At 53.5% G+C, this 550510-nt stretch overlaps 29 protein-coding genes, 2 non-coding genes and 1 pseudogene across 55 annotated transcripts in view; 12 read left to right on the plus strand and 20 right to left on the minus strand.

The window, feature by feature from the left end:
• The window catches only part of LOC127389391 (dual specificity protein kinase CLK1-like), a 3197-nt pseudogene extending 1537 nt beyond the window's left edge, over positions 1-1660 (plus strand).
• Positions 1661-4088: 2428 nt separating this feature from the next.
• Positions 4089-6131, minus strand: LOC127389158 (C-C motif chemokine 3-like). Its single transcript, XM_051629420.1, has 3 exons — positions 5896-6131; positions 5117-5222; positions 4089-4412 (listed from the first exon to the last, which is right to left on the minus strand). Exons 1-3 carry the CDS (start codon positions 5987-5989, stop codon positions 4322-4324), a joined length of 291 nt encoding a protein of 96 aa, XP_051485380.1. The 5' UTR covers positions 5990-6131; the 3' UTR covers positions 4089-4321.
• A 9171-nt stretch (positions 6132-15302) lies between these two features.
• CCL22 (C-C motif chemokine ligand 22) lies at positions 15303-22525 on the minus strand. Its single transcript, XM_051629383.1, has 3 exons — positions 22077-22525; positions 19214-19334; positions 15303-18259 (listed from the first exon to the last, which is right to left on the minus strand). The coding sequence occupies exons 1-3, from the start codon at positions 22138-22140 to the stop codon at positions 17119-17121; spliced, it is 1326 nt and encodes a 441-aa protein (XP_051485343.1). The 5' UTR covers positions 22141-22525; the 3' UTR covers positions 15303-17118.
• A 14976-nt stretch (positions 22526-37501) lies between these two features.
• On the plus strand, positions 37502-37584 carry TRNAL-CAG (transfer RNA leucine (anticodon CAG)). Its single transcript has one exon. It is a non-coding gene; the product is annotated as a tRNA-Leu (tRNA).
• A 156-nt stretch (positions 37585-37740) lies between these two features.
• TRNAL-CAG (transfer RNA leucine (anticodon CAG)) lies at positions 37741-37823 on the minus strand. The gene has a single exon. It is a non-coding gene; the product is annotated as a tRNA-Leu (tRNA).
• Positions 37824-41810: 3987 nt separating this feature from the next.
• PLLP (plasmolipin) lies at positions 41811-47003 on the plus strand. Its single transcript, XM_051629421.1, has 4 exons — positions 41811-41916; positions 45094-45267; positions 46173-46292; positions 46373-47003. The coding sequence occupies exons 1-4, from the start codon at positions 41902-41904 to the stop codon at positions 46484-46486; spliced, it is 423 nt and encodes a 140-aa protein (XP_051485381.1). The 5' UTR covers positions 41811-41901; the 3' UTR covers positions 46487-47003.
• A 1120-nt stretch (positions 47004-48123) lies between these two features.
• Positions 48124-61246, minus strand: ARL2BP (ADP ribosylation factor like GTPase 2 binding protein). Its single transcript, XM_051629416.1, has 7 exons — positions 61168-61246; positions 60155-60259; positions 57572-57633; positions 54553-54659; positions 54050-54135; positions 52486-52582; positions 48124-51090 (listed from the first exon to the last, which is right to left on the minus strand). Exons 2-7 carry the CDS (start codon positions 60190-60192, stop codon positions 51010-51012), a joined length of 471 nt encoding a protein of 156 aa, XP_051485376.1. The 5' UTR covers positions 60193-60259; positions 61168-61246; the 3' UTR covers positions 48124-51009.
• Positions 61247-61833: 587 nt separating this feature from the next.
• RSPRY1 (ring finger and SPRY domain containing 1) lies at positions 61834-107183 on the minus strand. Its single transcript, XM_051629371.1, has 16 exons — positions 107115-107183; positions 93482-93670; positions 89539-90026; positions 85632-85684; positions 84180-84292; positions 81158-81284; positions 78206-78264; positions 77798-77864; positions 76974-77105; positions 75096-75211; positions 74188-74331; positions 70886-70997; positions 69764-69866; positions 68157-68309; positions 66059-66163; positions 61834-64422 (listed from the first exon to the last, which is right to left on the minus strand). Exons 3-16 carry the CDS (start codon positions 89874-89876, stop codon positions 64326-64328), a joined length of 1719 nt encoding a protein of 572 aa, XP_051485331.1. The 5' UTR covers positions 89877-90026; positions 93482-93670; positions 107115-107183; the 3' UTR covers positions 61834-64325.
• Positions 107184-107424: 241 nt separating this feature from the next.
• Positions 107425-121774, plus strand: PSME3IP1 (proteasome activator subunit 3 interacting protein 1). Its single transcript, XM_051629423.1, has 7 exons — positions 107425-107500; positions 110070-110211; positions 110375-110473; positions 113356-113477; positions 116869-117002; positions 118919-118983; positions 121024-121774. The coding sequence occupies exons 2-7, from the start codon at positions 110082-110084 to the stop codon at positions 121236-121238; spliced, it is 765 nt and encodes a 254-aa protein (XP_051485383.1). The 5' UTR covers positions 107425-107500; positions 110070-110081; the 3' UTR covers positions 121239-121774.
• A 3278-nt stretch (positions 121775-125052) lies between these two features.
• Positions 125053-179529, minus strand: CPNE2 (copine 2). Of its 3 annotated transcripts, none has more exons than XM_051629374.1 (16): positions 179488-179529; positions 167267-167463; positions 160345-160524; positions 156478-156552; positions 153280-153351; positions 148229-148312; positions 143756-143845; positions 143416-143514; positions 142046-142132; positions 141239-141298; positions 138854-138987; positions 138081-138135; positions 132330-132381; positions 131078-131211; positions 126661-126897; positions 125053-125633 (listed from the first exon to the last, which is right to left on the minus strand). In XM_051629374.1, the coding sequence occupies exons 2-16, from the start codon at positions 167432-167434 to the stop codon at positions 125526-125528; spliced, it is 1635 nt and encodes a 544-aa protein (XP_051485334.1). In that variant the 5' UTR covers positions 167435-167463; positions 179488-179529; the 3' UTR covers positions 125053-125525. The 3 variants fall into 3 exon arrangements, with proteins under 3 accessions (XP_051485334.1, XP_051485335.1, XP_051485333.1); XM_051629375.1 differs by lacking the exon at positions 179488-179529 and adding an exon at positions 174059-174121; XM_051629373.1 differs by lacking the exon at positions 179488-179529 and adding an exon at positions 168012-168027.
• Positions 179530-181229: 1700 nt separating this feature from the next.
• Positions 181230-238652, minus strand: NLRC5 (NLR family CARD domain containing 5). Its single transcript, XM_051629422.1, has 47 exons — positions 238596-238652; positions 230211-230376; positions 229398-229698; positions 222210-222275; positions 219065-220805; positions 218281-218364; positions 217891-217974; positions 217730-217813; positions 215873-215962; positions 214021-214071; positions 212341-212406; positions 211451-211534; positions 210445-210528; positions 209965-210054; positions 209298-209363; positions 208243-208320; positions 207536-207619; positions 206249-206332; positions 204973-205062; positions 204802-204849; positions 204274-204348; positions 203166-203249; positions 202020-202103; positions 201059-201148; positions 200888-200950; positions 200141-200224; positions 199605-199688; positions 198907-198996; positions 197922-197987; positions 197399-197482; positions 197240-197323; positions 196543-196629; positions 196028-196108; positions 195477-195560; positions 194615-194698; positions 193879-193962; positions 193149-193232; positions 192978-193061; positions 192200-192283; positions 190603-190686; positions 189716-189799; positions 188561-188644; positions 187963-188046; positions 187731-187814; positions 185684-185767; positions 184493-184576; positions 181230-183435 (listed from the first exon to the last, which is right to left on the minus strand). The coding sequence occupies exons 2-47, from the start codon at positions 230214-230216 to the stop codon at positions 183354-183356; spliced, it is 5511 nt and encodes a 1836-aa protein (XP_051485382.1). The 5' UTR covers positions 230217-230376; positions 238596-238652; the 3' UTR covers positions 181230-183353.
• Positions 238653-242224: 3572 nt separating this feature from the next.
• CETP (cholesteryl ester transfer protein) lies at positions 242225-252436 on the minus strand. The gene is made up of 16 exons (XM_051629376.1): positions 252228-252436; positions 251063-251177; positions 249369-249503; positions 248790-248860; positions 247643-247730; positions 247462-247531; positions 247103-247163; positions 246374-246465; positions 246074-246253; positions 245100-245150; positions 244657-244824; positions 243185-243252; positions 243018-243060; positions 242867-242936; positions 242481-242566; positions 242225-242385 (listed from the first exon to the last, which is right to left on the minus strand). Exons 1-16 carry the CDS (start codon positions 252370-252372, stop codon positions 242311-242313), a joined length of 1518 nt encoding a protein of 505 aa, XP_051485336.1. The 5' UTR covers positions 252373-252436; the 3' UTR covers positions 242225-242310.
• A 7097-nt stretch (positions 252437-259533) lies between these two features.
• HERPUD1 (homocysteine inducible ER protein with ubiquitin like domain 1) lies at positions 259534-267247 on the minus strand. Its single transcript, XM_051629580.1, has 8 exons — positions 267116-267247; positions 266240-266317; positions 266085-266159; positions 264920-265023; positions 264449-264571; positions 263515-263862; positions 261429-261534; positions 259534-260462 (listed from the first exon to the last, which is right to left on the minus strand). Exons 1-8 carry the CDS (start codon positions 267245-267247, stop codon positions 260295-260297), a joined length of 1134 nt encoding a protein of 377 aa, XP_051485540.1. The 3' UTR covers positions 259534-260294.
• Positions 267248-269013: 1766 nt separating this feature from the next.
• On the plus strand, positions 269014-273903 carry LOC127389201 (partitioning defective 6 homolog alpha-like). The gene is made up of 3 exons (XM_051629480.1): positions 269014-269094; positions 270187-270409; positions 273116-273903. The coding sequence occupies exons 1-3, from the start codon at positions 269032-269034 to the stop codon at positions 273901-273903; spliced, it is 1074 nt and encodes a 357-aa protein (XP_051485440.1). The 5' UTR covers positions 269014-269031.
• A 2560-nt stretch (positions 273904-276463) lies between these two features.
• On the minus strand, positions 276464-290580 carry ENKD1 (enkurin domain containing 1). The gene is made up of 8 exons (XM_051629619.1): positions 290475-290580; positions 286181-286286; positions 285656-285880; positions 284270-284442; positions 280292-280453; positions 279224-279393; positions 277803-277939; positions 276464-277324 (listed from the first exon to the last, which is right to left on the minus strand). Exons 2-8 carry the CDS (start codon positions 286263-286265, stop codon positions 277164-277166), a joined length of 1113 nt encoding a protein of 370 aa, XP_051485579.1. The 5' UTR covers positions 286266-286286; positions 290475-290580; the 3' UTR covers positions 276464-277163.
• A 6923-nt stretch (positions 290581-297503) lies between these two features.
• GFOD2 (glucose-fructose oxidoreductase domain containing 2) lies at positions 297504-313035 on the minus strand. 2 transcript variants are annotated; one of them, XM_051629554.1, is made up of 3 exons: positions 312970-313035; positions 308005-308348; positions 297504-299759 (listed from the first exon to the last, which is right to left on the minus strand). In XM_051629554.1, the coding sequence occupies exons 2-3, from the start codon at positions 308261-308263 to the stop codon at positions 298861-298863; spliced, it is 1158 nt and encodes a 385-aa protein (XP_051485514.1). In that variant the 5' UTR covers positions 308264-308348; positions 312970-313035; the 3' UTR covers positions 297504-298860. The 2 variants fall into 2 exon arrangements, with proteins under 2 accessions (XP_051485514.1, XP_051485515.1); XM_051629555.1 differs by lacking the exon at positions 308005-308348 and having other exon boundaries at positions 312970-313004.
• A 12214-nt stretch (positions 313036-325249) lies between these two features.
• Positions 325250-334095, minus strand: CIAPIN1 (cytokine induced apoptosis inhibitor 1). Its single transcript, XM_051629112.1, has 9 exons — positions 334015-334095; positions 331850-332025; positions 331604-331756; positions 330373-330449; positions 329395-329563; positions 329148-329227; positions 327610-327725; positions 327094-327163; positions 325250-326368 (listed from the first exon to the last, which is right to left on the minus strand). Exons 2-9 carry the CDS (start codon positions 332004-332006, stop codon positions 326258-326260), a joined length of 933 nt encoding a protein of 310 aa, XP_051485072.1. The 5' UTR covers positions 332007-332025; positions 334015-334095; the 3' UTR covers positions 325250-326257.
• A 20-nt stretch (positions 334096-334115) lies between these two features.
• COQ9 (coenzyme Q9) lies at positions 334116-341840 on the plus strand. Its single transcript, XM_051629111.1, has 9 exons — positions 334116-334200; positions 335181-335349; positions 335923-336058; positions 336416-336558; positions 336824-336908; positions 338010-338114; positions 339405-339560; positions 340153-340206; positions 341733-341840. Exons 1-9 carry the CDS (start codon positions 334140-334142, stop codon positions 341766-341768), a joined length of 945 nt encoding a protein of 314 aa, XP_051485071.1. The 5' UTR covers positions 334116-334139; the 3' UTR covers positions 341769-341840.
• Positions 341841-341879: 39 nt separating this feature from the next.
• POLR2C (RNA polymerase II subunit C) lies at positions 341880-349775 on the plus strand. Its single transcript, XM_051629114.1, has 9 exons — positions 341880-342020; positions 342387-342436; positions 342658-342726; positions 342854-342906; positions 343015-343143; positions 344157-344208; positions 344683-344851; positions 348193-348267; positions 349336-349775. Exons 1-9 carry the CDS (start codon positions 341935-341937, stop codon positions 349478-349480), a joined length of 828 nt encoding a protein of 275 aa, XP_051485074.1. The 5' UTR covers positions 341880-341934; the 3' UTR covers positions 349481-349775.
• Positions 349776-351547: 1772 nt separating this feature from the next.
• On the minus strand, positions 351548-355890 carry DOK4 (docking protein 4). 3 transcript variants are annotated; one of them, XM_051629766.1, is made up of 9 exons: positions 355864-355890; positions 354823-355024; positions 353962-354069; positions 353585-353699; positions 353365-353484; positions 353087-353276; positions 352658-352796; positions 352447-352570; positions 351548-352367 (listed from the first exon to the last, which is right to left on the minus strand). In XM_051629766.1, the coding sequence occupies exons 2-9, from the start codon at positions 354886-354888 to the stop codon at positions 352243-352245; spliced, it is 987 nt and encodes a 328-aa protein (XP_051485726.1). In that variant the 5' UTR covers positions 354889-355024; positions 355864-355890; the 3' UTR covers positions 351548-352242. The 3 variants fall into 3 exon arrangements, with proteins under 3 accessions (XP_051485726.1, XP_051485724.1, XP_051485727.1); XM_051629764.1 differs by lacking the exon at positions 355864-355890 and having other exon boundaries at positions 354823-355170; XM_051629767.1 differs by lacking the exons at positions 353962-354069; positions 355864-355890 and having other exon boundaries at positions 354823-355172.
• A 1200-nt stretch (positions 355891-357090) lies between these two features.
• On the minus strand, positions 357091-363889 carry CCDC102A (coiled-coil domain containing 102A). Its single transcript, XM_051629452.1, has 9 exons — positions 363848-363889; positions 361490-362054; positions 360051-360253; positions 359832-359940; positions 359472-359588; positions 359177-359386; positions 358744-358914; positions 358529-358632; positions 357091-357555 (listed from the first exon to the last, which is right to left on the minus strand). Exons 2-9 carry the CDS (start codon positions 361994-361996, stop codon positions 357429-357431), a joined length of 1548 nt encoding a protein of 515 aa, XP_051485412.1. The 5' UTR covers positions 361997-362054; positions 363848-363889; the 3' UTR covers positions 357091-357428.
• Positions 363890-378671: 14782 nt separating this feature from the next.
• On the plus strand, positions 378672-390717 carry LOC127389269 (adhesion G-protein coupled receptor G1-like). 2 transcript variants are annotated; one of them, XM_051629603.1, is made up of 14 exons: positions 378672-378791; positions 383948-384032; positions 384540-384965; positions 385439-385556; positions 385661-385808; positions 385893-386021; positions 386211-386327; positions 386826-386871; positions 387222-387322; positions 387403-387518; positions 388103-388377; positions 388807-388918; positions 389171-389439; positions 390075-390717. In XM_051629603.1, exons 2-14 carry the CDS (start codon positions 383993-383995, stop codon positions 390185-390187), a joined length of 2010 nt encoding a protein of 669 aa, XP_051485563.1. In that variant the 5' UTR covers positions 378672-378791; positions 383948-383992; the 3' UTR covers positions 390188-390717. The 2 variants fall into 2 exon arrangements, with proteins under 2 accessions (XP_051485563.1, XP_051485562.1); XM_051629602.1 differs by lacking the exon at positions 378672-378791 and having other exon boundaries at positions 380572-384032.
• A 2385-nt stretch (positions 390718-393102) lies between these two features.
• Positions 393103-399550, minus strand: LOC127389392 (uromodulin-like). Its single transcript, XM_051629812.1, has 9 exons — positions 399539-399550; positions 398772-398838; positions 398098-398265; positions 397136-397341; positions 396387-396547; positions 395097-395342; positions 394332-394491; positions 393806-393950; positions 393103-393203 (listed from the first exon to the last, which is right to left on the minus strand). The coding sequence occupies exons 1-9, from the start codon at positions 399548-399550 to the stop codon at positions 393103-393105; spliced, it is 1266 nt and encodes a 421-aa protein (XP_051485772.1).
• Positions 399551-400569: 1019 nt separating this feature from the next.
• On the plus strand, positions 400570-416451 carry DRC7 (dynein regulatory complex subunit 7). Of its 6 annotated transcripts, none has more exons than XM_051629155.1 (18): positions 400570-400675; positions 401655-401800; positions 402208-402382; positions 403410-403535; positions 404772-404966; positions 405459-405599; positions 405914-406132; positions 406841-406969; positions 407933-408002; positions 408502-408630; positions 409427-409555; positions 410182-410405; positions 411264-411479; positions 412942-413052; positions 414183-414293; positions 415305-415496; positions 415958-416097; positions 416235-416451. In XM_051629155.1, the coding sequence occupies exons 2-18, from the start codon at positions 401670-401672 to the stop codon at positions 416323-416325; spliced, it is 2529 nt and encodes an 842-aa protein (XP_051485115.1). In that variant the 5' UTR covers positions 400570-400675; positions 401655-401669; the 3' UTR covers positions 416326-416451. The 6 variants fall into 6 exon arrangements, with proteins under 6 accessions (XP_051485115.1, XP_051485111.1, XP_051485110.1 ...); XM_051629151.1 differs by lacking the exon at positions 400570-400675 and adding an exon at positions 400748-400786; XM_051629150.1 differs by lacking the exon at positions 400570-400675 and adding an exon at positions 401059-401196.
• Positions 416452-420120: 3669 nt separating this feature from the next.
• On the plus strand, positions 420121-440713 carry KATNB1 (katanin regulatory subunit B1). Of its 3 annotated transcripts, XM_051629157.1 has the most exons (21): positions 420121-420254; positions 420394-420568; positions 423692-423822; positions 426278-426395; positions 428081-428181; positions 428719-428760; positions 429437-429520; positions 430476-430591; positions 431097-431168; positions 431442-431592; positions 432011-432198; positions 432321-432454; positions 433227-433277; positions 433452-433528; positions 434163-434282; positions 435211-435360; positions 436278-436354; positions 436768-436842; positions 437499-437615; positions 438212-438366; positions 440448-440713. In XM_051629157.1, the coding sequence occupies exons 2-20, from the start codon at positions 420529-420531 to the stop codon at positions 438342-438344; spliced, it is 1977 nt and encodes a 658-aa protein (XP_051485117.1). In that variant the 5' UTR covers positions 420121-420254; positions 420394-420528; the 3' UTR covers positions 438345-438366; positions 440448-440713. The 3 variants fall into 3 exon arrangements, with proteins under 3 accessions (XP_051485117.1, XP_051485116.1, XP_051485118.1); XM_051629156.1 differs by lacking the exon at positions 440448-440713 and having other exon boundaries at positions 438212-439334; XM_051629158.1 differs by lacking the exon at positions 440448-440713 and having other exon boundaries at positions 432324-432454; positions 438212-439334.
• Positions 440315-459608, minus strand: KIFC3 (kinesin family member C3). 6 transcript variants are annotated; one of them, XM_051629147.1, is made up of 21 exons: positions 455504-455636; positions 454860-454974; positions 453077-453216; positions 452295-452436; positions 450131-450327; positions 447800-447865; positions 447234-447374; positions 446905-447144; positions 446497-446670; positions 446229-446376; positions 446010-446140; positions 445802-445913; positions 445374-445555; positions 445186-445290; positions 444801-444931; positions 444066-444189; positions 443523-443652; positions 443196-443425; positions 442478-442612; positions 441873-441981; positions 440315-441373 (listed from the first exon to the last, which is right to left on the minus strand). In XM_051629147.1, the coding sequence occupies exons 1-21, from the start codon at positions 455519-455521 to the stop codon at positions 441348-441350; spliced, it is 2796 nt and encodes a 931-aa protein (XP_051485107.1). In that variant the 5' UTR covers positions 455522-455636; the 3' UTR covers positions 440315-441347. The 6 variants fall into 6 exon arrangements, with proteins under 6 accessions (XP_051485107.1, XP_051485106.1, XP_051485104.1 ...); XM_051629146.1 differs by lacking the exons at positions 440315-441373; positions 455504-455636 and adding an exon at positions 459488-459608 and having other exon boundaries at positions 441629-441981; XM_051629144.1 differs by lacking the exon at positions 440315-441373 and having other exon boundaries at positions 441629-441981; positions 455538-455636.
• A 7521-nt stretch (positions 459609-467129) lies between these two features.
• CNGB1 (cyclic nucleotide gated channel subunit beta 1) lies at positions 467130-496171 on the minus strand. Its single transcript, XM_051629813.1, has 33 exons — positions 496154-496171; positions 495922-495979; positions 495666-495807; positions 495401-495455; positions 495159-495240; positions 494989-495070; positions 494558-494597; positions 494064-494205; positions 493883-493958; positions 492861-492939; positions 489519-489693; positions 488108-488203; positions 485683-485971; positions 485312-485369; positions 485167-485225; positions 484314-484548; positions 482463-482595; positions 481626-481724; positions 480425-480582; positions 480101-480274; positions 478769-478977; positions 477853-477903; positions 477651-477737; positions 477221-477285; positions 476602-476724; positions 475185-475326; positions 474786-474945; positions 474192-474289; positions 474025-474108; positions 473494-473612; positions 472252-472398; positions 471557-471752; positions 467130-469389 (listed from the first exon to the last, which is right to left on the minus strand). Exons 2-33 carry the CDS (start codon positions 495975-495977, stop codon positions 469177-469179), a joined length of 3924 nt encoding a protein of 1307 aa, XP_051485773.1. The 5' UTR covers positions 495978-495979; positions 496154-496171; the 3' UTR covers positions 467130-469176.
• Positions 496172-502514: 6343 nt separating this feature from the next.
• ZNF319 (zinc finger protein 319) lies at positions 502515-511640 on the minus strand. 5 transcript variants are annotated; one of them, XM_051629180.1, is made up of 3 exons: positions 510674-511640; positions 509897-509994; positions 502515-509431 (listed from the first exon to the last, which is right to left on the minus strand). In XM_051629180.1, the coding sequence occupies exon 3, from the start codon at positions 509055-509057 to the stop codon at positions 507405-507407; it is 1653 nt and encodes a 550-aa protein (XP_051485140.1). In that variant the 5' UTR covers positions 509058-509431; positions 509897-509994; positions 510674-511640; the 3' UTR covers positions 502515-507404. The 5 variants fall into 5 exon arrangements, with proteins under 5 accessions (XP_051485140.1, XP_051485141.1, XP_051485138.1 ...); XM_051629181.1 differs by lacking the exon at positions 509897-509994 and having other exon boundaries at positions 510882-511640; XM_051629178.1 differs by lacking the exon at positions 509897-509994 and having other exon boundaries at positions 510872-511640.
• Positions 511641-511653: 13 nt separating this feature from the next.
• USB1 (U6 snRNA biogenesis phosphodiesterase 1) lies at positions 511654-515991 on the plus strand. Its single transcript, XM_051629184.1, has 7 exons — positions 511654-511804; positions 511885-512036; positions 512162-512345; positions 512886-512939; positions 514107-514212; positions 515062-515145; positions 515633-515991. Exons 1-7 carry the CDS (start codon positions 511710-511712, stop codon positions 515735-515737), a joined length of 780 nt encoding a protein of 259 aa, XP_051485144.1. The 5' UTR covers positions 511654-511709; the 3' UTR covers positions 515738-515991.
• Positions 515992-517553: 1562 nt separating this feature from the next.
• MMP15 (matrix metallopeptidase 15) lies at positions 517554-522684 on the plus strand. Its single transcript, XM_051629177.1, has 10 exons — positions 517554-518027; positions 518902-519050; positions 519169-519291; positions 519401-519708; positions 519943-520104; positions 520226-520449; positions 520589-520727; positions 520967-521117; positions 521236-521351; positions 521581-522684. Exons 1-10 carry the CDS (start codon positions 517893-517895, stop codon positions 522021-522023), a joined length of 1950 nt encoding a protein of 649 aa, XP_051485137.1. The 5' UTR covers positions 517554-517892; the 3' UTR covers positions 522024-522684.
• Positions 522685-528947: 6263 nt separating this feature from the next.
• CFAP20 (cilia and flagella associated protein 20) lies at positions 528948-538248 on the minus strand. Its single transcript, XM_051629625.1, has 6 exons — positions 538000-538248; positions 532272-532351; positions 531108-531219; positions 530675-530863; positions 530011-530121; positions 528948-529136 (listed from the first exon to the last, which is right to left on the minus strand). Exons 1-6 carry the CDS (start codon positions 538081-538083, stop codon positions 529131-529133), a joined length of 582 nt encoding a protein of 193 aa, XP_051485585.1. The 5' UTR covers positions 538084-538248; the 3' UTR covers positions 528948-529130.
• Positions 538249-542989: 4741 nt separating this feature from the next.
• CSNK2A2 (casein kinase 2 alpha 2) overlaps positions 542990-550510 on the minus strand; it is a 28472-nt gene continuing 20951 nt past the window's right edge. For all 3 annotated transcript variants that reach the window (XM_051629429.1, XM_051629428.1, XM_051629427.1), the window contains 7 exons: positions 549978-550061; positions 548586-548696; positions 548274-548375; positions 547870-547970; positions 547065-547213; positions 546771-546864; positions 542990-543414 (listed from right to left, as the gene is read on the minus strand). In XM_051629429.1, the coding sequence (XP_051485389.1) occupies positions 546788-546864; positions 547065-547213; positions 547870-547970; positions 548274-548375; positions 548586-548696; positions 549978-550061 (624 nt within the window). In that variant the 3' untranslated portion in view covers positions 542990-543414; positions 546771-546787. The remainder of the gene's footprint in view (positions 543415-546770; positions 546865-547064; positions 547214-547869; positions 547971-548273; positions 548376-548585; positions 548697-549977; positions 550062-550510) is intronic.

Here is a 550510-nt window from a genome sequence, read left to right on the forward strand (position 1 = left end):
TGAGACTGGTTTGAACACCGTGGCCACGTCTGCATCGTGCTGGCGCTGCTGGGGCTCAGCACCTTTGACTTCATGAAGGAGAATGCTTCCTCCCCTTCAGGCTGGACCACATCAGGCAGATGGCCTATCAGATCTGCCAGGCTGTCAACTGCAAGTATCTTTCTTTTTGCCTTGCTTTGCTAGCTTTTCTTTGTGGTATTTGCTAACAAGCATTGTCCCCTTGCAGTTTTGCACCTCAACAAGTTGACGCACACAGACCTGAAGCCAGAAAACATCTTGCTGGCGTCGTCTGACTCCACGGAGGAGTACAATCCCAGCCTGGGAAGTTGCCGTCCTCTTCCCCACCTGCCCTCAGCCATCCTCTGGCTTCCCTTGGGCACTAGCCTCCCCTTGTTTCCTTGCAGAAGTGTCAAGAGCGCAGACCCAAGCATCCCGACATCAGGGTTGGGGACTTTGGGAGCACCACACGTGACGATGAACATCACAGCACGGTGGTGACCACGAGACCGTTCCGAGCTCCCGAAGTCATCCTAGGTCAGTAGGAGTCTGTTGGGCACAGCTTTGGCCTGAGACTCCTGGTGCCTATTGAGAGGTGCTACAGAAGTGTGGCCCTTCTTGCTGGAGCTCTTGACTCGCTTGCAGCCTGCTATAAACGTGAGCCTTCTGGGTCTTTTCACAGCCCTGGGATGGTCACAGCCCTGGCGATGTCGGAGGCATAGGATGTATTCTCCTGGAGTACTACCTGGGATCCCCAGTCTTTCCGGTAGGCAACTAGGAGCCAGCCAGCTTGGCAGGAAGGCTGGCCCCATGAACATTTGGAAGTGACAAGCCACACTGAAGGAAGGTCATTGTGTGGTTCTTGATCACTCCTGCTTAGGAGGAACAACAATGTCTGTCTTGATTTCCCTTCAGGTCAGAGAAGACAAAGAACACCTGGCAATGATGGAGAGAATCCTGGGACCTTTGCCAAGTGACATGATAAAGCAAAGCAGGTAATTCCATTTCTCCATACCTGGACGGATAGAGTTCCATTGAAATACCTTCAGATTTGCTTCAATGGAAATTTAAAAAGAAAAAAAAAAAAGGAGAAGTTGAATACGTTCACGTTCATCCTTTGGTCTGTTTCCCAAACTGGCCACTCCTGGGGAATCTTCCCAGCTCATGCCCGAGATGCCGACCAACATGCTGATAAACTGCTTCTAGTGCAGGGACAAAAAGCACCTCTGAGGAACAACCTGTGGTCTGATTGTTTCAGGAAACGCGGATATTTCCATCAGGACCGGGTGCACTTGGACGAGCGAAGCTCTGCTGGGAGATACGTGTCCCGGTGGTGTAAGCCCCTGAAGGTAAGAGGGCTGAGGGGAAAGGCTGCTGGGGAGAGCACCTGGACATGCAATGACACCATTACAAACAGATGTTCTGTTCTTCATGAAGGCATTCATGACCAAGGACGGAGACGACCACGAGAACCTGTTTGATCTGATTGAGAAGATGCTCCGTTACGACCAGCAGAGCGAATTACTCTGGGAGAAGCCCTGAAACACCCTTCTTCCTGCCCCTGAGACGGGAGAAAAGGCTGCTGCCTTCTGGAGCTGGGGAGCCTGACCCAGGAGTCCTTCCCCCAAAGAAGCGGAGAAAGTATCGGATGTTTGTAGGATAGAGTTGTTTTGTTCATGTCCCCTTTGGTGTTAGGATGTTTTGGGTAGTGTAGTTTGTTGCAGCTGTTGGAATAAAACTGAAGTGAGAAAAAGACAGTGATGGACTTGGTTGTGTTTCCTCCGTGCGTGAAGGTCTTGGGACAGTGGCACTTTGAAAGGTGCACAGGTGTCCTAGGACTCTGTCCTGCTGCTGAGTGGTCTCCACAGGGAGAATTCCAGTACCTGTAACACACAAGACGTTGCCCTGTCACACTGACCTGAGGCCTGGATCACTGCACACCCCCCAGCTCCTCCAGCTGTTCCACTGCTGCGCTGGGACTTGAAACTTGGTAGCTTAGGTAGGAACATTGAAATACTCTGAGCCCCACTCCTGACAGGACGGGCTACACCTCTTGTTTACAGATGGGTAAAATCCCAGACAGACCTTTTCCAGGACGGCCAGACAACAGAAAGAGTCCTCTTCCCAGCCTGGATTTTAGATGGGTCCCTGCCACCCAGACCCCTTCTCAATATACAGAAGACGTCCCGGAGGAAAGTTAAAGCCTTAATCCTGAATTGTAACTTTTCGTCGGTTTTCTGGTTGTGTGGGTTTGTTGACTGTTTGTTATTTTTCCCTCTTCCTTTTCAAGTTCATGCAGCCCCATCGCTTTGTTACCTGGTCGGGGAGCACCTGCTCTTTGCTCTTTCCCACACGGGGTGCACAAATTTACCAGCTCTTTCAGCACCACCATTTCACTCCTCACGTTCCCTGTTTTTTCCACTGACTCAACCACCCTCTCCTTTCCCTCCCTGACATCTGCCAGAGCCCACGGCCTCCCTGCTGCCCACAAGGGAACCATTATCCCAGAAGAATGGCCAGAATTGTCAGGGATCATCTAGTGCAGCTGCCCTGCTGAAGCAGGATTGCCGGCAGCACATCCACAGGGCTGCATCCAGGCAGGCTCTGTCTCCAGAGGAGGACTCCACAAGCTCTGTGGGCGCAGGCCTGTTCCTTGCCAGCAGCAGCCACCTTGAAACCCTCTGCCTGCCCACTGCTGATGGGCCTGGGCACCGAGCGGGGAGCTGAGGAGCAGAGCCAGGGATGAGCCCCTTTGGGCTGTTTGGAGCCTTGAGGAGAGAGGCCCCAGGAGCAGAGCCCGGCCAGCAGGGCCAGAGCCGCGCCGGGGGCTGCTCTGCCGCCTGGGCCCGGGGGCTGCGGCTGCTGCCGGAGAGAAAGGGCTGTGGGAGAAGCTGCAGGCTGCTCAGCTCCCTTTGTGCTGCGCTTTGGCAGCCCCAGGAGAGGAAAAGCTTCCAGAGGCACAGAGCTGCAAGCCTTGCTTCCAGTGCAGCCGTTCCGCTGGGCTCCTGTCTAGTGCCCGTTGGGCACAGGAGGCCGAGGGCCGGGTCCTGCCCCTGCTCACATCAACACCCCGCAACGCTCCAGGCTTGGGCAGAGCAGCTGCCAAGTGCCCAGGGAAGGACCTGGGGACATCACTGATGGCATTTTCCTGACAGCTTGTAAGTCGCAGTGAGCAGAAATATCTTCCTGCACAATGGTCTGGATAGAATTTTCCATGACACTGCTCCAGAAGTCTGGTTAGCAAGAGGGAAGCAGTCATTTGAGTTTTGCTGGAGTCTGGGAAGGACCGTACCTTGTCAGGCAATTGTTCTAATGTGGCTGAGGAGTTTGCAATAACGAGTGGCTATTTCTCATCTTGCCTCCTTGTCAGTGCTACAGCTGATACCCAGGCAGGGCTGCAGGCATTCAAAGAGAAGGTGGAGGGGACACCTCCTCCTGCCTTCCAGTTTTCTGTTGTGCTGAAAAGTAGCCTTTGGAGAGATGGGAGAGCTCCTCATGGAGAAGTGGGGATCCTGATGCTTTGAGGATGGAAAGCCTCCCTAATTCTTATCCAAAACAAAACCAGCTCAGGAGATAGAAAGACCAACCTGACTGTCTAGTGGTGACCAAGCTGACTTGAACCACTGAGCTGCCAGAAGAGTCACTGCAGAACCTGGTACAAGTTGTTTTTGGGCTTCTTGTGCATATCTGTGTGACTGCACCTGGGAAACTGTGTCCAGGTCTGGAGCCCCCAAGACAGGCTGGGAGAATTGGGGTGTTGAGCCTGGAGAAGAGAAGGCTCCAGGGAGACTTTAGAGCAGCTTCCAGTGCCTGAAGGGGCTCCAGGAAAGCTGGGGAGGGACGTGGGACAAGGGCAGGGAGGGAGAGGACAAGGAGAGATGGATGAAAACTGGCAGAGGGAGATTGAGGTGAGACACGAGGAGGAAATTCTTTGGTGTGAGGGTGGTGAGAAGCTTCTGCTGGGCTGGAGAAACCTGTGCCTGTGGCCAAGGGGCTTCTTGGTCCCACCATGCCCTGTGCTTGTAGGATCTGCTCCTTGGGCAGAAGAATCAAGGAAAACTCAGAGAGCAGCTTGTGGCAATGAGGCTTTATTATAAATAGGAGCTCTGCTGGGCACACCCTGGCAGGGCAGTGACAGTGGGAGGGACTGGGTGCCCAGGCTGGTCCGTGCTGGTGGGACACCTGGTCACACAGGGCATGGGCTGGCTCCACCTGTGCTGTGGGTGCCCTCCACTCCACGAAGATGTTCCATGAGTTCCATCTGCTCCCTCCAGATCCAGGAGGACCTGATGGGTGGGTGGGATGGTTGCGGCAGAAGGAGGATTTAAATTTTACTTTCAAAATTTTCCTTTAATTTCTTCACCCAGTTCTTCTTGGGGTCCACACAGATCTTTTCCCCAGTGGGAGGCACAAACCTGCAGTGAGAATGTGGGGAACCAGGTGAGACCCTGACCTGGGAGCCATGATATGCTTCTGCTTCTGCCTCTGCTCTTCAGTCTAGAGAGGAGAAGACTGAGGGGGGATCTAATGAATGTCTATCAATACATGAGGGCAGCAAGAAGGCAGGACAAGCTCTTGTCACTTGTGCCCTGGGACAGGACCAGGGGCAATGGATTCAAACTGGAGCCCAGGAAGTTCCACCTGAACATGAGGAAGAACTTCTTTGCTGTGAGGGTGGCAGAGCCCTGGGACAGGCTGCCCAGAGAGCTGGTGGAGTTTTCTTCTCTGGAGACTTTCCAGACCTGTCTGGATGCCTTTCTGAGTGACCTGCCCTGGTTTTGGTCCTGCTCTGGCAGGGGGCTTGGACTTGATGATCTCTGGAGGTCCCTTCCAACCCCTGACATGCTGTGATCCTGTGATTCTCTGCGTACAGCCCCATCCTGGATGGAGGCTTGGAAATGATCTCCAGCAGCCTCCTCATGCAGGGCTGATGGGGCACATCGAGTCTTCCCAAACCACTGGGACCACCTCATTTTTGTCCCTCCCTGCCCATCCACTAGAGCTCCTCTCCTCCCACAGCCCTTCCCAGGGATGGTCCCAGCTGGGACCAGTGGGGATGGAGGGAACTGCTCCTGCTCCCAGCTGTGCTGGGGTGGGAAGTGAAGCCCAGGACACTCACACATATGCAGGCAAGGAGCATTCACTGGATGTCTTGTAGAAGTCCTTCAGCTGCCGGATTTGTTTCTGGGCGTACCTGTAGCAGCACTCAATGGGGGAGACATGGGCTGGGAAGGGAAAGGAGAGATGTGGTCAACACCCTTGGAGGCATCTGTGACAAACTGACCAGGGCACCATGTGATGCTAAGCACAGGATGGAGGCTGTGGAGCTCCTGGCTGTCTCCCACAGCATCCCAAGGCTGGGAGGTGTTTTCTTTGGTGGCAGCAGACCAGGGCTGGGACAGGTGGAGGGTGGTGGCCATGGGACCAGCACAGGACCTGGCACCCTACAGCCCCTGTTGCTGCTGCTGCCTCAGTGCATGGGGAGGCTGGGCTGCTCAGAGTGGGATTTTGGAGGTCTCCAAGGTGAGGACACAACTTGCAAGGTGTTTTGGGAGGCTCCAAACAGCTGCTTGTGCTCCCTACCCCACCAGCTCAAGCTCGTCCAGTTGAGACCTGGGGAACTGCTACCAGGGTCTCCTCCAAGCTCCTGCAGCATCTCCCCAAGCCCCTGAGGTCTCTTCTGCAGAGGAACCTCACCAGGACACAGCTCAGCCCACCCCACAAGCCTTCAGCCAGCTTTGCCAAGGCCACCTGGCTCCAGGTGCCATCTCCACCCTCCCCTGCACCCAGAATGTCCAGCCCAACCAGGGCTTGCTCCATCCCCACTCTACACCAAGGTCCCTTTGTTGAGAGAAAGAGACCCCAAGGGGACCTCCCTTGTGGAATGAGGGGTCTTACCTGCAGTGAGTTGCCAGGAGAAGGAGAGGAGCATGGTGAGCAGCAGCACCGTCCTTGCAGGCAGTGGGGTGGAGGTGGGAGGGCTCTTCTCCATCCTGCTTGGTGCTGTCCTGCCTGGACTCGGTGGCCTTGGCTCTCACCATCCAGTCTTTATCCTCCCTGGGCCACCCACCTCAGACGTTTTTCCACAAAACTCTGGCCCTGTTCTAAGAAACCTCTGCCCAGGGACAAGGGTATTTTTGTCCTTGTTTATTCTGGGGATATGTCAGGGCGAGGAGCAGGTCAGTCACTTCTGCTTTCTGCAGAAGAGCCATCAGGCTGAGAGAGGCTTCCAAGGAGCCGCAGAGGAACCGAAATGTCCCCAGGCAGGAGGAGGAAGAGCAACCGCCTGCGCAGGCGAGACACCGAGTCCAACTCTGGCTGTTTCTTCCCACCGGGCGAGACAACCCAAAACCTCTGAGCAGGAACAGGACATGGGCAGGATTATCTGGTTGGCCTGAGTCATCCAAGGCAAGTGATGTACAAGTAACACCCCCAAACCAGCCTCCCCAACCTCCTGACCATCCCAAGGGCACTGGGGTAGGCAGTGAGGCACCAGGATGGGGTTGGATGGGATGGGATGTGTCCAGGTCTGGAGCCCTCAACACAAGAAGGACATGGAGCTCCTGGAGAGAGTCCAGAGGAGGCCAAGGAGATGATGGAGGGGCTGGAGCAGCTCTGCTCTGGAGACAGGCTGGGAGAGTTGGGGGGTTCAGCCTGGAGAAGAGAAGGCTCCAGGGAGACCTTAGAGCACCTTCCAGTGCCTGAAGGGGCTCCAGGAAAGCTGGGGAGGGACTTGGGACAAGGGCAGGGAGGGAGAGGACAAGGGGGAGTGGATGAAAACTGGAAGAGGGAGATTTAGGTTGGACATGAGGAGGAAATTCTTTGGTGTGAGGGTGGTGAGACCCTGGCCCAGGTTGCCCAGGGAAGCTGTGGCTGCCCCATCCCTGGCAGTGTTGAAGGGCAGGTTGGATGGGGCTTGGAGCAGCCTGGTCTGGTGGGAGGTGTCTCTGCTCATGCAGGGGGCTGGATCTAGATGATCTTTAAGGTCCCTTCCCACCCAAACCTTTGTGTGATTCTATGAGGAAAAGCCACACTGGACCAATCTATGCAAGATCCAGGAGCAGGACATGGCTGAGATGCTTTTGGCGGGTTCAGGAGGATTTGTGGAAGGGGAAGAAAATGGAGCAACAGCAGTGGGGCATCTGAGGAGAGTCCAGGTCTGATCCCAGGTCTGATTCTAAGAATTTGTTCTTCCACACCTGTGGTGGTATCAAAATGGGAAGGTCAGAGAGATGGGCACTTGTGATCATCAGACACGTCATCAATGCACAAACAGGTCATTTCTGCAGGGAGATGAGACAAACCCAACCACAACCCCACGGGAGTCGTCCCAGACCCCAGAGAGGACTCTGGGGGTAGGAGGGATGGGTGGCACAGACCCCAGTGGCAGGACCACAGGCTGCTGGTGGACATCAGCCCAGCTTCCATGCAGAGATCTGCTTCTGGGAATGCCAGATGCTGCTGGGGTCTGCCTGGTGGGGGTGGTGAGGACCCACGGGCACCATGTGAGATGATAGTGAGTGGGAGCACAGGATGGACCTGGCTGTGGCTTGGGGATGAGGCAAGCCAGGGCTTCTCAAGGAGAAGGAAGGTGGAACCCAACTTCCTTGATGGTTATCTCATGTTTTTCTGACTTCTCTGGAAGGAGAAAAGAGAAGAGTTGAGTCAGATGTGCTGACAGCTCTGGGTGGTAGGTGTAGTTTGCAGGACACGGGGTCTGGTGGCCTGTCACAGGCCATGGTGGGGAGCTGAGCAGACCTGCTGGTTCCTAAAGCTACCTTTTCCCAGAAAAGGGCTCTGCAGGGAGAACCTCCCCATGCACCTCTGAGCCTCCTTCTGCAGCCTCTGCACCCCCCAGCACCTCCCACCTTCCCCTTCCCAGCTCCTGCCACATCCCCCATGCACAGACCCTTGAGCCCAACAAGCCACCAAGGTCCCACCACCTCCCAGGCATGGGAGCCAAGGGCTGCAGTCACTGGGAACTCAGCTTTAGCCACTAAAATGGGTCAGCAGGACCAAAAGAAACCATCATGTGCATCAGCAGAGGGTCCAGACCCAGACCCAGAGAAGGACACCTGGCTGAGACAGCAGTTTTGGGTGGGGAGATCTGGGTAACCTGGGACCTGCTGTCTGGGGACAGCCCTGCACAGCTGTCAGGAGAGGGCACCAGGACCACAGGGTGCCTCCGTGCTCTGGAGGCAGCTGAAGAGGAAGCTGCTTAGAGCACTTTCTGGAGCTGAAGCACCTCCTGGTGAGCCCAGAGATCTCCACCTGCCTCTTGGTGCCCACGGGACCTCTGGTTCCCAGACCCACAGCGAGTCAGGGTTGTCCCTCCATGCTGGATGGGCTTGACCTCTGTGGGAAACTGTTCTTTTCTTCCCCACATGTCTAAACAAAATGCCTTTTCAGCCAGGAAGGCCTCTCCTGATCATCCCCAGCTAAGGGACTAAACCAGACTTGCTTCTCAAGGACAACTGAACCCAAAACAACAGCTGTGGCCCGGGACAGAAAGGATGGACGACAAGCCACCCTGTGCCCCTGGTGTCACCGCCCTAACGTGGGGCTGATGGACGCTCGTTGGCTCTGGACAGTGACACTGACTGGACAGGTGGGTCAGGGGGTATCAAAGGGGCGAGGGCAGCAGGTGGGCCCTTCCCTCCTCCCTGAGGCCCGTTCGGACACTTTCTGCCTGGGACACCCCCCCTGCTGCGGACACTGGTGCTGGGACCCTGCCTGCCTGCCTGCCCCGGGTCCAGCCTGAGCCTCAGCGCCGAGCGTGCCGGGGTCCCGAGCCCTGGGGTCGGGGCCAGAGCCCCCTCCCCGTGTTGCTGCTGCTGGAGGGGAAACCAGCGGCCGCTGCACCCGCTGCCGAGAGGCTGCCCCTCCGACACCACGGACCTGCCGTCCTGCCTGGCGAGAAGGGGCCACCGACCAACCCTGCTGCTGGGAACGGAGCCTGGGGACAGGCTGGGGGTGACACCACCTCACACACACACACACACACACAGCACAACCTCTCCAGCAGGACTGACAACGGATTTCCTTCCCTCCTCCCTCCTCCCTTTGGTCCTTAACCCTCTCCCTCAAAAGCTCAGCACCTCTTGCGTTGCCTCCCTAAAGGACACTTTCTCACCACACACATATTGATATCCCTGGTAGCCATTCACATTTGCATTGTCCCTAAACATCATCCCTCGGTTGGTGTTAACCCTTAATAAACCGATCAGTTTGTGGAGCAAACCTTGGCTTCAGAGGCAATTTCTGAGCGTGGTGGGGTGGGGGTGCTTTCTAACTCCCCCCCTGAAATACGGTCCCGCGGCGGCCGTTGCTCCGTGAGAGGCAGCGCCGCGTGTGACCCTCGGGCTCATTCACAAACCCCTCCACATTGAGAGGGGGAGTCACAAAAGGATCCTGACAGCCGGGAGCCCCCCGGTACTGGCTCGTGACAACCTCTGCTGTGGAGGCATCCCTGGAGCTGCTGCAGCCAAAACCCCATTCCCAGGAGCTGGGACAGGCTGGACATTGTCCTGCTGGTGGTTCTGGATGCTTTTGCATCACTGGCTGCGTTTTTTGGTGGCTTCCTTGTTCGTGGTTGGGTTGTTTTCTTTTTTCCCCCTTACTAAACTGTCTTGGGGAAAGGAGAAGGAAGTGGAGGGACGTTTGGAGTGGTGGCATTTACCTACCCTGGTCACCTCCCACTGGTGGGGACAAGGGAGCAGATCCCTTTTGTTCCTTCACCTGTGGGCTCAGCTTTGCCTTAACCTCTTCAACTGCCTTCAACCCAACCCACAAGTTCTCTCCCTTTGCCCTCCCAGGTCCCCTCCCCATCCCAAACCCCCAGCAGGGATCCCTGAGGAGCCACTCCTGGGGCTGGGAGAAGAAAGGACACTGATCTCCAACATCACATGAAGTAAACCTTTATTTGGAGGCTGTGCTGGGTGGGCAGGGCAGGGAGCACCCCAGGAGCTGGTGCCCACCTGGTGGACGTGGGACTGGGGAGCCAGTGCTGTCCCTCACCATCAGGGACCTCCCCAGGCCTTTCCAGGGCGCCTGCTCTCCATCAAGGGGCACGAAGTTCTTTCCTTTCTTGTAGCCTCTCAACTCCTGCCTCCACCCAAGTCTCCTCTGGGTTTGCACAGACCTTGATCCCCCTCCTGGTCTTAAACCTGCCAAGGTGAAAGGTGAAGCTTGGTGAGAAACCACAGATGTAAACCCACTCATGTCCATCCCATGGTCCCTTCCTGTCACCCCCTCTGCTTTCTCTTTGGCCCCTCATGCTGGCCCTGGGGACTTGGTGTTCCACACCCAAACCCTCCAGAGGCTCCACAGAGCCTCCAGGAGCTGTGAGGGACTTGTGTCCTTTACTGTGCCCTGGAGAAGTGGCCAGACAGTCATCAGCCATGGAAGACAGGTACTCATGGAGGCCACACAGACCTGTCCCCAGATGGGATAGATTAACTGAACCTGTGGTGGCCCAGGGGACAGCACAGCAGTGGGGCTGGGACTTACACAATGGCTGGCAAAGAGCATTCTATGCGAGCTGTGCAGAAACCCTTCAGGGTGGCCAACCAGAGAGGGGACCTGGTGTAACGGAAGCAGCACTCAAGGGGAGTGCAAGGTCTGGAGAAGACAAAGAGAGATGGTGGGGGCAGCCTTGAGGACCCACAACATCCCCCAAGCCCTGCAGATGCTGCCACGAGGAGCCCCAGGTGCCCTCCTCCCATCCCGGGCCAGCAGGTGCCCCAGGTCACCATCCAGCACCACCTGCAGCCGCTCTGCCCAGGCCACCCAGCCCAGGTGCCACCTCCACCTGCCCCCAGGACATCCTGCTTCCAGCAGGAGCTGCTCTGCTGCTCTGAGGAGCTCAGCTCTGGGCTCAGCCCAGGGCTGCCCCATTTATCTTCCCCACCCTTTTGTGTTCCTCAGCTGAGGGGATTTCCACGTCATGTGGGGTCTGGAAGGACTGACCAGACTTGAGCAACTTCTGCCTTCATCCAGATGGGTCTGTGGGAAAGCCACAGAGTCCAGGAGGGAAGTGAGGAGTCCCTGGCACGTCCCCTCTGGCCTTGGCCTTCACCCAAGCACTTCTCAGCTATGGCAGATGCTTTGGGTGGGCGGCCAGGACAGCACATGGTGGGTGTCCAAGCACGGGGTAGAGGGAAGAAGGGTTCTAGACGGAGGGGACCTTGAGGAGGAAAAATGCTAGTGGTGCCCAGGTTGGCAGAGTTGAGCTGGCTCCTCTGACAGAGGACATGGCCTGGAATGTTCTGCTGTTCCTTTCTCAGGATTTCCAGCCATCGCTGTCACAGCCAAATGGTTCATGGCTCCCCAGAGACCCCTCAGTGTTTGTTCTTCTTGCGAAGGGAAAGGCTGGGGAGCAGTGACCAGCTGAGTGGTGCTGGCCCAAGTTTCCCTTTTCATTTGAAGGGACCCTGGAGAATCTGCTTGTCTACATAAAAAATGCAGAGTGTCCTCCTGCTGCTGCAGGAGGAGGATTGTAGGGGACACCTCAGATGGGGCCTTTGCCAGAGCACATGGCACTGTGGGGAGGAAGGAGCTGGACAGAAGCTCCAGGCTTGGAGATGGCATCTGAGCAGGTGACTGAGCCCACCTGGCTGTGCTGGGACACGTGGGGCTGCTTGGAAAGCTGGGCTGCCAAGGCAGGAGGGAGGTGGTTGAGGATCATCTGGGCAGCACCCAGGACCTGTCCCTCAGGAGCACTGGGAATCAGCTTTTCCCTCTCACCTTCCGCCCTACCCTGTCACTTGGAGTCTTCTCCATGCACAATAGGACACATTCTAGTTTTTCTTCTGTTAAAACCTCAGCTTCTTGGGTGTGAAGCCCCTCCAGATGTCTTTGGGATGCTCGCCCCAGGGTGTCCCCAGCTCAGTTTTGAAGCTCTGTTTGACTCAGGACATGATGACAAACCCAGAGTGACCCTACAGCCTGGAAAGACACTTCAAGAGGAAAGCAAGAGTTTCTTCCAAAGGCTGCTTCTTACAGCTGGACACGGGGGCCCATCAAGCACTGGAAGCTGGTGATCCAAGACACATCCTGTGTGTTAAGTCACCAGGCACGGAGGCTGTGGGAAGGATGTGTCCAGGAGCCCTTCCCTGGGGAATCATCTGCATGGAATCACTGAATGAGCTCTCCCACCAGCTTGGGGATGGAGCAGAAGCCCACCCATGGCTAGGCAGGGAACCTCACCACCATGGCTGAGGAGGAGACAGCGGTGGGTGTGCCGGGAGCAGGAGCTGGAAGCAGCCACTCTGCTAAGGAAGAGGAAAAAGAACAACTATGTGGAATCCTGTTTTCCCAAACTCATGGACAAGGAGATGTTATTCCATTCTTCTCCAGTGAGGTTGGTCACCTGCCTTGAGGACAGGTCGGGGGTGTCAGGAGGAGCTGCTGTTCCCAGGGGAGACTGAGCTGGAGAGGCTCCTGATGCCAGGCAGACCTCAGGGAGATGATGCCTGGTGAGGATCCAGCCTCTTCTCTTTCAACCCTGACCTTTTGTTGAGCTCCCTGGGCCACAGCTCAGCTTCAAAGTTCTGTGTGGTCACAGACCAGAACTGGACACAGAAGCAATTCCAGCCTCTTTCTAGTCATTTAATTCTGAACGAGTCCTGATTGCTCTGAGGAGCTGGAGCAAGTTCTGAACTTTCTTGTTCCTTAGTTGGCTTTTATCAGGATAAACCCCAGCAATCAAAAAAATAAACTCAGTTGAAAAACCGTGATGAGAGGGACATCCTGAGGTCACCAGATACTGTAATGAAGGAGTATCAGAGCTGAAGCTGGTCTGAGCTGGTGGGCTGACCCTGGGGGCTTCTCTCACTTCTTTCTGTAACTTTTCCAAATTATTTGCTTTGTGGCCTTGATCCTTCTGGCTGAATTCACAGGTGCCTCAGGAATGGATCTTCCTCTGTCACCCGAGATGGTCACTGAGGAGACAGGACCATGGCAAGTCCTGACAACCTCTGAGTCCACCTGTGGGGGACTTCAGATAGAGGAGCAGCCCTTGCTGTGGTGTCAACAGGGACATAGTCCTATTAAAAGTGGAGATTAAGCAAACATGAAGCATGAAAGGACCTCAGCCACCCAGCAGAGCCTTGGCTGTGCAACTGGAGAGCCAGCAAAGCCCCAAGGACCTCCTGCATTCTGCAGAGCCACATTATGGACACGGTGGTACCTTAGCTTGACCTCAGGCTGCCCTAAGCACAAGTGGATTTACACAAGAACTCCCAGAAAAAACACCATGCCAAGGAGGGAGGAGATTTATGAAGTCACAATCCAAGTCTCAAAACAGAGATGATGGAGACTGCAGGGTCTCTGCTTCACAGGAGCAACACTGCTCATCACACATCACCCTGGAGAGCAGTCAGGGCTTGGAGAGGACAATAGCTGAGGTGGGTCCATGGCAGGATCAGACCTCAGGGAGGGGATGGGTGACCCCAGCACAGGCTGTGCCCTCACTGCGAGGGTCTGAGCATGAGGTCAGAGCCAGGGTCCATCAACAGCTGCAGTGACAACCAGATCCAGGATCCCTTTGGGAGGGTTGGGGGTGACCAGTCAGCAGCAGCAGGAGGAGCTGAGGACAGAGGCAGGGCTACAACACCAAAGGGTCCACACAGACAAGATACCTGCAGCAAAGGTCCAAGGTCTGGCCAGAGCCAGGACATCTACCAGTACTCTGACGACACAGCCAAAGCAGGGCCAAGAGGCTCAGACCTGAGCTCAAATGGAGCTCTTGGGGCTTGGGCAGAGGGTGGGGCTGGTTAGGATGATCAAGGCCAATTAGTGCCCTCAAGGCCTGCCACAGTGTCATCTGATGGGTCCTGCAGGGATGTGAAGGCATGGAGGTGGGCCTGTGTGGAGTCTCAGTGGCTTCTCCTTCTCATAATGTCAATCAAACCAGCTAACTAACAAACTGGTAGAGAAGGTTTGCATCATGTGGAGTTGGAAACCAAAGGTGTGGGTCAGCAAGGGCCCAGAAGGGGCACACCATGACGATGGGTCCCCTGTCTCCTGAGGGCTGGGGGGAAAACCTCAAGGCAGAAGCAGCTGTCCCACACACCAGGTGGAGAAGGCAAGACTTGTCTCACCAGAGCATGGCAGACTTGGCGTCCTGGGCCAAATTCTACACTTGAGGCAGCCCATGGACCTCCAGGTGCAGCAGCAAAGCCAGTGAGCAGGTGCCACCAGCTGGCCAAGGGACTGGAAACCCAGGAGCTGTGCCCCAGGGACCACGGAGGTCCCTGCGCTCGCCCTGGGGACGGGAACGACTCGTGGATGCTGGGGTGGCCTTGTGGACACAGCCCCCCCTCCCTCACCCACCCTCTGCTCATAACAAAGAGGAGAAAAGAGAAAGGAAACTGAAGTGCTTTTCTTTTCACAGAGCTTCTTATCCCACCGTGACCTTCCTGGGCTGGTGACTCAGCCAGGGGAAGTTTCCATGGATCTCACCATCCTCCCAGCACGCCGGCGGTGCTGGAGCACGGGGCTGGGCTCTGCTCAGGGGTGCCCAGTGACAGGACAAGGGCAATGGGCACAAGCTGGAGCACAGGAGGGTCAAGTTAAACATCAGGAAAAAATTCTGTACTGTGAGAGTAACAGAGCCCTGGGACAGGCTGCTCAGGGAGGTGGTGGAGTCTCCCAGCTGGGTCACCCAGCCCTGTCTGAGCCTCCCAAGGATGAGGAGTTTGACATCAGGGTTTTCTTAATTTCCTGCTAGAACAGGTAATCTTGTCTTGCAGCCACACTCACAGCCACACGACCACGTCAGAGCCTGGAGCTGTCACTGTGCTCTGCAGCAAGTGATATTTTAAGCCCCAGGACCTGGTGACACCCCCAGGCTCCCTCCTCCTGAGCCAACATCCACCTTCTGCCCTCCCAGACATGCCAGGGGGAGCTGCAGCCCCCCAGGAGGGGTGCCAGCACCCTGTCTGCTGACAGCTTGGGAGCAGGAGAGGGGAGCAAGGTGGGCTCAAGGGTGAATCCAGGCTGCAGGGAAGATGGTGGGAGGTGGCCATGGAGTCAAAACTCATGTCCTTACAAACACCACAGTGGGACACAAGGTGGCCAGATGTTCCTGGTGCACATTGATCTCCCCAGCATTGCTCCCACCCCCAGCCAGCCAAGTCCCACTTCCATTTGCTGCAGTGCCAGGAGCATCCCACCTCCCATGGACATGCACAACAGGCCCATCCAAGAGCTGCAAGAGCACAAAGCCCAGCGTTTCCCAGTGTTCCCAGAAAGGTCTCAACTCCATCATCCTCCAGCAGCAAGGACAGGACATGACAGACATCCAAACGGCTACAAAACTTTACTACAAAAATACCATTTCTGGTGTTTCATACAAAAATAATGCCATGACAAACCACTTTGTGAACCACGAGGTCACCAACCCTCCAGGTAGATCAACGCCAGCTGGTGGGACACAGCTGGGCTGCACAGGACTGCTGCACAAGGGCTTCCAGCCCAGATTCCTGATGACAGTTCACCTGATTGCAGAGCCCCAGATGAAGCCCTGGCTCCTCTCACTCAAACCAACAACATCCAAAACACAAGGGATGGAATGATGGCAAAAACCAAACACCACTGCAGCCTCTCCCCTCCACCTCCGTGGTGGATGGTGGGATGGGGGGTCACCTTACTACAGCTCTTCCTCACAGCTGGCCCATCCTTTTTGCTTCAAGTTTCTTGCTTTTTATGTGGTTTTACTTTTTTTTTTTTTTCTACATGCATATTTGTGCTCTGGGATCTGATCCATTGGGCTTGGTTAGAGGAGGATCTGACCCTTGGGATGTATCTCTACCTACAAAGCATCATACAGTGAAGACCTTTGCATGCTCCAGCAAAATTCATTCTGGAGTCAACGTTGAACAAGGGCTTTCAGGAACCACACGCTGCTGGAAGATGAGGTTTACACAGAGCAACTGTCTCAAAATCAAGACCAGTTTGGGTTAAAAGAAGCCGGAGCCTGTTAATGGTGCTTTACTGGCCAGGTGATCAGTGCCGTGCAACAAAGAACAACCAAACTGCAGGACCTTGAACAGGCTTTTTGTGCTTTTTTGAGGATCAGCAAACATGCTTGGAGAGAATATGGGACCAGAAGGATGGTACATCTGCTGTGATGGGGTGATTCCTAGATGACTAAACCCAGAATTGCACTCAGCTCCTCCAAGAGACGTGTTGCCTGGTTTGTGCTTGCAGAGAACAGAAAAACCTCTCCCATGGTGTGAAGGGAACAGCAAAAATACTTCTTGTTCCCCATATTTGCAGAGGGTTCTCCACATCATCCTGCCCTGCTGTTGGACATGTCAGCTGGGAGAAGGGTTTTATTGCAGTTGAGTTGCCAAGAACCAGGTCTCAGACCAAACCCACGAGAAGAAACACCCGTAGCTGTTGGAGAGAAAGGTGGTCTGAGACGGGTGCAGGACACAGACTGTGGGGTTGCCAGCTCCTGTGAATGTGGAATCAGTAGCACTGACCTTCAGTCCATTGATCAGATGTGGGTTTTGTCACCTCTGTCTGAAAAGCCAGGCTGCCCCTTGTGTCTCCAGCAAGAGGAAATGGAGGACTTGACCAGCCCGAGGAGAGCCAGCACCCAGCTGACCACCAGCAGCCCTCTGGGTCTAACAGAGCACTGACCTGAAGTGCAAAGGAAGAAGCAGCAGAGTTTGCTAAGTGCAAAGGGTGTGGTTTTGGGGTCCAGGTGGCTCAGGATGGCTGAGCCCCACTGCAGCAGCATGGGGAAGTGGGTGGCTTCTCAGCTGGGCCATGAGGAAACCAGCAAAATTCCCCACAGCGAGTTGGAGGTTCCCTTCTGCCCACCACCTGGTAAAGAGCCACCAAGGAGCAGCCTTGGTACATCATAGTGCCAGAAGCAAAAAAAAAAAATCAGCTCATTTCTTTCCAAAATGCCACCATTGGTCAGCGACTGATTATCTATTTCTTGTAGACATTTTGCTGTGCAAAAAAAAAACACAAAAAAAAACCAGTTTTCTCTGGCATTTTCCTTCCCTGCCTTGCTTTCTGCTGGTCACCAGTTCAGCACAAACTTGGCTTTCCTGCAGCAACACACGTGTAGTTTAAGCCAAAAATATCCACCCCAGAAAGCACTCAGATCACTTCCATTGGATAGACATTGTGTTCCTGCCCCTCCCTGTGGTAGAGCAAGCCCCGTACCATCTCTCCTGACATGTCTTCTGTTTTGACTCCAAACTTCAGATACAGCCAGGCAGCAGCAACACAACAAGCCATCAGGCCTCCTACCACAGCAACTGGGATGACAAAGTGCATTTGAGATGCTGACAAGGAGCTGGGGGGAGGGAGATTGTTTTGTCCTTCTGGAATTGTCTGCTCATTCCGTCTGTAATCATCGGCTTGGCCTGAGAACGCTTGGCTGGTAAAAACCAGCAGGTCTGGAGGCTCTTGCTTTCCTACAGGTGATGAATAATCAAATGTTCTAGTACCAAAAGGAACTGCAGAGGAACTGACAACCTTGCTGATGTGGACAAAACGACCTGTGTCTACAGCAGTTGTGGACTTCAGAGCAGAAACTGATGTAGTCGCTGGTGGAACTGGTGTGGCTGGGACTGTGCTCTCCATGCTGCCCAGGATGGAGGGAAGGTGTGAAGTAGAACTGCTAGAAGCAGGGTCTGGTGTGTTGGCTCTTGCACTTGTAGGCTCCAGGCATTTGTTTGTAGAAAGTACAACATGGTCTGATCCTTTAGGAATGGCCACGGAGTCTGAATTTGAGCCAGGAGAACTCAGATCCTGAACGTCAGCTTTTGTGGTATGTCCTTCAGGTTCTTCTGTAGATCCTACAGCATTGTCAAAGCCCTGCCCAGGAGCCATGGGCTGTGGGACAGGCTGGCTGGAGACCATGCCTGCTGCAGAAGTTGTTGAAGGTGTAGGAGATTTTACGGAATCTCTGTTTGCTTCTGGAGTGACTTCAGAGTGGGCAGCACCTTCCCGTGGCACAGGGGATGATCCTGCAGAATGCTGGATGGTGTCCTCCATGGCTGGTGGGGACCTGCCAGTGCCTTGGAAGAAACTAGTTGAAGGAGTGGCTTGAGATGGAGCTGTTGCAAGACCAACATGTTTCTGAAAACCACCAGGCTCTTCTGGTGCCACTGAGGTGGCAGCACGTGGAAGCGGGGAGGCTGCAGCCTTCTTCTGGTCAAGTTTTTCTATGATCTTCTTCACCCAGTCTGCCTCTGGATCTGCACAGATCTCCAGGGACTTCAGAGTAATCAATCTGAAAATGAAAAGGGATCAGTTACTGGCTAAAGAAAGGACTGGCTGAGCCATGCAGGGTGATGGGGAAGTCACGTAGGCTGGATGATTTATTTCAGGAAGAGCAGGTGGCCCTTCTAGTGTGGCCTCCAAGATCTGATTGTATGAGAAGCAGCTGAATGTGACTCATGGGTGAAAGGGTTTTCCCCTAGGAAGCTTTTCCCTTTCAAAAGCATTGCCCTGATGTTTGGATGCAGTGTTTGCCTCCAGTGCTCAGAGCAGGAGGCTCTGCAGGCACCAGGAGCAGGTGTTCATGGGGACAAAGGGACAAACCCCTCAGAGTTACTGAGATGACATTTCCCAGGTCAGCCCAGGAGTTTCACTTAGGACAGTCCAGAGTCCAGAGGAGGCCACAAAGATGATTCTAGGGCTGGAGCAGCTCTGCTCTGGAGACAGGCTGGGAGAGTTGGGGTGTTCAGCCTGGAGAAGAGAAGGCTCCAAGGAGACCTTAGAGCACCTTCCAGTGCCTGAAGGGGCTGCAGAAAAGCTGGGGAGGTGCTTGGGACAAGGGCAGGGAGGGAGAGGACAAGGGGGATGGATGGAAACTGGAAGAGGGAGATTGAGGTGAGACATGAGGAGGAAATTCTTCATGTTGAGGGTGGTGAGACCCTGGCCCAGGTTGCCCAGGGAAGCTGTGGCTGCCCCATCCCTGGCAGTGTTGAAGGGCAGGTTGGATGGGGCTTGGAGCAACCTGGGCTGGTGGGAGGTGTCCCTGCCCATGCAGGGGGTTGGGACTGGATGGTATTTAAGATCCTTCCAACCTAAACCAGTCTGGGATTCTATGATATCAAAGTTCTGTCAAACCAGAACAATTCTATGACTCCGTGTTCCCAGACTTCTCCCTGCTCCACAGCAAGGGTCCTTCCTGGCAGGTCCATGCTCAGCGGGGCTGCAGGGGTGGTGGGGCAGTGCTCACATCACAGCTGCCTTGGGGCAGAGGGGCTCGGTCCTGCGGTAGCTCCTGATCCGCTTCGCCGCGATCCCCGACGTAAACTGGCTGCACTCTGTTGAGCACCTCAGAGGTGCCTTGGGTTGCCCTGAAATCAAGTTTCAACACATTACACATTGTCTTTGTATTAGTTACAGTAAAAACAGACACTGTTTCCCCTCCACTGGAGAGGATCCCCTAACTTGCCATGAAAGTTTCCAGTCCCAGCTAAAAGGAGCTGAAGACAAATCCTGTCAGGGCCAGGATTGTTTGTATCACCCAAACAGGTGATAAAATACCCAGAAAAGTGCAGAAAAAGCACTTTGAAAATTGCAGGGCTCCTGGGACACCCTTGCAGCTGGCCTTACAGGATGTGCAAGCACTGGCTGAAGGTCCTTTGTGAAAGGCCCTGGACCTGCAGGTGCTCTCCCCTTTGGGTCACAGCAGGACTGCTCTCTGCATGGTGCCCAGAAGACTCATTTCTTCAGCCCCAAAAGACCAGCTGCAACCATCACCTGTGGGCTCTTGGTGCTGGCAGGGCCGATCAGAGGGCAGGAACACTTCTCCCCTCCTTCTCAGGATCAGCCACCTCTCTTCCTGGGATGGGAGGTGGGAGCTCCCCACAGAGGAGCATCTTGCCCCTCTGCTGGTAGGTGGTCTCTGAACACCACTTGGACTTGGAGAAAAGGTGCAGAGAAATGACCTTCTAGTGAATGACATCTTGCTGCTGTCTCAGCAGCCCAGCTTCACAGCACAGCTCCTCACCAAACATCTCTTCTCCATCTCCACCAGCAAATATGGTTTTCATTTTGCAATGTGTAAACATGAAACCGCAACTGGCCCCTTCAAGGGACAAAGCCCATCACCCGCTGGGGACCCTTCATTCCTGCATCTTCCCCAGCCTCCAAACAACATTTGCCAAGTGAAGGAGGTTGCACAACACAGCCTGGTAATTTGTTAATGACATCCCAGGGAGCAAGGCTTAGAAAAACAAGCCCTGATTTATCCAAGGCCCCCTGGGAAGAAAGGAGCTGGTGCCTTCTTTAGATCCAGCAGTCTCTACAAAATGTTGTCTCAGAATCCCAAATGACTTTGGTGGATTTGATGCAGCTCAGTTGGGAACGATCCAGCCACCAGCTGCAAGAATGAGCCTTGCTACAGGAGCACCCTCAGCTCTTTTGATCCGTTTCCTGGGGAAACCCACCCATGGTTGCACAGAAATCCCAAGCAAACATTCCTGTGGCACAGAATCACACTTCTAGGTCTCTATTGTTAACGCAAAACTCCGTTCACACAGTGATGTTTTCTGTGGCACTTCAAGGTCCAGAACACCCATTCAGGATTGACCAACTTCCCACTCATGAGCCCCAGGACACATGGTGGTGTCCCTCACTTCCAGGAGCAGTGTGCCCCAAAACAGGCACAGCAATGAGGGCTGGATGCTTCCCTGAGGACAGGCAGGGAGGTGCATGGCAGGGACTGCTCCCAAAGGCCCTTCTCCTCTGCTAACCATGAACTAGTTTTCCAGTTATAGGCATCCCAAATAAATGGTTTGCAATCAGCTGAATGCCTGGTGGATTTTTTCCAGAGCTTGGAAAGCACCTTCCTAGGAAAGAGCAGTGTCACAGGGAGCCAGCCCTGGTGGTCCCCCTCCTCCCAGGGCACACAACCCCGCTTCGCTGAGCTACATCTGCATCTTTGCCAAAGGGACCTCAGGGACACCGGGGGTCTGGAGGTCTGGATCCACCTGGGACCACGGCTCTTTGGAGGCACAGCTCCTGGGAGCCAGCAGGACCTGCTTGCAGCACGGTTCCTCAAGCCACCCCAGCCAGGGAGCACCACCAGCACTTCCTCTGCAGGGCCAACCTGATTTCACCACTTTCTAGGAGATGGATGCTTGGCCACAGTGAGTGAAACCAGGCAGTGCTGAAGTAGGCAGAGGGTTTCCAGGAAGGACGAGCTGCCCGGCATCCCCCGTGCCTGCTTTAACCAGGTCAGCCCTGCAAAAACTGCCCAGAGCTGTGAGGATGGGAAGAAGATCCTTCTTTTTGTCCTCACTCCTCCTGTCTAGTGGCAGCAGGCACCGATCTTAAGTGCTCTTTGCCCCCTCTCCCTTCCCACGGTGGGAACAGATCATCCCTCTGTCCTGGGCGAAGTCCAGTCAGCCTGGAAAACCCCCCTGCCCGGTGCTGCCGGCACAGCCCGGCTCGCTGCCACAGCCCCTCGGCACCACCCCGGGCAGGAAATCCCCCAGCAAACGGCAGTGTTTCACACCAGCCCCGGGCAGACCCCTCGGGCAGACCCCTCGGACAGACCCCAGCCCCGGGCAGACCCCTCAGGCAGACCCCTCGGACAGACCCCTCAGGCAGACCCCTCGGACAGACCCCTCGGACAGACCCCTCGGACAGACCCCAGCCCCGGGCAGACCCCTCGGACAGACCTCTCGAGCAGACCCCAGCCCCGGGCAGACCCCAGCCCCAGGCAGACCCCTCGGACAGACCCCTCGAGCAGACCCCAGCCCCGGGCAGACCCCTCGGACAGACCCCTCGAGCAGACCCCAGCCCCGGGCAGGCTGCGGTTCTGCCCCCACGGCACGTCCCTCAGGGGACATGAAACAAGGCGACAAGAGGGGCACGACGCTTCCTCGCTGCCAGGGATCACCAGAAAGTCTCTCCCCACCTCCCCCCAGGGGTGACAAATGCCACCAGGGTGAAAGCCACCCGGGACTCCCCTATTGCCGGGGTTGCCCCCAACCCCTTCCCGGCCTGATCCCGGTCCCGGCCCGAGCTCTCCCCCCGCCCAGGAAGGTCCCGGTGCCCCCTCCCCAGCAGCCCCCCCGGGCAGGACTCACCTCCCGCCGGGACCAGGCACAGCACCCGCAGCAGCAGCAGCACCTGGAGCGGAGCAGCCCGCATCTTCTGCCGCCAGAAGGGCAGGATTCCCGGCGGTTTATTGCATCCCCTGGAGCGGCAGGACTGATATCCCTCTGTCCCACACGCTTCCCGGGGTGACGACAGGAAGGGGGGGGCAGAGCGGGACCTGGCAGGGAGGGAAGGAGGGAGGGAATGCCGCCTGCTCCTGGAATTCCCCGGCTCCCCTCACAAGCAGCTTCGCTCAGCCCGGGCAGCGCAGCTCCAGCCCCCCCGACGGGAACGATTCCAGCGGGGGTTTTCAGGAGCCGGCGGCTCCATCCTGCTGTCCCGGGGGGGGGGGTCCCCGCGCCCCTCGGCCTCCCTGGCTCCCAGCGGGGCTCAGCGAGCTCCCTCTCCGCCCCGAAGGCTGCGGCAGCCCTTCCCTGCCGTGTTGGCAGCCATCTTACGGCAGCAGCCAAGGTCATCGGGCCGAAAGAGGCGGAATTTGCTGCTCAGGGTGACGAGTCCACCTGCCCGGTGGGAGCGCGGAGCCCTGGGGGCCTCCGGGGAGCAGCGGGGACCCCCCCCCCCCCCGTCAGGCTGTGCTCATTCCTGCAGCCCTGCTGCCGGGAAACACCTCAAGAAACGTGGAATGATGTGGTTATTCCGTGTCAGGCGTGCTCTGCATCTCTCTGCACCCCAGGCAGCAGGGCAGAGAGGCACAGCCAGTGCCCCAGGCAGTGCCCAGCAAAGGACACCCTGCAGGAACCTGCCTTGGAGCAGGGAAAGCACCCAGGGGGTTGGAGGGTGTCTCATCTAAACCCCCCCTTGGCAGCAAAGACGAGGTCTGTGGGGGTAACTGGGCCTGAGGGATGCAGGGGGGGATAAAAAGGAGCCAAAATCTGGAAGATGGGTGGCTGAGCCAGCCTGGGGCAGCTGGGGCTGCAGAGCTTGTGATACCGTGCCCGTTAGGTGAACGTAGCTCATTATCATGTCATTATAATATTAAAAATCATAGCTTCATGTCAAAAAGGTGAAGGCCCTTCCCCTGGGCCTGGCACAAACAGAGCTGTGACCAGGTTGGAGCTGCACGTGCAGCACTAACCAAGCCCCCCAGGGAGGATGGACTCGGCGCTCGCTGGCCGGGGCGCTGGGTGTGCAGAGATGTTGTGGGGCACCTCATGTGGCCTGTTGGGTGGTGGGGAGGCACCGAGCACCCAGCCGGGAGCAAACCTGCAGTGAAGAGCCAGGTCTCCTTCCCAAACGCAGTCCCTTTGTGTTTCAGGAGGAATCCTAAACCAGTAACACTGCCTTTGGACACAGGGCAGGGGCTCAGCCCCTGGGGTCTTGCTGATGCTGAGAGTGGAGTGTGACTTACAACCAACCAGGCTGGCTGGGGGCTTCCTGGAGCCAGGTCCCAGGAGGACACACCGACAGGGCAGTCACATCCTGCACCTTTACTTTCTCTTTCATCTCAGGTCACGTCACTCTCTTCCCCTGCCAACTCCCCCAACTGAAAGATGAAGATAAGATCAAGACTGAGACAGTGTGGCTGCCCTCACAATCTTATTTTTTCCCCAGAATTTTCTTAGGGCTGGTGGAAACCTGGCTACTCTGTGCCCTGGGAAATCCCAGCAGTTCCAGCCAGGATTTTATTCCTAAGGAGTGAAAACCCCCAGGCTTCCATATTATGATGTTTAAAAACATTTCATGAAATTTCCAGCCTGTAGCTTCAGCCTTTGCTTTTCTTGTCAGATAAAAGGAAATGTTGTCAAATTTCAAGGAAATAAAAATTAAGATCTTGAACTGGTCTGTTTGATCCAGCCAGGCCAGAACATGCTGTGTCTGTTGGGATGTTTCCTGATCCCTCCCCCAAGTGGTGTTTTCTCAGGCTGGGCAGAGCCTTACGGGAAATTTGTGTTATTCCAGGAACTGGCCTACCTGAGGCTGCTGGGCACCTTGGCAGCTGGAAGTGGTGGCTGAGCCCAGTCATGCTGACATCTCCCCTGAAGAAACAGGTTCTGCTTCTTCTGCAGAGCAGTGGGTAAGACTGCGGAAGGGCACACAGGGTGGGAGGGTGTGTGTTTTGTTTGCTAAAGGCATGACTGGCCACAGGCACAAACAGCTCTTTGGCAGGGTAAGGATCTCAGGACGTCTTGGAGCTCCACTGGCTTCAGCCAGTTTTCACTTCTTTAGTTAGGATAGACATTATCTCAGCAATTGCTGTTCTCTTAAATGGACTTAGTTTCCCTTTCATTTCTACGAACATTGGGTAGTTGTTCAGTGTGGGTCTGGGACTGTAGATAAGACTGAGCTGTGGATAAGGGCAGGCAGAGGGGGACACAGGTACCCCCACACCAGGGACACAAGTCACAGCTCCCAGACAACGAGTGTGCAACGCTGGGAGTCAGGAACAACCAGCCTTGAGGGCAACAGAGAGCAGAAATCCAGAGAAACTGGGAACAAGGGGACACAGCCTGTGCTACAAAAATGTGTGAAAATGAAACCAAGCAGACCAAGACCAAGGGGGAAGAAAGCCCAGCATAGATATCACATCCTTCCAGCACAGACCACTGTCTGGGGCAACTCCTCACAGCCCTTCCCCATTCCTCCTTGGGAGGACTGGAAGGAAGCTTCTAGGGGTTACCCCTTGCACCTCAGAAGCACCAAAGAAAGCAGCAGCTCCTAGGAAGTGCATTGATTTTTTCCCCCACATAAGCAGGAATGAGGAAGGCCCTTAGGCTGATGGGAGACATGCACAAAGGAAAAACATGATCAAATGTAGGTCTGTGCATCTGCTGTGGAGTGTGGGCTGAGGGACCACCACGGGGCACCTTGGGGCTGGGGCTGTACCCTCTGGGCCATGGAACACAGCTCCAGGTTTGCTCCTCAGCACTCACAAAAGACTGGTGGGTGTTGAGGCTGGAGCCGGGGCTGTCTGGCTCTAAGCTCCTGCTCTGCTCCCAGGACAGCTTCATGGCAGGATGGATGTCTCACCACTTAAACACTGGCTCTGCTGTGGGAAGATGGAGAACAAGGTCTGGAGATGTTGGTGACAGCACAAGGTGTGCTCAGAAGCCTGATGTCCTGCCCCTAACCTTTGGTTCCTCACTGGCAACCATTAGCCAGGACCTTGGCTTATTGCTCCACACCACAGATACCACGGGCCAAAGGGCCAGATCCCATCTTCTCCATGGGAGACACACAAGCAGCTCCAGCACTTCCCACCCACTGCAGCTTTGCCACGGCAGGTGCTCAGCTGTGTCCAGGGTCAAGGTCCTCACAGGTGGAAGGAACCTATGACTAATGCTGAGGGAATTGCTCTTGAAGGCTAAAAGCAACTTGACTCTACAAAGGCAATTTGCAAAACAACATGCAAAGTGAACAAGGGTTGTGTCTTAAACAGGAAATGGCCCCAGAACATGGCCTGTCTCCTACAGGGTGTTTCCATGATGGAAATTCCATTATGGAAATTCCTGCTCCTTGGCTATTCTTGGTTCCTCAGCCAAGGAGGACCAAGTGCTGTTAGGGTAGGTTTGTTTTCCTGGAAATCAGGGGGTGACTGGGGAGAAAAGGTTGGTGAGACCTCAAAGGCTCTATGTGACCTGGAAGAAAGAGATGCCAGAGCTGATCAGATGAGAATGCTGATGATTTCCACTGCATGGTCTGTTCAGGAGCTCCCATGGCCTCAGGAGGTGATCTTCCTGGAGCAGGGAAGCCCAGCACTGTTGGCATAAGGTACCAACAGCATCTTTTGCTGTCCCTGATGTTGTCCATGATTTCTCTCCTGGAGCCTTGCTGGAAAGAGTCAGCAGAAACCCTTAGGTTTTGGGAAGACCCAGCCAGTCTTGATGCTGCAAAGGAGACAGGCTGACCCAGGACTCCCACTCTAGACATAGGATGAGATCTTGGGTACAAAACCACCGTTCAGTTCAGGGTAGCTCAGGAATAGCCCAGGGTGTACAAGACTGAATAGTTTCCATGGTTGTTCAGTGAAAACTGGTAATTACTTGTCACAATTTCTGTTCTTTTACTGATTTTGTCAGTGCAAAAAGTTTTGTTGATTTAAAACTTTTGACGTGAGCAAGTTGTGGTTCCTGGGCAGTGAACAGCACAGGGGCAGCCTCACCAGTGTCAGGTGCAGTGGAGCTGCTGGGCTGGGTGTGCTGAGGCTGCCCTGTCTGCAGCTGCACCTCCAGCCACCTTTCAGTCCAGGCACATCCTAGAAAACGGGGCCTGAACTGCTTCTTGGAGTCTCAGCAGATAAACAGCTTAAACATGAGTTTCCAAGGTGATGCTGTGACAAAGAAGCTGACATAGTTCTCAAGAGCCTTAATGGAAGTAGTAGAGATACATTCCTGCCTGTGTGGGGTGGGTTGAAGTCATTCCCAAAATACTGTGGATGGTTCTGGCCTCAGAACTTAAAAAATAAATTATTGTTTGCAAGGGGGAGCTTCCATGCTCACCAGAACTGGGCTCCTCCAGTTTCTCTTTGAGGAGCACACGTGCAGGAAGGTCTGTGAGCCAGGGGGTGGGAGACTGGTGGGGCACGACCAGGCCGGCCCATGAAGCTGGTCCCTGACATGTAGAACTAGATTCCCAGACTTCCATCTGGAGGAACCCCAGTGGCTTTTCCAGTGACGTGGCACTGGGTGATATGGCCTAAAGAGGTCCAGAACCCAACATCCTCCTCTCTGCCAGCCAAGGCAACTCAGGAGATGGTTCCTCAGAGCCAAAGATGGCCCCTCGTTTTGGAGGTGCCCTCAGCCTATGCTTAACATAGAGCTCTTGAGCTGTTGGGGAATTAAGGGAGATAATTAAATGAAGGGGGATCAAAAAAATCTGTTTGGCACCACACAACTTGGAATTTTCTCACATTAAAGAAAACAGGCAGGAAATGAGGAGCAGATGTCTGGGGCTGTCTGCAGCCAGCATCTCCATGGGGAACAGCACAACTACTCTTTGGGAAGGATCAGCCAGCGTGGGGCTTGTGTTTTTCAGAAGCTGCTTTTACATAGAAAATGTTTTCAAAAATAGCAGAGAACGTCACACAGGCTTTCACTTCTCTGAACACAGTGGCTTCCTCCTTCCTGGTGATTAAAAACAAATTTGGGCTGCAGAGCACAGAGCAAAATGCTGATGCTCTGCATTTTTCCACCATGAGGCAGCATCCCAAGCCAGCCAGGCTGCGGGACACAACTTTTGCCCTGGCAGCATCACACCTGAGCTGCAGGCTGGTGGCTGAGCCCCTCGGATGTGACACGGAACCGTGCACACCCACAGTGGGAACTGGTGCCTCTCCTTGGCAGCCAGAGCAGCCAGAACTGAGGACAACTCATTCTGTGATGGTCCCATGGAGACTGCCGAGGCCTGCAACAATAAACAAGACTTAAAGTTGTTTGAAAATACTGTGTGCAAAGAAACAAACACAGAGCTGGTTGTTCTGCAAAGAAATAAGCACAGAGGCCGTTGGTTCCAGCACAGTTAAGCTCCTCCTAAGGAGAGAAGAGTCCCTTGTCCCCCACAGAGCGACACAGCCACTGGGCAGGAGCTGTCCCCTGGGCCAGGGAAGGCTCTTCTGGGTAGATGTGGCTGGATGGCACAGATGGAATCAGGGCAGCTTTACAGATGAGGAGAAGGATCATGCTGGAGCTTGCTTGAACGCATTGCGCCCTGCGAGGTCCCTGTGGAGCTGGAGACATGTCCTGCTGTTGCAATCCTTCTGTGCAGCTGCAGGCCCTGGCAGCAGCAGTTCCAGGGAGCTGGCAGGATGAAGGTGTGCCAGACAAAGCCCTGAGGGGACGTCCCTAACCACAGCACTGCGGGGAAAAGAGGGGAGAGCAGCAGCAGGTCTGGGCAGGATGGGCAAGGCAGAAACCTCTGTGCACCACAGGGGACTGTAGCTGTGGCAGGAGTTGGTGCTTTGTGGCTGTGTTCTGCCCCAGCCTGGGGTGGAACAGGGGGGTCTCCCATCCTTGCATCCTGGAAACGTGCCCTACCACTGTGGGAACAGGCAGAAGGTGGGGAGCAGGAAAAGGGCAACAGCCCTGCCATTCCAGCCCTGCCAGGGGGCCAGGGCCCAGGGCCAGGATGGCATCTGCTGCCCTGGCTGAGGGAATGGAGGAGGTGTGTGGCTCTTTGCAGCAGCCCAGCTACTCTCCCCCGCAGCAGGAGGAGCAGCCAGTGCCCATGCCAGCAACCCCCCTGTCCTGGGAGGTCCTTCTGGCAGGACCTAAGTCCAGGCTAAGTCCTGGACTCAGCCCTTGGCTGGGAGATCCCACTCCTGCAGTCCCACACCCCACCACCATCTCTCCACAGTCCCACTTCCCATTTCTCCATTCAACACGTTCACACACGAATGCTGCCAGTCTCCAGGAAAGGAGCTTACCAGAAGCAGCTCTGTTTGTTACCTTCTCGGAAAGGCTCAGCCCTTCCCATCTCCTCAGGGCAGGAGAAGGTTTTGTGCCTTCCCACAGCAGCTGCCAGACCAGTTTAACATGAGCTTGTCATTAAGCAGTGATGGTGGATGGAGAGATCCCAAAACCCTCTCTGCAGTGGTTCTGCTGGGGCTGGCCCCAGCAGTGTCCCCAGGAGAGCTGGGTCACCCAGGGACCAGCCCCAAGGGGCAGGAGGAGCTGCCACCTGCAGTGCCATCACCTGCCGGGCGTGGCTGCGACGGGGACACTGACACCCCCTGTCCTGAGCTGAGCCTTCCCCTCCCACAGGCTTTCTCATCCCTGACAGTCTCTGATGGGAATGGGATATCACAGCCTGCCAAGCTCCCCAGCAGTGACCAGGGACACACGACATATATTAGATGTTTAGATTTTTTTAAATCTCCATCTCACAGCCAGCCCAGGCCACAGCAGGGCCTGCAGGTTTTCCTGGGACAATCCCATGGAGGGTGGAGCATGTCAGACCAACACATTTGGACACACTTCTCTGGTAACTGAAGGCCTGAATTTCTGCTGGGGCTGGGCAGGGCAGAGCCAGCCTGGCTGTTCCCAGCCCTTCTGCATCCACTTGGAACCTTGTTTGGCATTCAGGGGCCACAGTGACACCAGTCCCAGAGGGCCAGAAATAGACTGGGCCCAGCAGCTCCTGTCAGGGCATGAGCAGCTGTCAGGTGTCAACACGTGGCTCTGGGACAGACTCATGGGGGGTGTTTATTGTTTAGCCCAGAACCTGTTCCCTGGGCTACCTCATCACAGCCCCTCCTGAGAGACAAAAACCTTGCTTTGCACAGTAACAACCAAGTGAATAAATCAAATCATTATATCAATATATATTTTTTTAACTCAAGTTTCCTTCCAGAACTCTTTAGCACATTTCTTTGCTCCAGCTTCAGGTATCTGTGCTGTAACCTGCCCTGTCCTGCTGGCTGAAGCACCTGGTTTGTTTAAGCTTCCATCACCAGCTCCTCCACTGTGCCTGGCTGTGCTGTTTCCCCTTTCTTCTCTTTGCAGTCCCTGGACACCAGCAAAACATGTCATGGATGGCAGCTTTGGTTTTGGAAACCAACTGAAAGGCACTGAACCAATATGCCATGACAGCAAGTGAGCCTGAAGCTCAAGGAATTAGAGACCAAAAGAACAATCCTGGTTGGAAAAGACCTTGAAGATCACCAAGTCCAACTGCCAAGGCCACCACTGCCCCATGACCCTCAGCTCCACATCTCCAGGGCTTTGAAACCCTTCCAGGGATGGGGACATCACCCCTGCCCTGGACAGCCTGGGCCAGGGCCTGACAGCCCTTTCCAGGAAGGAATTTCTCCTAAACTCCAACCTAAACCTCTCCTGGTGCAACCTGAGGCCACTTCTTCTTGTCCTGTCACTTGTTCCTTGGGAGAAGAGACCTGCTGCACCAGTGCTGGGGCAGGTTCTCTCCATGTATCTGCTAGTGAAACAACAGTTCCCAGTTCAGCCAGAATAATCTGTTTTAAAGAAGAAAAATATCATTCTTGTGTCTGAGCTCACCAGCCAGGGCAGGGTGGCAGCCTCTGGTGGGGCAGGGACATGCAGCCTGTCCTGGCTGCCTGCAGGTGCCAGCATGGGACATTCAGCTGCAGCTCCTCTGGGTGTTCAGGTTGGGCTGAGCCAGCTCAGAGGCTTCAGGGAATTGTTTCTGGAGTAAATCCACAGGGATGGGAAGGGGCTTAGCAGAATCTGGAAGACAGCTCCATGGAGGAGCCAACACATCCCTACTGCTGTCAGCTTGATCCCAGGTAAAGACTGTGTTGCTGGAGCTCCTCATATACCAAGCTGAGCAACAGGGTAGGTGTTCATGGTGATGTTACCCCCAGCAGAATCCAATTCATAGAACCACAGAATCATGGGACGGTTTGGGTTGGAAGGGACCTTAAAGACCACCCAGTCCCAACCCCCTGCATGGGCAGGGACACCTCCCACCAGCCCAGGTTGCTCCAAGCCCCATCCAACCTGCCCTTCAACACTGCCAGGGATGGGGCAGCCACAGCTTCCCTGGGCAGCCTGGGCCAGGGTCTCACCACCCTCACAGGGAAGAATCTCCTCCTCATGTCCAACCTCAATCTCCCTCTTCCAGTTTTCATCCCTCCCCCCTTGTCCTCTCCCTCCCTGCCCTTGTCCCAAGCCCCTCCCCAGCTTTCCTGGAGCCCCTTCAGGCCCTGGAAGCTGCTCTAAGGTCTCCCTGGAGCCTTCTCTTCTCCAGGCTGAACACCCCAACTCTCCCAGCCTGGCTCCAGACCAGAGCTGCTCCAATCACAGGAGAGCAGATTGGTTTTTTTCCCCAGGTTGTTTCTCTGCTGATGAGCTCAATTCAGACATGACTAAGATGACTAAGACTACCCAGCAGGAGATGACTCCTTTTCATGGCATCAGGAAGTTAATTCAGCTCACACTGCCCCACTGCACGTGGCGGGGGTCAAGAAATGATACAGGGACCAGGAAATGTATCAAGGGTTTTTCACATCATACCAAGCATGCCCATACTCAAAGGACTTCTCAGGGACCACGCGGCATTGCTTTGGTCCTCCAACATCTCCTCCTCAGCCTTTCCAGAAGCTTGAACAGTTTGCCCTGCCATTCCTGGTGGCTATTTCCAAGGCAGATCGTTCCTCTTTGCTGGACAGAACCTCTCACAGTCCCATTTTGTCCACCCTGGAGCAGCTGGGACAGGCTGCAGAAGTGCTGACTGGTGTGCTTTACAGCACTTGGAAGGAGACCCAATCCAGTGACTCATGTTGATGGCTTTAGATGCTGAGCAGGTGACTCTGGTGAACACAGACCTTCCCTGTGTCTGTGCTTCCTTTCCATTACTCAGGGCAAAGGTGAGGAGGTGCCTGTGTGCCTCAGGCTTGGAGATGAAGTCAGGAGCAACAAGGTGACTAAGAAGGATGTGGTGAACATCCTAAAGGATGTCTGGAAGGAGAAAATTGCCCTGGAACAGCAGGTTTGTCCCATTTTCCTTCTCCACAAACAGCATTTGCCATGACAGTCAGTCCAGCTTGGGAAGCTGGCCAGGGTCTCCCCCAGGTCCTGCCCAGTGCTCCATCTGCATCAAGCAGCATCAAACATGGTAAGAACCAACCTCCTGAGCTGGCAGTGACCACTGCAGTCACCTGGAGCTGGATCAGCCACACTCGTGAGCCCAAGGCCTCAGGTACTGCTGCTGTTCTGCAGACCAGCAGGGCTATGTTCTTCTCTTAGGTGGTGGAACCTCATCACCATTTGTGGAGACCAAGCATGGCCAGGGTTTTCTGCTGGACTGATTTGAACTCCTGCCAATCCCTTCTTAAGCTCCACAGTGTCTGTGCCCACATGACAGAAGAACTGGTGGCACTACAGGAAAAGGGAGGCCCAGGGGCTAAAAATAACTTCAATTGATAAATTAATGAATTCTGAAGTGGTTTTGTTTTGTTACACAAAAGAATTGTCACCGGTGGGCTCAGCAGCAGAAAAGCTTCATTTACCTGGGAGAAACTTCTGAATGACCTAATAATGGAGAAGAGTCCAGCCAGCACTGGGGGAGGTTTGAAAGGCTGGGAGAGCTGGGGCTGCTCAGCCTGGAGAGGAGGAGACTGAGGGGGCATCTCTACAGGGGGTGTCAGGAGGATGGGCCAGACCCTTCTCAGGGGTGTCCAGTGACAGGACAAGGGGCAATGGCCACAAGCTGGAGCACAGGAGGGTCAACCCCCTGCATGGGCAGGGACACCTCCCACCAGCCCAGGTTGCTCCAAGCCCCATCCAACCTGCCCTTCAACACTGCCAGGGATGGGGCAGCCACAGCTTCCCTGGGCAGCCTGGGCCAGGGTCTCACCCCCTCCCCCCTTGTCCTCTCCCTCCCTGCCCTTGTCCCAGGTCCCTCCCCAGCTTTCCTGGAGCCCCTTCAGGCACTGGAAGCTGCTCTAAGGTCTCTCTGGAGCCTTCTCTTCTCCAGGCCCTGTCCCAGGGCTCTGTCACCCTCACAGGGAAGAAGTTCTTCCTGACATTCACATGGAACCTCCTGTGCTCCAGTTTGCACCCACTGCTCCTTGTCCTATCACTTGACATAACTGAACAAAGCCTGGCTCTGTCCTCCTGACACTCACCCTTAACATATTTGTAAACACTGATGAGGTCTCCCCTCAGTCTCCTCCAAGCCAAAGAGACCCAGCTCCCTCAGCCTTTCCTCATCAGGGAGATGTTCCACTCCCTCCAGCATCTCTGTGGCTCTGAGCTGGACTCTTTCCAGCAGTTCCCTGTCCTTCTGGAACTGAGGGGCCCAGAACTGGACACAATACTCCAGATGCGGCCTCACCAAGGCAGAATAGAGGGGCAGGAGAACCTCTCTTGACCTACTAACCACCCCCTTTCTAATGCACTCCAGGATCCACTGGCCTTCCTGGCCACAAGGGCACATGGCTGGCTCAAAGAACATCCAGTAAAGGTGAAAGAAGCCAAGCCCAGAGCTGTTCTCCCTGGGGCCAGACCCACTTTCCTCCTGGGAACATCACGCCTGCCCCACCACCTGGTGCAAGGGCTGCTTCCTCGGTTTCCCAGCTGGCTGTGGTGGCTGTGGGGTGTGGTTTTAGGGTCAGGGGAGCTACAGATCCTACCATCCTACAGATGGTGGCCGTTAGCAACACGGTGTGGCTGGGGGGTTGCTAAAAAAGGGATTGCAGGGGGTAAGCATAAGGGAGATTCCTGACCTGGGCTGTGATTAGTCCTACCAGCTCAAGGAGGGAGCAGGGGACAATCAGCAGAGACGAGGCACGTCTGGGGTTCAAAATGATATTTTGGGCAACAAATCCCCCCCGCCAGGACAGAGCCCAGCTCAAACCGGGGCTTGTGCCAAAGCCAAGGGAACTGTCTGCTGCAAGAGCTGACCTGCCCGTGCCCCTCCTCAGCGAGCTGGACCGCAGCCCAGAGACCTCCCGGTGGGAATGCTCCACATCCAGCCCCAGGTCACCCCTCCAGAGCACCACGGGTTCACCGGCTCCAGAAGTGCGGGGAACAGCCCGACTCCAGGCAGCAAGACCCCCTGAGGACCTCCAAGCTGTGACAGAGGGGACAGGGGGGCACCGGCAAGTGCCGGAGCAAAGGCTCCCTGCGGGGTCCCACCCCCACGAGCCCCCCAGCCCAGGCATCCGCCGAGAGGAAAGACCCCCCAGCAGCAAAGGATGTGCGGCTTCCCCTGGGCGCTCGCCGGATGGCTGAGCCGAAAAAATCCCACCCAGAGTGCCCCCGGGGCCCCTCGCCGACCCCAGCAGCCCAGAGGTGACCCGGGGGCCACGAGGAAGGGACACGCGTCCCTTCCCTGCTCCTCGGAAGGGCCGCGCGGGGCTCGGCGCGGGCAGCGCTGCGGGGCGGGCTCTGCTCCGGCTGCGGGCGGCGGTGCCACCGCGCGGCGGGTCCTGCGGGCTCGGCTGGAGCACCCGTGCCCAAAACCGCTGCTTCTGCCCCGGAGTCCGTCAGCGAAGCCCTCAGCCGGGGTGTCTGCACAAGGAGATCCCCTCCCCGGGAGGTGGTGCTGGCGGACCAGGGCTCCCAAGCGCCCACCGCCCTGCGGGTCCCGGGCGCTTCCAAGGGCTGGGATTCTTCCCCTGGGGAAGGAGGGGGCCCTCCTGGGGCAGCCCAGGCGGTGGGGGTGCCAGGCTGCTGCGGGAGGAGCTGGTTCCCACCCGCGCTGCCGCCTCCTGCCCCGGGGTCAGACAAACCCCTCCGCTCTGAGGCTGCGAGACCTTCCCCGCAGGACAACGGGCTGACCGGAAAGTTCAAAAAATAGCTTTCCCTGCTGGCTGTTTATGCCAGTCTGGATGTGGCTTTCTTCCCTTTCCGTCCCCACGGCTCAGCCCTCCCCCCTCGGGCTGCTCCCCCAGCTTGCAGCCCCGGCCAGGAGCAGCCCCCCTGAGCGCTCAGCAGGGCAGGCAGGCTCCGCAGGGATCTCTCTCCAGGATTTCAAGCACAAGCCGTTTCTGGGGAAGGCTTAAATCAAGGCCCCGAGGAGCGTGTGCCTGGCAGCCGGGCCCTGCCCTGGGCCACCTCTGGGGCTCCCTGGCTGAGGGGTTTGGCTGCAGCAGCTCTCTGGGTGCTGAGACACGGACTCCAGGGTGAGGAGCAATGGAATCGTTTATTAGGAGAAGATGCCCCCTTATATACTTTTACAGTGGGAACTGAGAATAAGCAACCAGGGTACCCAGAGTGTTGTCAGAGGATGTAGGGAGGCAATAAGGACAGCTAAGGCCTCCTTGGAACTAAACCTTGCTAGTGAGGTCAAAGACAACAGAAAGGGCTTCTTCAAAGTCATTGCAGATAGAACTAACACCAGAGGCAACACAGGCCCGCTGCTGAATGAGGTGGGTGCCCTGGTGACAGAGGATATAAGGAAGGCAGAGGTGCTGGTGCCTTGTTTGCCTCTGTCTTTACTCCTGCAGACTCTCCCCAGGGGCCTCAGATCCCTAAAGCCCCAGAGGAAGTCAGGATGAAAGAGGAGTTTGCTTTGGTAGATGAGGATTGGGTCAGGGATCAATTAAGCAATCTGGACATCTATAAATTGATGGGTCAAGATGGAAGACACCCATGGGTGCTGAGGGAGCTGGTGGAGGTCATTGCTGGGCCACTCTCCATCATCTTTGGCAAGTTGTGGGCAACAGGAGAGGTGCCTGAGGACTGGAGGGTAGCAAATGTCACACCAGTCTACAGGAAGGGCAAGAAGGAGGACCCGGGTAACTATAGACCGGTCAGCCTCACCTCCATCCCTGGAAAGGTGATGGAACAACTTGTCCTTGGCACTATCTCTAGGCATATCAAGGATGAGGGGGTCATCAAGAGCAGTCAACATGGTTTTACCAAGGGAAAGTCATGTTTGACCAAACTTATGGCCTTCTATGAGGAAGTAACTAGGTGGATAGATGATGGTAGGGCAGGAGATGTGGTTTATATTGATTTCAGTAAAGCATTTGACACTGTCTCCCACAGCATCCTTGTAGATAAGCTGAGGAAATATGGGCTTGGTGATCAGGTAGTGAGGCTGATCATGAATTGGTTGAAAGGAAGAAGTCAGAGAGTTGTGGTCAATGGGGCAGAATCTAGTTGGAGGCCTGTGACTAGTGGAGTCCCTCAGAGGTTGGTACTGGGACCAGTGCTGTTCAATATTTTCATCAAGGACCTGGATGAGGGAACAGAGTGTGGCCTCAGCAAGTTTGCTGATGACCACCCTAAACTGGGAGGAGTGGCTGACACACCAGAAGGCTGTGCTGCCATTCAGTGAGACCTGGACAGGCTGGAGAGTTGGGCGGGGAGAAACTTGATGAAATCCAACAAGGGCAAGTGCAGAGTCTTGCATCTGGGGAAGAACAACCCTATGGACCAGTACAGGTTGGAGAGCAGGGTAGGAGAAAGGAACCTGGGGGTCCTGGTGGACAGGAGGATGACCATGAACCAGCCATGTGCCCTTGTGGCCAAGAAGGCCAACGGATCCTGGGGTATATTAGAAAAGGGGTGGTTAGTAGGTCAAGAGAGGTTCTCCTCCCCCTCTGTTCTGCATCGGTGAGGCCACATCTGGAGTGTTGTGTCCAGTTCTGGGCCCCTCAGTTCCAGAAGGACAGGGAACTGCTGGAAAGAGTCCAGCGCAGAGCCACAAGGATGATTAAGGGAGTGGAACATCTCCCTGATGAGGAAAGGCTGAGGGAGCTGGATCTCTTTAGTTTGGAGAAAAGGAGACTGAGGGGTGACCTCATCAATGATTACAAATATGTTAAGGATGAGTGTCAGGAGGACAGAGCCAGGCTTTTTTCAGTGATGTCCTGTGATAGGACAAGGGGCAGTGGGTGTAAACTGGAGCACAGGAGGCTCCATGTAAACATCAGAAAAAACTTCTTTCCTGTGAGGGTGACAGAGCCCTGGGACAGGCTGCCCAGAGAGGCTGTGGAGTCTCCTTCTCTGGAGACTTTCCAGACCTGTCTGGATGCCTTTCTGAGTGACCTGCCCTGGCTTTGGTCCTGCTCTGGCAGGGGGGTTGGACTGGATGATCTTTCCAGGTCCCTTCCAACCCCTAAGATTCTGTGATTCTGTGTGATTCTGTGATTCTGTGAGTGTAAACAGCACTCACACCTGCACATACACAATCCTGGGGCTCCCAGGGTGTAGCCAATCACACAATACACACGCCATAACCAGTGTTCTGATTTTTGCCAACATTGGCAGTGCTGCCCACAGCGAGCCCTGGCCCTTGGCTGGTCTCGTCTCGGTTTATCTGCTTTACAGGTAGAGGAGACCCTTTTTCTTCTCCCATGGCTGTTCCCCACCCCGCTGCAGCTGGGGTGTGCAGCCACTTCCCATCCCTGCTCAGTGCCAGATCTTCCGGCAGCTCCTTCAGCCCCTGGCAGCCCCCACTTCTCCAGAACACATAATACCACATTTTGTACAAACCCAACGTTGGATGTACTCCCCAGAAGCAGCAGGAGCTGCCAAGAGGTGCTGGGAGGGTTTGTGATTCTCTGTAGAGGAATGCAAGGGCTGACTTCTCAGCAGCCGGCCCGGGAAGAGCTGTCCCCCCTCACATCCTCAGAGGGACACTTTTGGGTATTTCTTGTCCCTTTTCCAATACATAAACAAGCAGGTGCCCGCCGTGAAGGGCCGTGGAGTTTCCTCTCCCCGCTTCCCAGCGCTCGGCAGTGCCAGCGGGGCCCGGGACTCTGCCCGCCTCCCCGCGGCCCCGCTCCCGGCGGGATTTCCCCGGGATCGTTCCGTCGCGGGGGGACGCGGTGCTGCCGGTTGCGCTGCGTCCCCGCGGCAGGGAGACCAGGGGCAGGGACACCGCGGTGCGGCCTCGGGGAAGGTTTTTGCCCCGGGAGGACGCGTCACGGCCCCGGGCACGCACGGCGCGAGCTACAAGCACCGCGGGGCGCGCGGCGGGCGGTGCGGGAAGGGCCGTGGGTGCGGGGCACAGCCCGCCCCGCAGCCCTGTCAGGATGGCCGAGCGGTCTAAGGCGCTGCGTTCAGGTCGCAGTCTCCCCTGGAGGCGTGGGTTCGAATCCCACTTCTGACATAGCATGATCCTTTTTTTCTCCGGTACGAGTCACTTTTTTAATTACAGATCATTACCTTATCGGAAACACACACGTGGAGTGTGTTGTTTTTTTTTTTAACCCGCCGCCCGCTCCCTCCGAGCGAAAAGTGGTCTCACCACGGCACAAAAAGGCGATGTCAGAAGTGGGATTCGAACCCACGCCTCCAGGGGAGACTGCGACCTGAACGCAGCGCCTTAGACCGCTCGGCCATCCTGACCCTACTGCACAAAGCCCGCCCGCTGTGTCCTTGCCGAGTGTCCGGGAGCGCCGCGGGGGGGGAGGGAGCCTGAGGGGGTGCGGGTGTCACCCCCAGGGGTGCGGGTGTCATCCCCCAAGGACAGCAGCTGGTGTCACCCCTGGCTTCTTAAGGGCAGCTGGGGAGCCACAGGGCAGGTGGTGGAGCCCCCTGGGAATCAGCCCTAGGCAGGGGCGAGCGGGGGGCAGGGGGGCTGGCCCGGCGGTTCGGCGCTGGCCGGGCGCTCCTGCCCCGCCACGGTGCAGAGTCTGGGTGCACAGCCCTGGGGTTGTGCTGCTGGGGGCACCTGCTGGAGGTGGGGCCACGTCCATGGCTGCTCTTCATCTTCACTTGGTCCACTTCCATCAGCTCTTCCCTCTGCTCTGATGTATCCACTTCCATTGGCTCTTCCCTCTCCTCTGATGTATCCACTTCCATCAGCTCTTCCCTCTCCTCTGATGTATCCACTTCCATCGGCTCTTCCCTCTCTTGCCCTGGGCTCACCTTCCCAGACTTGGCACCATGAGCCGCCCGGCTCAGTCTCCACCTCCTCTTGCTGCCCCTGCTGCCCCCGGCTCCCGGCTGGGTTGCCACCCTGCTGGCCACTCTGTCCTGCCTGTCCACAAGCCATGTTGGCAAGTGACTGCCTGGCAGCTGAGGGGGCACTGTGGGCAGCCCGGGGTCCCAGCAGGCAGGGCCATTCTGGTGTCAGGAGGCCACTGTGATGGGGATGCACGTGGCCAATTGTGGCTGTTCTGGGAGCTGGGGGGGTGACCCCAAAGGTGGCTTTGTCTGGGAGAAGGAGGAGGGTGGGGGGGTGAAGGGCCCCTTTCCTGGGGGTCACCCCCCTGTGCCCTTGTGCTGCCCTTGGGCCAGGGGCTGCCCTGCACCTCCCCGTGTGTGCTGGGCTGTGGCCCCATCCTCATCCCTGGAGGAGATGGCAGGGCAGTGTTCCAGAAGGGTCAGGGTTCCTCAGGCCCCCCAGGTGGCTCCCTGCAAGGGGGCAGCCCCTGTGCCCAGCAGGGGCAGAGAGGGGGCAAAGCATCCCGCCATCCCGCAGGGGCAGGGAGGTGCAGCCGTCCTGTGCCGGGTCTCCCGGCGCTCCCTCCAGGAGCTGCCCATGGCCAAGTGTTGCGGGGGCCCTTTCCCCGTCCCCCCGCCCTGTCCCTGGAGAGGGGCCATCTCTGGTGCCCTGAGCCCCGAGGGACTGGGAGGAGAGGGCCTGGCCCTGGGGCTGCGCTGCCACGGGACACGAGGAGCCGCTCGGAGGATCCTGTGCAAGTGCCCGTGGGCGACAACCCCCTCAGGCAGGTCCTGGGCCACACTTGGGCTGTTGCACATGGCCAGGGGGTGTCTTCTAGGGATGGTTGTAGGGGAGCTGTGAGATGCCCCAGACACAGGTTGTTGTAGGCACAGATGGGACTGGCCAGATCTCCTTGGGCAGCTCTGACCTTCCTGTCTCCATTCCCATCAGTCCCCTCCCTTGCTTGTGTTTTGAACTGGTGACTAAAACTGGAAGAAGGGAGATTTAAGTTAGACATGAGGAAGAAATGCCCAGGGAAGCTGTGGCTGCCCCATCCCTGGAAGTGCTGGCGCAAGAGCAGCTGCTCATCCCTCCCTGCTCCCTCACCTGCCTTCCTTCTCCTGTGGGGGAGACACCCGGCCCTGCACCGGCAGCACCTGCAGCCCTGCTCTGCTCCTGCTGCCATGCCTTGATCTCCATGGAAACCATCCTGGAGCTGGGGGGTCGTGGCCCCTTCTGACACGGTGGTGGCCGCCGCCCGGGCCAGCCATGGCTTGTGTCAGCCCTGCCACCCAAGGCGTGTGGGCAGCACAGGCAGCAGGCACAGCCCCTCTGTGTCCCCAGCCTGGGGCCATCTCTGCTGCTGCCTGCAGGCTCTGCTGGCCATGGCTGCTCTTCCTCTTCCCTGCTCCCAGAGCAAAACCTGCTCCCAAAGGCGGGATCTTTGTACCTGCTCGTTTAACTTTTGCCTTCCCTTTATAAGCTGAGACACCTCTAGGAATTCTCTGTGGAGAATGGCTTGTCTTCTCCCCCCACATCAGACTAAATAAAATGCCTTTCAAGCCAGCAGAGGCCTTTTGCTGATTATACCCAGCAAACAGACAAAAACAACCCTCTGCGGGAAGAAATTGTTCCCCGTGTCCAACCTTGGCCTCAGTTTGGGACAAATCTGGGAGTGCTGGCATGCCCCCAGGATGCTCCTGCACCTCTCCACATGGTGGGTGAGCTCCCAAAGCCCCCTGGGCATCTCCTCCAGGGAGAGGACGGCCTGAGACACTTGGTCGTGGCTGCACCTTTGATCCCTCAGCCCCCATGCCTGGCAAGCACAGCCCAGCCGTGCACACCTCCCGGAGGAAAGGGTGTTCACTGAAGCTCTTCTCCACCAGCCAGCGGGACCTCCTGGCTGCAGCACAGCTGAGGCCTCATCTGGGAACCGACTCACACGGGGAAGCAGCGACATCAGCTGATGAGAAGGTCATCAAAGGTAATTCTGGCGGCACAAGATCCACAGGAACAACAAGCCAGAGGTTCTGTGCTGCTCTTGCTCTCCCCTCTGAACTTCTTCATCTCTTCCCATGCCCTCTCTGATCTTCAGCTCCCCTCCACACTCAAGTCTTCCTCTCCTCTCCCCTCATGGCTGCACAATGACATAGACTTGTTGCCCCCTTCCCTTTCACTGCTGTTCTCCTTCTCACATCTGATGGCGCTTGAGGAGGCCGATGGGACACAAGGTGAACTCCCTCACACCCTCCTTCCACCTCAGAGACGTGGCACCAAGGGTCCTGCAGTGGGGAATCCTGTGGTACCTTCCAAAGTCTCTGGTGCAGAAGATGGACAGGAGCCATCCTGCTCTGTGAGGACTGCACAGAAGCACAAGCCTTACCTGGATTGCCCTTAGCAAGTTGGATTCTTCACTCAATTGGGCTGATTTTCTACATTCTAACTAGGAGAAGGGGGGAAGCAGGAAGATGGGGAACAGAGCTCAGTAAGACAAGTCAGTGATGGCACAAATCAGGAGCCCTTTCCATGCACAACCTCCTCCTCCCCAGGACAGGGCTCAGCAAGGCCTTCTCCAGCCAGCCCTTCTCCAGGAGCAGGGGGAGGAGGTTTGGCCTCAGCTGGGGCTGTACAGGGGCTCTTCTCTGGGTGGACCTGTTGGTGTGAGGCCACAAAAACGACCAGAGGGCTGGAGCTCCTCTCCTGTGAGGACAGGCTGAGGGAGCTGGGCTTGTCCAGCCTGGAGGAGGCTCCGGGGAGACCTTCCTGGAGGCTTTCAATACTTGAAGGGGGACAATAAGAGAGACGGGGACAATACGAGCGATGGGGACAGACTTTTTAGCAGGGCCTGCAGTGACGTGACCGGGGGATGGTTTGAAACTGAAAGAGGGGAGAGTCAGACGAGATGTCAGGAAGAAACGTTGTGCGGTGGGGCCGGTGAGACACGGGTTGCCCAGAGGCCGTAGGTGCCTCGTCCCTGGGACCATTCCAGGTCAGGACACACGGGGCTCTGAGCAGCCCGGCCCGGCTGGAGCCGTCCCCGCTCCCGGCAGCGCAGGGGCTGTGCAGGACCCTCCCACCCCGCCGCGCTGAACAAGGAGAGGTGCGAGGTCCTGCCCGCGGGAGGAACAACCAGGCGCCGGGGGCGGGTGGGCACCAAGGCGGGCAGGAGCTGCCGAGCCCCCCGGTGCTGCCCGGGCTGGGCTCAACCGAGGGGCCGGGGGCTCCTCCCGCCGGGGGGTCCCCCCGGAGCGCCGGGAGGGGAGCGGGGAGACGGGGCCGGGACTGGGGACCCACGGGGCAGGGCGGGCCGGGGTCCGGGGGAACCCCCCCAGCCCGGGATGATGCGGCCGGGCCGGGGGTGGGGACGGGCAGGACCCTCCCGCCACGCCCGGGGGGCGGGGGCCGCTGCGGGGCCGCCCCGGTGGCCGCGGGATGGCGGGACTCGGCGGGGTGCGGAACCTCCGCGGCCCCCCGGGCCCCTCGGCCGCCCTGCCCGCCCCGGACACCTCCTTCCTGCTCTCCCCGCTGGGGCTGCTGATGGGCACCCAGGCCGTGAGTACCGCGGAGGGGGCGCCGGGGGGGGGGGGGCCGCTTGTCTTCCTTGTCCCGGCTGCAGGAGGCAGGTTCCCTGCGGCTGCCGTCCCGCCCCGTCCTCGCCCTCTATCCCTAATTCATCTCTAACCCTGAGGTCCCTCTCTCCTGCACCCCTCTCTAAAGCCGGGGGAGGATCTGGCCGCTCTGTCGGTTGCAGCGGGGCTCAGCTCCCAGCCCGGGATGAGCCGCCTGTGCATCCATCCCTGCGGGTCCCATCCTGGCAGCGCCCGGGGGGGCTGGATGAAGCACGGGGGTCCCAGCTGAGGGGCGTGGGGCATTCCCTGAATGCCCCCCCAAGGTCTTTGCACCATCCAAACCAGCAGCAGCGCCAAGTCTCTCTCCAGTGCCGGAGGCAACCCAGGAGTCAGCTCTTGCAGCTCCTTTCTTTTGGGACCTGGCACCTCGAGTGGTCCATGTGCACGCAGGGGTGGGGGTTCAGCTGCTCGTGGGGCCACCCACCCATGACCTGCCCCAGTGTTTGCCCACGGTGCTGTCCCCTGCTTGTCCCCTGCCCGCGGGGCAGCCTGCTGGGGGTGGCAGTGGGACGTGCCCGAGCAGCTGCTGTGAAACAGCCGGTGTGTGAACCTGGCTCCCGGCTTCAGATTTCACAGTCACAGAGTATGAGGGGTTGGAAGGGACCCCCTGGGTGTGGCTGAGCTGGTGGTGACACAGGATTAAATCCTCCAGGAAGGGACCGGGAATGGTGCTGCCAGGGGGTGTCCTGCAGGAGCATCAGGAAAGAGAGACAGAGCCACGAGCAGCAGAAGGGGCCCTTCAACCCCCTGTTCCCACCTCCCCAGCCCATTGCTGGTCCTGTAAAACATGCTCTCCTAGCTCCTGTCCACCAAGACCCTATTTTGGGATCACGAGTGTTGGAAATGGTCCTGCCAGACAAGAGGGCATTGTTGGGACAGGCGAGCACCAGGGCGTTGGACGGGGGCAGGACAAAGGCCTTTGTGTTTCTTCCTGGACAATAAGCACTGAGGGCTGGGGCAGGGGCAGAGCAGCTTTCCAAAGAGCCCTTCTCCTTCCCACCGGTGGGAGATGGCTCCGTGGTTCCCCTGCCCAAGCAGAGGGGAGAGCAGGAGGTGGCTTCACTGGCTCTGCCCAGATCCCAGCCCCAACTGGCAACCAGAAGATGCCACGGCTGCATTTGAGGCATGGCCCCACCACAGCCTTGCCATGGGGATCTCCCTGGGATGTTCGATTGTGCCAGGAAATGTGGAAGATGTAGGGTTGGACCCTCCTTGCCTCCCGGGAAGTGGGTGCAAGGCTCCCTGCTCTGGTGCAGCTGGGATGCAGGATGGTGGAGCTGAGGCCACCAGCAGCTGGTGGTGGCTGCCAGACCTGCCTCTGTGTCCTGGTGCAGGGGCTGTGCTTGAGGCTGCAGAACCAACGAGGAAAATCACAGAAAGTGCCATTTCCTTTGCAACCACCTTCCTTTTCCAGGCCCCATCACTACGTGTCCCATCATGGACTAGGGGCCTTCAAAATAAATCACCTGCCATGGCTGCTCCAGGCAGTTCCCTGAGGAGGAGATGCTGGAGAAGGAGCCTGCTCCCTGGATCTTTGGGAAAAGACCCAGAGATCAGGGACAGATGCAGCACAGGGAAGGAAAAAAGAAAAAAATGAAATGATACCTGGAACTCTTCCATCCCTGCCTGCCAGGGAGGTGCTGTGCTGGGGGCTGCAGGGAGGGCAGGAAACGTTCTGCCTGGGCTGATTGCTCCTTGAGCAGACCCAGCCTCACCCACCTGTGTGTCCATGAATCCCTCTGCAGACACATGATGCTGCAGTTGCTCAGCAGTGAAGGATGAACCCAGAACCTGCACAAACAGGAGGGGTGAACCAGCCCAAGCAGTGGGAAGAAGCCAAGAAGCTTTTCTTTCTTCTTTCTTTCTTTTCTTTCTTTCTTTCTTTCTTTCTTTCTTTCTTTCTTTCTTTCTTTCTTTCTTTCTTTCTTTCTTTCTTTCTTTCTTTCTTTCTTTCTTTCTTTCTTTCTTTCTTTCTTTCTTTCTTTCTTTCTTTCTTTCTTTCTTTCTTTCTTTCTTTCTTTCTTTCTTTCTTTCTTTCTTTCTTTCTTTTCTTTCTTTCTTTCTTTCTTTCTTTCTTTCTTTCTTTCTTTCTTTCTTTCTTTCTTTTTCTTTCTCTCTCTCTCTCTCTCTCTCTTTCTCTCTTTCTCTCTTTCTCTCTTTCTTTCTTTCTTTTCTTTCTTTCTTCTTTCTTTCTTCTTTCTTTCTTTCTTTCTTTCTTTCTTTTCTTTTTCTTTCTTTCTTTCTTTTCTTTCTTTCTTTCTTTCTTTTTCTTTCTCTTTCTTTTTCTTCTTTCTTTCTTCTTCTTTCTTTCTTTTTTTCTTTCTTCTTTTTTCTTTTCTTTCTTTCTTTCTTTCTTTCTTTCTTCTTTCTTTCTTTCTTTTCTTTCTTTTCTTTCTTTCTTTCTTTCTTTTCTTTTCTTTCTTTCTTTTCTCTCTTTTCTTTCTTTCTTCTTCTTTCTTTCTTTCTTTCTTTCTTTCTTTCTTTCTTTCTTTCTTCTCTTTCTTCTCCATCTTTCTCTCTTTCTCTCTTTTATCTTTCTCTCTCTTATTCTTTCTCTCTTTTTTCTTTATCCATTCTCTCTTCTTCTTTCTCTCTTTCTCTCTTTCTTTCTTTCTTTCTCTCTTCCTTTCTTCCTTTCTTTCCTTTCTTTCCTTTCTTTCCTTTCTTTCCTTTCTCTCTCTGTATCTTGGGGAGGGCAAAGCTGAGCTGGGGCCCCAGGAGCCCCCACTCCAGTTGTCTCCCAGTCCATGGAATGTCCCTAATGCTGAGCCAGCACCTGCTTAGACTGGGCATGGGGCTCCTGGGTGAGAAGGGACCTGTGGTGGTGAGGACGCTCTGGTTTCACCTGTCCTGCCTTGCAGGACATCCCAGCTCCTGGGGCAGCAGCAATGGGGGGTGACCCCAAACCCGAGCAAGGAGGATCCCAGGGGGGCTCCCTGTCCTGAGCTGTCCCCCAGCTCTGTGGCTCTCCTGTGGCCCCACTTTGCTGCAGCCAGGGTGACCGGCTGCTGTGGGTGCTGGTGGGCCCACCCCCATGGGCAATGCGCTGCCTCCCACCTGCAGGAACCCCCACCTGAACCTGTTCCTGTTCCACCCACAGGTGCTGGGTTTACTGGTGTGGGCTCTCATTGCCAACACAACGTACCACCTCCACGCGGTGTACAGCTGGGTGTTGTTCGTGTCCATCTTCTTCTGGATACTGACAGTCCTTTTCTTCATGGCTTACCTTCTGCAGCTGCAGCTGAAGCTCTACATGATCCCCTGGCCCCTCGTGGTATGTAGCTGAGAGAGATCAAGGGGGGGGGTCCCAAGAGGGAAAAATCCTGGGGAGATGCTCTGAGAGGACCAGGCTCCCCGGGGTGATGGAACAAAGTCCCCTGCACTTTGCAAGATGTCATTGATTCATTCTGCCCTCAGTTGATTAGAAATGTTTGAAACAGGGAGCCCTGGATTAATCCAGAAAATCAGAATCACAGGATCACAGCATGTCAGGGGTTGGAAGGGACCTCCAGAGACCACCGAGTCCAACACCCCTGCCAGAGCAGGACCAAAACTAGGGCAGGTCACTCAGAAAGGCATCCAGACAGGTCTGGAAAGTCTGCAGAGAAGGACACAACCTCTCTGGGCAGCCTGTCCCAGGGCTCTGTCACCCTCACAGGAAAGAAGTTCTTCCTCATGTTCAGGTGGAACTTCCTGGGCTCCAGTTTGAATCCATTGCCCCTGGTCCTGTCCCAGGGCACAAGTGACAAGAGCTTGTCCTGCCTTCTTGCTGCCCTCATGGATTGATAGACATTCATTAGATCCCCCCTCAGGCTTCTCCTCTCCAGACTGAACAGCCCCAGGTCTCTCAGCCTCTCCTCATAGGGCAGGTGTTCCAGTCCCTTCCTCATCCTTGTAGCCTCCCTTGGACTCTCTCCAGTAGATCCCTGTCCCTCTGGAACTGGGGACCCCAGGACTGGACAGTGACAGCCACTCCCTCACTGCTGTGGTTGTGGTCTCAACCAGAAACATCTCAGCCCACCCTCGGGTGCCTTTAACATCATTTGCCCCTGAGGTTCCCCCCCCCAGCATGAGGGGCTGGACCCTTTTCCTCCGCTTCTCCCGGGGAAGGGATGTGAAACGGAGCCTTCTGCTCATCCCTCATCCCACCCCCTCACGCCTCCTCTTTGCCTCCCCCAGCTGATGATCTTCCACGCCGTGGCCACCGTCCTGTACCTCAGCGCCTTCGCGGCGTGCGCGGCGGCCGCGCGGCCCACGTCCTGGCGGCAGTGGGACTACAACCGGCGCGCGGCGGCCGCTGTGAGTGGGGCGGGCGGGGAGGGGGGGTGGCGGGGCCGGGCAGCCCCCATGCTGACCCACGGGCCCTGCTCCTCTTCCAGTTCTTCTCCTGCCTGGTGATGATCACCTACGGGGCCAGCACCTTCTTCAGCTTCCGCGCCTGGAAGGGGCTCGGCAGCAACGCGGCCACCAGCCAAGTGGCCGACCACACGTAAGGGTGGGCAGCACAGCCCCCGGCCACCCTGGGCCAGCTGACGCCAGTCTCGGTGGCTCGGAGCCTCACGTGCCACCACCATCTCACTCTGGGACCAGCACGTGCTGGCAGCAACAGGCAGGAGCAGGTGGCACGGATGCTACTCTGTGGTCTCTGATGATGCTTCCAGCTGATGTCCCCACAGCACAAAGCCACCAGCACCATCACCCACAGCCTCGCTGGGAGGACATGGACTCGCTTCTGCTCATCCTTGGGGTTCATCCAGACCCACACTGGAGCAGCTCTGCCCCAGGGCCCAGCCACACCAGTGCCCTCCAGCACTAACCCTCACTAAACCAGGCTCCTGGCTCAGGTCACTCCAGCTGCAGTGTAAGTAATTGCAATGAACAGGACACAGAAGTGGTGACAGAGCTGGAAGGTGAAGGCCAAGCAAAGGAACCATCTAAACTCTTCCTGTATTGATTTCTAACAACTGGAAGCACAAATGCTGTGCTTTAAATAAAAATCTTCCTAACAAACTCACCCTGTGTTTCCTGGGGACGTGGGTTGGCGTTGGTCAGGACCAGAAGCCGTGACCTGTCCCCACAGCAGCTCCTCCCTCCACACCCTCCCTGCACGAGCCAATCAAACAGATTCCGTGGGTTCAGTTTCTTTCTACCCAGAAAAGCTGGTGCACAGGGAGTGACACTGCAGGGTTTCTTGCATGTTGTGCAGAGGGATTTGGCTACTGAGGCTCAGGGAATTTAACTGCATTCAGGGAAGGTGGGGATTGAAAAGGATGCCCCTGGAGATTTGCCCCTTTGTTCTCGGGGAGCTACATGGAGGGTCAGGTTTCCACAACTAGGAATACCTATCTGTGAAAATCAGTAAGAAAATAATCATAGAATCACAGAATCCTTCTGGTTGGAAAATACCTTTAAGATCATCAAGCCCAACCATTAACCCAACTCTCCCAAGTCCAGTGCTAAACCTTGTCCCTCAGCACCACATCTACAGGGCTTTCAGACACCTCCAGGGATGGGGACTCCACCTCTTCACCCATTGTTATGACACAGTTAAAACTTGTGAGATCTCAACAGACTTGCAGGCAGGTCCATTTGATAGAAAAATTCAATCCTTTTCAAAATCCCCCCCTGGAGCTGGGACAAGTGCCAGGAGGGTCACAGAGTGACCAGCTGCCCTGGCAGCAGCAGCACAGCAGCACACAGCAAACCTGGGCAGAAGAGCATGGCATGGGGGCAGGACTCTGCAGAAAGCACTGAGGCAAGTTCCTATCAAAGTAAGAATTCATCCCCAAGGTTTCAATCATTATTTTTGGATGGGAATCAGCAGCTCCTCAGCTGGGTAACTGCATACCTGAGCATGGACTCCTGCACTCTTGGGAAAAGCTGCTCTTTGTGGCAGGGGTGGACCTGTAAAATCCCATGAGTCCTGGTGGAATGACCCAGCTGATGGAGCTGCACAGGCTCTGGTGCTGGGAGCAGGTTCAGGACACGCCTTTCAAACCCCAGAGCTGCAACTTGGCCTTTTTAGGGCTGTGCCTGAAAAGAGAGTCAACATGAGCTTGTGTGGTGGCCACCAGAACAGAAAGCTGCAAAGTGGCTTTTGATCCAAATTCAAGCAGAAGGACCCCTGAACCCCTTTGAAAACAAACAGACATTTATTGCAATTTACATTTTGCTTTAGCTTCTGGCTTCCATCACTAAAACCTGACAAGCAGAAATGTATTGAAAGAGATTGAAGAAGATCCTGGAGGAGCAGTTTGTTTGGTTTTGTGGTGTTTTTTAAGGACGTGTGGGTGTCTCTGGGGCTGTGCACTCATGGGGGAGGTTTCAACATGCTAGAGTAAGAGCAGACAAAAAACTGCAGAGCCATGAGCATGACATTGTGGAACCCTAATGAGATGAATGACTGCAGCACCCTGTTTGGGATCTACAGCCAGAAGGCCAGGAGGTGACACCCACCACAGCCAGGCAGCTTCTAACAAGCCCTTATGGTCTGTCCAGGAACCCCTCTTGGATTTTGTTGTGTAATTATGGCTTATTTTAGGGCTTGTTTTGCCTGCATGGCCAGGACTCCTCACAAGCATTCAGAAACTATTTCAATTGAACAAAGCCCCTGTGGAAACCACTGCTGGAAACTGGGTTCATCTCATTTGTTCTTGTCAGACACATTTTGTCCACAAACAAAAACCTGTCATGGCCTGGCTGCAATTTTCCTTCCTCTAGGCCAGGTTCTCCTCAGGTGACAGCCACCAGCTGACACCTTCACCACTGCTGAAGAGCATCTCCCCTGCTGTGGGACACATGGGGGTTCTGCTCCCTGTCCTGAGCTTCTCTCTGGCCTTGACAGACTCACTTGGCCCAAGCACGAGACGAAACGGCAGATTAATGTGTGTGAGCAGCCATAGAACAGAGGGTCCCTGCAGCTCCAAACCAGTTCAATTCCACCCACCCAGAGCTGTCCCTGGGGAGTTTTGCTCCAGCTCCACCAGTGACCACTCATCTGGTTTTCACTAGATTCTGAAAAATCCATTCCTGCACTGAGGTTGCCAGCAGTGGAGCAGCAAACCCACCAGAGTGCTACATGACATGGGAAACACGTCCGTGCCCAACCCACCACCAAGCTCATTTTGCTGGAGTGCTGAAAAGAGAGGAAGAAATGGCCCAAATAGGGCAGAATTTGGGTCATTGTGGCTGTTTTTCCCAGTGTAAAATGGCTGGGGCTGAACAAAAGGGAAGCAGAGAACTTTGCACATGAAGGGTGACACATAAAAGCAGATGGATTTACACAACAACACAACTGTCAGCTGAGAGTCCTATGCTGGAACATCTACATATCATCATAGAATCATTGAATCCCAGACTGGTTTGGGTGGGAAGGGACTTTAAAGATCATCCAGTCCCAAACCCCCTGCATGGGCAGGGACACCTCCCACCAGCCCAGGTTGCTCCAAGCCCCATCCAACCTGCCCTTCAACACTGCCAGGGATGGGGCAGCCACAGCTTCCCTGGGCAACCTGGGCCAGGCTCTCACCACCCTCACAGCCAAGAATTTCCTCCTCATGTCCAACCTCCATCTCCCCTCTCCCAGTTTTCATCCATCTCCCTCATCCCATCCCTCCCTGCCCTTGTCCCAAGCTCCTCCCCAGCTTTCCTGGAGCCCCTTCAGGCCCTGGAAGGTGCTCTAAGGTCTCCCTGGAGCCTTCTCTTCTCCAGGCTGAACACCCCAACTCTCCCAGCCTGGCTCCAGAGCAGAGTTGCTCCAGCCCTCTAAAAATTACATTAGAATTCCCAACAGAATCCTCACATTGCAGCACTTCAGATCCTATTAAAATAGTTTGAAAAACTCAGACCAAGAAAACACTGACAGGGAGGAGCTCAGAGGTTACATACTCACACCTGACCTTCCAGGAGCTGCAGGGACAGAACTATTTTTAGTGTCTTCCTGGTGCTGAAAATTGTACATTCTGGGGAGCTGGTGAAGGTGTGAACCCAAATTCACTGTCATCTCAGGCTGGGGTTCAAACACTGGGCATTGTGGCAGACACTGGTGTCCCTGCCCTGGGTGCTGGGGGTTGTTGTGTTGCCTGTTGAGCCCTCTGGAAACGGCAGAAGAAGCCCTGATGGGCCCACCTTGGTTAGGCCCGACTGGGGGGTGCTCCGACCAGGTTCTGGTCCTACCCTCTGGTGGGCTGTGGTGCTGCCAGCAGACAGGGTGGCACCTGGATTTCCTGGGCAGTTTGGGGATTGCCAGGAGGGACCTTCTGACAATGAACAATGACAATGAAGGGTCTCAGATTAATGGGGTGTTTTGACCCAGGTAGAACAATGAATGAATGACCACAGGTCAGAGCTGACTTAGTCTATGACAACAGAGCTCCCTGCCAGGAAGCTGGTTGGGTTTCTCTTGGAGCAGCAAGTCTGCCCACCCCTTAGGTCAGGACACCACCCAAGGAAACTTCTTGAGTGACCTCATCTTTGGGGAGCAATGTGTTTCTCCTAGATACATCACAGAATGGTTTGAGTTGGAAGGGACCTTAAAGATTGGGCAAGTGATTCCAGGAGCCTGAGGGGAAGGGCTTCCCTTGTGTCTGAGATGATGATGATCATCCATGTCATGATTATCTATGTTAGGACTAGTCAAAAAATCTTTGCAATTCTTAAGCAATTGGGGTGTAGTGCATTGATATTCCCAGCTGACATCCCAAGCTGTGGTATTTATTGGAGGGTTGGTTATTTGGAATAAATATTCATTCTTGGTCAGCTTCCTTGTGTTTGGGGGTGTCTCTGTCACGGGCATTTCTGAAACACATTTACTCTGGGAGAGGTGAATATTCTTCTGTGCTCACTGAACAGAATCAGATTTTACAGGCAGGTGTTTTTAGGGTGAGGCCTCTGAAGGTGGAGGGTGAAGGAGTTTCCATCACATAAAAGCACCTGGATTCCCACGATCTTTAGTGCTTTAATGTCCAAATGAGAGCAGCAGCACCAGCTGGAGAAGGAGAGCAGTGCAAGAGCTGTCCTAGGAGGAGGACACTGATGATTTGTTTAATGAAGTCACCACCAACCCACTGCTTAAATCCAAGCTTCGACCTTCTTTTTCCTAGAAATATGGAAGAAACAGAAAAGTGACTTAAAGCTGGTTTGGAATAAGAGCTTAAAAAAACCAATGAAACTGGCAATTCATGTTCTGTTGTGTCAAATCAACATAAAACTAAAGGTCACATGAGCATCCGTGACCACATGCAGCTTCCTGGGAGACTTGAAAATGTCCAGCACAGCATCTATTTTCTCCCACCCATGTCTGTAGGTGGACCCAGACTTCAAGAACTTGCAGAGAAGTCCCTGAAGCTCAGTGGCTGTGGCTCTGCCCAGGTCTCACTTCCACCTGGACAGGAGCACCCAGCCAGGAGGCTCAACAGAGCTCGAGGAACTGGTGAAACCCAACCCTGCCTTCCCAGTGTCCCCAGGGGGGCAAATCCCAACAGGAACTGCTCCTGCTGCTGAGACAGTTTCTCCTCAACCTGCTCCCACTTTCACAACACTTCAAGGGGTGGGGGGAGGTGGCAAGGGACAGGACACTGTGACAACAGCTTTGGCTCTTGTGACTCATTTCATAGAACCACAGAATCCCAGACTGGTTTTAGTTGGAAGGGACCTTAAAGATCATCCAGTCCCACCCCCTGCATGGGCAGGGACACCTCCCACCAGCCCAGGCTGCTCCAAGCCCCATCCAACCTGCCCTTCAACACTGCCAGGGATGGGGCAGCCACAGCTTCCCTGGGCAACCTGGCCAGGGTCTCACCACCCTCACAGGAAAGAATTTCCTCCTCATGTCCAACTTGAATCTCCCCTCTTCCAGTTTTAATCCCTTTCCCCAAATCCTACGGAAAAATCTCATTAAAAAACCTTAATAGTTTTTGTTTGCTTGTTTCTCCAGCCTGGACAGAGGGGAGGAGAAATACAAATGGAATCAGTTAAAAAAGCTAATTTTGGATTGGCTGGGGAACAAAAAAATAAAATGAAGAAAATGTATCACAGAATGGTCAAGGTGAGAAGGGACCTCTGGAGGTCATCTGGTCCAACCCCCCCACTCAAGCAGGGCCCCTCAGGACCACGTCCAGATGGTTTCTGCCCATCTCCAGGGATGGAGACTCCACAGCCTCTCTGGGCAGCCTGTGCCAGTCTCAGCCACCCTCACAGGAACAACCTGTGCCCTGATGCTCAGTTGGGAATCAACACCCAAAGATGCAGAACTAGTTTCTTTCTGAAGAACTGCTCTACACAGCAGCTTCACTCATGCTTTCCAGAAATTATTACATGTATTTTGAGTTTAAACAGCCCCTCACCCAGTGAAGTTCTTTTCCTTCTGACCCTCTGCAGCCTTTGAACAAGCACAGCTACCTCCTGCAACAACAGCCTTGGGTCCTCTCAGGCAGAGCTACACAAAACCAACAGCCATTAATGCCAGTGAAAATAAACACCCCGAGATACTTACAGCTCTGTAATCCAAGAACATTTCTTTGAAAGCCAGAAAGTCAGTGAAAGTGAGAAGCATATCAAATATGTCACCTGCCATTTCATCTTTGTGCTGTCTGGAGAGAAAAAGTTAGGGAATTAGAAATCTCTGGGGGAAAGAAACTCTTTATTTTGAAATGGGATGAGGTCAAAAGGACAAGTAGAACAGTATCAACATTTGAACAAGAAAGTTATTATGGGTATTTTGTAAAGCAAAACTTTAGCCAAATATTACCTTGTAGTGTTGCCAATCCAAGTACATAGAATCACGGAATGGTTTGGGTTGGGGGGACCTTAAAGCTCATCCAGTCCCACCCCCTGAATGGGCAGGGACACCTCCCACCAGCCCAGGCTGCTCCAAGCCCCATCCAACCTGCCCTTCAACACTGCCAGGGATGGGGCAGCCACAGTTTCCCTGGGCAACCTGGCCAGGGTCTCACCACCCTCACAGGGAAGAACTTTTTCCTAATGTTCAACTTGAATCTCCCCTCTTTGAACTTCAGACCATGGATATATTATATTTCTCTACATGCAAGACTGAGGGGTATCACATCAATCTTTGAAAACCAGACAAAGAAACTGGCCTGTAAGTGAATACAAGTAACACCCACCAGCTTTTTTGTTTCTTCCTCCTAGAACATCCAGACAGACCCTGGGAAGGTTGGGGACAGGCACAGGAGGCCCACATGTGTCCCTAAGAAGGAGGGACTGTGCTTGGTAGAAGAAGTTTGCTGGAAACATTGTGGAAGAAAGACTCTGGTGCTCCACATCAGTGTATTTCAACAAGGTTGGACCTGATGATCTTAGAGCTCTTTTCCAGCCTTAATGATTTGATGCTCCTAATGACTTTCTTAACAGTGAGGGTTGAGTTCTGGGTTTACTTTTAATGATTTAATATTTATCAGAAGAAATTTAGCCTCAAACAGTCTGTCTTCTCAGCACACTATGTGCACTCACAGCAACTCCCCAGTGTTTTCTTTAAAAAAATTAAGTAGATTCAAATGTCATAGATACTCAGTTCCCAGTGAGACCTAGTTTGCTTATTCAAGGGGAAATTCAGTGATGGTTCAAAAGTGACCTCTCCATAAAGGTGGTTAAAGCTAAAGTGACCAAATGCAAAAGCTTAAGCCAAACCAAACTTTCCTCTGGATGCTTTTACAAAAAATGACAGTAAAGACATGGTATCCCCGGGCTGCTGAAAGGCCACCAGGCCATTTCAGTGTCCAACAAAGAGCCTGAAAGGGATAGATGAGACCCAGCCTCTTCAGGGTCTGCTTCAAAGTGACAAAGAGAGACAAAACCCTTCAGTGTTCTCATCCTGACTTCTCTTCATACCCCCTAAACCAAACACAGCCCAGGAACTGAGAGCAGCAGAACATGGTGAAGGCAAGAAAAGTGGTCAGCACTGCATTCTTCTTTTAGATCTAAAGAGGAACCTCTAACTAAAGGGAGAACAGTCAAACCTAAGTTTGAATCCAGATGAAGAGAGTTTAATTGAGAAGCAAATTAACCTGCCCCCAAGCCAGAGCAAAGCAGAGACTCACTGCAGTGACAGGGTGAAAGCTGTCATGTCAAAGCCAGGGATCCGATCGAGCAGTTTCTCTTCGATGTGTTTCTCTACCAAAGAGATCTGAAAAAAACCCAAAGAAACCATCTCAGGAACATTGCAACCCATTTCAGGAGTAGTTTTTAAAACCAGAACATCTTTCCTGGCACTTTGTATTATCTTCACTGGGCAACCAGCTGCAGATTCCTCAGCTGGGTGATGCTAATTCACTGATTCTTGAATTCAATACAATAATTCAATTCCATTTTGGATGGGAAACTGGTGAGAACAAAACATCTGTGGAAGTTTTCAGGTGAAACAAAGAGAAAGGAACCTAGAGCTCCAGAAAACACCTTTCTTGCTCATGAAAGACACAGCAGGGAGTGTGTTGGCTCTGCTCCACATAAACCCAGTGTTTTATGATATTTTATAATACAGAACCTGATGTTGGCCTTGAATAAACCAAAAAGCAACATATAAAAAGAATAAGAAGTATCTTACATATTCATTAAAAATAGAAGTATAGATGAGCTTGTTTTCTTCTGAGTCATCAAACTCCTGGTAGTGCTTCTCCATGAAAGTCCTCTGTATTAACTGGAAATCATCATCTGGGCCACAACAAAAGCACATCATGCAGTGAGGATTCAGTCATCCTTTCTGTAACACAAGCCCCTCATTCAGCTCTGCCCTGCTCCCCCCCCCGACCACGAGCCCAGCACACGTGCAGGGACAGTCACACCAGCCCCACAGCTGCCCCTGCCCCCAGCTCTGCCCCAGCTGTGGGAAGGCTGAGGCTGCTGGTGGAGCCAAGTCAGCAGGAGAGCAGCACTGCCATCTGTGCTGGACACAGGGCTTGGCTCAGACAGGAAGGGATGATCCTGCCCACCTAGTAAGGTCTCCAATTAAGAATCCCAGGAGGGTTTGGATTGGAGGGACCTTAAAGATGATCTAGATCCAACCCCCTGCATGGGCAGGGACACCTCCCACCAGCCCAGGCTGCTCCAAGCCCCATCCAACCTGCCCTTCAACACTGCCAGGGATGGGGCAGCCACAGCTTCCCTGGGCAACCTGGGCCAGGCTCTCACCACCCTCACACTCCAGAATTCCCTCCTCATCTCCAACCTCCAGCTCCCTCTCCCAGTTTTCATCCATCCCCCTGCTCCCATCCCTCCCTGCCCTTGTCCCAAGCCCCTCCCCAGCTTTCCTGGAGCCCCTTCAGGCACTGGAAGGTGCTCTAAGGTCTCCCTGGAGCCTTCTCTTCTCCAGGCTGAACACCCCAACTCTCCCAGCCTGGCTCCAGAGCAGAGCTGCTCCAGCCCTTGGATCACCTCAGTGGCCTCCTCTGGACTCTCTCCAGGAGCTCCATGTCCTTTTTGTGCTGGGGCCTCAAAATTTTCACAATTACTTCTTCTAAGTTTAATTTACACTCGGTATTGGCAAAAATCCTCCTGCTCTGTATTTCATTAATAAGGTTATTTATTCTAAACCCCTTTTTGTTCAGGCTCTCAAGTCAGCAAAACATCTGCATTTTTTATTAAAGTGAATTCTTCTTTCCTAAAAGAACTCAAAATACCTGTTTTTTTTTCCCCTCAAATTAAAAAATATTAGTGAATCTCCCAGATTAAGTTTCAGTTGCTGAATATTTTTTTTTCAGGTGGGGAAGGAAATAAGACTAAAAATGAACAGGGCAGGTCAGCACCCAATCCAACAGAACAGGTATAAATATAAAATTCTCTGCCCATGCAGGGGGTTGGATCTAGATGATCTTTAAGGTCCCTTTGAACCCAAACCACTCTGGGATTCTGTGAAATATAAAGTTTACTTGCACAGTTTTAAAATAGCCCAGTTTGAGCTTTCTAAAGCCTAATGAAGATAATTTCAATTCATATTCCTCCATATTCAGCCCCATTGACAGACAAAGGGAGGCTGCAGAGCCCACATCTCCCTGGGAAGGAGGGGGGCAGGGTCACACGATGCCAATTGGCACCAGTTCTGTCTGGGCAGCTTGAAAACGACCTCCTTGGCCACACTGACTCCTCAGTGAGAAGTGGCCCTGAGAACTGAGCACCTTTTGTTGCCTGAGCTCAAAGGATGAACTGGGTAACATGCAACAAACGAGGAGAACCTCACAAAGTGCCAACTGGGCAGCCGTGGTGGCCCTTCCCAGGGCTGCAGTTCTGCTGCAGAAACACAGGGCAGGAGCTGCTCTCCATGCTGAGCAGAGCCAGGACATCCCGAGGGTGACAAAGGGCTCCTGCAGCTGCCAGGCACCACAAACTGCCTGCAGAAACCTCAAGAGCCCCCAAGAATGTCCTGCCAAACATGCTGGGAGCAGTTCAGGCAGAGCTGGGGAAGGGCCAGTGACCTGCCTCCCATCCCCTTGGCAAGAGGGTGTAACATCCCAGAAGAATCACAGCATGTCAGGGGTTGGAAGGGACCTTGGAAGATCAACAAGAACTACCCCCTGCCAGAGCAGGACCAAAACCAGGGCAGGTCACTCAGAAAGGCATCCAGACAGGTCTGGAAAGTCTCCAGAGAAGGAGACTCCACAGCCTCTCTGGGGAGCCTGTCCCAGGGCTCTGTCACCCTCACAGGAAAGAAGTTCTTCCTCATGTTCAGGTGGAACTTCCTGGGCTCCAGTTTGAATCCATTGCCCCTCGTCCTGTCCCAGGGCACAAGTGACAAGAGCTTGTCCCTGCCTTCTTGCTGCCCTCATGTATTGATAGACATTCATTAGATCCCCCCTCAGGCTTCTCCTCTCCAGACTGAACAGCCCCAGGTCTCTCAGCCTCTCCTCATAGGGCAGGTGTTCCAGTCCCTTCATCATCCTTGTAGCCTCCCTTGGACTCTCTCCAGTAGATCCCTGTCCCTCTGGAACTGGGGAGCCCAGGACTGGACACAACACTCCAAGTGAGGTCTCACCAGGGCTGAGTAGAGGGGGAGGAGAACTTCCCTAGACCTGCTGGACACACTCCTCCTGATGCACCCCAGGATTCCATTGGCCTTCTTGGCCACAAGAGCATGTTATTGTCCCATGGTAACTTGTTGTCCACCAGGACTCCAAGGTCCTTCTCCAAGGAGCTGCTCTCTAGCAAATCACCTCCTAACCTGTCCTGGTGCATTTGGTTGCTCCTTCCCAGGTGCAGGACTCTGCACTTGCTCTTGTTGAACCTCATGAGGTTCCTCTTTGCCCAGCTCTCCAGCCTGTCCATATCCTGCTGAATGGCTGCCCAGCCTGGATTTCTAGGTGAGATTTACAGGTGTCTTCACTGTGCTTATTTCTGAAGGAGGGTATGGCAGAGGGCAGAGTTTCCAAGCTGAGGAGCAGGCTTGTTGTGCAAACAGCACATAAGAGACTTTTTGTGGGTATTTTTACCACACTGCAGGTCAGGGACACAAAGGAAGGAAAGCTGCTGTGGGGCAGGCAGGGCTGCTGTAGCTCTGTGTGTGTGTCTGCTGGCAGAGGAGCAGCCTGCAGGATGTTTAGCACCATCTTGGTGTATCTGCTTGCAGAGCTTACCCATAATAATATCCTCCAGATACCCAACGACTGCATCAAACTCAGCGTCAGAAGGGGAGGAGCTGAGAGCAAAGACAGACAGAGCTGCATGAATACAAAGCTCAACCACATCACTGGTAAAATTAACAAGTGTTAACAATATCCTAAGCACCAATAAGCCCAGTAATTACAAGATAACCCAATCATTTCCTAGCTTCAACATACAAAATAAACCCAGGACACTGGAAATTTGCTCCATGGGGCTTCTCATCAGGCCCCTACTGTGTTTTCCCCAGAGAGGTTCCTACAGATGCAGTTTTGCTGGCACTGCTGGTAAGGTACCTCCAGGCCTGGAGCAGGAGGATGTAAAGGGTGTCACTAGAACATGAATGAAGCCTTTTCCAACCCACAACTCCCAGATGCTCCCCTCAGCTTTCCTTCCCCTCTCTGCCCTGTGTAACCCCACGTGCTGATCACAGAGTCCTAGAGAATCTTCTGAACTCCTCAGCCTTGTGGAACCACTTCAAGTCAATGTTCAGACGAGGATCATGTAACTGGAGAAAGTGAAATCTCTACATGCCACAAGAAACACCCCCACATGCTACAGAGAAAAGGCATCACCTCCTAAGGCAAATTCAAAAATCAGCAAATACTAAACACCATTGTGGATCTGAAGTCATCCAGGGAAGGCACTTTTGGTACCAGCATTTCAGGACTCTGGATTCCTGGGCTAAATCTACTCTTGTGCAGCTTGTTCAGACACATTAGATATTCCACAGGATCTCCTTGGCCTTGGCATTCAGAGCTCATCTTTTGGTGGGGGATGGACTCTTCCTACCTGCTCCAGCAGATGAAGGACAGGCTTGTCTCACACAGAAGGGAAACAAGTCTCATAAGACATTTAACAGACATGTTAGCTTTGATCAGTGAAACCACCATTTAAATTAAAATTCAATGTCTATTTCTCTTTCAAATTACTCTTCAGTAAACAGAGCAGAACACTCTTTCAGGCTAAGTTGTAAAAAACTCATTTGAGTTCTTTTGCTCTAGAATCACAGTGCAGTGGAAGGAACCCAACAAGCCACAGGACTCATTCTGAGCAGGAAAAGTGAGAAGACACTTGACTTCAAAAGGCCTCTGATCACCAAGAAATGGTCTAGTAACATTTCTGATCAGTTAAGCCTTGGGAGATGAGCAAAGCCAAGGAAAGGAAAGTGTGCTTGTCCAGCAGAGGGCAGGACACAATCAGGAGAGGAGCTGGCACAGCACAGTGGTCCAAGGGTACATCCCACTTAGGACTTCAGGCAACAGGGCTCCTCATTTCCCAGCCACATGAAAGGACAGGGGACTTGGCTGTGGGTCATTTCTACTCTTCTTTTCAAAAGAGCAGAAACTAAGAACTACTGTTGGGTTTAGAGCTTATTCTAACAGCAGCAGAAAATTGGAAGTATTCAGTTAAACCCCAGTTTCTGTTTCTGAGACAAATCAAGGAATTTTAACTGTGCAAAAATAGCAGTGATTCCATGTCTCTACACAGGATCACAGAGTAACAGAGGTTGGAAGGGACCTTGGAAGATCATCCAGTCCAACACCCCCACCAGAGCAGGACCAAAACTAGGGCAGGTCACTCAGAAAGGCATCCAGACAGGTCTGGAAAGTCTCCAGAGAAGGACACAACCTCTCTGGGCAGCCTGTCCCAGGGCTCTGTCACCCTCTCAGGAAAGAAGTTCTTCCTCATGTTCAGGTGGAACTTCCTGGGCTCCAGTTTGAATCCATTGCCCCTCATCCTGTCCCAGGGCACAAATGACAAGAGCTTGTCCCTGCCTTCTTGCTGCCCTCATGTATTGATAGACATTCATTAGATCCCCCCTCAGTCTTCTCCTCTCCAGACTGAACAGCCCCAGGTCTCTCAGCCTTTCCTCATCAGGCAGGTGTTCCAGTCCCTTCATCATCCTTGTAGCCTCCCTTGGACTCTCTCCAGTAGATCCCTGTCCCTCTGGAACTGGGAGCCCAGAACAGGACACAAACACACCTGCATTCCCACACACTCACAAACCCTGTGGTTTGAACCCTTGTCACCACATCTGGTGTGGTCTAGGCCAGCACAACCTGTGCTGCAGCACCACCCTGTCTCAGGGAAATTTGTGAGAAACTGAAGGAATTAAATCTATCAACTGCAGAGGCACAGGGACATGTCCCCTTCTGCCCCAAGCTCTGTCCTAACATCTACCAGCACAACATTTGGCTGAGAACAACTGTAAAAGGTCTCACATGTCTAGAAGGAGCACATCCAGAGAGGAACAATCTCTGCTTAGAATCAGTGACAGAAGACAACATATTGTCTTGAAAAGAAGAGAGAAATTTTAAATTTAAGATGAACACCAACCCTCTCCCCCTCAATTTTCAGCCTGGTGCTTTGCAGTGTGACTTCACCTAAACCCTGGATCTGGTGTTACCCCTTCCTGGAGCTTTGTATTCTGTGCCTGTCTTCTCCTAAGAGGCAAAATCTGCTAATCAGTGTGGTGTAAACTAAATGTTTGAATTAAGATATTTTAACTAGCCATTAGCTTATTGAAAAGGTGACACAGACTGCAGCAGACTCACATGGCTACAGTGAAGTTTTCCTCATCAGAAGTCTCCATCTTCACTGCATAGCCAGGCTGGAGGGGAAGCTGCTGCTGTCAGTGGTGATTTCTTCTTTTCAAAGCACTAAGGAATAACATGTGACTTGGCATTAACACAAATTTAATTGTTAAATTCATAGAAACATAGAATGGTTTGGGTTGGAAGGGACCTTAAAGACCATCCAGTCCCAACCCCCTGCATGGGCAGGGACACCTCCCACCAGCCCAGGCTGCTCCAAGCCCCATCCAACCTGCCCTTCAACACTGCCAGGGATGGGGCAGCCACAGCTTCCCTGGGCAACCTGGGCCAGGCTCTCACCACCCTCACACCAAAGAATTTCCTCCTCATGTCTAACCTCAATCTCCCCTCTTCCAGTTTTAATCCCTTCCCCCTTGTTCTCTCCCTCCCTGCCCTTGTCCCAAGCCCCTCCCCAGCTTTCCTGTATGAAACGAAGCCAGATGAGCTCCAGGTGCCACCCCAGAGCTCATAGGCCAAGCGTGGGGCAGCCAGCCCGTGTGCCAGGCCAGGGGCTCTGCCCAGCGCTGCTCAGTGTCCCGGCACACCCTGGGCCCGCGGCTGCGAGCAGCTCCTGGCCCGTCCCGCAGGGCAGGGCCCGCAGCAGGACCGGGCAGGGCCCGCAGCCGGTGGCCTCTGGGTGCCTGCAGAGCCACCCTGCTCCTACCACCCTTGCCGGGTTGTAGCCAGCGCCGGCTTTCGGAGCAGCCCGCGGAGGGCGGGCACAGCCTCCGGCATCGCCTCAGGGCACCGGCGCCGCAACGAGCCTCTCCCTGCCCCCCGCTTCGGATTCCCGGCTCCTGGGGAGAGCGAAGCCCCCGAGGGCCCAGGCTCCCCATCCGCCTCATCTCCTCCTCAAAGGGCCCCAGGCGGCCGGCTGCCCTCATCGTCCCTCTCCAAAGGGCGCCCAGGTGTCCCACCCCCGTCGGTTCCCCCTCCCCAGAGCAGAGCGGGCTCCCGGCCCGGCCCGCACCCACCGCCGCTCAGCGCCGCGCCGCCATGGCCTGCCCTCCGCCCGCCCGTCTCCAGGGAAACGCTTCCTTCCGCCCCGCCCGCAGCCAATCAGAAAGCAGAGGAGGGGGCAGAGGGCCCGCCCACAGCCCGGAGAGCCAATGGGAGAGCGCGGGCGGGGCGGGGGGCGGTGCCTGTCGCCATGGCGGCCGGAGGCGGAGCAGGAGCGGGCGGCCGCGCTGCGGGAGCGGGGCCCGGCGGGCTGGGGGGCAGCGAGCAGCCTCACCCCGCGGAGGGGCGGGCACCAGGCCCTGCGGGGAGCGGGCCCTGCCGGGGCCTCGGAGCCTCCTGCTGCCCCTGGCACGGCTCTGCCCCCCCTGCTGCCCCTGCTGCCCCTGGCACGGCTCTGCCCGCCCCTGCTGCCCCGGGCACGGCTCTGCCCCCCCCGGGCACGGCTCTGCCCCCCCTGCTGCCCCGGGCACGGCTCTGCCCCCCCCGGGCACGGCTCTGCCCCCCCTGCTGCCCCGGGCACGGCTCTGCTCCTCCTGCTGCCCCTGGCACGGCTCTGCACCCCCGTGCTGCCCCTGGCACGGCTCTGCCCGCCCCTGGCACGGCTTTCCCCCCCCTGCTGCCGAGCCGGCTGCAGCCCTGGCTCTCGCCGGAGGCAAAAAAAAAAAACAGAGAAGAAGACGTAGCCTTCAAGATGTTTTTATTGTTGAATGGACAACTGGGCTGCAATCCGTTCCCCCTTCCCAGCGCCTGCGGAGCCGCCGCCTCCCCCGCCCCGAGCGTGCAGGGAGGGCAGCGCTGCCCCAGCGCTGGCGGGTCCAGCCTTACAAAGATGCCCCCCCGTGGAAAGCCAGTCGAGTCGCACAGTCTTTCCCTTTGTGAAATGAACAGGACAGTTCTCTGCACCACAGCTCCCCCCTCCAGCACCGTTGGCTTCCCCTGCCCAGCACCAAGCTGCATGGAAGACTGTCTGGGGCAAAATTTTCCAAAGCATTCCCCTCTTCCCAACAAAGAGCACAGGCATTTAGTCCCACGTCCACAAAGGCAGCAAGGTGACCTCCATGTCAAGGGGCCAGGAGACTCCTAGAAGCCTTTGTGGACCCCGGCCCTAAGAGCTTAATCTCATCCAGCAGTTGATACAGATCAGGAGTCCCAGGCACTTCTGAAAATTTTACCTCAGTTAATCCTGGCTGGGGAAATAAACCAAAGCCCTGAAGTTACTAGAATCTATTAAGGCAGAGTTAAAAAAGGTTTCTGTCCCACCTCCTCCCTACAGTGTCTTTGGACCTTAGGGATAAAGCCCAATCATTGCATGTGGAAGCATTTAAAACTTCAAGTGATTCTGAAATTCTAAGATCCTAGTGGCAGTGATGGTGTGTGTGCATGTTTGCTCCCCCAGCCCCCAGCAGGGAGGGACTCAGCCCCGACCGGCAACCTCCCAGTCAGGGAGGAGGTGCAGGGTGGTGCAGGTTTGCCTGACTTGAGCCAAACAGGCATCCAAGGTGGAAGAGAATTCACACTGTAGCAAAAAGCCTGAGCAGCTCTCCAGTTGTGGACTCAGTCTAACACGAAAATGATGGACAGAATTTTCCTAGTTCACACATTGTACTCCAGAGGGCCAATGGAAACTTTTTTTTTTCCTTTAAAAAAAAAATAAATTAAAAAATCTCTGGATGAAACCCAGCACCCTCGAGTTAGCAAAGGCAGAAGGTGAAAGGAGGTGCTAGAGAGCTTGGTGGTGTGACCTGTGTAGAGCTCTCAGCTCCTGGCTAGGTCAGCAGGAAGCAGGAGTGCTCAGCAGGGAGAAGCAGCCTCAGCACAATCAAGGTAAGGAATGATTTTTAAAATCAGATGCATCACAGCTCGAGAAGTCACTACAACAGCCTCTGCTGTGGGATCAGTGCCAAGAAGTGGGATGGGTTTGGTGCAAGTTGTGTGTCAATGAGGAAATTATTAGGCAGATAATTTAAAAAAAAAAAAAAAAAAAGCAACCTGTGCACATCTTGGAAGAGTCATTCCAAAACAAGCATCACTGCACACACTCTTGTGCTACTTCACTGACACCCGCTGTGAACCCTTGGAGAAACCTGGTAAACCAGCCCAAAAGCTGCCTGCTGAACTGCATCCTTAACAAACGTGGGTCACAAATGTGTGATTAAACTGGAGCAGAGATTCCCACTGTGTGATCCCTACCAAAAAACATGAAGTGTGGCCCCAAACCTGCTTGGAGCAGGAGTGACACGTGGCAAGCAAGGTGCTTTTTTCAAGAGCTACAGAAGAAGACTGAAGTTGCTATCCAAATAAAGTTTCTTTAAATAAACTGGCCCCAAATTCTTCTCCAATCTTTTAAGATAGCTCAACATTTCCTAAGTGAACATAACTTTCTGAAGCAACACTGATTAAAAAAGAAGTTCAATGATACCTTAAAAAATACCCAGAATATCAAATTAATTCCAGTCCAGCGTTATAATTAGTTAAGAAGACTTCCTGAAAATTATAGCCTCACAAAAAAATGTGGGTACTGAAGTTAAAAGCATCAGAAACGTCATGTACTTGAAAATACCACCCATCTTTTAACGTTTAAAAACAAAATCAGAACATTCTTTGGAATCACCAAGTTATTAAAACGTGAGTTTCTCTACAGTCTCCACAGGGGCTTTTCAACTCGGTCCGTGTTTAACATCCACTGTTGGAAAACACAGTCTCTGACCAGCAGGAGCTACATTTAACAGGAAAACATTGGCATTCTCTTTTTAGCCCTGACCAAAAATAGAGACTTCTGAGCAGGAGACAGAACAGCCCTGGTTTAGGAGACATGTTTCGCTTTTCAAACGCATCGTACGTGGTCCTTCCAGTGCAAATTTTTTCAGCACTTGCAACAGGGGAGAAGGAAAAGGGGAAGGAGAGAGAAACTCTCCTCTGGTCTTGCCTGCAGGAACCAATAGCCAGGAGCACGCTGAGCTCTCCCAGCTCTCCTCACTGTTGAAACCAGCTCCCATGGCTGGCAGCTTGAAAGAGCTTATTGAAGATTCCTTTAGGAAGAGGAACAGATGTGCAGCTGAGCAGGACATCTGGCTGTGGTTCGATGTGCGTTAAGGTTGGGTAGAGATGCTTTCCCCTTTCAGCATGGCTTGGAGTTCTCCACAAACAAGTCTGTGGTGTCTCTCCACGTGTGTCATGAAATGTGAGAGATCTGTCTGACTCGGGTTTGTATTTCCTGTCGACACAAGGGGCAGGTCTCCAGTTGCAAGGCACACTCCATGCACAGGTCACTGAAGAAGAAGAAAAATCAATGAAAGCCTGAATTTAACAGCATGAAACACAGAAAGAAACAAAACCCAAGCACCAAGCAATTTAGTTAGCCTGCTAGAAACAGTCAAGAGAAGGCTTTCCATGGGGAGATCAGGAACTGGATGTGCTGTGGATGCCCAGGTTTTGGGAGGAGCTCCTGCTGCTCAGCATCTTCCAGATCCAAATCTGCAGGTGCAGCTGGCTGAGGTCACACCTGCCTGCTCTGGGTCACCTTGGCACTTCGCTGGTCTGGAGAACACCAGCCCCAGGGCCCAGCCTGAAGCCTTCTCCACTTCATGCTGTGGCACACTGGGCATGTCTCTGCCCATCTTTGCAGCACCCAGACAGAAGACCCATGGCAAGGCTACTTCCACAAGTGCTCTAAAACCACTAAGGAACTGGATTTAACTGGATTCATTTCATAGGAGGCTGTTTAACTGCAGGAAGGTGTAATTATGGTATTACTCATCCTGCTGTCCCATTTTTAGCTTTTAGATGAATTTGTGGCTTGAGACAATCCATTTCTTGAACATTTAATGAGTATTTGAGTATATAATGCATCTTTTTCTCTCCTCATATGACCCGGATTTCACAGCCCCAGCACTAAGCAAGTACCTGTCAGTGAAACATTTGATGAGAGGAAATCAGGACTTGGCAGCCACAGCAGCTCCCCAGCCCCCAACAGACACAGAGTGAAGGACTGAATCTGCTCAGGGCTGGGGTGAGGGGAGTGGTGGGACTACTGTGGTTACCCTCTGTCACATGCTGAAACTGAGGGGTTACTGCCTTTATGCTGGGGAACCAGTCAAGAGAAGCAGGGACTGCATCTGGCCCCCCTGAGCTGAATGTCAAGGACACACGTTTTCATAGAATCACAGAATCATCCTGGTTGGAAGGGACCTTGAAGATCATCAAGTCCAACCGTAACCTAAATCCCCCAACCACAACCTCATCTACCCATTCGGTGCTTAAATCACCTCACTAAGCACTATTTTCATAGAATCCCAGACTGGTTTGGGTTGGAAGGAACCTCAAAGATCATCTAGATTCAACCCCCTGCATGGGCAGGGACACCTCCCACCAGACCAGGCTGCTCCAAGCCCCCTCCAACCTGCCCTTCAACACTGCCAGGGATGGGGCAGCCACAGCTTCCCTGGGCAACCTGGGCCAGGGTCTCCCCACCCTCACAGCAAAGAATTTCCTCCTCATGTCTCACCTCAATCTCCCTCTGCCAGTTTGAATCCCTTCCCCCTCGTCCTCTCCCTCCCTGCCCTTGTCCCAAGTCCCTCCCCAGCTTTCCTGGAGCCCCTTCAGGCACTGGAAGGTGCTCTAAGGTCTCCCTGGAGCCTTCTGTTCTCCAGGCTGAACACCCCAACTCTCCCAGCCTGTCTCCAGAGCAGAGCTGCTCCAGCCTTTGGATCATCTCCGTGGCCTCCTCAGGACTCTCTCCAGGAGCTCCATGTCCTTCTTGTGTTGGGGCTCCAGTACTGGACACAGTTCTCCAGGTGGGGTCTCATGAGAACCACAAAGTAGGAGAATCACCTGCCTTGACCTGCTGGCCACGCAGAAATTTTCCAGCTTCTTGCATATGTTTTGGGGTTGTTCTTAAGGTTTTACCTGTGTCCACATGGCCTGAGCTCTGTGTCTGCTACCTCATCACAGCAGAGTGTGCAGCAGTTCTCCCGGATGCTCACTTGCTTCAGCAGAGCCAGGCGCCTGTGTCTGCAGAGAGAGACACACACACGTGTCAGTCTGACTCCAAGGGATGGGTTCCCACCTGTGCTCAGCCCTGCACCAAGACCAGTGCTACACCTGCCTGTGCTCCTCAACAGAACTGCTGAGAAACATCATAACTCCCCACCAAAAAGGCTTCACATACCCCGAGATATTCAGAATAGTCTTAACTCCCTATTCTGATCTGTCAGAACAGGACAAAGAGGGTGTCAGACAACAATTGTTCCAGTTCCCACAGCTGAACACCTCAAAAAAATGTTCTTTAATATCTATGGGATTTTAAGAGTTAAGCAAAACCCAAATAAACCACCCAAACCCACGTATCAAAAGCATTTAGAAACTCTATGATGTTTTGACAATGTCAAAGAACAGAAATGGAAAATAAGACCAACAGCCTGGAAAATAAAACCAACATTATGGCAACTGCCTCAAGAGAGTAAATGGATAAAAATCTCCTGTTTGATTAAAGAGGACATTCCAGGTTTGGAACACACACACTGCTGGATGACAGGGTGACATGTCTAGCCCAGACTGTGTCCCACACAACAAACTCAGCATAACTCTACAGGAGCTTGTGGTGGATAATTAGGATCCACTCAGGCTCTTGCCTTTGTTTCCCTTTCACTTTTAAGATCAAAGCTATCTTAGCTTAGGACTGGCTTTGTTTCCCAACAGGCCAGGCTGCAGGGCAGGGATGATCTGTGTGGACACTGAGCCCAGGCTTGCAGTGCAATCTTGTACGAAACAGGCTGGAACGCACCACGTTCCTCCTCAGGCATCACCAGGAAACCAGTTCCCCCTGAGTTTCTCTGTGCACCTTTTGGCACAATCAGGTAACAGCTCTCACATGCTTCAATATTGCAAGAGCAGTGCCAGACTGACATTGGATCAGCAGCTGCAAAGCCCTCCTCTAGCACATGGCCAGGATGAGACAGGAGAGCACCCACTTTGGAGAGGGGGTGACCACCACCAGACCACCTGAAGGGGTTAAACCAGACTCTCACTTAAAGCTCCTGCAGCCACAAGCAGATGTTAATCACCCTGGCTACATGGCAGTATCAAATGCTCCTGATTTTCTCTGCATAAAGACAATCTCAGAAGCCTCAAACTTGCCAGCCTGTGACTCAAAGTAAGGTTTGTTGTTTTTTTTTTTTCCTTTCTTTTTGAACACTAAGATACTTAAGTACCTGAGGTACACTTGATCCAACAACTAGATCATTCAAAACCAGTGTCTAAGTTTTATTATAGCCAGAGGTACCCCAGTCTCCTCAATTAGGAGCAACAAAAGATGATTTCAACCACATACATCAGCTCTGCTCCAAGGGCCATCTTCAGACACAGCTGCAAATCTGGGCTACAGGATATCCCAGATTACACTGCTTGTGTTCCAGTACATTGTTTTATTACTAATGACCTAAACCAGAAAAGCTGTTGGTTTTTACTCCTGCCAAAAGCTTGGTAAGTTAAGGAAAAATGTATCCCAACCTGTTTCTATCTGGCTTGATTTATATTTAGGTGGGAAGGCACATGTATATTGATGAACCTTTGTTAGTTCTATCATTCACAGATGGGGACATTTTCCTCTGGATTAAAAAGGACAGCTTCAAGTCATTCAGTGACTCCACACTGCCAAAATCCCAAATTAGGTCAATTTAAAAAAAACCATTTTTTTAATTAAGACTATAGCTCCTCAACCAACCTAATCATTCTTAGAGGGCAGGAGCCACTCCTACTAAAAACAGTTGACTGTGCAGTACTACACTAAATTTTAATTTAGCTTTATATTATGAAAATATTTTAATGCAATGCATTTTGGCTGTTTATCTCCTGCCCTACTGATAAAGTTCCACTGAGCACATGGTCTAATCCTTTGCTGAAGAGACCTATGGAGATGTGACCCCATAAAAAACAACTCTGCAGCTCAGAGGGAAGCATTTCATTTCTCTGGACACAGACACACTCAAACTAGAAGGAAGATTACCTGGGCAAAATGATTTTCTCTTCTGCTGTCAGAAAGGCATAATCATTAAAGGTACTAAACTTCATTGGTGGTGGGTACTTGAAAGGTTTTGCCCCAAAGTTGAACTCACATTGTTGATAGGACATGAAACTAGCTGCAGCAAAAAAGCCAGATCTGCAAAAGGATGAACAAGGACATGTTAGAATGACTGAGAAGTGATTCAGTAAAGAAAGTAAAACCCTTGACAAGTTTCACAACTATTACCAGACAAAAACATACCCTGAAACAAAGTGACAAGTCCCTTCAGTAGAAGTATTCTACACTAGCTGGGGGAAGAGCCTCTGACACACCCTCTTTCAGCTGCACTTACTTTCCTTGTGTCTTTCTCAACTTCTTTGTTCACTCTCAGGGTTTGTGGGAATTTCCGACGGAGCCAGACGATAAGGGCTGCTGACTAAGAGCAGATACACACCTGAACAGCCCACAGCCTGATCCTCTTCACACTGAGAAGTGTACTGCTGTTTTTTGGAGTTGTGAGGAGCAGCATCAACTGCAGGGGCCACCTCCATGGCCACCCCTTCTCCTGCTTTCTTTGAGCAGGCACAAATCTGGGGAACTTGGGCCACTCGGACACTTGTGGTGTGGGACCTGGGAAGGCAGGTCTGAGCTCTCAGCACAACACCCAGCTATTCCTCCTTGTCCTGCAGCATCACCTCAGGACAGCTGTCACTTCTTTACAGCCACCGTGTAAACACACCACAAGCATCACCTCTTCCAGGATTATTTACTGGAAGGGCCCAAGTTGGGCAACACCCCAAGTTCTAACCCAGGAACAGAAGCTGTTGGGTGCCCAGATGACACGCTCTGCATGCAGAACAGAGCACTGCCAGCTGGACAGACAAGATACTCTGCAGCTCTTGGAGCTACTCTATGCTTGCACCTTCATTTTGTGGAGAAACCATGAATGAAGTTCTTAGCACTGTAATACTACAATTTACAAAGTGCTGTTAATTAAGCAGCACTGCAAGCTTCTTTCTCAAGCATCCTGCCTGCTTATCTTTTAAGAACTAAAAGGCTGAACCTCTCCATGAGGGTCAGAGGAGTTCCCCATGTGTTAATTTTAACAGAGTTGGCAAAATGAAACTAGCCCCTTTCTGCAAGGCTCCCAAGAGGTGTCTTCCCATGACTGACTACTCAACAACTACAGGAACTGGCCCCAGTGAACAGCAGCAAGTTAATACCCACCCTTCATTCACAGGACTGGGGCTTTATTTTTTAAAAGAGCAAAAATTCCTCAAGCACTACAAGGAATTTGTTCCTCTGTTTCAATATTTGTTCCTCCATTTCAGTGCTGTGCTAGTTTGACAGGAGAACACACTGAGGTGAACCTACCAGTGGAAGGTGCAAAGTATTTATCTGGGACCCTGAAATCCACCTATAAAATTAAATCCTCCTCACTGATTTCAGTTAGGAAACCTGCTTAATGATGGCTTCAGGTAAACAAATATGCATTTCCATCTCAAATGGGAAACACTTCATGTAATTAAAAATACAATATAATTTTTAAAAAACTTAATATAATTAAAACCCCTACAGGTCACTGTCCTTCCAAATGAGCACATACTTACACAGCAGATGAAAAGACTTGCTTCTCAGCAGGAAGCTGGTTTCCATTTAAATAGAAGATCATTTGCTTTTCTTGCAAATCTAGTAGAAATCCTATTGTGTCTCCTTACATAAAAAAAGAAAAGATAATTTAAAAATGTAACTTCTGCCAAATGCCAAAAGCTGAAACACTTTGTTGTAAGTATCACATATCTCAATATGAGTTGCCTTGCTTAAAAGGAACTGTTTGCAAAAGCACAAAAGGAAGCAACACTGATAAAGACAGACAAAAGAAAACCAAAACAGGAGAAAATAATAAAAAAATTTAAGTAATTAATTCTTTCAGAGCATTAATACTACACAGCTGTATAAGTATTGCAGGGTATTTGCCACAGCCAGAAAAAAAGTTGAACTTTGTCTCTCCTTGGCTATTTTACACCCACTGAAGAGCTCAGAACACACACTTGCTAAAGTCTAAGTTTCCAATATTGCTTGTGCTATTTATTTGTAGGAAGTGTTTAATTTAGCCATCCTTGGGAGAAGTTTTTACTGGAAGAGAAGGTGGCACCATTCACACAAGCCTGACATGCCCAGACTCTGCCAAGGTTTTGAAGCTGAGATCAAGAACAGAACTTTGCTGTCCAAAGAGCTATCCAAGAATTTAAAGTAAGCAAGACAGTGCAACTTCTCCTTAAAAAAAAAAAAAAAGGTCTAATTCAGAGATCAAGATTTATGCTGCTCTCTAAAAGAACTCTTTCAGCCCAGAAAGGGTTGTTTAAACCCTGTTTTGTAGAACTACAAACATCTGGAGAAAAGTCTAAGTGTCCAGCAATGTTGGTTGCTGCAATGATTAGTACCCTTCCTGAGAAAAGAAAAAGCATTTAACCAACAAGATTCTGTTTACACAGATAGTGGAACAAGAGCCTGGTACCCACTTCAAACATTTCAACCACTGCAAAGACCAGTAAAGGCACAATAGTTATTAAACTGGGATAATTATTAAATCAGGATTAGGGCAGTCACTGCTCTGTTCACACCTGTAATGAACTGGTTTCTAGACACCTGCAAAGAGGCAAAAAAAAAAAAAAAAAAAAAAGTGTGCAGAAAACCCCACTAGGATACCCAGCAGAAGAGGGAGGGAATACCTTCTTTCCAGCAGGGGTGGGAATGTGGTTTACTTCTGGCATTATACCAGATGAGCTGCCGGCAGCCGTCGTACGCACAGGAGTACTCGTCGTCCCCGATGCCGTAACCTTCCTTCAGGAAGAGAGCAAAGCATTCCAGTCTGCAGCCATTCCTCACTCCCAAGCCCCAGCTGATTGCTAGTCAACTAAGCCATTCAGCCAAAAGCAGGAAGAGTTGCTCCCACCCCCATGAAAACCCTTTTTTTCAAACTAGCCTTGGTTTCATGTCTGCATTGAAAGGAATTTGTTGGGGTGAGGAGAGAAAGGGCTATTCGGGTTGCCCAGGGAAGCTGTGGCTGCCCCATCCCTGGCAGTGTTGAAGGGCAGGTTGGATGGGGCTTGGAGCAACCTGGTCTGGTGGGAGGTGTCCCTGCCCATGCAGGGGGTTGGGACCTGATGCTCTTTAAGGTCCCTTCCAACCCAAACCAGTCTGGGATTCCATAATTCTATTGTCTCCGAAGTGTTTTTTATTCCCCATGAGCTCAAGTCACTCTTGTCTATGGAACTATTTAAATCAGAAGCTAGTACCAAATAGCTAATGTTTAGCATCTTAAAAGTCAACACAGAAGTGTAATCACTCTCTTATCTCCAAGCCCCAGCACCAGAGTTGGAAAACCTTCCCTGACAAGATAACCAAGTGCCACCAGAACAGGGAGCGCAGAGGAAGAGAACAAACCCATAGTCCCTTTGCTAATTTGTAGCATATTGTGTTCCTTTCCATGCCAGCCTCCCTCACTTTGTGAAAAGGTTACCACGCAATAGTCCCAAGGTCCAAGATAAACACAGAAATACAGGTTTCAGAGTGTGAGAAGGACTTGTCATGTAGGAGAGCCCAATCATGAAACCCAAAGGCATCAGAGAAGATAAACTTCCCCGTGGTCAGCAGGGTTTGTCTGGAGAGGCAACACTAGACAGTGTCTGATTCCACAAGCTCTGATGTCCCACACTGCAGCTAAGCCCAGCTAATGGTGTTTAATGGCATCTTGAGGACTAGGCTTTTAGTTACACATGCTGTAAATAAAGAGCATATGGCTACTCTGAGGACTGTGTTTGTGCCATGCCCAGCAGATCATACCCTTGTATTTCAGGCAGACACCTGACTGACTTCAAGAACAGCAGCATTAGCCACCAGCAGAAGAGCTGTAGCAGCAGAAAACCATCCTGCTCAGAGATGTGACAGCTCCACTTTTCATACCTTGCACAAGAAGTGCAGACAGAAAGATGCATTTAGCCCAAGCTCCTTAACTGCAAGTGGCAAAAATCTTTTAAGCTTCTTAGCAGTCCAGAAGCAGACACAGGGCCTTTTTTTGTCAACAGTTTGCATTACGCCCAGTGTCTCCAGAGCTCATGACAGGTCTGGAGGGTATTTCTGTTTGGTTGTGGTTGTTTTCTTTTGCATTGTTAGGTTTTCCTGATTTGGGTTTTTTAAATTTAAATCACAGTTGCAATCCCACCTTAGAAACGTTGGACTGGTGGGATGTGATGCAGAGACATGTGCCTGTTCTCCACCAGCTGAGGACAATGTTATTTACATGAATAATTAGAAGAAATGGAGCCAGACCATGGAGCTCCCAGAAGAGTTAAAATGGTGAGAAAAGCTGCTCCTCTCATTCCTGCTGGGTTTCCTGCCACTGATGTGTTTCACCCCCCTGCTGTATTTCTCTCATCCCCCCACCATCAGCATCTACTCTCATGTGTTTGGCCTATCTTCAGATTAGCTTCTCCAGCTGCAGAATGACTTTTTCTATAATAATCTTAAATGAGCAGTTTTAACTGCTTATCTCTACGTTCAATACATAGATATGATTTGTCTCCTAAATTAAATTCCTAGTAGGAACGGAAAACCATGCAATTACAACAATGAAATAGGGCTAAGGGTACTTTTTCTTCTCAAACCCAGACAGTAGAAGTGTCAACCTCAAGCCCCAGGGCTGTATTTTCACTGGCAGCAGGCTGGGCCATACACAGCTCCTGTACTAAAATTCTACCTTGTACTTCAATCACCTTGAATGGACACTTGGGAGGATGGTGATATGGAAAGTCCTCTCTAAGCCCAAGCAGACAGGTTTTTTGGGTGGCAATCATGACCCTTTCTTAGTATTATGGAAATACTGAAGCCAACATGCTCCAGCACACTGAGTTGAGTAGAGTCACCATAAAGATTTAAGGAGAGAGAGGTCCTAGTTACACCTCTGCTGACATTAGATATAATTCTTTGGCTAGAGGTTTGGACTTCACGTGTACATGGCACATTTTGCATTAACACTAGGAAGTACAACATTTTTACAGTAAAGTAGCATTAAAACTGGAATAGGGGAGATTTAGGGGAGACATGAGGAGGAAATCCTTTAGTGTGAGGGTGGGGAGACCCTGGCTCAGGTTGCCCAGGGAAGCTGTGGCTGCCCCATCCCTGGCAGTGTTGAAGGGCAGGTTGGATGGGGCTTGGAGCAACCTGGGCTGGTGGGAGGTGTCCCTGCCCATGCAGGGGGTTGGGACTGGATGATCTTTAAGGTTCCTTCCAACCCAAACCAGTCTGGAATTGTATGATATTATTCTATTAAATAGTAGGAAGAAGAATACTTAAAATTAAAAATAAAACAATAAGTTATCTGGATGAGAGGGAAAGCAAATTAAACTACAAAATAATAGTGTACTTTATAATACAGAAGGTTTAATCTTTTCCCTTATTTTTAAATAATTTTTAAAAAGCATTCACATACCCTACCTGCACCATATTGCTGCTACCAGCAGAGCCAACAATACCACACTATGTGTGAGCCAATGTAAGGAATTATTTCCCTTGTGAAAGTTAATTTAATAGAAAAGTATGTTAAAGAGAGCAATCAAATCGCTAATTGGTGACTGGTGTAAAAGTGAGTGCATGAAAATCTGCTGGCTCCTGGGGAGCAATTGTTTACTTCACAAAACCAGGCAGCACCCACTGGTGTTACCTGAAGAACCTCCAAAAAAAGACCAAGCCACAAGAGATAAGCCCTGCAGCTCCCAGACAGCAGCAGCTTCCAAGCTGTCACTGCCAGCTGCTCTGCTTGTGTGAACAGTCAGGCTGCAGCACTGACAACACAGCCCTTCTTGTCCCACTAAATGCAACAAAAACAGGTTCAGGGAAGTACAGGAAAGCTGGAGGAAACACTGAAGTGCTCAGTGTTATAACCACAGAACAAACACAGCTATTTTCCTTGGTGTTGGCAAGTACAAAAGCACTGAAATTCCACCATAGGCTATCTGACATCACAGGTACTCACATGATTGAGAAACTTGCTGTCTTTGGTGGCCCAGCCTATCTGCATCACTCCTGAGGTAATGACAGTCACTTCATAGTACCAGACCCCAGAGTCCACACAGAACGTGCACCTGACGCTCTCAAAGGAGGAGGCATCACATCGAGCCTGCCAAAACCAACCCAGGAGAGAATCATCTGCAACATCAGCATCCAAACAAACCCCTTTGTTCCCCTGGGTCATGTTTCTGGTGTCTAAGAAGACAGCAGCAACATTTTAGGGGCATTTCAGACAGAAAGTGATCTCACTTCACACCAATTGTCACACCAAGTAGCCAGTAGGCTGAAAATTGTTCAGCCACAAGGGGGGAAAAAAGGAAAAAGTAGAGAGTTGACAGCATCAATTTAAAGATTTAAAGACTAAGACAACCAAGGCAGGAAGACTAAAGTCATTGATTGTTAGCTGATGGATCATGTGGAGGACAGAGAGGGATTAAATATTAATTCATGAAAATTCATCTCTAGTCCAAGAAGTTTTTCTAAAAAGTAATAAAGGAAGAAAGAAAAACATGGCTGAGAAAAATCCTGCTGCTGTAAGCTTGTCACAGGGAGGCAGGGTAAGCAATGATTATACTCTGTGAACAATTTTAGTCAAAGTGAGTGAAAAAACAGCTGACTCTTAAGCATCATCCTCACGTTTCTGATGTTATGGGGCACAGGTGGAGCTGTGACTTTACTGTGAACACTTGTACAACTGAGATCAGTGCAGTGATGGTAAAACCCTCTGACAAAGCAAGCTCTCTATACAAAGCTGGGAGTGAACTTGGATTTGTTCTAGGAAGTCACAGGAGCAAGCAGCCAACAGAAATAGTTAAAATCTGCCTTTTTCTTCAGCCTCCTGTTTTAGGTTGAAATCCCAAAATGACATCCTACCTCTAACCCATGGGGTGAGATCTTCAGGTATTCGCTGACATCGTTGCTGTTCAGCATAGCCCTAATGTTGGTCAAGTCAACCTTCTCATATGTAAACTGCCTCCCTTCTTTTAAAACTGCAAAAGAAAACTAGTTTTAATCATTGCCACAGCAAAACTTTCTTTGCAACATTTCACACAGTGACAATCAAACTCTCCAGGATCCAGTTATCAACTTGGTCTGGTGGGAGGTGTCCCTGCCCATGCAGGGGGTTGGATCTAGATGATCTTTAAGGTCCCTTCCAATACAAACCAGTCTGGGATTCCATGACTGCTACTTTGCCTGCATGCAAACAGCATCGCTTCCAATACTCTGCTTGTTAAACACCTTCTGAACTGCCAAGGTGACCTGCACCTCTGAGCAGAACCCCTACAATCCAATTACTACCTTCAGGAAACCCACAAGGCATCCAAGCTCAAACCAGGATCCACTGCTTCAGGGTGTACTATTGTATTTGCATTTTCAGCTGGCAGAGTTTTTCTGATCCATCACAGTGGAAAAGATGTTGGGACTGGGGAAAAAGGGGAAGGGAAAAACAAGGATTTCAAAGGTTTTTTTACCCTCTCATTTTCAGGCAGGGGATGAGCTTGAACTGAACCAGAGCAGCTCTTTCTCCCTGCATCCTCTTTTGACATGGAAGGCTCAGCAGCATTTCTCCTGCTGGGTGTCATGTTGCTGACACAGACACATTCAACTACTGCTCAGGCCCCTCCATACAACCCAAACTTGCTGCAACACTTACACAGATATTTACTGACCACAAATGACATTGGCCTTCCATAAGCTGGCTGAAGCTCCATCAAGCCTGACAAGAGCTGTTCCCCAAATTTATCTAACTAGCATCAGCAACAAGGTCCTTAGAGTTGCTCCACCCTCAAAATGACAGGCTGGGAGAGTTGGAGTGTTAAGCCTGGAGAAGAGAAGGCTCCAGGGAGACCTTTGAGCACCTTCCAGTGCCTGAAGGGGCCTCAGAAAAGCTGGGGAGGGGCTTTGCACCAGAGAGGGCAGTGATAGGACAAGGGGTGATGGTTTTAAACTGAAAGAGGGGAGATTCAGGTTGGACATCAGAAAGAAATTCTTCACCATGAGGGTAGGAAGGCACTGGAACAGGTTGGCCAGAGAGGCTGTGGCTGCTCCATCCCTGTAAGTGTTGAAGGGCAGGTTGGATGGGGCTTGTGCAGCCTGTTCTGGTGGGAGGTGTCCCTGCTCACGGCAGGGGGGTTGAAACCTGCTGATCTTTAGGGTCCCTTCCAACCTCAACTATTCTATGATTCTTTGAAATCACAACTAAAATGGATTTGATCATTGTCAGTCACCCAGAAGGACAGAGCTAGTACAGTGCTTGGTCAAATCTTCTCACTTTTGCTCACGAGACTGTATCTTTACTCTTAAAAGTCCTACTGATTCTCTGAGCCTGTGCACTGCTGGGTTTTGCTCACAGTGGTGACCATCCCCAGGGTGTCAGCAATCCAGCTGTTCCACCCAGAGATAGAGCTGCCCTGAGCTCCTCAGCATGCCAGCTGGAGTGAGAGTCACAGGGAACATGGTGCAAAGGAGACTGTTCCCTGCAGCTCCAGCTCCCAGAGCACAAACCCCTTCCCTTCACAACCATTTTCCTTGACAAAACTCCCCTTCCATGCAATGACACTGGATTTATTTGGCCCCCTCTTTTTTTAAGAAGAGTGATTACAAAAGCAGTCAGATATATTTACATTAAAATAACAATAAAAACAAACACAACGTACTCCCCCCTCTCTGAGGAGAAGTGAAATTATTAAGGTACTAATTAGTAATAATAAAAATTAATGTGAAATTAATCCGTCCCTTCATTATACCTACACAGATTGTCTAAGCTCCACTGGGCACAGAATCCAACCTGGCGTTTTAAATAGTCTGGGTTATCTGTCCACTTCTCTAGCAAGATCAGTTGGTCACTAATGCACGACTCAGAAACAGTCATTTTATTTTCACCTGCAATTTAAGAGCAAAAAAAAAAAAATGAATTGCTGTGAACCAGCCATAAGTTGAGATAAAACCAGTAACATTTGACCACTGCAAACCTTAATGTTACAAACAGCAGGAAACTCTTGCCCCAGGCAGGCATGACACGGACTGAGACTGGAGATGCCAATCTTGGGCTGCCACTTCCCAGCATGGAGTTGCACCATCAGATCCATGGGATCATGGCTGTTCTCCAGCTCTTCTAATGCAGATCAATTTCTTTCCAAGTAACAAAGGTCTCATGCCATAAATCTTTATGTAGCAATTTCTAGGCTGAGGAGGGAGTTTCAGTGAATCTTTCAGGGTTTGTGGGTCTGGTGTCAGTGAAGCAATGCATGTTTCTTTTCCCTGTCTGCAAATACTCCATCAGAGCTGCTTCCCATCAGAGCTGCCCCCCATCTCTAATCCAGGCCGATCTCAGTGACAAGGACCTCATGTCAGAAGTCCTTCTGTAGCAATTTCTAACTGAGTTTCACCAAATATCTGAAGGGTTTTGAGGGGTGTCACTGAAACAACAAATATTGCTTCTTGCCTACAAATGGACATCAGTGTTCCCACCACCCCAGTCTTATGCTCCCAGGTGTGAGCAGGTGGAGGAAGTGACACTCGGGCAGCAGGAACCACAGCAAGGCTGTTAAGGGCAGTTTCAGGCTAATACTTACTTGTTTGTGCAAACTTCTCCAGGGCTATTAGTGCAAAGAGCATCACTGTCGGGTGGGACTGGAAGTTCTAAACATGGGCAGTAAGAAAAGTTATTGAAGAAACACCCAGCAGAGGTGATCAGAAAAGCTGCTTCTCTGTCACAGAATGCTTTAGGTGGAAAGGGAGCTCCAGAGCTCATCCCACCCACCCTTCTGCTGAGGCCTGGTTTGAATAGATTACCTTGTCCTACTGACTTCTGATTATCTCCAAGGATGGAGATCCCACAGGCTCCCTGGAATCTCAAATTTCTATAACATCAGTTGCCAGTGTTTACCAAAGATGACCCTAACTTTTCACAAGAACAATAACAATGAAAATAAATTGCATTATAATGGCTGTGCATAGATGCAAAGACCAAAGACACTTACCAAGCTGTGCAGTAAATATTCCAAGATCCCTGGGCTCAGCAAGCCTATACTTGCAGGACCTACAAGAAGACAAAAAATTAAATCCATCCATGGGAACTACCACCTACTGATCATCACAGGCTGGAGAGCTGGGCAAAGAGGAACCTCATGAGGTTCAACAAGAGCAAGTGCAGAGTCCTGCACCTGGGAAGGAGCAACCAAATGCACCAGGACAGGTTAGGAGGTGATTTGCTAGAGAGCAGCTCCTTGGAGAAGGACCTTGGAGTCCTGGTGGACAACAAGTTACCATGGGACAATAACATGCCCTTGTGGCCAAGAAGGCCAATGGAATCCTGGGGTGCATCAGGAGGAGTGTGTCCAGCAGGTCTAGGGAAGTTCTCCTCCCCCTCTACTCAGCCCTGGTGAGACCTCACTTGGAGTGTTGTGTCCAGTCCTGGGCTCCCCAGTTCCAGAGGGACAGGGATCTACTGGAGAGAGTCCAAGGGAGGCTACAAGGATGATGAAGGGACTGGAACACCTGCCCTATGAGGAGAGGCTGAGAGACCTGGGGCTGTTCAGTCTGGAGAAGAGAAGACTGAGGGGGGATCTAATGAATGTCTATCAATACATGAGGGCAGCAAGAAGGCAGGGACAAGCTCTTGTCACTTGTGCCCTGGGACAGGACCAGGGGCAATGGATTCAAACTGGAGCCCAGGAAGTTCCACCTGAACATGAGGAAGAACTTCTTTCCTGTGAGGGTGACAGAGCCCTGGGACAGGCTGCCCAGAGAGGTGGTGGAGGCTCCTTCTCTGGAGACTTTCCAGACCTGTCTGGATGCCTTTCTGAGTGACCTGCCCTAGCTTTGGTCCTGCTCTGGCAGAGGGGTTGGACTCAGTGATCTTTGGAGGTCCTTTCCAACCCCTGACATTGATTCTGTGATCACAGGCAACTTTTACACAAAGGCAACAAATTAAAGAATACCTAAGAAGTAGAAAATAGAACAATTATCATTGTTTCCAGCCAAGTATTTGCTACACATTTAATAATTACAGTTACTGCCAAATGACTAATGTTATTCAGTTCACTGCTGAAATGGCTACAGTTTCAGCCACACTTCTGATATTTTGCAGAAACTCCCAAATCTCTGTGCTTAGCACCCTCCTGCTTGGTGCTTTCAAAAGGAGACTGCTCCTCTTTACTTCCAGAGTCAAAGTATAAAGACCAGCTCCATTTATCAGTAGCCCAAAAGCAGCAAAGCTCAACATCTAATATAGGTGAGTGGATAGTGAGTGACACAAACTGCAGCAGCCGACTGAAAAAATAATGCCCTGCAACACTGCCTGCTTCATCAGGAGAGGAACAGAGGAACCACCCTCTGTTGTCTGTGGACTCTAACAAATGCAAAGGGTTCCAGCACAGCATGAACTGATTTGCTGGTTGAACTGATTCCATGAGATCTGCTCCACATCCACGAAGATACAGGATTCTCATTTGGATTTGGTGCAACAGGGTAGAAGTGTTATAATATAAAAATGCTTCCTGCCCTTGTTCTTTCCTTTTTTTGACAGAAATATGAAAAAAAAAGTCATAACCATTAGGTGACACTGGACAATCCTTCCTCTTTTTCCTGTTCATTTTCAGAAAAGGAGCAAAAAACATAGATAGAAACCTGACATTCAGCAGGAAGGAAACTGAATCATCAGCTTCCAGAAATGACAGGGACTAACACATTCTATACAAAAAGTCACCTTAAAAAGAATCCCAGCAATTTTCTTTTAAGTAACTCAGAAGAGAGAATCTTTCCTGCCAGCTACAATAGGACAATACATGTTTATTGGAAATACATGTTGATTTTTGTTTCTCTACAGCCTCCAATATGACCAGTTTGGTACTCCTGCCTACTGGCTAAAGAACAACTTGTTCCCAGTAATTCACAGACAGCCAGGACAGGTCTACAGACAAGACTGATTATCAGTGTACAGACCACAAACACACCCTGACTCACAATCCATAGCCTGGCATCAGAAAGATGTGATCTTTGAAAGTGCTTGGGACAGGGAAGGGCACATTCAGACTGAAGGTAGTGACTGTTCAACAGTTTAATTAAGCAGCAGAGCTGGTCACACAAGGCCTCTCCAGGGAATCACAGAATGGTTTGGGTCAGAAGGACCTTAAAGATCTTCAGGTTCCAACCCCCCTGCCACAAGCAGCGGCACCTCCCACCAGATGAGGCTGCACAAGCCTCATTCAACCTGGCCTTCAACACCTCCAGGGACAGGGCATCACAACCTCCCTGGGCAACCTGGGCCAGGCTCTCACCACCCTCACAGCAAAGAATTTCCTCCTCATGTCCAACCTAAATCTCCCCTCTTCAGTTTTAATTAATTCCCTCTTGTCCTCTCCCTCCCTGCCCTTGTCCCAAGCCCCTCCCCAGCTTTCCTGGAGCCCCTTCAGGCACTGGAAGGTGCTCTAAGGTCTCCCTGGAGCCTTCTCTTCTCCAGGCTGAACACCCCAACTCTCCCAGCCTGTCTCCAGAGCAGAGCTGCTCCAGCCCTAGGATCATCCTCATGGCCTCCTTGGGACCCTCTCCAGCAGCTCCATGTCTCTCCTGTGCTGAGGGCTGCAGACACAGCACTCCAGGTGGGGTCTCACCAGAGGACAGGTGCAGCATCCCTTCCCTGGCCCTGCTGGCTCTGCCTCTTTGATGCAGCCCAGACCATGACTGGCTCTCTGGGCTCCAGCACACACTGGCAGCTCATGTTAAGCTTCTCACCTGCCACCATCCCCAGGTCCTCCTGCTCAGGGCTGCTCTCTAGCCATTCTCTGCATCATTCCACGATGCAGGACACTCTTCAGTTGTAAGGAAACATTTCTGAACTAGTCTGCACCTCCGGCGCTAAAGCAGAAGGTGCTTCAGTGAGCCACACACAAGCTTCAGTGAGCCACACTCCCAGCAGAGCCCCAGGCCTTTACCTGCCAACTTCTCTGCCAGGCAGCCCAGCACTGCCGTGGTGTTCCGGTGTTTGGCAGGGTGACAAGCATCCTGGCAGGCAGCAGCTCCACTTAAGTTTAATATTTCCGTTAACTTTTGCAATGCATCCTGAAAAAGAAAAAATCAGAGACCTCTTCAACATTGCTGACAGCTTCCCCCCCCAGTATAGCCATTATTTGTGCTGTGTAGCAGACAGCAGCACATCACAGACAGCCTGGCTCTTTTAAGAGGAGACCAAAAAAAAAGCTGATGGGAAGAGAAATTAAACTTTAAAACTTCTACCAGATTGCTGTTGTGATCAACAACTCAGGACACCTCTGGATGTACACAGGTGAGCTTCCTACAGCAACAGGGAGTTGTTTGCCTCTGTCTGCTCAAGACCACCCAGCACCCATGGCACCACCACCATCTCATGTTTCCAGTGCCCTAAAAGCATTTGCCAAAGAAAAGGGCTGGTTTAGGCTTTAGAATTAAGGACTGCTGAGGTGCCCCCCCAAAAAAGAGCCCACACCTCCATCATGAATTCAGGACGCTGCCAGCTTGGCAGGACATCATAAACTGTGTTCTGGAGAGCACAAATGGCTTTCTATAGCCACAGGAATTCAGGAAGTAACCCATGAGGGTAACACATCAAAATGGCATGCTTTAACTTGCTTCATCAGGCAGTATGGAACAGACAAAATTCAAGACAGATTGAGAATGTACCCTCCATTTTCAGAGTAGTTAAGCGTTAATCTACACGTTATTCCCCAGGGAGAACCCCAGCCCACAAAGCTCCAAACCCCCCTTAACTTCTCAGACTTCAAAGTTTCAGCTGATTCAGACTGAAGCTGCATAATCTCGGGCTAGGACCTAATTTGGATAGAAGAGCTCCACACATTGAGGTCACCAATGAGCCATTCAGAGAAAAAACGAGTACTGCCCAAGGTGAATAACTGTTTCTTAGGAGTTGTGTTCTGAGCCACAGCCCAAGGTCTATGCAGAGGTAACACTGAGAAGTCATTCTGAGCCCAAAAGAGAAGGGACAAACCAGGACTGATGGACAGGACTGATGCTAAGAGGAAAGAGAGGAAGGATGATTGAGCCACAGACTTGGGATGGAAAATCCTCACTAAAATTAAACTCTTAACATACTGGTATTGCTTTTAGCCACTAACAGAACCATCACAGAGATCAACTATTTTGAGTTAAATAAAGACTTTCTAGAATAAACAGTTTACTGTGCTGCCATTATAACTTTCTAGCCCACAATAACAGCAAGTGCAGCCTGCTGCTGTTCCCCAGCTGCCACACCAGTGGGGCACTGACTTAAAACCCTTCAGACCAGCAATTTAAACTTATCCTGAATAAAAGAAAATGAACAGCAGCAAACACTTTACTAGATTGCATGTGACCAGCAGATCCCACAGCTCCTTGTGCTGCAAAGAGACAGCACAGGAATAAAACCCAACAAACTATTTCACAGCTAACTCCTTAAAACTTAAGAACCTAAATAAAAGTAATATGGCTTTCAAAGAACAGATCATTTGATTGTCAAGTACATTGTATAGTTGAACAAAAGACAGAGAATCACTCTTAATATTCACAGTGGTCTCCATTTCCTGATCTCTTTTTGGAAGCAGGCAGAATTTCTCATCATAGCTTTGTTTTCATAATCACTTTGCAGCCTGTGTGACAGTTTATACAACATTTAACTTGTGAAAGTCTCAGATGACTTTAATCAACAACCTAGAGAGGAAAAAAACCTCACTTCAGGTAATTAGAAAGCTTGACTAGTTCTCCTGCCATTCATGCATTTATGCAAGACAAAAAGCTACCAGGTTTTTATATCCCTAACAATATAAATTCAAAACTAAAATTGGCAGCACAGAAAGTAGATTAAGAAGTGAAAGCTGCAATGATGTCATCACCTATTTCTGATGCAATGAGGTAACAAGCATGTGAAGACAGACAAGGTCTCTGCACAATCATCACGTGCCAAGGGATTCAGTAGTGGTCACATCTTGAAGCCCTCACTACACCACCTGTACCAAAACAGTGTGAACCCCTTGGGTCTGCTTCCCATCCAAAACCAGATCAGTGGCCAGCAAAAAGAGAAGTATTCAGATTTGCCAAAACTGTATTTAGTCCCAAGGAGGCCACAGAGATGATCCAAGGGCTGGAGCAGCTCTGCTCTGGAGCCAGGCTGGGAGAGTTGGGGTGTTCAGCCTGGAGAGGAGAAGGCTCCAGGGAGACCTGAGAGCACCTTCCAGTGCCTGAAGGGGCTCCAGGAAAGCTGGGGAGGGACTTGGGACAAGGGCAGGGAGGGAGAGGACAAGGGGGAATGGTTTTATGCTGATATTTAGATGAGATATGAGGAGGAAATTCTTCACTGTGAGGGTGGTGAGAGCCTGGCCCAGGTTGCCCAGGGAAGCTGTGGCTGCCCCATCCCTGGCAGTGTTGAAGGGCAGGTTGGATGGGGCTTGGAGCAACCTGGGCTGGTGGGAGGGGTCCCTGCCCATGCAGGGGGTTGGAACTACATAATCTTGAAAGTCCCTTCTAACCCAAACCAGTCTGGGATTCTGTTATTTCATAGTATAAAAATGCCCCGTTTCCCTTCCCACCCCCCCTGCTGCAGGGCAGGACCAGATCCAAGTGACTCATAATGCACCACTTGCAGAACTCAAGAGCAGAACCTGCCCTGCCTTTGCAGCACCTGAACACCTTCACTGCACAGCAGGACAGGGTAGCAATAAAAGCAGCTAAACACCAAAGGCCACTTATTTCTTCCTTCTCATGGACCAGAATTTAATTATTTTTTTATTCTCCTACAGATGGTCTACCCTTGAGTTGCACATAGACACCAAGTCACCACAAATTACTCAAAACCCCAAATGACATCTATTTCTGGAAGAGCTGACAGTCTTGCATCACTGGTGAAACCCACCCAGAAGCTGCCATGGGTGTGGCAGCCACCAAGAACTCAAGTTCAGCCCCAGATAAACACACAGGCTTCAGACTCACTTTTGTTGGCAGTGGGCATTCGTCAAGCAGCAGTGTTATAACAGCTGGTCCCAGGGGATCTTCTAATGGAATAACTCTAATTAAAGACTGGACAACTTCCAACCAGCCTTCATCTGTGAACCACAAAACAGAAGTAATGCTCAGAATTAACACTGCAGTGTTTGAAATACAGCCATAAATGTGAAGCGAGATGTTCTCAGAATTACACAGTGAGTTTACAGAGAAAAAAAACCAAACACAAAACAGTTCACTTTTTAAACCCATGTCACAGCTTGTAGTAGTTTAGAAGTTTAAATTCAAGAAGAAAAAAGTTTACAGCTCAGGTGTCAGTGAAGCCCTCTTTTGTTTGGAGAACAGTCTTGCCCAGGCCAGAGCATCCTGTGGTTCCCACCAGCATTAGGAAGGAATACTCCTGGCCAGCATGGGCGAGCACTTTGTTCAGTGTGATACTCAAGAGCTCAGTGTCCAGTGGCAGCTCTGAGGTGTTAAATGCTGCATCCATGATGACACTGAAGAACTATTTCCTCTAGCCAGAATCACAGAGCTCTTCTTGAGGTCCCTCAGGTAACACAGACCCCGTGGGAACTGTTAGCTTGTTGTGTGCCTGGTTGGCTAAAGCAAATTTACTTTCCTAAGAAACAGCTCTCACTGTCTCATGAGCAGAGAAGGGCTTCTACTTGCAAGTAAACAAGAACCCACATTAAGATGTTAAACTACTACAGATTCAGATTTACAAGAAACTAGCGCCCTTAGAAGTGAAAAATATAGTCTGTACCTGTGTACAGGTGAGTGAGGCTGAAGAGCCTCTGTCCTCCCTTCACCAATGACAAGTAAACCCAAGTAACATGTTGAGGTTTGAGTTTTGTTGTCACATTCCACCCCAAAACCATTTTACTTAATTACTGTAACATCTAAAATCAGGTGGATTAATTTCTTTTGATCTAGAAATACCTTTCCTCAGACCAGTATACTAGGAGAGGAAAAAACTGAGCTAAACCAGAAATCTGGTGGAGGTCTCGAGCTGGGAGAATGGAACATGCTGGAATAACTGTCTCAGTAGAGACTAAGGAGAGAAGAACCCAACAGAAAAAGTATGTACGACTTGCCAGGACAGGAGGACAAGAGTTTAAAGCATGTCTAGATAACTAGACAGGCTGTTTCTGCCTCCCTGCCTGCAGACATTCCTGATGGCTCAGGGTTTAAAGCCATGACAGGGTGTCTGGCCACCCCACGGCTGCTCCTGTGGAGCTCATGTCAGAAGCTCAAAAACCTAAGGCAAATGCAGTGAGCCCAGTGCAACCTCTGAAGGGCAGGGCTGTGCTGTGGGTCCCACACCCCTACAGCCACAGCCAGACACAGTAGATGCCAAGTGTGTGTTTTTCTTTGCAAAGAAAAGAGGGGTTTGTTTGCTTAGGAGTCACAACTGCAATGCCCCACATGGTGCCTTGATACCTGTTTCTGCCATTTCATGCAACGTGATCATTGAATAAGGAGGCTCCTGGTCACTGCAAGAGATATTACACAGGTCAAAAATTATGCAGAGTCAACATAATACACCAGATAAAATGATGATACACAGACAGAAAATTAATCCGGTCAGTATTTAACCAAAGTTACACAGGCTAGGCTAATGCCACTGGCAGCTCTGAAACACAGCTGGGATCTGAGCCTTGTTCTGGCCTCAGGCCAACAGCTGCACACCTACCAGAGCTGATCAATTAAATGATCCTTATCTACAAGCTAACCAGAGTGCTTAGGCACTGTGCTGTTCATTAGCAGGGTTCCTTGGAGTAGCAGCAAGAGGAACACATGCCAGAGGGCCTGAAGTGAAGCACAAGGGACGTGGCTTAAACATGTTATGTTTTTTTTCTCCAGAAATTCTCAGCTAAATCTAGAAATGTATTTTAAAAACCCCACAAAACTGAAAGGCAAGCCACCCAACAGCATCACAGACTTCCAACTTATTAAGAAGAGCTGTAAGAAACAGTTAAAGCAGTTGAACAGAAGATGTTTAACCCAATGGACTTTCTAACATAGAAAAAGTTGAATTAAAGCAGTTCCTCAACTTGGTTTGCTGGGGCAATGGCAAGAACCTCTGGCTGGTGCTTATCTGAGCAGCCACTGCTGAAAAGCCCCTAAAGCAAGAGCTCAAAACCCTATTCAGTGAGCATCTCCAGGTCCAGAAAAAGCTTATGCAGCAGCATCTCGTAAGTGCTTTATTCAGTGCTACAGAGGCATTGTGAACTAACCCCAGGCTGAAATAGGCTCCACACTCCATTTCTACCACACAGCCCTGACATGAAACCAGAAATGCTAAATACAGATGAATTTGAGAAAATTTCAACACAGATTAATCATGTAGATAGTAAAGCTACATCCTTTGGAGTGATTAATGATAAAATAAAAGTGTTAGTTTTGTCTAAAAAGATAGGATTTAAATGCATGCTTTTCTTACCAAAACATTAACACACTCAAATATTTACATGGTGAAGTTTAAATGAAGTTTACATTTTTATATTACCATCATACTGGAAACAAATACTACCCCCCCATACCTTTGCCTTTTTTCTGGAAACTAATCTGCCCAGCAGGACAAAGCAGTGCAAGCAGAATCACGTCCAGAGAAAGGATGTAAAGACTCAGAGAAAGAAGAAAATAAAAAACAAAACCCTAAGTACAAGTAAGGATTATGAAAAAAAAAAAAAAAAAAAAAAGGAGGAAATTGTTATCAGCAAAATTTCTGACTCTGTCCCAGGAGCAGGTGTCAGCTCTGAGCAGAGCTCTGTCTCATTGACTGGAAATGAAGTGGTTAAAATAGCAAAACATTCCCTCCAGAACACACCTTCCTTCCTCCTTTCAAAACAAAAGGGTCATTCTGCTGGTTTCTTAATTTGGAAAGCAGAACTTGCTATCAGCTCCAAAAATTAGTACTTATTTATTCTGAGAAGAGGCAATGAAACTTCTCTCCTCCCCTTCTAGCAAGGTGTTGCCTCTAGATACCAGAGGAAAAGGACAGTTGTCAAGATACTTCTTAGGTCTGAGCTTTGAGATTTGGGTGAAACAAACACGAAACCCAACGAGAAAACCAAGCAGCAGTTCGTCGCAGATCACAGCGTAACAACTTAATTTCCAATTCATCTCACTCTCCCCAGGTATTAACTTTGAATTTGGAAAAAAATTGTCAGAAAAAGGGTTTTGCCTTCCATTCTTCACACTACCTTTTGCTGTTGTTGCTGTACTACCACACTGAAGCCCGTTTCCAACCTGCTGTTACTTACACCCCTTCACTCAAGTTTGACCTGATTCTTGCACATTTTTTGACACAGATTTGTCAGAGTTCTGTTTTCAAAACTGAAACATCAGGCTCTTGGAGGAACAGGTGATAATGGAACATACTTATTCCTACAGTCCCCCACTCACACTGAAAATCAAGATTTCCAGACATGGATTATTTTTTGCCCCCAAGTGAGCATTGCTATTTAAAAAGAGCTATCATTAGCTTCAAGTGCAGGAGAAAGACTCCTGAGATTTTTTTTCAGACACATTTAGATGGTTTGCCTTGTGAACAGACCCTCCATCATTCAGAGTCTTTGTCTTACCTGCAGCAACTTATAATATGTAGCTGTGTCTTATCAACTGCCTTAAGGGAAACCAGTACATCAGTACAGCCCATTTTGGGGGGCAAGACAGACATTGGTGTAAGGGAGTGTGTCTAGCAGAAGGCTTCCAAGATGGTTGAGGGCTGGAGAACAAGACATACAAGCAGAAGCTCAGAGAGAGGGGGTTGTTCATCCTTAAGGGGGGTAGTAGAAAGGAGCAGCAATCATACTGCTGTTGCAACTCTATCTTGGAAGTGCATAGCAACAGGACAAGAAACAACAGGGATGTGTTGGACCATGGGCAACTCCAACTTTTACAAATATTTGTTTATTTAAAGCATGGGGATGGTCAAACACTGGACCAGGGACCCGAAGAGGTGAAGGATCTCCATGTTCTGAAGATGTTCAGCACCTGGCTGGGTAAGACCCTGAGCAACCTGCCCCAGCTAGACCTGGGTTTTGAGGAGGAGGCTCAAGTCAAGAGGTCCTTTCCAACCCATGTGATTATGTGAGTCTAAGAAAGTATTTCACTGGAGTCTGTACAGAAAAATACAGTAGTTTCAGAAATGTCTGAAACAGGACTCCAGGGTCAGTGAAATAACTGTGCTTATTGTCCCTCAGCAGTTCAGGAAAGTGCTTACAAGATTACAAAACTGATTGCAAGACCCACAGGAACAGGCTCAACTATGCAGAAAAGGGTTGTGAAACAGCTCACAGGGTTGGACTGAGGGGAAAGGGGAAGGCCTGTGAGATGAGGGAGAGACTTTTAAAAAAATCTGCCATGATTTTAACCTCATTATTTGAAGACAGACCACAAAATAAAACCTCTACAAGAAAAACCCAAACCCCTTAGATTTAAATGTTCAGGGAAAAAAACCCAAACGTGTCCTGGTATTTCCATTGAAAGTACTTTACAGCAGGAAGGCAAACTCTTCCTCTGCAGGCACGTTCCAGAGTCAGGATGCAAGTATATGAATCAAAGCTGAGCTTCATCTACCTTAAACACCAGCTTTAAACAACCACCTTCAAACACCACCAGAACACTATGTTACAACACTGTTCCTCCTTCTGTTTTGGCCTTTCCAGGTCCTAGCCTGCACCTGACCTAACTTCACTCACCACTTGGCAGGTCCTTTGAAAGCTTTGTAGAAAGCAACACAAAACAACAACAAAAAATAAAGATGAATCCATAAACATCCCCCACACCCTTAAGGGATGCTTTGAGCATGCAAGGAATGCAACACTGGGATCATGAGCTGCAGAGTCACAACATGCAGTCTTGGAAAAGTAGTCAGGACTGGAAAGCAAACCTCAGTCTGTTTATAGAAGCTGACAAAGATCAAAGCTCTCCCTTTTTGCTTAACCATTTCCAAAGAAGTAAATACAGCCTGAAAACAGCAAACTTGCACAACCACCAATTTTTAGGACAGAAGTGCCCCAACTTTGGAGCATTCATTGCTTCCTAAACTGTGTATTTATGTCAGGTAAGAAACACTGAGCAGGCTCCTCATCCCACCTGGGTGAAGGCACATACAGGAACTGAGAGAAACCTCCTCAGCTCCTGGAAGAGCCTGTACCTGGGCAGTCAGGAGCTACGTCTGTTACCTAGGGAAGGTGCTCTTCTCCTAAGCCTCCAGATGGAAACACGTGGCTGCTTCAGGGAGGGTCAGGTGCAGATCGGTGAGAGGATGGAGTCACAGTTTGAGAGAAGACAAGAACATTTTCATTCATGTTGAACTATTCCTTGAGGAGGTACTTACTTATCTACCAACGTCCGAATGACAGCCAGTGTGTCCAGCACTAGCCCATCCACATTCTGCTTTTTCCTTCTTGGTTCATGAGGCCCTCGACCCCTCCTGGGTGGACGGACAGGGTCCCTTGGGTGGCTCCTTGCTTCAGGAACACGTGCTCTGCTGTTCTCCCTTTGCTGGCTCCGAGATTCCACGTTGTCTTCTGCTCCGCTGTCATCGCGGCAAACACAGGAGTTGCCCATGTTGCCAGCCCCCAGGAAGTGGGGAATGTGGTGCTCTAGCGCCAACAGGACACCTTGGAAAAGGCTTCTGCTAGCATAGAACACAACCAAAGCAACTACGATCATCTAGAAAGTTTTAAGAGCAGTGTTTGTGTGGTCCTGACTTGTGATCTTTTTGCATTGTAAGCGTTGCTACCAGCTGGAATGACTGGGAAGGTGGAGACCTAGTTTCCAATAGAATTGGCTGTAATACGCATTGGTCATCCAGAAGGAGGTCTGAAAAAACAAACCCAAAAGAAAAGTCAGTTTTACTATTTCTAACAACAACAGAATCATTCCTATTTCAGTAAACAGAAGCAATCTTGGTGGATAAAGCACCTTGTAAATGTCAGGTTTGCATCTGCAGGGAAGGGGAAAGGAAGGAAAAGAAGGAAGAAGTTCACTGAGTAAGTAGATCCCACCCACCCACTCTTCCTGTTTACACTATTTCCCATTTCTTCCACAGTTTCTGGATACACATGGACAACTATGTCCTTAAATCTTTTTACCCTTTGAGTGGTAAATATAAACAGTTTCATTTGTTCTTTGCCCTTTATAAAGGGGTACTGCTCAAGCCACCCAGCTGAAGGCTGCACATTTCAGGTTCTCCTTTCAAATCAGGAATATTCAGTATCACTTCTAGACAGACTCCACAAAATAGCAAAAAATCCTAAGACTAGTAGCTCTTTACAGTGGTTGCTATCTCAACAAACAACAGATGTAACAGTGAACTGAGTGTTGGGTCCACCCAGGCATAAATGTGTGTTTTTGGAATGTGCCAACATCAACTGGGTTATCAACCAAAGAAGCACCAAGTACCAACTCCAAGATCAACAGGAATTACAGACACCATTTTAATGCCTGCAAATCTAACTGGGATTTTGAAAGGGGTGTTTTCTCTGTGCTTGTTCAGATCTGGCATCAGCCCAGTTCTCCCTGTTTGGGAACCAAGACTCTCAGTCATTCTTTTGTTCCCAATTCAGATGGTTTGGGTCAAACGCAGGCCCACCAGCAACTGAGACTGTGGGGCAGTCTCTCCAAATCATTAAACTGAGAATGTGAGCAAGAGCAAAAGGATTTTAAAGCCCATTTTATTACAAGTTAGTTTTTGAGCCACAGGGTGTATTTCTATAGAACCAGCAGCTCTAGGGAGGTTCTCCTCCCCCTCTACTCTGCCCTAGTGAGACCACATCTAGAGTGTTGTGTCCAGTTCTGAGCTCCCCAGTTCCACAGGGACTGGGATTTGCTGGAAAGAGTCCAACAGAGGCTACAAGGATGATGAAGGGACTGGAACACCTGCCTGATGAGGAAAGGCTGAGATACCTGAGGCTGGTTAGTCTTGAGAAGAGAAGACTAAGAGAGGACCTGATTAATGTCTACAAATACAAGCAGGGTGGGTGTCAAGAATGGGCCAGTGTCTGTTCAGTGGTGCCTGTGACAGGACGAGGGGAAACGGCACCAAGTGACAACACAGGAAGTTCCACCTCAACATGAGGAAGAACTTCCTTGCTATGAGGATGACAGAGCCCTGAGACAGGCTGCCCAGAGAGGCTGTGGAGTCTCCTCTAGACACTTTCAAGCCCCATCTGGACACATTTCTGTGTGATCTGCCCTGGGTGATCCTGCTGCAGCAGGGGGGTTGGACTGGATGATTTCAGAGGTCCCTTCCAACCCAAATGATTCTATGATTATATAAAGTATCAGCTAAAATAAAGCCCTACAAAAAGCTTCATTTCTCTACTTATGCGCTTCAAGCATGTGAGAATAAATATCTTTTAAGACTAAGCATGTGTGTTTATTTTAAGAATCAAGTTTAGCATTTAAGTTAGAAATGATAGTGAATATCCTGCAGCAGGTTATTGCTGTTCTAAAATTAAATAATCTATTTAACAGCAGACATGCAGCACCATAAAAATCAAAAGAAAGTCAAAGACCTTTCAAACATGAAAGGCCCCCCTGCCACCCGAGCCCTGCAGTCACTGGCTGCCTTGTGGGACAAGAGAAGAACAGGATTTTTGGGGAAGCCAGATCCTGGCCCTATGAGCAAGCCTCTGGATGTTCAGCTGTCACTGTAAAAACACTTCAATTGCTCCCACAGGCTCTTCTGTAGTTTGAAATGTGTTCTCTTCTAGCACAGGGAAAAGTTCAGTAGTAAGAAATTAACTGAAGGGTAACTAGAGAAAAAAAAAATCCCTCAAGGGATATTAATAGCCAAAAAAATGAAAGGTTTTGACTTCTGGTGCAAGAAATTCCTAAAGCACAGATCATTAGAAAGGTTTTAGCATCACAACGTGCCTGCTTCACTCTGTAAGCAGCGTGACCACAACAGGAGGTGGCACAGGGGCTCAGGATCCTGCTCTTCCAGCCTTGAGCTCCTCAGTCAACAAGAAACCAGTAGATGCGACTTACATAAAAGGCAAATCATGTCTTCCTAAGGAAGAACTATGTGTGCTGGTTTGGTTTGGTGGGATTTTTGGTAGTGGGGGAAGGGCCCCAGGGGTGGCTCCTGTAAGAAGCCGAGAAGCTCCCCCTGCTCCAAAAGCAGCTAAGGAGCCATTAGAAAGAAAATGCATGCACCTCTGCCATTAACATACGAAAGGACTGAGAGAAAAGGTGAGCAGAGTGAGCACTCTAGGGAGAAGGGCTGAACTAGACAGGTGAGAGACAGTGCTGGGGTGAAGATCCCGTGGTTGGTGAGGAAGAAGGGGAAGAAGGTGCCCAAGCAGAAGTTTCCCTGCAGCCCATGACGAGATGGCAGCTGTGCCCCTGCATCCATGGAGGAACATGGTGGAACATTCCCTGAAGGCTCCAGGAGGGAGGAACTTGGCCAATGGACTCAGATTTTGTGGCCAGTGGATTTGCTGCCCATGGCCTGGGATGGTGCAGCCGTGGAAGCCCCCGGGCAGGGGAGGTGCCTGTTCCCAAAGCCCCGTGACTCTGCGGGCAGCGCTGGAGCAGCTCCGGGGCTGGTGGGAAGGGCTGATGGAGCAGAGGTTGGTGGAGGACTCTGCCATGGGAGGGACCCCGTGGGGAGCAGGGCAGGACTGTGAGGAATCTTCTTCCTGAGGAGCAAGGAGCAGCAGGAACCACCAGCCTGTGACCTGACTAAACCCCATCCCCCTGTGCTGCTGGGGGAAGGAGGGAGAGAAACCGGGAACAAAGGGATTTGGGAAGAAGGGAGGGGTGGGGTGAGGTGTGTGAGCCCTGCTCTGGGGGTGTCTGTGTCCTGTGGGCACTGATTAGTGTGAAATTAAATTATTATTTTTCCCCAAGTTGAGTCTGTTGTGCCTGGGACCTTAATCAGTGAAGAACCCTCCTTGTCCTGTGTCTCAACCCAGAAGCTTCTGGTTGGGTTTGTCCTCCCCATCCAGCATGTGTGTGTGAGGGGGGGAGTTGAGTGAGAGGCCACATGGCTGTTCCCTTGTTGTGTTGGGCCCAAACCAGAACAGCAGGTATGAATCCAGATCATTTAAGGTCACTTTAGTAACATACTACTAAAATGTAAAATCAACACACGTAGAATCTGAATTGAGTTCAGCTCTTCTCTAACTTGAAAAATGTTAACACAGTGAATCTACCTTGCCACCAAAACACATATGGAAAAGCTGTATTTTAGGTATTAGCAATGAGTAAAAAGCTACCTAAGGAAACAAAAATAGACCTAAGTCAAGATTCAAAGTGATTATTGAGACCTGGGTTTTCTGGTTGACAGCTTAAAGCATGATTGAAACACCATCTGCTGAACTCATCCGTAGGTATGGTCAGGAGCATGTGGACTGGACCTCCTGGGGCAGAGGTGGTTGCACCTGCTGGGCAGCACCGGGCCAGGCTGTAGGGTGGGCAACTCTGCTTTCACTTTAGGGAGCTTCACTGGAGAGTCCCTGCAGAGAGGGGTGAAAAAAAGAACAATTTGCTTGACAATGGGCTCTGAGGTAGGTGTATTCCACCTCCTCCCTACACCGACATCCAGTCATAGTTACTTCCAGCCACACCCAGCCTTCACAAGGGAAGATCTTTCAAGGAACCAGTCTGGCATCTGGACTAGCCACAGTTCCAGAAACCCCAATTTGTTTGTGCAGCCTTGGTACTGCAGCCACCACAGCACCAAGGGCAGAGCAGTGACCAGCTCCTCCCCTCAAATTGCTGGTTACAGGAGGAAGGGAAGCAACAGTATCTGCTCTGGATCACTCTCAAGTAGAGTGGAGACAGCAGAAAATAAGATCAAGTACACCATAAAAGTTGATCAGATAAAGGGGAAAAGAGAAATGACAGGATAAACTCCCTTTATTTAGCAAAGAGCTGAGTTTGACAGCACTTGGCTGTTGCTCACCATCATGTACAAGGAGTTCACTGTCAAGCTCAAACTGAAATTAGGAACATAAGGTAAATAGTGTATTTTGATAGATCCACCTTGCAAACCAGCTTGTCTGAGCAGAGCATGAATGCATGAAAAGAAGTTCCGCAGTGCAAAGGGAAAGCTTTTTTAATAAAAAGTCTTTTAAAACCAGACTGCATTTGAACTGGCATTATTTTAAGGACAGCTTTACAAGATTATAGTGAACAGTGACTTTAGCATCAGGCTGCAGTGACCATCCCAGCTGCCTCACTCTCAAAAAGGTGAGGACATCAGACCAGCTCAGGTCAGCCACAGGATGGCACAAGGAAACAGAGGAGAGGAGGGAGATGCAAGTGATGAGCATGACCAATTCTGCTTCTGTCCAAACTGGAAGACCACAGCAACACAACACAAAACCAAAAGCACTTTGCATGTCATGAACAATGAAATATATTTGTTTCAATAGGAGGCAACAATCTCCGCATGCAGAGATGGAAAGAAATTTTTAAATCCAACTTCAAGCTTATTTTTTGCAAGCCCTACTCTCAACAAAACCTGGACACACAAATGTGATGTTTTTAATGGCAAAAACCCTTCACAGGGGTGTCTGCTTGCAAATTCTGTGCAAGGAAAAGAGAAAGAGTTTGTTGGGGCTTTTTTAAAGACTTTGTCTAAAAAGAAGAAAAAAAATTCAAGGAGCAAAACAAAGTATTGGGACAGACCAAGATAAGCCTCCTGTCCTACCTGGCAGCAGATACTTAAAGCTGGGCACAACACCACACCACAGCAACAGGCTCTTCCCTCCTGCAGTCACCCAAGCATCAATTGCTCAGTCTCCTGAGACAAGAGCCACGTGTTTGTTCTTCTATTAAAACACAGCTAAGGAAGGGAACTAACATTTCATAATCCAGGATTGAAATATTTTTTTGGTAGTTACACAGCTAAGAGTCACTGTAACTGCTTTTAAAATTTAGCAGTCTTCCAGTATAATGTTGTGACCCAAAGTTAGTTTCCCTGAAAACTGTGCTATGGAAGAATTTCCACACCCACATGGCTTTCTGCAAGGGCAGGGAGTGACAGGACAAGGGGGAATGTCTTTAAGCTGGAAGAGGGAGATTTAGGTGAGACATAAGGAGGAAATTCTTTAGTGTGAGGGTGGTGAGACACTGGCCCAGGTTGCCCAGGGAAGCTGTGGCTGCCCCATCCCTGGCAGTGTTGAAGGGCAGGTTGGATGGGGCTTGGAGCAACCTGGTCTGGTGGGAAGTGTCCCTGCCCATGGAGGGGGTTGAGGCTGGATGATCTTGAAGGTCTTTTTCAACCAAAACCATTCTATGATTCTATGAATTTAGTGCGATTTGTGACTTTTGTGTTTTAGTATCACATCAGGACACTCTAACCCACATCCACTAACAGCCAGCACCTCAGAGACACCTAAGCACCAGCACAAGATCAAGGAGCAGAAACCTCTTGCCTCCTGCCAGGGCTACAATGACATTGTGCAAACATAATTTCCTATACAATTAGTGCAAGTTAAAGTAGAACTAAAAGTCTTCAGATGAAGCAACTGAGCGTGAAAACACCAGTTTTGCACTTCCCTGAAGAGGAGTTTTTTGATAAATTTAGAAAGCAAGAAGACAAGGAAAGCTGTTCACAACAGCAGCCAGATTTATAGAAGTGATAGCACTTCTACTTTACTTTCAAATGGTATTTTAATGTCAGGTTGACCCCACGTTTTTAAATGCAAGAACAGGTAAGGGCAGCAGGCAGCACCTGCTGTTGCACACACAGGGTCATCCATTCACTCCAAATTCTGATCATCAGATGCTACTTTGGGGTGCAGGACTATGAAGTTGCCAAATATATGATCAAAATGTAAGGTTCGATTCTCTAAGAAGCACCAATACCCCTCACCCTGAACAGATACTGTGGGAACAGCATAGGACACCAGTGTCCAACACCTCCTCCTTGACACCAGAGAGCACCCACAGGACACCCACCCAGCAGCCCCCCCCAGCACATTTTCCCCTCAACAAAACACCAGGTTCAGAACCCCTTTGGGCTGGACACTCCTCCTGCAGAGGAGAACAGCAGCTTCTGGGCCACCACCTCCAGCAACAGCCTCTGAGCCCTGCACAGCTCCACCAGGACTGCCCGTACTCCACACGCCTCCACTGAGGCCGTCCCCACCGCAGCAAGGCAGCTGCTCTCCTGGCAGGCTGAAGGACCTGCACAGATGTGTGAAGGAGATGCAAGCTGCACAGACTGACCAACCTGCCACAGCTGCAAGTCCAAGTGAGAAAGATGAACTCATCAGCCATCGAAATAAATGCTCCTGGAGTGGGTTTGCACCTGCCTGGCAGCAGGGATGCCCAAGAGAGGCCTCCTCTCCATCATCCGACAGAACACACCAATGGAGGAGGCAGCTCCAAGTGGCATTAGCCTCATTTTCTCTGCAATGAGCAACCCAAGAGTCAGTGATTCATCCCCTCAAATATTTGGTTACAGCCAACCATAACACTGCCTCATGATGGAAAATGCCTCTCCTTCCCATGAAATGGAGCGTGTTGCCAAGCAAACAAAAAACCTCATGCACGTAAGCATGTAAAGAAGGTTTCAGCTCCTGGAACCACTTTCCCAACTTCTGCCACCACAACAAGAGCAACACCAGCAGTTTCTCCTCTCTAGAGCAGAGTAACACAGGAGCTCAGTCAGGAAACTACACTGTAAGGTTGACAGCTTTTCAAAAGCAAAACTGCAAGGGTTTTGGGCAGCAACTTCCTATTAAGGAGATAAAATAATTATAAATATTTTCCTCAGCATATCTTTCCCAAATAAATGATCCTTCCCAAAAAGGAAGAGATGGAAATATTTGTGATGCCAGTCAGATGAAAAGTTCAAACTACCACAAGGAAGAAACAACTAGGAATGGCTGCAAGATAATCAACTGCAGTACAGGAATAAGAGGGAGGGAAGAGGCTGTTTGCAATGACAAGCTTTTGTACCATGGAGAGGACATCAGCTTTGGAATGATCAGGTTGGTGATGAAAGCCAAGAATTCCCAGTAAATGGAATACAATGGTAACAAGAAATTGAGACTTGCTCAGATCACACTGAGGTCACAGAGTCACAGAGCAGTGAGAGTTGGAAGGGGTTTCTGATGATCATCTACTCCAGCCCCCCTGCTAGAGCAGGATCATCTACAGTAGATCCCACAGGAACATGTCCAGGTGGGTTTGGAATGTATCCGGAGAAGGAGATTCCACAACCTCTCTGGGCAGCCTGTTCCAGGACTCTATTAGTCTCACAGTGAAGAATTTTTTCCTGATGTTTGCCGTGACCCTCCTGTGCTCCAGTTTGTGCCCACTGCCCCTTGTCCTGCCACTGGGCACCCCTGAGAAGAGTCTGGCCCATCCTCCTGACACCCCCTGTAGCTATTGACCAGCACTGATCAGATCCCCCCTCAGTTTCCTCCTCTCCAGCTGAGCAGCCCCAGCTCTCCCAGCCTTTCCTCACAGGCAGATGCTCCAGCCCCTTCAGCATCTCAGTGCCCTGGGATGGACTCTCCCCAGTAGTTCCTTGTCCTTCATGAACTGGGGAGCTCAGAACTGGACACAGTGCTCCAGATGAGGCCTCACAAAGGCAGAATAGGGGGGAAGGTCAACCTCTCAACTGTAAAACTTGCAGTACTAAAGAGAAAGGGTGACTTGGTGTCCATGCAGCACACCCAAGAGGTAGACCGCAGGGTCAGGAGGAGCAAGTCAGTGCTTGGTCAGTTATTTTGCATGTAGCAACCCAAAATCACATTGTGTCATCTGAAGCAAGCCTCTAATTTAATTCTATTTTCTTTAAAAATATCCCAGAGGGTTAAGACTACTGTCCAGACTCAATGGGAAACATTTACTGGCATGCAGTGTGTCACCACTGCAGGACACAGCCATTGCCACAGTTATTTGCTTTCTTGCTGGCGTAAGAGCACCCAAAACCGAAAGCAGACTGACCTTGACCCTGCCTGCTTCACATGAAGGGAAAGAGACTGAGCACCTCAAAACCTTTCCAGCTTCTGTCACCAGTGAAAGCCCCCAGGCTTGTGCAGGGCTTATGCAAAAAACTGGGCTTCAATCCTGCAGTCTTTTCCAGGGAAGTCTAGCTTTGCCAGAAACAGAGTAGTTGAAGTAGTGATCTCCTCTTCAAACTTATGTGACAATAGCCAAGGAGGAAAGAAGAAGCAGAGACCAGCTGCCACCACAGTATGTTGGGTTTTTTCTGTAGACTCACTGTGAAAGTCACATTTTCTAGTCACTTGCACCTTGAACTACTTTGACTTTTTACTTCCCTTAAATCAGTTTTTTTAAGGTGATGCAGGAACACCAAAATCGCAACAATTTGCAAGGCAAACTTTAAGGTCTCACTTCAACTAGTGTCTCCAAATTAGGCCTGATAAAGGGACTCCTGCCCTCCCCATAATCACAGAATGTCAGGGGTTGGAAGGGACCTCCAAAGATCATCAAATCCAACACCCCTGCCAGAGCAGGACCAAAACCAGGGCAGGTCACTCAGAAAGGCATCCAGACAGGTCTGGAAAGTCTCCAGAGGAGCCTCCACCACCTCTCTGGGCAGCCTGTCCCAGGGCTCTGTCACCCTCACAGGAAAGAAGTTCTTCCTCATGTTGAGGTGGAACTTCCTGGGCTCCAGTTTGAGTCCATTGCCCCATGTCCTGTCCCAGGGCACAAGTGACAAGAGCTTGTCCTGCCTTCTTGCTGCCCTCATGTATTGATAGACATTCATTAGATCCCCTCTCAGGTTTTCCCTTACCTCCGGCAAAGGAGACCACTGCCCAGGGCTCCTCAAGCACCTGAGTCTGTTCTGCTACAGCTCTGGCTGAAAGAGAAAAAGAAGCATTTACCCCCTCCCAGCTTCTTCTACCTCACAGGTGATGATTTCTCATTTCACCATCATTGAGGTGGAACAGCCGTTGGTACCACGACCTGCAGAAAACCTCAGCTGCACTTCCACACTTTGAATGTCTAAACCACTCATTCAACACTGGCATCAACCACGCAGAACAACTTCCCTGTTCCCTTCTCCCCAGACTGGAGACAGCTCATTACATTTATTTCCAGAGTCAAAGCAAGGCTTCGAGGCAGATTAACATGTCTGAGATAATAATCTTTTTTTTTTTTTTTTTTTAAGAGAGTGGTATCTGACAGCTCTGAGGAAGCTGAACAAGACTTGCCTCCAGCAGGCTGACGTGGCAGGGCTCTACAAGCTCAGCAGTTGCCCAAGGAGCAGAAGATAATGCACAGAAGTGGCAGGAAGAGGAGAATGCCCTGCAGATGGCAGGGAACACTGATCCTGCAAACCACAGGGACACAAGCACATCAAATCAAATTGATTAGCTACAGCACATGAAGTTGTGGCACAGATGTTCATTTGGAGGCTTTTACATAAATCCTTCCGTTAATTCAAGCTAATCTTCCTTGTTGCCTTGAAAAGTTACAGATGTTGTCAACAACAAACGACTTTGCTAAATGTTGACAAAAACATTCACAATATCAGGATTCAAAATAAAAAGCACTAAGAAATTCCAGAACAGACAGGGCTGGGAGAAAAGTGCAGCCTCTGGTCCAGAAATGCAGAATTGCAAAGAAACCCCACCAAAAATCCAATGCATTTCTTTCAAGATTTTCTAGTAAATTTAGTAATAGTCCATCCCAGAAAGGAGAAGGCTTTACCTACATTAGGATGCAGACACCAATGGAAGAGTTCTCTTACATTACATGGAGATCAACTCATGGAGTCATCTGCAATAATACATCCTGAGTTCAAAACACCTCAGGCATGAACAAAAGAAACTACAAAAGCATTTTGAGGGACAAATCAAGAGACTGAGCAGCTCCAAGAGAGACACCCCACAGTCCTGCCACAGGAACTAGATCTCGGGCTAGCGCAGAGGCACCTGGGCTACTGAAAGATGCTTCAAAAGCGGGGACTGCTGGGGACGGGCAGATTCTCATCAGCAAGTCACCAGCTTCATGGAACAGAGACAAAAAGGTGACAACCCAGAGTTGTGCTGTTTCTTGTCTACCTGCTCATCTTGGTGCTTCCTTTCTGTGGTTTGTCAGAGCTGGGCTTGCTTCCAAAGCAAGGTTAGGTACAGAACTGCTGAAGGCAGAAGAGTCTCCCGCTGCAGACCACAGCAAGGAGTCCAGCTAGATGGCATGACTAAGCTATTCTGAATCCATAATACACCCAAAACACTTGGGGATGTGTAAAGGATTTTGATACCATTGCTGAAGAACACAGCAAAGCCTCAGCTGGAAGCCTGCACTGTCAGCTGTCTGACAACCACCTTGGAGAGCAGAGCAGACAGTGTCTAGACCCTCCTATTCTCAGCCTCACCAAGTTTGTCACTTTATGACATTATGGTTATCATCTCAAACTAACAGTGTAGCAGGAAACTGTAGTTCCCCTTGTTAATTCAAGCAGCACGGAGGTGTGGCAAATCTTTCAGTGCCCGCAGCAGACAGCCAGTGTTGGGACCTTCCTGGCCAGCCACAGAAAGCCAGCAGCTTCTTCTTTGCTAGTCAGCTCAGGGCTGCACCAGCAGAGCAGGAGACACCCTTCTGATTCTCCTTCCTCCTGTAAGAGGATCCAGCTCAAAGCACTACCACCTAAGTCAGACAGAACATGCAGGTCAGTAGGTCAGCAAACCTGCCTCAGAGGCACTTGTGGGAAGTGCGATCCCTGATCTGGGGCTTCCAGATCTGGAGTCTGCAGAACGTGATGCACAGCTCTGGGCAGGTCACTGGAACCCCTTATCTCAACTATTAAAAACAAACACACAGGAACCCAGCTCCATGTCAAGCCATTTGTCCCTTCAGATCATGCTTTGAAGATCTTTTCTGTCTGCCCTGCTACAAGGCTACCAGGAAAGATCCTAGTGTTGAGAGGGTGACCACGTGTAACACAAGTGTTACATCCAGGTGGTTTATAGATTGGTTTGGGTTGGAAGGGACCTTAAAGATCATCTAGATCCAACCCCCTGCATGGGCAGGGACACCTCCCACCAGCCCAGGTTGCTCCAAACCCCATTCAACCTGCCCTTCAACACTGCCAGGGATGGGGCAGCCACAGCTTCCCTGGGCAACCTGGGCCAGGCTCTCACCACCCTCACACTAAAGAATTTCCTCCTCATTTCCAACCTAAATCTCCCCTCCTCCAGTTTTAATCCATTCCCCCCTGTCCTGTTGTTACATGCCATTCTATCATAGCATCACAGCATGTTTGAGTGGGAAGGGACCTTTAAAGGCCACCCAGTCCAACCCCCTGCAGTAAGTAGGGACCAGGTTGCTCCAAGCCCCATCCAACCTGGCCTTGAATGGTTCCAGGGATGGGACATCTCCCACCTCTTTGAGCAATCTGGGTCACTGACTCACCATCCTCAGCATAAAAAAATATTCTGTACGTCTAATCTAAACCTCCCCTCTTTCTGTTTGAAAGCATCACCCCTTGTCCCATTGCAACAGGTCCTGCTAAAAAAGTTTGTCCCCAACTTTTAAAAAGCCCTGTCAACAACAGAGCCAGTGACTCCATGTTTCACAGGTATCCTCCTCCTACCACTGAGCTGTGAGGTTTGTTTCATGGTGTTTTAAGGCCTTCACCTGAATGAAGAAACTCAAGAGGAATTTGGTAAATGGCTTTTGGAGCTCCCACGGCCAAAAAGAAGGGGATCAACTGCTTGAGTGAAGAGTTGGATGGGCACACGTGGGTTAGGAAGCAGGACAAAAACAAGCATCTACATGATTCACAAGGCAGCCTAAGAATGGTCCAAACAAGAGTGTGTGCCCATGTTTGTTTGTTGTGGCTGTGCACCAAAAAGGTCAGAAAACTCCAAAAGATATTAAGAATCTTTCAAAAGCCTGTCATCAGGAACAACACAGAGTCATAATCATCTGGGGCTTCTCCTAATGATTTTGTGAGGCATTTCAGGAGAATTAAGATTAAACTGTTTTGATAATTACATTTAGATACTACTTCACTCAATGTTCTAGAGGGGTAAAAGTTCTAAAGAGAGAACAACTCACCTGTTGTTCCATTATTTATGTATTTTTAATCTTTCACTCCACTGACTGGAGTCTGAGTGCAAACACAATCACTCTCCACTCACCAGGAGGTGAATGTTTGTCAAAACTGTGAAGAACCCCAAGCTTTCTCCATGCCTTGCTTTTGGAGAAGAACAGCATCAGCATGTCTGCTGGATTTTATATTTTGAGATCCCTTTCTAGCCCACCCCACTGTCTCCAGGAAGGTATAATCCACGGGGGAATGGCAGAACCTTCTGGCATGTAGCTCACTGCCTGTCCTCTCATTCAAGCTGCATTAACATCAGCTTGTGCACATGCATTGAGGCAAGCAATCCAAAAAGGCACATCAAAACTTCACATCAAGATGTGGCTGCTTAGTCTTGAGAAGAGAAGACTAAGAGGGGACCTGATTAATGTCTACAAATACAAGCAGGGTGGGTGTCAAGAATGGGCCAGTGTCTGTTCAGTGGTGCCTGTGACAGTACGAGGGGAAACGGCACCAAGTGACAACACAGGAAGTTCCACCTCAGCATGAGGAGAAACTCCTTTCCTGTGAGGGTGACAGAGCCCTGGGACAGGCTGCCCAGAGAGGCTGTGGAGTCTCCTTCTCTGAAGACTTTCAAGCCCTGTCTGGACACGTTCCTGTGTGACCTGCCCTGGGTGTTCCTGCTGCAGCAGGGGGAGTTGGACTTGATGTTCAGAGGTCCCTTCCAATCCCTAAGATACTACGTCCTCAACTGCTGAGGAGATAGTCCTCAACTATGTCCTGGCCTTCTCCTCTGTCCAGCAAAACCAGTCATTTTCAGAAACTTAAAGCACTTTATACAGGGAAAAAAAAAAAAGCCTCAGAAAAGGAGAAAACTAACTACAGCTGTAAGTGTTCTGCATGGAGGGAAACCACCACTTCTCCAAGGAAGAGATGTTTCAGGACAAGGATGGATCTTGGTACTGATCATGGTGATTCCCCCAACCCCATTAACAAGTGAACCAGAAGTGCTGAGCAGCCCCTCAGCCCAGACTCTGAGCCAGCAAACGTCACTCCTGGGTGGGCAAAACCTCCCACAGCCATGGAGCTTCTGTGGCAGAGGTGGGAAAGCACCTCAAGCACAAGCTTGGCCCCAGCAGTGGCAGATCAAGGTATCAGGTCATTGCAAGCAGAGCTGAGGAGAGGTCATGATGCACAGGTCACTCACCAACCTGTGAGTCAGCATGAATGTCTGACTGACTTTAGACCTCAGCAACACGATGGAGAATAGAAGAGGAAATCAAGCTCATGCTGGTGCCACCACGCTGTGCCAGCTTCAGCCAGCACAGAGCAGCCAGGGAGGGAAAACAGTGTATTGTCAGGGGACAAGGAAACAAGGCACAACATGACACAGCTCTAACAAGACCCTCGGAAGACAATGAAGCCCAGGACAGCACCTCTGCCTGGGCTGCTTTAACACAAGGAGTGAATTCAAAGTCTGCTGAGCAATCAAGAGAGGAAAAATTACTCTAGTCCCAAACAGTTCAAAACACTGAACAAAAAACAGTTACAATGAAGCAGACTGGGACAAACTTCATCACATGAGCTTGCCTGCAGGGTACTACAAGGCGAGATCATTTCAGGTTTCCTTCTGGACACAGGGGCAGCAAGTTAATGGTGCACATGACAAGCTCTGCTCCACTGGTGGATAAAGAAGCTCGACAAGAGCCAGCAATGTGTGATAGAGCCCAGAGACCAGCCATGTCCTGGGCTGCACCAGTGGAAGTGTGGCTAGTAGGGCCAGGGAAGGGATGGTCCCCTCTACTGGGCTCTTGTGAGTCTCCACTCTGATGAAGAACTGTGCCCAGTTCTGAAGCCCCAACATAAAAAGGACATGGAGCTCCTGGAAAGAGTCCAGAGGAGGCCACAGAGAAGATGGGAGGGCTGGAGCAGCTCTGCTCTGGAGACAGGCTGGGAGAGTTGGGGTGTTCAGCCTGGAGAAGAGAAGGCTCCAGGGAGACCTTAGGGCACCTTCCAGTGCCTGAAGGGGCTCCAGGAAAGCTGGGAAGAGGCTTGGGACAAGGGCAGGGAGGGAGAGGACAAGGGGGAAGGGGTTCAAACTGGAGGAGGGGAGATTTAGGTTGGACATGAGAAGGAAATTCTTTGCTGTGAGGGTGGTGAGACCCTGGCCCATGTTGCCCAGGGAAGCTGTGGCTGCCCCATCCCTGGCAGTGTTGAAGGGCAGGTTGGATGGGGCTTGGAGCAACCTGGGCTGGTGGGAGGTGTCCCTGCCTGTAGCAGGGGGGTTGGATCTTTAAGGTCCCTTCCAACTCAAATCAGTTTGGGATTCTGTCACTTGGAGCTGTGCTGCAGTCATCATGATGCAAGCTCATCATGAGGCTCACAGCAAATGAAAAATGCTGAGAGCCAAGACCTCCCATGTAGAAACACTGAAAATGTACCAAGGAAGAGAACTGAGAAGTTGAGCAGAAAAAAACCACCACGACCCTTCTGAGTGAAGAAAGGAGCAGTAAGGAAAGCACAGAGCAAGATAACAGTGAGACTAAGGGAGCCACTGGGTGGTCCCTGAATCACCAGGCCAGAGTGGCTACCAGGAGGTGCTGCAGTTGAACTCCATGTACAGGAGGGTGGAGATAAATGAGAAGGAAGATTAGAGACTTCAAGGAAACCAATAACCCCACCTCCCAGGAAGCACACACCAGCATCCCAGCTGATAAAGAGGCCTGTGGGCTGCCTGAATTAGATGTGCAGCAGGTAAATATCCAAACCCAAGCTAAGGCAATCAGCAAGAGCAACGACAGGAGATGTGCACGATGCAAAACTCTGCATTAAAATATCCTGGAGGAGCTTCCCACCCACCTGAAAGAAAGAAGATACTGAGAACTCTGGAGTCAGTAGGAACCTCGAGGTGGATGGAAAGGGAAGAGACAAGGAGAGGTGAGCATGTAACTACAGCTGTGCTTCAGGCATCTGAAGGGAACACACCAGGAGGAACACACAACCTATGCCACCAGGTCTGTGAAGGAGAACAACAAGCAGAGATTGGGACCCAAAACAGTAAGAGCAATGTCCTGAGGAAGGGATACAGGAAGGGTGCCAGCAGAAGAAAGGACCTCTTCTGCTGAGCAGGCTTGGGCAGAGAACAAAGACACATGCAGAAGCACTTGCAGAAGAACAGGCCAGATTTAGATCAGAGCAAACAACAGATCAATTCTTCGCATTTGGATAAATGCAAAAAAAAAAAACAACAAAAAACAAACCATCAAAACAACCAACAAGCAAAATTCAGAACCTCACACTTCTCAACATCCCAGACTCTCCAAATGATCTGCCAAGTTTTGAGACTGCATGGTCCTCCAGAAACCCACAGCCAGTCATGCAAGAGGAGACAAGATGTGAGGGAACATCTCAGTGATGAGAACTGTTAAGAATGTGTCTGGTTTAGCAGGGAAACAGCCAAGGTTTCAATACTGAGAAGTAAAGGGGGGAGATTAGCAGCAGACAGATGTCTGTAGGTCTCCAGGTGACAATAATCTCTCAGCACTGATGGATGCACAGAAAATGAGGAGTAAAGCAGAACAACTGAACTGAGGACCAGCAGGAGGAAAACAAACACCAAACCAAATAAATGCAGCCACCGCAAGACAAAGGACAGAAAAATTAAAAACCTGAGGCAAAACTAGTACCAAGTGGAGAAAAACCCTCTTCCTGATGTTGAAGAAAACAAATACTGACACAGACATAAAAGGAAAAGCACACCAAACACATCAGCATTCTGAAAACAATGCAGGATCCAGGAGGCTGAATACATTTTGAAGAGAAAAGGCAGCTCTTAGGGCTGTGCTTCAAAGTTCTGCTGCAGGAGAAACCCTGATAAACGTGGGTTGAGCACCAAAATGAACTCTGGGCTCGGGCTGGATACCAGAGATTCAGAGCAAGATTTTGCAATAAGAAAACAGCAAATGCAACCAAAATGACTAGAGTCATTCTCAGGACCTACACTGAGGCTCTACCCCGGAGGGACATTGCACCTACTGCAGCACAACACAAGAAACAGCCTTTAAATGGGAAAAATGAAGATATGGGAGACAGAAACAGCAACAAGCAGGGCAGAATCACAGGGCTTAGGAGACAAACGGTATCAGCATGTTCCCAGCAGCAGGGAAACGTGCTTTCTAAGCACTGGACTGAAAGCAACGCAGTGCCAGGGTGTCACCGCGCTCCCAGGAAAGGTTCTTCCCTCGGGCTCTGCTGCCCGAGCACGGAAAACAAGAGAGAAATAACCGCGTTTGGTCCATGCTCCCTGCACACCTTCCTGTGCGCCCTGCGAGAGCCAGAACGCTTGCTCTGCAGGACTGCTTTTGCCTCGGGAGTGCTACCGAGTCTTCAGGATTCTGACTTTGTTACGCTAATGTAAAACAACACCCAAGGGCTTGATGAAATTCCTTCGCTTCTGTCTGAGCCCCCACGGGGGTCCCAGAGCAGCGGGGCCCTTTATCCCCTCCCCACCGAGCCGCTGCAGCCCTGCCCGCGTTTTGCAAGTCACACAAGCCCCGGGACGAGCTCCCGGTGCCCCCGAGAGCCCCCGGGGGCTGCCCCCGGTTGGCCGGGAGCGGGCAGCCCGAGGTCTCAGCGGCCCCGGGGCCTCCCGGGGCTGCACCCCGGGGAGCGGGGCACCGCCCGAAGGCCAGGGCAGCACCCACGGACACCCCGGGAGGGCGGGATGCCGCCCGGGCCTCACCCCGGGCCCTCCCGGCCCGCACCCACCGGGACTCCGCCCCGGGCAAGCGGCGGGCTGGGCGGGGGCGAGCCCCGCGCCCTCCCTCAGGCACCCGCGGCTTCCCGGCCCGCCGCCGCCGACCACCGGGGCGCGGCGGGAGCTGCCCGTTCCCGCAGCCCCGCTCCCCGCCCCCCCGTACCTCCGCGCCCGGGACGCCGCGGGGCCCGGCCCGGCCCGCCCGGCCGCTCCTTTGTGCGGCGGCGCCGCCGGAAATGGCGGCCGCGCCCGGCCACGCCCCCCCGCAGGCCCCGCCCCCCGCAGGGCCCGCCCCCCGCCGTTTCCCGGGCGACCCGCCCCGGGCCCCGCCCCGGCCGGAGCGCTTCGCCCAATCACAGCGCGGGGCGCTCCGGCCGTGCCTTCCGTAAGGGCAGCGGGGATTGGCTCCAGGCGGGGCGGGGGCGCCTAAGGAAGAGCTCTCCCGGTTGGCTCTGGCGGGCGGAAGGGGCGGGGCGGCGGCGGGCCTGCGCGGGGCATCCATGGCGGCGCGCGGGGCCGGGCTGCGGCTCTGGCTGTGACGGGCCCGCGGTACGTGCGGGAGCGGCGGGCCCGGGCGGGGCGGCGGGGCTCGGGGGAGGGGCTGCGGGGCCCGCGGGTGCCGCGGCGGAGGGGATCGGGCCGTGCCGGGGGCAGGCGGAGGCAGCCGTGAGGGCCGGGCGGCGGGGCCCGGGCAGGCCCGTCCCGGGAGGGTCCCGGGAACCGGCGGCGGGTTCCGGCCCGGGGCGGATGGGGGCGGGGAGCGGCTCTTCCCCTCGGCTCCGGGGAGCTGCAGGCCCGGTGCGCTCCGGGCGGACGGGCCCGTTATTTAAGCGAGATCTGAGCGTCTGGGGCTGCGCGGGGGGGTCGGGACCCGCCTGGGCTCCCGGTCCGCGCTGCCCCCGGGGCCGCGGGGGCCGTGAAGTGTCACAGATCTCGGTCCCGGCGGTGTCAAAAGGTGGGGGTTGCAGGTGGGACGTTTCTGTCGTTCCCGGTGTCCCTCACAGGGGCACGGTCACCAGGCCACGACACGGGACAGTTTCTAAGCTGTGTGTTTTGTCTGGTCTGGAGGATCGGGGGGGGGGGGGCAGGGAATCCAGCAGGATTAGCCAGTTTCAGAAGTACAAATGGACTGGCATGTGATGCTGCTTGAGTTTCATTTTTGCCCCGTTTTTGTGCCTCAGGCTGTTGTCAGTAAAGTTATTGGTTGCTGAAATGTGTTAGGTCAGACACTAATTTCCAGGATTGTAGTGAAAGCCCTGGAGCTGTGTGTCAACTCAGTGAAACCTTAATCCACCTCAGGTATATTCCCATACACTGTCCCCGTGAGCTGGGTGAAGCAGAGGCAGCAGGTTTGGTGCTGAAGGCTTCAGTCCCCTCAGGACTTCCCTTCCTCAGTGCCCCTTTCACTTAATTTTTATGACTTTGTCACCCAGGTGTAGGAACCCCCCATTTCCTCCCTGCATGGATGGGATTGAGGTGACACAAGTGGAGAACCAGGTCACCTTGTTTCTGCAGCACTTGGGTGGGAAGCTGGTCTTGGCATTTGCACGTGGATGCAGGAGGGAGATTCAGTTCTCACCTTCTCTGTGTTTCCAGCTCAAAGCACCTTCAGAAATGTCCTTTAAGGGCAGATGTTCCAGACTTTTGGGAAAATGGATTTGCCTGAGGGTGGATTCTTGTTAGGTGTTGGAAAAGAAACAAGAGCAAGGAAAAAAAGTAGAAACAAAAGATAAAATCACCAGGTCTTGGTCTGCCCTTCCCTTCCCCACTTCTTACCAGAATTCTTTTGTCTTCTCTTCTTCTGGGAATTCTCATCCTGCTGTAACAAACATCTGCCCAGTGCTCCGACCTGGATTTCTCCTGAAACCTCAACTTGTCATTTGTACTACAAACTGTGCCCCACAGAAACATCAGGTTTCGTGAGAATTCCAGGACTCTGCTTCCTGCAGGATGGGGGATGAAGGAAGGATAACAAACTGGTTCCACCCATCCTTTGGGGGGCTGCATCCCTCTCTTCCTGGAAGAAGAAATGCAGGGAGTTCTTCTCTAGGCCTGAAATACAGGATGAGATCCTGAATGAAGAACGTTTGCCTATGCAGGGGGCAGTTATCTGTAGTCCTTCAGCTATGGGATGGGGTTCTAGCAAGGGAATAAGAAGGAACTAGAAAAAAACAGGTTATCCTGACTTAAAAGGAGCAGCTGTGTTTGTGTGTGGTTGAACTTGGACTTGCATGAACTGGCTGGAAGTGTGAAACAGCCCCAGGGTTTCACTCTGTAGCCTGGAGCTGGCAGGAGAAATCCTGAAATGAATCACACAATTCCCTGGGTTGGAAAAGACCTTCAGGATCACCGAGCCCAACCAGGAGCCGCTCTGGGACTTGCACAAACCCTGGGCTTGAGGAGTTTCCTTCTCAGGGGGCTCCTCAGAGCATCCCCCTGCACCCAGGGCTGAGCTGGTCCCTGGGCAGTGCTGGCTGGGGGGGCTCCTGGGGCAGGGAGGGTGTGCTGGGTGCCATGGGTGCTCTGCTCCTGGCTCACGTGGGCTGCTCCTGGTCTCTAGTCCCAGCCCTGCTCCAGCCCAAGGGAATTCCCCCTTTCTCTCCCCTCCTGAACCCCTGGCACACAGGCCCCCCCAGCCTGGCCAGGCCCAGCCTGCACTGGTGGAAAAGGCTTTTGAAGGCTGGAGAGACTAGCTGCTCATTTTTCCCTTCTCACTGTTGAGCACTGCTGGAAATCACTGTAAGCAGGGGATTTTTCACCACATTTTCCAGGATTTTTTTTAAGAAATGAGGTCAAGTGAGGGCAAAGTGTCTCCCTTAGAGCAGAGAGGTGGAAGAACTGAAATAAAAGCATATGGGGGGGGTTGTGGGGTTTTTTTAAATGGTTTTAATTTAAAAATGTATTTCAGCAAGGTAAGTTCAAGGTGGGCTGGGCAAAATTCCATTAAAATGTGACACTTGGAAAAGCAGCCTGGGACAGGCAGCCAGCTGGGAGCCCTCCTGGTGGGAAGGAGCGAGGCAGGAGCGAGAGCTGGTGGTGCCGGGCAGCGAGGAGCTGTGTCCCTCAGCACGTGGTGTGCAGTGCAGTCAGGGCCTGGTGTCTCCCCTGGTCTTTTTAGGGCAGCTCCACGATGGATGGGGGTGATGGAACTGCTGACCTGGTGATCAACAAGAGGTTTGTGTCCGAGGCGGAGCTCGAGGAGCGGCGGAAGAGGAGACAAGAGGAGTGGGAAAAGGTCCGAAAACCTGAAGATCCTAAAGGTATGGGGGAGGTGTGAATAGCTCTAGGGAAGAGATGGGAGAATATTTTGTGGGAGAGGGAACCAAAAGGTGATTTGTATTCTGCAAGGTCAGAGGTTTTTTACATGAAGGAGCTAAACTCTTGGTGTTTTTTAACGTGTGTTGATTTGTTCCTTCCCCTCAGAATGCCCAGAGGAGGCCTACGACCCACGCTCCCTGTATGAAAGACTCCAGGAGCAGAGAGAGAAGAAGCAGCAGGAGTTTGAGGAGCAATTTAAATTCAGTAAGCACCAGCAGTCACTGTTCTGACCCAAATCCCACCCACTGCCTTGTGTGCAGCAGCTCTGAACAACACCAGGCACGTGTCTGTGTGTCTTGTCTGCCTCTCCAAGAGAGAGACTTCAGAAAAGTATTCCTGAAATCCTGGATTTTTCAAGGGTGGTAGATATTCCTGCAGGTAACAGGTGGTGGGCAGCCAGGCAGCACTGCTGACATGTGAAACTCCAAAGTTACTGCCAGCTGTGAAGCTGCATTCCTGGGCAGGATGGAACACTAAGCTTATTGGGCACATTCAATCAAAAAAAAATCCCTGAAAATGTAACCTGGTTCTGTGACTCTTGAGCTTTAACACCACTTTTTATTGATTCCTATTTGAATCAATGCAAAGAAATCTGTTGCAGCAGTTCTTACATTTCCAAGCTGGAATTAGTTGACACAAAATTGATGTGAGGCCTCAGATTACTGGTTGGAAGAAGTAAGCATACAGGAGTTGATTCAGAAAGTAAATATTTAACTCTTCTAAGTGAAATGGAAACCTAATTTCTACCAGTGTTTGAATTTCTGGTTTTCTAAAAAAAGCCTTTGCATTGTACCACCTCTTGTTTGTGCTGCTGAGTGCAAGGATGCTAATGAGAACTAGGAAATTCTTAAGTCAACCATTTTGGGAAAAAGGGAACTATTGGCTCTGTCTAAAGAGAAGTGAGGATGATACTGTGGGACTTCATTTTCAGGTGGTTTCTGATCGGTTTTGGTTCTTTAGCTGGAAGCTTTACCCTCCCAGCTGTGTTCTTTAAGGTCCAGTTGGCAACTGGATTCTGTCTAGAATTCCTCTTGCATGAAACTGTGGTTTAGAATCATAGAATGGTGAAGGTTGGAAGGGACCTTAAAGATCATCAGGTCCCAACCTTCCTGCATGGGCAGGGACACCTCCCACTGACCAGGTTGCACAAAGCCCCATCCAACTAAGTACCTTTAAGTCTGGCACAAGCTTTCAGTCCTGTTAGGTAACACTCCTGCCCAGTTTGGCAACTTGTGACAAGATTTGTCCCCTAAGATACTTGAATTTGCCTTAAAATACTCAAAGTCTTTTTTCTGTCCCTGGGAATTATGGATGAGTAGGAGATGGAGGGGGTCCTTTGCATCAGAATGAAGGATGAGACTTGGGAAGAGCTGTGTTTGCATGAACACACAGACTTGGCTTCTCTAAACCTTCTATGTAGATAAAAACAGGTGCACAGACCAGCATTTCCTTCTGCTAGGTTCTTCAGCCTTGCAAGAGTATCTTCCTCTTCCAAGGATAATAATTTTCATAGAAAGTTACAGCATTTGAAATGAAAAATAGCTCAGTATTCTCTGCACTGCAGCTTTAGACGTTTTCTTTCTGAATGATTATGGTCAGGAGAAGTCTCCTCCTGTCTCTGTGAAGTTTCTCTTGTGCAAGAAGTGCCTTGGAGTCTCCAGCTGTACCTACAGGATCCTTCCCAGCTGGAGAGTTTATTTCAGTCACCTTCTGATCCCAGTCAGCTTTGGTGATGTGACTCAGCAATTCTTGTCTAAGGAGCCACCAGAAAAGTGCCTGCTATCAACCTGGCTGGGAGAGGCTTCTAATAACTGCCTCAATGAATTGTTTCCCTTAGCCAGTTGTTGGAGATCTGCAGTGTCTTCCCTTTGGTTCAGGAAACCTGTAAACCAAGTGCTGGAGTGAACTCTGCATTCTTGGACTTGGAAAGGGTAGGAAATGTAACCTCAAATAATAGTGGATCTCTAGATCTCTTCTGTCAGACACAGATACTTGCCAGTGATCAGGGGAAATGGATTTCTTAGCTTGATGTTAGTGATTGGGACTTGACTGTGGGGGTGAAGATCAAAAAAATAGGTGGAAAAGCCAAAAAATCTTGGGGAATTAAACTGGAAAGAAGACTGAAGGTGCTGTTTGGGTTAAGATTTCTCAGGCTGACCACAAGCAGCAAGACTTGGTCTTTCTGCAAAATAGATGCATTTTTTTAGGTTGGATTGAGGAACATTGCCCTTTTGCAGAGCAGAAAGTAAAAGACCTTCCTGCTGCACCACTGTCTCCTTTCCTACCAGCAGAGCTGCCTGTTAAGAAGGGATTGATTTTTATTTGGAAGTTAGGGATTGTCTTGCTTCTGCTTTTTTTGTTAATCCCAGCTTACTCATGATTTGCTTTAGGAATGTGCACTTCCTATTTTGAGGCAAGATTTATGGGGAGAAACTCTATGTTTTTTCCAGTTACTGGCTGGTTTAAGGACAGTTTTTGGGGACATGGGCTTGAACTCAGTGGCTGGAACCAAATCCATGAACCCATCATTGCTTCATGTGGTTCTTCCTGGTTGGTGTTACCTCTTCCAAGCAGCGTTCACAGAGGCTACTGGTGTGAAAACTTTGTTGATTTTCCTTAATTACAGCAGCATTTCCTGAATTATGTCATCAAACCCAGCAACATCTCATGGCTCCCTTGTGTCTTGCTTTTCTCTGTAGTGATAGAGTTGGGTTCAAACTGTGTCCATCCTCTGTCAGTTGTATGCTGGAATGTGCAAGAGATTTGTGCTGGTAGCATCCAGTATCATGAGCTGGAAAGCCTTTAGATAATAATCATAATCAAAGAGTATTATTTAGTTCATAATAACAATTCTTAATTACAGAATCCAGCAGGTAGCTCGTGGGGTTATCCCATGACTTTGTGCCAGTTGTTCCCCCTCAGCAGCATCAGCAACGTCACATTTGAGCTGTGGCCCCTGAGCTGCCTTTGTGGGACAGTTCAGAACCACTGGAAGATGTTCTGAGGGAATGGTGAAGTCAGGCAAAAGAGATGGCTGCTCCCTAAGTGGTTTGGGCTTATCCATGTGCATTCTTTCCTTTATTCAGAAAATATGGTGAGAGGCTTAGACGAAGATGAGACCCATTTCCTTGATGAGGTTTCTCGGCAGCAAGAGCTACTAGAAAAGCAACGGAGAGAAGAGGAGCTGAAAGAACTCAATGAGTACAGAATATCCTTTGCATGGCAGCTGCATCAGGAGCTGGGATTTGTGTCATTGACACTTTCTGTAAAACTGCTTCACAGGACATCAGCAATGAGTGACTTCCAAGTTGAGTATTTTCACTGTAGCTTGAGTCTCCCACTGTCATGTTTGATATACCCCCCCTCAACCCTCTGGTACTTTTATTTCCTTCTCCCCACTCTTGGTTGTTTTTTTCTTTCCATTACTGAGGGCATGAAACAACATAGATAAAAAGAGAGAGAGAACATAGAGGCAAACCAGCCTGTTGCTTCTCATCTTTTTCTTTTGTCTTCTTATTGAAAATTAAATATCCTTGTGTGTTTTTAAACAGCATATTGGCTGTTTTTAACATACCTGTTTGAAATAATGTTGGAATTGCACAATCTCTTATTCTCCTTGAAGTACTAGACACTTTTTCCCTTGCTGGTAACCACAGGATGAGAAGTTAAATACATATGAAGCATCTGTGCAGACCTGCTGACTTCCTTCCAGAAGCCAGAGCCCCTGGAGACCCAGCATCTTTGGGTAATAGCACTTTGGTTTTGCTGTTAAGTGCCAAATTTTCAGCAAGATGTGCTAGAAAATAATATGTGATGGTTTTTTTTCTCTGTAATCAGTACCAGTCAAGGGAGGCTGGAATGATTTGAGGATTTCTGTGCTATGATAAATGTTGGAGGTTTTTTGAACCTGTGCAGAACCTGATGGTTTTTCTGCCTCCTGATGAACCCCATTGCTTTTGAGTCATCAGTGACTTACAGGACAAGTTCTCAAGGATGCTTTGGTATAAATGAAAGAGTTTGTGGACACAAGGAGGTGACCAGAACCAGTCAGCAAATAAAGCTGAGTGGTGCTATTGCCACAGAGATCCTTAGTACCTGGTGTTAATGATTTATAGCTTAGAGCAGGTGTTCTCTGAAGCATCTACCCTGTCTCAGAAATGCCTTTAGGAAAAAGCAATTATGATGCTTTTTTTACTTCAGAAGCAGGTAAATGAATTTGGAATGCTTTTTTGTTTTGTTGGCTCCAGTGGATGTTCATGGGATATATTTAGTCCCAGTGATGGTTACTGGTGGTTCTGGCTGATGCAGGGGTGTGCAGTGTGAGGTGGTGCCTGCTGTGAATCAAACTGTGGAACTCCCTGCTGGTGGGGTGAGGGGAAGCAGAATAGTTTGTGGTCATCTCATAAGAAACTGAGAACTTCTGCCCATTCTGTTTCTTTTCTTTTTTATTTAACCATAATATTTCAAGCAACCTCAGAGCAACGTGCACAATGACTTGCCTATATTAGAACTTCTTGCTGGTGTTCTTTTCAAAGGAGGGTTTGCATCTGCAGGTTGTGGTAAAATAATGGATTGTCCCTACAGAGACAAAAAACGGGCACTGAAATGTGCTGGATCTACAGGTGCTCTTTTGAGTTTATAGGAGGAATGTCAACCCAGTGGGTTTGGATATTTGGTCTCTTTTCTGGGGAAACACTGGATTTAAGCTGCTCAGAGGCACAAATGTCGCGGTAAAACCTGTGTCAGGATTCAAGTACAGAGCTTTTTTTTTCTTGCCTTCTCTCCCCTCCTCCATTTGGGGAATGGCATCCTGCATGGAAGTGAAAAAAGCCTATAATTTGGATTCTTTTGGGTCTTAGGGTCCCTCAGCCAGGCTTTGGCAGGGCAGTGTTCAAATGTGACAGAGTAAGGAACCAAAACGTGGAGGTTGAACACGAGTGTGTGGGATGAGTTCTCAGATTCCTCCTGGTAGCCACGGGATGGCACTGCTGTGCCAGAGAAGTAAAATTGGACAGTCTGATTTGGACTGATAAGACTTTCAGTTGAGGTAGGGAGCAGCCTGGAGGACTGCTGTGTCCTTAGGAAATTCCCAGAAGGAGAGGGCATCAGGGGTGGCTGGGGACTCGGAGCGTGTCGCTTCAGAGGCAGGTGTGAGGGGCTTTGATGCAGGTGTTCAGTGGGGAAAAAATAACAACCCTATGACTTCAAAACTATGGTCCATCATTATGAAATGCACTGTCCACCCTTTACCTGCAGTAACTGGGGCTCCTGTGAAGCTCCAGGTGGTGGTTGTGTCCCCTGCTCAGTGGGCTGGTAGAGGAGTAACTGGTAGAAAGCTCAATTTAGCGTTTTAAGCAAATACCCTTTTAAATGAGGCTGATTTGCCTTTGCTAATTGCTGATTTAAAAGTTTTGCAGAAGATTTTGTTAATCCACTGGTACCTCATTAACAGGAGCTTTGATGGACCTCATGTCTAAGAGGGGACCTGAGTAATGTGTACAAATACCTGCAGGGTGGGTGTCAGGAATGGGCCAGTGTCTGTTCAGTGGTGCCTGTGACAGGACGAGGGGAAACGGCACCAAGTGACAACACAGGAAGTTCCACCTTAACATGAGGAGAAACTTCTTTGCTGTGAGGGTGACAGAGCCCTGGGACAGGCTGCCCAGAGAGGCTGTGGAGTCTCCTTCTCTGGAGACTTTCAAGCCCCATCTGGACACATTCCTGTGTGACCTGCCCTGGGTGTTTTTGCTGCAGCAGGGGGGTTGGACTTGGTGATCTCCAGAGGTCCCTCCCAACCCCTGTGGTTTTATGTGTCATCAGATACAGTGGGCACCAGCCCTGTTGTCAGGGCTGGACTAGATCCTGCCACAGAAGATCTGTTTAGTGGAGAGTGCCTTAATAACAGACCAAGGTCCTTCTTATCTTGTCTAAGAACCTGCTTCAGCTTCTCCACCTCCCGACAGGTTTCAGCTGCACCCACCTTGCTCACGCTGTTCTAAGCTGCTTCGTTTTCCTCTGCAGTCACAGTTTTTTGGGGTGAACATTGGATCACACAGACCCTCAGTCAGACCTGCCTCCTTGCTTTTGGGCTTGGTGGCCAAAGTGGCAGGAATTAAGGCCTTTGCAAACCTGAGCTGAAAAGTGACAAATGCTAAACTTTGAATACAAATGTGTTGATCCCTGTAGAAGGGGGAAGTACCAGGTTGCCCTTTTTTTCCTCCCTCTCTTTTTGTTCTTTTTGTCCATTCTGACCTTTTTGCTCTTCTAAGACCCCTGAAGCAGCACCAGGCCCGTGGGTGTGTTTTGGGTGCTGGATGGGTTGTGCCTTTCTGACTTGAGAGCAGCAGCTCCTGCTCTGCTGCCTGGACACCTGTACAGAGAGAGCTGGGATGGCTTCCCCAGAGAGCTCCAGACTCAGAGGATGAAGTCCCTCTGTCTTGGCTGAAGGTGCCAGCTACATGTCTTTACAAATAAGTTTATTTGGTAGAAGATGTGAATGAACTTTGGTCAGTGCTGTCAGCAGAGCTGGCTAAAGATATCAGAGAGGAAGTGTCTGTTCTCTCCATTCCTTCCTGCTTGATCCTTAACCCTTAATTCACAGCACTCTCACCAAAGTGGGAGTCAGCATGGACCCAAAGAAGGAAACTGAGAAGAAATTGCCCATGAAGTCAGTGGAAAACAAGAACAAATTCTCTCAGGCAAAGCTGTTGGCAGGAGCTGTGAAGCACAGAAGGTTAGTTTCACACCTCTATAAATTCATGAGGAACGGAACCCAGTTAGCAGTGGAAAGGGAAGCAAGCCAGAACTGCCTCCAGAGAGTGGGAGGTGAACCTTGGCCCCTGAAGAAGAAAGGGTGGAGGTAGAAGAAAAGACCAGCCTTGTTTCCATAGGCTCTCCCAAGCTGTGGGAAAAACATGAAGCAGTTCAACTAGAGAAGCGTGTGTAAAGCAAGTGGGTGACTCTTCATTCTAGACTGCCAGGCTTGGGCAATCCTGCCTGGGGACCTAGAGGGAATCTGTTTTCCAGCTCTGTTTGGAAAGTCACCTCACTCATGTCATTTCATTCAGGTTTGCATCATTTATGTGTCTAAAATGAGTGGGTTTAATTGGTGCTGAGGGCAGCATGGGGATGGGTGGGTTTTAGGAGAGAAGAGCTTTGTGTGCCCCTTTGATCCTGACAGCATCAGGCAAACTTCCCTGGCTCCTCCCTGATTTGCAGTGGTCCATCAACACCCTTTCCACCCCAGGGGGTGGCAGCTGGGCTTGTGAGCTGTTTCTTTGCTGGCTTTGGGAGCTGCTTGATGGTTTGATCTTGACCTGCAGACACATCTGCTACAGATTACAGAGAAACTGAGCATGTGGAACCAGAGTTATTCCCACCAAAGTTATTTCCCACAGTCTAGGACACAAGATGATTCCTGACACCTAGAAATTCAGTCAGTGAGTTAATCTGTCCCAGGGAATGAGAGATTATTTTAGCAGCTTATCTTTAGGGTGGTGTTTAGCTCCCAGGACAGCAGCAGTTGCATGTCTGGAAACTGCAGTGAGTCCTTCCACCACCTACCGGGGGTTGCCTCGTTGTTTGGGTTTTTGGAGGGCAGAGAAGAGACCCCCTGAACTGATAACAAGCAGTCAACAGTGTTTGTTGTTTTTTGTAACTAGCAGTACTTAACCCAGCAGGAGGTAGAGAAGGAGCTGGGCTGAGCTCGGTGCAGATCTGAAGGCTGCAGATGGCATCTCTTTGAGGAGAGCATCTTAACTGACAGGCCAGCACCATTGTGGACTTGCTTTGCAGTCTTATATTTTTGCCATCTCATCTTTTACAGCAAAATGGCCAAACCCAAGTGCAGGGGGAGCTCAGGATCTCTGAGCTTTGTAGGTTCCTGTACAGGATTTATTCCTCCCCTCACAGAATAACCTTTGATTTGTTCTGTCAGGGACAGGAAAGAGTTAATGCTTAAAAACGCTCAGCTGAAGCTGGGAAGCATTTGTTTATGTGAATGATTTAGGATTGAGAACATGCCAGAGGGGGAAAAGAAACTGAGAAGGGACAAGGAGGAGCTGTAGGATTCTGGAGAGTAAGAATCCAAGTAATGCTCCTTTCCCTCAGCACCACTCTGGACCCAAAGGGACTGCTTTCCTCTTTAGTTCAGACCCTGCAGCTGGGTGGGAATGGATGTAAAACCTACTGAGCTTCTTACAGGGTGCAACACCTAGATGTTTTAGAACAAGCTCTCTCAGTGCTTGAAGGAGGGGAAGGAAGCTCCAGAAGGGGAAAGGCAGCTCTGTTGCACCATCAAGCATGGTCACCATCCCCACTGGCTGGAGCTCATACAGCTCCTGGACTCCTCATCTCACACTTCCAGTGGGACAGGCAGCTCAGGTCACTGTGTGAGAGGTCTGCCTTGGATTCCCAGAGGTGTGTGTCTGTTTCCTAGGAGAACAGGTGATACTTGCAGTGTAGGTGTTAACTTCTAGGATCCTGCATGTTCCCTGAGGAGCCCTAGTTGGCAGCAGTTAGAAGTGGTGATGGCCACTGGGGACCCTGATGGCATTTGCTGTGACATCTGAGACAAAGATGTGACTTTAATTTCACAGTAATGAAGTGGTTGCTTTTGAGGAACGAGAGACTTTCTTCTTTTTTCCACAGTTCAGATGGTGGCAACAGTGTGAAGAGGTTGAAACTAGACAGTGATCATGATGAGAAGAATCAAGGTACGTCCTGTCTGCTGCACATGAGCTGTCTCCCACCTGAACAGCAACTGACTGGCTGTTACATCTGATAGAGGATTTGGTTTTCTGCCCCTTCATTCTGGAAGACAGTACAGGCTGCAGCTGGCACGTCCTCTCTTAGAGCAGCAGAGATGGGAACTCTTTGCACTGACAGCCTGCCTAGAAAGGGCTGGAGGGAACCTCTGCACGTCATCAATCCACCCCCTGCCTAAACCATTCCTGACAGATGTTTGTCTGAGCTGCTCTTGCATCTCCACAGATAGTGAGGGGCACCCTCCTGAGGCAGTTTGTTCTAATGCTTAACTGGTTTTGCCCTTGAAGAGTTTTACCTGATCCACAGCTGTATTTTGAGCCTAGTGCTTGTCCTGTCGACAGGAGACATGGAGAACAGCTCATCCCTTTCCTCCTCACAGCAGCATTTATGGAGACAGGCTGAGAGAGCTGGAGGTGTTCAGTGTGGAGAAGAGACCTTAGAGCACCTTCCAGTACCTGAAGGAGCTACAGGAAAGCTGAGGAGGAACTTTGGGCAAGGGCAGGGAGTGAAAGGATAAGGGGGAATGGATTAAAACTGGAAGAGGGAGATTTAGGTTGGACATGAGGAGGAAATTCTTTGCTGTGAGGGTGGTGAGACCCTGGCCCAGGCAGCCCAGGGAAGCTGTGGCTGCCCCATCCCTGGCAGTGTTGAAGGGCAGGTTGGATGGGGCTTGGAGCAGCCTGGGCTGGTGGGAGGTGTCCCTGCCCATGCAGGGGGTTGGATCTAGATGATCTTTAAGGTCCCTTCCAACCCAAACCAGTCTGGGATTCTGTGATTTGAGGCATCTCATCCCCCCACTCAGCTGTTGTGCAATGCAGTGATGTTATCCATCCTGAAACCAATTTATTTCAGAATATCCTGGGGAACCAGAGTAAAAATGAAGCTGCATTTTCAGCTGTCAGGGCTGGGATTGACTTGCTGTCAAGACCCTGACAGGAACAGAGTGAGCTGCACTGGTGTAATGACAACCCAAGGCACTTCCTCAACCTCCTTCTGTTCAGCAAACTTTCAGAACACTGGAAATAATTAATTAGCCATGAAAGATGGGAGATGTTCACTAGCAAAGCGATGAAATAGAACTTTTCCCCAACTATGCTGTTCTAACACCAAAAAAATATTCAATTACATGCAGCAGAGCTATTTATTCTTATTTACTGAGTTTGCTACTTGACAAGCATCAAACTGACAACTTCAGAATAAAAAGCTGTAATGGCAGCACAGAGCTGGGCTAGAACTAGTGATGAGGGGGAAAAATGAAAATCCCTTGAGGTAGCAAGTCCTTCCTGTCAGAATAGTTTTATTGCAGCATAAAGCTGCCTGATGCTCTAATTAATCCTGCAATTACCCACTGCTGCTGTGGCAGTGGCAGGTGAGGGGCTGGAAGCCAGCTCAGAGCTGATGGAAGCCCTTCCCTGTACTCCTGCCTGACCCCACTCTGATCCCACCTGGAGAACTGAGTCCAGTGCTGGAGCCCCAAGACAAGAAGGACATGGAGCTCCTGGAGAGAGTCCAGAGGAGGCCATGGAGATGATCCAAGGGCTGGAGCAGCTCTGCTCTGGAGCCAGGCTGAGAGTTGGGGTGTTCAGCCTGGAGAAGAGAAGGCTCCAGGGAGACCTTAGAGCACCTTCCAGTGCCTGAAGGGGCTCCAGGAAAGCTGGGGAGGGGCTTGGGACAAGGGCAGGGAGGGAGAGGACAAGGGGGAAGGAATTAAAACTGGCAGAGGGAGATTGAGGTGAGACATGAGGAGGAAATTCTTTGGTGTGAGGGTGGTGAGAGCCTGGCCCAGGTTGCCCAGGGAAGCTGTGGCTGCCCCATCCCTGGCAGTGTTGAAGGGCAGGTTGGATGGGGCTTGGAGCAGCCTGGTCTGGTGGGAGGTGTCCCTGCCCATGCAGGGGGTGGAACTGGATGGTCTTTAAGGTCCCTTCCAACCCAAACCAGCCTGGGATTCTGTGGTTCTCTCCTTTCTGACTGAGGTCCCTCTCTTGCAGAAGCCCCCCCCTGTGTCCCCCTGGGGAGCAGCTCGGGGGGCTCAGCCCTGCACTGCCCCTCGGCCGCCGTCTGCATCGGGATCCTGCCCGGCCTGGGCGCCTACTCAGGGAGCAGCGACTCGGAGTCCAGCTCAGACAGTGAAGGCACCATCAACTCCACTGGGAAGATTGTCTCTTCTGTCTTTCGTAGCAACAGTTTCTTTGATGGTCCATAAGGAAACCCCCTCCGTGTGTCATGTAGTGCAGAGTATCTTCCAAAGCCCTGTGGGGTGCTTGATGCATCCTTCTGCCCCAAATATAACCTTTCTAGCTGACCTCTCCACTTTAATACATGCAGATACTCCTAAAATAACTCATGTATTTTTTATTTTTTCCCTTTTACTCCCTCCAACTTCCTGTTCCTGGGATGCATCCAGAGCCTGGGAGACAAGCTTGCCACCCCAAACCAGAAGGCACATCTAGTGAAGGTCTGAGGGTAGGGAGGAGAGAGCTTTATCTTCAAATTGCTACGGGAAGCAAGAATGCTGATGATCCAAGAAGTTTCTACAAGACTAACAGGCAAAAAAACACTCACTTGAAGCAGTGAAGTCTTGTAGGAAACAGCCTTGTGTTCTGTTTTCAAATGTCATTTTTATTTGGTATTTGAGAAATGGGGGCAGAACAAAAATCAAGCAGATGGTGAAGGGTAGATTATTACCATGACACTGTAACAAAGTTTTAGTGTTACATGATTAAAGACATTCTGAATGCATTTTTTTTTTATCTCAGCTTGTGCCATTCATAATTGTTCCCATTCCATTAAGCAATTTCTGCTCTACCCAGCCAGCCCCTTCCTCAAACCGCAATCCAGGGGAAGTTCAAGCCAGTGTCCTACAAACATGGAGGTGGTGATGGAAAGCTCTGGCCGTGGATGGGTTCAGAGGAGCTGCAGGTGGCTGCTCTGCTCCAAGGTGTGTGGCCAGTCACCCAGCCTTTCTGCAGCACTTTCCTGAGGAGCATGAACCCAGAGTGGGTGGGATGCCCCAGTTCAGACAAACCTCTTTGTGCAGAAGCTGGAGAACTTCACCATCCTTTGCTGTGGGTTTTGAAGCTCTATTGGATCTAAGAAACCCAGTGTGGGCAGGTTTAGGGGTGGTGTGGACCAGGGAGCCAGGATGAGGGCCTGGCCTTTCATCTGCCTGCAAACGGTGCTGATGGGAGGCTGGTGGGTTGGAGCAGCTCAGCTGGACTGCTCAGAGGTGGGAATGTCTAAATGACAGTCCCCTCCCAGCAGCCCTGCTCTGTGGATGTGCTCCCAAGTGCAGAGAGCAGCTGCTGGGTGGGTGCCACAGGGCAGTTACTGGAAGGTGACACTGAGTGACTTGTAGGAGAGCAGCTGGGCCAAGAGCAGTGAGACCTGCAGGCCTTTGGGAGGACTTGTGCCTCGGGTTGAGTGTTGAAGTTTCTCAAAGGAAAGGAGAGTTCTGCTCACACTGAAGCATCCTTGGCCAAACACCCTCTGTTTGCACAAGCCCTTCCACAATCAGTCCTTACAAACACAGTAATTCCTCCCCTGTTCTCCTGGGCTGCCTGACTCCTCCTTTGTTTGCTCCTGCCTCTTCTTTAGCAACTTCAACTATGGTGTTTTCAGGTGGAACTGAGTTAGATCTCTTGCTTTTGGTGACCTTCATCACACCTGGCCATGGAGTGAAATGGAAGTGGGGCACCAAAAAATGCTGGTTGTTTTTCAAAAGCTGCGTTTTTAAGAGCCATGAGCAGCTGGTGTCCATCCCTGGTACTGAGCTCCAGAACTTCTCTAGCATCAGAGCAGCCTGGCCTGGCTGGGAGCAACTGGGAATGTTTTCCTAAGGGACCCTTTGCAAACCTGCAGTCAACAAGGCTGATGGGGGCAGCAATAGTGGGATTTGGCAGCTGGTTGTGGGCAGGTGTGGTGGTGATGGTCCAGGGCAGGTGAGACCAGGACTGGTGGTTGTGTTGACCCACACCAGGCCAGGAGGAGATGTAATTGGGTAACCATGGGTGTGAGGCCCCTGCCTTCCCCCTGTTCCCAGCAGAGCAGGAACAGGAACTTGAGGAACATCTCATGCAAGCCTTGGGAGCTGGGTCAGCACTGCTGTTCTCATGGCCCTGCAGAGCAGCTGCAGAGCTGGCCCTGCTCCTCACTCCAGCCATTGGTCCCATATATCTTCCCATATATATCCCAGAAACCATCTGACGTGGCACTGCTGTGCTTGAAGACAAGGTGGGCTGTGAAGTGTGCAAGGGATGGAGGACAACTCGGAGGGGGCAGCTGTGGTGGCAGCCTCACCCCGGGGCCCTGCTGGAGAACAGCAGCTCCAGCAGCACCTCAGTCAGGGGTGGCTTTAGATGTCGTTCTTTGAAGCATCTTCTCCCTTTGCTCCATGTGTGCTCCCTCCCCAGGGACAGCTTCATAGCTGCTCCTTGGCTGGGCTGGTTGGTCCAGCTTTGCAGAGGTGTTAAAAAAAAAACAACACCAATCACCCAGCCAGCCTCCACAAACAGTCTCCAAGCAGAAGGGCTTCCTTGCTAGTGCAGCTGCGTGGCAGGGGCTCCCATGGAAAGAACAAACGCCCCAGAGCCACAGGCTGGCGCTGCAGGCAGAGCTGCTGCAGCCTCGGTTTTAAACACAAGGTCCGTCCAAGGCTGCGACTCCGTTTGGAAAAGGGGGGGTGATGGTGGTTGATTGTTTTTTCCTTTCCAGGGGGCTTTGCAAAACCAACATCTCAGAGAATCACTGAATTCTTGTGGTTGGAAAAGACCTTTAAGATCATTGAGCACAACTGCTCACCCAGCCCTGCCGAGGCCACCACAGCCCCATGTCCCTCAGCACCATCTCCAGGGCTTTGAAATCCCTCCAGGATGCCCTCTGGGCAGCCTGTGCCAGGGCCTGACAGCCCTTTGGAGAATAAATTGTTTAAAATCTTCAGTCTAAACCTCCCCTGGGCAACTTGAGGCCTTTTCCTCTTGTCCTATCTCTTGTTCCTTGGGAGAAGGACATTGGTGCCATCCCGGCGCTCGGGGGCAGAGGCAGTGTGTGCAGGGGGGCTCCAGGCTTTCCACAGACCAACCTCCAGTCGCTGGTGGGGAGAAGGGAGGAGCTCAAGTCTCCTGGAGTTTGGAGCAGGACGTGGTCCCTGCAGGATGCTCCCCTTCCTACCTGCCATCCATCCCGCCGAGCACAGCAGCAGCAGCCATGAGCGCTGAGGGTGGCACGAGCCCGACGAGCGGCTGGCGGGAGCTGCCAGGTGTCCTAACCCAGCCCATCACCCCCAGGCAGCCAGAGCTGCTGCTCCTCAGCCTGGGGGGCACAAGGAGGCAAGGCAGCCCCAAGCTGGGGTGCTGCCCGGGCTGGTTCCTCAGGTGCTTCGCTGGAGCGTCCCCAGAGCACGAGGCAGTGCTGGGACAGCGGGGGGCAAGGAGGGGCTGCCCCAATGGGACACCCCTATCTGCCGGCAGGGGGAGGAACGGGGTGCTCTGCCCCCCACCCCACATCCACACTGGATGATGGGACATCCCCCCCCCCGACATCCATGTCGGCTGAGGGGGTGAGGGGGTGCTGCCCTTCCCCACCCGGGACACCCATGTGGCGCAGGGGGGTGAGAGGGTGCTGCCCCCCATGTTAGCTGACAGGGGGTGAGGTGGTGCTGCTCCCCCCCCGACCGGGACATCCATGTTCACTGACAGAGGGAGCAAGGGTGGGGGGGGCTGCCCCCCCCATATATTGGCTGATGAGGGGAGCAAAGGGGTGCTGCCTGTCCCCAGACACCCATATTAATTTGGGGGGGGGAGCAAGGGGGTGCTGCCCGCCCCTGGGCCATCCATACTCATTGACAGAGGGACCAAGGGGGTGCTGCCCCCCCCATTAGCTGATGGGGGAGTTCACCTCCACCTTCAGCAGATCCCACTCGGGTGAACAGCTGGGGGACCAGGACAGCCCGTCCTGGGGTGACTCAAAGGCCCAGCACCACTGACCACCCTCCCAGACCTTCCCATCCAGGAGACCCTTGGTTTAAATGTCCAAGTTTCTTTATTAACCTGAGTATAACAAATATAACATGTACACAGTATAAAAATGAACATGGGGGGCTGACAGAGGTACAGGCACAGCACAAATACATGAACTATACAATGACCAGTTCATTGGACGAGAAGAATATATTAAGCATTTCATTGTTTGGAAAAAGCAAGTTTTGATTGTAAAAATTGCGTCCCGTTCCACTGAAATGATACAAAGTACATTCAATACTGAGAAGTGACTGAACTGAGCGGGGCCAGGGCCTGGCCTGGCTGCCCAGTGTCCCCGGGCGCCGGGGCTGTACAAAACGGATCCAGACGCTTCTCTGGGGCAACTTGAAAGAATTTAGCAATTAAATTAAGAAGTACAAAGTGTTCCTGGGGAGGGTGTTCCTCCCTCCGAAGCACGTGGCTCGTGCGCTGTCGGCAGGACCACCGGGCCGTGGGGACATGCAGGGGGTCTGGCTCTAGGCCGGCTCCGAGTTGATGGGCGGCAGGTTCTGCTGCTTGAAGTACTGCACGACCTGCTGGGGCAGCTCCGCCAGCACCGCCTTGGCCAGAGTCTCCTTGGGGGCCTGAGGGAGAGAGGGAACAACCCGGCGCTCAGAGCAGAGCCAGCGTGGCCGGGCTGGCCCCAGCTCACTGCATCCCACCCACACCTGGGAGCTCTGGGCCACACCAGCCCCCCAGGAGGGAATGCAGGGATGGTGGGAACAAAGCAGCCTCCGCAGGGTGGGAAGAACAGGCACGGAAGTGTCCAAGGGCAGGTTGGATGGGGCTTGGAGCAACCTGGGCTGGTGGGAGGTGTCCCTGCCTGTGCAGGGGTGGGACTGGATGATCTTTAAGGTTCCTCCCAACCCAAACCAGTCTGGGATTCTACAGAATGGGGACACCCTGGTGATCTGCAAGAAAGGGGGAGATGAGCACTGCCTGATTTTTGGCATCCTCTGGCAATGGCAGCAGCAGCCAAGCCAGGCTGACTCCTGGCCCAGCCAGCCAGGCGGAGACCTGCATCACGTCGGAGCTTTTGTTTCCTTTTTTCCTTCTTTCATCAGCCTTTTTCCAAGCCCCCACAGTGGGCTGGGCAGTGGTGGTGGGAAGCCACCCCACAGAGGGGACACGTGCAGGGCCAGTCCTGGCATCAGCCCTTCCACGGGTGCAGGGAGGGGCTGGGGGTTTGGGGCTGACACCCAGGACATGGACAGCTCAGCACATGGCACCTCATGGGGGCTGGATGTGGGGGACGCCAGCCTGGAACTGTGGTGAGGGACATGAGCCCAGACCCACCCCAGCTCGCTGATAGGACGCTGCTGTAATTAACTTCTTCTGACGAGGGGCAGCAGGGACAGGGAGATGCTCAGACGGAGCAGGCGATGGGGCTGCAGTCACGGCTGCATCTGCCTGTCCCTTCCTGCAGCACCAACTCGGACGGTCCATGCCAGCCTGGCCAGGGCACTCGGAGCAGGGTGTAGCTGGGTGCCCTCCACCTTTTGCCTCCTCCTACCCAAGGGCTGCTCCACTTCCAGGGCCACTTCCAGGCTTCAGAAACCACCCCCCTGACACACACACACGTTCTGCCCAGGACCCCCTCCCCGCACTCACGTTGCGGAAGTCCCGGAAGGGCACGAACTGGACGATGTCCCTCAGGGCCTCCTCGCCGGTGTGGGAGCGCAGCACCCGGCTGTCCCCGTCCAGGAACTCCATGGCGGCGAAGTCGGCGTTGCCCACCCCCACGATGATGATGGACATGGGCAGCCTGGAGGCCTGCACCACCGCGTGCCGCGTCTCGTCCATGTCGCTGATCACCCCGTCCGTGATGATGAGGAGGATGAAGTATTGCTGGGGGGGGGGGGGCAGAGGGTCAGGCCCAGGGGGTGACCGCGGGGCACTCGGCGGCCGGGAATTCCCCCTGGGAATTTGGCAGCTCCCCAGGACCACCTGCATCACCCCCCCTTCACAGATCCACAGAACAGTTTGGGTTGGAAGGGACCTTAAAGATCATCCAGTCCCACCCCCCCTGCATGGGCAGGGACACCTCCCACCAGCCCAGGTTGCTCCAAGCCCCATCCAACCTGCCCTTCAACACTGCCAGGGATGGGGCAGCCACCAACACCCAGAAATTTCAGGTGCTCCCACTCTCCCTGGATTTGAAAGACCAAACAAGAAACCAACTCCCACCTCAGAATATTTTGCTGAGTACTTAATGATGGGAAAAAACCCAACCTGAACAGAACTTCCACATCAGGGCCAGGAGGAGTTTGGGGCCAGGACACAAGCTCAGCCGGGAGATGAAAATGGAGGCACCAACAGCACTGGGAAGCTGGGGGATGTGGAGCAGCAGCACTGGCATCCACTCCCCTTCCCATGGAGGCTGGACAGATGGACACAGTCCTGCTGGACCCAGCTGGGCACAAAGATCCCAAAAACCCATCTCCTCTGCCTCAGGGGAAAGCAATGGTTCCATTTTGGCCCATTACGGAGCCTGTGTGTGAGGCAAACAAACACTTCAGCACATTAAAGCTCTTTGTTCCTCTCCTCATTCTTTCCATTTCCTCTGCAAATCACCAGCCCAGCCATCCTGGAAAAGCACAAGCGGGAATGCTGCCCCAAGCCCCATTTCCTTGGTTCTCCTCCAGCCCACATCTCCTGAAACCTTCTGTTCTGGTTTGGTTTGGTGGGTTTTTTGGTAGGGGGAAGGGCCCCAGGGGTGGCTCCTGTAAGAAGCTGAGGAAGCTCCCCCTGCTCCAAAACCAGCCAAGGAGCCATTAGAGGGAAAATAGATGAACCTCTGCTATTAACATATGAAAGGGCTGAGAGAAAATCTGAGCAGAGCAGCAGTTAAAGAAGAGCTGGGCTGGAGAGGCAGAGGGAGCTGGTGGTTGGTGAGGAAGAAGGGGAAGAAGCCCAAGCTTCTGCCCAAGCAGAAGTTTCCCTGCAGCCCGTGGCGAAATGGCAGCTGTGCCCCTGCATCCATGGAGGAACATGGTGGAACATTCCCTGAAGGCTCCAGGAGGGGGGAACTTGGCCAGTGTACTTGGATTTTGTGGCCAGTGGATTTGCTGCCCATGGCCTGGGATGGTGCAGCCGTGGAAGCCCCCAGGCAGGGGAGGTGCCTGTTCCCAAAGCCCCGTGACTCTGCGGGCAGCGCTGGAGCAGCTCCGGGGCTGGTGGGAAGGGCTGATGGAGCAGAGGTTGGTGGAGGACTCTGCCATGGGAGGGACCCGTGGGGAGCAGGGCAGGACTGTGAGGAATCTTCTTCCTGAGGAGGAAGGAGCAGCAGGAACCACCAGCCTGTGACCTGACTAAACCCCATCCCCCTGTGCTGCTGGGGGAAGGAGGGAGAGAAACCGGGAACAAAGGGATTTGGGAAGAAGGGAGGGGTGGGGTAACGTGTGTGAGCCCTGCTCTGGGGGTGTCTGTGTCCTGTGAGCATTGATCAGTGTGAAATTAAATTATTATTTTTCCCCAAGTTGAGTCTGTTTTGCCTGGGACCTTAATCAGTGAAGATCCCTCCTTGTCCTTTGTCTGGACCCCTGAGCTTCTGGTTGGGTTTGTCCTCCCCACCCCAGGCTGTGTGAGGGTTAACTGAGCAGCCACAGGGCTGGCTCTTTGTTGCCATGTTGGGCCCAAACCACGACACCTTCCCCACTCGTTGCCTTCCCATGACATTCTCTGATGATGAACTCCAAGTACAAACAAGTCCAGTCAAGCTTCAACACAACCCAAGGATGTGTGTGAGGAGGATCTCCCCACCCTAGGCAGGGCAGGGGCCCCTTCCTGACCCCTTCCAATGTGTTAGCCCTGCTGGCAGAGCACTGCCCAGGGATTAGTTTTTCCCTGAATCCAAACTTTTCAGATAAAAAACCACGAGGAGACACAGGTCTGAAGGGCATAACCAACATCTGAGCCTGGAGGGTAAAACTAAGCTCCAGGGGAAGACCTGCAGGGTCCTACGTGGTGGCCAGCACTGGTCATCACTGGAAGCAGGACAAGTGCTGGGGCCTAGGAATGTCTGGGAAAGGAGATGGGGGGAAGAGCAAAAGCTCCAGGAGAGCAGGTGATCCTGGAATGACTTTTAAGCTGATCTGCCCCATCCATGTCTGTGAACAAACTGGTGCAAAACACCCCCATGGGATGTACTCCTGGTGCCCCTGCCTGGCAGGGGGGGCTGGACTGGATGGTCTTCACAAGACCCTCCAACCCCTAAGATTGTGTGATTCCATGGTCAAAAGGAAGAACCCAGAAAGACCTGACTCCCTGTGCTCCCTTTTTTTTCCCATGAAATCCATAATGGGATCAGAGAGAAACGCTGGGAAGTCTGCAGGGAAAGAGGGGGAGCAGAGCTCACCAGCTGCTTCTCACCACACCCAGGGCAACAAGAGCTGCTGGTGGGTGAGCCCCAGGGGCTGTGGCTCCCCGGGAGCATCGCTCCCAGCAGCACAACATTCCCCAGGGATCGATGCCAGTGGTGGAGGAACAGTCACTGGCAGAGGCTGCTGGTGGCACCTCTGGGCCCCGGCTGGGGTGTCACCTCTGCTGAGCCACCACCAGTGCTGCTGGGGCTCAGGCTGGGCCCCCCGGGCTGCATGGACACACCAGCCCGGTAGCACCTTCCCCTGTCACCTCTTTTATGCTAAAGTGACTCATCTGTGAACCCCCCAGGAGCTCTGGAGATGATTCCTGGTCATCAGCCAACTAGGCTCAGGCTCCGGAGCAGGGGGCGTAAGGAAAGGGGAGGGTTGGCTGCAGGGACCCTGCAGGAAAGGTGGGATTTAACTCCCCAGAGCTGATTAATTCCCCGAGAATCAAATCATGTGCAACCCTCACACCCCCCAGCACATCCCATTCCTCCCATCCCTGCCATCTCCGGTGGTTGTGATCTGTGTTGCCATGGAAAAACTACAGGGGGGTTGGGTTGTATTTGAAATGTCGGGAGTGAGAGCAGGAGGAAGAGGAGGGCAGGTCCAGGTGGCTACGGGGCTGGTGGCACCAGGGGTAGCTTTGCTGCACGGGCTGGTGGGATAAGAGAGGAGAAGACCCCGGGGGACGGAGACCCCTCATCAGTAACCCTTTGTGCTTCCAAAAAAACCCCAAACATGGAGCCCAGGCAGGGCTGTTAAGTGCCCATTGTTTAAAATCTCCCTTGATTAAGCTGTTAGTGCTAAGAGAGGGGTGCAATTTGCATATCATCAGTGTCTGCTCCTGAGGAGCTTCTCCTCCCCCACCGAAGCCCAGCCAGAACACAAGAGAAATGAGGGACTATGTGGATTTGTGCTGGATTAAAGCAAATTCAGTATTTCCTGCTTTCTGGGAAGAGCAATGGTAGTTGAGGCAAGGCTGGAAAAGGTCCCCCCAGGCAGGACGGTTTGGGTGTGATCCAGCCCTTCTCCAGGCAGGAAGCAGGAAAGTTTCTACCCCCAGGAAACTCCTGCCACACAGGTGCTGATGGCCAAGCTGAGCTGCCTTGGGCCAGCAAAACTTGGCCCCAGGTTGCCCAGGGAAGCTGTGGCTGCCCCATCCCTGGAGGTGTTGAAGGGCAGGTTGGATGGGGCTTGGAGCAACCTGGGCTGGTGGAAGGTGTCCCTGTCCAAACATGGTTGTATCAGGTCCCCACAGCAAGGAGCAGCTCTGGACATCACAGAATCATTGAATCCCAGACTGCATCATGCAGTACCAACCCTGATGGGATCACCATGGCATCACTGTCACACCAGAGGATCACCATCACCTCATGGGATCACCATGACACCATGGGATCCCCACCACACCATGGGATCCCCACCACACCAGGGGATCCCCACCACACCATGGGATCCCCACGACACCAGGGGATCACCACCACACCATGAGATCCCCACCACACCAGGGGATCACCACCACACCATGAGACCACCATCATGCCAGGAGATCACCGTCACACCAGGGGATCACCATCACCTCATGGGATCATCATGGGATCACCATCACACCAGGGGATCCCCAGGGGATCCCCACCACACCAGGGATCTCACAGACTCACAGAGGCAGCCTGCTGCTGGGTGGCCTGGGCTGCGAAGCGAGCCACGTGGTTGACGATGGGGGAGAAGTTGGTGGGTCCGTAGAAGCGGATGTGGGGCAGGCAGGCTGAGTACGCCTGGACAATGCCCTCCACACCTGCAGGGACAGCAGAGAAGCAAGACATTACAGCGTGCCACAGCTCACACCCACCACACATCCAAATAAGCTTCATGGGAGCTGAAGTTAAGACACATTTATGTTTTCCCCCCAAATTCATCCAACTCCGAAAGTTTCATCCCCCTCAACTCAAATTTCCCAGTACCAGGGCTGAGCTCATCAGTCACGTTGTCAAGGGTCCTCAGACCTTCTGGGTAAGAGAGCCCTGGTAGATCCCATAGTCAAAGGTGGCTTTCCTCAGGTTTCTGCAGAAATCCTGGGAGTCAGCCAGAGAGGAGGAGCCAAAAGAAAGGCAGCTCCTGGCTCTGAGCACGACCAAACACCAGACTGACAGGGAGCAGAGGTTGGGGAGAGCAGCAAAGCCACCCCAGAAGCACCCTTGGAGCTCCCAGCTTTGGCACCTGCACGTCCCTGGAGACCCTTCACACCAGAGCAGGTTCCATGGCTGGATGCAGGGGGACAGAGTGGGCAGAGAAAAAACGAGCAACTCCACTACTGATCAGTTCTCTGGCAGGACCTGCAGGGTGGTGGCTCCTGCGCCCCAGAAATCAGCTTCAGTGAACACGTCACAGCCCCAGAGAGGAGCTGGAGGAAGCAAGGGCAGCAGAAGAGCAAATGTCCACCAGCTCTCATGAACCAGCAGCTGGGGTTTGGGGGCTGCCCTGTTCTGCTGGGGCAGAGGCCAAAGCAGAGACCATCTGGAGCCCAGGGCAGCCCACAGAGCTGAGCAGGTTGGGCTGTGAGCAGCTCTCAGCTGCCAAATGAAACATTTCAGCCCGAGTTCCCCATCTGCCAACCAGGCCTGGTGTTTCTCACAGGCTTGCTGGAGGAGCAGACAGTTGGTAGGACCCACCAGACATCCGCGCGAAGGCGGATTCCACACTCTGGGAATCCAGCTGCATTTTACTCTGGGCCTTCCTACACACCTCCCAGTTTTCCCTGCTTTCCTCCCAGTGCTCCCTTAGCACGTGCTCTGCCTCACTGATGACTTCTGCCTTGACAGGACCATCCCTGAGGTGTTGCTGGCCAACTGCAGAGGGAAGGAGAGAAGACACTGAAAGCATCTAAGGAGCCTTAAAGCCCTGGCAGATGCTTACCTGAACAGAATGGGTTTGTGGGGTTGAAGTTAATGGCAAACTCGTGGGACACCTGGGGAGAAGAAAAGACCCAAATTAGCAAACAGAGCAGGTTGTCCACTGTCAGCTCAGCAGATGCTGCAAGGCTGGTTTGGGGCTGATGCTCCTCTGGGGCAGGACCCAGTGGTCCCAGATGTTACGGTCCATCCTGCTGGGTCAGCAAGACCTCCCAGGCCTCTGCTGCCCAAACAGCAAGGAGCAGCAAAGACAAACAAGGGTTCAGCAACACTGGAAGGGGGAGTGGGTCCTCAATCTCCCCATCATGGAGCCACCTGAAATTCTCACACCACATTCTTCTACAGCTATCAGAGCAGGTTGGTCCACAGGGCTTCCCACAGCAGGAGGGAACAGGCATGAAACAAGCTGGGCTGAAGACCTGATCTGGCAGGTCAGCTACCATGCAAAGCCAGCAGATTATGAGCTTCATCATCTGGGTGATCAATGAGGGTGGAAGGCAGCACAGGAGAGGTGACATGAATGCTCGGGCCAGGTGGGCAGCAAGGCCCAGCACAGTCTGGGCTGGTTTTCATTGACCATAAACCATCCCTCCTCCAAGGCAGGTGCAAGATCCTTCAGGTTTCCCACCACCTCCTCCCAAGCTGAGAGAGATGCTCTCATGAGGAGGTCCTGTAGGACAGCAGACATCCCTGCACACCCCTGGCCCTGGTTAGTTGCATGTGCCCAGCCAGAGACACCAAGCAGCAGAGCTGACTATGACCCACAAACCCTTCCTCATCTACTTCCATGGGAAGCACCTGCAGACAGGAACCAAAAAACGTTGGGCAGCCACTGCTCTGAACCCACCACTGCCAGCAGAGGCAAGAGACAGTCAGGAGGACTCTTGGCCTCCAGCATGAACACTGCCAGTGTTGGCACGGGTCAGCAGCATGCCTGGGGACCCACCCTCAGCTGAGGGGCCTCGGGTGTTCCTGCAATCAGCACCCTAAGGAGGAAAGGGACCCGCAGGAGCACCAAGGACATGTGACTGCCTCTCCCAGCACCTCTGAAGGTGGAAGGGGGTGATTTGGGCTTTCAGGCCACCAGCTCCAGGGCTCTGAAACAAAAAGCTCCCGCTCTGTTCGTGCTAAGAGTTACAAAACAAGGATATTTTCTCCCTCTCGGATGGGTGGAGGTTTGCTGAGCTTCTCAGCCAGGGGATGGCTTGGGGACACGTGTATTCCCAAGGCTGGCCAAATGACTGTCCTCTCAAGCACAGTGTGAAGCAGAAGGTCCTCCTGAGGCTGCAAAGGCAACACACATCTGCTTCAGACTTCCCAATTAGACCAGGCATTGTGTCGAAAGCAGCAGAAACTATTTTTGGGAGAAGCTGCAGGGTGGGAAATAGCAACCAAACCAAAGTAGGTCAACCCAAAGTCCTGCTCGTGCTGCAGAGCTGGCCAACGTCACCAGCCTGGATCTCTGTGGCTGATGAGCAGAACCAGCAACACTCCAGCCACCAGCAACCCCAGGGGCTGAAACACAAGACTCTGCTTGTTTTGCACACACCCTTTCTTGTCGAAACCTCAATTTGGGGGCAACCAAACTGACATTGCTTCATTTTCAGTTGTAAAGGCCTCACTTCTTCCTTTGTTGTTTTTTTTTTTTAGAAAAGATTCCAAATTCTGCCATGTGAGTATTTCTGGAGAAGGGGGACCTGCAGGTGCCAAAGGGACTTTGCAGTGCCAAGGAAGGGTTCCTCTTTCTTCCAAGCAGCAAGGGAATGGTTTGGAGCTCTGCTCCTCACCTCAGCAGATCCCAGCCTGGCAGGAGCCTTGTGAAACCTCCTGGGGAGTTTGCCTGGGTTGTGTCTCTGCTGAAACATCTCCCAAAAGGACAACAATAAACAGGATCTCATTCCCTCATCAGCTCTGCTTGGAAAAGCAGTTTCTGTGGAGTCCAATGAAATGCACACAGATGGTGGTCACCTGCCTGGAGAAACTCCTCCAAACCACCCCAAAGGGACAGAGTCCATCCAGGCTGGGTCCTCTTCCAGGCCTGGATGGGGATGGTTGCAGGTCCATCTTTGCCCATCAGGAATTACAGATGCACCTTGCAGACACACAGCTGGAGCCCGTGCTGGAGAACTGATCCCTCAGAAGGTTCTCTGCCACCTCCCCCAGCGATCCCTGCCGTGACTCAGTTTCCCTATATGTGAAAAACAAGGGAAATGAAGGGGAAGCCTTGGGGGGTGGCACATCAGCAAAGCCACCAGCTTTGGCTGGAGACACTGAGCTCTGTGGGGACAAAGACATTTCCTTTGGCCAACCCCATCAGACCAGATATTAGGAAGAAATTCTTCCCTATGAGGGTGGTGAGACACTGGCCAGGTTGCCCAAAGAAATGGGAGATGTCCCATTCCTGGAAAAATTTCAGGTCAGGAGCTCCAGAAAAGCTGGCAAGGGACTTGGGACAAGGGCAGGGAGGGAGTGGACAAGGGGGAATGGATTAAAACTGGAAGAGGGAGATTGAGGTGAGACATGAGGAGGAAATTCTTTGGTGTGAGGGTGGTGAGAGCCTGGCCCAGGTTGCCCAGGGAAGCTGTGGCTGCCCCATCCCTGGCAGTGTTGAAGGGCAGGTTGGATGGGGCTTGGAGCAACCTACTCTGGTTGAAGATGTCCCTGCTCATGCAGGGGGTTGGACTGAGGAGCTTCAAAGGTCCTTTCCCTCCCAAACCTTTCGATGATCCTACCTCCCAAACTTGGGGTGACTGGTGGGGCTGCAATGTTGAGCCTCACTCTCTCTGCTGCTGCCTTGTCTTTGCTCATCCCCCAGAAACCATCCCATCTGCTTCCCTCTTCTGTTCCCTCCTGGGAAATTGCTCGGGGCTCTGTGTGGAGCTGTTACACCACAAGATGTTCTCTGACATTTCCAAGGAGACTTTTGTGTGCAAAACATCTCACTTTGCCCGGCGCTTGGAAGCACTGGCGGAGCCATGGCAACGGGAGCACCAAGAGCCATTTCTACGACTCTTTATCTCATAATGATTTCCCCATTTTCCACTCCAGCCTGGGGGTACAAGAACCACTCTTTGCTGTGTCCCCCCGGGAGGATCACTGGCCACACTGCTCCCCAGGGGGACACAGGGCACGGGTTTCAATGGAGAACTGCTGCTTTGGCTGGGAATCATGGAATCTCAGACTGGTTTGGGTTGGAAGGGACCTTAAAGATCATCTCATTCCAACCCCCTGCATGTGGGCTGGAGGATGAGCCCAGGTTGCTCCAAGCCCCATCCAACCTGCCCTTCAACACTGCCAGGGATGGGGCAGCCACAGCTTCCCTGGGCAACCTGGGCCAGGCTCTCACCACCCTCAACATGAAGAATTTCCTCCTCATGTCTCACCTCAATCTCCCTCTTCCAGTTTTCATCCCTTCCCCCTTGTCCTCTCCCTCCCTGCCCTTGTCCCAAGCCCCTCCCCAGCTTTCCTGGAGCCCCTTCAGGCACTGGAAGGTGCTCTAAGGTCTCCCTGGACCCTTCTCTTCTCCAGGCTGAACACCCCAACTCTCCCAGCCTGGCTCCAGAGCAGAGCTGCTCCAGCCCTTGGATCATCTCCATAGTCCCAAAGAATGTGGAACTTTTCACAAATTTGTGTGTCACTCGGAAACTACTCAGTGAGCCTTGATTGCCAAAAAATCCCTTAAGCAAGAGAGATGAGTGATGGTTCAGTGACCAGGTGAGTCAGGGAGGGATGAAGCTCCCAAGTGGAGCAGGGTGATGCTCCCAGGATGCCAAGAGCCCATGGGACACCCCGGGTGTTGGGGCTGGTGACCTTCAGGCATGGGCCAAGCACCTGGGGAAGGCAGAGCTGCTCTCCACTGGGGTTTATGTGGGCTTAGACATCACTCTGGAGCAAGTTGAGCTGGTTTTCCTGGTAGCACTTAGGGAGCACAGGCAATTATTTTGGCTGCTGGAGACAGCCATGGGGTGGGTAGAGGAGGAGCACCCCCCTCTCCCCAGCCTCCCTGGCATCCTCAACCTGGAACCTGCCCAGTGATGCCTTTCCCATGGCATCCAGGGATGCTGTGACAATTCACCCACTCCCCCAGCACAGAATCACAGAATTGTTCTGATTGGAAAAGACCTTTAAGATCATCTAGTCCAGCTCTGCCAAGTCCTGTGCTCACCCATCTCCCTCAGCACCACATCTACACAACTTTGAAACCCCTCCAGGGATGGGGACTCCACCACCTCCCTGGGCAGCCTGGGCCAGTGTTTAATGACCCTTTCAGTGAAAAAGTTTCTTCAAATATCCAATCTAAACCTCCCCTGGTGCAACTTGGGGCTGTTCCATCTTGTCCCATCACTTGTTCCTTGGGAGCAGAGACCAACCCCCCTGGCTCCAACCTCCTCTCAGGCAGCTGCAGAGCCAGCAGGTCTCCCCTCACCTCTTTGCCTCCAGACTGAACACCTCCAGCTCCCTCAGCTGTTCCTCATAAGACTTGTGCTCTGGACCCAGCTCCATTGCCCTTCTCTCCAGCACCTCAGTGTCTTTTTTGTAGCAAGAGCCCCCACACTGAACAGAGGATTTGGGCTGCAGCCCCACCAGTGCCGAGTACAGGGGGACAATCCCTCCCTAGTCCTGTTGGCCACCACGAGCTGCCATACCCTTTCTGTCCCCACTGCCTTTTCCATTCCCCTTCCTCTCCCAGGTAACAAATCCCTGGCTCTTGGTCCTTGGAAGGTGCCCACCCAGATTTTTCCACCAAAATTGGTGAAGTGACAGACCAGAGACATTTTCTGGCCAAGGAGGATGAATCGGCTGCCAAGTGCACATGGAGGGATCTCCTCCTGTGGTTGGCAAGCAGTGAGAGCTCCTGCTCGAGTCACATGAATTTTGGCTGCCAGGAAGAGTGGATAGAAGTGCAGAGCTGGAGCAGGCAGGACATCCCTGGCCTCGAGGGCTGGCAGGGATGAGCCTCCCAGACAAGGTCACGGCTGCTCGTGACTTGAGTGCCACGCTGAGCTCAGCTGAGGGTGAAGCTCCTGTCCCAGAGAACACAAAAGGTTTGTTGAGGTTCAACCCCAGCCTGAAGCTGGAACTCCTCAAACCCTCTGAGCTGAAAGAAAATGCCTATTTGACATGAGCAGCCAAAAGACCCACCCAGAAAGATGCTGGTGGTGTCCTGAGGTATCTTTTTATCTGTGAGAAGATGGTCCCCATTGCCCTGTGTGGGTGCAGGAGCATCCCCAAGCCCTGCCCACCCAAGGAGCCAGATGCTCCAACATTCTGAGGAGCAGGATACTCCTGGTCCTCCTGGTACCCTTTGGCACCTAACACCAACAAAACATCAAGGTGTCTTTTGGGAAAGCCGCTCTGCTCCTGTCCTTGCAGGTTCTGCTCGTGCCACCCCACGTCAAGGCTACCCAGCTCAAAGATTTGCTGCTGTGTGACACACTCATCCAGGGGCCTTTTCCCTTGCCCAGAACTGTTCCTTCCTCCTGCCAGGAGGAATCAACTCCTGGCTCTGCTCATGAATGCCAGGGAGATGCTGCTTTCATGACAGTTCAGAAGGGTGGAATGGGCTGCCTGTGCTCCCTCCCCACCCACCACCCAGTCACACCTCACTCTCCACCAGCTGAAATCCCCCACCCACCCATTCCCCGTCTGCTTTTCCCTGGCAGATCCAAGCTGGGGAGCCCCAGCAGCTCCACTCCTGCCCAGGCAACATCAGGACAAACCCGTCTCACACACACAGATGGCCACAACGTTTCACCTTCCAGTCTGGTGGGAGCTGGGCGCCGAATCCCAGAGCAGGAAACATCTTGTCTCTAGAAGAGAAGGAAAAACCCATGGGAGCACCTGCACACAGCACACGGGCTCACACGGCGCCACCAGCTGCCCAAGTGGCAGCCAGAGCAGGTGCCAGCCAGAGCAGGTGCCAGCTAAAATAGGTGCCAGCCTTCCCTGCTCCCCACGCAACATTTAAACTTTAAAAATCATGAGAGCTGAGCAGAGAGGAATAGATGTTCCCCTCTGATTTTGATCTTTAGAGAGAAGAGTCCAGCTCAGCTTTGCCACCCACAGGGATCAGGAGTGTCCTCTTGCCCAAACACCTGAGACTCTTGCAGATCTGAACCATTTAAAACCCAATCAACTCCCTGCTTTGGTGACAAAAGCCAGCACAGTGAGATCAGCAGAGTTCTCCTGTATTTCCTCTACTGATGGCTGAGGTGATACTGTCCTGTGCTGCCCACCTCAGGGTGGCCAGGGACCAAACACCAGCAAGCTGAGGCCACCTGCCTCTGCACCAATAAAGCCCTGAGCTGCCACTCTCCAGCTGCCACCAGTAGTGGGTCCCAGCAGTCCCAGTATTGGTTGATCCACCTCTGGGGGAACAGGAGAAACCTTCTCCTCACCCTCTCCCCCTCCTGCATCCCAAGGGATATGGTCACCTCTCCCAAGGTATTCCTTAGCCCTGGCTTTGCTGAGGGGAACTCAAGGCACATCCATTCCAGGAGGCTGGAGGCAGGAGGGCCTGGTGCTTACGAGTCGTAGTCCTGGATGATCTGGCCAACAGACCAGAGAGCTGACAAGTACTCGTTTGTCCCCATGGGGTTGATGTAGTGCAAGGAGGAGGGGTCTCGTGGGTTTCCATTGGAGGCTGTGAAGTCAATCCCAACCTGGGGGACAAGAGAGAAGTCCAGAACAGTCCTGTTCTCCCTTAGCAGACACCACCCCAGAGCTGGCCACCCAGCCTCCATCACCTTCCAGCTCCACACATGGTCCCACCAAGACCCCAACCTCTTTGGAAAACTTTGGAGAAGTTTAATAAAAGCCAGCTCATCACCCTCCCTAAAAAAAAAAGGTGTTAAAGAGTAGGTGAGGCAAAGCCCCTCACTGCTGCACCCATGTGTGTCACCAGTGAGCAGCCAGAAGGTGTCCTGGAGCAGCCCTTGCTCCTGAAGCCACCACCAGCTCCAGCTCAGGACTCTTGCTGCTCATCTCCCAGGCATTTAGCTCAGGAACTGAGAAGCCCCATGGACACCAAAGCAGCCAGGGCCACCTGGGCATTTGGATCTCAAGGCCTTTGGCCACAGACCCACAGTCCTAAGCAGATCTTGCCCTGTAGCTGCTCCTCCCTGGGGACCAATTTACCTTGAGCTCTCAGGGGACTTTGTCAGCAAGACATTTTTCTCCCTCCTCAACCAGGTGTTCTATTTAAAGCCTTTTGCAGAAATGCTGATCTCAGCCCCAGCTACCTCTGGTCAGAAGAGGCTGAGCCACCCAATTGGAAGTGACTGGGAAGGAAGAGTTGGGAAGAGGCAACTGTGCCCGCCCTGTTTGCTCAGCAAACACAAACCCCAGAATAACTCCAGTGGCTAAATTGAGCTCCAGGGATTCACCAGGGATTTGGCTCCAGATCCATAATGGGAGAGGATGAGCTGCCACTGGGCTGAGATGGGACCTTGGCCAGAGTGAGGCAAGAAGATGCCATAGTCCAGGATGTGTCACCACCCTGTGTCAGGGTGGCTGGCAAAACAGGCTTGATAGGAGAAGGAGACATGGTTTTGACCTAGAGGAGGGTAGGTTTGACTGGAGATAAGGGAGAGAGGTTGTATGATGAGGGTGGTGGGACACTGGAACAGGTTGCCCAGGGAAGCTGTGGCTGCCCCATCCCTGGCAGTGTTGAAGGGCAGGTTGGATGGGGCTTGGAGCAGCCTGGGCTGCTGGGAGGTGTCCCTGCCCACGCAGGGAGTGGATTGATGATCTTCAGAGGTCCTTTCCAACCCTGTGGTTCTACGAAAACCCAATTTCTTCATCAAGCAACCTCACAGCCTCACCAACCAGCAGTTCACTGCTGGAGCACCCACACCCATCAGCCCAGCTCCTGCCAAGCCACCACACGCACCATCAGAGAGCAAGAGGGAAACTGAGGCACAGGGAGGGGGCTCAGGGGATCAGGCAGGCACACGCCCTGCTTGTACAGCCCACGCCCCCAGGAGCAGCACGTGGGGAACACACTTCAGAGGAGGCAGCTGGTCTGTCCCCAGCAAGAGGCAAGTGGCAGGGCACATGTCCCTCTCCTCCAAGGCTTCAGCCCTTCTCTCCCCATCATCTGCCTCGGTGGGGAGGACACCAGCAGCCTGCCCGGACCACTGGGGTGCATGTGGAAGTGTCCTCCTCCCACCTCAGGCCTCTCTGTAGTGCAGCACCAGGTTTTGGACCAGAGGTGCCCTTGGGAGGGGGAGAAACCCTCCAGCAACCAGCAGATCTCCAGATAAACTCTGTGGTTTTCTCTCCTGCTGGCTCTCCAGCACCCAGCCCTTGGCTCTCCCCGCCGCTCCTGTTCCCATGGCAACTCTTCCTCCTCCTCCTGCTCTTCCCCCATCGTGTTTTTTAGACAAAACAACAAAACACAAACTGCAGCACTGCCAGTGCCCACAGCTCTGCTGAGGCTGCACCAGGCGAGTTTGCAGGCATTAAAACCCCTCCACTTCTGCATCCATTAGTAACTCCTGACAAGCTATGGTCCAGCTTGGAAGAACCCAGAGATGCCACTAAAAATGCAGAAAAACAACTTATCAAGAGCCCAAAGCCTCTCAGATGGCTTCAAAATAAGGAGAGCTTTCATTAAAAAAATGCAGGGTGCTCAAAGAAGTTGGTAACATTTTGTGAAGGGTCAGAAGGTCTTTGTGCAAGCCTGACCCTCAGCCAGCATCAAGCCAGGTCCCACCATGCTTCTGGACATACCTGAACATCACAGTAATGACCCCTCAAAACCTCCAAACCACACAGTTTAACAGCAAAATGGGGCAGCTCCTGGTTGGAGCACCCAAGCTGGTGCCAAGTCTGGCACAGAACCTCCCTCCCCAGTTCTGACCCTTACACACACGTTCCTACGACTGGGCAAAGAGGAGCAAAAGTCCTTACAGTGAACATCAGCTGGCAGCCTCCCAGAATGTAGTCCAGGAAGGAGTAATCTCTGGTTATCTGAAAGAAACCCCCCCCAAAAAAAGTGTGTCATCAACATGCACCACTGCAGAAAACCAAAAACAACCAGAGAGAAAGTGCCCAAGCCAGAGGTCACTGTGAGCTTGGACCTTCAGGGACCTTCAGCCACGTGGCGCAGCAACGGGAAAGTCCACTTGGGTCACCCGTGGCAGCATTTTGGCACTTCATGTGGGGTCAAGAAGGATCATGTCTTGGCTCAAAGCTGGGGTGGGAGGCCTGGAAAGGGATCTCTGAGAGCTGGAAGCATCCATCATGGTGAACTGAATGGAAGATCCTCTCCCTGTGGTCATAGCACCTGCAGATCTGGCGTGGGAAGGGCTGAGCTGGTGCTTTGCCCACTGTGCTGCTGCCATGTGAAGGGAGGACCTCACCAACACCTCAGCTCCCATGAAGAACCTTTCCCACCCACACCCAACCCTTGCCCCCAAGGAGGCAGCAAGCAGTTGGAAAGCACCCACAGCCTGGGCTTCACACAGACACTGCCCGTGCTAGACAAGTCTTCCTGGGTCTGTGGCCACCCAGGAGCAGGGTGGCACCAGCAACTTGGTGCATCAGACGCTCCAAGTGGAAAGGAACCCAGTCAGAAAGGAAATCCCACTTTTATCCATGGTCCACAGGACCTGGGCTTGGAGGTGCAAGGGTGCTGCAGGGAGAAGGGGTGGGGGGACCTCAGGAAGACTCAAGCTCTGCCAGGAGCAAAAGGAAACATCCTGGTGTTGGACTCACTTTGCAGGACTTGACGATGATGATCCCAGAGTTCTTGTAATTCTTTTTCTTCTTCTGCTTCTTGGGGTTGATGCACTCCAGCTCCAGCTGTAACACACGAGATGGACACCAGTGTGAGAGCACTGCTGGGCTCTGCAGGTGCCACCAGTGGCCACATCCTGTGGCCACCCTCCCTCCAAGCATTTCAAAGTGCTGAAGACACACAAACAAACCACACGGAGCTACCAGAATTTAGTGATGGAAACTGAGGCACAAGATCTGCTTGGGAAGGGGCTGCTTTTCCTCTCCAGGGGCTTTCTCCATGCCCAGGACCTCATACGTGGCAACCAAGACACCCCAGTGAGGCTACAGGGGTCTACAGAATGGGACAGGTCAAACACATGAATAATGAGGGTATTAAGTGTGTCCCTTCCCTCAGCATCCTGCTCAGACCAGCCTGGTGATGACCCTGGACGTCTTCAGACCACTCACTGATGGCCCTGGACCTGCTCAGACCAGCCCAGTGATAGCCTTAGAAGTGCTCAAACCACTCGCTGATGGCCCTGGACCTGCTCACAGCAGCCTGCTGGTGCCCTGGAGATGGCAATGAGCCTTCCCCCCATCTCAGTCAGCCTGAGGCTGGGCAGTGCTGCTCCCAGCCTGCAAGCTCTCCAGATGTGGTGCTCACTCTGCAGCACAGCACCTCTGTCCCCACTTCTCTATTTTCCCTCAGCAGCTTGAGCATGCAAAAGGGTGACCCAGATCACGAGAAGCCACCCCACACCTTTGTGCCTCAGTTTCCCCAGCCAGGAAGCTTTTCTCATTGTACCACACGTGGTGTTTTACACACACTCACATCTCAGCCAAGACCTCCTCTTGGTTTGGCAATCCTAGTGAAGATGGCAGTGAAAAGCTCTGCTTAGGCAGGGGTCTTCACCAGATGCCTTCAACCAGGTGGCATCTGCCAAGGCTTTTGGCCAGCTCTTTGGGACGAACACAGGGACACCCTTGGCCACACAACCAGTGTCCAGTGGCACAGGGGCTGGCACTCCTGGGGACCAAGCTGCCCCGGCAGCAGACACAGCCCCAGCAGCACGTCACACCTTCCCATCTGACCCTCCAAATCATGGGACACCCCCCAAACCATGGGTGCTGCTTCCAACATCTCAGCAGAGCTGGACTGTCAGCCCAGGGTGACTTGGCTCTCTCCTCAGCTCAGGTGCTTTAGCCACAACAGTGCCCTGGGTCACTCATGGTGTGGGTGGGAGGAGAAAGGAGCTCGGGCTTGACTTCTTGGCACAGGCTGAGGGTCTCAGTACAAGCACTGAAATCCTCCACCTGCCCCAAGGAGCCCCTTCCTTCTTCTTCCCCAAAAGCACCTTGGCACTTACTGGAAGGGCATCTTGAGCTTCACACATCCTGGCCACCGAGCTCTGGAACTCCCCAATGAAGTCGTGTCCTCCATCACTGTCATAGTCATAACACACCACCTGGGGAGGAGGGAGCACAAACCAGCCTCAGGCACAGTAACCTCCTCTCCTGCGAGGAGACTTGCTGAAGTTCTCAGGCTCTCCTGTTGGAGACCCCAAAACAAGGTTTATTCTGGGGTTTGGGGGTGGTTCTGGTTTAGTTTGTTTGGGTTTTTTTGCCAAACAAGCCATAGGAACTTGGACGTTTAAAGACTGACCCCAGAGGCCAAACACCAGGACACGAGCCAAAGGACCCCGTTACCTTGACTGGCTTCTCCACATCTCCATCACACAGTGACACTAAAGGCACAGTGAAGGGCTTCCAGACAGGGTCCAGGGTGTACTTGATCACCTGCAGGGTGGGAATGGAGGGAGGCTGTCACAGTGGGAATGTCTGAAAAGGGAGATTGGCACAAAGAGAGGACACATCCCCAAGAGCTACCCTGGACCAGGTTCTTGGTGGGACAGGCGAGGCAAAGCTGCAGGAAGCCCCATCTCAGCCCCCTCCTGACTCCTCAAAATGGACCCTGCAGCTCCCCAGCTGCTGCTTCTCGGGCTGGAGCACACACAAATGACAATAGCTTCATTTGCCACGTCTGGAGGTGGAAAGAAAACAAACCTGCTTGAGCAAACAGCTGCAGCAGCCTGGCAGCACAGACACACCATGGCCAGAGCCCAGGCACAACCCCCCACCCCACCAGTTCAAGGTCAGTAGCTGCTATTATGGCCTCTGCAGCCCATTCCTTGCTTACTCACTGCTTATAGAGTCCCAGACTGGTTTGGGTTGGAAAGGACCTTAAAGATCATCTAGTTCCAACCCCCCTGCCATGATCAGGGACACCTCCCACCAGCCCAGGTTGCTCCAAGCCCCATCCAACCTGCCCTTCAACACTGCCAGGGATGGGGCAGCCACAGCTTCCCTGGGCAACCTGGCCAGGGTCTCACCACCCTCACAACAAAGAATTTCCTCCTCATGTCCAACCTCAATCTCCCTCTTCCAGTTTTAATCCATTCCCCCTTGTCCTCTCCCTCCCTGCCCTTGTCCCAAGCCCCTCCCCAGCTTTCCTGGAGCCCCTTCAGGCACTGGAAGCTGCTCTAAGGTCTCCCTGGAGCCTTCTCTTCTCCAGGCTGAACACCCCAGCTCTCCCAGCCTGTCTCCAGAGCAGAGCTGCTCCAGCCCTGGGATGACCTCCATGGCCTCCTCTGGACTCTCTCCAACAGCTCCATGTCCTTCTTGTGCTGGAGACCTCAGAACTGGCCCCAGCCCTGCAGGGGGTCTCAGCAGAGCAGAGGGGACAATCCCCTCCCTGGCCCTGCTGGTGACGCTGCTGGTGACACAGCCCAGGACACGGGTGGCTTCTGGGCTGGTCATGCTGAGCTTCTCCCCCAGCCCTGCTTCCTGCCCCCAGCACAGCCTCCATCCAGCTGGGCTCTGACCACCAAGAAGATGGAGCAGTTGGGATGCTGAGAAAGCCACACAGCCCTGGGCACATCCAGCTCTCTCGCTTCATCTGCACAACTTCTGCTGCCCCAGCGGCAGAAACAGTCATTGATGCTTTCTGACATTTCCTGGGAGGCTGCAGCTGCTCAGTGGAAACCTCAGCCACCCTGGCAGCTCCAGGCAGGTGCTGTGTACATCAGCAATGTCTGCAGAGCAGGTGAAGACCCTGTTTCATGAGGGTGTTGTGCTCAAAAAGAGATCCCAGAGAATACTGGGAAAGTCAGACATGGGCAGCAGATCAACCCTCTTCTGCACAGGGTAAATATGGGGCTATTTGGGGTGGAGTGGAGTTGGAGCAGCTCAGTGAGGAACAACTTTTTCCCCCAAAAGGCTGTCAGGCCCTGGCCCAGGCTGCCCAGGGTGGAGTCCCCATCCCTGGAGGGATTTCCAGCCTGTGTAGATGTGGTGCTGAGGGACATGGGTTAGTGATGGCCTTGGCAGGGCTGGGTGAATGGTTGGACTTGATGGTCTTAAAAGCTCTTCTCCAACCAAAATTATTCCATGATTTGATGAAGAGGTCCATGGCTGCTGCTGCCAGCAAACAGCCACATGGAGCTGGAATGAGCAGCTTGTTTCACAGACAGGCTCTTGCTGAAGGCAGGAGGAAACCCTGACACCACGAGCAGCGTTTAGCGGAGAGTTTGTAAACAGCTCCAGGGGGACAGGGAGCCCACGCACCCCGAGGTGCTGCCCACAGGCTGCCAGCCACCAGCATGGGTGGGAAGGACCCAGCATCTCCACCATGTGCTGCTGAGCTGGGAGCTCACACCTAAACACCAGGCTGTGACAGGGACAATAATCCTGCCCTACCAGACACCTCCCTGCTGCCAACAGAGGTGTCAGCACCAGCCTGAGAGCTGCTGACAGAGCTGCTGGAACTGGGAACCTTGGATAATTGTGTCCTGGGCTGTGTCACCAGCAGTGTGACCAGCAGGGCCAGGGAGGGGATTGTCCCCTCTGCTCTGCTCTGCTGAGACCCCACCTGCAGGGCTGGGGCCAGTTCTGGGGTCCCCAACACAAGAAGGACATGGAGCTGTTGGAGAGAGTCCAGAGGAGGCCACAGAGATGATCCAAGGGCTGGAGCAGCTCTGCTCTGGAGACAGGCTGGGAGAGTTGGGGTGTTCAGCCTGGAGAAGAGAAGGCTCCAGGGAGACCTTAGAGCACCTTCCAGTGCCTGAAGGGGCTCCAGGAAAGCTGGGGAGGGGCTTGGGACAAGGGCAGGGAGGGAGAGGACAAGGGGGAATGGATTAAAACTGGAAGAGGGAGATTGAGGTGAGACATGAGGAGGAAATTCTTTGGTGTGAGGGTGGTGAGAGCCTGGCCCAGGCTGCCCAGGAGAAGCTGTGGCTGCCCCATCCCTGGCAGTGTTGAAGGGCAGGTTGGATGGGGCTTGGAGCAACCTGGGCTGGTGGGAGGTGTCCCTGCCCATGCAGGGGGGTTGGGACTGGATGATCTTTAAGGTCCCTTCCAACCCAAACCAGCCTGGGATTCTATGATTTCTATGTAGTCAGCCTCCAGATACAGAGATGGTCACCTGGCATGGGATTCATCTGAGGGCAGCAGGATCCATCGGAGGCTGGTGAGGAGGATGTTGTTGGAGCACCCATTGCTTGAAACTAAAACCTGGCAAGACCCTTCTCCAGCAAGACAGGACAGTGGAGGGACTGGGCAGCAACCCAGGGGCAAATTCAGGATAGACGTGTTCCTTATGAACCTGGCCTGCTTCTAGAGACCCCAGCTAGTGCTGGGGCACAGCCACATTCCCAGTTCCCATGTCTCTCCCAGGAGGAAGGACTGGCATCCCCGTGTCTCAGAACTACGTCTCAGTGAGGCAAAGCCCAGCTGCCCACACTCAGCCAGGAGGAAACAACCAAACAAGGTCCCACCTGCTCCAACAGAAATACCAGGGAAATATTAAGGTTGGTATGAATTAAACACAGTGGAAAAGCATCAAAAAAGAAACGGAGCTGGGGTTAAAAGCACAGCCCATGTGGGCAGGGCAGGACACAGGGTGTGACACACTGTGTAGGTGGGTGTGAGTGGGGAGGGAATTCTCATGGACCTTCTCCTCACTGGGGAAACTCAATGTAGGAGGGACTTGGAAATCAACACCACCCTCTCCTGTGTCAGTTCACCTCAGTGATTTGCTGCGGTGGGACAACGGGCTCATGAACTTGACAAGAGAAGGAGAAGGAGGGGGAGGGGTGGGAGAAAGAGGGGTGAGATGAGGTGGGCTGGAACCCTCCTCCTCCAACACAGAGGCTGCCATGAGCTCCTCCTGCAGTGACCACCCCTCCTCTTTCTGCCGGCTGCCAGAAACCACAGGTGGAAAAACAAAAAGCCTTGAAACAAGCTTTGAGGAGGGGGAAGAACATCATGGAGAAGTCCCTCTTGGCCTGGTGGTAAAGCAGAAGCCAGGCTGCTTCTTCCTGCCCGTGCCAGGTCTCGCACCCATCACATCCCTGGCAGCTTGGGGACAGAACCAGAAGGGAACTCAGATGAAAATACGGCAGCAGGGGTGAGGGGGGACAGGAAGGGGGTGGCTGCTCCTCACCAAATCCCCTGGGCTCTGCCTCCTTGGCCAGGGCTCTGGCTCAAAGAATCACAGATCTTAGGGGTTGGAAGGGACCTTGAAAGATCATCTAGTCCAACCCCCCTGCCAGAGCAGGGTCACCCAGAGCACATCCCACAGGAACGTGTCCAGGTGGGTGTGGAATGTCTCCAGAGAAGGAGACTCCACAGCCTCTCTGGGCAGGCTGCTCCACTCCGTACAAGGCAAAGCACTTATGCACTGGTGCTGGAGGTGCCCAAGCACCCTCCCAGGGTGGCTGTGGCCCTGGCAACAGCCATCTCAGCCTTTCCCAACTACTGTTCCCTGAGCCACCACCCACTGCATCTCTCCACCACCTTCCCATCCTGCTGCTCCTGCAAGTGGAGGGAGAGTGGTGCAGAGAACAGGCTGAGGATAAGAGGGGTGAGACCACCTCTCTCTGCTTGGTAGATACAGTAGCGAGTAGTAGAGAAAAGATCTCAAGATCTCAAGACCTTGCTGGCCTCAATAAATCTTCATCTGCTGGAGTCCAGCAGCCTCAGCTGGACACCAGGAAGGCAGCCATAAGGTTTTGAAATCCCTGGATCCTGCTCTGCTTGATGGGGGACTGGTGAGAAAATGGCATGAAGAGTGAGAGAAGCTGATGGGGGTGTCTCAGCAGCACAGGTTGCAGTCATGCTCACCTCTGTTCTATGGACCAGCATCCACTTCCCATCGTCACCTGGTTTGTAAAACTCCAAGAAGGGGTCTGACTTTCCAAACAAGTCCTGGGGGAGAAAAAGAGGATGAGTTACATGGGGCTTTGTGAGCCGTGACAGATGGTCCACAAGAGACCTCCTTTCCCTGGCAGTGCCAACCCCACCAACACCCCATGTCCTCAGGAGACCAGCTCAAGCCTGCTGGCCACCAGGCAGCACCCACGGGCAGCACCCACGGGCAGCACCTGCCAGCCCTGCCTGTCCTGGTCAGGTCAATCCCACCGATGCTCACATCCCCTTTGGGCACTGATGTGGAAGGGGAGTCAGCACCCAGGCTGCCTGGAACAGGCTGCCCAGGGAAGCTGTGGCTGCCCCATCCCTGGCAGTGTTGAAGGGCAGGTTGGATGGGGCTTGGAGCAGCCTGGGCTGGTGGGAGGTGTCCCTGCCCATGCAGGGGGGTGAGACTGGATGATCTTGAAGATCCCTTCCAACCCAAACCAGTCTGTGAGTCGATGATCTGCTGGTGGTGCTGAGCTCTCCGGGTGCAGCCACCATGGAAAACAAGCCCAGCTGGGAAGCAGCTGGTTTTGGGCTTGGAAAAACAGCCAAAGCTTCAAAGGAAAAACAGAATTCTGAAGAGCACGAGTGTCTTGGAGGAAAAGACAAAAAAAACAAACCCAAACCAACACACCCTCCTACACACAGCAGTAAAGCATAAGCAGAGGAAATCTTGAAGGCACAAGCTGCCCTGGTGCTGACAGGGATCATGGAACACCCTTGGAGATACAGGCAGCCCTGAGTCAGCGTGTGCTGCCCGCCCTGCAGCAGCTCCTCAGGTATCCCTGCTCAGGGGCTGCTGCTCTAGGAGCAACATGGACACAGGCACACACCTCCCTGCTGGCTGGCACTGGCAGCAGGACAGCCACCTCAGGGCACCCACAGCCCTGAGGGAGGTGGCACCACTCCAGGGCAACTCCAGCACTGCTGAGCAAAACTTCCTTCCCATGCAGGAGAGCCAGGGAGGGGTTAACAAGAAACCAAGCCCCAGATATTCCCAATGATTTACTGAGAACCAGCTCAGCTGGGAGGGAGGTGGGTACCTGGGTCTTGCAAAGAGCTGAAGGAACTTCTTAAAGGTTTGACCAGGAGCTTTTTGGGTTTCCAAGTGATGTGGTGGGGATGCAGGGGCTGCTTGTGGAGGAGGAAGCACAGACACCCCAGGAGAAGAAGCATGGTTGCCCCAGGAGAGGAAGCAAGGATGCCCCAGGAGCCCCTGCCTACAGCCAGCTCAGGAAGTGGCAGCTGGGACAGACATTGTCTCCAGTGATGCTCCAGCAGAAAACCCATTAACATTTCTATCCAAATCCTGTTTCCAAAACCAGCTGGGAAAGTAAATCACTGCAAAGTGTTTTGGCTTGAAGAAATTCTCATCTGCTTCAGTCCAAATCCTTCTGCCAGAGGAGCAGAGTGAGGGCCCACAGGGATGCTCTCTGCTCAGAGGAGGATACTTTTCTCCCAGCCCTTTTCACATGTTTGGGAGACAGAACACCAAGCTGCTCCTTCTGCAGGGTTCCAGTTCTGGCAGAGCTCTGATCCTGCTCACCCACAGCCTGGACTTCCCACTTTGAAGCTTCACTGACAGATGAAAGAGCCAGCACTGGGTTCCTGACCCTGCCTGTGCCGCCGGAACCTCCAACCCAACAGGGCTTCAACCCAGAGAGGCTGGTGGAGCCACCAGAGCAGATGACAGCTTGGAGCTCTGGAGGACACCTGCTGGGAGCTCTGAAGGACATCTGCTGCCATCCCACGTGGAGCAGCCCGGGCCACAGGGCTGCTCAGCCTCGCTCCTTTCAAGGCAGGGTGGGAGATGCCTCCAAGCCACAGGATCATGGGCTGCTATTTTAAAACATCTAAACCACAAACTTGCACCCCTGCAAGCCTGGCAGGAGATGAGCAGCCAAAGGAGCTGGGCAGACCAGATCGATCTGCAAACTGGTCCAAGAATATAAATCATCCCAACTGGTCCTTGCACACCACAGACAAGGAGGGTGGAGGTGGCACCTCCCCAGCCACAGCTCCCCAGCCCACAGCTTCCAGCACCAGCCCATTTGCTGCCCCAGCTGTGCCAAAGCATCACTGCCCTCCTGCTGTCCCAGCAGCTGCTTGGCATGCACAGCTCTGGGGCCAAGTTCACCAGTGCTGGTCCCAGGTGAAAACACCTCCCCTTCTGCATGGTATTTTTTGTTAAAAGATGATGTGACATGAAGGACAAGGGGCCTCGGGCTGGTTCTGAGGCTGACATGCTCCAGCTATGCAGCTTCAGCATTTAAAGCAAGGTAAGTGAGCCATGAGTGGAGAAAACATGGAAGTATGATGGGGGAGAGGACCTCAGGATGGCAGCCTGAGGGAGGTCCCAGTCCCAGGGTGGTCGTGGCAGGAGCTGCTTGGGGCCAAGGACAGCTCCAGGCTGGGTTTGCCAGTAAGGGGTGCTTGTAGCTTCAGCTTGGCATGGGCAGAAGGATGATCCCATGGTCCCACCATGAAATCCTGTGAGATCTGGTCCCTTCTAGGTCCTTGGTAGAGCTTCCAAGCTTGTGAAAGGTCTGGAGAACAAGCCCTATGAGGAGATGCTGAGAGAACTGGGAGTGTTTAGTTTGAAGAAGAGGAGGCTGAGGGGAGACCTCATTGCTCTCCACAACAGCCCAAAAGGAGGTTGTGGTGAGGTGGGTGTTGGGCTTTTCTCCCAAGTGAATAATGACAGGATGAGAGGAAATGGCCTGAAGTTGCACCAGGGGAGGTTTAGGCTGGATATTAGAAAGAATTTCTTTACCCAAAGAGTGGTTGGACAGTGGAACAGGCTGCCCAGGAGGTGGTGGAGTCACCATCCCTGGAAGTGTTGAAAAGAAATAGAGATGTGGTGCTGAGGGACATGATTTAAGCACTGAAGGGGTAGATGAGGTTATGGTTGGGGCATTTAGGTTGTGGTTGGACTTGATGGTCTTGAAGGTCCTTTCCAACCAGGATGGTGCTGTGGTTCTGATGGCCAAGCTGCAGGGTGCAGAAGGGTGTTCCCCCCTGGGCTGCAGCCTCAACCCTGCCAGTTTTTGCTTGGTCAATCCTCCACTGTCTTTAAGTTCAAAAGAGCTTTACCCAGCTCCCACAGTTGCGTTTCACCCATCACCAGTCATGACCCAAAAATCTTGGGTTTCGTCTGATTTCCTTGCTCAGGGACCACTTTAATTTGCAGGAAGTGAGATGAACACCCTTTGCCCACAAGCAAGACTTGGAGCTGTGCTCTGAGAATTAGCCAGGAACCTCCCTAGCTCTTGGTGGTGGCAGGTAGTCACTGAGGAAGGACCTTTCTGCTGCTGCCTATTGATAAACAGATGGAGACCCAGGAAGAAGAGGATTATGCACAGTCCTTATCCCTGCATAAGCAGGTAGATGATGAATTTCTGGACTTTCTCCGTGGGTATGAAGGGCAGCAGACCCACAGGTGTCCTGTCCTAGCTGAAGAATACCAAAAGAGGTCACCTTTGCATAACCTGGTAGAGGAACCTGGTTGCAAACCAGCTGAAAGAGGCAACTCCTGCCCATGCAGCAAGTGATGCCACCAGTGAAGCTGCTGAAACAAGAAGTGGGAATTACTACCTGGAGCTGGAATTTCTGCAGTTAAGTGCATTTACCAAAAACAATTCCAGACTTGTCCAGCCAGGTCTCAGCAGACATCTTCCAGCCCATCAATCAAAGGGAGTTATCTAGGGAGTTCTTAACAGGCACACTTGGCCCCTGGCACAAGGCAGGGGGAGAGGGTGAGAAAACAGCCCTTCCCAGCAGGTGGGAAAAAACACCTGGATAAACAATCTATTCAGTTTGGACAACAGGACTGGACTAACCATGTCTTCTGGGCTGCATCAAAAGAAGTGTGGCCAGCAGGTCAAAGGAGAGGATTCTCCCCATCTGCTCCACTCTTGGGAGACACCTCTTGGAGTATTGTGTCCAGTTCTGGGGTCCAAAACACAAGGAGATGGAGCTGTTGGAGAAGAGTCCAGAGGCCATGGAGATGACCCAAGGGCTGGAGCAGCTCTGCTCTGGAGACAGGCTGAGAAAGTTGGGGTGTTCAGCCTGGAGAAGAGAAGGCTCCAGGGAGACCTTAGAGCAGCTTCCAGTGCCTGAAGGGGCTCCAGGAAAGCTGGGGAGGGGCTTGGGACAAGGGCAGGGGCTGATGGGATGAGGGGGAATGGTTTTAAACCAAAAGAGGGGGTTGGATCTAGATGATCTTGAAGGTCCCTTCCAACCCAAACCAGTCTGGGATTCCATGCTTCTGCCCCAGCAAACCCCTTCCTGGGTGCTTGCTGTACCCTGGCTTGAAAACTGAGGGTCATCCTGCCAAGAACACAAGCTCCATGGAGAACAGGAAGAAGGACCAAAGAATATTCCCACTGATGGCTCAGCAACAGCTCTGGGCTGAGAGGACTGTCTCTGGCTGCCTGGTAAATGAGGTCACTGGCTCTGTTCAGAAAGGCTCATGGTCTCCTATGTGCCCTATCCAGAGCAAAATTCCTGCATCATCTGGCCCATGAGGTCAACAAGGTCTCTCCTTGGAGAAGAGAGGCCCTACAGTTTGATATTCCAGCAGATGTTCACTCCATTGTCAGAGGGTCTGAAGGTGACAAGCCAGGAGCTCTCAGGTTTCAAGGGGCATTAGAACTGGCAGCTCCATTAGGGTCGTTTCCAAACAACAGTTGCAATTCTGCTGCCTTTAAGGTGTGCCAGGACAGAGCCTGGGCCACCTGTGCTCCTTCCTTCATGATGGGTGTGATAAAGAAACACCATGACAACAGGGAAACTGAGGCACAGGCACACCCAGCCACCAGTGGCACTGCCAGGACTTGAACCTCTCCAGTCTCATCCTAATGCTTTCTCCAGCAGGATTATTTTTGTCACTGTTCCACCCAAAAGCAAAGTATCTTTAGATCCCTCAGCCAGAAGGACACAAGGTTGATGTTGCAGCCCCCGGACACAAATCCACCCACCTTTTTGTCCAGTTTCCTGCCAGCCATGCTCAGAGTAATCACCCTGTTATCTGAGAGCTCCTGGGCAGCTATCTGGAAGACAAGACATTCATTTTCAGCATGAAAAGGAAGTCAAGACAGAGACACAGGAGACTCCAGGCTCTGAGGACACCTGCACAACTCCTGCAAAACACATTTCCCAGGGAGGAGTTTGGATCATCTCGTGCACACCTTTGAGATTAAACTGATTTGACCTTTGCAGATTCATTTGGGATCAAAGCCTGCTTCCCAGCTTCTCCCTGGAATGGAGAAGGGTGGAGAAAAAGCCCAGGCTTCCCCTGGATGGCCACTGCCATTTACCCTGCACTGAGGTGGTGACACATCAGCTTCTAAACAAAACAGGACATGTGCCTTGAGCAGGTCACCAGCTACAGTGCTGGTGCTGCAGCTGGAGCCCTTGTGACCTCCACCAACCTCCACAGCCTCATCCTCAGGGCTGGGTCCAGGTGGAACCCATCGATTCGCAGTGCTGGGAGTCACTAGGTACCATTAAACCTCTTGAATGGACAACCTGAAGGGAGAATGAGGAGCCAGGACAGCCTGAGCAGCTTCTTCCCATCCCTGTGCCATGAGATCTAAAATGAAGCTTCTGGGAACAAACTCATCCCCTTTCTTGGGTGTCACACCTGAGGTGGGCTCAGGTGGCTTTTCACACACTGGGACCTGCTAAAGCCTCCATGGACCAAGCCATGAGGAAGAAGGAGCCACAAAAAGCCTTGCCAGCCAGATGTGCCACCTTGTCCTCCGTGTCCCAGGCTGGCATGGCACAGACCCAATGTCCCATCCCTTGGGGCAGATGCACCAAGGACTCGAGCCACATCTACACCATCACCTGATGAGATGGCCCCAAGGATGGGGCTCCTAAGCAGCCTGGATTACTTCAGCTACCTCAGTTAAGAGACTTTATTCACACAGGCTCCAGAAGGGCTTCTGCTGCCAGGAACCAGTGGGCTGGTTTTGTCTGGATTGTGGTCTGATCAGTCTCTTGGTATTTGAAGAAAGGGAATGTTTGTAACAAAAAGCCACATTTATTCACTTCTTTTACCAGCCCTTTTCTGAATCACTTGTATGTTTTTCCTCTAGGCTGTGTTCTGCCCAAGTATCTGCTCCCCACCTCTCCCTGCTCCACTCCCCAGAGCAGGATCCAGCCCCAGCACAGCCAGGAGCACAGCGTGGACATTGTCTCCACATCTGCTGCTCCCAAGCCTGGCCAACTGCCTGTCCATTGCTGGAGCTCCCCACAACAAGGCTTTTAGGGAAATGGGCAGAAAGCAAGGGAATCATAGAATCATTAAGGTTGGAAGGGACCTTAAAGGTCACCAAGCTCCAACCCCCCTGCCATGAGCAGGGAACCCTCCCACTAGACCAGGCTGCACAAAACCTCCTCCAACCTGGCCTTAAAAACCTCCAGGGATGGGGCATCAACAACCTCCCTGGGCAACCCATCCCAGTTCCTCACCACCCTTACAGTGAAGGATTTCTTCCCAATATCTCACCTAAATCTCCCCTCTCTCAGTTTAAAACCATCACCCCTTGTCCTACCACTATCACCTTCTGCAAAGCCCCAGCACTGGTGTTCTGCTCCCTGTTCCTCGGGGAGGACGTCTGGCCACCAAAAGCAGCGTGAGGAAGAGGAGCTGAAGGGAAGAAGAGGAAACTTGCCCTTTGTTGATGTCCACAAAACCACATGCAGTTGGTGCCCAGCGTTTTAGAGCTACAGAAAAGCCAGACCGTGCAGACAAGCCAGGGATGTCTTTGTGCCACTGCTGGTGGCATCTCCTCATGGACACAAACAACACCCCCATGCTGTGCCCAGCAGAGGTGTGTGGCAAGGTCTCAGGATTGATTTCTACAAACACAGGGGCTCACTCTGGGGTTTTCTCCACCTCTTCAAACCTAGGGACCCCCATGCCATCCCATTCAGCCAGCCAAGGCTCTTCTGCCACATCCACCCCTCTGGCATCTCTGGTAAGAAAGAAGATACTTGGGTAAAACTGAAGGGGAGGGGGCTGAGGAAGGCAGGGTTTGCCTCCCAGCTCCATGTGTTTTATCAGTGAGCCCACAGCAGAAGCCTGCTCCTTGGCTGGTGTCCACAGCCTGTGCTCCAATGCCATGCCAAGCAGTGAAGAGAGGTGCCCACCACACATGGCCCTGTTGTCATCACCACTCCAGGACCAGAATAAAAAACATGGCACCAATGAAGCAGACATCTCAGCCTCCTTGATTTTTAATGACACATTAGTGACAGATTGGGACCTCCCCTTTTTTAAAACATACAGCCCTCGAACATGACTGGAAATTTTTCATCTGGTCCAGCTCTTCCTGCTCACATGTTGGACATGGTGTTGAGGGCAGCACAGGGCATCAGGCACCACTTGAGAACTTCACCGCAGCTTTTTGTCTTGCTTTTAAAGATGAGCTGCAGCAATTAAGAGCAAAAAGCTGGCAGCATCTTCCCAGCTTCCAGAGCACACAGTGGTGGAGTTGTCCTGGGCTTTGAGACCCTTCCAAGTGCTTTTAAACCTGATGGAAGTTTAACCCCTTGCCAGCTTTTCTTCCACACCTTTGCTGCCTGGCTGCACATCTTGCAAAACCCGTAATGCAGAGAGATCCAAAGAGGATGGGAGATGTGACAGGAAGGAAAAGCACCTCAATTTAGTCTTTTCTGTGTAAAAAAATCCAGTCACTGAAGTGATCTTCAGCGGGAAGGCTGCTGCCCAGAGGGGTCTGCATCAGGAGCAGCAGCTGTTGCTATGGGAGTTGTTGCTATGGATCAGCTCCCGCCCGCTTCCCGCAAACCAAACCATCCCTCCTGGCACAGGGACCAGCCTTCCTGCCTCTTGCTGCTCTAGGGGGGGGGGCTGAGCAGGCATCTCAAACCCATTAACAAACAGCAGAACCACAGATTTCTTTTGTGCTTCTCTAGCTTCAGATTTTTTCTTATTTCAGAAACCAAAGCAGAGGTTGAAGACTCCCAGGGCTGGACACCAGGCATGATGGGCCCTGCCCCAAAGAAACCATCTCCCAGACAAACCAGAGTGGGCAAGAAAATCAGAGATAAAGGGGAAAATGCTCAAGAGATGAAGCCCAGTCTCCTGGTCCCCAGGTTATTGTCCACCTTTCCATGCTCAGGAGGTGAAGGTAAAGGAGTGACTGTACCGTTATCATCCCTTTCCCAGCTGGCTTCCCGTTCCCCAGGAGGAGGGTCCTTGTGATTTTCTTGCTGGAGACAATCTAGAAAAGCCAAAGCAAATGAAATCGTGACTGTACAAGTCATAAGGAGCAGACTGATGAGCAACTGATCATTGCTCATGGTAGAAGACAAACATCATGAGGGATGATGGTGACACTGAATCTCACCCCTGTCCCCCGAGCCTGTGGGGGGCAGGGCAGCACCAGCAGAGACAGTGCCAGGTGGGACCCAGGGACCAGCTCTTGGCATGGAGCTGGTCAGTGGGACCTTACACAGCTGAAGGTCTGTGATTTCTCCCCAGCAAAAGCACAACTCAACCTGTCAGATCCCTTTTGAAACACCTCTAACATAACCCCACAGCAGCTTGCTCCCAGGCCACGTCTCCATGGACAAATCTGATTACAAGCTGGATGATGCCCCCCAGCATCATCCTGGACTCCCTGCAGACCTGCTGCCAAGCAAGGCACAGGGGTCAGCACCCCCAAGGCATGTCCCTTCTTCACTTCTGGCTTGTAAGAGGCAGGACAGGACAATCTGGGAGTTGAACTACACCTCTTGAGGTTTTTCCCAGCTCACTGAGTTTCAGTCACATTCAGACCTGACCTGGGGATCCCATAAGTTTTCCCCACAGTGTAGATGCCCACACTTGAGGTCCAGTGACCTGCTGGAAGTAGCTGTGCTCTCCTCCCTTGGTAATCTAGTGGTGGGAGGTTAAAAACTGCAGTCCCATCCCTCCTTCTGTCTCCACCTTTGGCCTCACATCACATGGTCAGAAAATAATAATAACCATCTAAAAACCCATGTCATGTAACAGCTTCACTTGCTGCTCCTGCCATCCAGGTCACCCAGCCATGCTTGGGTTCCTCCCACTGGGCCCCAGAAATGTTCTCCTCTCTCCAGGGAGACCTTCTTGGGGCCTTTCAATACTTAAAGGGGACTTAAAGAAAGATGGGGACAGACTTCTCAGCAGGGTCTGTAGCAGTAGTGATGGTTTGAAACTGAAAGAGGGAAGGGTCAGACGATGTTAGGAAGACAATTTTACAACAAGGCTGGTGAGACACTGGCCCAGGTTGCCCAGAGAGGTGGGAGACACCCCATCCCTGGAACCATTCAAGATCAGGTTGGACAGGGTTCTCAGCAACCTGCTCTGGTGTCCCTGCTCACTGCAGGGGGTTGGACTGGATGGGCCTGTAAAGGTCCCTTCCCACCCAAACTGTTCCATGATCCTTGCAATTTCAAGGCAAATCCCCTTCCTTCCCATGGGGGTTTGGAGTCTCGTCCTGGTGCCTTTGATCCTAACAGGCTGAGGAGCACCATGCAGCACAGCTGGATGGTTCTGCCACACTGTCCAAGGGCTGGGAAGTCTCCTGACAGCCCTGGAGAGCAGAAACCAGGGACACCTCCAGCTTCAATCTGATCCCCGCTGCATCTCCTCCTGCACAGAGGTCACTACAGGCCTGCAACGACCCAACCTGCCTTTGAAATCTTACCACAGAGCTCATCAGCTGCAAGAATGAATGTGGCTAATTGGACAGGGCTCTGATGCAAACCCAGGACTGAAAAGTCAGACGCTCACCCTGTGGTTGGTGCTGCCCATGGCCACTCTGCTTCCCTTCTGAGAGCTCCTCATGCCTCAAAACTGGGCAGGCTGATGAAAACATCTCACCAGACACAACCCAGCTATCAGAAAACCCCCACCCACCAACCCCCATCAGCCCTGCTGCACCCATCTCCACCCCAGCTCCACTTCCACCCCGTGACCAGGATGTGCTGCAAGTCCCTGCTGGTCATGGGGAGAGGAGGCTAACAGAGAATTTCAGAAACAAAGGGAAAATTAGAAGATTCCTCCACTCCAAGCTGGTGTCTTGTTGTGGACTAAAGGTCACCAAATAGCTCACATGGGAACTGCTGCAAAAACTCATTAAAAACTGGGTACACACCTAAGGCAAGGTGTCTTCTGTGGACTATAAACACTGTCATGACATTACAGAAGTTCAGAGCTCTCTTTTCCTGAAGGACTAAGAACACCAGCCATGGCTAGAACCAGACCAGGCCCAGCAGCCACCATGACTCTACCATCACCCATTCTGAGCAAGCACCTTGATTGTTAGACCTGCCAAGAGCTGCCCATGCCCAGCAGTACCACACCACAGGGTGGCCTGTCCAGGGTCAGGCTCTGAATTCATCACGTTTCAAAGCACCAGAAAGGGCTGGGCTCCTCTTTGAGAGCCAAGAAGCAGGAGGAGATAGGTCAGATTCTTCCACCTTCCTCCCCAGTGCCCACGGATAATGTTCTTTGTCATGAGCCTGCAGAGCCCTGGATTTCTGAAGAGCCCTGGACTTAGGGACAGTAAGATTTCAGCTCTGGTTCCTTGTGTCCATAAATTCTCTGCCTGCAGCTTCCACCTAGACTGTGACCTTCACAACAAGTCTTGCTGAACTGCCCCACACCACAGGTGGCTGAGTTTCAGAAACAGAACAAACAGTAAAGGATGGGTTTGGTCTAAACCACCCAACACTGGCCTGGGCTGCTGCCTGCACCATCCCTTCACTTCTGCAGGAGCAGAATCAGGTCATCACAGAGCACTTCCCAAACGCTCAAACCTGGGAAATGTCACTGCTCTTCTAACACATCAAGCTCTTGAGTTGGCAAGAGCAAGGTCCCCCATGCCCCACATCCTGTGCAGGGCCACCAGTTTGAGTAGTAAAGCAACAGCATCCACCAGGAGGATGATCCACTGGAGGCTCCCCATGGGTTTTGGTGGGGGCTGGCTGGCCATGCTGACACACCAGTGTCTGTTCCCCCTGCTTCCCAGCTCCAAGCACACAGATGGTTTCTCCCAGCCCATGCCAGGTCCCACAGCAGCCCTGAGCAGCCGGATGCTGCAAAAGAATGGTAAAAATCTCCCTCATTCCCTGCCTCTGAGTCAGAGCAAGCTCAGAGGACAAAGACAGTTGCAGAACAGCTGCCAGCTTCTAAAAGGGTCTGGACTCATGAATGCAAACACCTCCCAAAGGCTTATAAATCACAGAATCATAGAATCAGAGGGGTTGGGAGGGACCTCTGGAGATCATTGAGTCCAACCCCCCTGCTGCAGCAGGAACACCCAGGGCAGGTCACACAGGAATGTGTCCAGATGAGGCTTGGAAGTCTCCAGAGAAGGAGACTCCACAGCCTCTCTGGGCAGCCTGTCCCAGGGCTCTGTCACCCTCACAGCAAAGAAGTTTCTCCTCATGTTGAGGTGGAACTTCCTGTGTGGTCACTTGGTGCCATTTCCCCTCGTCCTGTCACAGGCACCACTGAACAGACACTGGCCCATTCTTGACACCCACCCTGCAAGTATTTATAGACATTAATCAGGTCCCCTCTTAGTCTTCTCTTTTCCAGACTGAACAGCCCCAGGTCTCTCAGCCTTTCCTCATCAGGCAGGTGTTCCAGTCCCTTCATCATCCTTGCAGCTTTCATTGGACTCTTTCCAGAAGATCCCTGTCCCTCTGCAGCTGGGGAGCCCAGAACTAGACACAATATCCCAGATGAGGTCCTGAAAAGTTTTCCACAGGAAAAGCAAAAGACACATTCCTGCAGCAACATGCTACAGAAGGAGATGATTTGCTACACAACAGCAATGACAAAGCTTTCCAAAAGAAACAGAGACCTTGTTAGGGAACAGTTCAACCTCACCAGTTGAAGTGTGACCAGCAAATTACATTAGGTTTGCCAGGAAGGCCCCAGCAAACCTTACAGTAGATACACTAGGGACCCCCTTGTCCTTGATGTGATGTGGGGTCCCTTTCCTGGAGGACAGCAAGCTGCAGGGACCTCAGAGACTCACCATGCCCAGGGTGCAGGAGAATTCACCCAGGAAGTCATGCTCATACAGCTGCATGCTCGACTTGTCCTGGTCAAACAGGGCAAACTTGAGCTTCTGCACTTCTTCAAAGTGGTAGTCAACAATGAACTTCTTGGCAAAAGCTGGGTTGAGGTTGTTCACAGCTGTCTCTGTCCTGTCGAGCTGCAGAGAAAAGAACAAGAGGCATTTAGGCACCTTGCTTCTTTGTCACTGCCACATCTCTTCTCTGACTTCAGCCAGAGCCACCCAGAAACCCTGCTGTGACCCTCAGAGAGCAAGAGCACCAGGCACTCACTCAGCAGAGCTCCCCTAAGAGCAGGAGAAATACCTGGTGTAGAAGATGGGATCCATCTAAAGGAGTTCCAGCCCCTCCTGCAGAGCTGCATCCCTGAGGACAGGGTTGACAGGGCTGTGCAAGTTCCCTTTTCCCAGGGCAGTGCTGGAGTCCCCATCCCTGGAGGGATTTCAAAGCTGTGTAGATGTGGTGCTGAGGGAGATGGGTGAGCACAGGACTTGGCAGAGCTGGATTAGATGATCTTAAAGATCTTTTCCAACAAAAAGTATTTGATGACTCTACAAGCCCATCCCACCCAACAGCCAAGGCTCCTTGCAGCCAGAGCCACTTCTTTTGCTTCTAGGCCCTCTTATCCAAGGAGCTGAAACTCTCACACACCTCTGATCCTCAAGCACTGTAATCCTCACCACTGTAATGCCAAGGACAAGCAAACAAGAAAACCTGTCATGAGCCAGAACAGCAACCCTTTGGCATTTCCCTCTAGACCTCAAACCACAATATCCACATGGTTTCTTCTTTCTTGGCTATCCATGGAAAAAAAAAGAAGAAAAAAAAACCCAAACCACCACAGGCCATTTTTCACAGATAGCATCAAGATTCAGGAGAAACAAGAGGCTGGAAGGACCCAGAAGACAAGACTTCAAGGGACTTTGTCATCCGGAGCTATTGCAGACAGGCTGGAAGAAATTATGTCCTCAAAAGGCTTGGAAGGGCAAGTGATGGGAACTGGGAGGTGGGTGAGGAACCTGCTGTTGGAGGGGAAGCACCACAGTGCTCTGCAGCCAAGAGCAGCCAAGAGCAGAGGAAACTTGGCAGGCAGCTGGACTGTGGGTTTCCAACACAGCAGAGGACAGGCAGGCAGAAAGCCCTTGTGCCAGCCAAAAAGAAACTATCCTGGGGACATCCAGGCTGGAGATGGCAGGACACTGCCCTCCAGTAACAGAGCTTCGGTCCCAGACTGTGTAACTGTGAGGACAGGAGGGCTGGGGGGATAAAGGTGCTTCCTGGCTGGTGCTTCCTTCCTTTCTTCAAAGAAAGAAAGAAAGAAAGAAAGGCAGGCAAGGACATACATGAATCCCAAGGAAACTCATTCAGCAGAGGAGGCAGGTTCTGGAGGAAACATGGTGGGTCTGCCAGGTACACCAGCTATCACAGGGATCTGAGGTTGGTCACTTAGACTGTCTGAACTGCCCAGCCCCGACTCCAGTTGCTGCTGTGAGCCCAGAGCAGCAGCTGCTGCACCGTGGGGAGTCCCACCAGGGCTGCCACATGGACCTGTCCTCTGCTGCCCTCCCTGCTGGGCAGGAGCAGCCACCAGCTCTGCCTGATTTACAGTCATGAACACGGCACACTTTGGGTGGGAAGGGTACAGCCCATCCAGTCCAACCCCCTGCAGTGAGCAGGGACATCTTCAACCAGACCAGGTTGCTCAGAGCCCCATGCATCCTGAGCTGGAATGTTTCCAGGGATGGGGTATCTCCCACCTCTCTTGGTAACCTGGGCCAGTGTCTCACCAGCTTCAGGGTGAAATTGTTTTTCCTTAGACTTACTCTAAATCTTCTCTCTTTCAGTTTCAAACCATCACCCACAGTCCTATCACTACAGGCCCTGCTAAACGTCTGTCCCCATCCCTCTTATTGTTCCCCTTTAATGTCCCCTTTTCAGGAGGAGACCCTCCTCCTGAAAGGCCCCAAGAAAGTCCCCTCAGAGCCTTCTCCAGGGTGAACAGCCCCAACTCCCTCAGCCTTTTTCAGCAGCTCAAATCCCCTTTTAAGACTAGGAGACAAGACTGTGCAGGTAACAGAGGTGGATTTTAGCTAGTTCCATGTCCCTACTGGGAAGCTGGGGACCAAGGGAAACCAGTCCCCTCACTCCCAGGCACCAGATTGAAGGAGACAACTTGAGGCCCCACCTGCAGCTTTGCCCTGGAAAGGATGGCCCAAAGAAGGGGAAGAAAAATCCAACCAACACGTCCTGAGCTGTAAGCCTCCAGAGTGATGGGGCTTCCTTCAACACCCAGATGAAACCAAGTGTTTCCTGTCCTGCCTCGTCAGGGGGAAGCCCAACAAGACCACAAGCCCCAGCTGACTGCTGCACACTCAGATGGTGCTCATCATGGTCTCTGGTTTGATGAGCATCAGTCACCTTGCAATGAGCACCACATACAAGGCCTCTCCATACCACCTCCAACAGCTCCTGCCTTGCCCTTCACCCCAGCCCTTACGGGTTCACCTTCCCCGTGAAGAGCAGGAGGTGGCTTTGCCACCCAAGAGCAGAAAAGCACGAGAGTTTTTAAGAAGCAACAAGGCTGATTAAAGGGATCTGTTTGGGTAAGAGTCTTGGTATTACAAATCAAGCACAAAAAAGGGAAATAATCTCCAGTGAAAGCCCTTGTGTTCCATGAATGCAGTTGCTGAGTCCTCCAGTGTCCAAAGGGAGGTTGATGAGAGACCTTCAAGCACCCCCAGCACGTGGAGATGCTTGGTGCTCCAACACTGGGAGATGCTCACCCCAGTGCCATGGAAAGCTTGTGGTGACACATGGGGCCAGCAGGACAACTCAGCAGCACAGCTGAGTCCTGTGTCCCTGCTCCCAGCACCACAGGCCAGTGCCTTGTACCTCCTGTGAGATGGTGCCATGGGGCAGAACATGAAAACGTCACCTATCTTCATCTGGTTTATCGTCCCTCCCTCCCCCACCCACTCCAAGCTGATTTACAAAGATTTTTTTAATTCCTGTGAAGCTCAGCAAGACAAAATAATTGTATTTGAGAACAAATGTGACAGCTAGAAAGAAAAGAAGCAGAAATTGGCACTAGTTGATGCTGTAGCCCTGCTGCCCAGTGCAGGCACTGGTCCCACCACTGCTGGGGGACTGGTCCTGGAGGAGGAGACCCTCCTCCTGAGCCAGGATGGGATGTGTTACTAAGCTGGGCTGGAGGGCAGTGTGGAGGGACGGGTACACACTGCTGAGCTGCTGCTGTCCCCATCCATCCCCTACGTCTCAGCTATGTGATTAAGGCCACTGCTTTCAGACAGAGAGGTTCCTCTGACGTGAGGGGCATGTGACCAAAATCCATGCAGGACATTGCCAGCACTCCCAGGTACCTCTGCACTGTGGTTCACCAAGCATCCCAGCCAGCAAGGCTCCCAGGGTGAGCCCACCTCTCCTGGCCCTCTCTGCACCCAGCCACAGCCAAAACCCACCCTCCACAGGAGGGTCTCAGTCCCTGCTGGAGGACCAGGGAGCCCAGGGCCAGCTCCATGGCATGAGAGGACACCACACCTTGTCCCAGCTCCATCAACACACTGACCTCCACTGAAACCACCACAGTGAAGCACCAAGAATCTGCTGCTCAGGGCTGATGGGCACTGCCCACCATGGCAATCAAGAGAGAAGCTAAAAATAGCAGAGGAAAAGCTAAAAAAAACCCCAAACCCAACGGACAAATTCCTGGATCCAAACTGCTGGAACTGAGGAGCTGCTGACAGAAATTCCTGAAAAGTAGAGTCAGGTCAGAGAGCTGACACCCACCATTGGAAAGCTCATGAGTCTCATCCAGGCTGCTGAACAAAGGAAACTGCAGGTCAGGGTGAGGTAAGGTGTCTACCTCCCCATGGACAGCGAGGAGACCAGCTGCAGGACACTTCAGGTGATGCCCATAGACTCAGCAGCTCAGAACCACAGCACCATCGTGGTTGAAAAAGACCTCGAAGATCATCAAGTCCAACCATAACCTAATTCTACCAACCATAACCTCATCTACCCCTTCAGTGCTTAAATCATGTCCCTCAGCACCACATCTCTATTTCTTTTCAACACTTCCAGGGATGGTGACTCCACCACCTCCCTGGGCAGCCTGTGCCACTGTCCAACCACTCTTTGGGTAAAGAAATTCCTTCTAATATCCAGCCTAAACCTCCCCTGGAGCAGCTTCAGGCCATTTACTCTGGTCCTGTCCTTATTCACTTGGGAGAAGAGCCCAACTCCCACCTCCCTACAACCTCCTTTCAGGTAGTTGTAGAGAGCAATGAGGTCTCCCCTCAGCCTCCTCTTCTTCAAACTAAACACTCCCAGTTCCCTCAGCCTCTCCTCACAGGACTCTTGGATCCTTGGCCCAACTAGTCCAAGCATCTGGAATTCAAGACCACCTCATTTCCCATGAACTGAGGAAACTTTTGCTTGGCTTGGTTTGTCAGTGCCTGTGTCCATCCATCACACCCCATGCTCTGCTTATCTGCTCCCTTCCAGACCAACCAAAAAAGGACCTGACACTATCTCCAGCTGCAGTTATAAAATTAAATCTCTGCTTTTTTCTCCAGCTGTCGTAGCCCAGAGTCTTTCCCCCTGTAGCTAAAGTTTTTTTCTTGGCCATGGAGCTAAAAGCTCTTGCACAGACCCTGGAGTCTGGAATCATGACACCAGTTTCCTCATAGAAGGCATCTTGCCCAACTCAATCTGCCACAGAAGGAGATGACAACTACAGCTCCTCCACGTGAGGTGCTGAACAGTCAATAAAGCCCCACGAAAATAATCTTTAGAAGTTCCTGGTCCACTCTGTGCACAGCACAACGGGAAAACCAGCCTGAGTTGGGCCTGGGAGACCTATCCAAGTGGGAATCTCCTGCCATGGGGGCAGCACTGCTGGGGTTGACCAAGGTCATGCAATGGGGCACCAGCAGCTGGCACAGACCCACTTCCCAGGGCCCCCTCCCTGCAGGAGGGGGATTTTTTACAACATCCAGCTGGTGGGCATGCTGGGCAGCAAGCTTTGGGGATCAAGCCAACATTTCACTGATGTCATGAAATAACTCAAGCATCTGCTGAGGGTCAGTTCCCTGGTGCTCCAGCAGCCTCGTCCTGCTGAAGCCAAGGGCTGGGAACAACACCCAAGGGCTCCCTGTGCACTGTTGGCACCTGGAGAGGACACATTTACGTTGTGTTCACCCACTGCCTCCACCACTGGGTTGGTGAAAGTCCTTCTGTTCTCAAAAAGCCTTTTCTCAGCAGAGTCCTGCCCTGGAGGAAGCTTGTGCTGGAGTGGGCAGGGAGGCTGAGGACATGAATGCAGCTCTTGGCTCCTTTGTGTGGAGAAGGACAATAAAGACCTGCCACCCAGCTGGGGAGCGTGGAGTGTGCTCCTGTGTGCCCTGCCACGGGCTGCAGCACCTACACCTCTGCTCAGAGGGCTGCCTGGGGCTCCTGGGACACCCAGTGCTGGCCAGAGGGAGAGTCACAGGATCACAGGATGGTTTGGGTTGGAAGGGACCTTCAAGATCATCTAGTCCCAACCCCCTGCATGGGCAGGGACCCCTCCCACCAGCCCAGGCTGCTCCAAGCCCCATCCAACCTGCCCTTCAACACTGCCAGGGATGGGGCAGCCACAGCCTCCCTGGGCAACCTGGGCCAGGCTCTCACCACTCTCATCATAAAACATTTCTTGTATTCAACCTCAATCTCCCCTCTTTTGGTTTAAAACCATCCCCCCTCATCCCATCAGCCCCTGCCCTTGTCCCAAGTCCCTCCCCAGCTTTCCTGGAGCCCCTTCAGGCCCTGGAAGCTGCTCTAAGGTCTCCCTGGAGCCTTCTCTTCTCCGGGCTGAACACCCCAACTCTCCCAGGCTGTCTCCAGAACAGAGCTGCTCCAGCCCTGGGATCATCTCTGTGGCCTCCTCTGGACTCTCTCCAGGAGCTCCATGTCCTTCTTGTGTTGGGGATCCCAGAACTGGACCCAGCCCTGCAGGGGGGTCTCACCAGAGGGGCAGAATCCCCACTGGCCCTGCTGCTTTTGTTGCAGCCCAGGACACAGTTAGTTTCTGGCCTGCCAGCACACATTGCCAGCTCATGTCCAATTTGTCACCCACCAGTACCCCCATGTCCTTCTCCATAGGGCTGTTCTCCATCCCTTTGCTGCCCAGTTTGTGCAGATACTGGGGCTTGCCCTGACCCAGGCACAGGACCTTGCACTTGGCCTTGTCAAGTATCACGAGGTTCCTATGGGCCCACTCCTGCCACGATCTCTCTGGATGGCATCCTGTTCCTCCAGCAAACCAACCACACCACTCAGCCTGGTGTCACCTGCAAACGTGCAGCACACTCCTGGCCCCAGAAAGAGTAATTCTTCAAGCAAAGCCACAGACCAGCTCCCTGTGCAATGCAGGAGCCAAGAACCAGCCTGACACACCTAGAAACATGCCCTGTTGCAAGCAGAACCTCATGACATCGAGCTGTGATGTGGCAGCAGCACTTCAGGCACCCAAATCTGAAGCATCTCCTGGTTATAGTAAACTGAGAAGGGGCTGGGACCATTCTGAAGGTGGCAAGATGCTGTCACGCCTGCCATGGGCCTTGCCAGAGGTGGGCATCTTGAGATCTGCAGTTATATCTAACCCCCAACATGAAGCAGAGAGCACCCACGGGGAAAGGATGAGTTGGAAAACACAGCATAACGAACACACTGGCACCACACACCCAGCCTGGGGAGAGCAGAGGAACTTCCACTTTTGCTCAGGGAAGAACGAGGATCAGCCTTGTCGTGGAGCACAGAGGGAGGAAACACCAGCTCAGGCAAACCACGGGAGGAGGAAACCCACACAACTCCAGGACTTACCTCCACCCACTTCCCGTTGACTTCCATGAAGAGGACGCAGAAGGGGTCGGATTTGGAAGTGACATCCCTGTCCAGAAGGTTCTGGCCACAGACAGACAACTCGACCCTGCAGACACAGCACTGGGAGCCCACGGGCCCCGCTGGCACGGGGGGCACCGTGTACGCCATGAACCCCAGGGACAGCAGCTCCGGGCACTCTGTGGGACAGAAGGGAGAGAAACCTCAGTGCAAGTAGAAAGGCAGAGAACACCGGTGGTGCCAGAGGGTCGGGCACAGACAGAGGGACCACATCCAGAAGTTCTGGGGCTGGCTTCAAAGCCAAGTCTCCCTGCCCAGTCATCATCCCCACGTGGCCACCACTCCAGGCAGACACAATGAGTGGGAGCCCAGCAGAGCACCTACAGCCCACCTTGGGTTTGCTCCATAATGAAGAATTTCAAGGAAAGGTAACATCTTCTGCTTGCACCCCACAACGGAGCTGGGGGGTCCCCAGCCTCTTCTTCCAGCAGGCTGAAGGTTTTCATGGGGAGGAACTACACTTCTACACTATCTTTCAGCATGAAAGACATGGACTTGTTGGTGTGAGTCCAGAGGAGGCTATAAAAATGACCAGAGGGCTGGAGCACCTCTCCTGTGAGGACAGGCTGAGGGAGCTGGGCTTGTCCAGCCTGGAGAAGGCTCCAGGGAGACCTTAGTGGAGGCTTTCAATACTTAAAGAAAGACAATAAGAGAGACAGAGACAGACCTTTCAGCAGAGCCTGCAGTGATGTGACCAGGGGGATGGTCTGAAACTGAAAGAGGGGAGAGTCAGACTACATGTAAGGAAGAAATTCTTCATTATGAGGCTGGTGAGACACTGGCCCAGGTTGCCCAGAGAGGTGGTAGAAGCCTCATCCATGGAAACATTCCAGGTCAGGTTGGACAGGGCTCTGAGCGACCTGCTCTGGTTGAAGATGACCCTGTTTACTGCAGGGGGTTGGACTGGATGGGCCTGCAAAGGTCCCTTCCAACCCAAACTAATCTGTGATTCTATGAAAATTGGTCATGGTCTGGCTGGTCCCAAGCCATGGACTATGGATCTAAGCTACAAGGGCTGAACTTGAGCTCTGCCCCCCAAACTGCCATAGGGAAAGGGGTGAGACCAACACCAGTTGGTTCACTGACGAAGAAGCCAGTCATGACAACCTCTGTGTGACCTGGTGCATGGGATGATTGACAGGGCCTTGATAAAATCCCTTGGTCATAAGAAGAGCTCACCAAACATCCACTCCCAAAACCATTTTGCAGTCCTGAATGTGCTTTACACCAGTACTAGTGCAGATCCCCAGCCCCACACCACAGCTTTGCCATCTGATGTGCAATTTACTTGGCAAAAACCACCAAAGATCTTCAACAGAGAGAAGGAAACGGGGGAAGAAAGAGAACAAAAAGCACTTTTAGACTCATTTATACTAATAAACCTTTGTGGCTGGGGTTGCTAGCAGAGAGAGCTCTTTTCAGCAGCTGCTTTCAGTACCTTTCCTCCTCTTTTTCAAGAGTGGCTCCTGGCTCATCCACTTTATCTGAGAACCCCAAACATCTGCCTCCTCCACCCTGATAAGCCACCTGCTGCTGTTTGGTGTTGAACCCCAATTCATATTATCTGTTTGTTTTTCCCAGGCACAAGCTGGGCTGGGAGCAGGGCTGCTGCCCTCTTCCATTGCAGCTTCTCCAGCTGGGATGGGGGACAGGGATGGGAGACCCCAGCACGGCTGGGAGACAGAGCCTGGCCCCAGCTGAGAGGAACACTGCTCCCACTTCCAAGCCTCCAAGCCCTCCTCTCCTGCCTGCCAAGATCTCTGCTTGGTGCTAAGGCACCCAAAACAAGCTGGATTTTAACCCTCAACAGTCACTGCAGTCTTTGTTGTTCAAAGCCTTTCGCATGGTCCTGCACAACATCCTTGTTTCTTAATCGGAGACACGGACTTGACAGATGATCCGGTTGGTGGGTAAGGAACTGGCTAGATGGTCACACTCAGGCAGTTGTAGTCTACAGGAAAGCTGGAGAGGGCTTTTTTTCAAGGGCTTGTAGTGATAGGATGAGGGGGAGCAGTGTGACCCATGTTGCCCAGGGAAGCTGTGGCTGCCCCATCCCTGGCAGTGTTGAAGGGCAGGTTGGATGGGGCTTGGAGCAGCCTGGGCTGGTGGGAGGTGTCCCTGCCCGTGCAGGGGGTTGGAACTAGATGATCTTTAAGGTCCCTTCCAACCCAAACCAGCCTGTGATTCTATGAATTATCATAGCCCACTGCTCAGGGCAAGAGAGGTGCAATCATTTCAGCTTCACAGGAACCCAGAAAGATCCCCAGAAGAAGAAAATCCCCATCCTGGGCTGCTCACACATGTACACATCACTGAAAGAGCACCCATGTCCCTTCCACCAGCAGCTTCCCCTGGCCTGGACCAAGACTGTCTCATGGTGTCACTCCCCATCCACAGCAGCAAGACACCAAAACTGGCAGTGGTACACCCCAATGGTGGCAGTGGGACACCCAAACAGTGGCATGCATGGGCAACCATTCATCTACCACAATTTGGAAGAGAAACAGATGCAGAAGAAAAAGTCCTCCTGGCTTATTCACCGTGAAGCAATCGAGGCCACTGGGGTGATGGCTCCAAAATGCCCATCCCTGCTGGAGCTGCCTCTGCTCCTCTCGAGCCCACGTTGCCAGTTGCAGCTAAAAGGAATATTTTACTTCTTTCCTTTCTTTAATGCACAGATCATGTAATCGATGTCTTAAAATAGCCAGGCTGTTCTATTTATGCTGCTGCCTGTCTGCTGCTCCCTCCGAAAAGCAAACACGGGGCAGCTGTGCTGGCGCAGCCCTGGTCCTGCTGGAGATCTGGGCAGGGTTTTTCCATCTCCCCTTCCCCCCAGATCTCAGCGCTGTCTCACAAAAAGCAGTGGCAGCAAATGACTCCGTGGAAAGAGCTTTTTCCCAGGGCTGGCAGGCACCAAAACATCCTCTCGACGCACTGCACATCGCCTGTGCCCCAGCCCCTGGGCTCGGCCCGCACGCTCCCCCAGGAGGGCACGGCCAAAGGGGGAACAGGGAAGAGCCCTGAAAATGCTACTAGTGCTGTCAAACTTCAGTGATCTCTCTTAAAGGAAATCAGATTTATTTTCACAGGGAATACCAGGCATATTTGAAACAGCCCCAGAAGTACTGATATCCACCAGGGATCCCATGCAAAGTCTCTCTGGGTCCCTCCCGGGAACGTCCCTCTCTTTCTCTGGGATAAGCTGTGGTGTCTGTAATAGCCCACAGAAGTCACCTGTCACTCAGTTTGCCCACTCTGGTTGCCTCACTACAATCTACTGCAACTGTAGGAGCAAATTTCCATTCTGGAAGGGAAAAAAGGGATGAGACTCAAAGAGGTACATTTGGGTTCCCAAAAGCACATATGGGAGCTCACAGGCAGAGGAGACGCAGCAGTATCCGAGGGAGAATGAAGAGCAGGTGTAAATGGGTTGTCAGAAGCTTGAGGCAAAGGACAGGAGCAGGAGGACACAGCAAAGAGACACCCCGAGCAGCAGAAAGGCAGCACACATGGAGCTGGAGACACCATGAGAAGCCACCCTGACGACAGCCCAAGACAGCTCCCCATGGCATCAAACCCCACACCAGCCCCTTTCCTCCCCTGTCACCAAACACACTCATCTCCATAGTCATTTTGCCAAACAAAGCTGTTTTCCTCTCTGTCTCCCCTAGGAAACCCAGTGGATTCACCAGCCTGTACCTGGTCTTCACACACAGCCTCCTTCCCTGCTGTGTTCCCTTGCATGTCCCATCACCACAGCCCTGGCCCCACGTGCCCAGCCACCCCGGGAGGCAGAAAGAGGGACACTGGCACCTGGGAACTCCCTGCAGGATGTACCCTGGGTACTCGTGGCCATCAGAGGATCCTCAGGGCTCCTGCCAGGCTGGGAAAGGCTACATGCTCCTCCCAGCATCCCAACACAGGCAACAGGGCTGGGGCTGAGCTCCAGTTCTCCCAGTTCCCGGCGATTTGGGATGGATGCAGCAGAGGGGGATGCCCAGGCCAGGCTCTGGTTTCCAGGCTGGCACTCCAGCCCACAGCCCTGCCTGTTGGCAGGAGCCAAGGGGACGGTGCTGATACTGTGGGGCCTGTTGCAGCAGGAAAAAGGGCTTCAGGACAACTGAATTAAGAGATTTCCCCAACAAACAAACCCTTCCTGATGGAAACTGAGCCTGATGCTGCTCCACCAGGTAAGGCTGCTCCTGCCCACAGCCTGGTTTCTTGTGAAACCCTCTCCCAGGTGAGGTGTGACATGGCTGGGCCACCTCGCTGTGACAGCGGCTGCTTCTTCCCTTCTTGCCCAGGCAACAGTCACCCACAGCACCCAGCTCCTCTCAGACCTCTGACCAGGAGAGCCCCCAGACCTTGGCAGGGTTGAGTGCCAGTGGAGACAGAGCCCTCCTTGGCCCTGCTGGCCAAGACCCCAAGCAGCTGCACCCACCGGAATGTGGGCAGAACCCAGACAGACTTCTCTAGTGGGTGATGATGGTCAGCAGAGCATGCAAAATCACCTGAGGTGTCCTGGGAGTAACAAAAGACAGGAAAACCCCAGGGAAAACCCCATGGCACCAGAACTAGACCCCAAAGGGGCTTCACTCCAGAAAGACTCCGTCCCCACTTCCCAGCCAGCACCAGAAGATGCTGCACCAAGAAGGGCAGCCATGCCCAGCCGCCTCAGAAACCACAACCTCCCAGACAACACACTGGGAAAAGCATGGGAGTCTTCCCAAGTCCTGTGGTTCATGCAGGGAACAGGGATAAAAGCCCAAGGGGGAAACTGAGGCAGAAAGGGAGGATGAGCCAGAGTCCCAGGCCAATGCACTGAACACAAGTCCATCCCAGCAGCACTTCTCGTGTTCAGGCACTTCCAAGAGGTCTTTGGTGGAATGAGGCACTCAGTGGGGTGAGATGTCCCCTCGCTGGCATCTTGCTGCCTTCTCCACTTTGCTCTAATATGGTACCAAGCCACTAGGTGAGAGATAAAGGAACTGATTTCAGGGGAGAGAGAAGCAACAGGCAGCTTTAATGGTCCAGGAAAGGGTTCAACATCTCTTTGGTGGTCGGAGAGCTCTAAATCCATTAGCATGGGGATGGTTGGCTTTGGCATGTAGGGTGTTTGCAAGGAGCTGGGGGGCCCAGCCAGCAGCACCACCAACTCCTTGGGGTTCCCAAGGATGGGCAAATTGTCCTTCTTAGCAAGATCAGGGAGGGCCAAGAGAGTGGGACAGCCTCTGCTTCCCTGTCTAGGATGAGAGGCAGGTGAAAGGGAACACACAACAGTCATAAAACCTCCCAGGGACTTCCCAGTGGTCCCTTGTCATGGGGATCTCCTGGGTGAAGCCACCTTTGCTCCCTGCAGAGGGGACACTGCAGCCCTGCCTCCAGACACCCCCAGGCAGCTGGCTGGCTTGAAGGAGCCACATGGTGGGAGAAGAGGAGCTGTGACACAGCCTGTCCCACCTATGGGTGCCACTGCTGGGTGTCCCAGGGACACCCCCTGAGAGCCCAGCCCCAGCCTCAGCTTGACCCAGCAGCCAGTGGGCAGGGGCCAGGCTGGGGGACAGGAGCAACCCCTTCCTGACTGCCATATCCCAGGGCATCCTGTGGAACACACAGGGACAACTCTCCATCCATACGAAGGTGCTGGAGCATCAGCCTCCCCAGTGCTCTGCAGAGTCGGGGCAGTGACAGGTCCCACAGCAGCATCATCTATGGCACTGCAGCACCAGTGTAACCACACCTGCTGATGTATGTGAGGCCCTGAGGGGAAAGGGGATCAGGAGACATCATTACTGCTGGCTCATCACTCTGGCAGAGAACAGAGGAGTTCTCTCTGTGGCCCTGACCTCAGCTGTGGCATGCAGCCATCCCACCAAGGCTGGAGAGGACAGGGCCACCCTTCCCTGCTTTCTACAGACCAGCTTGGGCAAAGCTGCTCTGTGTTGTTCCCCCTCACCCCCACTCGGGGGTTCAAGTCAAGGCTGCCCACCTCCTGTTGGGATTTCAGACCATGAAGAGGGCTGGAGGCAGCTGGAACAAGGGAAGATGCTCTGAAGAAGCTGGATGGATGGAGTAACGTTCCCCTGGCCCAGGCCCAGGAGCACAGGGCCTCCCTGTGCTGCCCATAAAGCACCGAGCTGGTCAGTGCTCGTCTTGTTTTTAAAACACCCAACACCTGAAAAGCCAGCTCAAAGCATGTCCCCTGTCCAGCCCTGAGCCCAGGCAGCTCAGGGTCCCCCCATTTGTCCCCATGGGACCACCTGAACCTGTTCCCCTGGCTGTTCCTGCAGCCAAGCAGAAACTGGAGGTCCTGGGGGCTTCTCTGCCCTGGGCAGCCGCCCTGTGGCTTGTGCTGGGACAAGGACATGGGGGACAGCAAGAGCCCCTGCACCCTGTACCCGTGCCAGCGGCCCTCTGGGGGGAGGCCAGTCCTCCAGCTGTAGGGACATGGCTGTAGGGGCTGCAGGGTCACTGACCAGCAGGACCCATGCCCGGGCAGAGGGACTCACACCAACAGAGACACCGAAACTGGAGATCTTGGGACTCCAGGGACACGGCACTAAAACCAAAAACCTTCCTGTCCTTCCGGCACCGACCCAGGAAGAGCTGGCCCTGGCACCGGGGCCGAAGGGCAGCAGCATGCCTTCTCCAGCCCACTCGGCACGAAGCCTGAGGTGTCACTGCACTGTCCCCACAGCAGCTAAAGCCACTCACCCAGAAATCACGAGCCCCGAGGAGCCGCAGAGCCGAGAGCTGCGGAGGGCAGGGCAGGGCAGGGCCCGGCGCGCAGGGGACGCCGCTTCCGAGGGGGAAGGCGAAGGGCTCCGGGCGGGCAAGCGAAAGCAAAACCCGCTGCTCCGCACCCGGCCCGAGGGTGACGTGAAGGGCAGGGCCCAAGGAGCTGCTGGACTGTGTGTTGGGAGCGCTCGGAGACCAGAACGTGGCAAAACACGCAACGAAGTATTGCCTCTAAAGCGGAGAGCAAACAGACGGGCTCTGATGGCTGCTGCCAGACAACTGCAGCCCGGCAGCCTCTGCAGGAGGCAGAGCCCAGCACTGCTGCATGTCCCGTGCTTCCTGCATGTCCCGTGCTCCCCGCATGTCCCGCACTCCCTGCATGTCCCGCACTCCCTGCATGTCCTGAGCTTCCTGCATGTCCCGCACTCCCTGCATGTCCCGAGCTTCCTGCATGTCCCGCACTCCCTGCATGTCCCGCACTCCCTGCATGTCCCGCACTCCCTGCACGTCCCGCACTCCCTGCATGTCCCGCACGTCCCGTGCCCACGGCAGTGCCCTGCTCCCAAACCCGCGTCTGCTCCTCGGCGCGCAGACGCTCCGCGCCGGCTGCGCAGGGATGAGCAGGGGCCAGCGAGGGGCCGGGCAGAACAGCGCGCAGCCGCGGCCCCCGGGGGCAGCCGAGCCGCACAGCCCGGCCCCGCACAGCCCGGCCCCGCACAGCCCGGCCCCGCGTGTCAGAGAGGTCCCAGCAGCAGCCCCCAGGGAGGACAAGCGTGCAGTGCAGGTCCATCTCATCCCCACGGCAGCCAGAGCTTCAGAGCCCTTCCCTGAGAACATACACATCCATTACCAGGCAATTCCGTGCAACGCTCAGCACTCACTGGCTGCTCATGTCCAGCTTCTCATCTCCTCCCACCCCAAGTCCTTCTCCTCAGGGCTGCTCTCCAGCCATTCTCCCCCCAGCCTGGATTTGTGCCTGGGGTTGTGCCAACCCAGGGGCAGGACCCTGCACTTGGCCTCATTGAACTTCATGAGGTTGGCAATGCCCACCTCTCCAGCCTGTCAAGGTCCCTCTGGTGGCCTCCCTTCCCTTAGGGTGTCAACCACACCACACAGCTTGGTATCATCAGCAAACCTGCTGAGGAGACACTCAATCCTACTGTCCATGTATCCAACAAAGATGTTAAACAGCACTGGTCCCAATACTGACCCCTGAGGGAAACCACTCATCACCTGCCTCCACTGAGACACTGAACCATTGACCACAACTCTCTGGGTGGGGCCATCCAGCCTATTTCTTACCCACTGAGTGATCCATCTGTCAAATCCATGTCTTGTCAGTTTGCAGACCAGGATGTCATGTGGGACAGTGTCAAACACCTTGCACAAATCCAGGTAGATGACATCAGTTGCTCTGCCACCATCCACCATCTCTGTAGCCTTGTCACAGAAGGCCACCAGATTGGTCAGGCATGACTTGCCCTTAGTGAAGCCATGTTGGCTGTCACCAATCACCTCCTTATTTCCCATGTGCCTTAGCAGATTTTCCAGGAGGATCTGCTCCAGAATCATGCTGGGCAGAGGTGAGACTGACCAGCCTGGAGCTCTTGGGTCTTCCTTTTTCCCCTTTTTAAAAACATGGGCTATGTTCCCTTTTTTCCAATCTGGGAACCTCATCAGACTGCCACGACCTCTCAGATGTGATGGACAGAGGCTCAGCAACTGCATCTGCCAGCTCCCTCAGGACCTGTGGATGGACCCCATCATTTCCCATAGACTTGTGCCCCTTCAGGTTCTTTAGATGATGATGAAACTGTGCTTCTCCTGCAGTGGGGGGGCTTCATTCTCCCAGTCCCTGCTTTCATCTGCTGTAGCCTTTGCAATGAGGCTGGAGCACTTGCCAGAGAAGACTCATGCAAAGAAGTTCTTGAAAACCTCAGGCTTCTCAATATCCTGCATAGCTAGGTCTCCTGTTTCCTTCAGGAGGGCTTTTCCTTGGTTGTCCTTTTATCCCCAACATACCTATAGAAGCTTTTTTTATTGCTCTTTACATCCCTGGCAAGATTCCATCTGAGATTTGGCTCTCCTGATCTGATCCCTAGGCTGCTCAGACAACAAAATGTGGCAGCTACAACGAGGATTACACCTGATATATTCCTGACCCCCTCCCAACAGCTTTAGACACCACTGGAAGGAACGGAAACTCAGTTTAAATGCCTGTGTAGCCCTGGGCTTGCTGCTCAACAACAAAACTTGTGTTCCCAGCTTGTCTCATTTTTAAAACCAGCCTCACAACAGCTCCTGTTTTTTCCTGAATCCTCAGCTTCTGGAACTCAGTGATGATGGAAAATCCAGGGCTGGGGAACAGGCAAGTATTTGAGACATGAGCTTTTTCCTGCTGGCTAAAGGCAGAATGTCTGACAGCTCCCAAACCCAAAGCCTCAGCTGAAGCAGCAGGCAAACAACAAGTGGAGACCTTTGTGCTCAATACCACACTTGTTTGTGTTCTTGAGAATTTAACAATATTGTTATGATCCCCAAGCTCACCTGAGTTCCCGGGAGTTACTTTTTCCCCTGCTCCTGTGATCTGAAGCAGTAACCTCACAAAGCCAGCAGCCAGGAAACTGAGCCAAAGCAGCAAAAAGTGATGACTCAGCTTACTCAACAAATATTTTACAGAGGTTTTAAAGACAAACTGTAAGATCTGGAGGGGGAAAGAGAGTTCCATTCATTTTTTTCATGCCACCTTGAGGTTTTGCATCCTGTCAGGAGCACCGTTCCCAACACCTGGCTACTCCACGGTGCCAGAACATTTACCTTTTCCTTTCCCCCCAGCCTGCCGCTGAACGCAAGCCAAGGCTCTCACACAAAGAGCTCCTTATGAGAGCTGGAACCCCTGACCAGGACAGCAGACTGCAAACGATGCTTTTTCATCACTTCACCAGGTCTGACGTTCTCGGCACCGACGGCTCCCGCAGAACAAGCCCTGATTGAGGGCGCGCGGGCGGCTCGGGCCAGCCTTCCTGGGCAGAGGTTCCACTGAAGTCAGTGGGAAACTCTTCCCACCTGGGGTAACGGGAGCAGGAGTTACTCCTCTCAGACTCCTCCCAGCACACACCCAGACTGCTAAAAGGCAAACAAAGCCAACACAGTTCCAGTATACAACTGGGCAGACTGGGAAAGAAACCACAGGGTAGCTAGTGGCTGCTCCAGCACCACGTAATCCCACTGTTGTGAGGCCAGGGAGCTGGATCACTGGGAGATGAACAGAGAGGATGGCAGAGACATCCCCCTAGGGCATCTTCACCCACAGCTCAGCTCCAGCACCTGAACTTTACCTAAGAGGGTTTTTCCACACTGGAAACCCTGGTGCTCTAGCATAGACTGGCCAGGCACCAAGGTCCCCTGAAGCCCCACAAGCAACAGCTTCACAAGCTTGTGAGGAACTGGCACAAGGTCCCTTGTCCGCCAGCACAGACCCCAGGAGGAAGGATGTCTCCAGGGCACAACATGGTGGTCCAGATCTAGGTGTTCTCATTTCTCTCTAGACTGAGCTCAGAGAGGCAGCAGGGAGAGAGAGGCATCACAGCCAGGGTCTTGAGCACCAGCGGTCATACAGGATGCAAACTGTGACCAGACCAAGCAGGTCCTGCTGGTGGTGTTGGTGGGGGCAGGCTGCCAGCAAACCCCTTCCCCAGGGTGCTGAGGGATGCTAGGCTCTGGGAGAGCAGCTCCAGGACTGCCTGGTTGCCCAGGGCAAGCGCTGGGAGCTGCTGACACCATAGGCAGGGGCACTTTGGGCGACACCTGGAAGCCTTACTGCATGCCTTCCCTCCACATTATCCCAGCTAGGATGCTCCAGAGGCAACAGCAGAGAAACACAAAGACACATCACCAGAAAATGTCTGCCCCAGGCTATCACAAAGCAGTAACCAAAGCAAATGAAGCACTTCCCTGACACAACTCCAGGGAAACATCTCCCACCAACTCAGTTCTTCAAAACAGATCCTTTCCACATGCCCGAAGTGTTTATTCCCAGCCTTCTTCCCTCTCTGCCCCACAATGGGACGTGATCTCTGGCCCCTAATAAAACATTTTCTGACCCCAGAAAAGCACAGTGCTGTCCCACACCACCACCAAAGCCCCCAGTACCGACAGATCAGCAATATCAGACCTGAGCACCCCTGGGCTCTGCTCGCAACAGTCTAATTCTGACTCCAGCTTCTCCAGCAAGATTCAAGTGCACCTCCAGGAGGCTTCAGATCTGCGGCGCTTGAGGTTCACAAGGGTCCTACAATTCCTTCCCAAGAAGGAGCTCAGTGTCCTACAATTCCTTCCCAAGAAGCAGCTCAGTCTCTCGGAGGGTCAGCAGCCAGGACCCAGCCCTTCAGAGACGTTTCTGCCACCGCAGCTCAGCCCTCGACTCACCTCTGTCTCCTGTTCCGCTCTCCTTGCGGTGCCCGGCTCCAAAGGGTGCGTTTGCCCACCACGTCCTCCAGCCCCGCTGGCTTCAACCCAGCCGCCCTGCTGAACTAGGGTAACTCATCCGGAGACTTATTACATCAGGTCCTCGGGCTGGCAGAGCCGATGGGAAAACACCTCCCTGCCTGCCATCCTCCGAGCACCCTGGCGCTGCCGAGCAGAACGCTGCTCCCGCTGCCCTCCCGGAGCACAAGGCGTCTCGCTGGGCGCGGAGGAGCGAGGGGCAGCCCACCCGCCGGCACCGACCCTCTCGTTCCTCCCCTGAACACGCCGCACGAAGGGTCTCGTCGCCAGCTGGAGCAGCGTCGGGCTGCAAAGCGCTCCCCAGCCCGCCAGGTCCCCCCGCCACTCGCTGCCGGGGGAGAGGCTGGTGGCAGCTGCCAGGAAACCCCCCCCCAGCCCCCCCAGCCCCCCAGCCCTGGGGGGCGAAGCCAGCGGGTCCTGGTGTTCGCCCGGGGCCGCGTGTCCCGCTGGCACCTTCCGGAGCGGCTGCAGGGAGAGGGGGGGACAGGCGGGACAACTTCTCACACCGGCATGAACCGGGGGCCCGAGCTGGGGAAGGGGAGCGCGAATTGATGGGGGGAAAAGGGGGGGGGGGGGGTGTCCGTTCCAGGGGGTCTGTCTGAAGGACTGGCGGGTCTGTCCCGGGGGTCGGAAGGTCTGTCCGAGGGGACGGAGGGCAGCAGGGCCAGCACACGCCCCCAGGACACATCGGGGGGACACACACTGCCCTGCAGGCTCCCAGCGGAGGCTGCTGCCGGGATCACACCCGCTGCCAGTGCCCCCCTCCCCCTGCGGTACCCGCGAACCCCCCTCTGCACCCCCCCCTCCCGAGCCCCCCACGGCTCTCTCCTCCCCGCGGGGCCGATCCCGTGTCAAACCGAACCCCCCCACACACAGCCCTTATCCCCCCCGGCACTCACCGCCGCGGGCCGGGCCGAGCAGCTCCCGGGGCCCGCGGGCTCCGCCGCCTCCTCACGGCCGCGCCCGCCGCCCGCCCCCGCCTGCAGCGCCCGGCGCGGGGGAGGCGGGGATGGCGGCCCTGCCCGGCCCGGCACGGCCCCCCGGGACCTGCCCGGGGCTCCCCGGGACCTGCCCGCTGCCCCCCGGGGCTCCCCGGCCCTCAGGAGCCGAACCCGGGCCCCGCACGCTCCTGCCCGGACCAGACACCATCCGCCCAAAAGCTGAGCCCAGTTTTTAAGGAGGAAAAGCCGTTTCTGGTTTTTTTGGGTTTTTTTTTGTTTGTTTTTTTTTAATTATTCTGTGGGAAGCGGGGCAGAAAACCACCCCAGGAAGGGAAGGGGTGGGGGCTGAGAGAGGGATTCAAGCGGGGTTCTTGGCAGACCTGCCCTCCCGCCTCCAACCGGGCTTAAAATGTGACTTTGGGGGAGAAGGGAGAGGCCGCCCGTGTCTCATGAACGCCCTGCGCCTGTTTTCTCCAACATCAGGCTTCACCTGCCCGTGTTTTCTCTCCTGCCCCGGTCACAGCAGGTCCAGCAGTACCTGGTCTCAGCCGTGGGGACAGGGCAGCTGGTTTCCAGCTCTGGGAAGATGCAGCCACAGCTGTAAAAGCTGGGCCCGGCCTGGCTCCAGCTGCTCCCCCAGCACAAAATCCCGGTTCCTCACCCCCCTGTGTTTACTTACAGCACTGTACTTCTTTCTAACGATCTGGTCTCCGGGCAAAATCCCTTTTGTCTACGCAACCAGCACTGACTAGCTCAGGCATTGTCTTCCGGAGACTGCAGGCAGCCTGAAACAATAGGGGTGTGAGGATACGTTTCCATTTTTGGACCGTGATAAATCTGAAACGTAACAGTAACAGCTCTCAAAATGGCCCATGTTCATTATTGGTTTGGGAATCGGTTTGGTATCCAGCCATCTCACACAACCCCCAAAGGCCTGTCCTCCTGCGTGCCAGAAGGGTCATTTAACCCCTCAAAATTGGACAAAGTCTCCAGGTTCCCCTCGGAAACTTTCAGACACGAATATGGACACCAGCAGCACAAGGAAAACGGGAAGCAGGCTGGGGAAGGGTGGCCTAAAAAGTCCTTGGCCTTCAATATAAAGAAACAGACTAGGGACAGACTGGGTTGTTGTTTTCCGTGTCCAACTCCATCCACACCTCAATTTTTAAAAAACCTGCAACCCACGCACTCAGCAAAAACCACCGGGCTACAGAACACTGCTTCCCATTTTTGGGGTTTTGCTGACACCTGGTGTTCTGGAAATGATGCTGTGACATCCTGCAGGTCCCTTCCTTGGCTTCTGCTGGGATGGCCACTCTCCCGGCCCCAGCTGCGTGTCTGGGAGCTAATTGTGAAGCTGGGGAAGAACCTGAGAAAAGCAGGTGGGCTTTTAGATTTCAGAGGCACTCTTTAACCTCTCAAGTCCAGCGAAGTGCTACAGCAGCAGTATTTGCAGCACGCCTTGTTTACTGCAAACCTCACTGTATAGATGTAAACACTTCCTAACTTCAGGAGTCAGGGGAACTGCTGGTGGGGGGGCAGAAATCTCAGGCCTCATTTCTTTTTAAAGAGAGCTGCTTTTTTTTTTTTTTTTTGCAAGGAAAAACAAACCCAAGAGATCTCTCTACAGTGGCTGCTCTACCCAGGGCAGCCATTCAGGAAGAGCACCCAAGCCCTGGCAAACAAAGCTGACTTCAACATTTGAGCATTGCTGAAAGCAACATTCTTATTTATAAAGTTAAAACACATTCTTCCCCATAAACATAAAAGTTAAAAAAAAAGAAAAAAAAAAGGAAAACCAGCAAGCAAGAAGGCACATTTCACACCACTAAAGGAGGAAAACAAATTCTCACGACATCTGAACACATTCAAATGCAGGAGTGGGTGGCATCAAGGAGATGATACAACAGAGATGAACAAAGATCTGTTTGACAGATAATTTCTGGTATTTCCCCTGGTTCATGGGCCTGTGGGAACAGCAAAAGGCTCTGGCTCTGCTTGCTATCCAAGATGACAAAACAGCCCTCACCAAGTGTATTTCAAAGCCCCATCCCAGTACTTCCCTTCTCCACGCAAACTCGGCCTCTATTATTTGTCACTCACAGCACTTAGTCCCACCCAAATGATGCTTAAAATTCAGGAAAAAAAGAATGCTCAGCTCACAGCCCAGACTGACACAAACTGCTACTGCAGGCTCTGTCCAGCCTCTTTCCACAGGAAGCCCTGGGAGGCCAGGTCTGAGGAGAGCCCAGGTCACCCTGGAAGCTGAGAGGAGCCCTCGGCACCGAGACACCTCGGGAAGTGATCCTGGTGCCTCTTGTGCTTCCTCTGATGAGAGCTACTCGGATTGGCATCTGCAAACCAGGTTGGAAAATACTGAATGAAAAAAGCCACACTTGGTCAAGCTTTTCCTGAATTCCAGTGTTTGAATCTCAGGTATTTGAATTCCTGGTGAGGAATTTCACTACTTTTTTTTCTCCGTTGCTGTTTTTAAACCCTTTTCAGAGTGTCTCAGCTCTACACACCAGTGTCAAGATCTCATAGAGCCCAATGCTGATCTTTAAATAAGGACAGTGGCTCCCCCAGGAACAACAGGCACCAGCTGCCCGTGTCCTCTGCCAAACGGTTTGCTCGACCAGCATTTCCATCACATTCCAAACCCCTGCCCTGCCCAAACCAGATCACTTACATCTCCCCAGGCAAACACTGCTGTAAATAAAAATCCCATCAATAAATCCACCACAAGGATTTTAACAGCACAAACATGCACAGAAAACACTGAAACACAAATCAATAAATAGTAAGAACGATGTGGCCGCTCTCCTGCAACTCAAGCTGTGGTTCCACGCATGCAAGGGGCAGCTCTAGTCCATCTCCTCCACTGAACACCAGACTTGGGGTCTGGGATCTTCTCCTTCCCGTCTCCACAGGTCCAACACCCGCTGCCCAGTGACAGGCAGGCTTTGGGATTCAGAGATGGCAAGTCTTGAAGGATCTGCCACGTGCTCAGTGCTTCAAGCCGTCTGAGTCCTCACTCCAGCTCAAAGGGGTCAGTGCAATCCAGCCTTCCAAAACCTCCACAAAGGCCTGGAACCCCCTCGTGCAAACAAGCAGTAGTGTACACGCTCTCTCTTCTTCACATTGTTTTACACCCTCAGTACTTCCAAGCTTCTCACTGAAAGCCACGGTGATACCAGCCTTTCCATGTTACTGCAGGACAAGAATTGATCATTTTGGGGCAACAATTTGAAATTTCACAAATCCTTAAGTTTCTACTAGGAAACTGAGGCAGTTCTGTAGAAAAAGTTGCCTGCTATGAATCAAACAAAACCACAGATCACACCATTTGCCTACAAATCAAGCATTTCACCTACTGTCTCACACAATTTTCAAACAGCCTGTTGGAGTGCACGTGTTAACAGGGCCAACAGGTTACAGTTTGTACAGCATTTTACACCCTCTCCTGGAGGATGTGCATTCTTCTATTGGAACACCCTGTAGGTGTTGTAATCTTGATTAATGATAATTAAATACTCCGCTGGCTCTCTGAATGCCTGAGTAGATACATTCCATCCTCCTGAGGAGAGTTTCAGGGCTGTTACACCACAAACACTGTCTGCTCAGCAGTGATTCTTTGAAGTCTTTTGCTTAAAAAAAAAAAAAAAAAAAAAGCACCACTAAGTGCTTGCACTTGGTTCAGTGTAAGGAAGGAAGACCTAAGCGTTTAACTGCAGGAACTTGATTTCCTGGGTTCACCAGTGCAATGTTTGAGGGGAGCAGGAAACAAGAGAGCAATTCCTAGTCAGGCAAAGGGCTCTTCTTTGCTAGTAGAAGGAGAAACACAGTCTTGGATCTTGGTTTGTCAAATTCTCAGTGAGGTCCTTGGGCACTGGATTGTCCCACAGCCTACAATGACAGCAAAGATGTTACTGCAGGAAGAGGTGTGGTAGGTGAGAAGGTCATGCTGATGGCAGGTGTGGAAGGCAGCTTTGGGTTTTCCTTAAAGCAGTGAGACAGCACCACAGCAGCAACCTACTCATGGAGATGGGCTCACTTACCTGGCTTGGGAGAGAGATTAAGGCTTTGAGAAGTCCTCAGGCCAGAGGATCTCAGAAAGGGGAGGAAGAAGGGAGTTTGAGACAAACACCCTGACTTATGAGAGCCACCCATCTACCTCATTTCATAGAGCCTACCCAAAAACTTCCCATACTGGGCCTCTGTATCTTGTGAAGCAGATTGCCCTGAGGAGTCCAGGGGACTGGGCTGTGCCCTCCAGTCTGAGCAAGCACACCAGGCCCCAAGCTCCAGCTCGGACCAGGAACGTTCCTCAGTGCTTGCTCTCAGGCTGCTCTCATCACTGGAGAAGGCAAAGCCTGTTTGGGGCAAAGAGGCAGCTCAGGTAGGAGCCCACACTTGACTGTGGGACCTGTGTTGCCAGCAAGTTATCAGAGGTGCTCTCAGAAGAGAGACTTTTCAGATGAGTGAAGGATGAGCAGGTCTCTCCCACAAGAGGTTTCTAGTTGAGTTTGATACACAGCATTTGGAGAAGCAATGACAAAGAGTGGGAAAGATCAGTTCAAATGTCTACAAGATATGGATCCCAGGACATAGTGGGAAAGGCAGGAACATAGCTCAGAAGTGAAATCAGATGTAATGGGAGAAAGAAAAGGTAAAGGGAAAAGTGCAGCAAGCTTCCTGATGGGGACATGACACAACTGAGCCTTCATTTTCACCTCCTTTAAAGCCAGTAAGCATTTCAGTCCCTTTTTCCCAGGACTTTCTGAGGGGGTGGAGCTGGTCTAGAAAACCCTCTGCTGACTTGGCCTATGTCTGTGTCCCCTGCAATATCCTATTCCATGCCAGCTACCCCAGGGCAGCAGGCTGGCACAGGTCACGTCTGTCCCAAGGCTGATCACCCCCATGTCCCCTCACTGAGCCACAGAGCTCCGTGACCCCTGCTCACCTTATGAGTTGGATTTCAGGGCACTTGGCAAGTTCCTCTGCCAGTTTTGTGGCCCCACAGGCTCCAATGTGATTCTTCTCCAGACTGTTTTGGAAGCAAAGAGAGAGTTTTGAAATCCAAGACTGTTTTAAAATCCAAAAGCAAGAGTGGAAAACAGCTGACTAACCACTGGCTCCTTCTCCTGCCCCAGAAGAGCTCCACTTTTGCACAAGCACAGCAATGCCACACAACTCCCAGCAGCCTCCTAGTGATGTCCATGGCCCTGTGTCTGCAGGAAGTGTGTGTGCACAGCTCCCTCTGACCTCTTTCTAGCAACAGGACTTGCCAGCAGATCTCCTGCCCTTGGAGCACTCTAACAGATCCCACTGTGGGTGCCAAGATGTGCTAGTAACGATTCCTCCTGCGTCAAGACTCAACCTTCCTGCTTGTACCTGCAGGACAGGCAGGCTCTACTATGTTTTCCCTGCCCAAGACAAACAAAACTCAGTTCCTGGCCCTGTGACCCACTGACTGATGTTTTCATACAGCTGAGAAGACACCCACCATGTATTTCAAAGGGCCAAGGGGAGGAAAGCTCCACAAACAGCTCTTAAGCAGAAGGGGCATGTCTCTCCCATGGAACAGGGCTGGGCTGTGATGCCACCAGGCCAGCATGTGAGTTGGTGACATGGTCCACAGCTGCTGGTTGCACTGCAGTCCCAGCACAGGAGCTGAAAAGGGGCTTCCTGTGAGCTCCTGTGGCCCAACGGCCAGTTTGGCTGCTCCATCCTGGGCATGGATTGCTTGCCTTGCTGCAGGCTTTCCCAAAGGAAGGCTCTCTGAGCAACATACCCATCCAGACCATCCCAGCCACTGAAGAGCTGTAAAAGTTTGCAGAAAGCAGCTCACCTGAGGTCACAGGTGACATGAATCCTATTCCAGAAACACCAGTTTCCCTTCCCTGACTCAAACAGGAGGCCCTCAAAGACTGGCTTCTGCTCAGATACCGACACAGCCTCTCAAGTACCAAATGCCCCTCTGTGCTGTGCATCACCCACGTCAGGCTGCTCCTCGGTCCATGCGGCAAGAATTGGAACTGCAACAGCCTGTCTGTCGTTCCCAACACCCGTCCCCTTTTGCAAGTGCTGTGACTGAAGGCTCAGTGACAGAAACACAACTCTTCTTCCTGGTGTTGCTCTCAGGGTTACTCACTCTAAGATCTTCAGCTTCTCCATCCCTGGGAGAGCACTGGCCAACTCTTGGGCTCCTCCATCACCAAGGGCATTCCAGGAGAGTCTAAGACAGACAAGAAATCCCAACTCTGAGTCAGCTGATCAAGGGGAACCACAGCACTGCTGTGACACCAGCCCCTCCCAGCTCAGCCTGATTACAAGAGCTGATCACCCTCTTATCACGGCAGGTAAACATCCTCCTGCTTTACAAGCTTAATTTTGAGGCGTTTCCTCAGTTTCACCACAGATTCCCATGTATGGCAAGACATGGGGTAAGCACAGAGCCTGAGGACTGTGGCTGTCTCTGGAGTCCTGCAGGCCCAGGGAATGAGACAGGAAAGATGGAAAGGGCTGCTGAGCACACAGCTTCACCCCAGGGCAGCTCCTCCTTGTGCTGGTGCTGTTAAACTAGTGCAGCAGCTACGGTGCCTCTCAGACCTGCTCTTGCAGCTGCTTTCTGGCTCAGAGCTCTTTCACAGGACAGCTCACAGGGCTCTTGACAGGCCAGGTTTTTCCCTTTCAGCCAGCCATTTTCCTCTCACCAGGAGAAGAGAAACCTGGCACAGCCCCAGTCAGTGCTTCCCTCAGCTGAACATCCTGGGGCCACCCCCAGAGCTGCTCCTCTGCCCACGTCTGGGGAACTCCAGGATTTCTGTATGGCATGTTGGAGCCAAAAAAAAACTTTAAAAGGCAGGACAGGATCCAGCTCCAGACCTGCCTTCCTCCAAACAAGCTCACGGGCTGCTCTGGGATCTTGTGGGGGTCAGAGAATGGCTCACTGTGTCACCCACATTTTGCGATGACACGACCAGACTCCCCGACTGCTACTGAAGGAGAATCTGCCCAGCTGTTAGTAATGCAGGAGTAGTAACTAACCACTTGGTAACCAGTCTTACTAGTTGCCATGCTGCAAGTGACACACCTAGCACTGACTGTGGCTTCACTCATCCCACGTCTGCACAGGATCACTGTCAGAGCTCTGCTGGCTCTGGCAATAACATCCTGGCTTGACCTAATGCTCTGAGTCCTCAGACATCTGTCATGTCCACACAGATACCTTCAGGGGGAGGAAGAGGAAAGCCTGGTGGCTTTCCCAAGCATCATTTCCCTCAAACCATCCACAAGGGCTCTGTAGAACTGAGGAACATAAAAGCAGCACAATGACCAAATGTCACCCAGCTGGCCACAGCAGATTGATCCAAGGTCCTGACAGAGCAGTGATCTCAGCCCAGGAGCTCAGTCCCCTGCCAGCACCTCCAGAAGCCTGAGCCATCATTAAAGCCCCAGGTAGCTCAGCACTGATGGGAGCCAGAGGGTCCTCTGAGCTGCAATTAAAATGTAAGGTCCCTATAGTGCAATGGAGCAAAATGCTTTTTAAAAGACAGCAGCTGGAGCAGGTTCCCAACAGGCTTCTCCCTGAGGTTCTTTGGGGCAGGTGAGCACATGTCAGAATGTAGTCAGCCCATCTAGGCTCCTTCTTGAAATCACACTGAAAACCCACACATTAGATCAACCCCTTGCACCTAGTGTGGAGGGTGGGAGTGCAGCTGGTGACACCCTGGTCATCTGCAGCCTGAATTCAGTTGGCTTTGAGCTCTCAGCTCAGCCTCTGCACTGCACAGAGCAGCTCCTGCCCTGCTCTGAGGCAGCTGTGGCCACCCTGTGAAAAAACAGTGGCAAGACTTGGACCAGGAAGAACAATACAAGGCATTTGTCCTGCCTCTCAGAACAGATGCTACAAGACCAAGAATAATGGGTGGAGTTTGAAAGGACTGTTTCCTCCATCACCATTCAGCTCTTCGCTTTCAGCTTCCAATAAAAGCTGCTACTTATACCAGGAAATTTTTAGCAGTGAAGATAATCCATTACTAAATGGCTGGTAAATTTATCATTGAAAAGGCCTTAGTGGTAAGGATCAATAAGGACTTAGCAGCATCAGCAGTGAACTCCAGCTGAAAGGAGGAGAAGAGCTGAAAAAAAGAGTGACCTGCATGTTGAAGGACTTCCCGATCCATCCCCACACTCACATTACTTCCTCCATGGATGGGCACTGTCGGAGGCCACGAGAAAGTGATTTTGAAGCATCATCAGTGATTCCACAGAGTTTCAAGCTGGAGCAGCAAGGAGAGAAAAAAGAAAACAGAGGGCACAATGTGGTGGTGTCAGCACCGCTGGGGCGGCCGGCACCATCGGCTGCTCCTGCCCCGGCAAGGCTGCAGCACAGCCTGGCACACTCTGCCCTGGCTGCCTGGCACTCACTCAATCTTCCAGAGGTGTTCAAAGCAAGGCAGCCCCTCAGACAGGGCACGGATACTTCCTTCCCCAAGATCATTTTCTGATAAACTGCAAGAGGAACAGAGAAGCTTTGAGTGGCCACAGCAAAGCAGGTATGGTCAAAGAAAAGCCATCACTGCGGCGTAACGGTGTGACGTGGCAAGGCAGTCACTGGCAGCCAGGCTATGTGAGGTCTCTGGCCAGCAGGGACAAGCCAGACTGGCACGTGGCAGCTCAGGGTAGATGGCCTGCTTGGGAAAATGGGAATGACACCCACATGAGGCTCCACATGAGGCCTCACCTGGAGCACTGTGTGCAGCTCCAGGCTCCCCAGTTCAAGAAGGACAGGGAACTGCTGGAGAGGGGACAGCTCTGCCCACAGGCAGGGCACTGCAGTGACCTGTCTCCTCTCAGCCAACAAGAAGTGTCCAGGATAGGTGGAGGGCCTGTCCTTGGCGGAGTCACCCTGAGCACCCACAGAGCCACGTGACAGGCACGGGCCTGCCAGCCAAAAATGACTCCCACCCACAGTGACACCAGTCCCTGGGGCTGGCACCACCCCAGGTGCATCTGCCATGGTTACCTTAGCTCTTCCAGCAGCCTACATGCCACCAGGGCTCTGGCCAGCTCCATCCCTCCTGCTGGCCCGATGTTATTGTGCTGCAAGCTAACAAAAGAAGAAGAAACATTGCAGGATTATTTCGGAATAAACCTGTAACAAAAACTCCTATTTAACTTGCCAAGAAGACAATCACATCTTTAGAGTCAGCACCCAGTGCTGCTGAACCTGGGATCCTCGTGGATTGGTCTTAGTGAAGGGAAACAGGGAGGCAACAGTGGGGGCCAGCAATGCTGCTGGCAGGTCACATAGCTCCTGTCACTGTGACACACACAGTATGACACACACAGTATGACACACACAGTATGACACACACAGTGTCACCAACACTTGTCCCTGAGGACGTGCAAGCTCAGTGGATCTGCAGAAGCAAAGGCTGCCCAGCACCACTGGGAGCTCCAGCTCTGGGCACCTGGGGAGTGAGCAACAGCCTGAAGAACAAAGAGCAGGTGGGAAATCTCATCTCTGCAGATTTTTCAACACTTTTCCAGGGAAGACAAGAATAAACCCAGAAGACCAAAGCCTCCCACCACTGGGATCTCTTTTCTAAGGCAGCTTTTGATGGTAGCTTAGACACAGACTGGAAGACACATCACTAGGCTAACGGAGCCCAGGGAGCTCTCCTAGCTCACCACTTCCTTGCTTTGCTACTGTCAATCAGTAGGAGAAAAGTCTCACATGTTAAGAGCCTTGGAAAGACTCCCACAAAAGGTTTAGAAATATAATACCACTGAGTTCAGGGGGAAAAATAAGCCAGAGGTGCCTGTACAAAGCAGTGAGTGCCCACAAAAGGTGCTCACACCTACACTGACGTGACACCAGAAGCAGAGGACAGCCAGGGGCACTAGAAGCTGACACAGTCAAACCCAGTGTTAAGGGTTATTTTACCATACACAGAAAGCCTGGTTCATCTCTCCAGTTAACACTTGAAGAATAGGTGATGAAAAGGTGATGGGACTTGATGCAGCAGAGTCTCTGCAGAGGGTTTCTCAATCCTGAGACACTTGACATAAGGTCTAAACAAGAGACCTGCAGGCTCTGCCTTTTTCTAGGCCTTCTTTCAACCATTCCACATATTCCAGGATTTTCAGCTTTCCTGGGGCAGAGGCTGACACTTACTGCAGGATTTTGAGGTTGGTCATGTGAGGCAGACAGAGGGCAAGTTTCACTGCTGTCCTGTCTCCAAAAACATTCCTGGAAAGGCTGGAAGGAGCAGAAATGAGATGTGAAGCCTCATTCCTCAGCTGTGTGTCACCCACAGGGATCTGTGGCCCCCTTCCCCACCCACATGTGCATAGGACTAGGCTGAAAGGAGCTCATGCCCATGATTCAGAGGACACTGAGGGTGGCAGGACAGAACAAGGAGCTTTTGTCATCTTGCAGCAGGAGTTAAGCAAGGAAGTAAAAGTGACTGTCACTTCTCAGGAGCAACCCTTCCTCACTGGGTTCTCCCGAGCTGGAATTAAACTGAAATTGCACTTTTTAACATGTGCCCTTCATCCATCAGACTCTAATCTGAAGGTTATAAGAACAGGGCCAGCATTTTAACTGTCCCTTTTTCTCATTTGTTCTTTTTACAATCCTATGGCAGGGCATGTTTGCTCTCTAAACTGGTCTTCAGGGGAGTGACTGATAACACACCTGAGTAAAGCTGAGTAAAGCCTCTGTTTGCCACCTTCTCTCCATTTTCTGAAGCCATATGGATTATTGCAGATATCTGAGCCCACATGCCTGTGACACTGCCCATGACACCACCTATTCAGCTCCTCCCCTCATGCAGTCTGCAAGTTCTTGGGAATCTCCAAGAGACTGCAGGAACAAGCAATCCCCAAACCTCCCACACTAGCACGACATGCTGCTGTCCCACAGAGCTGAGTTTTTATCCTGCCCTCCTAAGAATTAGTGCTAAAGCTGATTTTGGCTTTCCTGAACCCAGATTAGATTTGGTTTCTATGCCTTTATTTTTGCCCAGCTTCCCTAAGGGCCATGGGAAAAGACACACTTACAGCAGCTCCTCCACCTGCTTGCAACAGGCAAGAGCTTCCATCAGCTTTTCCCCTCCAGCAGAACATGGACTGTTCCCTGAAAGGCTGAAACAATCAGGAAAGACTCTCAGTGACTGACCCAGACCCAGAATGTAGCAGCTGAAGGTATTTCACTGCTCACCTGGTGTGATGGGCTGCAGGGGTGTGTCCAGAGACACAGGAATGGCCCAGGTGGGGATTTGTAGGGTGGATTTGTCAAGGACTGAGTCACTCCTGCCTCTGCAGGTGCTGCGGGGAAAGAGCAGTTTTCCCTCTCCCAGACAGAAGTGGGAATTTCCTTTTCTTGTTTAGATTATTTCAAGGTTTTTCATTGCAAAGGAATACAAGGCACAGCCCAGAGCTGAGCAAACAGCCTGGATGCTCCAATTTCTCTTCCCTTGGAGGAGGGACAGTTTGAATCCACATGAACATGAGCCAGGGTGTGCCCAGGTAGTCAAGAAGGGCAACAGCATCCTGGCCTGAATCAGAAAGTGTGGCCAGCAGGAGCAGGGCAGGGATCATCCCCCTGTGCTGGGCACTGCTGAGGCCACACCAGGAATCCTGGGGTGAGTTCTGGGCCCCTCAGGACAAGAAGGATATGGAGGGGCTGGGGCATGTCCAGAGAAGGGCAAGGGAGCTGGGGAAGGGGCTGGAGCACAAGTCTGAGCAGGAGCAGCTGAGGGAGCTGGGGGTGTCCAGCCTGGAGACAAGGAGGTGAGGGGAGACCTGCTGGCTCTGCAGCTGCCTGAGAGGAGGTTGGAGCCTGGGGGGTTGGTCTCTGCTCCCAAAGAACAAGTGATGGGACAAGAGGAAATGACCTCAAGTTTGCACTAAGGAAGGTCCAGATTGGATGTTGGGAACAAGTTATTTACTTGCAAGGGTTGTCAGGCCCTGGCCCAGGCTGCCCAGGACAGGGGTGGAGTCCCCATCCCTGGAGGGGTTTCAAAGCCCTGTAGATGTGGTGCTGAGGGACATGACTTAGTTGGCATGGTGGGGTTGGGTTGACAGTTGGACTTGATGATCTTGGAGGCCTTTTCCAACCTTAATAATTCGATGATTCTATGATTCTCAGGGTGAGCCTCATCTAGACACTGTGTCCTCACTTGGACAAATTCTCAATTTCACCTCTACTTCCACTAGGAAAAGAAAAGCAGGGCAGGAACACCAGGGGCCACCACACCAGGACCCCTGCATAGGCCCAGGAAAGGAGATGCCTGGACCTGAGACAGGTACTATTCCCCATGAGCTTCCAGATTTGCTTTCCAAGACACAACTGATCTCTCTGTTGAAGCAGCCAGTTGGGCAAATGCCCAGCGCTGCCTGGGGGTGAAGCATGAGGACATGGCTGTGACCTTCACTCCAGAAAGTCTCTGTGCTGGCAGAAGAAGAGGCTGCCAAACCCAGCTGTACATGGGCAGGGAACACCTCCCAGCCGAGTGGCAGGTATTAGATCAGGTCTTTCATGACATTGGCAGTGCTGGAAGGTAGAACACTGTGGACATGAAGGTGGCACAGAGCTTCCCACACAGGCTTCCCCCCCCCCCACCGAAATGGCTGCCAGCCAAACAAAGGGACTCACTCGATCTTCTTCAGGTTCTGCATTTCCAGCAGGACAGCAGCCAGGCTGGTCAGGCCTGCATCTCCAATCCCGTTGTGACTTAAACTTTAAAGGAGAGAAGAAGAAAGGCTGTGTTGTAAAGGAAACGCTCCGTGTCAGGCAAAGCATAGGGTCTTATTTCATGTCTCCCAGCTGCTGGATGACACCTCTGACCTTGGCAGCAGAATCAAAGGGCTGCCTGTCTCAGCTACCTCATGAAAGACTAATATCTGCTAATGAGGCCTTAAAAAAATGTCCAAAGAACAATCAAAATCACTGGATCTTGGTTAATGGGTGGGAAATGACTTCAGCCAGAACACCTAGAGAGGCAACAGCTGGTGATCATCTGCCAGATACTGCAAGGGACAGAATCTGGAGAGGGAGAAGGGGACAAAAAGCAGAGCAAGCCTGGGGTTGGCTCTAGATTCAGATCTTTTCAGAGCACGGAAGTGATAGGTCCAAGGCTCTCCCAGGAGAGAAGGGGACCTCTGACTCTCTTCTGGATCCCAGGGATTCCAGAGAACATTTAAGTCAGTGGTTTAATCCATTTTCTATGTGACTGCAGCAGAGTAGGCTTAGAGCAAATTATCCTCCTCTACACATCAAGCTCTGATTTCCTCCAGCCCCAGAAACCTCACACATGAGCATTTTGGAACCTCTCTGCTTTTGTGACAACATTGTGTGTTTTAGCACACCTGGGTCTCTCCAGATGTTGGCACTAGTGGTCACCCTGAGAGACTGCAAGAAAGGAGAAACTTACTTGATTTCCTCTATGTGGGGCATGTTCCTCAAGGCTTCTGCGAGGCTGGAGCAGCCCTCATTCCCAATACTGTTATGGTTCAAGCTGGAAATGAGATCCCCAGGACAACAGACATTGAGCCAGTGCCATCTAGTGTCACAGCCAGGCCAGAGGCTGCAGTCAGGTACTTACATCAGCCTTTTCAGAGACGGTATCTCATGGAGTCCCAGCACCAGCTCAGGAATGGCAGAGCTGCTGAGCTTCATGTGGCTCAAGCTGCAAGATAACACAGCAACAACTGACCACCCATGGGCACGCAGCACAGAGCAAGGGTGGAAGAGAAGCGGCACTGCATCCTAGATCCAGGGAGTAGTTACCAATCTGCTCTGTAATGCAGTTCTGCTGGACCTGTCTGGATTCTAATAAACTACCAAGAGAACCTCCAACCTCTGGAGCAAGAGCCCAGCCCCTCATGGAGCAAGTGCCACTGTGACCAGCAGATGGCAAAGCTCTCCCACCAGTGACACACACGGTCCAGTCGCACTCCAGAACAGGACAGCTCACTGCAGGTGCCTGGAGAAGCCACCTCTGTGTGCAGGCCACCAGATCATCCTCCAGGAGTGAAAAGCTGGGAGGGCTGCATGGCAAACACTGCCTCTCAGCTGGGACACGACCCATGCAAAAACCTGCTACCAAAACTCTTTCTTTCTCCACTGGGCATCCCCTGCCACAGCCTGCTGAGCTGTCCCTCTCACTCACTGTTCACTGCAAATCAAGAGGAATTGTTGCTTCTTCCCTAAGTCCTCCAGTCATCAGGAAAACTCCATCTGTGCACAGCACAGGCAGAAGAGAGGCTGCACTTCAGGGAAAGCTTTGAGAAAGACCCAGCAAATTCTGGGACACCTGGGAACAACACACTTACTTCAGCTCTTCGATGGCCTGGCAGTTCTGCAAGCCCATGATGAAGTCATCAGTTCCAAATGCCATCACACTGCTAGAGGTCAGCCTGCAAAACAGCAAGGACCAAATGAGAAGGTCAGGTCTCAGCACACTGAGAAAGAGGAATTTACTTCACTGATAGGCAGGCTGCCCCATCCCAAGCCCCAGCCAGCAGAGCTGTCAGGGATCAGTAAGTTTGGAGAGATTTCCACACCTCCTGGGTACAGGAGTACAAGGGCTATGAGTTCAGAGGTGTTGACATGAGGTACATCTACCAAACAGCAGAGTCTCCACATGGGCCCACCAGCCCTCAGTGCTCCACTGGGCAGAGCTGCCCTTCCTGAGCCTCCCCTGCCAGGCAGCTGAGGAGCCCTGTGAAAAGGACTGATGCTGCTCCTGGCAAAACAAGCTCTTCCACACTGGAGGGCAGTAAAAAATTTCCCACAATGGAAACAAGAGCCAAGGCCTCAGTCTCAAGTTGCTTTCACTTCAAAAAGAGGTGGAGGAGAAAACTTCAAAGCATGCACATGGTGTCCCTGGAACCACCTTGAGCATGAACTGCAGAAAGCTGCTGAGTTCCCAACTCAGACACAGCTCAGCACAGGTCACAAAGCTCCTGGACAAATTCCAGACAAAAGAGTGTTCCAGAGAGGACTGGGGGCAGGTACCAGACTGAGGAAACAATACAGATGTGGGGAAGACCACATGTGGGGACATACCCAAACTTCTTCAGCTCTGGAAGAGGTAGCAAAATCCCAACTAGCATTTCTGCTTCACTGCTGTGGAGCTCAACATGAGACCAGCTGCAAGAACAGAACAACAGCTTTGGGCTCTGTCCATGAGGATGACAGGTCTGTGCCAAGCCCATGGCTTAAGCACCTCAGTGCTGAGACACTGAAGTGTCATGACACTGACACTTGACAAGGTCCCATGGGAGTTCCCAGCCACCACAGGAGAGCACAGGTTATCTGGGCACAGGGGAGATTTAGAGGTCATCAAAGCATCTACCATAGGAGGCTGGGAGAGCTGGAGCTGTTCAGCTGGAGAGGAGGAAACTGAGGGGGAATCTCATCAGTGCTGATCAATATCTGCAGGGGGTGTCAGGAGGATGGGCCAGACTCTTCTCAAGGGTGTCCAGTGACAGGACAAGGGGCAATGGGCACAAGCTGGAGCACAGGAAGCTCAAGTTAAACATCAGGAAAAACTTCTTTCCTGTGAGGGTGACAGAGCCCTGGGGCAGGCTGCCCAGAGAGATTGTGGAGTCTCCTTCTCTGGAGACATTCCAAGCCCACCTGGACAAAATCTTGTGCAACCTGCTCTGGGTGACCCTGCTCTGGCAAGGGGGTTGGACTAGATAATCTTCAGAGGTCACTTCCAACCCTGTAATTCTGTGATACCCCAGGAAGCCACTGGCTTTATGGGTCATTTCTGTTTTCCATCCAAACACTCCAAGTAAGGGACCCAGAGGGCAGGGACTGGTCCTTGTGCTGGCCTCTCCCTTGCTTGCTGTGTACTTTCCTGCACACCCATGGACAAGCTATTCCCTTCCCAAAACATTCTCTACAACATCTGGCAACTCACCTCAGCTCCTGAAGCAGAGCACATTTTTCACGAACCCTTTGGTAGAAGCCAGCAGGCTGGATTTCTGGGCTGTACAGATCCAACCTGCAGGACACAAACACAACCCAGCCCTCTGTGATGACCAGCAGATGCCCCCTGCAGCATCTGGTGCCCCTTGGAACCAGGAACAGATCTGAGCTTTGCAAGTGCCCTCCCTGGCCTCTCCTGCTGTTCTTCAGCAACATCAAGATGAAGACACTAGTGCTGCCCTCTCTCTACATGTTCCTGAAGAAACCAGCATGTCTGCCAAGTGCTCAGGTCTCCTGAGTGCTCCTGGGCTGGTGGGGAAAGCAGGTGGATTTTTCCACCTTGTGCAGGTCCAGTGTGGGCCTGAAGGAAGGTGGCCCCAAGGACACAAGCATGTGAGCAAGGTTCCTTCTGCAGATGGGGCACAGAAGCACTCTGAGACTGAGCCCACAGAGACCAGAGCCTCAGACACTCTGAAGGTATTTTTCATCCCATGGTGAGTCTCAGAAGAAGCAGAAAATAAGGACAAACAGTCACTTTCTCACCTGCTAACCACTGCTTCCACTTTCTCCAGGCAGTGTGGGAACCTCATGCCCAATTGGAAGAGGGTTTTATCTTTACATATCCTGGAAAGGCAGAGATCAGAGCACATCATCAGCTTGTGAACTCCCGAGGGAGAACAAATGCTATTTTCCAGAAGAAAAATCAGGACTGGATGGCACAGGACGATGCTGGAGCATGAATGCTAACCACCCACCCCTGCAGAGGTTTGCAATATTCACACTAGTTCCAGAGTTGGCCTGATTTGGGCACCCTTTCTCCCAAGGGAGACCAGGAACATGGTCTCCTTTCCACTCCACCCGAGGCGTGTGATCACAAACCCTCCAAGCACTTCCACCTGCCAGACATTTGGGTCAAACTTGCTTCAAGTTGGCTAATGGCTCACAAATGCACCAGAAACAGAAGAAAGACCAGAAGAGCAAGCTGAAGTGCTGGCTTCAATCCCATTTCCTTAAAAATATGAGGCTAAAAGATCCCAGAACTGGGAGGTGCTACTTACGTGATCTCAGTAATGTTTCCACAGGCCTGGACAGCCAGCTGGAGAAGGTTCCTGACACTTTCCTTACATACCCATGGCTCTTCTATGCTGCAAGGCAGAACAGAGGCAGCCCTGCTTTATTCACATGCAGGGACCCACCTCTGCCAGCTGAGTGCTCAGCACTCCCCCACACACCAGAGGCTGCTTTGCTCAGCAGCGTGAAGTCTGGGCAGGAAACACGGTGCCACCTTGGGAACAAAGAGAGGAGCAGCCCAGCTTCCCTGCAGGGGAGGACACAACCAGCAGCTTCCCTCCTGCCTGCCCACCACTGGCAGCAAGGAGAGGGAGCCTGGCCCTTGGGCTACACATTTTGGGAGAAGTGAAGACTTGGGAACCCAGGTGAACTGCAGGTTGCTCGGGTGAGACCTGGCTGGGGACACAGTAGGAACATGTTCACCAGAATCAGCAACCTCCTGTGCCAGGCAGGAAGAGCTCTGGAGACAACAATGTATGGCCCCAGCTTTATGTGATGCTCAGTAGGAGCCAAGGAGATAAAGCTGAAATACCAACAACTCAAGAGTCACCTGTGGGAACTTCTCAGCTCAACACTACCTATCCTTGGAAGAAGCTCAGTTCATTTTCACTTTTGGTGAAAGGACAACTCAGATGATGAGACCAGCCTGAGAGGAGCAGCTAAAGCAGCACAGTGACACAGTACCTGATTTTCAGAGGACACAGGTTTTTCCTCAGGGAATGCAAGAGCTTCTCTGCAGCTTGGACTGTCATGTTGTTATTTGAGGATCTAGAAGCAAAGGTCAGTGGAGTGAAGGACTTTCAAAGGAGCTCACCCAACAGGCCCAAGGAGCCCTTAACTCACATGTACTCTGTCAGGTCAGTGCACTTTTCCAGGAGCAAGCACAACTTTTCCAAGTGCTCTGGCTGAAAGTTGCACTCTGCCAGTCTGAAAGGATGCAAAAGAGAACAGTGTCAGTTCCTGCCAAACAGTCCAGGCTTTCTGAGCCAGAAATCTCAGGCACCACCACCTTTCCCTGCAGAGAAAGAAGGATGGCACCAAAACCTTCAATGCCCTGCAGGGCTTCCAAAAACAGATGGTGGCCACAGCTGCAAAGCCTCTGTTGAGATGCTCTGGAACAGCAGATGTGCTTACTAATGGTGAAGCTTTTTGTGGTCCCCTGTCCTGTGGCAGGGACTGTATGGACAGCTACAAGTTCCCGGGTGAGGAACAGTCAGTGCACAGACAAAGGGATGTGGGGTTCTCAGGGATGTGAGAAAGCTCTGCTGAGAAAGTGAACTGAGGGGAACTGAGCAGCTCTTAGTGTGAAGTATCACCATGCCAGGAGCTGGGGGGACAAGAGGTTTTGTCTGCTTTGTACAGTTACCTCAGAATCTTTCTTGGGTCATCTCTGCTTGTTAACTTGATGATTAAAGTTGCTTTGGAGCACAAGCTGCACAGGGAAGACACATGAGTGTAAGACGTGGAGGGAAAATTACTATTTTTCCCAGTAGTCAGAAATGAAGAATACATCAAACTGCACAAACCAAGACACAGTGACAGGCCCAGCTCTCCTCACCCCGCAAAAACCAGCCCAGAGAAAAGCTTCAGCAAGGCTTCACTCATGCTAAAGTGGCAGAAAGCAGCACTGGCGGTTGGAGAAGCCGTCCTGATCTGCCTTTCTTCTGCCTGTCCCTGCACCCTCTGCCAAGTTCTGGGAAGAGCTAAACCAGGAGACTGAGCTGCTTGGAAAGAGCCCAGCCAAAAGCTTCAGCACCCATGCTGAACTGCAGGAACGAACGGGAGTGGCCCAGTTAAACCTGGTTGAGGACAGACCAGCTGCTCTCCATGAACAGCAGCGCTGCCCCGGGCAGACCTGCAGCACAGCCTTCAGACTTGGCAGTGCAACAGGCCCAGGCCCCATGGGCTGATTTTGCCCAAGAGGAAAAGAGATACAGACACAAAGCCAAGCAAAGAACATTGGAAATAGCTTTCAACAGACTCCCTCTGAAATCTCCACACACTGAAGTGAATCAGGGACCACATTTTTAGTGAGCAAAGGCTGATTCCTGCCCTGACGTGGGTCATTTACAGATACAGGCACAACAACAACTAGTACAGCTGAACACCTCTGTCTTTATACACAAAAATGCCTTGGCCCTGAGCAGTACCAGTTCTCCTCCTGTCCTTCTTGGCAGCTGTTTGGCCAGTGGAAATGGACATAAACTAGTTTTGCAACAATTTTTCCTTATACATAAAGGCAGATAAAAACATGGCCCTTGCCCATTATTATCTGAAGGTCAAAAACTTTCTGATCATCAAGAGGAAAACATGCAGGGAAGAACTGGAAATGAGTGGTGAGAAATACCCACCTGACTTGGACTTCAGTGGTATTTCCAGATGTGGCCAAGGCATTTATGAGATGCAGAACTCCATCCTGAGAAATCCCATTATGGCTGAGGCTACACAGAAGACAGGAGGGTTTGTCAGGTGTTAAGAGCTGGGCTTGTCTCCAGGCTCCTCAGTCACAGAGGTAAAGTTCAAGTTGCCACCCAAGGCAGAGCAGCTGATGGGGTGCTGGGCCCCTTTGGCTGTGCTGAAGGCACCAAACCCCTCCAAGTGGCACCATCACCCACTGATGACCTGGGTGATGCAGCCAACTCTTGAGCTCAAGGGGCAGCTGATTGCTGGAGCACTTGCTTCCCCAGCAGAAAGGGGAGAGGCTGGTGCAGGGTCCCCCTGAGCTCAGAGCTTGAGGTATTCAAAGAGGACAACATACACAGGCAAGTGCTGAACAGAAAACTCAGGGGAGTGGGTCAACTTCTGTCACACAGCCCCTCTCTGGGCCTCGTCACCTCCTGCTGACGCCAACAGAAAGACTTTTCCTTCCCTGACAGGTTTTGGATCAGAACCTGAGTCACCCTGCCCTGGAGGCCTGGAGTTTGCTCGTGGCTCACTCAGACCTTCCCTCCTAAGGCAGGAGTGGGCAAGAAGAATGCCAACCAGCTTGAGGAGGGATCAGGTGAACCTTTCTGGTGGGGCACCTCAGATTCACAGGACGTTTTCTTACTTGAGGGAACAGGTAACGGGCACCCGACGCAAGCGATCCAAGAGGCACCGCAGGCCCTCATCTCCCAGCTGGTTCCTGGAGAGACTGGAAGGCAGAAGAACGAGATGGCCAACCAGAAGTCAGCTGGAATGCTCCAGCTTTGAAGGAAAAAGCCAGACTTCCTGGTCTTAAATCCCAGCTCAGCTATTAAAGGTCTGTGTAAACAAAACTGCTGCCCTATAAAACTACCTCATGCACCAGCTCCAGAGCAAGCTCAGGTGAAGAGCTCTGAACACAAAGCTCAAAGCAGAGCTCAGATGAAGCAACAAATGCCCCAAAACAGCCCCACCATGAAAATCCCAGGGAATTCATCCCACCAGCTCAAGCCTCTTCAAACATCTACATAAAGGACCAGATTACTAATCCATGTGGTGTTGAAATAGCTTGAAGGAGCACACATGGACACAGAGACAGGCTGGGAAGCCCCAGGCAATGCTGAACTACACCAGCCCAGCCCCACTGCCCAAGGTCAAGGCAACAGCTCAGGCCCCACTTACTCCACTTCTGCCAGCCACCCACGCTGCTCCAGGACTCCACAGAGCTCATCCACCTGCCCAGGACCAATGGCACAGTCTGTCAGCCTGGATATGAGACAGCAAGAGGGTTGAGGCCCAGCCTGAGCAGCAAGAACTGCCCATCAGCACTTGTGTTTTTCCACCAGTCTCTGTGCAACACTCCCTGGGATGGATGCCCTTGGCTGTGCCAGTGTCTGACACTTCTCATCTCCCTGAGGTCAGTAATGACATGGTGGTGGTGGGAAACAGATCCTGGCACCCAGGATTTTTGCCATCTCCTTGGTGCCCAACTGGAGACATGCTACAGTGTTCTTGGCAGAGGCACCCAGCAACCACCCATCCCAAAGGGGCTGCAGACACATATCATAGACACATCACACAGATGCTCAGGTGGAGATGATCACCCAGCATTTGAGGAACACACTTGGAAAATGTGGTGTCTGGGGCTCAGTTCAGCTGCTCTGTGCAGCAGACTTTGGTACCACTCAAGATGATCATGAGTAGTCCGGGTGCCACTCAAAAAAGACACAGGACTCTGCTGTTCCAGCGCATCTAAATGGTTCTGAGTTGCAGTGAGGCAGCTGAATTGAGCCCCAAAGCCTCAGCTACCAGCCCAGGCTCCTTGACTACCAGCCCATGAGGTCTCCACACCACAGATGTAGTTACTGCAGCAGCATTTCAAACCAAATCAAAACACAGCAGCTGCCACCGAGCGCTGCACACCAGTACCTGCAGCAGGTCTTTTGGCTTCGCACGCCTACTCCTAAATGCAAAACAGCATTTTCACTGGACCTGAAGCAAACATAAAAGAGAGTCCTTCAGTAATGCTCTCCAACACTGACAAGCTTGGCATCCCTTTGCAGCTGAGCTGCTGGAGCCCAAACCTTCCGAGTGTCTTACCGGACTTCTACTATTCTGATCCGCTCACAGAGGTTGATGGAGTTGGTGAGTAGGACAGTGCAACGTGGGGAAAATGTGTTCCTCCTAATACTGAAAGGGAAGAGAAAGAAAGAGAAATGAAATCAGCTCCCAAGAAGAAGGTGCTGACACTCAAAGCCACATTTTCCCATTGTTTTGCTAGACCCATCCCATTTAACTCCAGATCAGTAAGTAAGGGTCTGAAATTTTAAGCCTTTAATAAAGAAGAGTCTCCTTCAGTCTCCTTGGACTAAAGGGGAGCACAGACCAAGGTTCACACTGAGCAAGTCCTCTTCAGGGCTACAGAAGTACACACACCCCAGAAGCAACCTCCTGAGTGAGCAAATCCAGTCTCTTGAGACACCACAGGTCCTCCATGCTACAGCATCTTGCAGAAGATGGGCAACCTCCTCTGGGCTTTTTGTCCACATGGTGGGAGTGCCCTTGCCCCTGGCAGCACCTCCCTGCCCAAGTTCCCAGGCTAAAGGGCTGATGACATTGGGCGTTGAGTGTGGCAGGATGGCAGATGCCAGGATGGCAAATCCCTGCAGGGCAGAGCTGTGAGATGCTGCCCATGCACACAGGTGCTGTCCTGTCACCCTGTGTCAACCAACAAGTCCTACATCTGCTACGGATGCTGGAGTCACATTCCATGGGACCTGCTGAGTGAGGATTGTCTGGGATGCTGTGCCTAGGGTGGGTACTTCTCCTTCTGTCCTTTTTCCCCCTCTATATATCATTAAAGGACAAAGGTTCAGTGCTGCTTTGGTTCTAGAAACAAGACAGGAAAGACAGGAATGGGTCTTAAAGACTTTCTGCTTCTTCTTTTTCTTTTTGCCTACCTTGTTAATCTGCAATTACGGAATAATGCTCCTAAGACCCATCAGCACCTTCCAAACCCATGTCTCAGGGCAGCAATCCAAGCAGGGACCCCAACCCTTACCTCAGCAGTGTCAGGTGACAGAGGCATGGCAGGAAGCTCAGCAGTGTCTCAATGCTCTGCTCACTCAAGGAATTTCCAGACAGACTGGAAAACACGCAAGGAAACAAATGCCAAGAGAAACAGGGACAATCTGCCATTATTTCTACAAAATCTCCATGGACTTGCACACACAGATGTGCATGGAGGTGTTACAGGCAGATTCTGAAAAAGGAGGTGTCCAGACATGCCCTGAAGGCACTCACAGGCTGACACCTCTAAGTGTTTCTCCTCATCCTACAGCCAATTCATAGTGCAGTTTTAAGAGTCTTCCTTTTCCATCACTGTAAGTTTATCAAACCAGGTTACTGATGTACTTTGGGCATGCAAAATGGCTATTATGTTATTTTTGTTTGTTATCACTCAGTTTTGGTTCTGATCAGTGTTCTTCTGATTGTCTTACTGCCCAGCTCCTGCCTGGAGTGACCAGCTCTTCAGGAGTTTGGTTTATGCCCTAGTGGGTCAGGTGCTCCTGCCTGACTCGACGAGTAGATGACAGTATTTGTGTCCAGCCACATGACTAAGGAGGATTTTGAGAACATGGAACAGAACCACAGGACAGCCCAGATTGGAAGGGACCTCAAAATGCTCCAACATTTCATGGGAAAGGGAGTCTAGATGGAATCGTCTAGCACCCTGTCCCACTGCCTCTTGAAAACCACCTGTGATGAGGATTCTACCACATCCCAAGGAGGTTGTTCCAGGGACTGATCTCTCTGTAAAACATTAATTTCTTATGCTGAGATGAAATATCTGGCAGTGCAATTTGTACCCACTGCCCCTTGTCTTCTCCATGGGGCTCACCGTGAAGAGAGCTGCCATCCTCTTTGTGGCCACCCTGTAGGCACTAGAATGCTGGGATGAAGTTCACATCACCCCAGAGGTGTTCTGTGAGTTTACACACAGAGGTGGTAGACTCAGGAGGGGCCAAACTCTTTGAAACAGAGAGGACAGTGGAAAGTGTGGGTTTATCTAAGCCTCTGGATGAAGTTTGGAGGAGGTTTCTAGGGGGCTGTGGGGGGAGGAGAGCCAACTGACACCACCTGATAACCTGTATCTGTGGCTTGGGGAGACAAAGAGACATACAGGGTTGCTCAGTACAACACTTACTCAATTTCTGTCAGCTGGGGACATTGAGCCAGTATCTGGCACAGCCTGGTCACGTCCTCCGGCCCCACTCTGCAGTCCCTGAGACTGAAGCAAAAAATACCCTCAGGAGTGAAACATCTCCCATGACCCCAGCCTGGCAACACTCCTGTTGCATCTCTGAGCCTCACACCTCAGGACAAGACCCAGAGCAATCCTCTCACTTCCACCACATCCTTTTTGCTACCCACAATCTGGGACTGACAAGTCCAAAGCTCTGACAAGCAGAGGATTTCAGCAGGTCTGAGCAGATTCCAGAGAGTCACCCCACCAACATACCATGTTACTTTGTGTGTTGCCTCCCTAGGGCCACATCACTGGTACTTCAAAATTGTCTTGAGAGACTAGAAAGCACATTTCCCTGCTCAGTGCTGAGTCAGGTCCCCCAGAGCAGGGCTGGGAATGGTGCCTCCTGTGTCCCTTTCCAAGAAGGAAATCATAGAAGCCTTCCTGGGTGACAAACTGGCAGGTGTCCATAGGACACATACAGCAGCCAGATCTGTATCTTGTTATGTATGGATAGAAGCTTCTCCTGCAGAAATCAAGACAAGCTCCATGAGCCCAGCCAAGCAGAAGACACCCTACTTATGTTCCCACACCTGCCAGTGGCAGTGGACATCCCAAGTATATCCCAAAGGGTGAGTTATTCTCCCAGCCACCTCTGGCATACCACGGTGTCTCTACAGTGCCCACAAAGCACAAAGACCTGTTGGCCTGGGTTGATGCCAGCTGGCCCCATTTCTTTAAGGCTTTGCCAACTTAAACCAGCCAAGGCCTTCTCCCTTGGGACTGGCCTTCCTGACCAGTTTCAGCAGGGAAGTGGATGGGAGAGAGATACACTGTTCCAGAGGTGTCTGATGTGGAATCAGCCACAATGGGATACAGAGGAAAGAAATATCTGCTTCCCAGGAGAGCTGATCCTGCCTCTGAAGGTGGGCAGGACCCAGGACAGCTCTCTGAGGAGACACAGCTGGAGGGACAGTCTGCTCCACACAGGACACTAGTGACACAGAGTGCCACTGCCACCCCTCCCTGCACCCCTGGGTCACTAAGGGGGCTGGGGCAGCCATACCGAAAGCACTGCCCCGGTGCCGGGTGCTTGGGAGGTACCAGGAAACTGCTTCTCCATCTGCTGGCACTTCTGGCCCTGGGGAAAGAAGGGTTCACCCCATGAGTTGTGCTGCTGGTGTTGCCCCCTGGAGCTGATCCCCACGCTGCAGCTGGGAGGGAGGCAGTGGCCTCATGTCTGTCTTTTCTCACCACCTGCCAGAATTAGACTCATGCCGCCTCCAGAAGAAAAAGGGCCTTATCCCCCCTATTCCAGCCTCCAGAGAACTCTGCATCCACTCAGCACTTTGGGCATTTGCTCTGCCCTGTCCCAGGAGGGAGAAGACTGCAGCCCCCAGCAGCAGTGGGATCCTGCTGGCTGCTCCACACCCTCAAGCCACTGCCACAGCTCACCCTGTTTCCACCACCCCGCCCAGTTTGGAGCCAGATGGCTCTTCCTTGGCACACCTCAGGGACTCAGCATCAGCACTGATATCAGATCTCATAAGGAGGAGTTTGAAAGGCTCAGGCAGATGAGTGAGTACAATTTTACCTGATTCTCTCCCAAAAGGTTAGATGAACCACCTGCGTGTGTCTGAAGCTGTAACCAGAACAGAACATCATTAGGATGGAGTCGGAAGAGACCTGCTCCTGTCTCACTCCTCCAAAACCACAGCTTGAGGGCTGAAATGGCAAAAAATAGAAGCAGCACTCCTGGCCATACCTGATGGTCATTGTTTTGATGTGTTCCAATGTAGACAAGGACTGAGCTAAGAAAAACACCGAGTTCATGGTGATCTGGTTGTCATTAAGCCTACAGGAAGAAGAGAAGAAACCAGCTGCTGCAAGTAGAACAACTGTAGTTTGTACTGCATCACCCAAACACAGGGATCCCTGCCCAGCACTCCCAGAAGCTGCTGCTTTGCCACCTTCTGCCTGGGTTTCCAGCTGCAGTTCTGCAAACACAGCTCCCTTGGTATTTTTTACATTTGTCCCTCACTTTTAGAGCTCAGATAATCACAGAATAATTGAGGCTAGAATGGACCTCTGGAAATGACCCAGTCCAGCTCTCCTGCTCAGAGGAGGGCTAGCCTAGAGCAGACTGGGTCTGGAGTACCTCCAGAGATGGAGAACCCATCATCTCTCTGAACAACCTGTCCAGTGATTGCCCACCCTCACCACACAAGTGTTTTCTTAGGGTTAAATGGAATTCCTTGTATTTAAACCCCTGGATGCAAGGTAAAAAGAACTCTTTGGTGTTGTGGCAGTCCCAAACCACACCCAGTAAGATGATGCTCAGCTCTAGCAGGTCTGTCACAGTATCTAGTGTAACCTTGGCCAGTGTCCTTGATGCTGGGGAAAAAGATCAAGAACAGCAGCGTTTTCCATCACACTGATGTGAAGAAAAGCTGCAGACTGTCAGTAACTGGAGCAGTCTTGGCTTGAGGAGAGGTTATTAATCCAACAGGAACAAGGAATCTCTCTCTCAGTAAAGCAGAATGGTGCTGTGCTCCTAAAGTCACAGCCCTGCACTGGCAAGGGCAGTGCCAGGCAAAATACCCAGATTAACACTGAAATCAGACCCTACTGCTCAAGCTGGAGCTCCCCAGCATTTACATTCCAAGGGTGCCCACCCAGCACAGAAAGGACTGTTCTCCTTATGAGGAACCAGGAAAGAAAAAATTCAGTGGTCTGATGAAGATCTTGGCGTGTTTTACAAGCCAGGTGCCAGAACCTGCACACCAGACCATCTGTGTCCTTCGTGCAAGGCTGAGCACACAAGCTCCAGGAACTGCTCTCCACCAAGCTTCAAGTGGAGTCAATCAGTCCTGGACTAGAGGTGGGGACAGACCAGGTAGCACAGTGGATCTACCCTCAAGAGACCCAGAATGTAACTGCACTTGATCCTGACAAGTCCTTCCCAAATGTGGACTGTGCTTCTACAACCAGCACTCCCACAAAAACCCATCTCTGAGTTAAGAGAAACAGGAGCTACTCACGTGAGAGAACTTAACATTTTCAAATTTGGGAGGAACTCAAACAGCTGCAGAAGTCCCTCATCTCCCAGATAGTTACTGGACAGGCTAGGATTTAAAGAAAAGCATTTCATTTTCACAGGAAAAAACAACAGCATAATCAGTAACAAGAGCTCTGACAGCAGAACCTGGGCACCCTAATCCAAAGAGCACGTGCACTGCCCCTCTCCACTGACAGCTGAAGCCTACAGGACACCAGAGACTGGAATTAACCATCATGAGGCAGCCTGAAACCTTTCTCAGGGCTTGTCCTTTTCTCATGTCCACCAGTGACCCCTCCGGACTGACAATTAATGCAGTTCCCAGGGACCAGGACTCCACAGCTCTGGAGTCAACCTCAACCTGGACAGGCCCAACAGAGGAGCCACGGGCTAGTCCTGGAGAAGCAAATCCTCTGCTATTAGAGCCTAAGGACCAGAGTGGGCCACGGCCCAGCTGGGATCAAGGGACATGGTTGCTTAAGAACAGCAAAGGCTAAAAATCTCTCCCACAGGCTGCCAGGCTGAAGGGAACAGCCAACCCTCAGGTGGTGGCACACAGACTAGGTGCTTTTGCTGGTCCTTATTCTATCCTTAAAACCTAGATGGGGGGTTGTAGGAGGTGTGGGTTGGCTTTTCCCACCAGGGCTGGGGCTGCTCACCTATGGTGCTAGCAAATGGGATGGCTCCCCACACTGAGCTAACAGAAGAAAGTGCTTTGGTGGTGAAGGTCCTTGCACACCAGAGTGGGATCACCAGCAAAAACACAGGCTGCCACCCCGGGCTTAGGTGGGATTCTTCATGCTCTGCAGCTTTGCTCCCAAATAGCCCAAAGGCAAAAATGACAGGGCAAGGTTTCCCAGCTTTTGTAGCACCTGAAGTCAGGTTAAGTGATCCAACAGTCCCGTTCTAGACTTCTTTCTGCAGCCTTTGCCTAAGAGAGCACTAGAAATGTACATCTCCTTGGCAAAGGATCTCAGCCCCTGTCAGGCCCTGCCTTTCCTGGGGCTACCAGTGTCTCTGCACAGAATCAGAATCATAGAACCATAGAATCGTCAAGGTTGGAAAAGACCTTCAAGATCATCAAGTCCAACCATCCACCCTACAACCCCAACCACTAAACCATCTCCTAAAACACCATGTCTGCCCCTTTTTTGAACGTTTCCAGGGATGGTGCCTCCACCACCTACCTCCCTGGGAAACAAACAAGTGGCATTTTTTCAATATCCCAAAGAACTGCAGATAAAGACCATAAGGGTTAAGAAGGACTCACTCCAGCTCAGAGATGCTGCCACATTCCTTCAGGACTGCACAGAGCTTCTGTAGGTCACTGGCTTGAAAACAACCATCTGTCAGTCTAGGGGGAAAGAGAAATCAATAGTCCAGGGCTGCAAACAAGGTTTTTCTCTTTCAGAAAACCAGAGAATAAACAAGGAGATAATACTGGAAAAGGAAATCCCATTCATCTCTTGTCTGCAAACAGAGAATAAAGAGACAGGGTAAAGAAAACTTGTGGCACAACAAAGATCCAGGTCCCCAAGGTCCTGGTTAGAAGGTTTAGGCACAACTTCTTTCTTCCTCAGTGAAGCCTACAAATCAGAGAGGAACACTCTGTCCTGGAAACAGCAGGATCCAGTTCAGGGTGTATTTCTCCAAATTTCAGCAGACAACTCCCCCAACACCCCCAGCTCTGTCACCACCAGCTCCCCACCTCCCAGGTGGGAGCTGAGGCAGCAACTGTGCTACTTCTGTGAGCAAGATACACAACCCACCATCTGCCTGCACTCCTCTAGAAGACCACAGACACTAACCATAGAGCTTCCAGTGCTGCAAGCAGGCACTGTGAACACACTGACAAATGACAGACTGAAGGGGTCTTCGCCAGTTCTCCTGTGATTACCTTGGAGATACAGGTTACATCAGCTAGAGGATCCAGAGGTAGGATAAGGCATGAAATACAATAAGAATGTGCCACGATACCTTATTTTTCTGAGGGTATTTGGTGTCTGGTTTTCCTCTCCATGTTGCTGGTCATCAGTAGGGAACACAGGCCTTGCCCTAATGGAGCACAAAACCAGACAAGGATAAAACAACTTCAGCAGTTCAGCAGGTCCCTGGGCTACCCTGGCAACTCCTCTTCCTTTCAGTGATTAACTAAATGCTTGAGCATGGAGGCAACCGGGAAGAAAGGGAAAGACAAACTTCTCACCTAAGCTACAGTTTGGTGGAGAATTCAGCTTTTGCCTGAACATGTTTAGTGAAAAGAGTCCATGTCTGTGCAAAAACCTGACTATTCATAAATAGAACGTCCAAATCCTAAAAGATCTGAGTTTGAAGTGCCACCCAGGGCTTTAAAGGAGTCACAGGTGATGTGTCTCAGGCTGCCACCCTCCTTCAAGCACAGCCACAAGAGCTGGGCTGCATCCCATGACAGCCCTGCTGTCCCTTCCCACCCTCACCAGGTGGGTGCAGGTGTGCTGTGGGAAATGCTGGTTTACAGGGGGCTCAGTCCATGGACAAGCAGGGCACAAATAAATGAACCTACAGCTCCAGGAGCAACAAGAAACCATTTCTCAAACAAAATATTTGGGTTGAGCTGGTTTGACCCATAATTTTCTGGGGGTACAAATAAAACTCCAAATGTATTCTGATTTAGGAGTACCTACCATGATCCAGAGTGGACAGCATAGTGAACTAGATGGTTTTAAACACACAGGGATCTGTGAATCTTGTTGGAATTTGGTTTGGAGGTGTGGGGTTCACCTTTTTACTGTTCAGTATTATCAGGAAGCAGAGCTGTCATCAAACAGCCTGCTTTGCTTGGGATGCTGTGGATGAAACATCTCACAGAGACATAATCAAACACTATGGGAGGCAGTGGACAACTTCCAAAGTGTCCAACAAAACCAGGAGAAAGCACTTCCTTCAAAGGGGAAAGAACTGCTGTGAGGTGAAGTGTTACCCTTGGTACCTAAAAAGGAGATAAGAACTAAACAAGATGCTGAGAAAACCCCATTTGTGCAGCCACACTCTACCCAGGAGGAGGGGAAGCAAATTCTCTGTCTCCTGTGAAGCTCAGGACTGCAGTCCCATGACAAAGGCTGTGAAGAGAAGGAATCAATTAGTGTCACATCTTGGTTATTTACATGACTTCTAGTTTTAAGAATGCTTGATTTCACTCTTCAAAATCTTTAGTGACACCACTCACTCAAAACACTCCCAAAGAAAGTGAAAAATAATCTCCATTAGTTTTAAATCCTGCTTGGGTCAAACTATGCAGTGTCAGATGACCCAGTTTCTCTGAACCATTAGAGAAAGTGCAGACAAAATTTTTACACTTGAACTTTGGGATGGCTCCCAAGGGAAGGTAAGAGAACTTCCAACTCCACTCCTGGAGATGTCACCAGTTATCATACTCCACAAAGATCCTCTCTCCAAAACTGACCAGGGCAGGGAGCAGGAAAGAATCTAAAACTGCTTTAATGCATGAGAAGAGCACAGTTCTGTACCCACTCAAATTCCAGCTGATGGCTCAGATACAAGCAGCTTACAGCAGCATATCACCAAAGATAAGTGTTGGTAAACATCTCTGGACATGTTCTTCACCCACCCCACTTCTGAGATGACTTCAGGAACATCTCAGAATTTAACTCTGACTTGGACCTTGGGATTAACCTTAAGGGTTAATCAAGACCAACATACCTGACTTGTACCTCCATCATCTTCTGGCAGGTGTTTACTGACTTCAGCAGACTGAAAATGCCATTCACAGAGAGGCCGTTTTGACTGAGACTAAGGAAAAGCAAACAGGCAATTAGCTGGTCACTGCAATCACACAGGACTGTTCTGGTGGCAGTGGTCAGCAGAGGGCTGCATGCCTGAACCCACTGCTCTGCAGAGGGGGGATGGAGGAAAACACATAGGACCACGAGTTCTGAGAAGGGCTTTTAATGAAAGGGCACCCCAGAGGCATTTAGAGGCATTTAGACCAGTTTCCATGCTCCACTCTGAGCAAGTGACCAACTTCAGCCTGAACAGCCTCAGGAGCTGGGTCCCTTCCTTAGAGCTGCTTCTGTAGCTGGGTGAGACCTCTGCCTCCTTGACCCCTGCTCAGCATCTCTGCATGGTCCTTGACAAGCACAACAAAAGGGGCATTTTGGTTTTGTACAAGGCAACACTTACTCCAGCTGCTTTGAAATTGAGATCTGGGGGAGGTTTTCCAGAAGGTAACTGCAGCCTTCATCTCCAAGGTTGTTACCTGATAAACTGAGCCATTTTCCAGTTAGTGGGGACTGTTTTGAACAGTATAAACAACAAAGCCCTCAAAGCTGCTTACTTGCCCTTTCCTACAGTTGCTTTTTTGCCTGGACTGTTCCTGTGTCCCAGTTCAATCTTCCCTGCTTATCTCTGCATGAAGCAAATTCAGACAGAATTTTATCCCTAGGACAACACAATTCATGCTTTAGCCTCAAAACCATCTCACTTTATAAAACTTAAGTACAAAACAAGAAACCAAGTGAGCATTTACTGCCCTGCTGGAGGAAAGAAAGGAAGGCAGAAAACACTGGGTGACAATGATCTCCAGATCCCAATTCAAATCAATGAGCAAAACACCTGGGGTTTGAGGTGTGGCTAAATTCAAGATACAGTCTGGACTGGACTGGCTTGCAACAGATATTCCTGCATTCTCCAGGGCTGACGGGCTAGGAGAGCTCTACAGCCAAGTTCAGGCAGCCTCATATACAGGCAAATAAGGCAAGGCAGGGATGACCCTCATAACGTGCAGGTTATGAAGTGGATCTCTTGCCTTCCTCCACTCACCTCTCCCAACAGGGCTGGATGGCTTGAGGAGACAAAGTGACTGCACAGAAGCAGTCTGTGTCCCTCTGCTGGTCAGAGGACCTGCTGGGTCTCTGGGACACCCTACAGTGCCTCAGGCCTGCAGTGCTGCTTCATTAGCAGGGGCTGCTCCCTAACTGGTGTCACTGGTTACAGCCTCAGGGAGCCAGAGGCTGCAGTTGCACAGGAATCAAAGGCTGCTCAGCACTCATCTCCTGCTGAACTTCACCAAAAATCCCTAATCAGGATTCTACCAGCCATGACACAGCACTGGAACCCCTCCAGGTCTCTAGGTGTAATGTCCCCTGCTCCCCACCAGCAGCCACTCCACAGGGAGGGAGACACTTACTCCACTTCAGAGAGACAGGGACAGCTCCTGAGAATGGCAACGATCTCCTCTGCATGTTGGGAAGTCAGGCTGCAGTCCTGCAAGCTGTGAACAGCAAGGGTTAAGGAGCAGGTTGGGGACAGCAGGGCCCAGGCACTTCTGGTCTCTCTCCAAATGAGGGCAGGCAGAGGCAGAGGGAGGTTGTGCTCCCTGCTCTGCCACCCAGTCCAGGGCATATTGACACTGGCCCAGGTTGCCCAGGGAAGCTGTGGCTGCCCCATCCCTGGCAGTGCTGAAGGGCAGGTTGGATGGGGCTTGGAGCAGCCTGGGCTGGTGGGAGGTGTCCCATGCAGGGGGTTGGAACTAGATCATCTTTAAGGTCCCTTCCAACCCAAACTATTTAATGATTTTGTGACCCTGTCTTTCTGTGCTGGGTGCTGCACAAGGAGTGCAGAGGGACGTGCTGGCAGCGTCTCCTGTCAGAGCTGCCTGTCCCTGGTACTGAGCAGTGAGGGTGAGGGAAAGAGAAGGAGAAAAAGGAGGGGGAGGGATGTTTCCCAGCTTTAAGATGCTCAAGTAACATCTATGAGCTCTCTTTTGAGGAAGCTGCCTTTCTCTTCAGGAACTCAGGCAAGAAAGAAAACTATATGGCTCATGGCTGTAAGGACATAATGGCATGATGAGCATTCTCCAGGTCTGTAGAGCCCAACACACAAGAAATAAAGTCACTGGCTGGGCCAGGGATTTCTAGTGTTATTTTTAGTTACTGACTTGGGTTTATTTCAAGCTTTTTCATAAGTGGAAATATCCTCTGTCCCTAAGGACCAATACAGCTGCCATTCCTGTCCCTCTGTAGTACCTATCATCTGCAAACCACATTCACCAGCAGGAATTCCAATGCCTTCTCTTACCATAGCTTCACAAATCTAGTTGGGGTTACATGTTCCTTATTCTCTTCCCATCTCAAATCCAGGTATCTGCAAATAAGCAAAATATTTGGCCTTCATATGCCTTCATAAAATACAAGGACCTGGGAGATGATCAGTATTTTCTGGAAGAAACCACGAGGTCTGTGTTCTGCTCAACCATTCCAAGCAAAGTTCCATGATTTTCAAGAGCCAGAAGAGATCCATCAGGAAATGGGATCACAGGGGGTGTCCACACTGGATATCAGTGTATAACTGAATTAACTTGCTAACTGAGCCCAAATTCAAAGGCACTACTAAGATGCAGGATGTTTTGCCCCCATGTGGGATTGTGCCACCACAGGAAGGGATAAACACATCCACCCATGCCAGACTGCCCACAGCAGACAGGACAGATGTTCAGGAATCTATCTAGGAGCAGTGTCTACCTGACTCAGGGCCAGGCTGAGCCAGTTCACAAGTGTGCAAAACACTGTGAGGTCCCTCGAGGGCAAAGCAGGTTCCCAACAATGAACAAGAGATTGTGTCCTAGATTCTTCATTCATTCTCCTGGGCTGCATAAAAAGAGATGTGGCCAGCAGGTCAAGGGAGAGGATTCTCCCCTTCTGCTCTGCCCTTGGGAGACCCCACCTGGAGAACTGGGTCCAGTTCTGGAGCCTCCAACACAAGAAGGACATGGGGCTGTTGGAGAGAGTCCAGAGGAGGCCACAGAGATGATCCAAGGGCTGGAGCAGCTCTGCTCTGGAGACAGGCTGGGAGAGCTGGGGTGTTCAGCCTGGAGAAGAGAAGGCTCCAGGGAGGCCTTAGAGCACCTTCCAGTGCCTGAAGGGGCTCCAGGAAAGCTGGGGAGGGGCTTGGGACAAGGGCAGGGAGGGAGAGGACAAGGGGGAATGGTTTTAAACTGAAAGGGGAAACATAGGTTGGACATCAGGTAGAAATTCTTCACCACAAGGGTAGGAAGGCACTGGAACAGGTTGCCCAGGGAGGTTGTTGATGCCTCATCCTTGTAGTTGTTCAGGGGACTTTGGACAAGGGCAGGGAGGGAGAGGACAAGGGGAAATGGTTCTAAACCAAAAGAGGGGAGATTTAGGTGAGACATGAGGAGGAAATTCTTTGGTGTGAGGCTGGGGAGACCCTGGCCCAGGTTGCCCAGGGAAGCTGTGGCTGCCCCAGCCCTGGCAGTGTTGAAGGGCAGGTTGGATGGGGCTTGGAGCAACCTGGGCTGGTGGGAGGTGTCCCTGCCCATGCAGGGGGTTGAATCTAGATGATCTTTAAGGTCCCTTTAACCCAAACCATTCTATTCTATGACAAATTCACCCTTCCAACAGAAACATGCACAAGCTGGGAGAACACAGGAGCTGAGAAGGACCAAAGGCTTTTCCTTAATTTATCCTCATGTTCAGCTGGTTTTAGAAATTTTGCAATAGGAACGTGGCACTTCAGGCTTACCCAGCCAGTCAGACACTGCCTTGGTGGAGCTGGTAGGTGTGTGCAGAGACCAGCTCTTTTGGTTACCTCCCTCTTTGCTCAGGTGGCTCCAGCTCTGCCAGATGCAAGGGCAGAGGCAACAAGATCTGTTGCTGGATCTGTTCATAGTGCCACCAAGCTGATGGCTTCAACCAGCAGAACCCTGACTACAGCATCACCCCAAGGGCAGTTTCTCACCTTGGAACTTTCCCAGATGAGCCAGAAAAATGTATCATCACTGTGTTGCTCCTGAAAAAGAGAATCAAGGCAAGGTCAGGCACAGGGGGAAGGATGCCATTTCTTTAGTAGAAGTGCTCAGTAAGGACCAATGCTTGGGTGCTGTGGGCCTTGACATCTGCCCTGGTAGCACCTTGCCACAGGTGAGGACCTAAGCAGCCAGGAGGGAGGGCAGCAGGACACCCTGTAGGGGGAACTGGGGCTGCAGCACAGACAGCAGAGTAACACAGTTAGCAAGACTGGGCTGAGATTAATTTTTTTCTTGCAAGATCAGCAGTTTGGTGGAAAGAGGTTCAGCAGAAACTCCATTGCAGCAAGAAAGAAGTGAAAAAGTTGTGTGCAATTTGACTTGCTCTGAGTTATACCAAGGATTAATCTGGCCTGTTACACCAGGATTTAGAAATTCTACCCTTTCTCTGTCATTCTGGATGTATGAAAACACAAAAATCTGTAATTTAAAGGGAACACAGAGCTAGACCTACCTAAACCCATATCTTTTCAGTAAATTTAGCTGATTTATAGCAAATTTGTATGTAAAATATAGATTTATAGCAAATTTATGCTAGCTGGTAAAGAATTTTCCAGTTGATACATTACAGAGCTTAAAAGCAATTTTAAATTCTACTGTCTAAGAAATATTACACCCTGTGAATCAATTTACAGACCAAGGATAAAATAACATATTAAAAAATACAAAGAGAAAGTCCTTAATATGATGAATTCAAGTTTTGTTTCAACAGAAAATAAAGAATTACTACAGTTAATTTTTGTTGTCTTTGATTAGCCAACAATTATGCTGTAAGAGTGTCTATTTAAAAAGTCAGCATAGTGGTGTTCCATAGGGGTCAGTACTGGGCCCAGTCTTTTCAACATCTTCATCCATGACCTGGATGAGGGGATGGAGGGTGTGCTCAGCTAGTTTGCTGATGACACCCATCTGAGAGGATTGGCTGATCCACCTGAAGGCTGTGCAGCTGAGTGAGATTTGGACAGACTGGAGGGTGGGATAAAGAGGAAGGAACCTCATGAGGTTCAACAGGAATAAGTGTAGAGTCCTGCAGCTGGGGAGAAAAAACACCATCCACCAGTGTAGATCAGGGGTTGACCTGCTAGAAAGCAGCCCCATGGAGAAGGGCCTTGGGGTGCTGGTGGACAGGAAGTTATCCATGGGACAGCATGTGTGTCCTTGTGGCCAAGAGAGCCAATAGTGTCCTGGGATGCACTAAGACCAGTGTGTCCAGCAGGTCAAGGGAGGTTCTCCTGCCCCTCTGCTCTGCCCTAGTGAGACCACATCTGGAGTGTTGTGTCCAGTTCTGGGCTGCCCAGTTCAAAAGGAACAGGGATTTGCTGGGAAGAGTCCAACAGAGGCTACAAGGATGATGAAGGGACTGGAACATCTGTCATATGAGGAAAGGCTGAGAGACCTGGGGCTGGTTAGTCTGGAGAAGAGAAGACTAAGAGGGGACCTGATGAATGTCTACAAATACCTGCAGGGTGGGTGTCAGGAATGGGCCAGTGTCTGTTCAGTGGTGCCTGTGACAGGACGAGGGGAAACGGCACCAAGTGACAACACAGGAAGTTCCACCTCAACATGAGGAGAAACTTGTTCACTGTGAGGGTGACAGAGCCCTGGGACAGGCTGCCCAGAGAGGCTGTGGAGTCTCCTCTGGAGACTTTCAAGCCCCATCTGGACACGTTCCTGTGTGATCTGCCCTGGGTGATCCTGCTGCAGCAGGGGGGTTGGACTGGATGATTTCAGAGTGGTTCTATGATTCTATGACCTAATGAGACAAACTCTTTGCCAACAGCTCACCTGACACACAGCTCAGCAGCGTTTTGACAAGCAACGACCTCCTTTGCCAAGCACAGAAGAGCCTTCAAGGAGAGGTTGTTGTTGCTCAGGCTGTGGGCACAAAGAACACAAACCTCAGCTGCTGGACCCGACAGCACGCTCGTGCCACACAAATGCCCTCTGCCCTGCATCCCAACACCTTGAAGCACACATTCTGCCATTCTTTTAGTCAGTGGATTTCTCCAAAACTTGAGAATTTTGCATTTAGGACCAAACAAAAGCATTATCACATCTCAGCTCTTCTCTGCAAGCTGTAGCTCCCATGAATTTAGAACCAGAGACACCTTCCCTGTGTGTGACAGAAAAATCATCAACTGGTTTTGGGTCACAGAGTGAAGGTGCTTTATACCTTTTACACAACCAGCAGTGACCTTAAACAATCCAAGTATGGCCTAAGCAAGCAGTGTGGTCTAACCCCCCACATTTAAAACATCCCCAAAGACACAACACTAGCACCCTCTGAGGATTTATGCTTTCATTGCTCATGTTTTCTGTCTCATTACATGCAGAACCCCATGAAACAAGAAACATAAGGTCCTGCTTTTACAAACCCTCTGTTGCTTCTTAGGGCCACAGAGCACAATTCCTGTGAGCCTCAAAGGAATCCCAGACTGGTTTGGATTGGAAGGGACTTCAAAGATCACCCAGTCCAACCCCCCTGCATGGGCAGGGACCCCTCCCACCAGCCCAGGCTGCTCCACGCCCCATCCAACCTGCCCTTCAACACTGCCAGGGATGGGGCAGCCACAGCTTCCCTGGGCAACCTGGGCCAGGGTCTAAACACTGTAGGTGTGGAACAGAGATGGGTGAAGGAATGAGGCTCACAAATGGTGCTGGCTTCCTCCTTTTTTCACGTTAAGCTTCTTCACTGAGGCCATCCTGGCATTTCCCACAAGCTGTAACCAGGGTGCCCAGGGAAGCAGAGGAGCAGGTACCTTCCCCCTTTCCTCCCACTTTCCAACAAGCTTCTCAACACTTCTAATCATACTACAAAGCCAGTAATTAATTCCAGGATGTGGTCCAGCAACAACTGCAGGTATTTGGGGTTAAACTGCTCACTGTGCCCAAGGGTATGTGAAAGACCTTTAAAAGTAGAGTCACTCCCTTCTGACTGGGCTGGGCAGGCAGTGCTGTGGCTTTGCCTGCAGCACAGCTTTGGGGCTGTCCCTCTCCTGTAATGCAAAATACACTGAGACTCCAAAAGCAGCCCTGTGCTGTTCCAGCTGTCCTTGTGAGTGCTCCACAGGCTTTACACCCCTTCACAAATCAGGCTGGTTCTCTCCACCTGAAAAGATGCAGATCCATTTTGGGAGTTTTCCTGGCAGTCAGTCCCTCTCATTCAGCACTGTGCTGTTCTAGGTGAGTCAGAAGAAGGAGTACAGGAGAAGAGGACTAACAAAAAAGCTGGGAAGACATGGATGGAGCCACCTTCTCTTGTGCAGAGATGAGGCATCTGAGCCTAACCAAGGGGAAGAGACTTGAGGAGGCAGAAGAGGAAAAAGTCATTCAAGTTGAGTACATGCATTGTGATACCTGGAGAGGTGTCAGTGGTGCTGGGATTCCCTTGGCTTTATTTTAAAACACCTGGGTAAGAACTGTGAGGCTGAGTGTCCCTCAGACTGAGCCAGGCCTCCAGCACAGCCCTGCCTGCTCTGCAATGTCTGTGACCCAGCTTCATGCCCCACATGTTCTCCACTGACATCTTGAAGAGTGAGTGTCACCCCTTAAAGAGACACCCAGGATTTAAACTCTCTCTGATGCTATGCTTGGCTTTATAATGGGCACTGTTTTCCACAGGTTTAAGCCATTTTTACTCACTCAATTTTCTTCAGGTTCTCCATTCTGGAAAACAGGTCCATCACCCTCTTCACCTCTGGAATCCGTATCCGATTGTCCTGCAAGCTGCACACAGATTCACTCCCATTAGTGCCCCAGGGAACAAGCAGCTGATTTGAAGGTCATCACCACATCACACTCACTTTATTTCCTCAAGCTGGAGGCACTGTGATGAAGCCTGGACCAACTTAGTCATCCCCTGCGCTGTGATGCGCCCACCAGTCAACCTGGACAAGAGAGAACCAGCAGAGGAAGGACTCACACCTGGGCAGTCCATGACAAGCCTGTCTCAAAGGTGGCCCCGTGCCAAGCTCCCAGCACGGAGAGGACCTGGCATGAGTCTGCCACCTGCAACCAACTTCACACTCTTTTTCCACCAGGGCAACACAGCACTCGATACCAGCACAGAAGAAGAGCCACCCACTCCCATGCCCAGCACTGAACAGCCCTACACAGCAAGCAGGTGTTATTAAACTGCAAGACAGAAGAGGACAGACAGAAAGAGAGAAGGCTCTGACCTTCCAAACACTTACTCTAGTTTCTTCAGGCTCCCCATTCCTTGTACACTCTTTGAAAGAGCGGCAGCAAAGTCATTGTCACATCTCCTACTACGAAAGCTAAAACATGGAGAAGAGGGAACAAGCATGAACACAACAAAACCCAAAGCAGGCTTGGCCACAGGGAGGTGGCCAAAACACAGTTTTTAAAAAAACATTTAATTTCTTTGCTAATAGCCATTGTATCAGGTTCTTTTCTGCAGCATCTTTATCTCCTCACACATCTGTTTAAAGAAACCCCCAACATTAAACTGGAAATACCTCAAGGGATGGCTCCTGCCTTTTGGTTTAGTGACACCATGTGTAAGTGCTGCCACAGATGAAGAGTCAGCCCTTGTTGCCTGTCCCACCAGAGCCAGGACCCTGGAGACAAGGGAGGTCACACAAAGGCAAACGAGGGTTTTGCCCTTGAGGCTGGTGAGACCCTGGCCCAGGTTGCCCAGGGAAGCTGTGGCTGCCCCATCCCTGGCAGTGTTGAAGGGCAGGTTGGATGGGGCTTGGAGCAGCCTGGGCTGGTGGGAGGTGTCCCTGCCCATAGGTTTGGAACTAGATGATCTTTAAGGTCCCTTCCCAACCAAACAATTCTAGGATTCTAGGAAATTCATTATTTAATCAATTTCTTCAGTATGAAAGTTATGCTGTTCAGACTAGGATTTCTCACATCTTCCTTCTCTCCCTTCTCAAGGGAACACCAGCCTTGCCCTTCCACGCCCTCAGCCCTCCCCTCTACCCACCAGCTCAGAGCACTCCAGGTGTTTACCTCAAGTGCTCCACATTTTTACAGCCAGCCAGAACCTCCAAACAGTCGAAGTCCACGAGACATCCTGCAAAATCCAAACGAGTCAAATCCTGGCCTGAGTTTATGACGAACACCAAAGCTGACATGTCCAGAGGTGTCACTCTGAAGTTTTTAAACTCATACTTGAAGTTCAGCAGGCTCCCAATGTGCTTGGCTACTTTGAGGTCTTGCATTTCAAACATGCAGTGGCAGAGCTCAATGACCTTAGGCCCTGTCAGATGAGTGGCTGCCAGTTTCGTGAGGGACTGCAGGACTGCGCCCTGCTTATCCTGCACCCAAGCTTCATCTCGTTCAGCTAGCAGCATGAGAAACGTCCTACACTCTTTTGATGCCAAGCCTGAGAGGAAGATGTGGAAACTCTCCATTAACTCGGTCTTTGCCTCATTCTTTAAAGTCCACTTGGACTTTAAGAAGAACTTCTTCTTCACGTAGTTCCTGTCCACCCTCTGACTTACCATGAGACCCAGTGCTGCAAAAAACTCCTGCAAGCTTAAGTGCACAAAGGCAAAGCCAACCTCTGGGCAAGTGCCACTCGTCTTCACCTCAAAGACAGTCAGCAATCCATGCAAGGAAGCAAATTCCTTCACGTGCTCCGGAACATCACCAACATAAAATACAAGCTTCTTCTCTTCCAGGCCTTTCAGTGCAAGATCACACAGACCCAAGATGGCCTTCTTGTTACAGTTCAGCTGAGTCACCTCATCACCTGCGAGCTCTCCCTGCTGTTTGTTTATGAAAATGAGGAGCATCTTGATATAAAACTGTGTCATAGTCTGAGGAAGCTCCACACTCATCTGATGTTTAAGGAGCAAATACTCCAAACAAACGCACACAACATAACAGAGAGCAGGGATCAGGCACATGCTGAGGAGCTTGGTGTTGTTCTTCAGGTGAGCAATGGCTTGTTCTTTGAAGGAATTCTGATGAAAATAGTGGTTGACATATTCCTCAACGTTTTCATGGTCAAATCCCCAGATTTCTGCCAGCAGATCTACTGTGTTTAGTAAGTCAGGAAGTTTCTTGGACCGGCTGGTGACCAACACTGTGCAACCAGGGAGCAGCTTCCCATGGCAGAGGTCTGCAAAGAGCTCAGGTATGGACATATGGGAGGTAGGAGTTCGGCCTCCCTGAGAAGACGATGACACGTCCATGTCAGCTGCAAACTCATCCAGTCCATCAAAGATGACCAGTGTACGCTGGGCATTTTCCAGGAGGTGCTGGAACACTACATCAGGGTTGTCTTCTGGCTGAAGGAACAGGTCAAACAAAAGCTCCTTCAGAGTCAGTTTTCTTCTTAATAAATTCAGCTGCCGGAACTCAAATAGGAAAATGAAGAGAAACTGAGGCAGGACACCTTCTGCCCAGTTCTGACAAATCCTGTGCATCAGCCTAGTCTTGCCTGTTCCTGGTTTGCCACACAAAAAGATCACCTTCGTTCTGTCTGATGGCACCACACCCCAGAACAGGTCGGACACATTCATGGCTGTGCCTGCACATTCTTCAGGCTCAGAAGCACCTGCCACGTCCTCGCGGGGTTTATCTGCTTTCTCTCTCAAGCGGGAGGCTTTGCTCTGCTGAATGACAAGGTTGACAAAGGCTTGGTTGAAAGACAGTGGCTGGGTTTGTGCTCCTGCTGTCCTACTGCTTCCGTACCTCTGGTGGATAGAATCAATGAGGAGATGCCGGTATTTTCCACCTGAATCTGACAGAGAAGAAAACAGAGTGAGTATGAGAGTGGAGAAGTCTGTTCTGAGCCATGACAGACCCAACATGCTGCCTCAGAGAGGAACTGGCCTGATCAGAGGTTGCTCCATGGGGGTAGGTGAGGATGACAAATTTTGAATACATGAAAATAAGCCATAATTTTTCCTATTTTTGCACAGAGGATGAAGAAAAACATCAGAAGAAGCTGCATCAGGGGAGGTTTAGATTAGATATCAGGAAAAGGTGTTTCACCCAGAGGGTGGTTGAGCACTGGAACCAGCTCCCCAGGGCAGTGGTCACAGCACCAGGCCTGCCTGAGTCATGATGCTCTCAGGCCCATGGGGTGATTCTTGGGGTGCCCTACACAGGGACAGGAGTTGCACTCAATGATCCTGATGGGTCCCTTCCAACTCAGCATGTTCTATGATTCTATGATTCAGGAAAAAGGTGAAAACAGCTTTATATAAAAACTAAATCTCATTATCTCTTTAAGGTAATACGTGGGTATTGATGTATTCCCCCACCACCTGAGGTATCACCCACACAATTCACCCGCGATGCCCTTGTGTCACCCTTGCTCAGCTCTGCACCTCAGAACACACCCATCCTTTGCCTTGAGAACCTGAGATCCCTGAGGGTATCAGCAGCTCTGTTGCAGACAGAACAGTGGTGATCACCAAAGGCACTCGGGAGCTTTTGAAAAACCCTGTCCTCACTGGTGGTGTGTGAATGGATAAGATCTGGTCTCCTCAAGAACTTTCCTGTGGGAAAACGTTCAGTCACAAGGCGGCTCAAGCCCAGCTGAGCTGCCAGCTTTGCCAGGCTCCCTGTGTTCCCACCGGGCAGTGCTGGACTATAGGGACTGCAAGGCTAAAAGCAGAGGAAGAGAAGGGTAAAGAGGGGCAGATGATGTGGGAAAGGACATGGGCAGTGCTGTTACACAGCCCATGGATCTGCTCAGGCTACCCAGCCTCTTCTGGAACTGCTCTGGCTCAACTTTGTCATCCCTCAACTGTTCAGCTTCTTTTCTTCAGAGGGAGCTGAAATTATACAAGTTTTTAAAGTGCTAGAGAAACTGTGGAGCCTTTAGTGGGTTTTAAATGGTGATTATGTATGCTGATTTGCTTAAAAAAAAGCAAATGAATACAGGGATGACCTAAACTTAATGTTCAACCAGCATCTCACACTTTAATGGAGCCCTCAGCCTATGCCATCTGCATCTGTATCTCTGAAATGGAACTGGATGTTTTGCAGTATTTGCCAGGTCCCACTGCCTGTGTACTCTGCACCCTGTTGCAGCTGCCAAACACAGGTTTCCCTCAATGCAATAGATTGATTTGGGTGTTCCTGCAGAGAAGTTAAACAGGTCCTTCCTCAGAGGAAGCCCACCACTGGAGCATACCCAGCCGCTGCTGCTTGGCGTCCCTGTCATCCACAGAGCTGCTGCGACGGCGACGCTGGGCAAGGCCTGGAAATTGAAAAGGCAGAAACGTGTCAAGAGAGGTTCTTGTCACCGTTTGACTCAGATCCGACAACAATGTTCCTGATCCCCTTCCCCTCCCACCCGGGTAGGGAAGGAGAGAGATAAAAAGAGAGAGACTTGCCTGGATTGAAAACTAAACTACACAGCTTGAATTAAACACTGATGATACAAGAAAATAGATACAATTATATACAGATACGTTCAGGTATGGGCAAAAGCCTCTCGCCTCCCCCCATCCCAGCAACTCCCCCAGCATCTCCTGAGCTGGGAACAGTCCTGGAAAATCCTGGAGCTGCTGGAGAAAGCAGAGAGTGATGCGGGTCAGGAGAGCTGGAGCCTGGGGGTCCATGGGGAGGGAGGGACGGAGTCCTCCCCGGACGCCGGCCACAGGTGGAGGAGAAGAGAAGAAGAAGCAGGAAGGAACTTGTCTTGTGTGATCTCTGACCTTCCTCTGAGCTCACATAGCTCTCTGGAATGGAACATCTCTGGCCAGTTTTGCTGTCTGTCTAACTCAGCCTCCTACGGGGGGGTCACAGATCTCCCTGTAGCGTCTGAGCTGGCAGAGTAAAGATGTGAACTTGAAGACCCAGCAGTTAGAGAAACATTCCTCTCTCATCAGCCTTAGGTAGAACAGGCTGTTGCTAGTTAAAAGAAAGCTTGCTGAAGGAAGAAAAAAAAAAAAAAAAAAATCAGTAAAAGGAAAATTGGCTTCATCCTGGCTCAAACCAGGACAGTCCTGGAATGGCAGCTTAATAAAGCTGGGCAAGACTGTCCAGCAAAGCATTTGGAGAGCTGAAGAAACAAAATTGGTGTGACAAAACTATTTGAAGATGCAGGGTGAGTTTACAGAACTGCTTTTGCAAATGTTGAAGTAAAAGCAGAGGTGCATCTAGCTGTGGAGAGACAACATGGCCTGGTCCTGACGAGGCTAACCTCTTGTCCCACTCCAAATATGCCACAGCTCTCAGAAGTGACCAAGGGGGCTGGGCTGGTTTAAAGATCTTCAGTAATGGAGCTCCCTGAACTTCTCCAGGCAATTAATTCCAACACTTCTGTTTATTTATACAGGTTTTCCTAGTGGATAACATCAATCTTGCTGCCACAATGTGATCTGCTGCTTCCCTGTTCTACCAACTTGAGTGTTTTTGCAGAGAAGTCAAGCAGGTCCTTCCTCTTCCCCAGGAAACACTAGGATTCAACATCTCTCTAATATTGGAGCATGACTTTGTGCTTCACAGAGATGTTCATAACCCAAATCTTACCATTCTCAGCCAGTAACAGCTGGGACATCAGATACATGGAGGCAGAAGCTGCTGGTGGAAGCCTGGCTTTGAAAATCTTTGCAGGAAACAATATTAATTTTAAAAGACAAGTTTTTAAAGGCACGTGTTGGGTTTAGCAATTGATGCTCAGATCCTTTTGCTCAACCCCCTCATCTGCTTAGAAACACAGTAGTGCCAGAACCTGAGCAAAAAAACATCACCACAGCCCACCAAAAGGCACCCTAGGAAATGACCCTGGTGGCAGCACAGCTGCTGGAAGGCAAAAAAAAAGAAGACATCCGTGCAACTGTGGATTCAGAGGAGCATAGAGAAGCAGACAGAGCATTAGGGACAGTCTCATCAAAGACTTGCACCACAAACACTGCAAAGTTACACAGGACATGAAGAAAGTGGTTCTGAGCTTATGAAAGAAGCCTGGCAGATTTGCAAGAGCTAAATGAGGTAGCAGCACCACATATTCCACTACACACTGCAGCAAAGCCCACAGCCCAAGTTTTTTCACCAATTCCTCTCCACTCCTCCTCAGGATTTAAGTCCACCCAAAGCAGGATAAGCCCGTGTGATGGACCTGAAAGAAAGCAGGAGCAGGAAATATAAATGACATGACATATTTCAGCTCCACAGAAAGATTCCTTGAGAGGAAAGCCAGCATCCAGGTCAGCCTCCAGTAGCTCAGCTGTCCAGGAAGCACTGGCTGAAGGAGCTACACATACTGCTGGGAAGAGCTGACCTGCATTGTTCAAGACTGACCACAACCACCTCACTGGTGAGTCTTCTTGTAGGATGGGTGATGCATCTGTCTTGCTTGGATCACAGGAACTGTTCTGCTATTGTGGGGGACAGGGCAGGGAACAGCTATTTCTGGGGGAATCACAGCCCACACATTCCCAGGGCTGTGTGTGGTAACACCCTGCTTGGTTATGGTGTACTCTCAGATAGAGGGAATGGACTGAGCTGAAAGAAGCACAAGCCTTTCCTCTCTTAACTGGTCCTAGTAACTTTCAGCACCGTTTCCAAATTTCTATTCCACCAGCAACTGGCAAGACCAACAGCCAACTCACAGGGGCCAGCAGCAGCACCCTGTCTGCAGAACAGACTGGTCACTTTTGTTTTCAAGATCTGAAAACTGCACGTGACCCAGGAGATGCAGCATTTGGAGTGCTGGGACTCAGAAGCAGCTGCTGAATGAAAAGCTGAGGCATGAGTGTCTCTGTGACCACAGCTTTAGCTGGAGCTGCAAAGGGTAGGTTGGGAGCTACCAGCACTGTAAGACAGCTCTGCAGGGACTTCCTGTTGCTGTCTGAGTCTTAGCCAAATGCACCAGGCAGGAAAAACAAACAAAGAGCAGCTTTCTGTTTTTCCCCAGTGGGCAAATTCCAGTGTTAGAAATGAAACGTAGTGTTGATTTTGCATTCTAGTGTTAGAAACGTAGTGTTGGGTTTGGTTTACATATACATACTTTAGTGTTAGGAATATAATAGTTTGTTTGAGATAAGTGAGATATCTGCACATTCCAATGACACCTGGAGTGGTTTACGGGCCAAGAAACTGAGGGACTTAATTGGGCTCCATCTGGGGGATCTGAACAAGGAGAATGATTTATGGCCCAAGATCAGGCCGAACAAAGCTACCTCTATGTTGCTCCTCAGGGCAGGATGACACCAGTAGATTTGTTAATTGGGAAGACAGCCAAGGGGGCAAGAAAGGTCAAAATTTTACCTTAAAAGGTAAAAAGTGACCTGCTAGAATGGAATGTGTAAACAGGGGCGGGAAACTTACAGGATAATTAGAAGCGTTGGATGGGCTGGAAACCCTGGAGTGCCCAGGCAGGGGGGAAACGGGAGGGAACTTTGCGTCAGGAATAGGGGATATAAATCATTATTCACCTTGCTATGGGGGTGCCTGCTTGCTTAGGTCACCCCTTCTTGCAAGGATGTAAATAACCTGTGCTTGGCTGCAGGATCTGTGTGGGGCTGCTCATGGGCACGACACGTTTCTCACACCAGCACTGATCCACTCCCTGCCACCAACATCAAGCACCTCTGCAGGACACTGGGCCTGCACTTTGCTCTCTGCACTGCCAGGCTCAGCCTGCAGAACACAAGACTTCATTTCTGGCTGCTCCATTTTCCCCCAGCACATCTTTCAGGAGAACACAGCAAACTGGCTGCAGCTTTCTGTGACAACCTGGATTCCTTTTGCTGCTACCTCCACTGTTCAGACTCTCACCAAGCCCAGCAACAGGATCAGATTCTTTTTCTGATTCTGCTGTGACACTCTTCACATGGGGAGGACCTGGGCTGGTGTTTCATCTTCTGCAAACTATCTGGTGACTGGAGAAGGCAACTCAGTTCAGCAGCTTCCAGTTATTCCAGCAGGTTCTACATGAGGGCCCAGGGACACTGCTCAGTGGTGGCACAAACATTCAGTATTTTCACATTGCACCAAAGGCTTCTGATGGGACATTCAGGTGACAGATACCATTGCAAAGTGCCAGAGGAAGAGGAGGGGTCCTGAAAACAAATCCCTCATTTCATGATTCATTATTTCATTCTAGGAAGAAATTATTTGCTGTGAGGGTGGTGAGAGCCTGGCCCAGGCTGCCCAGGGAAGCTGTGGCTGCCCCATCCCTGGCAGTGTTGAAGGGCAGGTTGGATGGGGCTTGGAGCAGCCTGGGCTGGTGGGAGGTGTCCCTGCCCATGCAGGGGGTTGGATCTAGATGATCTTTAAGGTCTCTTCCAACCCAAACCATCCTGTGATTCTATGATCTGCACTGAATAGGAAGGCCTCAGTCTCAAAGTCACCCCTGAAGAAAGCCCTAAAGCTACTACTACCCATCTTTTTAAGCTCAAATTTTGACTCCTCTGTAATGGTTTCTGCTGGATCAACTCCAAAATTGTCTGCTTTTTCTTTCAAACCAACTTCCTGCACCTACCAGAGAGCCAACCAAAGCAACAGAGCAAAAAGAGGGGATTTTGCAGAGTGGGTGGGAGCTTCCCTTGGCTAGAGAAACTACAATGAGGGAGTTCCTTGGCAGAGTCAGGGCCAGCAAGGCTTTTCTGCAATTCAGCGAGAGAAAACAAAACAGGGGAAGTTTGTTTGGAAAGCACCAGGAAGAGAAAAATCAAACCTGAGGCTGCAGTGGCTCCCCTAGTGCTGTGTCACCAATGCACAGGGCACTTTTATCCCTGTCCAGCCCATGGACAGAATATCAAGTACAAGAGCACAGCACAGCAGGGGCTGCTGCAGCCTCACCTTGTGGCACAGGGGACCAGGCACTCACACCTGTGCATGCTTCTTGTTTCTGGCTTGAGTTACCTAAAGGAGATGGACTAGAAATGAAATGCAGCTACTGCCAGTGTCCTCCTCCTGAAATCTGGGTGCTGCTGCCCAAGTCAGCAGGCGAGCAGCTCACAACCCACACGGTGGCACAAACCAAGGCTCAGTGTAAGGACTAATGTGACACAGCCATGTTTCAGGCTGCCCAGCTGATGCTTTCCTTTCAGCTGGCTCTAAAACACAGCTAACCTCTGCTTTCAAGGGAGGAGTGAAACAACTTTTCTCTGTGGCACAGAATCACCAAGGCTGGAAAAGACCCTTAAGATCATCAAGTCCAGCCTGTGACCAACACCCCCACATCTCCAGACCATGGCACTAAGTGCCACCTCCAGCCTTTCCTGGAACACCTCCAGGGATGGTGCCTCCACCACTTCCCTGGGCAGTCCATCCCAATGTCTGATCACCCTTTCCATGAGGAAGTGCTTCCTGATATCCAACCTGAACCTCCCCTGGTGCAGCTTCAGGCCAGGCCTCTCATCCTGTCACTGGTTGCCTGGAAAAAGAGCCCAATCCCACCTGACTAAACCTCCCTTCAGGTAGTTGTAGAGAGTGAGAAGGTCCCCCCTGAGTCTCCTCTTCTCCAGGCTAAACAGCCCCAGCTCCCTCAGCCTCTCTCTGTAAGACTTTCCCTCCAGTCCCTTCACCAGCCTCGTTGTCTCCTCTGGACCTGCTCCAGCACCTCCAGGTCCTTCAACACAAACACACAAACTCCAAGCATGGCTGGCTTCAGCAACACCACCAAAGGACAGCCTGCTCTTCCCCAGGCCTGCAAGGGAGTGCTTCTGCCATGGAATCCTCTGCAGAGCCAGTTAGCAGCCCAGCCAAGGGCCTCTTCTGACTCACTGCATGGCTTGGGCTGCCACAAAGCCCCAAGCAGCACAGCTACCCACAGAAAACCTCCACACAGCTCCAGAGGGACACTCTGCCCAGGCCAAACAGGGGCTCACGTGCCACCAGGACTCCTCTGTTCAAACCTCTTCCTTTCTGAAAGCACCACTCTCCAGAATCAGATGGGAAACCTTCCTACATGAATTCCTCTGTCACTTCTAGCATTTCCCAGCAGACGATGCAGGCCAGGACTCTGGGATTTCCAGCTCTGCCATCATCATGAGGCAACAACAAACAAGGCTCCAAATGGGCACACGTGCTGTGCCAGGGCCTCACACAAAACCTGTTCAACAGCTCAAACATCCCAACTCCTGCCCCACGTGCCTTGTAAAGCAAAGTAAGCTTGAATGTCTCCAGGGATGGGGTCTCCACCACCTCTATGGGCAACCTGTTCCAGGGCTTCACCACCCTCACTGGAAAGAACTTCTTCCTAATGTCTAATCTAAATCTGCCCTGCTCTAGTTTAAGGCCATTGCCCCTCATCCCATCACTCCCTGCCCTTGTAAACAGCCCCTCCCCAGCTTTCCTGCAGCCCCTCCAGGCACTGGAGCATCCTCCTCTCTGGGCTGAACATTCCCAGCTCTCTCAGCCTGTCTTCAATTTTTCCCCAAGTCCAGTCTGTTTTGCCCATGACAGTAACTGGTGAGCAATCTCTCCCTGTTCCTATCTCAACCCACAGGCCTTTTGATGTGTTTTCTCTCCCCTGTCCAGCTGAGGAGGGGAGTGACAGAGCAGCTTTGGAGAGCAACTGGTGTCCAGCCAGGGTCAACCCACCACGCTGACATTTCTAGGCCAAAAGTTGTGCTTCCAAGAAAAACAAACCAACGCAACAGATTTCAGCAGTTTCAAAACCTTCCTTCAAGAAATCTAGAAAGGAAAACTTGGCAAAATAAGCTTTGTCAACAAGAAATATAGACTGAAGCTAAATTTTCTGATTAAGAAAATCATTGCCATAGAGAAGCTCCCAAGCTACTACTGCATCAGATCAGTGTTCTCTCTCACAGCTGTTGTGACACCCACCAAGCTCAGAAGAGCAACCAGGGACCCCTGGAGCACAACACACCTTCTTCCTTACATTTCAAATAGATTTAATTCATGTCTCAAGAACACTATTTTTTTTTTTCTGGACCAAGTGACCTTGCCCTTAAGGTGGCTTCCAATTCAGGAATCCAGATGATATGACCACGCACGTTCCCACTACATCCAAGGAACCCTCCATTCTCTTACTGGAAGAGCCAGGTAAGCTCCCACCAACACCAGCAAGGCACAGCACAACTGGTGGAACAGCACACCTGAAAATGTGAACTCTTGCTGTTTGCTGGCAAGAACTGTGTCTGGAGGGACTGATCTTATTCCAGAGATGACAGTGACAGATGGACAGAGTGAATCAGAAGGGAAGTCAGATCATGTTTTAAATCAAGGGGCTTGGTTCAAAAGGCTCGTAGCTGCCTGGACACCCCGGAGAGGACTGCCCCTCTCACTGCACAAGTGAGGGCACTGGTGGGGTCACTGGCTAGACTGGTCTGTTGGCCATGGAGGGCCAAGGTGTTGGCTGTGTCTGAAGAGGGTCAGAAGAAGCTGGCCCCATCTCCATTACCTTCTCCTGCAAAACTTATGAGCGGTATCTCCAGATCCAGAGGGAGGTCGAACTCCATGCAGAGGTACTGTGTAAACTGTTTCCAGGTGGCAGGGCCAGCCTTCTCCAGCAGGTCAAGCAGCATGGAGACCTTTTCTCTGTGGTTGGTGATGCCCTCCAGGCCATGCAGGGCCACCTCTGGGAGGAAGTGGTGGGAGGTGACGAGCAGCCAGTCAGGATGGTGAAGGAGAAACTCCACCAGCTGGGGACGGGTCCTTGCAAGGGCTGCGTTCAGGTTGAGGTCCTCGTTCAGAGAGGGAGGCTGGAGGGACGAAACCAGAAAGGGCAGCAATGGGTGTGGAGCAAGAGCTGTTCACCCACACAGCCCCACTGTGGAGCAGCCAGCATAGCCTTTGGCAACTTGATCTGCTTTTCCACCCCTTGGTTGAACAAAGCATCTCCTGTCTACCTGGCTCTCACCCTGTCGCGTGGCCAATCCCAGCCCAGCTGTGACACGGTGGCCCTGTGAGGGGCAGGAGCAAGCAGCAGGACCCAGCCTCTCTGGCACCAGCCCAGGAGAAGCTCTGTTGACATCTGTAATGCTGCAGTGGCCATCTGCCAAACATAACATCTCAGGCACCTCTCACATGCAGGAGGACCTCTGGGGAAGCATGGGACTCTAAAAGCAAGACATTGCCCTCCACAAAGGGCTCAGCCAGCTGTCCTGGCTGCTCATTTTGTGGATATGGACAACTGCTTTCTGCTTTGGTGACAATGTCACCCTCCACTTCCACTTCCTTCCCACAGTAAAGCCACATACATAGGGTCTCCTACCTGCATTGTTGTGTGGTCAGCCTCCTCTCAGTTGTCAAAGGCAAAGGTGGCTCCTGCTCCATGCCCTCACGACAACCTGCACTGCTAGGGGCAGCATTTCAGCACACAGGGACACCCCAGAGCACGGTGCACACCCACGGGCAGTTGCCTCACTGGCTGCAGATGCCTAGAGACAGTAACAACAGACATGAGAATGTAGATATGGAAGGGTATGGGCAATTGACACAGCTCCCAGATCTAGAAGCTCTGCCTTTCATCCTGGGGTCAGCTGTGGAGCTTTTCATCTCTAGGTAGCAACCTCAACTCAAACCAGCACAGACCACTAAGTGTGGACATTTGAGCAGGATCCTGGCCCAGGTTGCCCAGGGAAGCTGTGGCTGCCCCATCCCTGGCAGTGTTGAAGGGCAGGTTGGATGGGGCTTGGAGCAACCTGGGCTGGTGGGAGGGGTCCCTGCCCATGCAGGGGTTGGGACTGGATGATCTTTAAGGTCCCTTTCAAACCCACTTTATGTTTCTATGATGAAAGTGTGGGATTGAGCCTTGTGCTCTAAGATGCAGGTGAGCACAGGCTTAACAGGAGCACTTCAAGGGAATCACAGCTCTCCTGGTCTTGCTGCCTGACTTCAGCTGGGCTTCTATGCAAACCTGCTGCTCTTAGCCCTTCCACAGAAGCTGATGCAGAAGTAGCTTGCTCAAGTCAGGCAGGCAGTCCCACCAGAAAAGCTGTGAAAAGCTGCTCCTCTGCAGCTACACAGCTCTCCCAGAAGAGTTTCAGCTGCTGAACACCCCTCAGTGCCAGTGGCAGCCCCCACCTCTGCAGAGATGACAAAGGGGAGTTTCTTCCCACACCGCAGCTGGTGCTGGCTGGTGTCCAACTGCTCCTACCACAGGGAAAGGGATGAGGAGAGCAATTACCATCCTGCACACCTCCAAACTTCCTGCAGCAGGACCCAGCCCTGGCTACCGCAGCAGCAGGACCTTGCCACCGAGCTATCCCAGCAGAGTGCTGACGCTGAAAGCCAGCTCCAATGACCATCACCATGTTTGCACAAGAAGCAGCCTCCACGCCCCACCCCAACACCAACTGCCTGCCTAGAGGGGACAGTCCTTCTGGGTCCAGGACTGCTGAGCTGTGTGTGGGACAAATTTCCACATTTGCTGTAACAGTAAAGTGAGCCAAAGGACTTTGGGCTTTTATTTTTGTCTTCTTCTTGGCCTGGCCAAGGAAGAATCACAGAATCACCAAGGCTGGAAAAGACCTTTAAGATCATCAAGTCCAGCCTATGACCTGACACCACCACACCAGCTAGACTATGGCACCAAGTTCCAGCTGGTGTCCAGTGACCAGTGGTGTCCCCCAGGGATCAGTACTGGGCCCAGTCCTATTCAACATCTCAATGACCTGGATGAGGGGATGGAGTCCACCCTTAGTAAATTCATGGATGACACAAAGCTCGGAGGGGGGGTTTCAATCTGCTGGAGGGCAGGAAGAAGCTGCAGGGGGACCTGGAAAAGCCGGGTCAATGGGCCAAGTCAGTGGCACGAGGTTCAACAAGGCCAAGTGCCAGGTCCTACACTTTGGCCACAATAACCCCCTGCAGCTCTACAGGCTGGGGGAAGAGTGGCTGGAGAGCAGCCCAGCACAGAGGGACCTGGGAGCACTGGTTGACAACTGGTTGGACATGAGCCAGCAGTGTGCCCAGGTGGCCCAGAAGGCCAATGGCATCCTGGCTTGTATCAGGAATGGTGTGGCCAGCAGGAGCAGGGATGTGATTCTCCCCCTGTGCTCAGCCCTGGTGAGGTCTCACCTTGAGTCCTGGGGGCAGCTCTGGGCCCCTCACTGCAAGAAGGACCTTGAGGTGCTGGAGCAGGTCCAGAGGAGACAACGAGGCTGGTGAAGGGACTGGAGGGAAAGTCTTACAGAGAGAGGCTGAAGGAGCTGGGGCTGTTTAGCCTGGAGAAGAGGAGACTCAGGGGGGACCTTCTCACTCTCTTCAACCACCTGAAGGGAGGTTGTGCTCAGGTGGGGTTGGGCTCTTTTCATAGAATCATAGAATCATAGAATCCTAGGGGTTGGAAGGGACCTCGAAAGATCATCTAGTCCAACCCCCCTGCCAGAGCAGGGTCACCCAGAGCACATCACACAAGAACGCGTCCAGGCGGGTTTTGAATGTCTCCAGCGAAGGAGACTCCACAACCCCCCTGGGCAGCCTGTTCCAGTGCTCTGTCACTCTCACAGTAAAAAAATTTTTCCTGATATTCATCTTAAACCTCCTATGCTCCAACTTGTATCCATTACTCCTTGTCCTATCACTGGTCTTCACTGAAAAAAGCTTAACTCCATCGTCTTGACACTCACCCTTTACGTATTTGTAAACATTGATGAGGTCACCCCTCAGTCTCCTTTTCTCCAAACTAAAGAGACCCAGCTCCCTCAGCCTTTCCTCATAAGGGAGATGTTCCACTCCCTTAATCATCCTTGTGGCTCTGCGCTGGACTCTTTCAAGCACTTCCCTGTCTTTCTTGAACTGAGGGGCCCAGAACTGGACACAATATTCCAGATGTGGCCTCACCAATGCAGAATAGAGGGGGAGGAGAACCTCCCTTGACCTACTAACCACACCCTTTCTAATACACCCCAGGATGCCATTGGCCTTCTTAGCCACAAGGGCACACTGCTGACTCATGGTCATCCTCCTGTCCACCATGACCCCCAGGTCCCTTTCTCCTACACTGCTCTCCAGCAGCTCAGCCCCCAACCTGTACTGGTGCATGGTGTTTTTCTTCCCCAAATGCAAAACTCTACACTTGCTCTTGTTAAACTTCATCAGGTTTTTCCCCACCCAAGTCTCCAGCCTGTCTAAGTCTCTCTGAATGGCAGCACAGCCTTCTGGTGTGTCAGCCACTCCTCCCAGCTTGGTGTCATCAGCAAACTTGCTGAGGGTACATTCTGTGCCCTCATCCAGGTCGTTGATGAAGATATTGAACAACACCGGTCCCAGTACCGACCCCTGAGGGACTCCACTAGTCACAGGCCTCCAACTAGATTCTGCCCCATTGACTACAACTCTCTGACTCCTTCCTTTCAACCAGTTCTTGATCCACCTCACTGCCTGATCATCAAACCCATACTTGATCAACTTATCTACAAGGATGCTGTGGGAGACGGTGTCAAATGCTTTCAGCTGCCTGTAGAAAGCCTCATCAACTTCCTCATCTTGATCAGGAGGTCTGTAGTAGACCCCCACAACTGTGTCACCCATACTACCCTGTCCTTTAATTCTTACCCACAGAATTTCAACTCGCCCCTCATCAGCCCCTGTACAAAACTCAATACATTCTAGTTGCTCTCTCACATAAAGAGCAACTCCACCAGCTCGCTTCACCGACCGATCTTTCCTAAAAAGCACATAACCATCCATGGCCACATTCCAGTCGTGTGAGCTGTCCCACCATGTCTCTGTTATTGCTACCAGATCATAACCCTTAGACCGCACACAGACCTCTAACTCTTCCTGTTTATTCCCCATGCTGCGTGCATTGGTGTACAGGCATTTCAGGAAGCAAGCAGAGCACACTGGTGGGACCAAATCCTCCTTAGACCACCTTCCTTCAGGCCCTGGTATGTTCCTCTTGGGCTTGTCCCTAACAGACCCAGTTTTCTCCCCTTCCCCCTTCACATCTAGTTTAAAGCTCTCTCAATGAGCCCTGCTAAGTCCTGCCCCAAAAGCCTTTTCCCCCTCTGGGACAGGTGCATCCCACCTGCCACCATCAGGCCAGGAGTCTCGTAGAGCAGCCCATGATCAAAAAAGCCAAAGCCCTGCCTTTGGCACCAGTCTCTTAGCCATTCGTTCATCATTAAACTCTTCCTGCTTATCTCTCCACCCATTCTTGCAGGAGGTATGGAGGCAAACACGACTTGTGCTCCAGACCCCCTAACTAGCCGTCCCAGGGCCCTGAAGTCTCTCTTCATTGCCCTTACATTTCTTGTAGTAATTTCGTCACTGCCAACCTGAAAAATCAGCAGTGGGTAGTAATCAGATGGATTTACCATACTAGAGAGTTTCCTTTTAACATCTCTAATGTGAGCCCCAGGGAGGCAGCAGACCTCCCTGTGGGATGGGTCAGGTCTACAGATGGGCCCTTCTGTTCCCCTCAGAAGGGAGTCACCCACCACAATTACCCTCCTTTCCTTCTTAGTTGAAGAAGTCCTAAGTCGTGGAGCTGAGCGACAAGTCCTAGGTGGTTCACTAGACAAATCTGTCACTCCAGCTTCATTTTCCTTTCCCTGAAGTTCCAAGACCTCGTACCTATTCTTCAAGGGCAATTCGGAGGATGGACGGAGTTGGGAGGGTTTTTTCTTGCCTCTCCGAGGACGGACCTCCCTCCATTCCTCCATGTTCCTAAAGTTCTCTCCTTCTGTCTGAGAACAGGAGGGGAGGGGATCCGTCACTTGTTCTAGCATCTCTTCCTCCTGCCCTTGCCTCAGGGTTTGACTCCAGCAATCTATTTCGTTCTCACATTCTCTGATAATTCTCAGTCTTTCAACCTCCTCTGTCAGTCTAACCACCTGCCTGAGGAGATCATCGATTTGCTCGCACCGCACACACGCGGTGCCACTGGCTCCCTCTGGCACCAGTGCCAGGCTCAGGCACTCGCTGCAGCCAGAGACCTGCACGGCTGCGTGCCTGCTCAGAACCTCCGTCTGAGTTCCCATATCCTTCTTCAATACAGTTTTAGGGCGTGTTGCCACCATGCTAGAGAAATTTACTGGTGTTCTCTGCTTCCTGCCTCCACTCACTCCGCTCTCCCCCTGCCCTCGCGCTCCCTGCCCTCGCGCCACTTCACTTCCTGCTCCTGCCGCTGCCGCGTGCTCTGAGGGAGCTGCCGAGCGACAACCAGTGACAGGATGAGAGGGCCTGGCCTGAAGCTGCTCCAGGGGAGGTTTAGGTTGGATATCAGGAAGCACTTCCCATGGAAAGGGTGATCAGACATTGGGATGGGCTGCCCAGGGAAGTGGTGGGGGCACCATCCCTGGAGATGCTGAAGGAAAGGAAAGTGGGGGATTTCTGTGGAGCTGAGGGAAGAATTCAAAACAGAACTGGAACACAGAAGGATGCTCAGATGGGAAGAGCCAAGACCTTCTCCCCTGTGCACAGACAATTCCTAATTCACCAGAAAGTTAGGCTCGTGCTGGGGTAACCTCAGAGCCCCCTGCAAAGGGCACGGAGAGAACATCACCTCCCCTCATCACTGCTGTGCATGGGACACGCCCAGAAGCTGAAGACAAAACAAAAAGGCACCAAGTTGGAGCCCAAGAGGTGAAACTGCTCAAGATGTTTGTCCTGGTCACGTTTAAGAGGACATCCCTTCTCCCATAATCCAGCACCACTCTCAGCCCTCTCTCTACTGCCTTTTCCAACAGCCCGTGGTGTTTAGAGGCAAAGCCAAATTAACACAAAACCTGACCAAGTGCTACAGCAGGAGACTGTATGGAAAGGACTTCATCAGTCTCTTCTGCTCCTGTGCTTCAGAAGCCACACAGATATCTGAGGAGAGCAAAGCTGGTGACAACGTAAGCTCTGTTACCCACCTCTGACACTTAAAGTCAAAACCACGTCACAAGTTGGTTATTCTGCAGCATCAGCACATACTGTTACAACACAGTATCAGGGCAAGAAAGTCTCTACCCAGGTTCCCATTTCAGATCAAGCTTTCAGGGTAGGTTGCACCCAAAGTGAGGCAGCTCTGGGTTCCATCAGAAAGTGGGTAAAACCTCCAGTTTGTAGAAATCTTCTAATGCCTCCCATTTGCTACTCTAACAATAACAACCAAAAAGTTCCTGGTGAAATGCTAAGAACAGTAGGCTTAACCAGGATCAGTTTTCTCCTTAGGCTATTTCCATTATGCTAAAAAACTCAATCTCTGAACCCTGTGGAAAGGACTCCAAGTTTACTATGGAATTCATTTTATATTCTCAGTTATCAATACACAAATAAAGAATGCTAAAAGCAACAAATGCATTAAAAAACAAAGGGAACAATGTTTCAATTAATTGGAAAGCTGAACAAAAGTTTTAAACATTTCAATCTTGAGCAAACTGCAAAACAATAGGGCTTCCTGCAAAACAAACTTCATTTCCCAATAGTCTGATCAGTCAATCTTTAGGGACTTTTGTTTTACATTTCTCCAGCCAAAAAAAAACCCAAAAACCTGTAGGCAGAGCAATGCCCTGATTTAATTCTCCTGATGACCAAGAACTACCCATTTAATAAGACTGTAGTCAATAAATAAATAAACTATCAGACCTTAATGCCAATGAAGATTGAAAACCATTCAGGCAAAGACTAGACTCAAAAACAACCCTAAAAAGTTAGCTGAAAGCTCTGGCAATACTGCATGGCTTCAGTACTGCTACTGCTCTGCTAAAATTAGAAACAATAGCCAGTAACCAACAGGAAAATGCCACTGAGCCCCCCAAAAAAGCACAAAAACTTTCCAAGCAGAGCCAGAAAACTTCTGAGCCCTGACTCTTGCCCTAGCCCTCTCAAATGCAGAAACACTATTAAAACACATTGCAGAAATCCTCCTCACCTGCCCAACTTGGCATTCACACCATTCCCAGCCCTGAAAAATATAACTAAAACATGAAGCTCCCTACTGCAAATCTTGCACACGTTGAGGAGCAGAAGCTACTTCCGGACAGCCCAGGCACAGCAGCAGCAGGGACACCACAGCAGGGGTCACAGAAGAAAGGAACCCCTGGGAGACAACATCCACTGTCTTCACTTCTCCAGCTGCTAACCCACCGCTCTCCAGCAAGTGACCCTCCAGTGCCTTTGGTGACTCATGAGCAAAATGAAAGTGAAATCAGCTCAGAACTCCCCAGTTGCAGCTCATCTGTGGTAAAAACGCTGAGGTAGGCAAAAATACCCAAACAGAGAAGCAGTTACCAATTCTAAAAGATGTAGCTGGATGTAAAGCTTTTGGGGGGTGGTGAAAAGAAATGGGACTTTGGAGTTAACTCCGACTTGGTTGTGGTTAAGGCTCTTGCAATGGGAACATTATTACACACTTGCATATGTCTGATTATTCTGGTATACAGTGAAATATTTATTTACTATTTCCATTATACCTAAGAGGGGAAAAAAAAAAAACACACACACAAAAAACAAGCAACCTGCCTTCCCTTTGGAATGGGGACAAGATTTAAGTGATAACATAGTACAGTGAATATAATGAATGATTTGAGAAAATTTCCCTGGTCCTTAGATGGAACTGGGTGCAACAAGCAGTGAAGCATTTTTTTCTAGATGCCAGAAAAGCTAGGTTGGAAAACCAGCAGATTCCCAGACAAAGCCAGGTGGCACCAGTGCTGTTAGAAAACTAATTTAGCAGTTAAAAAAGCGGTCATAACCAGGTGCAGCACGACCCACGTCTCTGGATAGAAAGGCTTGCTCTGGCCGTCTGGCCCCGAGCTGAGCGCAGGGGATGGGGTCCCCCCCGAGCAGCGGAGGAGGGGGCGGTGGGTGCTGGGGGGGCTGCGGGACCCGCCCGAACCTGCCCCGCCGCATCTCCCACCACGGCATCTCCCGCTGATGTTTCCAGCAGACCAGGCGCTGCGAGGACCAACGCAACCCCTTTACAGCTGACCTAGCGGTTCCGCGCCTCAAAAATCCCAAATCTCACCCTGCATCGCTCCGGCTGGTCAAGGCTGCCCTGCTGGTACCGGCAGGAGCCGCCTCCAGCCGCACCTGAGACCTCCCGGCCCTTGGCCCCCCGGAGCTGAACGTCAGGGCTGCGGCAGCGGGACGCCTGCCCGCCCGGGCTGCTCCGGCCCGCGGCTCCAGCCCGCAGCTCCCTCCCGCAGCTCCGTCCCGCAGCTCCCTCCCGCAGCTCCCCAGCCCGCAGCTCCGTCCCGCCGCTCCCCAGCCCGCAGCTCCGTCCCGCCGCTCCGTCCCGCAGCTCCCCAGCCCGCAGCTCCGTCCCCCCGCACTCACCGCCCGCAGCTCCGTCCCGCCGCCCCCAGCTCCCCAGCCCGCACTGACCGCCCGCAGCTCTGTCCCGCAGCTCCCCAGCCCGCAGCTCCGTCCCGCAGCTCCGTCCTGCAGCTCCCCAGCCCGCAGTTCCGTCCCCCCGCACTCACCGCCCGCAGCTCCGTCCCGCCGCCCCCAGCCCGCAGCTCCCCAGCCCGCACTCACCGCCCGCAGCTCCCTCCCGCAGCTCCCCAGCCCGCAGCTCCGTCCCGCCGCTCCCCAGCCCGCAGCTCCGTCCCGCAGCTCCCCAGCCCGCAACTCCGTCCCGCCGCACTCACCGCCCGCCGCTCCCCAGCCCGCCGCTCCCCAGCCCGCAGCTCCGTCCCGCAGCTCCTTCCCGCCCACTCACCGCCCGCAGCTCCGTCCCGCAGCCCGAGCCCGCCCCTCCGGCCGCCGGGAACCGAAAGTGCCGCTTTGCCGGGAAAGCACGTGGGGGCGCCGGGCGGGGCCGGGGGCGGCGCCATCGGCCGGGGGGTCCCAGCGCCCCCAGCCCCGGCTCCGGTGGGCGCTGCACCCCCGGGGCTGCACCGGCCGCTTCCCACCTCCAGCAGGGTCCCCGCTGCCCCGGGACAGGGACTTTCCCAGCCCCCAGGGCCTGTCACCGCTGTTAGAAATGAAATGTTGTGTTGACGTTGCGTTCTAGTGTTAGAAACGTAGTGTCGGGTTTGGTTCATATATATATATATATATATATATACACACATATATATATATATACACATATACTCTAGTGTTAGGAATATATAGTTTGCTTGAGAGAAGTGAGATATCTGCACATTCCAAGGTCACCTGGGGTGGTTTATGGTCCAAGAAGCTGAGGGACTGAACTGGGCTCCATCTGGGGGATCTGAACATGGAGCAGGATTGATGGCCAAGATCAGACCCAATGAAGCCATTTCTATCTTGCTCCTCAGGGCAGGATGGCACCAGTAGGTAGAGATCATTTTGTTTATTAGGAAGAGAGCCAAGGGGGCAAGAAAGGTCAAAATTTTACCTTAAAAGGTAAAAAGTGACCTGCTAGAATGGAATGTGTGAACAGGGGCGGGAAACTTACAGGATAATTAGAAGCGTTGGATGGGCTGGAAACCCTGGAGTGCCCAGGCAGGGGGGAAACAGGGGAGGGAACTTTGCGTCAGGAATAGGGAATATAAATCATTATTCACCTGGCTATGGGGGTGCCTGCTTGCTTAGGTCACCCCTTCTTGCAAGGAAATAAACTGTGCTTGGCTGCAGGATCTGTGTGGGGCTGCTCATTGGCGACACGTTTCTCACAGCCCTGCATGTCTCCAGCCTCCTCCTCTGGCAGGGCAAGGCACCTCCAAGGCAGAGAAAAGGCGTTTTTCCAGGCCATTTCTTTTTTCATTCATGTTCCTCATCCCAGTAGGCTGTCGTTCGGGAGGACCAGAGGACACGGGCTCGGCAGAAGCCGGTTCCCGCAGCCCTCAGCAGGCACTGCCATGCAGAGAGGAAAGATTCACCTCAGCATCGGTGGCTTTAGCGCAGGAGGGAGCGTGGGGAATCTGTGCTGAGACAGCCAACAGGTGGTGATGGGAACAGGTGGGAAGGGAGGAAGGTGGAAAGTTGCCCACTACACCAGGGCTTCTTCAAAGCCGCCTCTGGCCACACCGCGGTGTCATGCCTTTCATGCTGCCTCGCTCCTGCTGTGTTGTGGGTAGAACTGGTTGTGACCCAGGAAGATAAACCTTCCTCAGCTGCCATGAAGCAACCAGAAAAATCAGCTCACTCCGTGTGCCCTGGCCTTCTCCACCAGCCTTGCCACCATGGCCACTGCAGAGTGGAGCTGTGTGGAGCAAGGAAGTGCGGGGGTAGCTGGGTGGCCTCTGGCTTTGAGGATAGGAGAGGGAGGGACCTGCCTCGGTACCCCAAGAGGACACCCATGGCAGTGCAGAGTGAGTGACCACCATGCCTAGGGAGCCCGAGAAGATGAGGCCACCACAGGTACTCCCAGCCTCCCAGGGCTCTTTGTGGAAGACCCAACCTCAATATTGCTTTGTGGGAGTGTTGGAAAATATCTCAGAAATTAGAATGATGTGTAAGACATGTGCTGTATATAGTACAAGTTAACAGTTGTAGTTAAAAAAGCACACAATTAGTACCACAGTTAGCACTGGGCAAGAACTAGGCCTAGAAGAAACAATCAAGAGATTTCAAGGGTGTTTTGTGTACATCACAAATTTTTCAAGAAGACTCAAGGTCCGTTGGACCTAAGGAATGCAGGATGGGAAAAAAAGAACTAAAATCAAGGAGACATTCACTACTGAACCAGTCTTGGCTAGCTGGAGTTACAGAACTTGCCATATTATGTTCTTTTGGTGAACTTAGCTCATTCTAATGTCATTATAATACTAAAAATCACAGCCCCAGGTCTAAAAGACCTGGGTGAAGACTCTTCCCCTGAGCATGCATGGTAGTACAAACAGTGATGTAACCATATTATAATTGTATGTAAATCACTAACCAAGGAGGATGGATTTGGAAGGTCGCTAACTTGGTAGTTTTGTGTACAAACGTTGTGGTAAATGTGGTTTGGTGTGTGGTTGATTTGTGGGAAGGCACCAAGGACCCAGCTTTGAGCAAGCCTGCAATAAAGAGCAATGTCTCCTTCCCAAACATAGTCCCTTTGTCTGTGTTTTGGGAGCGATCTTAAAATGGCAACAGGAAAACATCATTCTCTGCCTTCATAATGTGATCACCACTACAGTCTTAGGTTTGTCACCTGACACCTCTTCCAAGTGAAAAGACAAATTTAAAAAAGGGAAGCATTAATCGGTCCAGGAAAATAACTGAACCACCTCAGATAAAGTATTATTGCACTACAGTAGGAAGGAACAGGAACCTGCTAACAAGGCACTTTTTCTTACAGCATCTTTGGCTTCCTTATCATTTTTATGGCCTTTCTCAAGTTTGCTCCCACTGTCTCAACATGACGGTCATAATGATTTGCCTGTAGCTCTACCCAGAGTCTACAGCCTTTGTAAACAAAGTCCCCAGGGCACGAGCTCTCCATGATTGTACTGCACTGTACATTCATGTCCTGTTTCTTTTCTTCAGCCCAGGTCTTTTAGCATAACTGGTTCTTAGCTGGCTTGGATTTTCAAAGATATCATTTGAGTTGCTGAAGTCTTGTCAAAATCAGTTTCCTCTTGGCTCATCGTAGAAATTAAAACCCTGGGCCAGCACAAAAGGTGCTATGTTTCCAAAATTTAACAACAGAGATCATAGAACCATAGAATCGTCAAGGTTGGAAAAGACCTTCAAGATCATCACGTCCAACCACCCACCCTACAACCCCAACCACTAAACCATCTCCTGAAACACCATGTCTGCCCCTTTTCTGAACACCTCCAGGGACGGTGCCTCCACCACCTCCCTGAGCAGCCTGTTCCAAGGACTCAACACTCTGTGAAGAAATTTTTCCTAATATCCAGCCTGAACCTCCCCTGGTGCAGCTTGACCCCATTTCCTCTTGTCCTGTTGCTGGTCACCAGGGAGAAGAGCCCAACACCCACCTCACCACAGCCTCCTGTCAGGTAGTTGTAGAGAGCAATGAGGTCTCCCCTCAGCCTCCTCTTCTCCAGGCTGAACAGCCCCAGCTCCCTCAGCCTCTACTCATCAGACCTGTTCTCCAGACCCCTAAATCAGCCTCATTGCACTTCTCTGCACCCTCTCCAGCACCTCCATGTGCTTCCTATCCTGTAATGCCCAAACCCAGTGCTCCAGGTGCCAAAAGGTGGGCACAGCCCATCCCTGCTGCCTCCCCTGAGTGCTGAGCCCATGCTCTCCTAGAGTCCAACCCTTACTCCTAAGCACACAAGTCCCTTGGAAGATCCTGAAAAAACAGCCTGCATGGAGGTGCAGACTTGACAATCTTTGCAGAGGAAAGGGTCAGTGGAAATCAAATGGCAATGGAACTGAAGTGTTTCTCAGGGAATAGAAAGAAAATTCAACCCAAGCGGATTGAAATCAGCTCATCTTTAATGGGTTCACATACAATCGTTCAGTCTGTATGCAAGTTCCTGTGCTCCTTTATGAAGAGATCAGCTCTATAATCTTTTCTCGAGAAAATCAAGCAGCAAATGGTTGGGGAAGCTGAAGTCGAGCTGTACGATTACGTAGCCCTAAAAAGGGAGGAGTAAAAAGCAAAGTGGTATATTTGTTCATGCCACACTCCCAAGAAGGGCTTTGAGAGCTGGGTATTTCTGAATCCCCTTACCTTTCTTGTGATGATCTCAGGATTTTTGATATCAAATAGGTGGAGCCCTTTGCTGTTCATCAGCGAAGTCAAAGCTAGTTCAATCCCTATGGAAGCAGTGAACCAGGTAAGGGTGCAGCCACCCTGGCTTGCTGCTCATCATGTACTGTGACCCTGTCTGCCTGTTGCCAAAAGCTGATAGTGCCCCAATACCCCATGACGTAGGGCCTGACAGAAAACTCACTTTTCCTTTGTCCCAGCCATTTACAAAGGTTTCCCCAAGTTAATCCAGCAGAAATTCCCATCAGTAATTGTGGTTTCCCCCCCCCCCAGATATCAAGGGTGTATTTTTTCAGGGTTTCTGATGTTAGACACTACAGAGGAGGTTGGCACTTCCTCAGACTCACTTGAAATCACTTCTGGGATCCCAACAACTGAGATCATTGTCTTCAGGAAGTTTCTTATGGATGGGTCATTCTGAAAGGGAGAGAATCAATACAAGTTTTAAAGACAATATTTGGCCACCAATGGCCTAGAGAATGTTTTCTTAGGACTTACCCCACTTGGATCAGCCGTGCATTGAAAGGCTTTAGACTCTATCCTGAAGGGAAGGAAAAAGTGGGGGGAAGATCACTAAGGGCTGCAGAGATACTCTTTTTGTGCTGCTCTCAGACATGGACTAAAACAGGCAATGAAACCAACGCCCAGGAGACCACAGGACTGACCTGGAATCTAAAAGGTGCAAGATGAGTTTCTTCTCTGCATAGGCAGCTTGGATGGTCACTGTGGTTTCCTGCACAGAGGTAACAGCAGAGGTGAGATGTAGCTCATCTTTCCTCACAGCAGGGACTTGCATTAGGAAGTTCTGGTTTACTTTCTATGATCTAGAGTTCAACATCCTTCTGGCTTTACTTCCAGATGTTCCTTCTCTGGTCAGCATTCTACTTCTCCCTTTGCATGCAACAAACTCCTCACTGCTGCCCACAGCCTCAGCCTGTGGAGCTCTGACCAGCTCACCTACAGGACTGATGCCTCTGCCATTTGGTGAAGCAAATAGTGCACAAGGAAGGAAATGAGTGTATGAAACATGAAGGATCATCAAACTGATGTGGAGAGGCCAGCAACCCCCAAGGTTTGCTTTTATAACCACATTTTAAAAGAAAGCAGTTTCTGCATTCTGGACATTTCAGCTCATTTTCTCACTTTTGCTTGTATGCAAATGTTCCTTTGTTATAAGGAGCATTTTGTGACCCAGGTGTGGGTCACAACCAGGGAACTGGCAGGCCAGGAGCAGATGACATCCCGAGAACCACGATTTTAGGGACCAGCTCTAGTTCAGGGTTTCTGCAGTTCTCCCAGAAATTTGTTTCAAGATACAACCTGGAGCAGGAAAACCAGCCGTGCATATTTCCCTGGAACACTCTGCTAAGGTGAGATACTTGCAGAAGGGGGGAGGGAATTATTCTCTATTCCAGCCACACACAAGATGACAGTTTAACCCTTCAAAAATCACCTGGTCTGCCCTCAGGCAGTGACTTGCTTTTGTGTAGTACTTACTGTCTGTACCAGCCCATAATGACACGGCTGGACAAACTGCTTTCTGGTCACAACAAGGCTAGTGGCATTTCTTTTCTGCCTTCTTAGTTTCAGTATGAAGCAGTTTGGGGTAAAAGACAGTGTGAGCAGGAGCTTTCACACAGACATACAGAGAGGAAAAGGTTATCTTTTGAGTTTTGCATTCTTCCCAGCTATATCTTCACTTCAGAGGCAACCATCGTCTAAAGTTGGAGCCTGAGCTAGAATTTAGGAACGAGGAGAATTCAAAATAAATACATTCCCACGGTGCCTTCATTCTCTCTTAAAATATCTGAGCTAAAGGAGTTTCACTGTGTCCAATAACAGCTTAGTGGGGGCTAATCAGAGGTTTCTGGTGCTGCACCTTGCACACCAGTGATGGGCCAGTCTAGTAGAGGAGGTGTGGAGCCAACATGGTCACTATCATCATTCCCAGCCTCAAATGTCGAGGGAAGAGATGGGAATGTTACAAAGAACTGGGGTGCCTTCACCTCCCATGGTTTAGCCACCACCCCCTTCCCAAAGACTCCTTGCCATTACTGCCCCTGAGCACCAGGAGTGGTCCGCAGTCAGGACAGAGCCTGCCCCAAGGTCTTTACAGTCAAGAGAAGCAGGAACTAACCTTCTCCATGTACAGAACCACCAGGGGCTCTTCTCCTGGGGGAAAGATGCTGACCTCCATGGCTACCAAGGACTTCACGATTGTCCCTTCAGGCTGAACAGAGATCTGGGGCTGGGCAAGACTCCACACCTTGGCCACTGAGTTGTTATAGGAGGTGCCTTGAAAAATCTGATCAAATAAGGAGCAACAGAAGAGTCAGGCCTTTTCCATACCAATTTCACTCAACTTTCCACCACACCTGCACCCCCTTTGTAGTCCCCAATTCCTCCAGCATTCCCAGCCCAACAACTCAGCCAGGCTCCAGGGTGGAAGAACCCTCCTGGCAAAGCACAATAGTTTCTCCATCAGCCAGACCCAACCAAGACTGTTGAATTGTTGAGGGAAGGACGTGAGCTGTAACAATGCAACAGAAAACTTCCTGGTTTGAGAGAAGATGCATTTACCATCTGCACTGCCTTCTGCTGCTCTGCCGTGTCTTCTGTTTCGAACAGCGCCTTCGGAAACAAACCAGAAGCAGGTTGTAGGAAAGGGAAAGAGGGGGTTATGGTGAGCCCTGGCACAGGCTGGATGGGCCACAGCACTGATGTGTGGCTTGTGGCCAGCTCACAGGCAGGGCTGAGTGCCTTCCAAGTTCACCCCCTGCCTACTTCTGTACTCCCACAGAAAATCATGTCACTTGGTGGTAACTCGACACATTTTCCATCAGCTGAGGGTACTGCTTTAAGGGATACCTTAAATGGTAGCACATCCTGGCTAAGAAGGATCAGGATCACATGTCACAGAGTCACAGAGTAGTCGGGGTGGGAAGTGAGCTCTGATGATTATCTAATCCAACCCCCCTGCTGGAGCAGGATCCCCTGGAGCAGATCCCACAGGAACACGTCCAGATGGGTTTGGGATGTCTCCAGAGAAGGAGACTCCAAAGCCTCTCTGGGCAGCCTGTCCCAGGGCTCTGTCACCCTCACAGTCAAGAAGTTTTTTCCTGATGTTTAACTTGAATCTCCTTGTGCTCCAGCTTGTGCCCATTGCCCCTTGTCCTGTCCCTGGACACCCCTGAGAAGAGTCTGGCCCATCCTCCTGACACCCCCTGTAGATATTGACCAGCACTGATCAGATCCCCCCTCAGGCTCCTCCTCTCCAGCTCAGCAGCCCCAGCTCTCCCAGCCTTTCCTCACAGTTCCTTCATTATCTCAGTGGCCTGTGCTTGACTCTCTCCAGCAGTTTCTTGTCCTTTATGAATGGGGGAGCCCAGAATTGGATGCAATAGTCCAGGTGGGGCCTCGCCAGTGGCCAACTAGAGATTTCTTTCTTCCACAGAAACTAGCTCTTACCAAAAAACAGCATGTAGAGAATTTTTTACTCTCTCACCCAAATATGATGTATGAGGTAAGAAGGGAACCACTCCTGAAATAGTCACCTGCAACTCCTCCCCTCTGATGGTCAACAGCAGGCGCTGATCTAAGAAAGCTGCTGAAGCCAGAGAGCTGAGGACATGCTCAGACAGCCAGAAGTAGAGCATCCTGGACTCAGTCAGCAGAGGCGGGGAGTAAATAGAGTCACTGAAGACATCAGAGTAGTTCTTGTACACAACAAGGCCCTTGAAAGGAAAGCAGGTGTGTTGACCATGACAAACAACAAGGAGAGGGGACAAAATGTCCATACCTGCATTTTCACTGCCAGAAAACCTTTGGTTTCTGAGCAGCCCGGGTTACTTTACCTTGTGATGTGATTCTAGATAATTTGCTTTTATTAAAGGAGCTGATGCAAGGGATAGGTCAACTTTGATATCCCCATCCTGGACAAAATTTTCTGCAGGAAGAAAACACCAAAACCTGACACCAGAAATATGACCTTAAACAGAGCTTGCAAGATAGTTGCTATAAGGACTTGCTGCAGAAGGTGACTGGGAGGTATAAAAGGACCCGGGGATGGGACTGGGGTGTCCAGCTCCTTTGGGTGCTGGTGCTGATCCTGCTACTGTGCTCACTGCCAGGTCTCCCCACTGGGAAATGTGTGCAATTACTCTCACTTTTACACACTGCACCTTTTCCCAGATATTTGGAACTGGGAGCCATGGGAAAACGTTCAACAGGCAGATACAGCTGCTGCAATATCTCAGCCCCATCCTCCAATGCCTGCTCCTCTTTCTGGCTAACATCAGTCCTACAGCAATCCTGCAGCTCTGCTCATCACCTCATGAAGGAGAGAGATCTTAGGAACTGAAACGTGCCTTTCAACCAGTGCAGCCACCCTTAAAAATCAGCCTGGTGCAGAAAATTCAAAGCACAGCCTTGTTAAGGTTTGTTTTGCTGCTGTCTGAGGACATGGGATCCCATAAACATTTGCAAAGGACTCTCTGGATGGATGTGGCTCTTGCCCTATTGGGGCTCAAATGTTCAAAGTTGCATATAAAAAAAAGAAAGCAGAAAAAACCAAGGATATTTACCTGCTAAATCTTGTATAAAATTTGCCAGCATCTGGGCAAGAGAATTGATTTCTTTGCACACCTACAAGAAGAAAAGATGGAAGCAGCTGAAGGTGGAGGGGTAGGATTTGGGGTTGTGGAGCAGAGCAGGGTCTCATGGTGAGATCTGAGGGCTGTTGGTCAGAGCCCAGCACCATCACAGATCCCAGTGTCAGCACAACCTCATCCAAGCTGGAGCTTTTTGTGGACTCTACTTATTTGTCTTACTCTTTTGCAAGCACTACAATGAGATTGTTATGATCTTGTAGGCATAGGTGAGCAGAGGGGGGTGTGGCACACAAACCAACCCTTTCCTCTGTCCACAGGGTAGCTGAGCTCACCTCACTCTTGAGAACAAGCTTCAAAGTGAAGGAGATGAAGTCGGTGAAGAGCTGCTTCAGCCAGCCTGGCCTGCACAAGACAGGGAGCATGGTCAGGAGCCACACAGAGGTCCCTGTGGTGGGCAGGCTAGGACCAGCCCCTGGGCAGGTGAAGCCCAGTTTTGAAAGGGGAGAGACTCACTCCTTGTCTCCTTGGAGGTGGAGTGTCAGTTTGTGGAAAGTCAGGTAGCAGTCTGAGGCATCAGGGGTCACTTTGTCCTTCTGGCACACTGTGTGGGATGGAAGAAGAGAGGAAAAGCAGCTATTTTGCTAATGAGATGAGGAAGATGAGTGCACTTTGCAGACACTGCAGGCCTGGAGGGCATCACTGCAGAGGGGCAGCCAGAGCTGCCCACACCACCTGGGGGATGTTTCCAGAAGGGTAAGGGCCCTGCAAAGCCAGGGCAGATGGGGCTACCTTGGACCTGGATGGAGGGTTGCTCCTCACAGCTCCAGCCAAGCTAGTCTAACAGACACCCTTCTTCATGCTTCGTTTGGACACCTGCCTACTTCACTAGCTCCTGTCACCAGGGATGTCCCCTAACATCATCCAGAAGAACCTGGGCAGCATGTGCAGCCCACAAACCAGAGCAAGGAGGGAATGAAGTCATATGGCAAAAAGCTCAGAAATGGCAACATACTGTCATTGAGAGCTTCGTGCTGCTCTTCTCCCCCTGGGAGCTTACCAGAAAATGTATTTTGAGGCAGGAAAATGTATTTTGAGGCACACATGATAACCCAGAGGAGTGTAGTTTGCCTCTGCCCCTTTCTAGTCTAAGTCTAGTGACTCTCCCAAGGAAGAGGATTTGTTTCCCAAAACACCTGTTGGGCCAGACCTGGAGACAGCTGAAAAAATGGACTGTGAGCACGTTCAAACCTCCTGCCCCAAAGCCCTCATTTGCCTCAACTCTTGAAACATCCTCTGTTTTTCTTCAACTCATCCTGAAAAGCAGGAGATGAAAAGCTGATCCTGAAGAGGGTCTAGAAGGTCAGACCATTCTTCACTTGCTGCTGGTGTCCATCAGCATGACATTGCCCAAATTATTTGTACCAGCTCCCGCTCCTTGATCTCTTAAAACTATGAGGTCTCTGAGGGCCACGTTGTCTCCTACCCTGTGTGCACAGAGTGGCAGAGACCTACTTCCAGCCTCCAGATGCCATCTCATCCCCATAGGGCTGAGCAGAGCCAGCTGAGGCTCACTGCCCCCAACCCAGGCCCATCCTGCTGCTCCAGAGGAGGTGGGCACACAAAGCAACCCCCCCACTAACCATCCCCAGTAGGTACTTACTCAGTTCAGTGTTTATCTGGAGGTCAATGGAAGAGTGGATTTCAAAATCAACTGAATGAAAAAGCTTCAAGCTGTAACAGCAGAAGAGAAAACATTTCCCAACCTGTGCTGGGAGCAGCTTCTCCCTGACCACACATCACAGAAGTCTTACACCAGGGGGTGCAGAGCCCCAGCACAGAGCAGCCTGTCTCACACACACTGGCTTTAAGTCACTGAAAACCACCATCTTAGGGGCACTTAGGCCAACAGGAGCAGTAAAACCCTTCCCCCCCACCCCCTCAGAATTTATAGAGCAATAAAGGGGAGTGAAGAAAACAGCTTGTAAGCTTTGGCCACCTTGTCCTCACACACAGGGTGATGGTGAGGGTGGAAAGGCAGAAGGCAGGACAAGGAGAGCAGTGATGGGGCTAAGCAGCACTGCTAGCATGGAAACCCTGCCTGGCTCAGGCAGGGACAGTGATGCTGCCCCTGCACATCACGGCCCCTCCACACCTGCCCCTGCTGTGGGCAGGGCCTGTCCCTGGGCAGCAGCAGGAGCTGGGGCCGTGGTGCTCAGCAGCCCCAGCCCTTGGTACTCACAGCCATGCCCCGGCGTAGCCGTAGGTCAGGGTCCCTTTGAAGGTGGCTGTCACATTCCTAATGCTGATGTGGATGGCATCGTCCTCCCTCAGCTCCACCTCGCTCTGCTCGATGGACAAGTCATTGACCTGGATGCTGGAAACAACAGAAACCCAGTTTGTTCCCAGGCCCAGGGCTGGTTTCTGTGACTGGGCAAGACAGGTTTGCTCTGAGGACAGGGGGTCTCCAAGGGGCCTCTGCCAGCTCCGGACTCAGGAGCTTTTGCAAATCACAAGGTCTGCAGGACAATGACGCTCTCGCTCAGCCTGGGTGCCCTGCTGCTCCCAGTGGGGTTTGAAGGGAAGAGCTGAGGAAGGGTCTGGAGAACAAGTCCTATGAGGAGAGGCTGAGGGAACTGGGAGTGTTTAGTTTGAAGAAGAGGAGGCTGAGGGGAGACCTCATTGCTCTCTACAACTACCTGAAAGGAGGTTGTAGGGAGGTGGGAGTTGGGCTCTTCTCCCAAGTGAATAAGGACAGGACCAGAGTAAATGGTCTGAAGCTGCACCAGGGGAGGTTTAGACTGGATATTAGAAGGAATTTCTTTACCCAAAGAGTGGTTGGACAGTGGAACAGGCTGCCCAGGGAGGTGGTGGAGTCACCATCCCTGGAAGTGTTTAAAAGAATTAGAGATGTGGTGCTGAGGGACATGATTTAAGCACTGAAGGGTTAGATGAGGTTATGGTTGGTGGATTTAGGTTATAGTTGGACTTGATGATCTTCAAGGTCCCTTCCAACCAGGATGTGCTTGCGGCAGCAGAGCCCAGCACGCTGCAGGATCAGCTCCTGTTCGCTGCAGAGCTCCGCGCCGGCCGCTCTCACAGCAGGAAACTCCCCCTGCGTTTGCACCCTTGCGTTTGTTGTCCCCAAATAAAAGTTCCCAACGCAGAGGAACCAGCCTTGCTTGTCACAAAGTGCAGCCAGGTGACATCCTGCTGAGCAGCGGTGGCTCGGCAGCCCCTGCCCTGTCCCCTCTGCCGCTCCATGTGCCGTGGGCACCACCTGCTGCCGCAGCCCGGGGAACAGAGCTCCCACCCCTGATGAGCTCCCACCCCTGATGGGCTCCCATCCCTGATGGGCTCCCACCCCTGCTGAGCTCCCGTCCCTGCTGGGCTCCCACCCTTGCTGAGCTCCCATCCCTGCTGGGCTCCCATCCCTGCTGAGCTCCCATCCCTGCTGAGCTCCCACCCCTGATGGGCTCCCACCCCTGCTGAGCTCCCGTCCCTGCTGAGCTCCCACCCTTGCTGAGCTCCCGTCCCTGCTGGGCTCCCAGCCCTGCTGAGCTCCCGTCCCTGCTGAGCTCCAATCCCTGCTGGGCTCCCACCCCTGCTGAGCTCCCGTCCCTGCTGAGCTCCAATCCCTGCTGAGCTCCCACCCTTGCTGAGCTCCCGTCCCTGCTGGGCTCCCACCCCTGGTGCCAGGGACGGGCTCTGGGCGCTGCCTCTGGATCCCGCCGAGTCGGAGCAGCTCTTAAACACCTGGGCAGCCTCAACCTTCCTGTGCAAGTTTCCTGCAAGGCATAGAGCAGAAAATGTATCTGCCCTGGTCCAGACCTTTGCTTTCACCGGGAGTTGCTGGATGAGAGCTCCCTCCAAGGCAGTTGTCCGCCCTCTCCACCGGCCCACACCTCCCCCTCCCAGAGACACCGAGATACTCACTTGGTCAGCCCGTAAGACACCTTGCCCAGCAGCCGCATGGACCTTTCCCCCGTGATATTTGGGAACTGGGCATTCCTGAACGCTGCTTGGATGACCTGCGCCGTCTCCTGGTTCACTGTGAGTGGGAAGACAAGGCAAAGATACCCAACTGCAACCCCTGCTGGCTGCAAAGTCAGGTCTGCAGCCTGGGTTAAAGTACTTTGGAATAGTTTTATCCACGGCATTTCCATCAGATCGAGGAAGCATTAGATTAAGTAGCTTCAGAGTAAATGGAAAATAATAATAATAATAATAATAATAATAATAATAATAATAATAATAATAATAATAATAATAATAATAATAATAATGATGTCACTTCAACAGCTGATGGCAGCTCAACAGTCACCAGTAGGACCATTCCCAGGGAATCAAGCCCAGCTTTCCCACACCACAGCAGCACCTTATGGGCAGAGATGTTGGAAAGGTCAGGACTGTGCTTGTCCTCACACCACACAAGCTGTTGCCTTTGCCCCACAGTTGCTGCTTGCTTGTACTGCAGTCTCTCTTGGGTCTCCAAAGGAAACCTCCTGAGACCAGAGTTTCAGTACCCATTTGCCTGAAGTTATCCAGCCCATTCCAGACTCAGGCACATGCTTGTACAGGATTTTTTCCTTCCAGAAACACCCTTAGTTTGGCCCAGCACCCTCCTCTGCATGCAGACCTGTCAGAGGGATGGGATGGAGCTGTTCCCACCCTTTGCAAAGCACTAATTATTCCTCTCCCTGCCTGCAAAGCCCCAAAAACCTTTGCAAATAAAACCCACAGCAGCAGAGAAACCGTTTCTCCCTGTGTGCACACCAACCCAAGAGGTGGGATTGCAGTGAGGTGAGAAATCAAACACACCTTTGCTCCACCATGCCAGTCCCCAACAAGGAATGCTGCTAAAACTCTGGGCTAAGGAGAGGGGTTGGGAACAGCTTTCTACCTCCTTTGAGATGTTGTGCCTGTTCAGTCCAGGTGCCCACACTTCAACCCATGCCCCCAGGCAGGTATTAATGCATCTTCCCAGATAAACGTTTTCCACAAGAACCAGGGAAACAAGAAACCCCCTCACCTGGCTGATCTCCCACCAGCTTCTCCTGACGGAGAGGGGGGAGCGCAGCCCAGCCCAGCAGGTACTTACGCAGCAGCGCCGCAGGCTTGGTCATCCTGCAGACAATCCCCGTCAGGCTGTAAGAGAAGGACCCAAACTCACAGGCTGCTGATGCATGGACAAGCATGAGCAAGATCCCCAAGGTCACCAGCCTCATCCTGCCAGCCCAGAGCATCCTCAGCCAGAGCAGGGAGCACTGAGATCGACTGGTCCTTGCCCGTGGCAAGGGCTGCTTTCATACCTCCAAGCAGAGCTCTTTCACAGCAGGACATGACCTGCTTCCTCTGGTTATCAAAACTCATCACACATTTCCTAATCTTCCTATAGTTTCCTCAACATCCCTCAAGCCTCAGGCTGCCTTCCTCCCACTGCAGGCACTTGGTCTGCAGGACCTGGCTCTCCTGCCAAGTCTGCTGTAACTCAGGACACGCACGTATCGAGGTGGGTGGAGAAGGCTGGAGGGGGATGGAGATGGGAAGGGGATACAGGCCAGGGAGCAGCCTCACATTTGGCCTCCAGTGAGTTCATCATTTACTCTTTACACAAAAACATTCCATAGTTTGAATTCCTGCAGCAATTTCCCAACAAAGCCCTGTTTGAAATGTACTCATGTTCTCAACTGCTCCACCCTCCACTGGTTTTGGCACACTGTGGGGAAACTGAGGCACTCCTGGGAAGGAGGTCTCTCCTGCTACCACTGGGTGAACTCACATCTCCCCATCCCTGAAGGGCTCCGTGACCACAGGACTGGGATGTTCTCTGCCTCTTGGCTGGATTTGTGGAGCATCTTTGGTTTGCCGCCTTCCAGACAGGGAAGAACCTTCTAAGCTGGAGCTTTGTGTGCCCCATCCTCTCAGTTGCTCTTTGGAAAAGATTAGAAACTCCAGTTCCCATCCACTCCCTGTGCACACCTGCCCTGCCCCCTTGCTGTGGGGCTGGAGCCCATCCCAAAACAAGCTCCAGCACAAAACAGAGAATGTTTGCTTCAGCAACCAGGCCCCCAGCAGCTCCTGTGAACCATTTTGCCAGCAAAGACTGACGGAGAAGGGGATGCCATCCAGAGGGACCTTGACAGGCTTGACAGCTGGATCTGTGCAAACCACATAAAGTTGAACAAGGCCAAGTGCAAGGTCCTGCTTGTGGGTCGGAGCGATCCCAAGGACAAACCCAGGCTGGGTGGAGAATGGACTGAGAATAGGCCTGAGGAGAAGGACTTGGTGTTGTTGGCTGATGAGAAGCTCACCATGAGCTGGCAACATGCACTGCAGCCCAGAAAGCAACTGTGTCCTGGGCTGCATCACCAGCAGCGTGACCAGCAGATGAGACCCCCCTGCAGGGCTGGGTCCAGTTCTGGAGCCCCAACACAAGAGGGACATGGAGCTCCTAGAGAGAGTCCAGAGGAGGCCACGGAGATGATCCCAGGGCTGGAGCAGCTCTGGAGACAGGCTGGGAGAGTTGGGGTGTTCAGTCTGGAGAAGGCTCCAGGGAGACCTTAGAGCACCTTCCAGTGCCTGAAGGGGCTCCAGGAAAGCTGGGGAGGGGCTTGGGACAAGGGCAGGGAGGGAGAGGACAAGGGGGAAGGGATGAAAACTGGAAGAGGGAGATTGAGGTGAGACATGAGGAGGAAATTCTTCCCTGTGAGGGTGGTGAGACCCTGGCCCAGGTTGCCCAGGGAAGCTGTGGCTGCCCCATCCCTGGCAGTGTTGAAGGGCAGGTTGGATGGGGCTTGGAGCAGCCTGGGCTGGTGGGAGGTGTCCCTGCCCATGCAGGGGGTTGGATCTAGATGATCTTTATGGTGCCCTCCAACCTAACCCATCCTATGCTAGGTAAGATGCAAGACTGCAAGAAGGCAATGATGCAGCAGCACACTCAACCCCCTGAGCAGGACCAGGTGCCAGCCTTCCTCCTCTCCCCAGCAGATGCCTTGTCCTCCCCGAGCACATTTCCTGCGGGGAGCCCGGCCCTCCACAGCCCCCACCCTGCTGCCCTGTTTTCTTCCTGAGTTCAGGAGGTGAACAGCCTCGGGTACCCGTAGGAGGCACTCACGGTCAGCGACCCGCGGAGGGACACGGAGTGTCTGCAGGCTGCTCCAGGCTGCTCCAGGCCAGCATCACCAAGGGAAAGCGTTGGAAGCACGTACCGAGCCGGCAGGAGTCTGACCAGGGCAGCTCCCACCAGCACCATCATCTCGCTGCCATCCAAGCTGCCCTGGCTCAGAAGCATCTGGACAGGCGAGGTGCAGAGGGCACAGACACGTTACAAAAGGCTGTAAATTCAAGATATTTGAACCTGGTAACAGCTCTGGTTTCTGTTATAGAGTCAGCAGGGTTAGGACGGACCTCTGATCATCCAGTCCAACCCCCTGCTAGAGAGGGGTCAGACTCCACAAGAACACATCCATGATGGGTCTTGAAAGTCTCCAAAGAAGGAGACTGCACAACCTGTCCCAGAGCTCTGTCACCCTCACAGGAAAGAAGTTTTTCCTGATGTTTAACTTGAACCTCCAAGCTCACAGCTCTCCCGTGCCCACCCTCCCCAGCAGCTGGCAGTTCCAGGGATGCTGGTGCCAGGTCTGGGGTGAGGGAAGCTCTGCAGCCTCAGCAGGAGGGCTAACCCTGGGCACTGCAGCACAAACATGTGGGAGGCAGCCAGGCATTTAAATCACAAAGACATGGTGCTGCTGGGTGTCACACCAGCACATGGAATCATAGAATAGCAGCTTGGAAGGGACCTTAAAGATCATCTGGTCCAACCTTCCTTGGAAAAAGCATGGCCTAGACAAGATGGCCCCAGAAGCTTGTCTAGAAGAATCTTCAAAGTGTCCAAGGCTGGGGACTCCACCACATCCCTGGGAAGATTATTATTTTCTCATTGTGAAAAAATTTCTTATGTCCAGTTGGAATCTCCCCAGGAGTGACTTGCATCCATTATTTGTCTTTTCTATGTGACTCCTTGGAAAAAGGGAGTCTCCCCTTTCTTTGTAACCATCCCTTTAAATACTAGAACATGGTGATAAGGTCTCCCTCTGGTCTTTTCTCAAGACTGAACAAACCCAGTTCTCTCAGCCTTTCCTCACAAGCAGGCTTTCCACTCCTTTGATCATCTTTGTGGTCCTTCTCTGGACCCTCTCCAGCCTGTCCACATTTTGTTTGCCCAGCAAAGACCAAAACTGAACACACTGTTCCAACTCCACTCCAACTGTGGCCTGACAAGTGCTGCGTAGAGTCTGCCTGTGTCCTCAGCACAGCTTCTGGCAGAGGAAGGACACACTCCCAGTTATTGCAGGGACACAACCTTGGGAGTCTTGCCTGCAGTTTTCCTGGCACAGAAATGGAGGAGACCCTGCAGAGGGAACAGCCCCATGGCAGCTGCTGTGGGTCACCATAAATGAAAGCAGAGTGGGAAGCCAGGAGGCCACAGCCACCCCTCTGCCCGGGGCAGCAATTCACACCAGCATGAAGGAAAACCAGGGCATTTGATACAGGGATGTTTGTCACTGGTGCCCCAGGGCAGATGAGGGCAGAAAGACCAAGAACTCACAGCCAACGGGCAGGTTGTGGCAGATCTGGTGCATTCACAGCCCTCCTCACAGACCAGCTCCCTGTCACCACTTCAGAGGCTACTTCTGGGAGGTGACCTGAGCTGGGAGCAGGGGAGGACAGGGGACTGCCGGGCATTGACCTCCAGTGAGAACAGGAAGGCTGGAGCCTTCCCGCCTACAATCACAAAAGCACTGGAACATGGAGGTGCTGCGAGCATCCCTGCCCTGGAGTAACCAGGCAGAGGCCAGGGCAGCAGGGACACATCAGCCCACCCTCCTCCCAGTGCAAGGTCAGGCTAGCAGGAGGCAGGTCAGAGTTAAAAACCCTAAGAAAGGTTAAATTCGGCTAGCAGGAGGCAGGGCAGGCTGTAAAACCCAGATAAAGGGTTTGTAGTGCTTGGAAAGGGGATGCTGGGGGATGTTTTGATAAGTATCTGCTGTGTAAGGCTTGCTCTGAAGGCCACACAGGCACACACATGGTCGCCACCTTGCTGGGGGGTGTCCTAGAACCAGGGTTGTTTTTCCCCACACTCTCCAGAGCAGAGGTCCATCCCAGTGCCATTAATCTTTGTGCTGTGATGACTCAAGTGTTCAGTGTTACCCAGCATCTGCTTCCTGAGATAGCTTCCCAGGTAGCCTGGGAATTCTGCTCCATCAGCAGGACAGGCTCCAGCACCACCTCTAGGACTCCTGCAGCAGGTCAGCCCTGGGATGGCAGGAGGGGAAGCCCAAACTCAGCTGCTCCCAGCTCACCCAGATGGATGCTCAGCAGCAGAAGGCCCTGGTCAATCCCACAGATCCAACAGCAGCACATGCCTTGTCCAGGGTTGTGCTGCCAACTCCCAGCAGCAGGAATCTTGGGTTGAGAAAGAAACTCAACATCAAGAGAGGTTTAAAATTGTGCCTGTGGCAGGCAGAGATGTTAGATGTTACATTCACAAACTTCATTTTGTGATTCGTGAGAATTTTAACAGACTCACTTGGGAGGGTAAACAAACCCCTGAAGGGCTTTTTGGAATGGTGAAGCTTCACATGTTTTTTCCAAGAAATCCTCTTGAAATCCAACCTTATTTTTTTCTCTTCCCTACCAGTATCACCCATAACAACCTCCAAAAACCAAAAAACAAGCTGGCACACACAGGTGGCCCTAGGTCAGCCCAGGCTTTCTACAGCTGAGGCTCAAGGGCAGCTGGGAGGCCTGGGAGAGCAGCCAGCTGTGTTTGTGCAGCACTGACCTTGTGCTGCCAAATCCAGCCCAAAAAAGCAGCAAATGCAACTGTTGGTGCTCACAAATAAACTCTGGGTGGTTCCCCTGCAGCACACGCCAGAGAGCAGACACAAAACCTGGGCCTAGAAATAGCATCTCCCAGCATCTGCCCAGCCCTTCTGAGCTGACAGCTGAGCATTAACTGACCTCAAGCCCCTCACCACAGGCCTGTGGCCCTGGCTGCACACCAAGCCTGGCTTTAGCTCCATCCTCTCATTCCATATGACACCCAGACAACATGAAACTTGCAGACATTTCAAGAACTGTTCTTATGTAGCAGAGGGGCTGGGCTGAGGTGATGAAGGTGCAGTTGGTAACACCATGGGGAACCCCTGGAATGGCCTCCAGCTGGCCTGACGTGTCCCCAAGGAGAGACCCTCTGGATGCACAGCTCTGCAAATCCCACCAGCCTTGGACAGCTAGAAGGGAACCACAGAGCAGAGACCAGAGGGAGGTTATAGCACTTTGCTGGATGAGTGCACAGCCTTGGGTTGGCCCTGGCTGCCGAGAACAGGGACAAGCAGCATGTGAACAAGTGAACCAGCTCTTTGGAGAAGAGGAAAAATCAGCACACACACCCAGCTTATCTGCTCAGCAACAACCTCCTTCTCATGAGATTTCTGTTCCACGAGTTGAGGAGAGGAGCACACCCTTGGTGACAAACAGGACTTCAGTGTCTCCAAGTAAGCAGCATGGAAGAAGCTTCTGCAGTGAGAAGAAAAATGCCTGAGAAGACAGGCAGCACAGCCTGGCTTCCCAGCAAGGATGGAGATCTCAGCTGGGGGAAGCTGCCTGAGGATACCAGGATGCAAAGCAGCAGAGAAGCTGGTTTTACTTTGCCACCCTGTTGCCCATCACCACCTGCAGCTCCCTCCTGCACTGCACACCCAGCCCTGCCCACAGGTGGGGGAACAGAACCACTGACCTGTGAGCCAAGACAGACCCAGCTCCCCACACCCAGCACCCAGAGGCCATTTCTGTTCTCTGCCCATTGGTCCCAGCACAAGGTCATGCTATTCCCAGAAAACCTCTGGGATTTCTGCACTTTCAGCAGCCTTGCTCTGGAAGCTCCAAGGATCATTTTTTCATCATGTCTGACCTGAATTCCCTCAACTGATGAGGGCCCATGCTGTCCCACCCACCGCTGGCAGCCCCTTCCTTCATCACCGGTGACCACCCCATGTTGACATCACCCTTCCTGTGGGACGAGCTGCCAGATGGGGTAGGGGGCTGGTCCCAGGGAGACATGGGGAGGAACCGATACAGGACAGGGGGTCGGGCTGTGCCTGCTGCAGGTGAGCCCAGGCAGGCTGTGCCGGAGCCCCCCCTGCAGTCACTGTCTGTCCAGTGCCCCCTGCTGCGGTCCCAGCCTCCCCCACCCCAGCAGCAGGACTTCTCACCGAGCCATCCCCTCCAGTGACATCAGCTTTGCTTAATTAGTTCACCAGCTAACCTGAAACCAACCTGCCTGCTTGTGGGAGCAGCAAAGCCTCAAGACAACCACTGGTTTTGCATCTCTGGTAACTCCTCAGATGAGGGTTCGCAAGGAACCCGGCAGCCAGTGCTGCCTCCACCAGCACCAAACCCCTCAACTCCAACTGCCAAGAGGTGCCTCCTCCAGGCACGTGGCCGTGTGGCAACCAGCTACACCCTGCAGAAAGAACCCCACCTTCCACCAAAGGCAGTGCTCAGCACTGGGAGACTTACCACCCATGGGACAAGAAAGAGGGGCTCCCTACCTCCCAGAACATCCTCAGAGGCTTGTGCAGAAGACACCCAAAGGAACAACACTCATCTCCTTTCAAATTACTTCATTCTAAGTATTTACAGAGACTTTATTGCTAAGTTTTACCACCTTATCCTTCCCAAAGTCTTCAGCAAACTGAAGATGTGACAGAAAAGCTACTTGGTAAGAGGCTTGGAAAGGAAATTGTTGTTCAAAGCCAAAAAAATCACCAAGACTAAACATACTGCTGCAGGTAACCAGAACAATCCATGCCTGACAGTCTGATCTGCAGTGGCACAATCAAGGTCAGACTGTTACAGCTGCTTGTACCAACTCATATGTCAGCCCTGACGAGACACTGCTGAACAACCAGACCTGCCAGCTGCAGGCAGCTCTGAGGAAAGCATGATGAGCTTCACCAGCTGCTGCTTGTCCCTAGACAGCACTTTTCCAGCCAAGTTAAATCCAAGCCAAGAGAACACATGGCAAAGTCCCTGGTAGTCACACATGGGGCTCAAGGGGTCAAACTCCAAATTTCCCAAACACCTGCAGAATTACCAGCTTCAGTATGTCCTCAGGATGTCCACAGCCTTTGTGCCAGCAGCTTTCAGTGAGCAGATACCAGCCCCAGGCTCTCCCCAGCACCAGCTGCTGAAGAACAGGCAGGCAAGCAGCTGAGCTCCAGGCTCTGCAAGCAGCTTTACCCCTCATATCCTAACTGATTTGGTATTTCCAGTAAAAGGTGAAAACACATCCTGTGCTTTGCACTGGAGTCTTCCAATTGCCCTTCAGTGGACACAAGTACAGATAGGCCTTCAAATTTTATTGAAATCAAAGCACTTAACCAGCAATTAAAGGGAACAAAGTAATACAAGAGTTGCTGTGGAGTAAGAATGCAAAGTTGAGTTGCTTTAGCTTTGCATCCAAAAGCAGTGAAAAATTTTACAACTCACATGAATTCTTCTGTCATGATTTGACAGGGGGGGAAATTAAGCCTTGAGTTTAAAGTATCCTAATTTGGCAATGTGAAATTTAGCCTCCAACTCCACCAAGGTTAATGCTTATCAAGAGGTCACTGTCTTACACTCCTCCACTTTGTCCAGCAAGGCAATTGCACCATATGCCCTTCATCAGAAAATATTTACACAGAAAACTTAAACTATTGTTGAAGCAGTTTAACAATAGATCTTTCCTAAAAATCTGCTAATGCATATCTAGCATTTGAGATCCTACACTCAGTGTAATTTAAATAGCATTTGAAACATTCCAACAGGAATCACATAGCACAGAAGCAACAATTTGCTTCTCTCATGTTCTTGCACACCTGCTTAGAGCCCAGGTTTCCAATGCCAAGCCTCTACATAGGGACCTAATCAATGCTGCAGAACAAAGTTGTTTGGAATGAGGGCATCATGGTCTCTAGGCTGCAATGACTTAAGGCTTTGGTTGCTTGGTCAGTGAAAGCCAGAGAAGTGCCATCAACCTTCCCCTCCTGGTTTGGAGTATCCAGTTTGCTCCAGTGGACTAAATCCCATTGCAGCTTCAGACCAGACTGGTGAGGAGTCAGTTGCGGATCACTCCGGGTCCTTCTGGAAGGAGGGATGCAAAGAAAGTCTTGAAGAAAACCCACGCTGTGCTTATCCGTGAGGGGCTGGTCTGCTGCAGGTCTTGTAAAACCTGCCCCTCCTCAGGAGGGGCCACAGATTCATCTGCTCTGCCTCCATCTCCTCCCTGCTGAAATTAAAGGGCATTTGGTAAGCAAGAATCTCTGCAGAAATGAGTTAGAATCAGGTGCCCAACAGCACATTTAGTCACCCAAATGTCACTGGCAGATATCAAAAGGATGTTAAGTATCCCCAGACAACCACAAAGCTGAAGAACCAAGCTGCTCACTAGTTTAAGTCGTGCAGTGTGTTCCAGAGCAGTATATAGGACAGACAGGAAACACCTGATTAGGTGAACTATGTACTTAGAACTAATTAACTTCCACCAACATCATCTAGAAGTGTCAGCTTGAAATGCAAGACTCATTGCTCATCTACTCAAATCCTGTCACTGCAGGACTGGTCTGAACTTTGCCTTCAGTTACAGAACCTGCTCAGCCTGGGAGAGGCCACTCCCCCCACTACAGCACCAGAAAGGCCAGGAGCATCAGGACAACATTCAGCTTATGTTTTGTAGAACAGAAGTTGGCTGCAAAGGAGGAAGGAGGATGTCAAATATTCATATAATCTTATCACAGAATGCCAGGTTGGAAGGAACCTCCAGAAATATCTGGTCCAACCTTCCTAGGTAATGAGACAGTATAAATGAGGTGGCCCAGCACCCTGTCCAGCTGAGTCCAAAAACTGCCCAATGTGGGGGAATCCACCCTTGGGAGATTATTCCCATGTCTAACTGTTCTCATGGTGAGAAATTGTCTCCTGGAGTCCACTCAAGACTCTCCCCAAGAGAGACTTCTACCCATTACACCTTGTCTTTTCCATGTGACTCCATGTAAAAAGGGAGTCTCCATCTTCTTGGCAGTCACACATTATGGGCTGGTACATGGTGATAAGATCTCCTCTGAGCCTTCTCTTCTCAAAAGCTCATTGAATACAGTTTTTGCTCCTACATTTTATTGGTAAACTGGAAGTAAAACTTCACAGGGTTTCATGCTTGTGGTTTAAAAAAAAAAAACAACTACTAAGACAGTACCTGCAAGTTATTGTTCTGGTCCTGGTTCACAGCAGCTTGAGGAGGAACATTGCCTGGGAAGGGCTGAGCTGCTCTCTGCCTGAAGGGAAGCCATCCAACATGGTGCCTGGGAAAGCCAGAGCTGTATCAACAGAGGTTCAACATGACTCCTTCCTGCTGCACCAACACTATTCCACTGACACCCGACTGCTCAGAGGTGCAGACAGCAAGCCCAGCACATTAAGGTCTCCCCTGCCCCAGCAAGTCCTTTCAAGGCCTCCTGCTAGCACCAAACCATGAGGGAGGAGGGGAAGACTCAACATCTGCCCGCTCTCAAAGTGAGCAGCACTACATCCAGGTTTGTGAGGTGAGCAGGGCTCAGCCTGCTGGAGTGTGCTGCTGGGAGGTGCACAGAGCCCACCTGCTCACCATGGGATGCACACCCCTGGGAACTCTGTCCTTGCCCTAAAAAAAGGGGCACAAAACATGCAAAGCCCAGCTCAATCTTACCAAAACATAATGGGCCACACAGACCTTCTGCAGCCTGTATCTCTACAGCACCTGCACCTGGAAACCCTCAGTATAAACTGTTCAGCTACATTTCAGAAGTAAAATGTTACATCTTCACTCCCCAGGTCTGCATGAGAAAGCTGGAAAAGCCTGATCAGTTCTTCCACCCCAGGCTGGAAGAGCTGATCACTTGAGCTGCTCCACTGTTAACTCCTAGGCCCACCAACAGGAATTCAGAGGTCCACATCCCTTGTCACTGGTGATCAAAGAAGTGGAGGGGACAGATGATCTTTCTCAGACAAGACAGCCAAGCATGTCAACTGAGGGACCACTATCTTTCTGTTCTTCAGATTTATCTCAAGTTTTCCCCCTGCTGGAGAGGCTCAAAGGCAACTCACATAATCACAGATTATTAAGGGTTGGAAAGGACCTTCCAAAGATCATCAAGTTCAACCCCCCTGCCAGAGCAGGACCAAAAAACCCACCACACCAACAGAAAACCCAACAACTAGGGCAGGTCACTCAAAGGCATCCAGACAGGTCTGGGAAGTCTCCAGAGAAGGAGCCTCCACAACCCCTCTGGGCAGCCTGTCCCAGGGCTCTGTCACCCTCACAGGAAAGAAGTTCTTCCTCATGTTGAGGTGGAACTTCCTGGGCTCCAGTTTGAATCCACTGCCCCTCATCCTCTCACAGGGCACAAGTGAGAAGAGCTTGTCCTGCCTTCTTGATGCCCTCATGTATTGATAGACATTCATTAGACACCCCCCTCAATCTTCTCCTCTCTAGACTGAACAGCCCCAGGTCTCTCATCCTTTCCTCATCAGGCAGGTGTTCCAGTCCCTTCATCATCCTTGTAGCCTCCCTTGGACTCTCTCCAGTAGATCCCTGTCCCTCTGGAACTGGGGAGCCCAGAACTGGACACAATACTCCAAGTGAGGTCTCACTCCATTTAGTTTTGCTTGCTCTCCAGAGGCACACCACAGCAGACAAACCTACAGGTACATAGCTCAGCAAGCATGAGACCCTCCTCCCAGACTGCAAACATTTTTTTTCCCCTAAAGCTCAAGTTCCTACACTGAACCTACAAGTCTGCCCTACACTGCTGTGCTGCTGGGGCTTTGCACCAAGAGCTGCTTGGATCTCAAGAAATTTTCTAAAAAGAAAGCCAACCACACCAGAAGCATTAATAGAAAAGCCAGGAAAGATCACAGAATGGTTTGTGTTGGAAGGAACCTTAATTCTCATCCAGTCTCAACCCCCCTGCATGGTTAGGGACACCTCCCACCAGCCCAGGCTGCTCCAAGCCCCATCCAACCTGCCCTTCAACACTGCCAGGGATGGGGCAGCCACAGCTTCCCTGGGCAACCTGGGCCAGGGTCTCACCACCCTCAGAGATCCCCCACTGCTACCCATTCTTCATTCAATTTTGACATAAGCTATACTGGTATTTTTGTTAAACAGTTATACCAGGGTGGAGAAGTGGTTCACCCTCTCCAGGTACAAGAGCCATACGAAGCTAACGAGTCACAGGACAGAGCTCAGCACTTCCACGTAACATCTCAGAAGACAAGGGTGAAGGTTCACATCCTGCACTTACAGATACATCAGCACGGTGCCACCCAGAACCAAAAGGAATCTGCTGACACTGGAGTAGAAGTAGATGATGTTGACAAAAACATAGAAGAGCGTTGCAGAGTAGAGCCAGTCCAGCCAGTCTCGATTGGCACCCTCCTCCTCTTCCTCCATGAGAGGACCCCCTTGGGCATTCACCCTCAAGTTGGGATTGACCACAGCATTAACCTGGGCAGCAGCGTTCTGGTTCCCAGGCTGGTTTTGTGCAGGAAAAGGGTCTGGGAGAGGAGCTGGGGGTGTCACTGGTGCCACTGGTATCTCCTGAGAATGCTGTGCAGGGGCTGGGTCAGCAGATGCAGCAGTAGAAGCCAAGCTGAAACCAGAGATCATAAGAGTAAGGCTTACTCAAATCCTTTCACACATGGAAAACACAGAAGATCTGTCCACTTCAAGCATACTCAGATGCTATGCAAGTAGCAAGCATCACATTTAGAGACTACAGAAGGGTTAAAAACAAGTTCTACCCATGACAGCTGCTGAGTGACAGCAAGTCAAACCAGGCACCTCCCACTTGACAAACATGTAATTTCAATACATTGCAAGAAATTTTTCAGAACAAGCTAAGGTAGCCTGGAAGGCTGCTGAGAGTCCCAGCTTCACCTGTCACTGATGTCCAGTGCTACTTCAAGCAGTCAAAACATGGTGAAGAGCAAAGGCTCAGCCTTTGCTCTACAGACACCTGCCCTCCCAAAAAAGTTAGATCTGTAACATGTAAGATTAGCAACACTGGCCTGAACAGCAGGCTAAGCACTACACATCACTTAGAGGAACCTTCCCACAGAACAGCCCAAGTTACAAAAAAACCTCTTCCCATCATCCTACATCAGAAGAGGAAGAACTGCCAGAAGCTGTTTCCTTGTACACCAGTTTCTGCTGGTAACCCTGAACAGAAAACTTACTACTGCATGTAATACTGTCTTGCATAGAGCTGCTGAAGCCAGGACATCTGAAGCATGCTGTAGGTCGTGTAAGCAGAGAGGCCAGGAGTGACACACTGGAAGGGGCGTCGAGTTGGTTCAAGCCTTGGACAAAATGTAAACACATTTGTTAGCAAATATTGGGCAAACCACAAGTATAATTTCTTACAAGACAATGTAAATAGCTACTCTGCCATTTTGTGCATCCAAATGCAGAATTCTTCTTTCTAAAGTATTAAAGGCATCTCTTTATCCACATGAATAAAGGGGAGATTTTCAACTATCAGAGCAGTGCATTTCCCTTTAGCCTCTTCCATGCTGAGGCTTTGATGTATCTCCTCACCTTTGACCCATATTCCATGGACTTAGGACACGTGGCATGAGGGGCTGCACCCAACACAAAGCCAATGTTTTCAAAACCTTACTGATGTAAATAAAAAAAATGGTATTTACCTGTTACTGGCTTCTGCTGAAGATTGGCCACTCAGTCTTCCACCATCTGAGGAAGATGGTTCTGAACCAGCTTCTGCCAGTAGCTTTGGCTGAGCAGCTTTCACCTAGGGACAGCAAGGCAGCTCCTGAGCTGTGCTCCACACACTCACCAGACTTGTGCAAAAAGGCTGCACCTCCCTGGATGTGCTTTTGTTTCATAACTGCTACACTGCTCCCACACTTTGTCCTGCACTGTGCTGAAACCACTCTTGGGCACCACACAAGCATTTCCATTAGGATTTTAAAGCTCCTTCAAAAATGACTGGCATGGAAGACTGACTCATTGTTACTCTTCACCTTCACTAGATCTAAACCTGTATTTGCTTTTGTCTTTTTACACATGCAGAGAGGTCCCATTTGGTTAAAAATGTAATTGCAAGAAACAGAAGGAACTGCATTCCAGACAATTTGACTTCTTAGCTCTACACAAACTGCTGTGCACAATTCAAGAGCAGTTTTGTGGCAACACATCTCTGTAGTATCCAGACCAAAGCTGCCTCACATGCAGCAAACACCAGACATGGGCAGGATAAGCTCAAGTTGTCTGTAACAGGCAATACAAACACACCCTAGACATATTAGCACACCCCACTTGAAAGTGGAAATTGGTTTTGGCCGTTTGCACTGCAGACCAGTCAGCACCCAGCTCCAGCTTCCTCTCCACAGGCTGAGTCATTAATGAGCAGTTAAAATGTCTTCAGCCAACAGGCTCTTTCCTTCCCCATCCCCAGCCACCTCCACAACAACTACAACATCCCCTGCCCACAAGCACAGCCTCTGTCCAAAGGAGCCTGGGACACAGGTCATATCCTAGTTAATAACACTGAACCTGCAGAGAGCATTTCTCCTGAGTAGTGTCTTACAAGATTATAGTTTTGACATTTCTGAACAGATGCCATGAGAATCTTCACCAATGAGCCACAGAATCCATTACTTCCTCAGCTTAACCCAAATACATTCCCATATTCTAGGAATCTATTCCTAACCAAATGATTACAGAGGAGCAATGCCATAGCACTAGTAAGAAAAAGCAGCACTATCAGTGAATATTAAAAGGGCCATCAAGTGCTTCCCATTTTTAGTCAATCCCAATAATCACAGTAGTGTTGTAGCTAAGTATGAGTACCTCTGCATTGGTTTCTTGCACATCTGTAGAAGTCTTGAAGTTGTACACCAAATGAAGAGCATGGAACTCTTCCTGCTAAAATATGAGGAAACATGTTTTAAAGACCCACTTTTCTTCATACATTTCAGCACATCATAATTTATTTTTTTTAATACCTTTGGCAGCAGCTCTCTCAGGTAATGATGATCAAGCAACAGCTTCCCACAGTAAATCAGCTTCTGGTTCTCTTCAGGCTTTGAAGAAAGAAAGCCAAGAGGAGGATGAGTTGCTCAGCCAAGCACACACAAGCACCCACGGGTCCGACCTGCAGCCGGAGGGACAGAGGCACCCAGCTGGCAGCACCCACGGGTGCCTGGGGGGTGTGCACACCTGAGCTCGGCTAACGAGGTGAGAACAGCTGGTTGCAAAGTGAGCACTGAAGCCTAAAAACAGCAGGAGGACATGAAGTACCCCTCAGGCAAAGAACACAGGCCGTCTCTTTGGCAGTCCCGACACAACCATCCGCGTTTCTTAGAAACCGTCGAACTGGCGTCCCCCCCTAACCCGCGACGCGCCGGACGGGGTGTCCAACCTGTTACACCCCGCTCTGCTCAGGCAGAGCCCCCCACGGCAGCACGGGAGGGGGTGAGAACAGACTGAGCCTGTTTCTGGGCCACCGCCCGGCCCCGAGGGGAGAAAAACAGCTCCTCTGCGGAGCCCGGGCCGCGCTGCCACCGCCACGAGCCCCGGGGCTGCGCAGGAAGCCGGACTTCTGCATTTCCAGCGCCCAGACGGGGCTGCCGCGCCCCCCGCGGGGAAGGAGCCTGGGGCTGCGCTCCCAGACAGCGCTCGGGGCCCGGCGGGAGCGGTTAATGTGTAACCAGGAGCCAAGCGAGAGCCCCGACAGCAGCTGATGCAACCGGGAGTGGGGCGCTCCGGGTGGTGGCGGCCCCGGGAGCCGCAAAGCAGCGGCCCCCCCGGGGAGCCCCGCACCCCAAGGGGGTCGCGGCGCGGGCGCTGAGGTGAAGGTCGCGGAGGGGCCGCGCACTCACCGGTGCCTCGGGCACGAGGCGGCGCAGCTCGGCCTTGAGGCGCCTCACGGTCCAGGCGGGGTCGGCGCGGAGGCGCAGGTCCGGGTGCCGCTGCGCGGGGCTGCGCACCAGGAGCGGCAGCGACGCCTCCATGGCCGGCACTGTGGCAGGCACCGCCCGCCACAGCCCTTTATAGGAGCGCGCCGCGCCCCGCCCCGCTGCGGGGCCGTGCTGGCTGCAGTTGATTGGTCGCGAAGGAAGAGGGGGGGCGGGGACCGCAACGTGGGCCAATGGGGGGGAGCCCCGCGTGCAGCGCGATGGGAGGGCGGCGGCGGGAGGCGGAGGAGCTGATTGGGCAGCGCCGGGTGACGCAAGAGGGCGCCCGGTGTGGGGTCACCATGGTGACCGGAGCCCGCCCCCGGGCCGCGCCGGGAGGGACCGGGGCCGTGGCGGGGCCGTGGCGGGGCCGGGGCCGTGGCGGGGCCTTGCCCGCTCCCCTCCCTCCCTTCGTCCCTCACGGGCGTGCTCAGCCCGCCGGCCCCACAGGCCTCACTGCGCCGCCCGGGCCGGAGGGAGCTGAGCCAGGCCGCAGCGCCGCAGCCCCGCCGGGCCCGGCCCGGCCTCCCCCTTCGGCACCGAGCGAGGAGCGGGGACGTGCGACCGGAGCTTTGCCGCCTCTGCCCCCTTCAGACGCCCGCCCAGCGCTCTCCCCGGGGCTGTCGCTGCGGGCTGTCCCCGGCTCGGGCCGGGGCTCCGCAGCATCAGCCGCGGCCGCAGCGCCAGGTTCGGGGATCCCTGGTTCCCCCGTCCCGTTCCCTGGGGCCCCGCGCTGCCCGGTCCCGGCGAACCCTCCGTCTCACGGAGCTCTGCGGAGCTGCCGCAGGGCCGGTGCTGCCTCGGTGGGCACAGGACACGCACGGGCCAGAGAGCGCCGGGGAAGGGGGCGATTCAAGAAATTAACACTGACAAAAAAAAAAAAAAATAAAAAATAAATAAAAAATGTAGAAAACCAGAAGCCTCTGAGTTCTCCCCACATCCGTCCTCTGAGGCCCGAGCGAGCACCGGGAAGCCCGGGGCGGTGCTCCCGCTGCTCCGGGAGGGGTTTCGCGTCCCGTCAGGCCGCACCGCGAGCAGCGCGTGTGTGCCCGGCGCGTCTCACGGGCTGCTCGGGGCTGCCCGGCAGCCGGAGCCGCTGCCCGGGGGCACGGGGCGGAGCTGCACCACCGGCCCGCTCCGTGCCCGGCAGCAGCCGCCGCCCGCGGGACGCGCCTCCCGCAGCGCCGGGGAAGGACGCGCCGGGGGCTTCGCTCCCCGGGAGGCACCTGGGAAAGCACCGCGTGGAGCCCACGCTGGCCCCACGCACCCTCCGCGGCTGCAGAGACACGTCTTTGTGCAGACAAAGGACGCCGGGGAGCCCGGTGCTGTGCTCCGTCCCTCCCCACAGAGCGCGCCGTGCCCCCCGCCGCAGCACCCGGGGCCCTTCCCTCCCCAGCCTCAGCTCCGTGCGCCCACCGAGCCAAGCACCACAGAACCGCCCTGGCTGGAAAAGACCCTCAGGATCATGGAGTCCGACCATGCCCAGCACCGCCAAGGCCACCAGCCGCGCACCCGCACGGCCCCGCTCCCTCCGGGGATGGGGACCGGCGCCGTTCCAGCTCTGCCGCGATCCGTGTCCCGGCTCCTCTCCCCCCGCGGACGCTGCCCCCGCCGCCGGACCGGGCCGGGCCGGGGGATGATGCGGGGGTGTCGGGACGAGGGGGGGGCCCCCGCCCCCGTTGCCACAGCGACGTTGTCAGACCCCCCCTCCTGTCCCCGCCCCCCCTCCCGGTGAGCGCCAATGGAGCGTCAGCGCCGGTGACGTCATGGCCGGTGAAAATCCCCCCGTGGCCGCGGGAGCGGCGGCGGCCCCGTGGCCCGGAGCGGCCGCGGCCCGCAGCATGGCCAAGCATCACCGCACACCGGCGCGTTCCGCCGAGCCCGTCATCGAGGTCAAGAGCAAGGTAAGAACCCACCGACGATGCCGGTACCGGGGCCGGTATCACCGGATCACGGCCGGGCTCTTTGCTTCCCCGCGCTCCCCTCTCCCGAGCATCCATCCCGCTGCCTGCGGGGTCCCGCCACGCACCGGCGATGCGTGGGGGAGCGCTTGCCTGGGCGGTGCGGGTTACCGGCAGCCGCGGGATGGCCTGGCGGTGCGGGGCTGCAGGGTCACCCCGGCTTTGCCCAGATGTGCCCTCGCCCAGATGTTCGTGCAGGCCAGGGCACGCACATCCCCGGCGGTGCTGCCGCCCAGGTGTGCACCCCCAGCAAGAGGAAAACACCCCCCAACTGTTCACCCAGACGTGCACGCCTGCGCTGCTCGCTGCGATGCGGTCTCCCCCAGATGTGCGTGCTCATCCAGATGTGCGCTCACCTTGCCCACTCTCACCCAGGTACAGCCCTGCCCCAGAGGTGTGCCCTCATCCAGCTGATCCCACCCGGCTGCCCGGGCCCTCGCCCCGATGTGCGCTCCCCCTGCTGCACCCCTCTCCAGCTGTGCCCTCTCCAGCTGTGCCCTCTCCAGCTGTGCCCCTGCTTACCCGGCCCCCCCCGCAGGATGCGCGGCACCCCCTTCCCGGGGCGCAGGACCCCCCGCCCGCCCCGCCGGCCGGGGTGTGATCCCTGTGGGCTGCGCCGTCCTCGCCGCGTTCCTCAGCCTGTTCCTAATTGGCTTCACCTCCGTCGTGACTGAAGGAAGCACTAATTAACGCAGTTGCTCACCGGGCACGACGGCAGCCCTGGTGCGGCAGGGAAGGGCCCTCCCGGTGGCGCAGTGCCCGCCGTGTAGGGCCAGAGGGTCCTTCCTGCCCCAGCAGGGCACCTCACCGCCCTGTCGCTTGGGTGTCAGGGCAGGAAAACGGTTCCGCTCCCTTTATTTTGCTTCTGGGACGGGCTCCACCTGACGGGCGCTGCCACCTCGGGGCTGCCGCTGCTCTGGGGCTGCCCCGGGACAGCTCGAGATGGTGCCCCTGCCTGCCTTGGTCCTGCTGGCTGGAGTCAGCCCTGCGCTGCCTCACCCTGGTCCTCCTCTTCCTCCTCCTCCTTCTTCACAGTTCGACGCCGAATTTCGCCGCTTTGCCATGAAACGCTCCAACGCTGGCAGCTTCCAGGACTTCTACTGCCTGCTGCAGACAGTGCACCAGATCCCACGGGTGGACCTGCTCCTGGGCTATACCGACATTCATGGTGACCTCCTGCCCATCAACAATGATGACAACTACCACAAAGCCCTGTCCTCTGCCACCCCCCTCCTCAGGGTCATCATCCAGAAGAAGGGTAAGTGGCAGATGGAGAAGGGCAACGTAACCCGTGCAGGGAGATGAGCCAGGGAGATGTCTCTGGTACCACTGGTTCCATCTTTGGGCTCTGTTGGTGGCAGGCAGTCACATCCCCTCCAGCCATCATTATGGTGAATAGATCCAGAGGTGGTGGCACCAGGAGGCTCCCAGAGCCCCGCTGTGGCCATGGCACCCACCAGACTCTTCCTGACAGCCCTTCCCCACAGCAAAGGCACCCACACCAGCCCAGCCCCGTGTGCCCCAGCGAGCAAAAGCAAATCCTGGTGATTCATCCCTTGGAAGTTGTGTTTTCCAGTGGGGTTTGCATGGGCTTCCAGAAAACCCCATGTTGCTTCTGTGAGCACTGTGCCAGAAGCCTTGTCCGGCTCCCTGCCCCGAGGTGGTGGCAGCCATGATTTTGGCAGAGCTTTTGGGGTGCCAGTGAGTTTTTGATGGTACAAGGAGGTTCATCTCCTCCCTGGCAGCCCGGGGGCTCACCCTGACCTTAGTGGCACGTTCCTGGAAAGCAGTTTCGGGCAGGAGCACAAAATCTCTGTGATAGCAGCGTCCTGGTGAGGACAAAAGCCTCCTGGTGACAAACACCCCAGGTATGTCTCCTCTTCACCGGGGAGATGAACCCATCCCCTTCTGCTTGGGTTAGTAGCACTGAAGCTTTCTCTCCAGTAGCCCCATCAAGCAGTGCTGTGAAAAGCCTCCGTTTCCCCAGCACAGCATCTAGACCGACTCCGTATTTCCAGCTCATGTCAGTGGTCTGAAGGCCCTGGGCAAGAAGCGATGTTCGTGGCTGGCCCCAGCTGCTGTCCCAGCTTTCCTGGGCTCTTGCATCAGGGTAGTGCAGGACACCCTGGATGTGTGTTTCCTCCAACGTCATGCAGCAGAGGGGTTGGAGGGAGCTGGAGCCCATGATGTGCTCAGGGGCTGTTGCTGCCAGCATCAAGCCCTCCCCTGCCCTGATGCCTGGACACAGGCTGTGGCCCAGGGAGCTGCTGTGGTGCTGGATGTGCTGGGGCTGCTCTGGGACCTCCTGCTCCAAGAACCACCTCATCTGCTGCTGGGAAAAGTCTACAATAGCCCATGGGTGACCATGCCAAGGTGGCACAGAGCGGAGTGGGCAGCCACGGCCCTGGCACTGTGGGCAGTGTGGTAAGGAGGATGAGGAGGCAGGGCTGGCAAACTCCAGCACCTGGCCATGCTGGCGGGAGAGCAGCCGCAGGGCTGGCAGCACCACAGGAGCTGTGCAGAGGCCAGGAGCAAGCCCAGGGTGAGTCACAGCTGATTTCAAATGGATCCAGGTCATCCCGGGGCTGGGCTGTGGTCGAACCAGTCTGGGTTGGGGAGGAATGCAGCTGCAGAGCCTCCCTGCCACGCCAGGGAGCTGGGCACACGCGTGTGGCTGTGGTGTGCACCCGTCCGTGGGCTCCGCGGCACCCAGCCCTGCCGCAGGGGTTCCACAAGGCAAGGCTGCAGCTTGGTTCCTCTCGTGCCATCACCCCCTTGGGTGAAGCCACCCCTGGGGGCAGCCTGGCTGGGGATGAGGGTGCTGGCCCTGTGCAGCTGGCCTTGGCTCACAGCAAGGGCAGGGGAAAGCCCAGCACATTGCCAGGGCCACCAGAGGGTTCATCCGTGGGGTGCTGGACCTGCCTGGCCCAGCTGCTCTGCACCCCTCAGAGAGGAGCTGAGTGCTGAAGTAGCTGTGGGAAAGCCTCCACCACCCGTCCTCAAGCTAAAAATACGCTCGGCTGTGTGTGCAGGGAGATATTTTTAACGTAGGAGCCCTGGCAGGCTGGCTTGGCCAGGGAGAAACTCCCCATCCCCTGTGCTGGGGGCATCCCTGCGGCTGCAGCGGGGTCCCAGTGCTGGTGGGGGGCACCATGGGGAAGGTTCTGGTAATGCAGGGTCCAGACCTGGGCTCCCCTGTAGAACAGGATGCGGAGAAACCAGTGAGGACCCAGGGGATGCTGCTGCCCAGCACCTGGTGCATGCGGCCAAGGAGGGGGATATGGTAGAGCTGGGCCCTACCAAGCAGCACCAGTGCAGGGTCAAGGCGGATGGAGTCAAACCCTGTGTCATTGTGCCAGATGGTAGAAGGAGAGATGGTGGCACAAATCACACTGGGATTTCCAGTGGCTCTGAGGACACTGCAGCCCTGGGATGGTGCTCCAAGCAGTGGGGAGTCTCCATTCTTGGGGACAGCAGGACACAGCCATGGCCATCCCCAGCCCCTGCAGAGATGGCCCTATTCCAGCAGGGACAAGGAACTCTGGTGCTGGCCCATGGGGCCAGACTCGCCCTCAAAGGGCTGGTGCTGCCGCAGGACTCCCTCATGGGGGGAGCCTTGTTGGGAGGCTGTTCCCTCTCCCCAAACTGGGGCACAGCCGTGGCTCCCGTGCCGGCAGGGCTGGCAGCTCTAGTGTTAAGCTGCAGAGTTTGGCTTAAAGTGTGATTAAGGCTGAATCGCTGTCTCCATCCCACTAATCCTGCCTCACGTACGCTGGGTAATCCCAGGAGATGGGCCCAGCAGCAGCAGGCTGCAGGAAAAGCCAGGCTGGTGCTGTGGGGAGGACAAGCTGGGGAGACCCATCATCAGGGCACTTCCACTGGCTCCACACCTGGGGCCAAGGGCAGGTGGTTGTGACCCCAGGGGCTGCGGTGCCTGACCCGTGGTCTCCCTTGCTCCCGACAGCAGAGTCCGACGCCAGCGTCTTTGCCTCCAACTCCTTGCAGCGGAAGAAGAAGGGGCTGCTGCGCCCCGCGCACTACCGGGCCAAGCCGCACCTCCTCATCGGCCTGCCCCAGGACTTCCGCCAGATCTCCTCCATCATCGACGTGGACATCCTGCCCGAGACCCACCGCCGCGTGCGGCTGCACAAGCACGGCTCCGACAAGCCACTGGGCTTCTACATCCGCGACGGCGTCAGCGTGCGCGTGGCCCCGCAGGGCGTCGAGAAGGTGCCCGGCATCTTCATCTCCCGCCTGGTGAAGGGCGGCTTGGCTGAGAGCACGGGGCTGCTGGCGGTGAGCGACGAAATCCTGGAGGTCAACGGCATCGACGTGGCCGGCAAGTCCCTGGACCAGGTGACGGACATGATGGTGGCCAACAGCCACAACCTCATCATCACTGTCAAGCCGGCCAACCAGCGCAACAACGTCATCCGCAGCAGCAAGGCCTCGGGCAGCTCAGGCGTGTCCACAGACAGCACCCCCAGCCAGCAGACCCCCAGCCCGGCCTCGCAGTACCTGAGCAACTACAGCACGGCCGAGAGCGACGAGGAGGGCGACCTGGTCATCGAGAGTGACGGCGCACCCCACTACCTCCCCAGGGGCTGCCCCAACGGGGGCCCCACCAACGGACCCCTCCGGCGCAGCCTGTCCCCTCGCAGCTCGCGGGGCTCCCTGCAGTCCCTTGGCAGCCACGACAGCAGCCCCGGCCGGGGCAGCGGGCGGGAGGAAGGCACCATCCTCACCTTATAGCTGCAGGGTCCCCACTGCCCTCGGCGGCTGGCCAGGTTTCCGGGCTGCTCGTGGGCACCGGGGCGATGCTGGGGCTGGCGGGCAGGGGTGGAGGGGGCTGCTGCTGCCCCCCTGAGCCCTCCTGTGGCCCCTGGTACTGCCCCGCTGAGCCCCCTCACCTCCCGCCCCCTCCTTCCAACCAAGTGGGTTTTTTAAATTGTTTTATCAAAATATGCACCATCAACTAATATATTGCAACGGACAGTAAAACATTTTCTAGAAAGCTCCCCCCGGGTCCCTGGTTCACATCACCGCGGAGGCTGGACCCCAACAGCCGCAGGGCAGGACAGAAACAGCCCCGGTGCTGCAGGATGGGGCAGGAGTATCCCCACCAGCCCCACTGCCCTGTCCCACCTGCCACGGCCTGTCCTGTCCTGGGCCAGCATGAACCCCATCACCAGCTCCATGGGTCCCCTGGGAGGAAGGGGACAGTGGGTGGGAACCCACAGCAGGTGGGGACCCCGGTACCAAAGGGGGGTGGGACCCTTGACCATGGCACACATGGTGGTTTCGCTGCTGTGGTGGGCAATGCCAGCAAGGCCCCTTGTGGGGAGAAGCAGGGGTGACTCCTCCCTGGCATGTCCCTGTCCCTTGCCACTTGTCAAGGGTGTTCTGGGCAGTGAGCCATGGTAGCCCAACACAATGAGCCTTGCCTGGCCTCCCAGATCCTACCTTGTGCCTGCTGTGGTGCCCTCACTATGTAGGGGACACCCTGGGGGCATCTGCAGGGGACAGCCAGGTGGCATCTGCAAGGAGCTGGGTGGCACTTGGGCTGGCAGCACCACCTGGGCTGTCACTCAGGCCCAGTAAATGCTGCTGGGGGTGGCACGGTTCCATCCTGCTTGTCCAGCCTTGAGTTCATGGGACCATACCCACCCCCCAGCTCACTGGGGCTCCCAGCTCCCCCTGTGCCCTGTCCCGGCACCCAAGTGCTGCTCTGCTGGTGGCTCTGGCCTTTGCTTTGCTGCTGGCCTGGCCCAGCCCCAGCCAGCACCTTTGTGCCTGCAGGGAGGGATGGAGCAACACCTCAGCAGAAGGTCCCACGGTGGTGACAGCATCTCCTCTTCCTGTCCTGGCTGGGGACAGGCCTGGCCTGATGGTGGCTTCCCTTCTCACCACCCCTCCTGCAGCATCAACCTTGGGCACCACCATGGCCACTGGTGACTGCTGCAGCAGCCCGGGCAGGCAGGACACAACCTGGCACCACTTTGCCAGCCCCTTTGCCCAAGCTGGACACGGGCTCAGGAGGAGGGAGGGCACCAGCACAGTGACAGTCCCACCATGGCACAAGGGCTCTCCCAGGGAATAAACCCCATGGAACGTGAGAGCAGATGGTGCTGGGTGCCCTGCCTGGGCTTGGGTGGGTGATTCTGGATGCAGTCACAGGGGTGCACCCAGCAGGTGACAGAGCCAGGGTCACCTCTCCAGGGATGGGGGGACATGTCCCAGTGCTGCCAGGGCCAGGCAGGGAGAGCTGCTCAGGAGCCCTCCTGAGCAGGGTGACAATCCCAGCTGGCCGCCGGGCCCAGGCAGAGCAGAGTGGGGCAGAGCAGACAGCTGGGCTGGTTCGTCTGGACTTGCTGGGGCAGGGAGGTGCCTGGGGTGGTGCCCCCAGCTGCTCCCAGAGCTCCCACCCAGCCAGCTCAGCCTGCCTGCCCCCAGGGCAGCCCCGGGGAGCACGGGGTGATTTCCTGGTTGGCATCTCTCCTTCTCCAGCCCTCCAGTGCTAAAAGCTTATTTGGGTGTTGGCAGCAGCATCAATCCCCACAATCCCAGGAGCCACAGAGCTCCAGGTGCCACGGGCAGGGCTGGAGAGCCCAGCAACACCCCCACCAGCAACATCCCCAGCAGCAGCATCTTGCCTGGGGATGGAGTAACCCCCCCCTCGCCACCAGGCTTGGGACCACCATGTGCAGCGTCCCCATCCCGCACAGCCAGAGGAGATGGGGCAGCAGGCACAGGCTGCAACCAGGAAAGTTTAGATGGGACTTCAAGCAAAAGAAGTGTTTCCCCTGAAGGGGCTGAGCCCCAGCCAGGCAGTGGTTTGTGCCACCCCCATCCTTCCAGATTTTCCCAACTCAGCCAGACAAGGCCCCGCACTGTGGGGCTGGCCCTGAGCTGAGCAGGAGATGGACCCAGCCCTCCAGAGATTCCTTTAGCCCAAATCTTTCTACACTTCATGCAGCAGGATCCCTGCAAAGGTCACATGTCCCCATGTGGCACCTGAAGGTAAGGAGGCAGGGAGCTCACCCCCACAATGGCACCTGCCCAGCCTTGTCCTGCCAGCCTGTGGACCAAGATCTGGCAGGACTTCACACATTTTCCACTCTGAGTCCACCACCATGTCCCAGCACCACAGCGCTGGGAAACCCAACCTCCCCGGCCACCTCAGGCTTCTGCAGAAAGCAGGACTGTGGCCCACAGCTATCCCGTGCCTGCACCGTGTCACTGCTGCTGGTTTCTGCTGCCCATCACCACTTCCCAGGCCCCATTGAGCCCCTGGCAGCTCCACACACTCTGCAAGAGGGAAATGATGTTTTATTGGAGCACGTCCTGCCCACAGTCCACAAAGGCTTCTACAAACACTTCTCCAAACATCTGCCAGATCCCCCTGTATCCAGCCCAGCTCTTCCCTGGGCAGAAAGGACTGAAGCTCTGCAGCTCTTTGCTGTCCCCAGGCTGTCCCTGAGCTGCTCAGCCCAGGTCAGAGGGTGCAGAGGCTGATGAGCAGGATGGGTCAGTGCTCAGGACCAGGCACACACACAGATGTACAGCACAAGGTTTGTGTGCAGACAAGCCTGCAGGTGCCTAGAAGGAGCCAGGACCATGGCTCAGCTCAGGAGAAAGAAAGGGACAAGGAACACCACTGGCAGCAGTATGGGAGACATCCTACCAGCTTCTAGAAGAGGGAAAAAATGGGAATTTAAGAGGTGATGCCATGGATCCAGAGCAGAGAGCTGATCTCTGAGAAGTGAAGCAGCACAGAGACAACTGTTCTCCAGACCAAAGAGCAGAGTATCTTAGGGCACCTCCCTCCCTTTTCCAGGGACAAGTCACAGCACTGAAGGGTGAGCAAGAGATACCAGCTGCACGTTGGACACTGCAGGGACTCTGGGTCCTGAATTTGCCTTCCTCTCCTTCCTTCCCAAAGTGATGATGGTCCCTTCTCAGCGATGAAGGCTGTTCATGCAGAACAGCACAACACACCCAGTCCTACCAGCTCAGGAGTCCAGCTTGACAAAGACTTTGGGCCTCGAGAAAATTTTGATGGCCTCCTCTATCTGGGAGAGCTTCCTCTCCAGCTCCACCCGCCTCTTCTGCATGCTCAGGGTGTCTGTGCGCACTGGAAGCATCACCAGGTCCTTTACCAGCTGCTCCTGGCCTGGACAATTAAAAAAAAAGCTGTGTAAGAGCAAAGAAATTAATCCTTTTCCTAATGCTGTGACCTCATCCTCACCCTTGGAGAGAACAACCATTCTTCTGTTCACAGCTTGGCTGGATGAGGACCCAAGTGACCTGCTGCAGCTTTGAAGAATCAAGGGTTGGACTAGAGACCTCCAAAGGTCCCTTCCAACTAAAATCTTTCTATCATTTTAAGAGCAACAGTAACCCTAACATCAGGCCCACTGGACAAGGCTGCTCCAGAGAGCCAGTCCTGTCACCTGCAGGTCCCACCAGCCTGAAGGAGATTTGCTCTTCCCATGCAGGCAGCTTGAGTGCTGCAACACCCCAGCTACGTGCCTTAATCCAGGCAACTCTTCAAGTGGCAGGAACCTGTGCCCCAGAACTTCCCTCTCCCTAATCCTGCCTGGGGTCACCTGTTTTTCTGAGCTGGAATTCCCCATTTCTTTTCCTCTTACTCTGCTTCAGGTTGCCAAGGGTCTCCAGCCGCTGGTTCTCCGGCATCAAGGCATGACCAGGTGGGGTGTCAGGATCTGGCAGGTTCCGCAGCCGCTCCTCCACCTGCCTGCGCCACAGCTCCTTCCTCTCCAGCAGGCTGCCAAGGCACAAGAGGGGATGTGTCACCACATCTGGCAGGGGAGCTCACCCAGGGAGGCAGGTAGGGGCTGGGAATGGAGCCCTTCAAACCTCCGTGGTGCTGCTGAGGACCACAGAGTCCCAGCCTGCCAGCACCCACCCTCACCACGGAAGGATGCAACCTGCATGCATGGACTAGCAAACAGGCTCCATGAGCAGTGGAGGTGACCAAAAGGCACACATTGAGGCCAACATGAGCTCCTTGGAGACAAGGGCTCTGCTCCTTGCTTCTAGCCCAGGCCACTGAGTCCTCTCAAAACCATCTGCAGGCCAGTGAGGGAATGAAGGTGGATGATGCAGCTCCCAGCCAGGTATGCTGCCAGGGAATGGCAGAGAGCCAAAGGACTGACACTTGTCCCAGGACAAGAACTGTGTTCCACTCAATGCAGGTCACCAGATAGATGTTCCTCAGACTGCAGGTCCAAGGGTGACTGCTCGTGGGGCAGAGACAGCTATCTGCCTCCAAAACCAGACCTTCTGGCCCCAAAGCCACGTCATGTGGAGCAAGGGGTGGATGGGGCAGGAGCACATTTCCCAGAGCACACAGAGCATCCCCATGTCAGCATCATGGCAGCAAGGAAGGGAGGAGGTGACAAAATTCCCTCTGTGCCCAGTCAGAGTGGCCACAGGATGCTCATTCAGGCAAGAAACCAGCAGGGACTGCATTTATTGCCCAGGCCACATCAAATCTCACTGCTTGCATATGGCAAGAGTGCCTCTGTCCCCAGCCCCCACCCCTGTCCCCAGCCCCATGTCTTTATGCACAGAAGCTGGGGGACACGGTGAAGGGTCTGCAGCACAAGTCTAAGGAGGAGCAGCTGAAGGAGCTGAGGGTGTTCAGCCTGGAGACAAGGAGGCTGAGGGGAGACCTTCTGGCTCTGCAGCTGCCTGAGAGGAGGCTGGAGCCAGGGGGGTTGGTCTCTGCTCCCAAGGAACAAGTGATGGGACAAGAGGAAATGGCCTCAAGTCGCACCATGGGAGGTTTAGGTTGGATATTAGGAGAAACTTCTTCACTGAAAGGGTCATTAAACACTGGCCCAGGCTGCCCAGGGAGATGATTGAATCCCCACCCCTGGAGGGGTTTCAAAGCTGTGTAGATGTGGTGCTGAGGGACATGGGTGAGCACCAGCAGAGTTGGGTTAATGGCTGGACTGGATGATCTTAAAGGTCTTTTCCCACCAGAACGATGCTGTGAGGTGGCCTTGTCACAGCAAGTCCTAGGACCAGAGAGGAGCATACGTACTACTGGGGGACATGGCCCTTCTGCTTGGTGTTGTACTCCTGCTGCTCCCGGTGCTTCTGCTCCAGCAGCTCAGCCAGCGCCTGCAGGGACTGGGAGCGGCGCAGCGGGGCCCGCCCGGCGTGGCGGGCGTTGTGCCTGATGAAGTCGATGCTCTTGCCCTCCACGTGCATCTGGAAGAGGAGAGGGAGGCAGCAGGGCCTGGCTCAGCACACGCAAACAGGCAGGTGACCCTGTCCCCAAAAGGGACAAAGAAGCACTGTGCAAGCTCCTGAGTGGCAGGTAAGCTCTGGCAGGACAAGCATTCCCTCAGCCCAACCCGTCTCTGGAGTCAGAGGGACCAGCAGAAGCCACGGCCATGGTTTGAGAAGAAATCAGTGACAGAGCAAGTGCCAGAAACCCCTGGCACCAAAAGCAAAGCAAACCCTAAACCCCATCTTTTTGAGGTCCCCAAGCTGACCCCACACCCTCAAAGCCAGAAGGACAGGAAGAACCAGGCCTGACTTGGTTCCTACTGCTGTGTTTTCAGCCCACCAGAGCAGGTGGATGACTGGGGGACAAACTGGTCAGGACTTCACCAAGCCAGTAAAGGCAACAGCTCTGTTGCAACAGCAATAGCACAGGGACACAATCACTTCTCTACTCCTGCTGGTCACACTATTCCTGATGCAGGCCAGGATGCCTTCTTGGCCACTTGGGCACACTCCTGGCTCATGTGAAGTCGGCTGTCAGCCAGCACCCCCACATCCTTCTCCACCATGCAGCTTTCCAAGCCTGTAGCTTTGCATGAGGTGAGGAGGTGGGATTTTCAAAGGGAACTTCATGACCTTGTTAACTATGAGCAAGCATGAAGCCAGAGGGAAGTATCAGAAACCCTTGATTACCCATCTCACCACCCCAGTGACCAAGGTCCTGTCCCTTCCCTTCAGCCAGGAACAGTATTCACAGCTCTCCCTGTTCACACAGAACATCTGAACCAAGGCTTTAGAAGAACATACAAAGAGTTCAAAGCAGGAGCAAGGGGTAAGTGCCAGAAACCCTAGGGATGGATGCAGTTAGTGTGCAACTCACCTTGGTTTCAGCACCCAGAGCCTCTGGAGCCTCCGTGTCTGGCCCTGCTTTTGTCCTGGCAGACCTTGGGGAGAACGGTTTGCACGGCTTGATCCCAGGGCCACAGCGAGAGAAAGCCCTCAGGAATTTCACAGCCTCTGGATTTGGAGGTGGGGAGCTCTCCTGGGGAAGGCAAGAAGACTCACACTAGCAGAGAGAGGCTGGAGCCAAGAGAAACCCACCCGATGAAGTTTGGGTGGTCAACCACAAGCTCAGGCACTGGTTTTCAGCAGGGAGATGATGGCACACTCTTTCTGCCATGACTTGGCAGAAGTTTCTGGGGGAAGACAATCTGCAGCCAGCCAGCAAAGGCCAAGCAGACTGCCTGCAGCACCAAATCCAGACCTGGCAACTCCACTTTGCAAAGAAATGCTTAAAAAATGGGGAAAGAATCTGCAGAAACACACATTTGGATCAAATACACACACAGAGAGTCCTTCTTTGCCAACTAATCTGGCAGGCTTGAAAGGAGAGCAACACCAGAGAACCCAACAGAGCCACCAACCAGAGTCAGGGACAACGTAAAGGTGGAGTGATATGGCACAGGGAGGCACAAAGCTGACATGAAGCAGGTGCTGCTCTGCTCAGCACCCCAACTCTGTGGTTATGCTGCTCTAGACAGGAAGAGAAGCTGGGAGCGAAGGAGTCTAGTAGCTTGGGGAGGCTGGGATTGCATCTGAAAGACATCTTCAAAGGCCATGGTTAGCATGGGCACAAGGCCACACTACTTGATGGCCAACAGGTGGCCTGGGAACAATCTCAGACAGTCTTGGTGCAAACAAACCCTGAATATTGGAAGTAGATGCTGTGGCAAGTGGGTGAGCCTATGGTAAAGGCATTGAGGACACTGCTCTGCTGTTGGAAGTGACAGGAACAGGACCACCTCCAGACCTGCACAGGAACCCTGGGCCTGAGCTGCTCTCTCAGCTGAACTGTGGTCTCCTCAGGGCAGATCCCTTGTTGGTCACCTGGCCCATTTAGCTTGGCAGACCTGCAGATGGGAGGTGGGACAGGGCAGTCCCATCAGCAGTCATGGTGTAAGGAGCAGGGCAGGCAATGCCCTCATATGATGCTCCAAAGATGGTCAGTCTTGTTTCGGCAGCACCCAGGAGAGCCAGATCATTCTGGTAAGTTAATGAGAAGCACCTTTACCTATCATGGCTGGTTTGAAGTCCAAGAAGTCTGTGACCTCAGGAGCATGTCATCAGAGCACAGGGTGCCCTGCCTGCCTCAGCAGGAGCACTGGGACCCTCACAGCCCTTTTCACAGAATCATGGTATCACAGGATCACTCTGGTTGGAAAAGACAGTCAGGATCATCGAGTCCAACCACTAAGCTAACTCTGCCACGTCCATCACTAAACCCTGTCCCTTGGCACCACATCTGTCTTTTTAGATGTCTCCAGGGATGGTGGCTCAACCACCTCATTGGACAGCCTGGATCAAGGACCAGCAGCCTCAGGGACAGGTGAGAGAAAAGAAACTCGGCGTTACACATCAAGACCTAACAGAATCACCTTAATATCTGAACAGAAGCAGCTCCACAGAAGCTCCAGGAGAGCTACAGCAACACCTAAAGCAACATGAGACAGCACCAGGGCCTCCCACCACCTCTCCTGGAGGAATCTGCAGAGCACATGTAAGGCAGGAACTGCCTGCAGAGAGACGAGCCTCCTTCCCCAAAACAAAAGAAGAAATTATCTCCTCCTTCCTCTAACCCAGAGGATTTGTCAGACAGGAGCACAGGCCTGTGTTCCTAAAGCACATGTGGTTTTGCTCTCTGTCTGGAAGGGTCATGGACATCAGAGAGGTTGGTGGCACAGCAGGAAGAAGGGACACAGCATTTGGAACCACTGGCTTGGAAATCATCTCACCAACTTCTCCATTTGTTATGTACACACAGCTAATTTTAGTGTCATCAGTTGCTCTGAGGGCCATGGACAAGAGGGAAGCGACGCAGAAGTGAGGAGGAACTTGAAGGCTCCAGCTCAGGAAGGGAGCACCAGACTTGTGCAAGTGGCAGTGCTGGAGGTGTCACCAGCTCACACCTGCACAAGCAGCAGCTCCTTGTGTCACTCCTGTCCACATAGCCTGCTTGGCTCCAAGGACAGGACATGGAGACTGTGGAAGTTATCAGGGACTCACAGGAGGACAAAGCCTTCTCATAGCAGCCAATAATCCTGATGGGAATGCAGGATCCAGCTGTGCAGCCCCACACCTCCCTGTCCTTAGGGACCTTCTCCCATGTGAGGCTGAGCTGGAAGAGAGCCCCAAGGCCTCTCCTCCAGGACGCCACCCTGATGAGGGTGTGCACAACCCACCACGTGGTGGGATCCCACCTCATCCATGGGAGTTACAGAGCCTACTTCTGGAGGAAGGAAGAGGCCAACCAAACACAGAGGTCACCTGGATGACAGGGCTCCACCAGATCCAGAGTGATGACAATGGAGCCACCCAGAGACTGATGGAGCTCTCCTTCCCTCTTCCCATGGGACTTTACTTTCTGCACCAACATGTGCACTAGGGCAGCTGCTTTGGTGCATTTCACAAGAATCTCTGACAGAGAGGGGAGAATAAAATGACCCAGAGAAAGGAAAATAAGTCAAAAGCAACCCAAAACCTTCACAAAGCCAGACACCTGCTTGGAACAGAAGCCATGAAGATTTCAGCAGTGGAGAAAGCCTGAGGATACAAGGCTGGGCCCTGCGCTCCTCCCACATGCAGATGTGCAGAGGACAGGAGGTATGTACACCCCTGAGGGTTGTCCTGGAGCTATGAGGCCTCCACCCTGACTGCCTGGAGACATCTGTGTGCCCCCTCTGTGCAGTGGTTATTTATCAGGACAATGGCTTGGAGCTGACTCTGGAGATACACAGCCTGCTGTGGGGCCAGAGGGTGGTAAGAGTTGCACTGAAGTCTGATGCAGCCTGAAGACCTACCTCTGAGGACCACGATCCGTGGGGCAGAACACCACAGCCCTTTGGCACAAGCCCCAGTGAGGCTCCACACTCTGGGAAGATGAAAAGCCAGCTGGATGCACCTCTGGACAGGGAATCCAGCTGCTGGGTCTGCTAAGCACCCCCCAGGAACTGCATGTAGATCCCTCAACAACTGAAGGGCCAAGTAAGAGTCCCCAGGCAGAAGGTGTGGTAAGATTTTTCCCCTTCTCAGCTTCCCCAGCATGGGGACACTACTTGGTCAGGCAGGATGGAGACTGTTACAGCAATGGCTCTCCAGACCCCAGCTGACCATTCTCACCCAGCACACAGCTCCACGTGCCCACCGTGCTTCAGCAGGCAGTGCCCCCGGGCCCATGGGTTCTGGGACATCATCTCCACCACAGAATCATAGAGTCATCAAGGTTGAAAGAGACCTCAAAGATCTAGTCCAACCATCAACCCAACCCCACCATGTCCTGGAGTGCTACATCCAGACATTTTCTTAACACCTCCAGGGATGGGGACTCCACCCCTGTCCTGGGCAGCCTGGGCCAGGGCCTGACAACCCTTGCAAGTAAACAAATTGTTCCCAAGATCCAATCTGGACCTTCCTTAGTGCAACTTGAGGCCGTTTCCTCTTGTCCCATCACTTGTTCCTTGGGAGCAGAGACTGACCCCCCTGGCTCCAACCTCCTCTCAGGCAGCTGCAGAGCCAGCAGGTCTCCCCTCACCTCCTGGTCTCCAGGCTGGACACCCCCAGCTCCCTCAGCTGCTCCTGCTCAGACTTGTGCTCCAGACCCTTCCCCAGCTCCCTTGCCCTTCTCTGGACATGTTCCAGCCCCTCCATGTCCTTCTTGTCATCAGAAGCCCAGAGCTGACCCCAGGATTCAAGGTGTGGCCTCAGCAGTGCCCAGCACAGGGCGACAATCACCATCCCACAGAGGCTCATAGCTGACCCACATCCCGGGCCAGGGCAGTTCAAGATCTTAATGAGCACTAACCTGCAGTTTGGCCTTCACCTTTGACTCCACGTTTTCATATTTCTGGGATTTCCACAGAGCTTTCACAGGCCTGGGCTGGCTGTGCTTCTGGGCTTGCTCCTTCTCTTTGCACTTTTTCTGAATCTCCTTTATTCGCCTCACATTTTCCTTCTCGTGGTCCTTGGACTCTTTCCCTGCACAACAAAGGGGAGACACAGCCCTGACCCCTCAGACACTGCCATGGGATGAAGGCTCTTGGAACACTAGCACCAGAGCCCACAGCTCCATCTCCAAAGCTGGTCCAACCACCCACAGAAATCACAAGCTCTCCTCTATCCTGCAGACTGGACAGTCTGTGCACTTGTCCCATGTTGGGTGCACTCCTGGACCAACCCAGGGATCCCACAGTGCCCAGGAGAGCACCAGCACAGGCCTGGTACTCACAGACCCCCTCGCTCTGAGGTGCTGTGGCTCACTTGTCCTGTTTTGGGCTATGCTAGACAAGCCATGCCAGCATCCCCTCAGGAGCAAGGTCAGTGCCCAGGTCAGCATCCTGTAGTGTTTCTGCAGCAAAGAGAGGGCTGGTTGATGGCAGCTGCAGAGCCTTCAACCTGTGCTGTTCCTGGTGGTCAGCCAGGCTCCAGGTCAGCCACTGCCACATTTGAGAGGACATAATCAAGACTACAGATTGTATTAGTTGTTTTCAAATCCAACATGATTCTTCCTTGGGCTCCTCAAGCCAGGGAAGATCTCAGCTGACATAACCAGGCCCTCTTCCACTCCCCTCCTTTGGCACAGCAGTTGTGGCAGCACCACGCTGGCACCAGGCATGGCAAGAAGCAATGCCAGCACAAGATGTAAATCAAGTGACATCCAGTGCTCACCCTTATCTCCTTCCTGGACCTCTGAATGTACCTGCCTGGAGAAGGGAACATCTTTCACAAAGATGTCCTCAGTATCCATATAAACAGTCTTCCCAAATTCTGCCTGGCTTCACCAACAAGGAATTCCCAGGTTGAACATTCTCCATGCACTAGGACTTCACTTGATCCATCTTTATGTTTGACTGTAAAGATACTGGTTATATTCAGAGGCAGCAAACTACACTTATTTCCAGCATCTCTCAATAGTCTCTTATCCATGACTAGATCCTCAAGTCAAAATGAAACAACTTTTACAGTCCCCCTTCCCATTCCAGACCTGGCCCAGAGGAGGCAGGGTGGCAGCAGCAGCACCAGCTCCTGCACAGGGACACCACTGCCAGGCCAAACACAGGAGATGGGTGACCAGTCCTGGGAAGCCCAAGCTCTCCTCAGGCAACAGAGCTGAGCAACCCACCCAAACCCCTGATGCTCCATTCCTGGCCTCAAACACAACTCAGGGCAGCAGTGACTCTGCTGTACTCACTCCTGGCTGGCAGCCCCGCATCAAGGGAGATCCCTTCAAGCTGCAGCAAGAGGCCGAGTGTCCCCTTCTGTCCCTTCTCCAGGAAATCCTTGCCACTGGGGCGAATGCGAGGGGCTGGCTGGACCTGGTGGGCACTGCCAAAAGCAGAGGATGGGTTGGGAACTGGGCCCATGGGGGTAGAGGTAAAATCCAGCTTCTGAGCATTCCCTTCCAGCCTCCCTCGAGCTACAGAGAAAGAAAGAGAATGAGATTTATCAGGTAACAATCTCAGCTCATAGTTTTCTTCACCCACAACCTACAAACAATGCTGAAGACCCTCTCTCCACCTCTACCTTATGTTTTCCCATCTTTCAACCAGCTGTACTGACCAATTCTAGGACCACCATCTGTGAGTCAGCAGATGCACCTACACACCAGTGTGCATGGCAACTGTCAAAGATGCCAAAGAATAAGGATATAAAATGGGCAAACTGTGTCATGCCAAAGTACAAAACCTCACATTTGTAGCAAGCATCGAGGACTCACCTGAGAAGGGGCGTTTGTAGTAGTTTGGAAAGAGCACAGGGTCTGGAGGAATGGGTCCAGAAATCCGGGATGGCCCTTCGCACATCCTGCCGCTGCTGCACCACCACTGAGAACAGGAATGAACAAGGCTCCCTGAGCCACTGAAAAGCTACATTTTGTATATATATTTATAGCTGAACTTCTGACCTTCATTAGAAAGCTCCCATCAAGCTCCACAGATGACTGGAGATAGAAAACTGGACTCCATGCAGGTGAGGCAAGGGATCCAGCAGGACTGTCCCTGCTGTGGGACTAACCCGTGTTTTTACCAGCGTCACACTTGAAATGTCCCCGGTTGCTGCAGCATCTTCAGCACAGAAAACCCTTCCTGGCCTGGCTCTCCCGCAGGGGAACAGTTAATGCAGCCACACAAGCAGGGCTGAGCTGCTGTAACTGCCCTCTGGGTCGCTAGTGAACAGGACACACACGCAGCTGGACATCACCTGACACATTTTGGCCTTAGAACTGAATTCTCTTCACCGTGGGCTCCTTCCACACAGCTCTCATGGTTCAGACACAACCTACCCCACAGCACACTGAGGCCCCAGCCCCACACAGGGAAAACTCTCTGCTGGATCCTCCACGGGTGCCACTGGCACAGTGAGCAGGCTGGGGCTGAGCCTCTGCAGGACTGACACAAAACACTCCAGGACCACGTAGGGGCAGACAATTTCTGGGGAGGAGAAAAGAGCCCAGCTGTCTCTTGGCTCTCCAGGAGAATGGAGAGTTACCTGTTTAGTTACCTTTCTCATTTCTAAATAACCTTTCAATGCAGATCCACAGGGACCAGCACAGACGCACACACCCCTGTCCTGGCCACACCAGTCAGGCCCTGCTGCCTCTCTCCTCCCCAGGAAGAAGGAGCACAGATCCTGCCAGCATCTGTTTCTCTGCAATGCTCACCAAGACCACCTGGACAGCATTTTATTGCCCACAAAACCCTTGAGGGACTTGCTCCCCACTCGGGAAAAAAAGGATGCAGGATGCCAGCCCACCAGGCCAGGCTGCTGGTGAGCTCTCTGCACAGGTCACAGGAGCCTTCATACCTCACCAGAGCCAGAGAAGCCTCCATGCCTCACCAGAACCACAGGAGCCTCTGTACCTCACCAGAGACACAACAGCCTCCATACCAGAGCAGCCTGGCTGTAAGAGCTGGGGCTACAACCAGCACACCCTCACTCCTGAGGCAGCAATTTAAAGATTTCTGAGACAACTCTATGGGAAGGACCCTTCAGGACTGTGTGCCAGCACTGATGGGACACAGCATCTGCAGTTTAATTCATGAACCAATAAATGATGGGTACAAAGCTGAGTGAGTCTGAGTCCTAGCAACTAAGGCACTGCAGCCTTCCTGGCTAAATCACCCCTGGTGACACGAGCCCCATTAGCAAAAAGCTGTTCTTCATCCCCCAGACACGACTGCAGAGGCAAGGGAAGCAGTGCTGACCTGCACATCAGCAGGCATGTGTGGTCTGTACCCAGCTGCTCTGGAAAAGCTGTTTCTGAAGAGCAGACACAGACTCTCACCCTGAGATAAAAGGACATTGTCTTGGTATCATTTAATCTCCGTGATAATAGATCAAACTAAGCTGGAAGAGGCTCCCGTACTCTAGGAAAAGAAAAAACAAAAGTGTTTCCTATGAGATCACTTCAGAACAGGGACTGGCCTTGAAATTCACATCTGATCTGAACTGGTGCTCAAACCCAGTAATTTACAGGCAAAATGACAGGCTGAAATCAAGAGCTGTAACAGAGCAGACAATTAGTGCGGGGGACTGAGGGAGGAAAGGCAAGCTGATGGGAGGTGGGGGAGGGAAGGCTCCTCTTATCCCTTCACACAAGTCACTTTTCACATCCCCACAGCACCCTGCCCTGCTGCAGGGAACTTGCAAATGACACCCACTCCCTGATTTGCAAGTCACATCGCCTCTGGATTGGGATCTTGCAAGATGAGACAACCTCATTACAACAGCACACACCTCGCCTCCAAGATCTGCGGGGACCTCACTGAGGTGGGACCCAAGCCCCCAGCACCCTCCTCCCAACCCTGAGAAGCAGCAGCCAAGCCTCAGCAACCGATGCTGGGAACAGGCTGCCTGAGCTGCTGCTCTGCTCCTGCCACCACGGGTGCACTCCAGGGACAGCAGTGAGGAACTCCACAGCTCCCTTCTGCCAACAGGGATGTGCAGACCTTCTCCCTGCCGTTCCCACCCTTCTGCCTCACCTCTCGGGACAGCTCTATAGTGCAAATGCTCCTTGCAGAGCTGGTTCATCTCCCTGCCCCTGCAGAAAACAAGTCACTTCTTTTGTCACTTTACCCTTCTATCCAAAAGCAACCTGGCTGTTCCCTCCACGGAGGAGGCAGAGAAGCACTGGAGCAAGGGGAACACAGCAGGAGGCCACACATATCAGTGCAGAGGGAGGAAGAGGGGACAGAGCCCCTTCCAGCAGTGACCCAACTGCTGGTTCAGTCACACTGTTTAACTGGACCCAGGAAAACACCTTCTCTGTCTCCATGTTAGAAACCATCAAGAACACAGTACTCGGACTGTTGCTGCCAGAAAGACACTGTTCAGAGCACTCCCAGGCAGGTGAACCTCTGCAAATGCAGCCTGGTGAAGTCCAGGTAACCAGGTATCTATGTGTGCAACTCCTCTGAACCCCCTGCCAGGCTGCAGACCTCCCTAGGGAAGCAGGGACACTGCTCCCAGCCACAGGGCTGCACCAGCCATGTTCCCTGCTCACCAGAGCACAGAGACAAAAGAGGCACAGGGCAGTGGCCAGAGTAACCCAAGGACTCTGGCATTGCTTACTCACCCCAGCTGAGCCCTCCTGACTGCTCAGCTCCCTGCCAGGACCACTGCTTAATCCTGGCCCAGGACTCAAGCAATGCCAGCTCCAACCCTCCAATCCAATCCAATCTGACGCCAGCTACATCTCCCTGAGTGTCCCTGTCAGTTTAAGAACCATTCATTTGACTCTCTGTGTCCTTTGCCCTTGCCTACCAAGCAGTAAAAATGCTACTTATCCCCCTGGTAAATCTTTCAGAGCCCTTAGAACTGTGGCCTTTTGTGGCTTGTTTGCAGCATCGTAGTTAAGGAAACAAAGCATGGGAAGGGACAAGGCTTTGGCAGGTGTTTCTCACAGCCCTGAACCTGTTGCATCTGACTTTGAAGCACTTCCTCTTCTTCACAGATCTCGTTTTCACAATGCCTGGCTCCCTGGCCAGGAAATCATTACCACACACAGAGCTGAAGCAAGAGCAGCTTCTGCCTTCATGAACCAACCTCTGAAAAAAGCATAGAGGGAGGTGGAAACAAAGCCCAAACCCACAGCTGTGATAAGCAGAGCAAGTAATCAGCAGCAAATCAAAGGGCCAATCTCTGTGCAGCTGGTCCTGGCTGTTTGCTTCCTCCCTCAGTAACTTCAGCTGAAATGGAAAGTCGCACCAGGACAGCTTCTGTGCCCCAGGGCTGCACGGGGATCCAGGCTGCACCTCCTGCAGAATCAGGGCTCGGGAAACGGGGTCCACGTGCAGTGAGCCCACCCAGGGCTGTCAGCCCCTTGCCTCTGCTTCCCCTTGCAGACTGCAACGGGAGAGATCAACACTCTCCTTTTAATACTATTCCCTGTGCAAGCTCCCTCAGCTACCAGCAGCTCTTCCCCACCTGTCAGTCTCTTAAGACACGTTTTCTCTTTGGGTACAAAGAGGGACGGGTACGGCCAAGAGTGATCCTGGTGTCTGCGGGTCCCAGGAGCCTGGGCACGCGTCCAGCACCCGCCCCTCAGGAACAAGCCGCCTTGTTCCGTGTGCCCGAGGGGCGAACCGCCCGCCCGGCAGCGGGAGGTCACGCAGGGCCGCGGCGGGGCGGGCAGGGGGGGCGGGCAGGGGGGCAGCCCCTCTCGGAGCAGGGCGGTGGCAGCGCCCCGTGCCCGCGGTTCCAGCAGCAGCCGCGGCGCAGCTCACGGGCCGCGTCCCGCGGTGGAGCCCGGGGCTGGCGGGGCTGCCGCGGGGATCCCCACAGACCCCCCGCCGGGCACGGCAGCCCGCGGCAACCCGGGCCTGCCCTTCGGGGCTCCCTTCGCGCCCGGCAGCCCGGGAAGGGGCCCCAGAAGGGGGAGAAGCGCGGCCGGGACGCGGACCCGGGGCTGCCCGGAGCGGCGGCGGGAGGAGCCGCCCCGGCCCCGCCAGCGTGCCAGGGACCAGCCCCGGGGCACCGGGCAGGATCTCCCCGGCTCCCCCGAGAGGACTCACCGAGGGGAGACGGCAGGGAAGCTCTCCCGGGGAGGGGGCCCGGGCCGAGCAGCCGCCGAGCCGGGCTGAGCTGGGCCGGGACCGCAGGCCCCGCGCGCCCCGGCAACCAGCGCGGCGGGGCGGGCGCGGGGCGGGGCGGCCGGAGCCGGGTCTGCCCGCCGGGTCTGCCCGGCCCCGCTCGGTGCCCCCCGCGGCCTCGGCCCCTGCCGGGGGGCACCCTGCGCGGGGTGGCTGCCCCCGAGCGCGCCTCTCCCCCGGGCCCTTGGGCGGTTAAAACAGTTTTCAGGGCATTTCAGGGAGGAAAGGGGGTTCTGGGTCTGGCTCCCCTGCTGCAGCCCCCCTCGGGTTGTCACATCACGCTCCCCAGGAAGTACAATGCCGCGGTGTCTGTAGAGGAGCTGTGCGGGAGCCCGTTGCTCCTGCCGAGGTTTGATGAAGACACGGAGACAGCTTCTCTCACAGCCCGCCTCTCCTGAACGGGCCAAGGTGCAAAAGTAACACAAAGCCCAGGCTTTTTCCAGGCTGCCGGCTTGAGGGGTGGGACTTGATGCTGGTCTTCTTAGACCCCACAGCCAGGTTTGTGGGGAGGGGACCCTCATCCCTGTTGCAGTCATCGAATCTGAGACTCGTTTGGGTTCAAAGGGACCTTAAGGATCATCCAGTTCCACCCCCTGCATGGGCAGGGACACCTCCCAGCAGCCCAGGTTGCTCCAAGCCCCATCCAACCTGCCCTTCAACACTGCCAGGGATGGGGCAGCCACAGCTTCCCTGGGGAAGGTGTTCCAGTGTCTCACCACCCTCACAGGAAATAATTTCTTCCTAATACTTCATCTAAATCTCCCCTCTTTCAGTTTAAAGCAGTTACCCCATGTTCTATCACTACATACAGTCACTAGTGCCAGATGGGTGCAGCTGCAGCCAGTGTCCCCCTGAGCCCTGCTGCCCCTGAGGATGGAGACTCCAGCTCCTGGTGACCTCTCCCAAGGCTGCAGTGTCCCCAGGACCCCTGAACCTCTGTCCCCACCATGGCCAGCCCCACTGGTCCAGCTCCCCCTCATCCTTTGGTGGCAGGGACCATTTTCTGGGCACACTCCAGTTTCTTCACCTCTCTTCTGCTGCAGGAGCCCAGATCTGTGGCAGTCAACTGTCTTCTGGAACCTCCTGCCCCACTGGCACCTTCAACCCTCTCCCCGGAGCCAAACCCGAGGCGGGCTCGAAGGGGAGAGGTGGGCTGGACAGGCTCAACGTGACACTGCTCATCCCGTTACCTCTTCGCTGGAGGTTTCATCGCTGGAAAGGGACACCAGCACATGCAGGGATGGGGGGTGGGTGGGTAATTGGTGCCTGCAGCCCCCTCCGAGTTGTGGTTGGTTGGTAGAAATGCTGCAACCATGCTGGGGTGTCCGTTACACAGACCAACTGTCCCTTCTCTCTGCCAGGGGAAGGGGAGGCCACACTACAGGGCTTTGGCCAGGGGCTGGGTGCCCATGGTGGCCCGGAGGAGGCACAAGGCCAAGGTGTAAGGTGTGCTGGGGCACTTGGGGTCTTCTGGCAGCCCAGGGTGGGGAGGTCAGGGGATCAGTTACAGTTTTACTGAAGAAGCAGGGTGTTGGCTGAGCTGAGCACTGGGAGGTTTCCAGCAGCTGTACTGGGAGAGCTCCTTGGGTTGGCTGCTTTGGGGCAGCTCGTGGAGGGCTTGTGCTGTGCAAAGCTGAGTCCCCCAGACCCACCCAGAGAGGTGGGAGGGGGAACTGCTGCCCTGGTGGCTCAGCAGGGAGAGGTGGCTGGTTCTGCTGTCCCTGTGGAGGGACACCTTGGACAGCACTGTGCATCATGGTGATCCCCCACACTAGACCAAACGTTCATGGAGATATTGGTCTGCAGATCCTGCCAGTGGCCCAGAGCATCTGCCATGTCAGCCCCGGCGCCCAAGCCTCCTGCCCCAGTGAGGAGCCCCGAGGAGGGGCAGGATGTTGGCCACAAGCCTGGGTACATCCTCGCTGAGCTGTCAGCAGCCCTGGAGAACCCGGACACCAAAGCTCTGGAGGTGAAGGGCAATGCCATGTTGGCCATGGGCGCTGCGATCAGCTCGGGCTTTGTTCCGTTGCTGGCACTTGCCTCTGTGCCAGCCTTGGGCATGAACGGGGGGTCCCCATATGTGCCAAAATCTGGGCAGGGGAAGAGATGGAAAAAGCTCCTTCCTGCAGAGGGTGGATTTCCCTGGGGCTGGCTCTGCTCCCCAGAAATAAAAGACATGATGTTGGTCCCAGACATCTCCTCCTAGAGAGGTTTTCTGCCCTGGCATCATGCTCGAGGGTGTTCCCAGTCTCTGCTTTCAGCCTGGTGGTGTCACTACGGGTGATGGGGGGCAAGGTGGCAACCAGATCCCTGGGAGGGCCCAGTGGGGCCACCTGGCCTTGTGGTCCCACCCAGCAGAGACAGCCTCTGCAGCAACACCGTGCTGCTCACCAGCCAGCCCAGCTCACCTCCAAGATCCTGGGGCCACGTTGGATGTAAAGCCCTAAATACAGATGGTTCACAACAGGCAGCAAACGGTCCAAGCCACAGTGGCAGGTCAGCCCCACCAGCGCCCAGTGAAAGTGGGTACAGGGGCTTGCAGGGTGGGAGCAGCGCTCCTCAGGGCTGTCCTCATGTCTGCCACAGCGGCCCCATGACAGGCAAGGTGTCCTTGTCCACACCGAGCTGTACAAGGAGGAGAGGGGGAAGAACAAAGAGGCTTGGTGGATCTCAGCTGTGTCCAGGTGCTGCTGGCCTGTGGCTTCAAAGTCAAGGGGACAAAGTAAGTTGCTATGTCTCCTTAATGAGCCAACTTTGGGCTGCAACACAGCTGGCATCACCATGTGAGATGCAGCTGTCAGCAAGGCCTTGGTCTGCCCCAGGCAGGCTGTGTTGCACAAGGGTAAAACAAGGCTGGGAGGAAGGGATGAGCATGGGATGGAAGATACTAGTGTCCAGGGCTTGTGGCTGGACATCGTTCCATTTTTTTGTTGAGAATTGTGGAGCTCAGTTTGTAGTAATGTTGAGAGGTAGCAGATAAACCAGAGAAGCATGGACAGGGAGAAGCCCAGAGAGTCACGGAGCTCATGGTGGAAAGGGAGACAGCACCTATGGAGATGCAGTAGCTTCTACCCATCTATCAGCCCCAGTCAGTGACCACCAGCCATGTCCAAGTGCAGCCAGGGAGCTAAGCCAGCACGGCCAGGGCAGGAGCAGCAAGGTCCAGCCCATCCCAGGCACAGCTGCACCACCTCACAGAGCAAGGGCTGGGCTTGGACACAGCTCCTGGGCCAGGACAGAGAACCCCACCGTGCCACAGGGCTCCATGTCCCACCACAGCCAGAGCCTGAGCTGGTAGTTCCCCACAGTTGGTTTCTGCCCCACAGCTGGTTTCTGCCCCACAGCTGGTTTCTGCCTACAGGGTCAACTTGCAAGTGCTGCTGCAGCACCTGCATTTCCCAGAGGGACATCCCCCAGCAAGGAGCCAGGTGCCCTGGAAGGAGATGCTGGTCTCCCTGCCAAGGAGAAGAAAAAGAGACAGAGGAAGAGACGTGCAAGCAGCCTGTGCCTCCCCCAGGGGTCCGTGTCCCGCACGCCGGGTGAGCAAAGCTGGGGCTCTGCCCCTGGGAAGTTTCAGCCAGGCACAGGTGCCTGGGAAAGGTTGCCATGAATCTTCCCTCCAGCTGCTGTTTTTTCTCCGGGATATAGCCACATATCCCTGGCTTTTATCCCACCAGGCAGCCTCAGCTCCAGGGCACAGTTCCCCTCCTTCCAGGGATAACGTTCTTCCTCTCCTCCCAGCAGGGAAGGGGGTGTCAGTGTTTGGCTCTTCTTGTCCCTCTCCAGGACACCGGCCGCGCCTGCGACCCTTGTACGAGTACATCAACCTGGACATGCCAGAGCTGATGCAACCATCAGCAGAAGAAGATGAAGTCCCAGAGCTGGCACAGCCAAATCAGGTCCTTGCAGACCCTGTGACAGCACCTGTTCCACAGCTGGAGGGTGAGCTCCAGCAAGGTTCACCCAGCTCCTGTATCCCCCAGGGAGCTGGCCTTGTCCTGCTAGTTTGCCCTAGAAATAGAGGCTTTGCCCTTGCCTGTACAGGTTTTGTCACCTTATCCCATTTCTTCTGCCCCTGGCTTTTAGAGAAGCAGCTGGGATGTCTCTGGGTCACTATTTGCAGCAGCTCCACCCTTACGTTTTTCTCTTGAAGCTCTGATGTGCCCAGCCAAACAGAGCAGGACCCCTCCCCCTAGAACAGGACACCTCAGTTGACTCCACAGTCTCAAGGTTCCAGAGTGGTTTTCCAAAACTTAGGACAAAACCACAGCCAGCCTGAGTTGGAGCTGGTGACAGACCTGCTCCAAGCTGGAGGTGTCAGGCTGGAGACCTAAAGCAGCCAACCCACCCATGCAGCTGGGACCTGGCATCCTCCTCCATCCCAGGAGGTGGCTGGGCCATTGATGCACTCCTTCCTCTTGCAGATACCTGGACCAGCAGTGCTGTGGAGATCCCAGCCCCAGGACCAAGTGGTGACTCCACAGAGATTGACATTGATGGGCTGCTGAGGTATGCAGCTCACCTGATGCCAGAGCTCTTTCCTCAGTATAAACAGCCCTGAAGCTTTTCTGCTTCTGGCCTTACAGCCTGACCTGCAGATGGTGAACATCACCAGGCCCACACCAACAGCTTTCTTGGTTGCAGTTGTTCTCCCTGGTTGCAGAGAATCCAATTTTCCTGAAAAAAAGAAAAAGCAATTTTTCATTATCAAATATATCTGCCTGTCACTTGTGGCCTTAGGACACATGTGCTGTCACTCCTTCCTCAGGGGTGAAAAGCAGGAGGCTGGGGACCAGCCTTGAGACCAGCTGGTGGAGGTGACCCTGTGCAGGGGCCATGGAGGGGACCAGTGGCACTGCCTTTCAGTCCAGCAGGCAGCAGAACATGGCCTGGTTGTACCACAGAATCATAGAATGGTTTGGGTTGGATGGGACCTCAAAGATCATCTAGATCCAGCCCCCCTGCATGGGCAGGGACACCTCCCACTAGACCAGGTTGTTGCAAGCCCATCCAACCTGCCCTTGAACACTTCCAGGGATGGGGCAGCCACAGCTTCCCTGGTGCCCAGGAAAGACCTGTTACAGGGTCTCACCACCCTCACACTCCAGAATTTCCTCCTCATGTCTCACCTAAATCTCCCCTTGTCACCGTTTGACTCAGATCCGACAACAACGCTCTTGATCCCCTCCCCCTCTCACCCAGGTAGAGAAGGAGAGAGAGAAAAAGAGAGAGACTTGCCTGGATTGAAAACTAAACTACACAGCTTGAATTAAACACTGATGATATAAGAAAATATATACAATTATATACAAGTATGTTCAGGTATGTGCAAAAGCCTCTCGCCTCCCCCCATCCCAGCAACTCCCACAGCATCTCCTGAGCTGGGAACAGTCCTGGAAAATCCTGGAGCTGCTGGAGAAAGCAGAGAGTGATGTGGGTCAGGGGAGCTGGAGCCTGGGGGTCCACGGGGAGGGAGGGACGGAGTCCTCCCCGGACGCCGGCCATGGACGGAGGAGAAGGGAAGAAGAAGCAGGAAGGAACTTGTCTTGTGTGATCTCTGACCTTCCTCTGAGCTTACGTAGCTCTCTGGAATGGAAGATCTCTGGCCAGTTTTGCTGTCTGTCTAACTCAGCCTCCTACGGGGGGATCACAGATCTCCCTGCAGCGTCTGAGCTGGCAGAGTAAAGATGTGAACTTGAAGACCCAGCAGTTAGAGAAACATTCCTCTCTTATCAGCCTTAGGTAGAACATGCTGTGATTAGTTAAAAGAAAGCTTGCTGGGGAAAAAAAAAAAAAAAAAAAAAAAAAATCAGTAAAAGGAAAATTGGCTTCATCCTGGCTCAAACCAGGACACCCCTCTTCTAATTTTAATCCATTCCCCCTCATGCTGTCACTCCCTGCCCTTGTCCCAAGCCCCTCCCCAGCTTTCCTGGAGCCCCTTCAGGCACTGGAAGCTGCTCTAAGGTCTCCCTGGAGCCTTCTCTTCTCCAGGCTGAACACCCCAACTCTCCCAGCCTGGCTCCAGAGCAGAGCTGCTCCAGCCCTTGGATCACCTCCATGGCCTCCTCTGGACTCTCCATGAGTCCTCCTCTGTGAGCAGCACTAACTCGCAGGTCCTTCCCCTACATCTGTGTCAGGGGCACAGGGATCCATGGAGGAATTTAGGCTCGCCAGCAGGGATTGGCCTTGTCCAAAGGGGTGCTTCTTCAGCCAGCATCCCACCTGGCCTGCACAGGGCAGCTGGGGCTGCAGCCAACCTACCACTTCTCACCTCTTTGTATGCTCCTGCAGTCAGGGCTCTTGCTCACCAAGAAGTCTGTGAAGGTTTGAGGAGATGCAGCTTCCACTGCTCCACCAGGGCCCAGTTAATGTATTTCAAGCCTGGGCTTTCTTCATCCAGCTTGCAGCAGAGATGCCACCACACAGAGCACAAGAGCAGCTGTGCTCCCACCCATCACCCATGTGTGATTAGTAGACTTGATCCTGTCAAAAACCCAAATGTAACTACCTGATTTACACCCCAAGCAAAGAAAGCTGTCCCAGCCAGACTGTGGGGATTTTGCTTTGTAGGTGGTGACCTCCAGCAATTTCTATAATGAGGCGGAAAAAGAAAGATCCTCTTCAACACAAAAGTTGGCATGGTCAGTCCAAGACAGGTAAGAAGATCTCCCAGACCAGCTGTAATCTGTGGGAAACAGCAAAGAGATGGGAAATAAATCTTCCAGTGGGACTTACTGTCCCTTGATGATAAAAGATGACACTTGCTAGGACAGCACAGAGCTCTCTCCTACTTTTTCCATGCTCAGGCTGCCCAGCTGGCAGTAAGAGAGCACAGAAGCAGGGAAGGAGCCAAGGGGTGCTGAGCCCCAGCTGTAAGTTTCCTCTTTGCATTTATTAGGGTGGTTTTAGCTCAACCAAATAAAACCCAAGAACACAGCTGCGTATAGAAAGTCCTCAACAAACACAACTTTTTATTTCTGTAGAAAACAAGATACTTTTTAGGAAGGACCAGCTTATGAAACAGCAGTTTGCTTGTTAATATATATAAATACACAGGGTTACACTTTAGTGGGAAATACATTAAAAAAAAGCTTTCAAGTACACAAAAGAAATGTAGTAAAACTGGACTATCCCATACCTGCCTGAGAGAGAAGCATTTCTCAAATAGAATTAACTTCTACTCCTGATCTGCCAACAGAACTCTCCAAAGGGCATAAACTGCAGGAGGGCATGAGGATGGGCTGGGCCAGAGAGTTAATTAACATCCAGTGTTTGAGATTAAGAGCAGACTTACCCACGGCAGTTCAGTCCCCATTCTCTCAACTACCAGGATGCGTGTAGTGTGACAATGACCCAGCCAGCACGTTCAGAAAGCTGCAAGAGGTAGGAAATACCTCCTTACCTCCACCTTCAGGTCCCTGGGAGCTTAATGCTGTACAATTTGGTTACCCACAACACTGTGGAAATCCTGTGACCCTGGGGGGCAGGACAGGAACATGGCCCCACGACACCGGCACTGCCAGGCAGTAAACACAAGCCACGGACATGGAGCTGATGGAAAAAAAGCTGCTGGGTTCAGGCAGCCTCTTGAGGTGAAGGAATAATGTCTACAGGTAAGGAAGACTTGCACAAATCATCACAGAATTCCTGAAGCTTTTCCTGCCAAGCCACCGTCAACAGAGAATTCATATCATCATTTAAATAAAATATTAATTTAAATACATTTGAAAGACATCTGCCACGTGCAGGAAGCCAAAAGGCTGATCCTCATGTGACAAACTTCAATCCCTTCCTTCTATTTCTTGTCCTATAGGAGTTCAGAGGCCTGTTACATCACTCAACTCTTTCATAAAAAACTTTACAAACTGAGGGGTAAAACTTCATCAGTCCCCAAAAGAGAAAGAAAAGGCATCTGAACAACAGACACTCCCTGATCTTGCTCTATGTGCTCTCATGTTAAAATAGTTAAAATAAGCAACCTGTGCAGCAGGGCTGTGTCCCAGCTCCAAGCCCTGCAGACGCAGAGATCCCATGCGTCACTTCAGCTACTGCAAGTGCAAAGGGCAATTCAAGTTTTCCTACCAGTCTCCAAGACAAAAATTCAACATTTGCAAAACCAGAAACATTTAAAACTCTTTCAACAATTTAAATCAGAACAGTTGCTATCAGAACATGACATATTTTACATGTTTAAAAAAAGCCAAGGAACTCAGGTTATTAAATAAGAATCTACATATCTTAAAAACTGAGAGGTTTTTTTTTTTACTTTACAGCCAGAAGCATGAATTGTCTTCCAAAGCAGGAATACTCATAAGTTATTTCTCTGAAGTGCCTCGCAGAGGTTTTGATTGGCATCTGGTTCCTCAGTCATCACCTCCACAGCCTCCCACTCTCCTGACCTGCTGGATTTCTTGATGGCCTCTACTACACTCTGCATGTAGAGACCATCTTCAAAAGAGGCTGCCATGGAGACAGGTTTATGATCCCATGTCCGACGGTCTTCCTGGTCTTGGAAAGACTGCCGCAGTGCCTGCACCATGTACACCATCCCTTTTAGGTAGAGTAGTGGGATGTCCTTAAACCCCTTATCCAAAAGGCCCTTGTTGACAGTCAGAGAGTCCGTAAGCAGCTGCTCCTCTTGGAGTGCCGTGTTCTTCTGCCCATACAAGTCTGTCCCACGAGCTATGAGGCGACCAGCAGACCCCACAACCATGACTTCATGGATGAATGACCCAGGCATGTTGAAGTTGAGAGTTACAGTGCAACAGACACCCTCGCTCATCAGCATCTGGAAAAAGCAGAAGTCGTCGCTAGTGACGTGGCGGATCCCGCTTATAGCTGTGTTCTGCTTCACAAAAGTCTTGAGCAGCCCATGGACCTTCTCGGCTCTCCTGCTGATGAGGTGAGTGAGGAGGTCGATGATGTAGGTGCCCATCGTATGCAGACCACCTCCTCCCATCAGCTCATCACAGATCCAGCTGTACTTGTGGCTGAGCAGGCTGCCCCCGCAGACCCGCACGTCGCAGATCAGCACGCTGCCCACGTAGCGCTCCTCGATCAGCTCCTTCATGCGCACGAAGGCGGGCAGGAAGCGCAGCACGTTGCCCATGATGCTCATCAGCCTGGGGTAATACCTGGCAGCTGTGACCATCCTGAAGGCATCCACAGAGGTAGCAGCTTTCTCACAAATCACGTTTTTTCCTATTCCTGAAAGGGGAAATAAATAAATAAATACATACATACATACATACAATTTAGCCCACACGAGGGAAACGCACCCCGAAGTTTGTCAAGAAGTGTGTTTTTTAAGTAAAAAAAGCCAGGACTTCCTGCTGCAATTTCAAAGACAAAGGTTTGGGATCTAAAATAGGAAGGTCAAGTGCAGCAAGACTCCAGGCTGCTTCTGAGATGCTCCAGCTGCAGAGCTGCCAAACTCCCACAGCCAGAGGCTCCAAATCAAGAGAGTATTTTTACCTCATGAAAGATAAGTGGCCAAATGGCTCCACATGGCATCAAAAGAAGACATGATTTCCATGTTATAGCTATGAAATTATTTGAATGCCTGTACAGCCAGAGGAAAAAAACCATCATGTACCCTGCAGGGAAGAGGTGAGCAAAGAGCAGATTTGATCTTCACTTTGTATTTCACCGTCACTATGAATGTATTACTTTAAATAGATTAATAGAAACAGAACAAACAAGATACTTAACGGCCTGTGTACAGAATACAAGGATTAGAAATCATGTTTAGGCAGGTGGATTGTTTTGAAACCCACTGCGTTTTTCTTCCTGCTGATGCACTTCATCTTGCACTCAGCGTGACTCAATCTGGGCAGTCAATATTTCATTATTTTTTTAAACTTTAAAGCAGAAATAAAATGATACAAAAGGGGACCCCAGTGCAAGCTTAACCAAATCCCTACAGTTTGTGCTCAGCTGGTTTGCTCTCCTTTTCTCATGGCATGGCTTTACTTTTCCCTATCCATATGTTCTGATAAAATACTTACCTACACATTTTTCAACACAACAACCAGGGGTGTACCGACAAGTCTCCAGACATTAGGAGTTCTCTATTTCCTGTTTCAGATCTCCATTTTCAATTGTAAGGGTGTGTACTTCAGCAGAGAGGACCTCTGCTCTGAGAGCACTATAACCTACCTCTGCACTCTTTTGGGGGCTCTTCGATCTCCTTTTGCACACAAGATAAACAAGCCCCTAGGACAGCACAGATAATTCCTTTTCCCTTCCCCTGTCTGCACTTTTGCTCATTCCTTTGCTGTTCTATTTGGTCTACCACTTTTTCCTCATTTTTCCAATATTTTTGGGCCCATTCTATTCCCACATGAAATGATGCACATTTACACTGTTGGAGCAGTTTATCCGTGGCTATCTTGTCTGTGATGCCCATTTACTGTCGCAAGAAGAGCACCTCCCCTGGAATGGGGCAACGGGCCTGATCCTCTCTCCTTCCCCCCAGGCAGGGATGCCTCCTTGGGTGAGATATCATGACTTTCACCTTTTGGTTTGGGGTGAAAGCATCCCTGGGTGTATTGTGTACTTTTATTATTATTGCTGCAGTATTGACATCTATGAATACCACTGTTGTAGTCAGAGCATTTATCAATGACCATCTCCAACTTGTTCTATCTGTCACCTTAATAAATCACCTTGCATTTATATCCAATTACTTTCTATTTGCCACTTTTCAGAATCCATTCACACAGCAGTCTTCACTGGAGGAAGTGGAACAGACAAATGCTGTTAAGTGGTCCTACACCAAACACACATAATCCTTTAGTCCTAAACTGTTGATTTGGACCTGGGACCTAGGACTGCAGTCCAGCCACCCCAGTGCCCCAGTATATGAGGTTTGCTGGAAAGCACAGAGGCTGTAGTCTGAAATCCTGTGGCTTCAACAGGAAGGTCCCCCTCTACCACACATCCATGCCTCACACACACTTGAAGGATTCTTGCCTTCTCATGACACCTGGTGATGTCAGACCTCGAGGTCAGTCATGTCACACCACAGTTTCTGCCCAAGTACTCCCAGAATCGACGCACACGGTGGTGGGCACCTCTCTGAAAGCTTCCTTGCCCCAGGGCAGACTGTGCTTCCTGCTCAGAACAGCCTTTAATCAACTCCTCAATGAGAGGATAACAGCACCAGCACTTCAGTTGGACTGTGGCACAGGAGGGAAGCCAGATCCCACACTGCAGCCCCTGCTCTCAGCACTCAACCTCTTGGCTGCACCCAACATGCTTTGCAGGAACCCTCTGAGCAGGCCAAGGCCAAGGCCAGCAAGCTCCCGTGACTAGTGGCCAGGCCACCTCAGACAGGGGACACCTACAGCTAGAGAAAACTCTGAACCTCTATTTCTAAAAGATATGAACAAAAAACAGTGAGAAAAAGATAAGACTACAGTTTTTTTGTGGTCTCTTCCACAGAAATCCCCTAAATAGATGCGAGTCAACAGAAGCTTTAATGAGCAAAGAGTAAGATCAAACTCCCTGAGGACACCCTTGGCTGCCCACTGGTAACCCCCTATTTCAGGGACTATTTCTGACACTCCCATCCCCAATCCTGCACATTGCCCTGGTGGATCTTCTGCAAGGCCAGCTGGTGCATCTGTAGACACTTTGTCTGCCTTCCTGTTACCCAGGGATTTTAAATGGCACTTCTCTCAAGCCAGGTTACATAAAAGCAGACAAGAAGCAAAAGCATAAGGATATTAACAGCAACTTCAGCAGATCCAAACCTCTTATAAGTCTGCAGAAAACAAAAGTGACGCCCAACCCACATACAGGGGGTGCAGCTCCCAGCCAGCCCTGTTCCCCCCTCCTCCCACAACTCCACTGCTTCTCACCTTGTTCCTGGTGGCACAGAGCAGCCCAGGGTACAAATCCCACATGGAAACAATCACTCATCTTGGCTCTGTTTCTGCCAGGTTATTGCCTCGAGTTGGCTCTTCCAGGAGCTGGACAGTGTCTGCATGGAGGGGGCTGGTCCCTGCAGCAGGGGACCTGAGAGCAGAGCAGGCTGAGCCAAGGGACCCTGCCCCTGTGGGCTGGGGACTGCAGTCCCACCTGGGCTGCCCCTGCTCTGCCACCCACCTCCCCTCAGCTCTGGTTGCCAGCACAGGCCGAGTCCCAGGGAGCCAGAACTGACTGATGCTCTGTTGGGAGCTGGCACAGCTGGCGTGCCAGAACAGAGCCTGGGTACAGCACAACACCTCTGCCCACAGTGGGACATCTCCAGCTTGTCCCCAGGCTCACAGAGGTGGCCACACAGCAAGGACAAGGGCTGTATCTGAGATAGTTATGAGGTCCCTTACCAGTGTCATGGCTGTGCCTTCTGCTTCCCAAGGCAGAGCAACTCACAACTCTCATCTTGTTACCAGTATTTTGATAATTAATAACCTCGAATTTTGTACCATAAACCACTGCTGCAAAGTTTTATGTTGAGGTCCCCAGCAGCTAGGAGACGTGAGCCACCACAGGGCTCTGGTACTCTTTGGAGCCACCAGTTCAGCCCAGTATAGGGCTTCCTCTTCCCAAGCAGCAGGGTTACAGCAGCTCAGAGGTGGGCTGGAGCCCACAGAAGCGGAGGAATGCCTGGAAAGAAGGAGGAGGTGGAGCTGTGGTTTCCCCACCTCAGAAGCAGTGAGCAAGGACACCAACAGCTCCACTGATGGCAGGCTGTCTTAGCAACAAGCCTCAGGGTCTTCTCTGCACATACCTCAGAGTGAACCCTGCCTGCACGGAGGGCATCAGCTCCTGCAGACCATCACTCCACTCAAGTCTCCCTCAATGTCACCAGCCCCCAGTCCCTGTGGGCTCTAAGCTGCACTAAAGGTTCCTTGGGAAGAGCTTCTCACTCTCAGTGCTGCTTCCTTAGCGCTGAACACATTCTATTGTGTATTGGTTGTATTATCTAACTTGTCCACCTATGCAGCTCTCCACCATCTCTTGAACAGTTCATGACTGTAATTAACACTGAATGAAACACCATTCCCCAGACAGGTTATCATACACACCATCTACTCCTTACTCAGGGGCAAAAGCACCTGTTGGATTCCAAGAATTTTCAAACCAATTCCTGATTTAGTAAATAAACGTAACATTTAAAAAGCAGTGTCTCAACTCAGATTAATGTAATACAACCAAATTATGGCTTCAGTCAAGGAAATATCAACTTCAAAGTGTGTTCACATCCTAAGGAAGCAATCAAAAAACAACAGATGAGCTGAGACTTATCTGACAGCAGAATAACTGAGAATATTTACTCCTAAAGGAATTTTAGGTCTCTAGCCAGATCCCCAGTGTCCATCAGCAACAAGGCCCTGCCTTCTCCTGCAGCTGCTTAGCCACACCACAGCCACATCCAACACTTGTGATACATTAAGTATTTTACAGCCCTGGCTGATACAAGGCAAGTGCAGAAAACTCACTGCTTTCTTGTGCTACCTGGGAAACACTGCCCTGGGCCACGACAGCAGTTGGGGATGGAAACAGGTCCCTGCAGTCACCAGAATCCCCCCATCCCCACCTGGCAGGGAGGGTGTCAGGGTGGGCAGGACGAAGGGGAAGGGACCCCACAGCCTGGTGGGGCCTCAGGAAGAGCAGCATGCATGAACAGCTGGGAGGAAAAGTGCAACCCAAACCTTAAGGAGTTGTCTCTCTCCACAGCCACCATGCATGTGAGTCAGGGTCTCCTCTGCCTCAGGAGAGGCACATACCAGGAGGCCACAGGAAGGACACTCAGACCACACCTGGCCCACTGCTCCATCAAGGAGGTCCTCCATGTTCCAGGGGGTCCCACTGAGCAGCCTGGTATGGGAAGTGACCCACCAGAGCTCTTGACAGGGAGAGGTCCTGTTGCCCTGTGTCCAGGTGGGACAGGCAGGGGCACCCATGCACCCCCTGCAGTGCAGCCTGGAGGGGGAGGGCTCTGTGCACACAGCCTGGCCAGGCAGGGTAGGAGAGGGCTTGGCTGGGCCAGCCTGCTCACCCTAACAGCTACTGCTTCACCTTGTGGGTTGTTTGTTTGCCTGGCTATCACAGACACAGCTGCCCATCCAACACTTGCCAGAAACACCTAAAGTCCCCTGTCTTGCCCTTCTCTGCAAGAGTTATAATGTTGACTCAAAACACTAAATCTGTTTATCCCATGTAAATATGTCCACTGAACTGAAGCCCCAGTTCTCTACTCTCCCAAGTAATGTCAGACACCTGAGGGTGCACCTAGGAAGATGTAGAACCAGTTGCTGTTGAAGCATACCAGCCATGGCTTTGCCCACCACAAGAAGTTGGGAGTGTCTGAGGAGTCTTTCCAGATAACTGGCTGCTTTGGGCTGGTTTGCTTTGGAAGTCTCCCAACGAACAAACAATCATTCCAAAACACACTCCCTCATTTCATTCTTGTTTGCCTACCTTTTGAAAATAAATCCACGCTACTTGTTACAGAGATGGGAAGCACAACATGCAAAGAGCACTCCCAGCACACTCGTTCATCCTGTTTCAAGAGCAGGAAATCTGGCTTTGTCACAACCCCCAGCAGTGATAAAGCCCTTCCTGGCTCCTTCCTTCATCATTAACACATATGTGCTGTAATTTGTAGGGACTCCTCAAAATCAAACAGTCTGTGTTGCAAGGATGTCTTAAATGATGTCAACCAGTATAATCTAAGGGAGACAAAGTAGAAGGTTCCTCTGTAGCCCCTGCACAAAGCTTCCCTTTCAGCTGGGCTCAGTGCATGCAGCAGTATTATCTTCAGCATCCTGAAGGAATTTTGCTCTGAGGACTTCTCATGTCCTGCCTCCTTGCACTCCTGTGCCTCACACACAAACGTTTTACATTCCACTCCAGCCAGTAATTCCACTCTGTGCTCACCTAATGCAAAGGTGGACACAATTTAATCACGGGACACGAACCACAACACAGACACTGTGAAATTAATTCAGTTCCTCTGGGATCAAAAGAAGCACAAATCTTAGAAGAGCTACCTGCTTTACCTGCCGTGGAGATAAACCAGAAGATTACATTGATCTTAATTTGAATTATCCCCTGGGCTCTGATCTGTTGTGTCTGGCTCATGAAATCAGGGCAGTGTTACTGTCATGCCCAAGCTGCACCTGGGCTTGGTCAGGGATGTCTGTCAGTAGGAAACACACCAGTAAACTGCACCTCCTGGAAAAACTGGGACTCCTCCTCCTCTCTGCCAGAAACAAAAAGGTAAGTACATTTTTAAATAATGGGGGAGGGGGGAAGAAGAGGAAGTATGAAAAAGTATACAAGTAAGTAATAAAAGTGGAAACACCTTCAAGACAAACAAACCTCAACAAAACCAAACCAGAGTTCCTGTTTTTTAACAAGACCATTGTCACTGCACCACACCTGATCTTTTCTGCAGCCTAGTCTCTGGGATCTATTGAATCCAGTTCACAGGCAACAATCCCCCCATTACAAACACCCCTCCATCAATCTGAACTCTCAGAGAAAATGTACTTGCCATCTCAGGCCCTGCCCTGTTTTTCTGTTCCTTCAGGATGCTCCAACACCAGCTCACAGCATGTCACGACAGACCCCATGGCAAACCTATGAGCACCATGGTGGCAAACCCAGCAGCCTGAAAGCCAAGGTCAGCATCACCCTGGCTCTGAGATGCCTGCATCAGTCTGCAGACCAGAACATTTCAAGACAGCCAGAAGTGAAGCATAAACTGCTCTGTGCTACTTCATTAATTTCTCCAGCTTTCCCACTCACCTGTGCTTGCAGTCAAGCACCTCAGTCCTTTTGCACCAGATTTATCCCCCTCTCCTCCTCTGGATAATGCCATCTTACAGGTTCCCAGCCTTCCAAGAAGCATCTCAATCCATTTTAGTTAATCATTCACCAGAGAAGATTCAATGCTCTCCTTTTAGCCCACTTGACCATCAAGAGCCATAAGAACTAGTGAAACACTTTCTAGCTAACAGGTGTTTAACAGAACTTATAGCATATTTAAACAGATCCGTTCTAACCTATATTAAATATTAAAAAAATCAGAATACCTCACATTCAAATGCAGTACTCTAATGAGGTAAAGAAACTAATCTAACAATGGGAAAGAAAAAAATATGGGGGAAAAGCGCCTGAAATCTCTCTCTGTATATCTCAGTGGCATTGCAAATGTTTGGCAGAGAGTTGTTTACTTCCAAAGCAAATTACTGCAGAGCAAAAAGGCTAAGAGCAACAAACCGTGATGGCTCACGAGGTTTGAGATATCACCCATCCTAAAATTAACTCCCATGGATCTCCTGTAAACACTGTAAAAATATCACTTGTTATTTAGACAATAACACCCAAACTCACCCCCAGGCTGTGCTATGTGAGAGGACATGAACACTGTGGAGTCACACGCTGGAGAATGAAGCACTGGCAGGGGGGTTGGGCAGCTGGTTCTCACCTCCCTGCCCCACCAGTTCGGGGTCATAGAATCAGGTTGGGAAAGACCTCTAAGATCATCAAGTCCAACCATCAACCCACCCCCACCATGCCAACTAAACCACAAAGTGCCACATCCACAGATTTTTTAACACCTCCAGGGATGGTAACTCCACACTGTCCTGAACACCCTGTTCCAATGCCTGACCGCTCTTTCAGGAAATAAATTTTTCCCAGTATCCCATCTGAACCTCCTCTCCCAGACACCCTCACTCAGCCCATCTTGTAGGATTCCTACTGCTGTTCCCAACATCATCTCCTCCTCCAGCATCTGTCCTCCTGCCACAGGGGGAAGAAGCCCTCCAGCCAGGCTGCATCCAAGACCATGCCAGCCTGCTGGCATGGGTGGCCACAGCGAGCTCCAGGGGTGGTCACAGCCCCAGCACATTGGCCAAAAGCAGCAGCTGCAGAGAATTTTGGTGCTAACTCACAGGTTCCACTGAGTGCATGCAAAGATTTTTTTCAAAGGATTTTAACCTTCCAATTTGGTTTTATTTGTGGGGAAAACCAAGCAGAGCTGAACAACCCACCCAGCCCAGGCAGATCTCGGTTTCCTATTGCAGAATGTCAACATTTGAAATTAATTTCAGATTTGAAATTAATTAAGCAACTTAAGTTTTTGTTATTTTCTTTTTTTTTTTTTAAATGGGCATTAAAACATTTTACCCCCTTATCATCATCTCTGCAAAAGCTCATTTTTTTAAAAAGCTCCCCACCTAAGTTCAGTCTGAAGAAGACATGGGGTATTTTAGCCCAATTGGTTCAAGATTTCCAAAGCTGTAAGCAATGATAAATAGCACCGTTACAAAAAAAATCTAGGTAACCTTTCTCATAGAGGGTACCACCAATTCATTCCACACAGAACCTTTAGCACTGGTGAAACCCAAATCGTGCTGGGATAACAGCTTCAAATTTCCATCTGCCAAGGAGCTGTAGGGTTTGAGGTCCAGCTCCAAAGATAAAAAGGTACCTAGAGCCTTCACAGCGATCTGCCGCGTTAGCGGTGGAGGGATGTTGATGCAAACCAAATCCACGTCCTGGTGCAGCAAGACATCGTCGGTCCGGCTGGTGTAGAAGGAGATGTTCATTTCCTCTGCCAGCTGTTTGGCTTCTTCTTCTGTCTTCCCCCAAAGTGCTTCAATGGAGAAACCTTCTGCTCTCAGCAAGGGCACCAGGAGCCGGGCAGTGCTGCCAGTTCCAAATACACCCACTCCGGGAAGTGTTTTCATCCTGTGCTCACTCAGGCATCAGAGTCTACACCTGAGCCCTCAAGATCACACTCAGCTCCTCAGCTTTCCCTCCCATCTGCAGTTCCTAAAATGCGACAAGTTACAAGTCAGTATCAACACAAGGCACGTTTTGTTATCAAGTGCATCCCGCTTCTTTCTATCCCTCATGCAGCATTCAACATTTTGACAAATTTTGATGAAAAACAAACCACAAAACCCTCCCACAAAACTTCTACTGCAGAAGAATAGTAAGAAAGCAGCTTGACAAGGTCATGAGCATCTCCTGAGCTTCCAAACTCAGGATGCATGAACAGAAAAAGAGAAGCGGTTGTTCAGCCTGGAGAAGAGAAGGGTCCACGAAGACCTTAGAGATAATTCCAGTGCCTGAAGGGGCTACAAGAAAGCTGGGGAGGGGCTTTTGACAAGGGCTTGTAGGGAGAATACAAAGGGAGAATGGCTTAAAACTGGAAAAGGGGAGATTTAGAGGAGATATTAGGCAACAGCCCAAGCGTGGCCCAAGACCTGCCTGAGGGGGTTGTCGCCCACGGGCACTTGCACAGGATCCTCCGAGCGGCTCCTCGTGTCCCGTGGCAGCGCAGCCCCAGGGCCAGGCCCTCTCCTCCCAGTCCCTCGGGGCTCAGGGCACCAGAGATGGCCCCTCTCCAGGGACAGGGCGGGGGGACGGGGAAAGGGCCCCCGCAACACTGGGCCATGGGCAGCTCCTGGAGGGAGCGCCGGGAGACCCGGCACAGGACGGCTGCGCCTCCCTGCCCCTGCGGGATGGCGGGATGCTTTGCCCCCTCTCTGCCCCTGCTGGGCACAGGGGCTGCCCCCTTGCAGGGAGCCACCTGGGGGGCCTGAGGAACCCTGACCCTTCTGGAACACTGCCCTGCCATCTCCTCCGGGGACGAGGATGGGGCCACAGCCCAGCACACATGGGGAGGTGCAGGGCAGCCCCTGGCCCAAGGGCAGCACAAGGGCACAGGGGGGTGACCCCCAGGAAAGGGGCCCTTCACCCCCCCACCCTCCTCCTTCTCCCAGACAAAGCCACCTTTGGGGTCACCCCCCCAGCTCCCACAACAGCCACACTTGGCCACATGCATCCCCATCACAGTGGCCTCCTGACACCAGAATGGCCCTGCCTGCTGGGACCCCGGGCTGCCCACAGTGCCCCCTCAGCTGCCAGGCAGTCACTTGCCAACATGGCTTGTGGACAGGCAGGACAGAGTGGCCAGCGGGGTGGCAACCCAGCCGGGAGCCAGGGGCAGCAGGGGCAGCAAGAGGAGGTGGAGGCTGAGCCGGGTGGTGATGGTGCCGAGTCTGGGAAGGTGAGCCCAGGGCAAGAGAGGGAAGAGCTGATGGAAGTGGATACATCAGAGGAGAGGGAAGAGCCAATGGAAGTGGACCAAGTGAAGATGAAGAGCAGCCATGGACGTGGCCCCACCTCCAGCAGGTGCCCCCAGCAGCACAACCCCAGGGCTGTGCACCCAGACTCTGCACCATGGCCGGGGCAGGAGCGCCCGGCCAGCGCCGAACCGCCGGGCCAGCCCCCGTGCCCCCCGCTAGCCCAGCCCAGCCCCCACGTGGCCCCACGCCTGACAGCCCCACCCACTGTTTATGTTATCCTGTTTCATGTTTTGAATAGATTTTATTATATTTCATTATTTTCTTGTTGATCGTTAAGAGTTTCATCAGTTGCCTCTTCAATAAAGCTGTTTAGTTACATTTTCAGGCCCTGAGTCTCTCTGGCTTCATCTCATAGAACCCCACAAAGGTTTGGGTTGGAAGGGACCTTAAAGATCATCCAGTCCCAACCCCCTGCATGGGCAGGGACACCTCCCACCAGCCCAGGTTGCTCCAAGCCCCATCCAACCTGCCCTTCAACACTGCCAGGGATGGGGCAGCCACAGCTTCCCTGGGCAACCCGGGCCAGGGTCTCACCACCCTCACACTCCAGAATTTCCCCCTAATGTCTAAGTGAGTTTAAAATTAATTCCCCCTGAATGAGATTTTTAAGAGGCAATTAGATGAGAAATGGAAAAAAGTAAATCTTTGGCCAACTGGGAAGCTCCAGTTTGTCAGGAAAGTCACTGGATGTGGCTGCTGAACAGACCCTGCACAGGGCGAGTCCCTGAGCACACGTGGCTGCAGTGAACGCGGACAGAGCGGTAACAGGAAGTTCAACAGGAGCTTCTGGAAAGGGGCACGTGTTGGTACCCCACCATTCTGCAGACACACTCAAGTCCTGGTAGATGAGACATTTCAGCCTCAGCCAGCCCAGGGAAGCAATCTCAAAACCCACTGCAGCAGAATGAAGCCAGAGGCAGCTGTAATTAACAGCCTGCTAAGATTGAACAGGGACCCCAAAGGAACAGCCCTGTGCCCCCACAGAAGTCCCCAGAGCCCCACCTGTGCCTTGGATTCTTCTCTATAGGGGGAAAAAAAGCAGAAGTGGAAATGATGCAAAGGTGACGAAAAGCATACAACATCTCCTACCTAAGTATGAGCTAGTAAAATACTCCTCAGTTTGGAAAAGATAGAACCAAGAGGGATGTCAGAGAATGCAATGAAGTCATGAGTGGCTCAGGATGGATAAAGACCAACTTTCCACTGTTTCTCCCAGTGCAAGAAAAAAATCTAATGGAGCTCAGAGCAGGATCAAAACAACTTAAGGCAAGTGGTTCCTCACCCTAAGCCTTGGTAAACTGTGAAATGTCCCAGGATGCTGTAGACCTTAATCATTTATGAGGAGTCAAAACAGAAACTAAACAATTGCAAGGAATCAGCTGAGCTGAAAACTAGTTTGAGCAGAGGTCTGAGAAACTAACACCTGAAACCACAATCAGCACCCACTTAGAATTAGGTACAATGTCTATTTATTTAAAACCTAGCAAGTCTAAATCCAGCAAAGAAATCTCACTGAATTACTCACACAAACCATGAAAAGCCTTTTATAAGCCAGTCTTTCAGGAAAGGAAAACCCTCCTGCACTGGTACCTCCCATGAGCAAACACCAGAACAAACACTTCTCTGAGGACCCTCCCAGAGACACAGCCAAAAGGCAGAGCTTTACCTGGAAATGAAAACTGGATCAAAACAAGTATTTTGCACATCAACAGACAGAAATCAACCTCCTTTTTACAGAGAGGAAATAATCAATGCCTACAGCATCATGTCTGAACTTCAATTTTCAAAGAGAAGCACTTAAAGCTCTTCAATCTTCTTGCTAGCTGCCATTCCTTTTTGTGGCCACAAAACATTCACATTCTTGCTGAATTTCATGGTAACTTTTAAGTCCCATCCTACAGTCACAAAAAGGAGCTGTTTGACTCCTTTGGTACATGCAGCACCAAGCATTTATGTGACCCAGTGCAACAAAAACCTGACAATACCTACAGGATCCAATTCAATTCCACATTGAAGCAGTCAGGGAATTCAGAAGGCACAAATCTCAAGAACTAAATAGTCCAGCCAAAGACTATGGCACTCAGAAACCATTGTGGACCATTAGAGATGGCCAAAGGTAGTAAAAGAGTAACAGTCTGTGTCAGAAAATTCCTAGTCATGGTAACACTGACTCTGCAGAAGGAGACAGCAAGTCACGCTTCTCCAACTCATCCTAAAAAGTTCCCTTTTGGTTCCAAGGAAGGTGAGGAATGTGGTGGAGGGGCACCACAGAGCTGAGTTTTCATCCAGATGGTCATTGCTCCCGAGTTTGCAAAGAAAGCAAAGACAAGTAACAAGGGCTGTACAACTAATAAAGTTGTTACTGGTTGTGACAGCCTCATGAAACTTAAGGCTGCATAAGAATTCTGTAGGCAAAATCTACAGAGGTTTTCACTATTTACTCAGGTTTTCGCTCTGCAGACGCCTCCTGTGAGAACAGCTGCTGCCTCAGGACTCAGTTCTGCAGAGGTGACAGCAATGTTGGCAGAGACTGTGGGCATTGTCTGCGAGTCAGCAAGGTCTCTGCAGGAATGCAGCTGGGGGAACTTCCCCGGACCACCATGAGGCCGGAGGCCACCTCAGACCTGAAGTCATTTTGTCCTGTCAAACAAGTCACACATGTACCAAAAGCTCTGCATGTCACCGTGCATTGGTTCAGGTGTCAGTGTCAAAGAGACTGACGTGCTTTCTTTCCTAAACCTGCTTTTAATTCAGCACAAGCAGGCTGAGTGACACCCTTGAGCCCAAAGCCCCCCCAGCCGAGCAGCGCTCTGCCCGTCCCGCTCCGGAGGCCGCGGTTCCCGCAGGTACCGCCCCGGCCCGGGGCTACGGGGAGGTGAGGACTGGGCCAGCGGCAGCTGGAAACCCTGCAAAGCAGAACGGTTCTCCCGCTCTTTCTGTGCTGCAGAGCTGAGGGCAGGGCCGAGGCAGCCCCGGGGCCCAGGGTGCTCCTGTAGCCGGGGATGCAGGGCTTGGGCAGCGGCTCCCGAGGGGTCCCCGAGGGGCTGCCCGGGCGGGCCCTCAGCTCTCCCCTCACCTCTCACCTCACCTCACCTCTCACCTCTCCTCGCCTCCCGGGGCCGCGCGGCGCAGGCCCCACCTCACCTCTCCTCACCTCTCCAGACCGGGGAGGCCTCCACCTCAGCGCAGGGAGCCGGGCGGGCCAGCCCGGCCCGGCCCGGCCCGGCCCACACGCAGGAAGCCCCGCCGAGGCCCCCAGGCCCGTCCCGGACGGCGCCGGGCAGGGCGCGCCCCCTCACCTGCCGCCGCCCGCGGAAGGGGCTGCCGGGCCGCCCCGCCCCGCCCGCCGCGCGCGCGCATCCCCCCACCGGGCGCGCTCTCGCGGGGGCCGCTCCTGCCCGGCGCGGCGCGCGCAGGCGCAGCGGGGCGGCCCCGCCCCTTCCACAATGGCGGCGCGCGAGGCGGCTTCATCTGCCCTGAGCGGGGAAACCAATCCAGGGGCCGGGCAGCGGCGGAGGGGCGGGACTAGGGCAGACGGACAGCACAAACAGCCAATAGAAGAACGGCAAGGCGCGGCGTCATCGTCCTGCCGGGCGCCCGCCGAACCTGCCGGGAGCGACGCGGCGGCTCCGCGGGGCTCCCCGGGACAGGCACGGGCTGGGGCCCCGCTCCCCGCCCTGGCTCCAGGGTCCCCCCGGCGGCAGCATTCCGTGGTTGATTCTCGGCAGCTCCTGCCCGCCTTGGTGCCCACCCGCCCCCGGCGCCTGGTTGTTCCTCCCGCGGGCAGGACCTCGCACCTCTCCTTGTTCAGCGCGGCGGGGTGGGAGGGTCCTGCACAGCCCCTGCGCTGCCGGGAGCAGGGACGGCTCCAGCCGGGCCGGGCTGCTCAGAGCCCCGTGTGTCCTGACCTGGAATGGTCCCAGGGACGAGGCACCTACGGCCTCTGGGCAACCCGTGTCTCACCGGCCCCACCGCACAACGTTTCTTCCTGACATCTCGTCTGACTCTCCCCTCTTTCAGTTTCAAACCATCCCCCGGTCACGTCACTGCAGGCCCTGCTAAAAAGTCTGTCCCCATCGCTCTTATTGTCCCCGTCTCTCTTATTGTCCCCCTTCAAGTATTGAAAGCCTCCAGGAAGGTCTCCCCGGAGCCTCCTCCGGGCTGGACAAGCCCAGCTCCCTCAGCCTGTCCTCACAGGAGAGGAGCTCCAGCCCTCTGGTCGTTTTTGTGGCCTCACACCAACAGGTCCACCCAGAGAAGAGCCCCTGTACAGCCCCAGCTGAGGCCAAACCTCCTCCCCCTGCTCCTGGAGAAGGGCTGGCTGGAGAAGGCCTTGCTGAGCCCTGTCCTGGGGAGGAGGAGGTTGTGCATGGAAAGGGCTCCTGATTTTTGCCAGCACTGACTTGTCTTACTGAGCTCTGTTCCCCATCTTCCTGCTTCCCCCCTCCTCCTAGTTAGAATGTAGAAAATCAACCTAATTGAGTGAATCCAACTTGCTAAGGGCAATCCAGGTAAGGCTTGTGCTTCTGTGCAGTCCTCACAGAGCAGGATGGCTCCTGTCCATCTTCTGCACCAGGGACTTTGGAAGGTACCACAGGATTCCCCACTGCAGGACCCTTGGTGCCACATCTCTGAGGTGGAAGGAGGGTGTGAGGGAGTTCACCTTGTGTCCCATCGGCCTCCTCAAGCACCATCAGATGTGAGAAGGAGAACAGCAGTGAAAGGGAAGGGGGCAACAAGTCTATGTCATTGTGCAGTCATGAGGGGAGAGAGAGGAAGACTTGAGTGTGGAGGGGAGCTGAAGATCAGAGAGGGCATGGGAAGAGATGAAGAAGTTCAGAGGGGAGAGCAAGAGCAGCACAGAACCTCTGGCTTGTTGTTCCTGTGGATCTTGTGCCGCCAGAATTACCTTTGATGACCTTCTCATCAGCTGATGTCGCTGCTTCCCCGTGTGAGTCGGTTCCCAGATGAGGCCTCAGCTGTGCTGCAGCCAGGAGGTCCTGCTGGCTGGTGGAGAAGAGCTTCAGTGAACACCCTTTCCCCCGGGAGGTGTGCACGGCTGGGCTGTGCTTGCCAGGCATGGGGGGCTGAGGGATCAAAGGTGCAGCCACGACCAAGTGTCTCAGGCCGTCCTCTCCCTGGAGGAGATGCCCAGGGGGCTTTGGGAGCTCACCCACCATGTGGAGAGGTGCAGGATCATCCTGGGGGCATGCCAGCACTCCCACATTTGTCCCAAACTGAGGCCAAGGTTGGACACGGGGAACAATTTCTTCCCGCAAAGGGTTGTTTTTGTCTGTTTGCTGGGTATAATCAGCAAAAGGCCTCTGCTGGCTTGAAAGGCATTTTATTTAGTCTGATGTGGGGGGAGAAGACAAGCCATTCTCCACAGAGAATTCCTAGAGGTGTCTCAGCTTATAAAGGGAAGGCAAAAGTTAAACGAGCAGGTACAAAGATCCCGCCTTTGGGAGCAGGTTTTGCTCTGGGAGCAGGGAAGAGGAAGAGCAGCCATGGCCAGCAGAGCCTGCAGGCAGCAGCAGAGATGGCCCCAGGCTGGGGACACAGAGGGGCTGTGCCTGCTGCCTGTGCTGCCCACACGCCTTGGGTGGCAGGGCTGACACAAGCCATGGCTGGCCCGGGCGGCGGCCACCACCGTGTCAGAAGGGGCCACGACCCCCCAGCTCCAGGATGGTTTCCATGGAGATCAAGGCATGGCAGCAGGAGCAGAGCGGGGCTGCAGGTGCTGCCGGTGCAGGGCCAGGTGTCTCCCCCACAGGAGAAGGAAGGCAGGTGAGGGAGCAGGGAGGGATGAGCAGCTGCTCTTGCGCCAGCACTTCCAGGGATGGGGCAGCCACAGCTTCCCTGGGCATTTCTTCCTCATGTCTAACTTAAATCTCCCCTCGTCCAGTTTTAGTCACCAGTTCAAAACACAAGCAAGGGAGGGGACTGATGGGAATGGAGACAGGAAGGTCAGAGCTGCCCAAGGAGATCTGGCCAGTCCATCTGTGCCTACAACAACCTGTGTGTGGGGCATCTCACAGCTCCCCTACAACCATCCCTAGAAGACACGCCCTGGCCATGTGCAACAGCCCAAGTGTGGCCCAGGACCTGCCTGCGGGGGTTGTCACCCACGGGCACTTGCACAGGATCCTCCGAGCGGCTCCTCGTGTCCCGTGGCAGCGCAGCCCCAGGGCCAGGCCCTCTCCTCCCAGTCCCTCGGGGCTCAGGGCACCAGAGATGGCCCCTCTCCAGGGACAGGGCGGGGGGACGGGGAAAGGGCCCCCGCAACACTTGGCCATGGGCAGCTCCTGGAGGGAGCGCCGGGAGACCCGGCACAGGACGGCTGCGCCTCCCTGCCCCTGCGGGATGGCGGGATGCTTTGCCCCCTCTCTGCCCCTGCTGGGCACAGGGGCTGCCCCCTTGCAGGGAGCCACCTGGGGGGCCTGAGGAACCCTGACCCTTCTGGAACACTGCCCTGCCATCTCCTCCGGGGATGAGGATGGGGCCACAGCCCAGCACACACGGGGAGGTGCAGGGCAGCCCCTGGCCCAAGGGCAGCACAAGGGCACAGGGGGGTGACCCCCAGGAAAGGGGCCCTTCACCCCCCCACCCTCCTCCTTCTCCCAGACAAAGCCACCTTTGGGGTCACCCCCCCAGCTCCCACAACAGCCACACTTGGCCACATGCATCCCCATCACAGTGGCCTCCTGACACCAGAATGGCCCTGCCTGCTGGGACCCCGGGCTGCCCACAGTGCCCCCTCAGCTGCCAGGCAGTCACTTGCCAACATGGCTTGTGGACAGGCAGGACAGAGTGGCCAGCGGGGTGGCAACCCAGCCGGGAGCCAGGGGCAGCAGGGGCAGCAAGAGGAGGTGGAGGCTGAGCCGGGTGGTGATGGTGCCGAGTCTGGGAAGGTGGCTCCAGGGCAAGAGAGGGAAGAGCCGATGGAAGTGGATACATCAGAGGAGAGGGAAGAGCCGATGGAAGTGGACCAAGTGAAGATGAAGAGCAGCCATGGACGTGGCCCCACCTCCAGCAGGTGCCCCCAGCAGCACAACCCCAGGGCTGTGCACCCAGACTCTGCACCGTGGCCGGGGCAGGAGCGCCCGGCCAGCGCCGAACTGCCGGGCCAGCCCCCGTGCCCCCCGCTAGCCCAGCCCAGCCCCCACGTGGCCCCACACCTGACAGGCCCACCCACTGTTTATGTTATCCTGTTTCATGTTTTGAATAGATTTTGTTATATTCCGTTATTTTCTTAATCATTACAATTTCAAATTTCTGTGTTGATTAATGTTGTTTAGATCACTTTTCAAGTCTCTCTCCCATCATCTCTTAAGAATCGTAGAATCAAGGAATGGTTTGTGTTGGAAGGGACCTCAAAGGTCATCTACTTGTGACCCCTGCATGGGCAGGCACACGTTCCACTAGACCATGTTGCTCCAAGCCCCATCCAACCTGGTCAGCCCTGAATTGTTCAGGCAGTGGAACAGGATGATCATGGTTGGTCCCTTCCAACTCTTTGATTCTAGGCACAGCCTGAGCTTGCTCAGCCCTTAGGGACAAGTGCCACCCTGACAGGCACACAGTGGGCAGCCAGACACAAAGACTAGGGGTGGGAGGAGGAGAGCAGGGCAGGCAGAGGGGCTGGAGACTGTAGCAGACAAGGAAAGGGGGCTACAACAATAAAAACTCCTCAACACCAGCCTGACAGGAGCAAATTCCCACCCAGCTGATGGTCTACAACCAAGCCATCACCCTTGGAGGGCCTGTCATACAGCAAGAGAACAAGATCATGCAGCCTTCACCACTATCAGCTGAACTCAGAGGTATCTCAAATCGGTCCTGGCTTGTTTAAATTCCAGTGGAGTCAATCATTGTAAAACAATAGCTTCTGGTGCTGCCTCCTTCCTCTCTTATCTTACTTACTCCTGAAAGGAAAGCAGAGCTCACCTTAAGGGCTACCCTTATCAGGGGCCTTTCACATGGAGAATAGCAGGGATCTGATCTGCTACTGGTGAGGCTGAAAAAGGTAACAAAACCCCAAAAAGGTCTTAGGGTGCAGAGGCTTTTACCTGTTTGTAAAGATGGGGCACTAACAGTGTTGGGGCCCTTGCTGTGCTGAATGATTATGAGAAACTTTAGATAACAAGAGGAACAGTGAAGGCCATTCTGTGGGAACTAGTTAGTGAAGGTCATGTACAGCAGTCGGGTAGTGGGGGGGGCTGGATGGACAAAGGGTTTGGAGTCGGGACCAATCAAAAGGGGAATGGGGACGTGTAAACCGTGTGTACTAACCAATCAAGAGCCTTGTTCTGCCACATGGACGGCGTACACGCTGCCCTGAGACTGTATAATCTGCACGCAGCCTAATAAACATGGACTGAACCTGCATCATACTGGTGTGTCATGTTCTTTCCCGGCTTGCCACGGAAACTGGACCTCGGCATCTGGTGACCCCGACGGGATAAACGGGGTAGAGGAGCGGAGCCGAAGAAGGGCAAGGATCCTGCTGCCAGTGGGTAAGCTGGGCCGTTCGAGAGAGACGGGTTGTGGCCACGCCGATCAGTGAATCGGGAACGCAGGATGGGAATTGCCGCATCGGCAACGGAGCGCGCCACGGTAGACAGTGTCATGAAGTCGGCGCAAAAGACTGAAACAAAGTTAGACCGACAGTCGCTGGTCGACCTGTTGGTCTGGTGCAGGCGGAGGGGACTCTTGGAGGAGCCCTGGCAGGTGTACAGTCCGGCCGCCTGGAACAAGGTGGGGGGAGAACTGTGGGAGTCCGTGCAGATCGGCTCCAAGGAGGCGAGGCGTTTCGCGCCGGTCTATCGCGCAGTCCGCTCCGTGCTTGAGCAGTCTCCCGGGGAAGCTCAAGTTGCCGCAGCTCTTCGGCGAGCGGTGCAGAAGAGTGGGGAGCAGCGCCGGCAATCGGGCGCCTCGGAACGGACGCTGTTAAAGGCTCCTGCGCCTCAGGATGGGGGACCGGAGGGCGGTTGCAATGCCTTCCCGATCTCGTTAGCAGAGAAGGAGGCGTGGGGAGGTGTGGATGATGACGTGCCCCCCTGGAATGGTGAGCAGGAGGGGGGAAAGCGAGCGGATGAGGGGCCAAAAGTTGAAATACAACCCTCGGCACCCCCGGTGCCGATGGAAATCGACCCTGCCAAGGTTCCCCTCCCAGACGATGAGGCGGCGCCGCCCACGGCAACGGCGGGTATGCGAGCGGGGCTGCAGGAACAGGCAGAAAAAGTGTCAGAGCTGCTTGCGCAGATGCAGCGCCTAGATCGGGGGTCTAAGGCTGAAACAATACAGGAGGCGTATAAGAGCGCCCATGAGGCGATTGTTGGCGGGCTAAAGAATATCGAGCAGCAGCTACAGGCTATTGAGTCTGGCTCGGGAACTACTCCGGCAACTCACCAGGCTGCCGCCCCGCCAGACGGGGAACCAACAAGCCTGCCCCCCTCTCAGCCCAAATGGATTCTTAACATGGTAGCAGACGGGGAATGGAGTTTATCAGAAGCTGATAATTATTTACAACTTAAGCATGGACCCTCTGCTCGAATCTCTGATGAAGAGAAGGAGCGGATACAGGAGTTTCAGGAACTAATGGGGTGCAGCGCCGATTCTTCCGCCTCGGGGGGAGGGCAGCCGTTATCTCAAGTCCCGCCCAGCCCGCCCACATCACCGGCTCAAAAACCAGCAGTGCCTTCTTCCCCGGCAGCTCGGGAGACTGGCGGGACGAGGGCGCCACCGAGTGACCCCAGTTATCATCACACCGCCCGGTGGAAAGGCATCCTTGACAACGCGCGGCTAGAAGGGGACTTCGCGCTTTCCCCTTTATCCCTGCCAGGCGCCCGGACAGAGCATGGCCCACGTTGGGATCCCTTAGATTGGAAAATGGTTATTAACATACAAAATACAGTGATGGCATATGGCCACGATAACAAACTAGTGCGCAATCAAGTTTGTACCCTCTTTAAATGCTCTGAGCTGGTTCCAGCTGACTCAAAATCCCTGATGGAACTGATCCTGACACCTACCACTTATATGCTCTGGATGGCCAAATGGCAGGAAAGACTAGAGGCCAAAATGTTGGAGAATCTTAATTTGGCACCAGGTGATCCGCTGCGCGTCGCCAGCTTAGACCAACTGATGGGTACGGGGCAATTTCGGGATCCATCCCGACAGGCAGTGCTACACCCTCGAATCCTGATACAATCAAAAAATGCCGCTCTGGCCGTATTTTTGGCCCTGCCACAAGTGGGCGCTCCCCAGCTGCCATATACCAAGATCATGCAGAAGCCAGAGGAATCCTTTTTGAGTTTTGTGGACCGACTTAAAGAGGCCTTGGATGCAGCCCCAACTGTTCCTCAGGAAGTGAAGGCAGTCTTGGTGAAAGACTTGGCTGTTCAAAATGCCAACTCAGCCTGTAAACAGATACTCGCCACTTTGGAACCAGGGGTTTCTCTTGCACAGATGGTGGAAGCCTGTGCACGTGCCCCATTGTTGATGGAGGCAGAAAAGGCAAAGATCCACGCTCAGGCTCTAGCGGCAGCGTTAGATCAGAGGAAGCCCCAAAGGCGGGGGAATAAGGGGCTCCGCGAAGCTTGTTTTCAGTGTGGTAAAGTGGGACATCTGAAACGGCAGTGCCCAGAGCGTAGAAAAGGAGGAGGAGCTGGGAGTGTGGGGCCAATTGGTAATTTTAACGGAAACTGCGCCCGATGTCATAAGTTTGGGCATAAGGCCGCCGAATGTCGCTCACGATTTAGAAAGGATGGTACTGCCCTTTCGGGAAACTACCAGAGCCGCGTGCAGAGGGAAGCGGTGAACAAATATCCCTTGGTAGCAGCTGCCTCCACGAGCTCACAGCCGCCACAGCCGGAAGCGCAGGAGTCGATCTGGCCGTGGCAGAATCTACAATAATCACAGATGACTGTGCTTAAGTGCATGTGCTTAAACCTACTTGCACGGGTCCACTGGGAAATGGCCTATCAGCACTATTGATTGGTCATTCTTCAGCTTCACAAATGGGTATATTTGTTTTGCCCGGTTGTGTTGATGCAGATTACACCGGGAACATTGGAATTATGGTAAAAATTTTTTCGCCCCCAGTTACTATTCCAGCCTTGAGTAAAATAGCCCAGCTTATTCCTTTTAGAGGAGCTGTCCCGAGAACCGAGACCATGAAGCAGGGAACAGGTGGTTTTGGTTCCACAGGAGCGCCCCAAGTGGCCTTTTATGAGTGCATAACCACAGACCGCCCAAAATGGACAGTGAATATCGTGGGCCCAGAAGGGATAACCCTGCAGGGGGTGGAAATGATGCTGGACACAGGATCTGATATTACTGTCATACATGATCATGCTTGGCCTAAAGCCTGGAAGTTGCAGGAGTTAAATATCTCTGTATCTGGAATTGGAGGGCAATCTGCTACTAAGATTAGTGACTCTTTTGTAAGTGTGATGGATGCGGAAGGTAACGTGGCTCATGTCCGCCCCTACGTAATGTACACGCCCTTATGGATTCTTGGGCGAGATGCTTTGAGCCAATGGGGCCTGACGATGCGAACGCAGTTTTAATAGCGGCCACGGATAGCAGCTCCCGCCCAACGCTGAGACTGTCATGGAAGGCCAATGTACCAGTGTGGGTTAACCAGTGGCCGCTTCCGGAAGAGAAGCTGCGACATGTCCAAGCCCTGGTGGAAGAACAATTACAAGCAGGCCATGTTAAACCATCAACAAGCCCATGGAATACGCCAATTTTTACCATGCAAAAGAAGTCAGGGAAATGGCGGTTGTTACACGACCTGCACGCCATTAATGTCTGTATGCAGGATATGGGCGCGCTACAACCCGGTCTCCCATCACCAGTAATGTTGCCAAAGGATTGGGACCTTCTAGTGGTCGATCTAAAAGATTGTTTTTTCACCGTTCCGCTACATCCTGAAGATAGCGAGCGTTTTGCATTTACTGTACCTTCCATCAGCCGAGCCGCGCCAGCTGAGCGTTAGCAATGGACAGTTTTGCCGCAGGGAATGAAAAATTCTCCAACAATTTGTCAATGGTTTGTGAATCTCGCTTTGAAGCCTTGGCGAACGGCGCATCCTGATTTACTAACTTACCACTATATGGATGATATCCTAGTGGCCAGCAAGGGTCAAATCACTGAAACTTTGGAGCAGGAGCTAACGAACTGTTTACGGCAATATGGTCTGGTCATAGCTCCAGAAAGGTCCAGCGACACTCTCCTTGGAACTATTTAGGTATGACTATCACAGATTCTCGAGTACACCCACAGAAGATGCAGTTAAGAGCCGACGTGAATACAGTGAGTTCGGTACAAAAATTGGTTGGTGACATACAGTGGATCAGAACTTATTGTGGCATCACCAACGAAGAGATGGCACCTCTGTTTGCGCTGTTGCATGGGGCCACGAATCCCGCAGAGCCAAGACAACTCAGCCCCGACGGAAAAAAGACAATACACTTAATTGAACAAAAACTGGCAGGCACTGCAGCGTATCGGTATCAAGAAAATTTACCCATAACTCTCATAGTGTAACAAACATCAAGAAGTTGCCGCTCTAATTGCCCAGATTGATGATCAAGAGGAGCTATATATTTTGGAATGGGTTTTTATGCCATCTCACCTCCGGAACACAATCACACCCAGATTTGAAGCTATTGGAGCGCTGTTGCTGAAATCCAGACGTCGCCTTCGAACTATTGCTGGCAGAGATCCTTCATCGATCATTTTGCCACTTAAAACACTAGACCTGATCGAGGACTGGACTCAGCAAAGCATTGCATTTGCTCTGGCAACCACAGGAGTTTCCTTAGATAATCACTATCCAAGCCATCCACTGTTTAATACGGCCCTAGTATTAGAAGAGAGACCCGTATTGAACAAAGATCCCATCTCTGATGCGATAACCGTATTTACTGATGCCAGAAGTCGTACTGGGAAATATGGGTATGCCTACCGGGAAGAGGGGTGTTGAGTTACTTGGGTAAACCAGAATACAGCATCAGTACAGATGCTAGAATTGAAAGCAGTAATTTGGGCCCTAACAGACTTTTCTCATTATCCCCTAAATCTTGTAGTGGACTCACTATATGTGGTTGGAGCAGTGACACGAATTTCACGATCTATCTTAGGACATGTAGCTAATAAGGAGTTGCAAGCACTGTTTATCTGTCTGTGGAACATCATGGAACAACGCCAACCACGGCTGTGGTGCTCTCACATCAGAAGTCACACTACTATGCCAGGCCCATTAGCAGAAGGCAATGACTATATTGACAAGGTTGTTTCTAGTCCTTGTGTAGCCTATGTAACACCTGAGCAGCAGGCTTGTGCTTCGCATGAGTTTTTTCATCAGTCTGCCCGCGCGTTACAGCGCCAATTTCAGACACCGCGAGCAACTGCTACAGCAATTGTTGCAGCCTGCCCCGATTGTGCACGGTTATCACCAATTCAGGAACAGGGGTAGTCAGCCACGTCAAGTGTGGCAGACTAATGTTACAGTATTCCCTCCATTTGGCCGCCTGAAGTCACATGTCACAGTGGACACTTGCTCAAAAGCTCTATGGGCAACTCCGGCAGTGTCATCAGGTGCCAAGGCAGCTCGGCTGCACTGGTCTCAAGCAATTGCGGTGCTGGGCCGTCCAGACACCATTAAGACCAGCATATAAGGGTGAGGTATGCCGCAAATTTTTTCACCAATGAGACATTACACATGTTACAGGCATTCCTTATAACTCAGGAGGCCAGGCCATTATTGAGAGACATCATCAGAACCTAAAGCATTTGCTTGGAGTTTTAAAAAGGGAGGGGGAGGTGGGCCCCTATGAGCTTGTATGCAAGGCATGTTATGTCCTGAACTGGCTTAATCCAAGCTCAGATGATCACATACCTATCTTTTCTCATTTCTCTTTTAATGCTACAGATTTTTCTGGAAAGCAGGTGCAGGTGGAGCTATTTGACCCAAGAACACAGGCTTGGCAAGGCCCGCAGGAACTAATAACCTGGGGTAGGGGCTATGCTTGTGTCGTTACAGGAGCTGAGACGCGTTGGGTTCCAGCCAAATGGGTCCATCCGTGGCTGAGGAAGAGCGTTAGCAGACTGGATGACGGCCCCTCAACAGCAGCTGAGCCTAGAGGCCCGACCACGGGAGCAACGCTACCTTGAATGGACGGCTTGACTGTTTTAAAAGCCCTTGGACATTGCAGCCATATAGTCTGACGACAGTCATCAAGACGTGTTGTAAAAATGTCATATGTGTATTTGTTTATTGTTGGGACCTTGAGTTGGAGCATTGGGAGTGGGGATGAGTTTGAAAGATTTGTACAGCCTCGGGAAAACGTATGGGTAACAATAGCTAATCGCACCAATCAGCCAGCCTTTTGTCTGAGTCTAGGTAGCCCGAATGAACCTTTCCACACGTGTTTGATAGGGGTGCCTACGTGGCTGCCCCAGTTTAAAGGATGGGCTGCATAACCTAAAGGAAGACAGCTGTGGGCTTGATGATTGGTTAAGGTCGCTTGGCTTGGGACCATGGGTAGTTAGTATTTTGCATCAGGTTTTATTAGTAGGTGTGTTTATACTTATTATACTTGTTTGCTTACCTTGTTTATTGCGATGCTTACAAAATAGTATGCAGAAGATAGCGAATGCTGTATTTGAAAGAAGAGGGGGAGATGTTGGGGCCCTAGCTGTGCTGAATGATTATGAGAGACTTTAGATAACAAGAGGAACAGTGAAGGCCATTCTGTGGGAACTAGTTAGTGAAGGTCATGTACAGCAGTCGGGTAGTGGGGTAAATAGGATGGGGGGCTGGACAAAGGGTTTGGAGTCGGGACCAATCAAAAGGGGAATGGGGACGTGTAAACAGTGTGTACTAACCAATCAAGAGCCTTGCTCTGCCACGTGGACGGCGTACACGCTGCCCTGAGACTGTATAATCTGCTGCACGCAGCCTAATAAACATGGACTGAACCTACATCATACTGGTGTGTCATGTTCTTTCCCGGCTTGCCACGGAAACTGGACCTCGGCATACCAGTTTGTCGGACAGGAGGTTTATCAGAAGATTCCTGTCTCTTTAGGAGCTGTTCTCACTGCTGAGGAAGGTACAGGCTCTGTGAAAGCCCTGCTTTCCCTGGAGGGCAGCTGTCTCTACACAAAAGCTCTTGCAGGTATCTGTCCCCACCAGTCCCTCACATTCCCCTCTGGCTTCCAGCTAAGTACTGACTACAACACAGCACAGCACCAGCCTCTTGATCTACACAGGGAGCTTTGCACACCTCCAGGACTCCCTCCCTTCTCTGCCTGCAAGCTGCCTTCTCCTTACTCAGCCTGGAGAAAGCCTCTTTCTCAAATCTAGACTGAATAAAGAAGTTAATCTAGGCAGCTTGATTCTGTTCTTTCCAGTGGGCATCACATATTCAAGTCATGTTTTCAGTGGAACAATTTATGGAGACCTTCAGAATGCAACCCAACATTTAAATAGTTCCAGAAATAGGGAAGTTGAGTAAAAGGAGAGACAAACTTAGGACATCACTAATACCAGTCTTAAAACACACATTCTACTATTGGTCACTTTTATTTCAAGAAGAGCCTTTCACCCCAGCTCCTTCTGTGAGATCAGTGCACAACTCAGGCAGCACAAGAAGCAGTTGCATCCTGCAGAGCAAGAGCTCCTAACAAAATGATTCCCACTGGGCCAGAGGCTCTGGTTTTGCTCCTCTTCCTCGATGGCTGAGAAGCAAGCCTGGCCCACACTCCCATATCCCACAGATGCTTCACTACCAGTAATTAAGCAAATAAATAGTCATCAGTATCTCACGGAGCAGGTGCAAATGGTGACCACAGATTCTCTAGAAATTAAATTATTGCTCTGTTCTTACTTCTGGGACACTGCAGATAACTCACTTGGTAACCACCAGGGGAGGTGACAGCCTCAGCTTGCTCTTGTGTTACCAGCTCATGTGGGACAGAAAGGTGTGGGAGCACAGGACAGATCTCCTTTAATCTGCTCCCTGCCTTAAGGGCAGTTTTCTCAGTGGGACTGTTTTTGTCATGTTGATGGAAATAGGTGGGGCAGGGGACATCAACGGCAGGCTCCTAAAGCACTTGGGAATTCATCATGCCTGCCAGACTATCAAGGACTTCAGGCAGGCTGCTACAGGCAGGTACTGGTAAGAGTACTCTGCTCCTGGCTTGGCTCGGTGCTGCAGAGCCACCCTCACTGGGTGAGGAACTGCAGGGTCGAGTTTCAAAGAGAGCAGGAGCACCCGAGGCCAGCCTGACACTTGATTCTGCTCCCCTCTGCTGGTGGGACACGCTGTGACAGCCAGGGTCCCAAGGTCAAGGCAAGCCAGCTAAAATACAGGACTACTTGTCACCACAGATTATCGGGTAGCCCAAGGCTGGTTACACATGATGAGCTCACGGCAGTGTCAGTGCCCACAGTGTCCCTCCCGACAAGGAGCATTGGCTGGAGAACATGAGCTTGAGAGGATGAGGAGGACTGCAAGAACCTCAGACTGATGGAAAAGCAGGAGTCCTTTGTGGGACATCAAGACATCTTTGTTAGGCATCGTGCAACTGGTTCTCTTTGAGGAGAATCTTCTCCCCAGGCTTGAAGGCAGGCATGCCCAGGTAAGGGCAGCTGGCACAGCGGAACGCGTCCCCCAGGTAGCACTGCCAAGAGAAAGAAAAGCACCTTCTGTCATCAGGAGCAACTTTCAGTTCTCTCCCCCTGTGATACAGTTTTCCAGCTTCAGAGCTGCACACCCTGTTACTCAGCACAGTGACACCCCCTCAACACATGCCTGCTCAGCAAAACTGCCCAGGGCACTGTGCTCACAGGAAATAAACCATTTTCCACTCCAGCCAGAGTGCCCAGGCATGGCTGCAAGCTGGGCTGTGGCACCTCTCCCTGGACCCCCATAAGGTGACACCCCAGAGCAGATCGCTGGTGAACACCAGAGCATGGAGGTAAGGGTCCCTACAAGAGCAGCACTTGCACTGGAACAGAGCACAGGCACTGGCAGGGAGCATGGGGTGACAGGCTGCTGCTCAGCAGAAGCAGAGCTGGGGAGCAGTCATGCACAACACAGTTCTTGGACACCAATCATGTACCACAAACCACAGTAAAGAACCACAGAACCATTGAATCATTAAGGTTGGAAATTACCTCCCAGATCAACAGGTCCAACCCAACCCCACCATGCCAACTAAGTCATGTCCCTCAGCACCACATCTACATGGGTTTGAAACCCCTCCAGGGATGGGGACTCCACCCCTGCCCTGGGCAGCCTGGGCCAGGGCCTGACAACCCTTTCAGTAAAGAAATTGTTCCTAATATCCCATCTGAACCTCTCCTGGCACAACTTGAGGCCACAGAAACACAAATGACTACTTACATTTCCACAAGCAGATTTGGGCTGTGAGCTCTTCTTTTCCTGTTCCAGCTCTTCAGCCAGGCCACATGTGCTGTAGAAAAATATAGAAGTCACCTGCACCTTCCTGCTTGAAAGGCTGAGAGTCATACACTTGCTCCAGCCCCACTCAGACACACACTGACCCAGGCTCTGTCAAATGACACAGCTGATGCTGGGACTATCATGCTCTTCAACACCATGTTTAAACTGAAATGATGTGTGCTATTTCTCCTTGAAATTTGGGAAACCGGGGTTTGAGTCAAGGCTGCACAAATGCTTCAAGAAGGTGTGGCAGCTCGTAGCAGTTTTGGTGTGACTAGTCAATTCTCACTGTATTTGGATTTACACTCAGATTGTTAAGGTAAGAAAGGACATGAGCCAAGAGAATTCTGCTCTGAAGAACAGCAAAGTCTCTACAATCATTTAAAAATCCATCCAACTCTAAGGCTTTGATGTTACAGTTGAAAGGTACACTAATACTCTAATCCCAGCACTGACCAGTTTTTGCAGGCTTTCTTTTTGCCCATTTCTTTGCAGGATGGAGCTCTGAGGGAAGATGGATCTGGCTTCTTCAAATCCTCCGAATCCAACAGCTCATCAGAGTCCAGAAGATCCTGAAAACACACCACGGTGGAAAACATGCAGGAAACTGACTAGTCAGAGGGAATGACATTGCTGTGCTATTTTCAAAGAAATGCTGCCATCTGTAGTACCAGCACTGAAGTGCTGCAGCTCTGCCCTCTGACCCGTTTCCTTTCCACCCTCACCACACCTCTGGCCTCTCAAGACCTGTGGGGAACGGTCCATCTTCTCTCCCCCCCACATAAGACTAAACAAAATGCCTTTCAAGCCAGCAAAGCAAGAGTGGTGCATTTTTACTGATTTAGCCAAGGACGGACTGGACCAGGCCCCTTGCTCTACCAGGTAAGTCCACAACAAGAAAAGAGCATAAGGGTTATGATAACTGGCAGTAGAATGGACAATAGGTTAAAGACTGCCTCTGGAGAGTATGTACCAGGCCAGTGCTAACTGGCCAATTTGAACAGTGGTACCTAATTTGAACAGTGATCTCTGATCTATAAAAGGAGGACAAGTTTTGCAGGCACTGCTCTCTCTGTCGCCCGGGAGGAGACCCTGCTGCAGTACCCGAAGCCGGCTGGAACGGCAGCCCCGCAGCCTGGAGGAGCCGAGGTGGGGCCCCCATTCCGCGGGGAGCCAGCCCGCTCCGAGGGACCGCTGCTCGCCGGAGCCTGCCCGGCTGGAGCCTGCCCGAGCCCGACACCGCAGCTGAAGCCAAACCGAACCGGAGCCCTCAGCTGCCTGCCCGGTCTGCCTGCTGCTCTGCCCCGGCATTGAAGCCCGCCTGCTGCTGCTGCTGGGGGGCTGCACCCCCCCGGACCTGCTACTGAGCCCTGCCAGCCAGAAAGAAGCCGCATCCCAGGAGCCACACGCTGCGGAAGGGTGAACGCGCACACACACAACACACACACACACTCTAACCTTCCTGCTGGGCTCAACGCCTACCCTTGCACTCCATTGATTCCACACCTCTCCCTCAGACTGTACATTAAATAAGACCATAGTACTTTTGAATTATTTCTCTGACATATTCCTAGCCCACCTCTCCTGAACCTTGGTCCCTCAGTTTGTGTTAACCCTTAATAAACCGGTTAATTCATAAACTAAACATTGGTCTCAGTAACAGTTTGTGGGCGTGGTGAGGGCGGTGCTTCTAGTCTCTAAGATTCAGTCCAGCAGTGATCGATCCTCTGTGAGAGGCGAGCACCCCGTGTGCCCTCCATCTGTTTTAAATACTCCTCCTCATTGGGAGGGGAGTCCCGGAAGCATCCTGACAGCTGGTACCTCTGTGACAGCATCGGCTTGTGACAAGACCTCCCCCACTATATGACATATCTTGCCTTGGGGATGGTTTTTTACCTCCTAAGTTGTAAAGGCCTGACTGAAAAAATTTAGAAAAGGAAACAAAGAGGAGAGAGAAGGAACAACAGCAAAGCCTCACAAACAAGACCAGATACCATCTCTTCATCATTCATATCATTGGCAGAGAGTGTCCACAGCTTGGCGGTGGCTGCATCCACAGAGGGTTTTCCTGGAGCTAAAACAGAGGAAGAAAGAACAGTTACTCCAGCCTCTGCACTTCTGGCAAGTCCCACTTCACTGATTTTTACTGTAGCACTCTCTATCCCAGAGCAGTCACCCTGTTCCAGGGGATGCTTGTCACCCCAGAGGCAATCCAGACATCCCACATGCATTGCTCCTTACCTGAAGGACCAGGTTTCTTGGCAAAGGAAAGTTTGAGCTGACTTGAGGATCCCACTTCAAAATGGGGCTTCCTGCCTTCTATCTGAACAAGGAGAAGGTCATTGCCTTGGTAGCCCAAATGCTGTTGAACTGACTGGGCTTCCTCTGGGGTCAGCTCTTCCTTTTGCAGCTGCAATGTGAGATTTTGGGTTACTCTCAAGCAGAGCCCCTTCAGTCAGCACCCAGTCCAGCACTCCAGTGAACAGACAACAGGAATTTTCAATCCTAAAGACAAACACTACCTTGGCAGTAACTAAACCCTGTGGCAGGCAGTGTCCATGCACATTTCATAGAATCATAGAATGTTTGGAGTTGAAAGGGACCTCTAGAGATCACCTAGCCCAAACCCACTGCCAGAGCAGGGTCACCCAGAGCACATTGCACAAGATAGTGTCCAGATGGGTTTGAAGTATCTCCAGAGAAGGAGATTCCACAATCTCTCTGGGCAGCCTGCCCCAGGGCTCTGCCACCCTCATTGTAAAGAAGCTTTCCTCATGTTTAGACTGAACCTCTTGTGTTCCAGTTTGTGCCCACTGCCCCTTGTCGTCACTGGACACCCCTGAGATGAGTCTGGCCCATCCTCCTGACACCCGCTGTAGATACTGATCAGCACTGATGAGATCCCCTCTCAGTCTCCTCCTCTCCAGCTGAACAGCCCCAGCTCTCCCAGCCTTTCCTCACAGGCAGATGGTCCAGTCCTTCCACCATCTCAGTGGCCTGTGCTGGACTCTCTCCAGCAGTTCCTTGTCCTTCATGAACTGGGGAGCCCAGAACTGGACACAGCTCTCCAGATGGGGCCCCAGCAGGGTAGGGTTTGCTGCATTTACAGTAAACCAGGGCAGCTAAACACCGTAACAGCCAGCAGGTCCCTGGGAACCACCACCTCCATTTCAGGTACCTGCACAAGAGAGTTCCTGGCAGGGTTTAGTACATACGAACCTCCTTCACCTCCACCAATCCAGAGAGGGTCAGAGCTGTGGGGAGTTTGGCTGCTGTCTTGATTCTGCTGTTGTTTCCTGGAAGACACAAAAGCAGGAAGCAGGAGGGAAGAACAAGAATAGAGGTCACTGAGAAACCCGGAAGAATAAGGAAATTCTTGATCCAAACCCTTGCTTTAAAATTGGGCCCTTTCTAGCTGACACCAGGAAGACATCAAAGACCATAAGCAGCTTGTTCATTACAGTAACAGCCTGGGCTCACAAAGGCATTCTAGCTCCAGGTCTGTTCCATATATGCCAAAACCTTCCTCAACTGGATTCACACCCATAAAAAAAAGGGGAAAAAAATCACTCCTAAACCCAAACATCAAAATCCCCCAAAACATTTTTACAAATGAAACCCAGGAAAGTTTCAAAACATGGGACTCTTAAATGAACATTACATTCAGAAATGTAACATTTCAGAGTCTTGTTCTCACAGGGAAAAGCTATTATTATCCCTGTTTAATTAGAAACTCATTACAGGCGGCTTCTCCTGCTGAAGAGAATCCATTCACCCTCTCACTAGTCCCACGTGCACTTTATTCCAAGTTCACCAAATCCAGCCTGTCAGATGTGACTTTGGAAAACAGAAACCTCATCTGCTCCCAACTCTGTATGTTCTGTGCTCTGTCCCAGAAGTGCTCCTCCTGCCACTAAGGCACCACATGCACCACAGAGCCACTGCCAGCTCCAAAGCACTGGCAAACCCTCCCAACCTGAAGAGTGTTTCTGCTGCCACTTCCAGCAGGGCTCTCAACCCTCAGACTGTGCCAGCAGACACAGGGTCAGCACAGATGCTTCTGTTCCTAGTGGGTTATTTCCCACTTCCACTCTGAACCAGCTCCCTACATCAGCAAGGTATGAGCACAGGCCAAGGCTAAGACAGAGGAATAACCTTGAGTTCACTTCCAGGTGTGTTCCTCCAGCTGTTCTGTGGTCTTTACTCTTCAAACTTAGTCCAAACACTTTTACCTTTTCTGGACAACTATTTTTCAGGTGGCTTCTGGGACAACCTCTCTTGGCAGTTGTCACCTGTTTTTAAAACAGCTTCAGGAGCTCCTCAGAAAGACATCTGCAACTACTTATCATTAGTGTGGTCAGGAGAGGGTTCCTGCCTTCTCCATTTCAGCCTGATCCTCCCAGGAATTGCTCTGCTACCACAAAAGCAAGGCTGATGTGGATGCTCTCACCTGATCCTGTTACCACAGGTTCCTTCATGAGCAGGCGTCCCCCCGGCTTAAGTATCCGAGCTACTTCGGCCAGCACCTCGGCGCTGTGCTGCGCTGCGCTGCCCGGCACCACGCCCGAGAGAACCACATCGAAACTGGACTCCCTGTGAGCCGCTGCAGACAGGAAAAGCGGCACAACTCCATGTCAGATCACCCAGCAGGAGCGCCCCCGCCCTCTAAGCAGCGAAAAACTCAGCCCGTTCTTACACTGAGACAGCTGGTTAATGTTTTCCACAGAGACACGATTCTCAGTTCCCACCAGTGCCTGAATTTTATCCACCAAATCCTTCAGGGCTTCCACTGGTGAGGAGCTGTCCCAGATGATGGCCACGTGCTGGCCCGGTGTCACTCCGTACTCCCCCATCTCCACAGCAGCAGCAAACCTGCCAGTAGCAGTGAGAGGGATGGGTCAGGGGAGACAGAGAAGAAGGGGATGATCCAAGCACCAGCCTCTGTGGGCTGTGGCCGAATCACAGAGCACCGACTCCCTTAAATAAATGGGATTGTTCCCTGGAGACAGGCAGCACAGAGTTCCCACAGGTTGTGTGTTGACATAACATTAACAAACACCTACATTTAAGGGCATAATTCAGTTTCTCTCCAGTTCAGAGAGTAGTTTTGCAGGAAGACTGCAAGCCATGCTTAGAAAGAAAAACAAACAAACAAAACTTACCTGCTTTCCCTAAAGATTTGAATAGAGAAATACACAGAATTTCTCAATTTCCAGACTAGTGGCAACTACTTGACATTAAACCCTGCCTTGTCTCTCCCACTCAGGACATGCCCTAGTGCAGTTTTCTTCCACAGGACATGACAAGAAAAAGTGACTTTTGGCATTCCCAGAATTCCAGATTATGGCTCATCCAACTCCTCTCATTGTTGGCACTGGGTGAGGGAGGAGGGGAACAGAATGTGTGGTGAAGTGACAGTTCTGAGAAACCTGTCTGCACTAATACTTTATAGAAGACTGCATTCCTGACAGAGTCTGAAGAAAATCTGCACTATAGAAGGCTCACAAGAGTGTCACACCTGTCCTCAGAGCAGCACCAGCTACTGAAACAAATTACTGACCCTCTTTCACTCTGCTCATCCAATGCAAACGTATTTTCTTTCTAATTTAACATGACACACAGAGTACTAGTGACTGGAGTACCTGCAATGAGCTGCAAGCCACTCTGTTGTTTCAGGAAAGCCCGTTGTAAGCAAGACCTTGACCAGAAAGCATCCCATTATGCATCCTGGGTAATGCCTTATTTGCCACCAGGCTGCCATTAGAGCAAAGTTTGGGGATACATTTGACCAAATTTAACTCAGTGGCCTGCAATCAGGAGTGGAGCGGATTTTGACCCACTGTTCCTCTGGCTCTGTGTGCCATGGACCTCTCTCTGCTGGAAACTGCAAACAAGGACGGGACAGCCTGGTGAGGGCTACAGTGGTAGGAACGAGGGGCAAGGCAGCACACACCACCAGCCAGGTAAGGGGGGGAGATGCTGGGTGTTTGCTACAGGCTGCAGCACCTCACAGCTGGCCCTGCATGCACAGGTAACACACACTAAGGGACAATGACCAGCAACACCAGAAAACACATATTAATCCCATCAAAAAGTCATCCTTCCCAGGAAGAGGGCTGAAAACCTAACACAAGCTGTCAGGCTAATGCGGAAAAAAAAATAATAAAGCCAAAGTCACATCTTCCTCTCAGACCAGCGGGCTGTGACCTTCCTACACCAGTCCGAGCCCAAACCACATCGTCAGCAGCGCCTCCGTGGATCCCAAGGGCAGGGCAGCTGCCATCAGCCACCGCCCGGCACCCGCACCACGGGGCGACGGGGGGATATTCTTCTACCTCCGTATTTTTCAGCAGAAAGTGGAATTTACGCGAGGGGAAAGCCCTGGCGGAGCAGCCACCGCCCCTCGCTGCCGCGGCCCAAGGACCGGGGCGGAGGAGCCGCCGCGCTGGGGGCGTGCGGGGCCTTATCTGCACCTCACACACACGAAACGGTCCCCGAGGAGCAGGAGCGCGCAGAGCCGGGCAGGGAAGGGGCTCCAACCCACGCGGGCGGTTTCCAGGCCCGCGGAGCGCCCAGCGGGACCCGCCCGAGCCTGAGGCGGCCGCGGCGCCGTGTCCTGCACAGCGAGGGTGGGGAAAACCGGGAATCACGCGCCGGGAAGGGCTTGGGAGGGACGGGGAACAAGGAATTTCACCGGGAACCGCCCCCCCAATCCCCCGCGCCGGCTGCCTCATGCCAGGCCTCGGCCTTTGTAAGGGGAAAAAGGAGGATCTCGGGCAATGCGGGGGGCGCTCCCGGCCGCCCCCGCCGCTGAGGGATCCCGGGACCCGCGGCCCCTCCGACCCCTCCGGCCCCGCTCACCTCCGGCCGCGGCCCCGCTCGGCTCCGGCCCCGCTCGGCCCCGGCCCCGCTCGGCTCAGCCTGACGCCGTCACCGGCGCCGCCGCCTCCCGCCCCCGCGCGTCATCGCTCGCTGCCGCTCCCAAGATGGCGGCGGCGGCGGGCGCGCTGCGGCGCGCGGGCTGGCGGCTGTGGCGGGGCCGCGCGGGTGAGGGGCGGGGGCGCGCGGGGGGGGGGGCGTGCTCGGGACCGGGACCGCGCCGGGCGGGGCCGGGCGGGGCAGGTGAGGTGAAGGGCAGGTGAAGGGCAGGGCAGGTGACGGGCAGGGCAGGTGACGGGCAGGGCAGGTGACGGGCAGGGCAGGTGACGGGCAGGAGCGCCGCGCCGCGGGGGCGCTGCGGGGCCGCGGGGCACGGCCCGGGCCCGGGCCCGGGGCTGGTTGCAGTTGCAGGCTCCGCTGGAGCCGTGGCTGGAGGTCCCGGGCGGGCTGGGAGGCTGGAGGGTGATCTGGGTGAGCACAGGACCCTGGTGAAGGGGCCGTGGGGCCTGGTGTGAGGAGAGCCCGCCGCCAGCCCCTCACACGGCCCTGAAGCTGCTCCAGGAGGGAGCCGGATTGGGGCTGGGGAGTGTTTTTGGGGGAGGATTTGTTAAAAGTGGGAGCCATGCAGCTCTAGCTTATTAAAAAACCCCAAACCTCACTGCGATTAAATTAAAGTTTCTCACAGAGTAGGTGTAATTGAAAGCTGTGTTGCCTTTGAGTCACCTGAGGAACGTGTCTGGTGATCCGCCTGCTGTATCGGTTAAGACTGTTGCTCTCTGGAGTGTCACTTGTCTCCTGCCCGAGCCCAGGGGTCAGAGCCTCCCCCAGCTCTTCTCCTTCGTCAGGGCCCGAAAGGAGAGAGGCCACGCTGCGGGGAACACACATGTGTCTGCCCAGTTTCCAGTCCAAGATTGGAAACTCCTTTTCATGTGCACTACAGCTGTGCCGTTCTTTTCCTCACAAAACATTTTTCCTTTATTTTAATCAAGTAAATGTGAGCTCAGCTGAGAGGGGGGAAGTATGAAAAAAGACTCTGCAAGTTCCTGTTCTTTGCAGCTGTCTTGACCACAACTCTCTTCTTCACCTTGATTTCCCATGACTTCCTCTTGCTGGAGGGAGGCATCTAACTCTCCTGGTTTCCCTTTCAGTGCTCAGGTCCCAGCTCTCCCCACCACAGCGTCCTCTCCAGGCCTCAGCTGTGCTGAGGAGAGTCTCCGAGGAGCAGAAGGAGCCATGGGCGTCTTCCTCTCAGCAGCAGTTGGATTCACACCCAGCTGATCCTCACCCTGAACGGGAGCCTCGGGGCCCCCGCCCCAGGTAACTCACTGCCGGCAGCGGGATCGGAAGGCTTTGCTTTCCCAAAACTCACTTGTGAAGCTGGGAGACAGTGAGATCCTGAGCTAACGGAGCCCCAGACTGCAGGAGAGCTGGTTTGCTGTGACCATGCAGATTCAACTGTCTGCCTTGGAGACAGGATGGGACTTGTGTTCAAGAGGGGACCTCTCTGGCCTGCAAAGCACAAGCCTTGGCTTCTGGATTTTTCTGTAAATTTACGCAAAATATGGATGGTATCTTGTCCATTTGGCTGTAACTGTACAGACCCCTTCAGAAAAGCATACAGTTTAGCTTTCCTGTAAAGGAGGGGGAATCAGAGGCTGATTGCTCTCCAGACAGGCACCTAGGTTGACCTCTCCCTTATTTTTCTCTTATCCTCTCATGGCAGAGGTTCATTAAGAATCCTTTTTCTGGAGAGGGAAGGATTTTACAGGAGGAGGTGAGATGTATGCCAAGGGAGCATATCTCGAGGCATGGCAGGGAGCGAGGGGCAGAGCCCAGGTGGCTGGTGGTTGATGGTGACCTTCCCCTCACTCTACCAATACCTTCTCATAGTTACACTGGCCAGGGCGGCCAGGAGTCTGAGGACTATGAGAGCGAGGAGCAGCTGCAGCATCGAATCCTCACAGCAGCGCTGGAGTTTGTGCCTGAACATGGCTGGACTGCAGAAGCCATTGCAGAGGGAGCCAAGGTATGTGGGGAGAGAAGCAACGGACCACTGGAAAACTGAATGAAGCTGAAGTCCAAGGACAGCCAGGCCTGCATGCTTCCCCCACATACTCTTGGGCCATGCACCCTAGTCACCTGGTAGCAGCCAGGAATGTGTCCCAGCTACTCCAAGATAACCCTGTCAGAGATAAACCAAGGCACAGTGTAGAGGAGTGATCCTAATGAGAGCAAAACATGCACAGCATAAGCTTTTCAATGCAGTGTTGCTTTTGTTTAAATACATTTAGATTTGTTCATGCAATAAATCCAACATGTTTCCTGTCTGGGTGCTGTGGAGCAGTGTATGACCCGGTCTGTGCTTCTCCCTCCTTCCCTGCAGACCCTGGGTCTCTCTGTTGCTGCTGCAGGGATGTTTCACAGCGATGGCAGTGAACTGATCTTGCACTTTGTGTCTCAGTGCAACACCAAACTGTCTGAGCTGCTGGAGCAGGAGCAAAAACTAGTGCAGCTGGGCGAAGCTGAGTGAGTATTGGGTATGAAAAGGCACCTCCCTTGGTGGACTTTGGGGACTGGATAGACAGGGAGGTCTCTGGGGACACAGATTAAGTAAAAAATGTAATTTACCCAAATAAAAATATTTTCCCAGGCACAGGCTTGAACTGGAGGCACAAAGAATACATTATACTTTGGATATCTATTGCTCAGGCAGGGAAAAGAGGGATATTTCAGGGTCAGAAAAGAGTTTAACTTGGATGTTCTTCATGTTTATTTTGGTTTCCTCCCCCAGGAAGAAGCCTACAGATCAATTCCTGAGGGATGCTGTGGAAGCCAGGCTGAGGATGCTGATTCCATATATTGACAAATGGCCCCAGGTATCAAATGAGTAGCAAGATTGTCTCTTTTTTTTTGTGTGCAATTTAAACACCCTGCAGCCTTCATTGTTGTCTCCACCAGAGTAGTTCGAGGTTGTAAATGAAACCTGGGCTGGTTTAACATGGTTCATACCCCTCAAGAGGAGAGCAGCCTTGGAACGTGGCAGTTAAAGGTGTCCTGTTTCTTGCCATTCTGGAAAGGCAAACCTCCACCCACCTGGGATCCCCTGGGCATAACCTGTGTCCTCTCTGCAGTGTCACTGCAATTCAGGCTCCTTGCAGTGTTCCTCTGCCCACACCAGTATTGTTCAAGGCCTAGAAAGGCAGAACTGCTGCCTCGCTGCAAGGAGCTGCCAGTGACAGACCCTTGGCAACCTGAGGACAGACCTGGGAACTGAGAGTGCTCCGTGCTTCAAAATTCAGATTTGAGCCTCAGGCCTTTCTTCCCAGGGTGGAAAGGGACTTGGACTGTGGCCTCAGGAACAAGCAGAGTTCCCAACCTTGGGCCGCCCAGTCAGCTGTTGTCTGGGCTCACCACTGGCCTCTGGGCAGCTGCAGCCAGCTCTTGCAGACCCAGGATGGGATTCCTGGGTTTGTTCCTGTCTTCTGAAGGATGTGGGTGGTTTGTGACCCACCTGGCACTGTTACTAGGTTCAAAGGCTGCAGAGTCCCAGCAGAGCCATTACGGTTGCTCTCTCCTTGGGGGCTGCTTGAAGTTCAAAGTCAAGTTCAGAGACAGGAGAGGTTTGACTCCCTGCCTGTAGGGCCCAGCTCAGGGGTGAGTCAGCCCAGCCTGGGCTGTTTCCCTGCCTGGAGAGGGAGGCAGCTCAGGAGGGACAGCCCTGGTGCTGGAGCTGAGCTGGGAGCTCTGGGCTCCAGCATGGGCTGAGGCCTGAGCCCAGCTGCCACACATCACATTCCCCACAAATCCTGCTGCTTGGAAAGATGGGTGCTAGCTGGAAGAGCAGGGAGGACTTGTCATGGGGAGCTGGAGGTGAGTCAGCAGCAACAGGGAAGAGATAACACAGCAAAGCAGTGCTGGTCTGCTTTGGTGCTGTGTCCTTCCTCCCACTCTTCCATGTATCTGTGCTTCCTTGGCAGGCTCTGAGCATCCTGTTGCTCCCACACAACATCCCAACCAGCCTCAGCCTCCTCACCAGCATGATCGATGACATCTGGCACTATGCTGGAGACCAGTCCACAGATGTAAGTCCTTGTGCTGGGCAGACTGGCTGGCTGGAGCAGGCACCAGGCCATGGCCCCTGAAATGAGCCTCTTGCTGAACAAGGAAAACATTTTCAGGAGCACTCAAGGGTCCTTGTAAGCTAGTTTCATTTCCAAAGAGACTAAGGAGCCAGTGGGACTAAATGCAGATTAAAGCTAGTGTGTTTAGTGCAGATCAAAAGGACCTGCTTTCCTAGAGTCATAAGTGCTCTTTTTTTAGAAGAGACAAACAAAATTGCTGAGATTTTGAGATGAAGCAGTTGATGCAGCAGTGAGTGAGCAGCCTGGCTCTGTCAGAGCACCTTCTTCTGCCACCACCAGCAGCATTTACAGATTTGACTTGAAAACCTTTAAAGAACCTACCTAAAGATGCCAGTAGCTTATTAAAGCTTTCATCTTTCTGGCAGGAAATAAAAGGGAAATTATAGCTTTAATTAAAGCAATTAATACATTACTTTAATTCATCTAAAGGGATTAATCTAGGGAGAGATGGAAAAAGCTAAATGAACCATTTTAACAAACTACTTGAATAAGCTTCTTTTATCTGAGAGAGAAGCTACTCCAGTGAAAAATAAGTAAGATGACAGATAAATTAAAGGAATAAACCAGAAGAGAACTGAAAGTCTGTGATTGTGTCAGGAACTGCAGATCTCTTGTGCGTTATGAAAGTCAAATGGAGGTGTTAGAGATGGTGTCTGTGCTGAGCTGTTCCTGAAGTCTCCTCATGGATGCAGGGAGGGAATAGAGGTGATGAGGTTTGTCTGTTGTTGGCACCTCCTGCCTGCTAGGAAGAGTTCTTCTGGGCAGTTGGGGTGCTGAGCCTGCTCCTGCTTTCCCAGGCAAGGGGTTTATCATTGCTCCCCGTGCTGGGGAGGGTGTGCCCCTGGCTCACAGACCAGCTTGGGTGTTTTATCAGAGCAAGAGGAGAATTAACAGACAGAATTTGTTCTCAGGCACCTGAGGTGCAGCTGCAGGTGGCAACATCCCTCCTGTTTCTCCCCTCCTCAAAGCCTGCAGGTCCTGCTGTAGACAGCAGAGCTTTCCAGCCAACTGTTGTTTTCAAAATCAAGGCCAGTGTTTTAATTTCTCTGTTGCTTTGTAATTCTGAGTGGAACAACTAGCATTTATTACAGGTACCTGAGTACTTTAATCACAGTAATAGCAGCACATGAAGCTGAAGACTCATTTTAAATTCTCCTTTCCTGTTCTGACTGCTGAGGTGCACTCAGGTCCCACTTTTTTCTCTCTCTCTGTCATGTCACACCCTGGCAGTTTAACTGGTACACTCGTCGGGCTGTGCTCACTGGCATCTACAACACCACGGAGCTGGTGATGATGCAGGATTCATCCCCTGACTTCGAGGACACTTGGCGCTTCCTGGAAAACCGCGTAGCTGACGCCATGAACATGGGCAACACGGCGAGCCAGGTAGGGGAGCCTGAGGGGCACACTGCATCCCTGCTCCCCAGATCCCTTAGGATCCACACATAGGAACGTGGTGAGACCCTGGCCCAGGTTGCCCAGGGAAGCTGTGGCTGCCCCATCCCTGGCAGTGTTGAAGGGCAGGTTGGATGGGGCTTGGAGCAACCTGGGCTGGTGGGAGGTGTCCCTGCCCATGCAGGGGGGTTGGACTAGATGATTTTTAAGGTCCTTTCCAACCCAAACCAGTCTGGGATTCTGGGATTGTGCGCAGCCTGAACTGGCCTTTCTATCACACAGATCATGTACACCACCATCAGGCTGGGGATTGCACAAACGTGGTTGATGCAACATCAGCAAATGCTGTTGTATTTTCTAGTAAAATGAGGTGTCAGTTCCCTCTCAGACTGGCCCCGTGCTCAGGAGACATTTACTCCCAGGAAATCTCTGGCAGTGTGTCTGGCTATCATTTGTCTGCAGAGCTTGGCTTCTGTCAGCACCTTTTTGTAGCAAATCTGTTGTGTGTTAGGTCTGTGTTTGGGTGGCCACAAGTGTAACTGCAGAAGAAAGCAGAAGGTGGTGTTCTCCTTGTGTCCCCTAGGTGCAGTCGACTGGAGAAGCGCTGGTCCAGGGCCTGATGGGAGCTGCTGTCACTGTAAGTAAAACTGAAACCAGCAGGGCTGCAAGGGCAGAATCGGTTTCTGTTCCCTTTCATGCTGAATGTCAGCACATTTTTCCTCTAATCTAGAGGACAGCATGGAAAAGAATTGTCTTTTATAACTTGACTACATGTAGGGATGATTTTCTGGGTAGTTTGGGATTAATTTGTTGTTTTGTAGTGAAAGAGCTTGTAAAAGGGCATAAAAAATGAAGTCTGAAGCTGCAGGTGAGCTTTGGGGATGAGAGGCAGCCATCAGAATAAATACAAGTGTTCTCTGTCACTTGTCATGAGATCTCTTCATCTGCCAGTCCCTTGACAGAAGGTCTGTGCCCCCATGACATGTGGGAGCTGGCACCTGTCCCCAGGCCACAGCAAGTGACATCCTCGAGCTGTTCCAGTTGACTGCTGTGTCCTTCCAAGAATTCAGCCATTTCTTGGTAGCATCCTGGACTTTGTGTCCGTGCAGGGGGATCTGCATGTCCTCTGGGATAGGAAACAATCCTTTGTGTACCCAGGGATGGTTTTTTAGGGGCTTCAAGGCCTCCCTTTGATTCTATTTTTGGCCAACTCCCATTGCATTTAGCAGCAAAGGGGTTTCCTTGTTACCAGAAATACATTTTCCTCCTACCAGTACAAGACAAACAGGCTGAAACGTGAAGACATCATTTTTACTGCATAAGCAGTTCTCAAGAACTTCTCACACCTCCTTCCCCCTCAGTTACGGTGGAATCATCCCGTATCTCCAGCCTCTCACTGCTCTCATGCCTGCACATGCCAGAAGGATCCTCTGCCAGAGAAATCCCCCTGCTCCTGCACCTCAGCACGGTGCTCTCCTGCAGCCAGGGTCCCAGGTGTCCCGTCACCGGGGTTTCAGTCTGTCCCTGCGCAGATAGACGGGGGGACTGGGCTGCTTCTGAAGGGGGTGCTGCAGGCAGCTGGTTTTAGGGCACAGTCACCCCAGTTCAGTAACTGTCAGGGCACCGGTCAGGACCTGCACACCCGAGGGGGCTGTGCAGGGGGGCTGGGCTGTGCAGGTCTCGGCTCCCTGAGCTCCCCGTGTCCTTCAGCGACTGCCGGGGCTGCAGGAAGGAAGCCCAGCTGGCTCGGAGCACAGGAGGGGCTGGAGGGAGGCCGGTGCTGTCCAGGGCGATCACTCTGCGGCCCTGCCGCATGCTCTGGCCGCACGCGGTGCCTCTCCAGGAGCGCTGCCCCTGCTCTGGGGCTGGAACCGCGCCCGGGCCGGGCTCTGCCGGGGCGGGGCTGCCCGGCGGCCGTGACCCCTCTGGCCATGGGAAAAGGTCTCGGGGAGCGCGGCCTCTCCTCGGACTACCGGTACTTCACAGAACCCCGGGGTGGTTTGGGCTGGAACGGACCTTAAATATCGTCTAGATCCCACCCCCTGCATGGGCAGGGACCCCTCCCACCAGCCCAGGCTGCTCCAAGCCCCATCCAACCTGCCCTTCAACACTGCCAGGGATGCGGCAGCCACAACCTAACCCCCTTCTCCCTCTGCCCCGCAGATCAAGAACCTGGCGGGGCTGAACCAGCGCCGGTGAGGCGGGAACGGACGGCGCGGGAGGAGCGGGCCCACCCCTTCCCCGGCACTAATAAAGCCGCACTTGGCGTGACACGGACTCTTTGTGGGGGCGCACCGGGGCGGGAGGGCCGGGGGCGGGTCCTCCGGGCCGGCAGGGGGCGCGCGGCGGGCGGGGCGGCGCGGCCATGCCGTACGCCAACCAGCCCACGGTGCGGATCACGGAGCTGACGGACGAGAACGTCAAGTTCATCATCGAGAACACGGACCTGGCGTGAGCGGCGGGAGCGGCCCGGGGGGAGCGGGCCCGGGGGGAGCGGGTACCGGGGGGAGCGGGCCCGGGGGGAGCGGGAACCGGGGGGAGCGGGCCCGGGGGGAGCGGGTACCGGGAGGGAGCGGGAACCGGGGGGAGCGGGTACCGGGGGGAGCGGGTACCGGGGGGAGCGGGCGGCGGGGTCCCGGGCCCGGCCCTGCCTCCCGCCCCGCCGGGATCCCCCAGCGCGGGTCGCGGGCCGCGCGCACCCCCGGTAAAGGCCGCCGAGGCCCGGCCCCGGCCCGGCCGGTGTCTCCGTGGGCGGCCCGGTGCGTGGCGGGGCTCCCGGTGCCCTCAGGCCTCAACACGGGTGTTTCCCTCCCTCAGGGTGGCCAACTCCATCCGAAGAGTGTTCATCGCAGAGGTCCCCATCATAGGTACAGCCCGGCCTTCCGGGCGGTCCCGGTCCCTGCCGGTCCCGGCCCCTCGCGCGGCCCCTCCCCCTCCGCGCTGCCCTCACCCCCCCACCAGCCCCCTGTGGCACCAGATGCTGCCTCAGCTCCGTCGTAGTTTCTGTCGTATTTTCCGTGCCCTCGTGATCCCCTCGGCTTTTCCCCACCAAAATACGGCTCAGCTGGTGGCTTTGTCCTCTCCTCAGCCATCGACTGGGTCCAGATAGATGCCAACTCCTCGGTGCTCCACGATGAGTTCATTGCCCACAGGCTGGGTAAGTGCTGGGCATGGGGAGGAGGTGAAGACCTGCAGCAAGGCAGAGGCTGCTCCTTCTCTGGGCAGGAGGGCTGGTGCTCCTGTGGTCTCACTCAAACATTCCCCCAATGTCCTTCTTCCTGCAGGTCTCATCCCACTCACCAGCGATGACATCGTGGACAAGATGCAGTATTCCAGAGTAAGTCAAGCAAAACGTGCTGGGTGCTTCGCTGGGCGGTGGCAGGTCTCTGACTGATTCCTGCTGGGAGGAGTTTGGCCTAAAGGTCTTGACTCATGTGTGTCCCAGGACTGCACGTGTGATGAGTTCTGCCCGGAGTGCTCCGTGGAGTTCACCCTCGACGTTCGCTGCAACGAGGACCAGACTCGTCACGTCACCTCCCGAGATCTCATCTCCAACAACCCCCGGGTCATTCCGGTCAGTGCTGTCCCTCCGTGAGCCTGAGGGTCCCCTCTGCGTTCCTGCCGAGGCTGGGGTGGTGAACATCTGGGATGTGGACACAGCAAAGCCTCTGAGCACATTTGGCCTTGCCTAAAGCCCCTCTTCGTACCAAGTGGGAGAGCAAAGCAGGAATGTATGCAAAACCAGCTGCATGTGCCGCTGTGTCCTCTGCCTCGGTGTCCATTTGCTGTCCTGGGGCATGTCAAAGCAGTGTGGCCTCCTTAACCCCCATCCCATAGTGCTTGTCTCCAGCTCGGGGGCTGGCTTTAGTGTAGCCCCTCCATCTCAGCTGGGGCACTCAGGGCTGTGTGCTGTGTCCTGCTGCCCCTGTGCTGCTGGGGAGGGGCAGCCCTGAGGCCTCTGGGCTTCTGGTTCTTGGCTCTCAGGTGTGAGGAGCCTGGCCAGGGCACTGCTGCCAAACAGCTCTTGCCCTGTTGCCACAGGGTGGGCTGGGGGAGCCAAAGCAGAGTAGGTGCAAAGGGACTTAATGGAGAATGTTTTAAAACGCTGTTGTATCACAGAATCATGGAATGGTTTGGGTTGGAAGGGACCTTAAAGATCATCTAGTTCCAACCCCCTGCATGGGCAGGGACACCTCCCACCAGCCCAGGCTGCTCCAAGCCCCATCCAACCTGCCCTTCAACACTGCCAGGGATGGGGCAACCTGGGCTTCCCTGGGCAACCTGTTCCAGGGTCTCGCCACCCTCACAGGGAAGAAGTTCCTCCCCGTGTCTTATCTAAATCTCCCCTCTTCCAGTTTTAAGCTATCATCCCTTGTAAAAAGTCCCTGTTGTGAGAGGACAAGGGGTCCTCTCACTGTGGTCACAGAGGTCCAGATGTCACCATGGCTGCTTCTGGTGGCTGGACTGGTGCTGTAAGTCACACTAGAGTGGCTCTTTGCAGTCTCTAATACTTGTAGGCAACTGCTGTTTGTGGACAGAAAGGCTGATCTGGCCATTAATTCACTTGCTTTTGTTCTTCATCTGCAGGTGACATCTCGCAGCAGAGACAATGACCCCAATGACTATGTTGAGCAGGATGGTAAGCAGCAGTTCACTGGCACTAGCAGCTGGAGGAGGAAAGGGAGTTTTCCTTCAGGCTCTTTGAACTCATTCTTCCTTTTCTGGCTGTGTCACTGAGAGGCATCTGTCCCACTGGTATCGCTGGGTCAGGGGATTTGGTTCTGTCTTAAAGCCACTTGAAGGTTGTGCCTCCTGTGGCAGGGGGTGCTTCTCCCTCTCCTTGTGAGAGCTCAGAGACAGCAAAGATGCAAAATGCTGCACTGTCCTCTGTTGGGGCCTGGGTGGTGCCTCTGGGCTTACCTGCAATTCCTTTTCCTTTAGCAAGATGCTTCCCAGCTACTCTGGGGATACAGATGAGGCCCCCCTAAGAATTCCAGTGAGCCCTGGTTCCAGCTGGCACCTTCTGAGCACTAGACTTTCCTGCCTTTGCCCTGCTGGGGTCCTGCACACCTTGCTCTTCAGCCTTCTCAAGTGGGTGTCTGCTTTTCCACAGACATCCTCATCGTGAAGCTGCGGAAGGGCCAGGAGCTGCGGCTTCGAGCCTATGCCAAGAAGGGCTTTGGCAAGGAGCACGCCAAGTGGAACCCCACGGCTGGCGTAGCCTTCGAGTATGACCCAGACAACGCCCTCAGGCACACTGTGTACCCCAAACCTGAGGAGTGGTACGTCCCTCTGTCTGTCTGGGAGGGATTTTCCAGCAGACACTTCAGTTTCAGCCCTAGGGATGGTTGGGGTCAGTAAGTGACTGTGCTTGTCACTTTCCTTGCATGGATTCTGCTCCTGTCTTGGGGCACCAAGGCCAGTCCTTTGGTTGCAGCTGCCTGCAAGGTAGGCTGGTTTGTGGCCACCATTTGTCCTCTCCTGTCATCCTGTCACTGCTGGGTTATGGAGCTTCACTGTTCTTTGCCACAACTTGGTTCTTTTTTCTCCTCCCTGCACAAGTGGTTTGGGCAACGTGTGAGGGAGGAATACATCTGTGTGAGGTGGAAGAGGTTGCTACAAAAGCAGAGGGCTGAGGGTTAGGTTGCAAGGCTGATTTTTCAGCCCTTCTGGTTTGAGAAAGCCCTGTGTGTGGCTCCAGTGTCACCCACACATCTCCCTGCTCCTGGGGTGTGTGCTTTGGCAGTGGGGTTTCCTTTCTGCCCCGTTCTTCTGCTGTGACGTGGCACTCTGCACTGGTAGCATACCTGTGTTCCAGCTTCAGCTGACACATTCCTGCTTTTGGAAAGCTGCTGCCCTGCTAGGCGAAGTCCTCACCCCAGGCAAAGAAGGGAGAGGGGCTGTGGGCAGATCCCAGGCCTTTTCATGGATGTTACGGATCCATCTTCATCTCCATGAGTAGGTACCTGAGCTGCTCCTGGTTCTGCATCCTGGTGAGCACCCTGCAGCCACTCTGTCACCAAGCATGTGGGAGCCAGCAGAGCAAGAGCTGGGTGCTGTAGCCAGGGCAGGCTGGGAGCAGGGATGAGGGGGACTGCATACACTGCCCTGACAGCAGGGCAGTAGTCAAAGCTGTGCTCAGGGTGGAGAAGCTGTGGATGCAGGAGCAGGATTTCATGCAGGGACCATGGAAGCCAATGTTGAGGAAGTGGGAAAAAGCACCTGAGCAGAGTTGGGCTGGAGAGGGGGCTGAGCAGCAGAGGAGGCTCGGTGGGTTTTCTTCCTGTCCCCACCAGATTTGGCTCTGCAAGTGGGCTGTTGTACACCACACTGCCCCCCACGTTCAGTTTGCTATCAGTGAATGAGCTTCCTGGGGGTGCCAATAGCCTGGATTTGACACCTCAGCTGCCCTGCCAGGAGCTTCCTGCTCAGGAGCTGCCATGGAACTCCTGTGTGGCTTGGTTTGCACTGAGGAGACTTAAGAAGCCTTTTGTTGCCAAGGGTGGAGGTGCAGGTGGATCCATAACATCCAAGAAAAGGGCAGGGATCTGCCCACAGCCATCCCAGCCCTGTTGTAGGAATGGAAGGAGTGAAATCCCCTTGGCTTTGATGGGCTCTGCAGGGCGTGTTCGTGGGACCCGTTCAGTCAGTCTGGGTGAGGATGGGACGTGCCAGGCCTTTAGCTCCTACAGTTCTTGGTCAGGGTGGTGCTCTGGGATCTGCAGCAGGAACCAGACTGGCTGGAAGTGCAGGAAATCTGGAAATGGGCATTTTCCTTGGTGTCTGTGATCAGCACATGTGGGTTGAAGCTGGGCTTTGAGGGATGTCAGCTACAGATCAGGCTGTTGAGGGGAAAGTCCTTGAGAGGCTGGTTTTGGTGAGGTGCAAAGCTGAGGAGAATGCTGTCTGGCAGCTCTGTGGTCAGGAGCAGGTCACAAGAGTTGATGTGCTGGCCTGTCCTTCATCACCAGCAGTTTGGGGGGGGGACTGGATAGTTTTGAAGTTTCCAAATGATTTGTGGCAAGAATATTGCCCCAAAGATCAGTTGACTGGCTGACAGATTGGATGCTTAAGAAGCAGGGGTGTCTCTGTGGTGTGGAATTTCACAGCAGGATTTGAAATAATTTTGAGCTTTGTTTTAGTACCTTAAAAATTTTCTGTTTTCATTTCTGTCATGCTGGATAGTGAAGTCTCTGGCACTGATGGAGTGACAGGCATGTTTTGGGATGCTGTGGGACAAACAGATGCTGAGCTGAGCTCTTTTTTTTTGGACAGGGAATGCCCTGGTGTGAATTTTTGGGAGTCTGGGCTTTTGGAGATGTGGGTGTGTTGGAGAGCAGCCCCGGCTGCCTGGCTGAGAACTCAGCACTTCCCAGGCTGGGGCACCTGAGGCAGCTGCTAATGTGGGTTCTTGGGTTCTGTGACAGAGTCAGGCACCTGGTGTGTTGTACAACAAGCTGGGTGCCTGGAAGCAGTTTTTGAGAAGTTCTGGACAAAATATAAGTCAATGTTGAAGAATCCCAGAAGAAAGATTGCTGTGGTCACTGCCTGTTCCCTGATGGTACATCTGTCTTCCCAGGTTAATCTGGAAGATGAGCAGAGGCGAAGGCCCTGCTGTCCAGGGGCAGCCCTTGGTGATGGTCTGGTTTCACATGCTGTTTGAGGCTCTGGGCAGCACCCCTGACACGCAGCTGGGCTCTCGCAACAGCTGTGGTGGTGGAAACCTCTACCCTGTTTCTGGTCATGGGTGGTTTTGCAAGTAAGGAGAAGATCCAGCTCCCTTAATGCTTTATCTCTCTCTCCTTGGCGTGGTACAGACAGGATTTGTTTGGAAAGTGTGGTTTTATTTGAGGCAGCTGATTACAAGGTCCTGGGATCAGCCTGTGCTGGCATTGCTGGGGGGGGAAAGGTCAGCAGGAGACCTTGATGGGCACAGAATTTTCCCTGCTTGCTTCTCAGACAGCTGAAGGATTTGAGTTTCTTGGCATGGATTAAGTGCTTCCCAACAGTCTCTCTCCGGTGTGATGCTCCGTGTGCCCAGGGATGCAGGGCTGGGACCTGAGGGACAGGGATCACAGTGGTTTTGGCAGTGACGTGTGTCAAGGAGCAGAGCTGCAGGATGGGGCTCACTAGTGCAGCTGGGGCCTGAAAGTACCCGAGATGTGTTCCTGCTGGGCACAGGCTGACCAAGCCTTCCCTTTCGGCTGTGCTGCACAGACAGTGCTGGAGTGCTCCTGTGTTTCCTGACCTGGAGCAGAGTAGAAAAAGAAATAAGGTCCATTGCTTGATAAGCAGCATCCAGGCTCCATAAACACAGTCATCAGGCATCAACATCCCGGTGACAAATGGCCAGAGGGTGCTGGTGTGGGTGGGTGGAGCCCCAGGGCCATGCACGGGGTTCTCTGCATTTCAGCAGAGGGGCTGGGCTGCTTCCCCCAGGGCTGCTGGGTGACTGTGAGGCCTTAATGAGGAGATGGACAGGGCAACGTGGGCTGAGCTGTCTTCTGTGACTTGATGTCTGATGGCTCCTACGTTGCCTGTGGGTCACCAGCCCCAGAGCTTCCTCTGGGAGACCGGCCAGAGCAGGAGCTCCTTGCTGACCTCCCCTGCTCTTTGATTCCAGGCCCAAGAGCGAGTACTCGGAGATCGACGAGGAAGATGCCCAGGCTCCCTATGACCCCAATGGGAAGCCGGAGAGGTAGGAAGCTGGATGCTGAAGTTTGCCAGCCCAGGGAGCTGCTGTTCCCTGAAAAGCAGGGCAGAACCTGGAGTTTACTGGGGATATCATAGAATCACAGAATGGTTTGGATTGGAAGAGACCTTAAAGACCATCTAGTTCCAACACCCTGCATGGGCAGGGACACCTCCCACTAGCCCAGGTTGCTCCAAGCCCCATCCAACCTGCCCTTCAACACTGCCAGGGATGGGGCAGCCACAGCTTCCCTGGGCAACCTGGGCCAGGCTCTCACCACCCTCACAGGAAAGAGTTTCCTCCTCATATCTCATCTAAATTTCCCCTCTTTCAGCTTGAAACCATTCCCCCTCATGCTGTCACTCTCTGCCCTTGCCCAAAGTCCCTCCCCAGCTTTCCTGGAGCCCCTTCAGGCACTGGAAGGTGCTCTAAGGTCTCCCTGGAGCCTTCTCTTCTCCAGGCTGAACACCCCAACTCTCAGCCTGTCTCCAGAGCAGAGCTCCACCAGCTCTTGGATCATCTCCACGGGCTCCTCTGGACCCGCTCCAACAGCTCCATGTCCTTCTTGTGTTGGGTGCTCCAGAACTGCCCAGGCCTGGCAGTTTTCCACTCCAGGAGATCCTAGACAGGTCTCCTGAGTTTGTGTTGTCAAGCAGGGCAGTGCAGCACTCGGTGAAGTGCCAGGCTTGTGGGGGGAACGCCGTGGGATCTATTGGCCCATGTGAGGCTCTGGTACTCTGGTTGCTGGTGGTGCCCCTCACTGGGGTTGTTTCACTGCAGAAGTGCCCTCCCCTGCCCCAGGACAGGGCTCTGGGCTGGTCCACAAGTCCCAGCCCTGAACAGAGGGCACTCCAAAGCACTTGTGCAGCCTGTGGAGCCCCAGTGTTGCTGTGAGGGTTGTCCAGGGGCAGTGCTGGCTGTTCCCCATGGGAGGGAGATGATGCTGGTGCTTGGGATCCTCAGCAGAGCTCCCAGTGCTGGGTCAGGACAGCTGGACCTGCTCTGTGGGTCCTCTTTGCTTTGGCACCTCCTCACAGGGCTGGTGGTGACTTTCCCCCTGACTTGTGACCACAGGTTTTATTACAACGTGGAGTCCTGTGGTTCTCTGCGCCCTGAGACCATCGTTCTCTCTGCCCTGTCTGGCCTGAAGAAGAAGCTGAGCGACCTCCAGACCCAGCTGAGCCATGAGATTCAGAGCGATGTCCTCACCATAAACTGAGATGGCCCCTTGCAAGAAGGCATGAGCAGTGCACCAGGTTCCTCCCCCTTCTGGCTGGTGACCTCTCTTCCCTGGCTGTCCTTCCCAGGGAAAGCTGTCAGGATGTGTGGGGTAAAGCAGGAAGGAAAATGGTAGCAGCTTTGCTGGGACAAGCTTTGTCCCTAAGTGATCCTAGAGTTTTAGGCCAGAGTTTTGGATTCCGGCCATGGGATTCAGAAGCACATACCCTGGTTACACAACCCTACCTTATTTGCATGTCCCTTCCATACTGTGCTGAATAAAGCCTTCCCCCCCCCATGTGCTGTCATCTCTGAGAGCTCATCTGGGACTGCAGGAGATGTCACATCAGGTACCTCTTTCCATTTAGACATGAAGTCCATGAGATCACTCTGAAGGGAGCGTTGCTCTGTGCTGCTGCTGGCTGCTCTTGGCACCATCTCCTGAGGAGACAGACCCCCTGGGGTAGGGAGCCCCTCTGATCCAGCCAGGGCTGCATTTCAGGCAGGTGTTTGAGGCTGGGCTGGTAAGCGAGGTGCTGCAAAGGAGCAGAGTGTACCCACAATCCTGACGGTAGGAGCTGGAGAGCAGGAATCTTGTCAGGAACACCCCCTGGCACAACAGCTGCCCAGTTCATCCCTTCTCCTCTTTGACAGCACCCAGCAGGACTTGGGATGAGCTTCTTTGTGATGGTCCTAGAGGGACCTGTCCCTTCCTGACAGGAGGGGAAGAGGGATGTGGCACTGTGCTCATCCCAGAGTAGTCGTGGGGCATGGGAGCAGCATGGGGAGCTGAGCCAGAAGGAGCAGCTGGAGCGAGCTCTGCCTTCCAGGGCAGGGCCAGGCTCAGCAGCAGCTCTCATGTTCCTGCCACGGCACCCCTGGCTGGGGCACAGCTCCCCAGAGCTGTCCTAGTCCTGAGGGAGTGCTGGCATAGCTGTTTTGCCTTTAGGTCAGAGCTCTGCCACAGTCGTGGTGTGGGTAACTGAGCTGGCCCTGCTCTGGAAGAGCTGTGAGATGCAATGGCTGGGAACGCCTTTGCCTGGGGATTTGGAGCCACCGCTGCCCTGGCACCTTCTGGAGCTGTGGGGTGAGATTGAGGTGTTGGCTTTCTGCTTCACTTGGGGTTGCTGGATGGAGGGTGGCAACTCCCTCTGCCCTTTTTTCTCCTCCCCAGCAGTTAGGGCTTCACTTGAAGTGGCCTGGCTGTGGCTGGAGGCAGAACAAAGCCTTGAGCCAAGCAGGGCTGGAGGCTCGGGAAATCTCTCCCCATCAGCATTTTTCTCCCTGGCAGGCGCTGCTCCCACTCGCGCTTCCCGAGCGCCTTTGGATGGAACAGACAAACAGGAAGGGTGGCTAAGGGTTGTTTATTCATTAAGCAACTCCTTAAAAAGAAAAGAAAACCCAAACATTTTTGGTAACAGATGTTCAATCTTTTCCAGATGAGGTGTGTAGCTAGGAAAAGAGAGCAGGTTACACCTCTCACCCAGGGGAGGATGTGCTGCCGCGCAGCCCTGGGGCGCCAGCAAGCCCCTCTGTGCCCGGCCATGCTGCAGGGAGCAGCCCTTCCCCACCCCCCCACCCCCCGGAGCTCCCTGGCCTCGGCCACAAGCCACACACAGACCCAAGACAACATTATTTACAGACCACGGGTTCCCACATCACGGCACTCCCTGTCCCCAAAATCACTGACCTGGAGCTTTAAGGGTGGAAATAAAAACCACTGCCCAACCCAGCCAGAAAGGACTCCAAAGAAACACCAAGGTTTGCACAGCAATAAAAAGATAGCCCTTCTAAAGGAGGTCAATATATAGGAGAACTAGAAAAAATCAATTGCTTTAGAGTTCAGCCCAGCTACCTCCCCCAGGCGAGGGCTCTTGCCCGGCTGCAGCAGAGGAAGAGGAGGGAGCGGGGACGATGGGAACGCCTGGAGAAACGGGCTCTTCCCCCATGGGCTCGTGCTCCTCTGCAGGGACAGTTCACATCTGCAAAGCTGCCTCTCGAGGGACAGCCATTACTGGCCAAAACCAGTCCCTGGGTTGCCCAGCAGCAGATAAACTGGGAGGGCTGTGGGTGGAAGAACAAGGGGTGCTGGGGTGGGGGCAGCCCTGGACGGCCATGGCAGGGCAGGGAGCTCAGCTCTGACTGGCTCCTTGTCCCAGCAGACTCCCCACCCCCAGAAGGAAAACCAGTTTCTCCTGAGGCACCTCAGTTCTACAGCGAGTGTTCAAATAGCTTTGAGTGCAAAAGTCAGCTTGGGGGTGGCAGGGTGTCCCCAGGAGCACCCTGCTCCTCATGGGAGGTGACATGCTGGGTTCCGATGCCTTCAGCCTGGCACAGCCACCTCCCCCAGTGCTGCTTTGTTCCCTGCAGGGTGATGCTCCAGCCTCCCTGCCCCACAAAACACCCCCAATTTCATGACACAACCCTTTCTTCACCTCCCTGCTGGATCCCCCGAGATTAAAAAAGCTCTTGAGTGTCTCTGCGTGAGGGATCTTCAGCAGCCACGAGGTTTGGGTTCTTGGGAGAAGGGAAAAATCTGTTACAATACGGATATTCAAGATAATAATTCAGGTCAGTGGAGGTGGCACCAGCGGGCAGCTCCCAGGATGTGGGGCCAGGGCACGAGCCTAGTGCCTGCTCCCCTGAGCACAGGGGATGCCACAGCCCCGTCTCCCTGGGGATTTTGAGGGGCATCTGCCTGTGTCCTTGCCCCACCAAGGGGATGAAAATGGGGACCCCTGCCACAGTTCCCATCTTGCTGGCTCACGGGGACACTGTGGGCTCCCTGCTCTCAGGCTTGTCGCTTTTGGAGGACTTTGGCTTCAGCAAGATGAACCTGTTGAGGAGGTCGGTATCTGAACTGGCCTGGGCGCCTGCATACGCCTCCCCTAGGGACAAAGCAGAGGGTGGGCTCGTGGGGGGGGATGACACCCCAGGGGCCACTCTGTGGGGGACAGGGACACCCACCGGAGTAGCTGGAGGACTCGGCCATGTTCTGGGAGCCGGTGATGTGGTGCCAGTAGGCGCTGCGGGGCAGCATGGTGGTGGGGGTGCAAGGGTAGGAGAAGTGCTCGGTGCCCTTGTTCAACAGCTGTGGAGGACAAGAAGGGGGTGAAGGTGACACAGTAGGCCCTGAGCCGCCCCTCCAGCCATGTCACCAGGCTGGGCTGGAACTCACCCTAACGTTCTTCTCCATCTCCAGCAGGACCCTCTTGTGCTGCTCAGCAATGGCCAACGTGGCGCTGTGCACGCGCTGGTAGATCTGCTCCCCTTCCTGCGTCTGGAAGGTGTAGAGACCCTCCCCTGCATCACACATCCTGCAGGGGATAGAGCACAGGACATCACCAGCGTCCCCAAGCTGAGGGAGGATAAAAATACCCCACACACACATGGCAGCTGGCCCAGCTTCCCACAGTTTAAGTGCTGTCCCCAAGTCCCCTGTGGGGTGCTGAGTTGGGACCAGCTCCAGCCCCAAACCTCCCCAGCTGTGGGACACCCTGTGCGGGCTGTGGCCATTACCTCAGTGTCAGGCCCGCCCTGGGGTGATGCCCAGCAGAAGGAAGGTACCCAGCAGTAGGTCCCTGTCCCAGCCAGGGTGACATCTCACCGTCCAGCCTCGAAGGTGAAGCGTGTGGCGTCGCGCCCGTAGCGGCGCAGGGAGCAGAGGGGCCAGGAGAGCAGCTTCACCCGCGGGTTGCGCGTGTCCCAGAGGTAGATGTTTTCATGGGTGATCTGCAGCTTGCACTCGCCGTAAACGTCCAGGTTGGGGCAGGGGAGGAGGAACACGTTAAACTGGTCTGTAAAGGGGGAAAAATAATTATAAAATGCAATAATTCAGGGGGGCGTAAGGAGGCTGAGCCCCGAGCGAGCGCCCCGCTGGCTCACCTGTCTGCTCACTCTGCACGCCGGGCGCCAGCAGGTCGGGCTCTCCCAGGCCCACGTCAGTGGGGCGGGCGCCCAGGCACTCCAGCGACAGCGTCTTGTACCACTCCTCTGCCTCCAGCTCTGCAAGGCACCACAGCAGCCTCTGGGTGACCCCGGCCAAAAGAGGGGGTCTCCCCACCCTGGCACCCCCAGCCCAGCTCCCCCTGGCTGTGCCCTGTACCTGAGTCGCAGGTGAACGTGCGGGCGGAGTCGTCGGTGAAAACGATGGCCACGGCCTGTCGCTTGGTCTCCTTGGGCAGCCGGGTGACACACTTGACATTGCTGATCTCAGTCACCTGTGGTGGAGGTGGGAGGGGAGGGGGTGTCACGGGGGGCTGCACCCAAAACCAGCCCCACTGCACCTGAACCTCGTCCCCTGCAGCACCCAGACCCCCTCCCCACCTGCACCCAGACTTGTTCCTGCAGCACCCAGCCCCAGCTGCACCCCTCTGGAGCACACAGGGCTACAGCTGCCCAGCTCCAGCCCAGCACATTTAGGAGAGGGAAGCCCGGCCAGGCGGGGGGAGCCTCCCCGCACCCCTGCAGCGCCGCCCCCACCTTGGGGCACCCGCGCAGACACGCCGACTTCTCGTCCGGGTACTTCTCCAGGCGCTGGGGCCCCTTGCTGGAGGATTTCCGGAAAACCAGCCAGCAGCGCCGGTAGATCTGTGAGACAGAGAGTAGGGGGCTGCCAGGGTGGGGGGGTCCCTGTCCCCAGCCTGTCCCATGACCCCTGTGCCAGGTCCTGCTGACCCAGGGGATGCTGAGGATGGGCTGCCATCATCCCCCACCCCTGCCAGCACTAATTACAGACCTTAATTAACGAGCATTGGCAAAGCTCCCGAGGGCATCCCCGTTCCGGTGTCCCCTCTCCTGCAGCCCCAGCCACCGGGGGTGGCAGACCCGTTGCTCCAAGCATGTCCCCCCCCTCGAGCCCGCTCCCTCTTTGTTCTCCCTAATTAGCGTGAAATTACCCAGCATGCTCCTCGCTGCCGGCTCCGAGCGATGGAGGTGAGCAACCAGCCCTCCCTGGCCCCCCACCTATGGGTCCTGGTGCTGCATCACCCTAATTTGCACCCAGCAACACCCCCCGCCCCCAGCTTGAGCACCCCCTGTGCCAAAACTGGGTGTGGAGAGAAACTGAAGCACTGGGAGGGAGGCACAGGAACACCCCCCAAATCCCCACGGTGACCCGTGTCCAGTGTGGAGATGTCACCTGGTGCAGGATCAGGCCCCCTGGAGCTGTGAGGTGATTTGGGTACCAACAAGTGCCGCCCCCCATGCCACCACAGCCACCAAAATGTCACTTATTTGACCCAAAAGCAGGCGGGCAGATGCCGCGAGAGGCAACGTGGCTGGACTCTTTGGGCCCCCACATCCATGCACGTCCCCCCCCAATCGCCCAGACCTCCCACTCACCCCCAGCTTCTTGCTCTTCATCCTCACGTAGCCTTGCTTGATGATGTCGTTAAAATTTGTCGCCATGGCGATAGCCCGAACGGGTGGAGGCTATTTGGGGAGGGCTTGCCTTCACCTTCACCCCACCCTCTCCATCCTCTTCCCTCGGACCCCCCTCCTCACCACTGGCCCAGTTTGGTGCTAGTGGTGTCCCCCATCCTGACTGGGAGAGAGAAATGACAGATCGACGGGTGACATCTTCCTCCTCCTCTTCCTCCTCCCTTTGCTGCCTGAACCACCCGAGTGGAACAGTCCGGTGTTAACCCCTGCCAGCGCGGCAGTGGTCGTCAGCCCTGCCCTTCCTTTTCCCAGCCTGCTCCCTCGAGCAACTACACAGCCCCGGCCACTGGCCATCAGTCGGCTTCAGTGTTAACAACCTCCTGCCCGGCCAGCCCAGCTCTGCCGTGGGGTTTTTTTTGGCTGTGGCACTTGCCCCGGCACAACTCACCCTCCCTCCAGCCCCACTGTGAGCTCGGCCACGCTTAGCCTGGTCCCCCTATGCGACGGGATCACCCCAGCCCCGGGCGTTTGGACCAAGTGGGAACCAGGTTCCTTTTCCAGCTGGAAAAATCACCTAGGGAAGGATGGGGCCATCTCCGGGGATGTGACCACTGCCACGGCCTGTCTGGGTGCCACCGGGATGGTGGCTTGTGTCCCCAGAAGCACCCGGGATACTCTGAGGTGGCCCGTGGAGGTGACCGGGGCTGGGACAACACCCTGGGGACCGGGGCCAGCACTCGCCTGAGTGGGAACTCTCCCCCCACGCCCCCCCCCCACCCCATGGGGGAGTTCAGAGACGCTGGGGGTTACCTCCAGCCCCGTCCCGTGGCCCCCCTCTCCTTCTCCCCACCCGATGTCACCTCGGCCCCCCCCCATCCCGGGCACCCCTGACGCCTCCATCACTCCCAGGTCTCCCCTGCTCCCCCCGCCATGGTCCCACCCTGCGCTGTCACGCCCCGCCCGGGCCCCCCCGACACTTGTCAAGCCCCTTGACGCCCTTACCGGACCCCCCCGCTGCTGGCGGCGGCTCGGGCGGCTCCGGCGCCCGGCTGCGCAGCTCTGCCCGCCCCGGAGCCCAACAACCCCGCCCCGGCCCCGCCCCTCCAGGCCCCGCCCCCAGTCCCGGTAACCCCACCCCAGGCTGCCTTCCCCGGCCCTCCGGGCCCGGCCTCGTCCGGCCCATTCCAGCCAGAGCTTCAAGCGGCGGCCCGGGAAGAGGTTTCCTGCCTGCACATCATTAGGCTTCAGAGTGAACGCCCCGCAGCGAGTACCTCTCGCCGAGCTGCCGGCTGTCGCTAGGCTCAGGCGGCCATCTCCTCGTCCCTGTCCCCCACCTTGTGTGACCCCCAAAACTCCGGCCCCCACCGATGCCGTCTGCAGGCACCTCCACCCCTGCAGCCTCATCAGTGGGGCCATAAAGTAATGAAGAATCACTGCAAATAAAAGGGCATTAACCCCCCCTGCCCAGCCCTCCCACAGCACTGAGTGAGGCCATCAGCTCTGCGGGATTAATTGTTAATGAGGTTGTGTCTGAGGCTCCAGTGCCCCAGGAGGCACCCATCTGCTGAGGGCATGGCTGGGGGGGGTCAGCACCCCCCGGGTGAGCATTCTGCACCCCTGAAATAGCACTCTCCACCCAGGGTGAGCACCCTGGACCCACGGGTGAGAACCCTGCACCCCTGGGATAGCACTCTGCCCCTATGGGTGAGAACCCCACGCCCATGGGTGAGCACCCTGCACCCCTGAAATAGCACCCTGCCCCTATGGGTGAGAACCCCACACCCATGGGTGAGCACCCTGCACCCCTGAAATAGCACCCTGCCCCTACAGGTGAGAACCCCACACCCACGGGTGAGCACCCTGCACCCATGGGTGAGCACCTTCCACCCAGTGAGAGCACCCTCCACCAAGGGTGAGCACCATGCACCCCCAGGATAGCACCCATGGGTGTACCCCCCTGGCTGCCCAGCTGTACCACCACAGCCGCAGACCAAGAGCTACCCCACAGCCTCTGCCACCCAGGCACAGGGACAGGCTGTACCCAGGAACTGCCCTGTCCCCAGGCACAGGACAGCGATAGCAATGGGGTGACATCAGCAGCTCCATGTCCAGCCTACTGTGACTCCCCAGTGCTGTCCCACACCTCCTGTGTGGGGACAGAGCAGAGCCCAAGCCACCACCCGAGCCTGGGCCCCTCTGGGCTCTGTATTTATAATAAAAAAAATCATATAGAAATACATACATATATATAATATATATAAAAATGTGGGCAGGAGGGCAGGGCTGGTGGCAGGGCTTGATGCCCTTCTCTGCCCTGTGCTTCCTCCTAGTGGGCTGCTCTGTGATGGCTTTGGTGGCCATATCTGTGTCCTAGGAAACGCTGGTGGCCAAGGGGCATCAGATGCTGTCCAAGAGGCAGTGGGCTTGGAACACTCCCAGGCAAATTCCTCCCTGGCGCTCTGTGCCTTGGTTTTCCCCTCATGTAGATAGAAGCCAGGCCCCACAGAGACAGGCACTTATGGGCAGGAACACCACGGGGGGTCCCCGTGGCGGTGGCACTGTGGGCTCTAGGACACCTGGATCTGCAGGTCCTCGTCCTCGTCGGGGTCGCTGGTGCCGTCCCCGGTGTCGTCGGGGCCGAAGCGGGTGCTGCGCATCTTGCCGAAGAGCGGGGCGCTCTGCTGCCGCCGCAGCCTGCGGGGGAGAGCTGCTGGGGTGGGGGGCAGCAGGGCAGCTCTGGGGGGTGCCAGAGCCCAGCCCTCCTGCACCCCCCCAGCATGGCTGCACCCCGCTGGGATCCTGTTCCTGCGGCTCCCACTGCTCCCAGGGAGCCCCGGATGATGCTCTGGGGGGTACTGGGTATAACCCCCTGGTGCCAGACACAACCATGCTGGGCACCTTCGACCCAGCCAGAGTGCAGAGCAGAGGGGAATCATCCCCCTAAAATGGGGATTCCCTCCAAAAGAACCCAGGAGTCCCCATTCCTGGCAGCCCGTGGTGGGTTTAGCTCCTGGCTCTCCTTCCTCTGAAAGTTCATCCATGAAAATTTATGAAGCAAATTTGAAACAAAAAAAGGGACCTGGTCAGATCCCACCAGTTTGCTGCGTTTTACTGGAAAGGATGAATTATTTAAGGCCAAGCGCAGGGGGAGGGTGGAGGGGAGGGAAGAAGAAGCCTCCATTATTCCTCCATGATTTAATGAAGATGTCCCAATAAAATAGAGGAGGATGATAAACACAACCTCCCCAGCACCTGCTGTAGACGCAGCATCGATCTGCAGCCATTTAAGCTCTTTACTGCTGGTGAGGCCAAGAGAAGCCAGGGAAAGTTTTCCAGGGCAATAAAACCCACCTCCCACCTCCCCAGATCAGTGTGGGCTGCTTGGAGCCTGCCCTGGCCCTGGGTAATGGTGAAGGAAAACCCCAGTGGGGTGGAACTGGAGGTTACTGGTCTGTGGGCAGCCTCATGCTGGTTTAACTGGGAGGTGAATGCTAACCAGCTCGCAGCAGGAAGGGTGCTCCAAGGGTGGCTGCACACCCTCCAAGGATGTTGGAAGCCATGCTTAGCCTGGGATTCAACCAGGGAGATGCTGGTTGAGGGCTGGTGGCAAGGAGAACACCATTCCACCCTGGGGTCCTTGCTGGTCCCCCCCTGGTTCCCTGCTTACCGGGACTGCAGATGCTCCAGCTGCACCTGGAAGCTCTCACTCTGCTCAGTCTGCTCATCCAGTGACCGCTGCAGCTTCCGTGTCTGGTTGTGGGCCTCATCCAGCTGTGGGATGGGATGGGGTGGCATGGGGTGGGGTGGAACGGGGCCATCAGCAGCCATGGAGGGAGCCGAGCTGCCCATGCCTGGCCCCTCCAACAGCATGAGCTTCCCCACCTCGTCCTCGGCTTGGGCCAGCTCCTTCTTCAGCTCTTCCACCCTCAGGCGCAGCTTCTTCACCTCACCCTCATGCTGCTCCACGCGGCGGTTGGCATGGGCCAGCTCAGCCATCTTCTCCTGGTACTGCTTCTTCAGCTTGGCGTGGATGTGCTTCAGGTCAGCCAGTTCCTGCAGTGGGCACAGGGTAGGGGGCTGGGTGGGTGGCAGCCCCCCCACTGCTGGGTTCCCCCTTCTCACTCCCCAGGGACCTCTCCCGCCACCCCACCCCATGACAGAGGAGCTGATGGGAGTGAGGATGGGATCACCATCATCTCTTAGGTGATGGTGTCAGTTTGGCCCTGAGGAGATCCTGGGAAATGCTGAACCACCACTGAAGTGACAGGGTCACCCAGGAAGGGGATGGTCAGGGACAGGAGCACCCCCATGACACCTTGTTCTTCTCAAAGAGCTCAGCCTGGATGGTTTTGAGGTCGGTGTCCAGGGCACTGGCTGTCTGGCGCCGCTTGCGAGCCAGCACCTCCTCCAGGTCTTCGATCTGCGCCCGCAGCTTCTTGTTCTCCCGCTCCAAGTTGAGCTTCTCAGTCTCCAGCCGCTCCCGCCGGCCCCACTCAGCCGCGTTCTCCGCCTGCAGCCGCTCCATCTGGGACAAGGACACACAGTGGTCAAGGGGCCGCAGGGACCTCCCTCACCACTCCCTTCACCCCTGCACTGGGGTTCGGCCTCACCTCTGCACGCAGCTCAGCCAGCTTCTTGTCCATGCTGGAGCGAGCACCCAGCTCGTCCTCCAGGTCCTCAGAGATGCGCCCCAGCTCGTCCTGGTGGATCTCCTTCAGGATGTTGAGCTGTAGGGGGACACAGCACCCAAGGAGGGCAGAACACACACCCTGCACCATCCAACCGCTGCCTATACCCATCCATCCAACCTCTGCAGATGGACCAACTAGCTCAATAGCACTAATTAAGATCCTTAATGAGGCCCTTAGAGCTAGGGAGATGGCTGTGGGTCACCATCTCCAACCACATGCAACCTGCCAGGGGACAGGCCACCCCCTGGGGCACCCCTGATCCCCAGGCACCTTGCTCACCTGCTTCATCACCTCCTGCTTGTTCTTGTTGAGCTCCTCGTACTTGATCTTCCACTGGTTGAGCTCACCCTCCAGCTTCTCAATGCTCTTGCTGAGTGCCAGTTTGTCCCTGGGGAGACGCAATGCTGGAGACAGCCGGCAGGACTCCATGGGACATCCCACCCTGATGGGGACTGGGCTCAGCTGTCACCCCACGAGGATGACACCCCAAGCACTCACTCCCGCTCCTTGAGCAGCACTTTTTGGGACTCATCCAGCCTCAGTTTCAGGGCAGTGACTTTGGTGGCATCCTCCTCCATGATGCTGACGTCCTCCCAGAGCAGGCGGCTCCGTTCCTGGCGGGTGAGGGAGGCCCGGGGGCCCCGCTGCTCCCAGCTCTCCTCCTGCTTGCTTGTCAACATGTTTTCCATCAGCTCCAGCTCCTGTGGCACCATGGATGGCCCAGCACAGGGAACAGCGAGTCACCCAGGGGTGAGGGGCTTCCCTGGCTTCCCACCCCCTCTGGCCACCAGCCTTCACCCCATAACCAAGAGTGTCCCTCCAGCCAAACCTTCTGGTCCCCAGGGACCCCTCCAAGGCAGATGGAAGACTTGTCCTCCCAGAGAGCTCCCATATCCCACCACATCCCACTGCCAACTCCCTGCCTCGCTGGGAATTTGGGATGAGCTAATCCCCATTCACTACACTGGCCTGACTGTGACCACCATGTGGGAGATCTTTTCCAGGCTCCACAAGCCCACAGTAAATGAGCTGCAAGGGGTTTTCTGGGGATGGGACATCCCCCAGGCACAGAGCAGGCAGCTTGCAGGGGAGGTTTGAATTGGGGTCGAACTGGCCACTCAGCAGCCAGGCCATCAGGTGGACTGGTGTGGCAACCTGAAGTGACCTCTGCGTTGTGACAGAGCTGATGGCAGCGGGGGGGGGGGGGGGGGGAGGAGGAGCTGGGAGCACCGCTGGGGTGGCTCTGGTGTCCTCTTATTCCTCCTCCCTTCAACACACACCCACTGGCATTCGAGCTGTCACTGGGAGATGCCACCAGCACTACTGAAGCCACCACCCCCTATTCTGGCACACTGATTGGTGTCTAATGCCTCCAAAGGAAAAGGCCCAGGAATGGGACAAGAACCAGCACCAAGGTAATCTTGCTGCTGGGGCTGTGGGGGTCCTGGGCCCCCCATGCTGCCCCTGGGAGAGGTCTGACCCCTGGGGCTGCTTTGACCCCATTACACTGCTCCAAGAGGGGTCTGAGCTCATGACCCTACTCTGAGAAGGGTCTGACCCTTGAGGTTGCTTTGAGGGGTCTGACATTGTTCATGCAGGTCTGGGAGGGGTCTAAGTCCAAAATCCTGCTCCATCTGACCCCCTGCCTTATTGCTTGAAGAGGGGTCTGACCCCCTGACACTGGTCTGTGGGGTCCAAGCTCACCATGCTCGTCCAAGTAGGGTCTGTCTCCTGCTACAGCTCTGAGAGCACCTGTCCCCCCCCGTGCTGCTCTGAGTGGGATCAGACCCCTGCTCTGCCCACCTCTGCAAGGCAAGGAGTGACCCCATGGATACCCACAGGCAGTGGCTGTTTGGGGGCAGCTGCTGGGGGCGAGGAGCCCCTCACAGCACCCTGGGGGCGAGAAGCCCCTCGTGGAACCCCAGGCAGCCCCTCACCTTGGCTCTTTGGGGAGCCTCGGCCCCCACATCCCGCACCGGCTCCCGCTCGGGGTCGACATCCCCCTCGGCCCGGTGAGCACCAGGCGGGCTGTGGGGCGGTGGCTGCTCCTCCGGCCGGTCGCGGTCCCGGTCGCGGTCCCGGCGCAGCCCGGCCAGCTCCTTGGTCAGGGCCTCCAGGCGGTGCCGCAGCTGCCGCACCTCCTCGCGCGCCCGGTTGCGCTCGGCTCGCACCTTGCTCCACTTCTCCCGCCAGTTGGCCGTGCAGTCCGACCACCACCGCATGGTCTTCTCCATCTGGGCTGCCCGCGCCCGCGCCTCCTCCAGCTCCCGCAGCCGCAGCTCCTCCCGCCCTTCCCAGTCCCCTTCCAGCAGGGCAGGCGGGGGGCCGGGTGAGGGGGTCCCACTGGGGGGAGATGGGGAGGGTTCAGGGGCCAGCAGGGCCAGCAGCGAGCCCCCTGGCAGCGGTGGGGAGCCGGCCAGGCGGGAGGCCCCACTTTGGCTCATGGCAGGTCTTCCCTAGGGCATGGCAGTCACTGGCGGGGCAGCAGCTCTGCCGGGGGACCTGTGGGGAGAGGAGGGGTCAGGGGGAGGTGGAGGGAAGAGGGGGCACAGCTGGAGGGAAGCGAGGTATGGTCCCTGGTTTTGGGGGCGTCACACTGAGTGATGAGGTCCCTGGTATGGACGCTGGTCAGATCCCCAGTGATGTCCTCAGCTGGGTCCTTGAGGATGCCAGCAGTGAGGAGCCAAGTGAGAGCCCCAGCCAGGTGCCCAGGGAGAACTCCAGTGAGGTCCCTGGTGATGGTCCCCAGGGAAGACCCCAGTGAGGTCCCCAGCAAGAACCCTGGCAGGGCCCCCAGTGAACACTATAGTGAGGTGCCTGGTGATGACCACAGCGAGAAGCCAATTGATGGTCCCAGCCAGGTCCCCAGGGACCACCCCAGTGAGGTGCCCAGCCCACCTGACCACCAGCACCGTGTCCCAGTTTGGCACTGCAGCTGGCACCAGCCCGGCCCAGGGCACCTCTCCCAGTGCTCTGGAGGCAATGTCATCTACGTGTCATCCAGATGACGTCATCCACACGAGGTCTTCTTGATGACATAATCTGTGAGCCTCCAAGACCATTTCCAGTGCTGTGGCAGGGAGACCTGGCTGCACCCTGGCAGCTCCAGCAGGGGTTGAAGCCCGAACCAGCCAGCGGGGCAGGAGCTGCGCCAGAGGCCCAGACCGGCCACAACAACGGTGGCAAGACGTGCCCGGGGCGGCCAGACCCGCTTTCCAGTGGTGCCACAACAAAGGGTGGCACTGACCGGCTGCAGCCCGGCATGGACCTCTTAGCCAGCCCGGGTAGGCGGGCAAACCGCCCCAGGAAACCCTAATGGGAGCCAGCCGCGCCGTAATGGGATAACTGCAGAGTCCGGCCCCACCAGCCCGCAGCCGCGGCAGGTTTTTGGGACAGTGCAGCCAGATCCGCTGCCAAATCCGGCCAGTGTGTGAGAGCCGGTGCCAGGCCAGCAGGAGCAGCGACCGACGGCAGCTGTGGGCTCTGCTCGGGGGTAACAATTAGTTTTCTGATGGTATTTGCTGAAATGGTGAAGTTTGGGTAAAACTCAAGGCGAGCCTTGGCCTGTGCTCTGCGGGGGGGAAACCGGGTCCTGACACGAGCGGGCCCCGGCAGAGCCCCGGTGTGCTGTGTGGTGCCCACAGGAGCAGCAGCACCCTGCAACACCCGTGGGAGCACACGGGAGCACCGGCACCCCCGGAACACCCACGGGAGCACCGGGCTCCTGCAGTGCCCACGGGAGCACCGCACCGTGCGATGCCCACGGGAGCACGCCCGGAGCACCCACAGCCGTGCAGCGCCCACGGAGCCACGCGTGGATCACGGGCACCACTAGAACACCCACGGGGGCTCCGGTCCCCGTGCGATTCCCCAGGGAACACAGACATTCCCGCGGCTCCCACGGGCGTGCGCGCGGGTCCCCAGCAGCCCCGCAGCCCCCCCGGCCCCGCTCCGGGCCCCCTCGGGGACGGGCCCGCCCGCCCCCCGCGCTCCTCCATTGGCCGCGGGCGCTGCCGCTTCGCCGCGGGCCGTGACGCGGCCGGGCCGGCGGGACCCGCCGCATTCCTGCGCTCCCGCCGCGCCCCGCCCGGCCCGGGACGGCCGGTACCGCCCGGCTCGGCGCGGCCCTGCCCGGCTCGGCCCTCCCCGGGTACTGCCTGGCCCGCCCCGCCGCCTCCCTGCCCGGCCCAGCGCGTCCGCTCATCCCTCCCTCCCCCCGCCAAAGTTTCCCGCAAGTTTCCCGGTGCCGCCGGTGCCGCGTCCCGCCGCCGGCCCGGCCCGGCCCGCTCCCTCACCGGTGTCGGAGCGGCGGAGCGGGCAGCCCCGCGCCCAGGCGCTGCCGCCGAGTCTCCTCCTCCGCCCCCTCCTCCTCCTCCTCCCCCCGCCGCGCCCGCCCCCCGCCCGCGCCCGGGAGGGGACGGGGCCGGTCCCGCCGCCGCAGCCCGGGCCGTGCTCGCGGTGCGTGTCCCGCCGCCGCGGGGGCTCCCGGGGGGGCTTTTGGCACCGGGAAAAGAGAGGGGGGGCCTTGCTCGGGGGCGCGTGCTTGCACGCGTGGGTTCCCAGAGGGTTTTGCTGGGAAAGGGGGGGTTACACGCGTGTTTTCAGGCCGGGGCCGTGCCCGGCGGTGCAGCCCCGTGGCGATGGCCGCCGTGCTGGCACACGCGGCCGTGGGGGGAACACCAGCACCGTGCAACACCAGTGGGAGCTCACGGGGAGCACCGGCACCCCCGGAACGCTCACGGGAGCACCGGCCTCCTGCAGTGCCCACGGGAGTACCGGCACCGTGCGATGCCCACGGGAGCACGCCCGGAGCACCCACGGCCGTGGGTTGTCCACGGGAGAGCGTGCTCGAGGGTGGGTTCTGCAGGCGGGGGGGGCACTGAATGCCTGTCCCGAGCAGTGGGTGCACAGCCATGCCCACGCACAGCCCCACTGCGTGGGTTGGCACAGGCTGCACACAAGCGTGGTGTGTGCAAGTGTTTGTACACGAGAGGTTGCGTGCTGCCGGTCGCACGTGGTTGTGGTTGCTCAAGCGCCCACGACGGGTGGGTGTTGGGCTTGCACGGGTGTGTGCTCACACGGATTTGCGGGGGTGTTCACGCACAGGCGGGATGCACGTGGGGTTGCAGCTGCCAGACCTCAGCCTGGGCCCCGGTTCCTCTCCTGCCTTCGGGGGGAGCTGCTGGTGCCAGGGCTGGGGGACCAGTGGCTGGGGAGCGGGTGGTATGGATCAGAGCAGCCCTGGCATTTCTTCTCCGTGGCTCTGGATGCTCCAGCACGATTGGCATCCATGAGCTCCAAATCCATGAGTCTGGGGCTTGGGAAGGAACCCAAGGGACACAGGACATCCTGATGCTAAGGTCCCCATAAATGTGCGGGTCCCAGATGCTTCTGCATGTGCCAGTGCTGGCTCCATCCTGCTCCAACCAAGCAGCAAAGCCCCAAACAGTCACCATTTGTCTGCAAGATTTTCTCCTTTTCTAGATGCTTTTCAGAGGATTTGTGTCCCACGGGACAAGTAATCCCATTGGACACCAATGGGACATCTTTTCTCCCTCATCATCAAGCAAAGCAGGGAAAAAAGAAAGAAAATTAAAGCAAAAGTGCAAATGCCCATGCATGTTCTTTCCAAGCCTGGTATTTTTCCACTGGAAGCAACCCCAAAAAGCTGGAGGCGGGGATGTCTGGCTCTCCCTCACCCTCATCCCTGTGTCTCGAGCAGGGGCTTCGCTCGCAGCCAGGAAAGAGCTTTTGCAGGCGGTTTGGCTGGAGCTGCTGGTGGATGCTGGTGGGTTGGGTTTGAACCTATTCCCAGTACTAAAATCAGGCTTTGAAAGCTGGGAAGGGTTTTTCCAGGTGTATTTTTACTGTTTGGTTGGGTGTGAGTTTGTCAGGGGCGTTGGCAGGTTCAGCATCCTGGGATCTGTAGGTTTTGCCCTTGCAAAAACCCAACATCCTTGGTCCAGGGCACATTACCTGAGGTTGTGGACAGTGACCCATCTGTGTGAGCCATGGACTGTCCTCCTGGCACCCTTCTCCTCCAGCTCTGGGTTTCCAGCCTGGCTGTGCCCAGAAGACCCCCTTAAATCCCTCCCAGCTTCAGGGTGGGTTAGACAGAGGCAAGTTGTTGTCCTGTGCTGTGACCTGAGACCTGGAGACATGTTGCATGAGTGGCTGTAGCTGCTGGGCAAGAACAGGGTGGCATTGCTGCCCCGTGGTGGTCATCAGGGTGGCTGAGCTGCCCTTGCTCCCTGTGGCCACGTCCCTGCAGCTGAACCCAGCAGCCCTTGCAGCACAAGGTGAAGCCTTTTGGGGCAAAATTAACCATTTTTTGGGAAAAATAAAGACCACTTTTCCTTCATCTGCGCTGGCTGGCATTGCTGGGGAGCTGGGTGTCTTGTGGAGGGTGCTGACTCCGTCCTGGCCGTCCAGTATCCAACTGTAGTAGTAACGTGGGATCACAGAATTTGGAGTTGGAAGGGACCAATCAGGATCATCTAAACCACATGACTAAGAGCACAGTCCGGATGCTGCTTGAGCTTTGAGAGGCTTGATGCCATCACCACTTCCCTTGGGAGCCTGTTCCAGGGACCAGCGACCAGCCACTCTCTTAGTGAAGAACCTTCTCCTAATGTCCAACCTGAACTTCCCCTGACACAGCTCCATCCACATGTCCTATTGCTGGTCACCAGAGAGAGATCAGCACCTCTCCCTCTGCTGTCCCCCTGGAGGAAGCTGTAAACTGTGATGAGGTCACCCATCAGCGATGAGGTGATTCCTCAGCCTTCTCTTCTCCAAACTGAACAGCCAAATGACCTCAGATCCTCCTCCTAAGTCTTGTCGTGGAGACCTTTCACCACCTTGGTTGCCATCCTCTGGGTACACTCTCATTGTGTGATGTCTTTCTTATATCAAGGCACCCAAAACTGCCCCCAGCACTTGAGGTGGGGCCACACCTGTGCTGAGTGAGACAACCACCCTGTCACCCAGCTGGCAATGCTCTGCTTGATGCTGCCCAGGACACAGGCAGGGAGCAGGACAGGGTGCCATAATCTGGCTTGGCTCCTGAAATGGCTCTGTCAGAACTAGAAGAGGTGGAGAGTGAGGTGGACACCCTGGAGGAGCTGCAGCAGGGCTGCTGCAGTCCCTCCACACTGGGGAGAGGTGAGTACCGGCCCCCCACACACCCTCCCAGGCCCATGGGGGCCAAATCCTGCTGCACCCTGCCCTGAACACTCTCCCTGTGGAAGAGAAGCTGGCCCACAGAGAGAAATGCAACTTCATGGGTGACGTGATGGAGACCTATGTGTTCATGATGGAGCACTTCAGAGGGTTCAGCCTCAGCAGCAGGATAGTTGGTGTCCCCCATGCTGCTGGGGCTGTTCCCAGGGGATGCCAGTACCCCCAGGCCCCTTCCATCCCTCCACCCTGGTGGGAGGTGCCAGGCGATGCAGGGGTGGCTGACACTTGCTCACATCACCTTCCATTATCCCTTCCATCATCCTACAAGTATGCTTTGTGCTAGCAAAGTCTACTGAGATGCAGCTCTGCTGGGGTGCTGCAGGCAGCCAGGGCTGCAGGTCCCCAGCACCATCACTGGGGTAAAGCTGGGGGGCTTCTAAAGCCCAGAGCCAGGGTTTCCATCCTGAAGCTCTTCTGATGAAGCCAAATAAGCTCTGGCCCCCACCTCCCCATGATGGAAAGAGAGAGGGAAACAGTGGTGGGGAGCATTTGGGGCGACTTCCCCATCTCAGTGCAAGGGGCCTGTGTGGTGGCATCATGGCAGTTCACCAGGCCAGGGGGCTGCCCTGCCAGGGAGGTCCAACCACTCTGGCCAAGGTCCCTTCCTGCAGGACAAGGCAGGTTTTGCAGTCACGTGTCTGCCTGTCAGCTGAACCCCCATGCTTAGGACCTGGGAGCCCACCAAGGTGTGAAATCCCACCAGGAAAGCATCCTGGTGTGATGCATCTGCCCTGTGCTCACCCCACAGCAGGGGTGGTGGGACAGGCATGCCCATCCGTGGGTGATGGACCTCCACCCACAGCCCCTTGTGTGCTATGGGCTGGGAAGGCTCCAGCATCAAGGTGGGAGCTGCTGCCATATCTGTGTCTGCAGGCACCGCAGCAGAGCTGGAGCTGCTGCCAGGGCTGAGGGATCCCACACAGGTAACTGGGGTGGCTGTGCTGGGGGGGGGACAGTGGGGGCAGCATGGGGAGTGAAGTAGGAGCTTGTCTGCTTTACAGCCACAGCCCCTGCATCTTCCAGGTGAGCTGCAGGTCCTCACCTGGAGCCCCTGAGTACCCTTGGCCAGCAGCATGCCCACACTGTCACCCACCCCCCTGCCACACTCAGGCTGGTGGACTGTCCTGGGGACACCATGCAGGCACTCTGCCACTTGCAGGGTGCCCACAACAGCTTTGTGCTGAAAAACAAGGTGCTGGGAGCTTGGCTGGGATCAGCCACCCTGTCGAGATACAGTTCTGCCTGGTGAGCTGGGCTCCACCATGGGCATGAGCTGGGGGGGTCCTAGCACCAACATTCCCCCTGGACTTGGGGAAAGAAAAAGTGTGTCCTCTTCATTGGGACCAGAAGTTTCTGGGGTCCCCAGGAAGCAGAGATGTTCCCCAGTTTCCCCCTCTGTCCCTTTCCAGCAGGATGCCTCCAGTGCCACCAATGCCTGTCATCTTCTGGCAGCCTGGAGCCAGTGTGGCTGCAGCCAGGATGGGTGCAATGCCAGCTTGGTCCCACCACAAAGGCATCGCCTGTCTGAGCAGCCCTTGCAGAGCTTGAGGTCCCCTTGATGTCCCCGTCCCCTGGCTGCTGTGCCACCTGTGCCTCTCAGCCAGCACGGGCAGCACAGGCAGCTGGCACAGGCAGGGCTGCAAGACCATTCATGGGGAGGACACTGTTAGCTGCCACTGCCACCACCTCACTTTACCTTCACCATCCTGCTGGTCTGCAGCTCTCCTTCCCCTTCCTCTTTTCCCATTTTCCTTCCCTGTTTCCCTCCTTCCCCCTTTGGTTCCTCCTTCCATCTCCCTCTTTTCCCCTTCCCTCCATCCTTCCTCCTCCTCCCTGGAGATGTGTAGGTGGGTGGGGGACTACAGGATGCAGGAGGTGTACGTGGTGCAAGGGGAGGTGGCCATGGGGTGGCTTTGTAAGTCTCCTTACCCCGTTCCCAGCAGGTGGGTGCTGCCCTGCTCAGCCCCTCCCAGCTCCCAGTGGGTCCTGGCAGGCACCCTGAGCCCAGGCTGCTCAGGATGGCATCACCACGCCAGTACCAGCACCAGCACCAGCACCAACACCAGCACCAGCAACTGCTGCCTCGGCTGCCACCCCCGAGCCACGAGGTAGAGGCTGATGAAATATTCCATAAGCAGCTGGGAGAGGTCTTGTCCTTGTTCTCGCAGGGAACTTCAACTTGCCTGATGTCATCTGGAAACATAACACAGAAGAGAGGGAACAGTCCTAGAGGTTCCTGGAGTGTGTGGAGGACAACTTCCTAACACAAGTGGTGAGGGAAAGTGCCCTGCTGGACCTGCTGGATTGTTAACAGAGAAGGTCTTGTGGGGGATGTAAAGGCTGGAGGTCATTTTGGGCACAGCGACCAAGATATGGCGGAATCTTCAATATGTGGTGAAGTTAGGAGGGTCATCAGCAAAATCCCTACCTTGGACTTCCAGAGGACTGCCTTTGGTCTCTTCAGGACACTGGTTTGCAGAGTCCCTTGGGAAGCAGCCCTCAAAAACAAAGGGGCCCAGGAAGGCTGGGCTTGCTTTAAGAGTGACATGATGAAGGTGCAGGAGCAGGATGTCCCTGTGTGCTGAAAAAGCAGCTGTCAGGGAAGAAGCCCAGCCTGGTTGAGCAAGGAGCTTCTGCAAGAACTCAGGAATAAAAAGAAGAGTGTATCAACTTTGAGAAAAGGGGCAGGTCAATCAGGAGGCGTTTAAGGATATCGTAAGGGCATGTAGAAAGGGAGTTAGAGATGCAAAAGCTCAGTTAGAACTTGATCTGACCATTTCTGTTAAGGACAATAAAAAGTGCTGTTATAAATACATTCATAATAAAAGGAGGGTCAGGGAAAATCTTCATTCCTTATTGGATGAGGAAGGGAACTTAGTAACAGAGTACAAGAAAAAGGCTGAGGGACTTACATTCTTTGCCTCAGTCTTTAACAAGAAGACCAGCCATCCTCAGGACACCTGGGTTCCTGAGTTGACAGACAGGGATGGGGAGCAGAATCCCCTTCCTGTAATCCAGGAGGAAGTAGTTAGGGACCTGCTGTGCCACTTAGATCCAAACAAGTCCATGGGTCCGGGTGGGATTCATCCCAGGGTGCTGAGAGAGCTGATGGAAGAGCTGGCCAAGCTGCTGCCAGTCATTGATCACCAGTCCTGGCTGACGGGAGAGGTCCTAGATGACTGGAGGTTGGCCTTTGTGACCCCATCCACAAGAAGGGCTGGAAGGAGGATCCAGGGAAGTATAGGCCTGTCAGCCTGACCTCGGTGCCTGGCAAGGTTATGGAGCAGATCATCCTGGTTGCCATCAACCGGCATGTAGAAGACAACCAGGAGATCAGGTCCAGCCAACATGGGTTTAGGAAAGGAAGGTCCTGCCTGACTAATCTGATCTTCTTCTATGACTGGGTGATCTGCCTAGTGGATGAGGGAAAGGCTCTGGATGTGGTCTACCTAGACTTCAGCAAAGTCTTTGACAAAGTCTCCACAGCATCCTCCTGGAACAGCTGGCTGCCCATGGCTTGGACAGGTGCACTCTTGGCTGGGTTGATGACAGGGCCCAGAGAGTGGTGATGAATGAAGCTGCATCCAGCTGGCATCTGGTGACCAGTGGTGTCCCCCAGGGATCAGTACTGGGCCCAGTCCTATTCAACATCTCAATGACCTGGATGAGGGGATGGAGTCCACCCTTAGTAAATTCATGGATGACACAAAGCTCGGAGGGGGGGTTTCAATCTGCTGGAGGGCAGGAAGAAGCTGCAGGGGGACCTGGACAAGCCGGGTCAATGGGCCAAGTCAGTGGCACGAGGTTCAACAAGGCCAAGTGCCAGGTCCTACACTTTGGCCACAATAACCCCCTGCAGCTCTACAGGCTGGGGGAAGAGTGGCTGGAGAGCAGCCCAGCACAGAGGGACCTGGGAGCACTGGTTGACAACTGGTTGGACATGAGCCAGCAGTGTGCCCAGGTGGCCCAGAAGGCCAATGGCATCCTGGCTTGTATCAGGAATGGTGTGGCCAGCAGGAGCAGGGATGTGATTCTCCCCCTGTGCTCAGCCCTGGTGAGGTCTCACCTTGAGTCCTGGGGGCAGCTCTGGGCCCCTCACTGCAAGAAGGACCTTGAGGTGCTGGAGCAGGTCCAGAGGAGACAACGAGGCTGGTGAAGGGACTGGAGGGAAAGTCTTACAGAGAGAGGCTGAGGGAGCTGGGGCTGTTTAGCCTGGAGAAGAGGAGACTCAGGGGGGACCTTCTCATTCTCTTCAACTACCTGAATAGAGGTTGTGGTCAGGTGAGGGCACTTAGTGCCATGGTCTGGCTGATGTGGTGGTGTCAGATCATAGGCTGGACTTGAGGATCTCAGTGGTCTTTTCCAGCCTTGGTGAGTCTGTGATTCAGTGATTCTGTGCATGCTCCTGCCCGGTGGCTTCTCCAGGTAGAGCCATGCCGTGCCATGCCATGCCGCGCTGTGCCGTGCCATGCCGTGCTGTGCTGTGCCGTGCCATGCTGTGCCATGCTGTGCCATGCCCTGCTGTGCTGTGCCGTGCCATACCGTGCTGTGCCGTGCCATGCTGTGCCATGCCCTGCTGTGCTGTTATGTGCTGTGCCGTGCCATTCTGTGCCATGCCCTGCTGTGCTGTGCCGTGTCATACTGTGCTGTGCTGTGCTATGCCGTGCCGTTCTGTGCTGTGCCCTGCTGTGCTGCCACCATGTCGTGCTGTGCTGTGCTGTGCCGTGCTGTGCTGTGCCCTGCTGTGCTGCCACCATGCCGTGCCGTGCTGTGCCGTGCCATGCTGTGCTGTGCTGTGCTGCCACCATGTCGTACTGTGCCGTGCTGTGCCGTGCTGTGCCGTGCTGTGCCGTGCTGTGCTGTGCTGTGCTGCCACCATGTCGTACTGTGCCATGCTGTGCCGTGCTGTGCTGTGTTGCTGCCATGTTGTGCTGTGCCGTGCCGGGCCGTTCTGTGCTGTGCCATGCTGTGCTGTGCCCTGCTGTGCCATTCTGTGTCGTGCTGTGCTGTGCCGTGCCTCGCCTTGCCGTGCCGTGCTGTGCTGTGTTGCTGCCATGTTGTGCTGTGCCGTGCCGGGCCGTTCTGTGCTGTGCCATGCTGTGCTGTGCCCTGCTGTGCCATTCTGTGTCGTGCTGTGCTGTGCCGTGCCTCGCCTTGCCGTGCCGTGCATGCCAACGTGCTGTGCCATGTTAACCACAACGTGCCAGGCAGCGCGCTGCCATCCAGTGGGCACCCACCAGCACCCCTGTCCTCCCTTTCTTGAATGCAGCAGCTGAGGGACAACACGACCAGGACCCACCTGCACCTCCTTGCCAGGTGGCTGCCTGCCCATCATGCCACTGGCGCTGGCACCGAGGCTCTCTGCCAGGTCACCACCGGCCTCTGCCCTGGCCTCCATGACCACTGAGACCTTCCACCTCCTCCTCCTCATGGCCCCACATAGCTTGTCCCCAGTTCTGCCCACACTGGCCATGGTGGCTCATTTTATCTGCCAGAGAGTTACATACCACACCATCAGCACCTCTGAAGGCTGCAGGAATGAGACTGAGTGAGGGGGTCTCCCCAGGCACCCTGGGCACCCTGGGCATGCCACGCACCCTGCTCCCTCCAAGCACTGCATGCATCCCAAGCACACATGGCTGAGGCCGTCAGGAGCCAGCCACAGCTTGGCCAGGTGCCACTTTTTGGTGACCCATCTCCATCTTGCCGCGTGCTGTCATGCCCCTCCTGTGCCTAGCCCCTTCTTGGGGTGCTGGCCATTGTCCCCAGGACAGCCCCAGCTCCAGGTGCTGGCTCACCAGCCCGCTGGCCCATTATGCCCCCCATCCTGCCACTCAGCACAGGTGGGTGGTGACGATACTGTGGAGGATGTGGCAGGCTGACAGTACTGGGGCTGAGCTGCCTGCTGAGCACCACCTGGGGCATTCTCCAACTGCAGCATCCTCCTCACCCCCAGCCCTGCCTCCTCACCCCACTCAATTCCCTGCAAGTGTGGTGGGGGGCACCGGAGGAGCCATGGGGGATGGGCACCCTGTGGGCTGGGAGCAACAGGATCCGTGTCACCTCCTGCTCCTTGCTGGGTGCACCCATGGCAGGGATGGTGGTGCCACCACCCACGGGTGCCTTCATCCACCTGTGGGAGGTCACCGTGCACCACCGGAGCATGCCAGGCCCTGGCGGCAACTGCTCCAGACGCAGCGCCCTGAAGCCGGGGTGAGGGGCTGTGAGGGGAGCAGCTCCCGGAGGACACGGTGGCATTCCCCCGGGCGGGACAGCTGGCACCGCAGACACCGCGCGTTCTGCCAGGGAAGGGTTTGGGCTGCAAAGGCGGTTCCTGGGCCGCAGGTACTGCCCTCCGCAGGGGGCAGCGGCCGGGACCCCCATCGCTGCGCTCCCCCGGGGCCCGCGCTGTGCCCGGGCAGCCCGGCCACCAACACGAGCTGCCGCTGCTGGGGTGACACCTCGTGGAAGCGCCGGTCAATCGCCGCTGCAGCCTCGCCTGGCGCCGGAGGAGGGGTCTGGCTCTGCCCGGGGTCCCGTGGCCGCCCCGCTGTCACCCGCGGGCGGGTCCCCGCGCTCGGCCGTGTCGTGCGGGCCGGTCCCGCTAGATGGCACGAGGGTGGCGGGGATGTCCCGGCTGCGGGCGGGGGCAGCGGGCGGCGGGCGCAAAGGGTTGGTGCTGCTGGTTAGGGGTGCCGGTTAGTAGTGCTGGTTAATGGTGCTGGCTAGTGCTGCACATTAGTGGCACTGGTTGGTGGCGCTGGATAGTGGTGCTGGTTAGCAGCGCTGGTTAGCGGTGCTGGTTCCAGTGCGGAGGAGCTGCTGACAGGGTGAGGGGACATCTGAGCCGCCTTGGGATGGCACAGGATGATCGCACACAGGCAGAGGAAGGGGCGCTGGCATGGCCACAGATCTGCCTGTGGCGGCAGCAGGGCACCCACCAGCCCCGTGCCTGTAGCTTGGGCCGGACCAGTGAGGAGCCATTTGCTGGTGCTGCCTGGTTCTAGTCCTGTGTCAGGGGACCAGGCATCACAGGGTGACACGCTGCCTGTCACTGCTTTCCTATGCTCATCCTTTCCCTTTCCAGCTGCTTCCCAAGGCCTGCTTCTGGGTAGGGAGGAAAGCTGCTGGCTCTTGTTCTTTGTTCCGTGCACAAAGAGCAGCCAGAGTTGGCGAGTTCCTGTCCCTCCCGCCAATGGCCAGGACAAAAGCCATTCCCACTGCGTGGCCATGAGCTGTGCGTGTCTCACCGCTCCGGCGAATGACTTCAGCTATTCAGTAAGAAGCCTGGGGGTTTGGTGAGGTGCCAAGTGCCTGCCTCGTCCCCCATGAGCCCCATCAAGGGAGAGTCACATCCCGGTGGCAGCAGCTCCGTCACTTTGGTTGTGCTCGGGATGTACTTTCCATGCTCCTTCCTCCCCATCTTGCAATGCTGGGGCTTGGAGCATGAATCACATCAGTGCCGGCGTGTGAATACACCTTGTTCCGGTATCCGGTGCTGCTTGGAAAACAATTGCTTGGTTGGTGGCTTCCCAACAGCAGGAACACAGCACCAGGAACATGGCACCCACAGGACATGGTGGTCCTTGAGGAGCTGGGCCTGCTGTGGATTGGTGGGACACAGTGGTCTGCAGGGAGCTGGGCCTGTTGGGGACCTGGAGCAGCAAAGGCGCTTTTTGCTCCACTGTCCCAGGAGCTGGATCAAAACACCCCCTGAGATCCTCAGGGAGTGCTGGTGGGCTCCCAGCACCCCCAGTGCCAGGGTGCCACAGGCAGGAGAAGGGGGATCTCATCCAACCTCCCCAAGCAGAAGTGATCCTGTTTGCCTTCTGCTGCACCTTATCAGGCAGGCAGCTGGTGCCAAGCTGCCAGAGGTTGTGCCGTCCTTGTTTTCTCTAGGAAAGGGCTTGACTTCACCACAGTGCCTTCACGCCCTGGTGCTAGCCCCAGCCTGAAGGGTAAACCTATGGAAATCCTGCAAACCCTTCAAATTTTGGGGAAACAAGCAGCCAGGGAAGAGACTAAATCCATTTGGGAATGGGATGGGGGTGGGGGTGGAGGTAAAGACCTTGGCTCTTTTTTGGGATCCACCTCTGGAACTTGGCTGCTGGGGAGCAGACCAGCCCAGTTCCTGCATCCCATGGGATCATTCTCACCCCTGCTTGTGCTAATAACCCTGGGATCAGTTTCCCCCCAGTGGACTTCCCTGACACCGTGGCAGGTTAATTTGCAAAGTTGTGCCTAAACAAATAAGTTGGGTTTATTGCTCTCCCTACAGTTGGGTTTTACAGCCCTGGCACCTGGTGACTTGTTATTGCTGCTGCCTGAGGGAGACACCCCCACATGCGGGCCCCCTTCCTGTTGGATGTAGTTTTGGCTGAGGAAGGGAGAGCAATGGGGGAGCAGGAACACCTGGAGCCACTCGAGGCAGCTATGGAGTTTCCTTGGGCTCCCCTGGCATCGCCAGTCTCTGAGGTTCCCAAGGCTGGCATCGCTCACTGGATTTGGATCAGGACCTCCAGGCATTCCCTCCCACCTGCAGGCTGGATCCATGGGTTGAGGCTCTGCAGAGGAATCTGGACCGGCTGGATCAATGGGTTCCAGCTCTGCAGAGGGACCTGAATAGGCTGGATCGATGGGTTGAGGTTCTGCAGAAGGATCTGGACAGGCTGGATCCATGTTTTGAAGCCAATTGTATGAGGGTCTACAAGGCCAAGTGCTGGGTCCTGCATTTGGGTCACAACAACCCCAGACACTGCTACAGGCTTGAGGCAGAGTGGCTGTAAAGTGTCTGGCAGAAAAGGACCTGGGGGTGTTGGTCAACAGTGGCTGAATATGAGCCAGTGTGTGCCCAGGTGGCCACCAGCATTCTGGCTTGTACCAGCAGGACCAGGGCAGGGATCATCCCCCTGTGCTGGGCACTGCTGAGGCCACACCTCAAATCCTGGGGTCAGTTCTGGGCCCCTCAGGACAAGAAGGACATGGAGGGGCTGGAACATGTCCAGAGAAGGGCAAGGGAGCTGGGGAAGGGTCTGGAGCACAAGCGTGAGCAGGAGCAGCTGAGGGAGCTGGGGGTGTCCAGCCTGGAGACAAGGAGGCTGAGGGGAGACCTGCTGGCCCTGCAGCTGCCTGAGAGGAGGTTGGAGCCAGGGGGGGCCGGTCTCTGCTCCCAAGGAACAAGTGACAAACCAAGAGGAAACAACCACAAGTCGCACCAGGGGAGGTTTAGATTGGATATCGGGAACAATTTATTCCCCAGAGGGCTGTCAGGCCCTGGCCCAGGCTGCCCAGGGCAGGGATGGAGTCCCCATCCCTGGAGGGGTTTCAAAGCAACTTAGTTGTGGTGCTGAGGGACATGGGTTAGCGGTGGCCTTGGCAGTGCTGTGTCAATGGTTGGACTTTATGATCTTAAAGACTTTTCCAACCAAAACAATTCCATGATTGTATGGGCTTCCAAGGGGCTTTTAGGGGGGGTCTTGACACCCTGAGCCAGGGCTGGCACTTGCCAGCTCAGCATGGGGACACCTCTGCCTTGCAGGGAGCTTGGTGGGACGTGCTGGAGCCTGCCCATCTCCTGGCCATGCCACCAGCACTCTGCTGCTCACCCACCACCAGCACTGCAGCCCTGCAGAGCACTTAGGAAGTTTTGGGGCTTTTAGGAACTTCTAGGAGCTTTTAGGATTTTTAGAAGTTTTAGGGCTTTAGGAAACTTTAGGCCTTTCAGGATTTTTTAGGAACTTTAAGGATATTTAGGAAGTTTAGGAACATTAGGGTCTTTTAAGGCTTTTGAGAACTTTTAGGACTTTATTAGCTTGTAGGGTTTTTAGGAACCAATAGGGCTTCAGGACTATTTAGGGCTTTCAGGATCTTTTAGGAGGTTTAGGATCTTTTAGGGCTTTGGAGCTTTTATGGCTTTTAGGAGCTTTCAGGGTTTTTAGGAACTTTTAGGGGGCTTAGGAACTTTTAGGGGGCTTAGGAACTTTTAGGGGTTTAGGATCTTCTAGGATTTTTAGGAGCTTTTAGGACTTTGGGGAACTTTTAGGGCTTTGAAGAGCTTTGAGGGTTTTGAGGAACTTTTAGGGCTTTGAGGAACTCCCCAGGTTGAACAATAAACCCTTTCCAGGCTGAGCGAGTGCCACTGGCCTGAGCCCAAGGGCAATGTCCCTGGCAAAGGGCAGTACAAGGATTTCCTCCCTCTTGCACTCCGCCAGCACGTTTGAAGACAGCAGCCTGGCTGTGGATTTACAGATAATCTCGATAACATCAACAACTGCAGACGTCGACCCAAAAATAACTACTGATAACGTCAAGTGCATACAAAAGGCTCTTTGTTCTATAAACAGCAGCAAAAAGATGGCCTAAGATGTCCTTTCCTCACTGGGACGAGGGGTCTGCACCTGATCCCCCCTCCAGGAGAGCCTGACCCGTGGGAGTCGCCGCTGGGTTTAGCAGCGTTATTCCCAGGAGGTGGATTTACGGCATTTCCTGGTGGAGCCGGTCGGGATGACCCTCAGCAGGAGGCTCGGCTCGCAGCGATGCCCTCGTGCCTCCGGCTGCCAGGAGCGTGTGTTTCGAAGCCGGCCCCGCTCCCTGCGGGGGGGTTGGGCTTCAAAGGTGGCTGCATTAGCCACGGTCCGGTCTCATGAGCTGCTTCCCGTGGGAACCGGTTCCCACGGGAGCCGGGGAAATTCTGGGCACGGAGCTGGAAACCAAACCAAGCTGGGGGACAATGCAAGGGTGCGGGTCGTCCCTCGCTCCAGCGGTCCCAGTGCAGCTACGGCTCCTCCAGTCCTGACCCGCCTTTTATCTCCATCGCCTTCCCTGCTGGAGCAGGAGGTTGTTTCCACCCTTCCCCCAGCAGAAATAAAAGTCTCATTCAAGCCATTGAAAATAACTGCAAGAGCAACTATTTACCCAGGGCACTTCCCGGAGCCCTCCTTGCCCTCCCTCCTCCCTCCGGCTCCCAGCAGCCCCGGCGTTCTCTGGCCCGGCAGCTTTTCATGGCACACAAAGGGCTGGCATAGCTGGATGCGGTTTTGGCATCCGCTTGGCAGCGGCTTTGTCCGCTCCTGCAGTGCCTATCGCTGCCACGATGCCTCCAGACTCACCTCCCACCACCATACAGGGTCCCCAGGGGCGGGATGCCCATCTCCAGCCTGAGGATGGGTGGTGGGAGCCGTGGGACCTGGCTGGGGGGTCACATCCATGCTCTGCACCTCACATCCCGGCCCATCTTCCCCTGGGATGGGGGCCCCATTCCCGCTCCCCCACTTCGGGGCCTGGGCTCCTTGCCCTGCTTCTCGCCTCCCTCGTTTCCTGCAGGGAGCAGGACAGAGTTCACAGGGACGCCCCGTCCCGGCTGTTTTCCCATTAATTGTTATTTTTTAATCCCGTTGGCAGCCAGGCGTGCAGCCCGCCCGCTCCAGCTCCTTCCCTCTGCTGGCTGCCCGCCAGCCCCGAGCTCCAGGGCGGCGGGACGGGGCACCAGTAGGATGGGGGGCACCAGTGGGATGGGGGTCTGAAGGGACGGGGCACCCAGGCTCTCCCCAGCTGCGGTCCCCCAACCAGCCCGGTCCTGGTCTCATTCCCGGTCTCGGTGATTCAGCCCGGTGCTCCCAGCCCGGTGCTCCCAGCCCGGTACTCCCAGCCCGAGCCTGGATGAACCGGGCTGGGCCCGGCGGGGTTGGACGGAGCCGGGCAGGTGCCGTGAGCGAGGGCAGGTGGCCCCGTGACCCCCGCAGCGATCTCGGAGGGTCTCGGAGCGGTCGCTGCGGCGCGACCCGTCCCGATCCCGCCCCGCTGAGTCACCGCCAGCTCGGGGGGACGGGGCGGGGGCACGGGGGGTGGGCGGGACGGTTTATGCCGCTGCACCGCGGCGAGCGTCGCCGGGCTGGACTGCAAGGTGCCGAGCGAAGCCCAGGCGAGCCGAGCTGAGCGGTGCCGGACCGAGCCGAGCGGCGCTGGGCCGGGCCAGCGCCCAGCCCGACCCGGGCACAGGTATCGGGGCGGCAGGGAGCGGCTGAGCCGAGCGGGCGGGGGGAGGGAGCTGGGATCTGGTGTTTGCTTTCGGGCTTCTAAAGGCCACGGTGAGGGGCGCGCCCTGGCTGGGGGTACTGGGAAGGGATGCTGCGGGGTCCTCGGTGCGGGCGGCGAGACGGCGGGGCCGCGGGCGAGCGATGCTCTGGCGTGTCACCCCTGGGCCAGCCCAGCAGCACTGGGAGGACAGGGGAGCTCTGGGGGCCTGGGGCTCGTGCCGCTGGGCAGCATCCTGGGGTGCAGCCTCTCTGGACGGAGCTAAGGGTTGATCCGTGGGGGTTTGGGATGCACCCTGCTCCCGTGTGCTCGGGGATGTTTCGCCTTCCCGCGCGGGAGCGATGGGTGCGACTCCTCCGTCCGGGCTGCGACCGGGGATCCCTCCTCATGGCCGAGGTGGGAGCTGTCTGGTGAAGCCTCCACCTTTGCTCGGTGGGGCTTGCCCTCCTTCCCCTGCCGCCGAGCTCCTCGCTCCTGCCCCGGAGCCAGGCTGAATTCCCTGGCGGAGAAGCCCTGAAGTCCCCTGAGCCGCCGGGACCAGCTGCTCCCGGCTGCTGCCCGTGGCACAGCTGAACCCCGCGAAGCCCCGCCGCCAGTGGCCATCGCTTCCCACCCCGGCGCGCCCCGTTGCTCTTCCTCTCTCCCAGTGAAGGGTGCAGCATCCTGTGGGACCGTCGGCGTGTCTCGACAGGATGATCTCCCTCTTCTAAAATGCCTGTTGGGGGGCATTCCTCCTGCCGCATCTCGCCCTGCCGCTGCTGGTCCCGGCACGCTGCTGTGGGCTGGAGGATGCTCCGGGTGCTTCCTACCCACAAGCTGCCTGAGCTGCCCCTCCAGAGGGACCAGCACAACCCAGTTGGAGAATTGAAACGAAGTCTCCTGGAATAACCTCCTGGCAGCAAGTCCCGATGGCTGTTGGGGAGGGAAGGCAGCCAAAACTCATTTTGCAGTCTGAGGGCTGCAGTAACACCCCTCCAAGCTCCCCTGCCAGCAGGGAGCCAGGAGCATTTTGGGAATGAGTGGGACGCACAAATCCTTTCAGCCCGCGACTGCAGCCAGCATGGGTTTTGCCGTGCCCTTGCTGGGGCTGCAGCTCCCATGTGAATTAAGCCAAGGCCTAAAATTGCTGCATACTTGGTTGCCATCCAGCTCTTAATCCCATGGCCTGGGGGCTGCTATTTGCAGAGCGACAGGTTTGCAAGCAACTGCGTGCTGCTGGGACAGGGACCCCCAGGGCGGGCTGTCCCTGCACTGTGCAGTGGCACCCACAGGTGGTGGGGGGATGCAGTGCTGCAGGGTTTGTGGCCAGTGGCTCCTGGTGGTACCAGCTGGGCAGCAGCTTGCTGGTTCCTGTTTTTTGGGAGGGCTCGGACCTGCCAACTCTTTTCCTATCAGCTCACCAACAGCTGGGGTTTGGCAGAGATGGGGGGGGGGGGGGGTGGGCACGTGGCTCTTACCTAGCTTCTGGGGTGCTGCAGCCTTCGCCCTGGCAGCACTTGGCTTTTCTGCAGCCAGAAAAGCCCACTGGGACCAGGCTCACTCACTGGGCTCCAGGTTGGCTGCTTCCCATGCGAAACTCCAAATGCCTAGAGGTGGTTTTGATGTGGTCCTGGGCTGCTCTGCGCTGCCCCAGACTTCCCTTTCCCAGCACACAGAGGTGGGCAGCGGGGACCTTGCTGATGGGAGGGGAACAAGACCTGGAAGGGGATGGGGTGTTTGGAAGCTTTTAAAACCCAGGGGAGTGGGTTGAGTGAAGGGACGGTACAAGCTTGAGGGGACTGAGAAATTGCTCCCAGAGAAGGCTGAGTGGTGGGGGCACACTGTGGTGACAACCTGCACCACTTCCTTCCCATTTCACAGCAGCCTTTGGTTGGCCACAGCCGTACCTGCTCCTGTGCAGCCTGTTTGCAGCCCTGCTGCAGCTGCAGGCTTGCCAGGCCACCCTACCCGCCTGTGTTGCCCAGGCGCTGAGGGAAGCGCGGCATTAGCTCCCTGCAGCATTTCCGTCTGTGGTGGGCTTTAAGTAATGGTCATTTTTTAAAAATGTGAAGGTTAACACCCAACTTGAAGCAAACGTTCCATCTCACGAGCCTCTGCCACTGGTGTTGTGCCTGTGCCAGCCTCCCCTTGGCTCTCCCTACACCAAGTCAGGGAGGGATGGTTGCCAGAGGCTGGTGCTGGAGAGATCTGGCAGGGAGCTGCACTGCTTCAGTGGGAATCTTTATCAGGTCTGGTTTTATGTTGGCAAGACTCAGCTTGTGGATGCTGGGTGTTGTGTGCAATGGCCTGGGAAAAGCTGAGCCTCTGTGCCCCATCCCATGGGGCAGGCTTGGCATAGCTGGGCTGTGGGGCAGCTGCAGCTCAGCTCCTTGGGCACTGCCAGACGCACAGGGTCAGACCTTGCTGCCCGCTGCTGCTGGGAAGGGCTCACGTGCTGATGCTGTGACTAACTATGGGCTGCTGGCCAAGGAGTAGGGCACTTTGTGAAGCACCCGAGTGGCCAATGTGGGGGCATCTCCTTTGTGGAGGGTCCCCGCTGGGGTACCCACCTCCTTGGCAGCCTCAGAGCACATTGGTGGCTGCTCATGCAAAGCTGCTCTACATCTCGGGGAGCCCGTTCTGGCCTGCGTCTCTCTGCCTCCGTTTCCCTCCCTGCTTCCCAGGCCCTCCCTTGGATAACAGGCTGTGGGTGATAAGCTGCAGGCTCGTTAGCATCTTGAGGAACAGTGTGTTGGTGTATTTTCCTAACGGACCTGGAAGGAAAATACAGATAAAAGCCCCTGGATCTCCCTGTTTCCGGTGTTTGTTTGAGGCATCAGAGCATCTTCCCTTCTCCTAGGGAAAAACGTCATGTCCAAGAGCCGTGTGTCACCCCCAGAAGCTGAAATACCTGTTGCCAAGTCAGCCAAAGAGCAGTAAACACTTGGCTTTTATTTCTGGGGGGGGGGTTATGTTTGATTTGTGTTTTTTGTGTTGTTTTTTTTTTTCCCCATCTGTCTCCAGGGTTAGAAGGTGCAATATTATTCCTTGCCTTTTCTTCCCAAGACCAATGTGTTCTTTTAATGGCAATGGCAGGATACGATGTGATGCCTGGGGCTGGAGATCTGGCCATGTGCCTGCTGCCTCTTTTTACATGATCTGGCAGATTTTGGGACCAAACCAGGAGGCTTTTGAAGAGGGGTGACACTGGGGAGATGTCCTGGTGGCAGCGGGGACATGTGGCATCACTGCCCCTGGTTACCGGGGGGCAGCAATGCTGCGTGTCCCCACTGCCACCCAGGAATGGGAAGATGATGGGGCAGGATCCCGCTCCCTCCAGAGCTGCTTATCACCAGCACGGATGGGAATCGCTGCAAAACCATTTTGGGGGGATTTTCTCTTGCTATTGTTCAGCTCAGGAAACAGCAAATGGCGTCGGGGCGAGCAGGACCATATAGGGCTCGGAGGGGAAATACCAGCTACCCCACCCACATCACAGGGATTTCCCAGTTGAGTAAAGGCTGAACGGGCCTGATCCTGTCCTCTGACCACCCTGGTGAAATCCCAGTGGAGCCAGCACTGTGGTTTGGGCTGAAGCCTCATTGGGATTCGGCATTCCTCATCCGGAGGGAACGCTTTCCAGGCACATGGGCTCTGTTGCTTCTGAGCCATCCAGGTGTTTCCCATCACCACTGGAATTTTGCTCCCCCAGATCTGTGCTTTTCAGATACACGTGGGATTCCCAAGTTTCACTGGAAGCTCCGAGCTCATCCACATCCAGCTGCTCTTGGCAAATCATACCTGTGCTGCGCCCTCCCAGCCTGCCCTGGGAAACCTCATTAGTGCCACACTCAGTTAGACCCACAGCAGCAGGTTAACTAACAACCTGAAGCCTCCGTCTTCTGGTGATAAACTACTGGAAGAAGCAAACAGGGAGGGACGCTGAGCGAGCCATGTGCTGGCTCAGGATGGGCCCTGGATCTGTGCCTGCCACAGGAACCTTTGGGAGAAATCCCTGCTGGTGGGAGAAGCAAGGACACTGAGTTTTCCAGGAAGCAGTTTTCCCCCAGTGTTCCTATCTAGGAAGATGGAAGGGCTGGGAAAGCCTGTGGGCCTTTGTGGGTGATGCTGGTGGGTGCCCTGGTGCCCACTGGCAGCACATGAAGCAGGATATGGCCCTGCCGTGGCTTTCAGGAAGGGCAGCTTGGGAGCGGTGCCAGAGCGGGATGTGGAGTGGCAGACTGGGTGCCAGCTTGGCTTTGGGTGTCGGCAAATGTTCGGCTCTGCCACCTGGTCTAACAGCCCCCACCAATGCTGCCCCACCTTGGGGGGGTGCCAGATCCTAGAAGAATGGGTCCCACCAGCCTTGACCCACGGCTGGGGCATCAGCAGGGTGAGGAGGAGGTGAAGCTCTGTACATCCTGGAGATGCACGTTGTGGTGGTGGGAAGGTGGAGGCAGGATGGGAAGGTCTGCAGGTGTGAGGTCTGTGGTGGGTGAGGCAGCACCCTGGGGCACTGGCCTGGGGCAGGTCACAGGACATGTGTAAAGACAGAGAAGAGGGTGGTGGAGCAGAGTGTGGGATGAAGGGATGGGAAAGGTGACCTGGAGGACACTGCTGGGCTGGTTGCAAGGGGCAGTAGGGGCTTTGGCAACCACCAGTGTCAGTGTCACCAGGGTGAGCCTGGCAGAGCACATTTCTGAGTGGCCAGAGCAGCCTGCAACGTGCCTGATCCTTCAGCTGATCTGCAGGAGCTGAAAGCACCTGATAAAATAATTTTAGGGCTGGTGAGTTGGGAAACCACCATTTCCTTCTGTTCCTGTCACGATAAGCAGCCAAGGCCTGTGGGACCATGTGGAGTGGGGAGCTGAAGAGGGGACCCCCCAGTGTGGGATCGCTGGTGGTTGGAGGCTGTGCAGGGCTGTGGGGCTTCCTCTCAGTGCCAGGAGCCGGGGACCAGCCACCAGCCTCCCCATCCCTCCCAGCCTTGCAGCCGCTTGTGGCTTCTCCTGTTGGTAGAGACACTCAGGAGCTGGTGGTGACACCACCAGTGTCCCACCAGCACAGCCTTTGCTCGCCATCCCCATTGGATGGGTGAGATTCAAACACTCCTGTGGCCCCTTTTCTTTGTGCCCTTCCAGGCCTGCCATCTCCTTGGAGGCCAAGCCAAAGGCGAGCTGCCCAGGATGAAGGTCTTCCTTCTGTTCCTTCTCTCCCCCCTCCAAGGTAGGTTGCCCAAACTGCATCCTGCCTCTGTCTGGTGTGCCAGGTTTGGGCTGCTAGAAGTATTTGTCACCCCAGAAAACTAGCTGAGGCCACCAAGGGGTGTTTGCAGCCATGGCTTCCAGAGAGACGAAACGTCTAATGGGCCGATGTGCCCCTTGTGGGGTCTCTAGGGCAGGATGGGTCCTTTCCAGAGAAAGGAGATGCTCTGGGGATGGAGAGCTCCTCTGTTGGTCTCTGCTAACGTGGGTGGTGGCACCTGGGCAAGGGTGGCACCAAGAGATGGGGTGTCCTGCCATCCCAGGAGCCTTGGCTCCCCAGCAAACCCTCCCAGCACAGCCATGGGGATGTCGGGAAGGTGGCCAGTGCCATGCAGCCCATCCAGGATGGGCTGGGAGTCGGGATGTCTGGGGCAGGGAGCCCGGTGTGGCATGTGAGAGGCTGTCGCGGGGGCACGGTGCTCCAGCCCCTCTGGCTGACCCAGCCTCTCCGGGCACTTGTGCGACGCAGGGGTGGGATCCATCAGCCGCTGGGACCACGACTTCAGCTTCTGCGGGGACCGAAACCAGACTGAGGACAGCTCTGTCATCTATGAGCATGGCCCGGCCACCATCTCCATCGAGAACACAGCCCAGGCGCTGATAATCAAAAGGCCCTTTTCGCCGAGCAGGAGGAACTCTTACTACAAGTACATCTTGCCCTCGGCCTTGGGCAGGTACCGCTTCTGCATCTACTGGTTCCAGGCCAACAGGACCCTGCAACTGGCCTATGGGAAGCAGAGCTTCCTCCTGGGTGGAGACCCTGCCAGCAGCATCCCCCGAGGCAGGGAGAGCCAGGAGACCAAAAGAACCAGCACCCCGATCTTCAATGTCTCCTACATCTCAAAGGGCGGGAAGAACATCTCCCATTACAGCAGATCTCAGTACTTCTTCCCTGGTAAAGGCACCTCAATATTAATGAAATAAAGGGTTAATTTCATCACCAGCTTGTCCAAGCCATCAGCAGAGGGGTGGTGGCCCAGTGTATGCTAATGTGAAGACACATCTGAAGGGCAGTGGAACGGGGTGTAGGTTTGCTTGAAGCAGCCCAGAAGCCTCTCTCCTCTTACCCAGGCTCCCTGCAAATTGAGATTTTCAGAAGTGGTTTGCCCCTAAAATCCTGGGATGCCTTGGCAGGGGTCTCCGAGGGCCCTGTCCACACTGCCTCAGCAGCAGGGTCCCAATGGTCTCAGTGGAAGCTGAGCTGTGGGCAGCAGGGAAGCCCTCTGGGTTGGGATCTCCATCAGCTCCCCAGGCTTGGAGCCACCTTGAAGCCCTTGGCTTTCTGCTCCCATCAGGGCTGTGCCCAGTTGGTTTGGGGCACAGGGAAGCCTGTGCATCTTATGGCATTTCCTTCTGTGTCCCTGACAGCCTCTCCTGAGAACCTGCCTGTCTGGGATCAGGATGTGGAGGAGCAGCTCACCACCTTGGACAGCCTTATTGCCCACCCCTCGGAGCCAGAAGACAGGGACCAGTGGGTGTTTCGGTGGTGAGTTCCTGGCTTTGTGCCATTTCCACTGCCTCCAGTACCATTTCTGCTGCCTCCAGTGCCATTCCCACTACATCCCACTCACTGCACCCCTTCCCTGGCAGCAAACTCGGGGAGCTGGAGAAGACACTGGCCAAGGTGGAGCTTGAAGGGCAGAACCAGACCTTTGGGAAGGGCACTGTGCAGGCCACCGTCCTGAGGGTCCAGCCCACTCCAGCTCCCCAGCACCTGGCCTTTTCTTCCCAAAGAGAGGTGGGTACTGGGCAGCCTGCCCTGGTGGGCTTGGCCCTCTGGCATCCTCTCCCAAGCTCTCTCCTGATGAGTCTCTCCTTGCAGAAAGGTGGAGAGGTCCATGGTTTCGCTGTGGACCTGCCTAGCAGCCTGTTCATGATGGCAAAGGAGAGGGAGGACGTGGTGGAGCACAGGGTGCTCCTTATGGACATCAACAGCCAGACCATGTTCCAGGTAATGCCCACGTGTGTGGCATGGTGGGGTGCCTTTAAGGTCCCTTCCAACCCAAATCAGTCTGGGATTCTATGAGTTAGAATCTTGAAGTGGAAAGAGGCACGGGACCTCCTCCTTGGGGATTCTCACCCACATCACACCCAGCAGCTCTCCCTTCCCACACTGCCATCACCTCCTCTTCTCCCACAGGATGAAAACAGCAGCCACATCCTGGGTGACAAGGTGGTTGGCATCTCCCTGGTGGACACAGTGGTGGCCAACCTCTCTGATCCAGTGGTCCTCACTTTCTTCCATCACCAGCTGTCGGTAGGTGGGGAACCAGCCTCATCAGGCCTGGTCACACAGGAATGGAGGGGCAAAGAGGGCAGAGGCCATGCCAGCTTAGAGAGCAGTCACAATCCTTGCCCTTGGCTGGTCTGTAGAGGGTCTGCTTTGCCTTCTGGGGTTGTATCATGATCATGGCTTCACTATGTGCACTGATGGTGGTGCCTGCACCTGTCCAGGAAATGCTGCTTTGCAGATGTGTCACCTCCAGCCTGATCTCCAGTCCCTCAGCTCATTCATGATCCTGTCAGGTGCTTGCTCAAAGCTCAGCCCCTGGTTTCAAAAAGGGGACGTGAGAGGAGGCATCTGCTCCACCAGCCACCAAGAGAACGGTCCTGCCTGCAGCCCACCCCCGTCATAGGGGACTGTCTCCTGAGACCATCTCACCTCCTGCCCCACCTTCTCCCCTGTCAGATGTGCTGGCTGGGCCACAGACCCACAGCTTCATCCTGATGGGGACCTGTGCTTTTGTCATTGCAGAGGAATGTGACCCCACTGTGTGTCTTCTGGCAGGAAGACACCACCGGTGAGTGCTGCTGCACTTGGCTGTGAAGCCACATTCTGCCTTGGCTCCTTTGCAGGGCCCTACGGCCCCACCAAGCTGGGGGTACATCTGCTCTGCTCCTCCCTCCCTCGCTCCAGCTCCACATTCCTTTCCCATGAGGCTGCATTCCAGTTTTCCCTCAGTAGATAACCTGGGAGCTGTGTCCCTCCCTAGGGATGGGTGCTCTCTGAGTCGGTGTGCTTCGCATGGGACAAACTGGGACCTCCACTTTTGACCTTCCTCCCTGGCCTGGACACTTTTCCCTGAAGATCAATGAACCTGAGGCAGATGTTCCTGCTGCTCACCAGACATTCTCCCTTTCTCCTGCACAGGCAGACTGGGGAGCTGGGACACCTATGGTTGTGTGACAGCACCAGGGAGCAGTTGGACAGACTGCAGGTGCAACCACCTCACCTACTTTGCTGTGCTGATGGTGGGTACCACCTTCCCACAGCTCTCTGCATTGTCCCCACCAGCTGACCTTCCTCACCATGTCTTGTTCCTCCTCCTCAGGTGTCCTCCCCGGAGATCACTTACGTACACAGGGACTACCTGAGCATTATAACCTACATTGGCTGCCTGATCTCAGCTTTGGCATCCATTTGCACCATCCTCTTCCTCTACTTCAGGTATGGTCTGACAGGTGACCCCACACTCCCTATCTGTGTCCTGACCATTGCCACTGTACCTGGGTGAGTGCAAGCTCTCCAAATGCAGTTGGTGGCTTGGCTAGAAGCATGGTGAAGGAGCCATGCTTGAGGAAAGCCAAGTTCTCTCCAGGAACCACCCCCTTGGTCAGTTCTCGAGCAGCGTGCTTGCGAACATTGGTTGTTTTCAATTATTTGGGAAAATTACCTTGGTTGTTGATCTGGCAAGCAGAAGCCTGCAAAGATCTTTTCAAGGGCCCAGTGGAGAGCATGAGTGTCTTCTCCTGAGTTATGTCACTGATCCTACATGGATGATTCAGAGCTGAAATGATGTCACTCCCAACCCTTCATGGCCTAGACCTGAAACACAGGGTCAGCTGCAGGGACCTGAGTTTGCTCCTGTAACAGGTGGTCCCACCCCTGGGGTTAGGTTCTCAGCCCAACATCACTAGAGTCTCCTGGGTCTTCTGATGGGGGCAAGTTGCCCCAGCTGGAGCTGTGGGGTGTTGTGGGACACTGAGGATGCTGTCCAGGCATGGTGGTGAGGTCTCTCCTCACTTCTCCAGAAGCAAGCAGCGAGACCAGGTCACGAGCATGCACATCCACATGAACCTGCTGGGCGCCATCTTCCTCCTGGATGTCACTTTCCTCATCTCCGAGCACTTGGCTTCCAGCAGCAGCGAGGCAATCTGCAGAGCTGGGGGGCTGTTCCTGCACTTCTCCCTCCTCAGCTGCCTCACCTGGATGGGCATCGAGGGCTACAATCTCTACCGGCTTGTGGTCGAAGTCTTCAATGCCTACCATGACCACTTCCTCCTCAAGCTCTGCCTGGTGGGCTGGGGTAAGCATGGTGGGGGGGAGAGATGCCCTGAGGGCACAGGCAGTGAGGTGGAGGGGCACCCAAGTAGGTCTTTACCACCATCTACAGTGCCTGGATAGGGATGGAGATGGAGATGTAGGGGAGCAGATATGTGAGAGAAGAGGGGATCTCTCTGTCAAGAGACTTGGTGGAGAAGGAGACTCAGTAGGAAGATCTCATGATCTTTCGTGACCTAAAATTCCACAGCCCTGGGAGCTGCCCAGCTGGGGTCAGCAGAGCACAACTCACTCCTGGGCTCATGGCAGGTGTCCTTGTTGGGTGCTCCATCCTCAGGAGCCCCTTGGGAGGGAGGATGTTGGTTTGTATGGGGAGAAAGGGGCAACCAGTCCTTCCAAAAGGTCTGAGGCCCAGGGAGTAGGAAAGCCACTTGACTCTGTTCTTGCCACCCAGGACTTCCCTTCTTCTGTGTGTCACTGATCTTCCTGGTGAGCTGGACAAACTATGGCCCCTTCTCCATTCCTGTCTATGAATCCATTGGTGGCAAATTCACCAACGCAACCATGTAAGTAGTGGGAAATGGTTTCCCTGGTCTTAGATAAAGTCAACTGGCTAAACCTTCACTGTGTTCTACAGACTTTCCTTAGCCCACTGGTGGCTTCTCTGGGTTTTTGTGCAGGGTGGGGGACCCCTCCTCTGTGTTTAACCAAGTGGGGGGCTGAGTTTGCTCTACAGCTTTGTGCTTCCCCCAACTCCTCCAGCTCATGTCCCTGTGGGATGACACAGCATAACCCTCTGCTCTTTCTCCTCCCTCCAGATGCTGGATCACAAGCCCCCTGATCCATAACATTGTGAACCTGGGATTCTTCAGCCTGGTGTTCCTCTTTAACTCGGTCATGCTGGGAGCCATGGTCCGGGAGATCCTCCGGCAGAACAAGAAAGGCCACAAGCTCAAGCACGTCCTAGCTCTCTTTGGGCTGAGCATCCTACTGGGCATTCCCTGGGCATTGGTCTTCTTCTCCTTCACCTCCGGAGTCTTCCGCCTTGTTTCTCTCTATATCTTTACCATTGTCAACTCCCTGCAAGGTGAGCCTGGAATGCTGGGCTCCTCCATAGGGAATCAGGGCACTCACGGGGGTGGAGCGGTGATGGGATATGAGAGGAGCCATCTCTGGCAGGCTGCAGGCTTGCTTGTGACTTGTGACTGCTGTTGGTCCTTAGAGGGTGTTCATCCACCCTTCCTGCCCTTGAGGTGTTGGGCTCTGCTCCCAGGGAACAAGCAACAGGAAGGAACATCCTCACGTTGTGCCAGGGGAGGTTTAGATTGGATATTGGGAACAATTGCTTCCCCCAGAGGGCTATCAGGCCCTGGCCCAGGCTGCCCAGGGCAGTGGTGGAGTCCCCATCCCAGGAGGGATTTCAAAGCTGTGTAGGTGTGGTGCTGAGGGACATGGATCAGTGGTGGCTTTGGCAGGGCTGGGTTAATGGTTGGACTTGATGGTCTTAAAGGTCTTTTAAAGTGTTCAAGGCCAGGTTGGAGCAACCTGATCTAGTGGAAGGTGTCCCTGCCCATGGGAGGTTGGGTGACAACCTTTAAGGTCCCTTCCAAGCCAAACCATTCCATGATTCAATGATTGAATGAGTCAGTGATTGAATGAGTCAATGATTCAATGATTTGTTTCCAACCTAAATGACTCAGTGATTCTTCCCTCCTCTCCCAGGTTTCCTCATCTTCCTCTGGTACTGGACCATGGTGCTGCAGGCCAGAAAGCCCTCTGACTCACAGAGCAGCTCCGACAGTGTCAAACTGCAGCCCAACAGCAGCCAGGGCTGAGCCCTGGGGTGGCTGTGGGAGGGTCTGATGATGTCTCTTTGCTCCCACACGTCTTGTGCTGCTGGAAGCCCAGGGAACCACAGCAGACCTGGCCACCCCAGGCCACCCTAGCCTCTCACCTCTGCTGGACTGCTCCCCAGTTTCCCCCCCTCCAGTGCCCCACTGGGCAGCAGCATCCCTCACCTTGGTACCCTTGGGGCAGGAGGGTGGGAAGCTCATCTGGGCAGCAAGGGCTGCGGAGAGTGGGATGGGCAGGGATAGGGTCCCTGGAGCCTCTGGATGTCCCCTCTGATGCTCCGAGACTGGGGATGGTGGGTGGGAAAGGCCTCGTCTTCAGCTGTGGTGAGTGGTCACCGAGAGGGTCCTTCCCCAGTGCAGACAGGATCACTCTGCCCCAGCAACCCCTCCAGCTGCTGAAATAATCTATTTTTGTTATTTTGTTGGATGTATATTTTTGGTTGGTGTAGAAGCGGGATGAGCACCCACACACCAGCCTATGCCCATTAAAAGCTGATCCTGCTCAGAGTGCACTGGCTTCTCTGCTGGGCTTTCCAAAGGGATCCATCCCTTGGCCAGGTTTGTCCCATCCCTAGGGCAGCACCCAGTGTTTCCCCATCCTGGGACCAGTAACAGAGCTCCCTGCATCCCAGCACTGTGGGGTCACCTGCTGCCTGCAAGGGCACAGGGGTGATGCATGGGGACTGCAAGGCCTGGGAGGTGGCCCTGGTGGCAGTGAGGGTCTTCTGCCTGCTGGGAGCCACCTGGGCCCTGTGGTTCCTCACCCATGGCACCTCCTCTGCCCCCATGCTCTACCTCTTCACTTTATCCTCAGCTCCCTCCAAGGTCAGGGCCAGCTCTGAGATGGGCTCCCTAGCATGGGGTGGGGAAGATGTAGGAAGCAGGAACCAGCCTGGCTGTGGGCTGACCAGGGGTCCCAAGGCACCAGCATCTTCTCAGAACAGCCATGCCCATCCCTTTGGCAGGGCATGTCAAGTGGCAGGTTCCAGCCACTGGTGTGGAGCTGGTCATGGCTCCCAACTATGTCACCTCCACCAGGAGTGGCTTTCCTCCAGGGAAGCCATTCCTTAGCAGAGGAACATAGACATGGTGCACCCAGGGCATGTCCCAGCCAAATAGCTCACCTGAACCGTGGGGAGACCCTCCTGCAGGATCAGGAGTGAGCTAGGGGGACTCCCTGAAAGTGGCAGGGAAGTGCCAGCAGCATCCCCACATGACACTTCCCACCATGTCCTGCTGGTGCTGCTGAGTGTCTGCCTTCCTGCCTGCCTCAGGAATCTTCATATTCATCTGGCTGGTCCTCCTCTACTACCTGAAGACAAAGGAGATCACTGGCTCCCTCTCCCACATCACCAGATACAACAAAACCACCACAGTCTCCCAGGACTACCTGCTGGTCCAGCCTCGCTCCTGCCTGCACAGGCACCTGCTTAGTATGAGCTCCCATCCACATGGATGCAGCTTCCCCACAGGGCCCGAAGGGTCACTTCACTGTGCCTCAGTTTACCCTTTGGTGGGCAACATCCACCTTATCAGTGCTCTTTGCTTTGGCTCTTTTGTTCCCAGTGACCTGCCTTGGGCAAAGAGCAAGGATCCTTGGGCAAGGATGTCTCATGCCTTTGGCCAAAGTCCCTCTAGGCTGCAGCTGCCCATGGTCTTGAAGTGCTCCTGATTTCCTTCCCCAGGGGCTCTTGTGGGGATGAGGAGGGAACTGCCCACCTTCAGCCAGGATGGAGCCATCCCACTTTTCAGTAGAGATGGCCTTTGGTGCTGGACCAGCCCAGTGGTGGGTTTTCCTACTCTTGGAGGTGAGAGGACTGATTTGCTCCAGCCCCAATTCAGGAGGTTCAGGGCTGGGAATCAGCCAAAAAAGATAAATCCCACAAGCTTCTTTGCAACACGTCCTCTTCCAACAGACCAGGGCCAAGGCCTTTGGGCAGGGATCTGCTGGACATCCCTCCTGAGAAACACCAAGCAACAATTTCCACAAGGACATGAGCTTCAGCCGAATGTCCCCACGCACCCCCTTGCTGGGAGAACCCTCTTCTCCTTGCTGGTTCTTGGTGTTAAAATTTCTGCCCGATGTCTGAGCACTCAGGGTTTAGTCTTTACTGCTTCCAGTATTGGTTGTTCTTGGCTTAAGATCAGGGATGGGCAAAAATCTTGCTGGCCATTTGTCATGAGTGAAAGGAGAAACTCTATGGGCAGGTGTACACACAGACACACAAACACACAGACACACACTGACACAAACACAGACATACAGACACACACACAAACACACACGGTGGCCCTTTTTCTGCTGATGCTGCTTTCACAACCCACAGAACCAGCAAAGTCCAGCTCTGGTGGGCAAGTTCCTAGTGTAGGTACCTCCAGCTTCCCAAGCACCCTGGGGGCTGTCTGGGGAGGAGGAAAGCCCAAGGAAGGACCTTCCCAACCCTCTCCTGCACTCCAGGGTTCTGGATATTTGTTCTCTACAAATGAGGTTGTTTAGCAATGCATCGATCCCCTGCTCTGCACAGGGGGATCTACCCCTGCCCAAACCAACCACCTGCTGAGGGTGAGGAAGACTGAACAAACCCCCTGGTTATGCCCTCTGCTCCATGCAATCCCCAGGCCGAGCCCAGAGGCAGGATGTGCTACAGCTGGATCCCACCAGAGCTCAGCAGCTAGAGCTGCTCTTGCACCCCAGCTTTTCTGGGTACACGTCTCGAGTCTAGGGAGTGCAGGCCAAGAGGATCAGAAGGTCCTTGAGGTGCTACAAGGAACACGACCCTTGTGATACAACTCATCCTTGAATCACACTTTGCATCCAACCATCCCAAGAAACCCCTGCAAAGACACAGTCCAGAGCCTCTCTGCTGCTACCAGGTTTATTTGGAGCCAGCCGTTCCCTACCCCGCTCGCCGCCTGGCACCGACGGCGGCAGCTGCAGCCACGAGCACAGCCAGGGCACCGAGCGGGACCAGAGCCCCCAGGAGCCACGGGCCAGGTCCTGCTGAAGGAGAAAGGTTGGTTACATGTTGGGGTCCCCTGAGCTGGCGCTAAGCCCTGACATGGCATCTCCTTGCCAGGGGCAGATTCAGGGAGGTCATCTCCTGAGAAGGGTGGGAGCTGCCAGAGCTGGGGGTGCTCCAAGGCCCTGAGGGACTGGCAGGACTCGGCACCTCAACAGGGGCTCCCTTAGCTCAGCATTCATGGTCTCTGAGCTGTGCTGCAGGTGGGCTCACCCCTGGCCCTGCTCCTGGACCTCCCTGGACTCCCTGGGTTGCCCTCAGGGCTCAAAGCAGCCTTGTTGGGCTGATGGGGGGAGGTCCAGCCCTCCTTGCCCAGGATGCAGCACCCACAGCCTCCTGGCCTTGGTCCCGTGCCCTGGCTCAGCCCGAACTGTGACTGGGTTGGAGCCCCTGACACAGAGCTAACCCCTCTGTGCTGGTCTGGCTACTGGAGCACACTCTGTGTGGCCATGACACCTGAAAGACTCCATTCTTGTGAGCAGGGCAGTGGTTTGAGGAGGCTTTCTAACAACCTGGTGTTGCCCAGACAGTACCAAGGGTCTGTGACCTGCTCCTGCCCTCTGTGGAGGGACATACCTACCCCCTGGGTCCTGTGGGTCAGTCCTGGAATGGTGGGTCTCTGCTCCCAAGGAAGGATCAGCCAGCAGATGGATGGGCCCATAGGAGACAATCTTATTGTAGTCATCTGCCAGTGCCCGCCTGGTCCTTGAGTACCTGGGGCATTGCTGCCAACAAAGCCAAGGAAAGATGATGTGACCAGAGGGCAGGGGAGAAACCTGCTCTGGGATAAGGAGCTGTCCCAGTAGTCTCCTCCGGCAGGGGCACAGCTGAGGCTGTAGCCAAGACCCCAGAGAATGGGAGGAGCTGGCTCCTGGTGGCCCTTAACCTGCTCCTCCCCTAGTTCAAGCATCAACTTATCTTCCTGCAAGTTCCCAGCAGAGAGAGAGGGAAGAGGGAAAGGAGCTCTCTGGTGGGTTCAAGCTCTCTTACAGATCAGGGTGCTGGGGTGAGCTCCTGGTGTGGTGAGGTGTTTACTGTGCTGAGGCACCCAAAACCAGAGCACAGCCCCTTCTCCAGGGTATGGTGCAGACCATGGCAGAGCTCACCTTGGCACAGGGCTCCAGGCTGCCAGGGAGACAGAGCCGGACACGGCAGTGCAGGAACAGCTCGGGGTAACCAGCAAACTGAAACATCTGGAAGCTGAACTTGGCAGAAGTGCTTTCTCCAACAGCATTCAAGTATGTCACTGTCTCATCCTGGGGACACCTGGGACATGGTGGCTGAGTCAGGAGGTGACAAACAAGCAGGGCATCCCAGCCTGGGACAGCACACAGGGACTGGATGGAGCCCCCATGCTTAGTTGACCAGGACTATTCCTGTCTTGGTGCTGATGGGGCTGCCTTTCCTTGGCACCCTGCACTGTGCCCAGCTCAGGGACAAGCTGCCATCAGCACAGGAGCTGGCTCGTGTCTTGCTCTGTGGGGCCACAGCTGCTCTCCAGAGGTGGAGTGAGCCTGGTTATGGTTCCTGCCTCCCAGAAATGCACATTAGTGGCTTTAGCATGGCTGTAGCTGTCCCTAAGGCAAGCTCTTCAGTAGAGACCCCTCTGCACATCCCAGCAAGGTCTCCCCTCCTGACCTTCTCCCCAGCTGGGAAGGAGTGATGATAGAGGGAAGGCAGAGCAGGATCAGGAGAGGGGACTTGGTTCAGTGTGCTTAGGGGGCTCATGTGTGGGGCTGTTCCACCTGTTCAATGATGGTGTCCACCATCGGTTCCAGCTCCCTCCCAGCAACCTGTCCTTAACACCCAGCAGAGACATGACTGTGCTCATGGTGCAAGGAGACCAGATGTGTCAGGGACGCTCCACTCACCCCTTCTCAATGAGCTCGTGCCTCACGTCCTGATAGGGATCTGCACTTGGTGTGGCCCAGCAGTCCTCAACGCTCAGCAAAAAGTATTTGAGCTGGTGCTGCCCTTCTAGCTTCAGCAGGACATAGAGCATGTTGGTGACAGGGATGGCTGTGGTGGGTAGGTGATAAGGCTGGAGGTAGGAGGGGGTCTTGTACAGTTTCATGCTGACGTTGAAGTGTCCTTCTCTGACCACGAACTGCACCAGCCTGAGAGGAGATAAGGAGACCTCATGAGCAGAACAAGAAGGCAGGAGGATGTAGCAGAAATCAGACCACCAGCACAGGTGTGCTGGGGCCCCCAACACAGGAAGGACTCGTGGCTATTGGAGTGAATCCAAAGGAGGCCACAGAGATGATCCAAGGGCTGGAGCAGCTCTGCTCTGGAGACAGGCTGGGAGAGTTGGGGGTGTTCAGCCTGGATAAGGCTCCAGGGAGACCTTAGAGCATCTTCCAGTGCCTGAAGGGGCTCCAGGAAAGCTGTGAAGGGACTTTGGACAGTAGGGTGGAGTGAGCAGATGAGAGAGAACAGTTTTAAGCTGAAAGAGGGGAGATTTAGAGTAGATACTTGGAGGAAATTCTTCACTATGGGGGTGGCGAGACACCAGCCCAGGTTGCCCAGGGAAGCTGTAGCTGCCCCATCCCTGGAAGTGTTCAAGGGCAAGTTGGATGGGGCTTGGAGCAACCTGGTCTAGTAGGAGGTTTCCCTGCCCATGGCAGGGGGGTTGGACTAGATGATCTTTAAGGTCCCATCCAACCCAAACCATTCTATGATTCCATGATTCTATGACTCTGGATGTACCTCCACTCCTGAGGAGCTTGGTGAGAGCCAGGCCCTGACCTGCCTCTCAGTTCCCTGTGTCTGCTCCACATGCTCACAGAGGCACATGGCTCCAGGGGCTCCCACTGACCTGCTGGACTACAAGAAAGGCAACCCAGGGGATCCTGACCTGCACCTCCACAGGGTCCTGGTGGGGGCATCTTGCAGTTCCCAACCTTTATGTTTTGGCTAGCTGGTTTCAAGCAGTGAGGATAAGAGAATGGTTGGTGTCCAGTTTGGCTCTGTCCCAGGCCCAAACCTTGGGTTGAAAAGCAAGGAGGGCAAAAGAAAGGGAGGCACCCTGATGTGGCATTGCTCCCAGAGCTCCCTAGTGGCTCCCCAGGGCCTTTGCAGATCACCTCATGGAAGGCATCTACTTTTCCTTCAAGCTCCAAGGTACCATGTCAGCAGCCAGATGAAGAGGGACCACTCACTTGTCAACAGCAGTGAGAGAAAAGGGCAGTTTCACCACCTGCTCGTAGGCGTAGAGGCAGGAGAAATGCACCTCCAGCTGAGAACTCCTGGAGATCACCCCCTGGACTGCTTCCCGCTCCGACTCGATGATGTTGGAGTACAACACGTGGGAGCTGTTTTGCTGGAATGACACAGAAACCAAGTCTCCAGACCCTGTCTAAGTCCATACACGGAGCTTCAAGCTCCAGTTCAGATGGTGCAACCCAGCTACAGCTGCTCTAGGCTTTCTGGATATTTGCTGAGGTTTTCGCTCAAGCCCTGTTTCCAGGGGCTACTGGCAACCATCACTGGAGCAGCCAGCACACTGAACACTAGTGAGGGCCCTCCTGTGCAAGGTTCAGCTGGAGCACCAGTTCCTCTGCCCCCTCTGTGAGCCACACACCCAGTGAGGGACCATGGGGCAGTGGCCAGGGCTGCAGAGGTCAGAAGGTGCTGCCAGAAAGCCATGGGTCGTCATCAGCTACTAAACAGCACACTGAGACTTCCATGCTCTGCTGAAGAAGACAAGATGTGCTGCCAGCAGGGCTTTGGTGGAGGCAGGAGAGCTTTCTGACACTCCCCAGGGTAGCCTGCCAAGGGGAACAAGAACTTTACAGCAGCCAGATATAAAAGAAAAAGTCTCTGGTTCTTCCCCTTGCTGTCCCCACTCCACAAGTCTTCTCCTCTCACAGCTTCAGGGCTAAGCAGAGAGGCTCTGCTGGATCCTCACCTGGATTATTGAGCCACAGGCAGTGTGGTTTTCACCTGTGAGAGTGGCTGCAAAAAACAGCTCGCCCTCTTCTTCCCTTTCTGAGACCTTGCATGCCTGGTTCTTCAGGTGGACAAGCTCCCGGGGGATTTTCAAGAGGTCAAACACCTCCTTCCTCACCATCATCTTCATGTGCTCTTCCTCACAGGCCAATCTGAGTATCACATCTGGGGGAAAAAGCCATCTGCAATAGCAATAAGGAAGAAGCCTGAAGGAGCCCTAGGTCAGCTATGGGATGGTGCAGTCCCATGGAGCTCTACAGCCCCTCATCCCAGCCCTGCTGGGGGCTGTTGGCAGGGCTCTTCAGCGCAAAAGGGGCAAAAGACAAACCTTTGGAAATGAACAGAATGAGCAGAATGAATGAGGATCTTTTGTGTTGTACTGCTTGTCTGAGACCTGCACAAGTCCATGGCTGCCCCTACTCTGAGCAGACACTGTCCTTAAGCTCAAGACACCAAAGGCTGATGTCGTGGGTCTGGCCACTTTATAGGGCTACCTACAGAATCCCTGCAGCCTGCCAAGGGCACCACATGGGGTTCCTCCTCTTCAGGCAGAGAAAAAACAGTTTTTGGTCAGTGTCTGGAAGGAGCCCTCACTTAGCTGTGCCGGAGTCTGTGTGGTTGACTGGGAGGCAGCTGTGCTCCACATGCCCTGCTGCACAGCTACACCACCACATGGCTTCTGGACACCCAAGGGCCCCTTCTTACAGGAACTAAGACTTTTGGGGAAGAAGAACACAGCCTGTGACTAGCCTTGTACCAATGTGTAGTCAGGACACAGTGGTGTTGGGGAATGCACCTGAACTAGGAGCTGGGAAGTCCTCTTGGAGGAGCAGTGGTAACATCAGCACACCGTGCCCACCACCCTTCCCTCTGGTGTCTGTGGACAGATTAGGGAGGGCTCACCAGCGTTCCCAGCCTTACCTTGGCAGAACACCCCCGTGAAGCCTGGTTTGCAGCTGCAAACTGCTTTGTCCTCCACTGCCTGGCAGTGTCCCTGGTGCTGACATGGGTTTGGCAGGCAGGCATCCAGGCTTCTCCTGAGGTGGGGGGCAACCCCCCTCCTGGGGCCATGGGGGCTGGCCAGCTCACCTGCAGCAAAGGAATGGCCAGTGAGCTGAAATGCAGCAAGAACATCTCCCCTGCGAGAGATGTGAGAGCAAACTCATGCCATAGTGTGAAGCCTTGCCCAGCTCCAAGGGCTGAGATCCTCACTTACAGCCAAAGCAGGTTCATCTAAGGAAGATCCTGCCACAGCTCACCTGAGACAATGTGAGCCTGGGACACCTCCCCAGCATGGCTGTAAGCTGGATCAGAGCTATGGAGCCTGTCAGCAGCTAGCAAGGAGGGTGGTGGCATGTCATAGCACCTCTGCCCATCTCCACTGAGTGTGGCTGGGATGGAATGCCAGAGGGGTCTGCCTTTTGCTGGCCCTAGCACCCCAGTCTCTGCTCCCTGAGCCCTGCTCTGTTGATGCCCCATAGCAGCCATTCCCGGTGCCTGGAATGAGCAACCTGGACATGGAGCAGGTGGGGGTTTGACCTCTCCTTTCCAAACTACCCATCTATGACCTGGCAGGGACAGAGCACACAACTCACTCTTGTAGCCTTCGCAGCAGGCCAGGCAGAGGGCAGAGACCAGCAGCAAACACCTCACAGTCCTTCCCTGTAAAAACAAGCAGGCTCTGGGTAATTTGGTTTTTTAGCATGCTCACTGGAGTGGTTTGCAGTCATTCAGAGTCAACAGTCAAGCACAGGTGGGATAATTTCTGTACTGTATTTCCTCCAGAAACTCCAGGTTCAACAGCACAAAGACATTTCCTATACCAAAGGGCGAGATCAGCAATGCTCTCCCACCCATGGGCTAACACGATGGTCAGAAGCTGTCCTGAATTTAGGTAGCTATGCCAGAAAGAAGGGGTGGGAGAAACCAGACCTGCAGGAATAAATCTACATTTCAGTAGGAACTGGCACTGGGAGTAAAACTGCACAACTGAGGCACCAGTCCAGGCTCCTGAAGAGGAGAGGAGTTTCCTTCCTCCCACTACAGCTCTTTTGAAGAGTTTGGATTTGCAAAGGGATCCTTGCTTTTCCAGTAACCTGTATCATAACAAGGAGGCATGTAACTGCTTCACAGAGCTTTTACCTATTCTTTCTCTTCATGAGATAAAGAAGTTGCCATTGTTTTCCCAGGATCATTTGGCTTTGCTCCCCATGGAGCTCTGGTCTGGCAGCACATCGTGTACCCCAAGGGGCTGCATCCACCGGAGCTCTGGGCAAGGAGGGCTCCTTCCCTGCCCTGCTCCCTGCTTGCTGCAGCAGCTTGGAGAGGTCCCACCAGTGCCAAGATCTCACCCCGTTCTCACCCCACTCACCATTGCCAGGCCACCCGATGCTCCTTCAGCCACCACTGTCCTGGGTTGCTCTTGTGCTCCCACCGTGGGCCTTATATCAGCAGCTCATCTCTCTCCCCCACACAAGATTGCACAAGAGCCAGCTCAGCATCCTCCGGCCACCAGGGAGAAGACTCAGCAAAAGCCCATCCTCTGGCACGGGCAGCCCTTCTGATTAGCTCACCAACACCGACCCAATTCACGACCCTGATGGGATCCCAAACAAGGGGAGTAACCGCAAAATCCCTGGGAAACTGGGGTTTTGTGCATCCGACTTTCTTTGCAGTAGTGCTCTTGAGGCAGCAGTAACAACAGATAGGGCAGCGTGCCCGCCAAGGCCAGATAAAGGCCCAAGGTGAGTGGTTTCACAAACACGTGTTTGGTTCAGCTGCTTTTTTAATGACCTCTGACATCTTAGATCTGGTGAGCGGTACTGGTGAGAGATGGAGGGATGAGGGCTTGGTCCTACCATGCTTTGTGAGAGGAACCATAACCAGATGCAATTAGCCCTGATCACTCCAAGTGTTGCTTCTTGATTGGTGATACTCAGTACATCCTCACAGCTGCAGTTGCTACAGTCACCTTAACACGCAGGTGAACATCCAGCCATCCAAGTTTCTTCCTAATCATTGTGAAAACCAGAAAGCAAAGGTGTTTAGCACCTTCCCCAGTCTACTGCTTAATGACCTGCGGATTACGAAAAAAACAAAAACCAAACAAATAAAAAAACCAACTAACCAACCAAACAAAAAACAAACAACAAAAAAACCACAAAGGCCTCCTGCCGTGCCCTGCTGCCAGCTTTTGGACCAGAATCTCTGCTTTCAGTTGCATATTTCACAAAGCAATTCACGGGACAGAAGCTTGTACAGACTTGCTGGGAGCTGCAAAGCCGCGCAGCCTGCAGGCTTAGAAAGCAGCAAAGGAAAAGGATAAGGAATGGGGGAATTTTTTTTTTTACGAGAGTGAAGTTCATGAGCCTTGTGGCCAGCAAGGAGCCGCTGGCACAGGCTGTGCTGGTGGGCAGACTTGGCCCCTTCCCCCTCACTTCACTTGAGGACGACGCGGCGGGGGAAGCCCTGGGAGAGACCGAGCGGCCCGAGGAGGCGGGTGGGCCCGGCGGGACCTCCCGGGGGAAGCGGTGCAGGCCCCGGGGGAGACGCAGGGTGGGCTCCGGCAGGGATCAGGGTAGCCTGCAGTGTGGGCTGAAGAGGCGCCGAGGTGGGCGCGGGGGGCAGGCAGGGAAGGGCCCCGGGAGCCGCGAGGCGGGCCCGGCGCCAGGCCCTGCCGCGGGCGTTGCCGTGGTGCGCGGCCCGGCGGCGGCGGGAGGGAGGCCCGGGGGCGGCGGCGGGAGGCTCGGCGGGAGGGAGGCCTGGTGGGAGGGAGGCCTGCGGGCAGCTCGGCGGGGAGGCCGGCTGGGAGGCGGTGGGGGGTCGGGGGAGCACCCCGAGCGCCGCGGGGCTGCCGGGCGGTGCAGAGGCCGGGGGGCAGCGCTGGGCCCCGGCACATCCCCCGTCCCGCCGCCCCCTGCCCCTCCCGGGGCAAGGCCTGTGCCTCCTTGGTATCTGCTCCTCCCGGGGTCGGCCTGACCGCAGGGAGGGGAAGCAAACAGCCCCCAGCTTTCCCAGCCGGTAAACAAACGATAAAAGCAGCCGTCTTGTCCTTGGAGAGCGCTGATTGCTGCGGAACGTCCCCTCCCCGCAAGGCCTTGGGCGGCGGGGGCCGCGGGCCATCTGCAGGTGTCTGGTGGATTTCTGGAGCTGCTGCCCGGCTGGCAGCCCCCCAGGCAGGATGGGGGATGCGGCATTTCCACGGGCACGGGGGACATACCGCGATGTGTGTGGTGCCCTAGAAGCCCGGCTCCCCCGTTCTGCCAGCTCCTCAGTGCTTGGGGCATTCAGGAATACAGAGCTGCTTATTTACCAAGCCCAGCCCAAACTCAGTCAGTGCTCGCCCGTTGCTGTTGCGGTTCTGGCTGCCTCAGCAGTGCTCACGTACTAAACGTCTGCAGCCAGAATCCGGGTGTTTCTGTGTTGCTGTGTTTGTGGGTCCCAGCCCTGAATTCACTCCAGTGTGTGCATTTCTGCAGTGTCCAGGAGGCAGAATGGATGTCCTGGAGGAGAAGGAGGAAGAGGAGCAAAGAGAAGAGCTGAAGGCTTTGGATTCCAGTGATAACCTCCAGGATGTGGAGACAGAGGTGTCTGAGGAGCAAGTCTTTGTCCCAAGTGATGTCCTGTAAGTCATGTGTGTCTGACAGTTACTGTGATGAGCAGGGATGGCCCCGTTGGGGTCCATGGGGAGTTTGCACATGTGGATGGCACATGTGGTCCCCTTGCACAGGGAGAGCAGTGACCCAGATCCATGTGCCCGGTGTGTTTATCCCAGAGTGTGAGTGAGACTCACTTCATTGTACATTGATTCATCTGCTGCTGTGTTGTGACACCATGAGCCTCTGGGTATATGGCAGCTTGCTGTCAGTCCGGAGAAGCTTGGCTATGTCAAAACAATGTCCTTGGATATGATTCCTCTTTTTTTTCCCCTGGGAAACAGGGAGCCCTTGCCATGTTTTGATAGCAGGTCACCTTGTTTGAATTGCACCTGGCTTAATACCTGTGTTTCTTTGCCTCCTCCTGACACGGAAGTGATTTTGACTGGAGCTCCATTGACACATCCCAGTTACCGTCCTTGTACCACACAAATTCCCTGAAGGAAGAGAAGCTGCTGCTGGTGGCTGAGCATTTCCTCCAGCAGTACAGTCACCTCTGCCCTGACCGCAAGCTGCTCTTTCTGCACCCGGTCAACGAGTGCGGCCTGCAGGTAGGGACTGGCGTGGGGCTAGGCACAGCGTGGGGGCACTGGGCTTCCATATTGCCCTTCCTGCCCTCCTTCGTGGGCAAAGGGGATGGGAACCCCTTTGCTGTGCCCACAGCACCCTGAGCAGGCACACAGCACCTTGGGAAGGGTGGTGGTGCCACGTGGGCTGCGGGCGGGTCACAGCCCTGCAGCTTAGGAAAAGGAAAAGACCACAGAAACATAAAGAAACACATGAAACAGATGAGGCTCAGGCTCTGCCACAGATACAGGGTCTGAATCCAGAGCTAGGTCTTATTCTGAACTTCTTTTTCATCATTACTGTTTCGTTAAAGCTGTGTAGTTTAGTTTCCAATCTGGAAGTCTCTCCCCCTTAATTCTCTTTCCCTTTCAGTGAAGGGAGAGTGGTGTACAAAGACCATCTGACATTTCTTGAATTGCCAGTGTTAAACCTGGACAGAAGTAAATGTGGAAGTTTGTAGTCTGGTTTTGTTTAGGAATAGGCCCAGGCTGCTCAACAGTTGTCTAGTTCTGGACCTGATGGACCCCTACACATCTGGAATTGCTACTTTGGACCAGCTTTCCCCAACATTTATTATATCAGTAACATACAAGGCAAAAATATCATAGAATCATAGGATGGTTTTGGTTGGAAAAGACCTTAAAGATCATCGAGTCCAGCTATTAGCCCAGCATTTCCAAGTCCTCCACTGAAACACATGCCTAGTGCTGGATGTAAAAGCTGGAAAGGGCAGAAGCTATTTGTCTTGCTTGAAAACTAAGAGAACTGGCTTGCATCTCAAATGTGTGTGAGATGAGCTGGAAGTGTTAGCCACAGACAAGCAGATGGCCTCTCAGCCCTGTGCAATTTCCATCTCAGAAGAGGCAAGGAGGGTAACTGATCCTCTTTGATAGGCTCTAGGGAGATCCTGAGCATGAGCTGCAACATCCAGGGGTGGTCTGAGGATGGCTTTGGTCAGGAGACTCTGCCAGGCACCTGTTGGCTAACCAAAATCCTCTGGTTGCCTTCTAGAAGTTTGTGAGCACAACGTTGAGGCCGACCCTGCTGCCGTACCCGGAGCTGCAGCACTGGGATGGCTGTGCCAGCTTTGTCTCTGATTACCTCACCATGGAGCCTCTTGAGTCCCCCATTGCACCAGTAAGAACAGGGCTGCAGTCCCATCACAAGAGCCTCACCATGGAGGTGTCAGAAGGGCCTCTCAGCAGGACACAGTGTGGGAACCCCAGTGGTTGGGATTGCAACAGTCTTCGACCCCTCATAACTTAGGCAACCTCCCAGTTTTCCCAGGTCCTATGCACTGTTTGGACCCATAATCCCAGTATGTGCACAGTGTTGTACCTGTCAAGCAATCAAGCACCGTTTCTACGAGATTGGGCCTGACCCTGTCCTCAGTCACCCCAGATGACCAGCTGGTCTGTAGTGGGTTGCAATGGCTGACAAACTTGCCCTCCAAAGACCAAGACACTGTGGAACAAAGGAGCATATAAAGCCCAGAGGATGATACATGACCTCAGTGGTCAGTTCTCTGGGGCTTTAGACCTTTCTATCCCAATTTTGGGGATATTATGGGGTGGCTGAAGGGAGGTTTCTAGACTGGCAAGAAGGAATGATGCCAGAGTTGGGGCAAGTTCTCGGCTGGTGTGAATCAACTGGGACAAAGGGAGCACACTCTAGCCATCAGGGGCTGCCAGCGCCCTGCAGAGAGGCCCAAACCATCTATCTACAAAGCTCCATGTTGGCCAAGTGTGTCCCAAGAGTCCCAGGGTGTCCAAGGGAGCTCTGGTGCTTTGTGACCATGGAGAATATATCTCCATTTAGCAGACAGAGACTGCCTTGATCACCTAAGGTGATGCCTGAGATCTGGGAGAAGACTCTGTAGAACCTCTCTAGATGTGCATATTGATCCCTTTCTTGCTCACTGGGGAGAGCCAGAAGGGAATGTGTTCCCTGCTTTGATCTATAATTTAGCTTATGGGTCTTCTGCTGCAGACAGACCAGACCAGCTGGAGGTGGAGGTAAGCCACACTCCAGAGTGGTAGTTAGTATTAGTTTTTCAGCAGTTTCATGAGCTTGTCCTGTCCATCTCTCCCCATGGTTAAATTTGTCACCAGAGTTGGGGGCAGAGTTTCCCTAGATCACTTTGGAGGGGTGTGGGAAACGGTTCTTTTCTTCCCCACATAAGTCTACCCCAGTACCGGCTTGTGACAAGGGGTTTTATGGGAACTGGGGTTTACAGAAGAATTTCATACAGCAGATTCCCTATGGGGGCGAGACCCAAGGATATTGGCAGTGCCCCCTGTCTCCTCTCTCTGCCTGGTGTGTGTTGCAGCTTCACAAGATGAGCACTGGAAATGTTCATCTCTCTCTTTCAAGCCCAGTAAACTCTATTCCCCAACCACCATCCTGAAATACCAGCGAGGGAACTGCTTTGACTTCAGTGTGGTGCTGTGCTCCCTGCTGCTCGGGGCCGGGTACGATGCCTACTGCGTGCACGGCTACGCCACCCGCCAGATGTGCTCCCTGGATGAGACCCTGGAGCTGTGCCCACTGCTCATGAAGCCACAGGAGGTGAGACCTGCAGTGAGCGGGCAGGTAGGAGCCCAGCACATGTGCTCAGCCTGTTCATTTCCAGTGAGCCCCAGAGTTGAGCTAGTGGAAATAGCTTCAGGTTCACCCTGGGGTTCAGTGTGTACCAGGCAGGGACTTCACCAAAAGGATCTTTTGAGTGATTTTCCACAGTTCTTTAGGAGGCTCCTTTGGCTTTGTGGAATTCCTGATCACCAGGTCCAGTATGGCAAACTGACAAGGGTTCACAGTATCATTCTGGTGGGAAAAGACCTTCATCAAGTCCAACTACTACCCTAACTCTGCTGCATCCACCACTAAACCCTGTCCCCTGGCACTACATCTGTCTTCTTAGATGTCTCCAGGGATGGTGGCTCAACCACCTTCTCGGACAGCCTGGGTTGAGAACTGAGAGGCACCTGTAACCTGTACATTCTCTCCCTTTTCTTGGTCTGTGCTGGGTCTCACAGCAATACCCTGCTTTTGTGGAGGCAGGTACCGAAATACGGGATGAAGTCCAGAATTAAGCCCTTACCAGACCAGCAGAGCATGTTTGAGCTTCAGCAGGAGGCCAAGAAGAAGGCAGAAACTGAAGCTGCTCAAAAGAACAAGGGAAGAGAAGAGGAGCAGGTCACGGTGAGTTAGTGAAGTTGCCTTCATGGTAACTCTAGAAGCACGAGCTGAGACAGGTAATGGCTGACCAAATAGAGGAGCTCACCACCCTCTGCGAGGAAGTACAACACAACCCTGATCATGGCCAGGAGAACTTGGCCTCTGGGAACACAGTGTGTGCTGGCACAGCAATGTGTGGTGGGTACCTCATTCTCCTGAGGAGTGTTAAAGGCCTGGAGATCTTTAGAAGTGTGCAGTGGAGAGGATAAGATCGCTATTGGGTTGGACTAAGTGGCAATAAAATGGCAATAGGTACTGAGCTGTCCTCTGCATTACAGGAAGTAGGAAAGCTCAAGCGTGACCCTTGGAGTGGCTTACGGGTACATGCCTGGGTTTTGGTTCTGTCTGGGAAGAGGGAGGTTCCCGAGACTTTCTTCATCAACCCCTTCACGGGAAACAGCCACAGCACCATGGATGAGCACTTCCTTGGCATTGAGAGCGTCTGGAACCACAGGAACTACTGGGTGAACATGCAGGACTGCCGGAATGGCTGCAAGGTAACAAGCCCTTAGGCACCCTGTGCTGGGCTAACCTGAGTCCTGGGGAAGTCCAGGATTTGTGGTGATCCCAGTTTCCACTTACCATTCCTTGTGTTTGCCCTGGTCTTGTTGCTCTGGTTACATAGACTCTGGAAATACTGCGGGATAACCCAGACCCTCAACTAGAAAATACAGATCACACCTGTTAAACCCCTACAATGCCAGAATATCAGGTTTTTGGGCTGGTTGGAAACCCATTCTCTCCAACAATTAAGGCAGAGAATCTTTTGTGCCTGTCAGGCATGACCCAAGGCAGAGAATATCTTGATTAGGCTCTTCCCACATCTCAGCCACTCCCCATCTGATGTAGAGTCTGGGAGGCAAGGGTCTGAGTTAGAGCAGCACCAGGCCCTGTGAATGACCCTAGGGCCATGCATGGCCCGAGGAAGGAGGCTGAAGCATTTCCAGCAGCTTATTCTCTGTGGCAGAGGCACGGTGAAGAAAGGGGTCTGCAGCCCCCTAGGTAGAGGGGCAGTCTGTGAGGTCCCACCAGCCAGCCAAGGGTCTGACAAGCCCACCTCACTGAGGTCCTGGCTCTCTCTAAATTCCTTTAACTCTCTGACAACCAGCCAGGTCCAGAGCTCTGCACACAGGAGAAGCCTTCAGTTTTGTATCAGGCCCTTGAAACTGCCCTAGAGTTATGTGGGTTTCTTCTGTATGGTCTAGGATCTCATCTTTGACTTGGGTGACACTCTCCGCTGGGAAGTTATGCTTTCGGGGAGCAACAGGTCTCTTCAGCAGCTCTCAGATGCTGAGAAAGAAAAGAGGTTTCCTGACAGGACCATGGATGACATGGTGAGTGACCCAAATGGTGGCAGTGGTGCAGTGGGGATGCAGTATCCAACTGGTGTGTTTGTGGACCTGCACACATCTACCTGCTGCTGCTCTCTCCAGGGCACACCACTGTTGCTCTAGCACGGTTTTGATTGGTTGGTACTTTAGATTTCTTCTCATTCTCCAATCCTTCTGATACTTTTTGAGGCAGGACTCCAAGTGGCACTTCTGGAGTCCTGAGTGACTAGGGATCTCTGTAGGTCTCCAGTGCACCAGCCTTTGGGAGGAAATAATTAAAAAAAATAAAACCCAAACTGAAATTTTTCTGGATGCTCATTCTCTGCTGGTCTTTGAGCAGCCTGGTCTAGTGGGAGAGGAGGCCCATGGCAGAGGAGTTGCAACTAGATGATCTTTAAGGTCCTTCCAACCCAGACCCTTCTGTGATGCTGTGGTTAGCACCCTGCTCTCCTGGCTGCTAGGTGGAGTAGCAGAAATCATGTATGTACTCTAATATACAAAAAAATGCTGAGTACTGGAAGGAAACAATGGTTTGTTGTCATGGTGGGAGAAGAGAGTGTGATAAAGCAGGAGTAGCAGCAGCACAGGGGGAGGGAGGAAGGCCAGAGACAGCACATGTGGGTTATCTGCTCTCTTCAGCTCCACAGGGAGCAGAGTGCCTGTATTGTCATTATCTGCTGGCCACTGGTTTGAATGACAGGTGTCACTTTCATCCTCTGTCCAGCCTGAGCCAGGAGGAGATGATCTCATGAGGTTTGAGTGTGCTGGTGAGGGTGTGGGGATGCCATAAAGCTCCTTCCAAAATGTGCAGTGCTGCTTGGCCCTGTCCTCTTGTCCTCGGGAGGAGTGTGGGCCCTGACAGAGCCAGCTGAGCTCTGATCCCTGCACTGCATTCTCTGGAGCCAAAATGCCTCCTGGCACAGTAAGAGAAGCTGCTAAAAATGCAAATCTCTGCTTCTGTTTCAGCAGGAAAAGGAAGACATGAGTTTGGACATGCCGCAATCGTGGGTAGCCCCAATCCAGATCTCTCCCAGAGGTGTGTATTCTGCCTTTGCCTTTTGTGTGCCCCCCAGCTAAGCTTTTGGTGGATTTGGATGTTTGTATAAGTCACTCAAAGGGTTCTCCCTTCAGGATGGGCACAAGGTGCAGCAATGAAGTGCAGTAAATGAAGCAGCAACAGCTATTGGTGGGAACACCTGCCCACTGCTGTCTCAGCCTGGGTGGGACCCCCACAGACTTGCCCCTCTCCCCACTCCCCATGTTTTCCTCCTAGCTGAATGATTTTGCCTGCGATGGACTTTCTGTTTCCCCTGTGTGCAAGGGACAGCCCTGGCATTATCTGCCTGGGAGAAAAAAGGGTTATTACTCTATTAGTAAAGCACAAGAGGCAAGGGCTGAGCAGCTTTACTGGCAGCTGAACATAGTAAAAAATACATGGTTTCCCTTAGACCATGGTTTTCTCCCTCTCTAATTCTTTTTCTTAGAGCTGAGTACAAGGGAGTGACATTTTCTGACACCTCTCTTGCCCATTGCAGAGTTTGAGACCCGCTGTTCCCAGGGGAGGAAGGTGACCCTGTACAAGCAAGCAAAACTGGAGAAGTGGGCTCCCTACCTGAATGAAAATGGGCTGGTGAAGCGCCTCACCATCTACGCAGACTCAGACTGTAAGTGGACACCCTGGATGCCCTGAGCAAACACAGCCTGTGCTGTGGGAAGGGGGAGGTGGTCCCCTTGCTGCCAGAGTCTCTCTGGTGTTTTCTCATCTCTCATGTTTTCACAGTTACCACATGTTCAAATACTCCATCATGCTCACTGTCCATCAGGCCCCAGAACTTTCCAGCACTCCCAGGGGTTTCTGTGGGAGTTTGAATCCATTTTACACTCCAATTGTGAAGGCTGTTCAGTGTTGTAGGTCAAGTGCTTGGATTTTCTATCTTCAGAGAAGTGGAAAGCTGATTGGATTTAATCCAATAGTATGACTGTTCCCATTGGTGTACACAGGAGCAGCTACTCAAAAGCATTATTCTTCCAGCTGCTCCAAGAAACCATGGAGATTCCCAACTGGACACAGAGTGTCTTGTCCTTAGCCCTCTTGGGTAGTGTAATATCCTTATCTCTTTTCCTTCCCTCCTGACACTATCATGATGTATTTTATTTGGGGTGAATTTTCTCTCGCTCAGCCATAGCTATCCACTGTGCCACCTCCCCCTGGGCTGTTGACTTCAGTTCCTGTTGATGGAGAGGAATACACCCTCTTAAGGTGTAATTCATCTACTCAAATGTAGACTAGGAGTCATCTACGAACTGCCCTAGTGCACAGGACCAATTCCAGTGACTACACAACGTCTGCTGTGGCTGTGTCAGCACAAGGGGCTTGCAGAGACACTGGGAACTCATCAGATGAATCTTGCCTCCTCAACAAGGTGACCTAAGGTTGTGAAACCATTTGTCTCCTGCCAGATACTGAAGCAGTGGAGGTGAGGGAGTGGTTCAAAAACCGAGAAGACCTGCTAGTTATGAGAGAAGTGAATAAACAAACACAGGTGACCACAGACTACTTCAGCCCAGGACACCTCCTCAGTCTTAAAGGTATTCCAGCTCATCTGGGCAGCTGCTGTAGCTGCTGGGACTTCACGTGAATCCCTTCTGATAGTGGCAAAAGCCCAAAGTTGGGGGCAAGTGGCAAACCTAGGGGATGAATCACCTAGATAAGTAATATGGTCTCCAGTGGAGAGTAGAGAATTGGGTTAGCTGCCTGTCCTGGGCAGATCAGAAGAAAAAGACATACCTATCCCAGATACAGGGTGATACCATTTACTTTTGCCAGTAGAGGTGACAGACATAGGAGCTTTCTCCTCAGGGTGAGGTCTGGTCTGTCAGTGTTGTACAGCTGCGGAGAGAAAGTGCTGCATCAGATCTATCACTAGAGCAGCATTTCACCCCAAGAGGCTGCACCCATTCCTGGTTTGGGAAGAGCAGGGCCCAGACTCCACTGGACTGTGTAAGGAAAGCAGAGGCCCTGCAAAGCTGTCCTGATGTCCTCAGGCCATGGCTTATTAGTACACAGCAATGAGGAGATAGCATTCCCTTCTTACACTCTTTACCTGCATTTTATTTTTTGGCTGCTGAAGAAAATGAACCTTCTCTGGCCACACTAGTGCTTAGTACATTATCGTTGCCTCTGAAAATGTTTGCCATCTGCCTTATGTCCTCAGCTCACAGCTATAAGTCACTGGAGCCAAAGAGTGAACATGTAATGGAGTTCTACCATGAGGCACGAGTTGATGGCCTCCAGAAACGTGTTGAAGATGTTAAGGAGATGACAGAGTACTTTGTGGGCAGGGATGATTTCCTGCATGTCCGGCAGACGGTGTTTGGCAAAAGAGTGAAGAAAGTACACTTGGCTGGCACCAGTATTGACAGCTCCCGGCCTATAGTGGTAAGGCCAAGGCAGGAACAGAGAAATATCTGTCACTGTGATACTTAAAATGTACAAAACACACTGCCTGGGGCTTTAGGTTCCTTTTCAGTTGGCATAGCCAACGCAAAAATCTGGGTGGGATGTCCAAGCCTTGTTCAGCTGCTGTGTCTCACAGTACAGAGAGCTACAGTGTGACCAGTTGTCATGAGCTGCCCTGAGCAGCTAGAATGAAAATAGGAAACTAAGATTGAAAAATGTGTGTCAGAGGAAAGAAAAAAAACTTGACAATGATTTTGGAATGAAATTTTCACAAGACTCAAAACTACTCAAATGACTTTGTATTCTGACCCCAAATGAATGGCATTTGGGTTCCTGATCAAGTGTCCCACCACTCTGGTTTCTTACAAGCAGGTAATCTGCCTCTTCCTAGTCAGGCCTGATTTAGAGAACAGAAGAGGGAGGAAATCTGACATGTGGCAGTATGGCTCAGCCCCTTCTGCCAGGACAGAGCCATGCAGTGGCCTGCCTTTGGACCAGCACCCAACACTTTTTCCTTCCCTATGCTGGGGGAATGTGGGAAACTTTGTTGTGCTCCAACACACCTTGTTCCTGCAGTTCCCTCAGGCAGGGATGCATCCCAAGCTAACCTTGAGCTTGGAGAGCATACTTAGCTCCACAGTTAGACTTCTCTATTGCTTTAAGCATCTTTGTGCTTTTTTTCTCAGGCACAGGAAGGAACCATAGGACCATGAGCCGAGAGGTGCCATTATAGTCCAGGCAGAAAAGCCCATTTTTTTTACCTCGGGTTTTTACCCAACCTTCTGCAAATCTTGTAGTTTTCTAACTTTCCATATCTTTCTTTTCACCCCTCATTAGCAAATCAAGGAGTGTTTCCACAGAAACCTAGAAAAGCCTGCTGACGAAGATGTAGCAGAACGTATCTTTCTGATCACAGAGGAGACCATCAGTCTGACATATCACCTCAAGGATAAATACATTACTGCCTCAAAGAAGGATTTATTCAAAGCAGCAGAGGATGATAGGAGAGGACGTGAAACTGTCATGACCCCAGAAATGTGCATCATATACGAGGTATGGAGAAAAACTACTTCCACCTTGGAAGTTTTTCTAGATCACAAGACACAACAGGAATGTGAAATTTCAGTGGAAGAGCTACAAGCATGACACAGTCCATGCTTCCCCTCTGCTCCATCTGCAGCCCTCCCTCACAGACAGCCTCCAGGCTGCCAACACCAAACCCCTGGAGATGTACTGCTGTGCTGGAAGTGCCTGGGCACACCAGACGTGGTGCAGGGTGAAGGGCTTAGTCTGGCCATGCCTGAGCTCAGCTTCCCAGACTTCCCAGACTTGGTCATCAGGCAGTGCAGACACAGCCACTGGGGTCTTGCAAGATGATGGTTCAGCAACTGTTTGGCTCAGTCCTGTGGGTTCATGGCAGGCAAGCTGAAATTTCCTCTGCTGTTCTCTCTTGAAGAATAGAATAATGGAATTGTTTTAGTTGGAAAAGGCTTTTAAGATCATCAAATCCAACCATTCATCCAGCCCTGCCAAGGCCACCACTAATCCACGTCCCTCAGCACCACATCTACACAGCTGTTAAATACTTCCAGGGGTGGGGACTCTACCACTGCTCTGGACAGCCTGGGCCAGGGTCTGACAACCCTTTTGGGGAAGAAATTGTTCCCAATATCCAACCTAAACGTCCCGTGAGCAACTTGAGGCCATTTCCTCTTGTCCCATCACTTGTTACTTGGGAGAAGAGACCGACCTCCCCTGGCTCCAACCTCCTGTCAGGCAGTTGCAGAGAGAGGAGGTCTCCCCTCAGCCTCCTTTTCTCCAGGCTGAACACCCCCAGTTCTCATGAGACCTGTGCTCCAGAGCCTTCCCCAGCTCTGTCTCTCCCTCAGAGGGACTTCTTGGTTTACGTTGTTGCTTTAGTATCCCAGAGTTTACCTGGCAGGCACGGAATGTGGTGCTGAGGCTGAATGCATTGCTATTAGATGGCCTTAAATAAAAGATATTAAAAAAAAAGTGGCATGTTGGCACTAAGCCAAATTCCCCCCTGCGGAGAAGGGGTGTGTCCTCCACTAACATCATTGATGGAAGTCTCTGATCAGGAGCAGAAGTCTGCCAGTAAATTCTGCAGTGGTGCTGCACAATGACATGGAATAAAATCAAAGAGAGATTGCAAATACAGGATCTGTAAATGTTTTGCAAGGTTTTTGTTAACTTTCTATTTGGCACTGGGGAGAACACACAGGATGCAGTTGCTGCAGTGCATCCCTTCATCTCAAACCCCGCGAAAACCTGTTCCAACCACACAACACCAGTAGTGGCAAAGTGTAGCCTGGCTGACATTGCTGATGGATTCAAAATTAAGTAATGAACTGCTGACTATGGGTTAGATGTTTCACTGGTGGAAACTGGTGGCACTGGTGACTATAGCAGAATTGTACTGGGTTCTCTTAGCAGAGCACCTGGTCCTGGGCACCCAGAGCAAGCTGCTGACTTTCACTCGCTTGTCTGTTTCCAGGCTGGGTGCCCTGAGAAAGCCAAGAAGCTGCTCCCTCTGTACGAGTTGTTGCAGGAGCTAACAAAGGAAGAGAAGCAGCTGAAGCTGCAAGTCCAGCAGTCTGAAGCAGAGGTAACAGGGGGGTCTCCACACTCTTGTCAGAGTCGGTCAGGCATGGAAATGGTTTCAACTGACGGGTTGCCAAAGCATCTTCACCATAAACTGTAATAAAAATTACAAAACTGGTTTCCATGCTGAGTTACCAAGCTGGCAACCCAGCCACTCTTCAGTAAAGGCTAACTTTAATATATTTATGGAGCATCACACACTGCCCAGCACCTGCTCTTACTCTTCATTCTCTGGGAGGAAGAGAGTTTCAGAGAGCAAATGACAGGAGATTAATTGGGGCACCTTGAGATGTATCTGCCTTTAGCCTGGGAATCACATCAAAAAGAAAGGATATTGTAGGCCATGGTGGATTTGGTTGCTAGGCAGGCTTATGCAGGATACTGAAGTGACTTTTTGTGGGAGCAACTGTAGAGAAATCCTTCAGAAAATACATTGCTTGTACTGCTAATCACACTGTGACCAGTGTAAAAAATCCATGTTCTTAGAAGTCTTTGTAACTACTTCATGGTAAATACAAACATCCTGGCAGATGGAGGCAAAACTACTGGATTTTTTAAAATGTTTTTGTCAGGAAGAAGAGCCCCTGAAGGAGCTGGAGAGGGAATCCTCAACTACATTAGCACAGAATACTGGGGATAATTAAGAACGAAACCGCAAAAGTCCTTTTTTTTTTCTTTCTTTTTCTTTTTTTTCTTTCTTTTTTTTCTTTTTGATAAATTTGAAGCTGGTTCACTGTGACCTCATGAACTACCTTGCCAAATTTCTCAGTCTGAGTGTATTAATAGCAAAAAATACTCACATTGCTTGTGCTGTATATCCTGTTAAGATAAATAAATACTAAGCCAAAGTGCAATTTCAAAAGTAGCAGCGTAACTATGGCTCCAGAAGAGCTTTCCTGACAGATAATACCAATAATTGTGTTCAAGAATTTAATACAGGGCAGTAATCTAAAAATAAGACCACTATTGGCTTGATCCATCAGCAGGATATAAACATATTTGTATAGATCTTCTGTATTTAACCTTATGCTACAGTTCTTGTATGCAGGGTCTGCTCTTTTAGCAGGTCAAGCATATAAAAGTACTACCATTTTGTGGGAAAGCTGAGGGGTCTTTCTTCTGATTTTTTGGAAGGTGTTAAATATTTTGGAGATCCGTAAGAATGAAGAAAATGACATAAAATTGTCAGTTTCAATGTATAATACTGCAAGGAGTGAAATGAGAGCACATCAGTATGAAGCCACGGTAGGCAGACTTAATTCATCTCAGATTTATTACATGTACACAAAGAAATCCCAAGGAAGCTTTTTCTCTTTGAGGAATTCTCTCTGAAGAGCTTTTAGTATCACTAAAATATACTGGGCCAAATCCTGAGCAGGTGTAAATCATCACTGCTTCAGCTGACTTCCCATGAACATGTAACATCATCATGCTGTGACCTTCTGACCTGCTGGTAAAACTCACATCACTGAGAAAGATTATTGGTTTAGTTTGTTTAGTTAATAAAGAAAATCATTCATGAGGATTAGTTGATAACAGAGATTATGGGAAGAGTATGAGCATGGATTCCAAACTGCAGCTTTCTAGGCAGGGCTCATATAGTTAGGCAAATACACATTTCTTTCTGTGATAGGAATCAATTGTTTTCTTGGTTTTCCTTATTACTTGCAAAACTAGTTTTGTTCCAGGACGTCTGAGAAATTAATACCTTATAAATGTTCTGGACAAATACAAAAAGATTCAAGAATAATTACTTGGAGTTTTTCAAGATCTCCAAGATGCTTCTTGTGAATGTTTTTTAGACTGAGCTTTGCTGCACAGAGAGGTTATAAAAGGTGATAAGAGGTTTTACAAATCAAACTTCTGGCATGAAACAAGAGCAGGGATAAAGAGCCAAGAAGCAGCTACATCAAAACCCTCTGTCCTAATCTCCTATCCAAATATAAACACATTTTGTAGAGCCCTTGGTGCATCTCAGTGGATAACAGGTTTGATGTAGCAGATGTCTTTGCAATCAAGCAAATTAAGAGAAGTGTTAAAAAGAAAGATAGAAAAGAAACTACAGAATAAAAACTTCATTAGGAAAGGGTTGGTATGCAAAGTTAATGCAAAGCAGTAGTTTTGATCAAACTATAGGAAAAAAGACACATTACTTCCTCTTTAGGGGTGGGCCTTTGATTGTATTTTGCTTCACCGCAGAGTGTTTGGGAAAGCAGGTAAATAGGACCGTGACCCTTTCTTTCCTTTTCCCTCCAGAACACAATAGAGGATGAGTTCCTAGGACAAAAGGAACAGGGGCAGGATTACTTGGCACCTTTTCTTATTCAAATTGGCTACAGAGAGAAGATGACCAAGGGGCAGGCCCTGCGTGTCAGAGATAATTGCCTGACAGATTTGAAGCATCGTCTCATTAATAAAGTTAACATCATCCAGGCACGCTTTGAAAAGGTATTCCCAGCCTTGTCCACAATGTGCATGGAGTCCCTTCTGCACTGGCAGGAGAGTAACTCTTCTCATTGCGTCAGCAGGCAAGGAACAAACCTCCTTTGATTACTTTAAGAGAGCCATAAACATCCTTATATATGTTTTGTGTCATTATCATGTGAAATCAAAGAGCAAAATAGCTCTAGGGTGAAATTTAGCCCCTGTCTCAATCAGAGCTGCTTTGGTTCTCCAGTTCTTGGTTACAGTGAGGCAACACATTCAGGCTTTGCTGCCTCTCACTGTTCCCTGTTTTTTCCCTTGTGTTCTTGTTCTCTGAGACCTCATCTGAAACTTATTGCCCCCCAGGAAAATAAACTGGCTCCGATTTGTGGTTTCCTTCATCTCGGCTCCTGCCTTTCTCTGTGCTTTGCTCCTGGCTATCCTCTGTCTTGCTCTGACCGCTGGTCACTTGCTCCCCCCAACAGGCAGTGGAAGAGCTGCAGAAGAAGGAGCAGTGGTTTCAGGAGAAACGGGATCAGCTCAGCACAGAGGAGGAGGGTGACTTCCTCACCCGTTACTCTGAAGCCATGTTCCACATCCACATTCTAGCTCTGAGGCTCAACAGGTATTGGGAATGACTGCCTGAGCCCAGGGGAGCTCTGCAAGTCACCCCCCAGGAGCTCAGCACTGAAGCTGTCCTGTAAAATGTTCTACTTACTGTCCTGCTGCAGTTTTCCTCTGATACCCCCCTTCTTCTTCTAGGGAAAAACAGGTGGCACCCCAGAAGTACCTTGCTCTTGAAGAGAAGCTGCGCAAGGACCCTCGCCTTGCTGAGCACCTTGGCCATGCCTGATGTCTTTATTCCTCCACACCAGACACTGGAAATCAGCCCTGAAGCCTGGTAGAAGCAGCCTGAAAAAAAAAACAACTTGGAAAGGTTTTCCTACTTGGCTGCAGTCTGTCTTCTGTTATCAGCAGATTAAAGAAGCTCTGAATGAACTTGTAGCATTCCACTGCCTTTTTCTTTTCTCTCTGTTGTAGGGCCCATCTACAGTTACATCAATTGTTTTCTTATGCGAGTCTATCATGTTTGAAACAAGTCTGAATGAGACCTTAGCTTTAAGGTCTGCTTCAGAAGTTGCTACAAATTATGCAGGCTGTATTGCAGGGCTTTTCTTCCCCAAACCTGCTCCCTAGCTGCTGACATCAGGAGCAGGATTATTTGGGAGCATTGGTTCTTTTCCAATAGAGCAATATTTTAACAAATGTATAATTTGGTTTTAGAAATAGCACAAGAAAAGATTTTGAATTTGTGAGTTCACAACAAATACAGAAATTCTTTGACGTTGTTTAGAGCTCTGTATTAACCTCAAAACTGTACTGGCTTGGTTTTGACGTGGTTTCGGTAGCAGGGGAGGGGGCCCAGGGGTAGCTTCACTAAGAAGCTACTAAAAGCTCCTCCAGCTCAGGTGGCCAAGGCGGGGTAGTTAGAAAGACAAATAGATGAGCCTCCGTCATTAACGTCTGAAATAATTTATATAAAAGCTAAGGAGAGAGCAAGCAGGGGAGAAAGAGCTGAGCTGGAGAGGTGAGAGCAGTGCTGGGGTGAAAATCCCGAGGTTAGTGAGGCATAAGGGGAAGAAGGTGCCCAAAGAGAAGTTCCCCTGCAGCCCATGGCCAAATGTCAGGCTGTCCCTCTGCACTCATGGAGGAGCACGGTGGAACGTTCCCTGAAGGTGCCATGAGGGGCAAATGTGGATTTGCAGCCTGTACTCCTGGATCTGCAGCCGTGGAAGCCCCCGGGCAGGGGAGGTGCCTGTTCCCGAAGCCCCCGTGACCCTGCGGGCAGCGCTGGAGCAGCTCCGGGGCTGGTGGGAAAGGCTGATGGAGCAGAGGTTGGTGGAGGACTCTGCCATGGGAGGGACCCGTGGGGAGCAGGGCAGGACTGTGAGGAATCTTCTTCCTGAGGAGGAAGGAGCAGCAGGAACCACCAGCCTGTGACCTGACTAAACCCCATCCCCCTGTGCTGCTGGGGGAAGGAGGGAGAGAAACCGGGAACAAAGGGATTTGGGAAGAAGGGAGGGGTGGGGTAACGTGTGTGAGCCCTGCTCTGGGGGTGTCTGTGTCCTGTGGGCATTGATTAGTGTGAAATTAAATTATTATTTTTTCCTCAAATTGTGTCTGTTTTGCCCATGAGGGAACCCTCCTTGTCCTTGTCTCAACCCACAGCTTCTAGTTGGGTTTATCCTCCCCACAGTGTGTGTGAGGGGTGAGTTGACTGAGCAGCTACTTGGCTGGTTCTTTGTTGTCCTCTTAGGCCCAAACCGGACAAAAACCCAGTAAAGACTCAAATTAACCAACTTTTGATTTTAACATCTTTATTTTTCTCTTTGAGTGTCTCCACTCATCATTCACAGATAAGGGCAGACAGGTTAAGAAGTTGAGAGAAATCCAAAAAGCATTCCAAATCCAAGAAATTTTAGGTAATCAAGTCTTTTGGTTAGTCACAGTTCCCTGAGATGCACAAGTAATAGTCAGTAGGTGTGTGTCACGTGTTGGTGTTAATGGAAGTCCCTGAACCTCTTGGAAATTATTTCTCATGTCACCTATAGCACATTAGGCACCATGGACACCTATGATGTTTCTACCTATAGTTCCCAACAGTCACAGTCTTCAAGGAACAATCTGATCATCACCTTCAAAGAAGACTACCCTGCCAGGGGAAGGCAGGAACTTACTTTGCTGCGATACAGCAGAACAAGAGACATGACACCTAAAATGCAGCATGAACCAGAGCAGATTAAATTTCTTCTTTTAAGGTAGCTGTCAATTTTAAGTGTAATAGATACACTAAAGGGCTTTTATAGTGAAACAAGCCCCACTAACTGCCTATTTTATTGAAACAGAGTAATTTTCTCGTGTGTTGCTTACATTTTAAGAGGTGGACACAATGTTAAACACAAACGCCACCATTAGATCATTATTCCTAATCTGAATATCCTAGTTCATGAAATTACAGCAAATTACCCTTATAGAGAGTCCATTAATTTAGGTGTTGCTTGAAGGGTGTTAGGAAGAGTTTCTTCACCAAAAGGGTTATCAGGCACTGAACAGGCTGCTCAGGGCAGTGGTGGAGTCACCATCCCTGGAGGTATCGAAGAGTGTATAGACATAGTGCTTGGGAAATATGGTTTAGTTAAGGACTTGTCAGTGTTAGGTTGATGGTTGGACTTAATGATCTTTAAGGTCTTTTCCAAGCAAAGTAATTCTGTAATTCTGAAGGAGACACTCAATTTTGGGCTTAGACATAGCAGAGAATTCAGCATTTCTTGTGGGAGACGGTTGCAGTTTTTGACACCCACCACAGCAAATCCCCCAGTTCTGCCCAGGCCTCCCAACTCCCAGTTTTGGAGCTCTGAGATGTTTCACAACAGTACCTTGTATTTTCAAGGCCAGGTTGGATGGGGCCTTGAGCAACCTGGTCCAGTGGGAGGTGTCCCTGCCCATGCAGGGGGTTTGGAACTAGATGAACTTTAGGGTCTCTTCCAACCCAAACTGTTCTATGATTCTAAGCAACCACAGCAGCCTATTGCATAACACAACGTTCCTGGCAGCTCTGCATCCCTCTGCCAGCTAACGTGGCCACCTACCATGGATAGAAACCGGTCAGGAAAGGAGGAAGCTCAAAACAGCTCTTTGAGCTAGAGAGGTATTCCTGTAAGAACACACCACTGAAAATGAACATCAGGAATTTCAGGCCAAACAATTTCCAAATCTCAAGGACTGTAGGCTGCAGAAGGACTGAGGGCTCTCAGGGAACTGGGGAGAAAGAAAACCCTAAGGTGTCTCTAGAGAAAGGAAGAAAAACAGGGGCCAGCCTGTGCTTATGAACTCATCAGTGTTAGTTCAATACCAGTAAAGACAACAGAAAAAATTAATGTCAAAATCCTTTTACAGGTACTAGGGACATTACAGCTGCCAAAGATCAGCTAATACACACTATCAAGAGTTTGTATCAAACGAACTTGATTTCCTCTTTTGATGGAGCAATTGGCTCCGGAGACCAGGATACAGCGTGAGATCCCCTCAGCCGCGCCGTGGGAGTCCCCAGCAGGGCCCCGCGGCAGGAAACGTCCCCGGGGCCGCCCGTAAGGCGGGTCCGGCCCGCCGGGGGCAACGCGAGGGAGGGGGAGCTGGGCCACGACACGAGACGGGAGAACCGGCGAGTGGCGCTGCTGCCGGGGGCGCTGCGCCCACGGCCCCAGCGAGGGGAACCGCCGCCTCGGCCGCCAGCGGGCCTGGAAGGGCGAAGGGGAAAGGCGCTCCCCGCCGGCTCACGGAAGCGCCGGGCCGGGCGTGCTGCAGCGCCCGCCCCCGGGGCGGCCCGCCCCGCCCGCCGTGCCGCAAAATGGCGGCTCTGCGGCCCTCGCCAGCCGCCCGCCCCGCTGCCGCGCCTGAAAGGCTCCGCCAAGAAGCTGCGCTGCGATTGGCCGGCCGCTCTGCGGTCGCTACGGCAACCGCTGCTGCCTGAGCTGCTATTGGAGCAGAAAGCGGGCGGCGGCGCGGCGCGGCGGCGCTGATTGGCGGCGCCGGGGAGCGGCGGCGCTGATTGGCGGCCGGGCGGGGCGGGGCGGGGCCGCCAGGGGCCGGTTGTCAGGCAGCGGCGGGGGCTGCCGCGCCGGGGGAGCGGGCACCGGGCCCCGGGGCGCTCCTGCCGCCATCCGGGTTCCAACGCCCCCGCCCCCGGCCCTTCTGGGCGCGCCCGCTGCTCTTCGCCTCCCGGTGAGCAGCGCTTCCCGCGGGGCTCCCGCCGGCCCCTCGCTGCCGTGATGGCTGCCCGCGGTGCCGCCGGGCTGCGGCCCCGGCCTTCCTGCTCCCCGGGGCCGTCGCCGTGACGCGGCCGGTGTTTCTTTGCCTGCAGGACGGGGAGGCGGGTGAGGAGCCGGTCCCGGGGGAGCTCGGATGCATAGCCCGGCGGTGGTAGGACACATCGGCGGAGCCTTGCCGGGACGAGGACGGCGCCGCAGCCCTGCCCCCGGAGCGGCCGCGCGGAGCCATGGCCGTGGCCATCACCACGAAGACGGCCTGGAAGCTGCGTGAGTGCCGCTGGGCTGCGGGGCCCGGGAGGGCGGGCGGGTGTCCGGGCTGGCAGCGCGGGTCGGAGGCGGTTTGGGATGGGAACCAGCCCATCCCCGCCCCGGGCCGGGGAGCCCCGTCCTGCCTCTCGAGTTGCTGACTGGAATCCTCGTGGAAATCCACTTGGAAAACAGCAGCAGAGGAGAATAGTGCCGGGCCTTGTCAGTGTTGCTGTCGAGGGGCCACGGCCTGTGTTTTTCCTGCCCGGTTGCTGCAGCCCTCTCCTGCCGTCCTCCCGAACCCCGCATGGCTCTTGCGGGGAAGAGCGCAGGAGCAGCCAAGGGAGGGCTGGAAACCCCCTGCAGAGCCCAGGCTGGCGCGGGGAGTGCCCTGGGGGTCAGGTCAGCCCCTTTGGGGTGGCCCTTCATCGTTGCTGGCTTGTTACAGAAGATGGTGGAATAGGATCACGGAGCAGTTTGGGTGGGAAAGGACCTTTACAGGCCCATCCAGTCCAACCCCCTGCCATGGGCTGGGGCATTTTCAACCAGATCAGGTGGCTGAGGACCCCGTCCAACCTGACCTTGAATGGTTCCAGGGATGGGGTATCTCCCACCTCTCTGGGCAACCTGGGCCAGTGTCTCACCAGCCTTATTGCAAAAAAACGTCTTCCTAATATCTAGTCTGACTCTTTCCTCTCAGTTTCAAACCATCACGCTGGTCCTGTTGCTACAGGCCCTGCTAAAAAGTCTGTCCCTGTCTTTCTTATTGTCCCCCTTTAAGTATTGAAAGACCACAATAAGGTCTCCCTGAAGCCTTTTCCAGGCTAAACAACCCCAGCTCTCTCAGCCTGTCTCCACAGCAGAGGTGCTTCAGCCCTCAGATCTTTTTTGTGGCCAGCAGATAAACCCACTCCAACAGCTCCATGTCCTTGTGCTGATGACTCCAGAGCTGGACACAGTGCTCCAGGTGGGATCTCACGAGAGCAGAGAGGGAGAATCCCCTCTGCTGGTCACTGATGCACTGGTCCCTGTGCTGCTGGGCCTGTATGTCTCATTCTCTTGAAATCACTTTACAAGAGACGGTAAGAATCAGTATTTTTTCTCAGAGGAGCAGTGACCACTTGCTGATGGTCCCATTTCTAGCTGCTTTGCTGGTCATTGATGAGTCATTCCATAGGGGCTGTTGAGGAATGCTTAGAAGCAGTGGGAAGTGATCACTTGATAAAGTGCAAGCTTTAGACCAGGGATGCGGGCCTAGGAATTAGCCAGTTGAAGTCCTGTATCCATGACTGATAACACATTAAGGGAGCTGAGATAATTTACTTAGTAATTTTGTGTATTTTTGAGCAGAAAGCCAGTTTGCTGTGTTACTTTCCCATCTCTGAAGCTCCAGTTACGGGTAAAGCTGGAATTATGTCGATCTCTGTTCTCTTCAAGCAGGCAGAAGTTCCTGGTCTTTTTTGCTTAGTTCTGCCCCATCTGAGCATCTTCATCAGAGCCAGAAGCATTCTGAGTGTTAGAAATGATTTGGTGAGCTTAGTTAGGAGCTTAGTATTGCTGAGCTGGTGAGTGATACTCAGTGATGGGTAAAAAAAAAATTATGGGTTTAAGGAAATTGGCACTTGATGGAGACAGAGAATGATGGTGTCTGGTCAAGGCTGGCATCAGGCTAGGACCTGGCTTTTATCAGCAGAGGCTTGAATGCTTCAGCAATGACTTCTGAACTTGCGATGTATTAAGAGCAAAATCAAGGAGGAGGGAGGAAGCAGAGGTGCTGACTTGCTCGTTTCAGCAGCAATGCTCAGCATCTCTCCATTTTAACTAGCGAGCTGGTCTGTTAATACTAATTGTACTGTTTGTGGAAGATTGGTCTTGCAACACAATACAAGCATCTTTTCAGATTTACCCTTCTCATATAATTTATGGTCCAGTTACCTTTGTAATTTGAAAGGTGTTTCCTCAACTGAAGTGAAAGTTGCTCAGTTTTGCTTTCCAAAAAGCTCTCTGAGAGCTTGAGATCAAAGTACCTGTAATTACTGCAGCTGTGAAATATCCTTTTGGATTAGTGTTGTGTGTAAAATGATAAGATTGTTCCTCCTACCAAAACAACCCAGATGCAAGCTGAGTTGATTGCTACCCAGCTTTTTTTATAAACAAGTTTCATAACTGTTCTGTGTGCAAGTCCCATCAACTTTCAAAGAAAAGAACTGCATGAGGAAGGAATTGGTAAATACGTCTGCCAAAAGCCCCTGCTAGACATTTGAGTGGATTTAAAAATCCACAGTGAAAATAAGATGTCCAATCAAGGATGCTTGTTTGGCTTCTCCTTTGCCCCAAACTTGTTTCTTCATGATGAGGCTTCCTTGGAGTTCTGTCATCACAAAGACCTCTCAGTGTCAGAGCTTCCTCTCAGTTTGTTAACAGTCTTTAAGCATCATTTAGTCAGTGTTTATTTGTGCCCTTTCAGATATGGATTCATCCTTCTGCTGTCACAGTTTCACACTGTGCTGCTTAAGTTTCACCTGTGGTACATGGTGGGAATGCAGCAATGCCTCTGCCAGAGCTGGGAGCAGGGGACTCCACCTCTCCCTCCTGCAGAACCCAACTGCTTTGTGTGAGGGAGCTAACTGTGCTACTGCTAATCTGCCAGCGCCTCTCAGACTGGACTGCTGCTGCTTTCTAGAAGGGGATTAGAGGATCTTTTGCCAGGTGACTCAGGCTGCTGTGTGTCACTGCAGCTTCTCAGGCAGCTCGGCTTGCTGAGACCACCCCCCAGGTACTGAGGGTAAAGCAGCTGCTGTGAGCAGGTTGCCACATGTGGGCATCTTTGAAAGCTACTGAGCTGCTGGTAGTGAGAGAAGATACTTTTTTGTCAGCATGTGAGCACTGGAGTTGTAAAACTTTGTCAGGAAGTGTCTCAAGGTGTCTCAAGGAAATGTCTCTGCCTTCTTAGCAGAGCCAAGGAGGACTGTTTGAAGCAAGGTAATAGTGGGACATCTTATCTGAGCAGTGGTCTGCTGCAGCTTGTCCACTACAAACTGCAAAGTTTTTCTGGAGGACGAGTATTTTTTTTAGTCCTTTGGGAGGGATGAGATGAAAATTGTTGTACTAGTCTGCAGGAACTGTTTGCTTTGTTTTGTGCAGAAGAGATCACTGCTCACAGCAGCAACGTCTCCTCACTAGTCCTGGGGAAAAGTTCTGGCCGGCTGCTGGCAACTGGAGGAGATGACTGTCAGGTCAACATATGGTCAGTGAACAAGACCAACTGCATCATGGTAAGAACAAGCCTATTTTCCACTTTCAGAGGATGGGAATGTTAATTCTGAGGTATGGAGGGTGGAGAATGAGCAGAAAGATTGTTGGGCTGGAGCCTGTGGGATTTGTGAATAGGATTTACAACACGAACCTGGATGACTGGATGCAGCTAAAGATAGGGACAGAATCTGGTGAGACCACTGCTCTAGGGAGGCTCTGTGAGGGCTGGCTGCTTCTGTGGGGCCAGAGCTTGCTCAGATAATGAATATTGTGCCTTCCATTACCAGGCTACAAATAATTAAATGCAGTGTTGTGTGAGATCAGCTAGTTTTATAGTGCAAGCTACAAGGGCCAGTTTTATACCCTGGAGGTTGCCTTCATAGCAGAAACATCCCCACCAGGGATGTGTTCCTGCCTGTCCCACAGTCACCAATTGTCACCACAAGATTTGTCAGAATAGTTTGCAAACCTGCTGTAGGCTGAGGAAGAGTAGTGGTGGGTGCAGCATGTTAGAAGGAGTGCTGTTGCCCTGGCAGCAATAGCTAAAGCGCACCATAAATATATTTAACAGATGTCTCTCCTGCTGTGTCTTTCCACACCCTTGGTGGTGGCCTGGCAGTAGTTTGAAATCAGTGTGTTGCCTTCCACAAGAAGGAAGGTTGAAGGACTGAGGATCTCCATAGCCTTCCTGTGGGGGCAGACCACAGTGCCTCTCCTGTGGTGCCTGGGAACCACAGATGTTACCAGCTGGTGTCTCTGAGAGCCAGGTTCTGGACCTCCTGACTTGGGCCATTCTTGTATATTTTAAAAAAATCTTGATTTTTGGGGTTGTGCTATATATTTTGTCCTCTGAAATGAATCTTAAGTGCTTATGCTGTTAGAATTCCAGATGTTTGTGTGTTGGGGAAGGGGAAGAAGAGGAACTTTTCAAGTAGCATTGTGACTTTGGCTGAAGTGTGAGCTCTGTCTTGCACCAAACAATGACAGTTATGGCTGTAGTGTGTGGAGGATTTCAGTTGCACGAGTAACAGAGCCCTGGGACAGGCTGCCCAGAGAGGTTGTAGAGTTTCCTTCTCTGGAGACATTCAAAACCTATCTGGAAGTGTTCCTGTGTCATCTACTGTAGGGGATCCTGCTCTGGCAGGGGGGTTGGACTAGATGATCTTCAGAGGTCCCTTCCAACCCCCTTCACTCTGACTCTGTGAAATCCTAAGAAAACCTCATCAGAGCAGGCAGCTTCCAGCTGGTGTTCCCATCCTCAATACCTGTGTGGGAGGCACAGGGCTAGCTTAGCTAGTTAAGAAGACCTGTTTGAGGATGGAGTAAAGCTTAGAATATTGCTGAACATCCAAACAAAAGGTCTACAATAGTAGTATGTATGTTGATTTGTTTTCTAGAGCGAGTTTTATCTACTCTTTTGTTTTAAATGCTGGCCTTTTAAAAATACTTCTGTAATTTGGAAGCTTTTATATGTTCAAGGATAAAAGGAACTGTAAATGTGAATTTCTACCTTGTGCCTTGAGTTAGTACTTCAGTAATAGCCCCACGTTATCACTGTTGACACTCATTTCTGGCAGCAACCTGTGGCTCCTTGCTTACGTGAAGGTTTCGAGGTAGCCCTGCTTTGACTCTTGCTTTGATTTTATAACCAGTTTGTGACACTTTGGTGACCCATTTAGAGCAAACACTGTGCCATTGTGCTTGCACAGCATCATTTTTGTAATGGAAGCATGAGTCAGCCTTGTCTGGGCATCCACACCTGGTGTTTAACTACACGTGTCTCTGTTTTTACATCCTTTGAAAATTAGTCAGTGTGCTTCAGAAAGTGGGGTAGGGTGGAAGCTACGTGCATGGTGCTGTATGCAGTGATGGTCTTCAGTATGCTTCTCCATGCTGGTAGCTGATGAGAAGAGAGAACCAGGGACATGACCAGGTGGTCAAAGAGTCGTAGTCATCAGGGTTGGAAGAGAAAAGAGTAGGGTCACTTGCAGTAGATCCCACAGGAACATGTCCAGACAGGCTTTGAAAGTCTCCAGAGAAGAAGACTCCACAACCTCTCTGGGCAGCCTGTCCCAGGGCTCTGTTTCTCTCACAGTGAAGAAGTTTTTCCTTGTGTTTGACTTGAACCTCCTGTGCTCCAGCTTGTGCCTGTTGCCCCTTGTCCTGTCACTGGACACCCCTGAGAAGAGTCTGGCCCATCCTCCTGACGCAGCACATCCCCCTGATCAGCACTGATGAGATCCCCCCCTCAGTCTCCTCCTCTCCAGGCTGAACAGCCCCAGCTCTCCCAGCCTTTCCTCACAGGGCAGGTGCTCCAGTCCTCTCAGCTTCTTTCTGGCCTGTGCTGGACTCTCTCTGGTAGTTCCTTGTCCTTCATGAATTGGGGAGCCCAAAACCGGACACAGTTCTCCAGATGCTGTAGTGGACAGGGTTGTGTCAGTGTTTGTGGACTGTGACTGGTGGTTTTCTCTGCAGAGTCTGACAGGCCACACGGCACCCATTGAGAGCCTACAGATCAATACCAACGAGGAGCTCATTGTTGCAGGGTCCCAGTCAGGGTCCATTCGAGTTTGGGACCTGGAGGCTGCCAAAAGTAAGTTTGGAATATCCTTATGCTTAATATCTAGATTGACCTGGAAGGTGCCCAACTTAAGAAGGAACAAGAGTCTGGCATTGCTTTCAGCTGAATTTCCAGCCCTCTTAGAGGGGTTTTGTCCACTGACAGTAGAGCTCCATGTGCATGCTCAAGCAGAAATCGGTAGATGTTTTGTGGAGCCTGATCTGAGGAGGTAGTTTCTGGGTTTTGACCTGAGTGTGTTGAAATCTGTATTCCTGACCAGTCTGTGTATGTACAGAGGAACTGGGCATATAGAATTTCTCTTCAGAGCCTCAGCTTAAAGCTGTCCATCTTAATATAAGGATCCAAAACCAGATTTTAAGTAGGTTCTTCACAAGTCCAGGAATCTCCCCACTTGCTGACCTTTAGTTCTTACGGTCTAACTTTTTTTCCTCAAGTGATTTTTCTCTTCTTCTGCTCTTGCGTGACCATATAAATAGACAAAGACCTAATTTTTAATAGATGGTAAAAGCTATGAACTCATTGAGCTCTGGTCCTTTAAAGGCCAACTGTTGAGTCATGTTTTATTTATTGCATTTTTCTCGAATCCTACACCAAGTTTGCAAAGATACCATGAATCACTGGAATGTATTCCAGAAGGAATACTGTAAAATGACTGAATATTTCTTATAGGTTGCTACATGTTCATAGAAAGAATGTGTCTTGAAAATAGGCTTCTGGCTGAGCTAAGAAGGCAAACAGCAGGTGGCATAAATAATAAAAAGCACTTTTGTCATTCAGACAGTTAGTCAGGTCAGTTATGACATGATTTGGCTGTACCAGTGGAGAGGAACTGATCTGGCTGAATATATGAGGAGACTTATGAGCCAGTGTCTCAGTGACCACTCCAGGTCTGGCTTAAGAGCTGATTTCTGCCAGGGGCATCATCAGACTGTCCCAGATGACACATGATGGTGAGAGATTACCCCTTGTTATTAGCTGAGCAATTTTTTTTCCTCGAAATTGAGTTCTGTGTTTATCTCTGCTTTCAGAGATACCATGTACCAGTTCTACTGGTCCTTTCTGTTTTCCAGAATTACAAGGGCTGTTACTTGGTTGATGACTTGGTGAAACACTGTGATAATTTCTCTGCCTTATGTTCCCTACGTGTCCCTTGCTGCTCTTGGGGGGCCAGTTGAAGGAGTCCAGTGTGAATATTTGGGCCCAAGAGGTGGAGGTCAGGCGTGTGCCTGGACAGGGTTGCAATGTTCCAGGAAAGGGTCTGTCTAATAGCTGCAGGGTGAATGATGCAGGCAATCCAATGTCCTGGCTAAAACTGTGTCCCCCCCCATGTTGCTCTCTATGTAATAAGTGGAAAAATACGCTGCCTGGCAGCTGCCTCCAAGTGCAGCTTTTCAGGTTTATTTTCAGAATGGAGACATTGCAGTTTTATTCCTAGTTTCTGCACCAAAGACAGGACTTCCATTAGGACCATCGAACATGGGTCTTCTATTGCTGCTTCATTGCATTGCAAGGGTACAATCAGAAACACTTCTGTAAAATATGATATACAGATGAAGAGATCATAGGTAGCATGTCCAATGTACATTGTAGTACCATGTGCTTAGCATGGCAAAACTTCTGCTTGCTGTTTGGGTGGAATGAACCACTAAATATTTGCTCCCTTTTCCTTCTCCCTGCTCTGCTTCTCCTTTTCCCAGTTCTTCGTACCTTGGTTGGTCACAAAGCAAATATCTGCAGCCTTGATTTCCATCCTTTTGGAAGCTTTTTGGCATCTGGCTCTTTGGACACAAATGTTAAGGTAAACTCCAGCTTCCTGGAGATTGCTCCCTTTACTTGCAGTGTCTTTGTTTTGAAGAGCACCAGCAGGCATTTTGTGCTAGGCTGGTGCTAGATGCTCTACAGTGTCATTGCCATTTGTGTGGGCAGGTGTCTTTGCGAGTGCTTGTGAAATTCCTGCTTGTATTTCCACAGGGGTAGCTCATGAGTGTGACTCCTCTGGTGTGGAATGTGGCTCTGGGTTAGGTGCCAGCTGAGACCTGCTGTCAGCAAGTGCAGAGTTCCCAATTGCTGGGGGTTGCCTCTGCTTCATCAGGCTGGTATCTGTCTGTAGGAACTGAGGTGCTGGAGTGAGAAATAGCTGACAGAAGTGATTCTCACTCAGGGAATTGGCTTAGGAAGTACCCCTGAACAAACTGGGGTTTAACAGCCCCTTCAGTGTTTTCATTCTGTGGTGTTGAACAGCTTGGTGACAGGGACAGCATTTGTTCTGATGGGACTCTTGGACTCCCCACATACTGCTCTAAGCATTTCTTGTGTTTGCTTTTCTTCCCTGTAGCTCTGGGATGTCAGAAGAAGAGGCTGTGTCTACAGGTACAAGGTAAAATGCTTTCTTAGTTTTCAGGTGAAGAGGGCAGAAAGATTTTTGTCAAAGATCTGTCAGCAAACCTTAAAGTGATTTTGTACAACTACCGTCCTAGTTTTCCAACATAAAAAGATTTGCAGTGACCTGGTAAACCTCTGGAGGTCTCTGGGAACTGTATGGGAAAATGAAGTAGGTATCACAGGAGTTAGTGTGCTTCAGTCTGGCTAGGGGAATGGAGGGTGTCCCTGAGTGTCCCTTCTTTATGCTGTTGCTGATGTTGCCATGCAAGTCCCCACTCCTCCAAGATGGTTCTGTTTGTGGGGTCTTTTTCTGCATGAAGAACTTGCTGTATATTAATTTCATATAGAAGCCAAGTGAATGGCACAGCACTTTTATCTGACCACCCATGGATCTGGGTAATTTAAAATTGATTCTTACTAATTAAGCCAGGTCTGTATTTACCAAAAGAGACCAATGCCAGAAATGTCTAGATGAGAGAGATTACACGCATTTGAGTGTGGATGGAGACAGCTCCCAAGTGTAGTGGTTAGTGTTCTGCGAGCTTTTGACTCTGTGAAACAGTTGCTTGATTTTATCTTCTTACCTTGTGTAGGATTGAAAGGGTAAAGCCAGAATTTCCTCTAAAGGAAGATAAAAAAAACAAACCCCACCCATGTTTTTCTCCTTTCAGGGTCACACAGAAGCAGTCCGATGTCTCCGCTTTAGTCCTGATGGGAAATGGTTGGCCTCTGCTGCTGATGATCACACTGTAAAGGTAATTTAGGAATGCTGGGATTGTCTTTTTTGCCAGGAATTACCACTACTTGCTCATAAACACCTCTAGTTCATAAGGCAGCTGGCTTAGCCCTGTGGCTTTGCAGGGACCAGTCTGTTTATGAGAATCATGTCTAGTGACCCACAACATCCAGAAAAGAGCTGCATGTGTTGAAATGCACTTCTCCAACAGACCCGTTGGCACTGTGCACAGAAAGGTGAGAGTTCTGGTGTTGGTAGAGTTGTGATACCCAAACCTTGGCCTCAGTTGTCTCAGTAACTGTTACAGAATGAGTTGTCCACAGCATGTTGCTTCGCCATGCCCAGTTCTGGCTCTGCTAATTCCATAGGGACGTGTTATCATCCACTTTGCACATGATGGTCAGGCTGAACATTGCTGTCAGGACTGAGCAGAGCAAGAGAAGGAATTCAGAAAAGTATCAGCTGAAGCAGTGACTTCAATTGTTCCATGTGTAAAAGGGAGGAATGTGGGTGAAGGACTGCGTTTTGTGTCCAGCTTCATGTGAAATAAACTGATCAGTTCTTTCACTCTGGAATTTTCAGTGGAGACAGGAGCACAGGAAGGATGACTTGCTAGGGGGTTCAGCTTTTGGATTCTTGTTTGTTTGCTTTTGAGATAGAATCTGTGGGGACAGGTGCAATTGCTGTATTTTATCCCAGTCTCTAAGTATAAACCAGAAATTGTGTCCTAGAGGACAAATTAAATGGAAAATTTGAAAGATAATGCCAAAAACAAAATAAGAAAAAAATAACAATACACCCTTAAATGCCTGGGACAGTATTCCTTCCCTGGTCATTGCTTTATGTGACAAACTTGAGGCTGTTCTTGGAGGGGAGAAGTGTTAGAAGGCTGCCAGTACAAGAAAATCCAAAATGTATTGGAATCCTCTAACATTAAATCTTCCAAGAGTCTCTCTCTTCTTTCCTTCTTCCAGCTGTGGGATCTGGCTGCTGGGAAGATAATGTTTGAGTTTACAGGGCATACTGGCCCAGTAAGCGTTGTGGAATTCCATCCCAATGAATACCTTTTGGCTTCTGGTAGCTCTGACAGGTATGTAAGGGGAGGGAGAAAGAAGAGAATTGTGTATATCAGTTCCCTTTCCCAGTGCCCTTTTAGGAATGTAGAAGATAGGAATGTCACACAACTCAAACCTGCCACTGCAAGCCCCTGACATGAAGCCAGCAGGATGTCACATCTGTGGTGTGCAGACCATGGAGTTCTTGCCTTCTCATCCAAAATTGATGGCACCTTCTGCCACACTAGAAAGCAACTCGATAGCCTCAAGCATCTCACTGGCCCAGGTGCCCTGAGCAGCAGGCAGTCCTGCTCAGCCTGCCAGTGTCCTCTTAGTGCTGGGCCAGCTCTCAATACCTCTGCATCCAGAGCCATCTGTAGCTGGATTCTCAGGTCTGAGCTTGACCAGCCTCTGTGTAGGTTCATCGTATGTGCACAACAGCAAAAGTCGCTCTAGCTACTATTACATTATTCCAGTCCTGGATCCTACTGCAGAGTTCCAGAGGCTTGCGTGATTATTTTTGTTTTGCTGTCTGTACAGGACTGTTCGGTTCTGGGACTTGGAGAAGTTTCAAGTTGTGAGCTGTATTGAGGAGGAGGCCACTCCTGTCAGGTGTGTTAAATTCCCACTGCAGCGCAGTAGACTGGGACTAGAGTGGGGGTGAAGATTTCCTCAAAGAGAGACTTTACTGGGGAGGACTTTGGGCTGCTGGCAGTTTTGCAGGGGCCCACCAGGTTGCACAGAAGAACACCAGATCGGTGGGTTCATGGTGTCAGAAATGGGGCTGGAGGTGTTCTGTGAAGTCAGGGACCCAGCCCTGGGGTCCTCATGGGACTGAGCAAGGTTGGAAAGCTGGGCCTGAGTCTCCACCTGCTTTCCTCCTAGGTGTGTGCTCTTCAACCCAGATGGCTGCTGCTTGTACAGTGGCTTCCAGGACTCGCTGCGTGTGTACGGCTGGGAGCCAGAGCGATGTTTCGATGTGGTCTTGGTGAACTGGGGAAAAGTTGCTGACTTATCTATCTGCAACAACCAGCTGGTAAGCCACTGCTTCTGGGGAGGGGGCAGGCAGCTGTGAAACATGAGATAAAATCCTCCTGCCTCCTTGCAGCCCTTCTGACTTTTAAGCTTATGTCAGACTGTGAGGGGCCAGGGCTTGCAATGTGCCCAGCACTTAGAGCTTGTGGGCTTTTGTTTTGGGCTCTTGTGCTCCATTTGATGTCTACTTTGGTTCTGGGGGAAAGAATTGGGGCTCGGTTTGACCGGTATTTAGAAAATGCTTAGCAGAAATTTTATCATAGGCTTTCAGAAACATTGGCAGCTTCAAACTGAAAAAGCAAAGCACTGAACTGGGAAATTCTGAAGCACAGTTGCTCAGGGTCATTCATGCCTGCTCTCAAACAGGCTGGTGTGCACCCTGCTTCCTGTTGAATTACCTTGATCTTTTGCCTCCACAGATAGGAGTTTCCTTTGAAAAAAACACAGTCTCTTCCTTCGTTGTGGATCTCAGCAGAGTCACAAAGTCTGGTTCTGTTGCTCATGGACTGATCAGGGACAATGAGCCTCTTGTGCCACCTACCTCAACGGGATCCTCCCTTCGCCGCATCTATGACAGGCCTTCAACTACCTGCAGCAAGCCCCAGAGGTAAAGGAGCCTGCTGGCAGGTTGAATTTCAACATTTTAAGCCAAAATACAAGGAGCTCAGTGCTCTTGCTCTCTCTCACAGAGGCCATGTGATTCGCCTTGACAGCTTCTCTTTTCCACAGTAGAGTGAAGCACAACTCGGAGAGTGAGAGGCGCAGCCCCAGCAGTGAAGATGACCGGGATGAGAAGGAATCCAAGGCCGAGATCCAGAATGCAGAGGATTACAACGAGATCTTCCAGCCCAAGAATGCGATCTGTCAGTACTGAGCTTTATTGTCCTTTTGAATGGGGTTTGGGTTAGAGCTGGAGGTGCTAAACTGCTTCATTAGAAGTGAGCTTTGGTTCACCATAGTCAAGGCTTTGCCTGTGACTGGGGAAGTTTATACAATTTCTATCTGAACCACAGATCATACTGGTGAACTGCTGGAAGGTGGCACCTTGACTAGGGTGCAGTGATGTCTGGTTGAAGGCTGGCTCAGAATCCAGGGCTCTGTTATATGTGTGCTGGCTTCCTGTCCTGATTAGGAAGGGCTACTGTGTTATGGGATCTTCATTCACTTAGAATGTTGATGTATAAAATCAACAGCTTCCATTATGGAAGGAAAGGCAAAATGTTTTGTTAAGGCAGAGATTGTTGCTGCATCTCCTTTTTATGTAAATGGGAAAAATTATATACTCTTTCTAAAGAATAAATAGTAATTATTTGGATTTACTTCTGTAAATCAATTTAGTGGGAGCTGAATTTTTTCCAGTGCAATTGTTGTGACAGGGCCTTTTATTGTGCTTCACACTTCTACAGCAGCAATGAGCTACATGGGTCAGATTTATCCCTCCCATCCCTGAAGGCTGAAAACCTTTGGCTAAACTCAACAATAGTGTCAAGGTCTGAAGGAGATGACTCTGCTTGCCACATCACTGATTGCCCTAATCTGTGGAGTTGTTGGAGACCTCCCAGCTCCAAGGTTGACCTATTACTAATCTGTAGCCTTGGATGCTCCTAAATTTTATTTTTTCCCCTCTTTCTGTAGGTCGAACTCCTCCTCGAAACAACGAGCCCTTTCCTGCCCCTCCTGAGGACGGTGAGTATGAAAATGTTCCCTTGGTGGGAATGGGGCTAGTGGCCCTTGAAAGAGGGAGAGCTGCATGTCTGCAGAAATAACTGCTTGTAGTCTAGCTATGCAGAACTTTTGCTTTCAAATCCTCTTGAAAGGAACAATCAGTTTCTGCTTTCCCACTTCTTTCCCTCTTGGTAGAGCCCATAACTGCCCAGGAAGCAGTGAAGTCCAGCCAAGCTACCGACGTCCAGACCCCGCTGCCAAAACAGGAACTTGTACGTACTGTGTGACCTGGTAGTGGCTGTTTGTACTCCCACTCTGAAAGACATGTCAGCACTGGAGACTCGAATTTACTGAAGAGCAGCGAAAGTGCAGCTCCAGTCTTTGTGTGTTTTGCCAGAGCAGTCGAATCAAGGGCCAAACCTCCACCAGGCAAAGGCTCTGCTGCTTTTGTTTGCTTCCTGCACTTGCGGTGGTGTTTTCTCCTTGCCTCTCAAAATTGGGACAGTCTGGAGATAACCAAGTGCCAGATTTCTGCAGGTGCTTGCACTGAGGCTGTTTTGTAGCCAAAATTGCAGCAGCTGGTGAGCCAGGATATATGACACCTGCTTCTTCAGAATTCTCTATTTGCCTTCAGGCTGTCCACAGCCCATTGCCCTAATTTTAGGTCCTGATAATGACAGCACTTGGTGCTTCTGCTGGGGCATCTCCGTGTTCTTTGAAAACCTTAATTATAATTTCGTGTGTACCTGAGAGATACTTTATTGCCTCTTAAAACACACTTGCAAATTGTAGGCTGCTTCTGCATTAGGACCTTGATGTGAGAAGAAAGAGGGTCAGGGAAAAACAAGGATGTCAGATTAGGGCAGATTTCTGCTGCTAGAGCTTTTATCCCAATTTCTCCTGCAGCTTGATCCGGTTCAGAGGCCACCAATTGCTTCTTCAACTCCTTTGACCAGGACAGAGCCATCAGTGATTCCTGCAGCCAGAAATGAACCCATTGGCCTGAAGGCTTCTGACTTTTTACCTGTAAGTGTCTCTGGACAAAAGTTTTCAGCTGGTGTCTGTGTTGGGTGGCATCAGGAAGTGGGTTCCCTGAGGTGCAGAAGTATCTCAAGTGCTTTAGGCAGCCTGCAGCCCTCAGTGCTGAATGAGACTGTGTTACCTCCTGCTTTCTCCCTGCTCCCTCGGTACTTCCCCTCCCAGCTTCCCCTCCTGCCTCCTGACTGCTTTGTGTTGTGGTTCCTGTGGAGTTGGCCCCTCAGGGCTGCTGGAGCCAGTCCCCAACAGAGCAGCATGCATGCTCTGGAAAAATGTGTTAAAAGCAGAGAGCAAGGCATGAGACAAAGGCATTGGGCAATTCCACACGCTAGAGGGTGATTCGTTCAAAAAACTGGGGTCTGCCATTATATGTTCATAATTATTCCATGGGAATCTTTGCCTCTTGCAAAGTCCTCTTGAAGACCCTGTCCCAAAAAGGGAGAAAGACCAGAGCATCCTCATGATCACAAACTGGAAATGTGAGCAGAGGCCAAGAGATTCCAGCATGTTGTGGGCAGGAATCAAATTGAAAGTCTAATAAATTGTGCAAGATTTGTACTTTGTAGTAATTTTTTTTTGTATTTCAGATGAACATTTCACGTAAAAAGACAGAGTTTGCATGAAGACATTTCTTCATCCAAACATACTGGTTTTGAAAGCTCACTTTTTTCAATTCTGAGAGTTTTTCCAAAGCTTCAAATGTGTTTGTGATTGGCACAGTAGGAGAGGCAAAAGAGAAGTAGCTGAAATTGGAACAAATTGAGCATTTCTATTTCAAAATATGTTTATAAAACAATCTGCAGGGAAGTCTATATTTCCTGCCCAAAATCAGCTCTTGCTTAGGCCAGAGAAAGCTCTTGCCCTTCTGTGCCATCCTGCTCTGTTCCTGCTCTTGCACTGGTGTCTGTACTTTCAGGCTGTGAAAAACCAAAGCCAGACAGAGCTTGTGGATGAGGAAGCCATGTCCCAGATCAGGAAAGGACACGAGACCATGTGTGTGGTGCTCACCAGCCGCCACAAGAACCTGGACACCGTGCGAGCTGTCTGGAGCATCAGTGATATCAAGGCAAGGATGTGGAGATACCTGAGGCTCCTAAGGGGAGCAGCTGAACAGTTCTTGTGTCTTCTCTGGGACCAGTTCTGCATCTTACCTAAAATTACAGAATCAAAGTTTTGGTTGGAAAAGACCTTTATGATTACAGAGCCCAGCCATTAAACTTAACTCAACTGAGTCTGGTGCTCACCCATGTCCCTCAGCACCACATCTGCATGGCTTGAAACACCTCCAGGGATGGGGACTCCCACCACTGCCTGGGCAGCCTGGGCCAGGGCCTGACATCCCTTTGACTGAAGAAATTGTTCCTAATATCCAATCTAAACCTCCCCTGAGCAACTTGAGACCATTTGCTTGTTCCTTTGCTTGTATCACTTGTTCCTTGGGAGACCAACCGCCACCCTGGCTCCAATCTCCTCTCAGGCAGTTACAGTCGAAAGGTCTCCCCTCAGCCTCCTTGTCTCCAGGCTGGACACCCCCAGCTCCCTCAGCTGCTCCTGCTCAGACTTGTGCTCCAGACCCTTCCCCAGCTCCCTTGCCGTTCTCTGAACACGCTCCAGCCTCTCCATGTCCTTCTTGCTGTGAGGGGCCCAGAACCGACCCCAGGATTTGGGATGTGGCTTCGTCAGTGCCCGGCACACGGGGATGATCCCTGTCCTGGTCCTGCTGGCCACACTAGTGCTGATACAAGTTAGTGTCTTACAACTTTTGTCGCCAGAGCTGCACCACATAGTGATGCTGTGTCACACCTGCAGATGAATGGTCACAAAGAAGCACAGAGAAAACTTTCTTATGAAAGTGTTATCTTCTCTTCCCCTGCCAGTTCCACCTTTCCTTTACCCTGTTTCGGAAAAGCAGCACTTGCTATCAGTTGCCGTAGTCAGTTTGAGCTTTGCAGTAGACAACTTCTTCTTTCCCTTCTCTCTCAGAACTCTGTGGACTCTGCAGTGGCCATCAACGATCTGTCTGTTGTTGTGGACCTCTTGAATATTGTCAACCAAAAAGCGTGAGTCCTGGGTGGGAACAGCCCTGAGGGTGCCCGAGAGCTGTCAGGCTGGGTGCTGGGAGTGCTGCCTCCCACCTGCCTGGTGTCCAGTGGACCAGGGCAGTGTGAAATGCATGTGGTTGGAGTCACATCTTCAGGTCTACAGTGTCAGGACCTGCCAGAGTTGTACTGGGCCTCTTTGGTGGGCAAATGAGGAAAATCGAAGTCTTGGGGCTTCATAAAGTGGTTCTGCCGAGAGTCAAATGAAATACATCCGACCTGCCACTTACTAGCACAAGGGGGAGTCAGTGAACTTGCTTAGTGACCTTGAGTGCCATTGCCTGGGTTTTTTTGGTCAGAAAAAGTTATTTGTGTCGAGTCAGACTCATAAAGCTTCAAGTCTCTGGTCTCAGAGCGTGTCCTTTTCCTTTCAGGTCTCTCTGGAAGTTGGATTTGTGTACCATAGTCCTGCCGCAGATAGAGAAGCTACTCCAAAGTAAATATGAAAGGTGAGGCTCCCAAGAACATGTGCTTAGGGGCCAGGGCGTGGATATTCATCCTGAAAAATCACAGTGCTGATACTTCACCTGGAACAGGGCAATGAAGGTGCCAAGTGTGTGTGGGAAAAGATTTGGAAAGGATGGATGGGCGAGGAGAGCAGGATGTATGTATGTGGGATTGAGGGCAGCTCTGGAGCCAGGAGGGCTCAAATCAATGGAGAACAAGTGGGTTCTGTGCGCTGATGGGAATGGAACTGTCAACTCAGGACAAGGGGAATAAAGTCCTGCAACAGCCTTGAATCAGTGGGAAGATTGCTCTGAACCTCATCATTAGGTGGGAGAAAAATGCAGCGTCTCTCTTAAGATGGAGTTTCTGCTCTTCCTACCAGGAGAGAGACTCTTGCCAAGACACCTCAGCAGGATGTCTTCTGCTTTTGAGCAGAAATGTGTGAGTGCATTCCAGGACCCTTCAAAAGGGCTCTCACTTTGTCAGTCTTGACTTGAAACAGGCCTGTGTTGGTGGTTGGTTGTTCTCCTTACTGGGTTATGGGTGGTGGAGGGCGTGTGACTTGAGTAGATGATCCCTGTGACTGGATGGGAGTGAGGGCTGGGTGCTGGAAGGCCAGGAGCGAGGCTCAAGTGGTTCCTAATTCTCTGTCTTTCAGTTATGTGCAAACTGGCTGCACTTCTCTGAAACTCATTCTCCAGAGATTCCTGCCGCTGATCACAGACATCCTCACTGCACCACCTTCTGTCGGAGTGGACATCACCAGAGAGGAAAGGTGAGGCACTTGCTCACTTCTGTTTGCTCCTTTTTTAAACCAGTTTTTCTCTTGGGTGACCTTTCGTCCTCACCATCGAGGCTGTGATACTAGACTGGGCCTGCCTTCCCTTTTGTCTGCAAATGTCAAACACTCCTGCTTTGAGAAGAAGACCAAGGGCTGCTTTTCCCTTTGTCACTGTATGTTGAGTCATACCTGAACAAAGTGTGAGTATGTCAGGAGTAAAACCACCCTGTGGCTTCACCCTCTCCCTCACAAGACATGAGTTGTCAGCTGGGCCTTGGATTTCCAGTTCATTCACAGGATAGCTCTACTTTGAGAACTGGCCCTCTGAAAACAGCACCTTCTTCTTCCCTGGACTTTGCTGCCAAAGGGGAAAGAGGAGGGAAAGAGCCCATATATGGATGTTCTCTTGTGGCATCATGACATGGGCTGAATACAGGGTGTTGCTGCAGAGCCACGTTCATGTTTCCGCCTCTTCCAGGCCAGTTACAGGGCTTGTGTTTTCTCTCCTGCTTGAGTTGTGTCTTTGGCACCACAGGAACAAGCACATCTTTGGAGCAGCTGAGGGTTCATGCTGTGTCTGTTTTTTGCAGGCTCCATAAATGCAAACTGTGCTACAAGCAGCTGAAAAACATCAGCAACATCGTCAAGAACAAGTCTGGGCTCAGCGGCCGCCATGGTAGTGCCTTCCGGGAGCTGCATCTCCTCATGGCTGTCCTGGAGTGACACCTCCTCACTGCAGACACAGGTGGCCAAGCTTCCCTCTGCTCCTGGTCTGGCTGGATTTTGCCTCCCTCCATGTGTCCATCTTCCCCCCACGGTGCAGTAGGGAAGTGGAATCTAGCTGGCTGGTTGCTGGCCCAGCCCCAGTGCCTTTTGGGCTGGATGGAGGGAGGACCCGAGCGGAATGGTGTCCTTGCTGGGTGAGGGGACCTGGCTGGGAGAGGACCCTGCAGAGCTGCTGTAGGGAAGCAGCTTCATTTTAACTCTTCATCTCTCATCAGTTTCTGAGCTGCTCTTGTCTGTGTGCTGGCCTTTCCCTGTCAGGAGGGCTCCCAGCCTGCTGTCACCCCTGCTTCACCCATCTCTGCTGTCCCTTCTTGTCATGTGGCTCTGGGACCACAGTGCCTGCCCCACAAGAGCTTGCTGTGGGGTGGAGTGCCCTTTCCCCATAGAAAGGACTTCATCTGCCATGTGGGACCAGCTCCCTTGGCTTGCTCGGACACACATGAGCCAGGACACTGTGCCAGCATGCCTGGTGTGGTCTTGAGGACCTGTATGGAAGAGGCTGACTCTTGGCTTCTCAAAAATTCCTGCTGGCACCCGCAGAAGATTAGTATCTTCAGACTTGCTGGGAACTGAGGTCTACCTAGATCTGCTAAAATACCTGACTTCAAAAGGACTTGTCATATGTGTTTGCCTTTGGGGGTAAGGATGTGGGAGGGTGGAGGAACAGAGGGATGTGGAGTAATGTCTTTCTGTATCCACTGGACCACTCTTAGAAGTTTTTATCTTTTTCCCCCCCACCCCAATAAATATGTCAGAACCTTTCTGTCCCTCTTTCTTCTTTCCTGTGGGGAAAGAGGTTCCTGTTGGTGCTTCCCCTGCTCCTCCCAGCCTGTCTCCCATTTTATACACTGGAGCCTGTTTTCTGGGAAACTGTAATTTATAATGAATTTTATTAAAAGATTTGTAACTTTTTTTTTTTTTTTTTAAGTTGCGTTAAATGCCTCAGTCTCTTGAAGCACCATTGACCTTGGCACAACTCCTGGCTGGGAGTGTCCAGGGAAAGCAGGGCTCTGTTCCGTGTGTGTCCCATGGGGAAGCTGATCTCATCCTTCCCGCCAGGAAGCTGTGGGGAGTGGATGCAGGGAGCAAGTGGGAGAGCCAGGAAACAAGTGTGAGAGGCAGCACCAGCCCAGGTGGCTTTGCAGAAACCCTGGGGGAGGTTTCACTGTGCTGGGTAGTTCCCAGCCCAGCAACGTCATCATTTGTGGCTGGTCCTTCTCCATGGTCGCACGCAGGTCTTGGTGCAGTGGCAGGGCTTTGTCTGCTTGGTTTTCCATGAGCTCCTGAGCTGGTGTTTGGGGATGCAGGAGCCTGTTTCAGGTGGGTAGAGTAGGGCCAACAGGAAAGCTAAAGCCAAGCCCTACCTTGCTGATACTTCACTCAAACCTGGTCAAGTTTTAGGAACAAAAAGGAGCATCCTGCTCTGCTCCCTGGCTCTGGTGGTGGCTCAGGCAGTGAGGGGCCTGGCAATGTGCCATTACAGGCCCTGGGCTGAAGATGCTCCATGGAGCTGATGATGTGTGTCCTGCCTGCACTGCAACCCCTTGCTGCCTGCCCCGGGGCTTTCTGGTGATAATTTCACACCAGGATCCAACCAAGGTGTGAAAGGCTCCTCCAGCCTCCAGCCCCAAACTGTCTGCAGAACTGGGAGAAGCTGGAGAGCAGGGAGATGGAGCAGGATGCTGCAGGTGCTCACTTAGGCTTGGACAACTCAATTGCCTGACAAAGGAGCCCAAGAGCTGCAATCTGAGGGGGGGAACATACTGGCAGGCAGAGCCTGCTACAATAGGAAGGGGTCTGCTGGGCTTTTCCAGCTGTGGGGGAGATACTGCATGTGGGGGGGGGAAGCACCCACCCAGAGCAGGGCTCAGACCCACTGCAGGGAAGTAACAGCAGCACAGGAGGGCTGGCTTGAACAGTTTATTTAAAATAAGTTTTGTTACAAAACAGGATTATTGTCTTTAATTATTAAAATACATAGAAACATCTAATCTTACAAAAGGCTAAATTTATTTTTCCCTTTTTTTTTTTTTTAAATAGGATATGCTACGGAAGAATGAGAGGAGAGGGCTGCAGAGCCATCAGTGCATCCAGGTGGTTATTTGCAGCAGGAGGAAGTGGACCTGAGGTGGCTGCACAGTGCAGCAGGTGGCAGTGCCCTCCTCCCCTGCCCACTGCTGTCCCCACGCACAAGCCCACAGGCTTTTGGGTGGGAGGTTTGGGTTTTTCCTGTTTCTTTTCCACTTTTTTTTCCATTCCATGACCATGTAAACAGGGCATAAATATTTCAAACACTTTCATCTCAACCACACTGTGATCTCTCAACAAGACAACTGCTAAATAACTTGACAATAACTTCATTCAAGACTGCTAAATCCACCCCAGTGCCGAGGAACAGGGACAGCCCCGTGCCCCCCATGCATGGCACCAGAGCACCTTCATGCAACAACGAGGGGAAAGGAGCTGCTGGGATGTATTTTTTTTTTCTGGCTTAAAATGGAGGAAGTGTTGCTCTGAAAGCCGTGGGGCAGCTGCCCACATTGAAGCTGTAGCCAGGCTGGCCCATGGGGGTAGCAGAGACATGTCTGGGGGCTCATCTGGCTCTGAGCCCCCTCTTCCAGTTAAAAAAGCAAAGCTGGAGAGACGGATGGAGCACGTAGCAGCTCCCTGCTCTGGATAAAAACGTCTGCCCAGCAATACTGCAAAGTCAGAGAGCTGTGTCAGAGGGGGCAGATCCCTGCCCAGCACCACTGTCCCCCACCCTGAGATGGGGATCCAGCTGCTGGGACACCCCGGCCCACGCTGCTCATGGCAAGAGGTGCCACCACCCTCTGGTCGCAAGTCCTGTTGGGTGAGGGAACACCCGTGAGAGGGTGAGGGTGCCTTCGTGTCTCCCAGCAGCCAGCTCGGTGAAGCACCGCGGCGGCAGGGCTGGCTCTGTCACACGGGGACCAGCCTCAGCTTCCCTGGGGGCAGAGACACGTGTGGGTCACACCAGACAGTGGACATGACCACGGCTGCCCCAGCCCCATCCGGTGGCATTCCAGCGGGTACCACAAGCATCCCCACCAGCTCCCGCCAGCGGCACAGCCCCGCGCCCCTGCCCTGCCCGGGAAGCGGGGCCGAAGCAGCGCCCGCCACCGGCCGCGGCCGCGGGCACTCACCTGGCAGCCGCGGCTGCCCCTAGTTCAGGCTGAAATCCGAAAGGGAGAGAGGGTCAGGCTGGGGCTGCTGCCCTGCAGCATCGCTGCCCTCGAGCCACAGCAGCACCTTCACACCGGGGTGCTCTTGGGGAAACGCCAACCAGGCTCCCACTGGCTAATTAGCCATTCGTTAATGAGCTGTTACAAATCAGTTGGCTCCCCCGTGCAGGCTTTGCCTGCCAGCACGTGGCTGGGATGAGGCTGGTGGTGGGACCTTCCTCTGATGGAGATCCCCTGCCTGGAGCAGGTTCCCAGCACTCACCTGAGGTCTGGAGCTTCCTGCGGATGGAGGCGGAGCGGCTGGAGAGCTGCCCAGGGCTGGGGGACGTGTGGGCCCGGCCAGGAGGGGCTGCAGTCCCCGGTGAGTCACCCTGGAGTGGAGATGGAACACAGCCCCTGGGGTCAGCCCAGGCAGTCCCAAGGGGAAGGGCCCAGGGTGGGCTCACAGGCAGGTCATGCTGCTGGGGCAGCAATGCCCAAATATGCTTGGGGGTACCGTGGGGCTGCTGCAAAACTGGGGGTGAGAGAGCCAAGGTGGCAGAATTGGCTGGATGTGACAGCCTGGGGACAATGGAGATGGCTCCTGGGGGACACCCAACAGCAGAGAGGTTGCCCCGGGAGGCTGTGGATGTCCCCTCCCTGGAGGAGTTCAAAGCCAGGTTGGATGGGGCTTGGAGCAACCTGGTCTAGTGGGAGGTGTCCCTGCCCATGCAGGGGGTTGGAACTAGATGATCTTTAAGGTCCCTTCCAACCCAAACCGTTCTATGATTCAGTGAAATGGCCTGGAGACCACGTATGGGGGAAAACAGGGACATCCCCCCTTGGGGTCAGTAGGAGGAGGAAGGGCACCAGTGGCCCCTTGGTTACCTCCAGCTGCTCCTGGCTGGGCCAGGAGACCAGCTCAGCCTTGCGGGAGACAGGGCCCAGCTCCACGGAGCGAACTCTCTCGGCAAACTTCAGGGAGCAGAGAGTCTCGCTGGTGTTCTTCTCGGCAGGGGAGACCTGTGGGCAGGCAGGAGCAGGCAAAAAGTCACCCTGCCAGTTGCCTGCACACCCCCAGGGCTCCCTGCCCCAGCAAACACACTGATGCTGGGCTGTGAATTGCTATTATTAACCCACTGCTCCAACCGCACCCAGGCCAGTGTCTGAGCCAGCTGGATCCCTTGTCACCAACTGCCCCACCACCAGGGACAGCTGGGAAAAGCTGCAGCAGGTGGCAGGGGCTTGGACACCCCTCAAGGGGGTCAGGGGGCCACAGAGATGACAGAGCATGGAGAATGGAGCAGCTGCCAGAGCATAAAATCCTCCCAGCAATAGAGGGGACAGGAAGATGCCAACATGGACAGACACTATGGCCACAGCGACCACATCCATGTGAAGGCAGGATGGTGGACCTCAGAGTTTATCCCTTGTCCTCTTCTGGGAAACAGAGGTGGGGACAGAGCTGCCCCTGGCGCCATGGTTGCAGCCCAGATGATGTCCCCAGGTGCAAGCCAAGTCCCCTGGTCCCAGTCCAGCCCCAGTCCAGCCCCAGCCCCCAGCATCCCACCTGCCCGTCCCAGCAGCAAACCCACCCAGACCCTACCTGCACCATCATAAGGGTCTTGCTGTCACCACTGAGTGAGTCCTGCAGCAGGTAGGTGAGCTTGGAGTTGCGGAAGGGCACGTGGCCCTGTCGGGAGCGCAGGGCATAGATGACATCTCCCAGTGCCGAGAGGGACTTGTTGATGTGCTGGGCCTCGCGGAGCCGGCTGCCCTCCGCGCCCGACCGCCCCACCCGCTCCGACCCCGCCAGGTCCACCAGGTTCAGCTTCCCTGGAGATACACAGACAAAAACCCCAGCTGTGGTCAGCACTGGGGTCCTGGGGTGGCCTGGACACCCCAGGGAGGGGCTTTGCTGCCCAGCACACACCTGTGGTGCGGAGCCCCGTGCTGCGGTCCAGGCCACGGACGGTGATGATGAGGAGGGCGTGGGAGCGGGAGCTGTGCTCGTTCAGGTTGGTGCACTCTGTCGCCCGGTTGACGTGGCCGAACTCGAAGACCTGGGGAAAGCCCCAGGGAGGTGGGAGGTGAGGCCAGCCTGCCCCAAACCCACCACATCCCCACCTGGAGACCCCGAGGGAAGCAGAGCCAGTGACAGGCCCCCACGAGGTGCCTGGCCCATTGGGGTGATGACCAGGTCTCAGCCAGGGTGACACAGGGGAGGCAGAGGGTGACAGACAGGGCATTGCGGTGACAGCCGCTATCCCACTAATCCCCAGAGCCACCCTGGCCCCCTGCTTTTATTTTTAACCCCCTGCGGCTCATCCCATGGGACAGTGACCGTCACATCGCACTCAGGGATCTATTTTGGTCTCTGTCACTCTCTGGTGCTTCAGAAATACACCCGAATCCAGAGGTCCCGCACCAGTGACCCCCCCGTTCTTGGCAGCCCTGGTGCCCCGTGTCCCCGCACCTTGTTGATGTCCTCCACGCTCTGCACTCTGAACTCGGTCAGCCCGGGCACATAGAGCTGCCCACTGCCATCGGGGCACAGCTTGATCTCCAGCTTCTCCTGCGGCTCTTTCCCCAGCAAGTCCCTGGGCAAAGGGAAACCCATCACCATCCCCACCCTGGGAAGCGACAGAGGCTGGCTCCCCTCCGGTGCTGCATCCCCACTGCTCCACTGCCAGAGCAGCCACCTCCTCCCAGGGATGCTCCACATCCCATTTATAGACCTCAGTTCCCCAGCCCAGACCACACTCCCCATCCCTGCTCTTTATTGCTATTCCTGACCCCCACTGTTGTGCTCCTGGCCTCTCCCCTGGCCCCTCCTGCCACTGCCCAGCCAGGGAAGGAAAATATTTCTCATGCTCCCAGTTAGTAATTTCTAAATATAACATCCAGGGAGGAGAGGGGCATGCCCTGGCTGCTGCATCAGGGTCAGGGGGAAGATGGCAGGGGTGGGGGCCTGCACAAGTCTGTAAGTAACAGAGCTCAACAGTGAGTGCTTAGAAAGGTTGGTGAGCACCAAAAAATTAAACAAAAATAAAAAGAAATCCTTGCCTGGTGCAAGGCCCTGGGAACAAGCTGTGTGGCTAAGGCAAGGCCGGGGGAATGGGGAGGAGAGTGGCATGGGGTGATGCCTCCTGATGCCAGCCCCCCAGCAGCTCCACACACCCCACAAAGCCTCTCCCCTCCCTGGTTGTACCTGAGCGACTCGTTGTAAATCTCGGCGGCGCTGACACTGATGCTGTAGTCCCAGTCGGCCGCCTTGCCCCGCACCTCAGAGAAGAGGAGCTGCAGGGCCCGCTGGTTGATCCCCGGGTTTGCTGCTGTTCCCTGATGGATTGAGGTGAGAAAAGGGGGTGAACACCCTCTTCCATTTTATTCTGTTTGTTTTTTTTTTTCAGCAGGAGCAAAGCCCAGGGGGGTGTTGTGGAGGGATGCATAAACTGCTGGGCAATAGCAGTGACCATCACTGGTACACACTGGAACCAGCTGGACCTCAGCCTGGTTTAGGGAGGGGACCAAGACTGGGCACCATGGAATTGGAAGCCAGGGAAGAACAGGGAAGCAAAGACAGACAACTTCACCTCCATGGTGTAGGTTTTTCCTGCCCCAGTTTGCCCATAGGCAAAGATGCAGACGTTGTAGCCATCGATGCAGGAGGTGACCAGGGCTTGAACCTCCTGAAACACCTGGGGAGGGGGAGTGGGGAGGGTCAGGAGGAAGTGGCTGTGTCCCCTCCCCTTGCTCTGGCAGCATGGATGGCAGCACCCACCTCCTCCTGGGATGCCTGTGGTGGAAAGACCTTATCCAGCTCGAAGGAGACCTGCTTCCCCTTGTGCAGCAGGTGCAGGACAGCATCATCGTCAGCGTCAAAGGTCACCACACTGGCTGCCTCCGGGCCCTCACCATCCTCCTTCGTGATGGGGCGGACTCGCCCAAAAACACGGATGTTTCCTTGGGATAGTTGGGTGCAGATGTGGTGTCAGCCCCAGCACATCCTGCTGTCACCCCTAGTCACTGTCACACACCTCATGGCTGAACCCTGTGTCCCTCTGCTGACTGATACATCCCATTGCCCAACCCAGCATCTTATGGGAACATGGAGCAGTCCAACTATGGTACTGGCGGGCAGCAGGGTGATGCTTCCCTCCCCCTCCTGTCCCCTCCCAGGGACATGCTCTCCCGTGATGGGACCTGCACCTTTCAGCCGCACCAGGTCGTTGTGACACTTCTTCCGGAGCTGCAGCTCCCGCCGGTACTTGCGCAGCAGCTCCCGATTGGTGCTGTGCACCTCCTCAATGGCCTGGCCTATCTGGGGGGGATGGATGGACACCAGTGGCTAGAGTGACCCCCAGTATCCCCACCCTGCACAGGGAGGAGCTGGGAGGGGTGTTTCTGGGGGCCTCACCTCGGCCCTGGCGTTCCGCAGGGTCTCCTGGAGGAGCAGGGGGAAGTTGCGAACCTGCCGCTTCAGGCTGTTGTAGTCGTGGGTGAGGGTGCGCAGCGCTGGCTGCAGCGTCAGCAGGTTGGTTCGGACACCTGCAGGCACAAGGCAGGGTGAGGGGCAGGTGACATGACACCCCATCATGAGCCAGGCCACCCTGTGAGCCCCCCAGCTCCTCCTCACCTGCCAGGTTCTCGTGCACTGCCTTCATCTCCACTTGGGCGCGGGAGAACGCTTCTTCGATGGCGCGGTTCTTCTCCTCCTCCATCGCCTGCATCTCCTCCATCATCTGTCCATGGGCTCGCTCCAGCTCGGCTTCATACATGGTGATCTGGGGAGGGGGGGGGAAACACCGAGCTGGTGACCACCCGCCACCACATCGCATCACCCAGTGAGGACCGCGCTGGCAGCAACTGCAGCGGTTCCTGATTTGCACTTGCCACCCTCGGACCTGAGCTCGGAGCTGAGCCACTGTCTTCTGGGAGCTCTGCAGCTGCTGCTCCATCTCCTTCAGCACCTGCCGCTGCATCCCCACCTGCTCCTGCAGGTACTGGTTTCGGGACTGGCTCTCGCACAGGGCTTGCTTCGTCTTGGCTGACTCCACCTCCACTGTTTTGATGATATACTGGGGGGAAAAGCACCCAGAGATGAGGTGTACTGAGGAAGAAGCACCTGAGGGGCCCAGGATGGAGCTGGTGTTGCTCCAGAGGGACTAATTTACAAAATTACAGTGCTGAGCTGATGTGCTGAGGGCAGAGGGATGGGTGGCAGTTGAAGGGCACTTGCAGAACACCCGCTGGGTGCCCAGCCCTGCTCCCCTTGCCCAGCCAGGAGACAGGGAGAGCCTGGTGGTGCTCACCTTTATCTGCTGGGGCTGGGACTTGAGGCTGGCAATGGTCTCCTGGCTGTCCCGCAGCCGCCGGCTGAGTCGCTCCTCCTCCTCAGCCCTCTCAGCCAGGGAGTCCTTGAGCCGCAGCTCCACCTCAGCCAAGCGGTTGGTCTTCTGCTGCACCTCCACATCCAGCTCGGCCAGCCTGGCCCGCATCTCCTCTGCCTCCCGCTGCAGCCGGGACAGCCGCTCCTGCAGCCCAGTGTTCTCCTGGTCCCCAGCAGTACAGCCCAGGCTGTATCACCCCTGGGTGCCTGTCACCCCTGGGTGCCCACCCCCCTGCCACCGTCGCGGCTCACCTGGAGGTGGGCACAGTCCTGGCACGGTGCCGGCAGCCGCCGCAGCTCCTGCAGCTCCCCTTCCATGGCCTTCATCTCCCGCCGCAGCTGCTCGTTCTCCGCTGCCAGCAGGTCCCGGTGCTTCTCCGCATCTGTGCCACCCTGCCAGGGAGGGGATGGTGCCTGCTGCACCCAGGACCCCCAGACTACCACACTGGGGACCCCCCTAGTCTGCTGTATTGGGGACCTCCAGCCTGCAGCACTCCAGGAGCCCCAGCCCACCATTCCAGATAGCTCCACTGTGCCCATGGACCTCCACTCTGCTGCCCTAGGGAACCCCCAGCCCCCCGGAGGGGCTTTTGCTCCCTGTGTCACTGGTTGTTGCATTGTGTGGGACAGTAATTCCCACAAGTTTTCATCCCACTATGTGTCTCTCTTGGCTTGGAGGGTCAAACTTTGACTCTGGGGAGGTTTTAATCCTTCGATATCCCCCTGCCATGTGCCCTCTCCCTCCGCAGGGACCCACAGCTTTGGCGCCCCATGGGGTGAGGGTGGCTCAGCTCCATGCTCCCAAGGTGGTAGCTCACCAGCTCCGAGTGCAGCCGGCTGATCTCCTGCGCCTGCTCCAGGAGCTTCCCCTTCAGTGTCTCCACCTGTGAACACAGGCAGGGTTAACCAGGAGGCACCTCAGCAGCTTCCAGAGGAGTCCCTGCAGTGCCACCCAGGCCACCGACGTCCAGTCTGGCTCGCACCGTCCTTATGCCTTAATTTTCCACCTTGCTCTGAGCACCTGATTCACATGAACTGATTAAAATGAGTGTTAATGAAAGGCTTGCTTTGACCTTGTTCGACCATGGGTATAATTTGTCCATGTTGAGCATCAGCAGAAACCATTATTAAAAAAAAAAAAAAAGCATCATCATTGGAGAAGGAAAAAAACAAACCCATCTGTAATTTTATTTAAAGAGCCAGAAGCACCTTGTCCTGCCCTTGCTTTGCTTTGCCTTGCCTTCTCTTCTTTCTAGGAAAGTTATTTTGGGAGAAAGATGGAGCAGGAGCTCTTTGAAAAGTCCACGTCTCAGAGTCCAACTAGAGGCCACCCCTATCCCAGTACCTGCCCATCCCCTGGAAACCAGGCTGTCCTCCCTGCAAAACCAGGCAGATTTCATAAATCCTCCTGGTTTTTGTGCAGGGACCAGCGGGGTTCCCAAAAAATTATGCAGTTATTCAAATGAGCAGTGGAGGCGAGTGCTTGGTAAAGCCAGTGGGTTCTGGAGATGTGTTTTTCCAGGCACCACCCACCTGCACCCTGCCTCCTCCCCATGCCCAAACCCCGATGGCCACTGGGCCACATCGTTGTTTCCCCAAAACTCACCCCAGAGGGAGCCGGACCTGGCCACGCACTTCACCATCCTCCCCCAGATCCCAGCCTGGCTTCCGCATTCCCAGCATCCGGAACCCGCCACAACACCAAACACCTCACTGGGACGCAGCAGCTATTGCCCCATCCCAACAGCTAGCTTCTCCTAAGCAACTGTGGGCCATAATTTAGGAACTGCTGATTAATACCAACTGCAGACATGCTGACACGGTGCTGGAATGAAGGAGGACACTTTATTAAGCCACGCCCTTGCAGCGACAGGAGCTCCTCCTGTGCACCCTGTTCTTGGGGGGCACAGCCAGGGGCGCCGTGGGGAGACTCCAGGCATTTCTGGCTCTGAGCTGGTGAAGGTGGCAGCTCCCTGCTGGGACCAGAAACCCCCTCCCTCCCCAGCCAGCTCCTCTGCTCTCGCTGTGGGGTTGAGGGTGCACGCAGCACACGCTTGGGTGGGAGAATCCCATTTCCATATTCAGTGAGGGAAATCATTAAGATAGTTTTTAAAAGTATTTTTAAAAAAGGGAAGGGATCGAGAAGACCAAGTCGTGGCTTGCTACAGGGAAGCTGCCACCCCAGCCAGCACTCACGCGCTGGAGCCTGCCCCAGCTCCCCATGCCAGCAGCATCCAAAAATGCCAATTCACCTCCATACCCTACCTGCTCAGGCATCTCCGGCCACATCCTGCTCTCCGGAGGAGACCGAGACTCCTTGGCAGCTGAATCTGGCTGGAGCCGTGGCCCGGCCATCCCCCAGCTCTGGAAGTTGGGGTCAGCGCTTCGCTCTGGCCGGTGTCGGCAGCGCTTGCTGCCAAACTGGCCGGTTCAGGGCTGGATCCTGCCAGAGCTCATGCCTGTGTCATGCCGAGTATGCCAAACAAATGCAGGACAATTACCTCCGCCTTTTTGACACCCGTGGAACAAGCTGAACCTGACTGCAACAGCTTCCACAACAGCCACATGCAAATCCCTTTACGAGCAGCCAGAACCTCAATCTCCCTGGTCCTTCAATGACCCAGGTACTTGCGCTGGGGATGCGGCTGCACCAGCGCAGGAGATGGTTTTGGAGGGATTCTGGCTGCAGTGACCAAAATGTTCTCCCCTTTCATAGACAACTCTGCCTTCATGTTTGCTTTTCACCTCCTGACTCCAAAGTCACTAAAATTAATCTGCTGGGTGAGTCTAATGAAATGATCCTGTGCTTGGAGGACAAACGGTTGCCACAGGGCTCTGACCTGACACCCAAACCCCTCCCAGACACATTGTGTCCAGGCAGCTGCACACCTTTGCTGGCATTGTTGTGGTGTCACTGTAAGGTTGACTGGGGGCTGTGATATCCCGAGGGAGGTGCGGACAATGCTGGTGGGATGGACATGGTGCCCAGGAGCATCCCTACACACCTGAGCAGAGAAGGTGCTCCGGGATGGAGATCCTCCTTCCCAGCACACCCCTGGCTAACTGCAAGCCACAGCATTCTGGCCAAGCCACAGCCCAAAGCTGGAGATTGTGACAGACCCCCTCATGTTCCCCTGTTCCCACTGTACCTGGCCTTGCAGCTGGAGTGAGAGGGAGAGCTCGTCACTTTCACGGGCAGTGAGCTTCTCTTGCAGCCCTAGCAGTTCCTCTTGCAGCCGCAGCTTCTCCTCCTGCAGATGCGCCATGGAGACCATCACCTTCTGGATCACTGGGAAGGGCCGGCTGGCTGGCAGGCTGGAGCGTTTCCCACCACAGAGCCGTCCTCCTGCAGTGGGAAAAAAGATGGAGCCAGTCAGGATCAGGACACCTTGTTGGATGCCAGTTATGGGAAGGGTCCCCAGGGGCTGCTTATGGTGGGAAGTGAGACTTTTAGAAGACCCACGGAGAGCTGTGACATGCTGGGAGGTGCATCCCAAGAGCCGCGGTGCCGACCATGGTGGGGGTCTGCCTGGGTGACCCCTGCACAGGTGGGAGCTGATGGGATCTGCTAATGCCAACAGAGCATCCTAGGCCATATGATGGGGCCTGCCCACACCACTGCCCTGTGACCCACCCTGAGACGCTGCTGCCTCGTTCAGATAACAACTGCCTTCACCACAGCGCTCTGATTCATCCCCACAGCCTTTTTTCTGAATGAGCAGGTGCTGGTACAAACCAGGACGTGATGATGTTATTAAAGACTGCAGCGTTACCCGCAAATATAATGGAAGCCAAATTAAAATGACACAGGTACCCTGAATGGCTGTTTTGCCTAATCCTTCTGCATTCAGCTTTCTGACCTTCTTAGTATAGTATGATTTTAAACATCATTTTCTGCATGTTAACAGAGCCACCAGTGCCGGCAGAAGCAACCTGGCCATAGATCAGAGCCTACCAAATAAATCCCTAAATGACTTGGTCCTTCCCAAGAAGAAATGAGCTAGCCTGACTCATTCCCAACACGGGGATGAGGCACCGCAGAGGGTGAAGGGCAGCCAGGATCATGGCGGCTCGGCGCCCTTTCCTGCCTGCTGTGGGTTTCATCTGCTGCCACCAGGAACCTGAGGTTTTAGAGGCAGGAGGTGTTGCTGGGAAGTGCTCTGCTGCCTGTGGGCAGATGCTGCCTACTTCATGGGAAACATCCTGAATACAAGAAACAAGACTGTTTTGTCTGTGAATCAGACTTTCGGTCTTTAAAAGAAGTCAAAGAGCCAGCAGAGTGGGCAAAAAATGCAATGCTGGGACTTATCCAGCAACATCAGCAGAGGTGATCACTGGATTTCATCAGCCTGCCTTGGGCTGGATACCCTGAAACAGTGCCAACAGGCCCCAGCTTTCTTTCCATGCAGAGAACTCAGCCCAACTCAGGCAGGGAACTGTGACATGCACTTTAAACCCAACATAGGCAAAACCCACCCCAAAATTCCCAAATTCAGCAGGATGGCCAGCCCTCCTGCTTATGGAGTGTGCAGGGATAAGATTAGAGGAGGCACCGGGGCTCCTGTGGACACCCTGTGTGTCTGCATCCCCCACCCGTGCTGGGACTATGCTGGGACCAGAGGCAGAGTCAGGCTCAAAGCCATGACACTGGCTGCTCCTAAAACTGCTGGGCAGAGGTGATCTCACATGGAGAACAAGCTCCAACAACTCCTCCTGCAAGAGAATCCTTGGGAAAGGAGACGGCAGCTGGACCAGCATGTTATGTACCCATGGGGGCTCTGGGCACAGCAGATAATGCACAATGACCCTCCTGCTTGGAAAACCATTTGGAAAGGCAGTCATATCCATGGCTCTGCCCCATTACCATTGCCACGCCGCCTCCTGCAACCCTGCCGCTTCCCACCAGCCGCCCCGAACCGGGGATGCTGCTGGGGACCAGGCCAGGAGCAGCTCCTGGGACACGCTCCAACAAGCCCAGTGAAGAATGGGAAACCACAGGGATTCACCCGCCCTGGTGCAGCCACACATGGTGTGAGTGCTTCCCCAAATGCTGTGTTTTCCTCAGGGAGAGGAGAGCAGTGGGTTTGCTGGTGCTCACCTGCTCTGTTCCCCTGGTTAAATAATTCACCAAGTGCCTGGTGTCACCTGGCACCTGCCCGGTGTTTGATTCCCACCATGACCCAACCCCCACAGCCACCTCTGTGCACCCTGAGAGAGGAGAGGTCTCCCCAGTACCTGCCGGCAGGAACTGGGTGCCCATCCCATCACATCCTTCCCCCAGTACCCGCCAGCACATCCCACCTTCTCCCGTACCTGCTTTCTCCAGGTTCATGGTGGATGTTGCTGGTGTGGCAGCTGCCAGCTGCCGGGGGGACACCGGCAGCTCCTCCGTGGCCGGTGCCAGGGACTGGTGCCTGGTCTCCTCCAGCCGCTCACCCGCTGTCTCCTGCAGGGCCTGTGGCCAAAAAAAGGAACAGGATGGAGAGTTGGGATACAGCTCCCCATGGCAGGGGACACGGTGGTGGCAGCTAGCAGTCACCAGGCTGGCCAGGGAAAAAAAAAGTCTTCCTGAGCAGGCAATGCCAGGGAAACCCATCTCACAGCAGCAGCATCCTCTGGAAAAGCTGTGTGTCTACCATGCCTCTACATTTGAGGTTCTGGAAGGGTTTTGCCAGAGGAAATTAATCCAGGCTGGGGTGAGATAAGGTGTTTTCCTTCTTTTTAAAGCAGAAGAATTTAAATGATTTGCTGGAAGCCCAGAATGAACTGGGGGCAGGAACACAAGTACAGTGTCCTTCCTCATTCTCCTCCATCCTGCTAGCAAACTCCATTTCTGGGCACTACATGCTCTTACCAGCCTTCCGCCTTGAGCTCTCCTGCCTACATCATTCTAAGTGATGCAGAAACTGTTATTCCGGGCTGTTCCCCAGCAATTTTTGATGCTTTCCAACCCGAATTGCAGCAGCTCTGCTCAAGGCATGCAGTGCTGGCTAAACTGGATGTGGCTGAGGGAGATCAGCCAACCCTTACCAAGGGGTGGTCCAGCAGCCCAAAAATGTCCTCCCCACCCAAGCAGCTGGCTCCCCACTGCTCACCTGGAGAGCCAGGCAGAGCTCACCGGGGCTCGCAGTGTTGGCCCAGCTCACGCTGAGGGTGTCACGGTGAAGCAGCAGCGCGTGCAGGTGGGGTGCAGCGCCCGCTCCGCTCCCAGTGATGAGCAGGTCCTGCCCGTGGCCTGAGGCAGAGCAATAACCATCACTGCACCAACCTGGAAGCCCAGGATGGACACAGCCTTCAGCCTTGCCCAGCAAACCCACCTCCTCCCCACTGCTCCCACTGCACTGGTGTGGCTGAAACAGTGAATGAGCTTTATTAAAAATGTTAATTAGGTTAATTAGAAAAATTAGCCCTTGAGGGGGGGAGACTGGTTGCCAGCAACTAGTAATGAGAATTCAGGGTGTAGCAGTGTAGCATCTGTCTGTCCTCTACAGGATGAGACCCGTCCCCACACTGGGGATGTCCCACCCACCCTCCCCCCCCCCCCTTGCCACAGGCCACTCTGCTTCCCTTGATCCTATCTCGTAAAGCTGCCAAAGCCAGCTTGCATCACCAAAACCGGATGGACAGACCCTGCCAGTGTCACCTCCTTCCACTGCCCCCAAATATTTCCTTTATTTGTCATGCAGCCAAAGCCAAAAGCAGACAGGGCAGCAGCTCCCTGCTCTTCCAAACCGCACAGAGGGAAAACAGCATCTCAAAGAGCTTTTTCCCATGGCTCTGCCATGAGAAATGTGGCTACAGCCCAACAGGACCTGCCTAGGGACTCTGCCCCCTTCCCATCTGCCTGCCACAAGCTCTGCCACTACCACAGGCAGCCAAATGGCTCTCCAGCAGACACAGAAAAAAGCAATACTCCACAAAGAAAACCTCACTAATAGTTTTTTTCCCTAAAATCGTCCAGAGGCTCTTGAGCCTGAGGTGGATGCAGCATCTGGAAGGAGATGTGTCCCCATGTAGTCAGTCCATCGCTCTGGACTTTTTCCCACCCTGGAATTAGCCACAACATTTTGAGTGTCGTGGGAAAATCAAGTGCTTCCAAAGCACTGGTGGATGCCTGGATACAAAGTGGTGAGTTCCCCATCCCAGTGCAGGCAGCGGCAGCTGCCAGAGTAAGCACTAAAAACCCCCATTTTTGGAGGCTTTGATGCCAACAAGAGTCTGTCCGGACTTGTCCAAGTGCCAGGGAAGAAGTGGCACCCAGATGAGTGCCTGCCAGCACATACGGATGGTGAATGCTCAAGCCAACAACAAAAAAAGCCCAAATGGGGGGGGGTCAGCCTGCTCCTTTTACAGAAACCCATCTGGCACCACCGGCAAGGAGGTGGGAAGGGCTGTTTCCCGACAAGCGGCTGCAGGTTGTGGCAAGCAGCCACAACCCGCCTGCCTGCAAAGCAGCAGCTCAGCCGCTGCCGGGAAAAGCCCTCGAGTAGACCCACCGGTGGGATCCGTGCAGGCAGAGACACGGAGCCTGCCAAGGAGTCCAGGCCGGGGAGAAGCCAAGGCCCTGCTTCCCCCCTGTCAGGCGTATTGTTCCCTTCTCCTTACTTGTTAAATTTTAACCTTCTCCCTAAGCTCTTGGAAGGGCCAGGAGGGAGATGGAGGCAGCACTCTGCTTACACCACCCCCCGCCACGGCTGCCTACTGCTTTGTGCCCGCTTCTGAGTCTCCGTTTCTCAAATCCCGTGCTTCATCCGGAAAGAAATGTGAAAAATGCAGGCTGGCCTGTTCCCGGCCTCTCCTTCCCCGGGCGTGAGCAAGGGCACAAAAGCGGCAGAGAGAGCCCCACCGGGAGAGGACGAGCCCCCGCACCGTACTCACCGGCCGCCGGACGGTCCTTCGTCTTCCAGGTGGCTTCGGCGGAGGGCCCGGATCCCAGATCCCAGGTTTTGCGGGCTGTGATCATGGCATGGGGGTCCGGAGCACAGTGACACCTCTGCGGATAAGGGCAAGGAAGGACATCTCAGCCCGTAGCGGCTTCCAGCCGGGAAAGCCCAGGGGACCGTGCTGGAGCCTCCACGACGGTGACACCCTCCCCGACTCCCGAATCCCGCACAAAGTTGCAACAATCTCGAGTTCAGTCCCGGGACTCCCTCCGTGCTCTCGGCGGATGTGACATAAACCGGGGCTGTAATTAATTTACTCATTCCAAAAGCCTTTCCAGGCTCCTCCTAACCGCAAGTTGGGGGTTATTTATTTCCTAGCGCCAGGAGCGCGGGCAGCCTAAGAACAGCCCCGGCTCCCGCAGGACCGGGACCGGGGCTGCCTGGGCGTGGGAAGCGGCCGCGGAGCCGCCCGGCCCGCCCCAAGGGTCCCTTGTTCTCTCAACCAGCGGCCCCAGCCCCGGGGGGCGCGGGTCCGGCCGGGCGGGGCGGTCTCGATCCCACGTCCCAGTCCCATGTCCCAGTGCCGTGTCCCGGTCCCGGTCCCCTCTCCCGGTCCCATCTCTTGGTCCCAGTCCCGACCCCATGTTCCGGTCTCATGTCGCGGTCCCGGTACCATCTCCCGGTCCCGGTGCTGCCGAGCACGAGGCGCAGCCCCGCCCCGCCGATGCCCGCGCCGGTCCCGGTGCGCAGAGGCCCGGTAACCCCCGCTCCGCGCTCCCCCGCTGCTGGTGCCCACTGCAGGCTAACGAGGAACCGTACTGTCGGCACCGCCCCGGGTGCTCCGTGCACCAGCCCCCTCAGACAAAGGAAGTCCCGGTCCGGCCCCACACACCCCCCGCCGGTGCCGGTGCCGCCCCGCGGATCACTCACCGGGCGGGGGCGGCAGCCCGGCCCGGCCCGGCCCCGCCTTGCCCAGCACTTCGGTAACGGAAACACCGAGCTCCGCCCCGCTCCTGTTGCCATGGAAACCCTCGAAAACCCCCCGACGGGCGGCGGAGGCGGGGCTGCCCCTCCCCCGCAACCGGGCTCGGGGCTCCGGGGGGACGGTCCGGGCAGCTCCTGGTGCGTTCCCGGTGCTCCCCCCGCCCGTCCTGCCGGAGCTCCGGGGAGCTCGGGGAGCCCCGGTGTCCCCCCGGCCCTTCCCGGGCATCCGTCTCCCCCTCCCCCTGCCCCATCCTCGTGCTCCCCGGACTCCCCTTGTCAGAGCGCTGGGGGACTCCCGGGGTGTCCCTGGTGTGTCCGGGATGTCCCTGGCCCTGCCCACCCCTGTCCCGGTGCTCTCTGTGGGGCTCACTCCACTCCCTCCTGGCCTGGCTCTTTGGGGTGCTCCAACACCAAACCCTGGCACAGCTGAGGCTGCGGCACATTTCCCCAGGGAAGGGGGGCAGAGCCACCAGTACTACCATCAGGAAGGTGACCATGGTGACAAACCATGCACTCACCCTTTGCCATGTCCCCACCACTCCCAAATGCTGGTGCATCTGCTGACACTGATGTCAGCTGCCACCCCAGGCTCACAGATTCCCAGGGACACAGATTCCACCACAAAAACTACCTGTTTCTAACCTGCGGGTGTGAGGAAAACAGCACGAGGTGCTCCCAGCCCTCTGCAAAGGCCCTGGTGTCAGAAAGGCAATGGAAAGGTCTGTTTTAAATATAATTTATAGGCATTTTTTGGGTGTGCTTTGTGTTTCCCGGTCTGCACTGCACATGCAGTCACTATGTTAATGGCTGGTGTGGGTGCCATGGCTTGGTCATGGTAATTAACTGGCAGTACCGGATATTTCCCACAATAGAACTTGGCATCTGCAGCAAAGGATGCCCCGTGCTGGTGGCTCATATCCATGTGCATGACATGGAGTGATCTGTGGGGAGCAGGGTTTGGTGCCACCCTATGGGGCTGGGGTCCTCCACCCCCCACCTCCCACCTAAGGCACAGCCCTTTGCTTGCTTCTGCCTGGGATTGGAGCAGGATTCGGCCCTGTCCTTCCATCCTATCACCTCCCTCTTGGGCATCCTCAGGGAACCCCCCAGGACATGCTGCCCCATCCCCTGCCATAAGCCAGCCCCACAGATGGGAAGTCAGGTGGGGGTGGGGGAGACACAAGCTGCTCCAGCCCCCTGCCCCAGGGAAAGGGTGCTGGGAAGGGTCACCCCTATGTCCCCACTTGGCCCCTGAGAAGCAAAGGCCAGCACAGCGGCGAGCACCCAGCAGAGCCAAGGGTCACCTACAGACACACGTGTATATCCACACCCATGCACCCCTGCAGGCCCTAAACATTTGTGCTGATTTGCATAAATCCTCATTATCTGTGCAGTTCCATTGGTTGGTTGGGTGATAATATTGAGAGACATAAAGCTACTTTCCAATGGCAGCTGTAATGCTGTATCATCCCTGACTTTATTTATGAGCTGTGAGGGTAAAATAAATGTTTTATGTAAATGACTAAGTAATTTCCTGCCTTTTGAATGCTTCAGGTTTTTAATGGTATTGCAATTATGCAATGCACATAAGTTGTATCAATTACATCAAATAACTGTAAATTAACCAGGCATATGTGTGAATTCCCCAGTTTAGTAAAGTAACTTAATGAATAAGCATGGAGCAAAACAGGAGCTGAGGCAGGGGTTTTGTACCAACAGCCATATTCAAACAGTTACCTGTGAGCATTACAACCCCCCTACCGAGTTGTGGGCCTGGTTTTTCGCAAGGATGGAGTTTTCCAGCAGCCCAGGCACATCAGGCACAGGATCCCCAGGGATCCGGGAGTGGATCTGTTTAGGGCTGGATGGATGCTGGAGCATGATGCCACGTTGCCCCTGGCCATGATGCCGTTTAGCCCACAGCAGTTCTGTAAACCCCAGGGAGGGCAGCACACATGTGCAGGCAGCGGGCACCCTGCTGGCATCCCTCTCTCAGCTGAAGGTATTTTTAGCCCAGCGGGCAGGCAGGCAGGTAGGGGAGTGGCAGCACCTGCCACCAGGGGCACCGAACCGCCAGCATCCAGCAGGCAGTGGGAGAGTGGGCTCGATATATCGATAAACCAACAACCATTAGGGCTAGAACACAGCTGCCCTCTGCCGAGGGCACCGGTGCTCCTCGGGGCACTTGGATCCCTTTGCTCCCAGCACTGCCTTTGCCACAGCTGAAACACATGGCTGGGAAGTCAGGCAGGTTAATTCGCCTTTTGCTTGGAGGAAGGGAAGCTCCAGAAATCGAAACACATCTCTCAGTGGGGCCTTTTGCATTAGGCATTTGTTCTGCCCCAAGCAAATAATTTAACTTCCATAGATGGCTAAAAAATTCCCCCAACCCCAGCAGCATTCTACCTCCCTGCAAGCAGCTGGATAACACAGTGCAGGAATGCCTGCAGGAGCATACCTGAAGCCTCTTGTATATTGGGATGCTTCCTGTGAAAAATTCCCACCAGGCATCGTGAGAACATGTCCCCAGAGCACAATTAATGATAACCCAGCTCATTCTAATTTTGCTTCTCCTGGAGGAGGTGAGGGGATTTCTTAGTATTGCTGAGGCATGGTTTGCATGGAATGCTTCCCAAAACAGGCCAGACCTCCCTGTGTTCCTCCATCACCCTTCCATGCAAAGACAGGCATTTTAATTAAGTCTTAGCACGCTCCTGAGAAATGTAATCCTCATTTTAAAGTTCACCAACTGAATTAATTCAACCTGCAGGCTCCGATCCTTCAGATAGGGTTGTGTGGATGGAGAGTGAGACCGGGGAGGGGTATTGCAAGGCTGGCTGCCAAAACCCCCAGAGCTGGGATGCTGCCAGCCTCGGCATCACCTCTGGGTGGGGGCTCACTCCCCACAGTCAGACCCCACTACCTGGTTAGGCTGGGTTTGGGCTACTAGGGCAGCCTGAGCCTGGAGCTGGTCCAGAGCCAAGGAGCCGGCTGATCTGGCTGGGAGCTGCTGTACACCACCACCAGGCTCCACCTGTGTCCCCCAGTGCAAATTCTCTGTATATGAAGCAAATAATAGAATCACAGAATCCCAGACTGGTTTAGGTTACAAGGAATCTTAAAGATCATCCAGTCCCAACCCCCCTGCATGGGCAGGGACACCTCCCACTAGACCAGGTTGCTCCAAGCCCCATCCAACCTGCCCTTGAACACTTCCAGGGATGGAGATTCCACAGCTTCTCTGGGCAGCCTGTTCCAGTGTCTCACCACCCTCACACTAAAAAATTTCCTCCTAATGTCTACCCTAAATCTCTCCTCTTCCAGCTTAAACCCCATCTTCTCACTCCCTGCCCTTGTCCAAAGCTCTCCCCAGCTTTCCTGAAGCCCCTTCAGGCACTGGAAGGTGTTCTAAGCTCTCCCTTGGAGCCTTCTCTCCAGGCTAACAACAAATTACAAAAACTTTCTCAATCTGCCATAGTCAGGTAGAGAACAAGTCTCCTCTGCAGTCAGGGGAGAGTGGTGCAAGATGCAGCAGCCACCAGGTGGGTGGCTCTTCTCCCCCTCTAGATTTCCTACCTCAGACTGGCTTGCAGAGCCATCCAAACAAAAGCTCCACCTCCCCATCTCCCTTTTACCCACCTTTTCTCTTCATGATATTTTTTAGCTGGCCTCAGGTATGACTTGGGTTTGGCTTAAACGCTTCGTGCTCCTCCAGGCACGGCGGGGCCAGGCTCATCCTGTGCCGCAGCGGCTGCCGGCGTCTGGGAGCTGCTCTGCTGGAGGACGGCAGCTCACTGCCCGCCCAAGTCATTAATGTTTCATGGCATTAACCAATACGGCTCCTGCTTCTAAAGCCCTTCTTAGAAAACAGGCTAAGAACAAGCACGAGGTTCTCCAGCCAAGGATCAAACCACCCCATCGGCCTGTGCTGGTTTGAGCAGACCCAGTGAGAGGGCAAACTGGTATGAAGGAAATTCCATCCAGGCCATTTAATCCAGCAAATAAAAATTAAGGTTGTTCTGGAAAGATGGCTGCATCCCAAGCAGGAGGTACTGGAGTTCCTGGTTTGACAGAAGCCCACTAAACATCCCCTTACATGTTGGGCATCCCAGGGACCTTCTGCTCAGGACCTTAGGTGCTTTCTACAATTTTTTTTTAATGAAAAAAAAATATATGAAGATAGAAGCTTCAGATGGGTAATTGGGATTTTTTTCAGAGTTTTGCTACTGCTGCTGCTCTTGTTCTCCTTGAAGCTGGGCCCATGTGGAGCCACTGAGCCCCTTGGCCTGCCTGGGTGACACTGGGACCAGGGTGTGCAAAGAAAGGGCTGGGCTTTCCTCCACACAGGCAAAAGTGGTGGACTGACCTCCTTTAAAAACACATCCTGTTGTAAGCAAACCTATTTCTTTTTAGTGCCCTCCGAAGAGGGTCTGACTTTGGCGAAGAAATGAAGCAAAATTAATTCTGAATGATTCAGGGAGCAGAGTTTTGGGGCTTATGTCAATGGCTGTGCCATGATGGGGGGGCTGGAGGGATGCAGGTCTCACTATTAATATCCATTTAGTTCAGGTTTGGGCACAGGCAGAGCAGCAAGAGCCTCTGCAGGGAAGGAGGCAATACCCCTGTAGTTGTAAAGTAAATGTACCCAGGTGAAGGAAAACACTGTGATGGGGGTAATGCCTGAGATGGGCTCAGCTGCACTCTGGCTGCAACGTGGGATGTGCACCAAACAAAGAGATGGATATGCAAACAGGGGTGGATATTCTCTGATGGAATGAAACAGCCCTCCCACTAACCAGCTTTGCCTGCTCCATACCAAGCTGCCTGCAAAATCCCCTTGGGAGTCTGGTGCTGCACAGGTACAGCCGTGCTGGTCCTGCCACCGCCAGGCCCTTGCTGCAGCCTGTAGATTTTAACGTGCCCTAGAGAAGTTCATTGGGAGCAGTCCAGCTTGTCCCACTGTGTCCCAGAGCCAGCATGTGTGGGATGCTGCAGCCCCACTGCTTGACAGCTGTGACACCAGGAGTCCTTCAGTGGGCTGGAAATGTTACCTTCCCGTGTGCATTATTAACACGCTTTATATATAATGGATGTTCCTGTTTGCACCATCACGGCTTCCCACTTCAGCAGGAAAAAGGCTGCTGAGGTCTCTCTAGTTTAACTTCTTGAAATGCATTTCCTGATTATTTCATTATCACCGACTGAGCTAGTACCGAATTTTTTTATTTTTTTTTTCCTTCTAAGGTGCAATTGAGATTGGTGAAGAAAACTGAGCTCAATTAATAGGAAGAGTCACCAAAGAGACCCATGAATCTATCTGACAACATTTTACAGGGGAAACTGTTCTTTCCTTTTTAAACTTTACACATAAACAGATGCACAACCACCACAGAACCTCTGGCTGTTTAAAAATTAAAGCATAATTTCTTCTTCCCAGGTTGGTGCTTCCAGGACAGTGTGTCTCAGCAGGACTGAAGGCTGCAAATCAAGGCTGTGTCCTCAAAGCAGCTTTTACACCCAGCCAGGGCTCTCTCCTTCATGGCCAAGCTGGCGGAAGCTGGGGAGACAATCAAAGGAAACTTGAAAATCCAGCCTCCTGCTAAGGTTTCGGGAAGGCAGAGCAGCACAGCACTGTTTTTCTTTTATCAAAGGAAAACTTTTACATTTACGCCCAATGAATATGAAGAGCCACACGCTCCAGCTCGGCCTCCTGTGCCCGGCACAGTGGGAACAGACCCACGCCTGTATTTTTATGCATATGCCTTAGAGAAGAGCTGGATGTGAAGGGTGAACCCGAGTCCTCTCTGCCAGGAGATCCCTTGAGCAGTCCCTCACAACTGGAAAAATGAGGAGACAGTAAAGAAAATCTGGCAGCGCAGGCAGGAGGAGCAGGCAGGAGGCTTTATACAGAGTGACACTGAATAACTGCCAGCTCTTTGCTTTTTAAAAATGCAATCTTGCAGAGTTTTTTGATCTATTTGGGGATCTTAGAGAGGTGTTGCATGAAAAAATGAGAGGGAGCTAGAAATATTACGAGGTAGGACCAAGGCATGGCCAAAAAGCTCAGCATCCCAGGTAAGGCAGGACCAGGGCTATTGGCTGTCTTCACTTTCAGCCCACCAGACTAAATCATGCTGCTTAGTTAACCTTTGGGAAACAGCAGCAGCAGAATTACAAGGCCTGTGTGCAAACATCTGGGCACGTTTTGCCACATGGCTCAAATCTGGAAGCATTTTGCTGGTTTTGCTCCCCAGCCTTGGCTTTTGACACAGTCTCTGCCCCGCTCACCCCCAACCCCACTCCACCGCTCTCACCTGCAGGTCTGGCCAGGTCAACCCTGGTCCTGGGCATATTTTTTTACATCCTCCTTTACGTGCCAGTGTCCACATGGTGCCTGTAGGTGGGCAGACTCCCCCCCCTGGATGCTGGCGCCGGGCAGGGATGCTCTCTGCTGCCTGCATCTCTCTCCTCTGGTGGCCCCTGGTGCTCCAGGCCTGCACCCACAGTTCCATCAGCACCCACAGCGTGTTCATGGTCTGGCAGGGCTGGGAAGGTGCCAGCTGTGGGTGCTGCCCCTGTGGAACCCCCCGAGACTCTGGGAGAGCGGTGGGCTGGTGTGGCTGAGCTGGCAGGGCCGATGCTGATGGCGGCTCTGGGGGTGGGATGCTCCACTGCGCTCTTCCAGGTGTGGTGACAAGCAGCTGGCACACTGGCACTGGGAAATCGTTGCCTTTTTGTCAACTCTGTCCCAGATTCAGGGGTCCCTGGGCAAAGTCCTCCTCTTCCCTTGTTAAGGACCATGGAATTCTTTTGTGATGATCATCCGTAAGCGTCCCCGGAGGATCCCAATGGCTCATGTGGCATGGGGTGCCAGGACCCCCAGGGATGCTCCAGCCTCCCCCGAGAGCCAAGGCAGAGGATGGCTTCCCACACCCAAAGTCACTTTTGTCACTGAATTTCTCAGCCCATGCAAACTTCTGGTGGCTTTGGCCCCTCTGTGACCAGTGACGGAGGGAGCATTGTCCCCTCTGCTCCCGTCTGCTGGTGCATTAAGAAAACAAGAGCCGATTAAAGCCCATCCTCTCCCCAGCACCATTGGTCCTGGGCAAATTGCTGACACCAACTATTTAGCCCCTCAGCAGCTGGAGGGACCTTCCTCCCCTGCAGCCACCCTGAGTTTGGAGTGTCTGAGGCCACACGGGTCTGCTGGGATGAGGAGCAGCTGCAGCCACAAGAAAGGGGGCCATGGCTCAGGGGCTGGGCTGGATTTAAGGAAAGGGGCAAGGGAAGGGAAAAGGGAAGAGAAGGGAAAAGGGAAAGGAAAAGAAAAGGGAAGGGACAGGATTTGGGAAAAGCATTCCTGCATGCCTGCACCACTCCATCAATTCCCACCGGCCCCTGTAGCCCCAAAACCTCTCCTGTTTCTTGAGGCAGGTGAGCTGGAAAGGCCCATTTTACTCCCATTAACCTCAACCTGCTGCCAGCGCTTTCTAGAAGGTGGCCAAGAACAGTAAAACCAGAAGATTTGCAAAATAAACAGGGATCAAAAGCAGAGGCCTCAGCTCCTGCTCTGGAGGGCCCTTGCCAAGACACACAGATCCTATCAGGCTAATTTACAAAAGGAAAACCGCCCTAATTAGTGCTCAGGAAAACGCTTTAATGAGAAACACGTTCGTGAAAAAAGCGAGAGCGCCACGAGGTCAAATCGTTCCTAAGCGCCGGAAAAGCAGGAAGCGGGGCAGAGCCCAGCTCTGGCTGCCCAGGCTGATTTCTCACTTTTAAAAAGAATTATTTCAGGTTATCAGTGAGAAATTTCTCCAGCCCAGCGCCAGGACAGAGCCCTGCACCCCGGCAGCTCGCCCCGGGCAGCGATAGCCAGCCCCGCCAAGCCCCTGCCCCGCTTCTCGGGGCCGGGCGCTGGTTTCCCGGCTGGAGGAGCCCCCGGAGGAGGAGGCAGCGAAGGACGCAGCGCCGGTGTCGGCGGCAGCGGTGACGGCTGCGGGTCGCCATGGCAGCGGGGGGATTTGCACGGGATATTGGTATTTCTGCGGCACAAAAGAGCCTCTTATCTAAGGAGTGAGCAGGTTGGTTGGTCCTCATTCCTCCAGTCATCGCGAAGACAGATGCACACCCTGGGGTGAATTCGGATCAGCCACAGCGTGTCCCACGGGCCGGGAGGCTCCGGGACGCAAAAGGATGCTGGGACGGGTGCTGCAGGAAGGATCCAGCCCAGGCTTCCCAGGAGCTGGGACTGTCCCGGGGAGCTCAAACGTGCAGCGTGAGCATCTGCAGAAGGTGCACAGCACGTTGGGACGTGCCATCCCCTGCATGTCACAGCCCAGAGCTGCCAGGGATGTCCCCTGGCCACCCCATAGCATCCCCACAACCTGGTTTATCTCACTTCTCCAGTTGTTCATATCTCCCCCAAAAATTCCTTCCAATCAATAAAAGAAAACAGTTTCTAGACTTTAACTGTTTGACTTCCAGCTCTTCTTATGCACCAGGCAGCTCCCAAAAGCAGAAGAAAAAAAAAAATTAATGCATGAAATCATGTAGGTATTAATGGCTAGAGAGCAGCCCTGAGGAAAAGGACTTGGGGGTGGTAGTGGATGAGAAGCTGGACATGAGCTGCCAGTGTGTGCTGGAGCCCAGAGGGGCAACCGTGTCCTGGGCTGCATCAAAAGAAGTGTGGCCAGCAGGGCCAGGGAGGGGATTCTGCCCCTCTGCTCTGCTCTGGTGAGACCCTAGCTGGAGAACTGGGGCCAGTTCTGGTGCCCTCAGCACAAGAAAGATATAGACCCATGGGACAGGGTCCAGAGAAGGGCCACCAGGATGATCCAAGGGCTGGAGCAGCTCTGCTATGAAGACAGGCTGAGAAAGCTGTGGCTGTTCAGCCTGGAGAAGAGACGGCTCTGGGGAGACTTTATAGCACCTTCCACTACCTTAGAGTACCTTCCAGGGAATACAGAAAATCTGGGGAGGGGCTTTTCATCAGAGAATATAGTGATAGGACAAGGGGTAATGATTTCAAACTGAGAGAGGGGAGATTTAGGTGAGATATTAGGAAGAAATTCTTCACTCTAAGGGTGGTAAGGAACTGGAATGGGTTGCCCAGGGAGGTTGTTGATGTCCCATCCCTGGAGGTTTTTAAGATCAGGTTGGACGAGGTTTTGTGCAACCTGATCTAGTGGTGGGGTTCTCTGCTCATGGCAGGGGGTTGGAACTTGATGATCGTTAAGGTCCCTTCCAATGTTAATTCTATGACTCTATCCAGGCTTTACTTCTCCAGATGACTTGGACCCAAGTGACTGGATATTGCTCAGATCTCCGGAGGGTATGAACCAAAGTCGGAAAGTTTCATTCTAAAATAAGAACGGGTAACTGAGGAATGAGTGAGAAAAGGAAAAAAATGTTCCCCAGCCCCAGATGAGGCAGTGCTGTTAATAATCACTGCTGTGGGCAAGATGCTGTGTGCTTCTGTGTCACCCCTTCCCAAATGGTCTGGCTGGTTTTTTTCTGTGTTACCTCCAGTGGGGGTGTTACTGCTTGTAAAAGGAGCTGTGTGCTCAGGGCAGAGAAAACCAGGCTCGTATTAGCTCCATTTTAGAGGAAGGCAAGAGGGAGTAATGGGATTTAATTGCAACTCGAAGGAGATCTACGCAACGGAAAAATAAATATAGGCAGAAAAAGTGGTTTACAGACTGTTCCTAGAATTAGAAGCATGTCTTGCAGGTTAAGATCTCCAGAATTCAAGGTTAAAGTGCTAATTTTATTTCAATCTTTCTAATTAAACACCATTTAATTGGGCTTTCCATTTATCCTGCAATTTCTTTCTAGACCTGACTTTAATCCCCAAACCTGCTTATTCGTTGTTACTTTCATTATAACCTTGTCAGCGATTAACCTGCAATTGCACTTAATCTTTTTAAAAGATTGCTCTGCCTATAAATACAGATAACCTACCTGCCCTGTTTCCATCGAGAGGGAAACAACTTCCCCTACAGATATTATTTCTTTTGTAAGTTGATTTTTTTTTTTTTAACTGGGGACATTTGTCTTCTCTAATTTCATAGAGAACGTTAAATCAGCATTACTTTTGTGAAAGAGGTAACAGCACAGGCCACAAGGAGTATGAACACCCCTCCAGTATACAAAGTGTATACATATGTCTCTATTAAAATGATGTATATCTATCTATTAAAAAGTATATATATGTGTATAACTATATTTAAACCACATATATTGTCTCCAGTAAACATGCTGCTTGTGTTGGTGAGTCAAAACCTAACATTCATACAGACCCCTCCAAAGCAAGCTCTGCTTCTTCCTTCAACAGTTACCTGTTCTACTTACTCAAACGCAGCCACAGCTAAAATACCATGGCAAGCAAACCTGGCTACTATGTCTCTGGACCTCTGTGAAATCTGTTACTCAGAAATACAAGCCAGGAGAAGAACTGCAATGCAGAACTTCCTGGGCTGGCAACAAGCAGCTGTCCAGTGAGTTCCCCCAAACACTGCATTAATATTCATGGAGGGTTCGTATCGGATCGATCTGACACTTAAGGACATCAAAGCAGAGTGAGCGAAACTAATGAGAAATGCAGTGGAGGGACATGGAGCATTACCAAATCCATCAGGAACACCACAAGGGCAGGGGAAGGACAGTTGACAAGTGCAGGCTGCAAGAGATTTAACAGGGCCCAGTACAAATGCAGCCAAACTGGGCTGTGAATGGCATTCCAAAATTCAGCAGAAAGCCCGTTTATGACAACTCCCAAATGAAGAGGCACCAAACGAGGTGCCCAGCTTCAGAGCCTGCCCATCCCTTCAGCCATTCCTGCTCAGCCCACAGATGGACCTCAACTCACCACCCCACTGCTAAGCCCAGTCCTACCTTGACCTGAATTTTTCCCTGGAGAATAATCTCTCTGCAGAACTAAAGCTGTAAACAGATAAGTGAGGAGGAGAACTTCAGATCTTCCAGCAGTTTCAGAATGACCAGTGATGTGTCCACCACCAGCTAATGCTGCCTGTCGAAATGAAGATCTTCTCCAAGTGTTTGCCGTTTAAGAAAGTTTTTTTCCCCTCCTTCTGGAAGGATTAAAAAACACAACAATTCTATTACCAGTATTAGGTGACCTCTGAGCCTCTAAAAAGTTTATTGGAAAAATCTGTGGGGACTTTACTGGACCCAGTAGTGCAGCAAAGAGCAGAAAGATGGAAACCAATGGCAATTTTGAAATAAAGCCACAGCAAAGGAAGAGTAATCTGTGTGTTCTTTATTGTAGCTACAGGGAATCATGAAAGCCATTACAGCCCACTATTTATTTAAAGGCTTTTTCTAAACCATATCACATTGCAGCAGCAAATCAGAGCCCCAGTTTGACTTCTGCACATTTCCTGGTTTGATTGTATAAATATTTATAGAGTGAAAAAAAAAATACCTTGTGCTTCCCACTGAAAACCTTCTGCCCAGCCCAGAACCACTTGGAATGACTGACGACAAGAAATATTTAGGGTGGTTTGGGGAAGAGTCCAGGTTTTCCCCTGCAGTGTAAAGGGCAGTGGTGCCTTCAGAGCCTCCTGTGATATATTGGAGCTCATGACATTTGTTTAGAAGAAGTCAAGCCATCATTAATTAATATGAACACACACTCTGTTTTTTTTGCCACAGAAATCCACCTATTTTGCAAAAGAGGGGAAAACATGCAAGCCAACAAAAGGCCCTGGGAGTGGGGGGGCGTGGGGATCAGCCTCAGGCTGCTGGTGGGAAGAGGGATCACCCATGTCTGGGTGCTGGCCCCATGAAACCCACAGTGCTGCTCACAGCTTCTGCTGAACACCCAGAAAGTCCCTCGGCACTGGTGCAGGGGCTGCTCCTTGTGGCAGAACCTCTCCCAGCTTTTCCTCTGTGGCTCCTCTTGGTGGTGCCAGGGAGACCTGGCCAGCTGAGACCCTGGGAAAGGCCCACATGGTCTCCCCTGGCACCTCTGGCCACCCCTCGGCTCACCAGCAGCTCGCTCTGGTTGGCAATGGGTTTGAGGACTCATGGCATCCCAGACTGGTTTGGGTTGGACAGGACCTTAAAGATCATCCCATCCCAACCGCCTGCAGAGGCAGGGACACCTCCCACTAGACCAGGTGGACTGGAAGACTGGAGACCTCAAGCCATCAGCTGGGTGTGCTGGGTGCTAACTGGGTGCTCACCTTCCCACCCAGCACCCGGTCCCTGCATGGCTGGAGACCACCTGCACAAGTGCCTTGTTGCAGCAATGAGCAACACCAAAGTAGCTTCTCCATGGGAAACGTGGCCAGGAACACACAAAGTGACTGCAAGGGGCTGGGAATTGGCTGCTGGAAATGTGGCAGATCACTGAGGTGCAGCAATGAACACTTGTTTGGGTGCTCCAGGCTCTGGCCTGACCCTGGATGCTGGCTGGGAGAGGAGAGCACTCACTGCACTTCTCTTTCTCATCCCAGCTGGAAACCAACACAGCTTCTCCCATCCTGCACTTGGTTTACTCCTCTGGCAGCACCAGGCTGGTGCACCCATGGAAACCTAGAGCTGGAAGTGATCTCCAGGAACATCTCTTCCAGGATTGTGCTTCTCCATCCATGAAAGATGCTCAGCAAATCTCTCCATAGCATCACCAGCGATGGAGAGCCCACCACATCCCTGGAGTGGCCAGCTGGCAGGAACTCCTCTTCCCAGCAGCCAACCCAAGGTGGTCTTGGCACCACGCAGGGACCTTCAAGCATCTTGCAGTCCATGCACACCAGGATGGACCTCAGCCTTCTCAGGACAGTGTGATCTGGTCCGTGCTCAGCTTGTGAGCATAGTCCACATCCTTTCTCCATGAATCACTCTCCAGCTGCCAACAACCTTGAGTCCGACAGAGAAACCTTGTTTTTTTTTCCCTTTTTTTTTCAGGCCAAGAGGTGATTCAGCTGTCAGAGGTGAATAACTCTTCATGCTTTATCTGAAAACTCAGTAATGCCCCAGAGCCATAAAAAGTAATTTCTTCAGGCTTCCTGCTCTGGCTGGCTGCATTTGGAAGCAAGAGACCTGGCCTGAGATTTACTGGGAATATTAATGAATTATTAATGCTCCCTATAAATAGATCTTCAGAGTGTGGAAACCTTGCGTGGTCTGGGTCATGCAGCAGAGGGTTTTATCAGCAGTGGGTGAAGGTCTAGGCAGCAAAGAGGGGCAGATCCCACCCGCAGGACAGAGCACAGCCCCACAGGCCTGCTTGGAAATTGTTAATGAGAAAAAGCTTCTACGCCAGGTACTCTCCTACTCCTGCCCCAGAACCTGCTTGGTTTTCATATCTCTTCTTTTGCTTCTTCTACCTCTGAGATCTCAGCAGCAAGGACTTCCTCCTTCTCTCCTGCTGTAGGAATCACACGAATGGTGACTAAATTATCTGATGATTTTGAGAATAGTTCTTCTCCCAAGGGGGCGGGTGCTTTTTGGCAGGCGACAGGTGATCTCCGGTGCACTGGTGATTGTGGTGGGATTGGACTGGAGCTGGAATCCTGCCATCAAAAACAAACCAAAGAGTCAAAAATCAGCCTTCACAGAGCCTTGTCCTCCATTCACAACTGCAGTGTCTGCACTGGGCAAAGCCAAGCAGGTGTCTGGTGGAGTTTCTGAACATCATGGGGATGTTGGGCTGGTGCAAAGACACCTTGATCGGTTGGCGCCTGGATTATTCCTGGCACATCTCAAGCGAAGGACCTGGAGATTACTGCAGTGCTAACACCTCCTGCACTGACTCATGTTTTGTTTCTGAAGCAGCTGGAGGGGTTAATCTTGGAGAGGAGAAGACTGAGGGGGTATCTAATGAATGTCTATCAATACATGAGGGCAGCAAGAAGGCAGGGACAACCTCTTGTCACTTGTGCCCTGTGATAGAACGAGGGGCAATGGATTCAAACAGGAGCCCAGAATATTCCACCTCAACATGAGGAAGAACTTCTTTCCTGTGAGGGAGACAGAGCCCTGGGACAGGCTGCCCAGAGAGGTGGTGGAGTCTCCTTCTCTGGAGACTTTCCAGACCTTTCTGGATGCCTTTCTGAGTGATCTGCCCTGGTTTTGGTCCTGCTCTGGCAGGGGGGTTGGACTTGATCTTTATAGAGGTCCCCAAAACATTCTGTGATTCTGTGAAAAGTGGTGTTGTGAGGGAGCAGACCCTGAATGGCCTGTCCTAAAGCCTCCCTTAGAGAGGACCCTCAGCAACGTCACCTGTGGACATGCCATGGGGAAGGTGTCCTGCTCAGGGCATCCTGCTCACCCCACTGTGGGGCTGGCTCCCGATACGTGCACCCTCTGGGACTTGTTGCTCATGGGTGGAGCATGCAGTGGCACTGTCTTTAAGTGCTTGTTAATTAGCATGAAGCACCTCACTGTGTGAAGCCTCACCATGCTGTTGTGCAGGACTGCAGAGCCAAAGCTCCTATTGGCCTCTCCCTGAGTATTTACCCAGGCTCAAGGCCACCACACTCCCTATCAGTTGCTCTTTTGCCTCCCTCAACATGCCCAGATGGGACGGCCTGCAAAACTGCCTGCTGGGAAGAGTATCAACAAGGTCTGCATAGAGATAAGACCTTTTTTATGAGTTCAACAGACACACTTGGAAGGAAAGTAAAAAAATTAAAAGAGCAGGGCCATTTTCTTCCTGGGCTGGAGCAGGTTGGATCTAGATGAGCATTAAGGTCCCTTTCAACCCAAACCAGTCTGGGATTCTGTGATTCTGTTTCATGACAATAAGCAAGGGTGATGTCCCTGCCAGTCCTGCCAGGTTGGCAGGACAGTGTACCTGCTGCTGGGGGCCTTGGCCAACCCCTCTGGGAAAGCTTTGCAGATGTTGACTGGACCGTGGATGCTGGACACCAGCATCACCCTCTGAATCCACCAGCACATCCATTAATCCCTAGTGCCTCTGGCACAGAAGAGATGGTTGTGGCTATAAGCCTAGCTAGGAACTGGACTCAGGCTTGGCACAGCCATGCAAAAAGTCAATGTCTTCCCTTTTGTGCTGCCAAAATTGGCACTGGGGAGGGGACACCTCAAATCCTGGGGTCAGTTCTGGGCCCCTCACAGCAAGAAGGACATGGAGGGGCTGAAGCATGTCCAGAGAAGGGCAAAGGAGCTGGGGAAGGGTCTGGAGCACAAGTCTGAGCAGGAGCAGCTGAGGGAGCTGGGGGTGTCCAACTTGGAGAAAAGGAAGCTGAGGGGAGACCTTCAGGATGAGAGGAAATTGCCTCAGGTTGTGCCAGGGGAGGTTTAGATTGGATATCGGGAACAATTTATTCCCCAAAGGGTTGTCAGGCCCTGGCCCAGGCTGCCCAGGGCAGTGGTGGAGTGCCCATCCCTGGAGGTGTTTCAGAGCTGTGTAGATGTGGAGCTGAGGGACACGGGTTAGTGGTGGCCTTGGCAGTGTCAGGTCAACAGCTGGACTTGATGATCTTAAAGGTCTTTTCCAACCAGAACAATTCTGTGATTCTGTGAAAATAAACCCCTGTGGGACAATGACATTCTCCCAAGACCATGCGGAAGATGATGGACCACCTCTTCACATTCATCCATGTTACCTCTGACCTCGATGACCTGACCTCACTCCTTTGTGGCACCTCAACCGTAATTTGGGGGCAGCAGCAACCCGGCACCCAAAGGAGCAAACTGCCCCTGTCCGAGGCTGACCTGTGCCACCTGCATTGCCTTCAGCTCCTTCAGCCTCCAGCGGAGCTGGGCCAGAGGTCTTCTGCCCCCCATCCTCCCCGTGGCAGCCAGGGCAGCCTGGAAGAGCTTCGGGGTGTCAGGTTTTGGGGGGATGATCAGCACATCTCCGGGTGCTGCCTTCTCCTCTTTGGGTTTATTGGTGGTTTTCAGCATTTTCCTACAGCAAGGAAAAGGAGAGAGAGCTTCAGTCTGGGCTTATGTTCTCTTAGCTGGGTTTTAGGATGCAGAAATATCAGACTTTAAAAGGACAGGGATTTTTCACACGTTATGAAGGACAGAAAAAGAAATCTAAGTAACACTAAAAACTAAAGTGACTATTTCAGTACATTTTGAAACAAATGCACTTCAGCCATGATTTTTAGCAGTGGAACTTTGTGTCAGGGCTGGGCTGGCCCTGGCCCCCCCAGCCTCCCCTGGCCCCTCAGCAGCTCCAGCCCAGCTCCCCTCCAGGAACGTGTACCCAACCCCTGGTGCCTGCGGGTAGATTTTTCCCAGGCCTTCGTGCAGAGAGAAAGTAGTGGTTGGATGTGATGACCTTGAAGGTCTTTTCCAAGCAGAATGATACTGTGATACTATGAAATCTCCCCCGCAACCTTGAAACCTCTGCTCTTTTTTGATAACCCCACAGACTGGAAAGCATCAGGACCATCACGCACTTGGCCTTTTTACGCAGCAGCTTCTGAGACTCTGGATAATGCACCAAAATCTCATTCAGGTCCTTCTTATCCAAAATGAAGAGGTTGGCGAAGCCGTGAGCGATGACATTGGCTGTGCGGCGATTCCCCCCTCCTGCTGCCAGCAAGCTGAGGAGGACAGGGTGAGATGTTAACGTGGCCACCAACAGGCTCCACACAACACCTGTCATTGAAAATCTCCCAATTTCCCATCGTGTCCCACTTCTTGAGGACTCAGAGTTCAACTCCCATCCCCCTCCAATGACATTTCCCAAGCCAAATTTTTGCTGGGAAGGGTTGGCATGGAGCACTGCCTAAAAAATTAGGTGCCTGTTTGAAGGTTTAAATATTGCATTTGACACCCCTCTAGTGTCCGCTGGGTGTAGAGAGGCAAACTGTCACCATGTCACAAATTGGCACAGGACTTCACCTGCCTGTTACATGGGCAGGTTAAAGGCTGGGAGCTGGTTCAGTGAAACATCTTCTACATTTCCCTCCATATACCACTGTTCACTGCCACCAGCTGCTCTCAGCAGCAGCCCTTTGCATGTGGCCTAGCAGGTCCCTGCAGCCATTATGTTCTGTACCTGCTGCTCTGCAATTCACACCTTGACTTGGGAGATTTAAGGTGCAACGGAGCCAGCTCAGAGCCAGGCTGTGTCCCCAGAACCTCCCCATTTTCTCCAGATTTCACTTTCTTGCTCCACCTTTCCAGCCCTGGGTTTCCCTGTCCTGCCCCTCGTAGCTCAGAGCCATGAGGGTGCAGCCTTGGGAATGAGCAGGGAGTGGTGCCCACTCTCCATGCATCTTGCCAGGTGCCCAAATGGGTCATAAAATGGGCCTGGTGGGGCCCAGGAAGGAACAGGGCTTGGCAGCAGAGGAGTGGGGTTGTTTGTTCCTGTTGACTTCAGGCAATGCCAAAAATCAGGGGGGAAACCTGAAAAAGAGGAGGGAGAGGAGCTGATCGAGGATGGGGAACAAGCCAAGCCTTGGTTGCTGTGTTTGTGTCCACAGGAGGAAGCTGCTGGCCAGGCAGCAAACAGCACCGCGACAAAAAAAACCAAACACCACAACAAAAAGAGCTGAAAAGCTCAAAAAAAAAAAAAAAAAAAAAAAAAAAGGCTGTAATTTATGTAGCAGATGCTGCCAGTCATCAGGATAAATCAGGGTGTTGCTGGTCCTCCACGCCCAAGTGCCTTCATCTCTATCACCGTGACTCCTCACCTTATTTCTCCAAACACGGATCCAGGTTTCAGGGTCACGAGCACGGTTGTGCTGTCGGGTCCTCCCAGCACCTGCACTTGTCCTGCCTGGATGATGTACATCTCACGACCAATTTCTCCCTGCAGGGAAGACGGGGCTGTGGGAGGCGCCCAGAAACAGGGCAACCTTAGAGATCCCCCAGCCTGTGTCCTGTTGGGAACCCCACCGACCACACTACCCTCTCAAAGCTCTTGCAGCACTTTGTCCTGGTGGTGCTCACTCCCTTGCATCCTCCTATAAGCAGCCCAAGGTCTCCTCCCACTTGTCAGGGTCCACCTGTCCCTCCTGCTGTTCATAACTGCAGCAGGAGAGGTCAGTCTCTGCACAAGATCAGCTGCAACCCAGGGTCTTGCTCTGAATTCCCTCCCTGTGAAGTAGCTGGATGCCACGGTGATGGGCAGGCCTGGCTCTCCCTGCTCTGCCTTGCTCCTGGTGCCCTGCACAGCCTGGCCGTGACACTGGGGGCTAGAGGGCACCTGAGCACCTCCTTACCTTCTTACACACATAGTCATTAGGCAGGTAGACCACTGATTTGAGCCGCTTCAGCATGTCAAAGATCATCTGCCGGTCACAGCCCTGAGCCAAAAGAGACCCAAGAGAGCCATGAGTCCATGCCAGTGGTCAAGCCCCACCAGCTTTGACCAAGCTAATGATGGTACCTGGAAGAGGGCCACTTTGCTCACAATGTTGTAGTTCACCTCAATGGCGATGTCCAGTCTCATTTTGTCTGGCAGCTGCACCAGCAGCTCCGACTCATCTGGGAGAGAAAGCAGAAAACTGGCAGTTTCCAGCAGTTGTGTCCTTGGCATGGCAGGGGGGAAAGCAGCCCTCCTTTTGGTGGCAGAGGGCAGGAGGCTCCATCCCTGGAAGTGTTCGAGGGCAGGTTGGAGGGGGCTTGGAGCAACCTGGTCTAGTGGGAGGTGTCCCTGCCCGTGCAGGGGATCTAGATGATCTTCAAGGTCTCTTCCAACCCAAACCATTCTATGATTCTGTGATTTCCTGGTGGGGTGAGCTGGTGGCTTTGCCATTGGACATGCTCTGGGACAGCAGATGGGAGGCTGGGCTCCATGTGCTGGGTCACCATGGTGCTGCAGCCCAATGCCAGCTTAAACACTCTATCAGTGGGCCAACAAGCCCATGTAGCACAGAGGAAAAAAAAACCCACCCCCACCCCCCAAAACTAGAGTGCTATGACAGCAACACTGCAGCTCTGCCAGGCAGGCACAGTCACATGCACTGCTCCTTGAGCTCACCTAGCATGCCTTGCGAGTGCCACGTGTACTCGTACCACGTTTTCACCCGGTTCTGAACGGTTTTGGGGATTCTGTAGAAGTTCATGTATTTAATGGTACTGTCCATGCAGCTCCTGTAGTATGTTTGCCCTGCAGTCGCAGCACCCACCACATCTCTCATCTGAATGGGAGGAAGGGGTGGAAGAGATGGTTCAATTGCTGTCACTTACCCATCATGCAGGTTCAGCAGTCCAGGGCACATATGCTGAGTGCTAACAGCACCTGCAAGTCCTTTTTGTCTTCCACCACGCCTGAGCAGGTGGTTGCATGGGAAAACCAAACCCAGAGATACAAACCTGTGGACCAACCCCACCAAAACCTCCCCCACCTGAGGCGGAACTCCCTGGGAGCCCCACTCACCTGCCCTATCATGACGGAGAACGCAAAGACACCCGTGAAGTAGTTCAGCAGCTGGAAGATGATTTCAAACAGTGTCTTGGGGTCCGGCAGGCCCCCAATGGTGATAAGGGTTTTGACTGCCCAGTAGTAGCAGCGGATGTAGCTGGGAGGAAAAGAGGAGGCAGCTTTGAAGACCTTTCCAGCCTGAAGGCCTGTTCTGCCCCTTGATATCGAGCTCACATCCTCTGGCCATGGCAAGCCAGAGCCTGCTGGGAGTAATTATGGGTGACAAAGGGGAAATGAAGGGGCTGTAGACTCCCCATCATACTTGTAGGTGCTTCTGGAGGTGCTCCAGGGGCAGGGGAATGTGGGGACCCCCCACAAACCTCTGCAGGGGATGCTCAGCTGCTCTGGCTACTCCCATTTTTTGCTTCTTTTCAGCCCCACTGCTACAAACCAGCACTGTATTTTCCACAACATTTAAATTTTTAGAAATAGTCAGGGGGAAAAAGGGGGTTTGTGAGCAAATTGTTGGCAGGGGGCTTGGGAGATATCAAAGGAATTCTTCAGGCACTGGTTTTGGGCACTCCCTTGGGTGTTACAATTACACTGAGAGACGCAGACGTGCAAAATAACTACAGAGCAGGAACAACAAGGTGGGAAGCTGAGGGCTAGGGGGGAAGGCAACACCCCCACTGAGGCTGCCTGGGTTGTAGCCGCTTGTCCCGACTGACACCTCACAGAAAGGATTTAATGCCCAGGACTTTTTCAGGAAACTCCAATTTACTACATGGAGCTAAATTAGGGAAGTTTTCCTCAGGATTTTCTCTTGCCTGTGCTGCAGAACTCTCAGCTGTGGGCATTTTACCTGTCGCAGTTCTCAAGCTTGTCCCCCTGGGGCACCCATCACCCACAGCACAAGGAACACTTCACAGTGACCATTAATGCCACAGAAAGGGGACAGGGTGGCCACTGTCCCTGGCAATGAGGGTGTTGGGCTGGTCCAAGGGCCTGACACACACCCAGGACCTGATTTAGTGATGCTGCGCATTGAGCCCTTAGGTCCAAGGCACAGTCCATGTCCAAGCACAGCTCCAAGCCTCCATTCCAACCTTACAGCAAATCAACGTGAACAGAAACAGGCCCCACACCACCATCCTGCTCAGCCATGTTTCCCAGCACCAGACTCACAGGTTTTCAGCCTCTTCAACCAGCCATTTCCCTCCATCACAGCCCAGCTGCAGCCTCCTCATCTTGCATTTCATCTGCACAACCCATCCTTCCTGTCCCAAACATTTTCTCTGGCTCTTCATCTCCTGACACTCCCAACCTTTTGCTTCAGAGGTTTTGATGAACCCAGTGGCATCCTAACCCCTTCCTTCTTGCTCCAGCTGAACAGCAAGCTGTGCTACGTGAGCACCCAAGCTCTAGCTTGTACCTGTTTCCTTCCCCATCGTAGACCCAGGTGGTAGAGCCCAGTCCTTCATAGGCTGATGCCCAGTAGTAGAGGCAGGAGTTCACATGCAGGCTGTACAGCAAGTAGGCAGTGGTGCGAATCACCCTGCAAAAAAAGAGGGGAGACCCTCTGGTGGTATTTGCTGGGAGAAACATGCCAGAACCCCCCAGCATCACAGTGAGCTTTGAGCAGCCTGGTTCAGTGGGAGGTTTCCCTGCCCGTGGCAGAAGGTTGGAACTAGATGATCTTTAAGGCCCTTTCCAACTCAAGCCAGTCTGAGATGATCAGCCAAGCGCTGACCACGTGGGACTCACAGAGCACCCAATGTGTGGCCCCACTGATCCCTCCCAAAGCTCCACAAGTGCCAGAGAAAGCAGCTTATCTGCTGGTGGCTTCTCTTCACCACCAGCACCCCTGTCCCCACAGGCTCAGGGGGAGGTGATCCAACCCACACTGGCTCCAGGACCCCCACATCCTGCCTGCACCAGCCAGCATCCACAGGTTCAGGGTAAAATCAGAGACCTGGAATGGGTGGTGGCCAAGTGAAGCTTCCTCCCTAGGAGCACCCAGCCTCGCTCCCTCCCTCTCTCCCTGCTCTCACCTGTAGACATAAGCCTTGCTCAGGATGGCCTCCAGGCGGCTGTTGAACTCGAAGAAGGCCATGTACTGTGAGGAGAAGGAGAGGAAAGTGCTCTGGTTTCCCCCAGTCCTGGATGGCAGAGTTACATCCCCAGATGCACCCTCACCCCCCATCTTCCTCCTGCAGCCCCTCTGCAGCAGGAGCTGCCACCGGCAGGTTTGGCTCCATCTAGAAGTGCCCTTCTATTGAGATGTGAGTGTGGTTCAGGGTGGAACTGAATTGTCTGACCAACAGCCCTGCAAAGCCTTTGGGACAAGACTTCCCACCCATTTTACAATACTCTTGGCATCATGGATGAGTCTAGCAAGCTGTAGCTGACCCAAACCAGTGCACGACTCCCTCACCACCACTGCAACTGCTGTTTGGCCTGACTGTGTAAGCTCCAATTCACCTTCAGACAGCGAGGAAAGCGCAGGAGGGGGTTGACACCCACTTTGAAGTAGAAGAAATCCAGAGGCAGGAGGCACAGCACATCCATCTGCAATAGGCAAAAAGAGAGAAGCATCTGTGGGGACCTGTCAGCGTGCTGGGGTGAAGCTGTAAGCCCCACTTCAGATTAAACATACAGATTAATAACTAAAATTACACCAGACCTTAAAGCGTTGTGACCGCAGGTAATTCTCTTTCATGGCCTTTTTATCAGACTGGTTGAGAAGAGGAGGGAGAGAGAGAGGAGAAGACTGATCATTGCTCACAGAGAGGAAAGCTGTGGCCAACATGGTCATGCCTGGCTTTCCTCAACAGAAAAGATGCTCCCTTTGAGACTGGGAAGGGAAGCAGCGCAAGGGCAGCAGAAGGCCTGGCCATGTGTCAACTTCCCATCCCTTCTCAGCACATCCCACGCTTGTTTCGCATCCCAGAAACAGCACATGGCAGCACCAACACTAGCACAATCAGAGTCTCCAGGAGAAACTCTCCCTGTGAGAGCATTTGCCTGAGACATGGGAAGGCTGTACCTTCGAGGTTCTATTTTTCACAGCTTGTTTAATTGGATATGGAAACAAAATCAAGGGCTTCCGTTATCTCAGGGACACGATCTACACATTCAGGTTGCAGTCATGTTTGTCAGATGGCTGCCTGGCCCAGCTCCTGGAAACCAAACCCAGAGTATATCCTGACCCCTGCTCATGGTTAGCAGTGCCAGGGCTGGTCAGCATGCACAGCACCACCCTGCACCACCAGCAGGAGCAGCCATGGAGCAGCATCCTCCCAGCACCCTCCCCAGCCCTAGGAATGGGGCTGTCATGGACCACAGGCTTCCTGGATGGGCTGGTGCAGACTTGTGGGGAAAAATATGTATGGTTGGAGTACAAAATAACTCTTGGCTTGTCTACTGCATGGCAGGAGAGATGCCTGCATCCAAGACTGCACACAGCCCTGATGGCCCCAGCCATGGTGGGAGAGCACAGAGAGCTCCATTCAGAGATGAGTGACCAGCACCATCTGTGCCACTCAGGGCAACAGGGACAGCAGGTTCCCAGCCATGAGATCCAGCAAGCAGTCACTCACTATTACATCTCCCCCCTGGACAAACTGCAGCCGCGTCTGAAAGACGAGGATGTCCAGCAGGTAGATGAGGTCACAGATGTAGTCCATGAGCAGCCAGAAGTAGATGTTTGTTGGTGTCTGGTAGGGGAAGGCCCAGCGGACAGGGATCAACCAGCAGTTCCAGTTCCAGGCCACGACAACAAAGAAGAGCCACAGCACGTACATCAGGTCTGCACAGAGGGAACCCACCACCATTAGGTGGGCACATGTCCCTTGTCCACATGAACCCACAATAGGTTTGGCATCCCCTGCCCTGTAAGGAACTGTGCAGCAGAGCTTTGAGTGACAGCTTTTAGTAGCAATTGCTGGGCTGAGAGCAAACACCAACAGCTGCATGGAATACAGAATGCATTGAGTTGCAAGGGAGCTTCAAAGGTCATCTAGTCCAACCCCCCTTCAGTGAGGGGCACGACCATGAATGTCTCCAGGGATGGGGCCTCCTCCACCTCTCTGGGCAGGCTGGGCCAGGGTCTCACCACCCTCACACTAAAGAACTTCTTTCTAATGACTGATCTCAATCTCCTCTCTTCCAGTTTTCATCCATTCCCCCTTGTCCTCTCCCTCCCTGCCCTTGTCCCAAGCCCCTCCCCAGCTTTCCTGGAGCCCCTTCAGGCACTGGAAGGTGCTCTAAGGTCTCCCTGGAGCCTTCTCTTCTCCAGGCTCAATACCCCAACTCTCTCAGCCTGTCTCTAGAGCAGAGCTGCTCCAGCCCTTGGATAATCTTCGTGGCCTCCTCTGGACCTGCTCCAACAGGTCCATGTCCTTGTCCACGTCCACGCAGAGCACCTTGGTTTTTGTCAGAAAGCCTCTTCTAACTCTGCTGGTTCAGCCAGACTTGCTTTGGCTTTCCTCCCACATTTCCACCTTTCTTGCTTTGTTTCCCTGCCTTAGCCAGCTGAAGAGCAAGGACTAAGGGAGGAGCTGGGTTCCTGTGGGACATCCACTAAACAGGGGACTTTTCTTTTGTGATTTTGATTGTCATTTGGGGTGTCCACACCACAGGGACAGCGTTTGACCACTAAAAAGCCTGGAAAGCAGAAAGCAGCTGCCCTTTCCCTGCTTGGTCAAGCTCCTCACACCCACAGCCATTGGGAAGTCTTTAGGAAACCTTGTGCCCTGCAGGGGAATTTAAAACATTGGGGTTGTTCTGTTTTGTTTTTTTTTTTCATTAGCTAAGTTGCTCCTTAGTTGTCCTCCTCTTACAAGGTCCCATCTCTTACATCTCACCTCCTCCCCTCCTCACCCCCTCCCCAGCCCGTTGTCCCCAGCCCGGTCGGGTGCTCCACCACTCACTGGTGAGGGGGTCAATGCTGCTGGGGAACTGGTAGTTTTTCAGGCGGTCCAGCCAGGGCCGGTGCTTGAACGAGCAGCACAACATCTGGCAGTAGTGCTCCTGCTCCACTGGCTTCTCTGGCGCCCCTCCCTGCGCAGGCACCGGCGCTGTCACAGGCGCCTGCTTGGCAGGGGCTGGGAGAGTCCACAGAATTGGTTTAAAGGGCAGAAAAAGAATCCTTCAGAAATTAATTGAAAGGCCTTTACATTGTTATGAAAGCAGCTGCCCCCCCCCAAACCACAGTGTGTGTGGACCCATCAGCTGCCAGCTCCACTTGAACTCACATGCTGTGGGGCTCTCATCATCTGAGGTGATATCAGGGTCCGTCAGCTTCTCCTTCACCTTCTCGGTCCTCTCTCTGAAGAGCTTCACCAGCTCCTGGAGCCGGATGTTGATGATGGTGCTGCTCTGGCTCGTGGCTGACCCAACGCGCTCAGGCAGGCTGCGAGAAGACCACCAGGCAGTTAATGCAGGTAGAAAAGCCCAAGGTCAGGTTCTTGGCCCATTTTTGTAGCCCACAGGATCCTGAGTTAGGATTAACCCATACTTATCTGGCTATCCTGCAACCAGGGGTCTAGGGCCTGATCTAGGACCTAGGTCTATTTGGCACCTTTCACTTGGCAGCGGCCAGATGGTGGTGGCCAGTTGTCACTGTCCCGTAATCAGAAGGCCACGAGTGAAGGTGGTTTCAGTAAAACACCATCAAGCAGAACCAGCCTGAGCCTCTGGGGTGTGTGATGCCCTCAGAGGGACTTGGGGAGCATCAAGATCCCAGGCTGGCTTGCACATGCTTGGGAGAAGGAGATTTTGGAAGAACTATGAGGTGAAAATATCCACATAGGCTCTGGATTCTTTAACTATATCACCTCTTTTCAGCTTCTTTATTCAAACGAGGCTGGATCCAGACCAGAATGCTTTGCTGAGAGTGACTGAGAAGCATCACTATGAGAGAGGACAACACTGAGCTCTTTCACTGTAGCTCCAGGATGGTTGTGCTGATTGGCACCCTGGTTTCTGCCCAGGGAGAAGGCAAAATCCTGCACTGTCTGGAGGTGCAGACCCTCCCCCAGACTTTGCTTCTCAGGGAGGGCAGGTCCCTCTGAAGCTGCCCCCTCCAGGCCCTGGGCTGCATGATGTGCTTGCTTTGATGGAGGAAAAGGTCATTCCTCCACTATCAGTGAAATGAAGGTGTAGATCAAAGGTGCATCTTCTTTGTGGTTAAATGCAGCTTTAAGGAGAATATTTCTGCCTGGACACAGAAAAAACAAGAGAGCAGCTTCTGCTCTGGGGAGCACCATCATGGTTTTTTGGAGAGGGGATGCGTTACTTGGCACACAGAGCTAAACCTGGCTAGATGGGGAGCCCACGACTCCCTCGGCCTTTGGGATCCCAATGCTTCCAGGATCTTTGCTATTTCCACCTGAACCCTGGGCTCCAAAGCTTTGGGAACTTGGTGGATCCAGAGCCCCTGGCCCCATCACACACCTTTCCTTCTGCTCCCCGTCCCAGCCCTGCAGTGCTCGGGGGGGGTCTTGGCTTGCCACTCCCTCCTCCAGAACATCAGCCGGGGCCAGCAGCTTCCTCCTGTGGACACAAACACAGCAACCAAGGCTTGGTTTGTTCCCCATCCTCGATCAGCTCCTCTTCCTCCTCCTCCCAGGTCTCATCTGTTTCTGCTTCCCCTTTTCCTGCCACAGTCAGTTTCCCCCCTGATTTTTGGCATTGCCTGAAGTCAACAGGAACAAACAACCCCACTCCTCTGCTGCCAAGCCCTGTTCCTTCCTGGGCCCCACCAGGCCCATTTTATGACCCATTTGGGCACCTGGCAAGATGCATGGAGAGTGGGCACCACTCCCTGCTCATTCCCAAGGCTGCACCCTCATGGCTCTGAGCTACGAGGGGCAGGACAGGGAAACCCAGGGCTGGAAAGGTGGAGCAAGAAAGTGAAATCTGGAGAAAATGGGGAGGTTCTGGGGACACAGCCTGGCTCTGAGCTGGCTCCGTTGCACCTTAAATCCCCCAAGTCAAGGTGTGAATTGCAGAGCAGCAGGTACAGAACATAATGGCTGCAGGGACCTGCTAGGCCACATGCAAAGGGCTGCTGCTGAGAGCAGCTCCAGGTTCCAGAAGAGCCTTACAAATGCTGTCCTGGTGATGCTGAGCCAGGGGCACCTCCTGGTCACACCTGTGACATCGCCCCATATCTCTGTCCAAACCCACTGGGAAAAGGTGGCTCCACATGGATGTATAAATTTCCCTGCACCAGCCCTGTCAGAGGGTGAGACTCCTGGGCTCATGGATACATCCTGGGCAGGGCTGTACCTGGGGGATGCTGGCACCAGGCTGGGCACAGCCAGCATGGCAGGAGCACCAGCGGTGGGCATTGGTAGGTGGGCCCCGTTGCTCTCCACTGCATGGCTGTCCACATCCTTGATATTCACCGTGGGGTAGTGACCTGGTCGGTGGAGAAGAGCAATAACTGCAGGTGAGAGGGGCACAGTGTGGGTGGACCCTGAGGCCCCATTGCCCTTGTGGAGCTGCCCCCAAACCCTGCAGTGTGCTGAAGGACTTTCTCTTTCCATCCATTCCCTCCTCATCTTTTTCTCCTAATGGTTTGCAGTGTTGCCTTCTCTCTTTTCTTGCCCAGTTTCTAATGCTCAGAAGTGCCACCTGGTTCCCTTCTGCTTCCCCAGCTTGCAGGGATTGCAACTACTCCTTGCTAGGGTTGGGCCCTCATGGTTTGGAGAATGATGGAGATGAGGATTACCAGCTGCAGGAACCTGGGACCTCCAACCTCAAACCAGTCTCCCAGGGTCTAGAAAATCTCCTGGGTCTTCTGAACACAAACATGTGGACTGTGCAGGCTCCAGATGACACCCATGTTGGTTTTGCATGCAGATTAAGGCACTATTTAAATAAGAACTTATGGCTTCTCTCCTTTGCAGAGGTAATAACTGCTTCCTGCCACAGGCAGAGTCAGAAGCAGGAAGGCTGAATGTTTAAAGTGGGTAATGAGAGATGCCAACTAAAGAGATGTCAATTGCCCAAAGGAGAAATGGCCCTGGGGGTTCCCGTGGCTGGACTCCCAGCTGGTTGGGCAGGGAAGTGTCATCACTTTTTGTAGGAATACAACAAAACATTATTAGTTTCTGCAGGATTTCATAGAATCACAGAACCGTTAGAGTTGGAAGGACCTTAAAGATCATCAAGATCCAACCCCCCCCTGCATGGGCAGGGACACCTTCCACTAGACCAGGTTGCTCCAAGCCCCATCCAACCTGCCCTTGAACACTTCCAGGGATGGAGATTCCACAACTTCTCTGGGCAGCCTGTTCCAGTGTCTCAGCACCCTCACAGGAAAAAATTTCTTCCTGATCTCTAACCTGAATCTCTCCTCTTCCAGTTTGAATCCATTCCCCCTTCTCCTTCTACTACAAGCCCTTGTAACAAGCCCCTCCCCAGCTTTCCTGGAGCCCCTTCAGGCACTGGAAAGTGCTCTAAGGTCTCCCTGGAGACTTCTCTTCTCCAGGCTGAACACCCCCAACTCTCTCAGCCTGTCCTCATAAGGTCCCTTGGGTCGTTTTTGTGGCCCACCTTCCAAGGGATTTCATCACACATTCAAAAGACCCCATGCAAGCTCTCCCATGCCACACTGATGTGGGACCAGTGGATCAGGATCAAATAACCGAGAAAAGGCCACCTGGGGTTGAAAAGTTAAGATCTCATCTGTGTGTGAGGAAAAGCAGTGGGATTTGGCTCACTGGTAAAAAACAAAGCAAAGCAAAGCCACAGAAACATCATTTGGACTTTGGGGTGCAAAGGCAGAAAGCTGCGAGCAGCAAACCTCCATCTTACCATCCTCTCAGTAGGGGTGGGGCACAAGAACACGAAGGAGAGAAGTGTGTGCAGTGGATATTTAATCCTCTGCCTCTGGGTCCTTTTGGGAGAGGTTTTGGCCAAGCAGGTGAAAATGCACAGCCCATGATTTCCAGCTAGGTGCAAAGTCTCTCCAGGGGTTAGCTGGAAAACCACACAGCCATGGGGCCAAGAAAACGTGGATTTTGTTCCTCTGTGCTGGAACTTGAAGCTTTTTTTCACCCAAAAAGCAATTACTCCAGGAATAACCCTGTGCCCACTCAAGCTACGCGAGGTCCAAGCTGCCATCTCTGATACCTAGGGGGGATTGCTCCTCAGTGCAAAAACTGGGATTGACAACTCCTGCCCGAGGCTGGCTGGCATGAGGGCCAGGAGGATGGGAGGCAGCGGTGGCTTGGTAGCTGGGGACATGGGGCAGCTGCTCTAACGTGCCGCAGCCTGAAGGGGAGGTGGTCCCGCCGTCCGGCGGCTCCTCGTGCACCAGCTGGTCTAGCTCGATGTCCCAGGCAGGCTTGGCCATGCTACTAGGTGCCTAGATGCTTCAAGCTAAGGAGAAGGCATCAGAAGCTGCAATAAAACACAGAAGGGTTTGAGACAGGACAGTTGTGGCAGTGCAGAGCAACGCATGGGACTGCTGGGGTTTGGTGGCCACTGCTCATGGCTGGTGGTGGCAGTGGTGGTGAGCATCCTACCAGGTCAAGCCAGCCTCATGCAGCTCCCTGACCTCAGGGAGTCATGTCAGGACCTGCCTTGGCTCCCAAGTCTGCCATAGGAGCTCATCACTTACCTCCCCCTAGCAATCCATTACCTCCTAAAAGGTTATCTTAAAATGTGCTTTATGCCACTGGTTAATTCCCAAACTGAGCAAAGTGGTAGAGAAGATCCTCTTTAGCCCCCTGGAATTCTTCAGCTGAAGGAGAAAATCTTCCTTCACATCAGAGGTTGCTTGATAAACAAGACCAAGGACTAGGTAACCCCCAGCCTTCCAGTGGGGGCCCCAGCTGGTGACACTGTTGCTGTCACAAGCTCCAGCTGCTGACACTATTGCCACTGTGGGCTCCTACCCAGTGACACTATTGCCACCATAGGCTCCAGCTGGCGATGCTATTGCTATCGTGGGCTCCAGCTGGTGCCACCATTGCCATCTCACTCTTCCCATGGGATGCTTTAAACCAGTTTTCCGTGGGAACAGTGGGAAAAGCCCTGATGCTGTGGCAGGCCCAGGCTGCAGAAGCCGTGTTTCCCCTCCAGGCCACCCCGCTCCCTGCTGCTGTTCACCCCTGTGTCATGTTAACTGCTGCATGTTCTACCTTCAGTGTCGGTTTCAGCAGCTTCTGCTGTCTCTTCTTCCACCTTCAAAACGAAAAAAGCCATTTTAAGGAGCAAAGGCCTGGCTTCACCAGCAAAAGGGCAGACTTGCAGCTAGATTGAGTGGCCCATGTCCCCCAGACACTTGCCACCCTCTTGGCTCATTGTTTGGGGCCAGTATTTGAGCATGAAAACACCCCTCCCGTGGTGCCCACCTAGTCTCAGGGTCGGAGATGGCGACACCTTGGTGGGCAACATTCCCAGTGCCCATCCTGGTTGCTGCTCCCCACTGCATCCCCCCAGCCACACTCAGAGCCCCCAGCATGTGCTGGGCAGCTAGAGCTCAGTGCAGCCATACCTGGACAAAAGCACCTTCAAGGTCACTTATCTCAGCTTCTTCCAGCTGCTCAAACCTGAGGGCCTCCTCTGCAAAGTAGACCTCATCCCCAGTCTCAGCAGCAGAGAGACAGGGCTGGATCCAGGCCCTGCAGACACAGATCAGGCAGGGATACCTGCTCGCTTTCACCCACTGAGGTTGGACACATTGCAGATGGGGACAACACAGCAAGGGGGGATCACACCAACAAGGGGGCATCGCATCAATGGGGGGCATCACATCAGTGGGGGGCATCACGTCAAGGGGAGGATATCACATCAATGGGGGGGCATCATGTTAATGGAAGGGGCATCATGTCAATGGGGGGAATCACGTCAATGGGAGGACATCATATCAATGGGGGGCATCACGTCAAGGGGGAGCATCACATCAAGGGGGAGGCATCACACCAATGGAAGGGGCATCACATCAACGGGGCGATCACGTCACTTGGAGGGGGATCATGTCAATAGGGACCACACACAGCTCACCTGGTTTCAGGAGAACTGCTCCTCCAGCTGCACCACAAGCCCATTGGCAGGTGCACGACACCACAGACATGTTGGTTTAATACAGCAGCACAGAAAAAAATGCTGCTTGGATTTGGAACAAATACTATGTAGAAGACCAGGTGAGAAGTGTGTCATGAATGCAGGGCATTGTATATGCATAAGCAAAATTTGCATATGCAGACAGACACAGGCAGTCATTTCTCATATAATTAAAATTTGCCTGGAAATAAAAAGCTGAGAGTCTCCTTTACAGGCAGGGCTGCCCTGCGAGCACCATCCCACGTTTGCCTCTGCAGGACAACCCAGGACACATCATCCTTTACAACTGAAAAATAAAAAAAACCTCATCATGTTGTTCTGTGCAGTTATCTCCTGGTTTGCTCCTTCCTGGCGAGAGATGCAAAGTGGGGACTGGGGATAATCACAGAATCATCCTCGTTGGAAGAGACCTTGAAGATCATCAAGTCCAACCATAAGCTCATCTACCCCTTCAGTGCTTAAATCATGTCACTAAATACCACATCTATATTTCTTTTAAACACTTCCAGCGATGGTGACTCCACCACCTCCCTGGGCAGCCTGTTCCAGTGTCCAACCACGCACTGGGTAAAGAAATTATTTCTAATACCCAGTCTAAAGCTCCCCTGGTGCAACTTCAGGCCATTTCCTCTCATCCTGTCCTTATTCACTTGAGAGAAGAGCCCAACTCCCACCTCCCTGCAACCTCCTTTCAGGTAGTTGTAGAGAGCAATGAGGTCTCCCCTCAGCCTCCTCTTCTTCAAACTAAACACCCCCAGTTCCCTCAGCCTCTCCTCGTAGGACTTGTTCTCCAGACCTTTCACCAGCTTGGTAGCTCTAATGAAAAATGTTAAAACAGCAAAATGCATGAAAACTGAAAATGCACCTTTCTGCATCCCTGGTAGGGCCCAAGGCAGAAGATGTACGTCACAAGCAGTGGCTGTTGTTTCTCTTTTATCCCCATGTCTTAAAAAACTTATGATTTCCAAGGTCTATTTTATATTATTTTTAATAATTCCCCCCCATTCTTTTTTTTTTTTTCTTTTTTTTTTTTTTTATGAGGCTCCTTGCCAATGCAATCCCAAGGCTTTTCATCCTGATCTAGAGAAGCTGCCAGTGTCTCTCCTTTACCACAACCAACCACACTGAAGGATGGAGCAGCACCTCCTGCACCCAGCAACTGCAGCTCAAATTTATATCGTGGAGCTCCAGGAACAGACTTTGAATAAATCAAAAGATCCAGGTTTAACACTGAATAATGCAGCATTTTCAGCTTTTTTTCTGAAAATTCTGCCACTTCAGAGAGATTCACAGAGAGTAAAACACTGTAGGAGCAGGCAATAAAACCCTAGAATTTTATCACATGTGAAAACAGAGCAAAACACTAAACTAAGCATGAAGATTTTTCTAAACACCATCCAGAGCAAAGTCCTCACCTCCAACATCTGATCATAACTCAGGGATTTCCCATCACAGGAAAAGAAGGAAAATGATACCTACTTGTATTAAGGAGCATTTGCAGGTACAACACACAATCCTGCCTTTAAGTTCATCTCTGGAACACTCCTACTAATCCCAACTGCTCAGAATTAATGGTTATAAACACCGGGGGCCGTCTCCAGGAGCTGGGTGCTCCTGCTCGGCTGAGCCACCGGGTGGCCGAGGGCTGCGGTTGCTACGGGCGGCAGCGATGGAGCCTGTGTCACCAGGAGACACTCGCCTGTCACCAAGTGCCGCGTCAGCAGCGCCCCTGGGCTGAGCCAGATGGCGAACACATCCCTCCTGATGCACCCCTCCTGATGCACCCTCTCCCTAGAGCACCCCCGTCCCAGCAGCTCCTTTCTACCAACGCCATGAAAGCAACAAGAAACGCTCACCGCGCGTTCTCCTCCGCCTTCTCCTCCTCTTCCTCCCTCTCCTCCTCCCTTTCCTCCTTCTCCTCCTCGCCGGCGCTCAGGGAGCACAAGCACAGCCTGGGAAGGAGAAACTCCTTAGATGAGATCCAGTAAGTGAACCTCCCTGCCCGTCTCCACACCCTTATGGCCCGAGATGCTCTCCCTCCGTCCCCCGGGCACCCCCCCTGGGGAACACGCGCTGGGGACACCGGGCACAGGCTGGTTCACTGCCCTGTGGTGCCTGTGGCCTCAGGCAGGTAGGAAGAACAACAGGGAAAAGTTTAGGAACACAAAACCTGTGTCCTTGAACCTTCTAATTCCCTTTGTAGCACAGGGAGAGGATGTGCAATGGGGCCACTTAGTGCTGATTTTGACACAAACCTCCCCGTTACTGAAACCCACCCTCCAGGCTGCCCACAGCTTCTCACACATGACTCATAGAATCAGAGGGGTTGGGAGGGACCTCTGAAGATCATCAAGTCCAACCCTCTGCTGCAGCAGGAACACCCAGGGCAGGTCACACGGGAACGTGTCCAGATGAGGCTTGAAAGTCTCCAGAGAAGGAGACTCCACAGCCTCTCTGGGCAGCCTGTCCCAGGGCTCTGTCACCCTCAGAGTGAACAAGTTTCTCCTCATGTTGAGGTGGAACTTCCTGTGTTGTCACTTGGTGCCATTTCCCCTCATCCTGTCACAGGCACCACTGAACAGACACCCACCCTGCAGGTATTCGTAGACAAGTGTTTTCTGGCTGAGCAGAACAGAGTTTTGCTGAGCCAGCGAGGCTTTGGCACGGCCTCTGCTCAGTCCAGTTGAGCATTGCCTGTGCTGGAGGTGAGGACTGTGCACTGGGCACAAGGAAGGCTTTGGGGTCTCCTAAACCCTTTGGAGGGTGCACGGACCCTTCTCATCCCACTGCTTCCAGCTCTGCAGGCATTGCCCAGCCCTCAGGAGGACCTTGGCAGGGACTTCTTTTGGAAGACATAGGATAGATCCTACAGAGAAGACCACCATTTCCAAACGGCATGGCAGCCAGATGTGCAGTTGATGGGAATGAGGTCCAAACCCTCTTGCCTTAGGGCCAAAATCTACTTATGGGAAGCCTAAAGCAGAGTATCCTTCATCAGGGCAATGGGGAGCATTGCACTCCTGGCTCCTCCACTCAACACACTGAACACTAGCATCTCAGCACCAGCAGGAAAGGTCTTTTGCTCAAACACCTTTTAGGACCTTCTGGTGCCCCCCTCTTTGGAAACGGGCACCTCAGCTGCCAGCTCCACTGCCAGGGCTGTCAAGGAGGGATGCCCAGAGACAAGCCCGTCCCCTTCCATGGCCACCACACTGGTGGCTGTATGGTGTGTGGAGCTGCCCACCAACAGCATCTCCCTTCTCCTACCTGTTTTCTTCTTCCTGAGGCTCCTCCTGGATGGGGGGAAGAGGATGAGCATCTGCCACCAGCTCAGCCTCTCGACCCCAGGCCACCATCTCACACGTGGCTTCATTAACCCATTCATCATCGAGGTCTTCCAGGATGAGGTCAGTCTCCTCAGGTTCTCCAAGGACAATATGAACTGAAAGGGGAATGGGGACAGTGAGGTGGTGAGGACCTCAGCCCCTTCTCAGGAGGCCTGGGGCAGATACCATGGTGTAGCTGCTTGATGCAGCAGTGCTGGGCCCAAAGCAGCTCTTGGCCTGCACTGACCTGTGCTGCCCCATGTCCCCAAGCTGTGCCAGGTGGTTGCCTTGGGCACTTTTGCCAGAAGGACCAAAATTCACCATTTTGTGCCAAGCCCTATAGAAGCTCTAACCCTTTGCACACATGTGCCTGCTGGCTTCCCCACACACACACATCAGACAATCCAGCCCGTTCCCAGGCCCTGCTTTGGATCTCTCGGCAGCCGAAGCTGTCCAAAAGCCTCTCCCCTCGTGCCCCCTGAGCCAAACATGGTGCCAGCCCAGCCACAGGGTCCTGGTTTCACTGCTGGACACCTCAGGCTGCAGCACCCTGAGCACCCAGCTGCCTGCCTCTACTCCCAACATTCCAGGCACAGGCACAGGCAGGGAAAGCTCTTGCACACCTCCCAGTTTCCGAGCATCACTGGGGGGGCTGGGAAAGCTGTCAGGCCAGCTGCAAAGTGAAGGGTGCAGGTCTGACCCACCTCCAGCCCTCGCTGTGTCCCAGGGGTACCCACCCTGCCACGCACCAGAGAAACAGGAGGAGGAAGAAAATCTGCAGACTCAAACCAGTTTATTTTGAGGCCTGCCTGGCAATCAAACTGCAGCAAAGCTAATAGGAAACATGCAAATGCAGCTCCAAAAAGGCAGAAAACACACCCAGAGTTGGCTCTGCTGTGTTTACCTACCCCACTGTGCCCACACTGACTTTCGCTGGCTCCCTTGAGATCTCCATAAAGTTTTAAACAACAAGGTGGCTTCTAAAACATGCTGCAACTTTGGGATACTTTATATGAAAATGGGGCAGATACTCAAATTGTGGTCTGGTGCCAGTGGGTTTGTTATGAACACAGGATGGATCCCTGGTTGCTTGGCTCATGACTCACTGTTAAGGCTGCCCAAAAGGTCCTAAAGAGACATGATGAGACAGTGGGAGACCTTGTCATGCCTGCAATACCCAGCAGGTTTATAGGAGAGCTGGAGAAAGATGTTTTACAAAGGCCTGCAGTGACAGGACAAGCAGCAATGGTTTTAAAGTGAAAGAAGGTAGATTTAGATCAGATATAAGGAAGAAATGTTGTATGACAAGAAGTGGTGAGACGCTGGACCAGAGAAGTTGTGGCTGCCCCATCAGAGGAAGTGTTGAAGGCCAGGTTGGACAGGGCTTTGAGCAACCTGATAGAGTGGAAGATGTCCCTGTCAACAGCAGTGGGATTGGACCAGATAATCTTTGAAGGCCCCTCCCAACCCATTCCATGACTCCAGTATCTGTACTAACAACCTGGCCACAGGGGCTTCCCCTGGCCCAGCATTCCTGCCCTGACTCCAGGCTGGGAACAACCCCAAGATCCCCTCCTTGCCAGGACTCTCTGGCCCCCAGCCACTGCTGCCAGTGCTGCACCCAAGGAGCAGCAGGACGGAGCAGCTGTAGCTGGGGGTTAGAAGAGTTTGGGGGAAGGAGAGTTTGGGGCAAGTTCTCCCATAAGGGAAGTCTGGGCAAAGGCTTTTAACCCTTCACTTACTCACCCCAAGATTAAACTCAGGCACCCCCACTTGCTACTGCAAACCAGAGACCTTTTCACTTGCTGGGGAAAAACACTCACTGGAAGAAAAGCAATAAGAAGCTGTAGAGAACTTAAAAGCTTTATAACATTACACCTGGGAGGTAGAGTTGACTAAAAGAAGCTTGTGGGCTTCTGATGAAGGTCTCAGGGGTGAATATTCAGATGCTGGGGCTGTTCAAAGAAGCTGAACTGGGGCAGTTCAGAGGGCCAGGAGTGCTGGGAGGCTGCAGCAAGAGGCTTTCTGCCTCTGAGGTGTCCTGAGTGATGCTTTTCTACCCTTCTATAAATTATAGCTCCCATCTCATAAACATCATCCTGGAAAACCAATAGCTCCATTTCCTGGAGCCAAGAGGGAGCTGAAATGGGACAGCCCTGAGACCAGGGACAGGCAGCCATCGTCAGGTCCCTGCTGCCCTGGCTGGGAAGGAGCTAGAGACCATTTGCAGATTCCCCTTTGCTTTTCCTCCCCAGCTGCACTTTCTCCTCGGGCTGGTCTATGCTGGGGGAAAGGCTGGCCTGCCACCATCTTCATTTTCCGTTTGTTTCAGAGGCACTAAGCCCCTTTGCCCCCTGAAACAAAAGGAGAAGGAAAACATTAATGAGCATGCTGGTGGTTTGGTGCCTTGGCCTCATCACTCACTTCCTTGGGCAGATGAAAAGACCTCGAGATGCCTCCAGGCACCAAAGTAGCAGCACAGCCACTGTGCACAAGGGGTGCGACTGCCTGTCAGGTGTGGAGGCATCTCACTGGCTTTGCCTCCTTCCTCGGGTCTCCAATTTGTATCAATATATGGAGAAATGCCTTCCTGCGGGATTTCCTGTCCCAGGTTCCCACCAAGTGCTGCTGGTTTTGCAGCAGCAACCTCCCAGTATACCTCTGGAAGGATGCACAGCCTCCAAGTGCTGCAGTGAGCCCCCACTCCCACTAGTGGCTCCAATGGCCCAACCAGCCTCTCCATCCTGGAGTCAGAGCTTGCCCAGGGCTGTGTGACACCTCTCCTGCCCAGTCCATCTCTGGATGTTCCCAATTTGAGCTCCCTGCTTTGCTCGGCACCCCGCAATGCAGCTGGCACGAGAAGCCAAGCCTGGCTGCCTTGTTGCCCTCAGGGGCAAGCGAGCAGTGATAGAGCCCTCACAGACACTCTCCAGCTCAGCAGCAAACATGCCAAAGGGGGTGATGAAGGCAGTGGGCTTGGGTTCCCTCATAACTCTTTGATCAAATCCCACCAGCCTAGCAAACCTCCGCCGGCACAGCTCGAGGACAAACCCTGGTATCTGCACTGACCTCCACACCCAGGATGTGATATGCTGCACCCAGAGACCCCCCAGCCCAAGTGTCACCAAGCCCACCCCACAGCCCCAGTTCTGGTCCTGCTTCTCATGCAGCAACAGCCTCTTGTGGCTTTCCGGGGGTGTTCAGGGGCTCCCCCACTGGCACCCTGGCAGACCCAGGGCTAAGAGCCACCAGCAGTCCCTCTCCCCAGTCACTTCTTCCTGACCTTGGGAAGCCACCAGCACACCACGATGGAGCAGCCACTTACTTTCTTCCACGGGGCTTGAGGTTGATGCAGCCCCTCCCTGCCAATAGGAAAAGAGAAATATGAGATGTTGCAGATTCTCAGTAAATCTACATTTTTACCCTAAATGCCCCATTTTCAGTAAACATGGCCCTTTTACCCTACATCTTAGAACTGAATCATAGATGACAGCATGCCTTGCATTGAAAGGGACCTGTAAAGGCCCATCCAGTCCAACCCCTCTGCCACGGGCAGGGACACCTTCAACCAGAGAGGTTGCTCAGAGCCCCATCCAACCTGACCTGAATGGTTCCAGGGATGGGGCATCTCCTGCTTCTCTGGGCAACCTGGGCCAGTGTCTCACCAGCCTCATTGTGAAAAATGTCTTCCTAATATCTAGTCTGACTGTCCCCTCTCTCAGTTTCAAACCATCACCCTGGTCACATCACTACAGGCTCTACTAAAAACTCTGTCCCCATCTTTCTTATAGGTCCCCTTTAAGTATTGAAAGGCTGCTCTAAGTTCTCCCCAGAGCCTTCACCAGGCTGAACAACCCCAGTTCCCTCAGCCTGTCTCCACAGCAGAGGTGCTCCAGTTCTCAGAACATTTTTGTGATCACATTTGACCATGTAATTTCTTGGGGCACTTGAGGCTTCTTGCCCGAGCAAGCTTGCGTGCAATGGAAGGAGAGTGGGTAAAGCTGCTGCTGCTGCTTCTCCTTCCAAGGACTTGGGCTGCACCTGGGTCAGATGCCAGGGCCTGGACACCACTTGCTACCATACAGAAAGATAAGGAAGCAGAAAAAAAACCACCTGCTATGGGCTTTTCCATGGTGTAGAGGCTGTTTTCAACAGCTAAGCAGGCTGTGGGGATTTGTTTTCTGGAAGGAGGTGGCTGACAGCCCAAACCATGGCAAGCGCTGGAACTGATCTGGTGGCATCTGTATGGCTGGGGCCACTCTCCCTGTGTTCACACCCCCTTTGCCCATCCAGCAGGCAGCATACCTGTGTGTCCTGCTTCTCCCTGCTCACCGGCTGTGGCATCACTTTCTCCAGCCCCTGGACCAACCAGGCAAACACCCTGATGACCAGAAACCCCTGTTAGACCCAAATGCTGCAGCCTTTGCTCCCACAGCAGATGTCCCACGGGCCACCACACCCATGCAGAAGCTGCTGTCACCATTACCTGCTGCCATCCCCAGCCAGGGACTGAGGGACCACTGGCTCCAGCTGCTCCTCAGCTGCTGTTGGCTTCACTGTTCCTGGGATGCTCTTGGCAGCTGAAATGCTGGTTTTTGCCTTTCCCTGGGTTTTAGTCCCTGTTGTGCCTGCTCAGGTTTATTCAGAAGGAGAAGGGGGATAGGCAAGGTGGTGGTCATCTTATAAATCATTGGGGAAGGGGAGCAAGTGGGGTCCCCTCCCACAGAGGGACAGGGACAGGCTTGGAAGGGTCCCTGGCAGCTTCTCTTCTGGGGACCAAGTCTGGGACAAGGACATGGGTGGTTTGGAGATGAATGCAGTGCAGGGACAGTGCCATGATGCCAGGACCCAGAGTGCTCCCCACTCTCAGCAGTCCATACCCAGGAGCATGGGTGCTCCAGCACTGGTACCTGCATGCCCCCAGGCTCTAGATGACAATGTCCCCTCTAGAAGGGCCACCAGGGAAAGGGGATCACTCACCATCCACAGTGGCTTCACAATTCTCCTCCTCTGGCTCAGGCTGCAGAGGGATAGAGGGATGGATGAACATGGCAAAGCTCTGCCCACAGCCCCATGCCAGCCTGGGAGGGCACATCCCCCAGCCCAAAGGGACCCAGAGGCACAGCCTCACACACCCTCCACTTTGCTTTCAGCCCCATTTCCTGGACAAGGGCCATCAGAGCCAGTTCCCAGCCTTGCTGGCAGCAGCGCTTTCCACATGCAGGGTTCCCTCAGCCTGCAAGAGGGCTGGAGAGCACCCCAACAGCCTCCTAAGGTCTCTCTATTGCTCTGCTGAATTTCCTCTGGGGTTTCCTCCCCAAGGTCCCAGCTGGGGTGTCTGGGAGGACAAGGATGGGGAACCTGCTCTGCTCTCAGCTCAGCCCAGCAGCCCCCAGCCTCCCAGTGCTCACCTCCAGCTTTTTCAGTGGCTCTGGCTGTGGCAGCATCCTCTGGAAGCCCTGCAGCAGCCAGCCCAGCACCTGCGCTCCGGTCCTGAGGGGAGAGGGGGCCATAGGCAGGGAGCTCCTCCTGCACCCTCCTGCCCTCCCGTGTCCCCCTGGCAGCCTCCCTAGGGACCCACCACTCCTCCGTGTCCTGATCTGTGCCAACCTCAGACTCACAGTTGTCCAATTCATCCTCCTCTGGATCAAAGGGGGTTATCTCTGCAGGGAGAGCAGTGCCAGGGGGTGGGGAGAGCCAGGACCTGCACTGCTGAGGCCTCCTGGGCCCCCCAACAGCTGGCTCATGGGGACAATAGCACTAACATCACCAACCAGGGGGGTGGGATGTGGGAGTCCCAGAAAGAGCCCTGGCTCTTCTTACCCAGAACATCCTCTTCCTCCTCCTCTTCCTCTTCCTTGATCTCCTGGACCTCTGTCTAAAAAGGCAAACAGACTGTCCCCTGCCCGGCAGCCACAGGGCTCGTCCTGCCGGCACAGGGGCACCCTGCCCTGCCCCAGAGATGGATGAGGGCACAAGCCCACACAGGGCAGGGTTAATGCTCGCAGTTACCTCTAGGAGAGTGATGGGAAGAAAAGGTAATAAAGAGCTAAAAGCCCAGATACATCAGCCTGTTGCCCTGCCCTACCTGATCAGGAACGTCAATGCTTGTCTCAAAGCTCTTCCCGAGCGTCTGCAGCATCCCCGGGGCCTGGGCAAGGGCTGGGACTGGCTGGGGAATCACCTTCTCCAGGCCCTGGGAGATCCAGGAGAGCACACTGCTCCCCATGCTGCCAGGGAAGGAGGGAGTCAAGCTGGGACCTCCCACCCAGGCATCCAGCCCCTGACCAAGAGCAAAATCCTGAGGAAACCGCATTGCACGCTGGAGGGTGCCAGAGCAATACCTCTCAAACGCAGAGCCCGGGTCCTCAGGGACTGCAAATCCCACCTTCTTTTCCATTTCTTCAATGGTAGCAGGGGAAAAAAAAAAAAAAAAAAAAAAAAAGAAAAGAAGCAAGCAAGCTCCCATCATCCCATCATTGCTCAGCCAGCCCTGGTGTGCAGGGCAGGGGTACCAGCCAGTACAGGAGCACTGGTCACCGCTCAGCCACATGTCCCCCTGCCCTGGGGGCTTACCTGCAGTGTCCGTGCCCTCAGCAGCATCCCCGGGGCCACCAGCCTGTCCCGTCAGTGCCTTCAGGGGAAAGGGCAGAAGATGTCAGAAAGTGAGGTGTGGGGGCCTGTGTCTCCCATGTAAATCAAAGAATCCTAGACTGGTTTGGGCTGGAAGGGAGCTTAAGAATCATCCAGTCCCACCCACTGCCATGAGCAGCAACGTGTCGCACTAGACCAGCTTGCTTCAAGCCCCATCAACCTGCCCTTGAACACTTCCAGGGATGGGGCAGCCACAGCTTCTCTGGACATCCTGTTCCAGTATCTCACCACCCTCACCGTAAAGAATTTCTTCCTCAGATCTCATTTAAATCTCAGCTTAAAACCATTTCCCCTCATTCCATCACTCCCTGCCCATGTCAAAAGCCCCTCCCCAGCTTTCCTGGAGCCTCTTCAGGCACTGGAAGCTGCTCTAAGGTCTCCCTGGAGCCTTCTCTTCTCCAGGCTCAACACCCCAACTCTCCCAGCCTGTCTCCACAGCAGAGCTGCTCCAGCCCTCCCATCATCTCTGTGGCTTCCTCTAGCAAAAAGGTGGCTGCAAACCCCCAAGGATGCCTTGTCCTTCCTGCTGCCTCCCAGCCACTTGGAGGGGTGATGCAACCCAGCCCCCATCCTCCTGTGGATGCTGTGGAACATCCCTGTGTGCTGCAGTGCCAGGGCTGGATGCAGAAGCACTGGACATCTCTCCAACACACTCACAGGGTCCCCAGTACCTCCCAAACTGGCGCCCCACTCACCTTAGCTGGCTGGGGGTCCTGCTGAGGACCTTGGGGGGTCTCCTCCATCAGATGGGGCACTGGGGGCTGGGGAACCACCCGCTCAATCCAGCCCAGCATCCCACTGTCTCCAGGTAGTGAGGAGAAGCTTCCAGCTGGTGGGTGGCTAGCAGCAGTGGTGCACGCTCCCTAGGGGACACCAGCTGCTCACGCTGTCCCCAGGGCAGCCCAGAAAGGTCCTTAGTGTCCTCCAGTTTCCACAGCCTGCATGGGAAATGTGGCACTTCAGCGCAGAAAGACCAAACCCAATTCAACCCCTGACCCCTCATCATTATTGTGGGCAAACCACACCCTCTTTTTTCAGCTCACAGGGCTCATTTCAACTTGCTTTTCCAAGATATAACTGGTCATTTAGGGGACTTTTGCACATCCCTCCAGGGATGGGGTGACACAAGGGAAGGTGCTTAGGAAGCCACAGCAGACAGATCACATGAACTGCAACCCTTTGCTCAGGGTCCTCTGCTCTCCTGCTCATTTCTCATTTGAGGGATGAAAAACAACAGTAATTTGAGCAGAATTTGTTTACAGGCAAGGTCATGCCCCAAGACATGGATCAGCTCGTGCTGCTCTGAGGAAACAACTCTGCACCATTACCATCCAGCCATGGCCCAGGGGGCAGTGACCTGCAAAGGCAGCCAGTGTGAGTTGCTGTAGCTGCTGAGGTGGTGACGGGTTAGGAAAAAATAAGATGTTGCAGAGCAGGGATTCAGTTGTTCAAGCTCTGTTTGCTCAGCCTTTTCAGGTCGCCCCCACCTCTTCTTAGTGTGACCCCAGGCTGGGATGCAGCACCCTTGAGCCAAGCGACGCTGCGTGTTCCCACACTTGGATGAGAACAAGGGCTGGGGGCTCTTGCCCAGCTCAAACTGGGATGTCTTCTCTTGCTGCCACTCCACAGAGACCTGGCTCTGCCCAAAAGACCCCTCCAAAGACACTCTGTTCAGTGAGGGGCTCAGGAGCATCTCAGGGGATCCCATGCTGCTGCTACCAGGAGATGCCCATGGAGGGCAAGAGAAAGCAGATCCCTGAGCTCCATCCAGAGACAGCACTGGAATTTTGATCCTGGGTCAACAGGCCTGGGCCCACAGAGCAGCAGGTTATAGGCTGTAGGTCACTTAGTGCCTCACTCAGCTTTTGGGCAGGCAGAATACCTTCAGATCCCTCGGGGTGGTTCATCAGGGGTTGCCCAAGGCCCTGCATCTTAAATCTTAATGAACTGAGGTTCCTGGGTAGGGGGATGCGTGTCCTCAGCTCTTTGCTTGTGCAAGCCCAGGAGCTGGGTTTGGATGCAGCCAAAGCATCGCCCTGCGTAGCACCTCCAGCCCCCTGCACAGCATGGACAGGCTCAGCTCTCCTGTAGACCTCCTCATCCCTAAAGTGGGAGAGGGTGGCTGTAAAACACCTCCCAGGAGGCCCGAAGCCCAGAAACCAAGGCAGAAATTGCTTTTTGCCACCCCGTGGGGATAAGAGACTAAGAAGCTGGGAATGTCCCAGGAACAGCAAGAAAAACCCAGCAGTGCCGTGTGGCACGGCAGCATTCCCACCCATGCTTCAGGATCTTCTCAGGTTCCAAAGAAACTCAGGGCCAACATACCCTGATGAGCCCAAACAAGGCTAGAGAAAAGCCCCCTGGGGCTGGAGAGAGCCCCCCAGCCAGCTGAGGTGTCCTCCTCCCTCACTAAAAGCCTGCACAACGGTAAAAGCCTAGAGGTCTTCAGTCTGTCCTTGTCCTGGGAAGTGAAGGGCAGGGGCCATTCCTCCAGCACATCCAAACAAGAGAGGGGCAGGAACATTTGTGAGTCCCCAAAACCCACTAGTTGCTAGGAAAAATAGGAATAAGCAGCCAGGATTTGTCTGTGATGGCACCCAAAGCAATCCCTGGTACTGCAGACACCGTCCAGTGCCACTGCCCATGGGTGGCAGCTCTGCGGGTCCTGTGCAAGTGGGAAGGGTCCCAGCCTGAGAGCAAGAAGTGAGGCCCAGACCCACTATCCCCTTTCAGAGCAGGGAGCACTGCAGCCTTTCCCTCCCCTCTGGCACCAGATCAAACCCCTCCACGTTACCCAGCTCGATCGCCCTGGCAGCATCGCTCCCCAGGGACCCACGTCCCCACCCTGGACCCGTGTCTCCGCCGCAGCTCGACTTCCAGCTCCACTTCAGAGCACCAAATCCCTCTCTGATGTGCAGAGGTGACCCTGCAGAAACCCCAGCCGCGTCCCTCACCTCCATCACTGCCACTTACCCCTGCACTCGTTGCCACCTCCCAAGGAAGCCACCCCCGGGAATGCGTGGGCTCCTTTGGCCACCACAGCTCACCACTGACCCCCAGAACCTACTCCAATCCGCTCAGGGCTCTGCAGGGATTAGCCCAGCGCTGCCTGCAAATGGGATTACTGACACCCAGCTGTCCTGAACGCCTCTACTCCCAGCAGCCAGCCTGGCTTGGATGTGGGATGGTGCCAAGATAACCCAAAAATCAAGTAGGTTTGAGTATCCCCCAAAACACCAGAACCACCAAAGCTCCTGCAGGCACTCACTGGCTGGGTGGGAGTCCAGGGAAAGCTCTTGTCTCACCAGGCGCAGGGGTGGGATTCACAGAGGAGCAGCAACAGGGCTGCTGAAACCCTGTGGGGTGACACAGGGGTGATGGGCCCACGGCTCTGCCCCAGACCCTGGAGGATCTTGGGCAGAGGCAGCAGATCTGTGCTGGGCTGAGCTAAGCCTCCCCTTGCTGAGCCTGCCAATTGCTGCCTGATCCGTTTACCTCTGGCCCTGCGTGACTGCTGGTCCTTTCCATTGCCCCTAATCTCAGCCCTGTTCAGAATCCTGGTACCTGCACGGCTTTGCTGCTCCGTGTTCAGCCCCAGCTTTTGTCTTTGGCCAGAGCTCCCCAGAGCCAGAGCCCTCTGACCTGATTCCTTCTTCCTTGGCCCAGAGCAACAAGTAGCCACCCTGTCTGGCCCCAGCCCAGCACCTCTGCAGCTTTGCTTCACAGCTAGGGAAACTGAGGCACAGAGCACCAGTCTCCCAAATCACTGGGGAAGCCAACTGAAAGTCATTCCTGTATTTTTGAGCTACTGTTCACTCTGAAGCAGAGTGATGGCTGCTTAGAGCTCAGCATCGGCACTGATTTTAATGGCAGAAACATGAATCAAAGGTGCTTGCCACACTCTCCCAGGCCTTGAGGCTACCAAAGTCATTACCCAGCCTCAGCTCTCCTCACTTTGCTCCCCATGACTCCAGCCAGCAGAGCTTTCCCTGTCCTAGCAGGAATCAGCAGTAAAGCCTTCATGGTGTCCAGCAGAAGTGCTCAGGGCTCCCATCCTAGGCCAGGCAGCCCTGATCATCCTGGTTTCCCCCTCTTTGGGGTGGGCTCAGACCCTCAGCCCAGGGCTGGCACATCATGTGCTCACAAACCTTGGGTCCAGGTGGCCCCCTTGTGTCCCTTCACCTCCCCAGCCACTCATGCTACCTCCAGCCTCCACAGTGCTAAGGGATGAGAGATGAGCTGCATCCCTGAATGTGCCAAAACCCATATGCGTGAGCCATCATCACATGGAGCAGAGGGGCCACCACTGCTGCTCCCCTGGCCCAGCCTGCCCCAGGAAGCAGGATGAGCCCAGAGGCAACCACTGCAGGAATGCTGCCTCCATCCCCAGGGTGCAGGGGCTGCAGGTGCTGAGTACCAGGGCAGGAGATGCTCCAGCACCAAAAAAATACAATCTCAGATGAACTTGTCAGCACCTCCAGCTGCCCCTAATGCACACCCCACAGGAGGGGGCAAACCCTCTGCTCCCCACTGCCAGACAGGTGCTGACCCCTGCGCTGGGGATGGCAGGGGAGCCTTCGCTTGGAAAGCAGGGCAGGAAGTTGCTGTGTAATGCCTTGGAAATGCTGGATGACCAGGAAAAACCACCTCTGTGGAGGAAGCAAGCTGTGGTGGAGCCCAAGAGCTCCATGTGCAAACTCCTGGGAAGCAGCAGTGGCTCCCGAACAGGCTCAGCATTACTTTGACTCACTGCTCCTGCAGCAGGATCAGCCATGGAAGTGGCACAGGCCAAATTCTGAACCCCTTGGGGCCCAGCCTGGCCCAGGTCCCACCTTGCAGGAGGCTGCCCAGGTCCCACCTGAGAAGACAGCATTGCCTGAAAGAGCAAAGCAATGCAAGAACAGCTTCAAGTGGACTTTTGCAGGCTTAGGCTCGTGAAATCCTGCAGCAAAGGGGTTCAAAACAAGCCATACCTCCTGATGGCTAAATTGCATCTCCTCTGAGGACACTCTGCAGAGACACTTCCTCTTCCAGCCAGACCTGCCTACAAAGGTCTTTGACTTACTTCTTCAAGCAAATGCACAGGAGGAACCCCAGGGAGGGAGGGGAAGGTTCAGCTCCTCACTTGGGTGATGCTGCCACTGCTCCTGGCACATTTGCTGAAATTCCCATCCACTTCTGCCATCCTTCTGTTTGCATCCCTGGCTTATACTTCTTGGGGTCAGGCAGGAGGGATAACACCTGCATGGGGAACAGCTGCTGAGTAGGTAAGGTCTTCTGGAAAAGAAACAAGACCTTAAGGGGCTCTTAGTAAGGTGCCAAGAAGATGCTGATCCCACCAACTGCTCCCAGTCCTCCCCCAGCAAGAACCTGGGGCTCTGGCACATGCAAAAATTGTGCAGTTTTCCTGGGATTTGGGGAAATCAAAGATGAGAAAGCAAAAGCCCTATCAAAGCACCTCTGTGGCCAATGCAATTTGCCTGCCTGCCTGCCCTAAGGATATGGAGTATTTCCTCAAACCACAAAGCTCAAACACAGGCACAGCTTAAGATGCTTTTCATCTTCCCATGGAAATCACCCAGCCTGGAATAAGGGCAGGAGGAAAAAGCATCGCCCCTCTGCCCCCAGACACCCTCTTAGAGCCCAAGCTGCCTCTTGCCTGAGATGTGGACGTGTCTCCTCCTCCTCCTGAACACCTCTCCAGTGTAATTGCAGGAGCTCTGGATGGAGCAGGCAGCTGAGAAGGGATGCTGAGATGTCTCCCAGCCCAGGCATCCCAGGTGAGTGATGTCCCCATTCTTGCCTCAGTTTCCCATCCCCTTCCCACACCTTCAGCCAGAAGCTGTAACCCCTCTGGGAAAGCTGAAACAGTAATCCTGTGTGGGGATGGTGTCCTACGAGCACAACACACACCAGCTTCTGCCTCCTGAATGGTTGCTCCATCCTGGCAGGCAGGGAATCCTGCCTCCTTCTGCCCTGAAGCCCCAGCAGCAAGTTTTGCCCCAAGGATGGAGCAGCCTACCTCTAGCAAGGGGCAAAACCACCCTGCAGACTGTGCTTTGCTTTTGGCCCCCAGGAGACTGCCCGTACCCAGAGTCTCAACTCTTGGTCGCCAGGCAGAGGAACCACCATTTCTACATCAAAAAAAAACCCCAGAGGAAATAAAGAAAAAATGGAAAAAAAAAAAAAACAACCAAGCAGAGACAGAGCACAAAGACAGAGAGGGGAGGCAGTGTCCAGCACAAAGCCTCTGCTCCAGAAGTCTTACACATCCACAGGAAGATATAAATAACTATAAATTTATTAGTAAAGCAAAACCATTTGACACTCACACAGAAGAGCAGGATGTGTTAATACAATATTATATACACACATACATGGAGTATCATCTTAGAAACACACGGGGAGCAGTGTTAAAGGCACTGCAAGCCACACAAACCTCATCCTTGGCTGCAACTTCCCACAGCCCTGGGAACTCTGCCAAGGCACAAGCACAGGTCAGGAGGAGCCTGAGAACCTCATCGGCTCTTGGACCCAAAGCTTGGAGACTCATGGAGACAAGTTTGTGGTCCAGCTCCCACCTGTGGTCCTGCTCTCCCTGCCGAGCATCCTGAGCGCACCGTGAGAACAGCATCTTCACATTTGGAATGCAGCTGGAGCAGGAGGCTGGCAGCAGGGAGGCCTTGGCCCCTGCCCTCGGTGCATCTCGGCCCTAGGCCCGTGTTTGCAGGGACCTTCCTGCAGGTGAACTTGCCACCCAATGGAGCAGGAGGCAAACTCTGAAGAACAAAGGGCTGTTTTGCTTCTTAGGAATAGCCAGGCTCTGGCTGCAGCCTGGACTTGATGGGAAATACTCAAGTGAAGTGTCAAAAGTGCCTCCTTCCTGCCAGTGCGAAGTCAGGTTGAGCACCAAGGAATGGTCCCAAACCACTGCCAGAGGATGCCTCTCCCCTCGCCCCCCACTCCAGAATGTGGGCCCCAAGACCAGAGCATGCACATCTTCCCACGCAGGTAGGAAGTGTGGAGAACAGCCCATCTTCTCCCCCCACATAAGGGTGGCATCTGCTACTTGGAGAGCTGGGCATACCCAAGGTCCCAGGGGTGTCCATTTCATGGCTAACTCCGCTAAGCCTGATGCACATAGCTGCTCTGGAGACATTCCCAGGAGAACTGAGCAGTCCAACTCCCTCAGCACCATGACTTCTCCCCAGGAATGTCTAACAGCCCTTCACTGACTTAACCCCCACCCTTGGAGATGTAGCAGAGGAACCCACCATGGAAATGGCTGCTCTCATCCCAGTGCCTGTTTCCTTCACCTCCTGGGCCCAGCACAGAGTCACTCACCAGAGCCACCTGCACCACAGACACAACCCAGCCAGGCACAGTGTCACCCATGCCTAGAGGGACAGGCCACCTCATGGGGGAAGGACCAGGAGCACCCACTGGGTTCCAGCAAGGGTCCCAAACACCCGAGTGTATCATGAGTGGCTTGGTATGAGCTGAATCCAGCTGGAATGAATAATTTGGGACAGGAGTGGGGGAGCAGACAGGGAAGAGACCTTGCAATCAAAGTGGAAAAAGGGATGAAAACCAAAGTGTTGCTTATGAAGAACTCAACAAGGGCCAAAGAAGCCTAGAAGGTCTTATAAAAGTATAAGCAAAAAAGTGTGGAGGGGAAGAGACTGAGACACAGCTCAAGGCATCCTGTAGGTAGGGTAAGGGGAAATGAAGATGGGAAAAATGACCAGGAAACAGACTTCCTTCTTCCTGGACCCATTAAGCCAGTGGAACCGCAGACCTAGAGAGCAGGGTTTGTCTCCTGGACAACATCCTCAACACCTTCAGCCAACCTAACCCTCCCTGCCATCTCTCCAGTGGCATCCCATGCTGAAGCTACCCGCCAAAGAGAACAACCCTCAGAGCACCCACAGGCAGGCTGGCGACCTGGACTCAATGACACATGCAAGCACCTGCCACAGGCTGAGACAGCACCAGCTCCAGCACAGCAACCTTCTGGGTGCAGTGACGAGTGAAGCAAGAGGCCAAGTGGAGGCAGCAGGGAGAAGCCTGAAAGTCTCTTCAAATATTTGTCAGAACTGAATTGCAACACAGATACTGAGCAAAAACACGTTTTGCTCCCAAGAGGCTACAACTGCTCTTTGGTTTGAAAAGGAAACAACAGCAGTTAGCAGAGGGCCCTTCGCACTGTGGTGCCCAGGGAATATTGACCCCCCGGGCCAGCCCCTGACCCCCAAGCACCACTCACGTGCTCCTGCCACTTCCAGCACATCTCACCTCACAATACAAAACCTGACCCAACAGCAAGGGAGCCAGCCCTGCCCCCCAGCCTGCCTGGCCACAACACAGCTCCTTCCAACTGGACAGTCACCCTACAAAATATAACCAAGGCTCCACACTGCCACCAGCCACCACCAAGCTCTGGCACCAGAAGCCACCATGGACTTCTACTGGATTTGGCTGGTTGCAGGGCAGCAAACAAGATTAAGAGACTGATACACTGCAGGCCCACGGCCAGTCCTACTTCGTGACATTCTAACGCTGCACCAAGATGTTTTCCAACCTGGAGCCACCTACAGACAGGCACCAGCTGACAACCTGGACCAGGTGGTACCAAGGGGACAGGATGTGGCAGCTCCATGGCCCATGGTGCAGAGCTGTGACCAGAGCCATGTCTGGAGCCCACTACGCGCCCTCTCTGCCCAAGTACCCAAGGCTGTCAAGCCATCTGGGCCCTGGGGAGTGAAGAGAGCAGAAAAATAAGTATTTCCAGAAAGAAATACAGCCACAAGAGCCCTCAGAGGCTCCAGCAGCCTCCATTTTCCACCCTCCTCCTACTAAAGAGGAGGCTCTCTGCAAGCTCTCAGCTCAGGGTGCTGGTCCTGGCTGCTAGGGCTGTGCTCAAGGAGGAGGGCAACCACCAAACCCTTGACCCTATGGGACCAGTGGCAGCTGCACCAGGCTAGCTAGGGCAGAGCTGGCCATGGCCCAAGGCAGGAACAGAGCAAGGGTTGAGGTGGGTCCATGCTCCCCAGCTGGCCTCAGTCCCACCAAGCCCTTCTGTAAAGACAGGATTAGCCTTCCTTGGTTTGGATTAATTTTTACTCATACAGTAAAGCATACACTGAACTTACTACATATTAAACAGCAAAAAACAACTACCTAGAACCAAAAAAGCTCTTTAGGAATCCAAGTTATCTTTTTTTTTTTTTTTTTTTAAGATCCAGAATGACATCAAGTTAAACTATACAGTATTTTTTAATGAATATTAACAAACTGTTTTGCTTTTTTTTAAAAAAAAGAAAAAAGCAAAAAGTAACTCGGTAGGAAGTTCTACATCTTTGAAGCAGCATGAAGTAGGATAACCATCGGTCCCTCTTCCTTGTGCAGCAGAGAACAAGGTCTGCTCTAACCTCCTTAAAGCTGAGCATGAAGACCCAGCTGCAGGGTCAGATTTGTCACTGAAGTGTTCCAGCCCCCAGAAGCACACCCCTTCCCTTTCACTGTGCTGGAGATGGAAAGGCAAGCCTTCCTCCACCTTTTAGATGAGCATCCCCTGCCAGCAAAGCAGGCACAGCCCAACTCCATGCAAGGTTCATCTGTCTACACTTGCCATGGTCAACATTTATTAAACTTGTCCTAATTACCTATGCAGCACATGGGCTGCTGTTCACTAATTACAGTTCATCACAATGCTCCCACCTCAGACAACAGCCAGCCAAGACCACAGAAGAGCTGAAGCTGGCAGGGACCTCTGGAGATCATCTAGTCCAACCTCCTGCAGGCACAGGGTCAGCTATAAGCAGGTTGTCCAGGACCACATCCAGTCAGGGCTTGAAAATTCCCACAGATGGGTATTTTAATGTCTTAGTACCTCCAAAGGTGGAGAGAAGGCTAGTGGTCAACCTAGGAAGCACCCTTCGACCTCCAAGGCATCTGACATGCAACAGGTCTCTTGGACATGAGAAGCCAGCAAAATCCTGCAGAGGAAAACACCTGAGGCTGCATCAACCTTGCTAGGGGAAATTTATTTTTAAGTGATGTTTACAAGAACTGTGCAAAACCTGAAAAATACAGAAGAGGTAAAGAAAGAGCCAAGGGGTAAAACAGGACTCCTGTCAGAGGGGATAGAAAATACACTCCCCCTTTACCCACTGCTAACCTTCCCATCCCTGTGGAGACAAACCTGCAGGCCAGGAAGGGTTCTCCTGGCTTGCTCCAATTCCCCCCAGCAGATCAGACACCAAGCTCCCACCACAGAGCGTGGGCCACCATCCACCATGGTCACATCTCTGGAGTTACAGGTTATTAGTAGTGTTTGCCTCATGCTTTAGTGTTGGAACTTCTGGGCTGGCCATTTGCCTGATGCCCCAGAGGTAGGCTAATGGCTCAAGCACTGCCAACAGTGAAGGGGCGGGAGGTGAGTCTTGGCAGGAGAGCTATGTCCCCCGTTCTGCTGGCAGAGATGGGGGGCGGGCAGGCTCCTTCAGAAACCTGGCAGAGTGTGAATGCAAAAGCAGCAAAGCCAAAGTGCTTTTTGGAGCTGGGTAGCCCCATGGCTTTTCCCCTTCTACACTCTCTATAAAGAGGGAGAGCACAGGAGGTCAGGGAAGTCAACACTAATGATCTGAAATGGTCCTCTCAGAGGAGCATGGACCAAGAAAGTTGGGAGATCCCCACAGCAGAAACCTGATGCTTCCTTGCTGAGCAGCAAGCCCCAGAAGTGAGGGCTGGCTCTGCCCTGCTTCAGAGCCTGCTCCAGGAGGAGTTTCCCAGTCACCCCCTACCAGGCAGGGCAGGGGAACCAGGCTGCAGGCAAAAGGCTGGTGCCCACAGCAGGCAGCTGAGCTCCCAGTACTGGAACTGCAGGTACAACCTGAGTGATGGTCCAGGGGACCCCAGTCAACTACAGGCATCGTTTCCTCTCCCCACGTCCCTCCTTTCCTCTTTCCCACTTTTGAGTTTTTCACATCATCTGTTGCCCCTGCACTACAGGCGGCGTGTGAACCACAGCGGCCAAAGGAAAGGTCACCCACCATACCTCCCCTTTCCCTAAAGCTCCCCAGAGGCCGTCTGCAACTGAGGAGAGAGGGAAGGGGAGGCTGAGGCTTGGGAGTGCCACACACTAGCCAAAAGCCGCCAAAGGACAGGAGGCTCAGGGCAAGCAGGCAGCCACCTGGTAGGCGCCCTCAGCTGTGTGCTGGACACTGTGCTCCTGCAGCAGGCCCAAGTCCAGGAACCGTTCCCCACACCACATGCACTTGTACTGCTGCTCCCGGGCATGCACACTGTGGTGCTTGTTGAGGTGCTCGCGCTGCTTGAAGGCCTTCTCGCAGGAATGGCACTTGTAGGGCTTCTCACCAGTGTGGACACGCCGGTGGCGCTGCAGGTCCGAGGCGTACTTGAACCGCTTTTCACAGTCGGGGCACTTGAGGGGCTTCTCGCGGGCTGGGTCGCAGCGGTGCTGCACAAACTCGGAGGAGGAGAAGAAACGTCTCTCGCAGAGCGTGCACTTGAGCGGCTTCTCAGCACAGTGGGCCAGCTGGTGCTTCTGCAGAGCTGAGGCCCGCTTGTAGGACTTGTTGCACACCGCGCACTTGAAGGGCCGCTCTGCGTTCTGCACGCACTTGTGCCGCAGCAGCTCCGAGGACTGGTTGAAGCCTTTCTGGCACACATTGCACTTGAAGAGGTTTTCTATGCCATGCACATGCTGATGGTACACCAAGTGTGAGGGCTGCACAAAGCCCTTCTCACACAGGTTGCACTTGAAGGGCTCCTCAGCCTTGTGCGTGCGGCGGTGACGCATGAGCGCGTACTGCTGCTTGAAGCTCATCTGACAGAGGTCACACTTGAAGGGCCGCTCCTCGCTGTGCGTCCGCTCGTGCTGCCGCAGGTCCGAGGGCCGCTTGAAGGCCTTCTGGCACTCACTGCAGCGGAAGGGCCGCTCCCCGCTGGGCGTGCAGGGGTGCTGCAAAAGCTCCGATGACTCCTTGAAGTGCAGCTCGCAGACGTTGCACTTGAAGAGGTGCTCCCCAGAGTGTGCATACATGTGGCGCACCAGGTGGGAGCGGTGCTTGAAGGTCTTCTCGCACACTGTGCACTTGTAGGGCCGCTCTGAGCTGTGCGTCCGCTTGTGGTGCACCAGGTGGGATGACTGACTGAAGCTCTTGTCACACAGAGTGCACTTGTACGGCTTCTCACCAGTGTGGATGCGCTCATGCCGGGACAGCTCTGAGAGGTGCTTGAAGGTCTTCTGACAGATGGAGCAGCTGTAGGGCTTCTCCGAGGGGTCAAGAGGCTGAGAATGCTCTGCCTCAGGAGGCTTGTAGGTCTTCTCACAGATAGAGCACTTCATGGCATTGCCATTGTGGACATTGTGGTGCTGTGCCAGCGAGGTCAGGAGGGAGAAGCCCATCTTGCAGACGCCGCACACAAAGGGCTTCTGTTCCACCTGGATGCACTGGTGTTCAAGGAGGTCAGTGGCCTGGTGGAAGATTTTCAGGCACTGGGTACACTGGAAAGAGCGGTCGTGGCCTGGCAAGCACTGGTGCTCATGGGGGTTGGAGAGGTGAGTGAGGTCATGGCCACACACACCACATTTGTGGGACGGCTCTCCAGCCTGGAGGGGGGCGTGCTGGTGGTGCTGCAAGCCGGGGTCTGGCTGGAGCAGGATGCCATAGACAGCACAGCCCAAGGGGTTGTCAGCAGTGCTGGGTGGCATGGAGTGCTCTGGGAGGGCAGCTGCCCCAGTGTGGTGCTGCGGCGGCGGCTGTGGTTGCTGCTGTTGCTGCTGCCAGCTTTCTGACATGCTTGGGAAAAAAAAACAGGATTTTAACAGTGACAGCTTCAGCTTCTTGTTTGAAAGGGTTGAAGTAATAGCAAAAATTCCAAGTATCCAAGATCCTGATACCCCGTAGCTGATCCCCTGAAGTCGAGGACAGAAAATCCAGCCCACAGCCAGGATCTTGGGAAGCAGAGAGGTGACTGAGACTCCACAGCCTCCTCCTTGGATCAGCACGAGTTCTTAGTGGACTGGTTTGATTTGGCTTTTTCTTTTTTGGACAAAAATACAGTCGGCAGAAGCAAGTGCCTTGAAGACAAGAGGAGGTCCTTCTCCGTGCTGGCTGCAACGTGCTCACATTTGGGAAGGGCGAGGGGAGGCAGCCGAGGGAGCAGCTCTCTCTGCAAGGAAGAAGACAGCTCACGTCAGGTCTTGATGAGCAACTCTCATCAACCTTGCCCCCAGCTCACTTCAAAAACTCTCCTGCATCCCTGCAAAGCTTCCAGGAAGCAGTGTGGGGAAGCTAAGCAGAGCCAGAACCCCCCTTACTGGTCTGCAAAGGGCCTGGGACAAGGTGCGCTCATCCCAGAAAGGGTCGGGCTCTGCCCAGCCACAGCCAGGCAGACGTTCCTGTGCTGTGCTCTCAGGAGAGGTAGCACAACTGCCCATGTCCCCTCAGCTCAGCCTGATCCTGAGTGGCTGGATCTCTCTCGGTCTCTCTGCACGGGCTGAGAGACACCAAATGCTGTGCAATCAAGAAGCTACAAGGTTAGGTGTTACAGGTATCAGGGCAGATCCCACTCCAGCTGAAAACACCCATGTGAAGCAGCTCTGCTCCTCTGCAGGTTGAGCATTGGGCACCTTACCCAAGGGATGTATGTAAGCGATTTCCCCCTCTCCGGGCAGAACTTGAAAACTAGGAAGAGCCAGAGAGCTCATGGGAAGGTTTGCCCTCAACATTATCCTATCAGACAAAACACAGAAATCCAGGGATTGTGCACAGCAATATCTGTGAAGGTAAAAGAAGCATTTAAGCAGTGGCTCAGCTGAACTTCCTACCAAACCATGAAATAAAATACACTGAAGCCAAACAACCTACACCAGAGCTCCTGCCTATCCTTACCACAGAGTATCACAGGGGTTCTGCTCACTGAAAAATTCCAGTTTTTCCAGAGATGTCCAGTAAAACCTGGTATCAACTTAGAGGAGAGTAAAACCCACCCATGAGCAGCAGATAGCAGCAGTGCCAGTGCACCACAAGAGAAGTGTCCAGGTCTTGGTGAGAACCAGCAGCTACTGCCCCTGGACCAAGAGCCCCTAACCCCACAAGAGCAAACCCATTTCTGTGTCTAATCACCTGCCCAGGGTAAGTAAAACCTTGGTCTTCCAGGAAGGTGTTGTATTTAAAACTAAGTGATAAGGAACACCAGAGAAATCCACTTCCTAGCGTTGCCACCTCCCCCAGTGCTCAGCTGAGACTAGACCATGCCCCACAGCTCAGGCAGCACTGGACCGTGCTTCTGCCTATGGGGACACTGCATTGCTTTGTCCGCCGGCGCAGTTTTGGGCAGTAAAATGCCCAAAGACCCCACACGGCAGCCCTGCCGGTACCCATGATCTCCCCTTTCTCCTCCATAGCTCACCTTGGCTGTCGACATGAAGGGAGGGCTTGCAGCTAGGACACCTAGCACCCGCGCTGGATGCGATACAACACTTCAGCACAGCCGCCACCTTCCCCCGCAGGCAACGTTAACCACAGCAGGAGGAACCCAACCGCGACGCATCCCAGACCATCCGGCCTAATGCGGAGGGGAAGCTTGAAAAGAGTAAGAAACACCAACCTTGGCTTACCGCGGGCTCTGCACGGCTCCCAGCCTAATTCATCCCTCCGTGGGAGGTGGGAAGCGACAACCATGTAAGGAGAGCTGACGGGAAAGCAGAAGTACTTTCAAACTGGAGAAGCAGCCCAGGGCAGGGCCCGCCGCGGCATGGTCGGCTCCTGCTCCCGCCTCCCCTGGCTCCCAGCTCTCCGGGCCTTCCCCGCCGGGCCGAGGCCGCCTCAGGGAGCGGCGCGGCGGGGCGGCAAGGCGCGGGAGCGGCCGGGGAGCTCGCAGGCCAGCCGCCGCCGCCGCAGCCCGCCGCCAGGCCCGTCCCGCCGCTCGCCTCTCCCCATGGGACGGCTCCTCCTGCCCCGCCGGCCTGCGGAGAACCGCGGCGGCGTCCCGAGGCCTTCACCGGCGCCGCGTCGGGAACTCCCGCTGTAGACTTGGGGGGGGGGGGGGGGAAGTCCCTGTCCGGCCAAGGCCGCCCCCCGCCCCGGCAAGGCCCACACAAAGGGCGGCGGCCGGGCCCCTCACCTGCGGCGGGAGGCCCCTGTCAGCCCACCCGCCGCCGGCGGGGCTGCGGCCTGCGCTCTCCGCCCGAACCCTGTGCCTGCCCGGCGGGAGCCGGGAGTGAGGGAAGAGGGGGAAGGAAGGAAATAAAGAAAGAAGGACGGAAGGAAGGGGGCGCCGGTGCCGGAGGCGGGCGGGCTGCGGCCGCGGGGTGCGGGCGCGCGGCGGCGGAGCGGGCCGGGCCGGCCGCGGTGGCGGAGGCGGGGCGGCGGCGGCGGCGGCTGCCCCCTGCTGGGCCGGGCCGGCAACAGCGACCACCGGCACGGCCGCGGGGGGACGGGCAGCCATGAGGGCCGCGCTGGTGGGGTACAGCAGCTCGGAGGAGGAGGAGGAGGAAGGGCAGCGCCGGGGCGGCGGCGCGCAGGGCCCCTGCCGGGGCAGGTAGGTGCGGCGGGAGCGAGCGGAGCCGGGTGAAGAACGCGCGGCCTCCCTCCTCCTCCTCCTCCTCCCTGTCCCTGCAGCGCCGGCCTCTCCCGCCTGCCTGTCCCCGCCAACTTGCCGGGCGATCCGGAGCCGGAGGAGGCCGTTCACAACGACAGCTCCCGGCATGGCGGCCGCGTCCGCGGCTTCCCCCACGAGCGGGGCAACTGGGCCACCCACGTCTACCTGTCCTGTAAGTACCTGCGGCCCGGGGCGGGGGCAGCAGCGGCGGGACGGGCGGAGCACACAGGATCGGCCGGGCCGGGGACAGGAGCTCTGTCCCGGCGCGGATCCGGCTCCGACGGCGCTGCCCCGCAGACACCGTCCAGGAGGAATTCCTGGAGTTGCTGGAGCTCCTGCTGTCCCGTGCTCGCACCTACGTCTCCTCGCTGGCTGCCATGGAGGAGTTCCACGTCAGCCTCTCACAGTGTGTGGTGCTGCGCTACCACTGGATTCAGCCCTTTGTCCGCTCCCTCCGGGAGCGCCTGGCCTCCTTCCACAGGTAGGGGTGGCAGAACCTGGCCTCCTTCCACAGGTGGGGTCTGCGGGGCCCTTGGCCTCCTTGCACGGGTAGGGATGACAGAGCCCCAGGAGAGGCTCCTCACACCTTCCCTCTCCCTCTGGGTCTGTGTTTCAACCAGCATCTGCACCCCTAAGTCACCCCTGGCAGCTGGTGCTGCACCAGCAAAGCCCTGGGGAGTTTTCCTCCCTGCCTCGGGATCCAGCACCAGACAGGTCAGGTCTCAGCTTTCGTGGCCCAAGTTGTGCCATCTCATAAAACACAGGTCCTTTCATTGCATACATCTGGCTCAGGTGCCTGCTGCGCGTCACCTGCTTCAGGGCTTGGGAGGCCTGGAAAGCTGGGGGGGAATGGATTGACTTGAGCCTTCCTGGGCTCTGGTTGCACTGCTCTGGTCTGACTGCAGCATGCGTTTGCTTTATCTTTCCACAGCTCAGTAGAAATCCTGTGCCTTCCCCATGTTCTACTTTTTTCTTTTCTTTTTTTTCCCCACCAGCTGACATAGGATCTTTCTTATTTCAGGTTCTTTTGCGTGGCTGACCAAGTGAAGGTTTACACCAACCAGAACAAAACGAGGTGAGTGAGCAGCAAGGCAGTCTGCCTGCCTGGGGAGAAGGCTGAGTGAAGTGCTGGGTGGATGCAAACCATCACAATGCCTGTCTCATGCTGACCATGCTGAGCCCTGTGACAGGGCAATACACCATCATCACCTTGTCTGCAGAGCTTTCACACCTTTCACCCAGTACTCTAGAAGCTGGTAGCCTCATTAGCAGCTGCCAAACCTCAAGGCTGAAGGATTTCAGTGTTCCGAAGAAGAGGAGATGTGTTCACAACATGACCTGCAGCAGGGGTTAGGTTCATGCTACTGTTTCCCAGCAGCTAAAGGAGGCAGCTTAGTTCTCTGCCATCTCCCATTGGGTTTGCTCTGTGGTTTCGCAAACCCTAGTGCCAGCAGGAGCAGCCTGGGGCCAGCAGAGCTGAGGGCCACCTCTTTTGGCAGCAACGTCTGTTATCAAATTGCAGTGCAGGACTTAAAGAGCTGGAGAGAAATAGCTCAGACGTTGCTAATTCTGCAGGTATCAGCTCAGAAGCCTGATTCCAACTGAAAGCAATTAAGTAGTTTAAATGTCATAGCAAAGGTGATTAAAATTGTGAAAAGCTCCCGAATCTACCGGGAATGGAGGCCCACAGTAGTCATGGGCGGGACAAAGTGTGACTTAGTCTTCCCCTACCCTCCGGGAGTCTACAGAGCGTCATCCAGTCTCTGAGGAGGAACCCCTCGATCAGTCGGCCCAGCCTGGTACTTCCCGTTCCCATTTCCTTTCCCACCGTAAAACCCCTCCGGCAACTTCCGCTTTTTGAGCCGGGGGTGGGGGTGGTGGTGTTCCCGCGGGCAGGGTCGGTGCTCTGCTGGAACACCCCAGGGGCGCCCGTTGCCCAGCAAATGAGTTTTCGTCTCCCAGAAGGTGCCGAGTTAATCTAGTAAATCTGCATGGTAAATCGGCATCATCTAGTCCTGTGTCTTCCTGCTACAACGTCTTTATTTCTCTTCAGGACGTTTTGTTTGGTTTTTGTTTTTTTTTTCAAGGATGATCAGTGTCCTTGAAGGCTTAAACCTTGCATTCCTCAAATTATCTTTTGTCAGGGGGGAGGGAATTTTCCCGGTAGGAAAGCAGGGCTGGGTATGGCTGTACTTTCTGCAGCATGAAAGGGCCCTTGCTGTCTCTCCTTGTCTTTCTGTAGGACCTTTATTGGCTTGGAGGTCTCTGCTGGACATTTCCAGCTGCTGGAGCTGGTCTCAGAGGTGGACCGAGTTCTGGAGGAATTTGACCTTCCCACGTTCTACAAGGTGAGGGTCCTCCCACTTAATTCCTTGCCAGTCTAGACATGCTGGCATATTCCCCATGAGAGGTCCATGAAATGTTCACCCCAAATAAACAGGAGCAGGGAGCTTAGACTCTGAAATGGCCTCCTTGGGGCTGGTCGGTGATGTTCACACTTAACACCCTGAACACGATCTTGCTGAGAATGGGACTAGTGCAAGTCTGGCTTCTGTATCGTGTCCTGTACAGGAGACTAAGGATGTTAACTGCCTGGTAGCCTCTTGAGAATAGTGTTGCTAGGGCAAAGGGTCAGAACATACATTATGGACACTGCCCTGCTCTTCACAAAGCAAAGTTGTCCTAGAATAGAATGGGCTTACGGTGATCACTGTGGGACTGAGGGTAATGCTTGTGCCTTCTCCTTGGAGAGTTTCCTGGGGCATCCATCCAGCCTCTTTTTTTAGTACTACCTTTAGGGACTGATTTTGGATTTTGAAGGGCCAAATCCTGATTTCTGTGTCTCCAGAGTTGAGCAGAGGGCGCTTGTAGGTTATTCAGGAGTGATGCACCCACTTCAGGACCATATGTGAGAGGTTCTCTGTGCTGCTGAAAAAGCTTCTGCAGAGCTGACCACAGGGAGGCTGGGAACCGGGCAGCCTTGCCCAGTGTCCAGAAAGGCTGTGGTGGGGAGCCCAGGACTCATCTCCAGCACTGTCCATATAAGCTCCTCAACCGTTGAGCTGGCAGAGGGGTCTCCCAGCTTCGGGATCCCTCTGCCTCTGTGACCCCAGGCAGGGCAACATCTCACCAAATCTCCCACTGTGGCTGCCAACCCTCCTTTAGCCCTCACCATCTGCTCACTGGTTTGTCTTCAGGACCCGTCATTCCATATCAGCTTGGCCTGGTGTGTCGGGGACCTGTCTGGCCAACTGGAAGGGCAGTGTCTGCAGGAGCTACAGGTGGGTCCCCACGGAGCATGAAGAGCAGGGGAGGAACAGAGCTGGTATCCAGCCACCTCTCCCAGCCAAGGGCAAAGAGTGGGAAATTCTCTTCACTGAGCAAGACAAACTTCCCTGAGTTGGAAGAATCACAGAATCATTCTGATTGGAAAAGACCTGTAAGATCATGAAGTCCAACCATAATCCAACTCTACCAACAATTAACGCAGCTCTGCCAAGTCCAGTGCTTAAGCCACATCCCTCAGCACCACATCTACATGGCTTTTAAACGCCTCCAGGGATGGGGATTCAACCACTTCCCTGGGCAGCCTGGGCCAGTGAAGAGAAGCTTTTGGCAGGAGCATGAGTTAAATTAGCCTGCAGAGGAAAGTCAGGGGCTTCCAGCCACAAACAGTCTTGTCTCTGACTTGGTTCAGAGAGGGAGCTACTGACTCTGTCCTCTGACAGATGCACCCTCCTGGTACTAGTCCCTGAATCTGTTTTACAGGACATCGTGGATGGGTTTGAGGACTCGGCGCTTCTGCTGCGTGTCCAATGGGAACAAATCCGCTGCAAGTCAGGGAACAAATACTTCTCCTTCCCCTTGAGGTAGGGGCCAGTGGGGCTGTGCATTTCAGAGCCTCGAAGACCCCGAAGTTCAACCAGGGACTGTTCTCCAGCACAGCTCTGAGTGCTGCGGGCTGTCACGCTCTTGCCTGCTCAGCATCTGTGGGTATTCATGGATGGCCTCAACTCGGGCTACTTCCAAGTTTGAGTTGGTGGCTGGAGAAAAGTGTGTTTGTAGCAGATTTTGTTCTCCCTGCTATATGTGCTGCAGTCAGCACTGTTGGTTCGAGCCATCCCATGGTCGCTGATAATGCTGTTTTTTTAAAAAAGGAAAAAAAAATCTCTATAAAAGCCATGGATGTCTTATGGGAAAGAGGAAGAAGGTGGCGTGGGAAGCTGTTGCTAAAGGGAGACTGTCTCACACGGTTGGAAATAGCACTGCCTGATTGTCAGGAGGCTCTGAGCATGCTGTGAGTAGCAAGAGACAAGGATGTGGAGCTGCTCTCTTTCTGCAGAGCATCCCCTACTATCAGCCAGGTCAGACAGGGGCCTGTTCTGTGTCCAGCTCACACTGCTGCTGCCACTATAGAGAAATGTCAGTATTTGATCTTTTTGCTATACAGCAAAAGATGATATCTGGAGGGGAGAGGTTGGAGACAATTTGTCTTTCAGCTCCAGGCTGGGGTTAAAAGAAGAGATTTGGTTTCATACTGTGTCTGCCGTAAGACAGACTGTTTTTTGATGGGCTGTTTCTAGCGGGAAGCTCAGTGCTGTGTGTGGGCGAGCCCAAAGGAGGGCAGTGTCTGCTCCTGGACAGGCATCGCCCACTGGTGTGTCAAGGGGCAGCTCCTGCCCAGGCTTCACGCTTTTTCCCTGTGGGAACAGCACCCCCGGTGCCGTGATGACCCTGGGCATGGACCTTGGAAGAAGCTCCCTGTTTTGTTCCTGTGGGGAGGTTGGCTGCAGCCTCTCGGGTATTCAGAGCAGGAGGCCAATGTGCTGCCTTGCATTCCAGGTCTGTCTGATTAAGGTCTGTCTGATTAAAGACTCTGGGACTTCTGAGCACTAAAAATCTGTCTCCGTGTGTCATAAAATTGTTTCCGTGGTGTATTTCAGCCATTCCCTTTCAGACATGCCCAGCTCCTGCGGACTTCAGATGAGGTGATGCCAGCAAATGTGTCTGTGGGTTTGGAGCTGCTCATCCCGTCCTCACCCATGGGAGACCCTGGGGGCCGCGTGGCTGTGGGAGCACCTCTGCACAGGCTGGGGCGTCTGCCGACTTCGTGTGAGGGCTGGTTTTCAGAATCCTTGACAAAATTCTGTGAAGTCTGTAGCCAGTTAGTTTCTGAGATGGATACCTGTGTGGGAAGGCGTGTGATTACACCCAGAGTTTTCTTTTGGGGAAGGAAAGACAAAGATAGATATATTTAGCCCTTGGGGACTTCCAGTGAAACTGGCCCTGGCATGACTGGTTTTGAGGCGAGCAGTGCCGGGTTAATGCTCAACCAGTGGCCCCGCTCCCTCCCTTTGCTTGGCACGGGGCCCCGTTGTGTAACGGGTGTCAGGGACCCCACTCTGGGGACAGGGTGGGGCGAAGGAGCCAGGCTCAGCGGCAGGGCTGTGAGGACAGAGTCCGGCGCTGGGCGGCTGCCGGCACGGCCCGAAATGGCGGGTGTGAGGAGGCAGGTGCGGCGGGCAGGGCCCGGGCTGAGCGCGGCGGGCCGCGGCTCGGCCCTGCCCGCCTGTGCGGGCGTTGCTGCGAGGCCGCGACCGCGCTCCCGTAGGGGGGGTCGGTGTGAGGCCCGCAAGGCTCCGCCCCGGCCCCGCGGCCCCGCCCGCGGCCCCGGCCCCGCCCCGCCCTCTCCCTCCGCCCCGCGCCGCTGCCGCCTCACCCGCGCCGCAGCCGCCCGCTCCGCTGCTCCCGGCGGGCAGGCCGGGGGAGCCGCGCCGCGCCGCGGTGGCCGCCCATGTGCCGCGCGCCGCCGGCCTGACCCTTCATACAAAGGCGGGCAGGGAGGCGACGGGCCGCGCCTGGCAGCGCCGCCCATGCACCGTGCGCAGCCCCCAGCGGCGGCCCGGCCCCGGGCCATGAGGGCGGCGTAGCTCCGACACCGCCGCGCTCGGCCCGGCCCGGCCCGGCCCGGCGCGGCTCCAAGGATCAGCCGCGAACCGGCGGGGACGGCGGCGCGGCCCGCGCCGCTATGGCAGGAGGCGGCGGCGCCCCCTGCCGGGCGGGTGAGGCGCTGCGGACGGGCGGGCGCCGTCCGCCCTTACTGGTGCTACTGGTGCTGCTGGTGCTGCTGGCGGGGGCGGCGGGCGAGGAGATCAACGCAGAGGTGAGCGGGGGCCGAGGGGCGCTCCCAGGGACGCCCTGCCCTGTCCTGCCTGCACCTGCGGCCGCCGGCGCCGCCCGCAGGTGCAGGTAGGGCGGGGGTGCCCGGGCAGGGCTGGGGTGGGGGCGGGGGGGGGAAGCGCCTGCGGGGAGAGCGCGGCGCGGGGGGTGAGGATGTCTTTGATGAAGTCTCTGCTGCGGCCCCTGCAGCGTGGGGGGATGGTGCTGGTGGTAAAAAAATTAACAAAATATATATTAAAAAAAAAATTAAAACTTCAGACATTAAGCCGTTTTTTTAAACATGAGATGAAAAAAATGGAAAATTAAAAAAAAAAAAATGGGAAGTGAAAAAATTAAACGGAATTTAGAAAAAAAGTTTTTAAAAGGAAAAAAAAATAGAAAATTAGCGTGAATTTTTCTTCTTTTTTTTTTTTTTAAATATGGGTTATAATGAAAAGATAAAAAAAGTCTTTTTAAAGTAATTAAAAAAGACAAGAGGAGGCGGGGGCTGGTGCAGGAAGGAAGGGACCCGGCGCGCCCCTCCCTGGGCTCTGCCCCACCCCCCGGGGGACAGAAGCCCCTTTCAGAAGCCCCTTTGTGGGTGGAGGCCGCGGCGGGGGGGCTGGGGAGCCCGCGGACGGGCCGCCCCTCCTCCCCGGGGTCAGGGGTGCTACAGCCCCCGCAGCCTGTGGGGGCTTTGTGCCTGCGCCCAGCCGCGGCCCGCCTGCACTGCTCACCCCTTGCAGCTGGTCTGGCGGCCTCGGGCTGGGTGGCAGCGGGTTATGGGCCAGGGTCTCCAGGAGCCGCTTCTCCCCAGGGGTCTGTGGGCCCCCTCCGGGCTGTTCCCACCTTGCTCACGCCCGGCTCTCCCGGCGCAGGCCTGGCTGCGGCTCTATGGGTACCTGCCGCAGCCCAGCCGCCAGCTCTCCACCATGCGCTCGGCACAGAGCTTCGCCGCGGCCCTCGCCGAGATGCAGAGGTTTTATGGCATCCCCGTTACCGGTGTCCTGGATGAGGAGACCAAGGCGTGAGTTTTTCCCTGTCCTCTGACTCTAGCAGCTCCCTAGCCCTTGGGCTTTGCCTGCCAGCTCCTTCAGGACCTTGGGGGCAGCGGGCTGAGGCCTGCCTCAATTCCTTCCTGGCAGGTGGATGAAACGTCCCCGCTGTGGGGTCCCGGACCAGTTTGGGGCGCGGACAAAGTCCAACATGCGGCGGAAGCGGTATGCACTGACGGGACGGCGCTGGAGCCAGAGCCATCTCACTTTCAGGTACCAAACACTTCCAAGGTTTCCCACTCCCCAGCCCATGGAGAGCCATGGATCCCCTTGGGGGTAGAGTGTGGTCCTGGGCCACCCCCAGTAAACTCTGTACCCCCAGCATCCAAAACTACACAGAGAAGCTGGGCCGGTACCACTCGTATGAGGCTGTCCGCCGAGCTTTCCGGGTGTGGGAGCAAGCCACGCCGCTGGTTTTCCGGGAGGTGCCCTATGAGGACATCCGGCAGAAGCGGAAGAAGGAAGCTGACATCATGGTGCTCTTCGCCTCTGGCTTCCACGGAGACAGCTCCCCCTTCGATGGCATTGGGGGATTTTTGGCTCACGCCTATTTTCCTGGTCCTGGCATGGGGGGGGACACGCACTTCGACTCAGATGAGCCCTGGACGCTGGAGAACACAGATGTGTCTGGTGAGCTGAGGGCGAGGGAGGTGGTGAAGGCAACTAGAAGAGCCTGGAGGGCCCCTGGGTTTAAGGGCAGAAGGATGCACTGGGGTGGGCAGGAGTGGCAGGGAGAGCCCCTCCACTATGGGTCATGCAGGCAGCTTTCACCAGAGCACCCTCATTGCAGGGTGTTGGGGCCAAGGACCTGCTCCATGTGTTATGTCATTCACCCTGTCCAGCTTACCATGCCTTTCCGTGCAGGGAACAACCTTTTCTTGGTGGCTGTGCACGAGCTGGGACACTCGCTGGGCTTGGAGCACTCCAGCAACCCCAGTGCTATCATGGCCCCCTTCTACCAGTGGATGGACACGGAGAACTTCGAGCTGCCTGAGGATGACCTCAAGGGCATCCAGCAGCTGTACGGTGAGGAGCTGGGTGGGGGATGAGCCCAGAGGTAGAATGCTGGGCATGTGTGTGGGGAAACTGAGGCACAGGCACTGCTGGTCTGCATCACCCATTCCGTTCTCTTAATCACCCGATCCAGGTACCGCAGATGGGCACCCTCAGCCCACCAAGCCTTTGCCCACAGTGACACCCCGGAGACCTGGCAGGCCAGACCAGAGACCCCCTAAACTGCCTCCCCCGGGGAAACCGGAGCGGCCCCCCAAACCCGGCAGCCCAGACCGTCCCGACCAGTACGGCCCTGACATCTGTGATGGGAACTTTGACACGGTGGCAGTACTGCGTGGCGAGATGTTTGTGTTCAAGGTACCTGCTGCGGCCTCTCCTGCCCCTTCCCTTGGGATGTGTTGTGTCCCTGGGTGGGAGGCCCCCTGGTGGGATGCCTGGTACTGGGGCTGCGTCCCAGTGTCCCCCCATCCTCTGCCAACACTGTTTTTCCCACCAGGGCCGCTGGTTCTGGAGGGTCCGACACAACCGGGTGCTGGACAACTACCCCATGCCCATCGGACACTTCTGGCGGGGCCTCCCTGGGGACATCGATGCCGCCTATGAGAGGCATGATGGGAAGTTCGTCTTCTTTAAAGGTGAGTGGGGAAGGTGGATGGGAGAGCTGAGGTGGAGGGGAGACCCCAGTGCCCCCCAAGCTGCTGAGAGCTGCTTGGCTTCATCCCATCCTGATCCCCCTCCCCAGCTGAAGCCACTACCTGATCCCCAAGGGCTGGGGTGGCTGCAGGCATTGTACCCATGTTCCTATCCACATGTGCCCCTCCTGCAGCGACTGGACACTGCCACCTCACCTCTGTCTCCGTCTCCTCCCCTCCAGGTGACCGGTACTGGCTCTTCCGAGAAGCCAACCTGGAGCCTGGGTACCCACAGCCCCTGGTCACCTATGGGCAGGGCATCCCCTATGACAGCATCGACATGGCTGTCTGGTGGGAACCCACGGGCCACACCTTCTTCTTCCGTGGGGACAGGTGAGTGGCTCTGGGGCCCTCCTCCTTGCTCTGCTGTCTCTTGGCTGCTGTCAGGGCTGGCCGTGGTGGGCAGCCCAGACCTCCATGCTCCTCGCTTGCTAATCATTCCTTCCCCCAGATACTGGCGTTTTAATGAAGACACCCGCTCAGTGGACCCCGGGTACCCAAAGCCCATCTCTGTCTGGGTGGGCATCCCTCCCTCACCCAAGGGTGCCTTCCTCAGTGCAGATGCCTGTAAGTAGAAATGGAAAAGAGGGCTGGGGGACCAGAGGAGTTGGGGTTACCCCTCTGGTGGCCTGGCCATGCAGGATAGGGGCCCAGAGTCAGTGGTGAAGTGCTTTCTGAAGGGTTTCACTGGTCCCAGAGCAAAACCTGCTGTGCTGGGTACCTGCAGGGGTGTCTAGGTTGTGGGGTACTCTGGGGATGCCCACTTACCCCTTGCCTCCATCTTCTCCCTCCCCAGCCTCTACCTACTTCTACAGAGGCACAAAGTACTGGAAATTTGACAATGAGCGGCTCAAGACGGAGCCAGGTTATCCCAAATCGATCCTACGGGACTTCATGGGCTGTCACACGGAGCTGGTCCCAGACCTCCATCCCCACTGGCCTGATGGGGACCGACCCCCCTTCAACCCCGAAGGGGATGGGCGGGCTGAAGGTGAGGAAGAGGAAGAGGAGGAAGACGAGGAGGATTACAGCGAGGGCGGCCACCAGCCGGGCGGGGACGTGGATGTGGTGGTACAGATCGACGAGTACACGCGCACCATGAGCGTGGTCATGGTGCTGGTGCTGCTGGTGCTGCTGCTCTGCATCCTCGGCCTCATCTATGTCATTGTCCAGATGCAGCGGAAGGGCGCACCCCGGATGCTCCTGTACTGCAAGCGCTCCTTGCAGGAGTGGGTCTGACCGGCTCCCTGCCCACCCCCACCACCATGGTGCTAACGATGGACCTGACCTCCCCCCATCCCTCCCCACACCTTCGGTTCTTTGTGCCCCACTGTTGCTTGATGGCTCCAGCCTCAGAAAATGGGGGATGCCCACCCCCCCGGCCCCTCTGGCGCAGCTGGGCTGGGCCCAGGGGATGGTCACAGGGGGGCTGGAGGGTGCACCCAGGTCTGCCTGCTTGCTGGCACCTGCCCCCCTCCCTTGCTGTCACACCCAGGTTGCCACCTATCGTGTTCCACCCACCTCTGCTACAGGGTCCCAGCAGGGTTCCTTCCTCCTATGTGAGCCCACTGAGCTGTCCCCATGCTGTGGGAGGAGGGCGTGGGTTGGGAGCTGGTCACAAGTGCTACAAGCTGGCAGGTCTCAGCTGCTGCCACCTCCAGGAGCAGGGAAGCATTAGGGGCAGGGAGGGCAGAGCTCCCAGCCCTATTTCACGTTGAACCGTGGGGATTACAGGGAGGTGGTGCCTAAAGCTCATGCGAGGGGGCAGGTGCCACCTTTGCCATTCCTGGTGGGCTCAGCTTAGCCTGGACCCCACCACTGCTGAGGGGACGCGCAGCCCCGCGGGCAGGGCAGTGGGCACCGCAGCCTTGTACGCGTATTAAAGGGTTGGGTGTGTGGAGCCATGGTGTGTCCTTCCTGCTGAGGGATGTGGGCAGCAACCTGCCATGTTTGGGATATTTTTGTGGTAGCAGGGGCGTGCCTGGGGGTGCCACCCCACCTGGCACCCGCGAGGGCTGGGGGCCATGCTGCGGGATGTGAGGAAGGGGACAGCATGGCTGGTTGTGTCCCCACAGCAACCCCTGCCTGAGGGCTACCATTTTTGGGGTGCAGTCAGTGAAAGCTGCCCTACCACCCCCCCCAGCAGCAGACAGAGCTGCCATTCACCAGATCCCGTGGCCATGGCCTGGCTGGGAACACAGGGTGCCTTGTTCTCCCCAGCCAACACCAGCCTCCCACTCCAGCCAGCCCCTGGGCAGCCACCAGCTCCCCAGACTCAGGGCAACCCCTTTGCTCCCAGTCCCGGTGTGGCTGGGAGATGGTACAAGAGCCCTCCTGGAGCAGGTTGACCAGGTGCTTCAGCTCCCTGTCCACACGTGTTTCCTGGGGAGAAGGGGGTGGTTGTATCCTGTCCCACCATTGTGGTCTCAGCAGGGGAGAAAGCAGGAGTCGGGACTGCTGTAGAGATCAAGGAAATAATCGTGGGAGTGGGAAAGATTAAACTCTCAGGGGTGTGGGAAATCTGCTTTAACCAGGGAAAAATGTTGCTCAGCCTTTAAATAGGAAGGAAAACCAAGCCACAGCGGGTGCCAGAGCTGGTCTGTGGGGATGGGGATGGTAGCAGGTCCCTGCCTTTGCTGGTGCTGCTCACCAGGGTGGTGAGCTGGGGCCCCAGAGCTACAGGGGCAGCCGTGGGATGGATGGCAGAGGCTGGTACAGTTAATACACTGGTGGAGAGGCAGGCTGTGGCAGGGAAGGATGTGGGTCTGACCCATCCTGCTGGGGATTACCCCAGTGGGGGTGAATTCTCCCTATGGCACTGGATTTGGCAGACTAGCACCCAGCCAGCTGTGCATTAACCCACTACTGACCTGCTTCCCCCCTCCGCTGCCTCTGGGTCTCTGGCTGCCCCTGCCCCCATCCCCCACCATACTAGCCCTCATTCCCCCTTCATGGGTGGGATTGAAGCCTTTGTGCCCCCCTCACCATCCTCACCACTTGTCAGCTGCTCATGATTTCCAAAGGGCGCAGGCCCCATGCTGGCTCTGTCCATGCTTGCCAGGGGCTCCGGGCACTGGGCAGGGACACCCATGGCCTGGGTCACCTGTCCCCTGCTCCAGCCTCAATCTCTGCCCACCCTGGGCAGTGATTCCCAGCTATTAGCTTATTTCCCAGGAAACACACTTGGCTCAACCCCAGCACATCATTGCAGCTATGTGAGAAGGCAAAATTGGGCACAGGAAAACCCTGAGGAACTGGGGCAGGAGAGGTCTCCAAGTGGCTCTGGGCTGTTGTATTCCATTGGCAAGGCTGTGCTGGGTCACGTTCCTTGACTTCCAACTCCTTTCAAATAGTTTTTGGCCAATTTGCTCAGAGTTTTGCTTGTATGGACCCTCCCAGGGCTCTACTGAACTGGGAGTCATGCTGTAGGGCAGCCCAGCACCCCAGCCTGACCCAAACTTGAGCCAAAATGGCACTGGCAGTGACCAAAAGGCATGAACTTGGCCAAGAGGTGAGGCAGGAGGAACATGGGGCTGGGATTTGCTGCTCCCCACCCCCGCAAAGCAGCTCCAGAGGCAGGCTCAGATGCATTTCCCATGGCAGCTGCATTTCCGACAAGAGGTTTATTTCCCACGGCAGCTGCATTTCCCCTCTCTCTCCTGGGGGTGCTCAGGGCTCAGTGGGATGCAGGGGTGAGGACCCTGAAGCCTAGTAACCCAGAGAGCTGCCTGGTCACAGGGAAAGCCTGCTGAGCCAGCTGAGGGTGCCCACAGCTCGCTGCCAGCAACATCCCCTTCCCAGGGCAGGGCAGGGCAGGGGGTCCCTGCTGAGTTAGGGAGGGCCAGAATCGGGGAGCCGTTCCCCAGGGGCAATTGGAGGCACTCGGAGCAGAGGCCCAGACTGGCTGGGTTGGGTGACCTGGGCCATCGCTTCCCAACCCCCCCCAACTCTTCCCCGGATGCTGCAGCGGAGACGGTGCCAGGAGCCCGGGGCCATCTGGAAACGCTCATGGACAGCAGCGAGGGACCCTGCCGGAGACAAAGCCCAGCACTGCGGCCGGGCCCGGGCTCTGCGGAGGCTGCTGCTCTGCCCTGCGTGCCCGCAGCAGGGTGGGCTCACCTCCGGCCGCTCCGAGGAGGGCAGGGTGCGCATGTCCCAAGGGATCGGGATCTTTGTGGCTCAGGGGAGGCTCAAGTCCAGGCACCAAGCAGCCCTGCCAGGATCCACCCCCAGCAGACAACTCCCAGCTTCCCAAAACTAGGCTGGAAGCCCGACCTGGAAAAGACCCTGGGAGCTCAGCGTCCCGCAGGCCCTGCTGTGTCGGGCGGAGCTGGCGGCTGTGGGACAGCGCTCCGTGAGCGTGGTTGATGGGGTGACCAGGGCTGGCAGCAGCTCTCTGCCTGCTTGGAACCATCATGGGAGAAACTGCGCTTCCTCCGGCCTCCTCCTCTTCCTTTGCAAGCCGGGGCACGATCCCCTCTGAGCTGCTGAGGAGAGGAACCCGGAAAGGAAAGAGGAAGCCGGGCTGGACGCAGAGGAAGAGCTGGGGCCGGGATACAGCGAGCGGCTGGGCTCAAGGCCGGAGGAAACGATGCTGAGGATGGGGAGGAAGAGCAGCGGGGCCCTGCGAGGGGCAGAACGTGCTGCCTGTGCTCGCTGCAGGCGGGGCTGAGCCTTGAGGTGCTGCTGGGGCAGCACAGCCTGCTGGGGGTCAGGGGGGTGCAGCCGCCAGCCACACGGAGCGCAGCACGTGCCTGCTGCTCATCCCCCTCACACCCACCCTGCACCCAACAGCCACGCTCCCTCGAGTGCTGGACCCTTTGTCTCCTGGGGAGGAAAGTAATTTCTGGGGCTGCAGCGGCAACGCATAAGGTGATGGTGGAGCAGAGGCTGCAGGTCTGCTTCAGCACAAGTTAGCAGCCATCATCTTCTCACCTCTACTGTCTCCGAGACTTTCCTCATCACATCCCAGGGCAGCTCTCAGTGTGTACAGACAGTTCCTCATCCTATTAAAATCTTGTTTGGGCGGTCCCAACTTGCAGCCTACAGGGGAAGCCCTCACCCCTCTCTGGCAGGCACAGCAGGGCAGTACGATCAGCTCTGCTCACATGCAGAAGTGGCCCAAGTCCCCAGTACAGTCACTCATTTTTCCTGGGCAGTAGCCAATGACAAAACTCAAAATAACCATTTCCCTTGCCTCCAGCACAGCCTGCCCCACATTAGACAGCAGCTGTGGAGGATTAGTGTTGCCCTGGATGTGCAATCCCTCTACAAAGATGACAACATTTGGCCCAAGCCATCCAGGAAGATGCAGAATGGGAGGCACAATGGGCCAGGAACCAAGTTTGGCACATATTTTTTTTTAACTCCTGCAAAGCACCTCCATGTTCAGAGCTCTGTTGCTTTGTGTCAAGATCCACTGAATAGAAAAGAGGCAAAAAGCAAGGGAAAAGCCACATGCAGGGACAGAAGCCTGTACCAGTGTCCTGCTGCTCTTCCAGGCCAGACTCTCATCTGGACTGACTGCTTCTGGCAGAGTCAAGACAGGAGGGAGCTTTCCAGGGAAACTCTGCCATCTGCTTCCCCTGCCACCTGCCAGGGCAGAGCCACCAGAGCAGAGGGATGTCCCAGCTCACATCATGCTGCAACTGCTCCAGCTCACTCCAAGCGGGTCTGCTCCCCAGCCCCAGGAGGGTCTCTCTTGTCCCCTCTTCCCAGATGCCACAGCCTTTGCACTTGCCACCCTTCAGCGCTGAGATTTCTAAGGGAAGCTCTGCCTCTGATGTGGAAAGCAGGCTCCCGGCACCCAGCTCCTGATCCAAGCGCTCACATGCAGGACCTTGCCACCACCGATGGAAGAGGAAGGTGAAAAGCTGGTGGGGACAAGGAAAATGCATCTTTGGGCAGGCCATGCTCTGTCCCGGGTTGAATCCAGGGCATCCCCACAAAAATTCCTTTCTCTCCCACTAGATGTGAAATGCAACAAGAATTAAAGTAGGAAGGAAGAAGCAGGCCACCCATAGGAAGGTGACTGAGAAGATACAAAGGCCTTTTCTCCTCAGGCTGCCTGCACTGAACCAAAACTCCCCCTCTGCTCCCCCCTTGCACCAGCTGGGAGTCCCCAGCAGCAGCCATCCTCAGAGCAGGCTCCCGTCTCTGCACCCATGTCCTTCTTGCCTTGCTCCATTCTTTCCGTGTACGAGGACACTGTGTCCCATCTGGGTCTAGAGTCATAACCAAAGCAGTAAGAAGCTGGGAGCTGCAGCACAGGAGGCTGCTAGAGCACATTTACTCCAGGAAGGGCCTGCTGACGAGGCTGCCTGCAACATTTTGGCCCATCCTCCAGCAGCATCCTCTTATCTGGCAGGGAGAACACCCAAACTTCCCTCACCTTCAGCATGATGGTTAAAGTTTTGATGGGAGGAGGGATTAGAAGAGGAAGATTTTTGAAGGACACCACGTAAATCTGCCAGCATTGGGCTCTAAAGGAAAGGGCCGCTATCTGATGATGGTCCACTTTGTGCAGCATGTAAACAGGAAGGTTCAGTATCTTTTTTTTTTCATTTAAAAAAATACACAGAGGGTCCACATGGATGTAAGGATTTGAAGCTGAGCGTTTATTCCAGCAAATCTGCTGGCACAGCTCCTAGAGGCTAGGCAGGAACTGGCAGGCGGGCCCATCTAATCTCTCTGCAGAGGCAGCCAGCTTGGGGCTCTGGGGGGCCCAGTCTCTCTTAATGCATTAAGGTCACTCACTTGGATCCAGCCTGGCTCCCCCAGGACAAGGGATGACTCCAGCCAGAGCCCTGCCAGGGCCAGGCTCCTGGTGAGTGCTTGGCCACCAACTGCCACAAAAAAACACATGCACATGAGCTTGTGGGAACGGCTGCAGGCTTTACGCAGCCGGGGGCTGGTGGATCCTCCAGCCCTGGCAAGCTTTGCAAACATGACAGCAAAGCCTTGCCATGGACTTCATGAAGGCTGCTCCTTGTCACACAGTACTGAGTCCACTTAACAGATCTCAAGTCCAGCCAAGCCTTGACAGATGTCAAAACAAGATGGATGGTGCCTTCCCAAGTGGGCTTTCTTAGCTTTGCTCCTTGGAACTACCATGCTACACAAACTGGAAAGGTCTTCTCCAGAAAGAGTTCCACAAGTGCAGTCCAGCACTACGTGGCAGCATGGGGTGAACACCTCCAGATCAAAGCTCACCAGCTTTAAATGTGCAAATATGGCAGCTATACTGGTGTCCTGAGAGCTGGTCACAGGGGTAAAGTGGGAAGCTGCTGCCTGTAAGGGTGCACAGACACATGAAAACCTTAAACCAAGCAGAGCGCCAGTGGTCAGGATTAAACCCAAACTTTGGGCAGATGTCCCCAAACAGGCTCCCCTCCTTCTGGGAGAAACCAGCTTTGTTTCATGGGACAATAAATAAAGTCTTCCCAATTCACTGTCCAGCCCAGGGAAGGATCAGAACCGAGCACCTGCCTTAGGTACCTGCCCACCAGTTTGGCTGTAGGAGCTTGGCCCCAGAGAGGCATCAGCTGCTCCCAGACTCTCCCTTAAGGGCACAGGTCTGTGGCAGCCCCTCCACAACAAAGGGAGGGAAGGGCAGCTCCAGCACAGGAAAAGACTTCTGCTCCTGTTATACTGCTTTGCTAAACCTCCGCTTTGATCCCTGGGGAAAGGGACAACTTGGCAGCTGGAAGACTATTGTGTGCCTCTTGCTATAAGTAGCTGCTAAAGGCTTGGTTGAATGGTGGAATGAGTGCTGGGACGAGTCGTTTAACTACACAGGAGTTGTGCCCTAATAGACAGGTAAGACCCATTTGTCACTGCTGGAAAAACAGCTTCAAGGAAGAAGGGAATGAAAAAGCCACTTTCATGCACTAAAGGTGAACAGCCTGAGTTCTTGCCATAGGTAGAGTGTCACAAACCTCACGGACTAGAAACAGATCCTGTTTTCTCCTCTATGGAAACCTTACTATATCTCCCCTCTCCAGATCACTGTTGTTCACATCTGTGCTATCCCTTCAACAGCAAGGCTGCCAAAGTCCAATTGAGAGGCAAATCCTAACATTTAGAAATTTCTCAGCCCTTTCTGAAGCACTAACACATACAACTTAAAGGACTCACCAAAAGAGGAAGAAACCAGGAGCAGAGTTATAGAATCAAATGTTTAATAACTTTCCAAGAGTGAGTATTACATCCATATTTAGATCATATATAAAATAAGAGATGGAAAACAGGGAAAGAAAAAAATAAAATTAGTATCTTCAAGAGTGTACACTTAACCCCGTAACTTCTGCTGAATCCCCTCTTCTTCCACCTCTTCCCAATGTGGAATTATTGCTGGACAGAGCAGGGAGAAAAAAGGAAACACATATTACACTAGGCAGCACCAAGACAAACTATACTGGTAGGGCCCCAAGCACTCTCCTGAACCCCCCCAAAGGCTGCTACAGCCCAGAGGGCAGTGATGGAACCCCAGAGGTGTCACCTACTGTTAACACTGCTTTCTACCCTTCACTGAGATCTGCACCCAAAATCCTCTGTCAGCTCCTCAAAATTTTGCACAGGAATGTTCTCTGCTAAAAGAAGCACCTGCACTGGGATAGGCTGGCCCTGGAAAAGGAGTTGCTTCCTCACAAGCCTCTAGACTACTGCCAATATGCCAGGGACTCTGCTCCCATCACTGTGAGAGCAGAGCTTGGCATCTCCTTCTGCTAGGCAGCCACAGCCTTGCCTATACCCAACCACCTCCCAGCACCACTGGGCAGGTAGGCAGCAAGGAGATCACTGGGCAGGGAGGAGATCAGAGGGGAGTAAATTTGGGCTCAGGGGACACAAACAGTATCTTTCCTGGAAGACATACGTGGAGCTGCAGCTAGGTCAGAACAGCAGAGCCGCTGTGCTGAGTCATGGGTGAAAGCCCCAGAGATGCCAGGAGGCTGCTACACTGCCTTCAACACCAACAGGAAGGATGTGGGGAGCAAATGCACAGCTCACCCTGATCCTAGATGGGAATGACAACTTCTGTGTGTTTTGGCAAGAAAGCAAATCAGCTAGGCACCCTGACAGCCTGCTCACACCGGCAGCAGCAGGGGGCTCCCTGGCTGATGGCCTAACCAGAAGAAACTCTGGATTGTGAAGGCAGTGAGAGGAGAGGTGGAATGCCAGCCTGGCCCAGCAGCTGCTTGCCCCTCCTTGCCCACAGCCAGCTCACCTTGGCCTTGTTCTGGACAGGCAAATACAGCTTGAACTCGGCTGGGAGCTCATCCTCTGAGTAGAGCCGATCAGAGAAATAGACCCGTCGGATGCGACAGTTGGCGTGGATCTGAGAGTCAAAACAAAACAGTTTTGCTGTTATGCAGCAACCTGGATTCCTTAGCTCAGCAGCTGGAGAAGAGACCTCACTGTCTCTCTCCTAGTCTGACAGGGCATCAGAGCAGAAATGTTGGCCCATGCCCTCTGCTTTGTGTTAGATGCTCTCTCCAGCAATGCAAGCTGGCTCAGGAGATTTGGCCACACTCTGGCATCTATGCAAATTGAGATCTACCTCAATTGTTTAGAGGGTTCTTTGCTGTGAACCCACCTCTGGTTCTTCACTGCTACCAGCATTTGCTGGAACACTCTCAGCCTTAGCTTGCTGGAGTTTTAACACTCTTCAGGGCCACCCTGAGGTCAGGAATTAAGATTGTCCAGTCCATGCTGCCTCCACTATCAACTGGCAGTGAAGGAGCTGCTCCAGCCCCCTCAGGGGTATGAGAAAGCAGACATTTCTCAGGTGACTGCCCACCCAACTCCACACGGAGCTGCAGCAGGGCCATCCCAGCCAGCAGAAGACTGCAAACTAGTGCCTTCTGGGGCAGGATACACCTGCTCCTCACCTGAACTCTCAGGGTCTCGATGTAATTTGTCCCGTATGCCCGGCGGGTGAAGTCTGACAGGTTGAACTGGATCTGGTTCCAGCCGTCGTCCAGGCGCATGGGCATGGTGCAGATGAAGGGCTTCACCCGCGTCGTGCTCTGGTAGTTACTCGCACGGAAACGCCGGCGAACGTTCTTGTCATCCAGCACCTGGGGCAAGGAGGGCAGTCAGGGACCCCCGAGATAGCAGCTGCTCTAAAATCAGACTCAACCTGTCTCTGAGAAAGGCCTTTCCTACTCTCAACCTCTCACTTTCACAGCAGGAGTATTTTTAACACAGGAAACAAACCCATCTTCAGGAGTAGCAACGATGTGCCTGAGCTGACTGATGCCCCCACAGCAGAAAACCTGAAACATCACAATGTCCAAGAAAGCAAAACTGGTTGTTCCTCACCTGAACTTCAAAAGTGAAGTATTTCTTCAGGTTCTTGATGATCATCACTAGGAAAGGTAGTTTGATGCCCAGAGTCTTCTTTGGGTCAGCAGGGCATGTGATGTACGTGGTACTGAGAAGGACAGAAAAATGCTTTAGGATCTCACATGGCACAAAGCAAACAGCCCGAGTCCAAGTCTCTCCCTTGACCTAACGCAGCCTTGGAGGACCGGCAGAAAAAGACAGCTGTGATCCTAAGATCTCAACAACAACCGGGGCTTCCTGTAATGGAAGGGAGAGTTTCACAGTTAGCTGCAGGGAGAATGAGATAAAAGGCCTGTTTGAAATCCTGCTTTCCTCACCCAGGGCATTTAACACCTTCCTGGACAGCTTCACCTCCCCATTTTCAAGGCCATGTCAGCACTGTTTCTTAACACAACCTGCTCTTATCCTTGACTGAAAAGGTTGAGCCCTGCAGAGCACAGCAGAGGCCCTGTGTGCTCTATATGGCTGGGAAAACAGAGGTCATGAGCCCTAGAAATACACGTCACGCCTGGCAAGTTCTGTATCAACACATCTTGGGAGGAAGAGAAGTGTTGGCTCAGCCTGTCTGCAGGAGAGGAGTCTCCACTGCCCTTATAAGGAGCGTCCTGCTCTGAATCACCCCTGGAAAAGCCTTGGAGACTCTGAACCCGCTTGTGGAGCTGGCATCTCTCATCCCAATCGATGGAGACGAGGTTGCTACATGAAGGACCATAAGCAACTCCCCTCATAAATCTCCCTTTGATCTTCTGGCTGCCGGGAGAGGCTGTCACATGGGGAGAGCAGGGTAGGCCTAAGGCAACAGGAGATGCAGAACACAGAGTGCTACTTTCTGAATGGCACCAACTGCAGACCTGGCATCAAATACAGCTTTTTCCCTAAGTGATGGAAAAATAATGGGACTTGATTTTTATTTTTTTGTCCTTTGGCCCCACAGAGGATGACAGAGGCTCTACAAGCACAACCAGGGAAAGGCACAGTACAGTGCCTCAGAGGGGTATCAGTGACCTGACCCCAGAACATATTCTTCAATTTATTGACAAAGAGATGGTGGTAGAATCATCTGCTGGGCACTGATGTTTTTCACTCTGCTCCATGGTCAAGCCCCCAGGGCACACTAGGGCAGAAGGCATCTTCTCCTACCTGACATTAGTTCCTTCAATCTCCAGCACCAGTGACTGGATGTCATTGTCCGTGATCCGCTTGATGTGGCCATTGCGCACCTGGAGGAAAAGCCGGGCAGAGAGCACAGGTGTCACTGGAGAGGAAACAAGAGGAGCCCACAGCTCCCTGGAGAGGGGGGAAAAGATCCCAGGAAAACCCATGTATGTTCATTTGGCTCCTGTTGTCCTGGATGTCGCTGTTTCCAAGGCTTTGATCACTGCCCCAGAGAGGGAGGACTCCAGCTGGAGCTTACAGCCCAGCACACTGCATGGACAACCAGTGCAAGACTTCCAAATACACTAGAGTGTATCAAAATGCACTAGAGTGAACACAAGTGACTCAAGCCTCATGTCAGAGGCCCAAATAAACAAACAGAAAAGTGTCAGAGCAATAGCAAGATCAAATGAGAGTGGGATGAGGGAAAAAATGAATATAAGTATACAGGGGCAAGCAAAGGGAGCAATTAGCCAGCCACCAGTCACCAAGGCGTCTCCAGTGTTGGGCATGACACGCTGCCTCTGTGGGAGAGCAGGACCAGAGGAGGGTTTGGTTAAAATTCTTGGTAATTGCAGCACACACCAGTGCAGAGCCACCTTCTGCTCTGCTGAGGGGCAGGGTGATTTGGCTACTTAGATGCAGGCAGTCCCCCAGAGAGCTCAGGGAGGCCAGGGCTGGAGCCAGGAGCCAACAAACTTTCATTTTTCTCCACAAGCAATATGGCTGAATCCCAGGGTCTGAAGACTTATTTTTTGTTAATTAAGCAGCTCACTTCCCATCAAATTTATCTCCATTTAAAAGGCACTTTTGCTAATTAAGCCCTCTGCTCTTCCCCAGTGCTAGATCAGTAAAACTGCAATGCTCCTTCCAGCCCCACAAATTAATTTCTTTAGCACCCATCCCTGCTGCTAATATGTAGAATACATTAAGCTTCTAATGGAATGGTTCCAGTCATGAGCTACAAAATGATTTACAGGTTTAGCAATCCATCTTCAAAGTTTATTTCTCCAGAGGGTGATGCTGCATACATTTGTGGGAAGAAAGTGATGAGCCCTGCGAGCAGCCCAGCCCAGAGCAGATTCAAGAAGAAATCTCAGCCTGGGTCACCCAATAGCTACCAATAAGCACTGGAGTGCAGCTTGCCCTGCCAGGCTGCTCTGAACTGTGCTTCAAGTCCACATAGATTCTTCCAGTCAACATGAAGCTTGGAGAGGGGATCCTTACAGGAAAACTGCATCTCTCCTTTGCATCAAGTGCAACTCCCATGGATTTGTAGGTTTGTTGAGGGAAAAAATAACCACAAGAGATCTGGATGAGTTGCCTTTTGTTTTTGTAAAATCATCAGCCCAGCAGAGCACCATGTGCCTCTGCATGTGCAGTATGACCAGCATATGGGAAATGAAATCTTGGAAGCCACAAGGATATAGTGTGTGGACTGCACCTTACCTAAGCAGGGGACAACAGCACACAGCAAGACCGGCCTCCACACCGTGTAGAACAGCTTTCACCAAGAGTAGCTTACAGCTCCACAGAGAGAAGGTTCAGGTTTGTGCTTCTCTGGAGAGGACAGTAGCAGAGAAAACGGCTACATGTGCTTTAAGCCAATTAGTCAGCAGTGCTTCTCTCTGCAGCCTGGTCCCCTTCCTTAGGCTGGGAAGGCTTTTCTTCCCCAGATTACTGGACAATGAAAAGAAGCAGCGCTTCCTCAGCATTGCCAGAAACAGGATGAAAAACAGCATAAAAGAGAGGAGATAAGTACAAACCAGGACCAGACTGCACCAGAACCCTTCCTCCCAGTCCCACCTAGCTCAGTGTGTTTGTGAGCTGCACCATGGAACAGTGCCGGGTGGCACGGGTGTCCTTCTACATGATGCCATCCTGTGCGGGCAGGACAGACACACAGACATTTGGAGCCTGACGTCCAGCACCTGCTGGATCACAAGCCCACGGACCTTTGCGGTTTGGGTGGAATAAGCCTGAACAGTGTCACAAGTGCTCAGCACCCACGGGGCCTTGGAGCGCTGCCCCCAGGACGTGCTGGGGCCACACACACCCTGGCTGGGCCCTGTGGGTCGCTCTGCATCTGGAGGCCCACGAAGGCCAAGCTCACTTCCCACCTGCCTCAGGGACCCCTCCTCGATGGAGGGCATGTTTTGGTCCCAGCCAGAGGAGCACTTCCCTTCTCCCACCACCTCCGGGGGTCCTGACCCAACGGGCTTGCACACACCAAGAGTCAACCACCAGCTCCATCAGGTAGAGCCACTAGCTCTGCACCACCTTCCCCCAGCACCCCTTCCAAGGCCTCACCAACACGGTGGTCCAGGCTTGCCTTGACACCTAAAGATCCTATGGCCCAACCTCTCATACTTGTACCCCTACAATCACAGGATCGTTAAGATTGGAAAAGACCTCTAAGATCATCAAGTCCAACTGTCAAGGCAACATCACCATGCCAACTAAACCTTGGCCTGAAGTGCCACATCTATGTGTTTTTTGAACGCCTCCAGAGATGGTGCATCCACCACTTCCGTGGGCAGCTTGTGCTTGATAAATCTTTCAGTAGAGACATTTTTTACCAATATCCAATTACATTTTTTTCGTACTCTCCAATCTAAATATCCACACCAGAACATGGCTCTAAAGTTGAAAAAGTCCAGCCAGGCACAAGGTGGGAGGGATGGTCCTGCTGGGCTCCCAGCGGCTGCTCAGCAAGAGCTCCCAGTCCTGAGGGGCTTTTCCCTACACCTCACAGAAGCTCAGGAAGAGAAGTTTTCAGAAAACTTTAGAAATCTAAACAAAACACTCCAGGCCTCGACTTGGCCAATATTTTCTAGCCACCTTAAGCCTAAGAAGGTGGATTTTTGAAGCTGGAAAAAAGGACAATAGCCCTCTTAGGCAATAGAAGTTTTTCAAATGCCTATGATCCTCTGAATCCAGGTAACAGGGAATTTATCTGCTGTCTATAAAGACAAACTGAAAAAAGCTTTTTTCTCAGGTGCAAACCTCCAGTCTCGCAAGGTTTGGAGGGAGCAGCAGCTTCACAGACAGTTGTGTCTGAACATACGTATTTCTTGAGGCTGGTGTTGCTGCTAGCAACACCAATCAGATGTAAGAGAGCTCAGAGGAAGAGCAGGAAGGAGCAATCGCCGCGGTCCAAGGCCGACCTCTGGAGGCTCCCTCCCGCAGCGCTGCCGGCCGCCCTGGCCCCAGGCAACGTTCTTGTGTCAGCCACCGAGAGCTGAACCACAGACAGGGCTTCCCAAAGCCAGTGGAGCATCCACAACAGGCACCAGGCCCTTCTGCCTCCTCCCCACTCCAAGAAGGGAGAGGGAGAAAACAAGAGGCAAAAGCAGGAGGAACTGCTGTTGCACCTGGTGAACACAGGTTTGGGGGTGGAGCAGTGAGCAGCATGGACAGATCTAGGACAAGGATGCTGTGCAAGAGAACTGAGGAGCCCGAGAAAGGCTGCAGGAGATGACCCCCTGGCACACACTTGATTTTCAGAGGGGTATTGAACACCACCTGACCTTGCATCCTCCCAACAGCTTTTGAAATTGCTAACAATACTCCGTGTTGACATGTCAGCAGAAGGAACATGGAGAAATTAGCAAGAGGATCAATAGGTTTGACAAGTTTCATCGAACTGTTCCCCTTTGCTCTGCAGAAAAGCATCAGTGATTCCCCTGGACACTGGTCAGCATGTCTCCACACATCAGCGAGGGGGACCATGGTGGCAGGATGCTGCAGGAATAAACAGAGGACTCTGAACCACAATGGGCTGGGAGGCAAACAGAAACCACCTTGCAAACAGGTCTCAAAACCAGCACACACACTGCTGGGAGGCAGGAGAAGAGAGCATAGCCCAACAGTTACTGGCTCTCTGTGGACAAGGCTGAAAGAGGAAACTCTGTCTGTGAGGACAGTGGGACAGTTACTGCATTCTTCCCAAGGCCTGGACTCTTCAGTCCTGCCAGAGTCCCCTGGGGCAGGATGCTGGTGGCCAGGCCAGATTGGCTTTGGCAAGGTTTGCTGCCCACAGGCTACCCACAGCCCCTGGGGAAGCACAGCCCAACGTGCGAGTTAGCAGCACGATTGGGATTTTCTGAAGGGGCTGAGAAGGGGAGATAACATCCATGTGGAGTGAAGACCTGAAGGAATCCTCTTTCTCAGCTATAAGGCAGCAAGATGCCCTTCACCTTCTGCTGCTGCAAACACACCGAGGGTGTTGGGTCAGTTACACTGAAGTCCTTACAAACCCATCACCCCAACACCTTTTAAATGGAAAAGCAAGAGGTCAGAAAACCCAATCTGGTTTCATGCCACACCTGTGTGAGCAGGGGGGTCCTCACAAGAGGCTTGCCCAAGTGGCTGCTCTTTCTGAGGACAGGCAGACCTCTGAGCAAGGAGGAGCACCCACACACAGCCCCACTGCTCAAAAGGACACAGGGCTGAAGCTGCCGGGCAGTGCCAAGGGGCCCACCCCCATGCCAGCCCTGCAGCAGATTGCAGAAACAACCTGCACAGCCAGGGATAGCAGTACTAATTTTTCTTCAGCCTTTTCTGGCCAATCTAGCAATTATTGCACCCAAATGGACCCCTGCTCACAGCCACCATGTGAGCAGAGTTTCTGCTGGTGACCCCACCAGCAGTGGAGTGATCCCAACAGCATCACCCTGCATAGGACAACTAAGATTGGAAGGTGCTTCAGGCGGTCTCCAGTCCAACATCCAGCTCCAAGCAGGGTCAGCCTGGATTGCTGGTGACTTTATCCAGTCTGGAGACACTACATCCCTTTGTCTAAGGTCTTCAACACGTTCTGTCCTCACACCATCCCAATAAGATGTTGATCCTTTTTTAAAGACATAAGAACTTGTGCAAAAGCCCTGAGGGAGGCACATGCACAGAGCCAACCAGCTCTTTGCAAAGCTGCAGGGATACCCTACTGAAGGGGAACAGGATGGGTCTGCACCACCTGTGTGCCGTCCCTCCCCTTGTAAATGCTCTCCAGGAGCCCCCTGAGGTTAAATACTGCCTGCTGGCTGCCCTGAAGGCCTTCATCCTGCTGAAACCACAGGAATGTCAGGTTAGGTTCAAGCACACCTAACCGGGTAGCATCGTGGTAACCTCAGAGAAGGGAGCCCGCTCTCTGAGTGTTTTGCAGAATGACTTGCAGGCAGCAACACAGCCCCAGGCGGCTGGCGAAGGCGGGAGGCAGCAGGTCCCACCACCCGCAGCCTCCCTGATACCAGGTATCTGGAACAAGGCTGGGGACCCTCAGCAGAACTATGCTGGAAGAAGACAGGAGGGGAAAACAAACATTCCTTGACTCCTGGTACACCCGAAAAGCTGCGCACAGGCAACCTTTAAATAATTTAGCCAGACTGTTTAATGGCTCACATGCGGGAGGAGGCCCCATGCCAGTGACATCCAGCCACCGGTCGGTCAGTTTTCTGCTGTTTCCGACCTTTAAAGTGCTTCGCAGCCTGTTTCACTGCTGTGTCTCCTGGCACGGCGCAGACCCGCTCCCGGGAGCCCCGCTGACCGGACACCGGCCGCCTGCCCAGAGAGGCCCCGGGGCTGCCCGAGCCCCGCCCGCTGCTTCCCGGTGGGCCCCCCCTCGTCTCGCCACGCCGGGACGGCGGCGGCCCCGGGAGGATAATGCGAGCGGCTCCGCTGCTCCCCCGGCCCTGCCCCCCCCGGCCCACCTCACCTTCTTGTCCCAGATCTGGAGGGGTTTGCTGCCGATGCTGTACAGCACTGAGAGGAACCCGCTCTGGAACGTGTTCTTGAACATGCCGGGCCCGCGGCGGCCGAGCCGAGCCGAGCCGAGCCGTGCCGCCGCTCTCCCGCCGGGGCGGCCTCTTAGCGCAGCGATACCCGGGACAGCGGCCCCAGCAGCCCGACCCCCCTTCCGGTCGCCGCTCCGTGGTCACCAAGGAACCACCTCCCGCTCCTCCCTCCCGGCTGCCGTCGGGGCTACTTCCGGCCGCTGCTGAGAGGCGGATGTTGTGGCAGCGCGCGCTGCCATGGCAACGGGGCGGCGCGTGCCGGGCGGAGCGTGCCCGGGGCCCGCCCCTCGGCCCGGCCCGTGTCCTGCCCGCTGCGGCCGGGACAGAGCCGGGACAGGGCCGGGACAGAGCCGGGACAGGGCCGGGACAGAGCCGGGACAGAGCCGGGACAGGGCCGGGACAGAGCCGGGACAGAGCTGGGACAGAGCCGGGACAGGGCCGGGACAGAGCCGGGACAGGGCCGGGACAGAGCCGGGACAGAGCTGGGACAGAGCCGGGACAGGGCCGGGACAGAGCCGGGACAGAGCTGGGACAGGGCCGGGACAGAGCCGGGACAGGACCGGGACACGGCCGGGACAGAGCCGGGACAGGGCCGGGACAGAGCCGGGACAGAGCTGGGACAGGGCCGGGACAGAGCCGGGACAGAGCCGGGACAGGGCCGGGACAGAGCCGGGACAGAGCTGGGACAGGGCCGGGACAGAGCCGGGACAGGGCCGGGACAGAGCCGGGACAGGACCGGGACACGGCCGGGACAGAGCCGGGACAGGGCCGGGACAGAGCCGGGACAGGGCCGGGACAGGACCGGGACAGGGCTGTGCTGCATCCACCCAGCACCCAGGACTTGTGAACATTTTTAAATGTCCCAGTTACCCCACTGCAGGTCACAGCCACCACACGAGGGGACACACTGGTTTCTTGTCCCTGGCTGCACGCTGGGCTCTCAGCACGTTTCCCAGCTCTGTCCCAGGATTCTCCCTGTGCTGGTTCTACAGGACTGGAGTGTCTGGTCGGTGCTTGCCCCCTTTGCTGCTTCTATTTCCCCCAGCCTTGCCCCACAGCCCTGAACTTTGCTGGCCACAACAGGGACATCCATTCCACCATCCCGGTCCTGCTGGGAGCAGCTGGTGCACACCAGCAGGTCTGCCTGTCTGCTGGAGGTCCTGCTGAACATTAAAAGATGAGTGGTGACTGCTCCTCACTTAGACCTGGGCCTGTGGACCTGCAGTTTGGGCATCACTACCCTGAAGTGTGAGTACCCAAAAGCAGCTTCCAAGCCATTTCTTGACTCAGGCCCATCAAGACACGGCCAGGCCCTTTCCTGTGGCCAAGGGAAAGGCAAACCCCTTTGATGGGAGAGTTTTGGTCACACAGTGGCAGTGGGCATGACCCGTCCTCCACCAAGCCATTTCCCAGCCCTCTGCTGCCAGCCAGGTTGGTTTGTGCTGCACGTCAATGTGGCACTGACAAGGACGTTGTTAGGTGAGAAACCACTGGGACATCTGCAAATTGTGCTTCCCAGAGGAGCCTTCTGCACATCGGCTGGTATGGGAGGTTGTCCCAGTCCTGTGTCATGCTTGCTGTTCATCCTTGCTGTCACAGTGGAATTCTCAGGCAGCTTTTCAAGCAACAACTGCTTCATCTTATGTTGGAGCTCCCAACATAAGAAGGACATGGAGCACTTGGAGCAGACTCCATAGGAGGGTCATGAAGATGATCCAAGGCCTGGATCAGCTCTGCAATGGAGACAGGGTGAGAGAGTTGGGGTGTTCAGCCTGGAGAAGAGAAGGCTCCAGTGAGACCTTAGAGCACCTTCCAGTGCCTGAAGGGGCTCCAGGAAAGCTGGGGAGGGGCTTGGGACAAAGGCTTGTAGCAAGAGAACAAGGAGGAATGGCTTAAAACTGTAAGAGGTGAGATATAGAGTAGATATTTGGAAGAAATTTTTCACTATTGGGGGTGGTGAGACCCTGGCCCAGGTTGCCCAGGGAAGCTGTGGCTGCCCCATCCCTGGAAGTGTTGAAGGGCAGGTTGGATGGGGCTTGGAGCAGCCTGGGCTGGTGGGAGGTGTCCCTGCCCATGCAGGGGGGTTGGAACTAGATGATCTTTAAGGTGCCTTCCAACCCAAACCAGTGTGGGATTCTATATTTAGTCACCAGGTTTGAGTGCATTTAATGTGCTGTGATTAAATAACTTGTTCCTTTCATCAGGTGGTAAGAGCCAAGTGGGACAAATACCCATCTGCCATTCCTGGACAGCTTGCTCGCTCACACTGTGTTTTGCTGCAACTGATGTATAGGAATAGAAGTTATGGCTTCACATTGTCCCAGTTTTTCAAAGAATTGTAACAAAAAATAACACTCGTTGCCTCTTCTCCTTTTCCAGGCACTTGGGAGCTAAAGGAGAGGGCAGAAATGGGGAAGCCTTCGGAGATGTTAGCACAGGTTAATAGGTGGCATTCAGAAAGAGGCCTCTGAGAGATGTATCTCAGTGAGACTCACACAGCGATGTTTTCCACCCCAAAGATCGCTGGGAAAATGTTGGAATGTCATATCACCCCCACTTCTATTTCCCAGGGTGTAGCAGGACTGGATTTTGGGGAGCAGGCAGAGGAAAGGCCCATCCTAAGAGAATAAGCAGGTCCAAGAAGTGAGCAGAGGTTGCCTGCTCCAGAAATAACCAACCCTAAAGCATTCCCAGCAATCCAGTGCCTCTGGAGGAACGAGATCTTCGGGAAGCTCCTCAAATGTTGCTCCTCTGAAGTTTCACATTACTGGGTGCAGTTACTAGAGCAAAATGTATTTGCCCTCCCCCATGTTACCAAGCCTGTGCTTGCCTTGGAGCAGAGTCCAGGTTCACAGCCTGGGAAATCCTAACCTGGACCATTGCCCTCTTGGGTTAATCCCTCTCTGGGGAACAGAGGCCTGGGACTGGCTGCATGGCCCAGTGAGGCAGCTGGAAGGATGATGCTTGGACCGGTAAAAACAGAACTGGATTCACTCAATACCTTTGTGAACTGAAAGCCTTCCCTGCTTGGCAAAAGTGAGGTCAGAGCAATGACTTCTGCAAGGAGTGCGAGAGTTTGGGATTTGTCCAGATGACTCCAGATACCTGGACATTCCTATAGGAGCAGGACTGGATGAAGGGCAGTGGATGAGATGGTCTCCTGCCCAAGAAAAGAGTTGGGCAGGAGACCCACAGCCATCAGATGCAAGGGGAGACAAAGTGCAAAAGTGGTTTTGGGTGCTGAGGGAACTCAAAGAAACGCTTTTCACCTCGTGCTGGCTGAACTCTGAGCGGTGCAGGAGGAGGAAGAGGAGGAGGAAGCTAGGCTGCTGCTGAGCATGGGATCAGAAGACACCAGGGGTGTAAACATCAGTGAGTGCAGAAGGAGGCAGTGCCAAGTGTGCTGGAGCCCTTCAGCAGAGGAAGTCAGGAAGCAGGACACACTGCCTTTGTGGGACCACCATGCAATGGAACATGGGGTGAGAATGAACAAACCCCTTCTGACTCTGGACAAAATGGAGACAAAAAACAGGCCTAAGGAGAGTTTATTTCTGACAAGCAACAGTCAAAAAAAGAGTCTGTGAGAGCATCCTTTAGAGACAAGCCATTGATTTGGAGAGGACCTGGGCTGCAGCAGGCAACAGGTGGGGCCAGGGGGCAAGACAGAATCACAGAATTGCCAAGGCTGAAAAAGACCTCTGAGATTATCAAGTCCTAGACCCAAGTGTCTTGGGAGAGGGATGAGGTGGCAACAGCACTTGAATGTGCCACTGGGAACTCAGTTCTCCATGTGCTCACAGAGCTGCTTCTGCCCAGCACACGTGGACCTCAGGTGGACTCTGCCAGAGGCTCTTCCCTGCAGGAACAGGCTCTCACCTCTGACCAGATCTACACCAGGCAAAAAAAAGTCTTGCTGAATTTAGGTGGCAGAGATCAGCACAGTCCTGGGTACAACAGGGCCATCATTACATTGTGCCTTGTCAATGGACCAAGCTCTGCCTGACCACATCAGCAGCTTCAACTTACCTGAGGTATGTGCTCACATCTGGCCCCACATGGACACACCTCCAGGTGTAACACACCGTGACAGTGGTGCCAAATTTTCACCTGTACCACCCACAGCCTTCATACGAGGACTCACTCCTGCATTTCCACTTTGGCTCAAGGCTGAGTGAGAGTGGCGATGTGGTTCTGTGCTGGCAGGAGCCCACGGCTCACCCTGCCCCAGCACCTCCCTGGGACCTGGCCATGGGTCTCTTCCCAGTCCAGAGCCTTGTCTCAGAGGCACCCTTAGCCTGGGCAGCTTCAGCACAGGGGAAAAACACATGGGCAGGGAAGGAATGGGACAATGGAAGAGAAATGATGGTGTTGTAGTTGTACAGAATCCAGCTGGATGTTTTTAGATCAGAGTTTCAAGTGGTCTGGTAATATCTAAGATCAGAGCACAGCTGAGACAGCAGCATTGCAGCCAGGCTCGCCTGGCAGCTGCTGGTGAAGCACCATGTCTATGGGGGAACTCCTGCCACAAAGAGGCCCTCCAGGCAGGAGCTGCAAGCTCAGGGCTTTGCAGTGATGGTCTTGGGGAGGAGGAGGAGAATCTCAGCCTGAGGAAGAGATCGAAGCTCCTGTGGTGCAGACAGAGCCATGCCTAAGCCCCATGAGCTGGAAAAGCAGGTACCAGCTTTAGCACTCGGCAGGCAGCTCCAGAAGAGCATGGGGGCCAAAGGAGGGACACCCCTGAAGGTGGCAAGTGGCTCCTTTGCCTCTGCCTGTGGTGATTTTGTACTAGTTCCTCCTGCTCCCCTGGCCCAGCCTGTCCCACCAGGGCCCAGGGAACTGCTCATGCTGCCAGCACCCAGGGCTGGTTCTGCCCCACCGCTCCCTCCCCATGGAATACTCCTCCTCGTAGGCTTCTTTTAAAACTTTTATTCAACAATATAGAATTCTTTTAATTATAATATATAACTGTCCATCATTATACTACACCCCCTGCCACCCCCGTGGCAGAGAACAGGTGCAAGGTGGCTGACCATGGTCTGCCAGAGGTGGGGGGGAACAGCCAAAACAGAGGAAGGAACAACTAACCAACAACTGCTTTGCATACCCTTCACATTTCCACGCTTTCTGGGTCAGGAAGAGCTCAACAAGGAACCAAAGGCAGAAGAACCTTTAACACTGTGGTCATTAAGAGGTGGGTGCCATCCAGCCAGGCGTGCTGCCGCTCGCAGCGCTGCCCGCGCCGCGCAGTCCGCCCGCCGTCACTCTACACGCTCCAATAGGATGTTTGATTTGGTTCTCATTCTGCTTATGGAAAATTGGGAGCAACAGCATCGGACCTGAGGAGAGACGGGAGGAGGGAAGTGAGTGTCACGGGACACTGCCAGCTAGACACAGAGCTCCTTGGGTGATGAGGAGGTGCCTGGACACGCTACCCCACATCCTGCTGCCCCACTCGCAGCCGGGCCTCATGCATCCTCCATGCCCCTCTGGATATGGGGGCAGCAGTAGACCCTCAGCCTGCTTTGGAAGGGGTGGTGGGGTGAGAGGGGAAGGCAGGGCTGGGCAAGGCAAGGGAGAGACATAGTCCATCAAAGCAGCACTTTCATGGGCAGCCAGACACAAGTTTGGAATTTTATCTCCCCAAGCTATGCCAAGTCTCCCTGCACTGCTGCCAGCATCTTCTGTAGCCCCACTGAAGGCTCCTGTCCTGCCACAGCTCACTTGGAACAGGTAGGAACGAGCTGGGGAAGCTGCTTCCAGCATCCCTCTCCTCCCACACCCCTTAATGGCTGCTGTCATTCTGGTTTTGAGCCTCTTCCAAGCACTCAGCACAACCCATGTCCCACCTCTGCTAGAGAGCTCGGCCCATGCCAGCTGAAAGGCCAGGATGTGCACCAGGACTCTCCCAATTTTCTCCAGAGAAAAGCATATGAAGATGCACATTCCCCCACTTCTTCCCTCCCTAGGGACAAGACTGTCTTCAGCTCCCAGCTGTCCCTACAGGCAGCACAATGCTTTGCTAGGGTTCAGGGAAGAGCAGGACTTCCTGCTTTGAGTGCTGGAAGGGCTCATGGCTGCAGAGAGGAACTGGCTTGACATGCAGCCAAGCATCCAAACTGCCTGGGGACCAGAAGACTCCACACCCTCCTGACTCCCAGGCTGTACTTGCTCAGCTGCCATGTTTCCCTCCAGGATGAATCTGTCACAGGTCATCTTACCCTAGAGCTGGGGCAGGGATGTGGGGAGATACGGTTCAGGTTGTTCTAGCTGCCACCAGGAAAGGCCATTTACCCATCTCACACACTGGAAAGAGCATCTCTTCCTCTGCTTGAGGGTAGCTAGCAGGAAAGAATTTCTGACTCAGGTCAATGGAACTGATACTTCCTGAAGCACCACCTTGAAACTCCATCATCAGGTTTGGACACTGTCAAGCACTCATATACAACCATTGAGGTTTTTCACCTATTAAAATTCCCACACTGAACCCATTCTTGTCCCCCATGCCTCTTCTGCCTTGGCACTCCAGAAGATGAGAACACCAACACACAAGAGCTGGAAAACAGGCAACTTTCCCCCCTAGCAACTTGGACAGGCCATAAGAAGCATCCACTCCTCTTAATGGAACAATTAAATACCTGCTCAAAATCAGTTCTGAAAGCAATGTTAAGAAACCCCATCAGCCCTGCTGGCATGAACACAGCTTCAGAGCAAAGATCCCCAAGCCTCTCAGGCCAGACAGCTGCAGTTCAGGTGGATGGAAGGGCAGAGGGCTGGAAACACTCACCAAAGCCTTCAGCAGCATCTGTATGAGCAGCAGTGTCAGTGAGGGCCTCATGGCACAGCAGCACTGCCACGGCCCCCTCAGCCTGGACACTGATAACTGAGCTCATGCATCCCTACTCCGCCATCCACCCAGGCTGAGAGGAGACAAGCATGGGGGTACTTGTGTGGAGAACCCCCAACTTCCAGCCATGCCCTGGTGACCACTCGCGGGACCAGCTGTGCCACAGACAGCCCAAGGCTGCTGCCCTGGCCACCAGCTGTCCCAGTCCAAGGCACCTCAGCAGCTGACTGCCACACCACACCAAACCCTGCACCTCCTCTGCCAGAACCTGCCACAGCCAGACTCTCAGGGCTGACAGTGTGAAGAGCTGCAACCAAGGACTAAGAGATTCCAGAATCCTCAACAAGAGGGGCTTGAAGAGAACAACCTGACCTCCTTGAGGAGGCAAGGCCTTCAGCTCTCGCTGCTTCTGGCTATCCCATAGATAGGAGACGGCAGACGTTCAGACGTATAGATATTTATTGGTTTCAGTGAATTATACAAATGGATTGACCTGCTATCGATGCCAATAGAACTTTATTGGAATATGGAATGTAAACAGATGTTTCAAATAGAAACATTGCAACCTTATAAAAAATTAACTATTTCAACAATGCCGCAGAAGGAAATTCTGTGTTTAGGTGCTGGTGGGAAAACACTATCTCTGGCTTCTAGGTTTGAGTGTCACCAGAACCACTTGATGAAGTTACACACAGAACAAGAGGAGGCAACTGTGAATTGTGGGGCTATAAAGCCATCAAGGGATCTGATGAAAGAACCCACAAGACAAACCCCCCACCCCCCACAACAGGATCGGCACCCTGGAATTCAACAAATGTCTGGCTTTGTTAAAACACTACGTGAGATCCCAAGTCCTGGATCAGTAGCTGCACAGCCCCCTCCCTAGCAGACCCCACCACTGTTTGCTGATCCTTCCCCCTCCCCATGCTCTCTTCCCTGGCCTACTCTCCACTCCTCCGTCCTGCGGTGCGGGTTGAACTGCTCCAGAGCTGGGCTCTGGTACAAGTCTACGTCTGGCATGAATTCTCATGGGAGCCACGTCATGAGGTACGTGGTTGCACACCTATCAAAAGAAATCTTGCAACACTGACTTTCCTGAGCTCAGTGGGAAAGTCTGGATAGTCCTTCCCTGCTTCTGCCCTCACATTCACCAGTTCCCAAAGCAGGTCGAGTTTCTTTTTGGAGTGAGCCTTTGTCAAATACACCTGGAGCAGGGATCTTGCCTCTCCCCAGCAACTTGAATCATTTTAATACTCCAAACCAATCCTGAGATGCTGCTGGGTTTGTTGGTTGTTTTTTGGTGAACCTCCCCCTTCCCCCACCTGCCCCTGGCATTTGCAATTGAAACTGGAATTCAAGGGCCAAATTCAAGCCCAGAGTGAGCAGTAGGACTTGGACCTCAAAACAGAGTTGCACCTGCTGACCCCCAGCCTGAATTTGGTTTGTCCAGAGTCTACAAGTCAGAAAGGCATGTTTAGAAAGAGGCATGCTAAGGGCTGATGGTGGAACAATCAATTTGTCCCCACCAGCATGGTGGAGAAGGCTAGACTGAGAAGGAGAAGGATCCATAGAGATGTGAACCAGAATCAGTTGTGTTGAGCCCTGGGGATATCACTACATGTTTAGCTCTTGCAAGACCATTTGCCCAGGGCTTTGGTACCACAGGGTTAGAGTTACATTAACCACAACCACCAGAGAGGAACTGAGGTTTATGACCCCCCCAAGGTTAGATTTCTGCTGAGTATAAAGGGGAGGGGAAGGAGGAGGGGGGGGGGGGGGGTCCTTGGTTCTTTTCCCTTCACTGTGTGACCGAAGGTTTTGCTTTTATTTGTAAACATCTTGAATTACCCGTCGTTTTCCAGTCTTCATCGTGCTGTTGTCAGGCCACTGGAGAGCACAGCGTTTTCTGAGCTGGGCTGGGACTGCTCCTTCACCACTGGATCTATGGGAGACATAGACCAGGCAGGAAGGGGAAAAAGCATTTAATAATTGCTTCACCCTGGCAAACCCTTCCACAGAAACTGGCCTCGAAACCCACTCAGCTGCTAAGGCTTTTGTAGAACACGGAACTGAAATTTGCCCCCACAACCCAAGACCTCTTCCTCTCCATCACAGCTGGCCCCAGCTTCTCCCCAGACTCACAGAAATAGGGGTGTTCCATGGCCTCCTTGGCAGTCAACCTCTGTTGATGGTCATATCGCAGGAGCTTGTCCAGCAGGTCTAGGACTTCAGGACTGACCAGGTGCCTGTTCTCGCTGTGGATGAAGTTCTCCCAGCGCTTCCGGGAATGCCTGCAAAGGGACCAGCTCTGACCAGCACAGCAGTACCCAGAGGTCCTGAGGGATCACCTCCCACTATCCACTTCTCAGAAGTGGATGGATGCTACCTACAGCTTTTCCTTGCATAGGCTGCTACTTGTCAAGCTCTTGCCGAACGGGGAAAACCCTCTTCTTCAGGTAAGCAACTGCATGGTCCTGTGCCTGCGAGAGGCACAATACTGCACATTCCCTTCTGTCTATGGGGACTAGCCAACAGGCAGGGTGACACCCTAGGGACCAGAAGTGCTCTGGCTTGCCAGCCAGCCTCCCACAGGCTGTTCTGGGTATCCCACCCATCTCTCATCCTCACAAATCTCAGTTGGGAGATTCTGAGCTCCTCAGCCCACACTCAACTCTGGTGTCTACATCTCCATTTGAAGGGTGTCAACGAATTTGTGTAGGAGGAAACAGGGGACGGCTCGTGGATCATGGGAGAGGCAAAAGGAACAAGCCTGTATTTCAGTGACCTCCTTGAGATGACATGAGCAGCCACATGGGAGGCCTGCAAGCAGCACTGTGACCCAGACTGAAGCAGGCCTCTGCTAAGAGTCCTTCAAAGGGATGGACACCAGTTTATCTCCCTCTCTGTGTTACAAGGAAAAAAGGCAGCATTTCACTTCTCCACTTACTGGCCCAGGATATCATTGAAGTGGGGGTCCAGTTCTATGTGGTACTTCTTGAGATACCCATACAGCTCATCTGTGCCCAGGACCTTTGCAATGCGAACCAGCTGGAACAAAAGGCACATTGAGAGAGAGCAGAAGGGAAGGCTACCACTCTTGCAGAGGCAGAGCCCAAATCTAAGAGCTCTCCTTCTGGAAACATCCCAGGTGGAAGATACAGCTCCACTGAAACATGTGCAGAAAAAGTCTCCTACACAAGCCAGTGAAGCACAATCCCAGATGCCTTAACGAAGCATGCAGCAACACCCTCCTGAACCCTGGTGGGTCCAATCCCCAGAACGCCCCCCTATAACACAGAGATGAGGCAGTGACAAAGGTCGCATGAAATAAGCCAAGTAGCAAAATTTTACTTGATCATAATTGTCCTGGCCATGGAAGAAGGGCTCCTTTCGGAAGATCATGCTTGCCAACATACAGCCTAAACTCCACATGTCTAAGCTGTAGTCATACATCTGAGGGGAAAAAGGAGAAGATGTCAGAAAAGGGACGCTCACCAGAGCCCAATTCCCTAACTGCACAGGCAACTTTCACCTTTTCACTTCACAGCCACCCTCTCTCCAACCCAGGCAATGCCCTGACAGGCAAAACCAGACAACCCAAAGGTGACCACAATGCAACCACAAGTGGTATTGCTGGCTAGCAAGGAGGAGGCAGACTCTTACCTGGTAGTCCACAAGGAGCTCTGGTCCTTTGAAGTACCTAGAGGCCACACGGACATTGTATTCCTGAGCTGGATGGTAGAATTCAGCCAGACCCCAGTCTATGAGCCGCAGCTGAACATTCAACAGAGAGACACAGTCAGGACCCTCAGAAGGAGCTAGTCAGGTGAAGCCATGGTGGCCAAACCTCTCAATCCTGTGAGGCAAGCATGGAGCTGGGGACACAGGGAGGTGCTCTGAGGACAGAAGATGCTCCCAGCAGTGCTCTGGTCAGGCACTTCGCCCTCTCACCAGCTGGTGGGACAAAGCCCAGCTCAGAGAGCTCCTCTGCCTCCTGAGTCCAAGCATTTTGTCACTGCTGGGCAGCTGGCTCCTCACCAGAGCCACCAGGCACAGTTGACAGGTTGCTGTAGAGGAGGGTGCAGGCAGAAGCCAGCTGTCTTATCCCACTGTTCCCAGGGGCTGAGCCAAAGGCAGTGCTGATTTTACCTGGGGGCTCAGAGCAGGAAACAAGGTAGGAGGGGGCCTGCCCCATCCTGCAAGGCAGACCACCTCTTCTGCAGGGATGGATGACAGGCCATGTTACTGACGGGCTGTGTCTCCAGTAATAGAGCTCCCCCTCCTTATAAACCCTTCCTTGCCTCCACAGCCACCGCTGACTCACCAGGAAGGACCCGGGGACCAGCAACTAATTTGCTGCTGCCAACCCCAGGTCCCTAGGAAGACAGGTACACACAGCACCTGGTGAGGTACAAGCCTGGGGCTGGGAAGCTCCCTGTGCTGCCCATTTCCATGGCACTGAGCTGGGTACAGATGTATCCCATGACCTAACAAGCCTGCCCCAGAAGGAAGGAAGGCACTGCCAGATGGTAAAAACATCCCATGTATTTCAGACCAGGGCACCCTTCTTCTGCCCAGGGCTTCTGCACCTACTGCCCCACCTCCATGGGGGATATTATTTACTGTGAGGGTGACAGAGCCCTGGGACAGTCTGCCCAGAGAGGTTGTGGAGTCTCCTCTGGAGACTTTCAAGCCCTGTCTGGACACGTTCCTGTGTGACCTGCCCTGGGTGTTCCTGCTGCAGCAGGGGTGTTGGACTTGATGATCTTCAGAGGTCCCTTCCAACCCCTATGATTCTATGAACATAGTCCAGACCTGCACCTCTCTGCAAAGAAACCCAGCATGGCTGCTAGGGGGGAGCAATGTCCAAGGGATTCCCACTGCAGTGCTCCCCAGTGGGACTTTGGCTGGCTCATGACGCAGGCATGAGTGAAGGTGAGCTGGGAAAGGAAGGCTAAAGGGGAAATTACAGCTGTCCAGGCTATGGCTATGGAGGTAGTGAAGTTTCAGGTTTCTCTGGAAAAACCCTGCCTGGAAGCACTGGTGCCACAGTACCTTTTTCTGTTGGTGGTCTATCATGACGTTGTGGGGTTTGACGTCTCTGTGCATGATGCCCATGCTGTGACAGTAATCCAGGGCCTGGCAGACACACAGATATTAGACATGGCTACAACCACAGGCACAGCATCAACAATCTAACAGACAGTTCTCAGCCAAAAGCAAGAGTGCCCTGTTCACCAGCAAGTGCTGCAACTCTGGCACAAGAAACTGGCATTTTCAGCTGGTGATGAAGTGACAAGCTGGCAATAAGACTACTGATCTTGTGTCCTGCTGCAGTCACAGGTCTTGTAACCATGTTCCCTGTGCAGTCTTTGAATAACACGATGCAGAGGCATCACCCACCTGGTGACAAGCCCAATGCTCCAACCTGGGTAGCCTTGTGCTTTCTAGGTCACAATGTCTTCCCCAAAGGGGATGATTCTTACATGCAAACAGTTTAATGGCCTTCCAGTGCAACTTGCCCTGTGTCACAAAACATTCTTGATCCAGAAAGTCACCTCTGCCCTGCTTATTGAAGCCAAACCCAC

The sequence above is a fragment of the Apus apus genome, chromosome 11, assembly GCF_020740795.1.
Source record: "Apus apus isolate bApuApu2 chromosome 11, bApuApu2.pri.cur, whole genome shotgun sequence".
NCBI classification, from domain to species: domain Eukaryota; kingdom Metazoa; phylum Chordata; class Aves; order Apodiformes; family Apodidae; genus Apus; species Apus apus.

Bases quoted from the DNA above. Each gene is read 5' to 3' on its own strand.
- POLR2C (XM_051629114.1), top strand. From the start codon at position 341,935: ATGCCGTACGCCAACCAGCCCACGGTGCGGATCACGGAGCTGACGGAC. The intron at 342,907-343,014 runs GTAAGTCAAGCA...TGTGTGTCCCAG, and splicing joins ACAAGATGCAGTATTCCAGA to GACTGCACGTGTGATGAGTT. The intron at 348,268-349,335 runs GTAGGAAGCTGG...TTGTGACCACAG, and splicing joins CCCAATGGGAAGCCGGAGAG to GTTTTATTACAACGTGGAGT.
- CIAPIN1 (XM_051629112.1), bottom strand. From the start codon at position 332,006: ATGGGGGAGTACGGAGTGACACCGGGCCAGCACGTGGCCATCATCTGG. The intron at 331,757-331,849 runs GTAAGAACGGGC...TCCTGTCTGCAG, and splicing joins CATTAACCAGCTGTCTCAGT to CGGCTCACAGGGAGTCCAGT. The intron at 329,228-329,394 runs GTAAGGAGCAAT...CCTCTGTTTTAG, and splicing joins CAAGAAACCTGGTCCTTCAG to CTCCAGGAAAACCCTCTGTG.
- PSME3IP1 (XM_051629423.1), top strand. From the start codon at position 110,082: ATGGATGGGGGTGATGGAACTGCTGACCTGGTGATCAACAAGAGGTTT. The intron at 110,474-113,355 runs GTAAGCACCAGC...TCCTTTATTCAG, and splicing joins TGAGGAGCAATTTAAATTCA to AAAATATGGTGAGAGGCTTA. The intron at 118,984-121,023 runs GTACGTCCTGTC...CCTCTCTTGCAG, and splicing joins TCATGATGAGAAGAATCAAG to AAGCCCCCCCCTGTGTCCCC.
- LOC127389269 (XM_051629602.1), top strand. From the start codon at position 383,897: ATGGGTGAGATTCAAACACTCCTGTGGCCCCTTTTCTTTGTGCCCTTC. The intron at 384,966-385,438 runs GTAAAGGCACCT...TGTCCCTGACAG, and splicing joins ATCTCAGTACTTCTTCCCTG to CCTCTCCTGAGAACCTGCCT. The intron at 386,022-386,210 runs GTAATGCCCACG...CTTCTCCCACAG, and splicing joins ACAGCCAGACCATGTTCCAG to GATGAAAACAGCAGCCACAT.
- CPNE2 (XM_051629374.1), bottom strand. From the start codon at position 167,434: ATGGCGTACACGGTGCCCCCCGTGCCAGCGGGGCCCGTGGGCTCCCAG. The intron at 143,846-148,228 runs GTGAGCATGACT...CCCACCCTGCAG, and splicing joins TGCTGGTCCATAGAACAGAG to GTGATCAAGTACACCCTGGA. The intron at 131,212-132,329 runs GTAAGCATCTGC...CTGTCCCTGCAG, and splicing joins CACAAACCCATTCTGTTCAG to GTGTGGAGGGCATTGTCCAG.
- KIFC3 (XM_051629143.1), bottom strand. The intron at 447,145-447,233 runs GTGAGCCGCGAC...GCTGGGGACCAG, and splicing joins AGGACTGTGCCCACCTCCAG to GAGAACACTGGGCTGCAGGA. The intron at 444,190-444,800 runs GTACAACCAGGG...CCCTTTGCCCAG, and splicing joins ATTTACAACGAGTCGCTCAG to GGACTTGCTGGGGAAAGAGC.
- NLRC5 (XM_051629422.1), bottom strand. The intron at 202,104-203,165 runs GTAAGTGTTGTA...CGTGTTTTCCAG, and splicing joins CCCCAGCTGACAGAAATTGA to TCTGTCTGGAAATTCCTTGA. The intron at 197,483-197,921 runs GTAACTGTACAA...GCATCCTTTCAG, and splicing joins GACCCAAGAAAGATTCTGAG to ACTGGCAGAGTGCAACTTTC.
- USB1 (XM_051629184.1), top strand. From the start codon at position 511,710: ATGAGGGCCGCGCTGGTGGGGTACAGCAGCTCGGAGGAGGAGGAGGAG. The intron at 512,940-514,106 runs GTGAGTGAGCAG...GTCTTTCTGTAG, and splicing joins ACCAACCAGAACAAAACGAG to GACCTTTATTGGCTTGGAGG. The intron at 515,146-515,632 runs GTGGGTCCCCAC...TCTGTTTTACAG, and splicing joins AGTGTCTGCAGGAGCTACAG to GACATCGTGGATGGGTTTGA.
- CCDC102A (XM_051629452.1), bottom strand. From the start codon at position 361,996: ATGAGCCAAAGTGGGGCCTCCCGCCTGGCCGGCTCCCCACCGCTGCCA. The intron at 358,915-359,176 runs GTGTCATGGGGG...TGCCCACTGCAG, and splicing joins AGCTCTTTGAGAAGAACAAG to GAACTGGCTGACCTGAAGCA. The intron at 358,633-358,743 runs GTGGGGAAGCTC...CCCATCCCACAG, and splicing joins TGGCCCAAGCCGAGGACGAG to CTGGATGAGGCCCACAACCA.
- ARL2BP (XM_051629416.1), bottom strand. From the start codon at position 60,192: ATGGAGACTTCTGATGAGGAAAACTTCACTGTAGCCAT. The intron at 54,660-57,571 runs GTAAGCTCTGCA...GTTGTGGCCCAG, and splicing joins TCTGGAGGATATTATTATGG to ATGATGATTTCCAGTTAATA. The intron at 52,583-54,049 runs GTGAGTCTCTGC...TTTTCTCTCCAG, and splicing joins GCTTTCACCCTGTCACTGCA to ACAGCACAAAGATGAAATGG.
- KATNB1 (XM_051629157.1), top strand. From the start codon at position 420,529: ATGGCCGTGGCCATCACCACGAAGACGGCCTGGAAGCTGC. The intron at 428,182-428,718 runs GTAAACTCCAGC...TCTTCCCTGTAG, and splicing joins CTTTGGACACAAATGTTAAG to CTCTGGGATGTCAGAAGAAG. The intron at 433,278-433,451 runs GTGAGTATGAAA...CCCTCTTGGTAG, and splicing joins TCCTGCCCCTCCTGAGGACG to AGCCCATAACTGCCCAGGAA.
- RSPRY1 (XM_051629371.1), bottom strand. From the start codon at position 89,876: ATGATCGTAGTTGCTTTGGTTGTGTTCTATGCTAGCAGAAGCCTTTTC. The intron at 69,867-70,885 runs GTATTCCCTCCC...TTTTTATGTAAG, and splicing joins CCACCCCTGCTGGAAAGAAG to GAGACACAATAGGATTTCTA. The intron at 64,423-66,058 runs GTAAAACCTTAA...CTTCTTCTTCAG, and splicing joins CTCAGGCCATGTGGACACAG to TGACCTGTGCATGGAGTGTG.
- ZNF319 (XM_051629181.1), bottom strand. From the start codon at position 509,057: ATGTCAGAAAGCTGGCAGCAGCAACAGCAGCAACCACAGCCGCCGCCG.
- LOC127389392 (XM_051629812.1), bottom strand. The intron at 398,266-398,771 runs GTGAGTTGTGTG...CCTTTGCTGCAG, and splicing joins CTGCTGCGAAGGCTACAAGA to GTGAGCTGGCCAGCCCCCAT. The intron at 393,204-393,805 runs GTAGGTATGTCC...CTCCTTCAGCAG, and splicing joins TGACCCACAGGACCCAGGGG to GACCTGGCCCGTGGCTCCTG.
- HERPUD1 (XM_051629580.1), bottom strand. From the start codon at position 267,247: ATGGAGGCGTCGCTGCCGCTCCTGGTGCGCAGCCCCGCGCAGCGGCAC. The intron at 264,572-264,919 runs GTAAATACCATT...ATTTTGTCCAAG, and splicing joins TCAGCAGAAGCCAGTAACAG to GCTTGAACCAACTCGACGCC. The intron at 263,863-264,448 runs GTAAGTTTTCTG...CTCTGGTTTCAG, and splicing joins AGACAGTATTACATGCAGTA to CTTGGCTTCTACTGCTGCAT.
- CCL22 (XM_051629383.1), bottom strand. From the start codon at position 22,140: ATGCGGGCTGCTCCGCTCCAGGTGCTGCTGCTGCTGCGGGTGCTGTGC. The intron at 19,335-22,076 runs GTGAGTCCTGCC...ACTTGATTTCAG, and splicing joins GTGCCTGGTCCCGGCGGGAG to GGCAACCCAAGGCACCTCTG. The intron at 18,260-19,213 runs GTGAGCACTGCC...TTTCATTTTCAG, and splicing joins TGCCCCAAGGCAGCTGTGAT to ATTGATTACTCTGAAGTCCC.
- PLLP (XM_051629421.1), top strand. The intron at 45,268-46,172 runs GTATGTAGCTGA...TGCCTCCCCCAG, and splicing joins TGATCCCCTGGCCCCTCGTG to CTGATGATCTTCCACGCCGT. The intron at 46,293-46,372 runs GTGAGTGGGGCG...CTCCTCTTCCAG, and splicing joins ACCGGCGCGCGGCGGCCGCT to TTCTTCTCCTGCCTGGTGAT.
- COQ9 (XM_051629111.1), top strand. From the start codon at position 334,140: ATGGCGGCGGCGGCGGGCGCGCTGCGGCGCGCGGGCTGGCGGCTGTGG. The intron at 334,201-335,180 runs GTGAGGGGCGGG...TTTCCCTTTCAG, and splicing joins GCTGTGGCGGGGCCGCGCGG to TGCTCAGGTCCCAGCTCTCC. The intron at 335,350-335,922 runs GTAACTCACTGC...ACCTTCTCATAG, and splicing joins CCTCGGGGCCCCCGCCCCAG to TTACACTGGCCAGGGCGGCC.
- CNGB1 (XM_051629813.1), bottom strand. From the start codon at position 495,977: ATGGAAAAGAAGGTGGGATTTGCAGTCCCTGAGGACCCGGGCTCTGCG. The intron at 488,204-489,518 runs GTAGGAGAAGGG...TCTCCTTCCCAG, and splicing joins CCTCAGGAAGAAGAAAACAG to GCTGTGCTTGTGCTCCCTGA. The intron at 474,290-474,785 runs GTGAGCTCAAGG...TTTCTCTCCCAG, and splicing joins GCACTCGCAAGGCATGCTAG to ATGAGTCGGAGCTGCTGGTG.
- DRC7 (XM_051629155.1), top strand. From the start codon at position 401,670: ATGGATGTCCTGGAGGAGAAGGAGGAAGAGGAGCAAAGAGAAGAGCTG. The intron at 406,133-406,840 runs GTAACAAGCCCT...TGTATGGTCTAG, and splicing joins ACTGCCGGAATGGCTGCAAG to GATCTCATCTTTGACTTGGG. The intron at 416,098-416,234 runs GTATTGGGAATG...TTCTTCTTCTAG, and splicing joins CTAGCTCTGAGGCTCAACAG to GGAAAAACAGGTGGCACCCC.
- LOC127389201 (XM_051629480.1), top strand. From the start codon at position 269,032: ATGGCCAAGCATCACCGCACACCGGCGCGTTCCGCCGAGCCCGTCATC. The intron at 269,095-270,186 runs GTAAGAACCCAC...CCTTCTTCACAG, and splicing joins TCATCGAGGTCAAGAGCAAG to TTCGACGCCGAATTTCGCCG. The intron at 270,410-273,115 runs GTAAGTGGCAGA...TGCTCCCGACAG, and splicing joins GGTCATCATCCAGAAGAAGG to CAGAGTCCGACGCCAGCGTC.
- MMP15 (XM_051629177.1), top strand. From the start codon at position 517,893: ATGGCAGGAGGCGGCGGCGCCCCCTGCCGGGCGGGTGAGGCGCTGCGG. The intron at 520,450-520,588 runs GTACCTGCTGCG...TTTTCCCACCAG, and splicing joins GCGAGATGTTTGTGTTCAAG to GGCCGCTGGTTCTGGAGGGT. The intron at 521,118-521,235 runs GTGAGTGGCTCT...TCCTTCCCCCAG, and splicing joins TTCTTCTTCCGTGGGGACAG to ATACTGGCGTTTTAATGAAG.
- ENKD1 (XM_051629619.1), bottom strand. From the start codon at position 286,265: ATGTGCGAAGGGCCATCCCGGATTTCTGGACCCATTCCTCCAGACCCT. The intron at 284,443-285,655 runs GTGAGTACAGCA...TTTGTTGTGCAG, and splicing joins TGCGGGGCTGCCAGCCAGGA to GGAAAGAGTCCAAGGACCAC. The intron at 280,454-284,269 runs GTTAGTGCTCAT...TGCCTTCCCCAG, and splicing joins AGGTGAAGGCCAAACTGCAG to GAGAGCTCCCCACCTCCAAA.
- GFOD2 (XM_051629554.1), bottom strand. From the start codon at position 308,263: ATGAAAACACTTCCCGGAGTGGGTGTATTTGGAACTGGCAGCACTGCC. The intron at 299,760-308,004 runs GTACCTTTTTAT...TTCCCCTTTCAG, and splicing joins GATCGCTGTGAAGGCTCTAG to GAATAGGAAAAAACGTGATT.
- LOC127389158 (XM_051629420.1), bottom strand. From the start codon at position 5,989: ATGGAGAAGAGCCCTCCCACCTCCACCCCACTGCCTGCAAGGACGGTG. The intron at 5,223-5,895 runs GTAAGACCCCTC...TTCCCTTCCCAG, and splicing joins CTCCTGGCAACTCACTGCAG to CCCATGTCTCCCCCATTGAG. The intron at 4,413-5,116 runs GTGAGTGTCCTG...TTCTCACTGCAG, and splicing joins TGCTCCTTGCCTGCATATGT to GTTTGTGCCTCCCACTGGGG.
- CFAP20 (XM_051629625.1), bottom strand. From the start codon at position 538,083: ATGTTCAAGAACACGTTCCAGAGCGGGTTCCTCTCAGTGCTGTACAGC. The intron at 530,864-531,107 runs GTGAGGAACAAC...TCCTTGCCCCAG, and splicing joins ACTTCACTTTTGAAGTTCAG to GTGCTGGATGACAAGAACGT. The intron at 530,122-530,674 runs GTGAGGAGCAGG...TTTGACTCTCAG, and splicing joins TCGAGACCCTGAGAGTTCAG to ATCCACGCCAACTGTCGCAT.
- DOK4 (XM_051629766.1), bottom strand. From the start codon at position 354,888: ATGGCGACAAATTTTAACGACATCATCAAGCAAGGCTACGTGAGGATG. The intron at 353,485-353,584 runs GTACAGGGCACA...GGTGCCTTGCAG, and splicing joins CACGTTCACCTGCGACTCAG to AGCTGGAGGCAGAGGAGTGG. The intron at 352,797-353,086 runs GTGAGATGTCAC...TATCCCCTGCAG, and splicing joins TTCACCTTCGAGGCTGGACG to GATGTGTGATGCAGGGGAGG.
- CETP (XM_051629376.1), bottom strand. From the start codon at position 252,372: ATGCTCTGGGCTGGCAGGATGAGGCTGGTGACCTTGGGGATCTTGCTC. The intron at 245,151-246,073 runs GTGACTATTTCA...TTGTTTCCGAAG, and splicing joins TCAGAGGGGAGGAGTTGCAG to GCGCTGTTCGAAACAGAAGA. The intron at 242,386-242,480 runs GTAAGGGGATTC...CTCCCTTTTTAG, and splicing joins CTGAGATCATCACAAGAAAG to GGCTACGTAATCGTACAGCT.